Source organism: Prionailurus viverrinus, chromosome C2 (assembly GCF_022837055.1).
Source record: "Prionailurus viverrinus isolate Anna chromosome C2, UM_Priviv_1.0, whole genome shotgun sequence".
NCBI classification, from domain to species: domain Eukaryota; kingdom Metazoa; phylum Chordata; class Mammalia; order Carnivora; family Felidae; genus Prionailurus; species Prionailurus viverrinus.
In genome coordinates this window covers 74,999,138-75,484,456 of record NC_062569.1, presented here as the reverse complement: position 1 = coordinate 75,484,456, position 485,319 = coordinate 74,999,138, and the positions used below count along the sequence as shown (strand labels likewise).

Here is a 485,319-nt window from a genome sequence, read left to right as displayed (position 1 = left end):
CTCACTCTAGCCATACTATCACATCAAAGGGTAGGAGTTGTGGGTGGAGGGAAGAACTGAGAAACATATGTGAAGTTCACAGCTGAGGGACACAGTCTCACTAAAACACTAAGACCTATTCATAGGATTGTAGAACACTTAAAAAAAAATCTCACCACTTCTTTTCAAAATCATAATGAAATTCCTAGCTAATCCAATAAGAAAAGAAAAAATGAAATGTATACAGATTGGGAAGGAAGATATAAACCATTTTCTATTCACAAATGACTTAATCATATATGTAGAAAATCTGAAAGAATCAACAAAAAAGCCTTGAAACCAATAAGCAATTATAGCAGGGTTGCAGGAATGGAAGATTAATACACAAAAATCAATTTCTTTCATATATTCCAGTAGTGAATAAGTGGAATTTGAAATTGAAAACACACTACCATTTACATTAATACCACCAAAATGAAATACTTAGGTATAAATTTAAGAGACTATGTACAAGATCTATATGAGGAAAACTTCAGAACTTTGATCAAAGAAATCAAAGAAAAATATAAACAGAGAGATATTCCATGTTCATGGATAGGAAGACTCCATATTGTAAAAGATGTTAATTCTTCCCAACTTGACCTATAAATATAATGCAATCCCAATAAAAACCCCAGCATATTATTTTTGTGGATATTTAAAAAACTGTTTTGAAAGTTTATATAGAGAGGCAAAAGACCCAGAATGGCCAACACAATATTGAAGGAGGAGATGGAGTTGGAGGACTGATACCACCTGACTTTAATACATACAATACATCTACAGTAATCAAGATAGTGTTGTATTGGTAAAAGAATAGATGAATAGATCAATGGAACAGAATAGAGAGCTGTGATATTGTGATTTATAATAGGAAATATATATTTGTCTTCCACTGTTCCTGGCACATAGCTCCTAAAACCCTTGTAATTTCCTATATAATAACTATAGGAACATCTTTCATTACGATATTTAGTTTTATTCCCAGTACCCGAAATAACTCCAAAGGATAAAGGTGAAGAAAGTGTCTTTTGTTTTTCTTAATAAGTCCCTTTCAACCACACCAGCGTTTATATTAATGAGATGACTTTTAGAAAGCCCCTAAAGAGGGAGGCTGGTTGCCAGAGGAACCAACCCTGTGGTTACAGGGTTAGAACTTTAAGCCCCACCTTCTGACCAGAGGTTGAATGGGTCACCAATGACCACGGATTTAATCAATCATGCCAATATAACAAAGCCTCCATAAAAATCCCAAAGGACAGCATTCAAAGAGCTTCTGGGTTGGTGAACACGTGGATATGATAGGAGAATGTTCCTTCCCTCATACCTTGCTCTATGCATCTCTTCCATCTGGCTATTTCTGAGCTCTATCCTTTTTTTTTTTTTTTTTTAATTTTTTAAATGTTTATTTTTGAGAAAGAGACAGAAGACAGAGTATGAGTGGGGAGAGAGCAGAGAGAGAGGGAAACAATCTGAAGCAGGCTCCAGGCTCTGAGCTGTCAGCACAGAGCCCTATGTGGGGCTTGAATTCACGAACCATGAGATCATGACCTGAGCTGAAGTCAGATGCCTGAGCTACCCAGGCGCCCCTAGCTCTATCCTTTTAAATTGGTAAATTTTCTTGAGTTCTGTGAGCCACTCTAGTGTATTAATCAAACCCAAGAAGGGGGTCATGGGAACCTCCAGTTTATAGCCAGTTGGTCAGAAGCATAAATAACAAGGACTTATATTTGGCATCTGAAATGTTTGGTTAAGGGGTTATTCTCATGGCATCGAACACTTAACCTTTGGCATCTAAACTTATCTCTAGGTTAGATGGTGTCAGAATTGAGTTAAATTTTAGGACACCCAGTTGGTTTTGCAGAACTGTTTGTGTGGGAAAAGCCCCAACATTTGATGACCAGCAGTGTCAGAAGTGTTGTGAAGAGTAGAGTTTTGAGAGCAGAGGAGAAAAATAGAGTTTCTCTTACAAGAGCCTAGAAGTAGACCCACATAAGTATAGTCAACTGTACTGATCTGATCTTTAGCAAAGGAGCAAAGACAATACAATGGAGAAAAGATAGTGTCTTCAACAAATGTGCTGGAATAACCGGACATCACGTGGAAATAAATGAATCTACATACAGACCTTAAATCCTTCAGTAGAATGAACTCAAAATGAATCACAGTCCTAAATGTAAAATACAAAAGTATAAAACTCCTAGAAGATAACATAGAAGAAAATCTAGATGACCCTAGGTTTGGTGATGATGTTTTAGATGCAACACCAAAAGCAGGGAAGACTTGTACTTTAGACTTTATCCTGAGGAAAAGGAAATCCACTGAATAACTTACATGTTTTATGAGATCATCCTGGGGGTTGAGTGATAAGTGGATCGGATAAAGCAAGACCAAGGGCGGGGAAACAAGTTTGGCGACTGTTGCCAAAGTCTAGATAAGAGGAGGAAGTTCAAGGTAATGGGAAAAGTAGCCCTGGGGCAAAATGAAAAGTTGGGTTTTGAACATGTGGAAGTGCCAGCATCATCAGATTGAAAACATCAGGGAGCAGTTGGTCTGATGCTTGGAAGGATATATAGGAAGCCAAAAAGGGTGTGGAGAGGAAGCAGAGGGCCTTGTGCAGAGGAGGAAGAGTGGAAGTGAGGTCCTGGAATGGAAGAAATGTGGAAGAAGGGGCAGTGCCTTGTTCTAATGAGTTCAAGAAAGTAATCAAAGGTGTCCTTGGATGGAGGTAACAGACCAGCATGATCCTGAATACAATCCACATTAGACAGGGAAATGAAGGCCTTCTAGTAAGTTTGGTGGTTATACCTTTTCCAAATACAAGTTATGTTTGTTTTGATCTCACTTTATGCAGTTCTTTCCACCTGCCTTCTAGTCTTGGCAGGGAATGAACATCAGAGTAAATATCATCCCTTCCATCTCATTATTTAGGATTTCCTTTTGCACATTGACTTACTGAAGGCAGTGATGACTTTTAATTGCTCTGATAACTTCCAAGGATTTTAGCCTTTGCCTTATTTGCCACAGCAGCAGTTTTGTGAAAGCAGCAAACTTGCATCAATACTAGGACTGAGGAAGGATGGGGGCTGTTTCCATCTAGAAATTCACCACTGTATTCTTTTCTGTGTGATACCAGTCAAAACAACTGGTGGAATATTCACTGCCTGTCAGTGGTTCTTTTGATAAATTATGAGCTGTGTTCAACGTAAAGATTGCTCAAGAAGTAATTTGTAAGAAAAGACCAGGATCATACTCGGTTTCAATCCTTCCCTAATAGGGCCTGTGACTCCAATGTATCGTTATGGAAAAAGAGCTTTACTGATTAATTAGCTTATTAACATAGAAAGCGTTGCTGTTAAATAGCTACTTTGCATATACCAGGAAATTTTTGCCACATGAGAAGGAGAAACCTTGCATTCTAATACTTCTTTTTTGTCAAAGAGGCAGAGGGTGCTTAGCCGATGTTGCTGTTGAACATCTGCAGTTGACCAAGTGACTAGTCTTTGTGCTATGGCCAAACAGCAGCTAGCTTGGAACTATTAAAACTTTTAATGAAAAGCAAGGATACAGTGATTGTATCCTTTGTTTATAATTCTGTAACTAGAATAAAATATTTATTGTAGTGTGCTGTTTTATCTTATCTTGGAAAATAGGCAATTATGGCAAAAAGCATAATTCTTTAAGGAATAAGGACCAAACAACTTTAAAGAAAAAATATTTGTTATTATAATTTATTGAATATTCAATATACAATACGGCAAATTTTCTGGGATTTAACCCTAGGATATGATTGTTGCTGGTGCTTATTAGTAAAAGGCTCCAGTTCATGCTTATGACTAGTAAAATGTTTTACTGTTGGAGAAGTGGATAAAGTACACGAAAGATGGCTGATTGGACTAAAACAAACTCTGGTCTCTAGCTTAGAGACCCCTCCTCCGGGTTCTTCTTTGTTTGCTGAGCGCCCGAAAACCAACCCCTCCCCCCCCCCAAATATGGAGGCTGAAAACTATAAATTACCCTTCCCACTCACATTCAGGGCTCAGATCTTTGGAAAAACAGTCTCCTCTGAGCCCGTCAGTGTTAAATAAATCCCCAATCCACCAAGGTCTCCAAGTGCCGCTTGGTTTTCCCGCCAGCATTCCAGCCTGATGCCGTAACATTACAAAGTAAAAACACAATACCATACAAAATGAAATCAAATACTTTATTTAAAAAAAAACATTTTCGAGTTTGTTTTATTCAGTCTAATGACTAACGCAATAAAAGCAGATAAACTAGTTTAATATAATTGGATGCTTTTTTTAAAAAGAGATTTTATTTCTAAGTAGTCTCTACATCCAACCTGGGGCTTAAATTTACAATCTCAAGATCAAGAGTCACATGCTCCACTGACTGAGCCAGCCAGGCGCCCCATAATTGGCTGCTTTTTTTCTTTTCTTTTTTTAAAGTTTATTTATTTTTGAGAGAGAGACACAGTGTGAGCATGGGCAGGGGAGAGGCAGAGAAAGAGGGAGAGACACAGAACTCGAAGTGGGCTCCAGGCTCTGTGCTGATGGCACACGTAACTCGTAACACAAATGGCCATCAGCACAGAGCCCAATGTGGGGCCTGAACTCACAAACTGTGAGATCATGACCTGAGCCGAAGTTGGACGCCCAACCAAGTGGGCCACCTAGGCACCTCAATTGGCTGCTTTTATACAGCACATATTGTCCAGTCCACAATATAGTATTAAATGATGGAGCACACTCAATATAACCATTTTTACAGAACTAGGAAATACATTTCTAAGAATAATTGTTACAACCCCATCTGTCATATCCAACTCCAATATTCTAATTCTGAAGCAGATAAAACCAATGACCATCCTCATATGGGCTCACGAGTAAGAGTAGTGTTACCATCAAAATCTGTATTTTTGATCCGTTATGAGCATTGAGACGAGCTTCAAATATTCCCAAAGAAAGAAGCACAGTGGACGTTATCATCACCTATTCCACAACAGCGAGTGCTCCATTCAAAACTATCTCATCCCAGGAATTAAATAAGGTCAGTCACATTCATTGGCATTTCCTCCACTGTGCTATTGTAGAAAGTCTGAATGTCACAAAGAATCCACTTGTCTTCTTCAATGTTTATGGCCACAGCTTTCCTCCCAGATCAGCCTCCACTGCCAATTCTGAACAAACAAAAATTATTAATCAGAATATTGCTTATCAAGTACAATATGGACTACTAACAATATGAGCTACTTGTTAACCATCAGTGGCTGTTTATTTCCCAAGATTATATATAGAGTGATTCTAACTAGATGCCAATTACAATATCTAGAGAGAAAAAGGATTTCTTTTGTAGTTAGTGGAAAGGATTCCTTTGGCTGCAAAATCAGATTCTATCAGGCATCTTAAGCATTATTATTTATAAAGCAGATGACAGTATTGTGTTTGTGGTAGTGGAATTAAAGCCCATACCAAGAGGGCTAGCCAAGAGCAGTTGTTGGCCTGGGACAGATGTAAACACCACAGACTAAACAAAAAGAACAATTACGTAATTCGTCTTGACACACTTTTGGAACTATAAAGTGCAACTATAAACTCTGGAATGTTAGCTATTGTTTAGGACTAGGCAGTCTAATACAATAGCCAGTAAGCTACATGTGGATATTGGAATTAAAATTAAATAAAATAGAAAATATAGTTAACCGGTTGCATGAACCACACCTCAGTAGCTACATGGTGGCCTGTCACTTTTGTGTTGGGCAGCACAGATACAGAATATTTTCCTTGCTGCAAAAGTTCTATTGGACAGACTTGGTCTAGGACTTAAAAACTTTTTATAGTGTGTGTGTGGAAGGAACTTCCAAAGATCTGTCATGATAACCCATACTTATCACTGCTTTCTGCTCAGTTCACCTAAGACACCGTAACACAGATGGCTGAGATACCACCATGGCTCTATACCAAAACAGATAATATAGCCAATCAAAAATGCCGTGGCTGGAGCAATTTAAAATATCAAATAACCGGAACAAGAAAAAAACAAATATGGAAATACTGACTCGCTCTTTGTCCAAACTACATGTTGTTTCACTCGTGAAACCATGTCCTAAATTAGGCCAGTGCCATCTCTGAGCACCATCTCATCATCTATTCTTGTTGACTACTACATTTTGTCTTTCTTTTTTATTTTAATGATTGATTTTTTAAAACAAAAGTTTATTCTTAAATGTACAACAGGATCTAAGACACTCCATTCTAGCTATCGGTAGCAACAGGGTTACGACAAGGAATCCAGATGTTTAAACAGGAATGGAATTAAGGATTACCATTGCCTCAGGCACAAGGAACAGTTTACTTTTTGCCAGATTTCTTAATTCTGCCTGTGACCAGGGGGCCCTTCCCTGTGGCCTGGTCTTGGCCTTTTAGCTCCTGGAGTTTCTTCTGCTCCTCTTTTGGCTCCTGCTTGAACGCCTTCTGTTGACATCTCCTCGGCCTATTTCTTGGGCTGCTTCAGGGGCTTCTTCCTGCCCCCTTTGCGGCTGGACATGGTGCCTCTATATCTTTTTAAAGTTATTTTTACATTAGTAGCAAGACATAATTTATTTAGTAATAAAACCACTATACCTAAGCCAGTGTCAATGTAAATTGATACCAGAAAATGCTAACAAAATCCCAATTATAGAGGAATCCCCAAGAAAGCACAAGATGTGAATAACATGACTAAAAAAAAGGACTCACGTGTAAGCTAAGGCAGCTGGATCTAACAGCATTGTTGATTTTTCCTTTGAATATCAATTGTACAAAATCCAAAGTCTGGGCTACATTTCACATTTGTTTTTCTACTATGTTCTAATCAACCATGAATCTCTCCAAGTAGAATTTAAATACATCTTACCATGTTACTAGATGATAAGATTGTTGTCCTCATTCATATATCTGATTTTAAAGGTTGTCTGGCTAACAGAATCACACTTGAACAACAACACATAAATTTATTTCACCAGAATAAAGGCAAATACTCAATGAAGATGACAAATATTCAGTTGAGAATACAGTTTCCACAAGTGGTGGGCGGTACATAGTTTATAACCATAGATACCATTGTACATAAAAATCATGAGCCTGAGATCACGGTAGTATATGTTCAAGTTCTGATTCAAACAGCAGCTGCTGCACACTCTTCCAGGCCACAAAACGGTAATGAACCGCATAGAAATCATACAGCTCACTGTGGAGTGTGGGCTTTATTTCCCCACATAGCTTGAGCTGACAAAGACTGCTAAAAATCTTCCCCTCAAAACCAACTTTTGGCAGATGACTATAATTAAATGAGGAATTGAAATACCAGTAAGTTGGCAGTAATCAAAACGTGGTTTGTCCCATACCTGAATTCCTTCCTGATAATGCCTTTCTTTCTTTCTTTCTTTCTTTCTTTCTTTCTTTCTTTCTTTCTTTCACTGTCACCACCTGCAAAATATTAATAAGACTGAATTCTCAAGAGTCATTCCTCCAGTCAGTGTTTAACTTTGTAGACATGTCTGAGACCACGCATCCCTGGCTGCTAAGCACCAGGGCAGACAGGGCTAGAAAGGTAACAGTTTTATTTTGAGCAGGGGTAAAGACAAGGCAGCACTTTACAGCTACATTGTAACTACATCCTGCATCAGTTTATTAAGGAAGTAATTAGATATTAACTGTGTCTTAACTGGCAATACTAGGGAAGAACTACTCTTACCACATCAGAAACTGAACTTCCTGGCATGCATTTTCTCAGAAGCCAGTCTACCCTCTGCCTTGTGTTCTGAAAAAGTACAGCCTGTGTACTGGTTGGTCTCTTGTATGCCACAAGGAGCATGTAATTCCAGCCCCCACCCCCCACCCCGGTATTGCAGAGAGGAAAATGTTAATAGAGTCAGAAGGAAAAGCCATTTGATTTCTTACTCTCATCCCTGCCATTGCAAGGGGCAAGTTAGAAATTCATTCTATTAATTCCACTTAAATACAGATATTATTGTACCAAATTTTAGAACAAAGTATCCTGGACTTAAGAAAGAGGTTCAGCTCAGTTTTTCTATTATCTGGTATAATTGTTTCTCTTCTTGTGTTTACTCTGCTGCTTTACTTACAAATACTATGACACGGTTACTACTTTCTGTAATTTTAGTACAGAGCTTAAGTACGAAGGTAAAAAAAAAAAAATTCTGGCCATAATTTTTATGTATATCAACTAGAAAAACATTACCCTCTTTCAAAAATATTATAAAATACTGGTCCTTTCAAGGGTCAATTCTTCCTTCTTCATTAGAAGTTGAAATGGATTTCTCATGAACTTTTTGATAACTTCCAACATATCGATTGACATTAAGGCAGAAAACAACCCAACCTTAAAACAAAAGAGAGAGATAACTAATTATGTTGACACATCAATTAAGCAGATATAACAGTTTTCGTAATAATACATAGAGAAATGTTTGAGACCAAGCGTCCCTGTCTTACTATAGAATTGAGCTAGACAGAGATTGTAGGAAACAATTGCTTTCAGCAGGGGGAAAGGACAATATAGCACTTCACAGCTATACTGTAACAATTAACCCAACCTGCTAGCTATAGACAAATCACGTGCCCACCTTAATGCTTATATTTAATTTCTGGTAAATCTCATGGATTTGACCTTTAATCCCTTGACTCCACATTTTTATCTGCTTCATCCAAAACAAGCATCTTGACCCATTTTGGAAAGTTAAAAAAACAAATCTTACTTAAATGTGGGTTGTGCATGGGGACTTCCTTCCAAAGACTACATTACGGAAGGGGAGTGTAACTTTATTGGAGAAACCAATGAGGAGTAACTTTATTGGAGAAACCTAACAAACACCACCTCAGCCAGGGGACCAAGGTCAACTCAACAGTAATAATCCTTAATTTAATGAGATGAAAATGGCACTTTACTTCTGTGGTCTTCCTCCCCCAAAACCCATAACCCCAGTCTAATCTTGAGAAAGACATCAAATTCCAATATAAGGACATCCTACTACATAGCTGACTGATATCTGACTCCTAAAAACTATTAAGGTCATCAAAAACAGGGAAAATTTTAGAAACTGTCACAGCCAAGAGGAGCTTAAGGAGACATGACAATTAAATATAAATTAAATGGGTGGGATACTGGAACCAAAAAAAAAAAAAAAAGGACATTAGGTAAAAACTAAAGAAATCAGAGTAAATTCTGGACTTCAGTTCACAATAATGTATCAAGGTTGGTTCATTAATTTTAACAAATACCACACTAATGTAAGATATGGGAAACTCCTTACAAAGTATATAGGAACTTTCTGAACTATCTTCTCAATTTTTCTGTAAACCTAAAATGGATCTAAAATATAAAGTTTATCAAAGGAAAGTCCTAGTATCATGTCTAGGAATTCATGCATTTGGCTTAAACAATGAGGCGAATTATTTTCCCTCCTGTACCTCAATATCACCAGTTTAAACATGCCCTAAGTAAAATATGGTGATACTTACAAAGATAGCTTCTATTTAACATATCAGACGCTCTCCCTGAAACACCGGTATGTGCTGCTTCAACTGTATGCTGTGCCTTTCACTTGGAACACCATTTCCACAATGCAGGCATGACAAATTGTCTCCTTACAGTATTCAAATGCCAGAATTACCATTTGGATCTAAAAGTTAAAGCTTAAATTATTATGTTGTAGAAATACAGGCTCCACCAAACCATTTCTGAAGCACATGGCTAAATGCTGAACTGCTCATATTTGGAATCTTAAGATTCTGGTCTGCAAACAGCTTTTATGCAGCACAACACAGAATCACTTCTAAGCTTACAATGCAGAATAATCAAACTGCTTCATGATAAAATCCCTTTCAGCATCTCATTTTTATTTTTATTTTTTAAAAATGTTTTATTTATTTTTTGAGAGAGAGTGGAAGTGGGGAGGGGCAGAAAGAGAGGGGGGCAGAGGATCCAAAGTGGGCTCTGAGCTGTCAAGCTGACAGCAGCCAGCCCAATGTGGAGCTTGAACTCATGAACTGTGAGATCATGCCCTGAGCGGAAGTCTGATGCTCAACCGGCTGAGCCACCCAGGGGCCCCACAGCATCTCATTTTTGATTAGATTTCTGTGCCTTTACAAACTTGAGATCCTCAGCTTCCTAGAGATACCAGTTAGATAATTAAAGAATCCAAACAAACATTTCGTACATTATTCTTCTATGTGCAGGATATGTAAGTAGTGAAACAAGTTCTTTATTTATAGCTCCAAGACAAATTGTTCTGTTATGTAGTCACTGATTATCAGTTACTTTAAAAATAAACCTTTCCAATGGGAAGTTATGCCATATAGCCTTGATCTTAATAAAGCCTACAGCTTGGTTAAGAAAAGCTTTATTTCATAGCTAGTAACAGTGAATTTTTTTTTAAACGTGTATTTATTTTGAGAGAAAGTGGGGGCGAGGGACATAAAGAGAGAGAGAGAGAGAGAGAGAGAGAGAGAGAGAGAGAGAGAATCCCAAGCAGGCTCTATGCTGTCAGCTCACAGCTGGATGTGGGCTGGATCTCATGAACCATGAGATCAAGACCTGAGCCAGAATCAAGAGTCCAACACTTAACCAAATGAGCCACCCAGGTGCCTGCAGTGAGCTTTGAAAAACAGATAGCATGCAACAGATTTATCACAAACTACAAAGATTCCCAACTAATTACTGATCATTGCAGTTTTCATGTTGCAAAATTGCATTTAGACTTAACAACAATAACACAAAGGGCATGGAATCTGTCTACCCTGAAACAAAGACAGCTTTAGTTTCTCAGGCTGGGGAGATATAGCCCTGCAAACCATCTCTGCAAACCTAGTTCCTGTTTAATTTGAAACAAGAACTCAGGGATGCCTGGGTGGTGCAGTCAGTTGAGTGTCTGACTTTGGCTCAGGTCATGGTCTTGCAGTTTGTGAGTTCAAGCCCCACACCAGGCTCTGTGCTGACAGCTCAGAGCCTGGAGCCTGCTTCGGATTCTGCATTTCCCTCTCTCTGCCCCTTCCCAGCGCATGCTCTCTCTTTATCTCTCAAAGATAAATAAACTTTTAAAAAATTTTTGAGACAAAAACTATATGCTTGCATGTGGACAATAATAGAAAAAAAAAGGTTCTGAATAGACCACTTTACACCAAATCTTAAGCTATTCTTCACTTTTGTAAAACCTGAAGTATCTGAAAATTTATGTTCCCCTGGGGGACAGCCATTAACCAATGACTGGTGGTGCAGATGTAAATAAACTAGTGCTGGCCTCTTTGGTAAGGACACCCCTGAGGACTGACTACACTGATCTCACAGTTCTTCTGTGGGATGGAGCCACCTCCAGGGCAACACCTGCTTGAGAGTAAAGCTTGCCTGCTTCCGAATGCACTGAGATGAACACAACATCACTTCTGTGCTTTCTCTTCCCCAAATGGATAGCCTGAATCTATTTGGGGAGAAGTGTCAGAAAACAAACAAACAATGGGGGAATATTCTATTAAAAAACTGTCCTCCACTCTCAATGATTGACACCATCCTCTACTCACATATTTTTAGTACGCAGAGATCTCTATTAAGGATACGAATACCAAAATCACTTCATCATCTAACCTATTAAAATCACGAAAGACGAAGACTGAGGAACTGTTCCAGAATGAAGGAGACCAAAGAGACATAACTACTAAATCCAACATATGATCCTATATTATATTTTGGACCAGTAAACAAGCCATTTTTTTTTTTTTGTAAGATGTTCACTAGTTGGTCAACTGGTGAAATTTGAATTAGGTCTACAGATTAAATAATATTGAATCAATGTTATTTTTTTATTTTGATAATTGTGTTATGATGTAAGAGAATACCCTTATTTCTAGATAACACACACTGAAATATTAAGGGGTAAACAGGCATAATGTCAGTGACTTACTGCCAAATGCTTCAGAAATACATTATGTGAGTATATGTGCAATTTGCAATTGTGTATATATACAAAGAATAAAACAAATGTGTTATAAATAGTAACATTTGAGAAATACAGGTAAAGAATACTGGAATTCTTTGTCCACTTTTGTAACTTTTCTAGAAGTCTAAAATAATTTCAAATTAAAAGTGTAAAATTCAAAATAAGAGTATCAAGCCTATTAACATAATTTATAGAAGAGAAACCACAGAAGTCTTAAACTGGCAGCTCATTTGTTTTCTTTGTTCTGCATAGTGTTTTAAACCCGAATTAGATGCTTTCTGAGGAAATTTCATATGCAAATCCAAATTTCCACCTTTGCATGAAAAATTCGTAGATTGTAATCCTATTCCTTATCCTTTAGTGGCAACTAATGAGTAGCAACTAATAAGTCTGTAGGTAACAAACATTCAACCATAGGATGGTAAAGCCAAGATGAAATAACTCATCAATAAATCATGGGAACTCGAGGGCATCTGAATCTCCAGAGTGTGATTTAGAAGGAGAAACCACAAGCCAGCCAGCTAGGGTCCCCTATGGCACAGCTGTATCTCCAGTCCCAGTGTCCAAGGAAGTGGCTGCAGATATGGAGGGCACAGCCAAGAGGACCATGAGGAGGAGCGAGCAAAATAAATTGGAAGGGATCAGCATAGGATGCAGGAAGACCTAGTGTGTGGGTGAAAAGAGACCCATTTCTACAACGTTAGTGGAATAAATTTAGCCTTTATGAATGCAAAGCTCTACTTGGTAATAAAACATAACTGCAGAAAATGGTGTCAAAGAAAGAAAAGCAGGTTTAAGTGAGGCTTCAATAAAAATCCTTGACAATCAGAGGAAACAAGAAAAGCATTCTGCACCTTGTGTCATGTCTGAACTTTGAAAGCACTGATCCCAGCTTTCTCCTTGAGGATTAGACCCAGAGCTTCCTGCAGAAAGCTTCTCCAGCTGAAGCCCACAGATGGGAAACTGATCACTCGGTTGCTAAATGATGTGTGTGTGATTTCTGGCTTCAAACTCTGGATGGCCTCACAGGTGGAGTAAGAAGCCAGTGTGATGTACAGGCCACAATCTAGGAAGAAGCACATCACAGTCCCTAATGAACGGGAGAATATCATTTTCAGGAAAAACGATTTAGAGCCTGTGCTCTATTACATTACCATGGGACTACAGGACTCCAAAGTGAACTATGATATGACAAGGATGACACAGGCAGTGGGGCAGAAACATTAATGTTTGCTGGCAGGAAGCTCAGAACACAGGAATTCTATTTCCTCATTAACATTGACATCATTTGCTGAGAATGGCTTGTGAGGGATGTCAGAGGTTTAAAAAGAATGAAGAGAATCTGATACAGCAGTTGCAGAAAATGAAAGAATGAGGTGGCTAGAGAAACGCTATGGGCCTGCTGTGCAGTGCAAAACAACTAGGCAACGTTAACTCCCATGAATTTCTTTTACTATCAAGTCTTCTCAGTGCACAAGTTTCTCCAGCTCTTCTAGGAAGCTTGATGCAGGCACAAAGAAGACAAATAGTTGGATCCATCCACAATTGCAGTTTTCTCGGGTGAATAAATAGCTGGTAATAATTGACAGCATTTATAAACCTTGGGGTGGAGACTCAGGTGTTTGTTATGATTTTACAAATAATCAAGGATCAGATATGATAAGTGACTTGTTTACAATCACTTGGGTAATAAACAGTAGTTGCTAAGATTAGAACTTCAATCTTTGTTCTACATTTCTCTTTAGGTGGTGGAAAGGTTTTGTAGCTTTTTGAAGGAAAACCAGGAAAAATTCCCGAAGGAATATTAGAGAATAGTCTGCAATTAAACTATTTTAACACTGTAAACACTAAGGAAATAAAACAATATACAAAGAAATAAAAAACTCTTGTAAGGCTTGACCTTTGGCTTTTAAAACATACTAAGTCTACCTTACCATAAATAACCACTGAATGTAAACTCATTTTCTAGCTTTACCCATTACCCTGTAGTTATTTTCTCTCCCCTAGTGGTTGGTAATGTTTCTTCTGTTTAAAACACAATGAAAATAAAAATAATATAAAATTATGCATGGGGAACAATGAATGAAACTGATACATAAATATTTTTATTAGCCCAGCTTATAGATATTTGATTTGGTAAAATTGGTATATTATAATCTAAAATACTTGCTTTATCTATTATTGAACAGTACATTTCTTTTCACTGAAACTCAGATATCCATAACATTCTTAATTGTTTGGCTATTTAAAAATTGAAATAAAAATTTAAAAGTTAAAAATATAGAATGATTTGTTATGCCAAAGATTCACTCTAACGGTCAAATGTAATAGCTAATAGCTAAAATTACTTTTGATGTCCCAGGCACTTGACAATCCTATGAAGTGGGTACAATTATTATCATCTTTATTTTAAAGAAGAGGAAACTGAGGCCCAGAGAGATTATATAATTTGCCTACTGCCATCAAAGTGACAGAACTATGCTTTAAACCCAGGTGTGTTTCATTCCAGAATTCGAGCTCTTAGCCTCTACATGCCAAATGCACTTAATCCCTACTTTTATGGCGATGTATGGAATTTTTGCAATACATATGAGTATAACTTTGTCCACTGACATCAAAGCCAAATGATATGCCATTGTGTAGTCATTATAAAGTATACTTTAATCATCACAGAGCAAATCAATATTCCTTAACAGCTTAATACAGTTACTTCTTCCCTGAAATATAAATGCTGTAGAGGAGAACTTGAATATAAACTTATCCTCCAGCCCTCTGAAGGATAAGTTTGCTTTTGTTAACTGGATTAATTCCAACAGTAAGAATGAACTCCCCAGGAGTCTTCTTCTGATGAAGGGCAGCAGAACTAAAATGGGTTTTTAAGGTGTTCTGGCCTCATTACCCACTAGTTGCATAACCTTGGGCAAGTCTTCTTCAGAACTTGGATTACAACAACACTCCCCACACGGGGACTGCTGTGAGAGCACGCTGTAAATGGTTAGGAGGTGTACAAGTATTAGTCTAGTCTAGGTTTGCCAGATAAAAAAACAACATGCTCAGTTCAAAATTTCACGTTATATTGGGGATATATTTATAGGCAAAAATTATTTGTTGATTGAAATTTAAATTTACCCAGTGTCTCGTGTTTTTATTGCCAAATCTGGCAACTCCATGGCGAGGGGAGCATGGAGAACGGCAAGCCTAGCTCCACGGTCCTCCACCTCCCAAATGGAGAAACTGAGGCAGTCAGCGGGCTGAAGGGTGAACGCAGGGAGAGGGAGGAGAGGAAAGGGCTAGGTGTAAGAGGATGCCCTTTCGGGGGCGGGGGTTGGGGGGTGGGACTGAAAGCAGATTCCCGGGTCCCTCCAGTCCTCCTCCCCCTCCTCACCTCCCACTGCTCAGGCAGGCCAAAGATCCCCCGCCCCTGCGCGGGAAAGCAACCTTTACCTCGGCGGCAGCCGCGGGCTCGGGGGGCGCTCCCCTCCGGTTCCTCTCAGTCGCCATCAGCAGCACCAGCACCACAGAGGCCGTGGCCACGTCCCCGAAGCCCGGCTGCTTGTTGATGTGCGACTGCGTTTCATATGTCACGCAAATCATCCCTCCATTCTTTCTGGAAGTCTCTTGTCCTCCTCTGGCCACCGTCCAGGTCAGAGCCAAGAAATGGACCAATCCAAGCAAGCAATTCAGGAGGGGGCGTCACCGCTAAAGCCAATCACAGAACAGAGCTGCGCTCCGTGGTGGCGATTGGCCAATCGGTTTCTTTGCCCTGTAGGTGGTCTGCCTAGTGGGGAGGTGTCGGCCCTGTTGTCAGCCTTCGTAGGACCCTGGGTGTCGGCTAGGTGGGTCCTCCTGTGGTCCGGGGGGTTCTTTCTCTCTCGTAGGCTCTAGGACAAGGAACACCCCACGACCTTTAAGCTTTAGAGCCTCTGAGGGGAAGAAGGGAAGGGAGCTGGTTTAGAATATAAAGGGATATGGGCTAAGAATACACAATTTTATGTTTTCAAGAATGTGAAAAACATATGCTTACAAAAGCCCTCTTAATCGCCTCAAAACTGAAATCACAGACTTTTTAAATAGACTATTTTTTTCTATAATGGTATTTGAAAATATTGTGAAATAAGTGACACATCACATTGTGTAAGTTTAAGCTGTACAGTGTGTTGATTTGACACATCTATACATTGCAATATGATTACCACCACAGCATTAGCTAACACCTCTATCAAGTCACATAATTATTTTTTTGTGCATAGTGAGAACATTTGAGATCTAGTCTCTTAGCAACTTTGAAGTATAAAGCACAGTGTTGTTAACAATAGTTCACTATGCTGTGCATTAGATCTCCAGAACTTACTCATCTTCTGATTGCAAGTCTATAGAGTTTTTAACAGAAGTTATAGGTTCATAGCAAAATTGGCCAGAAGATACTGAGATTTCCTGTGTAACACATTGCCCCCCACATGCATAGCCCCCCCCCCTATTATCACCATCACCCACCAGAGTGGTACATTGTTACAACTGATGAATCTACACTGACATAATCACTGAAAGTCCATAGTTTACAATTTAGTTCATTTTTGGTGTTGTACTTTTACGAGTTCAGATGAATTTTTAACCATATATATCCAAGAGTAGTTTTACTGCCTTAAAAATCCTCTGTGCTCTGCATATTCATTCCTCTCTCTCCAATAACCCCTGGCAATCACTGATCTTTTAAATTGTCTTTATAGTTTTGCCTTTTCCAGAATGTCATATAGTTGGAAATGTACAGTAAGAAGTTTACAGCTTTCGCGAGGTAATCACTGCTTTCAGATTATGTCTTTCACTTAGCAATATGCATTTAAGTTTCCTCCATTTCTTTTCATGGCGTGGTAGCTCATGTCTTTCTAGTGCTGAATGATATTCCATCGTCTTGATGTGCCACAGTTTACTTATCCATTCACCTACTGAAGGGCATCTTGGTTGCTTCCAATTTGGCAATTGTGAATATAACTGCTATAAATACCCATGTGCAGGTTGTTGTGTGGAAGAGTTAAAGAAGCAATTCATAATTTAGAAAACAGAAATGGGAGTACTAATAAATATAAGATCTGAAAAAAAATAAGAATAGACACTTGGCTAGCCTGAGGAAGTACAATCAAAATAAAAACAAGGTGAAATAACTTACACAAAAAATTCATAGAATTGTATGGGATCATGTTACTCACCTCTGTGTAATAAATTTGAAAATCTGGGTAATACAGATGAAATTACAAGAAATATAATTTATCAAAATATCCCAGAAAAGATAGAAGCTAAGTGAACTGGTTACCATAGAATAAATAGATGTTGTCAGAGAACTGTATTTTCCCACACCTCCATCCACAAAAGCATCAGGACTACATTATTTCACAGGAGAATTCTACTGAGAAACTTTAAGGAACAGATAAGTTGGTTGCTATTGATTCTATCCTGAGCACAGAAATAGAGACAACTTCCAAATTCTATTTATGAAATGAGTATAACACTGATAACAAAATCTAATAAACCACACATATATCTGATGCATACACATACACAGCGACCATAGACATTCTTATCCAGTAATCAAGACAGCATGGTGTTGGTGAAATAATAGACTAATAAATCAATTGAACAGAATAAAGTGCCCTGTTATAGTCCCACCCAACTTTAGTCAACTGATCTTTGACAAAAGAGCAATGGAAATTCAATAGAAGAAAGACAGTCTTTTCAACAAGTGGTGATGGAAAAACTGGGCATCCATCTGCAAAATAATGAATCTAGACACTAACCTTACATTTTTAACAAAAATTATCTAAAAGTGGATATAGACCTAAATGTAAAACACAAAACTATGGAGCTTTTAGAAGAAAACATGAGAGAAAATCTAGGGGCACCTGAATGGCTCAGTCAATTAAGTGTCCAACTTTGGCTCAGGTCATGATCTCACAGTTTGTGAGTTTGAGCCCCTTGTGGGGCTCTGCGCTGACAGCTCAGAGCCTGGAGCCTGCTTTGGATTCTGTGTCTCCTCTCTCTTGCTGCCCCTCCCCTGCTTATGCTCTCTCTTTCTCAAAAATAAACTATCAAAGCAAAACTAAATAAATAAAACAAAAATTAAAAATTAAAAAAATAAAAAAGATTTTTTAAAAAAGAGAAAATCGAGGTGACCTTGGGTTTGGTAATGATATTTATTTATTTGTTTATTTATTATTTTTTACTTTAGAGAGAGAGAGAGAGAGAGAGAGAGAATGGGGGAGGACAGAGGGAGAGAGAGAGAGAGAGGGACAGAGAAAGAGACAGAGAGAGAATCCCAAGCAAGTTCTATGCTCAGCATAGAGCTTGATCCCACAACACGGGGCTCGATTCCACAACCCTGGGATCATGACTTAAGCCAAAATCAAGAGCTGGATGCCTAACTGACTGTGCCACTGAGGCACCCCTAGTAATGACTTTTAGATACAACAGCAAAGGCATGATCCATGAAAGAAAAAAATTGATAAATTGTTCTTCATTAAAATTAAAAACTTCGGCTCTGGAAAAGACATTGTCAAGAAAATGAAAAGACAAGCCACAGACTGGGAGAAAATGTCTGCAAAACACATATCTGATCAAGGACTTGTATTCAAAGTATACAAAGAATTTTTTTTTTTTTTAGTGTTTATTTATTTTTGAGACAGAGATATAGTGTGAGTGGGGGAGGGGTAGAGAGAGAGGGGGATACAGAATCTGAAGCAGGCTCCAGGCTCTGAGCTGTTAGCACAGAGCCCGACGTGGGGCTCAAACTCACAAACCGCGAGATCATGACCTGAGCTGAAGTCGAATGCGTAACCAACTGAGCCACTCAGGCTCCCCACAAAGAACTCTTAAAAACTTAACAATAAGAAAACAAACAACCTAGTTAAAAAGTGGGCAGACACCTCACCAAAGAAGATATACAGATAAGTGTACAAAAAATTGCTCACCATCATATGTCATTAGATAGTTGCAAATTTAAACTACTACGACGTATCACAAATACCTATTAGAATGGCCAAAATCCAAAACGCTGAAAATACCAAATTCTGGTTAGGATGTGGACCAACAAGGACTCTCATTCATTGTTGATGGGTATGTAAATGGTTTTACGAGACAGTTTGTAGTTTTGGGACACCTGAGTGGCTCAGTTGGTTTAACATCTGACTCTTGATCTTGGCTCAGGTCTTTTTTTTAATTTTTTTAAGATTATTTTTAATGTTTATTTATTTTTGATAGAGAGAGAGTTGGGGGTAGCAAGGAGAGAGGGAGACAGGAACCTACCGTACTGACAGCAGAGAGCCCTATGCAGGGCTCGAACTCATGAACCATGAGATCATGCATGACCTGAGCTGAAGTCAGATGCTTAACCGGCTGAGCCACCCCAGTGCCCCTAGCTCACGTCTTGATCTTGGGTCATGAGTTCAAGCCCTGTATTGGTTCCACGTTGGGCTCTGCATTGATTGGGCTCCACGTGAAGCTTCCTTAAAAAAAAACCACACACACACAGTTTTAGTTTCTTACGAAAGTAAACATAGTCTTACCACACAATCCAACAATTGCATTCATAGGTATTTATCCAAATGATTTAAGAATTTAAGCCCACATAAAAACCTGTGCTCACTGTTTACAGCAGCTTTATTTATAACTGTCTGCAACTGAATACAACCCAGATGTTCTTCAGTAGGTAAATGAATAAACAGATACCTCTATACAACAGAATATAAGAAATACTATTCAGTGTAAAAAAAAATGAGTTAACAAGCCATAGAAAGACATAGAGGAAACTTAAATGCGTATTGCTAAGTGAGGGTGGTCAGTCTGAGAAGGCTACATACTGTGTGATTCCAACTATATGATGGTCTGGAAGTGACAAAACTATGGTGACAGTAAAAATATTAGTGGTTGCCCCAAATCTGAAGGGAAGGGAGGATGAATCGGTGGAGCATAGAAGATTTTTAAGGCAATGAAACTATTCTGTATGATTATTGCAATGGTGAATACATACATGACATTATGCATTAGTCAAAACCCAAAGAACAGTACAACAGAAAGAGTGAACCATAATGTAAAATACAGGCTTTAGTTAATAATAATGTATCTATATTGCTTCATCAATTGTAACACATGTGCCAAACTAATAAAAGATGCTAATAATATGAGAAACTACTATGAGCAAGTGGGTTTATGGGAATTTTCAGTACTTTCTGTTCAGTTTTTCTGCAAGCCTAAAACTGCTCTAATAGTCTATTAATGAAAATAATGCATCAAATACACTTTGAAAATTCGAAGTGGTTGTGCCTATGGGTGGTGTAATTATGATCAATTCTCCATCTCTCCTTTTTCCTACCTCTTTTTTTCAGTTTTCTGTATTTTGCTAATATGTTCTGCAAAGAAAATACATTATTTTGACAATAGATTAAATTTGAGAAAGGACATATATGGGGGAGGAGAGTGGAAGTACAGAGATAGAGGCAGGGGTGCTGTTCCCCTCCCCCTATATGCTATTTTGACAATAGATTAAATTTGAGAAAGGACATATATGGGGGAGGAGAGTGGAAGTACAGAGATAGAGGCAGGGGTGCTGTTCCCCTCCCCCTATATGCACTTGCATACTCACATGCTCCCCTGTGCCAGGGGCACCTGGTTTCAGGAGACACAGATGACAGTGGAATGACTGTCAGGATGGTGTGAGCCCAGGTGACTTTTCACTTTTCTTGGGTTCACCTCTCCAGTCAGCTGTGCAGTAGATGGCACATGGTGTGACCCCTTAGGCAAGAATCCCAGTGTGGTCTTATGTATCAGAACAGCTGGGCTCCTAGCGCAGAGAGGTTTATCCTAGCAGGCAGCACTGGGGGAAAGAGGCAACACTGCAATGTTGAGGCAGGTGCAAGTCCTTTGTGAAATGAGAAGCTTTGACTGATGGATGTTCTCTAATTCTGGGCTTGCTCCAGGAACTGGGGTTTACGGAGATGAATAAGGTATTTTCCTTGCCAAGTAGCCCAGGGTCCAATGGGGAAAGTACACTGAAGATCAAGTGGGATGTGGAGGAAGAAGCCTTTAGAGGGGTATTACCTTGAGGCACTTGTGATAACTCCTATCACCTCCCACAGTGCACTTCTCTCTGTCATCCTCCATCTCCTGTCACCTCCCCACTCTCCTTCCTTCCGCTCTACCATCTCTCTTCCTCTTCTCCCTTTGTTTTCCTCGGCTCTGCCTTAGCACACAATTTTTCAAACAGCTGGCAGCAGTGGGTCATAACAGCAATTGAGTAGGTCCAAACAATCATTCTAAAAAACTTTTTATTATGAAAAATATTTAAACATGAATAAAAGTAAAAAGAATAAATAGTAGTAAAACAACCCATATGCCACCTCGATTTAACAATTATGAACATTTCCCAGTATTTATCTCATTTATTCTCTTTGCTAAGATAGTTAAAATTACAAACAGTGATGTTTCATCCCTAAAACTTTCTGTATACATCTCTAAAAGAACAAGGGGGTGCCCAGGTGCCTTAGTTGTTTAAGTGTCTGACTTTTGATTTCAGCTCAGGTCACGATCTCGGGGGCATGAGAGCAAGCCCAACATTGTGCTCCATGCCGAGCATGGAGCCTGCTTAAGATTCTCTCTTTTGGGGTGCCTGGGTGGCTTAGTCGGTTAGGCGTCTGACTTAGACGCCAGCTCATGATGTCACAGTTTGTGAGTGTGAGCCCAGGCTGTCTGCTGCCAGCACAGAGCCTGCTTCAGATCCTCTGTCTCCCTCTTTCTCTCTGCACCTCCCTGGCTCGTGCTCTCAATCTCTCTCAAAAATAAACATTAAAAAAAAATTCTCTCTTTCCCTCTCTCTCTGCCCCTCCCCCACTCATGCTCTCTCTCTCTTTCTCTCTAAAAAAAGATAATAAAGAAAAGGAAATAAAAGAATAGGGACATTTTCTTACATAACTATAATACCCTGCTTTCCAAATGCAACTTTCCCCAATTTGGGCCATTGTTTTTAAAAAATGAAGTTGAATAGAAAGTATTTCAGGGCTTCACATGTAGTAAGGGAAAATAAATTGTTCATACAACTTTTGTTTTAATTATGTGTATATATGTCTACTGTGACATGATGTAAAATTTATGTCACACTGTGGCTTGCAGTTTAAGAAGTTTGAAGAGCCCTGCTCTAGGCCAGGGTGCTCAAAGTCTAGTCCTAGGACCGGCAGCATCAGTTTTCCTGGGGACTTGTTAGAAATTTCTCAGGTTCCATTCCACACTACTGAGTCAGATCTCTGGACATGGGGACCAGGAATCTGTATTAAAAAAACAAAAAAACCAAAACCCAAACCTGTATTTTAGGTGATTCTGCTAGCTTGAAAACCACAAGTCTAGACCCAAATGGGTGACCCTGTGAGGCCCAGGCATCCCTCACCCTCATCTGCGTCACCCAAAGTGGGTCATTTTTCTTTCCTCTTCATTGTGAGGTGGTGCTGAGAGTTCACCAACAGAGGTGGAATCTACCTTGGCAGTGCGTGGAGGATGGTTTCTCTTTCCAGGCTTAGGCAAATCTTTACCTGAAGGTAGAGAATGGTCTAGGTTCATAAGATTAGTGACACAGTTTTGTCTCTGTACTAGCAACATCCGTAAAATGAGACTAAAGCCCTTAGAAGTTTGCTTTGAGGCTTGAATGATGTTTGTGAAATGCCTACCATTGCACCAGGCACAGAGTAGTCATTTAGTATATGATAGTGGCAGTTGCTGTACTGGGCACTACCTATCACAACCCTGGGCATATAATAGATGTTCAACAGATGTGACTGGTTGCTAATTCTTTCACTGGAGGAGGCAGGTTATCCTGGCTTGTTCCTTGATTTTGCCAGATATGGGAGCAATGCAATTTGTCAGAATCAGGAAACAGATCATAAATAGGAAGGAGAATAGGAAGCTCCGAAAGGAGGATGGTGGACAGGAAGAAGAGAACACAGCAAGAATGTCCATATTCACAAGAGCAATGGAGACAGTGACCGTTTGTTTTCTTGGGGGAAAGGGGAGGCATTGAACACTTATGTGGTCCTTTCAATGGTAACTTCTTAGTTACAATTACAGGATTTCAGAACTGGAAAAAGGAACTTGGAGTTCATAGACCCACCTCCTCATAGCCCACATGAAGCAGTTGAGGCCCTGGGAAAGCATGTGTTACACATGAGGGGCAAAATTGGTTTCTGAGGACAGGCACTACCTGCTACATCTTGCCATAAACTCAGACAACTCATCTCCATGGAAACCTTTGAAGACTGAAGGTACAGATGTGGGAAAGGACAGCAGCACTCTGAGTGTGATTTCTTTTGTATCCCTTTTGTTTTCTCCCTCATTCCTATTCATCAGCTTCTCCTGCCTCCTCTTCCTTAGCCCCTTCCCTATCTTCCTCCTTTCCATGATTCTCACACATAAGGACCAGGCCTAACCCAGGAAGCTGAGGTCATTGGATCTGCAAAGTCCGGAAAGCCGCACATCATCTGTCTCCTTAGCAATGTGCTTGTTTTTAGTGATCAAAGCTCAACAGCTGGCTCTGACCAGACACCAGGCTCCTGAACCACTATCAAGAAACGCTGCATTTTGGTTCCTCGAAAATACTTGTGACTCTTGAATAGGCAGAAACCACCATGGAAATGCAATCCAAAGCTGCCGTACTTCTTTGTGCCTTTAACCCTTTTCTGAATCTCTTGCAAGAAGTTGCTATGAAAATGGTTGCTCTACTTGTGCAGGCGGAGTGTAAAGAGACCACACCTCAAAGGAAAGAGTAACCTTTCACATGAATCGCAGGCCCTAGGTGGACTAACATCTCTTAGACACAGCCCACAGTTGTTACAGAAAGCATTTACAAATGTCCTCAAACCCCTGGGATGAGTGGCTACTACTAGAAATTGGATCCAGAGTGTTTGGGGTCTGACGTTTTACATGTCAAAGAGAAGAGCTGAGCTTCCTGACATCGGCTCAGAACCTGGGATGGTCCTGGCATTCTTTTGACCAGACAATCAGGCTCCCTCATTGCAGAATGGATTGAAGAACAACCTGACCAGATTCGCATTTGCTCAGGCTTTTGCCGTGGAGTTCTGCTGAGCTGGATTAGTCTTTTGCTACCTGTCTGGTAGTATCTGAGGCCACCTGAGGAAACTGCGTGACAGCGATTGCAGCGGGATAGCTGCTCGAAGACGCTCCGGGAGCTGACAGGGAGGAGGGCCCCGCGTGGGACTGGTGCCAGAGCCTCTTTAGGATGGAGCATTGGCGCGCCTCTCTGTGGCAGACGGAGCGGTGGCGCCCTGGAGTAGTTGCACAAAGGAAAAGGCCCACACGGTGGAGATGTGTGTCGCACATGCGTGCCCAGCCCTGTACGCGCACAGCCCGCGCTCCCGGCTCCAAGTGCGAGTGCGCCCAGTGCACGCTGATAACTGCGTGTGACAACCCCTGGGGCGGGGGCGCGAGCAGCAGCCCCTGGCGGGATGACTGCACCTCTCCCCGTCAGCCCTCTTCTCGCCTCGGCCGCTCCGCAGACACCTGGCGGGCAAGGAGAGGGGCCGAGGCCGGCGTTCAGAACCCCGGCACCGGCAGGAGCGCGGAAATTGCTGTCTCCTCTCCCCAACAGCGGCGAGGACAGACCCTGAGTCGCCCCCACTTCGGCGACCGCAGCGCGGGCTCCCGGCAGAGCAAGGGGCGCAGCTTCTCCACCTGGCAACAGATGGTGCTCGGGCGCGTGCGCGCTGCGGCGGGCGGGGAGAGGTGGGCGCGGAGACCCGAGCTCCGGGCGCGCAGCGGGGCGGGAGGCGGGCCGCGCACAGGAGCCGGGGCCTCAGGCAGCCTGTCGCCTACGCTCCTCCGCTGCTCCGCTCTTCCGTCCTCCGCGTGTGGCCGCCAAGCATCCTTCTTCCCGACCCTCCCGAAAGGCGGCGCCGAAGACCCGACCCATCCGGACCGCAAATCCCGAAACCTACGCGCTTCCTCGGCGGGGGAAGCCTGACGCGCGGTTACGGCGAGCTTTGGGGCGACTTGCTTTTCTCACCTCCAAAACTGCCATTTCCCTCTCTCTCAAAGCCAGACGTTACGTTTGCAAAGCTACTGGACTTTAATCTTTAAAACAATACCCCGCAGGGCGTGGCTAGCGGGGCTGGCCGAGCGGCCCAGGAAAGTTGGCCTGGGCTGGGAGTGACTCGTTTTGTGCCTGAAGAGAGAGAGAGGAAGAGTGTGAGGGCATCGCATCCTCGGGAGGAGATGCTTTTGAAACACCATCCGTTAGCAGCCATACAAACACTTTCCTGTTGCTTTGTTTTGTTTATACACTGAGTGGCTTTTCGGTGAAATGCTATTTTGGTTACAGGAAGAAATGGCCCCCCAGGAGCTCAGCCGGCGACTGGCCACAGTGATCACTCATGTCGGTAAATGGAGCTTTTTTTTTTTTTTACCCCCCCCCCCCCCCCCTTGCGTTTTATTAATGGAGGTGGGGGCGTAGTCTCGGGAGCCGGTGTCCTCCCCGCGCTAGCCCGCAGCCCCTGGGCAGCGCCCTCCGTGGGAAGGCCGTGGGGCGCGGGCCCGGCCTCTCGGCCTCGCTGCTGCTGCTGCGGCTGGCGGTGGTGGTTGTGGAGGCGGCTAGTGCGGGGGGCATCCCTGAGGTCCCCCACGCCCGGCGAGGCCGGGGCAGGCCGGTGGCAGGTGCCTTCACCAGGCAGGTGCCTAGTTCCCCTCGGGGGCTGCTGGGCTCTGAGGATCAGTTACCTGCGCAGACCCGGTCGGGGTGGGGAGTTGTGTAGAGGTTTTACGAGATGAAGAGAAAGGAGAGGGAACTTGAGGAACGAATGCCGGTGCTTTCCAGCAGAAAGTACTGCGAAGCGCCCGAGGCTCGTTCCCAAGCTCGCGTAGTGCAACGCAGGTTAAGGTAGAGGGTCGCTACACAGCCGGGCTCCCGGCCCGTTGGTAGTACCGCCTGGAGGTGTCAGCACACTCCTAGTGAACCCCAATGAGAAGCCTTGCAAGCTTCAAGGGACTGAGCAATGTTAACCCTCTTCTGTTGAGTTAAAAAAGGGCAGCTGAACATGAATGCCTTGCTCCTGAAATAAGGGTTGTGGTGGAAGGACAGGCCCTGTTTAGTAAAGAGGACACTGAGGCAGTTGGTGCGCTGATTCCATCTTAGCCTTTTCTTCCCCCACCCCTTCCCTGGGCCTCCCCAAATAAAAACACATTCAGGTAGAAATCCTTTGGATGTTGATGACTAGAATCAAGGGGGTCATTCGCAGTGTTGGTCACTAACTTTGAGATCCTTCGATAATGCAAATTAGGTTTTACTGATAAAGTGAGGAAGTTTTTACCTCAGTGTTCCACTCCTTTGCTAAAAAGCCTTCTTAGCATTTGTATGTTACATATTGCTTCAATTAATGAACTATCATTGCTCTTCGAGCACCCTAGTCCAGTGTATTTAGTGCAATAATGATATACGTCTTGAATGATACACATATAGGGATATACTTTGTGAAGATGATTTATCTGGAAAGACCCAGTTTTGATGATTCATTTTAAAATATGTTTCTGGTACCAAGGTGGCTGCTGCACTGGTTTTTCTTTAAGATGAAAGGTCAGTAGAATTCTACTGGGGAAGGTTGAATGTGAAATATTGCTGAAGGCAGGCTGAAACAAACAATTTGGAGGTTGAAATATATTGAATGCTGAAATGATTGTGCTTGAAATGGCACATGTGTGTGAAATTGTGCTGTAAGGAAAGAGCAGTGGACTGGGGGGCATGGCCATTTGGATTTGAATCCCTCCTGGACAAGTCTTTGAACCTCACACTAAAAAATGGGCATTTTAATAATCCTTTCCCACCCAGCTCAAAGGCTATTTGTAAACTGATGTGGGTAAAATCATCATCTAAACTGTGAATGTGTTATTGGCCATATCCCCATATGCCACTAAAGATCTTGGTCAGATCACTGGGCCTCTCTCAGGGTAAAACTTCCCATTTGTTAAACAAGGAGGTTGACCTGGATGATTATCAAGGTCCCTCCTGTTTCTCTGGATAATGGGATCTTCTCGAAGATCTGGTAGGCAATATTCCTTGGTTAACACAGGCCTCTGGGGTCCAGGCTATGGTATTTTCTTGCCCACCTTGCTCTCTCCCTTTTTCTATACTTAGCTCTGTGAAGGATACAGACATGACTTTTTTTTTTTTGTAGTTTCTGCTCAGAGAACTTCTAGCATTTGTGTGTCTTACAGCAGTCTGCATCTTCCTGTGTAACCTCACAAACCTGTGAAATAGATGGAGTATACATTATCATCCCCATGTTACAAATGAAGGAGACTTAGAAAGTTCACCTTTTAAGGTTTCAGAGGTAAAGAATGGCAGGACCAGAATGCAGCCGTTCAGATTGTCTATTTGGGGATCTCACTGAGGGGGCAACCAGCCCTTACTATCATGGAGACTTACACTGGGTAGCCAGTGAAGCATCTGCTAGGGAGGATTCTGTCCAGGACATCTGGCTCTGTGTTTGATTGTTCTTTTCAGGCATTTTCTTGTCAAGCAGCCTCTGAGCCCTATGGAATTGGGGGAAGGCTGAGAAATGCTTGGAGCAAGACTGTAGGTTAGAACATTCCCCCAGTTCTATCCTAACCACTCATCTGGGTAATAACACTGTACTTCCATATTCACTCTGCCACTCTCAGTACCCCCGCCAGCCAGTTCCTCCTCCAGCTGGGATTTCTGCTGTTTCCACGGTCCCTTAGATTTGCCAGTTCAGGTCTACGGTTTGTTGATTCAATTTCTGAAATATCTCATTGGTCTCTCTCCAAACGCCACTGTGACCTTCTTGAGACCTGCTTCGGGACTTCATTTCTCGTAACCATTGTGCAAGCCTCCTGCCTCTCCCATGTTTGCCTCTAACTTATACCAGGAATAAACACCCACACCTATACCCAGCATTTGTATCTTCTAAAACCTTTAACAGTACCTTTGCATAGTCATTCTCTGTAGTTTAGAATACAAGTTCTTTGTACTTTATTTGGCACCCTTCTAGTTTTATCCCCCAATAATTGATAGTTCTACCTGTATTGTTGGTCAGCTTGGGCTATTCATTTCTTCAGCTTTGTTCCACCATAATGTCTGACTCTGTTTCCACCTCTAAACTTTTGCTTCTGCTTTCCCTCCATCTGGAATGACCTCTTAATATATTTCTCCCCACAAAAATTAGTACACACCCTTCATGCTCAACTCAATGCTTCCTTTTTCCAGGTGCCTTTGTCCTGCCAGTGGGAAATAAAGACTCCTGCCTCTGAATTTCAAAGTAGGTTTTATTCTACTCACATGACACCTCTCATTTTCTCCCTTGTACTATGGTTAGTTTTTGTGAGCTTGTCTTATCTCTGCTCCTAGACTCTACATTATCAATCTATCTACCCTAGGCAGTTACCTAACACAGGGCCTCCTTCTAAGGAAATGCAGAATAAAGTTCATTGAATAAATGAATGATTTGTTGTGCCTTGGAGTGGACTTTGAGTATTGAGTAATACCAGTAAATTTATATATATATAAATATATATATAAAAATATATATAAATATATATAAATGTATATAAATATAAATATATATATATATTTTTAAGGCATTAAAAAAAAGTTTTTTTATTTGTTTTTGAGAGAGACAGAAACAGCATGAACAGGGTAGGGGCAGAGAGAGAGAGAGGGAGAATTCCAAGCAGTCTTTGCACTGTCAGCACAGAGCCTGATACAGGCCTGGAACCCATGAAACTGTGAGATTATGACCTGAGCTGAAAACAAGAGCCTTAATTGACTGAGCCACCCAGGCACTCTGGAAATTTTTATATTTTGAAGCACAATTCTGAAGTGTTTGTGGATAACTCTTTTGCCTCCTAAATCCCATTTTTCAGGTAAACATTTAGCTCTTCAAAAGCTCTTCATATGATGTCTTTCACTGTGGAGACTTCCTTCTTTGGATTTTGTTAGTTTGTCAGGTACCCTCAAAAATATGCAGTTCACATGTGAGAAGTGTCCAGGTGTGTTTTACCCATGCAGTACACAAGTAGAACTATCCTTTACCCTTTATTCTGGACTATAGAATCACATTGTTCCTTTATGGAATTTCAGAATCCAGAAAGAGTGAAACACCAGATCACTTCACTGGCAAATTCTATCAAACATTTAAAGAAGAATTATACCAATTACCCACAACTCTTCTAAAAAATAGAAGAGCAGGAACATTTCTTAACTCATTTTAAAGGCAAGTATTACCCAATGTCAAAACCAGACAAAGACATTACACGAAAAGAAAACTACAGGCTAATATCTCTTATGAATGCTGACACAAGAAGCCTCAACAAAATATGAGCACTAAATCCAGCAACATATAGAAAGGATTGCACACCATGATCAAATGGGATTTATCCCAGGAATGCAAGGGTGGTTTAGCCTCTGACAATCAATTGATGTAATACACTATATCAATAGAATAAAGAGAATAAAATCCACATAATCATCTCAGTAGAGGCAGAAAAGGTATTTGATGGAATTTCATACCTTTTTGTGATTAAAAAAATACCCAACAAACTAGGAATTGAGAGGAGTTTCCTCAACTTGATAAAGGGTATCTTAAAAATCCACAGCTAACATCAGGGTTAGCTGAATGCTTTCCCCTTAAGATCAGGAACAAGACATGGATGTCTACCCTCACTGTTTCTATTCAGCATTATGCTAGATTCAGCATTACGCTAGCCAGCATTAACTGACTGGCTCAGTTAAGTGCTTGATTCAACTCAGGTCAGGCTCACAGTTTGTGAGTTAGAGCCCTGTGTCAGACTCTGTGCTGACAGCTCAAAGCTTGGAGCCTGCTTTGGATTCTGTGTCTCCCTCTCTCTCTGCCCCTCCCCCACTTGTACTCTGTCTCTCTCTCAGAAATAAGTAAACATTAAAATTTATAAAACAAAACAAACAAAAAACATGCTGGAGAGTCTAGTCAGAACAGTTAGGCAAATGAAGTAAAAGGCATCCAGATAGGAAAGGAAGAAGTAAAACTATCTGTACTTGCAGATGACATTGTGTAAATAGAAAATCCTAAGGAATACATTAAAAAAGCTGTTAGAATTAATAAAGGAGTTGAAGGTTTCAGAATACAACATCAATATACAAAAACAAACTTTCTAGGGGCACTTGGGTGGCTCAGTTGGTTAAGCATCTGACTTCGGTTCAGGTCATGATCTTGCGGTTCGTGGGTTTGGGTTCCGTGTAGGGCTCTGTGCTGATGCTCGGAGCCTGCAGCCTGCTTCAGATTCTGTCTCCCTCTGTCTCTGCCCTTCCCCTGCTTGTGCGCTCTCTCTTCCTCTCTCTCAAAAATAAATAAACTTTAAAAAAAAATTTGAAAAAAATCCAAAATCAAACTTTCTAAACATCGGCAATGAATAATCTGGAAATGAAATTACGAAAACAATCCAATTTACAATACCATAAAAAAGTGCAAAATACTCAGGAATAAATTTAATAAGAGGTGAAAACATGTCATCTAAGAACTATAAATCATTGTTGAAAGAAATTAGAAGAGCCAAATAACTGTGAAGACATGCCATGTTCACAGATCAGACTTATTATTGTTAAGATGGCAAGATTCCCCGGGTTGTTCAACAAAGACTCCGGAGTGAAAAATTATATACTGATTTCTTCAGTGAAAATTACTTCTCCTTAGAAGGCCTATTTAAACTAGATTTATTCTTGTGATACAACATGTATAATAGGCCATGAACTTTTTTTTTTCAAATTTTTTTTTAACGTTTATTTATTTTTGAGACAGAGAGAGACAGAGCATGAATGGGGGAGGGTCAGAGAGAGGGAGACACAGAATCTGAAACAGTAGGCCATGAACTTTTGTTGTTGCTGTTGTGGGATAGTGTTTTGCTGTTTCATTTATCTGTTTTTTAGGTAATAAAGTACTCCAAAACTTAGTGCATTGAAACAGCAACCCTTTAATTATATCTCATAATTCTCTCAAGCTGTTGTAATCAGATGGCAACTGGGGCTGTGGGGATGGTTTAATGTTCCCTCATGTGGTCTCTCTCCATGGTGGCATCTTATCTTCCAGGTCCTCTCCATGTGGTCCTTTCTCCAGGTCTTACTTCAAAGCTCAGGTCTCTGATAGGGGTGAAGCAAGAAGCTGCCAGGACTTCTTGATGACTGGGCTTGATGTCCTGTTAAGTCATTTTTTCCAAGTTCTTTTGGTCAAAGCAGTCCCAGGCCCAGCCCAGATTCAAGGGGAGGGGGCACAACTCCTTCTCTCAATGGGAGGATTAGCATGCCCACCCATGAGGCATGGAAATATTGGTTTCTGTATCCATTTTCTACGTGGCTATAACAAATTACCACAAAATTACTGGCTTAAAATGCTACAGATTCATTTTGTTAACAGTTTTGTAGCTCAGACATTGCACATGAGTTCTAGTTTTAACTTTCTGAGGAACCTCCATAGTGTTTTCCAGAGTGGCTGCACCAGTTTACATTCCCAACAGCAGTGCAAAAGAGATCATCTTTCTCTGCACCCTGCTAACATCTGTCATTGCCTGAGTTGTTAATTTTAGCCATTCTGACTGGTGTGAGATGAGGTATCTCATTGTGGTTTTAGTTTGTATTTCCCTGATAATGAGTGATATTGAGCATTTTTTCACGTGTCTGTTAGCTATCTGGATGTCTTCTTTGGAAAAGTGTCTATGCAGGTCTTTTGCCCATTTCTTCACTGGATTATTTGTTTTTTGGGTAAGTTTGATAAGTTTTTTTTAGATTTTGGATGCTAACCCTTTATCTGATATGTCATTTGCAAATATCTTCTCCCATTCCTTTGGTTGCCTTTTAGTTTTGCTGATTGTTTCCTTCACTGTGCAGAAGCTTTTTATTTTGATGAGGTCCCAATAGTTCATGTTTGCTTTTGTTTCCCTTGCCTCTGGAGACGTGTTGAGTAAGAAGTTGCCATGGCTGAGGTCAAAGAGGTTTTTGTCTGTTTTCTCCTCTAGGATTTTGATGGCTTCCTGTCTTATGTTTAGGTCTTTCATCCATTTTGAGTTTATTTTTGTGTATGGTGTAAGAAAGTGGTCCAGGTTCATTTTTCTGCATGTTGCTCTCCAGTTTTCCCAGCATCATTTGCTGAAGAGACTGTCTTTATTCCATTGGATATTCTTTTCTGCTTTGTCAAAGACCCATATGTTTTTGGGTCATTTCTGGGTTCTCTGTTCAGTTCCATTGATCTAAGTGTTTTTGTGCCAGTACCATACTGTCTTGATGATTACAGCTTTGTAATACAGCTTGAAGTCCAGGATTGTGGTGCCTCCAGCTTTGGTTTTCTTTTTCAGGATTGCTTTTGGCTGGTCTTTCTTGTGTTGCCATCTCTATGGTTCTCTCTTTTGCTTCCCTCTTCTACTTTTAAGGACTCTTGTGGTTTCATTGGGCTCTCCTTATTTTAAGGTCAGTTGATTAGCAGCCTTAATCCCATCTGCAATCTGAATTTCCAGACCTACACAGTGTCTGGGCATTAGGATGCAGATATCTTGGGGTAGGGTTAGGGTTTAAGGAGTTTTTCTGCTGTCACAGTTGCCTCCTTGGAGACCAGCTACCTCACTACTTCACCGAGCATTGGTAATGTATGCTGTGACTTATGCCTTTGAGTTGTCCATTTGGGGATGGTGTAGGAGAAGGAGTAGAATTTCAGTTTAATGGTAATTGAATTTACTCAGATATAATGTGGTGCTCTAAAGAGACTGAATGGATATCATTGTCTTCATGGTGTGAAATGCCAGCTTTGGGTGAAGGGTACCAAGCAAGTATTAACCAAAATGTTGTCATGATGATAACAACTATCCATATTATAGAAAATAGTCATTTGTAGGGGCGCCTGGGTGGCTCAGTCGGTTAAGCGTCTGACTTTAGCTCAGGTCACGATCTCACGGTCCGTGAGTTCGAGCCCCGTGTCGGGCTCTGGGCTGATGGAGCATGCTTCCGATTCTGTGTCTCCCTCTTTCTCTGCCCCTCCCCCGTTCATGCTCTGTCTCTCTGTCTCAAAAATAAATAAACGTTAAAAAAAAATTAAAAAAAACCAAAATAGTCATTTGTTAATTTAGGATTTCTTAGTGTCTAAATAATATTGATTATGGAGGTGATCATCTTCTATAATGTGGGAAATATCAGTGACAAATCCTGCCTTTCCAGATGTGAACTAAGGCCATGCACAGGCTTTGCCAGAAAACAGCTGTGTAGCCTTTAGCACATCACTTTACCTCTGAGTCATGGCTCCCACATAGTAAAATGAAGATAATAATACTTCACAGGATTGGTAGAAGATGAATGTGTAAATGCTGCCTTGTGAGTCCCTAGTAACTGTTGGAGGGAGAAACTTGAGAAGCAGTGATAGTGAGAATGACTTAAAAAATTATTTTAAACATTTATTTATTTATGAGACAGAGAGAGATAGAGCATGAACAGGGGAGGGTCAGAGAGAGAAGGAGACACAGAATCTGAAACAGGCTTAAGGCTCTGAGCTGTCAGCACAGAGCCCGATGCGGGGCTCCAACTCACAGACCATGAGATCATGACCTGAGCTGAAGTTGGACGCTTAACCAACTGAGCCACCTAGGAGCCTCGAGAATGACTTTAGATAAAAGGAAAGCATCATCTCCTACTTTGTCCTTTGCCCTAGTACATCATAGACACCACCAATATTCTTCTCTTCCTCTTGCACCCCTCTGCTCCTTGTGGAAGTCTGTTCTAGTAGGGTTGAAGGCTAATCCTGAAATGCTGCTTTGGAGAACAGTTTATGTTCTCCCCACCTGGGGTCACACCTTTGCTTTCTCCTCTGCAGTGCCAAATGCAAAACTCAGAAACAGAGCCCAACTGCCTGAGTGTTGCTGTCTCTTGGCACATGGGACACCCTCAAGGTCTTTCCACTGGTGGTGGCAAGTTATAAAAACACAGGAGAGGGAAATATTGCTGCCAATGAGTGTTCTTCCTCCTGGTTTCAGAGAGGACCTCCCACCAATGGTTTCTATTTCCAGTGTGTCCGTAGGATGTGACTGAGCTTATTACCCCGGGGTCTCATTGACTTCCAACAGATGAATTACTAAAGCTTTAGTCCTCTAGTTCATTGCTGGCCTTCACACCAGGATTCTTCATTGTCTGCTTTTGAAAAAAACCGGTAGTTAACCTACCTGAAGATGCAAATTTCAAGCAAGAAACCAGAAAGACCAACATAGATCAGTGGAACAGAATAGAAAACCCAGAAATGTACCCACAGCTATATGGTCAACTAATTTTCGACAAAATAGGAAAGAATATCCAGTGGAAAAGAAGACAGTCTCTTCAACAAATGGAGTTGGAAAAACTGGATGGCAACATGCAGAAGAATGAATTGGACCACTTTCTTACACCATACACAAAAATAAACTCAAAATGGATGAAAGACCTAACTGTGAGACAAGAAACCATCAAAATCCTAGAGGAGAAAGCAGGCAGCAGCTGCTTTGACCTTGTCTGGAGCAACTTCTTACTAGACATGTTGCTGAAGGCAAGGGAAACAAAAGCAAACATGAACTGTTGGGACTTCATCATGATAAAAAGCTTCTGCACAGTGAAGGAAACAATCAGCAAAACTAAAAGGCAGCCTATGGAATGGGAGAAGATATTTGCAAATGACATATCAGGTAAAGGTTTAGTATCCAAAATCTATAAAGAATGTATCAAACTCAACGCCCAAAAAACAACCCAGTTAAGAAATGGGCAGAAGACATGAATAGACACTTTTCCAAAGAAGACATCCAGATGGCTAACAGGCACATGAAAAGATACTCACCATCACTCATCATCAGGGAAATACAAATCAAAACTATGATGAGATACCACCTCACACCTGTCAAAATGGCTAAAATTACAGTGCCTGGGTGACTCAGTTGGTTAAGTGTCCAATTTCAGCTCAGGTCATGATCTCATGGTTTGTGGGTTCAATCCCCACATCAAGCTCTGCACTGACAGTGTGGAGCTTGCTTGGGATTCTCTCTCTTTCCCTCTTTCTCTGCCCCTCCCCCACTCATGCTTTGTCTCTCAAAAATACATAAGTAAACTTAAAAAGAAAAAAGAAAGGCTAAAATTAACAGCACAAGAAACAACAGGTATTGGTGAGAATGCAGAGAGAGGGGAACCCTTTTGCACTGTTTGTGGGAATGCAAACTGGTACACCCAGTCTAGAGAACAGTATGGAGGTTCCTCAAAAAATTAAAAATAGAGCTACCCTACAATCTAGCAATTATACTACTAGGTATTTATCCAAAGGATACAAAAATACAGATTCAAAAGGGTACTGCACTCCAATGTTTATAGCAGCATTATAAACAGTAGCTAAACTATAGAGAGAGCTCAAATGTCTATCAACTGATGAATGGAAAAGAAGGTGTGGTGTATATATATATGTGTATATATGTATACACACACACACATATATACACATACACACATACATGTATATATGTATATATATAATGGAATTTTTTTAATGTTTATTTATTTTTGAGAGAGAGAGAGAGAGAGAGAGAGAGACAAAGCACAGTGGGGGGGGGGGGGAGGAGCAGAGAGAGAGACACACACAGAATCTGAGCTGTCAGCACAGAGCCTGACGTGGGGCTCAAACTCATGAACCATGAGATCATGACCTGAGCCAAAATCAAGAGTCAGACACTTACCCAACTGAGCAACCCAGGCACCCCTATGTACAATGGAATATTACTCAGCCATCAGAAAGAATGAAATCTTGCCACTTGCAATGATGTGGATAGAGCTAGAATGTATTATGCTAAGTGAAATAAGTTAATCAGAGAAAGGCAAATATCATGTTTTCACTCATGGAATTTAAGGAAAAAAAACAGATGAATGTATGGGAAGGTGGGGAAAAGACAAGAGAAGGCAACAAACCACAAGAGACTCTTAACAACAGAGAACAAACTGAGGGTTGATGGAGGGAGGTGGGTGGGAGATGGGCTAGATGGGTGATGGGTGTTAAGGAGGGCACTTGTTGTGATGCGCACTGGGTGTTGTGTGTAACTGAGGAATCACTGAATTCTACTCCTGAAACCAATACTGCGCTGTATGTTAATTAACTCAAAGTTAAAAAAAAAAAGAAAAGAAAAAAGAAACTAGAAAGTCTAAGAAGAAGCATAAGTGTTTAAACTTTTACCATTTAGGAATATTGGTGGGTAACATTTATTGAATGCGAGGCCTTTCCATATGCCTTTGTATCTTTACAACTCTGAAAAGTAGGTGTTATTACTCTCATTTTGAAAGATGACAAAACTAAGAATAAAAAAAAATCAAGTTCAGTAGCATGCTTAAAGCTATAGTGCTACCAAGTGGTAGATATCAGGATTTGAGCTGAGATCTGATTTCAAAGCCAATGTTCTATTATATCAAGGCAAAAATTTTTACTACTGCTTGAAAATAATTTTAAAAAGCCTGGATATTTATGTTAATTTGGTACTGGGGAAGGGTTTCTGCCTTACCACCCCATTGTCTGCTCTCTGAAGGCAGGGAGATGTGTGATTCATCTTTCTATCCTTAGGTTTAGCTCAGTACCCAGCACTGTTCATGAAAAAGCTCTTTCTTTTGTTTGCTCTATTTGAATGGGTTGGAAAGCACCCTGTTTTGCCCACGCGCCCTGCCAGCCTCCCTTGGTCCCACTTTCTTCTGTGTAGGACCCATTTGTAGTTCCTTTCACTAGCGACACTCTGCCTGCCTATCTTAATCTCTGGGGTTTAACCTGAAATCTGGCCTCCCCAGGAACGCTTTTAGAATGGCCAACCAGGCCCAGCCTCCCTCCCTTTTCTGAACACCTGTAATAGTTGGTGTTCATCTCATACACGTTTTTGAGCATTTGATTTCAGTCTAGCTTGATTTTTCTCTCTCTTTCCCAAATACTGATACATTGGTTGTTAGTTGAATATGTTCTAACGTCTTTTCTAATAACATGACTGTGTCTTACCTAAGGGTAGAAATCCCAACTAATATTGCTTTATGGCCTTGTAGGCTAAATTAAGCACATTATAGGAAATCAAGAATCACATGTTGAATTGAATGGAAAGACTTTCTTTATTCCCTGAATTTCCTCATCGCTAACATAGGGTGATAATTATGCCAGTCCCTCTGCTTATTTTACAAGTTGGAATGATACTATATAGTGGAAAGTGGTTAAAAAGAAATCCTTTGAGGACTATAGCAAAAGAGACTCTGTGAGTATAGAATAACTTCGATTGTTTGCCTTATGGACTAGCAAGAGAAGCATGAAAATGAGTATTTTATTGTCCCTCCAATCTAGTCAAGAGGAATATTCTACCAGTAGTCCTCTCATACTTAGTAGAGAATGCAGCATGAGCAGTGCATGCTTGCTCTGTAGGGCACAGGTTTGAAAAAAGGATGGCTTAAATGCCTGCAGGATGAAGCAGTGGGGCCAGCATGGCAGAGGAAGTGAGGCAGGGGTGGCAGAGGACATGAGAAGGCCTCTGGACTCTGGGCCTTTACTGGGGCAGCAGCGGGAATTGTGAAAGGCTGCCTTCAATGAGTGTGGAATAATCTATGTTCCTGCTGAGAATCAGCTACTGCCTTAATTCTTTCTTTGGAATTAGCCTGGGGTGTCCTGAGCATGCCTCTCACACAGTGCACTTTGGAGATGGTGAAACCATTTCGTGGTTGGGGGCCAGTGTTCAATATTTTATCATTACTGTAGAGATGGGATAAATTCACATGAAGCATCAGATCTGGGGTGTGTTTGCAAGTGCTTTAAAATAATTTGAACCAGATTTTTTGGCAGATCTTCTTTGAGAGAGTTTTCTATGCCTCCCCCAGGAGTAGGGGTTTTTATTTGTTTTCTTTTAATCTTATCCAAGCTGCAGTGTCCAAGCACAAGCTTCACTTGTGCCCAGGAGTTCAGTTAAAGGGTTAGCTGCTTTCCCTCAGCATCTGAAGGCTTTTGTCCATAGGGAGAAATGTGCTTTTCCTGGGCACCTCCCCTCCTCCTGGTCTGCCCCCTGGCTCTCTCCGGTCTCCTACCCTATACCCAGTCTAGGGAGAAGAGCCTCCAGGTAGTTGGGAGCTCCCCTTGCATTCTGGCTTATGGTGGCCATACTTAACCCTTTCACAATTTGTTTAAAACTTTAAGGTGATTTCTTTCTTTTTTTTAAATTTTCAATGTTTATTTTTGAGAGAGAGAGTGAGTGTGAGAGAGCGAGCGAGCAGGGGAGGGGCAGAGAGACAGGAAGACAAAATCCAAAGCAGGCTCTAGGCTCTGAGCTGTCAGTACAGAGCTCCACACAGGGCTGGAACCCACCAACCGTGAGATCATGACCTGAGCCGAAGTCAGGTGCTTAACTGACTGAGCCACCCAGGCACCCCTTAGGTGATTTCTTTTTATTTGTTTATATAGGTTCTGGACAGGTTATAGTTTTGTAGTTCATCTTTTTCTTGTTGTTAGGGTGAGAGTGAGCCTCTTTCCCATCATTGTGGGTTCCAGGGGAAAGCAGAATGTCTCCTTGTTTTTTTTTTTTTTTTTTTTTTTTTTTTTACCTTGTGTGTATTTCACAGGGAAAATATGCTTCATTTACACAGCCTCTTTCCATTACAGTGTTGTTATAGGCAAGGTACTAGGAACTTTGCAAGCCATATTAGTAAAATGGGTCTCAAAATGTTTTCTTTGTGTTTTGCCAGGTGTTGGGGATCTTGAATGTTAAAAAACTGTAGTTCATGTTTAAGAGTGCTCAACTAGATGAAAATGCTTCCTCCCACCTGTTATCCAGGAACCAGCTAAGCATAGGGATCTCTCATGTCAGAGAGTCATGGATGTTAGGCACAGTCATTGGATGCCTGCCCCCCTAACAGGGCCTCCCTTGGCCTACTATGGCCAAGGGCCTACCTTTGTGCTACAAGGCACGTCTGTGTTTCCTATTTTTAAAAAATGCTAAATAGTCTGAAATTTCTGCTGAATTATACTTAATTAATATAGCTAGTGGAAAAAAATCTCTGCCAGGATAGCTGAAATCATTGAGGATCAAAATGGAAATGGTCCTGCTTATCTTGGAACTTTTCCTGAAGGGTAAGGCTGTTGTCACATCTGCTTCCCTTTAGATGTTAGTGACTATGGCTCAACCAGGGAGGCTTTGAGCCTAGTCTGGCACCATGGAGTAGCTCTTCCCAAATGGATGTAGGTTCTTTTTCTGCTTGTTTCAAGAGGGAGGAATTGATTGATTTTAATGAGTCTAAAAAGGAAGGCTATCTCATTATCATAGACTTACTGAATTCAAGTACTTCTTACTAGCAGGCAATGATGATTATAATAAACTTTAGAGATTTTGGAATTTAACACACTGCTGTTAACAAATGACAAAATAGTTTGTTTTGTAGCACCCTGCTAGTAGTGGCAAGGTGAGGCTTTGAACCCAGGCAGATTTGGCTCCAGAATTTGAGTTCCTGACCACTAGTTCTCAAGTGCTCTACACTCTTTAGGCTGTGGAGTATGGGAACCTCAGAGCAGGAAGCTTCACTGGGCCTCCTCAGCAAGATGTACAGTCAAGAACTGAGGTGGCTGTTCTCTCCCAGATGTCCTCTAGTCTCTGGTCTCTGCTTCTCTCTGGTGTCTGCAATGTTCTTCTGCTCATCACTGCAGACTGGCCCCCTATTTTTTTATCAGTGAGTATGAACCCAACATGGCCACCCAAACCATATCCCTTTCCCGATCTAGGGACAATCACTAACTGACTCTCAGTCTCTGGGTCTCTCTGTACAAATTCTTTCTCTAGAGAGCCCGATTGGACCAGCTCAGAGGAAACTTAGGCATTTCTGATCATGTCCACTGTGGGTTTAGAATTTGGTTTGGTCTTGGGATGGGGAGGAAGTCCGCAGAGAAGAGGTCTTTAAACTGTGCAGTCACCTATCAGAACAAGTGTAGTAACTTGGAAGGTGCAGGCTTTATGCTTTCAACCTTTAGAATCAGTAAGAGTGTGAATTCTTTGGGCAGTTTTAAGAGCTAGCCCTGGGCAAAATAGAAACCATTCCCTGTGTGCAGTGTGCTGCTTCTTTCTTTGGGGTATACTCCAAGGCTCATTGACTATGTGGTCACTATGGTGCTTACACACCACAGCTATGTCAGGATACCAACTGGTCAATGAACAGATTTTTGGAGAGTGCCCACCATGAGCAAAGCTTTGTGCTAGATCTACAGACCATGAGCTGTTAGGGGGCTGAAGTTGTGAGCTTCAGCAATTCAAGAAAGCTGTATATTAGATGTATGATTTGAGCTGTGTTTGAGGAAAGGAGAGGATTTAGGTACGTGGAGAGGGGAAAGCTTTCTCATTGGGCAGAATAAGGGGAATGACCACTTTTGGCAACTGTGTTGGTCTTCCTGTGTTGGTTGTCCTGTTTATTCCATTCTCTGCTCAGACCTCCCTGGTTAGTGGACCTCTCCCAGACAACTAAGAAGCTTTAAGCATTACCTTGAAAGAAGGAATGACCTCAAGCTAGAAGGCAGATCTATGTCTGGTGTCTCACTTTTTTTCCTTCTTCATTTAGATACTTCTCTAGGGATTGTAGAGGCTAGAGGATATGGAAATAATATTAAGAGTGATGTTATCATAGCTACCATTTATTTTCTGTCTGTTCAATGTCACATATTGTGCTTTATACAGTGTTGATTTAATTAAATTTAGTTACAAGTACAGTCCTTTTTTATGGAGGAGAAATTTGAGGCTTAAATAGATTAGGAAACTTGCCCAAGGTCATACTGAGTGGAATTAAAAGTCAAGTTTGGCTGGCTTCAAGTCCTGTGAGTTCTCATACTCGATTTAATTTCTCATTACAGAAGGGAATATAAACAAGTAAATGATAAATGTGTTATTAGTTTTAAAAATCTTTTGAAAAACCTAATGGAAGCTTAAAGCATTAGTCACCTGAGTGTAAGTATTTTACCAGCCACTTGAAGTGTTCATTTATTAATAGTCACTTTCTTGCAAAGAAAAACTGTCATTTAAAATGTGAGGATTTAGGGACACCTGGTTGGCTCAGTCGGTTGAGCATCTGACTCTTGATCTCAGCTCAGGTCATGATCCCAGGGTTGTGGGATTGAGCCCCACATCCAGCTTTGTGCTGACTGTGGAGCCTGCATAAGATCTCTCTCTCTGTCTCTCTCTCTCTCTCTGCCCCTGTCCCCTGTTTGTGCACTCTCTCTTCCTTTAAAATTAAAATAATAATAATAATAATAATAATAATAATAAATATGAGGATTTATTTTACAGTCTTTAAGCAAGCAAAAGTAATAAGCAAAAATAAATAAAGCACTTAGACAGGAATAGGTCTTTGTAAAGAAAGACATTTTTAGGAGTGCTGCCTACTTGCTCTTCCTAAGCTAACCACCAGAGCTTTAGGAGAAAAAAAGCCTAATAAAGTTATAACCCTCAGTCACAATGGCATTTTTATTTAGTATAAAAAAGTCCCTGTGTTTAGAGGACTTTCCTATGAGGGAGATTCAAGCAGAAAGCAAACACAGGTACACAAACTACAGGTGTCCCAAATGCTTGAGCCATGTTGGTCTTACCCGGTCTAGAAGAGTTACTTCTGGATTTCTTTGTCCAGTTATCTAAGCCCAGATGATGGTCAGTCCAGGTTTTGGTTTGTGTGTCTTGTTTGTTTGTTTTTATCTGTTATCAGATCAATTTAAGTTCATTTTAGCCCCTTTCTCTTTCTCTACCCAAGGAGGCTAGAATTAATTCAGTCACTGAGGGGAAGTTTCTGCCAGTTTCTCTTTATTTAAGCCCAAGTTTGAGACTAACCACATTTACTGAGGCCTCCACTGCCGGGCAGTAGGCCAGGTGCTGGGGACGGTGTGTGAAGGAGCAGCCATGACCCCTGTGAGGGTCAGAAACCTGTCGCTTCCACTGCTGCAGCCCTGTTGCTGCTCCCCAGATGTACTGGGGTCTGGGAGGAATGAAAGATGTCCTCCTGGAGTTTACAGTTTAACAAGGGAGGCAGATATTCAGCTGTAAGCTCCAGTTTCTCTCTCTTCTCATTGGGCTTCTCTTGTGGCTTTCCAGCCTCTCTGCTTCTTTTTCTTCCACATTTGCTGCTTTGCTTTTGCATTTGGTTGATTTAGTTGTGGAACTCAATTCTCCCTCAATATTTCAAAAGTCATGTACACAGAAGATCAGAAGAATTTTCTGAAGATGGGAGAGGAGATGTTTATGGTCTAGACAAACAGACACTTTGACATGGAGCTGTAGGCATCACTGTTTTTAAAATGTCCTCTTGCCACCCCAGCTCCTAGAGGTTTCACAGGTCCTTTGAGTCACCATTTCACTGGCTCCTTCCCTCCTCCATAGCTTCCTTCTCTTCTCTCTTTTTTGCTTCCTCAGTGGTGCGAAAGCTCTGGTGCAGAGCTAGAAAGATGACTAGACTAACTAGACTAAACTAGACTAGAAAGATGGTCCTCCTGAGCTCCCTTACCCAAGCCCTCTACTTTTCATTCCATTTTGCTTCCACTGCAGTATCTATCCCTTCAGTAACCCAAAGAAGCTTTGCTTACAAAGGAAGAAAAACCCCTCAGGCCATAAAGTAGTGCAGAGAAGAGAAGGACAATTCCACTATTAAAATGTGATTTGCCCTTCAGGTGTGACATGAGCATTTTCTCCCTGAGCATCTGGGGAAAACCAAACCAGAATTTAAAGAGAAAGATAATGTTCATCATTTCCTATGGCTTTGTGGTATAGTCTAAAAAAGAAGCAGAATAAATGAGTGAAAATGAACATTATGTGGTTTTCAAAAGGGCTTTAAAAACTGTTTATAAAAATAATACATAGTCTGTGTTTAAGGTTTAGAAGAGTCAATATTAAGATGTCAGTCCTCTCCAAACTGATCTATAAATTAAACACAACTCCAGTCCTAAGTCTATCAAGTTTGTTTTTGTAGAAATCAATCACAGATTCTAAAATTTACAATCAGCAAAAGGTGCTGTAGTAGGCAACGAGAATTATAATAGTCAAAATCTTTTGAAAAAGAACAAAGAGGAGGACTCACACTACCTAATTTCAAGATTTACTATCAAGCAAAGTAAGCAAGATGATGTGGTGTTGGTAAAAGGATAGAAAAAAGAATCAATGGAACAGAATAAACAACCCAGAAATAGTTCCACACAAATATGGTCAATTGATTTTAGACAAAAGCATGAAGGCAATTCAGTGGAATAAAGTGTAAAGGCAATTTCAACAAAAGGTGCTGGAACAATTGCACATCCATGTACAAAAAAATGAACCTTGACCTATACCTCACCCCATATACACAAATTAACTCAAAGTGGACCATGTATCTAAATGTAAAACCTAATGAGAAATCTGTTAGAAAACATAGGAGAAAGTCTTTGTGTTCTTGGTTGGACAGAGAGTTCTTAGGTTGACATCAAAAGTACAACTCATAAAAGAAAAATTTGATGAATTGGACTTCATCAAAATTAAAAGTATTTGCTCTGAGAAAAACATTGTTAAGAGAATGAAAACAAAACATTCAGGGAAAAAATTCTGTGAATCATATATCTGACAAAAGACTTCTATCCAGAATACGTAAAGAACTCTCAAACTCAACATTAAATGAAAACCAAACACCCAACTGAAAAATGGATTAAAAAAAGTTGAATGGATACTTTCCCAAAGATGAAACACAGATGAAAATAAGCACATGAAAATATGCTCAACATCATGGAAGTTGCAAACTTATTACAGTAGTTAAAAAAATGGCAATACCAAGTCCCAGTGAGGATGAGAAGGGTCTGTATCTCCCACACAGTATGTTGGTGGGAATGGAAAATGGTAGGGCCACTTAGAAAACAGTTGGCAGTTTCTCATAAAATTAAACATATACTTACTGTACAGTCCAGTAGTCCTACCCCAAGAGAAATGAAAACACGGTCATACAAGAATCTGTGTGTAAATGCTTATAGCAGCCTAATTCTAATCACTAAAAACTGGAAAAAACCCAAATGTCTCTCCCCTGAGGAATGGATAAACAACTTGTGGCACATCTGTACAATGGAATCTTCAACAATGAAAAGAAATAAATTATTGATACACACAACAGCATGAATAAATCTGAAATACATATGCTAAAGAAAGACACCAGACTAAAAAGGTACATACTAAATTATTTCATTTATATGGCATTTGGAAAAGGTAAATTAGGATGGGGTGGTCGCCCGGGGTTAAGGGTGGGGAGGAGGTGCCATGACTACAGGGGATGATGCAACTATTCCCCATCCTGATTGTGGTGAAGGTTAAATGACTCCATGCATTTGTCAAAACTTAGAACTGTATGCTAACAAGAGTGGATTATACTGTATATCAGTTTAAGAATAAATTTTAAAAAGCATTACCAAACAGAAAAATACAGAAAACAAATACATGCTTGTTGCATAATATTTGGAAAAGACAGAAAAGTACAAAGAAGAAAGTCAACAATTCCATCTCCTAGTTACAGTCACAGTTACTCTTTGAGCATATGTTCTAGGTTTTTTCCTTTGGCATTTTCACATTCCTTTGGCAATTTGTATCATTTTACATGATATGATCTATCTCTCTTGATATATCTCATACATATTATTTATGTAATTATATAAATTCTATTCTGCTTTTTAAAGCTATACTACAAATTAAACTAAATTATATTACAAACAATTCCATATATTATAAAACATTTCCATAAATAACATTTTAATAATTTTATAATTTTTCACTACATGGTTATAATATAATTTATTTAAAAAAAATTTTTTTTCAACGTTTATTTATTTTTGGGACAGAGAGAGACAGAGCATGAACGGGGGAGGGGCAGAGAGAGAGGGAGACACAGAATCGGAAACAGGCTCCAGGCTCCGAGCCACCAGCCCAGAGCCTGACGCGGGGCTCGAACTCACAGACCGCGAGATCGCGACCTGGCCAAAGTCTGACGCCCAACCGACTGCGCCACCCAGGCGCCCCTATTTTTAAATACTGCCCTAGTGTTGGTCAGATAGGTTGTTTCCAGTTTGTCAGTGTTATTTTTTCAAAAATGCAAGAAGAATCTTTTTTTTTTTTTTAAGTTTATGTATTTATTTTGAGATAGTGTGTGCACTAGCAGGGGAGGAGCAGATAGAGAGGGAGAGAGAAAGAAACCCAAGCAGGCTCCACACTGTCAGCACGGGCCCACGTGGGTCTCCAACTCAGGAACTGGGAGATCATGACATGAGCCGAATTCAAGAGTCCAGTGCTTAACCGACTAAACCACCCAGGAGTCCCAAGGAGCATCTTTGTTCAGAAATCTTTGCACACATTTCACACATTCCAGATTTTTTTTAAAGCATAGAGTTCTAGCAAATGTTATTATTGGATCAATAATAGTATGAGTATGAGTATTGAGTTTTAAAATACATTTTGGTCAAATTACCTTCTGGGAAATTTATACTATTTTAGTGATGCATCAACAGAGTGTGGGGGTTCTTGATTTTACCAGATCTCTTTATCAGCATTTGGAATCATCTGCTTCCTCATATGTCAAATGGGGTAATGAGAGAACTTCTCGTATAGGATTTTGAAGTAATGCATGTTAAGTGCATGGGACAATAGCTGCAATGTAATTGTTAGCCCTTTTTGGTGATATTATTATTATTATTATTATTATTTTAAATATATTTTCAATGTTTATTTGGAGAGAGAGAGAGAGAGAGAGAGAGAGAGAGAGAGAGAGAGTGGGGGAGGGGATGAGACAGGGAGACAATCCAAAGCAGGCTCCAGGCTCTGAGCTGTCAGCACAGAGCCCAATGTGGGACTTGAACCCACAAACTGTGACATCATGACCTGAGCCAAAGTCAGATAGATACTTAACCGACTGAGTCACCCAGGCGCCTCTAGAAGAGCTAAAAAAGCAGTTTTTCCCCACCTACCTATAATAGTAGTTTCTTGCTGGGGGGTTGGGGGAGGAGATGGGGGAAAATATTCATCTCCCATTGCTATTACTATTGAAATAATCAGCTTTTTTCTAAGAGTTACCTAGTACCCAGTTATTTCAGAATCTGTTGTTCAAAATAAAGAAAATGTAGCCCTTTATTGGATATTTGATCTTGGTGAAATGATAAAGGTCAGTGCATGGAATATAGGATTTGTAAGATCTGTACAGCTTGTTCATATAAGAGATTCAAATGTAATAAAGAAAATTTCCAAGATTTTACAGTCTACCCTCTCCCTAGAGTTCTGTAAACTGCAAAAAATATAATTAAGGTCATTGCTGGGTGTGTGCAATTGCATTTACACTGCCATTGTGGATGTGGTTAACAAAGATAGCTCTTATGTTCGTAGGTGTTGTGATGCTAGCCAAGCATTCATGGCTATTCATAACTGAATGAATGGGTAAAAAAGTTAATGTAGTAGGAGAAAGAGCCTCCATATGGTGACTCAGGCACTTTCTATATTGTTGGTGGGAATATAAACTGGCACAACCATTTTGGAGGGAAATTTGGCTATATACAACAAACTGTTGCTTAAAAATTGCCTTGTTTGCTGCCCTGTAATTAGGACTTTCAGACTTGGTGTTTAATTGGAGTTAATATATTCACAATACCTAATGGTGGAGAAAAAAAAAAAGAGCTTTCATAAGTTTTAGCATCTCAAATTATATTACATTTCTTCCTCTTAATTTTTAGGTATTTTTCTTAAAGTACTTCACATGCAGTTAACACTAATAAAGAATTGGCACAGAGGATTACTAAACAGAGCAGCCTCTAATCTTAAGGGGCTTTCTGGTATAACCAATTCAGGAAAACGTTTGGCAGTTTCTTACAAATTAAATATACACCTCTCCTTTGATTGAGCAATACCACTTGTAGGTATTTAGCCAAGAGAAATGCAAATGTGTGTCTACACAAAGACCTTTACATGAGTGTTCAAAGCAGCCCAAATTGGGATAAAACCTGAATGTCTATAAGCAGGAAAATGGACAAACTGTGACCATCCATAAGACGGGACACAGCTCAGCAATAAAAATAAATGAATTTCTGATACACACAACATGGGTGAATCTGAAAAGCATTATCCTGAGAGAACCTAGACACAAGAGTACACACTATATGGTTACATTATATGAAGTTTTTAAAAAGGCAGGACTAGTCTCTATTGAAAAATCACTTTGATGGTTGCCTGGCAGTTAGGAACAAAGGTTGGCTGGGAAAGGACATGAAGGTACTTTCTATAGATGGAAATGTTCTATATCTTGAAAGGAGTGTGGGTTACATGGATGTATCCATTTGTCAAAACTCATTAAAATGTACACTTCAGATTTGAGTATTTCAATAATATTCAATTTTACCTTCTCCCTAAAAAATAAATATTTATTATTTACTTATTTAGTTTAAATTTTACTTTTTAAATGTTTATTTATTTTGAGAGAGAGAGAGCAAGAGAGAGAGAGAGAGAGAGAGAGAGAGAATATGAGTGGGGGAGGGGCAGAGAGAGAGAGGGAGAGAGAGAATCCCAAGCAGGCTCCATGCTCAGTATAGAGCCCTCCTCGGGGCCCGGTCCCACAATCGTGAGATCGTGACCTGAGTGAAAATCAAGAGTTGGATGCTCAAACTACTAAGCCACCGAGGTGCTCCTATTTATTTTTTATGAAAAGTGTTTCCAGTTTCTCCTTGGCTAGTTGCAAGTCTTAACTCAAATTTTATCTTGAAATATACAAATAAAAATTAGAAGTTTATATATAAATTTACTTATCACTTTTTGGATATTTCATATTGTGCCCTTTCCTTAAATCTTGGAGCATAACATTACTAAACAGAAACATTAAGCATGAAGAACCAAGATAAATACATTATGAAAAATCAGGCTCTTTCTGAGTGTACCACACTTGGCATAGCACAGTTCTGAAAGGTGAGCTTGCTTTTCTCCAAGTGGTAGTAAGGGTGGGAGGTCTTAGTCAGATCATGACAGACAAAAAACATCCTTCATTTTAGAATCATGGTATTGTACTTGCACCTGATCTTTAGAAGTGGTTCAGGACACAGTCTACATTCCTTCAGGACTTGAACACTGATCATTTCCTGTACCAACCCATGTTGCCTGTCTAGATAGTGACGTCTACTGGCTGTATTTTTAAGTCTCCGTATTTTATTCCTCTGCAGTTTAGAGAGGTTGGAAAAGAGGGAGGGGAGGATTGTGGCCTGGAATAATACACCAGTGGCCTGATGTATGTCTCATATTGTGATTCCTCTAAAAAATAAAAAAAAGATTCTGATTCTCATTGACTCTAGGATTTCCCTCTCTACCCCACCTCCTCATCCTCCAGTTTCCCTTTGTCTCCAAATGAGTGAATCCAGTAACTATTGGGCCTGTAATCCTGTGAGCACTCACCAATCCAAAGGATAAACTCTTAGCAATGAAATGACCTTGAATGAACTTCAGTGAGATTAGCTCAGAGAAGGGATTAAACACATTTATGTGAGTACAGTGCTGAGAGGAACCAAGAGAGAGCAAAGTGGCACGGTGTCCTGGGATCCAATGGCCTCCTGGTGCAGGAAGTGTGGGCAGCAAGACCCCAGATACTTGCCTTACACCTCTGTGCGGATCACAGAGGCAGAGATGAGGGCTTACCACCATTTCCTGGGAAGTTGCATCAGGCTAGAATATATGGCAAAACAAGGTACTGTGAGAGCAATGATGCCTTTCTTTTATTTTTGTTTTGTTATTCATCCTCATTCTCAGTGGAATAATGGTTTAACTAACAAATTTTACATTGAAAACATTTACTTGCAATACTATCTCAAGTTTGCTAAAAGGACTTTTTAAAATGCATTAATCAGCCATTAACAATATTGTAGATGGCTATTTATCAAAAAATTCATATTGAAGAGAGATGACCAAATAGTCTGAAAGAAAATCAGGTTGTAATATGCAATGTGTAAGTATGAATCTATTTTAAAAGCATATATGTCTAGGTATACATATATGAGATACTTATTTAATTTGGGGTGAAGGAGTGATAAGGAGTTTTATTTTTCTTGCTTTGGTTTAGTTGTATTTTTTATTTTATTTCAGATTATATTTATATTTATTTTATTTATTTTATATATTTATATATAAATATATAATATTTTATTTCAGATTATATATACATGTATATGTATGTGTGTGTGTGTGTGTGTGTATGTGTACATATATATATACATATGTATATATGCATATATATGAAGCAATGAAAACAATTACCGAGCTTCATCTTCTGGATAAGAATGCCAAGTTAGTTTCTCTTCATAAAAAGCAATTACAATTTGAGGACACTTCATATTTGCCTCTTTTGCCAGCACCGAGTGGACGTCATCTAAATCTTTCTGTTTCATGAGGAACATTAATTCTGCACTGCTGTCTGTGGCACCAATTATTCGTTCAGGATCAAGACCTCTGGTAAAGGCTCTGGGTTTCTCAGCACCATCTCTTTTCTTCTTTGACTTGCTATCATCAGATTCACTGTCAGATAAAGATTTTCTTTTTGTGCCATCTTTTTCTTTACCAGCTTTTCGGGAATTAAGAAATGCTTCAGGGGCGCCAGGGTGGCTCAGTCTGTTGAGTGTCAGACTTTGGCTCAGGTCATGATCTCTGGGTTCGTGGGTTTGAGCCCTGCATCAGGCTCTGTGCTGATAGCTGGGAGCCTGGAGCCTGCTTCGGATTCTGTGTGTGTCTCTCTCTGCCCCTCCCCCACTCATTCTCTGTCTCTCTCAAAAATAAACAACAACAAAAAAGAAATGCTTCAAGTAACTCTGGACAATCTAAATTTTCTTCAGGTTCCCAAGTATTGTCAGTATCTGTAAATCCCTTCCACTGCAGGAAATGCCCCGCCTTCCCATTCATTACAGGTCTGTCTAGTACTTTTTCCACCACAGATTCTTCAGGCTCTGCCTCTTCTACTTTTTTACTCTTTCCCTTCTGTTTCATTCCCTTTTTTTGCATTGTGGTTTTACTGGAGGCCTTTTTTTTTTTTTTTTTTTTTTTCAGACTTGAAGGGCTATTATTCACCGCCTCCGAGCTACTCCGGGTCCCGGGTCTGCGGCGTCCCCAGCCCTGACTCCTCAAGCCCCAGCCACATCCGAGGGGGAGGGCCGGGCAGTCGCTGGCGGGGGAGGGGGTGGCACCGCCCGCTCCGGGCGGCTGCGAGGAACCGTATTTTTTACTTTGAAAAATAACAAACATATGTTGCTTTTGTAAAATGAAAATATGAATCCAGGTAATGAAACTCATGGTACTGAAGAAAAGTGTCTGAAAAAAAATATTAAATCCGAAATGCTAAGATTTCACTGAAAACATATGAACTAATAACAGACTGGTGGTTTAAGAGTAGAAAAAAGAAAAAAACACTTCCTTTCAGTGGGCTGGGTGAGAAGGAACAGCATTTCTAAGTATAAGTATGCCTTACATGTATTTGGAAGCCAGTAAGACATTCTCTAAGAGCTGAAGCAACTACTTGTTTCTAAGACTGCTTCTTTTATGGATGGGCTTTTTTTTTTTTTTATAGTTACACCCCCCTTTTTTTTCTGGCCGTGAAAATGTTTATAATACATTCATTCCCCTTGGATCACAGGCTAGGAAAAGTGATTAAACAACTGTCTTTGTCTCCCTCATTACTCTTTACTTATATTTGGAACCTATTTCTTCAAGAGAGGGGAATTACTGAATAGAGATCATCATTGTTGCAGGATACTTTCTGAATTCATGCTTATACTATATACCATACACTTATATAGGATATAATACATATACTGTGTTATGAAAGGCAAGGGGTACTATGTATTTGCTACTTAAGAACGAACAACTTGTTAATCAGATTTTGCTTTCCATTCTTAAAACACATAGGTACTTGCCTGTGCATGCACACAAGTCCCACAGGGCTTGAATTCAAGTGTAAATTATTGCCCTGATTTTGTATTAAGGTTGAGTCATAAGGGCTTTACGGTTTTGTTAGCAGTGAGGAGAAGAAGTAACTTGAAAGAAGATTATGAAGAATTTCTGGATTCTAAACTCACAGCATTACATACACATTGTTGCTTTTCTTTTTGTATCCCCACTGTAAAAGGTTGTGAAATGCTTGCCTATATGCTTTAGCTGTCAATTATTTTATTCTGTCTGTGATTCAAGATAGCAATGAAAATTTGAGTATCTTAATGTAAGTTTTGGGAGTGTCTAACTGGCCTTTCTGACCATTACTGCAGTCTTACATCAATTCATTGGCTGTATTTATTCCATGAATTATCTGTTTTTAGTTTGTGCTTGTTTCATGTGGCTGCTATAACAAGTAAGCACAGATTTAATGCCTAAAACAGCAGAAATTTATTATCTCGTAGTTCTAGAGACCAGAAGTCCAAAATTAAGGTGTAGCTTTCTAGGGGCTATAGGGAAAATTTATTTTCTTGTCTCTTTCAGGCTCTGGTGGCTCCAGGCCTGTCTTGGCTTGTGACTGCTGGATTCCAGTCTCAGTTTCCATCTTTACCTGGTCTTCTCCTCTGTTTCCCTCTCTTATAAGAATGCATATGATTGCATTCTGGGCCCACCCGGATAATTCAAAATAGGCTCTTCCTCAAGAGCCTTAAGTTAATCATATCTGCAAAGACCCCTTTTCCACATAAGGTAACGTTCACAGGTACTGGGATTAGGACATGGCCATATCTCTTGGGAGGGGGGCACCAGCCAGCCCACTGTTGCTCTTTATGTTCTAGGAAGATAAGCCTTTTATTACCACATGTGCTGTGAATTTTCCAATTTGTTGCTATTTTTTTGAGTTTGTTCAAGGTGTGTTTGCCCTGCCAAAGTAGTTTTTAAATTAACTTTATCAGTCTTTTCTTATTGGTATTTCTGTCATACTTTGGTAAGCGGTTCTAATTCCATTATTGTAAAAATACCCTCCTATATTTTCTTCTAGTATTTTTATGGTTTAATTATTTAATTTGGGTGGGCTTCATATTGGAGTTTATAGTTTCATTATTTAATGTGACTGGAGTTTGTTCTTTTGGCAAGAAGTGAAATATTAAACATTTTGACAATAAGAAAATAACCTTACATAGCACTTACCATATACCAGGAATTTTTTAAAGCTCTCTAGCTATATTAACTACATTCTTACAACAGTTATATCAGGTGGATGTATTATAATTTTCCCCATTTTCAGACCAAGAAATTAAGGCACAGGGAAGTCCAGCAACTTGCTTAAGATTAATCGACTGTAGGGGCACCTGGGTGGCTCAGTCGGTTAAGCGGCCCACTTCGGCTCAGGTCATCATCTCGAGGTCTGTGAGTTTGAGCCCCGCGTCGGGCTCTGAGCTGACAGCTCAGAGCCTGGAGCCTGTTTCAGATTCTGTGTCTCCCTCTCTCTGACCCTCCCCCGTTCATGCTCTGTCTCTCTCTGTCTCAAAAATAAATAAACGTTAAAAAAAATTAAAAAAAGATTAATCGACTGTAAATGGCAGAGCCAAGATTTGAACTTAGGCATTGTGGTACCAGAGGTGATGCTCTTAGTCACTAAACTTGATGTCTTTTGGTGGCTAGTAGATTGACCTGACACTACATGTTCAATAATCTCTCCCTGTCCTCACGTGGAATGCCACTTCTATCATATTCTACATATTTATATTTTGACCTAATTCTAATCTCTGTTTTGCTCCTGAGTCCTTCTGAACTCAAAACAAATTCTGTCAGACTTATTTCATAGTGAAAGAGGAAGGTCAACAAGGGGAGTTCATGAGCAGAAATTCAAAGCAAACCACCAATGCATGGCAACAACATGGGTGTTTGTGAGAAACCTATTGTGGCATCCTTGGGATCATATAGCTCAGAGGACCGAATGATAAATTTAATTAGCATCTATTGAATCTCTTATACACAAACTGATTTCACATGTGATTTTAATTAATTAAGTTAGAAAATGTATGTAAAACATGTAGCAAAGTGCCCAGTAGTTAAGTGTTCAATAAATGGTAGTATTAATTCTCACAATAGCCCTCCAATTTTTGTTCATTCCCATTTTACAGAGGGAGACCCTGAAGATGGAGGGACTGGGTAGTGTCAGAGCTGGGATGCAAGTCCAGTTCTTTTAATTCTGCTTCCACACCTGAATGAATGAATGAATGAATGAATCGAGAGAGGAAGGAAGGAAATTTTGCCAGAGGTTCCAGGAGTTTTTCTTAAACAAAAATTAAATTGTTTATCCATCATATTGCTAAAATTTCTCAAATCCTACCATTTTTATTTCTTTGTATTAAGATTTTTTTTTTTTTTTTGTCTAGGAGCTTTAGAAGGAAAGTGGAGAAACGTTTGGAAGAATGCTATGTTAAATGATTATTACTCATATCACGTCTTCTCACTTCCTATTGTACCATATTGTATTGTTTTTCCCAAGACACTGCTTCCAGACAGTAAACTTGCCTGAATCCAGGGATAGGAGCGGGCCAAGAACGAGAGGGGATAGGCATGAAGGAGCCCATCCTGGGCAATGGGGCAGGGCTTGAGGTGTGCTGGAAGGAGAACTAAGCAGGTTCTCAAAGCAGGGTTGGCTTCTTTCCCAGGGTACAGACCTCACAGTCAGCACAGAAGGGAAAATTTACACCATCTGGGCCTCAGTTTCAAGAACACTTTCAACACATAGCGATGATTATTTTTATTGAATGATAAGAGAAGCAGACAGCGAACAACCCAAATAAATACTTTTTTTTTTTTCTCCTGACCTGCATTTTCAAAAGCATCAGGAAAGGACCAAGCATAGTCTAAGGCCTTGGAATCAGTGTTGTGCTTGCTTCTCTGTTGAATCAGCAGCATCAGGAGAGCTTGTTAGAAATGCTTGGCCCTAGGCCTACTAAATCAGAATCTGCGTTTTAAAGCCCATGTGATTTATATATTGATTATAATGTGAGAAGCACGGCTGGGGGTGGGGTATTGATTAAAATGCAGGTGGGGGTACTTGAAACCCAGTGGTGAAACAGGAGAGCCTTATGGGAAAAGGAGGGATTAAGTATTTTCACAGATTTTCTGAATTTCCTCCAGGGCCTTGATTGCTTTTTATTCAGAATACCCCAGGCAGCAGAGCCTGGTTCACCTCTCCTCTAGTTATGAAGGGCTACGGGGAAATGACATCTCCAGCTCTTGTTGCTAAGGAAACTCATCACATAGAAACTTCCACCTCTGCAGTGCTTGTCTCCTACAAGGGTACGATGTGAAATGTCAGCAGAAATTAAGGAGCTTTAAAAAAATGTATCAACTTTGTGAGGGAAAGAAAAAGGAGAAAAGGGATTTGGATAAATATTAAAAAACAGAAATGCTATGCTTAGTAATATCTTACCAGTTTTCAAAGTAGTTTTAAACAGGCATTGCCGACAGAGACTGGGACAAGAGTACAAAAGGAGGCCCACATGCCACAGTTAAATAAAACATGTTTTATTTTCCCACCTACCTTATAAACATACTCTCATAAGAACAAAATTAAAATGTGTAGAAAGCTGTGGTTTTTATATGAGTAAAATTCAGAAAATAGCAAAGATGAAGAAAATTGAATTATTGTGTTCCTGAGTGTTGTGTTGATGGCCCTATGAAATTTGGATGGGTAATGAAGATATCTGTAATCTGTAAATCACTAATCCATAAAATATATATTTTTTTCTTGCCTTTATGTTAGCAAAAGCACTGTTGTTATAATTGAGATTTTCACATAATTTGAGCTCTGTTGAGAGCAGTGATCTACAATGTGATCTAAGTAGGGGGCGCCTGGGTGGGTCAGTCAGCTGAACGTCTGACTTTGGCTCAGGTCATGATCTCACACTTGTGAGTTTGAGCCCCACTTTGGGCTCTGCGCTGGTAGCTCAGAGCCTGGAGCCTGCTTCAGATTCTGTGTCTCCCTCTCTTTCTGCCCCTCCCCCCCCCCCACTCTTTCTCTCTCTCAAAATAAGTTAAAAAATTAAAAAAAAAAAGTGATCTGGGGCGGCTTAGCCAGTTAAGCGTCTCACCTCAGCTCAGGTCATGATCTCACAGTTTGTAGGTTTGAGCCCCATGTAGGGCTCTGTGCGCTGACAGCTCAGAGCCTGGAGCCTGCTTCAGATTCTGTGTCTCCCTCTCTTTCTGCCCCTCCCCCCCCCCCACTCTTTCTCTCTCTCAAAATAAGTTAAAAAATTAAAAAAAAAAAGTGATCTGGGGCGGCTTAGCCAGTTAAGCGTCTCACCTCAGCTCAGGTCATGATCTCACAGTTTGTAGGTTTGAGCCCCATGTAGGGCTCTGTGCGCTGACAGCTCAGAGCCTGGAGCCTGCTTCAGATTCTGTGTATCCCTCTCTGTCTGCCCCTCCCCAACTAGCCCTCTGTCTCTGTCTCTCAAAAAATAAAATTAAAAAAAACAGTAAAAACAAATAATTAATTAATTAATTAATAAAAAAGAACTCTTTTAAAAAAAAAGTGATCTAAGTAAAATTTTGTAATTGGATTCAAGGAATTCACATTTTGAATATATGTATTTGCATCATGAAATAGAAAGAAGAAAGAGGGTTGGGGGCCCCTGGGTGGCTCAGTCAGTTAAGCACCCAACTTCGGCTCAGGTCATGATCTCACAGTTCATGAATTACAGCCCTGCGTGGGGACTCCGTGCTGACAGCTCAGAGCCTGGAGCCTGCTTCAGATTCTGTGTCTCCCTCTCTCTCTGCTCCTCCCCCACTCATGCTCTGTCTCTCAAAAATAAATAAAAACGTCAAAAAAAAAAATTAAAGAAGGGAGAAAGAAGGTTGATGATTGGTAGGACTGGGCAGATATTTCATTATATAAGAATCTACAACATTCACACCATGTGAGAGGGAGGATTTGACATGTTCATTAATTTGTCTTTTCTCTTACCTAAGCACTTCCGCTGCTCCAATCCTCCCAGCGCTCTGAAGCAGCGTCTGTCCCTGATACGAGCAGTGGCACAACCCACAAACCGCCATAGCATTGGATGCAGACGTCCTTTCTTTTGAGGATATAGATCAAGAGATGTGGAGAAGTGTTTCCCTGGGTCTCCAGTGGTGTTAAAAGAGTAGATGTGTGGGGCTGCCCTGCCAGCCCCGAGCACTGGATCACGAGTGACAGAGCCACCCATGTGGTCTTTAACACATGTATTTATGAGAGGGAGGGCTGTGGAATGTGGAGCTCCCAACAGTGTGGGGTCTGGGACAGGGGTCACAAGGAAGCTTTTGGGGTGATGGAAATGTTCCATATCTTGATCTGTTTGATGGTTATGTGAGTGTATGTATTTATCAGAATACATTAAACTGTACACTGAGGATCTGTGCGTTGTGCTGCATGTAAATTGTACTTCAATAAAGTCCTATTAGCATAAAAAATAAAGGCTACCAGAGCATATTTTTCTGTATGTAAGCTAAGTGGGTAAGAACAATATGATTCCGTTACTCTAACACAACTATTTCAAGTATTCTTTTCTCATATGCTCACACACATGTGCACAAATACACCACGTACTTTCTTCTTCTTTTTTTTAACTTGTATGCAGTCTCACGTCACATATAGTTTTTATGTCCTTGATATTATATTTTAAATCTTTTTCTGTGGAGATGGTTTTCATAATTATATAATGAATGCTTTCATCTCTTTACTCTTATAAATAGTATTTCCAGTCTACCTTTTTTATGTATAACATTTTCATTTTACTATTTTCTTGGCCTAAATTTCCAGATATTAGATGAACTGAATAAAAGATTATGAAGATTTTAATGACTGTGTATTGAAACTCTGTATTGCAATGGTTAAGATGTTGGGCTTTGGAGTTCAGAATGAGATGGGTTCAAATTCTGGCTCTGCTTGACCTTGGATGAGCTTGGATGATCTTGATTGACCTTGGATGAGCAAATCTAGTTCAATATCACCCTTAGCATTGTTTTGAGGATTAAATGAGATGCTGCATATAAAGGGTTTGGTATGTAACTACACAATAATCACTGGATAAAATATTGTGAAACCACTTTCTAAAAGGGATCTACCAGCTTCACACCCCAAGGTCATGTACATGTATTAGTTTTCCAACAAAACCCCAGGATTGGGTGTTAGAGTCTCAGTTATTTTATGGATGAATGAGGTATTCTATTATTGTTTTAATTGCATTATTTGACTAGTGGGAAATTGGACATTTTTCAGTGTTCTTGCTATTAAAATTCTAGATTTCTCCTTTAAAAAATCTTCCATCTGCTTTTCACATGCCTTTTATTCATTGCTAATTTATAGACAAGACTTCAATACTAAGTCTTATGGTTTGGGTTAACCATTGCTCTCATATAGGGCCCAGTAAAAGAAGGAAAATGCGTTTGTGTTATTTCTGACCTGGCCAATGAGAAAGAGAAGTGAAATGCGTGACCCCGTGGGATGGCCCTTCCTACCAGCCTGGCAACTGATTTCTCAGAGCTGTTGGTCTACAAGTGTTTTCCTGGCAGTCAAGTCTGGTCTAGTTGTGCGGGTGAGAGGGCGGGGTGGGTGGGAGGAGGTTCATTTTAGTGAAAAGGTGCATTCCTTTACTGTCATTATCCGACCGATTAAATGAGTTAATCTGTGAGGTGCATTGTCAGGGCCAGGTCACAGCTGGTGTTCATTAGTATTACTAGCAGAGAAGTGTGCTGCACAGAGACTGAGACTGGGGATCCTGGGCCCATTCCTAGTCCACCTAAGTGGCAGACTCTTCCATTTTTTTCTGTTCACCAGATTCTCTTGGCAAAGTAGAAATGTGGCAAGGTCCGTCAAAATTGGGGCTGCCTTCCCTCTTCGGTCCAGACCACACTTTGTTCCCCTAACTTAGTTATTTAGCAATTTGGTTCTTTTTCTCTTCAGACCATACTTTTAAATCCCAGTGTGACTGAACTTTCAGAACAGCCAGAGTGGGAGGCTGAGGGTTTTACTCCCTTTATTCCTGATCAGTTGCAAACTCAGACTGCATAAAGCCGTTATCAGCAGTTCCCTGCCCTCTGCCGTGAGGGTGGGTGCAATCAGTAGGAAAGTCCTGCCCCAGAGCCTGCATTGCTCTCTCAGACTTGGCAGTGTACGACACAGGGGTGTTGCTTACTGCCTTCCTAAGCTGAGTTTCCATGGGATGTACTAGGCTGTTATTCCACCACCTAGGAGGCTGTTTGTGAAACTTTGATGCCTTCTGCATCTCTGGAACTGTGGGTCCTGGGTAGCATACAATCTCACGCCTGTATACTTATCAGGGATAGAAGAGACAAGTTTTTCCCTGATCTATTTGTAACTTTGTGCAGGATAGAAATTGTGTTGATGTTGAATGATCACGTCCCCTTGCCTTATGAGGGTTGAAAGAGATAAGCTTCTGCCTAATCCATGTACATCAAAAATAGCAAGCAGCAAACAGGAAACCTCCACACAGGACCAAGGGGCCAGGCAAAGTGCATCAGGGACCATCACTTCGGTGGGTTATCACTGCTCAGGCTCAACTGTTTCTAGAGAAGGAAAAGCCATTTCACAACAGAGGACACTGAGACTCAGAGTGTTCTTGCTCTGGCAGCCTAGCTAGAAGTTGGCAGAAACAGCCCTTCCCATGTGGGGGGAGGGCTGTCTGGGTTCTTTCCCACTGCAGAGGAAGGTGTTCCTTTAGACTGAAGAGCTTCCCAACCCCATCTATGCAGCAGTGGAGAGCAAGGCCCTCCAGCAGCAGGCCTGGTTTTTTATGTCTCTTTTGGGGCTGAACCAACCTTGCCCCTATTCCAACAGGCCCATAGATGTCAGGCATCACTAAAAGCTGGGTGTGTCTGAGGTCATCTCCATGCTCTGGGTCAGCCCTGAGTCTGAGAAACTCACATGATCTGTTGCAGCCAGCCAGATGGGGTCATGAAGCTCCTTTGCTGGGAAATCTTCAAGGATAACCCTATCCCTCCCTGGCTGGGGGCCAAGCTCTTTCAGCAAAGGCAAACCAGCTCATTTCTACGCTTGAAAAACAAATTCTAAATTTTAGTCCTGTTCATTTGGTAACCTCAGGTGGGAAAGGTCTCTGTTGAAAGGCTACGCAGACCTCTACAGATTCCCACGATGAGAGACACTAGTTATCCTCTCAGCGGTGGTCAAAGACAGTGCTCTGGAAGACCAAGGGTCTGGAAATCCTATCACAGAAGGCTGAGATTTGCCCTCTTAGAGTCAGGTAATCCCAGGCTGACCCCACCTCCATGCTTAAATTAGATGACCACAGGCAGGGTCAGAATCTCTCTGGGTCTCCATTTCTTCACTTAAAAAATGAGATGGGTTGGGGGATGGTTGGCTTAACTCACTTCTGTTGTCCATTTTCAGCTCTTACCTCCTTAAAATGTCAAAAGCACACCTCAAATATTGAGGTACAATAACGATATATTTTATAATCTTGGTTTTTCTTTGGGGTCATTATCTCTTAAATATACTCCCTCAGGCATGAAAAAATAATAACCCAGCTCTATTTTTGAATATGCCACTTTCCCAGACCACTGGGAGATTATATTCTGAAATTATATTCTGATTATATTCTGAAAAACTCTTCCATTATGTAACTCCTATTTCTGCTTAAATTTTCTATGTTGGTGTCCATTTGTAACTTACATTTGTTATGAACAATTTGAAACATATGCACAAGAATTATACAAAGAACTTTCATGGACCCATCAACCAACTTCAACAATTATCCACATTTGTCAGTCTGGTTTCATCTCCCCCTCCCCTTGCCCCATACATTTTTGGTAGGGGGTAGTGCCTGAGCATTTTTAATCAGATCTTAGGCTTATGTTATTGTTAAATACTTTAGTTCATGTATAAAACAGAGAAGGCCCTCCCTTTTTGCCAAGTAGAACTACAGTGCCATTATTGCATCCACCAAAATTAACAGTGAAACAGGAAATTAGTGAATTTTTAGTGAAATCAGGGTGGAAAGACGAAGGAGGGATAAAGGAGCTCTGGCCTGGGTCTATCTGCTTTCCTCCAGAGAGAGTGGTAGAATTCATTGAGAAGGGTCTTGGCATTTAAGTTGGCACTTGCCCCCAGCCTAACAAGACTTTCAGAAAGCATATATGGGAAAGACCTTTCCAGATCAAGGGATATAACTAGCATTTACTGAGCATCTACTATGTACATCCCATAAGTGTCATCTCCTTGAACCTTCACACAAAAGCCGAGAAGTGGAAACCAAGGCTCTGGGAGGAGCTTCCCTAATATAACCTTCTGATTGGTCAACATTGTAATATCAAAACGTTACCCCAACTCCAGGCTGAATCAATGGGAGATTCCTATTTAGCATCAATGTACAAGACTGTTTGACTCATGCCTTAATCTAACTTGATGTTTAACTGCTGTAGAAACAATAACCAGTTCATTTTTTGAGATTCCCTGGGAAACAGTTAAATGAGGATAATAATATCTTAGGCAGTGAGAGTTGAAAATGCCTTTCTCTTTTCAGCCCAGGTGAAGGATTTCCATTCAGTCTTCTCCCTTCTCTAATCTCTTTTTCCCGAATGGATAGAATACAAATCATAGGGCCTATAGATCACTCTTAGGGTTAGAGGACATTTGTAGGTTTGTGCTTGAACGATTTGAATTTTTGCCTTGAAAATATGTACCTCTTTATTCAGTATGGAGCATCTTTAATTAGCAAAATGGGGAAGTGCTTCCTTAAACATGCTTGGCAGTGGGAAGAGTCCCCTTGAAGTATTCTGGAAGGGGAAAAAATAAAAAGGCATGGAGGTAACTAAGGAGGGAGGCAAAAAGGAAGGAATTAGGGAGGGAAGGAAACAAAAGCAAAGAACCTTCATAAATCTCAGATTGATTTTATGACCCAGCTTGAGATGAACTCTGATGATTTATGTTGTTTGTATTTAAAATGTCCTGCAGACCTAAAGGAGTAGGCAGATACCTCAGTACCTGCCTTGATAATGAGACCATCCTAGCAGGTATATTGTGAAGCTACCTAAGCTTAAACTTCAGGGCCCCTTCCTTGCACTGGTCCCTCCTAAAACCTTGGGAGAGGCTCTAGAAGTGTGCTTCTGTGCTCATGGGTATAAGCTTCAAACCACACAAAACCCAGATCCATTTCTGCATCTCAGGAATCAAGTGTGCAAGAGAATAGTGTGCGTATAACCATATTTTGATAAGTCCCAGATTTCCTGAGTAGTGAAGCTTCCATTTCTTCCTTTTAAAATTCTCTTTGTAATTTACAAGGATTTAACCTAATTTGTATTTCATTTGTGCAGATGAAATCATGCAACAGGAAATCAGGCCTTTGGTGGCAGTGGATATAATTGAACAACTTCACAGACAGTTTGCCATTCTCTCAGGTAAGGGGCAAATTAGTTTGTATTTTAGATTTTGATGTGGGGGCAGGGGTCTTGTCGGGAGGGCCCAGTACATGCAAATCTTAATGAACCCTAATGAACAGTACACCCAAGTCTTAATCTTAAGCCTCTCTCAGACCTAGAATGAACTGAGAAATGTCCATCTGGAGGAGGGTAGATCTCAGAGATATCATTCCTGTTGCTGTTGGGTGTCATTTAATCTTTCCTAAGGGAGTACATTTCTTTGAGGTTGTAAAGAACAGAGCCAAAAAGATTTTGAGGAAGGAAAAAGAAATGGCTATTGATATCAGCTGCCATCATGACATTTTCCCAACATTCTTCTTGGATATTTTTCCAAGATCCAACCTTTAGAGTTTGGTTTTGAGGGTTCATGAGCACTGGTGAGGTTATTTGTTCTTTGAGAGATTTGTCTTTTATTCTTAGCTCTTATGGACCTAATTTTAATGCATTGATTTCCATTGAACATTTGGGAATAAAGAGAGGCTAATGTTCAGAAGAGGCTAGAAATTTTCTGAGCCTAGGCACAACCCTGAGAAGCTGTCATTACCAGAACACTCTTCTTTCTTATTCACTTAGCTAATGGTGACATGACTTTCATTACTGAAACCGGAGGTACATACCAAACCCTGGATTATATTTAGACCTGTCTTATAGAGGCATGGCATGAAATTAGTTGTCCTTAGCACATGTCACAGAGGAATAGATGGCAAGTCACTTTCCTCATCTTTACATCTGTTCTGAAAAAAAGCAACAAAGCCACCTTAGTTCCATTTCGGAGAGTATGTAGTTGGTATGAATTTAACTCTACAACATGGGATGTAAAAAAAAAAAAGTCGCATTTCTTTCCTTTTGCAAAATCATATTTAATCTGCTCCAAAATCTTTATCCTACCGAGTTTGAGGGAAATGCAGTCTCCGTTATTGGGATACCTCTCCCATCCATGAGTCACATCCTGGGTGGGGACATCTTACACAATCCAGACATTCTGGGGAATTCTCTGGTCTTTCCTCCACATTGATCACTGCTCATATAGTTATTGAAAGCTCCATAAGCAGAGTCCTCATTTTTTTAAATTTCTTCCTGTATCACTTAGAACAGAGACTGTGATATAATAAGTGCTCAGTTCAGAATTATCCGAGTCCTCCTGGTGTGTCCTGTGAGTCCTGCTCCTCCATCGCTGCCGTAGGCAGGCCAGTGTTGGCCCTGGCGGGAGTGCCTAACCAGCCTCCTGAAGGTGCAGCCTCCTAGCTTCTCACAGTGAGCCTACGACTCTGAAAAACAAAAGGCAGGGTGGGGACTGCCCTCTGGGTTTTTGGCAACTGCTGCTGTGGTCTTATGGCACAGAAGGCTGCAACGCTAATGGGCATCCAGGTCTGGAATGGATGAAGGCGTGAGGTGAAGTGGATTTCTGTAGCCTTACGCCAAAACCCTAATGCCCCAGCACATGATTCTGGCGTAGATAATGGCTCATCTGGGGAAGAAGTCTAGTGACCAATTAATGTGTGCATTTAGTGCTCCAAAGTTACCTCCTTTGAGTGTTACTGAAGTGCTTCTCTCTATTCTTATTTCTTAGGACGACATAGGAAAACATAAATGGGTACCAGACAGCCCTAGATACGGATTTAGGTTCTGCTGTTGACCAGCTGCATCTCTTTGGCAACTTAATTCCTAAGCCTTACTTTCCTCACTTGTATAATGAATGGGTGGGATCATCATAACTTGGAGGATTAAAGATGCAGTGTATGAAAAATGCTTATTAGCATTGCAACTGGCAACTGTATGAGTATTTTTCCTGATATATTTTAATCCCATAAAAATGTTTATTTTAGGATTATATTACAAAGAATAGTTTTCAGTATGATATAGTTTGTATAAGGAACCAAAGCTATGCTCACAGTTGAAGTGGTGTATGATGTCACAACGAAGTCAGTAATAGAGATAATTGTCACTCTTTTAAGAAAAATTTTTTTTTAATGTTTATTTATTTTTGAAAAAGAGAGAGACAGAGCATGAGCGGAGAAGGGACAGAGAGAGGAGACACAGAATCTGAAGCAGGTTCCAGGCTCTAAGCTGCCAGCACAGAGCCCGACATGGGGCTCAAACTCATGAACCGCGAGATCATGACCTGAATCGAAGTCGGATGCTTAACCGACTGAGCCACCCAGGCACCCCTAATTGTCACTCTTTAATGTAGAACATTGAACTATAAACACGCACATTGGACCAAGAGGACACCTCTGCTTTAGGAAAGTCACTTTGACTGTGGCAAAGACAATCCTTTCATTTTCTAGCTTCTTTTGTCATGTTGTTGCCTCAAGTTTCCCCATCCTATGAGAGAGAAGCATGGATTAGCTGTGGTAGGATTTGCAGTATTGTAAGTCTGGAAGAGTATCAGTAGCCAAGAATATCAAGTTCTCTGAGTCAGCACTTTCTTGGAATTACTAGGCCTGCTTTTCATCGTTACCTGCCAGTGGCAGCCAATGTCAGCAATGAGGCCCTTGTGGGTACCTGTGTAGCTGTAAAACAGAAATCTCTGCACTCAGGTCTTTTCTCAGCCCTGTGGCCACCGAGCTGTGGCCTCTGTTCAGGGTCACAGCAGTTCTCCTGATTCAGGCAAGCAGGGTGAGGATGTCCCAGCTGCAGACTTTGTGCAGATTCCACTGAGCTCTGGAAAGAGCTGGGGCCCCATCAACCAGGAATGGGAAGGACAGGATGGAGCTTTTTCTTCAGTGAGGCCCCAGTTGCCTGGCCTGCCGTGCTCCCTGAGTGTGCTCCCATGGCTGGTGGGAGAGCAGGGACTCACTGCACCATGGATGACCCAGATTTGTGGCCACATGGTTTGAAGCCTTTGGACGGTGAGGTCTGTGAACAGGGGCCACCAGCAGGAATTGGATAGTGACCAGGGCTGGGCCTCTGCTGGCTCTTGACTTGAAAGACAACTGGCATGTTCCCAGTGAACTTGGGATATTTCTAAATTTAGGGCTTAGCTAGGAAACAAGAGAATATAAGCAGGTTAATGTGGTGGAAACACTGTAGGCTTTGGACTCAGATAATTCTGTGTTCACATTCCAACATGATTAGATTGTTGCTGTGAACCTCAGGCTTCTCATTGGTAAAGTGGGTTCTTTTAAGGAAAGTGGGTCATGTGGTATCTGGCTATAAGAGAACCTAGCCTATAGGACTTGTTTGTTTGTTTTCTAAGCCACATAACAGAGGTCCAAAAGTAGAAATTCCTGGTATTGGGCCAGTGGCTCAATGACATTAAGGGTGCATCTTTGTGGTTCTCTCGATGTTTCTCTTGTTTTTAGTCTTAATGTCAAAATGGCTGCTGTAGCTCCACACATCAAGTCTGTGTCCAAAGCAGGAAGAAGGAAAAGGAGCAATGCTGGCTTCTTCTGTCCCTTTTGCCAGGAGAACAAAAACTTTCCCAGAAGCTCTTGGTAGACTTCTGATTATGTCTCATCCTGGAATTGTGTCATGTAGCCATTTCTACCAGCAAGGAAGTCAGAAAAGGCAAACATTAGCTTTTAAATGGCTACAGTGGAAGGTGGTTGGGGAGAGGGGGTTGGTTATAAATTAGTCATTCATCAATCTCTACCGTAATACTTGGGATTAAAAGGAATCTAATTAAAAGAAATTACCGTTTTCTTTTTATTTTAATGGTTATGTCCCCCCTTGGAATCATTGTCTGAAGTTTCCTCTCTCACATACCATCTTTTAGAAATAATCAATAATGAAGGCATAAAATACTCTTAGGCTTATGGAGTCCACCAGTGGAGCCTAGGGTTGGTAGAGGTGGAGTTCCCAGGGGCAAGTGGGAAATTCTCACTGAAACAATGGAGAATGTCACATTAAGAAACTGATCAGAGTCAAACTTATATCTAAATCAGATATAGAGTTAGTAACTTGGCATCAAGGAAATGAGAACCAGTGCAAGAAGGTGTAGGGGGCAGTATTTTTTAATAGAAACATAATGTGACTCACATATGTGTTTTTAAAATTTCTAGTAGCCATATTAAAAAAGCAAAAAGGAAATTAATTCTAATAGTATTTTTATTTAACCCAATATATCTAAAATATTATTCCAACATGTCATCAATATTCGAAGTTATTGTTGAGATGCTTTACATTTTTTTGTACTACGTCTTGGAAATCTAGTTTGTATTTCAACGCTTACAGTTCATCTCAATTTGGGCTGGTCATATTTCAAGTGCTCAACGACCACATATGTCTAGTGGCTATTGTATTGAGCAGTGTAGACTACAGAAATGGTTCTCAATCATGTTGGTCCCAATCCTTCTTTTTATAACAAATGATTTGTATTGCCCCCACTATCCTGAGTTGAAATTTGTGGATACCATGACCTGTGTTAGTTAGGGTGGACTGAACAGCTATACTAAATAGACTCCAAGGTGCATAGTAGTTCAAACAAACACAATAGAAATTTAGTTATTTCTCTTGGAGCAGTTCAACATGTATGTTCATGGTCAGCAGATGATTTCTCTCCATCTTCATCATGAAGATTCCTTTCACTTTGTGGCTTATATTACTATTATCCATTTTATGGCTGTCTTATGATTTGTATCCAGAAAGCAGACAGGGAAAAGAGAGCATACTGCTTCTTAAAAGCCTCGGCTCAACAACAGCACGCACCATACGCCATTGACTTGAACCTGGATCGCTTACGTAGATACATTTAATAGCATGGGAAGCTAGCAGTGTAGTTTAGTTGTGTGCTCACAGAGGGTGAATAGCTACCCCCTGTTTATGTATATACAGAAAAAAAAAAAGAAAAAAAGAAAATGTAAAGGAGAGCAATAAAGGAGAAATAAAAGGAAAATAAACATAGTAAAATAATATGTATTTCAATATGTATTTCTAGCTATACTAGAAAAAAATAATAAAGTAGTCAGGTGCTTGGTTACCATGAATGTGATAGCTGTAAATGCTGGGGTGTGGTATAGGTGATCAGACACCCCGAGTAGCCTTACTGTAACGGTTTTCTGAAAGGGTAAATAATGGTTGATACAGTTCTGAACAAAGTTGATAAATTCTGAACAAAGTAAGTATTAACTTCCTTGAATGTGTAGGGTAGTTGCATTCTTGAAAAATTTAGTATATATTAAAACAATATAAAAATAACTTCTTATTTGTGACAACATGGGTGGACCTGAGGGCATTATGCTAAGTGAAATAAGTCAGATAAGGAAAGGCAAATACTTTATGATGTTACTTGTAGGTGGAATCTTAAAAAAATGAACTCACAGAAACAGAGAAAAAAATTGGTGGTTGCTAGAGGTGGGGTGGGGGTGAGGAAAATGGAGGAAAGTGGTCAAAAGTACACACTTTCAGTTATAAGATAACTAAGTTCTGGGGATGTAATGTACAGCATGGTGACTATAGTTAACAATACTGTATAGTGTATTTGAAAAATGCCAAGAGAATAGATCTGAAGAAAAAAAAATTGTAAGGTGATTTGTGAGGTGATGGGTATTAGCTAAACTTATTGTGGTCACCATTTTATAATGTATACATATGTCGAATCATTATATGCATACCTTAAACTAATACATTGTTAATTGTGTCAGTTATGTCTCAATAAAATGGAAAAATATTAAAAAACCCTCTATTATTATGTATAAAACTGGGTTTATAGGATCTGATCACTATAAATATCACTATAAATGGATTTTTCACTTACATAGAGTTTCTATTAAGATATTCAGAAATCACACAGGATGTAGGACAATATTATGTAGGACAGATGATTTGGTATCCCAGGCCCTGAGTTTTCTAAAGTGCCTCCCAGGAAGTGGTATTGCCATTTTCCCAGCTGAAATCTTTTTTTTTTTTTTTTTGGCAGGGAGAGAAAAGGAAAACGGATATTGGAAGGCAAATAGCATTAACTGCCTCACTCTCTCTTTCATTGTTGGTCTTCACCATCTTCTATAGGATTTGCTAGCATTCCAAATTCTCCTCTATAGTAGGACAGAAGTCTCCGTGCCAGCCAACACTCAGACCCTCATAGGAACAATTTTATGTCTCTCAAGTACTCACTACTGTTTTCTGCAGTAAACCTAGTCCTCTTCCATTTAGTGAACAGGTAAAAGTTATACCAGGAGTACTGAAATTTATTTTATTTAAGTCACCATTTTACTTCCAAGTAATTTGGTGTTCTTTATTTCCTTGAATAGGGCTTCTTTGGTATGCTTTCATCCTTTTGCATTTCCACATTTTCTCACAAGGTGGCACCAAATGCCTTGGTGCGGGTGGTCAATGGCTGTCTGGAGGCTTAGCTTTGTTTCCTTGGTGCTTCTGTCTGTCACGTTTAATGTTCAACCGCAGGTGGTGTCCCCAGTCAACCTTGGGCCTCTGTGGTGTTCAGTATTGGTATAAACCAAGATACAAGAACACTCCACCTATCTTTCTACATTTAGGTGTGAAGAGCTTTATTTTATAATCAACAGTAAAAGACAATCATTAAATAGTATAATCATGCCTTAATGAATATTTTTAGGGTGTTTTGATTCCTTGAAATGTTTTAGCCATTTTCTTGGCAAATATTGGCTATGCAATTAGTACAGTGTTATAATGCATTTAAATTTAGCCTTACTGGAGATGTAAATTCTCTTAATTTGCATTCATCTAAGACTTCCTATGGCTGTATGACTGCAAAGAGGAAAAATATGAGGTGAAAGCTGATAGTATCCTGATTTAAGTTGTTTTCAGTCAGCATAATGAGGCATCTTAATCTCCAAGTCAAAGTTTGACAAACATTTAATATGCAGTTAACTTTTTTTTTTAATTTAAAATAAACGCGTAGAATTATTAAGGAGCTACTTCCTGGAGAAGAGTGTCTAGTCATCAGACAAGTCTCACACAGTTTCATTCCATTGTGATTGGTCTCTTAGAGCCTAACCCTACGTGAACAATACCTAAAAGAGACTGGTATAGAAAACTACAAGACTGATTCAATCTTTTCATGATGAAAATTTTTTCATGATGTGCTTGACAGCACATTTTTTGCCTTGGAAGAAATTTACATGGATAGTCAGAGTATAATCAGAAGATACTTATCAGGTATGGACTCAGAGCAGCAGAGTGGATTGGATAACCTCAATGGTACTGTCATCTGGTAGACTGGCCTAGATTCTCATGATGGTAGGCCAGGTCCCTCCTTCCTTAGGATAGCATCATTGACAAGACATGACCTGCATTTGCTTCTCTGAGTTGCCCTTTTCTGTAATTTCTTCATTGATCCCACACCCTTCTTAATCACACAATTGTCATTAAGCCACACCCTGCCCTACCTCTTTCATTACATATGTGAAATACATGCAGTCATTTGTAGTTGGCTTCTCTTGGGAGCCATTATTTTTCTTAAAGTGGTTTCCCTCCATAGACATAACCTGGCAGTGCTCTCAGCAATTCAGCTCCTATCCTGTCAGGGAGGACATAGATTCCCCAATTTACTCAGTTCTTGGTGCTTAGTTTTTCAGTCTCAGATATATATCTCAGTCTATCTTAGTATTTTCACAGTCTTTCTTGGCCAAAAGCAATATCTAACAGTTAAAATCACTTAGTAAGTCTGTATGTCCTAACAGTTTGGTAGCTGTTTGAAAAAATAATACATGTAAATTGAAAGAAAAAGTAATGTTTACATTTCATTCTTAGGTAACTACAATAATCTTGAATCTCGGAATGAGACTGGACATCACCACCTTTGTTTCCTGTTCTATATTAATTTTCATACTGCGCTTGCTTTTTATCTCAGCAGTCACCAAAACCCCAACTTCACAAGGATGCAATGACTTTCAAAAGAATGTGGTGCAATTTAATGTTGAAACTTTGAACTACCTCAAGCTAGTAGCATGCATGTTGTCTGATACATGCCAACTATTGCTGTTTCCCTCAAACATTTAAAATATTAATGATGTTCTTGCGAGTTCACCGTGGTTCCCTGGGTACCTGGGACACAATTTGAGAACCACGGGGCTAGAACTCAGTCATGTAGCTGCATCTAGCTGCAAGGAGATGAGGAAATATAATCCATTTAATTTAATCTAGTGGCGTCTGCTCCAATGGATTAAATACATAAAAACTTTTTAAAAATGTTTATCCAGTTTTGAGAGAGAGGCAGAGCATGAGTGGGGGAGGGGCAGAGAGAGAGGGAGACACAGAATCCAAAGCAGGCTCCAGGCTCTGAGCTGTCAGCACAGAACCCAATGAGGGGCTTGAACTTACAAACAGTGAGATCATGACCTGAGCTGAAGTCGGAAGCTTAACCAACTAAACCACCCAGGTACCCCTGGATTAAATATTTAAATATTAATTTTACATTTTTATTCTTACAGTGATGTTTTATACCCCTGTTGGTAAGTTATTGAAGGGCAGGTGGTTATTGCCTCCTTGTAATAATAATAAATATAATATTGCCTCCTTGTAATAATAATAACCATATAATGGTCACTATTTATTAAGCACTTATATGTAATAAGCACTCTACTAATGTGTTTTTCATATATGTTCTCACTTAATCCTCACAATACCTTTAGAGGTAGGTAAAAATATTATTCCTATTATATATGTATATATATTTATGGAAAATCCTATTTAGATGAACTATCTTTGCATGAAGTCACATAGAAATTAAGTGGCAGAGCAGGATTTGAACCAGGCTGACTTCAGAACAAAACTCACTTGACCACCATGCTTTAACTTTGACATTTATTGACTACAAAAATTAAGAACAATATTATATATTTGTATTGACATTACTTACTGTTCCACTTGTGCTGAAGTAATTAAATTAGTACTATCTTTTATACACTAACTGTCTTCAGAGGATTTAAAAATTGAATTCTCACAATATCACTTGAGCAAGCCTGAAGAGGAGACTTGTTCAAAATAGTTCCATGTCAGTCTTCCCACTTTCTAGTCTGAAATAATACAGATGGAAAAGGGGAAGGCCAGTATGTATCTCCCCACTTGACATTAATCAAAGTCGCTTACCTGCAGAGATGTGACATGAAAACATTTTGTTAACATCTTGACCACCCATTTTTGTTGCAGGAGGCCGAGGGAAAGACGGTGCCCCCATCATCACTTTTCCAGAGTTTGTGGGGTTCAAACACATCCCAGAGGAAGACTTCCTGAATGTCATGACCTACCTGACTAGCATCCCCAGGTGAGTTGAACACAGCATTTTGCTGGCTTCCCAGTCACTTAGTTTATTCTGAATTTCCCATGTGACAGGGCTGGGTTGAGATGGAATTTTTGCTGAGTGCAGCCCATGCTGGTATGTAGCGTGGCCAGTTTCTCTGATGTATCCCTCACAGACAAGGGATAGGGGAAGAGGCTAGAAAACAATGTCAGTTTTGACTATGATTCACACATAGGAAGTACTTAGTAAACACTGTTGAGTGAATGAAACATTGGTTGAACATGCTAATGCTGCATCTGCCCCTTCAGGTTTATTGCAGTAGAATAAGGTGATTCTAGCTTCCTAGGGCCTGTCATCTGGGACACATGACCATTTCTCAAGGAAGTCAAGCCATATTAGGAGCTATTTAGTTTATTTTCCCTAAATAAGGAGGAATTCTCCATATTCAGATGGAGAATCTAAGGCACAGAGCAAGAAAACAAAGGCTGAGAATAAAAACTGTGCTTGTAGCTGAGAATATGACAGAGATGTTTTTGGGCATCTGCTGTTTCTCTAGCCTGAGCCTTACACCTTTATCGAGTTGAGTCAGTCAATACCCAGGCTTCCAAGGGGTGGAGTGTGGGACAGAGTTCATATTGATGAACCATTTTACAGACAAAGATAGAGCTGGGAATGAGGCCCAAACCCAACTCTTTGATAGTGCTGTGTCCAGTCTCCAGCCAGGAAAGGCCCTTCCCTCCATGGTTTATAGGGCTTATGATGTCATCTCTTACTTAAATTGCTGTGAGGTTAGGAATTTACACAACGGCCATGTGTGTGCTGTTTAGCTTGTCTTCCATCTGCCTCATGTGATTTCGGGGTCAACACCAGCTTTGTCATTGAAAGGCCACTTGCAATTTCATCCCGCCTGTGGAGATTAGGAAGTTGAGTTATTTGCTTTAACCAAAGCCACTCTAAAAGATTTATTTTTGTTTTTGTTTATTACTATTCATATTTCCTCAGAGAGAGCTATGGATTTTATTTTTTAATGCACTTCTTCAAAGTTTATTGCTTAAATTATATGTAACCAATTCCTTTCCTTTCTTCCTTTGATCCCTGAAAATGGTATGTGTTATGCAGATGCGTAAGGATTTGGGGTTTTGTTGCTTTGAAGGAAGGATGCTGTGTGTGTCTCTGGGCTGTGCTCATGTGGTTCTCTCTGTTGAGACCTTTCCCATCCTTCTTGGCCTATCTAACTTCTACACATTCATCAGCTTTCAGTCTGACCTCATTTCTTCAAGGAATCCTTCCCCAACTTCAGTTTCGCTCTCACAGACTCTTAATTTCCATAGACACCTGAGCTTAGCTCTTATATAACACTGTAGTATATGGAAATTGTTTCTGCCTTTCCCATTAGACTGTGAATGGCTCAAGAGTAGGGACCAAATGCTTTTGTTTTGTTTTCTTGTTTTTTTTTTCTTTTAGCCCTAGCTCTAGCACAGTGTGCCCTGCACATAGTAGGGTGTCAGAAGTATTGTTGGTAGAATTTCCAGTTCTGATAGAATTCATTTCAATAAAAAAAAAAGAGTATTTGCTATAGGGTGAGAAGGAGGCTGCTGACAGAGAGAGAGGAACTCAGTCCTCACTCCTGCCTTAACCTCCTTGGGTTGTAGGGAGTTGAACCTGGTCTCCCTCTTTGGCTCAATTGCATTCCAAAATAATGACACCCATCAGTTCAGCAACTTCTCCTTCCATGGGGAGCTGCAAAGGAAAGGGTTGAGCAGGGAGGTGGGCAACAGGTGGAAGTGCCTCCACCTATTCTCATTATATTTGGTTAAAACTCACTGTTGAATTTTACTGAATCCCCGATGCAGTCATATGCTAAACAAATGGGTTGTTTTTGTCTTGTACTTGTAGCCTTTTCTGAGTCACACTGAGAAGCATACGTTGAGTGCTATCTGGACCAGTGTAGAGAGAAGCATAGAGGGGTAGAACCCCTATCTCCTAGATGTAGAAATAAGACAAAACAAGGGGCTACTGTTTTTTTTTGGCTTGATGTCTTTTTTTCTGTTCTATATTCCCTATATAATTTCTGGCAAATAGGAAGTTTTTTAGTTTCCTAGAATGCTGTTTGTTTCTTGAGAAAGAATAGCTGTCTGACCAGTTATTCCCCTTTTCTCTTCTTGGCATTTGCTCATATCCACCCCTCTTTCTTTCAACATAAAGAGCCCCACCCCTCTTTCTTTCCACATAAAACAGAGACAATGGGTAAGAAGGCCCAAAAGGGGAATTTGACATGAACCTTGCTTTCCAGGTTCCATTTCAGGTTCCAGAGAATGAAACCAGCCTTGTTTTTTATAATTCCTATTTTCACAATATGCATCTTCCTAAGTCTTACAGTGGTAACCAGGCAACAGAGCCCTTCCCAGGTTGCAAAATGTTTTATAGGCAGTTGCTCATGACACAGAACAAGAATTGATGTACTAGAAGAGGAGGATGGCAGGAAAGGGGAAAGGATATCTCTGTTCCTGAAATTAATAAGGACCTCTCATTGTGGCTGGGTTGGGTGAGTGAAGAAAGCTTCTCACGGCAGCTCATTCTTCACTAGATCTTTGCTGAGTGCCAACAGTGTGGTGGTTGGTGTTATTAGGTGCTATAAAGGACCAACAAGGCCATAAGACAATGTCTTGAACCTCAGGAAGCTCATCACATGACTCTGTTGTCATGATAGCTTGTGAAATATGCAAACAAAGTATTATAGAAGATCAGAAGAGAGAAAAGTCACTTAAGACAGGAAAAACAAGGAAACCTTTAGGAATGAAGGTGAAAAGATAGGTAGGATTTCCACAGGTAGATATGCAAGGCAACATTCCAGAAAGAGAGAATAAGGTGGTGTTTAAGAGCTCTGGACACAGCCCAAATCTGGAACGCAATCCACATTCTACTGCTCACTAGCTGTGTGATCTGGGGCAAAATATTTGACTTCTATCCAACCCCCCCTGGTTTTTGAAGTCTTAAAAAGAGTGTGTTTGGGGAACTTTGGCCATCCAAGTTGATCAGAACAGAGTGAGGCTCCTTTTCAGTAGTGAGAAACGAGAGCTGGAAAGACATCTGGAAACAGACTAGGCAAGGCCTTTCCCACCAAGTTGAGTAGTTTAGAAATAATGGGCAGGAAGAGGTGGCTGGAGGTTTTGAGGTGGGGAATGACAACCAGATTAATCTGGTGGTGGTGTGCAGAGTGGATCAGATGGAGCCAAGAAAAGGAGGCAGGAGACTGATTAAGGGCTTCTAGACTCGGATGGGCGCAAAGTGAAAGGGTGTGAGCTAGCGTGTTGACAGGAGGACTGGGTAGAAAGGGATGGACAGAAAGGACAGGTGTTGGGGCCAATTGGGATGGGGGAGGGGGAGAGTGAGAAACTAACGGCTTTAGGAACTGTACTACCAGACAGATCTTACTGCTTGTCTGGGCATGTGGGATTGAGCCCCCATTTTGGTTTTCATTGTCTCGTCTTGTTTTATTTCATTACTTTGCCTGGTTCTTCCTTTCCAAAAGTATGCTAGGATGTGGTTCCCATCTTAGCTGCACATTAGCATCACTTGGGGAGTTTTCAAATATGCTGACGTCCAGACCAGACTAAAATCAGAATTTTTCAAGGTGTGACTTGAGCTCCAGTAGTGCTGGAAGCAACTCAGGTGACCCCAGTGTGCAGCCAAGGGTAAAACTCACTGTGCTAGGTGCTGATAGGGAGACACTGTGGTCAAAGGGAAGGAACACTTGAGGTGTGAGGAAGAAAATGCGGACTCAGTCTTAGCTTTTGGATAAGATGCAGTACTGGGGCATGTGGGGAAGTTAAAAGACAGAACGAGAGCAGCACCCAGTCTTCTACTTTTGCCTTCATAGTTCTGTATTTCTTCTCTCTAAATGCAATAAAAGCCAAAAATTCTATTTCCTGAGCTTCCCTGACTCTGGGGTATCTTTGTGAATTATATGTAATACATAACCATTGAATTATAAATCTTCCCACATGGATCTCATGGTATTAAAATATATATAAAATATAAAAAGTATCATTGCCACATCACCATTATGTTTCCAATAACAACTGAGGGCTCACTTTAGCCTATCAGGTACCATCTGCTATGTATTTATACTACTAAGGGTTTTCAGAATCTATCTTATAACAGTAACAGGATAAACCTAGGAGTCAGTTTCTCAGAGGTATTACTTATATAAGATATTGTCACTTAAAACATGTTTCCTGTGGCTACAGATTGTAGCCAAGCAGTTTGAAAAGGCGTTAGTAAAAACATTCTGAACAACTGAGGTCAGCTATTTTTAGATCACAGTTGTTTTTCTCAAAATCAATATTTGTATAACTCCCAGCATGGATTTTTATTACTGAATTACTCTATTTAGTTTCTTTGTTTTAGTCCAATTCTGAGTTCATTATTTGAAAGGGATTGGGGGGGGGGGGCGCCTGGGTGGTTCAGTCCATTAAGCCTCTGACTTTGGTTCAGGTCATGATCTCGCAGTTTGTGAGTTTAAGACCCGCGTCGGGCTCTGTGCTGACAGCTCCGAGCCTGGAGACTGCTTTGAATTCTTTGTCTCCCTCTCTCTCTACCCCTTGCCCACTCAGACTCTCTCTCAAAAATAAACATTAAAAAAAAAAGAATAAAAAAAAGAAAGGGATTGGAGAAAGTACTTTTATTAGATAGTACAACAGTCACGTTTCAGAACAGTGGTGAATTTTATGATTATTTACTATTTCTTAAATTTATTAAAAATGTTTATTTATTTTTGAGAAAGAGGAGACACAGAATCCAAAGTAGGCTCCAGGCTCCCAGCTGTCACCACAGAGCCCAAAGTGGGGCTCAAACTCATGAACTGTGAGATCATGACCTGAGCCAAAGTCGGATGCTTAACCAACCGAGCCACCCAGGCATCCCTGATTATTTACTATTTCTAAAGGACCTTTTCTATAAATGAATTTGTTGAGAGACCTGTTTAAGTTTGAAGAATTCTCCTATGTCCATTTTCCTCCCATAAAGTCTGATTAATAGTCTTTGAGATGAGTCAGATCCTCATTTATGATATGCTGTCTGATAGAATGCTGTCTGGCATTTCTACTTTAGGAAAGGAGGGGAGAAGGACATTGCAACTATTTGCCTTGTGAATTATAATGAGAGTTTCTCTTTTGTATTAAAAGACTGAATGGGGCGCCTGGATGGCTTAACCAGTTAAGCATCTGACTCTTGATTTCAGCTTGGGCCATGACTCCAGCATTGTGGGATTCAGCCCTGTGTGAGGCTCCACACTGAGCTGGGCATGGAGCCTGCTTGAGATTTGCTCTTTCTCCCTCTGCCCCTTTCCCCTCTAAACAAAGAAACAAACAAACAATAAATAAATAAATGAAAACACTGAATAAATATAACAATTTGTCAGCTTTAGAAACTAGCCCCACCAATGAAGTTAGTTCATTCTGGGCCTCTTACTTATGGAGGCAATAGAAAAGCACCTGTTTTTAAATGGCTTTGAATAGCATTAATTGGAAAAGATCTGCTTTGATTGAGTGGCAAGGGTGAGGTATGTTATTTCTTGGGCTGGCTGTGGCATTGCTCCTCAGAGTCAGGGAGATGGAATCATTTCTTTGACTTCTAAGGATAGAGGTCCAGGATGGGGAGTCTTGTTGGCCTGTTGCATTGCCCAGGGTGGGTGGATTTGCTTCAGAGCCCTCAGAAAGGATGCCTTGAGAGACCAGACCTTAGACAGCCAGCCAAGACTTGAAATTTGAGAGCACCCCATGGATTTGTTGTGAATAAATGGTAACACTGGCAAGTAAGTCTTATAGGCCAAGATAATTTGAATGAATTATTTTAGAGGGCAGAAAAACATTTAATATGTTAGATTCTTGTCCTTCTCTGTGTAAGACTAGGAGTCTGACAGTATTTCTCACCAGTAGGATGAGCTAGTGTGTGCATAATGGCTTTTCTTTGTTCATTTGCTTTGGAATATCTTAACTATCCTGCATTGTGTCACCTGTCCTTTTCAGATAGGAGCCTACTTTCCCTTTTCTGATATGTTCAATTTAGATTTCTTTAGACATTCAAAGCACAGCCTCTTGCTTGAATTTATGGGTGCTAATGGTTGTAAATATCTGGAATTTGGCCTTATTCAGTGGTATTATCAGTTATAAAGAAGATAATTGCCACAGTCTAACAAATAGGCTCATCTATTTATTATGTGATGTGGGTTGTTTTGGTGATGGGGTGGTCTGAAGAATTGAGATGAAATTGGGCAAGATGTTGGGTGTGGTATTAACTTTAAAATGTGAATGCTGCTTTTTTTTTAAGCTTATTTATTTATTTTGATAGAAAGAGATGGGGGGGGGGTGGAGAGAGAGAGAATTCCAAGCAAGTTCTACACTGTCAGCACAGAGCCCGACTTGGGGCTCAAACTCATGAACCGTGAGATCATGACCTAAGCTGAAACTAAGAGTTGGACACTTAACTGACTGAGCTACCCAGGCACCCCTGAATGTTGCTTTTTAAAAATCAAGCTTTTGATGGAGAGCAAGCAGCTCATCATGCCCTCTACAAGTCATTATGTTGTCAGTAATGTTTCCTAAAACTCTGTGAGCCACAGAGGGTGTTGACTTTTGCTGTTTATTTTATTCTTTATACTATTTATTGATTTACCAATTATTACATGGTTCTTTACTATTTATTACTTACTAGTTTAAGGGGTCCTGAGAATGATGGGGTAGGAGGATTCAGTTACTCCATAATACCTTATTAAAAATACCTTATTAAAATATTATTAAAAGACTCTAGACATTATTAGCACAAGTACCTTTCTGATTGAATAATCTATACAACTTCACTGGGATGGTAAACATTGAATTGCATTTAGTAATGATGTGCACTCAGTATTATCAGTCAGAATATTCTAGGTTGAAGGCCATCAAACTTTTTCTGTAAAGGATCAGAGAGTAAATATTGTAGGTTTTGCAGGCCATATGATCTCTGCCTCAATGACTGAGCTCAGCTGTTTTTGCGGAAAAGCAAATATAGATAATATATAAACCAATGAGTGTGGCTGTGTTGCAATAAAACTTTATTTACAAAATGGGTGTGGAGTGGATTTGACACATGGACTGCAGTTTGTTGGCTCCTGGTCTAGATTAGTTGTTCCCAGACATTAGCATACAGCAGAATTTGGGGGACTTGCTAAAACACAGATTGCTGGTCCCACTCCAAATTTCTGATTCAGTAGGTTTGGATGAGGCCACATAATTTGGATTTCTAACAAGTTTTCAGGAGATGCTACCACTGCTGGTCTGAGGATCACAGTTTGAGAACTATACATAGCTAGTGAAAAGTAAAGCTTAGGATTTAGATTTCTTGGCTGCTGGCTTGGTGCTATTTACACCAACCATAATGTGAAACTTTTAGATAATATTATGGTGGTGATGTCCATGGTGCTAATTTACATATTTGTTTTTATTTTTTGATTATCAACTTTAGACAATATCTTGTGGTTCTTTGCTATGAAAAGTGAATTTTGTATATTTATGATGCTTCTCTGTCCTTGCTCCCTTTCATCCCCCAATTTTTGTTAGTTACATTATTATTTTTAGATCATACAATGGTTACCATGATAAATTTAAATAACACAGTTAATTCTATCTGGTGATGCAGCAACCTTAGATAATATCTGTTGATTTTTTTACCATATATTTCCATCTTTTTTCTGTCTCTCATCTTTCAAGTTATTCTACCTATATACCACTTTCTTTCAGTTGGTAAGACTTATAATGTATTTTACATTTTTACTATATGTGGGTTTTTCTTTGACTCTAGTTGATTCTATACACAGAAATCAGTAAAATGCATTTATACATGTAATATGTTCATACCTCTAGAGTAAGAAATGTAATTCTATGTCATTAAACCTGTGTCACTCAAAGGAGTGCCTCACATATTAAGGTAGATAGGCTCTCTTTTCTAAAAATCCATGCCACAGTTTAATTCATTTCAGACTCAGGCAATGTCTTTTTTTTTTTTTTTTCACCTTTTCCCTTAGCATTTCTTTTGCTTTTTTTTTTAAGTTTATTTATTTATTTTGAGAGAGAGAGAGCATGTGCAAGTGCATGTGTGTGCGACGTACTTTGAGAGAGCGTGTGCACGTGCATGTGTGCACAGAGAGAGGGACAGAGAGAGGGGGAGGGACAGAGAGAGAGGGAGAGAGTATCCCAAGTAGACTCTGGATTGCTAGTGAAGAGCCTGACATGGGGCTTGAGCCCAGGAACCGAGATCATGACCTGAGTGGAAACCAAGAGTTGGAAGCTTAACCCACTGAGGCACTCAGACACCCCTCCCTTGGCATTTCTAATTGTCTTTTTTTCTTGTTTATACAGTAGCATATATCTATATTGCATTATTAATATCTTCCAGATTCTTTGTTATAGAATTTATGTAATACATATATTTTTTTCTTGAAGACTTTTTTTGAGGCCCGCTGGCCTACCCTTATAATTGCTGTTATCTGAACCTGTTGCCAGATGTCAACCTGGGATTGCTTTTTATCATATCTCTGGAAAGATTGTTCCTTCTTTTTTATTTAAAAAATTTTTTGGGGGGGGATTGTTTGGGTGGCTCAGTTGTTTAACTGTCTGACTTCGGCTCAGGTCATGATCTCAGCCCCTTCTTGGGCTCTGTGCAGACAGCTCAGAGCCTGGAACCTGCTTCAGATTTTGTCTCCCTCTCTCTCTGCTTCTCCCCCACTCACACTCTGTCTGTCTCTCTCTCTCAAAAATAAATAAACATTAAAAAAATTAAAAACAATTTTAATTGAAGTATATGTGACACACAATGTTATATTAGTTTCAGGTGTACAGCATAGTGATTTCATTTTCATTGGAAAACTTTCAAGTTGTTTCTTTTTCAGAAAGGGTGTATGGTAAGTGAAATGCACAAGATTTAATTTTTTTAATTTAATTTTTTAATTTTAATTTAATTTATTTTTTCAATTTACATCCAAGTTAGTTAGCATATAGTGCAACAATGATTTCAGGAGTAGATTCCTTAATGCCCCTTACCCATTTAGCCCATCCCCCCCTCCCACAACCCCTCCCGTAATCCTTTGTATGTTCTCCATATTTAAGAGTCTCTTATGTTTTTGTCCCCTTCCCTGGTTTTATATTATTTTTGCTTCCCTTCCCTTATGTTCATCTGTTTTGTCTCTTAAAGTCCTCATATGAGTGAAGTCATATGATATTTGTCTTTCTCTAATTTCCCTTAGCATAATACCCTCTAGTTCCATCCACATAGTTGCAAATGGCAAGATTTCATTCTTTTTGATTGCCGAGTAATACTCCATTGTGTATATATACCACATCTTTATCCATCCATCCACTGATGGACATTTGGGCTCTTTCCATACTTTGGCTATTGTTGATAGTGCTGCTATAAACATTGGGGGCATGTGCCCCTTCAAAACAGCATACCTGTATTCCTTGGATAAATACCTAGTAGTGTAATTTCTGGGTCATAGGGTATTTCTAGTTTTAATTTTTTGAGGAATCTCCATACTGTTTTCCAGAGTGGCTGCACCAGTTTGCATTCCCACCAGCAGTGCAAAAGAGATCCTCTTTCTCCACATCCTCGCCAACATCTGTTGTGGCCTGAGTTATTAATGTTAGCCATCTGACAGGTGTGAGGTAGTGTCTCATTGTGGTTTTGATTTGTATTTCCATGATGATGAGTGATGTTGAGAATTTTTCATGTGGCGGCCATCTGGACACTCCAAAGAAGTCAGAAACTTCTTTGGAGAAGTGTCTATTCATGTCTTTTGCCCAATTCTTTACTGGATTATTTGTTTTATGGGTATTGAGTTTGATAAGATATTTATAGATTTTGGATAATAACCCTTTATCTGATATGTTGTTTGCAAATATCTTCTCCCATTCCATTGGTTGCCTTTTAGTTTTGCTGATTGTTCCTTTCACTGTGCAGAAGCTTTTTACTTTGATGAGGTCCCAATAGTTCATGTTTGCTTTTGTTTCCCTTGCCTCTGGAGACATGTTGAATAAGAAGTTGCTGCCAAGGTCAAGGTCAAAGAGGTTTTTGTCTGCTTTCTCTTCCAGGATTTTGATGGCTTCCTGCCTTGCATTTAGGTCTTCATCCATTTTGAGTTTATTTTTGTGTATGGTGTAAGAAAGTGGTCCAGGTTTATTTTTCTGCATGTCACTGTCCAGTTTTCCTACCACCACTTGCTGAAGAGACTGTCTTTATTCCATTGGACATTCTTTCCTGCTTTGTCAAAGATTAGTTGGTCATCCGTTTGTGGGTCCATTTCTGGGTTCTCTATTCTGTTCCATTGATCTGAGTGTCTATTCTTGTGCCAGTAGAAATGTACAAGATTTTAAATGTCAAAAAAATGGCTGCACTTTGTCCTCACACTTGATTGGCAGTTTGTCTGAATATGGAATTTTTTTTATGTAAAATAGCATTGATGCATTGATTTCTAGCAGCCAGTGTTTAGTAATAAGAATGCTGTTCTGTCTCACATCTGAGTCTCATTCCTTCATAGGTAAGCTGTTTCTTTTGTAACGTAGGAAGCTTTTGGTTTTTTTTTTTTTCTTTAGGTTTTGCAGGTTTGAAATTTCATACTTTTTCTTTCATTCTAATGGACCTTAGAACTGGAGGTTCAAGTCTGTCTTAGGCTTAGAATTTTTTCTTTATTTTTCTGTTTTTTTTTTTAAATTATATTTTCCCTCCAAGTCTGTTTTCTAGCTTCTGGAACTCAAATTAGAGGGATATTGTATCTTCTGAATTTCTTTTCTGTGTCTTTAACTTTTCTTTCATATTCTTCATCTTTTATCACTTGACATTTTTTAAATATAATCTCTATGCCCAACATAGGGCTGGAACTCATAACCCCAATATCAAGAGTCACATGCTCCACTGACTGAGTCAGCCAAGGGCCCCACATTTTATATGTATACATAGTCTATTAATGTCTTTGCTCTTTTTTCCATTGAGGTGTTTTCTTTTTTCTTCTTCTTTTTTTTTTACCTTTATCTTCCTCTTCATTTTTAAGAATTCTTTATGGGTTAAGGATATTAGCCCTTTATCTGTGATGTATGCTGCATATATTTTCTCTCACTTTTTATTGTCCTTTCACTTTGCTTAGGATGTTTTTGGCCATGCAAAATTTTTATATCATAAGATGCATCAATGTTTCTTCTATTGCATCTGGATTTTGAATCATTGTCAGAAAACTTTCCTATACCTAGGTGATAGGGGAATTCACCCATGCTTTCTTGTAATAAATATTTCCTTTTTTACAGTCAGCTTTGATGCACTTGGTGTTTATTTTTGTGTGTGATATGAGATATAGATATAAGTTTATCTTTTTCCAAATGGATGTTCAGTTATTCCAGCACCAATAATTTTAAGAGTTCATCTTTGCCTCAGTGATTTGAGAGTTAATTGGTCTATTCATAAGTGAGTTACACACTATTTTAATTATAGAGAATTTAAGTATGGTTATCATCTGGTAGGATTAATTCCCTTTCCCCTCCAGGCCCCTTAAGCTTTACTTACTTTCTTCATTTTTTCCCAACTGTTCTTGTTTTCTTTGTATGCATCTTGCTCCATTGAAAAATTAAAAAAAAAAAAAAAAGCTTGCTGGTCTTTTCATTGGGACTTTGTTAAATTTATAAAGTAACTTAGGGAAAAGTGATATATTTATGGTGTTAAAATAATCTCATCAAGAACATGAAAAGTCTTTCCATTTGTTAGAATCTACTTTTGTGTCTTTAGGAGTGTTTAAAAACTTCCTGACATAGGTTTGTACATTTATTGTTAAGTTTACTCCTAAGTATTTCATCATTTGTTGCCATTATAAATGAGATCTCTCTACCATTATGTCTGTTAACTGGTGATTTTATTTTTGTACTGTTTTTATTAGGTGTAGGTATTAATGTCATTCTTGCTTCATAAGTAGTCTTTTGAAATTTTCTTTCAGTTTTTATGCTCTGAAACAATTTTTGTGGCATTGGGACTTTATGGCCAATGATGATTTGAATTCCCTTCTGAAATTCCTCTGTGGATTTGGGCCTTGATAACTTTCTCTATTTCCTCTATGGAAATTGGTCTGTTTAAACTTTGTATTTCTAATGAGATCAATTTTGGTAAATTATATTTTCCTAGGAAATTATTTATGCCTTGGTTTCTGAGTTTATTTGCATAGAGGTATATGCAAAGTTTCTTGAAGATTTTAAGTTTCCGGTGTTTCAGTGGTTATTTTTCTTTTGCTGTTTCTTAGTTTGTATAACTGTTCTTTGTCCTTTCCTTGCCCTTGATTAAGTTAGCTAATAACTTATTTATTTTGTTAATTAAAAAATGGGATTCTGATTTATTAGTTAGATCTATTGCTTTCTTTTTCTCTACCTTTTTCATTCTGTCTTTATCTTTAATACCTTCTTCCTTGTGCTTTTTTTTGGCTTTTCTTTATTTTTTCTCATTTTTGAGTTGAAAATTAAATTTATTTTCTTTCTTTCATTTTATTGATATAAATGTTTGAGGTTATGAATTTTCTCTTTAAATATATTCCATAGATTCTGATATGTAGTATTTTTATTATAACTATATTTTAGATATTCTGTAACTGTATTTTATATTCCCTCCTACTAAAGAGTTGTTTAATAGAAGGTTTTTAAATTTTTAGGGTTTTTTTTTTTCGTGGTCCATATCATGATCAATTTTTGTGATGTTTCATGTGTGCTTGCGAGGAAGACGAATCCTCTATTACCAGGATATTAAGTTCAACACATATCCCTTAGATCTTACTTATTGATTATATTTGTTAGGTCTTCTATAACCTTTTTGATATGGTGTCTATTCTGTCTTGTGTTCAAACTGGTATATTGAATCCTCCTGTGTAAAATGTATTTCTGTCTCCTTAGATCTCCTATAGTTTCTGCCTTTAAAAAGCTGGTTATTTTTGTGAATGGTGTAAGAAAGTGGTCTAGTTTCATTCTTCTGCATGTTGCTGTCCAGGTCTCCCAACACCATTCACAAAAATAAACTCAAAATGGATAAAGGACCTGAATGTGAGACAGGAAACCATCAAAACCCTAAAGGAAAAAGCAGGAGAAAAACCTCTCTGACCTCAGCCGCAGCAATTTCTTACTTGACACATCCCCAAAGGCAAGCAAAAGGCATTTGGCCCAAAGACATCCCCAATTAAAAGCAAAAATGAACTATTGGGACCTCATCAAGATAAAAAGCTTCTGCCCTGCAAAGGAAACAATCAACAAAACTAAAAGGCAACCAACGGAATGGGAAAAGATATTTGCAAATGACATACCAGACAAAGGGCTAGTATCCAAAATCTATAAAGAGCTCACCAAACTCCACACCTGAAAAACAAATAATCCAGTGAAGAAATTGGCAGAAAACATGAATGGACACTTCTCTAAAGAAGACATCCAGATGGCCACAGGCACATGAAAAGATGTTCAACATCGCTCCTCATCAGGGAAATACAAATCAAAACCACACTCAGATACCACCTCACACCAGTCAGAGTGGCTAAAATGAACAAATCAGGAGACTCTAGATGCTGGAGAGGATGTGGAGAAACGGGAACCCTCTTGCACTGTTGGTGGGAATGAAAACTGGTGCAGCCGCTCTGGAAAACAGTGTGGAGGTTCCTCAAAAAATTAAAAATAGACCTACCCTATGACCCAGCAATAGCACTGGTAGGAATTTACCCAAGGGATACAGGAGTGCTGATGCATAGGGGCACTTGTACCCCAATGTTTATAGCAGCACTTTCAACAATAGCCAAATTATGGAAAGAGCCTAAATGTCCATCAACTGATGAATGGATAAAGAAATTGTGGTTTATATACACAATGGAGTACTACATGGCAATGAGAAAGAATGAAATATGGCCTTTTGTAGCAATGTGGATGGAACTGGAGAGTGTTATGCTAAGTGAAATAAGTCAGGCAGAGAAAGACAGATACTATATGTTTTCACTCTTATATGGATCCTGAGAAACTTAACAGAAGACCATGGGGGAGGGGAAGGAAAAAAAAACGGTTAGAGAGGGAGGGAGCCAAAGCATAAGAGACTCTTAAAAACTGAGAACAAACTGAGGGTTGATGGGGGTTGGGGTGGGTGGGTGATGAGTATTGAGGAGGGCACCTGTTGGGATGAGCACTGGGTGTTGTATGGAAACCAATTTGACAATAAATTTCATATTAAAAAAAATAAATTGGATTATTTGGGGTTTTGGGTATTGAGTTGTATAAGTTCTTTATATATTTTGGATTCTAACTCTTTATTAGAAATGCCATTTACAAATATCTTGAGCCATTCATTTAGCTGTATTTTAGTTCCATTAATTGTTTCTTTCACTGTGCAGAAGCTTTTCATTTTGATGTGGCCTCCAATAGTTTAATATTGTTTTTTTTTCCCCTTGCCTCAGGAGACCTACCTAGAAAAATGTTGCTATATCTAATGTCAGAAAAGTTACTGCCTGGACTCTCTTCTAGGATTTTTATGGTTTCAGGTCTCCCATTTAGGTCCTTAATCCATTTTGAGTTTATTTTTGTGTATGGTGTAAGAAAATGGTCCAGTTTCTTTCTTTTGCATGATGCTGTCCAGTTTTCCCAGCACTATTTGTTGAAGAGACTGCCCTTTTCCCACTGGATATTCTTTCCTGCTTTGTCAAAGATTAATTGACCATATAGTTGTGGGTTTATGTCTGGGTTTTCTCTTCTGTTCCATTGATTTATGTGTCTATTTTTGTGCCAGTACCATACTTTTGATTATGATAGCTTTTTGGTATATCTTGAAATTGGGGATTGTGATACCACAAATTTTGTTCTTCTTTTTCAAGACTGCTTTGGCTGTCTAGGGTCTTTGGCGGTTCCATATGAATTTTAGTATTATTCTAGTTCTGTGAAAAATGCTGTTGGTATTTTGATAGGGATTGCATTAAATGTGTAGATTGCTTTGTGTAGTATAGACAATTTAAAAATATTCGTTCTTCCAATCCATGAGCATGGAATATCTTTCTATTTGTTCGTGTCACCTTTAGTTTCTTTCATCAGTGTTTTACAGTTTTCAGGGTATAGGTCTTTTACCTCCTTGGTTAAGTTTATTTCTAGTACTTTATTATTTTTGGTGTAATTATAAATGGGAATGTTTTCTTAATTTCTCTTTATGCTACTTCATTATTAGTATATAGAACTGCAATAGATTTTTTTATATTGATTTTGTAATCCTATGGCCATATTGAATTCATTTATCAGTTCTAGTGGTTTTTTGGTGGCGATTTTAGAGTTTTCTCTATATAGTATCATGTCATCTGCAAATAGCGGAAGTTTTACTTTTTCCTTACCAATTTGGATGCCTTTTATTTCATTTTCTTGTCTGATTGCTGTGGCTAGGACTTCTAGTACTATATTGAATAAAAGTGGTGAGAGTGGACATCTCTGTCTTGTTCCTGATGGAAGAGGAAAGGCTGCCAGTTTTTCCCCATTGAGTATGATGTTAACTGTGGGCTTTTCATATATGGCCTTTATTATGTTGAGATATGTTCCCTCTAAACCTACTTTGTTGAGAGTTTTTATCATGAATGTGTGTTGTACTTTGTCAAATGCTTTTTCTGCATCTATTGGAATGATCGTATGGTTCTAACATTTTCTCCTATTGATGTGATGTATTTGTTTCATTTATTTCTGTTCTAATCTTTATTATTTTCTTTCTTCTACTGGTTTTGGGATTTGTTTGTTCTTTTTCTAGCTTCTTTAGGTGAAAGGTTATGTTGTTTATCTGAGATTTTTCTCTTGTTTGAGGTAGGCCTGGATTGCTATAAACTTTCTTTTTAGAATCATTTTTGTTGTATCCCAAAGATTTTGGACCATTGTATTTTTATTTTCAATTGTCTTCATGTGTTTTTCAATTTTTTCTTTGATTTCTTGGTTGACACATTTATTTTTTAGTAGCATATTATTTGACCTCCCTGTATTTGAATTCTTTTCAGATCCTTTCTTGTGGTTGATTTTTACCTTCATAGCATATGGTCAGAAAACATGAATGGTATTGACTTCAATTTTTTTAATTTGTTGAAATTTATTTGTGGCCTAATATGTGATCTATTTTATTTTTTATTTTATTATTATTATTTTTTTAATATATGAAATTTATTGTCAAATTGGTTTCCATACAACACCCAGTGCTCATCCCAAAAGATGCCCTCCTCAACACCCACCCCTCCCTCTCACCCCCCATCAACCCTCAGTTTGTTCTCAGTTTTTAAGAGTCTCTTATGCTTTGTCTCTCTATGTGATCTATTTTAGAGAATGTTCCATGTGCAATTGACAAGAACGTGTATTCAGCTGTTTTAGTATGGAAGATCCTGAATTTATCTGTTAGGTTCATCTGGTCCAATGCATCATTCAAAGCCACTGTTCCCTTGTTGGTTTTTTGTATGGACGATATATCCATTGATGTAAGTGGGGTGATTAAACGACTCCTACTATTATTGTATTCATATTAATTACTTTCTTCATGTTTGTTATTAGCTGCTTTATGTATTTAGGTGTTCCCATGTGGAGTGTGTAAATTTACAATAGTTGTTTCTTCTTGTTGGATTGTTTACTTTATAATTATATAGTGTCCTTCTTTGTCTCTTGTGACAGTCTTTGTCTTAAAGTCTATTTTGTCTGGGGCGCTTGGGTGGCTCAGTTGGTTAAGCGTCCGACTTCGGCTCAGGTCACAATCTCACAGTTCGTGAGTTTGAGCCCCGTGTCGGGCTCTGGGCTGACAGCTCAGAGCCTGGAGCCTGCTTCACATTCTGTGTCTCCCTCTCTCTCTGCCCCTTCCCTGCTCATGCTGTGTCTCTGTCTCAAAAATAAATAAACATTAAAAAAAATTAAAAAAAAATAAAGTCTATTTTGTCTGATGTAAGTATTTGTACCCCAACTTTCCTTTCACTTCTATTTGCATGATAAATGCCTTTCCAATTCTTCACTTTTAATCTACATGTGTCTTTAGGTCTGAAATGTGTTTCTTGTAGGCAGCATATAGATGAGTCTTACTTTTTTATCCATTCAGTCACACTGTGGCTTTTGATTGGTGTATTTAGTCCATTTACATTCAAAATAATTATTGATAGGTATGTACTTATTGCCATTTTTTTTTACTTGTTTATGGTTGTTTTTGTAGTCCTTCTCTGTTCCTTTTTCTTCTCTTGCTGTTTTTCCTCACACTTTCCTGGTTTTCTTTAGTGATATACCTGGATTCCTTTCTTTTTATTTTTCACTTATCTATTGCTGGTTTTTGATTTGTGGTTACCATTAGGTTTGTTTATAACATCTTCTGCATTTAACAGTCTATATTAAGTTGATGGTCACTTAAATTTGAACCCAATCTTTACTCCTCCCCTTCCCTCCCCCATGTCTTAGGTAAAAGGTGTCATACTTTATATCCTTTTATTTTGTGAATCCTTTGACTGATTTATTTTATAAATTTTATAGATTTTATAGATATATTTAATTTTACTGCTTTTGTGCTTCCTACTTTTCTTACTCCTACATGTGATCTTCCCTTTCCATTCAAAGCATCCCCTTTAACCTTTTTTATAGGGCTTGCTTAGTGGTGATGAATTCCTTTAATTTTTGTTTGTCTGGGAAACTCTTTATCTTTCCTCCTATTTTGAATGATAACCTTGCCAGATAAAATATTTTTGGCTGCAGGTGTTTTTCTTTCAGCACTTTGAATACAGTCTGCTATTCCCTTCTGGCCTGCAAAGTTTCTGCTGAAAAATCAGCTGATAGCCTTGTTTTCTTTTCTTTCCTTGTTTTCTATTTCCTTTTCTCTTGCTACTCTTAAAATTCTCTCTTTATCACTATGTTTTTCCATTTTAATTACTGTGTGTCTTGGTATGGATCTCCTTGAATTGATTTTGTTGGGGGCTCTCTGTGCCTCTTAGATCTGGGTTTCTGTTTCCTTGTCCAGATTTGGGAAGGTTTCAGATATTATTTCTTCAAATACATTTTATGTCCCCTTTTCTCTCTCCTCTTCTCAGGTCCCTACAGTGTGAATGTTATTACAGTTGATAATGGCACTGAGTTCCTTAGGTCTGTTTTCATTTTTAATTTTTTTCTCTCTCCTGTCCAGCTTGATTGCTTTTCATTATTCTGTTCTCCAGGTGGCTGATCCATTCTTCTGCTTCCTCTACTCTACTATTTATTCCATCTAGTGTATTTTTAATTTCAATTATTGAGTTTTTCATCTCTGATTAGTTCTTTTTTATGTTTTCTGTCTCTTTGTTAAGGTCTCACTGAGATCTTCCACTCTTTTCTCAAGTCCAGTGAGTAGATTTATGGCCTCCATTTAAATTCTCTATCACACATATTATGTATCTCTGTTTCATTTAGCTCTCTTGCTGTGATTTTCTTCTATTCTTTCATTTAGGACATAGTCCTCTGTCTCCTCATTTTGTCAAACTCTGCTTCTATGTGTTAGGAAAGTCAGCTATGTCTCCTGCTCTTGAAAGTAGTGGCCTTATGAAGAAGAATTCCTGTAGTGCTCTGCAGTGTAATGTCCCCTATTCATCAGAACCTGGTGCTTCAAGGATATCTTCTATGTGTGTTGTGTGCACCCTACTGTTAAGAATGAGTCACTTTTACCTTTAGTCCAGTTGCCCACTAAGGCTGTCTTGGCCTGTTGTGGGCAGGGTTTGTTCCCTGTGTTGTTAGTGGGCCAGACTGGGACCATCTTGGGCTTGAGTTGAGTCAGACCAGGTGTTTGCACAGAGATGTGGTGGCATGGAACTGCAGGGTACTTTCCCTATGTTGTTTACTGAGAAGCTTTCATTAGTGGGCAGATCTTATAGTAAGATCAGATGTCTGCCCCCAGCCCACTGCTAAACCTGCAATCTGACTTGTGTGTATGCTTATCTTCCCCTCTCTTCAGGGCAGGAATCACTTTGGAGTAGTGCTGGTCTCTGTTGGGACTGCTTGCAAACTTCCAGGCTTGTGGCACCACTTTGGATGGGCTCTGGCCAAGGGTGTATTGGAGGGCACAGGTCCACAGGAGAACACCAAGTTGGAGTGTGTGATATTAGCAAGGTTTGCGTAGGTCTGCTGTGGGAGGGAACCTCGAGCGCTTTAGAAATCACCTGTCACATGAGTGGAGGGGGGTAGTCCTCTGGAGAGTGTGTGGGCATGGTGCCAGCAAAGTCCATAGGTCTGCTTTGGAGGCTGGGTTGGAGGGGGTGTGTCTACACAAGTGTGTGGAGGCAGGGGTGCATTGTTAGTGAGCTACGTAGACAGTGTTGATGCTGCACTCTTTATGGCAAACGTCTCTGTATCTAGGTTGGCAGGGAGGGAAAGGATGCCCACCAGCTCTTTTGTTCTTGAGAGAGGTCTCTCAATGACCCCTACTCCTCCAGCACATACTCTGAGATTAGTAAATAGATCTCCTTCCTGTATACTCCAGGCATTTTTCTATGCTGCATCTCAGTGGGGCTGTTTGTTGTGCTGTCTCTTTAAGAATGTGGACTCAGTTTCTTATTACTCTCTCTGTTCTCCCAGAGTTGAGCCTTCTGATTTTTAAAGTTCCAACTCTTAAGCCCCATTGATTATAAGAACTAGTGAAATTATGTCCCTCTGCTTTTCAAAGCCAAGTATTATGGGGATTTATCTTTTCTATGTGGGCTTCCCATGCCTTGGGTGCCTGGTGTGAGGGTCTGATCCTCTTCCCTCTCTGTACCCTAGGTGAACCTCCTTCCTGTGGACAGTCCTGAGGGGTCTGTTCAGCTCCCAACAGTGTCTCCACCTTTCTTACCCTCTTCAGTGTGGCTTCTTCTCTACATTTAGCTGTGGAGTTTGTTTTGCCAGACTTTGGGTTGTTTTCTGGGTTATTTACACTGATGTGGGTGTTGTTTGGTTGTATCTGTGGGACACAGTGAGCTTCGGGTCTTCCTACTCTACCATCTTTCCCAGAAGTCTCTAGTCCATTTTAATTATTTTTTAATTTTATTTTTTATATTTTTAAATAAATATTTATTCATTTTTCTTTGAGAGATTGTAAGCAGGGGAGGGGCAGAGAGAGAGGATGACAGAAGATCTGAAGTGGGCTCTATGCTGACAGGAGTCAGCCCAATGTGGGGTTTGAATTTATGAACAGTGAGGTCATGACCTGAGCCAAAGTCAGACACTTAACCAACTGAGCCACCCAGGCACCCCAATTTTAAATAAAGACCTTAGTTTTTTCCTACAGAGAAAATGGGAAGCCACTTTCTACTCTTGAGTAGACATCAAAGAATACATAAAAGATGACAAAAGTTGAGGTTCTAGGTTTGAGGAGTAGGGAAGATATAATGAAGAATTTGATATATTCAAAAGATCAAAATAAATTGTCCCCTATGTGTTCCATCCTTAATTTGAGATTACCTCATAATCTCTTCCAAACTCCAAAAATTATCCACTGAATTTGTACATCCATGGACCCAAGGACTTGAAGTTATTACAGTAAAACCTTGGTTTGCAAGCATAATTTGTTCCAGAAACATACTTGTAATCCAAAGCACTTGTATATCAAAGCAAATTTCCCCACAAGAAATAATGGAAACTCAGATGATTCATTCTACAACCCAAAAATATTCATATAAAAATGATTACAATCGTCTAACACAAAATAATAAAGAAAATACAAAATATAAAGAAAATAAACAAATTAACCTGCATTTACTTTTGAAAACCTTCATGGCTGGTGTGAGGGAGACAAGAGAGACGAGGGTTATTGTGTAGGATGACTTTCACTATCACTAATGGATGTTGACTATAGGACAGTATTAATAAACTCTTGTCATATATAGTATTCAATGTGACTGGCAATGAGGCAACAGAGGAAATGGTCTATATCTTCAGACAGCCTAACCTAGAATGAAGCAAAGCATTCCTAAGCTTATTCTTGTATGGGAAAGCAAAGGACTGTCCATTGGTGCTTTGAAATGACAAAAATACACTAGTGCCAGTTGTGGGCAGCTTTCAGTGTTCTGAAAAATCACTGATTTCTGCCAAACACCATGGCCTGAGACAGAGCATTCAAGCATGGAAGATGATCACCCACAATCCCACAGTGAGAAAGAGAGAGAGAGAGAGAGAGAGAGAGAGAGAGAGAGAGAGAAGAACCATTGGCTCAGTTGTGATCATGTGACATTTGGCATCACATACTACTTGAATTGCAAGACATCGCTCATTTATCAATTTAAAACTTATTAGAAATGTTTGTTCATCTTGCAGAACACTTGCACAACAAGTTACTTGCAATGCAAGGTTTTACTGTATACAGAATTAGAGTCATAGAATGTTAGAGTTGGAAGAAATACTTGAGATGAACTTGTGCCAGCCTGCCATTTTACAGATATAGATGCCAAGAGAATGTTGTAAGGCTGAATGCATTATGAATCCTTTACTTATGAATTAGAATAATACTTTTCAAAAAATAGGTTAATTATTCTAACTCCATTCAGGAACAACTTTGAGGGCTTCCATTCAAAAGAGAATTTCTAAAACTACTTAAAATCACAGGGTAACTGCCAACAAGCATACATGGTCCTAAAAAGAAGTTTGATTTTCTCCAGTAAGAAGTCCCATGGGCAGTATGCCAATGGGAAGTCATATGCTTGGAATTAGGCATTTGAGTTAGGGTTACCAAGTTATCTTGGTTTTTCTGAGACTGTCTGTGTTTTAGCACTGAAATCCTCGTTCCCAGGAAGCTATTCAGGACACTGGGATAGTTGGTTACCCTATATTTGACTCAGTTTTTATGGCAATGTGGTAAAATTTCAGTTAACCAAAAAATTTTTTATACCTAGCTTACTGAAAAAGGCAAATCATAGGAAAATATATTAACACCAGAGCTTAATTAGGGAAATAAATACCACATTCACCACAAAACTGCTTCAGTATTTTGGGATCAGACCACATTTATCCTAATCTCTTAAACTTATATATTTATATTTAGTCATGTTTAAAATGTCAGGTTTCACTCATTAAAAATTCAGTTCAGTTATATTTGTTACAGAGGAGTTACTAATATTGGAAAATGAAGAAATATAGTGTTAAAATATTTCCATACCAAGAGAGGATGAATTTTGTGGCATGAGCTTTGGTTTCAGAGTCTGAAGACTTTGAATCTTAACTGTGTACATGGTGTGTGACTTTGGGCAAGTAATTACTATTTTTTTAAATATCTCTGAGGATTAATTTCCTCGTCTTTAACATGGAGCTATCATTACCAACCTGGTTGTGAGGATTATATTGTAGCATTTATGCAGGTGTCTAGCACATCATAGGACCTTAGTGTTAAATAGAACAATGGGGATCAAAACAGCTAAGTGTTACTTAAAGAAATACACTGTCCAGAAACTCCATTTCCTGTGCATTTGGTTTAAGTTGAGGTTTTGGTGCTTTTGTTGAATCAGATAGGGTGGAAAAATAAAACCAAACAATCCCACAGTAGTTAATATAATTGAATGTTGTTTAGCATATTTATCATATGGGAGGACTGTACTCAAAATCATTGTCATGATTTATTATTTCTTCTTTCTGAACTGGGGTCTGTACACAGTTGTGTCTGGAGACACAGCCCATTATGTACACAGGTATTTTCCCAGGAGATCCCATCCTGTTTAATCAGATGCTCTGGCCCTGGCACTTGATCTGCATGGAGCTAAGAAGAACCTTGTTGTGGGGGCATTTGCTGTCAGTTTGGATGGGGAGGTCACACAGGTATCAGCTGCTTATTTCATAGATCAAAGGACAGTCTGTGTTTATGTGCTGTATGTATTTGCTGAGCCTTTCCCAACTCCACCTGGCTTATGAGCCCTAGATGTTCCCATAGAACATTATTACTCAATGACTATTTGGTTTAAAGAAAAGAAAAACACTAGCCACAGCAAAATACACAAAATAAAACTGCCATAAGAATGTAAGCAGATCATCTATGAGAAAAAATTGAAGGGGAGCAGTGGTATGGGTTTAAGAACATGAATATTGGTATCAGAGAGCTCTGAGTTTGAAATACAGTTTTGCTAGTGTGATATCAGGCAAGTTATTTTATTTCTATCAGCCTTTGTTTCATCTTCTGTAAAACGGAGATAGCAATATTTACTGCATAAGATTAAGTGAAATAAAAAATAAGTGTGCTTGACAAATAATAGGAGCTCAATATACAGTGGCTATCATTATCTAAATTATTATTTTTGTTTTTTTTAAGTTTATCTATTTTGAGAGAGAGAGAGAGAGAGAGAGCACTGAAGGGGCAGAGAGAGAGAGAGAGAGAGAGAGAGAGAGAGGGAGAGAGAGAGAATCCCAAGCAGGCTCCACGCCATCAATGCAGAGCCTGATGCAGGGCTCGAACTAACGAACTGTGAGATCATGACCTGAGCTGAAAACAAGTCAGATGCTTAACCGACTGAGCCACTCAGGCACCCCTATTTCTGTTATCAATCTCAGTTTTTTGTTTGTTTGTTTGTTTTGCTGTACTCTAGAACAGTTTTGGTCATTCTTGTGTCCCCTTTGATCAGTGCTGGACACATGTTGGGCACGTGATAAGTATGGATTTTGTTCTTAGATTTTATAATATTTTTCCTTTCTCAGAACTTGAATCCGTTTAATTCCTTGTTTCTTTTTTTTTAAACTAAGTTATAATTTACATGTAGTAAAATATATAATTCTCAACTGTATAGATGAATGAATATTCGCATGGTTACACACCATGTAACAACCACAAAAATCAGGGTTGTACACCATGTAACAACCAGCAAAAACCTTTAACCTGTCAATGTTCCTTTCTGCTTCTTTCCCATCAGTATCTGTAGCCTTACCTGCTCGCTTCCTTACCCCCCCCTCAAGAAAACCACTATTTTTGCTGGTCCATCTATTCAATTTTCTTTTGTCTTTTTTGTCTTTTACTTGAATACAGAAAGAGAAAAAAATTATTTTTATTTTCAATTTTTATTAAAAATATTTTTCTTGGGGCGCCTGGGTGGCTCAGTCAGTTGAGCATCTGACTTCGGCTCAGGTCACAATCTCGCGGTCCGTGAGTTCGAGCCCCACGTCGGGCTCTGGGCTGATGGCTCGGAGCCTGGAGCCTGTTTCAGATTCTGTGTTTCCCTCTCCCTCTGCCCCTCCCCCGCTCATGCTCTGTCTCAAAAATAAATAAACGTTAAAAAAATTTTAAAAAATAAATAAATAAAAATAAATAAAATAAAAATATTTTTCTTTATTTTTCTATTTTTTTTACTTTTTTGTAAATTTTTCAAATTCTATTTTACTTCAGTCATTTCAATTTATTCTATTTTATTGTATTCATTTTTTAAAATTTTCAAATGTTTTCCTTTTTTCTCCCTTTTCCCTCTGATCAATCAAGCTCCTTTCAAAAACTAGATCAAAACACACCTAGGATCTAGTATCATTTATTTGATTTTGTGTGTGTGTGTGTTGTTTTTAATATTTTAATTTTAGTTGTTTTTTACCTTATTAATTCCTTTTCTTCCTTCAAAATGATGAAATGAAGGAATTCACCTCAAAAGAAAGAGCAGGAAGAAACGATAGCCAGGGACTTAATCAACACAGATACAAGCAAGATGTCTGAACCAGAATTAGAGTCACAAGAATAATAATACTAGCTGGGGCCGAAAATAGATTAGAATCCCTCTCTCTGATGATAAAGGAAGTAAAAGTTAGTCAGGATGAAATAAAAAATGCTATAACTGAGCTGCAATCTTGAATGGTTGCCCTGGTGGCAGGATGGATGGGGCAGAGCAGCGAATCAGTGATATAGAGGACAAACTGATGGAGAATAATGAAGCAGAAAAAAAGAGGGAGACTAAAGCAAAAGAGTACGATTTAAGAATAAGAGAAATCAGTGACTCATTAAAAAGGAACAACATCAGAAACATAGGGGTCCCAGAAGATGAAGACAGAGAAAAAGGGGTAGAAGGGTTATGTGAGCAAATCATAGTGGAAAACTTTCCTAACCTGGGTAAAGACACAGACATCAAAATCCAGGAAGCACAAAGGACTCCCATAAGATTCAATAAAAATTGACCGTCAACAAGGCATATCACAGTCAAATTCACAAAATACTTAGGCAAGGAAGAGTCATGAAAGCAGCAAGGGAAAAAAGTCCTTAACCTACAAGGGAAGACAGATCAGGTTTGCAGCAGACCTATCCACAGAAACTTGGCAGGCCAGAAAGGAGTGGCAGGATATATTCAATGCGCTGAATCAGAAAAATATGCAACCAAGAATTCTTTATCCAGCAAGGCTGTCATTCAAAATAGAAGGAGAGATAAAAAAAAAAGTTAAAGAAAAACAAAAGTTAAAGGAGTTCATGACTACTAAACCAGCCCCGCAAGTAATTTTAAGGGGGACTCTCTGAGGGGAGAAAAGACAGAAAAAAGAGACCAAAGCAATAAAGACTAGAAAGGACCAGAGAACACCACCAGAAACTCCAACTCTACAAGAAACATAATGGCAATAAACTAATCTTTCAGTATTCACTCTAAACGTCAATGGACTAAATGCTTCAATCAAAAGACATAGGGTAACAGAATGGATAAGAAAACAAGATCCATCTATATGCTGTTTACAAGAGACCCACTTTACACCTAAAGACACATTCAGATTGAAAGTAAGGGAATGGAGGGGCGCCTGGGTGGCTCAGTCGGTTAAGTGTCCGACTTCGGCTCAGATCATGATCTCATGGTTCATGGGCTCGAGCCCCGCATTGGGATCTGTGCTGACAGCTCAGAGCCTAGAGCCTGTTTCAGATTCTGTGTCTCCCTCTCTTTGCCCCTCCCCCACTCAGGCTCTGTCTCCCTCTGTCTCAAAAATAAATAGACATTAAAAAAAATTGAAAGTAAGGGGATGGAGAACCATCTTTCAAGCTAATGGTGGACAAAAGAAAGCCAAGTAGCAATACTTATATCAGTCAATCTAGACTTTAAAATAAAGACTGTATCAAGAGATGAAGCAGGGTATTATATCATAATTAAGGGATCTATCCACCAAGAAGACCTAACGATTGTAAACATTTATGCACCAAATGTGGAAGCACCCAAATATATAAATCAATTAATCACAAACATAAAGAAACTCATTGATAATAATACCATAATAGTAGGGGACTTCAACACCCACTCACAACAATGGACAGATCATCTAATCAAAAAATCAACAAGGAAACAATGGCTTTGAATGACACACTGAACCAGATGGACTTAACAGATATACTCAGAACATTTCATCCTGAAGCAGTGGAATATAAAGAGCACACGGAACGCTCTCCAGAATAGACCACATACTGGGACACAAATCAGCCCTCAACAAGTACAAAAAGATCGAGATCATACTGTGCATATTTTCAGACCACAATGCTATGAAATTCAAAATCAACCACAAGAAAAAATTTGGAAAGATAACAAATACTTGGAGACTAAAGAACATCCTACTAAAGAATGAATGGGCTAAGCAAGAAGTTAAAGAGGAAATTAAAAAGTACATGGAAGCCAATGACAATGATAACACCACAACCCAAAACCTCTGGGATTCAGCAAAGGCGGTCATAAGAAGGAAGTATATAGGAATCCAGGCTTTCCTTTAGGAGGAAGAAAGGTCTCAGATATGCAACCTAAACTTAAACCTTAAATACCTGAAAAAGAACAGCAAATAAAACCCAAAACCAACAGAAGACAGGAAATAATAAAGATTAGAGCAGAAATCAATGCTATCTAAACCACACACACACACAAAAAGTAGAACAGATCAATGAAACCAGAAGCTGGTTCTTTGAAAGAATTAACAAAATTGATAAACCACTAGCCAGTTTGATCAAAAAGAAAAAAGACCCAAATAAATAAAATCAAGAATGAAAGAGGAGAGATCACAACCAACACAGCAGAAATGAAAACTATAAAAAGAGAATGTTATGAGAAATTATACACTAATAAAATGGGCAATCTGGAAGAAATGAACAAATTCCTAGAAACATATAAACTACCAAAACTGAAACAGAAAGAAATAGAAAAGTTGAACAGATCCATAACCAGTAAAGAAATCGAATTAGTAATCAAAAATCTCCCAAAAATCAAGGGTCCAGGGCCTGATGGCTTTCCAGGAGAATTCTACCAAACATTTAAGGAAGAGTTAACACCTATTCTCTTGAAGCTGTTCCAAAAAATAGAAATGGAAGGAAAACTTCCAAACTCATTCTATGAAGCCAGCATTACCTTTATCCCCAAACCAGACAAAGACCCCACTAAAAAGGAGAACTATAGACCAATTTCCCTGGTGAACATGGATGCAAAAATCCTCAACAAGATATTAGCCAACCAGATCCAACAATACATTAAAAAAATTATTCTCCACAACCAGGTGAGATTTATACCTGGGATGCAGGGCTGGTTCAATATCCACAAAACAATCGATGTGCTTCATCACATCAATAAAAGAAAGGGCAAGAACCACATGATCCTCTCAATAGATGCAGAGAAAGCATTTGACAAAATATGGCATCCTTTCTTGATAAAAAAAACCCTCAAGAAAGTAGGAATAGAAAGAGCATACCTCGAGATCATAAAAGCCATATATGAAAGACCCAACGCTAGTATTATCCTCAATGGGGAAAAACTGAGAGCTTTCCCCCTAACGTCAGGAACAAGACAGGAATGTCCACTCTTGCCACTGTTATTCAACATAGTATTGGAAGTCTTAGCCTAAGCCATCAGACAACACAAATATATGAAAGGCATCCAAATCAGCCAGGAGGAGGTCCAACTTTCACTCTTCTCAGATGACATAATACTATATATGGAAAACTCAAAAGATTCCACCAAAAAAAACTACTAGAACTTATCCATGAGTTCAGCGAAGTGGCAGGATATAAAATCAATGCACAGAAAACGGTTGCATTCCTATACACCAACAATGAAGCAACAGAAAGAGAAACCAAGGAATCGATGCCATTTACAATTGCACCCAAAACTATAAAGTACCTAGGAATAAATCTAACTAAAGAGGTGAAAAATCTATACACTGAGAACTATAGAAAGCTTATGAATGAAATTGAAGAAGGCACAAAAAAATGGGAAAAGATTCCATGTTCCTGGATAGGAAGAACAAAAATTGTTAAAATGTCAATACTACCCAAAGCAATCTATGTATTCAGTGCAATCCCTATCAAAATAACACCAGAATTCTTCACAGAGCTAGAACAAACAATCCTAAAATTTGTATGGAGCCAGAAAAGACTCTGAATAGCCAAAGTAATGTTGAAAAAGAAAACCAAAGCAGGAGGCATCACAATCCCGAACTTCAAGCTATATTACAAAGCTGTAATCATCAAGACAGTATGGTACTGGCACAAAAACAGACACCTGGATCAATGGAACAGAATAGAGAACCCAGAAATGGACCCATAAACGTATGGCCAACTAATCTTTGACAAAGCAGGAAAGCTATCCAATGGAATAAAGACAGTCTCTTTAGCAAGTGGTGCTGGGAAAACTGGACAGCGACATGTAGAAGAATGAACGTGGACCACTTTCTTACACCATACACAAAAATAAACTAAAAATGGATGAAGGACCTAAATGCAAGGCAAAAAGCCATCAAAATCCTCAAGGACAAAGCAGGCAAAAACCTCTTTGACCTTGGCTGCAGCAACTTCTTATTCAACACGTCTCCAGAGGCAACAGAAACAAAAGCAAAAATGAACTATTGGGACCTCATGAAGATAAAAACTTCTGCACAGCTAGGGAAACAATCAGCAAAATTAAAAGGCAACCAATGGAATGGGAGATGATATTTGCAAACGACAGATCAGATAAAGGGTTATTATCCAAAATCTATAAATACCTTATCAAACTCAGCACCCAAAAAACAAATAATCCAGTGAGGAAATGGGCTAAAGACATGAACAGACACTTCTCTGAAGAAGACATCCAGATGGCCAACAGACACATGAAATGATGCTCAAAGTCACTCATTATCAGGGAAATACAAATCAAAACCACAGTGAGATACCACATCACACCTGTCAGAACAGCTAACATTAATAACTCAGGCAACAACAATGTTGGCAAGGATGCAGGGAAAGAGGATCTCTTTTACACTGCTGGTGGGAATGTAAGCTGGTGCAGCCACTCTGGAAAACAGTATGGAGGTTCCTCAAAAAAATTAAAAACTAGAAGTACCCTACGACCCTAGTAGCAATTGCACTACTAGGTGTTTATCCAAGGGATACAGGTATGCTGTTTCAAAGGTACACATGCACCCCAATGTTTATAGCAGCACTATTGACAATAACCAAAGTATGGAAAGAGCCCAAATGTCCATCAATGGATGAAAGGATAAAGAAGATGTCGTATGTATATATAATGCAGTATTACTCAGCAATCAAAAAGAATGAAATCTTGCCATTTTCAACTACATGGATGGAACTAGAGGGTATTATGCTAAGGGAAATTAGTCAGAGAAAGACAAATATCATGACTTCACTCATATGAGGACTTTAAGACACAGAACAGATGAACATAAGGGAAGGGAAGCAAAAATAATATAAAAACAGGGAGGTGGACAAAACATAAGAGACTCTTAAACATGGAGAACAAACAGATGGTTACTGGAGGAGGTGTGAGAGGGGGGATGGGCTAAATGGGTAAGGAGCATTAAGGAATCGACTCCTGAAATCATTGTTGTTCTATATGCTAACTAACTTGGATGCAAATTAAAAAAATAAATTAAATATAAATTAAAAAAAAAAAGAAAACACCACAGAAATTGTCAGTCCTGTTGCTGGTCTCGTGAGGCATTTCTCCTTGTCTAGGTAACCACATGCTCCCAGGTTGAAACAATTACGACATAAATCTTCAGTGTTTATACTGTACATGGAGTCACATGTATAGGGAACAGCTTTTCCTTCTTATACTGCAGTACATTTTATACTATAATGAAAGAAGAACAAATGATTCTAAATCTAAAATTGTAGCTGAATAACAAATAATCCTAAAATATGTGAGGAACCACAAAAGACCCTGAATAGCCAAAATAATGTTGAAAAAGAAAGCCAGAGTGGGAGGCATCACAATCCTGGACTTTAGCCTCTACTACACAGCTGTAATCATCAAGACAGTATGGTGTTGGCACAAAAACAGACACACAGACCAATGGAATAGAATAGAGAACTGAGAATTGGACCCACAAATGTATGGCCAACTAACCTTTGACAAAGCAGGAAAGAGTATCCGATGGAAAAAGATAGTCTCTTTAGCAAATGGTACTGGGAGAACTGGACAGCAACATGCAGAAGAATGAAACTGGACCACTTTCTTACCCCATACACAAAAATAAACTAAAAATGGATTAAAGACCTCAATGTGAGACAGGAAACCATCAAAAACCTAAAGGAGAAAATAGACAGCAACCTCTTTGACCTCAGCTATAGCAACTTCTTACTCAACACGTCTCTGAAGGCAAGGGAAATAAAAGCAGAAATGAACTATTGAGACTTCATCAAGATAAAAAGCTTCTGAATTGCAAAAGAAACAATCAACAAGACTAAAAGGCAACCAACAGAATGGGAGAAGGTATTTGTGAATGACATATCAGATAAAGGGATAGTATTCAAAATCTATAGAGAACTTACAAAACTCAATACCCGAAAAACAAATAATCCAGTGAAAAAATGGGCAGAATATATGAATAGATACTTTTCCAAAGAAGACATCCAGATGGACAACAGACACATGAAAAGATGCTCAACATCACTCATCATCAGGGAAATACAAATCAAAACCACACTGAGATACCACCTCACATCTGTTCAGAGTGGCTAAAATTAACAACTCAGGAAACAACATGCTGGTGAGGGTGTGGAGAAACAGGAATCCTCTTGCAAAGTTGTGCAGCTGCTCTGGGAAACAGTGTGGAAGTTCCTCAAAAAATTAAAAATAGAACTACCCTATGACCCAGCAATAGCACTACTAGGAATTTATCCAAAGGATACAGGAGTGCTGATTCATAGGGGCATATGTACTCCAATGTTTATAGCAGTGCTTTCAACAATAGCCAAATTATGGAAAGAGCCCAAATGTTCATCAACAGATGAATGGATAAAGAAGATGTGGTTTATATACACAATGGAATATTACTTGGAAATGAAAAAGAATGAAATCTTGCCATATGCAACGACGTGGGTGGAAATGGAGGGTATTATGCTAAGTGAAATTGGTCAGTCAGAGAAAGACAGATATCATATGTTTTCAGTCATATGTGCAACTTGAGAAACTTATGGGGGAAGTTATGGGGGAAGGGAAGGGGAAAAATAGTTTCAGAGAGGGAGGCAAACCATAACAGACTCTTAAATACAGAGAACAAACTGAGGGTTGATGGGGAGGGGGGTGGGAGAGAGGGGAAAATGGGCGATGGCCATTGAGGAGGGCACTTGTTGGGATAAGCACTGGGTGTTGTATGTAAGTGATGAATCATGGGAATCTACGCCTGAAACCAAGAGCACACTGCATACAATGTATGTTAGCTAACTTGAAAATACATTATATTTTAAAAAATAAAATAATAAAAAAAGAAAACCACTATTTTCACTTTTATCACCACTGATTAGAAAAATTGCAAACTATTTGGAAGTTGAGCAACCCTCTCTAAAATATCTGTGGACCAAAGAATAAATCAGAAAGGAAATTAGAAAACATTATCACTAAATAATAACAAAACAGTATATCAAAATGTGAGTGATATAAAGCTTTAGTTATAAACATTTTTATTAGAAGAGAGGAAGGTTTTAAATCAATGGTCTGATCTTCCACCTTGAGAAATTAAAAAAAAATAATTACAATTAAACCCAAAGAAAAGAGAAGGAAGGATATTGTGAAAGAAACCCCTCCCCCACCAAAAAGCTAAATGAAATAGAAAGCAGAAAAATAACAGAGTTCCATTTTAATTCACAGTGATCAGAAATACACCCTGTACAATTGCAGTCATTTAAAGATTTGTTGAAATTTGCTTTATGGCCTAGGATAGTGAAGTATTTTGATAAATGTCCTGTGTGTATTGGAGAAGAATGAGTGTTCTGCAGTTGTTGAATGTTGAGCTCTTCAAGGTCAAGTCTGTGTCCTTGCTGGCTTTTAGTTACTAAGACAGAAGTCTCTAACTTTATGGAACTTATCTATTTTTCTTTTAGCTTTATTAATTTCAAATTAATGTGTTTTGAAGCAATGTTACTGTATATGTACACCTTTAGGATTATGTCTTCCTGATGAACTGACACATGTTCAGTGTGAATCACATGTCTCTGCCAATACTCCTTGTGTTGAACTGGCTTTCTTATAATTAGTAATTGCATGGTACATCTTTTATCATACTTTTTCTTTCTATGACTGTTCCCATGTTTAAAGCATAATCATTCTCTTCTAATCAAGTATTTTTATTCTAACACTCTATGCCTTTTTAGTGGAGTAATAGAGACCATTTCCACCTAATGTGATTATTGAGATTGGTTGGATTTAAATCCACCATCTTGCTATTTGTACCATTTGTGGCTTGTTCTTTATTTCTCCTTGACTGCTATGTTTGCCTGCTCTGGCTACCATAACAGTTTACCATAGACTGGATGACTGAAATAACAAAATTTGTTTTCTCACAACTCTGGAGGCTAGAAGTCCAAAATCAAGGTTCTTAGGAGGGCACTAACCCTATCAACCTTTATGACCTTATTTAACCTTTATTACCTTCTTGCAGGCCCCATCTCTAATTATAGTCATATTGTGAGTTACAACTTTGTAAGAATTTTGGAAGGACACATTTAGTCTACAGCACCTGCTCTCTTTTGAATTATTCAGATATTTTCAGTATTCCATTTAATCTCCAGTAGATTAAAATCCAATCCAATAGATTGAATTTTAAGCAATGGTTTCTCTAGTGTTACAGTATGTAACTTTTTACATATGTAATGTATTTAATAATACTTAAATATTGTTTTCACTTTTAATAGGCAATAGTCTTTTGGTGAAAATAAAAAACACAGTTGATAATATTTGTCCACATATGTAATGTTTAGAATGCTCTTCATTCCTTTTGCAGATTTAGGTTACTGTGTGGGATTATTTCCTTTCAGGGACGTTCATTTACCTATTATCAGAATAAGCAACCACCACTTCAAATGAAAGCCTCTTCTAGTATCTGCTCACTATGGAAGTTTTCTTTGTCTTCAGAGTTCTCTAACATCTTTAAGGACAAATAGAAGTTTTTAATTTAGCCAGTTTGTTGTTGTTGCATCAACTGCTTTATAGACACCTATTGTCACACTGCATCCCATTAAATGTCAGTAAACCTCAGTGTTACAATCAATGTTTTGGGCAATAAAGAAAAGTAACTAAACTGAAGAGGACTCAGCATTCATGGTATAGCTCCTAACCTCTGCCCAGCCAGCTTCCATGAAGGTTTTTTTTTTTAAGTTTTTATTCAAATTCCAGAAAAGGTCACATACAGTGTAATATTGGTTTCAGGTGTACAATAGAGTGATTCAACATTTCCATACATCACCCTGTGCTCATCACAACAAGTGCCCTTCTTAATCCCCATCACCTATTTCCTGTATCTCCGTCCCCTTCTGGTAACCATCAGTGTGTTCTCTACAGTTAAGAATCTGTTTCTTGGTTTGCCTCTCTCTTTTTTTCTCCCCCTTTGCTCATTTGTCTTGTTTCTTAAATTCCACATATGAGTGAAGTCATGGTATTTGTCTTTCTCTGACTGATTTATTTCACTTAGCATTATACTCTCTAGTAAATTTTTTAAATAAGAATACACGTCTTACTAATCAGAAGCTGAAACTCCTTTTTAGGCTGTTTATTTTTCTTCCACTTTCATGCTTCCAACTTTATTCAGCCTCGAGAACATCCTTTAATGTTTCTTTTTTTTTTTTTTTAACGGTTATTTATTTTTGAGACAGGAAGAGACAGAGCATGAATGGGGAAGGGTCAGAGAGAGGGAGACACAGAATCTGAAGCAGGCTCCAGGCTCTGAGCTGTCAGCACAGAGCCCAGCGGGGCTGGAACTCACGGACCGCGAGATCATGACCTGAGCGAAGTCGGCTGCTTAACTGACTGAGCCACCCAGGCGCCCCTCCTTTAACGTTTCTTGAAGTGAATGTCTACTGGCAATAAATTCTCTCAGCTTTGGTTATTTGGAAATGTCCTTATTCCACCTTCATTTTTAAAAATGGATTTACCTAGGAATAAATCTAACCAAAGATGTAAAAGATCTGTATGCTGAAAACTATAGAAAGCTTATGAAGGTAATTGAAGAAGATATAAAGAAATGGAAAGACATTCCCTGCTCATGGACTGGAAGAATAAATATTGTCAAAATTTCAATACTACCCAAAGCCATCTACAAATTCAATGCAATCCCAATCAAAATTGCACCAGCATTCTTCTAGAAACTAGAACAAGCAATCCTAAAATTCATATGGAACCACAAAAGGCCCCGAATAGCCAAAGTAATTTTGAAGAAGAAGACCAAAGCAGGAGGCATCACAATCCCAGACTTTAGCCTCTACTACAAAGCTGTCATCATCAAGACAGCATGGTATTGGCACAAAAACAGACACATAGACCAATGGAATAGAATTGAAACCCCAGAACTAGACCCACAAACGTATGGCCAGCTCATCTTTGACAAAGCAGGAAAGAACATCCAATGGAAAAAAGACAGTCTCTTTAACAAATGGTGCTGGGAGAACTGGACAGCAACATGCAGAAGATTGAAACTAGACCACTTTCTCACACCATTCACAAAAATAAACTCAAAATGGATAAAGGACCTGAATGTGAGACAGGAAACCATCAAAACCCTAGAGGAGAAAGCAGGAAAAGACCTCTCTGACCTCAGCCGTAGCAATCTCTTACTCGACACATCCCCAAAGGCAAGGGAATTAAAAGCAAAAATGAATTACTGGGACCTTATGAAGATAAAAAGCTTCTGCACAGCAAAGGAAACAACCAACAAAACTAAAAGGCAACCAACGGAATGGGAAAAGATATTTGCCAATGACATATCGGAAAAAGGGCTAGTATCCAAAATCTATAAAGAGCTCACCAAACTCCACACCCAAAAAACAAATAACCCAGTGAAGAAATGGGCAGAAAACATGAATAGACACTTCTCTAAAGAAGACATCCGGATGGCCAACAGGCACATGAAAAGATGCTCAATGTCGCTCCTTATCAGGGAAATACAAATCAAAACCACACTCAGATACCACTTCACGCCAGTGAGAGTGGCCAAAATGAACAAATCAGGAGACTCTAGATGCCGGAGAGGATGTGGAGAAATGGGAACCCTCTTGCACTGTTGGTGGGAAAGCAAATTGGTGCAGCCACTCTGGAAAACAGTGTGGAGGTTCCTCAGAAAATTAAAAATAGACCTACCCTATGACCCAGCAATAGCACTGCTAGGAATTTATCCAAGGGATACAGGAGTGCTGATGCATAGGGGCACTTGTACCCCAATGTTCATAGCAGCACTTTCAACAATAGCCAAATTATGGAAAGAGCCTAAATGTCCATCAACTGATGAATGGATAAAGAAATTGTGGTTTATATACACAATGGAGTACTACATGGCAATGGGAAAAAACGAAATATGGCCCTTTGTAGCAACGTGGATGGAACTGGAGAGTGTGATGCTAAGTGAAATAAGCCATACAGAGAAAGACAGATACCATATGTTTTCACTCTTATGTGGATCCTGAGAAACTTAACAGAAACCCATGGGGGAGGGGAAGGAAAAAAAAAGAGGTTAGAGTGGGAGAGAGCCAAAGCATAAGAGACTCTTAAAAACTGAGAACAAACTGAGGGTTGATGGGGGTGGGAGGGAGGGGAGGGTGGGTGATGGGTATTGAGGAGGGCACCTTTTGGGATGAGCACTGGGTGTTGTATGGAAACCAATTTGACAATAAACTTCATATATTGAAAAAAAATGGATAAAGAAGATGTGGTGTAATACACACACACACACACACACACACACACACACACACAATGGAATACTACTTGGCAATGAAAAAAATGAACTCTTGCCATTTGCAACAATGTGGATGGAACTGGAGGGTATTATGCTAAATGAAATAAGTCAGTCAGAGAAAGACAGGTATCATATGTTCTCATTCACATATGGAATTTGAAAAACTTAACAGAAGACCACGGGGAAAGCGAAGGAAAAAAATAGTTAGAAACAGAGGGAAACAAACCATAAGAGATTCTTAAATTCAGAGAACAAACTGAGGGGTGATGGGGAGGGAAGAGGGGGGAGAGGATAATGGGTGCTGGGCATTGAGGAGGGCACTTGTTGGGATGAGCATTGGGTATGGTATGTAAGTGATGAATCATGGGAATCTACTCCCAAAGCCAAGAGAACACTGTATACTCTGTTAGATAACTTGACAATAAATTATATATATGAAAAAAACCCCAAACAAATAAAAAACAAAAAAATAAGATGAATTTTCAGTTGGTGTAGGATGCTAAATGGGTCGTTTTTTTCAGGTTACTCCTCTAAAGATAACATTCCATTGGATTGTAGCTTCTGTAATTTTTGTTGAAAAGTCAGTGATAATTTTTAACATTAATCTTCTGGAGTTAATATTTTTTTTTCACCAAATGCTGGGTTTCTTCTTATCTTTAATTTTTTTTTTTTTTATGAAATTTATTGACAAATTGGTTTCCATACAACACCCAGTGCTCATCCCAAAAGGTGCCCTCCTCAATACCCATCACCCACCCTCTCCTCCCTCCCACCCCCCATCAACCCTCAGTTTGTTCTCAGTTTTTAAGTCTCTTATGCTTTGGCTCTCTCCCATTCTAACCTCTTTTTTTTTTTTTTCCTTCCCCTCCCCCATGGGTTCCTGTGAAGTTTCTCAGGATCCACATAAGAGTGAAACCATATGGTATCTGTCTTTCTCTGTATGGCTTATTTCACTTAGCATCACACTCTCCAGTTCCATCCACGTTGCTACGAAAGGCCATATTTCATTTTTTCTCATTGCCACGTAATATTCCATTGTGTATATAAACCACAATTTCTTTATCCATTCATCAGTTGATGGACATTCTTATCTTTAATTTTGAGCCACTTGGCTCTGATATGCCTGGTGAAGTTTTCTTTGTATTTATTTTGCTTGGTATTAGAAGAGCTGCTTGAATCTGTGAGTTGATGCCTTTGATCAGATATGGAAAACTCTTCATTGTTATTTTTTAAAAATATTGTTTCTGTTCATGTTCTACTTCTCTTTTACGTTCTATTACATTATATTCTTTCCTCTTTTCCCCCTCTCTGTGCTTCAGTTTGAGTATTTTCAGTGATGTTTTCAGTTTCACCTATCTGTGTTGTGTTCAAGCTGCTGTTAAACAAATCCAATGAGTTCTTAATTTCAAATATTGGTGTTTTGTAATTTTTTTAATGTTTATTTATTTTTGAGAGAGAGAAGGGGGGGAGGGGCAGAGAGAGAGGCGGAGACACAGAATCCGAAGCAGGCTCCAGGCTCTGAGCTGTCAGCACAGAGCCTGATGCTGGGCTTGAACCCATGATCCACAAGATCATGACCTGAGCTGAAGTCGGACTCTTAACTGACTGAGCCACCCAGGTGCCCCTCGTGTTTTGTAATTTTAGGAATTTCATTTGATTATTATAGTTTCTGATTCTCAACTGAAATAATGCATCTTTTAATCCATTTTGTCTGTGTGTATGGATCATAATTATTTTTCTTAACATATTGATCATAATTATTTTAAAGTTGTTGTCTGCTAAAACCAGGAATATCTTTGAGTCTATAGTTCTTGACCATTTTATCTCTCAATTATTGTTTTCTTCTTGTTTTTTTGGACTTCTATTAATTTTTTAATTTACCCTGGATATTGTAGATGATATGTTGTAGAGGTGTATCTATTTACAGAGAGCACTGAGTTTCAATCTGTCAGAAAGTTAAATTACTGGTAGATCACCTTGATCTTTTTGAGGCCTGGTTTTAGGTTTTTTTGGGGGCCAGTCCATTTCTGCTTTGTCCTTACTCCTAGAGTGTAGCCTTAATCACAATTCCTATGATGTTTCATAGAGTATGGCCTTTCTAGGGTTTCAACTGAAGGCCCAGAGTGCTCATCAAATTCTGTCTATTCTTGTTGGGCCCAATGCCAATTATCTTTCTCCAGAACTATTTAAACTTTATAACTTTTCATCGGTTCTCACATGTGTAGTTGTTGTTCTCTGTCAGCCTCCTGGAATCTTGCCTGAAACAGTGGGGCCTCGGAGTTGGCCAAGCATTAAAGGAGAGCTTCCATAAAGATTTCTGGGGTTCCCTCTCTGAGACTTTCCTTCTTTGCAGCCACCCTCCTCAAGTTCTGGCTACTTTTGCTTCCATAATCGCCAGTCTCTTCCTCTTTTACACAGTGAGAACACCCCTCCTCATACTGTGTCCTGGGAAATGTTCCCAGTGGGAGAACCTGGGTCATAGTGGAACTGTGATATAACACAAGAAAACTTGTGTTTTCTTACAGTATTTGCTTAGATCTTCTGCCTTATTCACATACAGGCACTTTTTTAGGGTAAAGCTCATTGTTTACCCAATATTAAGAAGTTATTAAAGGTTTACTAGAGACCACCTACTTTTCATGTACTTGATCTCTTTTCATCACCATGACAAACACATAAGAAATAATCATAATATTAGTATAAATACAATGTATATATGCTAAGTACCAGGCATTATTTTGAGCCTTTTATGTATTTTTGTTATATATACTCATTTAATCCTCACATTGGCCATACAAATAGGTACTATTTTTGTTCTTACTTTACAAATGGGACATTTTAGAAACTATAGAGGCTAAGTAACTCTTCTCTCCATCCCCATACACAATATATAAATGCTGGAATTCAAGCTTCAAACCTAGGCAGTGTGGCTTCAGAATTTATGCTTTTAATGACTTCATTATTTATGGTGTTATTTCCATTTTACAGAGAGGGAAACTGAGTTTTAGAGAGGTTAGAGGATTTCCCCAATGTCACAGTGCTGATAAGTGGCAGCACTAGGATTTGAGCTACTAGAATCCAATCCTTTGCTCTTTCCTGTATATCATAGTTCCTTCCAAAGGAGAAAGAAGAAACATGTTTTCATTTTTGGGACTTCAGCTTAAAAGAATTTTGTGGGGACTTAGGAGGGGCCAAACAACATCCTTTGGTTCTTAGTGAAGATATAATTTGTCAGTGGATATAATTTGCTGACTGTGTATAACCGGGCATTGGAAGGGGGTTGTTTTTCCCACAGACATGCATTATTTCTGAACACCTCTAGGACTGACTCCTATGGAAGCATACTGATAGCTCCATGAATGTCAGTTTTGGGAGTTGGAAAGACAGCAGAGCTCAACCTTGAAGTCCTCAGCATACACTGGGACGTGTGATGCCTAACTGACGTGCATGTTCCTTCTGGTATGAGCACATATGCTCCTTGGGTATTTCAGACACTTGCCAACCATAAACAGAGCCCTTGAGAGAGTCTGAGATGCTAAGTGTTTCTGTTTTGTTAAGGCTGCCAGACTGAGTTAAGGAGAGGAAGTCGGTTCCTTTGTTAGGGAAAGACAATGCGTATGTTTACACATGAGCCAGGAGTGCCAGAGGCTGTAGAATGTACTACTGAGGGAGCCACCCAGAACCCATGTGTCTCACCAGGTCTCTGATACTGATCACCCTTTTTTTTTGCAGTGTGGAGGCTGCCAGCATTGGATTCGTCATTGTTATTGACCGACGAAGGGACAAGTGGAGCTCCATAAAAGCATCGTTGACACGAATAGCTGTAAATATTCATTTTGTGATGTTATTATAAAAGTAATTTAAATTGTTCAAGTATTTCATGTCAAAGTCACAGGGAAAAGGCAATTATTTTATGCAAAATTTTGGGAAGGTCTCTGTAGCAGAGGCTGTGTGTCACATCCATGTCCCCTCTGCCACCTACCTGCAGGTCACTGCAGACAATTCCTGAGCATGTCCAAAGCTTCCTGAATCTACCTTATTGATCTCTCTGGTCACCTGGAGTGCTGGAAAGTTAATGCCCCAGGAGTGAGCAACTATTGAGTTATGGGAATTGATAGATAAATACCCCAGCTCCTGCACCCCCCTGAGTGGGGCAATTCTGAGATATGTACCACATAGTATCTCAGAGGACCCAGACCTTCTTGCTCACAGCAGTGCCGCCCTTGATACATTGGCTCTCTAGTTATCATGTACTCATCTTCCCCCACTCCTTCACTATGTTTTCTGGGATCACCTCCTCAATAAACTCTATGCCCAGATCCTTGTCTTGGGATTTGCTTTGTGGGGTGAGGGGTCACCCAGTGTAAGCCAGTCTTCATTTCAGTATTCAAATTAGTTTTTCACATATTGAAAGACATGGGAAAAACCAGACAAAATACGACATGTGCTTGCTTTTGGTATGAAATTGTACAACCTTGGATGAATTTCCTTTTCCATCTAATCAGTCTGATTTTGCTCTCTCTGTGTTGCCTTTCAGCAAGTAGATGTATCCTTTCTCTCCTTAGGGACCTGAGACCAGGGAATTCAACCACATGAGCAGGCAGACACCTCAGAGCAGCCATACCAGCATTTTCACGAAAGCACGGGGTGCTTAAGGCAGTTGGGACTGGATGAAGAGGATAAGATAATAGGGTGGTAATGTGTGTGTAGAGGCTGGGATGAGAGAGGGACATTTGTAACCTCACTTAAGCCTACTTACAAAGGCAGTCACACATGCAAACATGCACATATTACAGAGTCTCAGATCTAGAGCCTTAGCCAGAAACACAAATAGTGTCTCAGCCCATTTGTCTTATTATGACATAACAAAATAAAAGCTTCTTCTGTTTATGAGCTTGCATTTCTTTTTTTTTTAATTTTTTTTTAACATTTATTTATTTTTGAGACAGAGAGAGACAGAGCATGAACAGGGGAGGGTCAGAGAGAGGGAGACACAGAATCCGAAACAGGCTCCAGGCTCTGAGCTGTCAGCACAGAGCCCGACGCGGGGCTCAAACTCACGGGCTGTGAGATCATGACCTGAGCCGAAGTCGCCCGCTTAACCGACTGAGCCACCCAGGCGCCCCTATGAGCTTGCATTTCAAAGATGGGGGAAAGGAAGACTTCCTTCACTTTGTGCACGGATTGTTTTGTTCCTTTGGTTTAGTTTGGCTACAGGATTTATTTTGTGGTCCATACTCTGAGGACTTAGACACCTGACAGTGCCCATGACTATTTTAGAGGACTGACCTCAAGAGAATTCTAGTTTCCCAGGATCCATTGACAATCTTGAATAATCTAATATTTGAGCCTAATTTGTTCAAGAATTACATTATCACTTTATGCCTAAAAGACACTGTAGTTCAGGGATCCCCAAACCTGGCTTCTAATCAGAATTGTCAGGTGCTTGTTGAAAATAGATACGTGAACTTCATCCCAGTTCTAGTGAATCAGAATATTTCAGGGTAAAGACCAGATTATTATTTTTTTTTTTAATTTTTTTTTTCAACATTTATTTATTTTTGGGACAGAGAGAGACAGAGCATGAACGGGGGAGGGGCAGAGAGAGAGGGAGACACAGAATCAGAAACAGGCTCCAGGCTCTGAGCCATCAGCCCAGAGCCTGACGCGGGGCTCAAACTCACGGACCGCAAGATCGTGACCTGGCTGAAGTCGGACGCTTAACCGACTGCGCCACCCAGGCGCCCCCAGATTATTTTTTTAACAAACACCTTGGGAGGTTGCTTTGGGGAACCACTAGAAGAAAAGGAAGCCATGAGCAATTGGAGACTTGGAATCTCATTTGTGCCATTAAATCGTTATATGAATCTGAGTTATCTTATTTCTTAGGACCTTGCCTCAAGATGAAGGCAATGCTTCCTGAAAACAAGTTGGCAATAATATGCATCAGGAGCCATCTAAAATACTAAGTCTTTGAGTCAATAATTCTTTTGGGAAATTATCCTAAAGAAATGTTTCAAATGTGAATAAAGATGTTCATTTCAGTATTATTTATAATGATAAAAGTATGGAAAGGCCTAAATCATTAGCAATAAGGGATTGGTTAAATAAATTGCACACCCATGAAAAATAATGTTTCCAAAGAATTTTTAATAACAGAAATAAAAGCTCATGGTATAATATTAAGTAAAAAAGCAAGTTACAAAATATGTCTAGTATGAGTTCAACCATGAGAAAGATATTTCAGCAGAGAAAATAGCCTGTAAGTAATTAGATTGAAATATTAAAAATGGCTATGAGATCATGGGTGGTTTTGGTGGTTTTCTTTTCTTAATGTATACTTTCATCATTTTCTGAATTTTTTCTGTAAGGAGTGTGAAATACTTTTATAATCAGAAATTTTTTGGTTTTTTGATTTGATATGATTTTTAAGGAGGGGTTTGTATTACTCGAATATTATCTCTTTCAGCTCTGAAGTTCTATAATGTATGTTCTAATTCTTTGGCATCTCTGGTGTCTACTTCAACTTTCCTTTCTGTGATCTTGGGCAAAAGGAGACCAATGGATGTGACAGTTGCCCTGACACTTTCCATGATCCTTCCAGGTAGCATTTCCAGGAAATTTGCAGCTTATATTCATCCTTCGTCCATCTCGCTTTATCCAGAGGACATTCACTGACATTGGCATTAAGTATTATCGAGATGAATTTAAAATGAAAGTGCCGGTAAGCATTACTTTTCATCTTGTCTGCTTTTGGTCAGGGCCTGTGGAGAAGATGGCATTTGGGCTGAGTTTCTAAGGAAGGTAGGACTCCACAGGCAGAGAGAGGAGGGCATTCTGGGCAGAGGGAACAGCGTGTGTAAGGACATGGAGGCAGGAAGTACACACTTTATGTGAGGTCCCTGGGGAAGCCCCATTTTTGTTGGAATATATATAGGATAAGTGTTTGGAAGGAAAAAAATAGAAAACATGGAATAGGTTTTCAATGTAAGGATAAAAGGTCTGGATTTCATTCAGTAGGCAGTGGGGATCAGTGAAGGTTTTTCAGTTGGGGAGTGACTTGGGTAATGTGGTATTGGAGTTATATAATCTGAAGATGGTGCTCAAGACTGTAGAAAGTGGAAAGAGGAAGGGATATTGTAAGGGTATGGGTAAAAGAAAATAAGGGTCTAATACATGGAGTGACACAAATGTAGTTAACTATAGAATAAAAATAAAACCAACATGTGATACTCATCAAAGGAAAACAAATTAAAATGGCAAGGTTAAAAATTTTACCTGTAATTTTGGCTGAGATATGGGGGAAACAGCCACTTTCATACTTTGCTGATTGGAATAAAGTTGGTAATGATCGATATGAAGGACTAATTGGCTGCATTTATCAAAAATTAAAGTGTACACACTCTTTGACCTTCCTATGAAAGTTATTCTATAGATATTCTCACACATGTGCATAAATCTGCATATACAATGATATTCATTGCCAAATTGTTTGTAATGATAAATGCTTGGAAACACCATAATGACCAACAACAGGGGAGTGGTTAAATAAATAATGGTCTACACAATCAATTAAATACTTTGTAGCCATCAAAAGTGATAAGTCATGATATAACCCTAGTGAAAACAGGTGGCAACTAACATATACCTAACCTATGACCCAACCAAGAAAAGTGAAAACACATGTCCACAAAGAGACATGTACAAGAATGTCCATCAGCTGGTGAATGGATAAAGAAATTGTGGCATAGTCACATAACGGAATGACATTAAGCAATAAAAAGAATGAAGTATTGATATTTATAACAGCATGGCTACATCTCCAAAATATTCTCTTGAAAGAAAGAAATTAGACACTAAAGGGTGTATGTTCTGTGATTCTTTTTATACAAAGTTTAACAAGAGGCAAACCTAAGCTATAGTGTTAGAAAATCACAATGGTGGCTGCTGTTAGGGGTGAAGGGTAGTGAAAATTGATTGGAAGGAGACACAAGGGAACTTTCTAGGGAAATGTATATCTTGATTGGATGGTATTACATGTGTGTATACACTTGTCAGAGCTAATTGACTTATGCCCTTAAAAATCTGTGTATTTTATTGATGTAAATTATATCTCAATCAAAAAAGGAAAAACAAAAAAAGGGGAAAATAGGTAAGATGAATATACAGTGACAGAGAAGTTTCTAATACATAGTTTTGGTTTTATATTTTGTTTAGTTCGAATAATTTCAATCTCAGAAAAATTTCAAAAGTAAGATTGGGGTGTCTGGGTGTCTCAGTCAGTTAAGCATCCAGTCAGTTAAGCATCCAACTCTTGGTTGAGACTCAGGTTATGATCTCATGGTTCGTGGGTTCAAGCCCTGCCTTGAGCTCTGCACTGACAGCACGGAGCCTGCTTGGGATTCTCTCCCTCTCTCTCTGCCCCTCTCCTGCTTGTGTGCTCTCTCTCTCTCTCTCTCTCTCTCTCTCAATCTCTCTCTGGAAAATAAATAAAATAAACATTTGAAAAAAATAAGATTAGTACAAAGGACATATTATGCCCTTTACCCAGATTCATTCACATATTTCAACATTTAATCCCCATTTGCTTTATTATTTATTTACTACTTGCTTCTGTCTCTATATTATTATATATGTCTATAGATATATACATCTCTCTTTTTCTCTCTTTAATATAGAAATATGTATATTTATCTCTATTTGTAATATATAGAGATAAATTTACATATAAAGGTATATAAGTGTATGTATTATACATGTATGTGATATGTATATTTGAATTTTTATATACAGGATCTAGTTTAGAATCAGTGTATATAGTTGTCATGTCTCTTCAGTTTCCTTTTATCTGAAACATTTCCACAATCTTTCTTTGTCTTTTGTGACATTAGCATTCTTAGAGAATATAATCCCTTAAAAAATAAACCTCATTTGAGGCTCATGTGATGATCTCTCAGGATTTGATCCAGGTTATACATTCCTAGCTCAAATACTACTTAAGTGATGTTATGTCCTTCTCATGGCATCACATGTGGAGACACACAGTGTTCATCTACCCCCTCATCAGTAACATTATTTTGACCCCTTAGTCAAGGTGTTGTCCAATTTCTCAAATGTATTATGTTCCCATTGCAACTAATACAGATCTTTGGAGAAACACTCTAAGACCATACAAACATCCTGCTCCTCAAAAGATTCTTCTCCATATTTAATATCTAATATCTACTTAATATTTAATATCTATTGATAATCCTTGCCTAGAACAATATTTATTAAATTGATTGCAAAATAATCATTTCCCAGCTACACTCCCTGAACATGTACTAATCAGAAGTTGGTCTTCTACTATAAGCTAGAACTTTCCCTTCTCCCTTATTTATTGTCATTAGACATAACATGTATGTCTTTCTCCCTTATGTACATATATGAATATATGTATTTATTCAAGGAATTAGAGAGTTCACACTGATACCTTAAGTTTTAGGTCATCATCAGTGATCCCATGTGGGGGAAACTTCACATTATTTGCATGTAAAAAATAATTTAATGTTTAAAATGAAAATGTTTGCCAAAACTCAGAAAGCATCCATCATGAATGCAAGATACTTTCAGTAAAAAGTAAGTTACAATAGTAGGTGGCAAAATAAAGAAATAAATACATTTTAAGTCATCCAAGACATATTTTTTCAGTGGGGATAAGAGCAAGGAGAAAACAGTATGGATAGTATACTTTCATTTGAATAAAATAGGAGGGGCATGTATGTAATTGTATTTGCATAGGTCAGCTTGAGAAGGTTGTGTAAGATATCAAGAAACTGGTTGAAGTGGTTGCCTCCCAGATGTAGAACTGGAGGTCTGGAGGTAGGGGTGAGAGGAAGACTATTTTCTATCTAGGTAGATTCTTATTCTGTTTGAATTCATTATCTCATACATATATTATCAGTTCAAAACAAGTTAAAAAACCTCTTTAATTGAAATTGCTCTGAGAAAATATTTTATCCATCCCAGTGAAAACTGACCATCTCAGATAAGGGATTTTTCTATTTCTTTTTCTAACTCTCATTTTCCCTCTTTTGGTTTCATTTCGTATTACTAATCAAATTTCCTAAAATACTTTCTCCCTATACTTTGGGTGTTAACCAGACAGAAAATGTATTTCCTGTTCTATTTTAAATACTTATTTTGAAATATTTGAGTATCTAAGAGAACTGTGAGCCATGAGTTTCTTATTCTGTTTTCCTGAACCGAGTAACAATTAACATTGTGGAATAGGTGACTTACAAGAAATGAATGAACTTTTCATAATCCTCATAAGCTTCTTCCCCTTCAGAGATAAAGACTAGTCAATTGTTTCTTGTCACTCAAAAACGTTTGGAGTTAGGAGCATTTGATCAAATGCCATATGTGTTTCTCTGGTTGTACATAAAGTATACCTCTCAAAGAAATAATATGTAAACATATACATATGTGATTTATGCCCTCCTGTTCATTCGGTGCATCTATACTAAGGAGAGAAGGACCATCTACCTTATCTTGATACTATGTCTTAGCTACTTCTGTATGAGATAATGTATGTTGAGATTTCACCCATCATTCTTTCAATTTTAAACTTAAAATCAACTTTTATTATTTTATTTTATTTTTTAATTATTTATAATTTTATTTTTTTCAAGTTACACCCAAATTAGTTAGCATATAGTGCAACACTGATTTCAGGAGTAGATTCCTTAGTGCTCCTTACCCATTTAGCCCATCCCCCCTCCCATCCCCCCTCCAGTAACCCTCTGTTTGTTCTCCATGAGTCTCTTACCTTTTGTTCCACTTCCTGTTTTTATGTTATTTTTGTTTCCCTTCCCTTATGTTCATCTGCTTTGTCTCTTAAAGTCCTCATATGAGTGAAATCATATGATATTTGTCTTTCTCTGACTAACTAATTTCCCTTAGCATAATACCCTTTAGTTCCATCCATGTAGTTGCAAATGACAAAGATTTCATTCTTTTTGATTGTCGAGTAATACTTCATTGTGTATATATACCACATCTTCTTTATCCATTCATCCATTGATGGACATTTGGGCTCTTTCCATACTTTGGCTGTTGTTGATAGTGCTGCTATAAACATTGGGGTACATGTGTCCCTTCAGAACAACACACCTGTATCCCTTGGATAAATACCTAGTAGTGCAATTGCTGGGTTGTAGTTTTAAAGATCTCTCAGTCACTCAAACTATAGGCACATTTAGTAGGGCATTTAAAATTTTTTAAAATTTATTATTTTTAATATATATATTTTAACGTTTATTTATTTTTGAGACAGAGACAGCATGAACAGGGGAGGGTCAGAGAGAGAGGGAGACACAGAATCTGAAGCAAGCTCCAGGCTCTGAGCTCTCAGCACAGAGCCTGACGCAGGGCTGGAACTCACAGACTGCGAGATCATGACCTGAGCCGAAGTCGGCTGCTTATCCGACTGAACCACCCAGGCGCCCTAAAATTTTTTAAAATTTATTTTGAGAGAGAGAGAGAGAGAGAGAGAGAGAGAGAGAGAGAGATCGAACACACGCGAATGGGGGAGGGGCAGAGAGAAGGGGAAACACAGAATCTGAAGTAGGCTCCAGGCTCTGAGCTGTCAGCACAGAGCCCAACATGGGGCTCAAACTCAGGAACTGTGAGATCATGACCTGAGCTGAAGTCAGACGCTTAACTGACTGAGCCACCCAAGTGGGTAAAGTTGGTACACCCACAGGAGGAAATGAGAAGGAAATGAGATGGGGGTCACTGCATGCCATGGAGAGTCACAGGGGAAGCACCAGGTTTTGGTCAGGAGGCAGAAGCAGGAAGAAGCTAGGCCAGAGACTTTATTGGGGTTTCCACAGGAAAAACAAGGCAGGGTAGGGTAAATAACTTAGGATTGGCTAGTTTGAATGCTTCCAGTGAGTTTGGGGGCTAGGGGCAGTCTCTAGTCTTTTGATAGTTGGTTCTGGGATAATTTAGGACAGGTGAAATATTGGCTTGGTGTGTGAAGGTTAGATAAGGAAGTAGTTGGGGATATGGGCTTTGGATCAGTTGGTTTGCATACAAAACACTTCCTCCCTCTGAGTCCTTTTTTATTTCTAAGAATGGGCTAGCCCTGGGAGAGACTTTCTCTCTCCATTCCAAAAATGCCAGAGCATTGAGAATGCAGAAAATAAGAAAATATAGTTAATGTAATTGGCCCTGTGATGAAATGATGCCAAATAGACAAACACAGTAGCTAAGAGAACAGAGAAAAACTATTTTACATGCTCAGTGTTTTTAAAAATTTTTATTTTATTTTTAAAAATTCTAGTATAATTAACATACAGTACTGTATTAGTTTCAGGTGTGCAATATAATAACTGAGCAATTCTATACATTTCTTAGTGCTCATTATGATAAGTGTACTCTTAATTCTCCTTTTCTATTTTACCTACCCCTCTACCCACCTCCCCTCTGGAAATCGCCAGTTTGTTCTCTGTATTTAAGAGTCTGTTGTTTGTCTGTCTTTTTTTTCTTTGTTTTGTTTCTTAAATTCCACATACGAGTAAAATCATATGGTATTTTCTTTCTCTGACTGACTTATTTCACTTAGCATTACACCCTTTAAATCCATCCATGCTGTTGCAAATGGCAAGATTTCATTGTTTTTATGGCTGAGTACTATTCCATTGTGTGTGTGTGTATATATGTATATATATGCCACTTCTTATCCGTTTATTTATCATTGGACACTTGGGTGGCTTTCATAATTTGGCTATTATAAATAATGCTGCAATAAACATAGGGGTGTGTATATCTTTTCAAATTAGTGTTTTCGTATACTTTGGGTAAATACTCAGCAGTCGAATTACTAGGTCACATGATAACTATTTTTAATTTATTGAGGAACCTCCATACTGTTTTCCACAGTGGCTGCACCAGTTTGCATTCCCACCAACAGAGCACAAGGGTTCCTTTTTCTCCACATCCTCACTAATACTTGTTTCTTATGTTTTTGATTTTAGCCATTGTGACAGGTGTGAGGTGATATCTCATTGTGGTTTTGATTTACATTTCTCTGATTAGTGACATTGGGCATCTTTTCATGTGTCTGTTTGCCATCTGTATGTCTTCTTTGAAGGAATGTCTGTTCATGTCTTTTGAGTATTTTTTAATTGGATTATTTGGATTTTTTTGGTGTTACGTAAATTCTTTATATGTTTTGGGTATTAACTCCTTACTGGATATGTCATTTGCAAATATCTTCTCCCATTCAGTATTTTAATTTTGTTGATAGTTTCCTTTGTTGTGCAAAAGTTTTTTTGAGACAGTCCCAATAGTTTAATTTTGCTTTTGTTTCCCTTGCCTCAGGAGACATATCTAGAAAAACGTTTCTGTGGTTGATGTGAAAGAAATTATTGCCTATGTTTTCTGTTAGGAACTTTATGGGTTCAGGTCTCACATTTAGGTCTTTGATCCATTTTTGAGTTTATTTTTGTGTATCGTGTAAGACAGTGGACCAGTTTCATTTTTTTGCATGTAACTGTCCAGTTTTCCTGTACTATTTGTTGAAGAGCCTTTTTCTCCCATTCTTTATTCTTGCCTCCTTTGTGATAGATTAATTGACTATATAATTGTGGTTTTATTTTTGAACTCTACTTTGTTCTGTTGACCTATGCATCTGTTTTTGTGCCAATACCATAGTGTTTGATTACTACAGCTTTGTAGTAAATCTGTGATTGTGATACCTCTAGCTTTGTTCTTTATCAAGATTGCTTTGACTATCTGGGGTTGTTTGTGGTTCCATCCAAATTTTAGGATTATTTGTTATAGTTCTGTGAAAAATGTTACTGGTATTTTGATATGGACCTGTTAATAACATTGGTTCTTCCAATCCATGAACATGGAATATCTTTCCATTTGTGTCATCTTTAATTTCTTTCATCAGTGGTTTATAGTTTTCAGGGTACAGGTCTTTCACCTCCTTGGTTAAGTTTATTCCCAGGTATTTTATTATTTTTGGTACAATTATAAATGGGATTGTTTTACCAATTTTTCTTTCTGCTACTTCATTATTAGTGTGTAGAAATGCAACAGATTTTTGTATATTGATTTTGCATCCTGTGACCATATTGAATTCATTTATTATTTCTAGTGGTTTTTTGGTGGTAACTTCAGGGTTTTCTCTATATAGTATCATGTCATCTGTAAATAGTGAAAGTTTTACTTTTTCCTTACCAATTTGGATGCCATTTATTTCCTTTTCTTGTCTGATTGCTGTGGCTAGGACTTCTAGTACTATGCTGAATAAAAGTGGTGAGACTGGACATCTTTCTCTTGTTCCTGATGTTAGAGAAAAGCTGTCAGTTTTTCCCCACTAAGTATGATGTTAGCTATGGATGTTTCATAAATGACCTTTATTATGTTGAGGTATGTTCCCTCTACACCCACTTTGTTAAGAGTTTTTATCATGAATGTGTGTTGTATGTTGTCAAATGCTTTTTCTGCATCTATTGAAGTGATCATAGGGTTTTTATCTTTTCTCTTATTAATGTGATGTATCACGTTGCTTGATTTGGGAATATTGAACCACTCTTGCATCCCCAGAATAAATCCCACTTGATTGTAGGTGAATATCCTTTTAAAATGTAATGTTGGATTCAGTTTACTAATATTTTGTTGAGGATTTTTGAATCTATGTTCATCAGGAGTATTGGTTTGTAGTTCTCCTTTTTTTTTTTTTTTTTTTTTTTTTTTGGTAATGTCTTTATCTGGTTTTGGTATCAGGGTAATGGTGGTCTCATAGAATGAATTTGTAGGCTTTCTTTCTTCTTCTGTCTTTTGGAATAGTTTGAGAAGAATCAGTGTTACCTCTTCTTTACACGTTTGGTAGAATTCACCTGTGAAGCCATCTGGTCCTGGGCTTTTCTTTGTTGGTATTAAAAAAATTTTTTTTTAATGTTTATTTATTTTTGAGAGGGGAGAGGGGCAGAGAGAGAGACGAAGACACAGAATCAGAAGCAGGCTCTAGGCTCTGAGCCGTCAGCACAGAACCCGATGCAGGGCTTGAATTCATGAGCTGTGAGATCATGACCTGAGCTGAAGTTGGATGTTTAACCAACTGAGCCACCCAGGTGCCCTGGGACTTTTTTTTAAATTGCTATTCAATTCATTGTTAGTAATTGGTCTATTTGAAATTTCTATTTCTTCCTGATTCAATTTTGGAAGGTTATATGTTTCTAGGAATTTATCTGTTTTTTTTTCTAGGTTGTTCAATTTTTTGGCATATATTTTTTAAAATAAATTCTCTTATAATATTTTGTTATTTCTGTGGTGTTAGTTGCTATTTCTCCTCCTTCATTTCTTTTCTTTTAATGTTTATTTATTTATTTTGAGAGAGAGTGTGTGCATGAGCAGGGGAGGGGCAGAGAGAGAATCCCAAGCTGGCCCCATGCCATCAGTGCAGAGCCTGATGCAGAGCTTGAACACAGGAACTGCAAGATCATGAACTGAGCTGAAACCAGGAGTCAGACACTTAACCGACTGAGCCACCTAGGTGCCCCTCTCCTCCTTCATTTCTAATTTTATTTATTTATTTGAGTCTTCTCTATCTCTTTCTTTGACTAGCCTGGGTAAAAGGGTTTTTTTTTTTTTTAATGTTTATTTCTCTTCATGCAATATGGGACTTAAAGTCATGATCCCATTATCAAGAGTCACATGTTCTTCCAACTGAGCCAGCCAGGTGCCCCAAGTCTGGCTAAAAGTTTAACAATTTTGATTGTTTTTTTCAAAGAACCACTCCTCATTTCGTTTATTGTTCTGTTCTGTTGTTGTTGTTGTTGTTGTTTGTCTCCATTTCATTTATTTCTGCTCTCATCATTATTTCCTTTCTTCTACTGACTTTGTCCTTTTTCCAACTCCTTTAGTGTAAGGTTTATTTGAGACTTTTCTTGTTTCTTGAGGTATTACTATAATCTTCTCTCTTGGAACAGCTTTTCTGCATCCCAAAGATTTGGACTGTTATAGTTTCATTTCTGTTTGTCCCCATGTATTTTTTTATTTCTTCGTTGGCTCCTTGGTTGGCCTATCCATTGTTCAGTAGCAGTTTATTTAGCCTGCATGTATTTGTGTTCTTTCCAAATTTTTTCTTGTGATTGATTTCTAGTTTCATACCATTATGGTCAGAAAAGATACATGATGCGATTTCAGTCTTTTTGAATTTATTGAGATTTATTTTGTGGCTAACATGTGATCTATTCTGGAGAATGTTCCTTATGCATTTGAAAAGAATGTATTCTGCTGTTTTGGGATGGAATATTTTGAATGTATCTGGTCCAATGTGTCATTCGAAGCCACTGTTTCCTTGTTGCTTTTTGTCTGAATGATCTATCCACTGATCTAGGTGGGGTGTTGAAATCCCCTGTTATTATTGTATTACTATCGATTTCTTCCTTTATGTCTGTTAATAGTTGCTGTATGTACTTAGGTGCTTTCATGTTGGGTGCCTAAATATTTACAATGTTATATCATCTTATTGGATTGTACCCTTTATCATTATGTCCTTCTTTGTCTCTTGTTACAGTCTGTTTTAAAGTTTATTTTGCCTGATATAATTATTGGTACCCCAGCTTTCTTTTCACTTCCATTTGCATGGTAATTGTTTTTCCATCCCTTCATTTTCAATCTGCCTATGATTTTAGTTCTGAAATGAGTCTCCTATAGGCAGCATTTAGATAAGTTTTGCTTTTTTATCCATTCAGTCAACCTATGTCTTTTGATTGGAGCATTTAGTCCATTTATATTCAAAGTAATAGTTAATAGATACATACTTATTGCCATTTTGCTGTGTGGTTTACAGTTGTTTTTGTAGTTCTTCTCTATTCCTTTCTTCTTTAATTGCTCTCTTCCCTTGTGGTTTGATGGCTTTCTTTATTGATATGCTTGGATTCCTTCCTCTTTATTTTTTGTGTGTCTATTACAGGTGTGTGTGTGTGTGTGTGTGTGTGTGTGTGTGTGTGTGTGTGATTGTGGTAACCATTAGGTTCATAGATAACATCTTATGCATAGAGCAGTCTATATGAAGTTGTTGGTCACTTAAGTTTGAACCCATTCTAAAAGCACTACATTTTTACTCCCCCACCTTCCACATTTTATGTAAAAATTGTTATAATTTACATCCTTCTATTTTGTGAATGCCTTGACTGATTTCTGTAGATATTATTGATTTTACTGCTTTTTTGTTTTAACTTCCATACTGGTTTTATAAGTGATTCATCTACTACTTTTATTATGTTTGCATTTACTTGTGAAATATTTTCCCTTCATAATTTTCTTACTCCTAATTATGGCCTTTTCCTTCCACTCAAAGAATTTCCTTTAATGTTTCTTATAAGACTGGGTTAGTGGTGATGAATCCCTTTAACTTTTGTTTTTCTTGGAAACTCTTATCTTTCCTTATGTTCTGAATGGCACTCTTGCTGGATAGAGTATTCTTAGTTGTAGATTTTTTTCCTTCATTACTTTGAATATATCATGCCACTGCCTTCTGGCCTGCTTTTCTGCTGAAAAACAAGCTGATAGTCTTATGGAGTTTCCCCTTGTATATAAGTGTTTTCTTTACTCTTTCTGCCTTTAAAATTCTTTCTTTGTCACTACTTTTTGCCATTTTAATTAATATATGTCTTGGTGTAGACCTCTTTGGGTTGATTTTTGTTGGGGGCTCTCCGTGCCTCTTAGATCTGGGTTTTTGTTTCCTTCCTCAGATTTAGGGAGTTTTCAGCTATTATTTCTTCAAATAAATTTTCTGCCTCCTTCTCTCTCTTTTCTCCTTCTGGGATCCATATAATGCTAATATTATTATGCTTAATGATGTCACTAAGTTTCCTTAAGCTATTTTCAGCTTTTATTATTCTTTTTCCTTTTTGCTATTGAGCTTGGTTGCTTTCTATTACTCTGTGTTCCAGATCATTCATCTGTTCTTTTGCCTTCTCTGATTTGCTATTGATAACCTCTAGTATATTAAAAATTTTTTAATGTTTGTTTATTTATTTATTTATTTTTTCAACGTTTATTTATTTTTGGGACAGAGAGAGACAGAGCATGAACGGGGGAGGGGCAGAGAGAGAGGGAGACACAGAATCAGAAACAGGCTCCAGGCTCTGAGCCATCAGCCCAGAGCCCGATGCGGGGCTCGAATTCACGGACCGCGAGATCGTGACCTGGCTGAAGTCGGCCGCTTAACCGACTGCGCCACCCAGGCGCCCCTTTGTTTATTTATTTTTGAGAGAGAGAGAGAGAGAGAGAGAGAGAGAGAGAGAGAGAGAGAGAGAATGAGCAGGGTAAGGGCAGAGAGATGGAGACACAGAATCTGAAGCAGGCTCCAGACTCTGAGCTGTCAGCACAGAGCCCGATGCAGAGCTCAAATTCACGAGCTGTGAGATCATGACCTGAGCTGAAGTCAGATGCTTAACTGACTGAGCCACCCAGGCGCCCCTCCTCTAGTGTTTTTTTTTTTTTTTTTTAGTTGTGGAAACTTAGGTTTATTTTTTTTCATTTTTTTTTTAATATATGAAATTTATTGACAAATTGGTTTCCATACAACACCCAGTGCTCATCCCAAAAGGTGCCCTCCTCAATACCCATCACCCACCCTCTCCTCCCTCCCACCCCCCATCAGCCCTCAGTTTGTTCTCAGTTTTTAAGAGTCTCTTATGCTTTGGCTCTCTCCCACTCTAACCTCTTTTTTTTTCCCTTCCCCTCCGCCATGGGTTCCTGTTAAGTTTCTCAGGATCCACATAAGAGTGAAAACATATGGTATCTGTCTTTCTCTGTATGGCTTATTTCACTTAGCATCACACTCTCCAGTTCCATCCACGTTGCTACAAAAGGCCATATTTCATTTTTTCTCATTGCCACGTAGTACTCCATTGTGTATATAAACCACAATTTCTTTATCCATTCATCAGTTGATGGACATTTAGGCTCTTTCCATAATTTGGCTATTGTTGACAGTGCTGCTATAAACATTGGGGTACAAGTGGCCCTATGCATCAGTACTCCTGTATCCCTTGGATAAATTCCTAGCAGTGCTATTGCTGGGTCATAGGGTAGGTCTATTTTTAATTTTCTGAGGAACCTCCACACTGCTTTCCAGAGCAGCTGCACCACTTTGCATTCCCACCAACAGTGCAAGAGGGTTCCCGTTTCTCCACATCCTCTCCAGCATCTATAGTCTCCTGATTTGTTCATTTTGGCCACTCTGTCTGGTGTGAGGTGATACCTGAGTGTGGTTTTGATTTGTATTTCCCTGATGAGGAGCGACGCTGAACATCTTTTCATGTGCCTGTTGCCATCCGGATGTCTTCTTTAGAGAAGTGTCTATTCATGTTTTCTGCCCATTTCTTCACTGGGTTATTTGTTTTTCGGGTGTGGAGTTTGGTGAGCTCTTTATAGATTTTGGATACTAGCCCTTTGTCCGATATGTCATTTGCGAATATCTTTTCCCATTCCGTTGGTTGCCTTTTAGTTTTGTTGGTTGTTTCCTTTGCTGTGCAGAAGCTTTTTATCTTCATAAGGTCCCAGTAATTCACTTTTGCTTTTAATTCCCTTGCCTTTGGGGATGTGTCAAGTAAGAGATTGCTACGGCTGAGGTCAGAGAGGTCTTTTCCTGCTTTCTCCTCTAAGGTTTTGATGGTTTCCTGTCTCACATTTAGGTCCTTTATCCATTTTGAGTTTATTTTTGTGAATGGTGTGAGAAAGTGGTCTAGTTTCAACCTTCTGCATGTTGCTGTCCAGTTCTCCCAGCACCATTTGTTAAAGAGGCTGTCTTTTTTCCATTGAATGTTCTTTCTTGCTTTGTCAAAGATGAGTTGGCCATACGTTTGTGGGTCTAGTTCTGGGGTTTCTATTCTATTCCATTGGTCTATGTGTCTGTTTTTGTGCCACTCTAGTGTGTTTTTAATTTTAGTTATTTAGTTCTTCATCTCTGATTGGTTCTTTCTTTTTTTATTTTTATTTTTTAAGTTTATTTATTTATTTTGAGACAGAGACAGAGAGAGTGAGTGGGGAGGGGCAGAGAGAGAGGGAGAGAGAGACAATCTTGACATGGGGCTTGAACCCACAAACCTGAGATCATGACCTGAGCTGAAACCAAGAGTCGGACGCTTAACCGACTGAGCCACCCAGGATCTTCTCTGGTTGGTTCTTATTGATATTTTCTATCTCTTTGTTAAGTATATCAGTGAGATCCTCCACTCTTTTCTCAAGTACAGTTAGTATTTTTATGACCATTACTTTGAATTTCTTATTAGGCATATTATTTATCTCTGTTTCATTTAACTCTTTTGAGGTGGTTTTGTCCCGTTCTTTCATTTGGGACATAATCCTATCTCTTTATTTTATCTAACTCCCTGGGTGTGTTTCTATGTGTTAGGAAAGTCAGCTAAGTTTCTTGCTTTTGAAGTAGTAGCCTTATGAAGAGGTCCTGTGAGAGCCCCTGAGAGGGTGGTTGGTGGGTGGGGCTGTCAAACCAGATATCTGCCCCCAGTCCCATCTGCTGGGACTGTAGTCACACTAATATGTGTAGTTATCTTCCCCTCTCCCCAGGGCAGGAGTCACTTTGGTGTGGCACTGGTCCCTGCTAGGGGCTGCTTGCAGGATGTGTCATGGCAGGAGCCATTTTGGAGGGATGCCTGTGGAGTGAGGTAGGTTGGATTAGGTGGATCTGCAGGAGAATGCAAGAGTGGCATGTCTGGTATTAGCAAGCTATGGAGGAGTATTTGAGCTGGTTTCCATAGGTGTCTGGCTATCTTGGCTGAGGTAGGGGTTGGGGAGATGGCGCCCACCAGGTCTTTTGTTCTAGGAAAAGTCACCTATAGATCCTTCCCCCTCCAGTGCAGGGAAATTACTAAATAAATCTCCTTCCCATATACCCCAGTTGCTTTTCTGTACTGTATCTCAGCTGGGTTGTTGGTTTGATGGCTCTTTAAAGGGTTGGGACTCTGTTTCCTTTTGCCCTCTGTCTCTCCCGGAGCCAAGCCTGCTAATTTTTAAAGTACCTGGAATTAACCCTTATTGATTGTACAAAGTCACAAAGTTAAGCCCCATTGTTTTTCAAAGCCAAATATTATAGGACTTTTCTTCCCAGTTCAGGTCCCCTATGCTTGGGGTGCCTGGTATGGGGTCTGGTCCTCTCTCTTCTCCATGCTTATGGTGTTGCTGCTGATTGTGGTTGACTCCCCTGGGAAATTTGGTTCCCAGTTGCATCTCTGCCCCTCCTACCTCCTTCTATGTGGCCTCCTCTCTATTAACTGTGGAAAGTCCATTCTGACAGTCTTTGGGTTTTCTGTGCTAGGTACACTGATGTGGCTGTTATCTAGGTGTGTCTGTGGGACAAGGTGAGCTTAGAATCTTCCTACTCCACCATTTTTTCAGAAGTTCTCTTGCCCATTTTTTTAAAAAAAATTTCTTTCCAGGATTTTATTTAAATTCAAGTTAATTAACATATAGTGTAGTATTTGTTTCAAAAGTAGAATTTAGTGATTCATCACTTACATATAACACCGAGTGCTCATCACAAGTGCCCTCCTTACTGCCAATCACTCATTTAGTCCATTCTCTCAACCCACCTCCCCTCCAGCAACCATCAGTTTGTTCTCTATAGTTGGGAGTCTCTTATGGTTTTCCTCTTTCTCTGTTTTTTTATTTTTATTTTATTTTATTTTGTTTTTTTGTTTTGTTTTATTTTATTTTATTTACATCCAAGTTAGTTAACATGTAGTGCAATAATGATTTCAAGAGTAGAATCCAGGGGCGCCTGGGTGGTTCAGTTGGTTGAGGGCCGGACTTTAGTTCAGGTCATGGTCTCATGGTTCATGAATTTGAGCCCTGCGTTGGGCTCCTTGCTGACAGCTCAGAGCGTGGAGCCTGCTTTAGATTCTGCATCTCCCTCTCTCTCTGCCCTTCCCCAGCTCACACTCTGTCTCTCTCTCAAAAATAAAAAAAATTTTTAAAAAGAGTAGAATCTAGTGATTCATCCCCTATGTATAACACCCAGTGCTCATTCCATCAAGTGTCTTCCTTAATGCCCCTTACCCATTTAGCCCATCCCCCCACCCACAACCCCTCCAACAACTCTCAGTTTGTTCTCTACATTTAAGAGTCTCCTCTGTTTTGTCTCCCTTCCTGCTTTTATATTATTTTTGCTTTCCTCCCCTTATGTTCATCTGTTTTGTATCTTAAATTTCACATCTGAGTGAAGTGGTTAACTCCCCTGGGAAGTTTGGTTCCCAGTTGCCTCTCTGCCCCTCCTAGCTCCTTCTGTGTGGCCTCCTCTCTATTAACTGTGGAAAGTCTATTCTGACAGTCTTTGGGTTTTCTGTGTCAGGTACACTGATGTTATTACCTAGGTGTGTCTGTGGGATGAGGTGAGCTCAGAATCTTCTTACTCCACCATTTTTTCAGAAGTCCTCTTGCCCATTTTTTAAAAACTTTTCTTTCCAGGATTTGTGAAGTAATGTGATATTTGTCTTTCTCTGACTGACCAATTTTACTTAGCATAATACCCTCTAGTTCCACCCAAGTGTTTGCAAGTGGCAAGATTTCATTCTTTATTATTGCAAGTAATACTCCATTGTGTGTGGGTATATATATATATATATATATATATATATATATATACACACACATACATATAACACATCTTCCTTATCCATTAATCTGTTCATGGACATTAGGGCTCTTTCCATACTTTGGCTATTGTCAATAGCAGTGCTATAAACATTGGGGTGCATGTGTCCCTTCAAAATAACACACCTGTATCCCTTGGGTAAATACCTAGTAGTGCAATTGCTGGGTCGTAGGGTAGTACTAGTTTTAATTTTTTAAGGAACCTCCATACTGTTTTCCAAAGTGGCTGCACCAGTTTGCATTCCCACCAGCAGTGCAAGAGAGATCTTCTCTCTCTGCATCCTTGCTAACATCTGTTGTTGCCTGAGTTGTTAATGTTAGCCATTTTGACAAGTGTTAAGTGGCATCTCATCGGGGTTTTGATTTGTATTTCCCTGATAATGAGTGACGTTGAGCATCATTTCATGTGTCTGTTGGCCATCTGGATGTCTTCTTTGGAAAAGTGTCTGTTCATGTCTTTTGCCCAATTCTTCACTGGATTATTTGCTTTTTGGGTGTTGAGTTTGATAATATCTTCATAGATTTTGGATACTAACCCTTTATCTGATATGTCATCTGCAAATATCTTCTTCCATTCCGTTGGTTGCCTTTTAGTTTTGCTGATTGTTCCCTTCACTGTGCAGAAGCTTTTTATTTTGATGAGGTTCCAATAGTTCATGTTTGCTTTTGTTTCCCTTGCCTCTGGAGACGTGTTGAGTAAGAAGTTGCGATGGCTGAGGTCAAAGAGGTTTTTTGCCTGCTTTCTCCTCGAGGATTTTGATGGCTTCCTGTCTTACATTGAGGTCTTTCATCCATTTTGAGTTTATTTTTGTGTCTGGTGTAAGAAAGTGGTCCAGGTTCATTTTTCTGCATGTTGCTGTCCAGTTTTCCCAGCACCACTTGCTGAAGAGACTGTCTTTATTCCATTGGCTATTCTTTCCTGCTTTGTCAAAGACTAGTTGGCCATACGTTTGTGGGTCCATTTCTGGGTTCTCTATTCTGTTCCATTGATCCGAGTGTCTGTTTTTGTGCCAGTACCATACTGTCTTGATGATTACAGCTTTGTAATACATCTTGAAGTCCAGGATTGTGATACTTCCAGCTTTGTTTTTCTTTTTCAGGATTGCTTTGACTATTCAGGGTCTTTTGTGGTTCTGTACAAATTTCAGGACTGTTTGTTCTAGCTCGGTGAAGAATGCGGGTGTTATTTTGATAGGGATTGCATTGAATATGTAGATTGCTTTGGGTAGTATCGATTTTAAACAATTTTAACATTTTAACAATATTTGTTCTTCCAACCCATGAGCATGGAGTATTTTCCCATTTTTTTGTTTCTTCTTTGATTTCTTTCATAAGCTTTCTACAGTTTTCAGTGTATAGATTTTTCACCTCTTTGCTTAGGTTTATTCCTAGGTATTTTATGGTTTTTAGTACAATTGTAAATGGGATCAGTTTCTTGATTTCTCTTTCTATTGCTTCGTTATTGGTGTATAACTGATTTCTGTGCATTGATTTTATATCCTGCAACTTTGCTGCATTCATGGATCAGTTCTAGCAGTTTGTTGGTGGAATCTTTTGGGTTTTCCATATAGAGTATCATGTCATCTGCAGAGAGTGAAAGTTTGACCTCCTCCTTGTTGATTTGGATGCATTTTATTCCTTAGTGTTGTCTGACTGCTGAGGCTAGGACTTACAATAGTATGGTGAATAGTAATTCTCTTGCCCCTTTTTAATTGTATTTTTTTATTGTTGAGTTTCAAGAGTTCTTTATATTTTGTAGATATGAATGCATTGTCAGATACGTGATTGCAAATATTTTCTCCTAGTTTGTGGGTTGTCTTTTTCATTCTCCTGACAGTGTCTTTTGCAGAGCAAATGCTTTTAATTTGGACGAAGTCCAGTTTATCAATTTTTCTTTTATATGTTATGTTTTGGTGTTGTATCTCAGGACTCTTTACCTAACCCAAAAATTTTCTCCTGATTTTTCTCTTATGTTTTCTTCTCCAAGTTTTATGTTTTACATTTAGATCTCTGATGCTTTTTGAGTTAATTTTTTGTATGAGATGCGAACTAAGGTTCCTTTTTTTTTTTTTTTTTTTTTTTTGTATATGGACATCTAGTTGTCTTAGCACTATTTGTTGAAAATTGAATTATTTCTCCATGGAATTGACTTTGCACCTCTGTCAAAAGTCAGGTTAGTGTTTCCCAAAGTTCAGAGATGATTGGGGGTGGGGTGTGACTTTAAAGGATAGCACAAGGGAGACTTTTGTAATGATAAAATGGTTATGTATCTTGATTGTGCTGGTGGTTATGCAAATCTACAGATGTGAGACAATGATATAGAGCTAAACATACACATTACACCAATATCAATATGGTTTTGTACTATAATTATGTAAGATGCAGCCATAGAGGGGAGAGACTGAGTGAAAGGTACATGAGACCTCTCTGTACTGTCTTTGCAAATTCCTGTGAACCCATAATTATTTAATTATCTCATAATTACTATAACTACTATAATTACTTCAAAATAAAGAGTTAAAAAATCACTTGACCATATTTGTGTGAGTCTAGTTCAGAATTCTCTAGTGTATCCCACTGATCTATTTGGCTGCCCTTTGCCATTAACACATTCTTTATTACTGCAGTTTGTAAGTCTTGAAACTTTATTCATTTTCAAAATGGCTTTATCACTTATCAAAATGGTATTTTGCACTTCTGTATAGATTTTAGAATTAGCTTGTCAATTTCTACAGCAAGTCTGCTATAATTTTGATTGGGATTGCTTTCAATTTGCAGATCAATATTTAGCAGTACTGAATCCTCTAATATCTTTCTTTCATTTGTAATTTTCACTTTTAGCTGTCAGTTTAAAATTTCTCTTGGTCCTCTGTAGCTAAAGGTGACATGGCAGAGTCCTAGCAAGCATGGAACACATGCCTCCCTCTCCTGTTCAGTTATGTGGAACAGAAAATGTGCAGCCTAGCAGTATCTGTTAAAACTCCAGGCTATGTGGCAAAGTTATTTCTGCCTAATACAATGTTCCATATTGGTATTAAAAAAAAATCCAAGTATTACCATAGCAGTTGTCTCAAGAAGCAAAATATATTGGCAATTTCTTGTTTTGTGTCCTATAATTTCTAATTTTAGAAAGATATTTTTGCAACTCCTAAAAGTGGTTTACAAGTTTAGGAGGGAAAGGCATAGATGGATTTAGGTTCCCCCCCCCCAACTTTTTCTCATTTTATAAATGTAAATTTTAAAATTCCCAAGCTCCTGGGGTGCTTGGCTGGCTCTGTTGGTGGAGCATGCAACTCTTGATATTGGGGTTGTGGGTTTGGGCCACACATTGGGCGTAGAGCTTACTTTAAAAAAACATAAAAATAGGGGCGCCTGGGTGGCGCAGTCGGTTAAGCGTCCGACTTCAGCCAGGTCACGATCTCGTGGTCCGTGAGTTCGAGCCCCGCGTCGGGCTCTGGGCTGATGGCTCAGAGCCTGGAGCCTGTTTCCGATTCTGTGTCTCCCTCTCTCTCTGCCCCTCCCCTGTTCATGCTCTGTCTCTCCCTGTCCCAAAAATAAATAAACGTTGAAAAAAAAAATTAAAAAAAAAAAAATAAAATAAATAAATAGGTAAAATTCCCAAACTCATTTTCAGAAGAAAAGGAGAAAGGCAGGGTAACAGTGATATGTAGTAACCAAATCCTACTAAACATGAGTGCCTTGAGGCAGGGCCTGTTGTGCTGTGTTCTCCTTCAGAGCCTGGCAGTTATTAGAAGTTCAATACATATTTATTGAATGAGTAAATCATTTTTATTTTCACCTATAGGCTTTAGACCCTAACATATTTTTTTTTAGTTCTGAAGTGGATTTAGCATTTGACTAATACTATATAATAATAGAAGAAACACTATATTCTTTTTTAAAAGATTTTATTTTTAAGTAATCTCTACACCCAACATGGGGCTCAAACTCACAATCCATAGATCAAGAGTTACATGCTCCATCAACAGAGCCAGCCAGGTGCCCCTGGAAGCCTATATTCTTATGTCCTCTGACCAAGTTTTCAAAATATTAAACAAGGAGTGAAGAAATAGAAGGTCATTAAGTTAAAAGCTTAAAGGGGGACATATTTTAGAAATAGGAGTGAGGAGTCCTTGTTTCTCTTTAGGAGTGAGCAGGGGGTCCCTGAAACAGAGAGCCAGGATGATGTTCTGGTCAGAGCCACTGTAGTGAAGTAAAAAAGGACAACTTGGAATGAGTCAGCTTCCTCTAGGTGTGTGGGCATTTGTTCATCAGCATGGGTTTGTTCATCAGCCACATTGTTAATTTATAAAAACCCACTCCCTATTACATCCAAATCTCCACCATACTGGATACATTGAGGCACATTAACATTCTTCACGGGAGGCATCAGTGTAGTAAATCTTTTTAATGCATACTTCTCAATAGGTCCTGTATTTTAATTTTATTTTGATATTCACCAGCCTACCCCTTATTGGGCTTCTCATTGCAGAATTTTAGGTCTCAATACGGCACTTGATTTTGTGGCTGAAGAGTAGGCTTTAGCTTGGGAACTTTTGACAAAACTTCACCTAGAGTAAGACCCGACTTCTAAGTAGCTTAAAACTGAGTTCCCTGAGCCAAGTCACCATTTTGTCACAGGTTGTACAACCCTTTGGTATTCCTCACCTAAAGGGGATTAAATATAAAAGGGCTATAAAATGTTTCTTTGCTGCTACTAGGAATTTATACAAAGGATGCAGGAGTGCTAATTCATGGGGGCACATGTAACCCAATGTTTATAGCCCCCCTATCAACAATAGCCAAAGTATGGAAAAAGCCCAAATGTCCATCAACTGATGAATGGATAAAGAAGACATGGTTTATAAATACAATGGAGTATTACTCAGCAATCAAAAAGAATGAAATGTTGCCATTTGCAACAATGTGGATGGAACTGGAGAGTATTATGCTAAGTGAAATAAGGCAGTCAGAGAAAGACAGATACCATATGTTTTCACTCAAATGTAGAATTTGAGAAACCTAAAAGAAGACCATGAGGGAAGGGAATGGAAAAAAATAGTTACAGAGAGGAGGCAATTAATAAGAGACTCTTAACTATAGAGAACAAACTGAGGGTTGATGGGGGGAGGCGGTGGGGAGGGAAAATGGGTGATGGGCATTGAGAAGGGCACTCATTGGGATGAGCCCTGGGTGTTGTATGTAAGTGGTGAATCACGGGAATCTACTCCCAAAGCCAGGAGCACACTGTATATACTGTATGTTAGCTAACTTGAGAGTAAATTATATTTAAAAAAATGTTTCTCTGCTCTTTGTATTAACTCTTTGTGTGTTAAATTCCTGGTCAGGCAAAGTTCAAGTACTGTTTAAATAACAACAGAATCTAGATGAGCTACTGTTTAATTATCTGTGAGGAATATATTGATTTTTCCCCTATAGATCATTATGTTAAACTCTGTCTCTGACCTTCATGGCTACATTGACAAAAGCCAACTGACAGAAGACTTAGGGGGAACTTTGGAATATCGCCATAGTCAGTGGATAAATCATCGAACTGTAAGTACCAACTTATGTGCCCTTTTTATTGTTTTTTCTTATTTTCCAGTAGGCAGGGCAGTTAAAGTTGGGCAGTCATTGCCCATGACTATCTAAGATACAGAAGGTTGGTTTTTCTAAGCCACAGGTAGGGGAGAAAAGGGGGTGGAAGGGAAAAGGCTGGGCTTGTCCTGCTGACTACCTTCACCTCACTTCATCATCTGGCATGGGGGGTTGGGGGAACTTGATTTAGAATGCACCTGGGGAGAATGCAAAATACGAGCACCATGCTAAAGCGGAGAAGTTAATTTGCTTGGTCAGGGATGGGTCTCAGACATTAGTGTTCCACACAACTCCCCAGATGATTCTACTGTATATACAGATCAAAATCCACCAAGTCAGAAGGAGCTGTATTTGACTATTGTCACAATTATTTACTGTCTGACTTTGGGACAGTTATTAAACCTCTTTCAGCTTGTTTTCTCCCTGTTAAAATGGAACTAACAGTGGTTTTCAGCTGGGGGCGATCTGAGACTTTTTTTGTAGTCATAACTTGGGAGGAAGTGTATTACTGGCATCTAGTGGGTAGGAGCCAGGTATGCCGTGAAACCTCTTATAATGCATGAGACAGACTCCAACAAAGAATTGTCCAGCCCAAATGTCAATAGTGCCAGTGATGAGAAACCTCAGACTGCCTGAAAGTTTAACATGAGACCAGGTGATGTAATGTGTGTGAAAGCACGTGACATGTAGTATTTTACTTGTCACTCTACTCACTCATAGCAAGGGTTATCATGCTAAACTAGAAGGGTCAGTCATGTCAAGAACAAAGTGGGATTGAAACTCAAATAATAAGTGTTTCTGTATAAATTCCCCTTTCCCCACTCTTCTAGCCCCTAGCCCCTTGAAAAGACTGGGTTTTCTGAGCCAAGTCAGAAGCTTCCTTCACCACCCCAGTGACAACTGGCAGTGTCAGCCCACCTCTCTGTGTATCTGGTCACTTTAGAAGCATGTTGCCCAATATTTAACCAATGAACACCTGAACTACATTTAATTTGGAAGGAGAATTCACTCTCCTTTAGAGTGTAAAGCTTTGTGATTTTTTTAAAGGAAATTTTAAGAACTAAACAAAAATAGATTTCTAGCAACAAATTATACATGCAATATTTATTGCATTTCTAGCAACGCATTTATTTCAAAGCTACGGATTCTGATCCTTCCCTCACTTCTTTGTATGCCATGTAATTCTAAGGAAGACATGACCCTTCCCAAAACCTAAAGAACCTGGGCAAGAACCTTTTAAATTTCTCATGAGTTTTACCACAGTAACTGTGGCTCCTAGAGAATCTCAGGAATTAAAAAAAGGAATGGTGACATTCTTCACAAACATATTATTCTAAATAGGTCTAAATATAAAAGATACAGAGGGAAGCTTATGTAGAATATCACACACAAATAAGTGTGATCAGGGTCATCCTATGTTGCAATTTCATTAAACCATATGAAAAGTGGAACCGGAGTGCTTCTAGGCTTCGTTTCTTCACTTCCTAGGACTTTATTACATTACTTTAGTAATCAAAAGAAGTTAGTGTCCCACCCAGCCTTACTGCCTAGCTAGCTCTCCCTTTTCCTCTGATTTCTCTACCAATTCTTTGTTTTATTATGTTCTTCATGTTTTTTCCAAGTTGCCTCAGATCTTTTCTGATATAACAAAAGTTTGCAGCAAATAAAGAAAAAACACAAATGCCCCTTGATGTCAAAGACTAGAATACTTCTCTACGAACTTAGAGAGGTAAAGAAGACTGAACCATAAACATAGATTATTTAAAGACATAGCATGAGCAGACATGTGCACACACTTTCCCACCCCAAGCCCAGTTTGTATCCATGGTTAGTGTGTGTGCATGTGTTAAATATATTATGGTGAACTTTAAAAAATACAGATCTTTTTTGGGGGAACAGTGTACTTTCTGGTTGTCGGATCATTGAGACTCATTAGAACTGAAAAGAACCTTAAAGATCATTTATTTCAATTACCTTATTTTATAGGTAAGGAAACTGACCTTCAAAGTAAAGAAGTGACTTATCCAAGGTTATACAGTTGAGTAGTGGTAGAGCCAAGACGAAGGCTAAGCTCTTTTTCATCACCCCATCAGTGTCAGGTCTTTTGTACCACTTCCAAGGTGATTGTTTGCTAATCAGATACCTGGAATCAAGTTAATTTGTTAACAGACTCTCCATAGGAAACACCTGGATTTCCTCTAGTTCCTGTATTTTCCTCTATTTCATCTGCAGGCCTGGCACCTGACTCTCAGAGTTGTTACTGTTATTATTATTACATTTGCAAGGTACTGGGCTGTGCCCAAGTCCTTTCACATTTGCTATTCCTTTGATCCTCAAAAAACCCCTGCAAAAACAGAGCAACCATTATTCCCATTTTTCGGATGAGGACACTAGGACTCAGAGTAATACCTGGCTTACTTAAGATCACACAGTTAGAGATCAGAATCTGAACTCTAATTCAAGTCTGAAACTCCGAAAGCCAAGATTTTTTTGTTGGTTTAATTTTAAATCTAGTTTTGTGAAATCTAGTTTTTATTGCTAAGAGGTGGTGTAGCATATAGTGCTTAAGATGGCTGGCTCTGGGTTCAATTCCAGTTCTGCCACTAATTTTTTATATGACTTTGGGGAAGTTACTTAACCTGAATTCACCTTAGTTTCCTTGTCTATAGATTGTGGTGATAATAGTAACCTATTTGAGATGCATTACAAGAGGTAGTGCATATAAAGCAAAATATTTAATATATTTTCTTATAAGTCCTCTGATAAATTGGATTTTTATATGTTATTCATTATAGGCTATTGGTGAATGGCGTTGAGAGAGTATCTTACACAGATATTAGGTTATGTAAAAGTAATAATACTTTGATGTGCTTGAAAGATTTTCATAAAAGTTAGTGGTTGTCTGAATTTCCAGGCCAAAAGAACTGTGATGTTCAAGATTGCAACTGTATAAATACTTGTGCTAATAGGGGAGATTCCACCAACAACAATAGGGGAGACTTATTACAGATAAGGAAACTGACCTTCAAAGTAAAGAAGTGACTTATTCAAGGTTATACAGTTGATGGTGGGTGCCTGGTTGGCTCTGGTAGAACATGCGACTTTAGATCTCAGGGTCATGAGTTCGACCCCCACATTGGGTGTAGAGCTTACCTAAAAAAATGGTTAAAGGACAAAGACTTCAGTTTCAGACAGTAGGCGGGGGTGTGCTATGCTCCGGAAGCCTTATAGCTCCAGCCTCAGCTCTGGCCTCTGGTGCAGAAAAGGGCCACCTCATGTCTGGCACATTCTTTATGATGAGCATCTGGGTTTTCAGAAATGTTCTCTGATGATATAAGATCAGAGGTAATTTTTTCCCAAGTGAAAATTAGGTTAGACCTCTTTGCTACTATCAGTTATCCATCTAGCAGCTGTTTATGGGCCACCTATTATGTGACAGGCATAGTACCATTTGCTGGGGTAACAGAGATGAATTGCGCTTGCCCTTCAAGGGCAAAGTTGTCTCAGGAGCAGAGGGAAGTGGGCATAGTAGAACCCATCTGGCTGAGTAGAATGATTTGTGGGATTCTTAAAAGCCACTTACTTTCAACTAAATCTGCTGATGATCAGCATCACTTTTTCTAGGTTAGGCCACATGTTTACTGCTAAACTGTACTGAGTAAAATGCAGATATCTCACCTGGGATATGAGGTGTGAAGTTACTCATCAGTTAGTAGGTATTCATTTAATGGCAGAATAGTGTCCTTAGTGAAAGGTCAATTTTTATAAAGAAGTGACAGGCAGAGGTCCCCAACGCCTTATCACATGTGATAAAAGTAACTCTCTGAAAGGTCACTAGCGACTTACCTAATCACTACATCCATCTTCTTCCTTGGGGGTCAAACTTGCTTCCCAAACTTAGTGACCTTAGTTGAATCCTGCCTTCTTTCCTTCCTTACTGCCCAAGCAATACTACCTTGGGCAATTCACTTGACCTGTTGGAGCTTCAGTTCCCTCTTCTATAAAATGGAGATAAAATACCTTCCATTCTGGATTGTTGAGATGATAGACAAATGTATAGCACCAAGTACAATGCATGGCCCGTTGCAGGTACTCAGGAAATGGCAGCTAGTTGTACTGTCCTTCTATTCAGAGAGCATATTGATGAATGTTAAGCTGTCCTCATTGTTATGTCTGACCTTCCAGGCCATTGAAAACTTTGCCGTGACATTGAAGACCACTGCCCAGATGCTCCAGATGTTTGGGGCCTGCCTAGCCACAACAGAGCTGCCCAGGGGCGTGCTGTCCACTGAAGACCTCCTCATGTCCCACACAGGGCAGCGGGACAAGCTGCAGGTGAGTGGCCAGTGGCCTTGGAGAGAGCCAGGAGCAGAATTAAAAGTGAAGTCCTCTTCTTCCCCCTTTTCTGGTGACTTGGCAGCAGTTGATCATCTTAAATCTTCTAGATAGGCAGTATGTAAAGAGGAAAACTTCTTGAGACTGGTCCATGAATGTAAAAGGATTGTAATTAAGACCTGTGAGAAGCAGCCCTGTAAAGGGAAACTCATTCCACCATGTGAGACAGGTGTGTGAACCTCCTTTCAAGTGCAGCACCCCTATGATCTGTTTGGGACAGAGCACGATATGATGGATATGACTGCAGTGAATGAAAGAGGGGTGGCAATTGTCTTTTGAGGCATAAGCTTTCCTGAGCCTATTGTGAGGTTTTGGGGCAAACTAATAACTAATAACTTTGGGGCAAACTATTGCTTCACTTTCTCAGGGATGTATCTTTTTATTTGGGGAGTAATTTGAGAAAGAAGACATGGAAGGTGCTCTGAACTGGGTTTAAGGAGAAGCACCTATTAACTATTCATAAAGTCATGTCAGAGCCTGCTAAGAATGGAGGCTGGTAGATTCTTTCAGGTCATGCAGTAAAGGGAGGTGTCTTCCTGGGGCTTATAGGAAGGGTTTCAGCTCTTTTCTACTTCCAGAAGCATAAATGGACCAAACCCATCATTTCACCAGAAGACCAGAACACCATTGGGCAGCAAACTGGGGATTAGAAGGTCAATGCATCTTAGCATTACATGTATTCTTGCTGCATGGAGCTTGAGAAGAGCTGACCTCTTTTATTTGTGGCCCAAAATTTACAAAAACGCTTTGCTAGGTGGTTGATTTGCTCATTTAGCCAGCATTATTGACCACCTACCACTACATGTAGGCAAAACAAACCAAAAAAGTGCGAACTTAAGGAACACATAGTTGAGTTAGGGGAGTCTCAGGGTCTAGCGGTTAAGGCAAATTAATTCTTCCATGTGTCAGGGAGCACTATTAAATTCTCTTTGGAAGGAGCTGGATATCCAAAAAAGAGTTCAAAATATACTTTCCACATTACTCTGAATAATTAAAAGATCTGGTTTGAAACTGTGAAAACCTGAAAACATCCTAGAACTTTTCCCTGGAAATGTCTCTGATGACCTTGACAAGCACGCACAACCTAGCACACCCTTCCTGTTCCCGTGTGTGCTTTTTACACCTGGATGGAAACTTAGGGCACATCTTCAGAGCACGTGCAGGCAGGTGTCCCAGGATCTTTTGCATATTGGATCCTTCTCCGAGGAGAGCTTCTACTTCCTAAGTAAGGGTGACTTTGACAGGCTATGAGCTGTCTCTCAGTTTACAAACAGTATGCTGGCACTCACCCTGCTGTCACTAGGACCTTGTCTGTGCAAAGAGGAAATTCACTGAAACTCTATGGACTTCTATGGATGTTCCCAGAAGTGTGTCCCTGAACTCTTTCTATAGCCTGAGTGCTGACAGTAAAAAAAATTAAATACCCCAAATGATTAAGGAGGTTTTCTCTTCATGGGAATGAAAACTCCTTAAGCCCTTTGGACCATGTGACAACTGGATATCCATGTGAAAAAGAAGGAAATTGGATGCTTACCTCACCTTGTCCACAAAAATTAACTCAAAATTGGTCAGGGAACTAAATATAAGTTCCAAAATTATAAAACTCTTAGGAGAAAATATAGATGTAATTTTTTATGACCTTACATTAGGCTATGGTTTCTTAGATACCACACCAAAAGCACAAACACCTAAAGAAAAATAAAGTAGACATCACCAAAATTAAGAACTTTTGTGCTTCAAAGGACACTATCAAAAAGGTGAAAAGACAACCCGCAGAATGGGAAAAAATATCTACAAATCATGTATCTGATGAGAGTCTAATATCCAGAATATATAAACAACTCTTGGAGTACCTGGGTGGCTCAGTTGGTTGAGCACCTGACTGGCTCAGGTTGTGATCTCACAGTTCTTGAGTTCCAGCTCCGCATGGGGTTTGCTGCTGTCAGCAGGGAGCCTGCTTTGGATCCTCTGTCCTCTTCTTTCTCTGCCCCTCCCCCACATGCTCTTTCTCTCTCTCTCTCAAAAATATATAAAACATTTTTTAAAAAATTAAAAAAATAAACAACTCTTACAACTCAACCTTTATAAAAAGACAAATAACCCAATTAAAAAATGGGCAAAGTAGGGGTGCCTGGGTGACTCAGTTGGTTAAGGGTCCGACTTCAACTCAGGTGGCTCAGGTCATGATTTTATGGTTGGTGAGTTCGAGCCCTGTGTCAGGCTCTGTGCTGACAGCTCAGAACCTGGAGCCTGCTTTGGATTCTGTGTCTTCCTCTCTCTCTGCCCCTCCCCTGTGTGAGCTCTGTCTCTCTCTCTCAAAAATAAATAAGCTTTAAAAAAATGGGCAAAGGATTAGAACAGGCATTAAACAGATAAATGGTTATTAAGCACATGAAGACATGTGCAACGTCATATATTGTTAGGGAAATGCAAATCAAAACTGCAGTGATATACCCACTAGAGTGGCACTAATTAAAAAGGTGGGCCATAATAAGTGTTGATGAGGATGTGAGGGAATTGGAACCCTCATACATTGCTTGTGGGAATGGAAACTGTCTGGTAGGTCCTCAAAAAGTTAAACATAAAGTTACCATATGACCCAGAAATTCTACTTCTACATATGTACATAAGAGATTTGAAAACATGTTTTATATAAAAAGTTACACATAAATGTTCATAGCAGCATAACACCCCAAAAGTGGAAGCAACCCACGTGTCAATAAGCTGATGAGGGGATAAAAAAAATGTGGTATATCCATACAATGGAATGTTACTCAGCCATAGAAAGGAAGTACCGATACATGCTTTAATATGTATGAACTTTGAAATAATTATGCAGAGTGAAAGAAGCAGACACAAAAAGCAACATATTGTACAATTCTACCTATATGAAATGTCCAGAATAGGTAAATATGGAGAGAAAGGTAGATTAGTGGTTTCCAGGGTCTGGAAAGAGGGAGAAATGGAGAGTGATTGATAATAGGTATGGGGTTTCTTTTTGAGGGTGACAAAAGTGTTCTGGGGAGAAAACATGGACTTGTATGCATTGAAAGGGTGAGTTTTACGGGTGCCTGGATGGCTCAGTGGTTGGGCATCTGACTCTTGACTTTGGCTCGGGTCATGATCTCACAGTTCAGAAGATCAAGCCTGGCTTCAGGCTCTGAGCTGATGGTGCAGAGCCTGCTTGGGATTCTTTTTCTGCCCTTCCCCTGCTCGCGTGCACGCGCACGCTCTCTCTCTCAAAATAAATAAATAAAACTTAAAAGAAGGTGAGTTTTATGGTACTATACGAATAATATCTCGATTTTTTAAAAAAGAAAAAGATCTGGGGCGCCTGGCTGGCTCAGTTGATTAAGCGTCCAACTTCGGCTCAGGTCGTGATCTCACTGTTTGTGGGTTCAAGCCCTGTGTCGTGCTCTGTGCTGACAGCTTGGAGCCTGGAGCCTGCTTCGGATTCTGTGTTTCATTCTCTCTTTGCCGCTCCCCCACTTGTGCTCTGTCTCTCAAAAATAAATAAATGTAAAAAAGAAATTAAAAAAAAAAAAGAAACGAAGAAAGAAAAATATCTTTAGGCCTAAAATAATAATAAAATAACCATGAACCCTATACAGGTACGTGCTTTTCATACTGTTTATGATAGCCCTACAGACATTCTTTCTTAGCAAAACAGCTCTTCCTGTTGTCTAATTCCATGTTGGTTTTGGAAGCAGTTCACAGAGGCAGGCAGTCTTCCTTCTGAGTCCCAAAGGAGGTGATTCTCACCTCTTTGAAGGTCTTATTTTGGGGCAGAAACCCCAGGGCTTTGGCCTTATACTCTCAGATACTTAAGTCAACTGACACACTTTACCATGTGTCCAGGTAAATAGGGTAAGACTCTCATATTTTGTTGTTGTTGTTGTTAAAATAAGAAATCCAACAGGGCCATAGTCCTTTTTCTCATCATGCAGGAGGAAAGTGCCAGTGGTCCTTTGATTATGTGATAGAGCATTCTTCTACAAATATGAATACTGTTTAGCATTTAGTATTTTTTCCATTCAGAATTTATCCAATTGTGTATTCAGAGATGACAATTCTATCAGCATTTCCAGGGTTACAATAATCAAGAAGATAATCAGAGTAATAAGTGATTTTTTGTAGGCCCTAAAAATAATTTACAGTCTTAGGAGTTTTTAAAGACCCCTTTGTTCAAATTCTACTTGCAGAGAATATGTTAAAAATGCATAGGCACAGAGGTCTTGATTTTGCATAGGAAGATGAAATTGCTATTCTTATGAATGTTTTCAGTGTTAATGCCTTAACAAATCAGGGTTTTGAACTAGTTTTATACCACAAGAAGATATCTCTCAGTATCTGCTGAGGAAAGGGGATATATCATCTCTTTTACGGACTTCTTTTTTCTCAATTATGAGGACTTGCATTTTAAAGGCCACATTCTAGAATTCATTATTCAGCATTATAAAAAAAAACCCAGCATGGTAGAGCTAACGTGTAGTGGCAGAAATGGGGTAATAAAAGCTAAGTAAGGAGTCTAAAGTATTAGTCATTCATATAATCTCTGGGCTCTGATTCATCCTTTAACTTCCTCCCCCACCTCCACCCCCAGCCCATGACACAGCCAAACACAGCACCTGGCATGAATAGTAGTGCTTTTAAATGTATTTTGACAGACAGACTGACTGACTGACTGAATGAATGTCTACATTTAGGCTTACCCTTGTCATAGGAAAGAATTCTCCCCAGAAAATTTAAATTCCTTTGAGCCTGAAGCAATCTGCTTGCCCTATTAAGTGGGTCTTTTGAACCAACTGCTTGTTTCCATAATAGTGGGATTGTAATGATAAGTACACACTGGGACAGCCATACCAGTTGTTAAATATTTATGTTCCACAAGTGCCCAACTTTACCTCCCTGGCCCATTTCCTAGGACCCATGAGACCTCCTCATGTTTCTGGCATCAAAAGGGGTTAACACGTGGACAGCAGTTGGCCTCAGCAATGCTTCAGTATTATATCTTACATCTGTGCTGATTGGTCAATGACTGCTCTAAACAGTTATTAAATATTTTGAATTGTTACTATTATGGACAAGGGAAAACTCCATTTTTGTCCTGGGCAACTTACCTTTTCACTTTCCAAGTATCATAGTTCCTCAATCTTTCCCTGTGTATTTATGGCAGATTTTTGTAACCCTGCTAAAGCTAACCCTGCTAGGCCATATATGGCCTAGTCCCAAAGCAGTAACCAGTCATAATTTTTCCTTGTATATATATATATATATATATATATATATATATATATATATAGTTTTTGATACTGTGAAGGGGATACACAGTGAATGACATCGCTTGCTCAGACCCACATTCTCTCTCTCACACACTTCCTCATACTCTGCACTTCTTTGGGTATATCTGTGTCCCAAGTTTCCCCTTCCAAAAAGTCTCCTTCTGCCCCAGCAATATGCCTCTACTTCTCTGGCCCCTCCACCCTTCCTCCCAACTCTACACACACACACACACACACACACACACACACACACACACACACACACACACACACACAATTTAATGGTAATGCCAGAATCCTGCTGGAATTCTGGAATCTCAAGGACATTTAAGAAACTGAGAAAAGCCAAGACTCTTTTTAGAAGGTAGGAAGAGTGACAGGTAAGAGCACTTGCTAATGAGTGCTTCCCACCCCCCCTTCCCCTATCATATCCTATTTGTCCTTATTCATTTGCAACCTAATTTCTTTTAGACTATTATTAATTCATCCAACATACAAATATTTAATGAGCATTGGTGAAATAAGAAGAAATGAGGGCTGATACCTGAGAGTGGAAAAGAAGGGATGTGTCTAGTTCCCATGCAGGAGTACCAGCCGAGACAGTGACTTGGGGCATTACCTGGAGTGGACAGAGCCACAGGGGGTGTCCAAAGAACGTGGGCCAGATCAGAAAAGTCAAATGTATCATCAGCCAAATCCAGGGACAAGTTTGAGGCTTCGACAGCAGAAGCCTGCAAGGGGATGAATAATACAGTGATATTGGAGACCAGGAGCAAAGGCATGAGGGTGAGCAAGCCAGTACCTGTGTGTGAATAGGGTGGAGAAGTATAAAACTCCTCCCACAGGGAACGAGCTCCATACTATGTGAAGGCTGGAGGTGGCTAGGCCTGGAGGAGAGATTCAGGGTTCATGTGCATACAAGATGTGTTTTTGTAACTATGGGCCTATTTTATTGCTCAGGGCACAGTAACCAGCATCCTGTGTGAACCATGCACCAAGCACCCAACTCCTAGAAGCAAAGTTCTCTGCCCAGCTCTGTCCCTTTGACTTATTTTGTGGTTAGCACTCAGGACATTGACAGAAATGACTTGTGGTGTGTGATTAGAGGATTAGAGCTGTTGTATTTGGCAGGAGATAACCTGACATCTTCTCCAATTACAAAGCCCAAAGTCCCATGTAACAGGAGCAGAATAGAGTTGCCTTGGAAGTATGACTCTTTCCATATCAACCCGAAGTTGCTGCCTATCTACACCAAACTTCAGTAGTTGAGCAAGGCCACACTTTGGGGACAGGTAGAAGAAGAAGCAGGGGTCTATTGACAATACCAGATGAAGTTTTTTTCCTGCTTTTCTATCAATTATTACATTATTATTTTGTGGCAGTGTCTAGCTTATTCGGTATCTGTCATTTTCTTTTTTTCTTTTTTTTTTTTTTTTTGAAATTAGAGGTTTTTAATAACAGGTTTAGCATCTGATTTCTTTTTTTTTTTTTTTCCTGAAATTTATTGACAAATTGGTTTCCATACAACACCCAGTGCTCATCCCAAAAGGTGCCCTCCTCAATACCCATCACCCACCCTCTCCTCCCTCCCACCCCCCATCAACCCTCAGTTTGTTCTCAGTTTTTAACAGTCTCTTATGCTTTGGCTCCCTCCCATTCTAACCTCTTTTTTTTTTTTTTCCTTCCCCTCCCCCATGGGTTCCTGTTAAGTTTCTCAGGATCCACATAAGAGTGAAACCATATGGTATGTCTTTCTCTGTATGGCTTATTTCACTTAGCATCACACTCTCCAGTTCCATCCACGTTGTTACAAAAAGCCATATTTCATTTTTTCTCATTGCCACATAGTATTCCATTGTGTATATAAACCACAATTTCTTTATCCATTCATCAGTTGATGGACATTTAGGCTCTTTCCATAATTTGGCTACTGTTGAGAGTGCTGCTATGAACATTGGGGTACAAGTGGCCCTATGCATCAGTACTCCAGTATCCCTTGGATAAATTCCTAGCAGTGCTATTGCTGGGTCATAGGGTAGGTCTATTTTTAATTTTCTGAGGAACCTCCACACTGCTTTCCAGAGCGGCTGCACCACTTTGCATTCCCACCAACAGTGCAAGAGGGTTCCCGTTTCTCCACATCCTCTCCAGCATCTATAGTCTCCTGATTTATTCATTTTGGCCACTCTGACTGGCGTGAGGTGATACCTGAGTGTGGTTTTGATTTGTATTTGCCTGATAAGGAGCGACGCTGAACATCTTTTCATGTGCCTGTTGGCCATCCGGATGTCTTCTTTAGAGAAGTGTCTATTCATGTTTTCTGCCCATTTCTTCACTGGGTTATTTGTTTTTCGGGTGTGGAGTTTGGTGAGTTCTTTATAGATTTTGGATACTAGCCCTTTGTCCGATATGTCATTTGCGAATATCTTTTCCCATTCCGTTGGTTGCCTTTTAGTTTTGCTGGTTGTTTCCTTTGCTGTGCAGAAGCTTTTTATCTTCATAAGGTCCCAGTAATTCACTTTTGCTTTTAATTCCCTTGCCTTTGGGGATGTGTTGAGTAAGAGATTGCTATGGCTGAGGTCAGAGAGGTCTTTTCCTGCTTTCTCCTCTAAGGTTTTGATGGTTTCCTGTCTCACATTTAGGTCCTTTATCCATTTTGAGTTTATTTTTGTGAATGGTGTGAGAAAGTGGTCTAGTTTCAACCTTCTGCATGTTGCTGTCCAGTTCTCCCAGCACCATTTGTTAAAGAGGCTGTCTTTTTTCCATTGGATGTTCTTTCCTGCTTTGTCAAAGATGAGTTGGCCATATGTTTGTGGGTCTAGTTCTGGGGTTTCTATTCTATTCCATTGGTCTATGTGTCTGTTTTGGTGCCAATACCATGCTGTCTTGATGATGACAGCTTTGTAGTAGAGGCTAACGTCTGGGATTGTGATGCCTCCTGCTTTGGTCTTCTTCTTCAAAATTCCTTTGGCTATTCGGGGCCTTTTGTGGTTCCATATGAATTTTAGGATTGCTTGTTCTAGTTTCAAGAAGAATGCTGGTGCAATTTTGATTGGGATTGCATTGAATGTGTAGATAGCTTTGGGTAGTATTGACATTTTGACAATATTTATTTTTCCAATCCATGAGCAGGGAATGTCTTTCCATTTCTTTAAATCTTCTTCAATTTCCTTCATAAGCTTTCTATAGTTTTCAGCATACAGATCCTTTACATCTTTGGTTAGATTTATTCCTAGGTATTTTATGCTTCTTGGTGCAATTGTGAATGGGATCAGTTTCCTTATTTGTCTTTCTGTTGCTTCATTGTTAGTGTATAAGAATGCAACTGATTTCTGTACATTGATTTTGTATCCTGCAACTTTGCTGAATTCCTGTATCAGTTCTAGCAGACTTTTGCTGGAGTCTATCGGATTTTCCATGTATAATATCATGTCATCTGCAAAAAGCGAAAGCTTGACTTCATCTTTGCCAATTTTGATGCCTTTGATTTCCTTTTGTTGTCTGATTGCTGATGCTAGAACTTCCAGCACTATGTTAAACAGCAGCGGTGAGAGTGGGCATCCTTGTCGTGTTCCTGATCTCAGGGAAAAAGCTTTCAGTTTTTCCCCGTTGAGGATGATGTTAGCTGTGGGCTTTTCATAAATGGCTTTTATGATCTTTAAGTATGTTCCTTCTATCCCGACTTTCTCAAGGGTTTTTATTAAGAAAGGGTGCTGGATTTTGTCGAAGGCCTTTTCTGCATCGATTGACAGGATCATATGGTTCTTCTCTCTTTTTTTGTTAATGTGATGTATCACGTTGATTGATTTGCGAATGTTGAACCAGCCCTGCATCCCAGGAATGAATCCCACTTGATCATGGTGAATAATTCTTTTTATATGCCGTTGAATTCGATTTGCTAGTATCTTATTGAGAATTTTTGCATCCATATTCATCAGGGATATTGGCCTGTAGTTCTCTTTTTTTACTGGGTCTCTGTCTGGTTTAGGAATCAAAGTAATACTGGCTTCATAGAATGAGTCTGGAAGTTTTCCTTCCCTTTCTATTTCTTGGAATAGCTTGAGAAGGATAGGTATTATCTCTGCTTTAAACGTCTGGTAGAACTCCCCTGGGAAGCCATCTGGTCCTGGACTCTTATTTGTTGGGAGATTTTTGATAACCGATTCAATTTCTTCGCTGGTTATGGGTCTGTTCAAGCTTTCTATTTCCTCCTGATTGAGTTTTGGAAGCGTGTGGGTGTTCAGGAATTCGTCCATTTCTTCCAGGTTGTCCAATTTGTTGGCATATAATTTTTCATAGTATTCCCTGATAATTGTTTGTATCTCTGAGGGATTGGTTGTAATAGTTCCATTTTCATTCATGATTTTATCTATTTGGGTCATCTCCCTTTTCTTTTTGAGAAGCCTGGCTAGAGGTTTGTCAATTTTGTTTATTTTTTCAAAAAACCAACTCTTGGTTTCGTTGATCTGCTCTACAGTTTTTTTAGTTTCTATATTGTTTATTTCTGCTCTGATCTTTATTATTTCTCTTCTTCTGCTGGGCTTAGGCTGCCTTTGCTGTTCTGCTTCTAGTTCCTTTAGGTGTGCTGTTAGATTTTGTATTTGGGATTTTTCTTGTTTCTTGAGATAGGCCTGGATTGCAATGTATTTTCCTCTCAGGACTGCCTTTGCTGCGTCCCAAAGCGTTTGAATTGTTGTATTTTCATTTTCGTTTGTTTCCATATATTTTTTAATTTCTTCTCTAATTGCCTGGTTGACCCACTCATTCGTTAGTAGGGTGTTCTTTAACCTCCATGCTTTTGGAGGTTTTCCAGACTTTTTTCTGTGGTTGATTTCAAGCTTCATAGCATTGTGGTCTGAAAGTAAGCATGGTATAATTTCAATTCTTGTAAACTTATGAAGGGCTGTTTTGTGACCCAGTATATGATCTATCTTGGAGAATGTTCCATGTGCACTCGAGAAGAAAGTATATTCTGTTGCTTTGGGATGCAGAGTTCTAAATATATCTGTCAAGTCCATCTGATCCAATGTCTCATTCAGGGCCCTTGTTTCTTTATTGACCGTGTGTCTAGATGATCTATCCATTTCTGTAAGTGGGGTGTTAAAGTCCCCTGCAATTACCACATTCTTATCAATAAGGTTGCTTATGTTTATGAGTAATTGTTTTATATATTTGGGGGCTCCGGTATTCGGTGCATAGACATTTATAATTGTTAGCTCTTCCTGATGGATAGACCCTGTAACTATTATATAATGTCCTTCTTCATCTCTTGTTACAGCCTTTAATTGAAAGTCTAGTTTGTCTGATATAAGTATGGCTACTCCAGCTTTCTTTTGGCTTCCAGTCGCATGATAAATAGTTCTCCATCCCCTCACTCTCAATCTAAAGGTGTCCTCAGGTCTAAAATGAGTCTCTTGTAGACAGCAAATAGATGGGTCTTGTTTTTTTATCCATTCTGATACCCTATGTCTTTTGGTTGGCGCATTTAATCCATTTACATTCAGTGTTATAGAAAGATACGGGTTTAGAGTCATTGTGATGTCTGTATGTTTTATGCTTATAGTGATGTCTCTGGGACTTTGTCTCACAGGGTCCCCCTTAGGATCTCTTGTAGGGCTGGTTTAGTGGTGACAAATTCCTTCAGTTTTTGTTTGTTTGGGAAGACCTTTATCTCTCCTTCTATTCTAAATGACAGACTTGCTGGATAAAGGATTCTTGGCTGCATATTTTTTCTGTCTAGCACCCTGAAAATCTCGTGCCAATTCTTTCTGGCCTGCCAAGTTTCAAAAGAAAGATCAGTCACGAGTCTTATAGGTCTCCCTTTATATGTGAGGGCACGTTTACCCCTCGCTGCTTTCAGAATTTTCTCTTTATCCTTGTATTTTGCCAGTTTCACTATGATATGTCGTGCAGAAGATCGATTCAAGTTACGTCTGAAGGGAGTTCTCTGTGCCTCTTGGATTTCAATGCCTTTTTCCTTCCCCAGTTCAGGGAAGTTCTCAGCTATTATTTCTTCAAGTACCCCTTCAGCACCTTTCCCTCTCTCTTCCTCCTCTGGGATACCAATTATGCGTATATTATTTCTTTTTAGTGTATCACTTAGTTCTCTAATTTTCCCCTCATACTCCTGGATTTTTTTATCTCTCTTTTTCTCAGCTTCCTCTTTTTCCATAACTTTATCTTCTAGTTCACCTATTCTCTCCTCTGCCTCTTCAAGCCGAGCTGTGGTGGTTTCCATTTTGTTATGCATTTCATTTAAAGTGTTTTTCAGCTCCTCGTGACTGTTCCTTAGTCCCTTGATCTCTGTAGCGAGAGATTCTCTGCTGTCCTGTATACTGTTTTCAAGCCCAGCAATTAATTTTATGACTATTATTCTAAATTCACTTTCTGTTATATTATTTAAATCCTTTTTGATCAGCTCATTAGCTGTTGTTATTTCCTGGAGATTCTTCTGAGGGGAGTTCTTCCGCTTGGTCATTTTGGATAGTCCCTGGCGTGGTGAGGACCTGCAGGGCACTTCCCCTGTGCTGTGGTGTATAACTGGAGTTGGTGGGCGGGGCCGCAGTCAGACCTGATGTCTGCCCCCAGCCCACCGCTGGGGCCACAGTCAGACTGGTGTGTGCCTTCTCTTCCCCTCTCTTAGGGGCGGGATTCACTGTGGGGTGGTGTGGCTCGTCTGGGCTACTTGCACTCTGCCAGGCTTGTGATGCTGGGGACCTGGCGTATTAGCTGGGGTGGGTAGGCAAGGTGCTCGGGGGCAGGAGGGGCAGGCATAGATCGCTTCTCCTTAGGTGATCCACTTCAGGAGGGGCCCTGTGGCAGCGGGAGGGAGTCAGATCCGCTGCCGGAGGTTTGGCTCCGCCGAAGCGCAGAGTTGGGTGTTTGCGCGGAGCGAGCAAGTTCCCTGGCAGGAACCGGTTCCCTTTGGGATTTCGGCTGGGGGATGGGCGGGGGAGATGGCGCTGGCGAGCGCCTTTGTTCCCCACCAAACTGAGCTCTGTTGTCAGGGGGCTCAGCAGCTCTCCCTCCCTTTGTCCTCCAGCCTTCCCGCTTTCCAAGCAGAGCTGTTAATTTATGACCTCCCAGACGCTAAGTCGCGCTTGCTGTCGGAACACAGTCCGCCCGGCCCCTCCGCTTTTGCAAGCCAGACTCGGGGGCTCTGCTTGGCCGGCGAGCCGCCCCTCCGCCCCAGCTCCCTCCCGCCAGTCCGTGGAGCGCGCACCGCCTCGCCGCCCTTCCTACCCTCTTCCGTGGGCCTCTCGTCTGCGTTTGGCTCCGGCGACTCTGTTCTGCTAATCCTCTGGCGGTTTTCTGGGTTATTTAGGCAGGTGTAGATGGAATCTAAGTGATCAGCAGGACGTGCGGTGAGCCCAGCGTCCTCCTAAGCCGCCATCTTGCCGCAACTCTCAGTATCTGTCATTTTCTTATTTCTGGTCTCTGCCTTGGATTAGAACCAGATTTTGTTAATTTGTTAATAAATTTAAAATTATTAATTAATTAATATAAATAATTAAATATTAATTAAAATTATTGTTTTATTACTTTTACTTTAAACATACAACCTGAGATACCCACAAAATTTAAGTGTTGTTGCTTTGGAGAGGAAAAGTGGATGAGTAGAGGACAAAAGACTTATTTTTTCCAGTATATACCCTTTCGTATATTTTGGATTTTGTAACATGTATATGTATTACCTGTTAAAAATGAGTTAATAACCATATGATCCAATAATACCACTACTGTGTATTTACCCAAAGATAACAAAAATACTAATTCAAAAAGATACATGCACCCCTATGTTTATTCTAGCATAGTTTACAAAGTCAAATTAAGGAAACAGCCCCAGTGTCCATGGATAGATGAATGTATAAAGAAGATGTGATACACACACACACACACACACACACACACACACACACGAATACTACTCAGCCATAACAAGGAATGAAATCTTGCCATTTTGCAATAACATGGATAGATCTAGAGGGTATGATGCCAAGAGAAATAAATCAGTCAGAGAAAGACAAATGCCATATGCTTTCATTTATGTGTGGAATTTAAGAAACAAAACAAAAAAAAGAGACAAACCAAAAAGCTGTTTTTTTTTTTTAGTATATGAAATTTATTGTCAAATTGGTTTCCATACAACACCCAGTGCTCATCCCAAAAGGTGCCCTCCTCAGTACCCATCACCCACCCTCCCCTCTCTCCCACCCCCCCTCAACCCTCAGTTTGTTCTCAGTTTTTAAGAGTCTCTTATGCTTTGGCTCTCTCCCACTCTAACCTCTTTTTTTTTTTTTTTCCTTCCCCTCCCCCATGGGTTTCTGTTAAGTTTCTCAGGATCCACATAAGAGTGAACACATATGGTATCTGTCTTTCTCTGTATGGCTTATTTCACTTAGCATCACACTCTCCAGTTCCATCCATGTTGCTACAAAAGGCCATATTTCATTCTTTCTCATTGCCACGTAGTACTCCACTGTGTATATAAACCACAATTTCTTTATCCATTCATCAGTTGCTGGACATTTAGGCTCTTTCCATAATTTGGCTATTGTTGAGAGTGCTGCAAAAAGCTGACTCTTAACTGTAGAGAACAAACAGATGATTACCAGAGGGGAGGTAGGTAGGGGGATGGGAGAAATAGGTAAAGAGGATTAAGAGTGCCCTTACCATGATGAGCACTGAGTAATGTATAGAACTCTTGAATCACTATATTGTACACTTGAAACTAATATAATACTTTATGTTAACTATCCTGGAATTAAAATTGAAAAAACGAAAATAAATAAGTTAATTAATTTTTAAAAGCTGCAGCTCAACTTCTTTAGCATTTGATTTCCTAAGTGAAAGATATACCTGATCTGCCATTCTCTTCACCTCAAATCTACCAAGAATTTGCTTTTGTTAGTTTCTTCTAAGACAAACTATATTTTCCTTTCTCTAGGATGAGCTGAAATTACTTGGAAAGCAAGGGGCCACACTGCTGTCATGCATTCAAGAACCAGCAACCAAAAGTCCCACCAGAAAACTCAATCCCAATCAGCTAGAGAATGTAGCAACCATGGAAAGGTGAGTGAGAGAGGAGAGGATATGTAGAACTCAATGATCAGAAATAACCAAAAACAGATTGGTACGGTTACTACTGGATCTTGCTGGAGTCAGGAAAGAATAATATTTGAGACAACAAAGGCAAAAAGATGGTATCCATCTACAGAGATCTTTTTGTAAGAATGCTGTCCACCCCCCCTGCCCCCGCCGCACTTTGTGCTATAACTTTCATCCCAGGATTTCAAGGGAGATGGTAGTGTTTATTTATCTTTATTTCTAAATAACAGTTCGTTGGGTGCTGTACTTTACACACCTATCGTCTCACCAGTAGAAAACGAAAGGCACATAGGTAAGGTTACCTAGGGACATATTTGAAAGCACAGCAGCTGCATCTGAAGTGAAGTTTCTGCTCCGTTCTGAGGGTATCCCTGATTGAAAAATGGAAAATGTGGGAGCCAGATGAATCATGAAAAAGTCATAGGTGACAGACATATGTATAATAAGGAGATTCCCACAATTAATATCACTGACTGGAAACATAGGGGCTATCTACATAAGCCTAGATGGACTCATGTGGAAATGGACACTAACCACAATATCACTTTCTCATTCTTTCTTGACAGGTTATTACTTCAATTGGATGAGACAGAAAAAGCCTTTAATCAGTTTTGGTCCGAGCATCACTTGAAGCTTAGTCAATGCCTACAACTACAACACTTTGAGCACAATTTTCATGAGGTGTTATTTTCTTGTGTAATAGAACTTCCTTTCATGGTTCAGTGACTTTTGGTTCTCTCTTCCCCCTTGGACTATGGATATTGAGTGTCCTCACTAACCCAGCCCCCTCCTTATATTCTTGCTTCCTCATTGATCATTCTCTTCTTCCTTTTTCAGTGGGGTAGCAATGTTCTAGAATCCCATTTTCCTGTTGACATACATGACATTTTGTGTATGGTTTATCTTCCTTTTTAAAAATGTTTATTTGTTTATTTGTTTGTTTATTTATTTAGAGAACACAAGCAAGCAGGGGGAGGGGCTGAGAGAAGGGAGGAGGGGCAGAGAGAGGAAGAGAGAATCCCAAGAAAGCTCTGCACTGTCAGCATGGAGCCCAATGAGGAGCTCAAATCCACAAACCATGAGATTATGACTTGAGCCGAAACCAAGAGTCAGACATTTAACTAACTGAGTCACCCAGGCACCCCAAGGTTTATCTTTCTTTTTGATTGATAATCTGTAAAGGTGGTTTTACTATTTCATCTACATGTATCTCAACACCAAACTCCCCTTTCCATCCCTGCCCCAAGCTTAATCTAAAAGTTAATGAACTTAAAAAAAAATGTATATGTAGATACATAAAAGTCCTGAATCCTGTTTGGATTTTCAAGTTTTCTTCGGGTATACAAACCTATACCTCCAGAGAGGTGCTCATGGCTTATTTCTGGATGTTCTAATGTGTCTTATAGGTTAAGCGTGCCCTGGACAATTTGTTGGCAGAGCAAGCAGAGTTTACAGACATCGGAGACAGTGTGATACGTGTGGAGCAACTTCTTAAGGAACACAAAAAACTGGAAGGAAAAGGCCAGGTTTGTTTTTTTGCTGTTTTTATGGACTGGGAAGGAAATTGCTGGGGGCAGTGACAGATCATGTCCACTCATGATTGTTGGAAGGTCGCTGAAGGACACAGGAATGAATGCCCAAATCCTACCTTTCCAGTCACCACACTGCCAGGTAGGGGGAGGGTTCCAGTAGACTTGCCTGCTGGTACAGAAGCAACGGGAGGAAAGGTCATAGTGGGCACATTATCTACCGGCAGGATGTAGGGGTGGGAGTTGGTGGTAAGGAGGGGAAACTTGAAAAGGGGAAACCAGAAAAAAAAAACCAACTAGTTTTATAACAAGCAGAATGGTGAGAAGGAGGAAATTGCTCCGCATCAGTTCTGCTGCTACACAGAGCTGGCAAAGCTTTCTCCTTTCAAATGTCCCAAAAGTTGTCAATATCAAACTTGTAAAAGAATATGTGTTTCACAATTCTCATACCAGCATTAGACAGTTTCCCAGATCTGCACACAAGTCAGCAGGTAGGAATGATTCTATTTCAAGTCCTTACAAATTTGGGTTATTACAAATTAAGAAAGCCGAGTCCTCTCTTTCCAGAGAAGTTCTTTTCTGCTATTCTTAAATTAGATTCTCTATATTTTTGTCTCTTGGGGACTATGTCCTTGATGATTAGCACTTCCTTTCTGAGCTAATCTATATGCATGTTTTCCAGATGGTAATTTTGTAATATTAGAGATTTGCTTCAAAAAGTGTGGTCCTCTGGCCAGTGCATAGATGTCACCTGAGTGAGAACTTGTTAGAAATATGGAATATAAGGCACGCCCCCCCCCACCTCAGAATCAGAATCTGCATTTTAGTAAGATTCCTAGGTGACTGACATGCACATTATAGTTAGAGACATACCCCTCCTGCCAAAGGAGAAGTAACAAATACAAACCAGGTTCACTCTGACCCTAAGAGCTATCAGTTGTGGATTCTGAGCTGGGGGTGCTTCTGCACATATGTGAATACATGGACCCACCTGTATATCCAGACTCTCACTCAGGAATCTCATCCTTCCCTGTGAGTACCCCTTCTGTTATCAGTGATCATTTGAAGCTAAACATTTTAGTGCTGTAGGCATGAGTGATCAGAAACATTTGTCAAGCAGTGGAAACATTGAATTTTGTGTATGTAATGACTATCTCAGATTCCCCAAGACAGTCCCAATTTTATGTAATTTCAGTTCTTTTCAAGAGAACTCATTATTTTACTATGTATTTTCACTTATATACATTCATATATTAGGGGGAAAAAAGCCTCACCAAGCTCAGTCCTTATATTTTGGGTTTGAAAAATATGGTCATAGCATATATATGAATGAAAGTAGCTACTGACCTGAAGGAGTTCATTCATTACCAGGTATTCCTTATCCTAGGTTCCATGGATATGGTGGCAAACCAGGCAGTTAAGACCCTGCTCTCACTGAATTTACATTCTGCTGGGGAGAGAGAGAGAGAGAGAGAGAGAGAGAGAGAGAGAGAGAGAGAAACAAGTAAAAAGTAATCAAATACTAATGTCAGATAATGACAAATGGTATGAAGAAAATAACAGGATATAAGTGACTGGCGGTGCTACTTTAACCCAGGTAGTCAGGAAAGGTCTCTCTGAGAAAGTGTCCTTTGAACTGAGCTCTGGATAGCCTTGCAAAGATTTGGGGAATAGCATACAAGGCAGAGAAGTCTCAAGTATGAAGCTTTTGAGGCAAGAATTAGGCTGATGAGTTCAAGGAATGTGTCTGGAACTTAGTGAGCCATAAAGGAACAAGGTGAGAGTGATGATGATGAGGATTGGGTTTTATTTCAGTGGAATCCATTGGAGGATAGTCTGGGTTGGGCTTTAAATCACTGCTGGGTTGGCTGGATCTGCATGACTGCAACCACTTTCTCTCTTCTGCCTACCTCCTTGGACTTGCAATCTTTGGTACATACTTTAGAGGCCGCTGATTAGAGCTAGGGAAGCATGGTCATGGGACACAGGAATGCTCTGTGAACCCATGATTCATCTTTCATGGGCAAAGTATCTGAACCAGGTAGACTAACCCACTGCAGATGACCTGCAGAGCCCAGGCACATTCGTTTTACCCATCCTGTGCCTTACTTATCCAGATTTTAACTTATTTTCCAAGGGATACAGTAGACCTATTTCTCTGCCTTTAGATGAACCAAAAAAGCTATCCTATCATAACCAGGACCTTTTTAACTGTCTTCCCTCAGACTTCTAAGAGGCAGTGTTTCTTCAGATGATAAAGGCTTGGGTAGCCTTTCCATTTGTCCTGCAAAGTGTTAAAGGAACAAGGTGATGTCTGGCTAGTCTACCAAAACCTGCTTGGGTTTATCTTTCACTCAGTACTCAGGGGTCACCTTCCCTCCTGGCATAGCCACTCACTAATATCTGGGTTGTTGCCAACTTCCTTATTCTGTACAGTGATATCATCCTCATGGGTAACCTCTGAGCCAACTCACTGACCAGACTCCTGCCACGTGCTTACTGAACCGATTCTTTTACCTTTGTCTGGTATGACAGTTTGGTAATCTTTTGAGTGCTCATTTATAATTCTGAGAAACAGTGGTGGTTTCAGCCCCTACTCTTACTTCTTTAAAAGTAGAATTTACTCTAGGGTTTTGGCTGTAAGGCATGTCGGGGCACTTGGTGATGGGTCATCAAGGAGCAGACAAGGACAGGACAGGGAAACCAACCTGATTTCAGCCTTGACCTCTCCCCACACATCCAGGGGCCAGCAGTTACAGTACGTGTTCAAGAAGGCTTGGAACCCAGATCAGTAACCTTCTAGGGATATAAATCTAGCTGGAGGGGCATGGCTTTTTTTTTTAATGGAAATTTTCAAACACACACAAAAGTAGATCAACTAGTACAATGAACTCCCATGTGTACGCTCAGTTTGAACAGCCATTAACTTTCTGCCTTTCTTGTTTCATCTGGCCCACTTCTCCATATGTATATTCCATTCCTAGGCCATTATCTGTGGGTTCATTCTGGGTTCCTTGACACAGAGCATCACCCTTTCTCATCATTTTCTTTCACAGTAGACACTTTCATCTGTCATAGCAGTAGAATATGGGGAAAAATAAGCTGTTATTACAATAAGGGTTTCTGAATTATATGCTGCAACTTGACCATCTAGCATTCTGGAATTCTTGGCATCTCAAAGATGACAGGCTGGCTTGTGTTCAGAACACCAGATTTCAGCCATTTCTTTCTCATTATTTCTTTTACATTGGTGGGTTTTCACCGGATTTTCTTCAGCAGAAGGTGTATAGACTAAAAAGCTGCAATTTGTGTGTGGGGGGATGGGTTACAGCAAAGTTCTTTGAAGGCACCTGAAGGATTTAACAGTCATGGCTGTGCAGCCATCATTTATAGCACATGCAAGGAGGCCAAGAGGGCTAGGAGGCGACAAGACACAGGCGTTGGAGCCAGACAAGAGTGGATTAAAATCTTTGCTCTAACAACCACCAGTTGTGTGCCCTTAGTCAAGTTTCTTAGTCTTTCCGAACACATCCCCTCATCTTATAAACTGTTAATAATCATTCCTGTTCCCTCTGAAGATGAAATGAGGTAGAGATTTCATAAGGATTGAGTGCCTGGAGCATAGTAGATGATCAGAACCTGGAAGCTATTATTATTACCCATTCATTTCAGTACAGTGATCTTCTAGCCATCCAGTGTGGCTCCTGAGCTGTATGTATGGATCTTTTCCCAAGACCCATCTGGACCTCCTATTCACACCTCTCTTCCAACATCTCGGTGTTTTAAGAACAGTTCTGAAGGGTGAGATGCTGCATGCCAAGCAAAGGGCAGGCTGTGATCACTACAAAGCACTTGGGAAATTTCCTGTGGCGAAGTTTCCTAGGCCCAGAAAACTTGTGCTATTCTTTTTTTTTTTTTAAATTTTTAAACTGTTTATTTATTTTTGAGAGAGAGAGAGAGAGGGAGAGAGGCAGAGTGTGAGCAGGGAAGGGGCAGAGAGAGACAGACACAGAATCTGAAGCAGGCTCCAGGCCGTCAGCACAGAACCCAATGTGGGGCTGGAACTCACAAGTGAGGAGATCATGACCTGAGCCGAAGTCTGAGTCTTAACCGACTTAGCTACCCAGGCACCCCAAATTTGTGCTATTCATAATAAATTTGGCAGCTGGACTTTAAAAAAAAGGCAACAGACTTCCTTGCGAAGTTTTCACGTTTCTATATTTGACTAGAATCAGACAGGTTGATAAACCCAATGAAAATCAGAATTTGATCAGCCAAATGAGGTCTCTAAGCCTAGGCAGAACAAATGCAGCCATTTTTCTGTGTGTGTTGGTCAGAACTAGGTTCTGGAGCCAGACTGCTTGAGTTTGAAACCTGGCTCTTCTCTTTCCTACCTGGGTCACTTTGGACCATTTGTGCCTCTACTTCCCTTTTGTTAAACAGGGCCTATGTCAAAGGGTCTGTGGTAAGGAGTAAAAGAAACAGTCAACTTAAGCATTCAGAATAGTGCCTGGCCTATAGTAAGGTCTCCATGAATATTAGCTATTTTCGTTAACATCACAGAGGTAGTGGGGCAAACTGTGCTACGGAATGTTTCCTATGTTCAACCTGCAGTGGCTGAGCAGTTCTAGTAAGAGTGTCTCATTCATTCTTCATTCATTTTGCAAATATTTGTTGATCTTCTACTACTATATACCAAGTGCTCTTCTAAGTTATGAGGACACTACAGTGAGCAAAACAGTTAAAAATCACTGCCTGAGGAGTTAGCACTCTGACCTTTTCTATGCAGTGGTGACCATCTGGCCTTTGCTGGGCAGACCAAATGCACTGGGTATTTAAACCTGAGTTCTTTTAAATAGCTACTGCTTGATTTGTGTCACTTTATTCCCATATCATTACTCAGTTTTGTTTTGTACAACAATCATTTATTCCTAAGTACCTAATATGTTCCTCATGGCACGTTTTAGGCTAAATAAGAGCTGGTTCATGCTCACAAGGGTCTGCGGCATTAGCCCAGGCAATAGATCAGTGATCACAATATAGTGAAGTATGTGCTCTGATCAAGAAAGGCACAGAGTGTTATAGGAGCACAGAGGAGAGGCATCAAAATTAAATGGTGGAGTTAGAGAAAGCTTCATGGAGAAGGTGAACTCTGATGGGTGAGGTACAGTTAGCTCCAGAGGAGTGTAGGTGTATCAGGAGGTGAGTTGGGGGGGTGCGGGGTAGTGGTGAGGGAAGGATGGGGCTTTCTAGGCAGAGGGAGCAAGCAGAGAAGGCATGGAGGCCCAAAGCTGCCTGAATATTTGGAGAACTATGAACAGGTCATTAGTTGGGTTACAGTTGGGGGTGAGGAGATGGAGGAGGGAGAGGCACAGGCATGACCAGGTAATGAAAGGCCCTCTGCATTGCTTAGAAGTTTGAACTTTTCTCATGAAGACTGTGGGGATCCAGAGAAGGTTTTGAGGTGTTGCAGTGATGTAGACATGATGAGACGCTATAATAGAGTTGCTGTTTCATCAGAATTATGGAGCATGATTTGAAGGAGAGCCTGAAGGAAAGCAAAGAGACCAGCTGTCCTGGTCAGAAAGCAGGAAGGCAAGAACAGACAGTTCTTGCCCTGGAGAAGGGCTCAGAATTCGACGAAGTTGTTAAGAAGGATATGGGTTCTGCAGAGTTTGGTGAATGACTGGCCCAGGAAAGGGGCAGTGTTTTTGAGATTGTTGAAACCATAAACCACTGTAAGTTGAGAGAGGGGCAGGGTCATCACCTGGAGTCATCATAACTCCTTGTGTTACTATAAAAAGTTAAACTAGGGCAAATGCATCTTACTGGAATGCTTAACGTAGTCACGAGGGTGCACATGGCCTGTCAGCTCCTGGAGACCTTTGGAAGCATGGAAGTCATCTGTGTTGACTCACGGGTCAATGTTTTTTCACACAATTCCAGCCAAGTATATCACTATATCTTCTAGTTCACTGGCTAATAACATTGTATTGATCAAATATTTATGAGGTGCTTCTAAGTGTTTTCATGGAACTTACGTATTGGTAGTGGTGGGTGGAGTATGAGAGAATCATATGTTAAAGTAAACAAAGAAGATACTTTCAAGTAGAGGTCAAGTGCTGTTAAAAAAAAAAAGAAAACGAAGTGAGAGAGAGGGCCTGGGTGGATGTGTTGCCGGGAGTGACTTAGATTCAGTAATCAGGGAAGGTCCTGTGAGGAGGTGAGCCAACCTGGGAGAAGCATCCAAGGGAAGGACCCTGAGACAGGGGCTAGTTTGGTTGCCAGCCTTGTTTAAACCATCCCTCCTACCTGGATTACTACAGGAGACACCAGCTGGCCTTGCTGCTTTGCCTCTTCTCTGCTGTTCTCAACACTACAGCAGTAGCCATCCTTTTAAAAATATGAATGAGATCCTCTCTTCAGAACCCTCCAGTGCTTCCCACATCATAATGAGTAAAAGCTGAAGTGCTCACAGTGGCAGCAGGGCCCTCCCCAATCCAGTCTCCCTCTTTCTTCTGATTATGTCTCCTACTTCTTTCCTGTTTGCTTCCTCTGTTCCAGGTGGCCTCCTCCTGCTGCCTGAATATGTCAAGCATGTCCCTACCAAGTACAGCATGGGTTGTTCCTCACCTCAGGCCTTGACTTTTCTGTGTCAGGGGTTCCCAGGGCCACACTCAGACTTGAAGATTTGCTAGGAGGACTCATAGGACTCAGCACATAATTGTACTCGTGGTTATGATTTATTACGGTGAAAAGATACCAAGCAAAATCAACATGGGAAAAGTGCATGGGGCAAAGTCTGTTGGGAATCAGATACAAGCTTCCAAAATTCCTTTTCCAGTGGAGTCCCGTCAGATGATCCCCCCAGCAAAGGATTGTGACACTATTGTGAAATGTTGTCTATCAGGGAAGCTCATTCGGGGCTCAGTGCCCAGTTTTTATTGGGGGCTGGTCACATAGGTATCTTCTGCCTGGCATATACCAGAATTCTCTACTCCCAGAAAGAAAGCAGGGGTTTAGTGTAAAGCATATTGTTTGTACAAATGGCACAGTGAGCCATTCTTATCAGGGGATGGCAGGAACCCTCCTGACATTCCTAGATGGCACCCAAGGCCTAACCTTACAAACAGGCCTTGCAAGGACAGTGGTCTCTGTCTTGCTATGCTAACGCTTTGGCACCACTTGGATAGCACCTTCTCAGTGAGTCCTTCTCTCACCATCCTACTTAAAATAACTCCTTACCAGCACTCCCTGCCCTTCTCTCCCGATTTGATCTTTCTCTATAGCACTCATCACCAATTAAGATATTATATAATCTACATATCTAATTGTTTATTGCCTGTGTGTTCTATTAACATGTAAGCTTCATTAGGGCAGGGATTTTAGCTGCTTTACCACCAAACCCCTAACATGACAGTGTTTGGCATTTGGAAGGTCCTCAGTAATATGTGATGAATGAATTAAAAACAGAAAAACATGGCACATGTGGTTAGAACAAAGCAAGCCATGCAGGGAGAGGTAGGAGGCGTGGTTTCTGGTCAGATGAATTCAGAGCAGAGTGGGATCCTGTGAGTCACATGAAGGGGTTTAGATAAACATATTTCTTAAAGTTTCATGATCCCTCAGAGTTGTCCAAACCAGATCTTTACCAGTTTCCCAAATTCAGCTAACTCTACTCTCTCCTCATGTCACATGTCTGATCCTTTTACTTTTCCATTTAGTTTACAGGAGAATTCAGAGTCTCCAGTTCTGGTCAGTATAACACTTCATGCTCTTCTGCCAAGAACTTATCACAGTTGTAATAATTGAATTATGGGTATAATTTATTTAATAATCTGAGTTCTCCATTAGACTGAAAATCATGGCTTGTTACCACTAGAGTCTCAGTGCCTCACCCAGAACTCAACAAACATTTGAATGAATGGCTTGCTCTTCTTCAAGGTGCAGGTGACCCTGGACTAGGCTAGACTTCCTGGAGACTTCAAACTGCCACAGAGCTTTCCCAGGTTCCCCAGCTCCGACTCTCAGCTTAAGACCTGAATCAACATCTCCCTAAGTTGTTCCTGATTTGGAGCACACGGTTGGCAAATATCAGCCTCACCATGACCTGGCTTCTGATGCTTGGTTTGGACGTTCACTTCACAGGAGCCCTTGGAAAAGGCCCAGCTGCTTGCAGTAATTGGGGACCAGCTCATCCAAAGCCATCACTATGCGGCAGACTCCATCCGACCCAGGTGTGTAGAGCTCAGGCACCTCTGCGATGACTTCATCAATGAAAACAAGAAAAAATATGACATTTTAGAAAAGTCCTTGGAGTTGCATAGACAACTGGACAAGGTGAGCACAGCAAAGCCATGACCTGATGTTTGCTAAATTTTCTGCAAAACAGTCTTAATCATACTCATCCTCCCTGCCCCACAATATTGCTGAGAGGATAATGTACTTCTTATGAAATAGTGCTCAAGAGGCATTAAAAGCTGTGAAGATTCTAGGTCATAGAGGCATTGGAGGTAAAAGTGCCCCCACCATCCCACCATATCCCATTAGAATGAACTAACATTCATTTTCCTCTGTGTAGACCTGGACTTAGAGCGTGTTTTGGCCCATGGGACATTTCTTGATTCCCCTTCAGACAGAGAACCAAGCACTATATTTGCAAAGTGCTTCTCATATATAGGCATCAGATTATTAATCCTTTTGGAGAAACTGAAGTAATTAATAATGACCATTATACACTCCTACCTGCCATTTATTGAGTACCTACTATGTTCCTGCCAGAAGTATAATTATGTCATCTATTTAATCCTCAAGACAACCTGTGAGGAAAGTATTAATGGCATTATTTTATAGAGGCAGAAACTGATATCCATCATGGTGAAGTCAATGGTTCACAACATTTAATACATGAGAATCAGTTTGCTATAATTGCAGATTCTCTAATGTACCATTCTGAAGACTCAGATTCAGTGAGTCTAGGATGATGCCCAGGAATCAGTATTTCCGCCAAGTCCCCAGGTGATTCTGGTGCAGGTGGTACAGGGACAACACCGAGAAACTCTGGGATAAGTGACTGCTTACGACATACCTGGGGTAAAAATAGGGGATTGCAGATTTGAAGTCAGGACCGCCGAATTCCAAACCCGAGGCTCCCTAGATTAGACAGCAACACTGTGTGCAGAGGGCTCACAGGGAATGGGTGGAGCTCTGGTGCCCTTCAGTGGTGATCTCTGAGGCAGGTGCCCGGTCAGCAGGGGCAGTGACTTCTGGAGCCTTCCCTGTCAGCTGTTTGCAGGCAGCATGTGGCTCACGGCCATGAGTCAGCATGCTCCATTCCCATAACTGTTTCTCTCTGATGGCCAGGGCCACTCACCCAGGCTGTTTATATCATCCCAATGCCAAAGGGATTTTAGTATCAATGAAATACAGCTGTTCCAGAAGCAAGTGGCTCCTAAGGGCCTGGTGCATAGTCTGTCCTGTGTGCTAAACTCTGCAGGATCAGCTGCTGTTTTTCTTACTCCATATCTGCTCTAGAGATAATAACCTAATGCTGGTGTGTGTGTGTGTGTGTGTGTGTGTGTGTGTGTGTGTGTGTGTGTGTGTGTGTGTCTGGGAGAACAAGCATCTGCTGTGACTCTGCAGAAGACCCCAGCTTAATGTTTTCTGCAGATCTAGGTATGTTTTAAGAGAAAGTTTTCACATTATATACTAAAGCATGATTTATATTATTTTGAAAATCCAAAAATGTAGGAAGGAGAAGGAAAAAAGTTTCTTATGGGCATCTACACATGCCATCCCCCTCCTTATCCCTACACATTGGTAATCATTAATTTTTAAATATCTTTATTTTGTTTTGTTATTCTAAAAGTAGTACACATTCAGCATAAGGAATTTAGGGAAAAATATACAAACTTAAGTTGCCTATAATTTTCCCACTTAGAGATAACTACTCTGGAGTGCTCCCTTTTGTTCTTTTTCCCCCTGTTTAGTTATTTTACGTAGCTTTTCAGGTCACATGGTAAATGGAAATGCAGATGTGCTTGCACTGGCAGCCTCTTTATACATAAATATTCTGGCAGCACAAGGGTCCCTGTCTTTCTGTTTAAGTCTTTAAAAAATTAAATTGTTAGAATTCATCACCTATCTGACTTCATCCCAGCATTCTGGAAAAAGTTTGAGTATTGCTGTTGTGAGTTACAAAGCTTTGCATTCTCCGATGCTTCCCTAGGAAAGACAAATACCAGTAAATGCAAATGTGGACAGAGAAAAGTAGTGTTTTTGTTAAAAGGGATGTTCCCTTCCCTAGGAAGATGTGTAGAGTCCAGGTCTAATGTCTCATTTGTCACCCTATGGTCTCGTAACCAGTTAGGATGCACAATGAATGGCCTAGAATGTAAACCTGAAAAGTCATTGGTTATATTTCTCCACAGTTAAACCAAACTTAGGAATACCTGACTCTCTCCTTTTGGAGATGTAGCAATTACTGTCTGTGGAAGAGAGAAGAATGTTTATACGATTCTTTTTTACTGACTGGATGACTTTCCTGAAATGTGGACAGATGTAAAATTAGTTTGGGCTTGTCCACCTTGTAGTTGCATTGACAGTGGTTAGACCTCTGAAGTTTATGTTGTCCCATGACAATTTCCTGTTGTCTTAGGATCCTTCTAGACCACAGATGAGCCCAGACCTCCTGATGGTTGTGGTCAGGCTGACTGCATAGGGCACTGTGTTTCTTTTGAAAAGGTCAGCCAATGGTGTGAAGCAGGAATCTACCTTTTGGCTTCCCAAGCTGTAGACAAGTGCCAGTCACGAGAGGGAGTTGACATTGCCTTGAACGACATTGAGGCATTCCTGGGCACTGCGAAGGAGTACCACTTGCCCAGCCACATGGAGTTTTACAGCCAGTTCGAGTTGATACTCACCCTTGACCTAAAGGTAATGTTTCTGGGTTATTTTAATCTTGTGGTTGGAAAGAAGCACTGGGGGCCTTTTGACTATTGCTTAAGAAAGTCCGGGTAGGATGTACTGAGCAGGTTCACCAATTCCTGTGTTCTGAGGTGGCCTCTTAGACTCTTGGTCTGTGCTTCCTGGCAAATACCCTTCATGGTCTCACCCAAATATTACTCTCAGTCATTCATTTCTCTACAAATACTCATCAGCATCTCTGATATACACATACTGTGCTGAGGGCACGGCAATGATAGACATGGTTTCATCTCTGATGGAACCTAATAGGAGAGGCTGACATTAATAAATGTCAAACACAAAACATAAGAATGTGTTACAGGTTAAGATAAGTGTTCTGGAGGAGGGATTTGGGATCCTGCTGAGCATATGATAGAAAAACTTGACCTGGACTGAGAATACTTGAGCCAAGGCCTGGAGAATGTGTAGAAATGATGGGGGAGCCTTTCCAGATTAGAAGTAACAGCATGTGCAGAGGACACAGGCCTGAAGGGAGTCTGTTACAAGTGCAGAACCCAAAGGTCAGGGTGACTGGAGTACAGAGAGCAAAGGAAGGGTGTTTGGGGTGAGATAAGAGAGGGGCAGATGAGGTGGGCTTTGTGGGCCATCTTAAGGAGTTTGGTCTTTATTCTAAGAACAGTGGGAAGCCACTGAAGGATTTAAGCAGGGGAATAACTTGATTGGATTTGCATTTTGAGAGGAGCACTCCTCTGTGAAGTCAGCAGAATTCTGTATGGCATACCTTCCTCTGAGATTCCCACCACCTTGTATGTATCTCTTCAGTAACACCTTCTTTACTTCTTTGAGTCACGGGCCTCTTTTGAGTCATGGAATCTGATTCATATACTTTCAGGACCTGCATACTCAAAGTGATTAAAGAGAGTTTGATATAGGCACTTTTTACAAAGATATGGCAGGATTTAGGGAACCCAATAAGGATGGTGAAGGTCCCTGGGGCTAGCAAGAAAATGGAAGCAGTTACCCCATAAGCCTAAAGAGCAAAGGGCAACCCAAGAAGCACTGTAACTGTGACTGTGACAGGCACCTAGTAAGGGTTGTGGCCTTGGGCAGAGGAATGCAACTATTAATGGAGAAATATATATCCCTACTCTCCTCTCTCCCTCTCTTGGATGTCCAGGTAGTGCTTCCCTTTGGCCAAACCAACTAAAAGCCCATAGGCAAGTGAGCCTATCCAACAGAGTCCATACAGGTCAGCTTCCTGGGACACAAAGCAGGGAAAAGAAGACGTAGTAGAGTGACAAATAGGGAATATCCAGCATATGTAACTTTTATAATTAATTTTATGAGATGCCCTAAAGCCCATCCATGAATTCAGGCTAAGAGCCTTTGCTGTAACATGTTGTATACCACACTACATTCTACTTAATTATTTTAAAAATTAATTAATTTAATTTTAGAGGAAAATTAATTTTCCTCTAAATTTTAGTGGGAGGGAGAGAGACAGCCATCAGGGGAGAGGGGCAAAGGGAGAGAGACAATCTTAAACAGGCTCCATGCTCAGTGTGGAGCCCGATGCTGGGCTCAATCTCATGACACTCAGATCATGAGCTGAGCCAAAATCAAGAGTCAGATCCTCAACTGACTGAGCCACTCAGTCATCTCTATTTATTTATTTTATTTTTCTTTAAGTTTATTTATTTATTTTGAGAGAGAGAGAGAGAGAGAAAGAGAGAGAGAGAGAGAGAGAGAGAGAGAGAGAGAGGAGGGGCAGAGAGAGAGGGAGAGAGAGAATCCCAAGTAAGCTCCCCACTTTCAGTGCAGAGCTCCATGTAGGGCTTGAACTCATGAACTGTGAGATTATGACCTGAGCCAAAATCAAGTCGGACATTTAATGGACTGAGCCACTCAGGCTTCCCATCTACTTATTTATTTTAAATGTCTGTCTTGCTTATTACACTGGGAGCTCCTGAAGGGCAGGAGCCTCATCCACCCCTGCATTCTTGTGCCTAACCTTTGCCTGGTGTGCAATTTATATTTATTGAACAAGTGGGAAGGCAGGTGACAGAGTGGGCAGATTACAGTGGGGGTAGCTCAGTATGGAGTTGTATGTTAATGATGTTCTTTCCCTTAAACCTCTTGGTGGTAAGCTGTGATCTTGGTAAGGGGTGGGGGATGTGTAGGCAGATACCCTCCCCTAACACAAAGATCCTTCTACTTCCTTGCAGAAGGAACAATGACAAGGCCCATCTGGTGTAGGTTCTACATTGCAGACCCAGTATTGGTAGCTCCAGGTCAGATTCCTAAGGCAGATCTGTCTCACCCAGCTCCAACTCCATTAGTTGCTCAAATAGGTGTATCAGGTCCACCAGGGAGATTTGTAGCCACAGCTGCTGTGCTGCCCAACTTCAGTGAATTTTCTAACCATACCACCTACCAGGAAATGAATAAAACTTAATAAACCACCTCTGGGAAATATGCAGAAACATGAAGGAAGGAGAGGATTATAAGAGAAATATTTTTCGAAAAATCCTGTAGGTCAAATGGATTAAAACATCTCCGAAGTCCATCTTTATTTCTTTTGGTTTGGAATAAAATTTTAGGTTGTAAAATTTAAATATCCTGTTGTGTCAAAGAAAGTTTTGTCCACTGAGAAGTAATGACTTTGTTGTCAAAACTGGTACTCTATACATATAAAAATATTCCTAGATATATGTATATGTAGATGTAGATATATGTATATGTATACATATACATATATATGTATATATGCATATACATATACATATACAGTTGAGATAGCCTAGAAGCAATGAGACCCCCCAGCGCCAATAAGCACACCTAGCACCGAGATCTTGGTTTCTAATACCATTCTTCAGTAAAGGAGACCTAGGCTTCTTAGAGAAATGGCTGATTCTAGGGCTGGGGCAGGAAATACGTAAGGTGATCTTACAGCATCTTGTAGTGCCGGACTGAACTACTAAAAATAAAACAACAAACCATAGTGATAGGATATAGGCAACAACTGAAAAGAACTGATGACCAATGCTAGAACAGTTAGAACAACAAAATTAATTAAGTACTATTGGATTACAGCCCCAAAGAAATTATATATCCATGAATCCATTCTGATATGAATAAATGATGGAATAAATAAATAAATGGGGCAGATGAGACTAATCTCCTATGAAGAATTCCAAATTATTTATGTAGATACTTTGCTCTTGAGGAGGTAGAATATAGTTTTCCAACCCTTAAATGTGGGCTGTACATAGTGACTTCCTTTCAAAGAGTATAGAACAGAGAAGGAGAAACAAAAATGAAGTGACTTTACACACAGGACCTCAGCCAGGTGACCAAGGTCAATATCAACAGTGTTGTTAAATAGATATGATGTACCCTTGATATGATGGATGAACATGGTACTTTACTTCCGTGGTCTTACCCCCAAAGCCTGTAACTCCAGTCTAATCATGAGAAAAACATCAGATAAATCCCAGTTGAGAAACATGCTACAAAATATCTGACCAATACTCCTCAAAATAGTCAAAGTCATCAAAAATCAGGAAAAGGTGAGAAATTGACACAGCCAATAGGAGCCTAAAAAGTCATGACAACTACATGTAAGTTGGTATCCTGGATAGGACCCTGGACGGAAAAGTACATTAGGTAAAACTAAGGAAATCTAAGTATAAAGTATGGACTTTTATTTAATAATAATTATAGTAATTTTAATTATTATTATTTTAATTATAATAATTTTAATACTGAAAACATATCAATAATGTTTTATTAGTTGTAAGAAATGTACCATACTAATGCAAACTGTTAATAATAGGGGAAACTGGATGATCTATAGGGAATTCTCTGTACTATTTTGTAATTTTTTTGTAATTCTAAAACTATTAGAAAAAATAAAATTTATTTCTAAAACACTAGTACTCCATGTCTAAACAGTTGAATCTGTTACATTTAAGACATGGTAATCATCATGGTAAGTGATAAATCATGGTAAATCATGGTAAACTGCTGTTCTTGTAGCAGCCACCTTGTCTGTCTGAGGCTCTTCCAGTGCCTTTCTGCACTATCCTCTTGGTGCTGCTGTTTTGATTTTTCTCCCTCCTTTGCTTTCACTGCCCAGTTTAGGTAATTAAACAATCGCAGTAACAAGTAGTAAAATTCAATTCTTTAAATATTCACTGTGTGGGGCAGGGGGCACCTGGGTGGCTCAGTCATTTAAGCGTCAGACTCTTGATTTTGGCTCAGATCATGATCTCACAGTTCCTTGAAATGGAACCCAGAGTCAGGCTCTGCACTGACAGCTCTCTCTCTCTCTTTCTCTCTCTCTCTCTCTCTCTCTCTCTCTCTCTCTCTTTCTCTCTCTCTCTCTCTCTCTCTCTCACAAAATAAACAAATTAACATTTTTTAAAAAAAGAACAGAAATTAAAAAAAATAAATATTCACTGGGAATCCAGTTTGTGCTTTATTCTGGGAATACAATAATGAAATACAATAATGAAATAATGAGTTCATTATTGGCAGTTTAGTGGAAGACAAACGTGTTCCCGCTAAGTGTGTGTTGGTCCAAGAGCACGTGGAATGGAAGGGATAGTGGGGCACGTAGAGGAGGCAAAGGTCAGCTCAGCCTGAAGAAGAAGAAGACATCATAGGAGAAGATGCCTAAATTTGGACCACATAGGAGTTTTTAAGGGAGAAAAAGCAGAGGGAGGAAGAAGAGTTGCAAAGGCAGAGAGGCTGGAAACCAGCATTTGGTAACTGCCACCCCTGGAGGTGGGAGTGAGGGGTGGGAACTAGTGGAGGTTAGACTGGAGGGAAATCAGGGTCAATTAATGAAGGGCCCAGTGAGGAGTCATGGACTCCTCCATGAGGAGTCTGGACTTTGTCCTGAAGCAGTGGGACACCCCAGCAGGGCTTTTAAACAGGGAAGTTATATGGTCAGACTTACATCCTGGAAAGATAATTCTGATTGTGGTATGGAAAATGGATTTGCAAGTAAAAAGAGTTAAGAGGAATGGAGGAGATTCAGTTGTTAATCTTGCACCGGCTCCCCTTCACCTGAGTTTAGGAATTTAGGAATTCCTAGGAATTAGTTTAGGAATTTAGGGTCTCGTCTGACCACCTGACCATTTCCAGGGTTTACCCTGGGATCTTCAGGAAGAGATGCAAAAGGGCAAGGGTGATTCAGGTCGTGTCTAGTCCAAGTGGTGAGCCACTGGGCTCCAGCATGTGGCACTGACCTCACATCAGAGCTGTATACCATACATGAACAACTTGACATTCTTTCAGTCAGATTTCTTGATCTTTGTGCAGCAGTTAATGCCTATGTCTCAGTTTCCGTTTCCTCACCCTTATCATTGGGCTGTCTCATCACCATCCCTCCAAAATGCAAACTGACATTGCTATTACCCTGACATAAAGGGATTTGGTTTCTTTTGGGATCTGGACTCATAGCTGTGTTGTCAGAACCTCCAGTCCACTGTACAGCAAGCTTCCTGAGGCCAGTCACACGTTCTCTGAAGAGACCTTTTAAACACAAGCCCCACCTTAATTTAGATTGGGGGTCAGCAAACTACTGCCTGTGGGCCAAAGCTGCTTGCCACTTACTTTTAGAAATAAAGTTTCATCAGAGCACAGCCACACTCATTCATTTATGTAGTATATATTATCTATGACAGCTTTTATGGTACAATAGCAGAGGTCAGTAGTTGTAACAGAGACCAGTGTGCAAAGCCTGAAATATTTACTGTTTGGTCCTTTACAGAAAAATTTTGCTGATCCCTAGTCTAGACCAGCACTGTTGAATAGAAATATAACTCAAGCTCTCTACGTGACTTAAGATTTTCTAGTAGCCACATTTAAAAAAGCAAAAAGAAACTAGTGAAATCAACTTTAATAATGTCTTGTTTAACATATGTCCAAAATATTGTTTCAATATATAGTCAATATCAAAGTTAATAATGAGATATTTTACATTCTTTTTTTCATACTATGTCTTCAAAATCCAGTGTGTATTTTACACTGAGCACAGCTCAACTCAGACCAGCCACATTTTACACCCTACAAGGAGTAAGACCGGCACTAGACCTTGGAGTAGACATCAGCCTTGACAGGACTCTGAGGCCACAGTTGTTCCATAGCTGATGTGCCAGTCCTCCCTCAGGGCTCTTGGCTCTCTCCCTCAGAAGATGGCCCAGAATAAAAAAGACAAATGTAAGCGTGCCTGGATGGCTCAGTCGGTGAAGCGTCCGATTTTGGCTCTGACCTGAGCCATCAGATCATGAGTTCAAGACTTCGTAAGTTCAAGCCCTGCATCAAGCTCTGTGCTGACAGCTCAGAGCCTGGAGCCTGCTTCAGATTCTGTGTCTCCCTCTCTCTCTCTGAGCCTCTTCCTCTCACACCCTATCTCTCTCAAAAATAAATAAGCATTTAAAAAAACAAACAAACAAAAAAGACAAATGTACTATTCCAGTTGCAAAATGTGGCAACCTCCTCCCTGAGTGTGCTGAGTCTGTACTTTCAGAATTAGGCACTCTGGAAGGCTTGTGGTGGTGGAGTTCTTCTAATTCTGGGTCCTTTCTTTGGTGGTTTAAATCATACAGGAGACGGATGTCATGACAAAGACTACCCACTTCCCTTGACCCACCAGAGCTGGAGGGATGTCATACTGGAAGCAAGGCCAGAAGAAACGTATTTTGCAGAATTTAGGCCTTGATGAAACTCGGAGACCTCCAAGTCTTGTTTTTAGTTCTTTTGAACCTCTTAGAGCATATAGTCAGTTATGGGAATGTCTGTGAGTTTCATCTTTCCCCTAATTTTTTTTTCAGTTTATTTCTTTACTACTTATAGAGAAGGGGTCATACAGAATAAAATTTAAATGTTTATCCTTGGGTGGTTCCCTTGATCCTGCCTCAGGATGTAGCCAACTCTTTCCTCCAGAACACTTCAACTCTTTTCTCCATCAGGGCTTTTATTCAGGATACACCTCTTATTTTGAAATCCTCCTGTTTAGAAAAGTGGCCTGATGCCCTTCATTCATAGTCTATGGCATCCTCTTCCACTATTTTCATTCTTTTTTATTAAAATGTTTTATTTATTTTTGAGAAAGTGCAATTGGGGGAGGGGCAGAGAGAGAGAGGGGAACAGAGAATCCCAAGCAGGATCTGTGCGGACAGTAGTAAGCCTGATATAGGGCTCAAACTCAGGAATCATGAGATCATGACGGGAAGCAAAGTTGGAAGCTTAACAGACTAAGCCACCCAGGTGCCCCTATCCTCTTCTACTATTAATGGACATGGCTTAGTGAACATTTATCTACTCAATATATATTTACTGAGCACTACTCTGTGTTGGGCAGTGTTCTAGGCATGGAGATATGGTGGTGAAAAGGATATGATCATTGCCCATAAGGTGAGAGATTCAGACTCTTAGAAGCATAATTCTGGTGCAAGGCAAGTTGTGCAATGATTTGCATATGGATGGAAGGGTCACCTGAAGGAGGTGGGGTTGGAGGAGGAGGGGAAGACAAGAGAAAGGGAATGCTTCATGTCCTCAGACTCAGTGCAGAGTGACCTGGTCATGATTTGCTTTTGTTCCTGCAGGCCAAAGCCCAGGAAGTCCTACAGAAGCTGGGTGATGTGCAGGAAATATTTCACAAGAGGCAAATGAGTCTGATGAAACTGGCAGCCAGACAGACTCGCCCGGTGCAACCCGTGGCCCCTCATCCTGAGTCTTCCCCAAAATGGGTGTCATCGAAAACCAGCCAGCCCTCCACCTTGGGTAGGTTATTTGGAGAGGAAGCTTCGTGCCTTTATGTTTCATCAGTGCTCATGAGGGTTGAGATTGTGATTGCTTAAGATGCATAATGGTTGTTGTTTTGACAAATATTTTTTTTTTTAATTTTTTTTTCCCAACGTTTATTTATTTTTGGGACAGAGAGAGACAGAGCATGAATGGGGGAGGGGCAGAGAGAGAGGGAGACACAGAATCAGAAACAGGCTCCAGGCTCTGAGCCATCAGCCCAGAGCCCGACGCGGGGCTCGAACTTCCGGACCGCGAGATCGTGACCTGGCTGAAGTCGGACGCTTAACCGACTGCGCCACCCAGGCGCCCCGACAAATATTATTTAAAATAAACTACAGATGTGGAATAGTACAGGCATTGAAGACTTTATAGAGTTAGGTAAAAAAACTGAGTGCCTGGATACAAGGAGACCTCACAGTCTAGAAGAGGAATAATATACATGTGCAAACAACATCAGCATAAAATAGTCTTCATTAAGGACCTTTAAAATGCTTATAAGATTCTATTAGCAATGGAGTGGTAAAGTTTGGAAAGATTAAAACAATAGGTAAGTCCTTACACCCATCCTGCATGGTCTTCATTACTATAGCTTACTAGTAAGCCTTGGGATCAGGTAGGGTACATCTTCTAACTTTGTTCTTTTTCAAGACTATTTTGTCTGTTTTAGATTGTTTTTATTTCCACATAAATTTTATTTTATTTTTTAATGTTTATTTTATTTATTTTGAGAGAGAGAGAGAGAGAGAGCAAGCAGGTGGTGGGGGCAAAGAGAGAGGGAGAGAGAGGATCCCAAGCAGTCTCTGCACTGTCAGCACAGAGCCTGATGCAGGGCTCGAACTCACAAAACATGAGATCGTGACCTGAGCCAAAATCAAGAGCCTGCCCCTTAGGGGCACCTGGGTGGCTCAGTTGGTCAAGTGTCTGACTTTGGCTCAGGTCATGATCTCACCATTCATGGTTTTGAGCTCCGCATCAGGCTCTGTTCTGACAGCTCAGAGCCTGGAGCCTGCTTCAGATTCTGTGTCTCCCTCTCTCTGTGCCCCTCCCCTACTCATGCTCTGCCTCTCAAAAATAATGTTAAAAAAATTTTTTTTTAAAGTCTGCTACTTAACGGACTAAGCCACCCGGATGCCTCACATTTAAGTTTTAGAAGCACGTTTCAATTTCTGCTGAGATTATGCTTGAGGTTGCACTCATTTTAGAGATCAATTTGGAGAGAACTGTTGTCTTACCAATATTGAGTCTTCCAATTCATAAATGTTGTTAACTTTCCATTTATGTAGGTCTACTTTAATTTCTCTTGGCAGTATAGTATTTTTTTGTTTTTGTTTTTGGTGTGCTTTTTAAAAAGTTTTTATTTAAATTCCAATTAGTTAACATAAAGCATGATATTAGTTTCAGGTGTACAATATAGTGATTCAACACTTCCATGTAACACTTGGTGCTCATCACAAGTGCACACCTTAATCCCCGTCATGTATTTAACCCCCACGTCTCCACCTTCTCTCCTCTGATGACCATCAGTTTGTTCTCTATGGTTAACAGTCTGTTTCTTGGTTTGCCTCCCTCTCTCTCTTTTTCTTCTCCCTTTGCTCATTTATTTTGTTTCTTAAATTGCACATCTGAGTGAGATCATATAGTATTTGGCAGTATAGTAGTTTTGAGTATAGAGGTCTTAGCCATTTCATGGTTTTTTTTAAGTGTATAGTAAATGGAACTTACCATATATAACTATCAATAATAATATATTTCTGCATAAAATACAATCAGGTCGTCTGTGATTTGGGACATTCTGCCTCTTCTGTTTCAAACTTCATGCTTTTTTCCTTTGCCTTATTATAATGGCTAAGACCTCCAGTACAATGTTAAATAGAAGGGGTGAGAGCAGACAACCTTGTCTTTTCCCAGTATTAGGGGAAATAATTCATTTTTTACCTTAAAGTGTGATGTTAACAGTAAGTTTTTCACAGATGCCTTTTACCAAATAGAGGAAGTTCCCTTCTCTCCCTCATTTGATGAGAATTTTCATCATGAATGATTGTTGACTTTTTCAGATGCTCTTTTTGGTGCATATATTGAAGTAATCATATAGTTTTTCTCCTTTATTTGTTAATGTGGTGGATTGCAATGATTTGTTTTCAAATATTAAAACAATTGTACATTCCTAGGATAAACTGCTCTTGGATATGATATGTATATCATTCTTTACTTCATGTATTTTGAAACTGTTATTAAGCACTTACATGTTGATAATTGTTATGTCTTCCAGATATATTGGCCCTTTTATAATTAGGAAATATCTCTCCTTCCCTCCTTTAGTAATACTCCTTGTCCTGAAGTCTATTTTGTCTGATACTAATATAGCATTCCAGTTTTCTTGTGCTTAGTGTTTGCATGATATATTTTTTCCTTTCTTCTGTTTCCTTGTTTTTAAAGTATATCTCTTATAGGCAGCATATAATTGGGTCTTGGCTTAAAATTTTTTTTTCATTTATTTATTTTTGAGAGGGAGAGGGAGAGAGAGAGAGAGAGAGAGAGAGAGAGAGAGAGAGAGAGAGAGAATAAGCAGGAGAGGGGCAGAGAGAGAGGGAGATACAGAATCCGAAGCAGGCTCCAGGCTCTGAGCTGTCAGCACAGAGCCAGATGTAGGGCTGGACCTCCTGGACTGCAAGATCATGACCTGAGCCTAAGTCAGATGCTTAACTAACTGAGCCACCCAGACACCTGGGTCTTGACTTTTTAATACATTCTGTTAACCTCTGCCTTCTAATTGGAGTATTTAGTCCATTTTCATACAATATAATTATTGATATAGTTGGATTTAGAACTATAATTTTGTTATTTGTTGTTTATTGTCTCATTTTTTTTATTCCTTTGTTCCTCCTTTCCTACTTTCTTTTGCGTTAGCAAATATTTTTAGTGTTCTGTTTTAATTCCTTTATTGGCTTTTTAGCATACCTCTTTGCATTGTTTTTCCCAGATATTTTCCTTAGAGATTATTATGTTCATTTATCACAGTCTACTTAGAGCTAATATTATAGCATCTTATGTAAAATATAGGAAATTTGCAACATTATAGCTCCATATGCTTCCTTCCATGCTCTGTGGTATATTCTTCTGTATAGTCTGTTATATTTTATATATATAGTCTTTTACATCTACTCTCTTATTCAGGCATTTCCAGTGTTCTTTTTATTCCTTACTGTAGATCTGTTTCTTGAGATAGGCCTGGATTGCAATGTATTTTCCTCTCAGGACTGCCTTTGCTGCGTCCCAAAGCGTTTGGATTGTTGTATTTTCATTTTCATTTGTTTCCATATATTTTTTAATTTCTTCTCTAATTGCCTGGTTGACCCACTCATTCGTTAGTAGGGTGTTCTTTAACCTCCATGCTTTTGGAGGTTTTCCAGACTTTTTTCTGTGGTTGATTTCAAGCTTCATAGCATTGTGGTCTGAAAGTAAGCATGGTATAATTTCAATTCTTGTAAACTTATGAAGGGCTGTTTTGTGACCCAGTATATGATCTATCTTGGAGAATGTTCCATGTGCACTCGAGAAGAAAGTATATTCTGTTGCTTTGGGATGCAGAGTTCTAAATATATCTGTCAAGTCCATCTGATCCAATGTCTCATTCAGGGCCCTGGTTTCTTTATTGACCGTGTGTCTAGATGATCTATCCATTTCTGTAAGTGGTGTATTAAAGTCCCCTGCAATTACCACATTCTTATCAATAAGGTTGCTTATGTTTATGAGTAATTGTTTTATATATTTGGGGGCTCCGGTATTCGGTGCATAGACATTTATAATTGTTAGCTCTTCCTGATGGATAGACCCTGTAACTATTATATAATGTCCTTCTTCATCTCTTGTTACAGCCTTTAATTGAAAGTCTAGTTTGTCTGATATAAGTATGGCTACTCCAGCTTTCTTTTGGCTTCCAGTCGCATGATAAATAGTTCTCCATCCCCTCACTCTCAATCTAAAGGTGTCCTCAGGTCTAAAATGAGTCTCTTGTAGACAGCAAATAGATGGGTCTTGTTTTTTTATCCATTCTGATACCCTATGTCTTTTGGTTGGCGCATTTAATCCATTTACATTCAGTGTTATTATAGAAAGATACGGGTTTAGAGTCATTGTGATGTCTGTATGTTTTATGCTTGTAGTGATGTCTCTGGGACTTTGTCTCACAGGGTCCCCCTTAGGATCTCTTGTAGGGCTGGTTTAGTGGTGACAAATTCCTTCAGTTTTTGTTTGTTTGGGAAGACCTTTATCTCTCCTTCTATTCTAAATGACAGACTTGCTGGATAAAGGATTCTCGGCTGCATATTTTTTCTGTCTAGCACCCTGAAAATCTCGTGCCAATTCTTTCTGGCCTGCCAAGTTTCAAAAGAGAGATCAGTCACGAGTCTTATAGGTCTCCCTTTATATGTGAGGGCACGTTTACCCCTTGCTGCTTTCAGAATTTTCTCTTTATCCTTGTATTTTGCCAGTTTCACTATGATATGTCGTGCAGAAGATCGATTCAAGTTACGTCTGAAGGGAGTTCTCTGTGCCTCTTGGATTTCAATGCCTTTTTCCTTCCCCAGTTCAGGGAAGTTCTCAGCTATTATTTCTTCAAGTACCCCTTCAGCACCTTTCCCTCTCTCTTCCTCCTCTGGGATACCAATTATGCGTATATTATTTCTTTTTAGTGTATCACTTAATTCTCTAATTTTCCCCTCATACTCCTGGATTTTTTTATCTCTCTTTTTCTCAGCTTCCTCTTTTTCCATAACTTTATCTTCTAGTTCACCTATTCTCTCCTCTGCCTCTTCAAGCCGAGCTGTGGTGGTTTCCATTTTGTTATGCATTTCGTTTAAAGCGTTTTTCAGCTCCTCGTGACTGTTCCTTAGTCCCTTGATCTCTGTAGCGAGAGATTCTCTGCTGTCCTGTATACTGTTTTCAAGCCCAGCGATTAATTTTATGACTATTATTCTAAATTCACTTTCTGTTATATTATTTAAATCCTTTTTGATCAGCTCATTAGCTGTTGTTATTTCCTGGAGATTCTTCTGAGGGGAGTTCTTCCGCTTGGTCATTTTGGATAGTCCCTGGAGTGGTGCGGACCTGCAGGGCACTTCCCCTGTGCTGTAGTGTATAACTGGAGTTGGTGGGCGGGGCCGCAGTCAGACCTGATGTCTGCCCCCAGCCCACCGCTGGGGCCACGGTCAGACTGGTGTGTGCCTTCTCTTCCCCTCTCCTAGGGGCGGGATTCACTGTGGGGTGGTGTGGCTCGTCTGGGCTACTTGCACCGTGCCAGGCTTGTGATGCTGGGGATCTGGCGTATTAGCTGGGGTGGGTAGGCAAGGTGCTTGGGGGCAGGAGGGGCAGGCTTAGATCGCTTCTCCTTAGGTGATCCACTTCAGGAGGGGCCCTGTGGCAGCGGGAGGGAGTCAGATCCGCTGCCGGAGGTTTGGCTCCGCCGAAGCGCAGAGTTGGGTGTTTGCGTGGAGCGAGCAAGTTCCCCGGCAGGAACAGGTTCTCTTTGGGATTTTGTCTGGGGGATGGGCGGGGGAGATGGCGCTGGCGAGCGCCTTTGTTCCCCACCAAACTGAGCTCTGTTGTCAGGGGGCTCAGCAGCTCTCCCTCCCTTTGTCCTCCAGCCTTCCCGCTTTCCGAGCAGAGCTGTTAACTTATGACCTCCCAGACGCTAAGTCGCGCTTGTTGTGGGAACACAGTCCGTCAGGCCCCTCCACTTTTGCAAGCCAGACTCGGTGGCTGTGCTTGGCCGGCGAGCCGCCCCTCCGCCCCGGCTCCCTCCCGCCAGTCCGTGGAGCGCGCACCGCCTCGCCGCCCTTCCTACCCTCTTCCGTGGGCCTCTCGTCTGCGTTTGGCTCCGGCGACTCCGTTCTGCTAATCCTCTGGCGGTTTTCTGGGTTATTTAGGCAGATGTAGATGGAATCTAAGTGATCAGCAGGACGTGCGGTGAGCCCAGCGTCCTCCTAAGCCGCCATCTTGCCGCCGACCTCTCCTTACTGTAGATCTGAATCATCATTTTGTGTCATTTCTCTCCAGGCTGAAGAACCTATAGCATTTCTTGTTGTGCAGGTCTTCTGGCAACAAATCCTTTTTGTTTCTATTTATCTGAAAATTATGGGGTCTTCTGATAATTCTCCATTTAGTATGATTTACACTCCTCTGTCTCCTGTCACATATTCCACGTTTTAGAAGCAAGTCTTGACAACAGTTTGGTGCATTTATTTCTTGAATTTTCTGTGTGCACACACATACACACACACTCATAGACATAAATGCATATGCACACTCAACATACTTTTGCACACATCCTGCTGACACAAACAGACACTCACACACATGGAGTCATCTTTTGGGATAGCTAGAAACAGGACTTGGCTCTCCTTACTTCTCATCTAGGGCTTTTTCCCAAAACTAAATTATGCTCACTTCTATGATTTTTTTCCTCTGTCATTGTTTTAAAGGATATATGTTTGTTATAAGCAAATAAAGTGAGAATGACAGCTTGCTTCTCTTTCTTTTTCAAACATAAGATTTCATAAAAGACAGTGACCCTTCTAGGGTAAACAGACTTTGTCATGTCTGAATGGATATCACTGACCTGGCAACTTGCTCATTCTGCAGAACAATTCTGCACTTTTGTTTTGGATAGTAACCACTGAGTAGGGATTCAACCAAATCACTAATAGGATTTTCAGACACATTTGTCTGATTCCTTAGTAACTGTGTCTGTTCCAAGATAAATCATTACATTTCACAGTGTAAGGAATGCGAGGGAGCTGGAATCTTGACTGTGACTCTTGTTAGCCGGGTGCCTTGGTTACAATATTTAACTTCTCCGAAGTTTATAAGGAACGTGAAAAAATTCTTTTGTGGCTGTAATCATAGCTAAAATTTACTGTTTACCATGATCTAAACACTTGGCATATATTAACTCATTAAGCCTCATAACAACCCTATACTGTAGGCTTTCTCATTATTTCACATTTTATAGACGAAGGTGGTGAGGCACAGAGATTACTCTGATAATATGTGTCTTGGACAAGGAATAGCAAGACTCGAATGCCGGCAGTGTGGCTCCTTGCCCCTGCCTTTACCCTCAGCACTTTACTTACATTGTTAAGGGCAGGTACTCCTCAGCCGTGGGGGTTGCCGAATATAATGTATTATGCGCTTCTAGCATCCAGTTATTATGCCTGCAATCACTCAGCTTACAGGGATCCTGCAGAGAGTGAGGAGCCCAAAGGAGTGTTCATTGTTATGAATTTTCTTCAGTGGTTATAGAACCAGGAGCAGCAAACAGTGTACTTCACTACAGATTTCAATAATATCTGTGAAAAATCCATAGAAAGCCCAAGCGGATTCCAGTTGACTCACAGAACCTGGGGTTGGGAGGAACCTCTGAAGGCCACAGTTTACCACAGATAAGTTCACCACAGATAAGAATCAGGGCGATATATTGGGGGCATTAGATGGATGGTATTTTGGCCATAGGACCTAGAAGTGCTCAAATTCTGTCCTGGGTTAATCACATGTATCCTGTGAGTTTTCCAGGGGAACTCTACACACAAGGTTGTTGACAGTGACAAGAACTCGAAGTACCACTTATTTATTAGCCTTGTAGCCATCATCCCCAGTGCAGCCTTCTGGCAAAGCTGGGTGAGAAAGCCTCAAGGCCTAACCAGGGCTTCTCCTCCACAAGTCCCATTCTTACTGCCAAATGGCCTTGGAGCCTGAAGAAAGGATGTCTCCCAGGTGTCCAAGAGCTCTGTGGAAAGGAGGGGAGGGTGACGGAGTGACAGAGAGAAGAGAACAAGAGCAAGATAGCCCAGTTCTGTCCTGACTGAGCTAACCGATTTTTCCCATGGTTGTCTCATCCACTAACAAATGCAGTTCCATCAGTTCTGGAATCCAAATGGTAGATTAGCAACAATTTCTGGCTGGGCAGGCATAGACATCCACTTATATAATCATAGTATGATTATGTGAGTGTGGGTGTGGGGTGGGTGTGTGTGGGTATGTATGTGGAGAGAGAGAGAGAGGGAGAAAACATTTTAAAGAAGACTATAAGGAAATATACCAACTGGTTGTGTTTAAGTGGTAAGATTTCAGTATTTTTCAAAAATTGTCGATGATAAGCACAAATTAACTACCTCTATAATGAAAAAATATATATCCAATGAATGTGGTATTTGCAATTGAATCTGGTCTTTTAATCCAAAACAACATCAACTGCAATATTATACAGTACAAAGATAAATGCTAAAGAAAGAGAGAGAGAGTGAGCAAGCAGGGGAGGGACAGGGAGAGAGGGAGAGAGAGGATTTAAAGAGGGCTCTGTGCTGACAGCAGAGAGCCCAATGCAGGGCTTGAACTCACGAACTGTGAGATCATGACCGGAACTGAGTCAGATGCCTAGCCGAATGAGTCAAGAATCTATAAAGTTTTAATGTCCAGGAAGACTTCATGAAGAAAGTGACCTTTTTATGGAGACTTAAAAATGGGAATGATGGAAACTCTATCGTTTTCACCACATTGTATTTACTGATTTATTGTGGTTTGATGTTTCATGTGATGTTGTGTGTGACTTTTGTCTCTTTGAATCAAATGTTAAATGCCTGGGGTCAAGAACTATTTCTTTTCTGCTCTCTCCTTCACCTTCAATTTCATCTCCCACCTCACAAATCACCACAGCAGCTCAGTTAAGCTTTGTTAATCAGTTGGCCCCACACAGTCCAGGTGCTTGTCCAAGCCAGGCTATATACTGAGTTATTCATAAGCTGAGTTGACAAATTAATGGCAGGTTTTCTTTGTTTTTCTAGCTCCTCTTCAGAGAACATCTGAGGAACCTTGTACAGGGACAGTAGAAAAAGATGATAAAACTAAACTTGAAGTCAAGGTAAGATCATCTTTCTCTTTATGGATAAAAATTTCTGATATGAAAGAATATTGCTGCCATAATTACCAATAAATCAGATTCCCCTAACCCAACCCCAAAAGATGTGTCCATAAAGGCATGTAGCACAGATTAGTGCTCTCAAGAGCTGAGGTTTTGTGGGATTTCTTTCTTCTTAATTGTGAGTAGAAAAACTGTCTGGCCATGAATGGAATTCTTGGGAGATACTATGTTATTGAGGGAAAAGTCATTTTGGTCTTTCCTATATTCTGACTTAGTATTTAAAATTGGTAGAAGTGTGTGGTTTATGTACAAAAAAAGACAAAATTTCATAGAGCTACACATACACACGTGCATGTCTAACTGGCGAACTCTAAATAGGCTCTGTAGATTGTGCAAGCATCATGTTCTTGCTTTTAATACTATGCTCTAGTTATGGAAGATATCAATATTGGAGGAATTTGGGGGAAGGGTACACGAGACTTCCCTGTATTTCTTTGCAACCTTATGTGAATCCATAATTATTTCAAAGTAAAAGTTAAGGGGAAAAAAAAGCATGAGCTTTGCAATCAAGCAGACTTACATCTATGTAACATGACCTCTCTAAACCTTGGTTTCTCCTCTGTAAAAATGGGGATAACAACAGCTGTTGTCTGAAACTAATTTTTAGCAGCAAACAAATATTTGAAAATTGCCAAGCACTGTATAATTGTAAAGTAACATTATATTTAAATACCCAAATACAATGAATTGTGAATATATGTTGCTGCAAAAGCAGCCCTAGAAGGGGTCCCTTTTCTTCTGGCTCACTAAAAATGAGTATCTAGCTGATGGAATGGTTCTGAAAACAGAGGCCAGTAGACCATGGGCTCACACAGTTTGGGTCCATCATCTGTGCCTAATGTGTCTGAATATAGGACCCCACTGACCATTATGAAGTCAGGCAGAAAGCAGGTCTCAGACTTTTCTTCCTAGAAGCAAAAACAATGTAGGAAGTAGAGTTCCCAGCTGACTTTTCTTAGAAAGAGAAAGCTGCATTCTTCTGTTTAGTCATCTTTTGTATTTGGGGCAGATTAGGACATTGCTACAGCTGTTTCGGAATCCCGTGTGGTTGGAGGAATTGCATTACCATATCTTCCAGAGTTAGGAAACCGTTTGCAGTTTCACACAGTCATGATCAGCCATTTGAAAGAGTAAATAGCAAATTAAAAAAATTTTTTTTAACTTTTATTCAGTGTTGAAAGATAGAGCATGAGCAGGGGAGGGGCAGAAAGAGGGGGAGACACAGAATCTGAAGCAGGCACCAGGCTCTGAACTGTCAGCACAGAGCCCGACACGGGGCTCGAACCCATGAATGGTGAGATCATGACCTGAGTCAAAGTTGGCCACTACACCGATTAAGCCACCCAGGCACCCCAGCAATTTTTTTTTAAATGGGCAACTGTAATGAGACTTCGCCAGACTTGACATCCATGAAGTCTGTGGAATTACTTAGTGACGTAAAAAGGGTTTAACTGTGATCAACTTTAAAAGTGAGCATCATTCTACCCTTTTCTGTACCTGGGCTTCACAGACTTTTATCTCTGAAGGTGAGAGCTGTGGCAGGTGTACCAAAGCCCAGATCCAGCCCCTGAACTCATATGCTGTTGGCATTAACACACAATGTGATTTGAACTTACCTCATAACTCTGTGATTTTCTCTGCCCATATTGAGACAACATATTTATGGCCTACACACTTTATAAAGATGCCATAGGAGTTGTGTGTACATGGAGGTTCTCGTATAAAAGAATCCAAATTAGGGTGAATTATTTCAACAATTGTGAACAATAAAAATGAGTGCTATTGTTTAATTTGTTGGGGAAGAAAAGGAAATATAGTCAGTAAGCATAAAGCACCTTTTCTCAGGGAAGACCTGAAGATATTTAAGAAGAAACCATAAGCTACATTTATTATTTACTTCGATTTCATATGTTAGTAAAAATAGACAATGCAGGAACTATAGGGAAGGGGAAGAATCAGAAGCCTATAGGGTTGGGAAATGTTAAGTAGAATCCAAGAATCTCTGACCACCAGACTTTTCGTTTCTTCTTTTTTGGTTGTGCTATTTATTTAATCCAGACTCCAAGCACATCCTGCCAGGAGGCTGCCCCCCTTGTGTTTAGGCAGATCGCCAACAGCATAGGTACTAGGAAGCCAGCACAATTCCATTTTACAATTATCCTGGGATTTTGTTGTTGTTTTTCCTTACTGTTGCCTTGTTTGTGTATTTAATGAAGGGCTTTTCCTGCAACAATATGCATGTTAACAGTCAAGGCAGTGGAGGAAGCAGGGTAGAAACAGGCTGCCAGACTTCCTCAGTTTGGGCAAACAGAAGCTGGTCAGACTTCTGCTTCTAAACACCAAGAGTATGAGCAGAATCTATACAGTTGTGAACAACATGAGTAGGAAGGAAGAGGATTTATGAACTAAATCCCCAAATGCTAGACTTAAAATTCAATTCAAGACCAATAAATGCAATTGGCATTTGACAAGGTAGGTAATAAAACCAGGGAAATCATCATTTCAAAATATGTAAGAAAACTAGTAGGAAAAGAAGACAGGTTAGGGAAAAAAGTTTAGGGGCGCCTGGGTGGCTCAGTTGGTTAAGCGTCTGAATTTGGCTCAGGTCATGATCTTACAGTTTGTGAGTTTGAGCCCCGCATCAGGCTCTCTGCTCTCAGCACAGAGCCTGCTTCAGATCCTCTGCCCCCCTCTCTCTTTGCCCCTTCCATGCTGGTTCTCTTTCTCTCAAAATAAATAAATAAACTTAAAAAAAAAAAAGGTTTAGATTCATGTCTGTGTGATCCATGGTTTATTAGAAGGGGGACACAGAGGTTGACTTACGTCAAGAACAATCATTTCTTCATGTGTTTTGTGACCACTGTCTAGGAGAAATGACCAAGATGGATAGCATCTGACTCTAGTGACAATTCTGACATCCTTTTGACCTTAGGCCTAGACCTCAAAGATAAAATGAAACCACAGTGCAAATTGTAACATTGTGAAAAATGCCCTTCTTTGCCCTCAAGGGTAAATGCTCACAGGCAAAAAAAAAAAAAAAAAAAGCTATAAACCAAAACTGGTTATGATGCACTAGAGTCACTGATACTCACTACAACAAAATCATGCAACAAAATCATGATATGAATTTATCATCATCAGAAAACTCGTTTCCAAAAAAGGCATTTCATCTTCTCTGGTGGGGTGATCCTTACTTTACCTCTTACAAGGAACTAAGTTAAACTTGACAAGCTGGCTGAGGCTCTCAGGGCCATCTGGCAGCTGTGCGGCCATGTGCTAGACTTGTTAATGTGGTCTAGGAAAGCCTGTCAGTGGAGGAGATTCGCTGTGGTTGCTGGCAGTGGTGATGAGGCTAGTTCAGGTTTTTTACGTCACCAGCTGGAAGCTGAAAGCATGACTCACTGGAGCTGCTTTTATATCACAGCCTCTTTGGAGCTAGAAAGAAGCCAAAGGCTGATGAAAATTCCTTTTTCATGAATGTGAACGCTCAGGATAAAGGCAGAGAGCTACTGGCTGTGAGCACTAACAAACAATGCTCCTGGACACCTGTTAAAGGGGCTTAAAGTAGCAGAGGCCTTTTTTTTTTTTTAACTTTTAAAAACTTTATTTATATATTTTGAGGGAGAGAGAGCATGGGCAGGGGAGGGGCAGAGAGAACGGGAGAGAGTGAGAGAGAGAATCCCAAGCAGGCTCTGTACTATCCATCTCATGAGTTGTGAGATCATGACCTGGGCTGAAATCAAGAGTCAGGCACTTAACCAACTGAGCCACACAGGTGCCCCTAGTAGCAGAGATGCTTTTAGGCTTGCAAGCAAACAGCCTCCTTCATAAAAATTAAAGAAAAAAAAAAAGCCAAGGCTGTAAGTTACAGAATGGAGAGATGAGGGAAGGGTTGCTAACACATTGTACTGCGTGCTGTATGTACCTGGTTTCATTACAAATTCTCAGTATCTTGAGGAAGATGATGAGGAAGGTGATGTTTCCCTTGTTTTATCCATGATGCTGTGGAGACTCTGAGAGGTTGAGTTTCCATAACGGTCACACAACCAGTAAATGGTGGAACTGGGTTTTGAAGCATGCAGTTTATTTAATCTAACAGTCACTAACATCTAACTTCAGTCTATTTATTTATAATCTGTTAGCTACTTAGTTTACCTAACTACCAGTTTACTTAATCTCTCATATTCTAAATTTCCTCTTCTGCAAAATGGGGATAAAGTAATCTCACAGGTGGTTGATTAAAGGAGAAATATATAACTTCAATAATAATAATAACAATAATAACAGTAAGAATAAGAATAAGGGGTGCTTGGGTGGCTCAGTCGGTTGGGTGTCCACCTTTGGCTCAGGTCATCATCTCATGGTTCATGGGTTCGAGCTCTATGTTCGGGGTTCGTGGGTTAGGGCTGTTAGCTCAGCCTGGAGCCTGCTTCAGATTCTGTGTCTCCCTCTCTGTCTGTCCCTCCCCCACTTGTTCTCTCTCTCTCTTTCAAAAATAAATAAATAAACATTTTAAAAAATAATAGTGATAATAATGTCAACAAAATAAAAATAGAAAATTTTTAAAAATGAGAAATATATGGAAAGTATTGATTAGCATTATGCCTGACATATAGCAGGGTCTCGGTAATTTTAGTTTCCCACTTAATCCCATGTTTATAAATAGCATATTCTGTGTAAAAGTTGAAAAGAAGCTGAAGGAAGGTCAGATTCGGGTCTTAAATGGAATAGCTTCTCCTAATCTTGAATGTATACCGTTTTGCTCAATGATAGCAGATCAGGCCCCAATTCTGTTCCTTGCTTTCTCACACCCACAGTTATCATTTACCTTTCTGATTCTCAACAGGAGAACTGTATGAACTTATAAGCTCATTTCAGTATTCATCCTCTATGATGTTCAAAGTCTAGTCATTCAGAGAATCCACCAAATCCTTGAGGCAGCCCCCAACCAAGCTTTCTGAAGAATTTCTAGAACCAAGGTTGTCAAAGTTTCCTATATATTGCAGCCCTGAGAAGCTTATTAATAATGCAGATTCTCAAGCTCTACCCTCATAGATTCTGATTCAGTAGGGCTAGAAAGAAAACAAAATGAAAAGTTTATTTATTTGTTTTGAGAGAGAGAGTGAGAGAGAATATGAGTGGGGGAGGGGCAGAAGAGACGGAGAGAGAGAGTCCCAAGCAGGCTCTGTGCTGTCGGCACAAAGCCCGATGTGGGGCTCCATCCCACAAACCATGATATCATGATCTGAGATGAAATCAAGAGTTGGAAACTTAACCTACTGAGTGCCCCCAGGAATCTGAAGTTTTAACTTTTAAATTAAAAAAAAATTTTAATTTGGTAACTAGAATGCAGGTGGTATAAAGATTGCATTTTTGGGTCGCACTGGCTTAGAAGCTATATTTATAGGTCATGAAGACTTGGGTTAAAGGAGAACTCATTAAGGTGGATGTGGATCTCTTAGGCTAATATAGAGTCCAATACTTAGTGAAGTGAAGGCATGATTATATTAGTCTATGAGAATGTATTTTCACTGAGAGAGCTATATGACAAAGAAGATAATAACAGTGAAGGCCACTGTTGACTTTGCTCTTTGACAAATAAAAAACTGAGATGACTAAAATATTTGATTGGTCCAATCTGGGCATCCTATTCAACTTCATTTAATAGATCTCAAAGCAATTGCCATAGGTCGTACAGAAATAATTCTAACATTGGGGCCTAAACTTAAGGAACTTACAAGTTTCATGAAGGAAATAACGTATTTCCAGTAATTTATAATGTAGACTAAAATGGCATACCTCCAGGAAAAGGAATATAACATGTTAGATGGCAGAAGACACAACAGTTCATAATTAGGAGATTGGGGATATTTTTACAGAGGAGATGGCATTTGAATTTAACTTTGAAAAATAAATACAACTTTGAAAGGTAGATAAGATGGAGAAGGGAAGTAAAGATGGGGAAGGATATAAAGTGTCAGAAGTCTGAAGGGGCATAGGCTCTTCTGGGAGTGGTTTGAGAAAAATAGACAGGTAGACGAAAACAGGTTGCCGAAGGCTTTGGTTAGGAGTTGTTGCCAGGAAGGGCACCTATGTATTAGAAAGATGACTCTGGTATGACAATGAAGAGTACACTGGAAGGCAGGCAGGCAGACCAGCTGCCAGCAGCTGTTACAGTCTAGATGAGACTCTAATGTTGAGAGCCTACTAATGACAGAGAAAGGTAGATGGGCAGAGCTTATATCTGTCAATCTAGATATTCTTCCCAGTGCCTAGAATACACTAGACTGTCAGAGAAAGTGTGATGGATGAAGGAGTAGATCAAAGCAGAGAAGAAAGAGAAGAGATTATTTAATAGACAGGGAAAAGAAAGAAGATATTGAAAATACTTTGGGGTTTCCATCTTGGATTCCTCATTGGATGAATTTGTTGACTAATATAGAGCACACAGAAGGAACAGTAGGAAGTGAGGACTTATGAAGGCTGAGTCCAACATCTGTAGGGTTTTATAGATCTGCAACAGCAACCCATGCCTTTTCTTTCTATTAGCTGTAGCCCATCCCCCTTCCCACCAATAAGAGTCAACCAACTGGCCTTAAAGTTATGTGGAAATTATTTGTGAACTAGGTTAGGGACCAAAGATTGGTCTAATAAAGCACTTTACAAACTTTTGGTTTTATTCGTGAGTTAAGATTTACAGACATATACAAATTAAGTTACCCTGACATTTATGCATTGAGGTTAAAATCATATGAAATCAAACAGCTTGAGGGGTGCCTGGGTGGCTCAGTCAGTTAAGCGCCCCACTCTTGATTTTGCCCAACTCTTGATTTCCACTCAGTTCATGATCTCACAGCTCATAAGATCAAGTCCCACGCTGGGCTCTGTGCTAACAGTGAAGAGCCTGCTTGGGATTCTTTCTCTTCCTCTATGTCTGCCTCTCACCCATTCCCATGCACACGTATTCTCTCTCCCTCAAAATAAATAAACCTTAAAAAAAATTAAAAAGAAACAGCTTGAGAAAATTCAGGATATATGGGCAACTTCTTTTCAATGTCCTTGACACACTTATTTCCTTCACATTTTCTCGGTTTGGGAATGGAAGAAAGGTATCTTGCAACATGTTTCTCAATTTCTGGATATTTTAAACAGAACTACAGACTTGTAAATCATTGTTAAAACAATGTTACAGTTTTTTAAGAAGACACTCTTCCCATAAACAAAATATTATACACATTGTTTAGCTTTAGTCCATCCTTTAAAAACCAATTTAACTATTGAGAACATTGAACTAATTACTAACAAAACTAGCTGGGAAATTCAAGACCTTAGATAAAAGAGATCCTGGAAAATTTTTGAAATAGGAGAAGTTTGCTTTTGGGACCCATTCCCCTATCTTTCTCTAATCATTTCCCATTTCCACAAAGCCTCAGGACTACTCATGCATGTCTCCTCAAGCCTGCCCTTCTCCAAAGGGCATTAGTCTATAAAATGTGCTAAAACCTTCCTCTCCTCTCCTCTCCCTCTTGGAAGCCCCCTCCCAATGTAGCTGATCTGGACTAGAGGCAGGAGAATATCTGAATGAGGTAGTTCATAGCAATGCATGGATAATGAGTGACTGACAGTTCCTTGACTCTTCTGGAAATACTTGCCATTTAAAAAAAAAAAAAGACTGCCCTGACTGCCCTATTATCCAAAGGCAGTGAGTGGCTTCTTCAGGCAATGAAGAGTAGGAAGATGTGCTGGAAAAGGTCGGTGAGATAGAGCAAACAGGGCAGACAAGCCAGCTAGAAATCTGTTCCCAGGATAGATCTCTAAGGGGTTCCTGTTTTTCAAAAGTTCTTCCTATTCTCTATGTCAGAACCTACTGAATCTGGGGGGAAAAAAAAAGACGGGTTCACCTTTTCCCCAGCAGTTCCAGCAATGGAGAGGAAAAGGCATAGCTATCCCTTCTGAAGGCTAACGTTTTTCTCTCTGGGACTTTGTCTGTAAGACCACCCTGGACTGAGGCGGGAAGTTGAATGGCCTTTGGAGAGTTTTCCTTTTCCTTTTTCCCCACTGTCCTCCCCTACAGCCTACCATTGTATCATTTTTCAATAATTCTTTTTTTTTTTAATTTTTTTTAATGTTTATTTATTTTTGAGACAGAGAGAGACAGAGCATGAATGGGGGAGCATCAGAGAGAGAGGGAGACACAGAATCTGAAGCAGGCTCCAGGCTCTGAGCTGTCAGCACAGAGCCCGACGTGGGGCTCGAACTCATGGACCATGAGATCATGACCTGAGCCAAAATCGGACGCTTAACTGACTCAGCCACCCAGGCGCCCCCATTTTTCAATAATTCTTACTTGTCCTACCTCTTCATTGATTTTCTCTGGTTTTCATAATGAATTTGTAATGCTGTAAAATGTTTAAATACTTCTTGTAATGATCACTGTTTATGTTTAAACGAAGAGGGTGGTTCAGCCCCTTATCTGCCTTATTTTTTTCTCACACTGAAGTCAAGAAGCTTCTCTCTCTCTCTCTCTCTCTCTTTCATATTGGGAGCCCAAGCAGGTCCAAACTCTTGACCCTGAGATCAAGACCAGAGCTGAGATCAAGAGTCAGATGCTTAACTGACTGAGCCACCAGAGTAGCTTCTCTTTTTAAGAAATGTGATAATACAAAAAACAATACTTTCACCTTGAGTTACCAGATAGCACCACTTTTAAAAAGTTGGAACTGAAATTGCTTTCCAAAAATCTCTAAAATCATACAGTGAAATCATTTAACTTCAGGGAAAAACTAATCTGATTCAGTTCAGATTAGTTGCTATCTCTCCTTTGGGGAAGAAAAAATATATTTTAATAATCAATTGAAAATCAACTATTGATACTTTTTTAAAAATGTAGGGACTTTTATTTTTTTTTTTAATTTTTTTTTCAACATTTATTTATTTTTGGGACAGAGAGAGACAGAGCATGAACAGGGGAGGGGCAGAGAGAGATGGAGACACAGAATCAGAAACAGGCTCCAGGCTCTGAGCCACCAGCGCAGAGCCCGACGCGGGGCTCGAACTCACGGACCGCGAGATCGTGACCTGGCTGAAGTCGGACGCTTAACCGACTGCGCCACCCAGGCGCCTGTAGGGACTTTTAAAAAGTTGATTGATACTTTTAAAAAGATATATTCTCCAGAGAAATTTAAATAAAGTTTTTAAATAAAATTCTTTCAAGCTAGGCATTTAGCCTATTTTCCCAGTTTTGAAACACATCTTTTTTCAAAATATGGAGGAAACAAATCAATTAGATTACATGTTTGTTCAGAGGACACAGGAAGTCATCATTCAAGGTGCTCCTAAGAGAACCTGTATATGGGTTGGTGTCACTTTGAAAAGAGGAGAGACTGGAGTAGAAATGGGGGTACAGGGAGTGATGTTGTGTCCAGGGCAGTTGGCAACCTGCCTGCCTTCAGTGCCACCCTTTTTTTCAGAATAAAATGAACATAAATGGAGAGGGGCTTTTCCACCTGATTGGCTCTCTAATAGGGTCGCTAATGGGTCAATTCCCTTTTAAATCTCCAACTGGCTGAGAAAGTTACCCTCTTTGAGACACCCTAGGGGCAACTCCGAGTCAGGGTTGACTGAAGGGAAACAGGATAGGATTCCACAGGAGCTTGTTGCTCTGCTTTAAAAAAGCATTATTTTATAATCCAATGGGGTTCCTAAGGAATCTCTAACAAAAAATATAGCAGCAATGGGTGGGTTGGTCTGTGGTCAATTTTCTTGGTCCATTATTTAAGATAAAAGGAACAAAAGGACCAATATCTGGGGAAAAAAGCAAGCATTTATTTAAATATGTGGTCTTCCTTCTAGAGCTTTCAGGAAGCTTATGTTAATTTTTCTTCTCCAAAGTACTCTGGCTACAATTTAGCTTTCATCTCAAAATAGGAAGCAATAGCACCTATGTTGGTATTTGATATTATAAACAGAGGGATGTTTCATAGCCAATTTACACATCTCCCTCATTTTATACAGAAGAATATAGATGTCCAGGCAGCTTACGTGACTTGGCCAACACCTCCAACCTAGTGAGAAATATGGGGGTCTGTATTACACGTGAGCAGGTAGGAACTGCCCAGGAATTACTGCAGGCCAGGTGTGCCTGGTGGTTTACATACATTACTTACTTATTTTAATCCCCACAAAGTACATCTTAAAGAGCTAACCATAAATGCCATTTATCAAGTCTTCTTTGTGCTAAGTACTTTAATTCCTTATCTCAAATCACCACAACGACCCTCTGATATAGATACAGTGAGCCCTCTTTTACAGAGAGAGAATTAAGGTGCAGAGAAGTCTTGCCCAAGGCCACTTTTAAATAAAAAGTAAATCAGGGATTCCCACCCAGTCTACCTCTCACATGAAGAATTTGTGTTCTTTTCACTCTGTAAGAGGTTTTTGAATTACAGGTCACAGTGGTGATAGTTGAACTCAATTTGGTGGGCTAACAACATTTAAAAATAAATAAGAACAGAATACAGCAAGGATAGCCTAATATAAAAATAGAGTGTATCACATCGGTTATATGTATGTCTGGGGTGTGTGTGTGTGTGTGTGTGTGTGTGTGTGTGTGTGTGTTTCAACCATTACCAAGCAATTAACTAAATTCTGACACTATCTACCTAGACATAGCATCACATCCCACAAGTTAAGGGCTCAGTCCTATAACATTGCTCCCCCAGCCCCTTCAAAGGCCATTTCAAAAGTCCAGATTGCCATTGGTGCTTCTGACTGACCAGCTATAGATCAGTTTCCCATGACCCCCTCCTTGGGTTCAATTAATTTGCTAGAGTGACTCACAGAACTCAGAGAAACATTTTACTTAGTAGATTACCAGTTTATCTTAAAAGGATACAATTCAGGAATGGCCAGATGGAAGAGGTGCATAGGGCAAGGTATAAGGAAGGGACATAGAGCTCTTATGCTCTCTGAGCAAGCCACTACCCACCCCCTATCTCCAAATGTCCAGAGACCCAGAGGCTCTCTTTTTGGGCTTTTGTGGAGGCTTCATTACATAGGCATGATAGATTAAACCATTGGCCATCAGTAATTGAACTCAATCTCCAGCCCCCCTCCCCTTCCTGGAAGTGGTGGTGGTCAGGGGAACTGAAAGTTCCAACCCTCTGATTACGTAGTTGGTTCTCCTGGCAACCAGTCCCCATCCTTTGGTGCTTTCCAAAAGTCACCTTATTAACATAAACTCTAGTCTGGTTGAAAGGGGTTTGCTATACATAACAAAAGACACCTTCATGGCTCCTGTCACTTAGGAAATTACAAGTTTTAGATTTATACCCAAAACAGGACAAGATCAAATACATATTTCTTATTATAAATCACAATATATGTGATTTATGTATGTATATTTTGATGTTTTTCTTGAGGGGCATGGTCAGTCTTTGAAAGCTACTGCATCAGAACACAACTAATCTGTCTAAACCTTAGCAAAACTTTGGTATACAGTATAGTTAACTACCTCCCTGCAGGTTATTAAAGCAGTACCCAGATCTGCTGTGGATCCTTCCCGTCACATTCTCAATGGCAACAGTGTTATATTTCATCAAAGTTGATTGACAGAGGACTCTTTCTCTACCCTGACACCAGCTGTCTGAGTCTATAAATCAGTAGGACATCATCATTCATTGTAAAAGATGATAGTCCATACCTACACACCTTGGGTCATTGTTATTTTTTGTCGTTAGGTTGTCATGAAATAAAAGACCCTACAGTCTACCACACTTACAACAGACCGAAAGAGTTGGGTAGAGCACAGTTCATTTTATAAACAGTAGCAAATATACAGTAAGAGGAAGTTCTGTTAGTAATGGTGGTTACTCTTTATGCAGGTCCTATATTACATGTTGAGGATCCAAAGACAAATAAGGCTAGAGCTCAAAGTCCAGCAGGTGCTTCAGGCACAGTAACGTCACAGGGGAGGAACAAGAAACGGATGCAATGTAACATTAACCACCATAGTAATTAGTTCAACATTATATAGAAAATGTGAAGAAAGAGCTTTGGTAGTGTGGCAAAAATAACTAGATTGGTTTGAATCCAGGGACCGCTATTTACTTCTGTATATTGACTGAAATGAGAAATCTATACTAGTATCTGATCAAATATATGTAATAGAGGGAACTAAAAATTTAGATTCTTAGTGAAATGATATCTTACTTTAAAAGAAGATTCTATTATATATTTTTAATTGTTTAATGTTTATTTATTTTTGAGAGAGAAACACACAGAGTGTGAATGGGGGAAGGGACAGAGAGAGAGGGAAACACAGAATCCGAAGCAGGCTCCAGGCTCTAAGCTGTCAGCACAGATGTCAAAGTGGAGTCAGCTTGGGATTCTCTCTCTCTCTCTCTCTCTCTCTCTCTCTCTCTCTCCCTCTCCCTCTCCCTCTCTCCCTCTCTCTCGCTCTCTCTCTCTCTCTCTCTCTGCCCCTCCCCTGTTCTCTCTCTCTCTCTCTCTCAAATAAATTAACTTAAAAAAAAAAAACCAAAATATGAACTTGGAATTTAAGATTGCCCTTGTATTTTAGAGCTGAATGCAAAACTTGTATCCCAAATAGTCCATTATTTTTTAGCTTGCTTTCTGGAAAGATTTCTCCAAGATTTGGGAGGACATCTATGAAAAAGATCAAAGATCCATGCTTTTCTTTCATTCGTTCAGCATTTTTGAATTGCTGTTTCTGTGGATGGCATTGTGCATAATAATTAAAAAAAAAAAACAACCCACCTTGACTGCTTTCTGTTAATCCAGAGAGAGACCTCTCTTCTTGCACGGTGAACAACTAGCTGAGAGCCTATCACTCTCACCTGTTTATAAGACTTCTCATCTGTTCCTCAGTCTGGGGAAAACTGTTCATTTTCCAGCTCTAATTTACATAGAATCTTTATGTTTACTCATTAAATTTCCTTGAACAATACTTTTGCAAGAGGGCCCTTTCAAAATCTTTCCCTTTTATGACAGTGTAAAATAATTCATTTAAACAGAACTTGGCAAACAGGAAGAATTCAAATGCTGGCTAATTATCTGCTTGTTTGTTATTAGTCAATACCTTTACGCTACACTGGTTGCTATCAGTATTATACAGATTTGCTTCCTTGTTAAAATGGCATTTTCTTGAAAGCAAAATGAGCAGTTTTGCCTCTTTTTGACAACTAAAGGCCTAATATTATTCTGAAAAAGAGCCACAGCCCTCTGTGGTGGATAGTGCCATGGGGTCCATGTTGTAGAGGAGGAAATCAAGCCAGAGAGGTTCAGTGAGCTTGCCCAGGGTCTCAGAGCTGACAGGTAGTGGAACACAGTTTCTGATCAGCAGCTGGCTTGGAGCCAGGTGACCAGTCTGCACACCTGAGGAACCACCTGCTTTATGACGCAGTGTGATAGACTGGACCTGCGATTACCAGCCTGTGAAAAGTGGACTCTGGGCTTACCTCATCTCTGTCTTTAAGCTCACTTTCTGGTCTTGGGTAGGTTGCAACTTCTCCAGATCTTGACTTCTTACCCCGAAAGGAAAAAAAAATGGAGATATTGAGGCAAATGATCTCTTTACTCTTCCCTTTAGCTCAAACTCTGAATCTTTATTGCAAGTCAACTGGGGAGGGGAAGGAGTACAATATTAATGACCATACATTATTAAGGAAAAAGGATACTTGCTTTTGGGAAAGATATTTTTGGGGCACCTGGGTGGCTCAGCCAGTTAAGCATCTGACTTCAGCTCAGGTCATTATCTCACGGTCTGTGAGTTTGAGCCCCGCATCGGGCTCTGTGCCAACAGCTCAGAGCCTGGAGCCTACTTCAGATCCTGTGTCTCCCTCTCTCTCTCTGCCCCCCCCCCCCACTGGCACCTGTCTCTCTCTCAAAAATAAAATAAAAACATAAAAAAATTTAATATATATTAAAAAAAAGAAAGATATTTTTGATGTTTCTAAAGAAAGCCTGAAAGGCAAGCTGTAACAAATCCACAGAGGGGTTGAGAAAAACCCAAGAAAGAAAAAGATGAGAGACTGGACATGGTGCCCATCTAGAAAACTCAAAACAAAAACAAACATAACAAATAAATTGGGGGAGAGAAAAACATAGAGCTCCCAAATAAGACAGACTATTTTACCAACGTTTCTTTCACTTCAGGATGAAGAAATACTGGAAAGCAGTCACAATGGGGCAAACCCTGAGCCAGAGCAGCTTGACGGCCCTGCACATCTTTCCCCCTCCAGGTAAGATTCCAGATCCCTGGTAGGAGTCGTTTGAACCCCTAGAGGTGGTGGGGAAGGAGGGGAGGATATCCTCCGTTTTAAATCTTGTCACTCATTTTTCCCAGATAAAATCACATATAGTTTTCTGTAACCTTCACGTGTGTACTGAGAATAAACTCATGGATCTCATAAAAGCAACAAGCAAGAGCTGAAAATGATATAAACCAAGTTCCAAGGATATTCAGTATTTTAAAAGATGAATTATCAAGAAAATAGTAAATGTAAACTAATGTTGATATTGATTGACTTATTGGTTTCAAAGCATTTAAAGGCAATAGGTTCCCTAAACACACAATTTACACAAATTTAATGCTATGTTTGGACTACAGGAAAGTGTTCACATGTATGTGAATACTCAGCAGTTCAGAAAGCCTAAATTAGGGTGGTAAAGACCAAAAACATCATTTAAAAATATCTTTTTTTTATACTCAAAATCCCATCATTAGCTCTATTCTCACAATCATCACATTGTTTATCTCCGCACCATTTGACTTACTGACTTAGGAACCACTTTTATCTCTAGGGACTATCATAATGCTTTGCTCTTAGCATGCCTCCAAAATATGCCTGTAGAATAAATGAACCAATGTCTTTAGGAACTTGCTGCTTGATTAAAGCCCATATTAGTTTAATTAGACTACTTTATACTCTTTCACTTTAAGGTGTACTCAAGGAAACACGCGGGCTTGTACTAATTGAAATGTTATCTCTGAGTTATGGCAAATGGCCCATGTCAGCATATCTGAAAGTATCTTTAGTTGGGTGGTCTCTGAAAAGCGCCAAGTATTGTCAATGTGTTCTGTTGTCCTTAAGAGACAGTACCTCTCTTGGGACATTTCTATCACTACAACTCATGCCTACTTTTATGATTCTAATTTCCTTTTTCAAAAATTGTAATTTTACTCTTATAAGAATCTTACTTAAATGGGTCCTTTAAGTTAATTGATGAATTCTTGTATTAATTTACAGTAGACCATTAAATCATACTTCTAATGGGAAATATAAAGGAAAAAAGTTACAGCATTTAATGAAACAAAAATATCTTTATGATTCTTGCAAAAGAACTTTGAGAAAATGAAAAATTAGCTAGCGGGTTAAGCAGGGTGATAGGAGGGTCTAACATTACACTAATGGTTTTCCTCTACTACCAGCTTTTTATAAATCTTTAAGGTCACTACTCTTTGCTGCAACAACTTAATCTCTGCATATTTCCTTATTCATTTCTGTTTTGTAGATTTGAGTTTTTATGCATAACTCATACAGATTTGTTGGGGTTAGATGATAGGTACAATGTGCCTGACACAGTAAGCACCCAGATTTTGTTGAATGAATTATAAGCTTTTCCAGAGTATAGGTAAAATGTTATACCAGATAGTGTCTACCACTAAGGGCTCTGAATAATTAGTCTCTTTTCATATTTGGAATGACTTGCCAGAAAAATATTTCTTTATTATAGTTGAAAAATATATACGAATTTTAAGTACAATGTGATAGCACTACCTTCAGAACTTCTATTTTAGCCAGGAAAAAGCACATGAAACAATTAGTAGGTAGCACAATTATATATGTGATAAAGTACACATTTTGGGAGGAGGGCAGGGAGAGATGCCTAATTGAAGAGCATAGTTAGGGTTGGATTTTCAAGATTTCAACAGGAACAGGAGAAATGGTGTTCCTGGCAAGGGAAACCAACTTACACAACATATGGTCATGAGTGAGATGTATGATTGACGATAGTGGCAGTGGGGAAAATAAAGCTTCAGAGAATAAAGAAGGAAAGGAAAATTGCATAAGGCCTGGAAAACCAGGTAGAAGAGATTAGATTTGATGATTGAGACAGTAAGGAGCCTTTGAGGTCTGGAGCAAAAAATATCTACAACCAAAAAATTCAGATGCTTCCAAGTTTTAAAAACATATATAGATTGAATCACACCATATCTTAGGCTAAGAATTGAGCAGGACTCAGGTGAAAAGGAGATGAGAACACACTATGTACAAATACACTGAAGCAGCATTCAGACAGAAGCAGGCCTAAGAACATTCCTGGCATTAAAAGACTCGAGCTAAATTTGAGTCTACTTTCTGACACCTCATGATATCACATAAAAGGAAAATATGATGCTTTCAAATGACGTCTTACGGCATCATGGCTATAGTTTCTTATTTCATCCTTTCCTGAACAATCCATTAGAAGAGAAGAATTCCCCCAACTTAGACATTCCAGCATAATTCATTTAACAGACAAAAGAAGCATTTAGGTGTCCATAGCAGCGGACATGATAATCCTCTGTCCTGAGCACAGCAGCAGGTTTGAACAGCAACAGCATTAATATTGTGTACTACAGGCCTGTCTGACATTAAACAGAACAAGTTGATTATACAGACAAATGGTGTTCACACGGGAGTTTTAAAAGTTTGTGAAAATACACAAACTTTTGGAAAAAGTTTATTGGAAATCACAGATTTATGTTTAAAAACTCACTAATTATTTTTGCCATACAAGAGCAAAATTCAAATAATATAAATATTTAACATACTGGTATAAAATTAATAATATGGAAAAAAGATGCAAACCAACCAAGAGGTAAAAAGTTTTTAGCAATAACACTGTGTACAACCATCATCTACTCAAGTGACCATCCAGGCTGATAGTTTATTTTCCCTTTGTTGATGATTTTTGAGACAGCCTTGCATTAGAGCACCAGAAAGTTTTTTCCTTCTTTTTTAAAAGGCTGGAATCCTTTTATTTACAAATATTCTTTTCAGTACTTTAAGTCTAATGAAGGAAGCATCTAGCAATTTCCTTCTGATTAAAAAAGGAAGTGCCTTCATATTTCCTTTAAATTTAAATCTGTTCCATTCTATTCTAAGCAAAAGATGAACACAGTTGAGGAGAGCTCTTTTGCAAATAAATAATTGTTTCACAAAAGTATTCCTGTAAACAAGATCATTTCAATGGCCAGAGAGACACTTAGTTTTCAACCAATGGAAAATTTAAACGCTGACAAGTATAGATACACAGGGTAATGTATGGCCCAGAGTCAAATGGTTATTAAAGAATCAACTAATAAAAATTAATTATAAAACACCTTTGTCAAAATGTGCTTTTGTTATCTACAGGTTTTAAAATTGGTCAGAAAATTTAAACCGTAATGATCTAAAAACACTGACCCTGCTCTGAAAATTACCTACAAACCTAGAATGGTCAACACTGTAGTTTTGACAGGAGTAAAAATTTTAAATTATCTGAGCAATCAATGTAAACAAGCCTCAATTTTCAAAATAGGAAAAAAAATAACAAAAGGATTTCTGTAAACATTAAAAAGCTGTCTGCAAAACATTACAGTATATGTCATCATCCAGTTGTGTTTACCAAAAATTCTTTTAGCTTTGTCTTCTTTTGCACGTTTCAAACACCACCGAATGAAATGAGACATCTTAGTTTTCCTTAACAAGCACCTCTGCAGAGAGGGGTTTCATAATCAGTTCAACTGCTTTTGCTGGAGTCACCATTTGGGCCTTTGTATGATCCCTGTGACAATAGACACCATCTAGTTCTTTCTGTAGGGGGGGAGGCAGTCACATCCTGGCCACATTTTTATCCTGCTCTGTAAAATAAATGCAACTTACTCTTTTAGATCTCAGCCACCTGTCTTTGAATATGAAGACCTTGCAGCTTCCCAAATATCTTAAACCTCATTCTGGTGACCTCTCTATCACTTTCATTCTGCTTTCACATTTGAAAAATTTCCAAGTTGACGATACCTCTGCTAGTTATTTTGATGAAATAATTGATTTTTTTAAGATAGGATAGCTTTGATCTGATGTTGAATATTCTCAATTTTAAAATCTGAACTTGGAACAAAGTCCTGTGGTTCATGAGACCTTCTTGGGGAAGGTTAGGCTAATCTTAGTCATCCTTACAATAATTTCCACACTAAGAATTTTATTTTATAAATTATAGAAAAGGGGAAAACAGGCTTTTAATGTTCTTTCTTTTTGAAGTCTTCTCTGTTATTATATTCCTCTGTGCAAACTACTTTCAAATAACTACCTTAAAAACAGACTGATATTGAATACTTTAAAACCAGCTGAAAAATTCGTTAAATTAAAATTGGCTTATTTGAATTAGCAATGATTTCTCCCTAGAGAAGGACCCTGTGGGTAACAAGCTGCCCATGATTTGTGTCATTTCTAATAATCAAAAAATCCACATGAAGTACCAGTTAGGGCAGAGCAAATAACTTCTTAAATTTCACATTAAACTTTGAAAGAAAGATATAAATATGTTTTAAATGACTCTAGCACTATCTAGGTAAATTAGCTACACCGATGTGACAATAAGTGACTTGGCTGTTTTATAAAGAAATCGTGTACATTTTTCTAAATCTCCTGGAAGAACAGGAACTTTCTTTTACCAGGTTCAAGTACTTTCTCCTATGGCGATCTTCTCCTGCCTCTGTCTCCCCCTAGTCAAGTGCTCTGTAATAAAAACTAACTTGTAAACCTGGTCCAACAATATATTCATTTCTCTGAAATGTGCTATACATTCACTTGGTATTTTCCGAAAGCAGTTATTCTAAAACCAAGGCACCTTAATAACTTTTCTATACCTCAAATATACACGTGGCATTAAGTGAGAACTTGACTTTCCCTTTAGTTTTGTCTTCATAAACCTTTTCTATATATAAATTCCTTGAAATGAATTTAGGCAATGAAGTAGATAAGTTCTACTGAATAGCTTCTAGAATCAAAGAAACATTCTGATAGACTGTTTTCAAAATATTTCTTTGTTGTTTTTTTTTCATATTCATTTCACCTAAGGTATTGACAAATATCTAAAGGTTTTTCATCCAGGTTTGGCTCAGTGACAGTGAAAACACACAACATTCAAGTACTGTTAGACGAAGGCAGCCCTGCAAGGATACGTGTCCACATAGGTCAATTTGCAAAGGAGAACTATCTTAATTATCCTGCAGTATATTTGACCAAAAAAACCTTTTGAAATCATTTTTACTTTAGGATCTGTAGCATGCTTCCAAAGGTCCTGAAGGTCTTGTACGTGTCCATGAGATGTCATCATTTTATCGTAGATGCAGGGATGATAAGGAGTTTTACCTTCCCCAGAGAAAAACACATGGTGTTGTGGTACAATCCCCATTTTATTGGCACAGATGCCCATGAACACATCGTCTATGTAAAGACTGGACTTAAGTGTCTGTGATGCCTCATGGACTTTGGCGGCTACATCACTGGAGATCACATAGGCGGCTCCAGCAGTATAGTCAGGGTAAGCCGGCCACTGGTACATTTCATAGGGGACATAGTACTTGCTGCGTTTGTCTCTAATGGGAGGAGCACCGCGGTGAACCCGACCAATCCAAAAGTCCTGAACACCAATTTTTTCTAAACTTTGAAGGTATTCAATAAGATTTGGCATATGAATAAATATGTCATCATCAGCAGTCATAAGGAATTTGGCATGTGGACAGAAGCTATTTGCCCAACTGAACTGCAGAAGTAACTTAAGAGTAAGGTTATAGAAAGAATCAGCAAAGTCTTGCTGAATTATATCACTGTACATTTGATCTTCCCAAACCAGTTTTCTTTGCAGTTCTTCTCTTGTCAGTGGGTTAGAAGGTGTTCCTAAAGCAAACAAAGTTTTGATGTTGGCATTAAGTTGAGATTGAACATACTTCTCATTGCCCCATGTTTTTCTAATTGCAGAACGTCGATCATAGTTTTCAGGAGCAGTCTTTACAAACAGTAAAAGGAGGATGTCTTGTGCTCGACACTTCTCCTTGTGGTTAATCAAGTACTGGTAGTGAGCAGCCCCGTCTGTGCTGTGTTTAAGAGACAGGCTGTCATTCACAAAGTCATAGCTATTTATGAGGTATCTGTAAGAGTAGGACTTCATATGGCTCACAATGTGATTATCAATTGGTCCCCAAAAAAACATGAGGCTTAGTATAAAGCAAGTGGCAAATAACTGAACAAACTGCCATTTTTTTACTCTTCTGCCACTAACAAACATTCTGACGTCCACTCAGGTCTGTTTTTATTTAGGATTGGTTTTCAATGGGCGCTTGCTTCTTCGAAACCAGAGAACTTTGTATCTTGTAGAACAGATGTCCATCTTAATACATGTCAGTGATTAAAAAAGTAGGAGCTTCTTGTTTCACAAAATACTTTCTTTCAATGCCATTTTTTCTGAGATTGCGAAAGAATGGAACACACTGTAGAATGAGGACACTGGTGTGTCAACATTTTTCCACACTGACATCCTTCATTAAGTTAGGTGATTGGTCTCACACGGCCATTCCATATACTTCTTTTTGTGGAAGTGAAGCGGGACCTATCAGAGTCAGGAAGAGAAAAGATGACAAGTGAATGGGCTACAGCGTTACCAGAAAGAAAGAAACTACTTTTCATTCCTTAAAAACAAAATGTCACCTGCCTGATGTGGACAAAAGGTGAGGAGGCAGCTAGGCTTGAGCAGAGGCATACAGATATTTATTTTGGCTGGGGGGAGTACAAGGAAAGGGAAAGAACCACTCTCTCTACTGTCCTCCCATTCAGAATATGGAGACCCTCTTCTCGACCTTAAAAAATAAAAAGGCCTCCCAAATGGCTATCATCTTCCTATATACTTAAAGTTCAAAATCCCAAATGGGTGTGTCCATTGATTTGCATATTGATTTGCAGTACCGTCAGGAGGAAAGTAGCTGCAGGCACACCTTGTTTTATTGTGCTTCATTTTATTGCACTTTGCAAATACTGCATTTTTTACAAGTTGAAGTTTTGTAGCAACCCTGTGTCGAGCAAGCGTTGCCATTTTCCCAACAGCATTTGCTCCCGTCATGTCTCTGTGTCCTATTTTGGTCATTCTTGTAATATTTCAAACTTTTTCATTACCATATTTGTAATGGTGATCTGTGATCAGTTGATTGTGACTCAGTGAAAGCTGAGATGATGGGTAGCATTTTTTAGCAAAAAAGTATTTTTTTAATTAAGGTAGGTACATTTTTTAGACATAATGTTATTGCATACCTAATAAATTACAGTATAGTGTAAACATAATTTTTATATGCACTGGGAAACCAAAAAATTAATTTGACTTGCTTTATCATGGTATTTGTCTTATTGTGGTAGTCTAGAACCAAACCTGCAATCTCCAAGGCGTGCCTGTATATAGTTCAAGGCAAAATAGATGGATGATGAAAAGAAAGTTCATAATAGTTAAAATTCATTAAAGCCTGCCCCAGACAAGGCAGGACTAAGAGTAAGACTTTTTTTTATTTAATTATTATTTTATTTTTATTTTGAGAGAAAGAGAGAGCAGGGGGAGGGGCAAAAAGACAGAGAGAGAATCTCAAGCAGGCTTTGTGCTGTCAGCACACATCCCAACGTGGGGCTTGATCTCAAGATTGTGAGATCATGACCTGAGCTGAAATCAGGAGTTGGATGCTTAACTAGCTGAGCCACCCAGGTGCCCCAAGAGTAAGGTTTTTGTTTTTTTTTTAAATCAAGGTTCATAATCAACGAGTCGAGATATGTGTTCAAAAGCATAGTCCAAACTCTCACTAACCAAATGACATCGTGAGCCCCAAATCTATATCGTCATCTTTTTTCTGTTCTTTTTCATTTGGAAATGGCCTCAAAGTTAGCATGTTCAAACCAGGAATGCCCTGTCTTTGTAGTCAGGCAATTTGAACACCAAGTCTGGCTCTTTTATTTTCCTGTATCATGTATCTAACCCAGAAGTCTGAAAAACTGGAATAACACCATTTAGCTCAGAGTCTTTATGCAAGTTAAATGGGAATATCCATAGATGTATACATAGAGGGAGGTAGGCAGATAATTACCTGGCACACAGGGGTACTCACATGCCATTTCTAGCCCATTTTTCTGTCTTCTCCACTAAAATCTGCTGTTCCCATTTTCTCTTTCTCTGTCTGACTGCACTTCATGCATCTATGCCAGATATCTGAAAGTCGTCCTTTTCCTCCATTACATATCCAGTTCTTTAATCCTGTGAATTGCTTTTTCTGAATCTCTCTTCACCCCTTCATGTCATCATCATTTCTCACCCAGACTAGTGCAGCAGCCAAAATGATTCCTGACCCACGCAGCCTCTACCCTACAGAATGACCTTTCTAAAACTCACATCTAACTTAACTCTTTTCCACTCTACTCTAGAGCATCCGGGTCCACCATGACCAGCCAAACCAAAAGGTGACAGTACTGATACTGATATATCCTTTAGAGTAGTTAACCCCCTTCAGAAGCTCTCTACTAGTTGTCAGTACCAAAGTGCTGGCTGAAAGCTCAGCCATGCTTGCTATTTCATCCATGGCAGCCTTTTTGCCAGCAGTCCTGTGGCCCAGCAAGCCCTGCTCCCTTGCTAACAAGGTTCATAAGAAGTATACTAGTGCTCACTAATCTCTGCAGGCAACATTCTCTGGGAAGCCTGAATTGAGGCCACACCCTCCTCCCACCAAAGATTTTTCTTATCTGTATTACCACAGCAATTCTTGCACCCATCTTCCTAGACTGACTTTTTATTTAACTGCTTCCTTCATTTACACTGTGAATTCCAGGATGTAAGGCATGATTTCGTAGATACGCTAGCTTCAGGTCAGTGTCCGACACCTAGGAGGCATTCTCTGAAGGTCAGTGCTAAGAACTGTGGTGAGGTGGAGCCACTTTCACTCAAACAGCTGGTCACTTGGGAAGAACTAAGGTCAGGAGGCCCAGTCAGTCACATGTCCTCCCTTTTCTGACACAACTAGGAGATGGTACCGCCCTTCCTCAAGGACTCTATCCTCCATGCTTATCCAGAAGTAAGACATATCCTTTGCCTGAAGAAGTAGGCTCTCCCCTCAGGGGTGACATACCAGTCTCCTGAGCTTTCAACAGACTGACAGGGAAAAGACCACGCAAGCCCTGCTCAGTCCAGGCTGGCTGGGTAGCTGAGACCACATCACAAGCCCCAGGGAAAAGACCCTGCTGTTGTGCCCAAAGGTCTCAATCTCAAGTCCCCTGCCCTTTAGCCCTGAAATGAAACCAACTGCAGCACCGACAGCACCCTGCCCTGTTGGCCTAACCTTGCCAACTTTAGGCCTTTTGCATCCAGCTGTATTACCTATCTCCCAAGGTTACTTCATTGAGGGGTGATAACAGCAAAGGCCAGGCATGCAAAAGTCCAAGGAAATGGGAGACCAGAGCCAACCCTCCCTGAGACTTTGTCCAGGGATAATCGTCTTATTCCCTAGGGCACAGGTTTTAAAACTTGGGTGCCACTCAAGAAGTCACAACCGGGGTGCCTGGGTGGCTCAGTCTGTTAAGCCTCCAACTTCGGCTCAGGTCATGATCTCTCTGTTTGTGGGTTCGAGCCCCGTGTCAGGCTCTGTGCTGACAGCTCAGAGCCTGGAGCCTGCTTTGGATTCTGTGCTCCCTCTCTCTCTGCCCCTCCCCTATGTGTTCTCTCTCTCTCTCTCAAAAATAAATAAATGTTAAGAAGTCACAACCAAGGGGTGCCTGGGTGGCTCAGTTGGTGGAGTGTCTGACTTTGGCTCAGGTCATGATCTCACAGTCTATGAGTTCAAGCCTCGCATTGGGCTCTGTGCTGACAGCTCGGAGCTGGGAGCCTGCTTCAGATTCTGTGTCTCCATCTCTCTCTGTGCTCCTCCCCTACTCATGTTCTGTCTGTCTCTCTCTCTCTCTCTCTCAAAAATAAATAAACATTAAAAAAAAGAAAAAGAAGTCCAACCAATATTTAAGAAAGAAAAAGTAAAAGAAAGAACAAATTAGGAATGGCATAGTGTACTGAAAGTAGTGAGTATAAGTATCATTTTGTGAAACTTTTAAGTTTTATGTATATGTGCCTTCAGGTTGTAATATAAAATGCATTTTTTGGTGTGTGCTTTACCATCAAAAGAGCAAGAAATACTACTCTAAGGGATAGATCAATATCAATATCAATATCAATATCAGTAATTTCCCTTCTTTGTTTGGCTGGTCATGGTGGACCAAATGCTCTAGAGTAGAGTGGAAGAGACCGTGGAAAACATCAGTTTCTGAGGGTGGCATCTGCCTAAACTTTGCAAAATCACTTTCATTGGTGGGACAGGGTACTTCCTCTTGGTTTCAACAGTGCTCACTTAGATAAGGGACCATCTATAAAGGCAGATATCCCCTTCTGCCTCCTCCATGATACATATTAAAGGAACTGGAGGCTTAATGCAAAGCAACAGAGAAATCTTAAGGGCAGATTTTAAGACCACATACGTGTTTAAGAATTCTAAGTAAATTATCAATTGAAACTAATCTGCAGTTTCTATTCCAATAGACCCGGGAAAGGAAACAAAGAGGAGAGTAACCTTTGGAACCCCAGGCAAAACTAGCTTTCCATTTCTGAGCCCCTGTACTTGTAATATTTCAATGCCAGCTCGCTTTGTACCTATTCCCAGTTGTTTACAAGTCTGAGCTTCTTGCTAGACAATCAGCCCACAGGCCTAACTCCTCCAGCACCCACATGCACACTTGACTCACAGAGGCCCTAGTATCTCTCCAATGAATGGGGCCTATTACTCATCTGGCTAGTGTATTCTGTTGCTAACATGCATTTTAGCAGTCAGCCCATAGCATGCATTTTATCCCCCTGCTCCCCACCCCCGCCACATAGGTATTTGCTTTATTTTCCTATATTTCTTCAACTGTTCCCAATGGACCTCAAGGAGTCAAAACAGTTTGTAAAAAATGACAAAGAACCTGTCACAGAGCCAACAATCCACAGTACTTACTTAGGTTCAGAACAGCCTATGAAATGCTAAAACAAAATTTCTCCAACCTCAGCAGCTTGAATTGTTTAGCCATCATTTATATCAGTCAAAACCAAACTCCATGGTAGTACTGATCTGATGAGGGGAAGATTAGGAGAGGTGAACTACTCTTTTACGGTACCCACTTCTCTTTTATAACAAAAGAGCACTCAAACTCCTCCAAATTGAACACAGTTAGTAGGCAGTCTCGCCCAACCAAAAGCAAAATGCACCTCCATGGTCCAAATCCATTAATTACAACCAAAGAGTGTTGCCTCAGCTCTGGCTTTGCGGATGGATACCACACACATGCAATCGATGCTCACTCTTCTGGTTCACACGGTCTTTTTAAAGATTGTCTAAAGCACATCTTCTAGCTTCTGTATTCCAAGTGCAGGGGAGGAGACTGCAGAGAAACCCACAGGCCTGCCTGACCTGGAGAAAGAAAATGCTGGGCCTTACAGGAAACAAAAGATCCCGATAATGCATGTGAGCTCAGTAACCATCCACAGCAGAACGCTGTGCCTGCAGCTTCCTTTGTGTGCCCGTGTTCCAGCTCAGGCACCAGGCCACAGGCTGCAAACTCCAGGGCTACCCCCACGTGGGGCCAGGTTCATTGTGTAACCTCGGGCAACCCTCACTGCACTCTGATTTGGTGACTTCATCTGCAAACCGGGGGTGAATGTACATGTATTGTTACCGAGGGGATATAAAAATTACAGATGGCTTCAGAGTCTGCTGTAAATAGGAAACAAGAAAGACCATGAGAGAGAACGGGACAAAGAACTGCTTAGAGGGAAATATTGACAATCCCTGACTTACAATTTTTTTAATTTTATTATAGTGTGAAAGCCATATGCATTCAGTAGAAATTGTACTTCACATGTTGAATTCTGATCTTTTCCCAGGCTAGTGATATGCCATAGGATACTCTTTCATGATGTGGGCAGCAGCAGTAAGCTGCAGCTCCCAGTCAGCTAGGCAATCATGAGGGCCAATAACCAATACACTTAGACAACCATTCTGTTTCTCACTTTCAATGCAGTATTCGATTAAGTGAGCTCTTCAACATTTCAGCATATAATACACTTTGTGTTAGATGATTTTGCCCAACTGATATAAATGTTCTGAGCACATTTAAGGTAGGCTAGGCTAAGATATGATGTTTCCTAGTTAGGTGTATTAAATGCATTTTTGACTTCCAGTATTTTCAATGTACAGTAGGCTTATTGGGATGTAACTCTTTCCTAAGTTGAGTAAGATTTGTATGCAAATCTTTGGAATATAACTTGGGGTTGCTTCTATTTGGATTGAAAAGAAGGAACAGATACCCTTAGTATTCTCTTTCCTGATAGAAGTAGTCAGAAGAGTAAAGAATAGAAGTAGAATAGGAACATCAGAAAAGAAGGTTGGTGACCCTACCCCAAATGCTTTTCAGTCTGGGAGCTGTGCCCCACAGTTACTCAAGAATATTTCTTCACAAGACAGCTCTTTAAACTTTTCTAGAAAAAAAGCCACAGACTACAAATTACCCTAAATGACCCCTGATTTTTTTTTTTTTCTACTTTGGTCTTGCTGTTAACCCATTTCTTTGTTGAGTCTACTTTAGTGATCCTAAAATATTATGCAAAACCTGATATAAATTTTGAAGTTTTCATCAAGATGGCGGGGTCTGTACTTTAAGTTCGAGTCCAACAACCTCAGTGTTCAATGTTTCAAGAAATCCTACAAGTATGTGAGCATTTGCTATGGAATAGTTATGCCAAGCATGGTGGGAATCATGTATTAGTATTTTATGGCCTCCTATCAGAAAGCATCTACAATCTATTTGAGACAAGACTCAGTGCCCACATGAAAACCCAGTTCCCATGGACAACAATCAGCAGATCACAGCAAAGTGCAGACAGTGTGTCAGCGCTAATTTAGACAATACCGACTACAGGCAAAAGGTGTGTCCCTAATAGTAGAGATCAGTGACAGCTGGATAGGAGGGCCTGAAGATGAACAGGATTTAGGTGGTTACAGGAAGAGAAGCAATCTGTTTCAGGAAAGAAAGGAAAAAAAATAACAATATGGCAAATACTTGAGACATAGGCATGTGTTTGAAAGCAGAGAGATTGGGGCCAGCTTATGGAGAACCTTGAAAATGAGACAGAGGAGTCAGTGTGTGCCGGGGGCAGCAAGAAGTCACAGGAGTTTCTGTTTTTGTTGCTAATGGTAACTCCCTTGGCCGTATATATTGGGCTATATGTGAAAGAGTTAATGCAGCAGTGGTATGCAGGGCAGAAGCAGGGACAGTGGAGATTGGACCCTGGCTCCATCAGGGCCTCGTACTGAAGCAGGATAAGGTGAGGAGAGCCTAGTCTGGGGTGATGGAGGTGGGGAGGGAAGTCAGGGGTCAGGAGACCCTTTGGAGAAAAACACACCCAGCAGTACCTGAGGAGTGGCCTAGGATGGGAGGAGTGGGGGTGGGGTGAATTCTAGTTTCCAGCATTACTGACAACTGAGGGGAAACTGGCTTCCTGATTTAGGGGTGAGGAGGGAGCATATGTGGGCTTGGGCTGGTGTTGAGCATGAGGTGCTGGAGAGGCAGCAGGTATAGCAGTCCAATGGGGACCTGAGATAGCTGGGACTGCAGATCGGGGGAGCACTCTGAGTGCAAGGAAGATGGCTGTGGGAGAGCTGTGGGCCCCCAGAGTGAGAGAGGAGCAGAGAGGCCTGGGGGAGAGCAAACTCAGGGGAAGGAGAGAGGGAGGAGACACAGAGAAAGGAAGCATCTTGGGGCGCCTGGCTGGCTTGGTCAGTTAAGCGTCCGACTTCGGGACTTCGGCTCAGGTCATGATCTCACCGCCCGTGAGTTCGAGCCCCGCGTCGGGCTCTGTGCTGACCGCTCAGAGCCTGCAGCCTATTTCAGATTCTGTGTCTCCCTCTGTCTCTGCCCCTCCCCTGTTCATGCTCTGTCTCTCTCTGTCTCAAAAATAAATAAACGTTGAAAAAAAAAATTAAAAAAAAAAAAAAGAAAGGAAGCATCTTATTTTACTGGATGCATGCATGGATGTATGCATGCGTTTTAGTGGATGCATGTATGTATGCATGCATGAATGTATTTATGTGGCCTCTCAATTTATGTGCACAGGTTTGAATTCAAGGACTAGGTAATACCTTTTGATGAATGAAAGAGAATACTGTACAAATTCTGTAAAACTTCAGATAGTTATTTCTTCTAAAAAGGAACTATTTTAAAGGGCTGGTTCATTGCAAATTGAGATGGGGTAACAAATGAGTAGAGGGCGATCACCAGAAGGCAGGACAGACAAGGCCCGTGGTGGCGCTCTGAGCGGGAAGAGAGCCATGGGGCAAAGAGTGAGTGCCATGCTGGGAGCCAGGAGGGTAGAGATGGGGGTGGGTGGAACAGAGGAGTCATCTTCCAGGAGGAGCAACAGGGAATCCGAGACCCAAAGACTGAGGAATGTGAGCCAGAGAAAGCCAGGGGGTTCGAATTCAAAATGAATCCCTTTTTGCGTCTATCTGTATGTTTCTTGACCACTGTTTCTGGCCATTGTTGTAATATATTATCAACATCTAATTTTAGAGGAACTATATTTCTAAATCTTACCTAGTAGACACGCAATACTCAGAAGTCTCAGGAGCCCTTATGTCATCAAGTATATACCATTTTGTTCACGTGACCGCTCACACACTCAAGGCAACTTCTCAGCGGGAGAGTCGTTTAAGGGGCTTCACCTACAACTGCATTTCCTCTGAAATTTCGAATTCCAGTCCACTCACTCTGTAGTCCACTCATTCTTTGACCGCAGCCTCTTAATAGTCACCTGGAATCCTCTGCCCACCCCTTGCCTGCTCCCTAAGACTCTACCCCACCCAGCAATCCCCTGACCTTCCTTCTCACCCGCCTCCCTGTCTCAGATGCAGGATCACCTGGCACCTTTGCCCTCCTCTCTCTGTTCCTGTCCTTCCACCCCAACAACCCCAGACCTCGGGTCCCTCCTGTCTTCCCTACTTCCCCAACACCTGTGGCTGCCGGAGATGAGGACGGCGTTGCCACAATGGCAGTATCTAGCTGTGGGCAGAGGGCTTCATGCTGTGTGACCAGCCTCCACTTCTCCTGGACCTTCTCCCTCTCCTGTCCCCTCATCAGCCATGCTCAATCTTCCCCCTCTTCCAAGGCCTGTGAGCTTCACTTTTTGCTGATGGCTTCACCTCCTACCTCAAAAAAAGGAGAAGACATCACATGCATTGTCCCTTCTTATCCCCACGTGTGCCTCCTATTCACGGCTCCACAGGCTGGCCCACCTTCTCCAGTCCCTCCATAAAGCACACTGACTGCCAGGGAGACACAAGCAAGGCACTCATTTAGGGCACAAAACGTAAAAGTCATAAAAGTATAACTATAAACTAATGCTTCTTCAGTAAGTTCGTTTAAAAAAATGCCTCAATACTTTAAACCTTTTATCTTTAAAGTTGTATTACTTACAGTCCCATGTGAGACAGTTTTGGGGGCCTGTCCATGCATAACTCAAAGGAAAGACATATAACATTTTCTATCTGTCTTTATGTGGCATTTTGTTCTACATTCCAAGTGTTTCTTTCCTGGCTTGTTTTGATCATCTAGTCCCTATTAAACAGAGCTAGTACCAATCCTCAAGAGCCAAACTGCCATATAAAAAAAAAAAAAATCAGGCTTAACCCTGAATTTACTAGAAAGGCTATAATTTGATCTTCATACATTTTTCTTAGTGAAATTAGTTCTAGTCATTGGTGATATATATCACAACTGGGTACTGTTTAGTACTAATTGCCTATTCTATTTGTTCAAAAAAGAAGGAAACAACCCAAAATTTGAATTTATAACTCAGATTTTAAGTATGAAAAATTAAATATTCCCCCACTTGGTATTTTGTTCTTTGACTCATATTTGAATGTTGCCAATACAAAGCTGGTAAAAAAGGAAGAATTCCACCCAATAGCTGCCTTTAGGTGTTTTTGTGACTGTGACTTTAGCTCTATTAAGCTCAAACCATGGGCAAAGACTAGAAGTCATTTGGAATCATTATCCCTTCACAAACAATACATTTATAGAGTTAGTTCTTGATTCAGTGTTAGCCAAAGACTTTAAATTCCAACTTAGCAAGGATGGATGTGGGATAGAGGGAAAAAGTGAGCTATAAAACCTACAGTGTGAATCCAGTAAAAAGCTCCCCACCTATATAAACTAAATTATATGTTCCTTTATAAGTTAAACATGGGTGTAGGTTTCTGTTTCCTGATTATGGGAAAAATAAAGACAAGGAAATATCAAATGAACAAACAAGTAAAGACAGTCCCTAAATAAAAACAGGTCCTAAGGAAACTGGTGATGACGGGCTACAGAGTATTACTATATATTAGAGGAGTTATATGAAAAGTCAGTAAAAATTTCCAATAACAGAATTCGAAACAAACAAAAAAGCAGAAATACAAAGTAGGTCTCAGAGAGGTCAAACATTTTCTCTTCTAAGCTTGGCCTTCTGTATTCATTCCTGAGGCATAGTCATTTATATTGACAGGGCTGCTTGCTCTTTTAAATACAATTCTTGTCAGTTTTGGTTTTGGCTAGTTAAGAACAAACTTCTCCTTTTGCCCACTCTGCTAACTTGGGAGAGTTTACTGTGCTCCTGGCTTTGTTCTGACTGCTTTACATCTATAGAAATGCACAGCAGCCTATGAGGAATAAAGGATCTCCATGTGTTGCAGAAGCAACTAAGGCACCCAGACATAGGGTTAACCATGTAAACTCTGAAATTCCAGACCCTGTGGAAGCTCAGAAGCAGCTGATGGGTTCCAGGTCCCGTCCCTGAGCTCTGCACCTGCCTTCCTCCCTGGCCCTGGCCAGCTGCTTTTCTTGGAGCTCCTTCTGTATGGGAGGGCAGGGAAGCAAGTGGGGCAGGGCCAGGAGAATCTATCCAAGAAGGCAAAGAATCTGCTTCACTTAGGTTTGGAGTCATTCACATTTTACTACCACCTGCATTTTGTCAGAGCCTGTTCTCACTCTCTTTATAACCTACCCCTTACTTAACCTCCCATCTCAATTTTCCCTCCTTCCTTTTCTTGGTCCCAGTAGCAAGTAGAAAGTAGTAGTAGTAGTAGAAAGTAGATAAAAGTGACCTTGTGAGTTTGTGCCCTTTGGGTACCTAAAGTCATTCCTCCACAAAGAAGATTGGGGGATTTAAAGTGGAGATTCAAAGTGGCAGAAGGGGGTTAAAAATAGGTAAGAAGGACGGAAGGAGAGGAGAGTAAAAAGTCTAGGACTCAGAAAGGATGTTTCAAGCAAGTGTTTGATAAATAAGTATTGGATGAAATGAAAGGTACAGCTGAGGTAAAATTAGGATATGAAAAATAGTGATTTATAAATAGGGTGACAATATAACCCAGTATAAACCTGTTATGTAAGCTAGACATACAAGCTTCTTGTCCAATGGCAGCTCACATGTCTCACTCTAAACATTATATTTGGAAAGAGCATTTGATCAAGGGTTTACAGAGTACAAAAAATAACAGTGTAAAATGTAGGAGGTATATATAATATTTCTGTCTCAGTCTATCAACATTTTTTATAAGTTAACTATCATTTATTAAACACCTACCTATTCCAGCCATTATGCTGAGCAGCCCTGAAAGTAGGTAATGCCTACATTTAATTAACTCAGTGAATATTAGTTTACAACATACTGTGTAGTGTAGGCCACAGGCAGGATGCAGAGAAAGCTTCAGAGATATTTCCAGTGTAGACGGCCTAATGGAGTAAGCACATGTTCCGGTGCAGTCTGGAATCTGGACCTGCGCAAAGCACAAGGGGCGGGGGAGGGGGGACCAAGAGTTTTAGGACATGAACAAAAGTAGACTTATATTCTGTTGTTTCCATTTACTGGTCACATGAGCTTCACTTCTCTCTAAACCATGTACCACACAGTCTTTTCCAAGGATCATTTGAGACCATTTGTTTGACAAAGTAAGGTCCAAATCAGGTGTTCAGTATGCGCTGATTTCCCTTCTCTAGAAGTTGTGCATGCATCTGTACCATGATGGTTTAGTTAGTAGATGACTCGTATTCTTCAGGGATTATTTTCCTTTCAAAATCCGATAAAAGTTTTTAAAAATACTGACCTGGTTGCTAAGGGCCACTTAATACATCCCAAATACTATTGAGACTGAGAACAGAAGTATCATTACTAATTGGCTGAACATGCCTTTCCATTATCTTTGACAGGAAAGAACAATATAGTTCCCACAAGCACTTAAAACATTTCCACGAAGATGACACAGCCAAAAGATTATAAGACCCTGTAAATTATGGAGAAGGAAACCTGAGCTGAGTCAACTTTTTAACTTACTTTGCCTATAGCACTATCAAAAAGTTGTAGAAAAAGTTGTAGGAAAAGGAATAAAGAGATAAAATGTGAAATCTTACATGGATCTTAACTTGTGTAATAGTATTTTGAACTTGGACTTTTGGTAGCTTAGTGTCTGCAGACATAGTAAAACATTCCTTTGTGTAGAAAACTGGCTTCTAGGGTTAAAGCTGTCACTATAGAATATAAATCTTAAAAATAAGTTACAGATGAAAGCCAGCCTTTCAATTTCCAGCATTAAAATGTAAAAAAAAAAAAAAAAAAAAAAAAAAATCACTTTGGTTATTCAGAAGTTTACATTTCACCTGATCAAGTTTCTTATCTTTCAGTATGAAGATTTTATACTTCCTACCTATATGCATACTGTAAGGAAAATATTCTGGATTTGCACTGTTCTGGCTAAATCTTTGCTGGCAAGGATTCTATGTCAAATGGAAAAGCTCTTGTAATAATTTGCTGTGCCTAAATTTCTGGAACCTAGACACAATATATGCAGCTTTTCACAAGATTATTCTAACAATGGAATAAAATAATGGCTATGGAAATATTCCAAAAAAGGTATTTGCTACAAAATGCAAAGCTTAGATCAATTCAATTAAGTATAAACAAAATTCCAAAAAGATAGGATACATTTTGTTACTTTGAGAAGAGACCATTTCCTTCTGAATTTCTCCCAGTTTCTTCCTACCGCATCCTATGTTCTATTATGTAGATTATAGAGCAGTAGGTCCTCAGAAAGAACTCTACATTTACAATTTGAAAGTCACCAAGTGCAATGATTCTCGCCAAAGTGACCCATTTTAAAAGATGACCCATTTCAAAACCCAGGAGTTCGTATTCAAGCTGTTCTATATTTAAGAATTAGAAAGTTATTTCACTTTCCTACAATCTCCTTATTTGAATCAGTCTTTTATAAAAGGGGAATTTGATCTCCATTTGAATGAAATATGACACTTTTGCTTGCTACAGCCTGCACTTGGTTTTTGTTTTTTTTTTTAATTTTTTTTTCAACGTTTATTTATTTTTGGGACAGAGAGAGACAGAGCATGAACAGGGGAGGGGCAGAGAGAGAGGGAGACACAGAATCGGAAACAGGCTCCAGGCTCTGAGCCATCAGCCCAGAGCCCGACGCGGGGCTCGAACTCACAGACCGCGAGATCGTGACCTGGCTGAAGTCGGACGCTTAACCGACTGCGCCACCCAGGCGCCCCCCTGCACTTGGTTTTGAAAATTATTCCCTACCTTTTGAGGTTTTGGGGTTTTTTGTTTGTTTGTTTGTTTTGTTTGTGGGCAAGGTATTTATGTGTAATATCATTTATGCCTCCTAATCATCCATTTCTCATTCCTTAGAAACAGCTTCTCTGAGCGTTAGCTTGAACTTTCCCTGTCATAATACTAATTCCCATCAGAAGGTGAGGACGGATGTGAGTTAAAGGGAGTCAGCCTCAGCCTTAGCCTCCCAGTGCTCAATAAATACTCCTGGAGGGTGCCCGTGGGAGCTGGGGAAGGGAGAGAGAGAAGGGGCAAGAGAGAGAAGGGTCATTTTAAGTATATAATGTAAGTATTTCAGGTATTGAATTTATCTTGCTTTAAAATAATAAAGAGTTGACCAAATAAAGCAGTCCCCCTCCCCCATAACAGGATATAAAATCCACCATAAGTTTCTTTGGAGAAAGTTGAAACCTCAGCTGCCAATCACCGGTCTCCCTTTCGAAATTTCAGGAAGGGATCTGTTCAGTGCTACCCCTGCACACCTCTACCTTTGAGCATCCTTTTCTGGGTCAGTTTCAGTTTCTCACATCCCTCTCCCTTCCCCCATAGGGACCAGGCAAAGTTCCCAAAATAAAGGCACAGAGGAACAAATCCAATTCTAATAGATGTACTTTCATTAGAGAATTACCCCAGATATGAGCTACAAGCCACCACCAGCCACTGTGCGGTTACAACATCGGTGTCTCTTTAACGTGACCCATAACCTATGATAACCAACACTGGATAAGAAAAAATATGGGCTGTGTAGTTAGAATCGGATGAAAAGTTGCTACTTTGACCTTTATCGAATCTGAGTAAGCAACCGGCTGTCACTTCGGGTTACAAAATAAAATTCGGCAGTCAAATAACAGTGGCAAAGACCTACCGGTAGCAAGAGAGGTCTTCTTTCCCAGTTTCCCCTGCCTGCCCACTTCCTTGTCTTCCTCGTCTTCCTACCCAGTAACTCGCTGAAAGTTTCCCCACTCTGGCGGTTTCCTAATTCCCAATCAGATGCAGGCTTTCTACCCGAATTCACCCCTGCAGCCTAGGGGTGGTAGCACGGTTGGGGAACCCCAGCCGGAATCCGGGGACCGCAGGGCGCGGCGTTCGCCTGCCGGCTCCCGCGCCCCGACCCGCCTCGGTATTCCCGAGGCGCGGCGACCGTCTCGCCGGAGCTCCCTGGGGAGGAGGAACGCGCCGGGCCCCGGGAAACTTAACCCCAACTAGAGCTCCGGGGCCCCCAACCTACCTGCCGCACCCGGGCGGCCCTTGGCCGGGAGTGTCGGCTGCCGGGCGCCCGCGCCCACCAGCCAGAGCGAACAAAGGCGCTCCGGAGAGGGAACGCGCCCTCCCCTTCCCCACCGCGCTGGCGGGCGGCGGGCAACCCTGCCCCGTGGCGGTTAGGGCCTCCGGAGGCTGGGCCGCGCGCGGTCCCGGCCAGAGCAGCGGGCCGAGGCCCGGGTGTCTGCTCCAGCCGTGCGCCCCAGCCCCAGAGCGCATTCCAACCTGAAGTCCTGGGGCCACCCGTGCGAACCGGCGGTGCCTTCCCCTCCTCGCGGCTCTCTTCCCCTCTCAGCCCTTCAGAGACTTCTCGTGGTCCAGAGAGAGCAAAAGGAGAGTCCGGGTCTCCTTTCCCGTAGCCCGAGAGCTGCTCCGGTGAGGAGGCACGGCGCGGTGGGGCCGCAGTGCCGGGCAGGGGCGGGGCGGAGCGGAGGCTGGGCGGCCCGGAACCCTCTCTGCGGACCGCGGGAGTCCGTCTCCCGTCCCCGGCACAAAGAACCAACCATCCGGGGAGCTGAGATTTATCCCCGCCAAGCGTGCTAGAACTTCCCCCATTCAGTGATCCGGAAGGGAAGACAACATTTCCACCCACAAGGGCCCTCGGCCCCCGTTAGGATGCGGTGGGCTGCAGAGCTCTTTTTTAAATCGCACATATTAATTCCATATGAAACAACTGGTCTCAATACACTTTTCACTAGGAAGTAGAACTCGGTAAACTCATGATCCATTCGTGCAGCACACGCAACAGTTATACAACTACGGTGGGTAAGTTTTGACTGAGTTCTCTGTTCATCTTTTTTTCCTTGCTCGAACAAGAGTTCTAAGGGAGGCTAGTCTTTTAAAAGATCTCGTCATGCCACTTACGCCTTGAACTTCTGGGGCCTAAGTCACAAAGGAAGAAAACTCCAATTTACATCAAACTAAAGCTTCACTACGGCAGTTCACCCCGCCCCCCGTCTCCCCCACCTACCCCCCCCCCCCGTGATTTTACTTACCTTCAAGCCCAACTCAAATTCAAAGAGAGCTTAAAACAAAACTCACCAAGTCCAAGCACAGTTCCTTAAACCCCCAAATCAGAGATCGGCTCTCTTGCTGGCATCGGAGCCAAAGTCGGTGGTCTCAAGAACAAAACTTGCCCGCTTTAAACATCGGGCGAGGACTAGGCAGGCAGCGCGCTGGACTCCGCTACCTTCCCCGGAGGGCGCGGGCTGGAGCCGGCAGACCGGGGAGGACCCAATCAGGGGCTCCCGGCGGAGGGCGGGGGCGCGGCAGCCCGGAGCCTCCCCCGAGGCGCTGCCCGAGCGCGTCTCCAGCACCTTTTGGTGTCACTGCCAAAGCCGAGCCTGGCCTGCGCCTCTCCCACCAACACAGCATGTTGGTGAAGGTGATGGGTGCCGCCCAAATCTGTTCTTGTTGGTGCGCGACAACTCCAGGAAGTGCCCACCCCATTACCTCCTCAGTTAATCGAGATCACTTACTCGATGATGGACTGTGAATCACAATCCTCAGGAATGGCCCATTTGAGTAGTTTCCCTCTTTCAAAATACTCCATGCATGTAACTGGACAAAATCGGGAGAATACAAATTTCTAATAAGGAAAGAGATTATAAAGTATGGGTTTGGTTTCCTGCCCCCCAAATGATCTGGCCTTCTCTTAATAGAACACACATTATCATTTAACAGGTAATATTTTGAAGGATTTTGTGATTGTACATATTTCAGAACACGACAGAAGACAAAAGATTAACCCAAATACTTCTGTAAAATGAAACCTTTGGGTTTTTTATTGTAAAAGGAATAAGACAGGTAATGTGTTAAAAGTAAATTACTGAATCAGAGTTTGAAACTGTACACACAACATTGTATTTATTTATTTCAAACTAGATTTTTAGGAAGTTTTATAATTGCTTCTTTAAGCCCTCCACCATATTTTCAACCATGCACCTCTGTTCATATATTACCCATAGAGAACATGGCCCAGCATTGCTAAGAGATCACAGTGTCATATGCATGTCAGACCCCATACAGAAATATTAATATAGTGGATTTGTAAGGGAGTCACTGACAGTGATCCATATATAAGCTGATTTGCTGTTATTACAGTGCAGATCACCTCCCTTCTTTATCTATGGGAAATAAAACCCTGACTGTGTTCCACATACAATCTCTTGCCACCCCCAGCTGGCATATGTGTGTGTTCTATTTATGCACAAATATTCAATTACCGTTAAATACCTTTCAGGTCATTTGGAACCAGGCCGTTATACATATGTGTCAACACGTGTGCTCCATGTGTTGAAATACAAACTGACTCAAACATTGAAAAACACATATAAAAATCATATATATCATCCTATTTAGAGATGGACACCCCAGACAGATAAATGACTTCAAAACTGAGTAGAAGGTTGTTAAGAGGATGTGTGGCTTGAGGTGAGGGCAGGGGAGAGGATGTGGGCGAGAGATGGGGCCCAGCAGAGTGACACCTGCCCTGACCCCCTCCACCCCCCATACAGGGAAGAGGGCAGCAGCCTGGGAGGTTCCTTTGCCCATCTGGGAGGATTTCCTGCAGCAGGCTGGTTCCCTATCCCACCCCACAGGGAGAGGAAGAGGATGATGGACTTGATGATATAAAACAAAGTATTCATGCTTCTTTTATGAACGCATAAACGAAAATACTGTGTGAAAATTCTGAAATTAGTTGGAAATAAAATGAAAAGATAGTGGTGATGCTGATTTGACCAGCACGAAGAAGGACAGTGTCACCACCATGTCCTCAGTGTCCACAATAACTGTTTGTGAACAAAGGCCATTATGATTAGATTTATAAATGACTTCCAATCTTTCTCTCAGAAATGTGCTTTACAGAGCACTAGAGAACTATAGAAAATACTGGAAAAAGTACTGTAACATCAAGAAGGTAAACTTGGAAGAATTGCAATTTGCATGTTAGATTTTTTGTTTATTTATTTATTTTGAGAGAGAGAGAGAGAGAGAGAAAGAGAGAGAGAGAGAGAGAATGCACGGCAAAGAGGGAGAGAGAGAATCCCACGCAGGTTCCATGCTGTCAGCACAGACTCCAGACTTGATCTCACAGAACTGAGCTGAAATCAAGTGTCCAACGCTTAACTGCCTGAGCCACTCAGGCGCCCCTGCATGTTAGATTTAGAAGGGGCAAGATAGGGCAGAGATAGAACAGAGGAGAAGAAGATGTCAGAGAGAGGACCAGCAGATAGGGTGGCAGGGCATTATCATTGGTCACGTTTAGGGAAGACTGAGACCTGCATTCAAGAGAACCTGGGGCGTGGTACAAGCAAAAGAGACTGGAAGAAGAGATGAGTATCAACTGAAATCACAAAAGCAGAACCATATTTGATAACTGACTGGCTTAATGCCTAACACGGCTGAAGCATATGGACATATGCCAGGTTTGACTCATTCAGCTTAAATTTGTACCTTCTGGACTCCGTTAGACAGGAAATTTTCTCACAAACGCTATACAGATACTGTCCTGTGAATTCAGACACCCCACAGTCTGCGTGTTCAGAAACCAGCCAGGTTGTGCAAGGCCTGAGCTGCTAGAGAGATGGGGTGGTGTCCTGAATTCACTCCCTGCCCACCTCGGGATCTGGGCAAGTGACTCAACTTCTCAGCACCCCACAGTATTCTTGCTTGGATGGGTCCAGTGAGGACCTAATACAAAAGCAATCACATGTGAGTGCTGAGCATTGGTCCTACCACCAGTACAGGCTGCCTGGACAGCCATCATCCTCATACCCACCCCAGGCTGCAGAAAGCCCCTCTCCCACAAAGAACCAGCAGAGGCTCTTCATGCTGCATCCCATAATCGCTCTAAAAGGAAATGCTTGTTTCCTTGACGTCTTCAGAAACACATTTTCTGTTAATACAACATCACCCATTAAAATAATGCAGCATCTCTTTGCTGCCTTTCCCTCCCTTACTGCCTGCCAAACCCCTCCCACCCCACACATATCCTTCCGGGTTTCTTTTCTCTCAACACTTGCTCCTTGGTGATCCCATCCATTGCCTTTAATTCCTGATTTATATTTGTAGTCCAGATTCTGGGCTCTGAACTTGTATGTCTCCACTCAAATGTGTTACATAAGTCTTAATCTGAGCATGTGTGAAATGGAATATCCAAATACATACTAATGAACTGGTGAATGGATGGGACTTGAATGCCCCAAAGGCCAGAATCCTCTTCCCTCCCATCAGTGGACCCAGCCTAATGAGTGACATGTTAATAACAGTCCGAGTGACATGTTAATAACAGTCCATGGCATTTTGTCTCTGTAGAAATTGTGGATCTGTTTTCCCTACTCTTAGTCCTCAGACCTCTTGAGGACAGAAACCATGTCCTGCTCATCTCCAGTTCCCTTGCAGAACCTCCCACAATGCCTGGCACAGAGCGAATACATAGTAACTGCCAATCAAGTTGAGTTTTTGCTTAAAGCATCCCACACTCTTCAAGTGTTCAAACTTTCATTCCAAGAAGATGAAGCAACACAATGGCCCTGGTGTACTGCTCCCGAGATGCCTCGAGGCTCAACACAGACACTGGAGGCACTCTAGCGCCTTTCCTAAAGCTCTTGCCTCTGCCCCTGCGTTTGGCACCATTCAGCATTCTCCCTCAGTTCCAGGACCTCGGCAGGCGGATGAAACCATTGTAGGTACACCCAGAACTGGAAGATGAAAGGAACTGATGGCACACAGCAGTTCTCATCCGCAGGCCATTCTCAGAACCCATCTTGTTCCTTTCTCTCCTCCTCTGCACTGGGGAAGTCTCCCCCACCACCTGACCCTAGTGATCATCTCCTTCCACATCAATGCACAAGGGCATCTCTCATGTGCTCATCTACCTCTCATTAGGGGCCTCACAGGGATGGGGACAGTCTTGGAGGCAGGCCCTGCTCTCTGGGCCCTTCCTTGGCCCAGTAGAGCTGATAGGGTGAGCCTCACTGGGGGAAGGATTCGGGGAGAGGTTTGGGGGTGGGAGTGAGGTTGGCACAGGTTTTCCCTCCATGCTGCCAATGCTCAGACAGCCCCTGTGACAGTGACTCAGTACCACTCCCTGAGAGTGGATCGCTCAGCATTCCTTCTCCCCTCCCCACCTGCAGATCTGACACCTGCTCCACACTCCCAGGGCCCTATGGGGTTCTGTGCAAGTTCCAAGGGGCTGCCTCTCACTCCACCTCCTCCTCCTACTCAGGAGGGCATATCCAAATTGAGTGAATGAGTGACATTTGTGGAGGGACGATCTTGAATGCTGTCTGGTTATCACTTATATTTTAAAAGACAACTCACCAGCCTTGCCAGAGCTATCTAAGGTGAGCAAAATGACTTGGGTCCTGTGATGGGGTGGTACAGAGGAAAAGAGGAAAAATACAGAGCATGGGAAATGTTCAGAAAATAGTTATTGGCTACAATATGGGGGCTACATGCCTGGCCCAGATGCAGTCATTTGTGTTAGAAATTTTGTACTTAATTAAGTTTGGTTGTGCTGATATTTAAGGGACAATTAAAACATAATTCTCTATTTCTCTTTTCTTAATAGTTAATAATTACTAAGTGCTCATTACCTGCTTTATGGAACATATGGGGATCAAATCCCACTCAAACCAATTCTAAAAGACAGTAACAGGCCTTCCTGAGAATTTTATTGAGTATTACTTAAAATAAGTGGCCCATTAATTAAGAGTTAGAAATGGTTTTCTTATACTGAGATTTTTCTTATAACAGCACTTCCAAAAGGCCAGTTCTAAAGTCCTTGATAAATCATTAAAAACATAAAACATACATTTCATGAGTTAGTCTTGGTTAGTCTGATGGCATAAGGTCATAAAGCCCAATATCAACACATATTTGACCCTGCAGATATAAGGCTAAGGAATACTGGAAAGAGAGAGCAATATCTCTGAGAGATATGTTTCTATCATATCAAATAAATAAATACATATATACATACATACATAGGGGTGCCTGGGTGGCTCAGTCAGTTAAGCATCCAATTTCGGCTCAGGTCATGATCTCATGGTTTGTGGGTCAACACCTGCACTGGGCTCCACAATGCACCTGCTTGAGATTCTCTTTCTCTCTCTCTCTCTTTCTGCCCCTCTCCCACTCAGGTTTCTCTCTCTCTCTCTCTCTCTCTCTCTCTCTCTCTCTCTCTCTCTCTCAAAAATAAATAAATAAACTTTAAAAAATAAGCAAACAAACAAATAAACCCTCTTTAGAGGAAAGGGATTGAAAGAATAATGGGATATCTGCTAGGGAGAAACAGATAAGGATAGTTCTGCAAAAGAGGTACATAAGGCGGAGAAAGCAGTGTGTCTTTTCTCATTTTTTTTAACTTTTTGATTTATTTTATACACATGTATTTTACCTTTGGGAGTCTCTTTTTTGCAATAGACTTTGCATGAGGTGGAAGCTCATTAGCGGTCTCAGTTTTTGTCTTTACTGAAAATTATTGAGTTCCGTGGATATTCCTATTGAAATTAGTACCAGCACTACCCTTTCCCATGAAATAATCATGGTTTCCTACCAACAGCGTTCCAGGAATCTCCTTCGTGTACCAGAAATCTCCCACAAGATGTCTTGTTATGTTTGGAGAGCAGGTGTGCCTATGCACCATGGCTCTGAGATTTCTTGAATCTCACACATTAACAGATGATGGCCTGAGCCAACCCTTTTTCTCTAACCTGCTTACCTGTGTCCTCACTGTATGGGCCCTGTCATTTATGGAGCTATGCTGCAGAGTCAGAATATTGGGTACTATTTTAGTGGACTGACATTCACCCTTGGCATATCAGTTCCCCGTTACTGGTTTTAGAGCTAGAGGGCCTGAACTTGACCTCAGTGGCAGCACCTAGCCAGCAATTTGACCTCAATCAAGTCACTTAATGCTCTGAGTCTCAATTTCCTCTTCTGTGAAATGAAAATAACAATTAATACCTACTCTTGCTCACAGAATTGGTGTCTGTTCCTCAAATCTACCATTCATCCATTCAATAAACATTTATTGAGAATTTACCTACTTATAAGGCAAGGGGACAAAGATAAATAATACAGGACAAATACCCTGGAGGAGCTCTTTGTCAGGTGTTGAATGGATCAAGGAAGGTAAGGCACACATTAAGGAAAACAAGTCTACTTCACACCCATTAGGCCACTTAAAAAATAGAAAATAACAAGTGTTGACAAGGATATGGAGAAATTGGAGCTCTGGTGCATTGCTGGTGGGAATGTCAAATGGTATAGTCGCTATGGGAAACAGTGTGATGTTTCTTCAGAAAGTTAAAAATAGAATTGTCATATAGCCCAGCATTTTCACTTGTGGGTGTGTACCTAAAAGAACTGAAAGCGGAGACTCAAACAGAAAGTTGCACACCAATGTTCATAGCAGCATTATTCACAAGAGCCAAAGGTGAAAAACACCAAAGTATCCATCAACAGATGGAAGGATAAACAAAATGTAGTATATACAAACAAAGAAAGATATTCAGCCATAAACAGGAATTAAATTCTGACAAATGCTACAACATGGATGAACTTTAAAACACTATGCTAAATGAAATAAGCCAGGCATAGAAGGACAAACGTTGTATGTTGTATGATTCCATTTTTAAACAAGGTACCCAGGATAAGAAAACCCTTGGAGACAGAAAATGGAATAGAGGTTACTGTGGACTGGGGGAGGGAGGGAGAAATGGAGAGTTAGTGTTTAATAGATACGGGAATTTTGGGGTGCCTGTGTGGCTCAGTCTGTGGAGCGTCTGACTTCAGCTCAGGTCATGATCTCATGGTTCATGAGTTCAGGTCCCACGTCAGCCTCTGTGCTGATAGCTCAGAGCCTGGAGCCTGCTTGGGATTCTGTGTCTCCCTCTCTCTCTGCCCCTCCCCTGCTTGTGCTCTGTCTCTGTCTCTGTCTCTCTCAAAAATAAATAAGCATTAAAAAAAAAATAGATACACAGTTTCAGTTTGGGATGATTGAAACTGTTCTAGTGATGGCTGTGAATGTGATATACATTTTGAATGTACTTAATACTACTGAATTGTACACTTAAAACATGTTTAAATGGTAAATTTTAAACACAATTAGAAAAATTATAATCCCTAAAATACTATACAAATGCAGGATTGTTATCTTGAATTAGCATTAATGAGATTGTGTTTATAATCAGTCTCTCTTTTAAGAAGTGCAGTATGTGTGAAATTCCTTTGTCATTATTTATTATGTGATATCGAAGAACAAGCATCCACCCAGATGAACTTTAATAATAATTTATTTATGCCCCATCCTCTTCCAAAAAGAATTTGAGGTAGTATACTCTAAATGCATCAGAGTAATGAGGTCAACTCCAACGGACATAAGAAAAAATATACAAACAGATACAAAGAAGAGAGAACAAATGGCACTCAGCAGCAGAGCAAGAGTCTCTCAACTTTTAGCCTTCCAGAAGCCAGGGAAGTGTTTGCATTCATCAGACCTTTTTTTTAATGCTTAAAAATCATTGGTTTCAACATGGTCATTATATGGGTCTATAGCGTCCATGTTGCTACCATTTACAGTTCTGAGAATGTAGTGTATAATACGGAACACCTAATCAAAACAGAAGAAAGATGTCGAACTAAGAACATCCTCTCCTAAGTCAGAGCCCTCAGGGCCCATTCTGTGCTAATGAAAAGGGTTCCTGGAAAGTTGTCTGCCCTGCAGGCCAAATGAATCTCCTGCACCTTCCCCTGGGCTCCTGCATCAAGTCTACACTGTAGCCCAGCAGGACAACCATCTCCTCCATCTGGGCCCCCCCCCCCCCACCTCCCTTGCTCCCCACCCAGCCTCTGCCCCAGCAGCGTAGTTCACGCAAGGCCCACATGTGGCCAGAACTCCTAGACTCTGCTCATGTTTCCTTCTTCCTGGAACAGCCCTCTGTCTTCCTGGCCAAGCCCTCACCTCTTACAGAGGACAGTTCAGATTTCACCGTCTCCAGGACGTCTCCAGCCCATGTTGATTTGCCTTCCTCTTGCTGTCCTGGTGCACTTTCCATTTACACACTAGCTATTTAGCTCCTTGAGGATGTGAGTGAATGGAAAGTTTTACAAGTTTTGTTTCATTTCTTGCAGCAATGAAAAGTGAGGTGTGATTAGGCCAAAGACCACATCATACATTTTATTAGAAATGATAATATATTTAGAAAATGATCTTTGAGAGCCAGCAGGGATTCTCAAGATTATCTAATTCGGCCTTTTGGCACATAAAGAAATGGGCGATACCCTGGGAAAGAAAGTGACTTGCTCAAGGTCACCATTTATATTTGAGATCGAAATAGACTGAAAAATTTAACATCCTGAAACCCAGTATTTTTACAACAGTATGCTAGTTTCGTTTTAAATTTGTGTTTTATTTAGTATTTAGTAATCAAACAGGACTTTGGATATACCCCAAACAGGTGAAGAGAGGTAGCGAAACATCTTGTGAAGAACATTGGCTTCACCAAAGTGGTGGGTCTTCAGCAAGTCACTTTGTGGCTCTGGGCCTCTTGTTTTTTCATCTGCAAAATAAGGATGAATTGGATGGTCTTTAAGCTTATATTTGTTTCTGCATTTTATGAACCTAGTAGACTGTTGACCAGCCCCACCAGAGAATTTACAAGTACTGACTGAGCATACATCTCTCACCTCTGCTTTCTCCTCTATGCTGTTCCCCTCAGCCTGGGACACACTTCTTCCAAACGTTTTCCCTTGCTTGCTTTCTTTTTTTTTTTTTTCTTTTTTCTTTTTTAGTTTTTGCTTGCTTTCTTTTTTAAACTCAGCTTAAACATCACTCAACTCAAAATTGGTAGTAGTGTCTCCTGCTACCCTTGGCTTAATTTTGTCCTCTCCTCTGCACTTAACTCCTCTGACTATCCAATACCTTACCACACTGTATTGGAGTCATTGACTTTCTTGTCTCTGCCTCTACACTATGAACTAAGGCCTGGGACCATGGTACATTTCTTGAGCCCAAGTGCCTATAATGGTGCCTGGCTAATAGTAGGGAACTAATAAAGGATTGGTAAATGGATCTAACAGTTTTTGCTTGGGAAGCGAGGACAAGACTGTGGCACCAATTTTATATGAAGCTGTTAGAAAGCATTTTCATAGAAAAGGGAGGATTGGAACTGAGTTTTCAAGAATGATTAGAATTTGACATGGCGCCTGGGTGGCTCGGGCGGTTGAGTGTCTGACTCTTGATTTCAGCTCGGGTCATGATCCCAGGGTTGTGGGATCGAGCCCTGTGTTGGGCTCTCTGCTGAGCATGGAGCCTGCTTAAGATTCTCTCTCTCTCTCTCTCTCTGTCTCTTTCCCTCCCTCTCCCTCTCCCACCCACTTTGCATGTGTGCGCTGTTTCTAAAATAAAAAAAATAAATAAAAGACTTAAAAAAAAGAATGACTGGAATTTGAAAGGGAATGTAAAGTAATAACACTGGCCTAACTAATGGTGGGGGGAGGAGGTGGCTAAAAGGAGTGGGTCAGATCAGTGTTACTTATTTGAATAACAAAACATTTGCATTAGATTGTCTGGGATGTTTGTGCAAATTGCAGATTCCCCCTATAGCTCCCACCCATTACTCCCCATTCTGGATTTGTAGGTCTGGATTTACCTTAAAAAAAATTTTTTTTTCAACGTTTATTTATTTTTGGGACAGAGAGAGACAGAGCATGAACGGGGGAGGGGCAGAGAGAGAGGGAGACACAGAATCGGAAACAGGCTCCAGGCTCTGAGCCATCAGCCCAGAGCCCGAAGCGGGGCTCAAACTTCTGGACCGCGAGATCGTGACCTGGCTGAAGTCGGACGCTTAACCGACTGCGCCACCCAGGCGCCCCTGGATTTACCTTTAGAACAAGCTCCCTAAGTAGATTCTTATCACATGAATGGAGTCTTGAAATCCCGGAAGGAACACTGGCAATTGTGGGTGATTGGAAGGGATTTTAAGTTTTTGAAGAGGGGGAATGGTGGCATGAAGAAAATGGAGCTTTATGAAAGGCACAGACTAGTGGTCTGCAAAATAGACTGAAGAGGGGGAGACCTCAGAGGCAAGGGGAACTTCCAGAAGTGCACCAAAGTATTTGAAGTGAGAGGAAGGGAGAGCTTGCTTTCTACTGGCCACACCAGAAATGGAGAATAAGCAGTGACTCCAAGAAACATATTGAAAGATGAAATGATGAGGCTTGACAACAGATTGAGTATATAAGCAATAATGGTAGGGAGCAGTTTGAAATGACAACTGTGTTTCAGGGACCCTATGAAATCTCAGTTCCACTGATATACATGCTGCTTCTGTCTAATGAGTTCTGCTTCAGCTTGAGGTGATTGAGGTGTCTGGGAGACATCCAGGGGAGAAGTGTGTAAACTATTGGCAACATGGGCTTGAGCGTAACCACAGGTCTGGGAGGAAGATAATGACATGGGGTCAGTAGCATGAGAGAAGAGGAAGGAAGCCCTAGGAACCTGAGTTTAGACCTTTGGGAGCAGCAACATTAGACAGGAGGAGGAAGATGAAGCAAGCAGGGAATAGAGAAGAAACAGAGAGGTAGGTGGTGAATGAAGAGTAAATAAGAAAGAGAAACCAAAGGAAGAAAAAGGTTTAAGAAGGTGAGTATCCATTATGTCAGATGCTGTAGAGTTTGAGAAGGATAGGAACAGTCCTTTCAGAGTTGCCCAGGTGGCTCAGTCGGTTGAGTGTCTGACCCTTGATTTCAGCTCAGGTCGTGATCCCAAGGTCATGAGATCGAGCCTTGAATCAGGCTCCACACTGAGCATGGAGCTGCTTGGGATTCTCTCTCTCTCTCTCTCTCTCTCTCCTTTCTTCCTCTGTTCCTCCTCCCCAGCTCTCATGCTCTCTCTCTCTAAAATTAAAAAAATGAAGGAAAAAAAAGAACATTCCTTTCAACTTGGCAAAAAGGGTTTTAAATGAAAACTAACTTTTAAAATGTGAAAATGTATAACTCTTTCTGACATGTGCATTGTTAGCTATCATACCAGGAGTAAATAAAAACTCTTGATGGCGAATTGTGTTGACAATTAATGAGCAAAAATATATTTCTGACAGGTTGGTTTCCAAAAGGATGCTATTCTATTGGAGATATGGGAAATGGGGACGTGGGAAATGAAAGGCAATGGTTTAAAAAGGGAAACAGGGGCACCTGGGTGGCTCAGTCGGTTAAGCACCTGAGTTTGGCTCAGGTCATGATCTCATTGTTTGTGAGTTTGAGTCCTGTGTCAGGCTCTGTGCTATCAGTGCAGAGCCTGCTTGGGATTCTCTCTCCCTCTCTCTCTGCCCCTCCCTTGCATGTGTTCTCTATCTCAAAATAAATAAAAATAAAACTTAAAAAATAGTTTAAAAAAGGGGGGGAAACAAGATTAGGATGCATGGACAAAGAAGAAACTTATCAGGAAATCCTAATAACATTTATGTACTTTAATGATCTAGCTTACAAAATAGGGTTGCATTGAGCTTTAAAAAATTTTTTTAGTGTTTATTTATTTTTGAGAGAGAGAGAGAAGAGAGAGAGAGACTGAGTCGGGGAGGGGCAGAGAGAGAGGGAGACACAGAATCCAAAGAAGGCTCCAGGCTCTGAGCTGTTCAGCACAGAGCCTGATGTGGGGCTTGAACCCATGAACCATGAGATCATGACCTGAGCCAAAGTCAGATGCTTAACCAGCTGAGCCACCCAGATGCCCCCGCATTCAGTTTTTTAAAAAGGTTCCATTCTTAAGAGAATGGAACTGATGAATGGATAAAGAAATTGTGGTTTATATACACAATGGAATACTACGTGGCAATGAGAAAGAATGAAATATGGCCTTTTGTAGCAACGTGGATGGAACTGGAGAGTGTGATGCTAAGTGAAATAAGCCATACAGAGAAAGACAGATACCATATGGTTTCACTCTTATGTGGATCTTGAGAAACTTAACAGAAACCCTTGGGGGAGGGGAAGGAAAAAAAAAAGAGGTTAGAGTGGGAGAGAGCCAAAGCATAAGAGTCTGTTAAAAACTGAGAACAAACTGAGGGTTGATGGGGGGTGGGAGGGAGGGGAGGGTGGGTGATGGGTATTGAGGAGGGCACATTTTGGGATGAGCACTGGGTGTTGTATGGAAACCCATTTGACAATAAATTTCATATATTGAAAAAAAAATTTAAAAAAATAAAAATAAAAAGGTTCCATTCTTGCCCCTTGGTTACAGTGTCATCTGAAAAAAACATGAGGTGTCATACAGAATGGAAACAGATATCCAAAGCTCTGTTTTTATGCTAGCTTGAAATATGGCTTCAGAGGGGAAACAGTCCCTTAAAACACATTATCCCTCCTTTTCTTCCTTAAGGACATAGGGGTCAGGGATGGAGGGAGATCCACTTTTAAATGTGAAACAAAGTGCCAGAATATACACTAGTATAGATTACATTACTGCAAGCTGATCTGGCATGCTCAACTCCATTTGGTGCCCTAATTACAGTGCTCCATCCCTGGATAGATATCCATCAGGACATAAATTGCTCTAGGTGTTTGAAGGTTTTTTATTACTTGAGTACCTTCAATGTTTTCTGTTCTTCATCTACATTATATATACTTGATGACTTGAGATGTTAAATCCTTGAGAGTCTTTTCTACAAAGTTATGTGCTTTGGAATAATAAAGCAGGCAATCATCAACAAGAATCATAAATTTTCTCCCATTTTAGAAAGTTATTAAAAAAAAACAAAGGAGAGAAAAAAAGAATGGCTTAACAGTGATGTTGAAGGCTATTTAAAAAAAGATCTGAACTGAAATCTGGGCTTATGGTGTTCAGGGGACTCCCTATCACTCTGGTTTTATCCATTGCACTCCAACAAGTAAAATGAAGCTACTGGATGAGATCTCTAGACTATTTCCAAACTATAAACTGGGACATGACCTGATAAGCGATTTTTTTTCTTCTGAGTTGTGAATATTTTCTTGTGTCAGGTTCCCCAAAACTCCTAAGAGTCTCTGAGTTCTTACGGAACTGTTGGGTGATTAAAATTGATTTCTGCCCTCCACCTAGTGTTATCTGCCTTCTGACTTCATTTACTTGTCAATACGTCCTTAAACAGACCTGCCAAGTTGTTTAAGCACGGTGCTTCATAAGGGCTTAAGAGACTGGCTGTACTCTGGTTTCTGTGAACGGTTGCTGTGGTCCTACTTAATGCCATGGCTCATGGAATAGATTGGTATTGAGACCTGTATTTCCTTCTGACATAGCAACTGCTGTCATTTTAGGATGACTGTAAAAAGCAAAAGAACCTCTTAGTGACTTTGTTACCTAAGTGTGATCTTAAAGTCTGTATACTTCTTGAAATTGTGTCCTCTGTCAGTGACTATCCTTTTTCAGTCTTGTCTTATAATAAGCATTTATAAATAGATACAAAAATTGTCATTTTAAGAAGAGATCATTGTTGAGCTATAAAACATGTAAATTATAGGTTTTATTTATATCTCTCTACTGGAGTTTATATGTCATAACCTACAGTAACATTCATTTTAAAATGTCATGTAAACTATTTTTTAATTATAAAACTGGTAAAAAAAATTTTTTAATTAAAGTCTGTAGGGGGGTGTAGAGTAAAAGGTAAAAAAATTTCCTTCCCTGTTTTCTAGCCTTCAGTACAACTCTCCAAAGGCAATCACTATTAACAATGTCTTAAGTTTCTTTGCATGAATTTTCTTCTTTTTTAAAGTTTATTTATTTTGAGAGACAGAGAGAGCGGAGAAGAGGCAGAGAGAGAGAGGGAGAGAGAGAATCCCAGGCAGGCTCCGTGCTTTCAGCTTAAGATCATCACCTGAGCCAAAACCAAGACTCAGATGCTTAACTGACTGAGCTACCCAGGCGCCCCTCTTTGCATGAATTTCCTAAGCATGTACAATTATATATACATATATATATGTATGTATACGTACTCACTTTTACATAGTAATACCATGTATATTGTTCTTCATCTTATGTTTTTTTAAGTTCACTTAATATACCAGGACTGTGTCATACCAGCATGGCTCAGTCAGCCTCATTCTTTTTTTAAAAAATTTTTTTTTCAACGTTTATTTATTTTTGGGACAGAGAGAGACAGAGCATGAACAGGGGAGGGTCAGAGAGAGAGGGAGACACAGAATCGGAAACAGGCTCCAGGCTCTGAGCCATCAGCCCAGAGCCCGACGCGGGGCTCGAACTCATGGACCGCGAGATCGTGACCTGGCTGAAGTCGGACGCTTAACCGACTGCGCCACCCAGGCGCCCCTCATTCTTTTTTTAAAACTGCATGCCATTTCATTATATATCTGTACCATAATTTACTGCTGAACATATAAATAATTTCCAATTTATATCTGGTTGTTTGGAAGCGCAAATAATTACAAATAATGGACATTAGTAGGAATGAAATTACTGAATCAAGGAGCACGTGTTTTAAATTTTGATGAGATATTTCCAGGTCGTCTTGCACACAGTTGCACTTCTGTCAATATTCTCTGAGAGTGTTTCCACATTCTTATCTATCAGTCTCCCTTTGAGATTTGAAATTTCTACTGTTCTAGTAGTTGAAAATTGTTATTTCTTTTTACTATGCCTTTGTTGGATTAGTGTGCATTGAACATTTTTTTATAAGACTAATAGTCATTTTTATATTTGTGTAAATTGTGTGTCCTTTGATTATTTGTCCCTCACCACATCCATTATATGAGAGAAAAAGAAGCCCTTTATTAGGATAGACTACCATTTATTTATTTATTTTTCTAATTTATTGTGGGTTTTTTGGGTTCAGCTTTATTTGTTTATTTATTTGTTTGTTTGTTTATTTATTTATATTTTAATTTCAGAGTAGTTGACATACAGTGTTATAATAGTTTCATATGTATAATACAGTGATTTGACAATTCTATACATTACTCAGTGCTCATCATGATAAGTGTACTCTTCATCTAGTCCACCTATTTCCCCCAAGACCTCCCCTCTGGTAAGCATCAGTTTATTCTCTATAGTTAAGAGTCTGTTTTTTGGTTTGTCTTTTTTTTCTCTTTGTTCATTTGTTTTGTTTCTTAAATTCTACATATGAGTGAGATCATATGGTATTTGTCTTTCTCTGACTGACTTGTTTCACTTAGCATTATAACTCTAGATCCATCCACATTGTTGCAAATGGCAAGATCTCATTCTTTGTTATGGCTGAGTAATATTCCATTGTGTATATATCCATCTATCAATGGACGCTTGGGCTGCTTCCATAATTTGGTTATTGTAAATAATGCTGCTATAACATAGGGGTGCATATATTTTTGAATTAGTGTTTTCATATTCTTTAGGTAAATACCCAGTAGTGGAATTACTGGATCACATGGTAGTTCTATTTTTAATTTTTTGAGGAAACTCCACACTGGTTTTCACAGTGGCTGCACTAGTTTGCATTTCTATCAACAGTGCACAAGGGCTCCTTTTTCTTCACATCTTCACCAACACTTGTTTCTTGTCTTTTTTATTTTAGCCATTCTGGCAGGTGTGAGGTGATACCTTATTGTACTTTGGATTTGTATTTCCCTGATTATCGATGAGTGATGTTGAGCATCTTTCCATGTGTCTGTTTTCCATCTGTATGCCTTCTTTGGAGGAATGTTTGTTCATGTCTTCTGCCCATTTTTAATTGGATTATTTGTGTTTTTTGTGTTGAGTTGTATAAGTTCTTTATGTATTTTAGATACTAACCCTTTGTAGGATATGTCATTTGCAAATATCTTCTCCCATTCAGTAGGTTGCCTTTTAGTTCTGTTGATTGTTTTCTTTGCTATGCAGAAGGTTTTTATTTTGATATAGTCCCAGTGGTTTATTTTTGCTTTTATTTTCCTTGCCTCAGGAGACACATTTAGAAAAATGTTGTTATGGCTAATGTCAGAGATATTACTGGGATAGGCTACCTTTTATTTTTTTTTATTTTTTATTTTTTTTAACGTTTTTATTTTTGAGACAGAGAGAGACAGAGTATGAATGGGGGAGGGGCAGAGAGAGAGGGAGACACAGAATTGGAAGCAGGCTCCAGGCTCTGAGCCATCATCCCAGAGCCCGACGCGGGGCTCGAACTCACGGACTGTGAGATCGTGACCTGAGCTGAAGTCGGACGCTTAACCGACTGAGCCACCCAGGCGCCCCGATAGGCTACCTTTTAATAGATTAACCTACCAACAGTTCACAGGAAACCATAAATATATATATTGTACACATGATCACATGATCAAATGTATATATGGTACACATGATCACCTGTACAAACACTAACTCACTTGGAGGCCTGAAAGAAAGCCGAAAAAAGAAAGTGTCTGAGAAGAGAAAGAGAACAGTCTCTCTGGAGACTGATGTGGGGACTGGCCTCAGTCTTTCTATTAGTTTTCTATTGCTGCATAAAAAATGACCACAAACTTAGCAGCTCACAGTTTCCAGGGCCAAGAGGTCAGGCACAGCATGACTGGCTTTTTGCTCAGGTCCCACAGAGCTAAAACAGTTAGTCAGCTGTGCACAGTTTCCTCTTCTAAGTTGATGTGGTTGTCGCAGAATTCAGTTTCTTGTAACTGAGGGACCCAAGTCCCAGTTTCCTCACTGGTTATTAACTAGGGGCCACTCTTAGCTCCTAGAGGCAGCCTATGTTCCTTACCACATGGCCTCTTCCATCTCCAAAGCCAGCCAAGGACAGCCTCCCTTGTGTTATATCTTTCTCATTCTTCTAGTCTTTCTGACTTTCAGACCCAGATCTGATGAGTTCATGAGACTAGAAAAGCCCAGCCAGGTAATCTACCTATCTCAAAGTTAACTGATTTGGAACAAAACAGAATGGCAAAGTCCCTTGACAGCAGCACCTGAATTAGTGTTCAGTTAATTAACTGGGAGGAGGTGTGTGTACACACAGAGTCAGGAAACTGGGGTGAGCATTCTGCCCACCACAACCCCCACCTGCTTTCCTCAAGGGAAGCAGACAGAGGTCATGTCTGTTGGCTGAGGAAACCAATGCTACTGAAACATTAGATGCCAGAGAAAGAGAGCATAACTGGAATCCATCTAACCCCATGCACAACAAAGTCCACCCATGTGGGTCAAAGACCTTGATCTGAGCAATGAAACAGCAGAAAGCTACAGAGAAAATCTTGGAAATCACACATACAGTGTAGAGGTCAGGTAGGCTTTCCTGACCAAGGATCCAAACCTGGCATTTCTGACTCCACAATCTCTGCCTTCTTGACCCCCACATGATGGCTCACCAGAAGACAGGTCATTCATTGGCTATACAAGTGGATTTACAGTCCTCTAGCCTTGCTTTTTCTTCTTATGCCAGTGTGATTAGAGTGTGGTTTTGTGAGATGCTGTCCTTGGGTGTCCTTGGGTGTCCAATAGAATAGAATGAAGTACCGCAATCTGAATAGGTAAGTCACTAAAGGGAACTGTATTGTTGAGAATATTAAGAATTCTAAAAAAACCTCTCTCCCCTCCCTCTCTTTCTCTTTCATATTCCCACCTGCTGCTGTGATCCAGACGCATTATACGTGACTTGCTTGAGACCGAAGAGATTTATATAAAAGAGATTAAGAGCATAATTGATGTAAGTAGATTGGGGTAGTAGACATTAAGCATGTATTCAAACTAGAGAAGTTCTGTTGCACAAAGAGACTTAAGGTAGTTGCCACATGTCTCTAGAACCCCCACTGAGGGGACAGGTCTTACACTATCACAAGTATCTTTCCAATAGAAATAAGAACATTTGTTTGACTATTGATCCATTTAACCAAATAACTTACAAGGGACTGTGCCACTTCATATGATTCTAGCAGTGCCCAATAGGTTCACCCTATGGTTGTCAACAATGAGCATGATAATTTGAATGTTTTTGATAATTTAATAAAGGGGAAGTGTTTCAAGTAGCATTTTTTGCTTGAGAGTGAAAATTAGAATTTTCCTATTTTCCTAAGGAAATAATTTTGAGAAAAAGATAATTATGTGTACAAAATTACAATATAATTTTTTAATAATAAAATATCAGAAGAAAAAATCGCCAATAAAATAGGGGGTGGTTAATAAATTCTGATATTTATGCTAAATGAAATATTATTCAACAGTTACAAAGTAATTATTTTGGAGGATCAGGCCAATATGGCGGAGAAGTAGGGGGATCTGTACTTCCCGCATCTCTCAAACAAAGAAGGGCTGAAGCCAAAGGACTTTGAACCCTGAGAGACGGGGAGGAAAAGAGACTGAGTCTAACAGGGAGACACGGGAACAACCTGACAGGCTATAGGTGGGTGATTGCGAACTGGAGGAGATAAAATGGGGCCGCGTGGGGCCTTCTGCCAGAGCCAAAGGGAAGTGAAAGAGTGGCTGGGGAAGTGTAGGACTGCATCTGGACAAGAGAAAAACCTCAGACTCAGACGGAGAAGGATCCCATCTCTAACTGCGGGGCTTTCTTGGGACTGGGGCTGGCTGCCCTGTTTGTGCACCTGGGGAGGAGGGGAACTACCCCCGGGTTCAGTGGTAGGTCAGGGGCACAGTCACAGTAGGAGAAAGCGGTCACCTCCCCGAAGTGCTGCAGCACAAGACAAAGCCTGGCTGCGTCTGCCACCCCCATGCTCGGTGGCTAGGTCAGGGGCGCAGTCCACAGTAGGAGAAAGCGACCCCCTCCCTGGAGTGCTGCAACATGGAACAAAAACAGCCAGGACCACATATCGGATGGCATAGAGAGGCGCTTCCCGCATGGAGTGGGAGTTTAAATCCCAGCCAATCACTGGGGCACGGGAATTGGTGGAGCGAGAAAGACTGCCCCGTCTGTGCCCATGGCACAGTGAGGATGACTCCAACGGAGTCCACCGGGTCAGAGGAGAGGAGACTGGGGGGGAGGGGGGTGGGGGGCGTCGCCATTTTTCTCCCCACCACCAAGGCCGGGCCTCAGAGATGGGTCCGTGGGGCTCACCGTGGAGGCGGGACCTGCCTATACCAAACCACGCCCCTCCACGCGGGGTAAGTGCGTGTCTACTGGAAAAGCATAGACCCTGAGGAACCAGACAGACCGCTCTTCCAGACCAGTGCTTCTACATTACCTGGATTAATTCCAGGACAATTCTTATTATTTAGATACATTCTACCTTCCTTTTCTCCTTATCTCTTTCCTCCTCTAGGCCGGTTACTCTGGTTCTTGGTTTGTTTAAGCAGACATATTTAATCCATTCTCTTGATACATGTTCTACACCTCCTTCTTTACTTTCCTTTCTCTCTCTCTCTGGAATACTCAAGCTGTATAGTTTCTCTGTCTAGATAACTTTATCATCGTTTCTTCCCGCCCCCCCCCCCCCCTTTATTTTCCTTTCTCTCTCTCTGGGTTAAGCCATTTAGTCTCTCTGCCTGGTCAGTGTTTATTTTTTCTTTTTCCCCACCCCTGTCATTTCTCTCTTTGTATGTGCTCTTCCATCAGCACCGCCTCCACCCTATTCTTTACTTATAGTTGGTGTTTTTGGTTTTTTGCTTTTGGATTGTTTGTTTTGTTTGTGTGTTTGTGTGTTTTTGTTTGCTGTTTGTTTGTTTGTTTTCCTTTCCAGGGCTACTTCAAGGAACAAATCAAAGCACACCTGGTGGAGGGTCCAAAACATCACTACAAGTAGGGAAATAAAATAACCAAAGTCACAATAACGGAGAGCAAGTAACACCCTCCAAAAAACACCTCCTGAAGGGCCAGACCCTGTATGGGGTATGACCCCCCCTTTAATATAGCAGTGCTCACAGGTGCAGAGCACATAACAAGCTTTTAAAACTCATAAGGGACAGAAAATTAGCCAAACTGATGACATGGAAGAATTCTCCTTAAAAGAAATTCCAGGAAGAAGTGACAGCTAAAGAATTGATCAAATCAGATATAAGCAATATAACTGAACAAGAATTTAGGATAATAGTCATGAAATTAATTTCTGGGATTCAAAAAGGCATAGAAGACAGCAGAGAATCTATTGCTGCAGAGATCAAGGAACTAAAAAATAGTCATGATGAATTTAAAAATGCTATAAGTGAGATGCAAGATAAAATGGAGGTGGCCACAGCATAGATTGAAGAGGCAGAGGGGAGAATAGGTGAATTAGAAGATAAAATTATGGAAAAAGAGGAAACTGAGAAAAAGAGAGTTTAAAAAATCCAGGATCGTGAGGGGAGAATTAGGGAACTAAGTGATGCAATCAAATGGAACAATATCTGTATCATAGGAATTCCAGAAGAAGAAGAAGAGAGAGAGGAAGGGGCTGAAGGTGTACTTGAACAAATCATAGCTGACAACTTCCCCAATCTGGGGAAGGAAACAGACATTGAAATGCAAGAGGCACAGAGAACTCCCTTCAGACATAACTTGAATCAATCTTCTGCATGACATATCATAGTGAAACTGGCAAAATACAAGAATAAAGAGAGAATTCTCAAAGCAGCTAGAGATAAACAGGACTTAACATACAAAGGTAGACACGTAAGGGTAGTAGCAGACCTATCTACTGAAACTTAGCAGTCCAGAAAGGAATGGCAGGAAATCTTCAATGTGATGAACAGAAAAAATATGCAGCTGAGAATCCTTTATCCAGCAAGTCTGTCATTCAGAATAGAAGGAGGGATAAAGGTCTTCCCAAACAAACAAAAACTGAAGGAATTCATCACCACTAAACCACCCCTACAAGAGATCCTAGGGGGGATTCTGTGAGTGAAATGTTGCAAGGACCACAAAGTACCAGAGACATCACTACAAGCATGAAACCTACAGACATCACAATGACTCCAAACCCATATCTTTCGATAATAACACTGAATGTAAATGGACTAAACGTTCTAATCAAAAGACATAGGGTATCAGAATGGATAAAAAGACAAGATCCATCTATTTGCTGTCTAAAAGAAACCCATTTTAGACCTGAGAACACCTTCAGATTGAAAGTGAGGGGATGGAGAGCTATCTATCATGCTACTGGAAGTCAAAAGAAAGCTGGAGTAGCCATAATTATTTCAGACAAACTAGACTTTAAATTAAAGGTTGTAACAAGAGATGAAGAAGGGCATTATATAATAATTACAGAGTCTATCCATCAGGAAGAGCTAACAATTATGAATGTTTATGCACCGAATTCAGAAGCACCTAAATATATAAAACAATTAATCTCAAACATAAGCAGTCTTATTGGTAAGAATGTGGTAATTACAGGGGACTTTAATACTCCACTTACAACAATGGACAGATCATCTAGACACAAAGTCATTAAAGAAACTGTGGCCCTGAATGATACACTGGACCAGATGGACTTGACAGATACATTTAGAACTATGCTTCAGTAAATCCTGAAGCAGCAGAATTTACTTTCTTCTTGAGTGCACATGGAACGTTCTCCAAGATAGATCACATACTGAGTCACAAAACAGCCCTCAATAAATATAAAAGAATTGAGGCCATACCATACACATTTTCAGATCACACTGCTATGAAACTTGAAATCAACCACAGGAAAAAGTCTGGAAAACCTCCAGAAGCATGGAGGTTAAAGAAAAGCCTACTAAGAACAAATGGGTCAACCAGACAATTAGAGAAGATATTAAAAAATATATGGAAACAAAGGAAAATGAAAACACCACAATCCAAACCCGTTGGAATGCAGCAAAGTCAGTCCTAAGAGTAAAATTCATTGCAATCCAGGCCTATCTCAAGAAACAAGAAAAATCCCAAATACGAAATCTAACAGCACACATAAAGGAACTAGAAGCAGAACAGCAAAGACACCCCAAGCCCAGCAGAAGAAGAGAAATAATAAAGATCAGAGCAGAAATAAACAATATAGAATCCAAAAAAAAAAAAAAAGTAGAACAGATCAATGAAACTAAGAGTTGTTTTTTTGAAAAAATAAACAAAATTGATAAACTAGCCAGGCTTCTCAAAAAGAAAAGAGACAGGACCCAAATAGATACAATCACGAATGAAAATGGATTTATCACAACCAATCACTCAGAAATACAAGCAATTAGCAGGGAATACTATGAAAAATTATATGCCAGCAAATTGGGCAACCTAGAAGAAATGGACAAATTCCTAGACATCCACACACTACCAAAACTCAAATGGGAAGAGATAGGAAATTTGAACAGACCCATAACTAGTGTAGAAATTGAATCAGTTATCAAAAATCTCCCAACAAATGAGAGTCCTGGACCAGATGGCTTCCCTGGGGAATTCTACCAGACATTTAAAGCAGAGTTAATACCAATCCTTCTCAAGCTGTTCCAAAAAATAGAAATGGAAGGAAAACTTCCAGACTCATTCTATGAAGCCAGCATTACTTTGATTCCCAAACCAGACAGACACCCAGGCAAAAAATAGAACTACAGGCCAAATCCCTGATGACTATGAATGCAAAAATTCTCAACAAGATACTAGCAAATTGAAGTCAACAGCATAAAAAGAATTATTCACCACGATCAAGTGGGATTCATTCCTGGGCTGCAGGACTTGTTCAATATTCACAAATCAATCAGTGTGATACATCACATTAATAAAAGGAAGGCTAAGAACCAAATGATCTTGTCAATAGATGCAGAAAAAGCATTTGACCAAATACAGCATCCTTTCTTAATAAAAACCCTTAAGAAAGTCAGGCGAGAAGGAACATACTTAAACATCATAAAAGCCATTTATGAAAAGCCCACAGATAATATCATCCTCAATGGGGAAAAACTGAGAGCTTTCCCCCTGAGGTCAGGAACATGACAGGGATGTCCACTCTCACTGCTGTTGTTTAACATAGTGTTGGAAGTTCTAGCATCAGCAATCAGACAACAAAAGGAAATCAAAAACGTCAAAATTGGCAAAGATGAAGTCAAGCTTTCACTTTTTGCAGATGACATGATATTATATGGAAAATCCAATAGACTCCACCAAAAGTCTGCTAGAACTGATACATGAATTCAGCAAAGTCACAGGATACAAATTTAATGTACAGAAATCAGTTGCATTCTTATACACTAATAATGAAGCAACAGAAAGACAACTAAAGAAACTGATCCCATTCACAATTGCACCAAGAATCATAAAATACCTAGGAATAAACCTAACCAAAGATGTAAAAGATCTGTGTGCTGAAAACTATAGAACACTTATGAAATAAATTGAAGAAGATACAAAGAAATGGAAAAACATTCCATGCTCATGGATTGGAAGAATAAATATTGTTAAAATGTCAATACTACCCAAAACAATCTACACATTCAATGCAATCCCAATTAAAATTGCACTAGCATTCGTCTCAAAGCTAGAACAAACAATCCTAAAATTTGTATGGAACCACAAAAGACCCAGAATAACCAAAGTAATGTTGAAAAAGAAAACCAAAGTGGGAGGCATCACAATCCCACACTTTAGCCTCTACTACAAAGGTGTAATCATCAAGACAGTATGGTATTGGCCCCAAAACAGACACATAGACCAATGAAATAGAATAGACGACCCAGAATTGGACCCACAAATGTATGGCCAACTAATCTTTGACAAAGCTAGAAATAGTATCCAATGGAAAAAAGACAGTCTCTTTAGCAAATGGTGCTGGGAGAACGGGAAAGCAACGTGCAGAAGAATGAAACTAGATCCCTTTGCTACACCATACACAAAAATAAACCCAAAATGGATGAAAGACCTGAATGTGAGACAGGAAACCATCAAAGCTCTAGAGGAGAAAACAGGAAAAAGTTCCTGTTTGACCTACGACACAGCAATTTCTTGCTCAACACGTCACCAAAGGCAATGTAATTATCAACGTTTATTTATTTTTGGGACAGAGAGAGACAGAGCATGAACGGGGGAGGGGCAGAGACAGAGGGAGACACAGAATCGGAAACAGGCTCCAGGCTCTGAGCCATCAGCCCAGAGCCTGACGCGGGGATCGAACTCCCGGACCGCGAGATCATGACCTGGCTGAAATCGGACGCTTAACCGACTGCGCCACCCAGGCGCCCCATCTGTCCAAAGGCAATGTAATTAAAAGCAAAAGTGAACTATTGGGATCTCATCAAGATGAAAAGTTTCTGCACTGCAAACAACAAAACTAAAAGGCAACTGGTGGAATGGAAAAAGATATTTGTAAATGACATATCAGATAAAGGGTTAGTATCCAAAATCTATAAAGAACTTACCAAACAAAACACCCAGAAAAACAAATAATACAGTGAAGAAATGGGCAGAAGACATGAAGCGACAGTTTTCCAAAGAAGACATCCAGATGGCCAACAGACACATGAAAAGATGCTCAATGACACTCATCATCAGGGAAATACAAATCAAAACCACACTGAGATACCACCTCACACCAGTCAGAGTGGCTAAAATTAACAAATCACAAGACTATAGATGCTGGCGAGGATGTGGAGAAATGGGAACCCTCTTGCACTGTTGGTGGGAATGCAAACTAGTGCAGTCACTCTGGAAAACAGTGTGGAGCTTCCTCAAAAAATTAAAAATAGAACTACCCTATGACCCAGCAATAGCACTGGTAGGAATTTACCCAAGGGATACAGGAGTGCTGATGCATAGGGGCACTTGTACCCCAATGTTTATAGCAGCACTTTCAACAATAGCCAAATTGTGGAAAGAGCCTAAATGTCCATTAACTGATGAATGGATAAAGAAGATGTGATTTATATATACAATGGAATACTACTTGACAATGAGAAAGAATGTAATCTGGCCATTTGCAGCAACGTAGATGGAACTGGAGGGTATTATGCTAAGTGAAATAAGTCAGCCAGAGAAAGACAGGTACCATATGTTTTCACTCATGTGGATCTTGAGAAGCTTAACAGAAGACCTTGGGGAGCAGAAGGGAGGAAAAACTCACAGAGATAGAGGGAGGCAAACCATTAGAGACTCTTGAGTACAGAGAATAAACTGAGGGTTGATGGGGGGTGGGGGAAAGGGGAAAGTGGGCGATGGACATTGAAGAGGGCACTTGTTGGGATGAGCACTGGGTGTTGCATGGAAACTGATTTGACAATAAATTATATTTTAAAAAATAATTATTTTGAATAAATATAGCAACATTGAAAAATGCTTATAAAAGTAAAAACAATATATGTAGAATTTTACAAGCTTAGCCCAAAATGCATGTGGAAAAACAGAATATGAATTACATGTGATTACTGTGACTACAACCATATAAAATAAGCTTTTAAAAAGTTATGAAGGAAATATAATAAAACAACAGTAATTGTGTTTGGTTGTAAAATGATGGGTAAGTCTTTGGCTTTCACACTTGACTTGTATAACACAAACATTTTAAAAATACATTTTTTTCTTTCTATAAATTGCCGTTTTATTATCATTGCCATTTAACCATCTTCTGAAGATGGACACACGAAGGACATATCAAAAGAAAGCATTTGATGGAATGGGTTTCAGGAGATAACTGTCAGTCAAGATGAGTCAAGAGCAACAAAGCCTGGAAAACAGCATTTTTCTAAACACCATATTTCCTAATTATTAGGGTTTTGGTCCCTGGAGTAGCTAATTCAGATCATCTCTCATATGTTCCTACCTGTAAAACCTACCTTGTTTCCACCTCTGCAGGGATATATCACTCCAATGGATTTTATTTGGCTGAAGCATCTGATTCCAGATGTTCTTCAGAATAACAAGGAGCTTCTCTTTGGGAATATTAGAGAACTTTATGAATTTCACAACAGGTATATAATAATTTATATTATCAGGAAAAATGGAAAGTAGAAGAACAATGGAAATCAGACTGATGGAATCTGGAGATGAACATGCTTAGACATTGCTAGGCTTAAGCAAGTAGTTCAGAGTCCGTGGATTTGGTTGGGATGGGATGGGATGAGAGGGAGGGAAGAAGTGCCACAGATCTCTGAGGGAGAAGGGGAAAGGCACCAATGGAGCATGTACCAGGTGTCAGGCATTAAGGTAATATTTTTTGTATGTTCCTTTGCTTATTTATCTATTCATGCATCAGCATTTTATTGTGGACCTGTACTATGTCAGGCACTGTGTTCAGCATTGGGAATACAAAGATGAGCAAGACACACATCCACATACGTACTGTCATAGGGTAGTGCTGGGACCTAGGGTGTTGGAAAATGCTAACTGGTTAAACAAGTTGTCCTTGTAGCCCAGGGCTGGTTGGGTGTTGAGTTTTAGAGAATTAGAGGAGGAAGGGACTTTAGAAATCATCTTCCCAGCCTTTCATTTCACAGATGATACTGCAGCTCGTTTCCTCTCTTTACTCAATATAGTAACCCCAAATCACACATGTAATTGATGGAAAAGGAAAAGACTGCTCGGTGAATTGAACCACAGTTGCTTCTCAAACACGTCTCCTGTCCATTGGTCAGACACAAAAGTGAAATGGAAATCCCATTTCTGCTACCTTCTCTGGAAAAGTTATTCAACCTCTATGTAACTCAGGTTTCATATTTATGAAACCCTACTTTGCAAGATTTGGTGGATGATTAAATGAGATATTGTTTATGAAGTACTTAGCTTATGCCTGACTTACTTGAAGCTCTCAGTGATATTAACAGTAGCAGTGGCAACAGCAGAAGTTCTTATTAATGTTATTATCATATAGCAGGGAGCATCATTGCATCTTGTCTATCTATAGCTAGTGCTTAGAATGATCAGGACAGCTGTAGGTAGTTTCAAGGAATCCTAGTAATGTCACAGAATGGTTTTTCTCCCAAATCGGTGTGTTGAAAATGAGTCAAGAGCAACAAAGCCTGGAAAACAGCATTTTTCTAAAGACCTCTTAAAACCTTATATGATTTTACTTTTAAAAAGTTTTAACCTGATACATGTAAAAAAATTAAAACATTATTATACTTTTCTTTCCCTAGGACTTTTCTAAAAGAATTGGAAAAGTGCACCGAAAACCCTGCACTTCTGGCACGTTGCTTTCTCAAGAGAGTAAGTCTGTGCTCCCAGTAAGTCGAAACAACCATGTGATTAAAGTTAACCCTTAATTTTCTGTGTATGAGGCAAGGGCAAATGGAAATATCAATGGTCTAAAGAGTTACACATGCCTTTTGAGTGCAAAGCAGGAGTCGGATGAGTCCAGTTTGACTAAGCTCATATGACAGGTGGGAGCAACTTAACAAGCTTGGCCTCCTGTAAAGCCTGGTGACACGGAAGACTGCCCCCCCCCCCCCTGCAAAGCAGATGATCCTGCTCTGAATGACTGAGCTGTTTTCAAACAAGAATCACACAGCAGGTTTAAATTCCTCACTAAAGTTGTATTAACACTCTCAAGAGAAGTACTGATGCTAAACTAAAAGTCTCAAAAAATGTATTTTCTTCCATTTTATTTGTTTGTTTATTTATTTATTTATACAACATAGAGGATATACTTAGCACCCAGTTTATGATTTCCTGTCCTACAACACCATACTTCTGATTATTTCCCCTTCCCTGCTGCCACACCTCTTCCCTTTTGCCCTCTCTGCACCCTTCCTTTGGGCAGTGAATAGGCTGTTTGGTCCAGTGGTACTCTGTAAGCTGTCACAGAGAAATGTATTGCCCAGTACCACCCCCCACCTAGTGAGGACTATGCAGATGATCCTCACGCCCTGAACTCTCAAAGTCTCCCATTTCTTCTCTCTCTCTCAACCAGCCCTTCTTTTCATTCCCTTCCTTCTTTTTCTTTTTGTGAGCCTGACAGAACAGCTCAAACAGCTTAAAATTTTTTAAACGATCCAAATTATGGCTGATAAGTCTAAGAGCAGTACTTGTGATAAACTGACAGCAAGAAAATAAAAATCCCCAGGTTTCAAGGCCTTTGACATAATGGAGAGGCAGAGCCTTCAACCTTCAGCATTCCTAATGGCTTAGAAGGACCTTTCTTGGCCCGGTGTCAGCTTTCCACCACAGCCTCATCATAGGCTTTTCATCAAGTGCCAGAATTCAAGATACACTATGGGGCACCTGGGTGGCGCAGTCGGTTAAGCGTCCGACTTCAGCCAGGTCACGATCTCGTGGTCCGGGAGTTCGAGCCCCGCGTCAGGCTCTGGGCTGATGGCTCAGAGCCTGGAGCCTGTTTCCGATTCTGTGTCTCCCTCTCTCTCTGCCCCTCCCCCGTTCATGCTCTGTCTCTCTCTGTCCCAAAAATAAATAAATGTTGAAAAAAAAACTAAAAAAAAAAAAAGAATTCAAGATACACTAAAAATGATTTTGTATTCAATCTGATTAATTTCCTTTTTGAGTTACTTTTATAGCATTATTAGTGTTTTATACTGTTTTGCAATTTTTTATTCATCAAACCACCAATGTGAAATCTAGTTTCATAGTTTAGAAATATTTTATAATTGCTTATGTCATTATTGCAAAGACTTGTTTAAATTGTTGGATGAGAAGAGGCCAGGACCCTGTGGGGAGAAAGTGGATATTATTTTAAAAACTGTCCAAGTATAATGAAATGGTCAGGGAATTGCTGACAAAACATCTTTTCCTAGAAGAATTCCTCACCTAAAGTTTTGCAAAGCCTTCTGTAGTCCTCCATTTTGGGAGAAACCTCAGAAATTATTCCATCCAGACTTGCATTTAAATGCTGCATATAATCCTAATGATTTATGATGTTGGAGACAGAATATAGGTAATAAATTCTTCCCAAGCACAAAGTTATTAGTCTGGGACAAATGGAGTAATTAAAAACCATGACCACCTATTCTTTGAGGCTCCTTGAGGGAATTGGCTACTGCTATGTACTTGTTAGCTAATAAGATGGGCCCCTCAACCATTATGTACCACAACAGTTGACCTTTTCTTAGTAGCATTTGCAGAATTCTGTGGAGATGAGTTTTGAAATATTGCTCTGTCCAAGAGTTTTAATCAGACTCTATAGCTTGCAGAATCCAGGAAGATCCTGCCCCAGAGGCCAAGCTCTATGTAGAATAACATTTGTCAGTAGTTTACTTTGAGTTCCATTTGCTCTGAGATCTGACATGGCACAAAAGAGCGTGCTTTCAGACATGGCTGAAAGAGCACTGAGGTGGGAGTCAGGAATGTAACTTCTTGTCTAAGTTGAGCCACTTGCTATCTGCATGACCTCACATTAAATCACTTCAACCCTTGGAGTCTCACTTTCCTTCTCCATATAATAAGCTTAATCATACCAATATGTAAAGTTGTTGTGGAGATCTAATAAAATAGTGTATGCAGAAGGGTTCTACAAAGTACAAAGTGCTTTGTCAATAGCTACCATTTATTGGGTATTCTGTATGTTATATTGGGCATTTGCTGAGAAGTTTTAATACATCATCTCATTTAATCTCACAGCAATCATAGTTGACTATTGTCATAAACCCATTTAATACATGAGAAAACTGAAGTATAGGAAGGTTAAGTCACTGAACTTGGGCCATTTGGTTTGTAAGTGACAAAGCCAAGAACTTAATCTGGACACTCCACCACCAGAGGCTCTGTCCTAATGCATAAACAATCATGTGTGAATATGAATTTTTGGTAGCAATTTTTTTTAGCCTCCTGATTTATTCTATAAAAAGGTGAGGGTAATCAGGCACTTTCTTATGCTGCTGGTTAGTGTATATCCTTTCTTTAAGGAATTTTGGATTGAAAAGCAAATTTAGGTCAACAGTTGTGTTTTGGTGTTTGAAGGCTTATAATGTTCTGCATTGCTCAAAGTGCAGACATAGTACACAGACATAGGAACACAGGTTTCTGCTCAGCATCCATCAGGAGAACCATTTGCCTCTGTTACTGGGAAAGTTTGGGGAAAGGTGGCTGACTGTGGAGGTTGTTTTACTGAGTGGGGGCTGGACCTCCAAAATCTCCTCCAGCTTTTAAGAATCCTCTAGTAGTTGGGGCACCTGGGTGGCTCAGTCAGTTAAGCCTCCAACTTTGGCTCAGGTCATGATCTCTCAGTCTGTGGGTTCGAGCCCATCATTGGGCTCTGTGCTGACAGCTCAGAGCCTGGAGCTTACTTTGGATTCTGTGTCTCCCTCTCTTTCTGCCCCTTCTCTGCTCATTCTCTGTCTCTCTCTGTCTCTCTCTGTCTCTCTCTCTCAAAAATAAATAAACCTTAAAAAAATTTTAAAAAAAGAATCCTTTTGTGGTTAGTGTTGAAAGCAGTGAAACATTGAATTGTTTTAGGTGCTAAAGGCCAGTGTTTTGTGCTCTGACGGACCCAATGTGGGTGAGATGCCTGTATCAGTTTGTAATATTTTATAAGCCTGACTTTTGGTATGGCACGAATGTTCCCCATGTGTAGGTTGCTCTGCTCTGGAAGCCGTGCCTGGCTTATCAATGACACTCGGTAGATAGTTCTCAAGTGAATAAATAATGAACATATTGTTAAGCTCGGAGTTATTATTTTAGTTCCTTAACCTGTCTGAACAACATTTCCTCAAGGGTCATCTCCCTTCCATACACAGACGCATGTAGTTTTTCCTGGAGAGAGTAGCAAAGGACAGAGTTGCTGAAGTTCTTGGAGTGAAGTGAAATGACCACTTACAATCCATCAGGAGAGGAGGAGAACTACAGAAACAGAAAGCATTCACTACAGCAGTGTGTTTGGAAGTAGAATAGACCTTGGGGTGCCTGGGTGGCTCAGTCATTTGAACATCTGTCTGACTCTTGGTTTCAGTTCATTCAGGTCATGATCTCACAGTTGGTGAGCTCGAGCCCCACATCGAGCTCTGCACTGACAGTGCAGAGCCTGCTTGGGATTCTTTCTCTCTCTCCCTCTCTCTGTCTGCCCCTTCCCCACTCACTCTCTGTCTCTCTATCAAAATATATAAATAAACTTTAGAAGAAGAAGGAGACAGAGAAGGAGAAGGAGAAGGAGAAGAAGAATAGACCTAGCTAAAGCTGTGAGGGAAGAAATAACCTGTGTCCACATGAGGGACATCAAGAGTTGGCCTGAGAAGCATAAGGACACAGAAGTCCATGAGGATGCAGCCACATGGGCTTCTCCAACCAGAGTGGCACAGGCTTTATGACAAGTGCAGCTGCTCTGGGCCAGGTCCTACTGATGGAGTGGATGGAGCTGGCAAGCTGACTCCTTTCTATCTGGGCAACCTTTCTATCTGGGCTGTTGATAGGTATGTGCCCATCTCTCATGGCCTTTGAGGCAAAAAGAAATAGGCCACACAGCACTTGGAATCTTTCATCTCTAGCCTTAGGATAGTCGTGTAATTTTTCCCATCTTGGAGTCTGGTGCTACAGGTGGAAGGTGATGTCTGAGGCAGAGCCTGCTCCTCTGAGAATTGCCCAAAGGACTTAGATCTATGTTGCTGTGTCCAAACTGCCATGTTTTCCTCTTGGGGTGTTTGTGCCTTTGGCTGTCTCTTGGGGTTTTTTTTTTCCCTCCTAGGTTTGGCTCATGATGATCATAATAGGAAGACAGGGAGAGAGAAAGATGGGGCCATCAGCTACTGGCACCTTTTCTGTCAGTTTTGTCCCTCACTGCAGAGCTATTCTGGGGGAACAGTGATGTCCTGGGTAAAGAGCAGAGGAGGAAGGATGGAGATGAAAAACCTTCCCGGTTTATGAATTAACTGATTTACCAGAGTCCTGTAGTTGCTCCCACAGCACCCTGTTCATGTCCGTGCTTAGTACTTATGGCTGTTTAGAGCCCTCTGTTTGCCCTCCCATCACACAGTCACCCCAACATAAGGTTATCACACACCCCCAGTTCCTCACACCATGAAAATACTCAGGCTTGTTGAATATTCGAATGAATAAACAGTATCATTCTATTCTCTTCCTGAAAAATGCCGCCTGATTAATTTGTTCCAATGCTTTTCCTCTTCCAGAAAGAAGATCTTCAAATGTATTTTAAATACCATAAGAATCTGCCCCGAGCTAGGGCAATCTGGCAAGAATGTCAAGACTGCGCCTTCTTTGGGGTAATGTTGAGACCACAAAGTCTCCCACAAATTGCTTTCCCTGAGCAATGTTTGCATGCGCCAAGTCTTTAAAGAAATCAGAAGTATGAACAAGGCAGGGTAATTTGGCATTTGAATTTATATTTATTAAAAGTCTCTCCTGTTTTGAAATTCTGTGTTGGAAGTTTTGATGCTGCCTTGGGTCTCTATGGGACAGGCCTGTGAGGAGCAGCTGTAGCCTGATGAGCAAACCAGAGCCCTCTTGTAGGATGGGGAATTTATTTATTTATTTATTCATTCATTCATTCATTCATTCATTCATTCATAAATATCACTTACTGTCAGGTTAGCTAACATACAGTGTATATAGTGTGCTCTTGGTTTCAGAAGTAGATTCCCGTGATTCATCGCTTACATACAACACCCAGTGCTCATCCCAAGGGCCCTCCTCAATGCCCATCACCCGTTTCCCCTCTCCGCCGGCCCTCCCATCAACCCTCAGTTTGTTCTCTGTATTTAAGAGTCTCTTATGGTTTGCCTCCTCTCTGAAACTATTTTTTCCCCTTCCCTCCCCCCATGGTCTTCTGTCAGGTTTCTCAAATTAGGATGGGGAATTTTAAATGGGCTCCCTGGAATGATATTCATCAGTCATCACATAAGTCATCAAGTCTTCCAGACTCAAAATGAGCTGAATAGACAACATCACCCCCAACTGAAACACAGGCTGCATCTTTTTCAGGATTTGAAGTGCCCCACTGTGTTCTACCAGACTTGCTTTCTAAAAGAAATAAATGGTCCTGCTTCCCTAGTTGCATATACAATTACTAGCCAAGCCATCCTCTTTCCCCTTTCTCTCATTTTACATACTGTTCCTGAGGGATCCATCAACTCAATAGCTTTACAAAGCTGGTCAACACGGGTGCACCTCTTTTCCACAAGGAGCCCGCTTCATTTCTTGTTTTCAAATGCTGCCGCTTTGTTCTCTCTGTTTGTTTTGTTTCACATTGTTTCTGTTTGGCTTTTAAAGGTGTGCCAGCGCCAATTGGATCACAATATCCCTCTTTTTAAGTATCTTAGAGGACCAAGCCAGAGGCTTCTAAAATACCAGATGCTGTTAAAGGTAAAGTCAATGAGACAGTGCTTTCCTGTGCTGGGAAAACATGCACGTGCTGTGGTGCTCTTTTCCTTAGACATGTAAAGCTATGACTTTATCTTCCCAATGTGAAGATACGTCTATCCTCCAGGCTTTTTCTGTCCTCCAAGCCTAAAGCAGCACACCTCAGTGAGGAGTAAGACCAAAGAATCAGAGAGTTGAAAGGGACCTGGAAGCCTGGCTAATCCAACATGCAGCCCAAGGCATAATCTCTAAGGAGGCTGGTTTGGGGCTGGAGAGGTTCTTGGGAGCAAAGGGTGAAAGGAGTCCCTCCACACTGCTGGCAGCTGAGAGGGTAGGGAGGCAGCCAGAGCCTCTCTTCTCATGTAAGATATCGGCAGGTAAGATATCGTCGGCTCCATTTTACAGATAAGGCAAGGAGCTTCAGAGAAGAGTTGTGATTTTCCTCAAAGTCACAATTTTATGTACATTAAAGCAATGGAAGGGAGAAGGCAAAACCGGAGTCTTTTCTCCTTTTGCAACATCCACCTCCACCCCTAGATTAAGAGATCTTTCTCAAGAGCAACATAACAGAATGAATTTTGCTCTGCTGAACACCTAGGTGGTTCTTTCTCTGACATCAGCACACCTGCAGGAGAGCACTCCCAAACACCCAAACAGGACAGAAGGAGCTGTCAGGCTGCCTCCCCATGTGTGAGCTGAGGGAAAGGTTCAGCCACTTCTCCATGTTGTGTTTTGAGTTAACCTTTATGAGCAGCTCTTGCCCAGTGGTTACCATCTCTTAAAAAAATACAAGCACCTGCTATTTACTGGGTACCTTCCCATATAAATTTCTTATTTAATCTCCACAATCAGATGCACCAGAAAGTCTCTGGTGTATGAAGAAACTGAGGCTCAGGGAGGTTAAGCTCATTGCCTAACATTCTGCCCTCAGAAAAAGGTGCCCTTTTCGGTTTGCATCTGCAGCCCCAGCCGAGGCTGGACCAGCTATGCCGTCACCAGCTGTGGCATTACCGGACCTCTTCGGCCTTAGTTTTCTCCTGTGTGAGATACTGGAACCTCCTTCACAGGATTGGTGTGAGGGGCAAGTGGGTAATGCATGAAGAGAGCTCACTCAGTGCTGACCCCTGGGAAGCTTCCGGGAACACATAGCCATTGTTTTATACCCAGAGATGTCACACTGGTGTGGGAATGAGGGTGATGCCCACTGCCTCCCTCCACGAGTGGCATATATGAGTGTGTTTCAATAGTGTTCATTCAGGGCTTCACACTCCTGTAACCGTCCCATCTTTACTGTCATCTAAGCTGGGCAAGTCTTACCACTGAGCCCCGTGAGGAAGGAGCCAGACAAGTGGGGGTCCTCACCACCTCCGTCTGGGGGCATCGGGTACCAAGGTGCTCGAGTTTTCCCACAGAAGTGATGCTGAGACAATCATGAAGTTCTGTACCATAGCCGGAGGACCACAGGGCACAGTAATTAGAAACCCAGACTGAGGAGTTAGCCATCATGGGTGTGGATCCAGCTCTGACACTTCCAGACTGCTTGGACTCAGGCAAATTACTTAACCTCTCTCTGCCTCAGGTTCCTCAACTGTAACATGAAGGTAGTACTAGTACTTTCCTGGTATGTTTCTTGGGAGCATAAATGAGGTAGTCCAGGTGACAAGTAATTAGAGAATTTTGTTAGTTCATTTCACTGAGGAAACAAGAGACAGAATCACTGTAAAATATTCCTCGGGGGTCTGCGCGAAACCAATGGAGGTTACTCAAGGCAAACCAGTTTTTCCCATTCACTGCATGCTGGAAAAACAAGTTCAGACCACTGGCCCGCCTGTGAGGGAAGGAAGAACTTTCCAGTGTTCTCCACCCTGAGGGACAGAGCTCATTCTGAAAGGCCTACCATCAACTTCTTTAAGAACATGGATGTCTGACTGATTGTCTCATGGCTTAGAAAGGATCATGGGATCCTGGTCTGAGACAGCTTTTCCCTAGTACAAAAATAAGGGAAAGAAATGATAGATTATACCATTAAAAATAGACACCTGAAAAATTGGGTAAAATATCATATAAGCAAGATAGATACATGACAGATGGTCAGCATGTCTAGTAATGAGTGCATAGAAGTTAATAATTTAAAAAAAAAGAACCAAAAAGAAATGATACCTATGAAATAATATCTTTCCTGAGATATTATGAAAATTAACAGTCAGAACAGAGTTTTGAGTACATAATGTACATAATGTCTAATGAGTCATGGCAAACTGATTAAAAATATATTGTATATTAGCATATATTAAAAATAGATGCATTTAGGGACAACAGAAATTCACTTTTATTGAGCCCATGATTTATGTCAAATAGGCTATGTATGGAAACTATCAGATTTAATGTAGAGAATTTTTCTAGCCTAGATTTTAAGATATATATGATTCGGAAAATGGTACATTATTTATTTACAGTAAATTTTGCTTATTACAGGAAGAATGTTCTAGAATAGGTGGTTGTGCTGATTTCCTGTGTAATGCAAGTCATGCGATATTCATTTTTCTTCTTTTACAAAAATTAAATAGACTACTATTAGGAAAAAGAATTAATAGGGAGAGGTTGGTAAAAGGGTATAAACTTACAGCTTATGAGATGAATAAGGCTTGAGGATCTAATGTAAAACATTGTAACTGTAGTTGGTAACAGTGTATTTTATAATTGCAATTTGCTAAAAGTAGAACTTAAATGTTCTTGCCAAAAAAGAAAAAAAGAGATAAATATGTGAGGTAATGGATGCGTTAATTAACAAGATGGAGGCAATCCTTTTACAATATATATGTGTACCAAATATATATACCATATATACTTTAACTTTATACTTTAAATACCTAACAGTTTTATATGTCAATTATACTTCCAAGTTGAAATAAAAAAGAAAATAATAAAAAAATGAACAGAGGACATAGGCAGTTTACAAAAGAATAAATGCTAATGGCAAACATGTTTTTGAAAGTTCTAACTCACCTGCTCTTTGAGAAATTCACATTAAAACAATGAGGTAGGATTTCTCTGTCGATTGAATTGATTAAATCACTTTTCGATTAAATGTTAATACTCCATGTATGGTGGGGCTAATGAAGCAAGCTTTCATATATGACTGGTGGGAACATAGTCCTTCTGTAAAGAACTTGGAAATACGCATCAGAACTTTTAACATTGACGATTTCACTTCTAGGAATTTATCCTTAGGAAAAATGCACAAAGATTATTATTATAGTAAAAATTATCGAACCTAAATGTTTAATAGTAGGGAGATTAATTAATTATGGTTTATCTACAGAATGCAACAGTCTGCTACAATTAAAAAACATGTTTACAAAAACATAATGTCATGGAAAAATGTTTGTGATATGTTAAGTGGGAAAAAATAGGCTCCGGAATAATGTTTCCAGTATGATTCTGGTTGTGGAAAGAACTCTGTGCCATTCTTTCGCTCTTACATGTGACACACAAACTTACATACATCCTCTGTTGATTTGGCATTTGCTGGAGATTGTTGACATGGTAGATTTAGTTGGCATTTTGCTTTTTAATTTCCAATAAGGCTTTTGGGTTAATGCAGGGTCTGCTGGACTTTGAGACTCCTAAGGATTGGGAGATAGACCCAGGAGACCAGGAAGGAGGTTCGGCTAAGGTACTGTATATTAAATATTAGCTTACATAACTAACTGTCAATGGTATCTGTCTCTGGTTGGAAGGATTTATGGCAATTTTGTTTGTCTTGTTTATGATCTTTATTGTTTATATTTTCTAAAATAGCATATATCCTATAATTTATAGTCACAGAAAAAACAAAACAATTAAAGGCAATTTCAACCTGAGCTTTGTAACAGGACAAGTAGTAATACATTTTCTTCCCTTCACATAGAAATATTTTAACAAGAGGTGTGCCTGGGTGGCTCAGTTGGTCAAGCTTCAACTCTTGATTTCAGCTCGGATCATGATGTCAGGGTCGTGGGTTTGAGCCCCATTTTGGGCTCTGCATTACTGACAGTATGGAGCCGGCTTAGGATTCTGGCTCTCCCTCTCCCTGCCGCTCCCCCACTCACATTCCCTCTCTCTCTTAAAATAAATAAACTTAAAAAAATGTTTTAACAGGAACATGAAATTAAGTGAATGTGTAAAATGCATACATAAAAGACTGGAAATAAATATGATAAAATCTCAGCTGTGTTTTTCCTGCATGGTAGGATTATGAGGAGCGCCTGGGTGGCTCAGTCGGTTGGGCGTCCGACTTGGGCTCAGGTCATGATCTCGTGGTTCTCGGGTTCGAGCCCCGCATCGGGCTCCGTACGGACAGCTCAGGGCCTGGAGTCTGCTTTGTGGGTTCTGTCTCCCTCTCTCTCTGCCCCTGCCCAGCTCATACTCTCTCTCTCTCAAAAATAAATAAAACATTAAAAAAGAAGAAGAGATGGGAGCCATACCACATACCACATTTCACAGGAAATTTGTGACTTACCAGTGGGGTTTCTTTTAAATTTCCTATAAAATATTCTGGTTTTAACAAGAAAAACATGAGGAGCAGTCATTTGTATGCCCTCCCTGCTCAGAATATATGGTAGGGACCCCTTCAAATTAAGAGAAGCTCAAGATACAGATAATAATTTTATAGCCTGGAGCAAGGGGAGCTAGGCTGAGTTAGTTTAATAATATTTGTAAGGATATTTCTGAGCCCTACATTATGCAATGTAAAAGTAACTACCTGCTGTGTTTGTGGGAGGAGGGTTAGTGGGAAGGAGAGGGAATAGGAGCAGTTGAGTCACGAAAAGGAAGTTGAGGGCTTTTTTCCTGATGTTTATATATATATATTTTAAAGGTTTATTCATTTTCAGAGACAGAGAGACAGAGCATGGGGGGGTGGAGGGGCAGAGAGAGAGGGAAACACAGAATCTGAAGCAGGCTTCCAGGCTCTGAGCTGTCAGCACAGAGCTCGATGTGGGGCTGGAACCCACAAGCCATGGGGTCATGACCATATATATATATATATATATATATATATATATATTTTTTTTTTTTTTTTTTAAAGAGAAATCGCAGGGGAGGGGCAAATAGAGAGGGAGACAGAGAATTCAAAGCAGGCTCTGTGCTGACAGCAGAGAGCACAAGGTGGGGGGCTCCAACTCACGAACTGCTCAAATTCATACACAGCGAGATCATGACTTTGTCTCAAGTCATTGATTGGTCTTGTCACTCAAATCCCTGATCCAAAGAAACTGATCCCCAGTGCTTAGGCAGAGATTAGGAAAATACACAAAACTTTGCTTACATCTTGGTGTAGAGGACAAAAAGAGGTGGGGCTATATGGGGGAGGGGGGCAGCAAAGAGCTGTCTGTCCTTTGTTGTAGAAATTGATGTGTTAGGGGTGCCTGGATGGCTCCGTTGGTGAAGCGTCTGACTCTTGATTTGGGCCCAGGGCATGATCTCATGGTGGTGGGATTCAGCCTGCATGTCAGGTTCTGTGCAGAGCCTGCTTGGGATTCCCTCTCTCTCTCTCCCTCTGCCCTTCCCATGCTCACACTCTCTCTCTCAAAATAAATAAGTAAACTTTAAAAAAAAAAAAAGGAGAAATTGATGTTTTTAAAAAAATTTTTTTAATGTTTTTATTTATATTTGAGACAGAAAGAGACAGAGCATGAGCAGGGGAGGGGCTGAGAGAGAGGGAGACACAGAATCCGAAGCAGCTCCAGGCTCTGAGCTGTCAGCACAGAGCTGGGTGCGGGGCTTGAACTCATGGACTGTGAGATCATGACCTGAGCCGAAGTCGGACGCTTAACCTACTGAGCCACCCAGGCGCCCCAGAAATTGATGTGTTTAAAAACAAAAAGGAAGAAACCAAAATCTCTTTGTTGGTATTTACCAGATAACAGATAAATATGCTATGTAGGTAACAGGGGAATAAAATACTGAAACTGTAAGCAAAAGACTTTCACACAGAAACAGTCATCTCTATTGTGTCCTAAGTGTCACGGTTGTAATAATTGGAACATTGGTCTCTTGAATTAGCAGTTACAATGTTTCCACTTAATGCTGAGACTTTGTGTTTGGGAGGTGCAGACCATGTTGGCTTACCTCTTTCATGTCTTTCATGGTGATAGAATGTGGGAAAGACTGGGGAAGGAGAAGAGGGAGAAAGGGTAGAGCTGGAGGGGGGATTCAATGTGGCAAATCCAACAGTTAGGGCATTTACATGATACTTATTAGTAAGCCTCCACATGGCAGGCAGCTCATTCTCTGCCTCTATGAGAGTTTACAAATATCCTCCTCTGGGATGGTTTTAAGCATAAATTTACCCACAGGAATATGATACTGAGATTGTACTTTTCAATAGGCCCCTGGTGGGATATAAAACAGGGAGAGCAGCTTATATAAAGGGTCTGGGTTTTTCATGCTCTAAAAAAGTTCAGCATGGGGGTGCCTGGGTGGCTCTGTTTGTTCAGTGTCTGGCTCTTGATTTCGGTTCAGGTCATGATCTCGAGGTTCATGAGATTCTGCCCTGTTTCAGCACAGAGCCTGTGTGGGATTCTTTCTCCCTCTCTCTCTGCCTCTCTATTTCTCTCTCTTTCTCAAAATAAATAAATAAACTTTTTAAAATAAAAGGTCAGTATGTTTCTTATATAGCAGGAATATAATATCCATGATTTTGTGAACGTCATTCTTCATTAGTTCAATGTACAGAAGGTGCGGTTGGTTATTTTGCTTGTGTGTTTATCATGTGTATAAACCAACAAGTATCTTTAACCACCGTTCTTCGGGAGCAGGGAAAGAGATCCATGTATTTACCTTCTCAGTCTCTGTGCTGGCTGGATTGGTCTCTCCTTATCTCTGTCCTGTTTCCCTTGTTCACTTGGTAGATGGTTTACCTTTTGATTTCCAACAAGGCATTTGGTTTCCACAGAATGGGCCAAAGAGGACCAAGGATTCAGCATTCTTAGCTGAACTACAACAAGCTTTGGCCATGATGGAGGATTTGATCAAGTCCTGTGAGTTGGCCGTGGACCTGGCAGCAGTCACTGGATGTCCGGTATGTGCCATAGCAAGTGTTGGAACATCTCAGCAAAAGGCAGGCACAATATTACAAACATAGGAGATAGCTTATGGCAAAGCTAGAGAGATGACCTGTGGTAAAGGAATTGGACTCTGAGGAAAGTAGCCTAAATTGTTCTGCAAATCTGTGCTGTAGGAATCGAGGCAACAGCTTAGCATTTTCAGGAAACTTGTGTTGTATTTCCTGGGGTCTTGAATATTGAGACTGACCCACATTCTGGAAAAGCCAGGAACTCAAGGACCAGAACATATATGGGCGGGGCAAAGTGATGAAGGAGTAATTTATTCTGACTCATGGCACTATTAAAAGATTAAAATTTTTTCCTTCTTGACTCAGATTTTCTTGGTACAAAGTCCTTTGAAAATAGGTCCTAAGTGAAAGTCTAACTCCATTTTCACATCGCAGATCTCAGAAGAGGTCTGACAAGCATATATCGTACATCCCTTAATCTAAATGATTGAAGGAAAATACCAAAAGAAGCAATGCTAAGGAGTTGAACTCTCTCAACCCAGGCATTAGGGTAAACTCCTGAGTAGGTCAATTCCAGGAATTCCAGGCAAGCTATCTTCTGTAACTGTATGGGCTCCTTAGGACTGGCCCATCACTGGTTTTCCTGGAGGTGCTCTAGATCTTGACTTAGGTGGATTAGTTTTCCATCACTGCCATAAAAACTTACCACCACCTTGGTGGCTTAGAGCAGCACAAGTTTATTATATTATAGTTCCATGGGTCAGAAGTACAACACAGTCTCACCAGGCTAAAATCAAGGTGTCTACTTTCCTTTTGGGAGGCTGTGGGAGAGAATCTGTTTCCTTGCCTTGTCCAGCTCATTAAGGCCACACACATCCCCTGGCTCATGGTTTCTCTCTCCATTTCAAAGTTCTTCTCAAATCACTTCATTCTTGGACCTTCTCTTCGACTTTCAAGGACTCTTGTGATTACATTGGACCCACCCATTAATCCATGGTATCTCCCCATCTCGAAATCAGCTGATGAACGGCCCTAATTCCATTAGCAACCTTAATTCCCATTTGTCACGTAACTTGACATATTCTCAGATTCCAGGGATTAGGACGTGGCCCTCTTTGGGAGGCTGTTATTCTGTCTACCACACAAGGATCAAGCATTCTGAGAATTACATTTCAGACAGATACTTTTCCTTCTCATTTTTATCCCATTTTAACATACTGTTTATTGAAGTCTAGGCAAATGAAATGACCTTTCTTTTCTTTCCTGATCATAAGTCAAACCTTGCAAATTAATTAGGGGCCAATGTGGTCTTTTTATTTCCCTCCCTCCTGGTATTTCTCTGACCAGCATCTCAGAAGCAGCCCCACTGGGTCCACTGATCAGGCAGTGAATGCTGTTACTGTCCCCTGGGACTCAAGAGTGCTCTCTGCTTACTTCTGATGCATGATTCAGAAGGGTATTCATGAAGCACAGCGTATGTGAAGGAGGGGATGATTTTCTTGGTAAAATTTTTTTCCTTCTTCATTTAAGGAAACTCAAGGAAGCAATTTGTTTAATCATTTTGGAACATCCTCCTGTTCTTTTTATCTTTGAACACGTGTCAGCTAATCCTGTTAGTATCCATCTCCCTGAATCAAATGAATGTCTTGGAAATCATACACAGGGCAGGAAACTCCCAGTTTTATTCTAGGTGTGGGTAGCATAGAAGGAGGAAGTTATGAGAAAATAATTACCAAAATGTAAGTAAGTAGAATTCTAATTTCACTTAAAGGCAGCTTGCATGCAAATGAGATGAAGCAGCTTATAGAGTTTTAGACAGTTTTGCATCAAATGCAAAGAACTTCTTTATCCCATATGTCCTCGGAATTGTGCCTTTGACATAAACTCTTGGTTTTTTTCACTAAGATTTTAACTGGCTTTACGTCTAGTACATTAGCTACTTTACCCTGACAGTTTTATCTAATCCTATTGAATTATAGAAGAGCAGGCGGTGAAATTTTCAGTTTCTGATTCAGGAATAGATCCACGGAAAGAAGAGTTAGCTCACCCAAGATTACGTTGTGCATCAGCCTGGACTACTTCTTGGACATCTTCCTTCCCTGTCCAGGGTGCCATTCTCTCAACACTTTGTTCATCTGATTTTGTTTAGCGTTTACTAGCAACTCAGCTACTCCTAACTCAGATCTTAGGACTCTGACTCTGCTTTGTAGAACCGTAGCACAGGGTGTTTACAATCATGTGCTGAGTGTGTGGACAAACCCAGAACTTAACCTGTTAGTTTCACTACTTGGTATCCAATATTAACATGGTTCTGAAAAGGAAGGACACTGAACTTCGGTGGGTGAATGCATAATTAAAACAACTGAAAATATTCCCTCCTGATATTTACAATGTTATTCCTGTTGTACACTCAGTTAGTTCTTGGTTTAATTTAATCACAGAAACTAAAAAAAAAAAAAAATTGTTTTAAGAAAGTTTATTTTGTGGAACACCGAGATGTCATTTATTCCTTCCATTTGCAAAAAAAAAAAAAGTGTCCCCTCTATTCAATCCAACGCATAAAATAGAGATTTGTATAGAGTCCTTTTAAATCCTGACTTGCCAGGAACAAGTTCCAAAGTTGAGTAGTAAAGGTTATTTTCTGGAACAAATTATGCCATTCAATAAAGGATATATTTTTATTGCAAGTTTTGTGGGCTAAGGCCAGGTATTTTATTTAAGTTCCTACTTTATTTACCGTAGTGTTGGCTGCAGAGATAAGACTGAGTAAATAATCTTAACAACTCAGTGAAATTGCATTGTGCTTCTTCCCACGCTCAAGACACCTGTGTCAAAGGGTGGTTGGTTGTAAGGAGTTAATGAGGATTAAATCATAATAAAAGCAGCTAGCACTGTGCCTGGCAGCTGGTAGATGCTGAAGAAAGGGCCCTACAGCTGACTTCCTTGGGTACTTGATCAGACCGGAAAGGAAGGAACCCCTTTGCTTCTGGTGATTGTATTAAGGGGCTTTTCTGTCCTATGGCTTCTTCTTTTTGTTTCTGGACTGACTTTGTGCTGATGCATTTATCCAGATGTTTCCTATGTCTTTGTGCAAGAAGTATATATCCTTGTCACATTGCTGTCACTGCCAGGAATGGAAACCTGGGCATCCGAAAGTGGTCTCTTTCTTGAGGCCATGTTCAGTAGACACTCTCCCAGCCAGATTCTTCATTTCGCTGATATAGTCACATTTGAAATTCTTCTATCAGAGTTCTTACCTACAAAATTCCACACATGAAAAACGGTGATAGTTACTAGTTTATTTTGCCATCATTTCCCACATGGAGGAGGCCATCTGACTTTTCACGTCATTATTTGTTTTGGGATAGCCCCTGTGTTGTATCTCTGAGTTGATATCCATTAGATGCAACACACCAGGGTACCTGGGTGGCTCAGTTGGTTAAGCGTCCAACTTTGGCTCAGGTCATGATCTCACTGCTTGTGAGTTCGGGTCCTGCATCGGGCTCTGTGCTGACAGTGCAGAGCCTGGAGCCTGCTTCCGATTCTGTGTGTGTCTCTCTCTCTGCCCCGCCCCCACTCATGCTTTGTCTCTCTTTCTATCTCTCTCAAAAATAAACATTAAAAAAACTTAAAAAATTCAGCACACCAAAATGATGGCCACAATATTACATCATTACTAGAAAACCTGGTTTGCAGATATATTCATTTCCTAGAGCTGTAATAAAAAAGCTCCACAGTTCTGCAGGCTAAAAGTAAAAAATCAGTGTGATGTCAGGCCTTTGCTCCCTCTGAAGACTCTAGGAAAGAATCTTCCTTCCTTGCTTTCACCCCTGGCTTCTAGTAGTTGCCAGCAATTCTCAGCATTCCTTGGCTTATAGCTGCATCACTCCAGTTTCTGCCTGTCTTCATGGAGTCACCTCTATGTGTGTGCCTGTGTCTGCGTCTGTTTTCTCTTATCATGAGGACACTAGTCATTGCATTAGGGCCCACCCTATTCTAGGAGGATTTCCTTTTAGCTAAGTACAACTGCAAAGACCTTATTTCCAAATAATGTCACATTCTGAGGCCCCAGGTGGACATGAGTTTTTTTGGAGACATTGTTCAATCTAGTACTGGGGCATCACCAAATTAGTTTCCTCACAGTGTGGAGCATTTAGTTTTGTGTCCCCCCAGGTACTCGTGCCAGTAAACAAATAAATATTATATGTCAAGGGGACATATATCTGCAGGAGTTATGCATGTGGTCTCCGGCCCTGGAACCAACTTCAATCTAATTGGAAAGAAAGGATACATATAGTTGAAAAGATGACCAAGGGTCATCTTTGATCTTGCTCAGAGGGATCCCCCTGCCCTTGCCCTTGGGAGGTGGGGTTGCCTCCATGCCAGCATACATCCTCGCTGGTGGTAATACGTGTGCACCTGCTCTTCATCAGCTCTGCATAGGGCACACACCCTTGGCTGCTGCAAGATGGGCCTTGAGCATTGAGATGTCCAATCCCATCACAAGTGTGGTCCCTAGAAAGTGTATGCAAATACCTGGATGACATGCAGCCCTTCTGTTTCAGCTGGACTCAAAAGACCCAGCAGTTCCCTCCATTGACCTCCAGTGATGATGGGCTTACTGGAATAGGTGACCATAGAGCCTTGGGAAGAGTCAGAACAAAGAGCTGGGCTCACAGAGGTGGGAATGGGACAATTCCAGGACTCATAGCAGCTCTAGGGCCTTGGCTGGGGAGAAGTGGAGGTTTTCACCTGTGTGCCCTGCCTGTATGTGCCAGATACATCCACACACCTGATGTCTTCTCCTCTCACCACCCACTGACTGGTTCGTTCCCTCTGTCCATGTCTTGTCCTCTTCCTCATAGTTTCTGGTGACTCACTTTATTGCTCTGCTACCTAATTGTATTTTACACCTCTTGCTCTCTTACAACGCATCTCACAGCTACAATTCCTGTGGATTCCTGCCTTAGTTCAGACAGCAGTCAAGTTGGCTGGCCCCTCTCTGAATTTATATCTGTTGGTCAATTGCCTACTAAGGTGCAAACAGCTGTGGCTGCTGGAGGGATGAGGTGGAAAGAGCAGAGGTGATAAAGACAACATCGCCACCTAAAGTTGCCCCTTCAGCAAAGCTATAGACAAGGCAGTATCCTCATGGCCTTGGCAGTCACTTTAACTAACCTCACCCAGCTCTCCACAGGTCATTAGAGAGTACACACCTGGACTTGTTCCCCACTCCCCCATCATTCGGGTTTCTTTTAGAATTGCTTTTACCAGCTGTGCTTCGAAGTGATGCCTGCACGTTCACCAAATGTGTTGTCAGAAAACAGCTTTACCTAAAATCCACTTGTCTATTCTGGGGTGTGGTTGAGGACATGTTCAGTATTTGACTCAGTGATTCTTTATTGAGGACCAGGACCCATGGAAGAAATTTCTCTCATATCTCATTAATAGGAATTGCTGTGTGTTTCCTGAACAACTGGTTTGGGTATGTTTTGGGGCATAATGTATCATATAGTGTTTTCCTCTGTACTGCCCACTAGAAGGTCAGAATCTTGTCTGCAACAGGTTTACATGGCTTTATTTTATGGGTTTTATGTACAACTTCTTCATCTTTATTTTAATCTTTTTTTTCACCCTAATTTCCTTGGTTATTTTCTGTCTGCTTGTATTGTATATATTTTTATAAGATATATCATTTTTTTTTAATGAGGTGGAATATAAATACATTTTAAAATAGAAACTACCAGGGTGCCTGGACGGCTCAGTTGATTAAGCATCTGACTCTTGATTTCGGCTCAGGTCATGATCTCACAGTTCACGGATTAGAGCCCCGCATTGGGCTCTGTGCTAACAGCAGGGACTGACATGGGATTCTCTGTCTCCCTCTGTCTCTGCCCCTCCCCTGCTTATGCCCCCCACCAAAGTAAAATAAGTAAGCTTAAAAAAAATAAAATAGAAACTACTGATTATAGCTGTTCATGTGGCAAATATTAAGCACCTACTTTTGCCAATGGCCTTGATGAAAACGTATTTCCTGCATTATTTATGTGTATATAGTAGAAACTGAATGGGTTTAAAGGAGAATGCAATCACTGCGATTGCCACAGTGGCTCCTGGAAGGATGTGGAAAAAGTGAAGAATTTCTCAGGGGCTCTCATGAACCCATTATCCATCTCTTTTGGAGCCTGGTCAAGCTGAGCCTGTGCAAAGCTAGAGTGTCATGCTTTCAGGGGCGTCCTTATGGCTTGGGGCTCTTTATTCCTTCACTCACCACAGTTTACACGTGTAAACTGTACAAAGCAAAAAGAGAAAAATAGCACCGCAAGCACCATGGAAATGACTAGAGTCTATGTTCTTTTTTATTTACTTAAAAAAAATTTTTTTTAACATTTATTTATTTTTGAGACAGAGAGAGAGAGAGCATGAATAGGGGAGGGTCAGAGAAAGAGGGAGACACAGAATCCAAAACAGGCTCCAGGCTCCGAGCTGTCGGCCCAGAGCCCGACGCGGGGCTCGAACCCACGGACCGTGAGATCATGACCTGAACGAAGTCGGATGCTTAACCGACTGAGCCACCCAGGTGCCCCGAGTCTATGTTCTTGAAGTTTTTATTTTAGAATTTCAGAATTGCAGCAAATCATTTTAATATTCACAGTTTGCTCAATATAAACAATAAATTATAAAAATGCCCACTTATAAATAATGCACATATTTCTAGTATTAACTCTCAGGAATTGTAAGGATTTATGTCAGCTAGACATAACTCAGGGAAAATTCTCTTTCCTGGTCCTTTTCAAATAATTTTCTCCTTTTGGCGTTTTCCTTTAGGGAAATAAATTCTTTATTATCTACCTCAAGTGGTCTAGTTTTTTTAAAAATACAAGATAAAATACAATATTCTTAGCTCATCTCACTCCGCTACCCTTTGGAGACAGCTCAGAGATGGCAGAGTCACTAATTTGGACTTTTAACCAGACACAGGAGAAAGGTGGGTTTGCTAGTGGAGGGATAAGCATCATAAAATGGTCCCTGAAGCCAAATAGACTTTCTAAAACATTTTGTCATTTGGGGTTATCTTTGCCCCAGCCACTCACTCTGAAAAACACAAAGTTGAATGTAATTACTATTTCCATTACACTGTTATGAAGATGAGGGGATACTAAGCTTTTTTCCTTCAGAACAAATCTCACATTCCCAGCTTCTCATACCCGAGGCAGATGTTAGGATACAGATGAAATGCATGGATTATTATGGAATAGGTCCATAATGCAGCAAAAATTCTGTCACTCCTGAACATACCTAAATGTGAATCTCTTGCCCTTTTAAAGTAGACTGTCATGTATCAAAAACAAAGAAGAGGAAACAGAATTCTGCTAGCTGAAATTAACTCTAAAGACAAAAATATCAGAGTACCAGTATCTTTACTTCAAGTATTTCTAACATGCTTTATGTTTCTTACCTTGCACAGCTGAACTATTTCCCTACATAACTGAAAGGTGCCATGCTCAGTGAAGCTCACGAAATTGTAGTTTTGGTTTAGTGACAGATGAGCCTGATTGGCACTTTCAAAATTGTCAACTTCAAATAAGCACGCTTTATAATTTGGAAATAGACCCTTATGGGCTCTTTCCCTGTCAAGAAATGTAACAGCTTATTTTTATGTATGTCTGTGTTTCCCAAAGGATGACATCAGGAAACTGGGCAAGCTGTTGATGCATGGTTCTTTCAGTGTCTGGACAGTTCACAAGGATCGTTATAAAATGAAGGATTTTATTCGATTTAAGCCCAGCCAGAGGCAAATCTATCTTTTTGAAAGAGGAATCGTGTTCTGTAAGATACGAATGGAGCCCAGTGACCAGGGCCTATCTCCTCATTACAGCTTTAAGAAATCCATGAAGGTAAAGGGGTCCTGTTGCATTTGGGAATCAGCACGACCCAATGGAGAGAAATATCAATATCCTTGTTTTACAGATCAGGAAACTAAAGCCTAGAGAGGAGAGGTTAACTTGCCAAATGCCACACAACAGAACTAGACTCCACATCCAGACCTTTCTAACTCCAAAGTCAAGCTGGTAATCAGTCACTAAACAGGGTCAGGGCTGGCATTGAGAAAAGAGTGCTAGGTAGAGAAAAGGGACCATATGGCAGCCTGTCTGGACAAATTAATTGGGAAAGTACCTTCCAGGCAGAGGGGTGAAAGACTTGGTGATTAGAACATGGGCTGGATTTCATCTTTGACTTACCCTTCTCAACCACACATCTTTGCATACAAGCGTTGACAATATCCTGGCTCTGGAGGTGTAGGAACCCACGTCTACACCAAGCATCATCTCTCGCCTGTGTAGGAAATATTTCATAGCTGGTGAGGAGACCCCCCTCCCCCCCCCCACACACATGCATGTGTGCAACACACACACATGCATGTGTGCAACACACACACATTTGTGCTTTTGTGATTAAAGTTGCTAGTTGTTCATAGTAGCTTTTGTTATTTATGTTTCTTAGTGGAGACTAATTCAGTTACTATTATATACAGATTTGTGAAATAACTAGGTGTTAAAGGAGAGATGATCTCTTTGCTTAAAGGTTGAGGAGTCCATGAAAAGATACAGTCTGTGTTGTCCCCTGAAACAGAGAAGAGAGATGACACTGTGTGCTTTATGCTCCTTGGGGCCATTAACAGACAACAACAAAACATGTGAAAGGAAGATAGAAGAAGAGAACTACCAAGGGTAGAAAGAACTAGAGTGGCTGACGGGGACAGTTTAAAAATCAGACAACAGTGGTACAGCAGTTTTTCTTCTTTCTTTACAATAGCTGAAGACACTTTCGGTTCGCCAGCTTGGAAGGGGGAGCAACAGAAAGTTTGAAGTTGCCAACCGAAATGGACTTGAGAAATACATCCTGCAGGTAAAGCTCATGCCTTCCTCACAGGTGTCTGCTACTCTTTCCTTATTGTGTTCCCTGACTTGGCAAGTGTTTTCTATCTCATTATTCTAAAGGTCACCCAGAAAATAAAAACCCTGTCCAATTAATGTTCCATGTGATCTGATACTCAGAGTGTCTTCTTATCTGCAATTGCAGGCAACTTCAAAGGAAATCAGAGATTGTTGGTTTTCAGAAATAAGTAAATTACTGATGGAACAGCAAAACAATATTAAAGGTAAGGTTACCCCTGCTGACTTTAGTCTGCAGAGTTATACTGATTCTAATTTTGTGGTGGGTGTGCACACTGGGGATATTGTTAAAGAAAATGGTTTGCCAGGAAAATAACTGTGGCCACATTTTCATGGCACCTGGAAGCACCTATGCTTGCTTTAAGTTGTGTGGGGTTTGTATGTGTGTGTGTGTGTGTGGTTGTGTGTGGATGTGTCCCTTTCAACTGTGTTCCCCCTACATACCAAATTGTCGAGGTCAACTTTCTCAACCCCAAATCCCAAACCCACCCAAGATTATGTTATGGGGATTTAAATGGCCAGTACTACTTTCAGAAGCTGTACTGCTTTTTTTTTTTTTAAAGCTGAGATATAATTAGCATACCATAAAATGCACTCTTATTCAAGTGTATAGTTCAATGGGTTTTGATCTCTTCACAAGGTTATGCAACCGTCACCAGAACATTTTCATCACCCTCCCCGACAATAAAACCCTGTGCCCATTGGCATTCGTTCCCCATCTTCCTCCTCCCCTCTGACCCTGGCAACTGTGAATCTGCTTTCTATCTCTGTGGATTTTCTTCTTCTGGACATTTTACAGAAACAGAATCATATAACATGTGGCATGTTCTGTTTAGTTTCTTTCACCCAGCAAAATGTTTCCAGTGTTCATCCATATTGTAGCATGTCTCAGTACTTTATTCCTTTCCATAGCTGAGATATAGTACATTGTATGGATATAACATATCTGTTTATCCATTCATAAGCTGATGGATATTTTGGTTGTTTCCACTTTTTGGATAGTATGAATAATGCTGCTATGGAAACTTGTGTATAAGTTTTTGTGTGGACCTCTGGGAAAAAATACATATATATATTATACATGTATACATGTATACATGTATACATGTATAATATATATAAATAATTTCTGGGCCATATGGTAACACTAACTCTATGCTAACTTTCTGAGGAATTTCCAAATTGTTTTCCAAAGCACTACTACCATTTCTTGTTTGCACCAGCAATGTGTGAGGGTTCCATCTTCTCCCTTCCCTCACCAACACTTGTTATTGTCTTTTTATTATTACTATTATTATTATAGCCATCTCAATAAATATGGAATGGTAGCTCATTGTGGTTTTGATTTGCACTTCCCTAATGCTAGTAATATTGAGCATCTTTTCATGTGCCTATTGACTATTTTAAAAAAATTTTTTTAGGGGCACCTGGGTGGCTCAGTCGGTTAGGCGTCCGACTTCGGCTCAGGTCATGATCTCACGGTCTGTGAGTTCGAGCCCTGCGTTGGGCTCTGTGCTGATAGCCCCTTCCATGCTCATGCTCTGTCTCTCTCAAAAATAAATAAATGTTGGGGTGCCTGGGTGGCTCAGTCGGTTGAGCATCCGACTTCAGCTCAGGTCGTGATCTCATGGTCTGTGAGTTCGAGCCCCGCATCAGGCTCTGTGCTGACCGCTCAGAGCCTGGAGCCTGCTTCAGATTCTGTGTCCCTCTCTCGCTCTGCTCCTCCCCCGCTCATGCTCTGTCTCTCTCTCTCTCTCTCTCTCTCTCTCAAGAATAAATAAAACATTAAAAAAATTTAAAAAAAATAAATGTTAAATTTTTTTTTAATGTTTGTTTATTTTTGAGACAGAGAGAGACAGAGCATGAGCGGGGGAGGGGCAGAGAGAGAGACAGACACAGAATCCGAAGCAGGCTCCAGGCTCTGAGCTGTCAGCACAGAGCCCGATGCGGGGCTCAAACCCACAAACCGTGAGATCATGACCTGAGCCAACCAACTAAGCCACCCAGGCGCCCCAACTTATTGGCCATTTGTATATTTTCTGTGAAGAATGTCTATACAACGCCTATGCCCATTTTTAAATTAGATTATCTTTTTATGGTGGTTGTAAAACCTTATTTCTATATTCTGGGTACTAGACTTTTATCAGATATATGATTTACAAATATTTTTTCGCATTCTGTGGCTTGTCTTTTCGCTTTCTTGATGACTTCTTTGTTGAAGTCTAATTTATCTATTTTTTCTTTGGTTGTTTGTGTTTTGGCGTCATATCTAAAAAATCATTGCCTAATGGCACCTGAGTAGCTTAGTTGGTTAAGCATCCAACTCCTGATTTCAGCTCTGGTCATGATCTCATGGTTTGTGTGATCGAGCCCTGCATTGTCAGTGCAGAGCCTGCTTGGGATTCTGTCTCTCCCTCTCTCTCTATCCAGCCTTCTATCTCTCAAAATAAATAAATAAACATTAAAAGAAAAAAAGAAATCATTGCCTAATCCAAGATTTATACCTGTGCTTTCTTCTAAAAATTTGTTTTTAACTCCTTGATCCGTTTTGAGTTAATCTTTGAATTAGGGATCTAAGCTTATTCTTCCACATGTGTATATCCTATTGTCCCTGAACCATTTATTAAAAAGACTGTTCTGTTCTTCACTGAATGGTCTGGGCACTTTTTATGGATTCAAGTGCCTTAACAATGTTTGTATTCCCCCCAAATTCATATGTTGGAACTTTACCCAATGGTAACACCCAATGGTATTAGGAAGTGAAGACTTTGGGAGGTAATTAGGAGTAGGTGAGGTTATAAGAGTGGAGCTGACATGAATAGGATTAATGCCATCATAAATGCCATGAGAGAATTTTCTTCCTATCTCTGCTCTCTGCTATGTGAGGATATAATGAGAAGTCAGCAATCTGCAACCGAGAAGAGAACCCTCACCAGAACACAACCATGTGATCTAAGATTTCCAAACCTCTAGAACTGTAAGAAATAAATTTCTGTTGTTTATAAGCCACCCAGTCTATGGTACTTTGTTATAGCAGGTTAAACTAAGACAACACCCTTGTTGAAAATCAATTGACCATCGATGCAGAATTTTTGGTTGACAGTCTTTTTCTTTAAGCACTTTGAATATGTCATGCCATTGTTTTGTGGCCTCCATAGTTTCTGATAAGAAATCAACTATTAATCTTATTTGAAAATGTGTTGCATATGACAAGCTGCTTTTCTCTTACTACTTTCAGATTCTTTCTCTTTTGATAGTTTGATATATCTATGTGTATCTCTTTGAATTTGTATTTCTTGGAGTTTGTAGATAATTGGATGTGTAGATTCGTTTTTTCATCAAATTTGGGAAGTCTTCAGCCATTATTTCTTTAAGTATTCTTTCAGCCTCTTTGTTTTTGTCTTCTTCTGGGACTTCTATTCTGTCTATATTGGTGTGCTTGATGGTGTCCTACAGATTCTTAGTGGCTCTATAAATTCTTTTTCATTCTTGGAGTGCCTGGGTGGCTCAGATGGTTCAGTGTCAGATTTCAGCTCAGGTCATGATCTCGCGGTTCATGAGTTTGAGCCCCACCCTGGGCTCTGTGCTGACAGCTCAGAGCCTGAAGCCTACTTCAGATTCTGTTTCTCCCTCTCTCTGTGCCCCTCCCCCACTCATGCTCTGTCTCTCTCTCTCTCTCAAAAATAATAAACATTAAAATTTTTTAATTAAAAAAATAACTATTACAAAAATAAAATAAAATAATAAAATAAATAAATTCTTTTTCATTCTTTTTCTTTTTCTTCCTCAAACTGGATAGTTTCAATTGATCTATATCTAAGTTCTCTCACTCTTCTGTCTGCTCAAATTTGCTATTGAGCCACTCTACTGAATTTTTCTTTTTGATTATTATACTTTTCAACCCAGAATTTCTACTGGCCCCTTTTAAATATAATTTCTCTCTATTTATTTTCTCAATTTGATGAGTGTTTGTTCTCATACTTTCCTTTAGTTCTTTTTTTTGTTTGTTTGTTTCCTTTAATTCTTTGAACATTTTATAAATAGTTGATTTAAAGTCTTGGTCTAGGAAGTCTAATATCTTGGCTTCCTCAGGGACAGTTTCTCTTGATTGCTTTTTTTCTTTTTTCTACATATGGGCCATGATTTCTTGCTCCTTTACATGGCTTACAATTTTTCTGCTGAAAACTGGACGTTTAAAATAATATAATATGGCAATTTTAGAAACCAAAGTCATCTCTATCTCCAGGGTTTTTTGTTGGTATCATTTGTTGTTTTGTTATTGTTTGTTTAGTGATTTTTCCAGTCCTTGCCAGGAGCTCTGTGTGGATAATGGGGTACACCTTCAACACATAGACAAACAGGTGACAGTTCCACCTTAGCTTTCACTTCCTATTTGTACAGAGCCCCAAGATCAACCAGAGATGAGAGCATAAGACCTTCTCAGATTTTTCATGAACATACATACAGACTTGGGCATGTAACATGGTCTTCCAGATTCTAAGGAATATTGGGAGCTTTTGAAAGCCACTATGGACATCTCATTCCCAAGTTTTACCTTTTAAACTTTGGATTAGCCTATTTTTGTCCCAGCTGTTATCCAGTGCCTTGGGCAGCCAACAAGTTAAACAATTGCCTCTAGTAATTTTCTACAAATATCCCTGGGGAAAAGGTTTTTCACACTGTGCAAGCTCTGAATTGGTCTAAGGAAGACAGCCTTGTAAGTAGGGTGTTCCAAAGAACTCCCAAGCAAGTCGAATAATGACAGTTCTCTGGAAATGAAACTTTGATTGAACTCCAACCTTGTTCTGCCTCCTCCTATGGCTGCCAGGTTGTTAATTTTCACCATGACTGCAGGCTGTTGGTTTCCAAAGCTGCCATCAAGAAGGAGGGGTTGGTTGGGAATAGGGCAGCTAAAATACCACAAAGTTCACTGTTCATACATACTAAGATACTGCCATTTTTCTTGAATAAATATTCTCCTGATTGCTGTAAGCCTTTGCTTAATTTCTAGTGTTCTGAAAGTATCGTTTCTGTTTTTGCCAGTTTTTTCCATGTTTTCATGGAGGAGACCATTTTTTAGGGTTTTTTTTTTCTCCTGAACTATTTTCACAGGTATCACTTGCTGAATGCCTTTTAATAATTAAAACTCATCTTTGAGTAGGCTTTGCTCTTTCACATTTGTTTTTTCAATTGATCCTCATAACAGCAGGGATATTTGATAGGAAAAATTCACAATAGGTTTGATCAATTGAGTTCAGATATTTCCTTCAGGTAATGTGAAGGCTAAGAAATACTAGTCTCATGTGGAAAATCTCTCTCCTATCATTTATACTGACAACGGTTGTTGTGTTTGGTAAGGAAAGTTATGTGACTATGAAAAGATAAACTTTGTCCTTAGAGACTTAGCAGGAATGCGACCATTTCACATTCTTTCGTGTCTTCTCTAACCATTAGGTGGATAGGAAGATGCAAGGGTGAGTATGCATCACAAGATGTAGAAAAAGATAATCTAAGAAGGGTGATTGGAAAACCACCACATCAGTTTTCTGTCACAACAACCAAGTGATGTAAGTTTCTTATTTAAACTTCTGGCCTTTGCCAAGAAATAATACTACATTATGTAGTTTGTTTTAATTTATATAAAGTTAATATGGGGAAAAACTACTTTTGCTTTTGAACTATTAATACTATACTAAATATATGTTAAGGTAATTGAATATGAGAGCTCTGGAGACATAAAACAGGAAGATGTAATAACCCCAGTAGAACAAGTTACCTGTTTTCCCCAGAAGCAACATTCTAGTCACAAGATTGTACTAGAAATCCTTACCATAGTTTCACAAAGGATGGTTTAGGGATAGCCTGCCTTAGAATTACTTGAAGAGCTTGTTACAAATGCAGGTATCTGGGTCCTATCCTAGAACTGTGGAATTAGGATAGCTGTAGTTAATGACTTGGAATATGCATTTTAGCTTATTAAAGTTTCTGGACAAAGGCCTTAAACTATTATTTTTTAAATGCCTTTATTGAGGTATAATTAACAAAATAAACTGCACATATTTAAAATATACAATCTGATAAGTTTTGACACATGTACACACCTGTGAAAGCATCACCACAGTCAAGATAATGAATACATCTATCACCCCTACAAGATCATACCCCTTTTTATTACCTTTCTCCTGTTCTTTCCTCATCCCCCACTGCTTTCCAGGTGGTCACTGATCTTTTTATCACTAAAGATTGGTTTGAATTTTCTATCGTTTCAGAAAGAGAATCATACAGCATGTACTTTTTTTGGTCTGGTTTCTCTCACTCAGCATAATTTTTGTGTTTTTGTGTAACAGTAGTGTATTCCTTTAAGTGCTGTGTAGTATTCCATTGTTTGGATATACCCCAATTTCTTTATCCATTAACAGGTAAATGCATAACTATTTTTCTTTTTGATATGTCTGGCTAGAGGTTTATCAATTTTATTATTTTTTTCAAATAACCAGCTTCTGGTTTCATTGATCTGTTCCATTCTTTTATTTTTTTAGATTCTATATCATTTATTTCTGTTCTAATCTTTTTTATTTCCTTCTTTCTGCTGGCTTTAGGTTTCATTTGTATTTCCTTTTCTAGTTCCTTGAGGTATAAGGTTAGGTGTTTATCTGAGATTTTTCTTGCTTCTTGAGGTAGGCCTATATTGTTATATATTTCTCTCCTAGGACCACTTTTGCTGCATCCCAAAGGTTGTGTTTTCATTTTCCTTTGTCTCCATGTATTTTTTAATTTCTTCTTTGATTTCATGGTTTATCTATTCATTGTTTAGTAACAATGTTGTTTAACCTCCATGTATTATTTGTGGTCTTTCCAGACTTTTCCTTGTAGTTGACTTCTAGTTTCACAGTGTTGTGGTCAGAAAAGGTGCATGGTATGACTTCAGTCTTTCTGTTATTTGTTGAGTCCTGTTTGTGACCTCACATGTGATCTATTCTGGAGAATGTTCCATGTGCACTTGGAAAGAGTGTATATTCTGCTGTTTTAGGATGGAATGTGCTGAATATATTTGTTAAGTCCACCTAGTCCAGTGTGTCATTCAAAGGCATTGTTTCCTTATTGATTTTCTGTTTAGATGATCTGTCCATTGATGTAAGTGGAGTGTTAAAGTCCCCTACTATTATTGTATTATTATCAATTATTTCCTTTATGTTTGTTATTATTTTATATATTTGCATGCTTCCATGTTGGATGCGTAAACATTTACAATTGTTTTATCTTCTTGTTGGATTGTCCCCTTTATTATTATATAGTGCCCTTCTTTGTCTCTTGTTACAGTCTTTGTTTTAAAGTCTAGTTTGTCCACTGTAAGTGTTGCTATTCTGGCTTTCTTTTGACATCCATTTGCATTAAAAATATTTTTCCAAACACGCACTTTTTTTTTTTAACGTTTATTCACCTTTGAAAGAGAGAGAGCATGAGTAGGGGAGAGGCCAAAAGAGTGGGAGACACAGAATCCAAAGCAGGTTCCAGGCTCTGAGCTGTCAGCACAGAGCCCGATGCGGGGCTCGAACTCACAGACTGTGAGATCATGACCTGAGCCGAAGTATTTAACTGGTATTAAATACCCTTTTTAAAATTTTTTTTTAATGTTTATTATTTTTGAGAGAGAGACAGAGCATGAGTAGGGGAGGGGCAGAGAGAGAGAGGGAGACACAGAATCTGAAGCAGGCTCCAGGCTCCAAGCTGTCAGCACAAAGCCCGATGCAGGGCTTGAACCCACGAACTGTGAGATCATGACCTGAGGCAAAGTCGGATGCTTAACCGACTGAGCCACACAGGCTCCCCTCCAACCACTCAATTTTAACCTACAGGTGTCATTAGGTCTAAAGTGAGTCTCTTGGAGGCAACATTTAGATGGGTCTTGGTTTTTTTCTTTATCCATTCAGACACCTTATGTCTTTGATGAGGGCACTTATCCATTTACATTCATAGTAATTATTGATAGATATGTATTTATTGCCATTTTATTTCTTGTTTTGTGGTTGTTTCTGGAGATTTTCTCTGACCTTTCTCGTCTTTCTCTCTTTCATGTTTTGCTGATTTTCTTTAGTGATATATTGGGATTTATTTCTCTTTATGTTTTGCATGTTTCTTAGTGGTTTTTGATATATGGTTGCCATTAGGTTTATATAACCTCTTCTGCAAATAGCAGTCTACTTTAAGTTGATATTTTAAGTCTATATTAAATTGATAGTCTTTCAAATTTGAACCCATTCCCCTCCCCATGTTTTAGGTATATGTTATTATATTTTATATGCTTTTCTGTGTGTGAGTTCCTTGACTGATTTTTACAGAAATATTCATTTTTACTGCTTTTGTATTTCCTGCCTTTATATTGTCACTTTTAGTATCTCTTTTCCACTCACAGAGTCTCCTTTAATATTTCTTGCAGGGCTGGTTTAGTGGTCATGAGCTCCTTTAGTTTTTGTTTGTCTGGGAAACTCTTTATCTTTCCTTCTATTCTGAATGATAGCCTTGCTGGATAGAGTATTCTTGGCTTTTTATCTTGATGAGGTCCCAATAGTTCATTTTTGCTTTTGTTTCCTTTGCCTCCAGAGACATGTTGAGTAAGAAGTTGCTGCAGCCGAGGTCAAAGAGGTTTTTGCCTGCTTTCTCCTCGAGGATTTTGATGGCTTCTGTCTTATGTTTAGGTTTTTCATCCATTTTGAGTTTATTTTTGTGTATGGTGTCAGAAAGTAGTCCAGATTCATTCTTCTGCATGTTGCTGTCCAGTTTTCCCAACACCATTTGCTTAAGAGACTATCTTTATTTCATTGGATATTCTTTCCTGCTTTGTCAAAGATTAGTTGGCCATACATTTGTGGGTCCATTTCTGGGTTCTCTATTCTGTTCCATTGATCTGAGTGTCTGTTTTTATGCCAGTACCATAGTGTCTTTATGATTACAGCCTTGTAATACATCTTGAAGTCCGGAATTGTGATGCCTCCAGACTTGGGTTTCTTTTTCAGAATTGCTTTGGCTATTTTGGGTATTATCTGGTTCCATACAAATTTTAGGATTATTTGTTCTAGCTCGGTGAAGAATGCTGGTGTTATTTTGATAGGGATTGCATTGAATATGTAGATTGCTCTGGGTAGTATTAACATTTTAACAATATTTGTTCCTCCATTCCATGAGCATGGAGTATTTTTCCATTTTTATTTTTGTATGTCTTCTTCAATTTCTTTATAAGCTTTTTATAGTTTTCAATGTATAGAAATTTCAGGTCTTTGGTTAGATTTATTCCTAGGTATTTTATGGTTTTTGGTTGCTTTTGTTAATTTTAATGGGAGTTCTCTGTGCCTCCTGGATCTGGATGTCTGTTTCCTTCCTCAGATTAGGGAAGTTTTCAGCTATTATTTCTTCAAATGAATTTTCTGCCCTTCTTTCTCTTCTTCTGGGACTCCTGTAATACTAATGTTATTACATTTGATGGATACACTAAATTCCCTAAGTCTATTCTCATTTTGTATAATTCTCCTTTCTCTCTTTTGTTCAGCTTTATTGCCTTCCATTAGTTTGTCTTCTAGGTCTTTAATTCATTCCTCTTGATTCTTCCAGCCTACTATTCAAATTGCATCAACCATGTTTCTAATCTCATTTATTGCACTCTTCATCTCTGATTCTTTTTTAGCTCCTTTATCTCTGAGGTAAGGGTCTCACATGTCCTCTATTCTTTTCTCAAGCCCAATGAGTATCCTTATAATTGTCGCTTTAAATTCTCTATGAGGCATGTTACTTACATCTGTTTCACTTAGATCTCTGGCCGTGGCCTTATCTTGTTCTTTCATTTGTGATGAATTACTCCATCTTGGCATTTTGTCTAAGTTTCTGCCTTCTTCTGTATGCTAGAAAAGCCAGTTATGTCTCCTGCTGCTGGAAATAATGGCCTTATGAAGAAGAGGTCATGTAGTGCCCTGGGCCTGGTGCTTCAGGGAGTGCCTCCAGTGTGTGCTGCGTGCACTCTACTATGTTCTGGCTGCTGTATCCCTCAGGCCAGTCATCTGCAGAGGCTCTCCTTGCTTGCTGTGAGCAGTGTTTGATCCCTGGCCTGAATGTGGCAAGCTTTAAGAGAGGTGTGCTCTGGTCTGCTTGTGAAATGAGACCTGTCAGCTCCTCCACTGGAACTAGGGCCCTGCAAAACTTTCTGATTGGGCAACATGGTGTGGGAAGGGGTTTTTGCTGGTCTTCTGGGGGTGGGGCTTGCCACACTGGGACTGAGGCAGGAAGACTGAGAATGGTAGTGGAAGGATAGTAGAGCACAGGGGGGTGGGGCTTAGTGTAAGCAAGTTAGGCAGCTGTGTCAGCACTATACTGCTTCTCACAGGTGGCTCTGTTTATGCTGAGGGCCTGGAAAAGGAAATAGCCCTAACCCGCTCCTTTGTTCCCAAAGAGACATGTCTGAATGCTGCTTCTCAAGGACAAGCTCTCAGAAGAGCAAATAATCTCCCCCATTTGTGTGCCCCAGGCACTCTCCAGATGCTTTTTCCAAGCTATATCCCCCTGGGTTGTTTGCCTGCCTTTTCTTCAGGAATAGCTCAGTGTCCTCCAGCTCTGTCCCAGCCAAGCCTTTAAAACTGCAGGCTTTAAGCCCCATTGGTTGCAAGAACCCATGAAAATTCAGCCCCTCTCATTTTCTAAGTCAATGGCTATAGAAATGTTCTCCTTGTACATTCCCCTGTGTGCTCCTCTCTCTCTCTCTCTCTCTCTCTCTCTCATCCTTCTCTGTGACCATGACTGCCTCCCCTCTGCAGCAGCTACAATCTGTTTCTCCCCTAAACCATGTCTCTGCATTTGCTACCTTCTTCAGTGTGGCCTCTCAAGCCCTACTCAAGTCCTAACCCTGTGCTCCCTAGGTTGTGACAGGAATGTAAAATATAGATAAGAAGCAGAACCCCACAAACATTCTCTGGGACAGATCACATGAAAGGTCAAAAACCCAGTTTCAATTAATTTAAGAAGACTGAAATCATATCAGGCATCTTTTCCAACCACAACAGTATGAAAATCAGTTACAGGAAAATACTAGAAGAAACAAAAAAATGGAAGCTAAATAACATGTTACTAAACAACCAATGGGTCAATGAAGAAATCAAAGTAAAAATTAAAAAATACCTGCAGACAAATGAAAATGAAAACACTACAGTTCAAAATGTTTGCAACATAGCGAAAGCTTTTCTAAAAGGAAGTTTATAGTGGTACAGACCTACTTCAAGAAAGAAGAAAAATCTCAAATAAACAATTTAACCTCACACATAAAGGAACTAAAAAAGAAATAAAACAAAGGCTAAAGTTAGTAGAAGGAAGGAAGTAATAAAAATCAGAATGGAAATAAATGAAATAGAAACTTAAAAACATAGAAAAGATCAATGAAACTAAGAGCTGGCTCTTCATAAAGTTAAACAAAACTGATGAACCTTTAACTAGGCTCAGCAAGAGAATAAGAGAGGACTCCAATAAAATCAGAAAAGTTACAATTGACACCAGAGAAAAACAAAGGATTATAAGAGATTACTATGAAAATTTATATGCCGACAAATTGGACAACCTAGAAAAAAATGGATAGATTCCTAGAAATTGCAATCTTCCAAGACTGAATCAGGAAGAAAAAGAAAATCTGAACGGACCAATTACTAGTAATGAAATTGAATCAGTAATTAAGGAAACAACAACAACAACAACAACTCCCAACAAACAAAAGTCCAGGACAAGATGGCTTCACAAGTGAATTCTACCAAACATTTAAAAAAGATTTAGTATCTATTCTTTTCAAACCATTCCAAAAAATAGAAGAGGAAGTAATGCTTCTACATTCATGCTATGAGGCCATCATTACCCTAATAGCAAAACCAAAGATACTATAAAAAAAGAAAAGTATAGATGAACATCTCTGATGAACACAGATGCAAAAATCCTCAACAAAATATTAGCAAGCTTAATTCAAAAATACATTAAAAGGTTCATTCACCACAATCAAGTGGGATTTATTCCAGGGATACAAGGATAGTTTAATATATGTAAAGCAATCAATGTGATATACTATATTAATAAAATGAGGGATCAAAATCATACAGTCATTTCAATAGAGGCAGAAAAAGTATCTGACAACATTCAACATCCATTTATGATAAAATCTCTCAACAAGATAGGTTTAGAGGAAACATACCTCAACATAATAAAGGCCTATATGAAAAGCCCACAGTTAACATCATATTTATTGGTAAAAAACTGAGAGCTTTTCCTCTAACATTAGGAACAAGACAAGGATGTCCATTCTCACCATTTTTATTTAACATAATACTGGAGATCCTAGCTGTAGCAATCAGACAAGAAAAATAAATAAAAGGCATCCAAATTGATAAGCAAGAAGTAAAATTTTCACTATTTGCAAATGACATGATACTATACATAGAAAACCCTAAAGACTCCACCAAAGAACCTATTAGAAGTAATAAATGAATTCAGTAAAGTCATAGTATACAAAATCAATATACAGAAATCTGTTTTGTTTCTATACACTACTAATGATATAGCAGACAGGGAAATTAAAAATTAAAAGTCCCATTTATAATTGCATAAAATAAAATAATAAAATAAAAGTATTAAATACCTAGGAATAAATTTAACCAAAGATGAAAGACCTGTACTTCAAAAACTGTAAGACATTGATGAAAGACATAAGAGATAACACAAATAAATAGAACAATATGCTATGCTTGAAAGAACAAATATTGTTAAAATGTCCATACTATCCAAAGCAATCTACAGATTCAATGCAATCCCAATCAAAATACCAATAGTGTTTTTCACAAAACTAGAACAAAATATTTTTTTATAAAAAATTTTTAAAGTTTATTTATTTATTGAGAGAGAGAGGGAGGGAGGAGCAGATAGAGAGGAAAAGACAGAATCCCAAGCAGGCTCCATGCTGTCAGCACAGAGCCCAGCATGGGGCTTAAACCCACAAACTGTGAGATCACAACCTAAGCTGAAACCAAGAGTCAAAGGCTTAACCGACTGCGCCACCATGGTGCCTCTAGAACAAAAATCTTCTAATTTGAATGGAACCACAAAAGACCCCCGAATAGCCAGAACAATACTGAGAAAGAAGAACAAAGCTGGAGGTATCACAATCCCAGATTTCAATATATACTATAAATCTATAGTAACCAAAAGAGTATGGTACTTGCACAAAAATAGACATAGATCAGTGGACACAAATGATAGCCCAGAAATAAACCCATGTGGGTTTTTTTTTAATGTTTGTTTATTTTTTAGAGAGAGAGGGAGGAAAAGAGGATCTGGAGTGGCTCTGTACTGACAGCACAGAGCCCAATGTGGGGCTTGAACTCACAAACCGTGACATCATGACCTGAGCCGAAGTCAGACACTCAACTGACTGAGCCATCCAGGTGCCACAAACCCATGCTTATATGCTTAACTAATCTATAAGAAAGGAGGCAAGAACATATAATGGGAGAAAGACAGTTTCCCCCATAAATTGTGTTGGGAAAGCTGGACAGCTATATTCAATAGAATTAAACTGGGCCACTTTCTTATACCATACACAAAAATAAACTCAAAATGGATTAACGACCTAAGTGTAAGACCCTAAGCCACAAAACTCCTAAGACAGACAGTACCTCTTGGAAATCAACCTTAGCAATATTTTTCTGGGTAAATCTCCCAAGCAAAGGAAGCAAGAGCAAAAGTGTAAACTACTGGGACTACATCAAACTAAAAAGCTTTTACACTTTTTAGTGTAAAAGGAAAGGAAAAAAGGAAAAAAAGGAAACCAAAAAGGCAACCCGCTGAATGGGAGAAAACATTTGCAAATGATACATACAATAAGGCATAAATATCCAAAATAAATAAGGAACTCCTATAATCCAATGCCAAAAAACACAAATAGTCTGATTAAAAAATGAACAGAGGACCTGAATAGACATTTTTCCAAAGAAGACATACAGCTGGCCAACGGACACATGAAAAGATGCTCACCATCAGTCATCATCAGGGAAATACAAATCAAAACCACAAAGAGTATCACCTCACACCTGTCAGAATGGCTACTATCAAAAAAACAAGAAATAACAAATGTTGCTGAGGATGTGAAGCAAAGGGAACCCTCAAGCATTGTTGGTGGGGATGTTAATTGGTGCAGCCACTATGGAAAAGAGTATGAAGATTCATTTAAAAACTAAAAATAAAAGTGCCATACTATCTAGTGATTCCACTTCTGGGTATTTACCCAAAGAAAATGGAAACACCAAATCAAAAACATTTTCCAGGGTGCCTCTGGAGACAGCCAGGAGGAAGGGGCAGTACAGACTCAGAAGGGATTTCGGAAAGGTGCTCCTTATCCCCATCTATGCCTGTCCACTCAAAAACGTTCTCCATCTGTAACTCCTCACCCTGTGCAAGGCACTCAGGAAGTACCTAATAAGTGATTGTTGAATGAACTTGTAATCCAGTTCAGGTACAGTGCCTGCTTAGTTTTCCTAGGCTCCTTTGGCTTGATCCTAATGGAAGCACCCAGGCCCTCAGTCAAAAAGATGATAGAGGTGAGAGGGGGTGAGGACTGTGCTAGACAGAGCAAGTACTCTACTACAGCATCTAATAGGCTCTATTATAATTTTATGGTGTGTTTAACTTTTTCTTCCCATTAGACCACGAATTCCTCTAGAGAATGAAGGTTGTCTTATTAGTTTTAACTTCCCTTAGGCCTCATATTATATAAAGGCCTAGCACTCATAGGTGCTCAGTAAATGTTTAGCGAATAAACAAATAAAAGAACTCATTGAATAATCACATCAGGCTGGCAAACCACTCTGCAAGCAGAGTCAGGGGTGATGAGGTTTAGCTCAGGACACATCTCATTCATCTCAGACCTCCAGAGCCTAGCAAGTGTTGAGCTAATCTAACCCAAAAGAATTACTATAATAGTTGGCATTTCAGACAGGGAAGAGAGGAGGAGGGAGCTATAGCAAGCCCATGAAACAGCTTTTAAGAGGATGAAAGGGGATTCCTCCTCCTCACCTCTCCCACTTTAAGACTCGTAGCCAGGGGCACCTGGATGGCTCAGTTGATAGAGCATGCAACTCTTGACCTAGGGATCATAAGTTTGAGCCCCATGTTGGGTGTAGAGATTACTTAAAAATAAAATCTTAAAAAAAAAAAAAAAAGACTTGCAGCCAGTTCGAAGTTAACTGTATAATCCAGCAAATGGTGTCCACTGAACATTCCCTTGTTGACTGTCATGCCCAGAGCCAAGGCAGGTCCTAGACTATGGTGAAGGAGGATGAAGCAGGTCCTTGAAACTTTAGGAGAACCCGAGTGAGCCAGCACCACTCCAACAGGCATAGGGAGGAATGCATGTGCCATTCTTTCCAATGGCTCAACATTCGTGTATATTTCTCTAAAGAAAAGGCAATGGAATGGGATTTGTTCCCTGGATTGAAAATATGGAAAGAGCTACCAGCAGTTAGGAAGACCCAGTCCCCGGCACACATGGGATTAAAGGTAGGACCCAGTGGGAGAGTGGGGGAGTAATGGGGGATACCAGCTCTTTAGAAGCTGAGGAAGACATTGCCTGATTCTCAGTCCCTTCCTTAATTATGTGAGTGAGAAGAAAGATATAAAATCGGTTTTCTGCTATTCATTTGTGTGGCTCTAATTAGGCCAGAATTAACAAGAAGGGCAAATGTTTCACATCTAATGTGACTCCCTCTTTGGAAAAGCTGCCCTTTTAAGGAAATGATTGTAGGGATAAGAGATTGCCAGTATGTCTCTGCTTGGGAATAAAGACACTGGGTCATGGCAACTTTATTTCTTGCTGTGTCCAGGATTTATGGATTTCACCTCCTCTCAGAGCTTTTCCAGGGAAAGGTTAGGAACACTTGATCCAGGTGCTTCCCCACAAGGCTTCAGCCCTGATTTCTTTGTGTGTCGGTTTTCTGGTGGCTAAATTGGGTATGGGATCAAAAAGAACAAGTATGGAAGCATTTTATATTCTAATGACATAATAGATTATGGTTTACAGGGCTCTGAATGTGCTGTGTTTGTTGCCATCTTTTCTGTCCTTGCCTGTTTAAATTGAAGATAACCTTTTCCAAAAGACCTTCTACTTTATGCTGTTACCACTGCCCATAATCCAAGTCTTGATTTAGTATTTGAGACTTCAGTTTGGGACTATTATGTAATTAATTTCATGGGACATGCAGTATGTATTTAGGCCTACAGTTTATTTAGAAAAGGCATCTGGAAGGAATTTTAGCACAAAATACATTTACTGAGTACCTACAAAGTACAAAAGTCATTGAAGAAATATACACAGACCCCACACCCCAACTCAGGGGCAAAGCTAATTAATGTTATGCTTATTGGTCAGACTTCTAGACTCTTGGATGCTAATGAGCATGAAATGGCAAATTAACAGGAAGATGGTCACATAATAAGTAATTGGATGTGCAGTCTTGGTCAACAAATATTGGTGGCAGTGCCTTTAATAAAGCAGTGATTCTCAATTAGGGTATATATGTGAGTTATAATATTTTATATTTGGGGGGTGCCTGGGTGGCTCAGTCTTGATTTCGGCTCAAGTCATGATCTCACAGTTCTGTGAGTTTGAGCCCCACATTGGACTCTGTGCTGACAGTGCAGAGCCTGCTTGGGATTCTGTTTCCCTCTCTCTCTCTCTGCCCCTCCCCTACTCTCTCTCTCTCTCTCTCTCTCAAAAATTAAATAAACTTTTTTAAAAAAATCTTTAAAAAACAATATTTTATATTTGGAAAATACAAAATGACCTTGCTTTCTTCTTAGTACAGACCAGGAAAAGTTAGGCTTGAGAAAAATCTTGGCTGGTGAGAGTTTATAGAATATAGTGCCTAAATTTGCTTTTCACAATAAGACCTATCTCTCTATAGAATGTAGTAAAATCTCTGGGAGGTATGAAATTTTTATGTTTTGTTTTCCATGGAGATTTTATAATGGCTTGTGAAAAACTTTTTTAAAAAAGATAAAATCAGGGACGCCTGGGTGACTCAGTCGCTTAAGTGTCTGACTTCAGCTTAGGTCATGATCTCACAGTATGTGGATCTGAGCCCCACATTGGGCTCTGTGCTGATGGTGCAGAGCCTGCTTGGATCCTCTGTCTCCCTCTCTCTCTGCCCCTCCCCTGCTCGTGCATGTTCTCTCTCTCTGAAAAATAAACATTAAAAAAATTTTTTTAAGGATAAGATAAAATCAGATTTTCATCTAAATAATTAGCTTTATCCCCCAATACTGTCTCTGATCAAGTTACATCATGACTTTCTTTTCCATTTTGAAAAGCTAAAATGAAGGAAAACCCCTGGTAATGGACTGTCCTTTCAGCTGGGGCCCTACAGATGAGGAAAATGTGTGTTGAGAATTCCATTCTAGGTTATTTAACAGGTGACTCTTCAGATTATCAAGGACTATTAGAAAATTGACCTTATCCAGCCTTATCTAGTCCTGAAGTATGTTTTGTTTCTTGAAGCATTTAACTCCCTTTTTCATGTGCCAAGATTCTCTCTCTCTTTTTTTTTTAATGTTTATTTTTCAGAGAAATAGAGAGACAAAGCATGAGTGGGGGAGGGGCAGAGAGAGAGGGAGATACAGAATCTGAAGCAGGCTCCAGACTCTGAGATGTCAACACAGAGCCTGATGTGGTGCTTGAACTCATGGACCACGAGATCATGACCTGAGCCTGAGTCAGATGCCCAATGAACTGAGGCACCCAGGCACCCCATGTGCCAATATTCTCTTAAAGAGACTGTTAAAAGACTCTTTGCTTGAAGACATTGGTACACAATTGTCAACAGTGGCATAATCTATAAATTTATAGATATGACTACTTGATAAGTTATAACTCCCTCACCTAAAACATAAGGATGTGGATTGTCCCGGTGCCTTTCTGTTTTTTCTTCTGTCTATTCTGCTAATTCCAAGTGATCAGACTCAAAGGTATGAGATAAGCAGAAGAATGGATAACATTTAGTTAAGTGCGCCTTCGTCTAGACTTGGTTGTAGGCTGTTTGTGTGTGTGTGTGTGTGTGTGTGTGTGCGCGCGCGCGCGCGCGCGCGCGTGCTCACAGTTCAATGCTAGGAAAGCAGGCTGGCTTCAGGAGTCAGGGAGATAACAAGGGAATAACCATTATGTCCTGTGAACTTTGACAACTTTTTCACAAGTTAGTTTCACAAAAACCAGTCAGCTCTTCAGAAGACTGGCTGACACCTCAAAGCAAAACATAACAAAACAAACCCAGAAACCAAAAAGCAAAACTCAAGAGTTACAGTGTGAAAAGTAGTATATAGTACACTGAAAATACCAAATGCTGGTGATGGTACAAAGCACCAGGAACTCTCATTCTCTGCTGGTGACAATGCAAAATGGTAGTTTGAGAGTTTCTTACAAAAGCTAAAAATAGTTTTACCATACAGACCAACAATCATATTCTGTGGTATTTACCCAAATGAGTTGCAAACTGTGATTTATCCATACAATGGGAAATTATTCAGGAATAAAAAGAAATGAGCTGGGGCGCCTGGGTGGCTCAGTCAGTTAAGCGGCCGACTTCGGCTCAGGTCATGATCTCACGGTCCGTGAGTTCGAGCCCCGCGTCGGGCTCTGTGCTAACAGCTCAGAGCCTGGAGCCTGTTTCAGATTCTGTGTCTCCCTCTCTCTGCCCCTCCCCCGTTCATGTTCTGTCTCTCTCTGTCTCAAAAATAAATAAACGTTACAAAAATTAAAAAAAAAAGAGCTATCAAGCCACAAAAAGACATGAGGAAATTTAAGTGCATATTGCTAAGTGAAAGAATCCAGTTTGAAGATACATATTGTATGATTCCAACTATTTGACACTCTGGAGAAAACAAAACTATATAGAGACAGTAAAAAGATCAGTGGTTACCAGGGATTTGGGGAAGAGGGGATGAACAGGTTGAGCACAAAATTTTAGGGCCAGTGAAACTACTCTGTATATTATAAAGGCAGACACATGACATTGCGCTTTTGTCAAAACCCACAGAACTATCCAACACAAAGAGTAAACCCTGATATAACCTGTGGACTTTAGTTAATAATAATGTATCAGTATAGGTTCACTAATTGTAACAAATGTTCCACACTAATGTAACATGTTAATAATAGGAGATACTATGTAGGGAGTGAGTGTAGAGAGGTTATATGGGAACTCTATTTTCTGCTCAATTTTTCTGTAAACCTAAAACTGCTCTAAAGTCTATTCATTTTTTAATTTAAAAAAATCACACACAGTAATGTAATAGAGGCTGTTGACACCTTGCCCGCATCCTTTTTACCAGGTGTGTGTACCCACTGTCCAGCCCTCAGCTGACCAGAGCTGTCTAGCCAGGAAATGCCTGAGAGGTTATGGCCTCCCACAGGGGCAGTTTATAGCCAGCCAATGACTAACTGATTCAAGGTACAAAAACCAGCCCTTCTGCCTCAAAGGAGACACGTGTAGCACCATCCAAGCTCCAGGGTTTCCTAGGAGATCAGGCTGATGCTAGACTTGAGCTGAGCCACATCTGTGCCTGGCGTCTTCCCTGCCCTGGCTTCTGTCCTCAGTGCTCTTACAGGTTTCCTCTGGAAGCCCTTTCTCCACAACTCTCTTGTGCAATCCGCTTCTGAGAAACCTAAGACACTACCAGCAGAGGTCCTAGAAAGGAAGGATGGGATTCTGGCATTAACAGGTCACTTGCCGGCCTGATGGCAGAGGACTCCATCTCTGTTGGTGGGTGGACTGTTGAAAGCCCTGGTCCCTGGTTTGTGGTAGCAGTTCAGTGGCTAAGATCTTCACCTGCGGTGACACCTGGGGTCAGATATAGGTGGACAGGGATGTACCAGTTGGTGTGATGTCTCTAGTATTTGGGAAGTTTGGGGGAAATATTAAGTATCAGGAGCATAGAAGTGGGAGGCTATTGCTAAGCACCACTGATGCACTGAAGAGAGTGAAGAGAGTGACAGGATCAGATTAACCACCACTTTAAAGCCCAATATGAGAATGAACCTCCTTTAAAGCCCAATATGAGAATGAGGGCCAGCGTTCAGGCCCTCATCTTCTACAGCATGGCTGTGTGTGGGAGAAGGATGAATTCTCAGCCCAGGCAATCTGCTACCTAATCATTTTGGGCTCCTAGTGCTAGTAGATGAGCAAGCAAGTCAGGCCCTGGTAGGGAAAATGTGGGACTCTAAAACTTGTGATGAGGATATCTAGGTATATGCCCCTTGTCCCCCTGGGCTGGTGTAAGTGTCCCACCCACCCACCCCCCCCCCCCTTGTTGGGAATCAGACCCTTCTTACCCCCAAGATTATGCAGAAGTTGCAGATGGGACATACAAGGCAATGCTTACCCTTCCTTCTCAGGATGCGTCCCACCTTCCTTCCAGGATAATGATTAGCATCTAATTATAACATGATCTGACTGGGGAAGAGGCACAGGACCCATAGACTTAAGCTCAAAATGTGAGGATCTTTGTATCATTTTCATACCTACTAGAGAATATCAGTTGCAGAAAAGGTGCCAGACAACTACACCGCCTGGATGACTTGGCCAGCAGGTGTCAGCCGCTTTTTCCTCGGCACCCCAGCACCTGCACGGTGGGCTCATAAACAGAGAGAAGCCTTTGCAGCAGAGTCAGAAGCTATGCATGGGCCCAGCAGCATGGGCTCCTTGTCATCAAGACTGATGTAGCTCCTGCCACTGTCGACTGTCCAGCCGGCCAGCACAGATTGACGCTGAGCTCCCAGATGGATATTATCCAACTATATATACTATAAAATTATTCCATAACTTTGCTTAGAATGGAGAGACTCAGCTGTGGGCATATGATCACAGGACCGACCTACTGGTCCTACCCCATTTATTTTTTATTTTCTTTTTTAATTTTTTTTTCAACGTTTATTTATTTTTGGGACAGAGAGAGACAGAGCATGAACGGGGGAGGGGCAGAGACAGAGGGAGACACAGAATCGGAAACAGGCTCCAGGCTCTGAGCCATCAGCCCAGAGCCTGACGCGGGGCTCGAACTCACGGACCGCGAGGTCGTGACCTGGCTGAAGTCGGATGCTTAACCGACTGCGCCACCCAGGCACCCCGGTCCTACCCCATTTAGAAGCTGCCAGCCAGATAGAGCCATGGAATAGCCTCTTGAAGGCAAGGATGAGCAATGGTTTGTTTAAGCATGACACTGTGGGGTCGGGGTGCTAATCTTCAGGATGCAGTATGCACCTTAAACCAATGGCCATTTTATGGCACTGTGCCTCAATAGGCAGAATATATGAAATCTGGGAGCCAGGAGGTCAAATGAGTTGTGCCCTTATCATTATCATGCTCTAGTGACTTGCACAAGGTATTTGTCCTCATCTCTGCAACTTTAGTCTCAGTGAGTCTCAAGGCCTATTCCCAAGGCAGGGAATCTCCACCAGGGGACACAGTAAGAGTCCTACTTAACTTTAATGTGCGCCACCTACTGCTGCAATTGGTCCTTAGGTTGTACTTTTGTCATCCTCTCCCTTCCACTCATTCTACATACCCCTTCCTTCTCCTCTTCTGCTGGTTGCATGCACAGTGGGTGTCCCAGACTCTTGTCTGACTATTGTTCTTTTACTCACTCACGTAGAGTTACAGCTGGGTGTGGAAGTATTGGAGGATGTCCCAGTGGATCACCTAAGCACCAGACACATTCCTCTCTGCCTGTTAGGCAGCCTGATCTCCTAATGATGATTAGGGCCAATTGTTTCCTCCAGTGCAAGTCTGAGGGGTGGAATGCTAGGACTCCTCATGCTAGTAGTGTGGTAAGGCCTGGGCAGAGCAAGGCAGTGAGGTGGGAACCTAAGCAATTTCAAGGTGAGACAGTCACAAAATAGAGGAGTCTGCTTTTTCTGGTGCTATTGGCTAACATAAAGGAGCTAAGCTCCAACAGTATTTTACTAGCCAGAATCACACTGAAATTTTTGAATTCTGAATTCTATTTTATCCCTGATTTTCTGAGTCCTGGACATTGAAAGATATGTAAAATAAGAATAACCATTGTGCCACAAAGGTAACAGAGGTAGAGTCTGTCTGCTAGCCCTTAGCCATAGGCCCCTGTGCAGACATAACTGTGGGTCTGGTTCCCTCAGGGTCTTGGGGTGGAGGGGAGACTGCTTTAATACCTGTGAGCCATTTAGTGTAGTACATAAGGGTTGTTTGCTGATTTGGGGGAATTTCCTTTTAGGCCTAGATAATTGATTATATTATTATTTAAAATTTTTTCATGTACTCTTATGATAAAGAAAATAAGGTATAGCAAACCGTCTTCTCTGGTGAGATTGTGGGTTATTTCAGATAACTGACCAATCATTTTTTTAATTTTTTTTTCAACGTTTTTATTTATTTTTGGGACAGAGAGAGACAGAGCATGAACGGGGGAGGGGCAGAGAGAGAGGGAGACACAGAATCGGAAACAGGCTCCAGGCTCTGAGCCATCAGCCCAGAGCCTGACGCGGGGCTCAAACTCACGGACCGCGAGATCGTGACCTGGCTGAAGTCGGACGCTTAACCGACTGCGCCACCCAGGTGCCCCATCATTTTTTTAATTTTTAAAAAATACTTATTTTGAGAGAGAGAGAGAGAGAGAGAGAGAGAGAGAGTTGGTTGAGCATCTGACTTTGGCTCAGGTCATGATCTCACAGTTCACAAGTTTGAACCCAGCATCAGGCTCACTGCTGTCAGTGCAAAGCCTGCTTCAGATCCTCTGTCCCCCTCTCTTTGGCACCCACCCCCCACTCATGCTCACTCTCTCTCTCTCTCTCTCTCAAAAATAAACACTTCTTAAAGGTAAGTATTACAAGTTTCATTTTCTGATTATAAAAATAATACATATGTATATTAAACAAAATTTAGAATGTAATGCAGAAAAGTACAAAATGCAAATCACACATAACTGTAAATAACCACTGTAAATATTTTACTCTAAACTTTTTGTCTATAGAAATGCATATTTAAAAAAAAAATTGGAGCCATACTACACAGATTAGGGGTCTTTATATTTCAGTCTTCTTGAAAAATTCCTATTAAATTTTTGGTGTAATGGATAAGCCTTGACAAAACCCAACTAGACACATCAGCTCCTCCTACCACCCACCTGTGGGCCTGTTCCAACCCAGAACATCTGATGGCAGCTGATTGCTGAGCTGGGGGTGGTTTCCTTGTTCTGAAGTGTCTTTGACCCCAGCTCCTAGCAGCTCTGAAAGTCCCAAGACAACAAGCTCAGACTGCCCTAGAAGTTGGCAAGGATTCTGACAATAGAAAACACACTTTTAAAACAAAACGAAACAAAACAAAAAAAAGGTGCTTTGAGAATGTGTGCAGCCTGAAAGTAATTAATTGAATGCATAGCAGTGATTTCCTTCCTCTTGGCCAAAGGCAGATTTGCAAAGGAAATGGGGACTTCAGATACAGACCAACTTCAATGTTTACATAATTTACACTCTGGGCCACCAACCAGAAAGATCCTAATCCAGACTAGTACCTGTGGAAACAACCTGGAGATCTCTTCTGTTGTGAGCTGTGGAGAGCAACTGGGATGGTTTAGGCATAAAGTGACCCCATGGGTTAACTCCCAGAAGGCAGAGAAGGAGCTTAGCAGCACAGCACAATGGTTAAGGGCTCACAGCTCAAACCCAGCTCTGTGTCTTTGGATGAATTACTTTACTTCTTTGTGCCCCCAGGTAAAAATGATGTACTTTAGTTCACATGATAGAGGTGGCCCTTAAAAAGTTTTTGCATAATTGTAAGGGATAGGGAAAAATCTAGTTTGAAACAAAATAAAAATAGTTTGCCCATTTGAAATCAATGGGTAAGAGCTGCCTCTGGACTGGTGGGATCTACGATGGTCCCATTGTGCCATCCAGTGGACAGAAAGGGGAAAGGCGTGATTTTATCTTCCAAATTTGTAATTTACCAAAAACATGTATATTGAAGAGGATAATTTCAACTCACCAATAGATTCACTTGTTAATAAATTTCATTCAATTTTTAGGGTGTGCCTCGGTGGCTCAGTTGGTTAAGCATCCAGCTTGATTTCAGTTTGTACATCATCTCACATTGGTGGGTTTGAGCCCTGCGTTAGGCTTCATGCTGGGCTCCACGCTGCCCATGGAGCCTGCTTAGGATTGTCCCTCTCGCCTCTGCCTCTGCCCCTCCCCCCCAATACATACATACATAAATTTCATTCCATTTTTAAACCAAAATAAAAGATCAGAAGTCTAAACACTAAGTGCTAAAACTAAATTCCCAAAACCAGTTAGGATATGTGATGTATGCTAGAAAGATCATCCACTGAAGGAAAACAGAATACACACCAGTCCTTACTAGCATGAATTTTTACAGCCCACCTTCCCCATTCTTCGTATCTCTCTCTCTCTGCCAACACTCTTTTTTTTTAAATTTTTTTTTTCAACGTTTATTTATTTTTGGGACAGAGAGAGACAGAGCATGAACGGGGAAGGGGCAGAGAGAGAGGGAGACAACAGAATCAGAAACAGGCTCCAGGCTCTGAGCCATCAGCCCAGAGCCTGACGCGGGGCTCGAACTCACGGACCGCAAGATCGTGACCTGGCTGAAGTCGGACGCTTAACCGACTGCGCCACCCAGGCGCCCCTCTCTCTGCCAACACTCTTTATGCTTATTCTGGTTTGTGGACCAGGAGAACCACAGAGACTCAAAGTGTCTTCTCAACACATAACTAGAACTTGACTGGTACCAGAGCCATTCTGCTCATTTTTCAAGAATGCAACTGTCACTTAAAATTTTGCTGATATCAAATTGAGTATTTTTCAAGGGCCTGTGTGTTTGGTTTGGGTTTTCATGTGTGTGTGTGTGTGTGTGTGTGTGTGTACTCTGTGTTTCCTTTTAAAGCCATTTATTACCTCTATAATTTGTTTCTTCCCCCAGATATTTATGAGGGTGAAGACAATAGCAAACAAATCTCCCCCAAACATGAGTAGTAATAGCATACTTGGAGTACCAAGAGCTGTTCTGAGACCTTCTCTTTGGTATTATTGTAATCACTATTAACAGTAATCATAACAGGTGTTATTTATTAAATTCCTAAGAGGTACCAGACATTTTACTTTATAAACCTTTTTGCTAATCCTTATATCAAAGCTGTGATAGATATTATTATCCCCATTTTTACAGACAAGAAAAGATGCTCAGAGAGGTTAAGTGACTTACCCCAGATCACACAGCTAGTGAGTGAGTGGCAAAGTCAGAACTGCACTCGGTCTCACTGACTCCAAAGCCCCTGCTCCTACCACTGGGCAGAGGGGTCTTTCCTTTATTCACTCATGTGACCTGCCAGACCCTGAGCCCAAGATTCTGGGTTCTCCATAGTGCTGTCACCGCTATAGTACCTAAGACCCCTAGGAGCCCATGGCCAGTGGATCCAGGAGGAAGGGATTAAATATGCAAATGACAAAGATATAGCAAAACTCATCCTGTGAGCTGTACTTTCGGCCCCCCCCCCCATTTCCAGCTTTGACCGAAGGACGTTCTCCAAGGCTTGTGGGTCCTGAGAATTCTGAGCTCCTTCCAGGAGCCGCGGGGGATGCTGGGTGAATAGGGTATAGTCACTGCTGCCACGGGCCCCAGGGCCCAAGGGGGAGACGAGTGAGGGCTCACCCAGAGCAGCTGCAGGCTGTGTCAGAAGAAACTCTCCCTCGAAGGGTCTTGTGAGGGGATTGCGGGTGACCCTACCACCTCCACAGCCTCTGTGTCCCAGAATAGAATGGGATAGAATAGAACACAATAGAATAAAGTAGAATAGAATAATAGCATAGAATAGATCAGATGAGAACATCATACCTGTAAGGGTAATATTGTTCCACAAACAGTTTTCCTTTTAGAAAACTTGGCATCTCTAAGGAGTATGGAAAACTCTGGACTAAACTGACGGTGTCCTCCACCCTCACCTGGGGTACCCTGTGTGCTGACAGTCCCCAGCAGGGAGGGGGTATCTGGATATTGTCAGCGCTGGGAGGGTGGATTCTCTTTCCAGGCTCAGACAGATCCTTTCTGGAGGCAGGAAATGGCCCAGATGACCCTGAAATAATGCCAAGTGTGTGAGAGGTCCTCTGTGCCAGCCCTGCGCCAGGCCGAAGACCCCGTCCCCCTGCGGCAGGGCCCCCAGGAGGGAGAGGAAAGCAGCCACCAGTGCCTGGTCATCACTTTACCCCAGGTGCCACTTACCTGTGGAGTGGCTGGAACTGGCTGTCAGGTCTCCCAGTTCCCACATTGTCCCCCAGCCCTGCCAGCCCCAGGCCCTGAGTGTTCCATGGCTGCCAGAGGCCTCAGAGCCCGGCCTCACCCCTGGCCTCCCAGTGGGTGGCTCTGGGGTCCCTGGCCACTACCCTTCACCCCACCCCAGCCGTGTCGGCCTGGCTTTGTCTGGGACACTGAGGCCACAGCCCCTGGAGACTCAACCCTTCTGTTCCCATGGTAAGTGGTCAAGGGCAAGTCTTCTCCATTCCTCCCTTACAGCCTTTCAGCAAGACTGCCATTCCTTGTCCTCACTGCCTGCTCCAGGCATCAGGGGATCGTGTTGAATGACCACCCTAAAGAGGAGTCTCTGGGCGTTACTGCAGATGTCCCTGAGTCACATCTGGAGGAGAGCGGTGGGAGCCAGTTTCTCCTCTGCCCTCTACCCCTCACCCCACCACTTCTGGGGACTGGAAATTAAAGCAAGTTTGCTGCAATCTGAGAGCACTGTGTCCAGCTGCCTCAAAACCCTCCGGCACCAGGCAGGGTTCCCGGAGGCCTCCAGGAAAGGGCTGCCTGGCTGCTCCCAGTTTGGCTGGCACGGTCCCCCCACTTCTGCCCTGGGGAGAACCCTGGGCCCCAGAATGCGGCTTGGGGGTCCTCTGGGCAGCAGGTCAGGGAGCTCCCACTTGCACACTTCCTGCTTGTTGACAGAACTGTGCCACTAACTCCAACTGTAGACTCCTTCCACTCCCTCTTCTCATTTCCTGTGTCCAGAATGCCCTCACCCCCCATACCCTAACCCCTGCCCTTGAGTTGTCACCAGAGACTTGGTCCTGCACTCAGATTCCTGCAAGATTGATTATTCTGTTGAAGCTCATTGAGAGGTAAAGACAAGACTTGTAGAACCCAGCTGCAGTGCTTGCAGCCGAGGGAACATGGCCAAGTGATTATTCCTCTTTCATCCCAGTTTCTCATCTGTAAAATGGAGCTAAGGCCCTTAGAGGGCCATGTGAAGCTTAACTTTTGACAAACTGGCATCCCAGCAGGCACAGAGTAGGGTTCAGTGTTTGGTGGAGATTGCTGTTCCCCTCAGTGTCTTAACAGCCCCAGGCTCATGGCAGGTGCACAGTGGTGACTAATCGGTTTATCAGCTCATTGGAAGAGAGAGGCGGGATGTACTCACGCCTCTCTGATTTCCCATGGGGAGAGCAGTGACAGAGGCTACCAAAGAAATAGGAATCAGGGGCGAGAAAAGGGGGAAAAGAAGAGAGGGAAGAAGGGTGGAGGACAGGAAGGTTGTCAAGCACAAAAAGACTGACCATTTTCTTGGAGGACCAGGAGTAGGGCTATGAACACCACGTAGACAGATCTTCTCGGGGTCATGGTTACAAATTTGAGCTGGAAAAGAGAACCTTAAGAGAACAGACCTCCACCTCCCACCCAGGTGAAGCCATCCAGGTCCTGGGAGAGCAGGAGTTAGAGATGGGGAGAAGAGGTTCATGGGGACAGGCACTGCCTCCTAGGACATCTGGCCACTGGCAGCAGAACCAATCCTCCCACGCCCTCTCCTGCACAGCAGGTCAAATTCTTCCCTTTCTTTCACAAGGCTGCTCCAGCAAGGAGTTTACCTCCATGGAAACCTTTGACCATCCCGAAGGTGCAGAAGATATGGAAAAGGAGAACAGTGCTCTGAGTGTAATTTATTTCCTTCTTATCTCCTTCATTTTCTCCCTCAATTCGATTTCATCAGCTTCTCCTGCCTCCTCTTTCTCTCCCCCTTCCATGTCCCTCCCCTTTTCGTGATGCCTACCCATAAGGACCAGGCCTAACCCAGGAAGCTGAGGTCACTGGCTCTGCAAAGTGTCTCAGACCCTCCCGGCCTGGCATGTCCCTCATCCCCATCTCCTTCGCATTGCTCTGGCTTCTGATCATAAATGTGGGGCTCCTGCCGGGACCCCAGTGACCCCTTGGGAGAACTAGGGTGGGCCCCAACCCGCCGGCGCCGGCGGGAATCACAGGTCGCGCCTGGCTTGGGCTTGGGCACTCCTCGGCCCTGCTAACTCTGAGGGTTCACCACTGTCCCCTCCCTTCCAGCTGTCCGGACTCTTCCAGTTGGACGACAGTTATGAAACGTGTTCCTCCAAATCTGTCCTGGAAACGGGAGAAAGCGTCCAGGGGAAAAAGGAAAGCGGCGATGAACACGTTTGAGTGTGAAAGAGAAAGAACAAACAGTAAGCGAATCTGTTAGCCGTTGCTCCTCTGACTTTCTTCTTGGAATTTTAGGCCAACAAACACAACTAAGGAGAACGCAGCCGTGCCCGCTGCCTTGCTCGGCCCTGCGGGGGACGCGACTAGTTTCCGGGCGAAAGCAGAGCGGGCGAGGGAAGGATGCCTGCGCACCCCCTCCCCCGAGAACTGACACCGGTTCTAGAACACCGCGGCTCCCCCGCTCGGCCGGGCCGCCCCACGCCGCCTCCATTCCGGGCCCGGCCTGCTGCGGACGCCGAGGGCCTGGCCCACCCTTCAGCGGGAAAGCAGCCAAGGGGGCGCCTCGGACCCTGCGGATCTGCAGCTGGGGGTTGGGGGTGGGGTGAGATAGGACCGCCTTCCAGAAGCCTGAGGAAGGGCCCACGGCCTGCCCGCGGAGGCCACCCTCCCGGCGAGGGCCGCTGAGAACCTGGGAGCTGCTCCACACGCTTCAGCGTTAGCCCTGGGGACTCGGCTCAGAAGCCCGCGAACCTCGGGGCTGCTCCACACGCGCCTGCGCGAGCGCCCGGACTCGGTGCAGTAGCCTTCGGGCTCTTCAGGCGCCTGCGCGAGGTGCGGGGCTCCGTGCAGACACCCGCGAACCTCGGGGCTGCTCCCCACGCGCCTGCGCGAGCGCCGGGACTCGATGCAGACACCCGCGAACCTCGGGGCTGCTCCCCACGCGCCTGCGCGAAGGTCTGGACTCGGTGCAGACACCCGCGAACCTCAGGACTGCTCCCCAGGCGCCTGCGCGAGCGTCGGGACTCCGTGCAGACACCCGCGAACCTCGGGGCTGCTTCACACGCGCCTGCGCGGGTGCCGGGACTAGCTGAAGACGTCCGCGAACTTCGGGGCTGCTCCACACCGGCTTACTCGAGCGCCGGGATTTCGTGCAAACGCCCGCGACCCCCCGAGCTGCTCTGCCGCTCCTGCAGAGGTTAGCGGAGCCCAGTCCTGCGGGGTCCTGCCCAAGGTTTCTCAACGTTGGCATTTAGACTTTGGGGGCTGGATAGTTCTTTGGGCGGGGTGGGGGGGAGGGGGGACTGCCTTGTCAAGTGTTTGGCAGCATCCCTGGCCTCTACCCACAGATGCCAGTAAAACCGCTCTCCCATCCACTCACCCAAATTATGACAATCAAAAATGCCTGAAGACATTGTCAGATTTTTCCTGGGATGGGAGTGGGGAGATTCGTTGAGAATCTCCTTTGCGAACCTTGGAAGAGCAGAAACTACAGAGGCAGCCCGGTGTTCTTCTCCCTAAATCACCAAAAGAATGTTCCTGTGGTGTTTGTGTTACTTTGTAATGGGATTGTATCCTTTCAGAGAGGGTTGGTTACAAATGTTAACGTCTGAGGTAGTTCGTTTTTAGATTTATTAGTTTTTAAATTAGTTTCAGTTATTTTTATTTTTGTTTTATTATTTTTCGTCTAATTTTATTTTTATTTATAGTTTTCTAGTTATTTAATTTTATAGTTTTAAAGTTATCTGTTTATAATTTTGTTTTCAGGGTTATTTAGTTTTTGAGTTATTCATTTTCAGTTTCTTATATACAGTTATTTTAAGTTATACATTTCCAAATTAGCTCTAGAATTATTTTTAATTATCTTTACAATTATTAGTATTTGAGTTATTTACTTTTATAGTTATTCTTTTTTTTAGTTATTGGAATTTTCAAATTATTTTTAGTTTTTTGTTGACTGCTAATAATTCACTGAAAGTTTTAGAATTATTTAAAATTATTTATTTCCAGACAAAGTGTCTTTAGTTATTTTAGAGGTTTTTCCCTTGTTAGTTTTAGAGTTACTTATAGTCACACTTATTTTTTTCAGTTTAGATTTGGGGTTGTTTATTTTTACATCCATTTATTTATGTTAGTTATTTGGTTTTAAATTATTTTATTTTCAGCTGTTGCATTTTTGAGCATTATATTTCCTGAATTTTTTATTTTCAGAGATTTGGACATATTTAGTTTTGATTTATTTTCGGTAACTTATTCTCCATTTCTTTTTAGTTACATCTTTGCCATTTAAATTTTTTTTTCTATTTTGTATTTTTACTTATTTTATTTTCAGATTTATTTTCAGAATTATTTACTATTAGAATTAGTCTAGGGGATCCAAACAAGAGAAAGACACAACAGCAGTTATTTTAACAGAGAGAATTTAGTATAAGGAATTGTTACCCAGTTATTGGAGATTTTAACAGGAGAAAACGTGGTAATGTGAGATCATGGAGATGTTAGCCATAAGGAGCAGCTACCAGCCCACTGGCTGAAGGAGCAAAGGGAAGAGGTTGGATGGAGGTGGCCCACAGTCTGAGGGGGAGGTGCTGCCCCATGGGACAGGTGTCCCACGAGTCGGAATTTGGTCCAAGAGTTGGATGCAGAACTCTCCATAGAGGGTGCTGCCAGCTGGTGCTGGAGTCTCGGAAGGCGGGGTGATGAGGCTGCTTGTGGAAGTGTTGGGAAAATGGCAAAGGGCAGCTACTGGAATCAGCTGTTGCTCTCAGCGTGAAGAGCAGTTGCCAGGGGGAAGCTGGCAGGAAGTCAGCATGCGGGGTCGCTCTCCCCTCCTTGGTCCTCCCATCAGTCTGCCCTATTGGCCAAAGCTGACAGGGAGCAAGCTGGCAAAGGAGGTGAGTGGCCCTGGGGCCACAAAGCAGAGACTAGAAGGATGGCTGAAAGCTGAGAAATATGGCAAATAAGCAACCCACTGAGCTCTGGAGTTGTTTACTTTTAGAGTATTAGTTTTGAATTTAGTTAGTTTGGGAATTGTTGTGGTGATTTGATTTCAACTTTTCACTGGACATGGGATCTAGCTAAGTTTTTGGTCCCCTGATTTGTTTCCAAAATGGAGTGGGAACTTTTTTCTTAAACACCTGAGGACTGTCTCCCATGTGACTTAAGAAAACAGTTCTAGAATTCAAGAAAACAAAAATAAGTGTCTCACTGTGTTCATAAAGAAGCCCTTGGACTTTTATGGCCAAAAAAGGGCAGAGACTAAGGGACACACTATCAGGGAAAGGCTCTTCACAATTGTCCAGCAGAGTGTTCTTTGAAAGTTTTCAGAAAGTTATGTTGTGGAGCTACTCTCTTGTGCCCCTTTCCTAATGACAAAGTATCTTTCTTGATGGAATGTGTTTCAAATTTGTAGACTACAATATTCATTATTTGCACACTAAAATAAAGTTCTTCCCAAACCTATAGGAAATCTTATTTCCTTCTACTTGCATTATTTTCCAACCTACATTGTTCCATTTTGGCTATAAGAACATTTATTTATTTGTTTGCTTGTTCATTCTACTCAACACCTATTTCCTGAGCACCCCTGTCCTCAAGAAGGTGTTGGCATCAGAAGAGACCACGGAGGTGTGAAGGTGAGTGAGAAACTCTCAGTGCAGTTGAGGGAGACAGATGTGGAAACAGATCATCACAACACAGTGTGACAAATACTATGGGGCACGGAACCCTGCCACTGACTTCCTGATGTAGTCAGGGATGGGCTGACATCTGAGCTGGTCTCCTGGAGCAAGCGTTTTCTCCAAGTGGAGATGGAGAAGGATATCCTGGTCATGCATAGGCACAGAGGCACAGAGGAGGGATGCATGGCAGAGAGAATGCATTGACAGAGGCCACTGGGCCACAGGGTTCAGAAAGTCCCTGGTGCTTGACAGGTAGGACGTCATTTGGTCCTCACAGCCAGTCTGCAAGAGAGTAGGGAGCGACATCAGGAGTCAGTGCTCTTCCTGATCTTAGGGTTCCAACCACAGCTTACAAGATCCTCTGACTTGTCATTCCTGGAATTCTTCATCTCATTCCTGGCTTTATCCTTGGTCCATTCACTCCTTCCCACTTACTCTTGGAGGTGAGTGCCTCCTTCTTCTATCTTTTGATTCCTGCTTCTTAAACATCCGTGGGGAGGGAGGAGGGTTGAGACCAGCCAGCTGTGAAGTGCAGGTGACTCCAGCTGCAGAGGAGGCAGAGTAGAACAGAGCCCCCGCGGGGTCTCTTAGGGGAGTTCTGCAGACCAGCAGCGTGGGAACTGAGCTCTTGTCAAACCAATCATAGCCTGTAACTGCATTCAGCACCCCTTGAAAGTTTGTGGGGATGCCTTCCCAAAGTGGGGAACCCGCTTCAGATCCAGCCCAAGCTTGTGAATCAATAGAGAGCTTTTTTTTTTTTTAACTTTTTTTTTTTTTATATTTATTTTTGGGACAGAGAGAGACAGAGCACGAACGGGGGAGGGGCAGAGAGAGAGGGAGACACAGAATCGGAAACAGGCTCCAGGCTCCGAGCCATCAGCCCAGAGCCTGACGCGGGGCTCGAACTCACGGACCATGAGATCGTGACCTGGCTGAAGTCGGACGCTTAACCGACTGCGCCACCCAGGCGCCCCAATAGAGAGCTTTTAAAACACACAGAGCCCTTTGCTGCATTAACAGCGCTGGACATGTCTACCAGGTCAAAAGAAAGTATAGTCTTTCATGATCTATGATGGCATATTTTCACACTTTTTATAGAACACATTCAGTCAGTCTTTCTCAGCATACTTCTCTACTTTGCTCTCTCCGGTTGTCTTACCCATCACCATATCCGTTTCTCCGTGAGAACATGTAAGTACTGGGGCTGGACGGAAGAATCTTCTGGATTCTGACTATTAGAATAGTCAGAAAACGCATCACCTGGATCCTCTTAAACACGTTGACCATTGACGAGCCCACTGCAGAGACAGCCCAAAGCTCTCCCAATCCTTTGGGCCCCGATTGTTTTCTGTATCTACAAAATCAGCCACCCTCGCTGGTGCTGGCAGAGCTCAAAATGCCCAGACCTCCCAGGCCTCACGTGAGGAGCCTCTCCACAAATCCTGCATCACAGGTGGGCGACAGAGGAGCCATTTCAGTTCCGGACATCATTGCTGATACTGCCCCCAGGTGTTCCATGGTAGCCAGCCGTGACTTTCCACTCTGGCTTTGCCTAAGCCCCACACAGCTGCTCTGCTTATCAGTGTCCTCTGAGAGAAACAAGAAAAAAAGTGGCTCTTTTATGAGTGACACTTACGTCATCTTTCTATTTGAGTCAACGGAAAAGAATTCAAAACCATCAGATAAAATCTTGCAGCCATGTTCCACTAGTTATTCAATTCATTTATAGCTTTATAGTGTTGCCTGTTGCCCACGAGAGGGATGCATTTCAACTTGTTGCTGAGGGGTGGGAATGCTATAGCCCTGGAGGAAAGTGCCCTGGCTGAAACAGTTCACTAAAAGCAGTCTGAGTCTGTGAAACCTGGCTGGAGTCTGAGTCTGCACTAAATACCAGCTGTGCCTTATCAAATAATTAGACACGTTCGAGATCCTTTAAACCAGCATTTCCCAGAGCATATTTTGCAAAGTAGGCGGAAGAGTGTAAGGGTTCAATGAGTAAATCTCACAATCAAAAAAAAATTTTTTTTTATGTAGGTTTCATGTCCAGCACAGAGCCTAACGCAGGGCCTGAACTCATGATCCTGAGATCGAGACCTGAGCTGAGATCAAGAGTCGGCCACCCAACTGGCCAAGCCATTCAGGTGCCCTGAAAAAAAATTTCTCTAACCTATTTTTAGAATACTACATATTCGATTTCTCATTTGGTTGATACGAGTTAGTGAATTAAAGGAACTGAGAACTCTTTCATGAAGGAAATCTGTACGTTTCTGTTAAACTCATGACTTCTCAGGGTGCCTTGCTGGCTCATTTGGTAGAGCATGTGACTCTTGATCTCAGCTTCATGAGTTCAAGCCCTACGTTGGCCATGGAGCCTACTTAAAAGCAGAAAACAAAACACACTGCATGATTTCCCAAACTTAGCTGACCACGGAATCCTTCTCTTTGTGGAACATAACTTAAAGAATATTTATGTCTCACGAAACAGTATGGGTTATGTGTGCTCTGCTCTACACAGTCATTTGGTGTCCCAGGTTCCTCCCTTCTGATTTTTCCTTGGGAACCTAGCTGGGAAGCTGTTGCCCAACCACAGCTTTTTTTTTTTTTTTTAATGTTTATTTATTTATTTTGAGAGAAAGCATGAGCACAGGGGAGGGACAGAGAAAAAGAGAGAGAAAGCATCCCAAGCAGGCTCCACACTGACAATGCATAGCCTGGCATGGGGCTGGAATTCACAAACTATGAGACCATGACCTAAGCTGAGATCGAGTCAGACGCTGAACTGATTGAGCCACCCACGTGTCCCCCAACTACAGCTTTGACAACTTTGTGTCACTGTCACCTAGCCAGCCTGAAGTAAAGCAGGGACTAGAATCCATGTCCTCTAACCCCTAGGCTAGGATTCTATTACCACACTAGCTTTTGCTTACTCAGTCGACATGTTTCAAGTGTCTCTAGTGTTCCAGGCTTACTATCAGAGAAAACAGAAAACACAGCACCAATTCTCTGTAAAATATTTGTCAATTGCATCTTTAATCTGGTAGCATTCTTTATGTATGGGTAAACTTTCAAAAATGGCTATTAAAGTAGCAAAAATTATAGGTTTATATCATAGTATTTTAATTTACCAGAGAACACATACTATGGGAATAAACAAACATTAGAGGAACAGAGTAGAGAATCTTGAAATGGACCGAGATACATCTCAGAATTTAAAGCATGAAAAAAGGCATTTCAAATTAGTTCTGAACAAAGAAGATGAATTGTGTGTGAAAGTGGTGCTGGGACCACTGTATAGCAGTTTGGGGGCGGGGGGGGGGGGGGGGAGGGAGGATAAGCCCTTAAAACTATTCATATTGTTCAATTATGTGACTTAAAGAAATCATGCAAGTCAAAACGTTTAAAAATGATTTTGAATAGAGTAAAGCTTTTCTAGGCAAAAACAAAAACCAGAAGCTACAAAAGAAAATCTTGACAATTCAGACTACATAAGAGGCAAAAACAAATATAGAAAAAAAGAACAATTAAAGATTCAAAACAAATACATTTTCAAAACATGGGCATAAAACTAATTTTCCATGATATATAAAGAGCTTTTATAAATCAGCAACAATAATAGAAAAAATGAACAAAGGACACAAATATACACAGAAAAAGAAATTCAAGGGGCACCTGGGAGGCTCAATCGATTAAGCATCCTACTCTTTATTTGGACTCAGGTCATGATCTCCTAGATTGTTGGTTTGAGCCCCACATCTGTGCTGACAGCCAGAGCCTGCCTGGAATTCTCTGTCTCCCTCTCTGCTTCTCCCCCCGCCCCCACCAAAATAAATAAATAAACTTAAAAAAAAAAAGAAATTCAAAATCCAACAAATACATGAAAATAAGCAAAACAATGATATTCATTTCTTGTTACCAGACTGTCCAACATTTAAAACTCTGATAATACTCAGTATTGGAGAAGATACAAAAAAACGAGCACTCTCAGACTGTTGGTAAGAGTGTAAATTAGTACTAGCTTTTTAAAAGACAATTTTTAATAGCTTTCAACATTTTAAAATATGTATATGACTTGATCTAGCAATTCCACTTCTAGGAATTCATTTTAATGATATATTCATACAAATGAACAAGTGGTACAGGTGTTCATTTTAACACTACTTTTAACAGGAAAACAAGCAGTGAGAGGTAGGGAACACCCTAAGTGTCTGTGATAGTGTTAAAATTTATCCCCAAATTGATACTCCTGTCTTCAAAGAGCAGAATCCAATTACCCTCCCTTTGAGTGTGGGCTGTACTAATGACCCTGATAAATAGAATGTGGTGGAAGTGGTGGTAATTGATTTTTCACACTGGGTGATAAAAAGCATTTTGGCTTCTTCCTCATTCTCTCTCTTGGATTACTCACTGTGGAAGAAGCGAGCTACCACACTGAGAGGACAGTGAGGCAGCTGTATGGAGAGACCCACGTAGCAGGAACTGAAGCCTCCTGCCAACAGTCACGAGCCACCTTGGAATTAGATCCTCCAGCCCTAGTCGTGCCTTTAGATAACTGTAGCTCCATGTCCTAACTAAAACTTCATGAGAGACCCAGAGCCAGAAGAATTCAGCTAAGCTGCCCTTGAATTCATTACCAGAGGACCATGAGACAATAGATGTTGTTTTCAAGTGCTAAGTTTTGGAGGGTAGTTTGCAAAGCAAAAAGAGATAACAAATGTATTACATAATAAAAAGCTGGTTAATAAAGTATCATACTGGCATACAAGCAAACTCTATGCAGTTTTTAAAAATAATGTTTTCTGCTTGAGATGTAGGAAACTATAAAGAACACCATCCTCATACTTACAAGATCAAAAAATCTGGAAAATATGCAGATTCACTTTTGTTGGACCCATGAAAGAGCTCAGTTCATAGGGCAACCACATGACCTGGAATCTAAGAAAAGGCACCCACAAAGAGAGATGGGGCTCAAGCCCTTGCTTACCTGAAGCAGGCACTGCTATACACTAGCAGGGAGAATTTAGTTAATGGCCTAATATGGGCTTGCAAGAGAAAATGAAAACCCTGGGGGCCGCAGATATCATGGAAATTTGCATCCACTTGCAAACTTTTTCCAATAACCCCACTGGGCACTCACAAAAATGATTAGCAAAAGTCCTAAGAAAGCAGCCCTCCCGTCACAGACCAGGAGAGGGGAATATCAGTTGCTGTAGAAAAGGCATGCAACTATGCTCAGAACCTATTTCCTTATCTTTCCTACAGAACAAAAGCAGAACCAAGTGCTGAAGGAAGGGCAATAAACACAGCCTTAGAAGGCTGATAAATCCAACTGGAACTGAGGGAAGACAACAGAATAAAAACCAAATCTCTGATTCTGAGGGAGAGGCAGGAATATGTGCCAGGTCCAGAACTGCTCATAGGGGGAGGAGAGAAATTTGAAGATCACACACAGCCTCCCACTCCAAGACCTGGGGGCATAGTGCCCGCATGACTGAGAATCAGAACAGAGCACTCACTCTCCAGCCCTCACCACCAGGCCGACTGACAAACATTGGCTAACAAGCAACAGTGGGATACTGCAGGAAAAGCCCAAGGTGCATGCTGAGAGAGGCTTTCTGACATATACCAGGGAAGACCTAAACTGAGGGTGGAGTGGACACGTCCATACCCTAAACACAGGTAACACTTGAGGAATTGGAAGTAACTATAGCAACAGCAGACCAAGGATCTACACAGAGGAATGAAGACTACAAGAAATCATAATCACATGAGTAAGTACAAAAGCTTTTTCCCCCTATTATTTATTTCTCCTTAAATGATGATTGATGGTTTAAATAAAAAAGAACTATATGTTGTGGAGCTTATAATAAATGCAGAATTAAAATGTATGGCAACAATAGAACTGAGGCCAAGAGGGAAGAAGTTGAAGTATACTGTTGTAAGTTTTCTATATTATAGGTGAAGTGTTATAGAATCATTTGAAGATCCGTTGTGATACCTTAAAGATATATACTGTAAACTCTAAAGCAAACACTAAAATAAACATGCAGAGTTTTAAAAAATAATCCAACAAATGAAATAAAATGGAACTTAAAATATGCAACTAATGCAAGAGTTGGTAGAGAAAGAAGAGAAATGAAACCAAGAACAGACAGGAAAAATAGAAAACAATGGTCAAGATGGTAGATATAAACCTGACCATATCAATAATCATATGGTCTTAATACCTCAATTAAAGAGGAGTGATCATCAGGCATCTGGGTTGCTCAGTGGGTTGAGTGTCTAACTCTTGATTTCAGCCCAGGTTATTGACCCCAGGGTCTTGGGATCACACCCTACATCAGGCTCCATGCTAAGCATGGAGCCTGCTTGAGATTCGTTCCCTCTCTCTCTCTCTCTCTGTCTCTCTCTCTCTCTCCCTCTGCCCCTCTCCCTCACTCACTCTCTCTCTGTCTCTCAAATAAATAAGTACTTTTTTTTAAAAAAAAAAGAGTGATTGTCAAATGGATATTTAAAAAACAAACAAACAAAAACACCACCCTTGTGGCCTGCTTAAAAAAACACACTAAGTATTGTTAGATTAATTAAACAAGGAGTCCATTAGACTAAGGTGGCTTTAATGTCTTAGTAGCGTGGGCAAGCAAACCAAAACCTATGCCTATAATCCCTCAAGATTAGGAAATTGAAACCTAAGCACAACCAATCACAAACAGCCAATTCAATTTTCTCAAATAATGCAACCAATTAGGCTATAGCCAATCAAATAATTTCCTTGCTTTGCTTCCACCTCTTCTCTATAGACATCTTTCCACTAGTTCCTGACAGTGAGCACTCCTAATCACTTCTGGTTTGTCACTGCCCTATTTGAATTGATTTTTGCTCAAATAAATTTTTTTTTAAATTTTTAACATTTATTTATTTTTGAGAGACAGAGCATGAACAAAGGAGGAGCAGAGAGAGAGGGAGACACAGAATCTGAAGCAGGCTCCAGGTTCCGAGCTGTCAGCACAGAGCCCAACGAGGGGCTCAAACTCACAAACCATGAGATCATGACCGACCTGAAGTCAGATGCTTAACCAACTGAGCCACCAAGGTGACCCTCAAAGAAGCAAAAATTTTAATATGCCTCAGTTTTTCTGTTAGTGGTATAAAGACACAAATAGATTAAAAGTAAAACAATGGAAAAAGTTATGCTGTGTTAGCACTAATCCAAAAAACAAAAACAAAAACAAAGCTAGAATGACCGTGTTAATATAAAACAAAGTAAGTCTCAGAATAAAGAATATGGCAGACTTCAAGCTGTATTACAAAGCTGTAATCATCAAGACAGCACAAAAACAGACACTCAGATCAATGAAACAGAAGAGAGAACCCAGAAATGGACGCACAAATGTTTGGCCAACTAATCTTTGACAAAGCAGGAAAGAATATTCAATGGAATAAAGACAAGTCTCTTCAGCAAGTGGTGCTGGGAAAACTGGACAGCAACATGCAGAAAAATGAATCTGGACCACTTTCTTACACCACACACAAAAATAAACTCAAAATGGATGAAAGACCTAAATGTAACACAGGAAGCCATCAAAATCCTCAAGGAGAAAGCAGGCAAAAACCTCTTTGACTGCGGCCGCAGCAACCTCTTAGTCAACATGTCTCTGGAGGAAAGGGAAACAAAAGCAAAAATGAACTATTGGGACCTCATCAAAATAAAAAACTTCTGCACAGTGAAGGAAACAATCAGCAAAACTAAAAGGCAACCGACGGAATGGGAGAAGATATTTGCAAACGACATATCAGATAAAGGGTTAGTATCCAAAATCTATAAAGAACTTATCAAACTCAACACCCAAAAAAACATAATCCAGTGAAGAAATGCACAAAAGACATGAATAGACACTTCTCCAAAGAAGACATCCGGATGGCCAACCGACACATGAAAAAATGCTCCACATTAAGGGCACCTGGGTGGCTCAGTCGGTTGAGCGTCAGACTTCAGCTCAGGTCATGATCTCACAGCTTATGAGTTCAAGCCCCGTGTCGGGTTCTGTGCTGACAGCTCAGAACCTGGAGCCTGCTTTGGATTCTGTGTCTCCCTCGCTCTCTGCCCCTAACCCACTCACATTCTGTCTCTGTCTCTCTCAAAAATAAATAAACATTAAAAAAAATTTTTTTAATGCTCCACATCACTCATCATCAGGGAAATACAAGTCAAAACCATCATGAGATACCACCTCACACCTGTCAGAATGGATAACATTAACAAATCAGGCAACAACAGATTTTGGTGAGGATGAGGACAAAAAGGATCTCTTTTGCACTGCTGGTGGGAATGCAAACTGGTCCGTCCACAATGGAAAACAGTATGGAGATTCCTTAAAAAATTAAAAATAGAACTACACTACGATCCAGCAATTGCACTACTAGGTATTTATCCAAGGGATACAGGTATGCTGTTTTGAAGGGGCACATGCACCTGAATGTTTACAGCAGCACTATCAACAATAGCTGAAGTATGGAAAGAGCCCAAGTGGCCATCGATGGATGAATGGATAAAGAAGATGTGGTACATATATAATGGAGTATTACTCGGCAATCAAAAAGAATTAAATCTTGCCATTTGGAACTATGTGGATGGAACTGGAGCATATAATGCTAAGCGAAATTAGAGAAAGACAAATATCATATGACTTCACTCATAGGAGGACTTTAAGATGAAAAACAGATGTACATAAGGGAAGGGAAGCAAAAAAAAACAACAGGGATGGGGACAAAAACATAAGAGACTCTTAAATATGGAGAACAAACAGAGGGTTACTGGAGGGGTTGTGGGAGGGGGGGATGGGCTAAGGGGGTAAGGGACATTGAGGGATCTACCCCTGAAATCTTCGTTGCACTATATGCTAACTAATTTGGATGAAAATTAAAAAAAAAAATAAATAATTTTTAAAAAAGAATAAAGAATATAACCAAAATAAAGAAGATTATTAAAAAATGATAAGGTGGTTAATCCATCAAGAGGATATAGCAATCCTAAACATTTACCCATCAGTGACAGAGCTTCAGAATACACAAAACAAAAACAGAACTGCAAAGAGAAATAAACAAATCCATAATTACAGTCAGATATTTCAACTCCTCTCTTGCAAGAATTGATAAAGCAATAGAAAATCAGGAAGATTATAGAATATTTGAATAACATATATCAACCAATTTAACCTAATTAACATTTATAGAACATTGAATGCAACAACAGAAGAATACACATATTGTTCTTAAGTGTGCATGGAACATTTAACAAGACAGACCATTGTAATGAGCTGAATTGTGTTGTCCACCCCCGCCCCCCCCCCCATGTTGTGTTGGCCTTAGCCTAGAAATGCCTGAGGCACTCACCTGAACTGCATTACTCATAGAGAGCCCCCACAAACATTTCTTCCTACAGGGGCTAATATTGTGGTTGGACAAGCCCTTGTGGTTCTTACTATGACTCCAGGATGCACTTCAGCAAGAAACCATCAGGGAACTTTGCAGATTTATTACTCACAAATTCTGGAAGGTACATGGGATACCTGAGAGCCACATGGGATACCTGAGATCATGGGTAGAGAGAGGAAGAGAGCACAAACCTGGGTCTCTGCTTGGGTTAGGGTCCATGGCTGAAATGTCTAGATTCACTCTTTATTTGCTAATTTTAAGCATAAGAGAGAGAATTAGGGAATGGGAAGGGAGAAGCCAAAACAATGTTGAATAGAACAAAGTTGGAGGGCTAACAATACCTGAAATCAAGGCTTATAAAAAAGTTACAGCAATCAAGACAATTTGATCTTGACATAAAATGGTAACAGTGGAACAGATATATATGGACAACTGATATTCAACAAAAGTACAAAAGCAATAGTGTGAAGAAAGGATAATCATTTCAATAATTGGATCTGGAACAGCCAGTTTTCTCTATGCAAAGCAATGAATTTGCATCCACATCTCAAACCATATACAGCCCTCAGTAAGATTAATAGATTTCTCATGAGAAATCATTGAGGCCAAAATGATATCATTGAGGCCAAATGAGAAATCATTGAGGCCAAAAGCTGATATATTTAAAGAGCTAAAAGAAAAAGATTTTCAAGTAAAAATTCTATATCCACAAAATTATTCTTCAAAAACTGAAAGAGGAATTATGACATTCCAGATAAAAACTGAGCTAATTTATCACTTGGAAACCTACCCTACGAGAAATAGTAAAAGGAGTCCTTCAGGCAGAAATTCAAGGTTACTCGACAGTAACTCGAATCCATATGAAGGAATAAACCAGTAAATGTAACTACATGGGTAAATATAAAAGACCTAATAAATATATTTTTTGTTGGTTTGTCTTAGCTCTGGCTGCTATAACAATACCATAGACTGGATGCTTAAACAACAGATTTATTTCTCAGTTTTGGAGGCTGAGGAGTCTGAGATCAGGGAACTGGCATGGTTGGGTTCTGGTGAGGGCCTGCTTCCTGACCCATAGACAGCTAGCAACCTTCTTGCTGTTTCCTCCCTTGGTGAAGAACAGAGTGAGGGCTAGCTCTCTTCTTCTTCCTGCAAGGACTCTAATCTAGTCAATGGCTCCACCATTGTGACCTAATTACCTCTGAAAGTCCCCACCTCCAAATACCACCATATTGGGCCTTCAATATGTGAATTTGGGGGGAACAAAAACAAGATAGCAAGATAGTCTTTTATCTGGTGTAAAAGACAACTGCATAAAGTAGTCATTATAAACCCATGATGATGGATGTACGATGTATAAAGAAGTAATTTGTATGGCAATAGCAGCAAAAACTGTGGAGGGAAGGCAGTGGAGCTATATACAAGCAAAGGTTTTATGTGCTATTGAAATTAAGGTGGTATTAGTACTAGAGGGTGAGATGTTCAATATAATATTCAGGGAAGCTACTAAGAAAGTAACTTTTAATATATGGTAAATAGGACAAGGGAATTAAAACCGTATACCAGAAAAATCTTTTTAATCCATAAGAAGACAGTAATGAAGGAGTGGAAGAACAAAAAAGACATAGAAAACAAAAGCAAAATGACAGGCATAAATCTTACATTTAATGTAGTCACATGAAATGTAAATGAGTCAAACACATCAATTAAAGTGCAGGTACTGGCAGAATGAATTAAAAAAACATGACCTCATGATATGCTGTCTGCAAAGACACACTTTAGACTCAAGGACACAAATAGATTGAAAATAAAAAGGTGGAAAAAGATATACCATGTACAGAGTAACCAAATGAGAGCTGGAGTACCCGTAGTAATATTAGACAAAATAGATTTTAAAACAAAAATTGTTAATAGAGGCAAACAAGGACATTGTCTAATTATAAAAGGATCATTCTATCAAGAATATATAAAAATCATTAACACAGAGAAGCCTAACAACAGAGCCCCAAAATATGTTAAGGAAACACTGACAGAATGGAAGGGAGAAATAGACAATACAATAACAGTAATTGGAGTCTTCAGTACCATACTTTCAATAACAGGTAAAACAACTGGACAAAAGACCAAGCAGGAAATAGTCTTGAACACTACAGACAATGGGAATGCTCCAGCCCCAACAAAAGCAGAATACACATTTGTCTCAAATGCACATACAACATTCTTCAGGATTGGTCATATGGTAGGCCATAACATATTGACTTGTCTCAATAAATCTGAAGGTATTGAAGTCATAGATATGTTCTCTAATCCTATTGGAATGAAACTAGAAATCAATAACAGAAGGAAATTTGAGGAATTTACAAATCTGTGGAAATTAAACAACAAATTCCTAAATAACCCTAATAATGGGTCAAAGAAGAAATCACAATGGAAATTAGGAAGTAATTTGGGATGAATGAAAATGAAGTCACAACACGCCGAAATTTATGGGATGCATCTGACACAGTGCTTAAGAGTTTCCAATGGCTTCTGATACACCCAGATGTGGCATCTCTTCTCTAGTTAAAAGCAGGAATCCTGAAAAACAATTCCAAGATTCTGATCCTCTGATCTGCTCAGGAGATTGGTTCCAGACATCTTCCAGCAAATGATGATTGGATCAACTATTGAGCCTTCTCCCCCAAAAGCCACAGAACCTTTACCATGTGCCAAGCTAACCCCTGTTTCCATGTACAACTTCTTCCTTCAAAATGTTCAGTGGCGCCCATGACCTCTTGGGTTTAGGCGAACTCCTCAATCTGGTGTTTTGGCCTCTCCGAAATGACACTAACTTGACATTTCAACCATACTCCCAACTGCTCCCAGTACCCTCTAGTCAGGCTCATAACCACTCAAGAGATTTTGCTCCCTGTGTGCCAGGACACAGGGCACAGATTTCAGGGCTAGGCAGGCCATAATGCAAATCTTAGCCTATTGTATGATGCTGAGTGTTTCAGTTTCCACATCAGTAAAACTGAGATTTTAAAAACCTACCTTGAAGAGTGACATATGCCACACACACACACAGTGCCACACACACAGTAGAGGGTCCTTCTATAGAAATAAATAATAATTATAATAATATAATTAATAATTATTAACATTAATATTTATTAATGCTATTTATTGGTTGTTATATTAATAATAATAATATAATATATTATTGGTATTCTCCAACTATCCACATCCTATATGACTTTCAAGTCTCTCTAAGGTCTAACAACCACCAGGTCATCTCTGACTATTGCTTTCCTCATCTAGTGTAGCTCTAAGCAGCAAACAATTGGTCAGTCACTCTGGCTACTATTGTATATTAATAAATATTATTTCTCATCTAGGCAATAAGCAACTTGAAAATTAATATCATATTCTAGTCTAGAACACCTCTTCATCGGTAGCACAACATAGTGCTTAAAATCCTAGACTCTCAAGTCAAACTGGATTCACAACCCAACTTCTTCATTTATTACCTAAGTGACTTTGGTTAACCTCTCAGTGCTCAATTTCCCCATCTGTGAAATGGGCCAGCAATGATAATTGTTCCCAGATAGGGCGGCTGTAGGGCTTAAATGGAGTAAGAAGAGTGTCTGGCATATAGTATCTGCTTAATCATCGTCTGTTGAATAAATTGACTCAAAGTCCAGAATATTAGTCCAAAGTTGCTAAAATTAGATTTACTGATACATATTAATCTTCACCTTCCACCATAAAAATTTCAATTTGGAAACACACTATTCACTTTGGTAAACTTGCTTGATTAGAGTGTTTACAGCAACATAGTAAGATCAAATCATTGTAGCCAAAGTTGTTTTTCAGGAAATTATTTGAGACTAAGCTGAAAGCCCTAAACCTAGTATTCAGGAGGGTATCCTAATATACTTCCTAAATGTGTATTCCTCACTGGGACTTACAGCCCTAAGAGATAAATCATTGTTTTGTCTAATTAGAAGAGAAAGGAGATAGGACATGGGAAGGTTGCCTTTCCAAGATATTGAATATTTTTTGTGTCTGAGATAAAGCACCTAAGAGTAGGCAATATCATGCCTATTGTACAGCAGAAGAAACTGAGGCTCAGAGACATTACCCAAGGTCATACAACTGGTGGCCAGATTCAAACCCAGCTCTCCCTGACTCCTAAGCTTGTACTCCTAATATTCCCTACAAGGTGATGTGGCCATGGGCATAGAGCAGAGTTACCTCAGACTTTTTGTGAATACACACAGAGACAGTGCTCTAGACACGGAGTTTGAAGACTCTTGCTCACCTTCATGAATGAGGGGTTGGCTTTCCCCTGGCTGAGAAGAGTCTTTGGGTTTACAGAAATGTACTTAAGATCTTAGAGAAAAATGGAGGCCTAACTTATGAGAAAAAGAAGCTGGCACTGCCACAGGTCCTCCACGTCCTGTGGAGAAATGGTCTCAGATGCCCTTCACTTTGGCTGGAGTAGGGGGAAGGGTGTGATCCCCGCCCCTCACAAACACTAAAGGCAGAGATGAAAGTGGCTGCTTTCACACAAGGGCCACTTCTGGTTTCCTTCCCCACTCAGCGCACCACTTGGGAGGGAGTTTCAGCTACTTCTCATAATGAAAGTGACGTTGGTTTCTCTGCCACAAGTGAATGAGGGGCAAAGAGGGATATCTTCTTTGTTCCTGGAGCCTGCCCTGGAATTAACCTTGTACTATTCAGAAGATCAAGAAGTGCTGAGCCTGGCGGCAGTGCAGCAGCAGGGCCAGCCCTCTCTCTGGCTCCCCAGTCATGCCCTGGCAGCTCTCTGCAGCGGTAGTGTTCTTCGTGTCCCTGGCTGGTGAGTGACCCCCTTGGCTTTCTGTGCTGCCTCTGGTCCTATTAAACCCTAATGCATGCTAGTGCCACTGACCAAGGTAAGACAGGAGAGACTGGATATAGCTGCATGGCCTTAGCTACTGTGGTATTTGGTGTGGGAATATCTCCTCCTCAACACAGAGCACGCTTTCATTTTTTTCCTCAAAGGCTTTCACAGCTTGGGCTTGTTGTCCGTGAGTCTAGTAGAGTAGGTGTCAACTCGAGAAGACAGTGACACTATACCTGGGTCCCAAATGGGTTCTGGGCACCTTATCAGGGCAAGTTTGTAGAAATCACTTAGAGTTAAGAGATGGAGAATTGAGCAGGGGCTTAGAGATGGGGCTGTTGCTACACTGTCTGGGAAAAGCACATTATGCCTTGCTTTTCCTGTTTATCACGAATGGAAGTGCCGTGTTTATATTATATAAACAGCGAAGTGTGAAGGTGAATGAGATATGGTCTGACAAATTATGCCATTTCAGAGAGGTATAAACCAAGGAGTCAAGAAATTTTTTAAGTACTACTATAATTCAGATCAGAGAAACTATCTGGGAAACAGCTTTTTTTTTTTTAAGTTTATTTATTCTGAGAGAGACAGATCAAGTGGGGGAGGGACAGAGAGAGGAGAGGGAGAATCCCAAGCAGGCTCAGTGCTGTCAGCGCAGAACCCTACTCTGGGCTCCATCTCACAGAATTGTGAGATCATCACCTGAGCCGAAACCAAGAATTGGATGCTTAACTGGCTGAGCCACCCAGGCCCCCTGGGTAACTGAGCTCTTAATGATTATTTTATGTGCCCACCCTCTGCTTTTATGAAGAGCATTTTGTCCCTTGACATTGGGTCCTCTTGTGTGCTGTTATCTACTTGATGGCTAATCCACAATTTCTTCTAGAAGCACTGAGTTGAACACTTGAAGGAACCAATTCTGTCCATATGGCCCTGCTAATAACATGCTCACATGAGGGATGCAGAGGCACTTGACTACAACATGAACTGTCAGGAAAGTTGGGTGAAGAGTCAGGCCAGTGTCCTAATCCAGGCTGCTTTACTTCTGGCATGTTTTCAGAATTAAAGTGTCACATTCTTCTGGAGGCAAAAGGCAAACTCTAAGCTAATAAAAAAGCAAAAGATCTCAGTCTAGCGGTAACCCTCCATGACCCGTGTGTGAGCACCTGTTCAGAGAGTGTCAGATGACTGGCAGGGTCAGAAATACAATGAGGGCTCAATAAATTCACAGGCAGTTTCAGAGGAAGTGTTTACCCTGCCCTTTCCTCTCTGAGCTGCAAATACTCTAGGGTGAACCTAGTGAATGAAGTGTGTGAAGGGGCCCCATTTTCCAGATGAGGGTACTGAGGCAGGTTAGGGAATTATCCATAGTCACTCAGCTAACAAGTGGCAGCCTGAGATTTGTATCCAGGAAGCCTGGTGTCAGGGTCCATGCTCTGTACCAGTGCACCACGCAGCCCTGTATGCATAGGTTCAAGAGATACTTGTTGAACTGGAGATGAGCAAAAACCATTGGACATTTTGGTAGGAGAGACATAGCTTCCAGGTAAACTAGCTCTGTAATTTTTATTCAGTCACTTTGCTTCCCTGGTGTCAAATTCTTCCCCCATAAAATGGAGGGATTTAAGTTTGTATCAGTTGTGTTTAGATTCAGCTGCTCATAGGAGACAAAAGATAGCAAAATAAATGAGATAAATGCTTGTTTCTCCTTCAAGTGAAGACAAGTCCAGAAGAATTCACACCAGGTCTGGTGAGGGGCTCATTATTATAGGCCCACCCTCCTATGTGTGATGTTCACCTGCAAGGTCTTTTCATGGTTCTAAGTGTCTGCTGCAGCTCCAACCATCACATACAAGTTCCAGGCTGGTTTGAAAAGGAAAACACAAAGGCAGTAGAGAGGTCTTGAAGGTGACTAAGCAAGCAGCCCTACAAGCAGCCCTCCTGGAAGGCCCATATAACCCTACAACTTCTACTGCTGTGCCTCAAATCCAGTCACATATTCCCACCGAGCAGGAAAAGAGTCTTGGAGGCAGGGTTCTCTATTTCAGGGCATCAAATCCTCAGCTTGAATTTGCAGTTCTGTGACTAAGGAAAAAGGGGAGGCTGGATTTGGGAGTAATTAGCCAGCAGTCTATGCCACAGGACTGGAGCCCCTTCTTTACGAGGGTCCTTTTTGAATCTCAAGTCCCACAGGAAAGTAACAGAGATAAGATTTACATCTTTTTGCTAAAACTGAAGTTTAAATCATGCCAGAAACAGTCTTCCTGCAGCACCCAGCTGGGGCTACTTCTGCTGCCTGGGGAGGTGCCAGAGAAAGTATCTGGGGGCTAAATTCAATTCCCTGACCCTGGATATGGCCACAGGGCTCCATTTACTTGCCAACTGTGTTCCCAACTGCAGACAAAGTGTAGCCTCCAAGACCTGCCAGGCCTGTTCCCTCCTGGCCCCTTACCTCACTTTCCTCCTTCTTATGTCCCCACCATACTTACCCCCTTGCTGTTATCCAGACATACCAGGCTCTGAAGACCCTGTGTCTTTGCACATATTTTTCATCCTGCCTGGGATACCACTTACTTTCTTATCTGCCTAAAGAATTTCCCTTGTGTTGGATTCCCCACTGCATCCCATAGCACTCAATACCTCCTTCTATAATAACTCTGGTCACCTCGAGGAGTGTGGTCCAGTTATGTGTCTGCCTCACAAGGCTTTGGGCCCCTGAGAACAAAGACCCCATGCCTGGCATGGAGCTTGGCTCAGAAGAAGCCCCTCAGATCCGTTGAATTGGGTGTGGCAGGGAAACCAAACAAATGCTATCTGGGAAGGACCAGCCATCTGGAAAGTACCTAGAGAAAAAGCCCTTGCATGGTCACTGACTTCCCCAGGGCTGGGCTGAAAAGTCATCTCTCAGCTCCTTCTGTGGTTGTAGGGGGTCCCAGCCTTCTCACACCTCTTCTGGCAGGTCATCATCTAGAGGAGCCCAAGCAATGGGTCTCAGTACTGGGTACCTGTTGGCTGAGACTCCTGAATCCTGGAGAGAAGATGGTGGGGGTTGGGGGTATGGGCTTCACAAATTGGCATGTGAACTCCAGAGCTGTGTTCTTCTGAGTAGAGGAAGAGTTGACACAGATTCTGAGCTTTGCCTTGCCCTCACCTCTGCCCACTGCCCTCCTGATGGGTCTCAGACAGACTGGTGAAATAAACGAAACCTTTACAGGGTCAGAGGTCCTGTTTAAGAACTGTGACCCAGTTTTGACAAAGATTGGTCATATATGTGTGGTCATATGCATAGATTTTACAAAACAGTGTATTTTCCAGAATATTATTTCTATTTAGTACCTAATAAACATTTGAACTTTCTAGAATATTTTATAATGCACAGCATACCTACTCCTGCCAGTTATCCATCTAATTCCTGCCCATCTTTTATATCCCACAGTTCTATGGGGAAATGGGGAAGGGAGAAGCCACAGAGGGGAAGGAGAAGACTATTAGAACAATATTTCCCAGTTCTATCCGGGAACGCACTCTGGTTCAATCTGTAACACATTCTGACATTTTTGGTCCAGCCACCTGCCGGCCCAGCCTTCTGCCCACCACAAAGCCACACACCATATCAAGACACCATAGACTGCCATCATCTCCAGCCACCCCACAAATACTTCCTGCATACAAAGCACATCTTGATGGGTATCATGAGTTGTCTGGTCCTGTTTGGGATGCTGTGAATTCATGAATGACCAATGTGCTTTTCCCCCTTGTTTGAGTTCACTCATCACTACTGAGAGAGGACTTTTAATTACAGTATGAGAAAGGCTCCCCCTTTTATAGGGTGTGCTACTCAGTTGAGAAGATTTGCTTTAGCTCATAAGCATAAGCTGTGCACAGTGAGATTTTATCAAGGATCTAATATCTCCCCAAGAGAACAAAAAGAAATGGTTTCCAGTCTCTCAGAATTCTCTGAATCAGTCTTTGCTTATCACTACAAGATATTCCTGGAAAGTACACCTGGGAGTGAATTCTCTTTCTCCATAGTAATAGTATAAACTTAATGGGGTTTCTGTTGTGGTCATGACTGAGGAACCAGCAACTCAGGTTTGGCCCAGATGAATTGTGAAAGTAAATCTTCCACAATTGTCAACCTTCATAACAACCTTGAAATGGAAAGTTTTGCTCCAAATTCTACAACATAGGCATAAAAAATAAAGGCTTACAAAGTAAAGCTGCAGTGCATAAAATCCACAACTCTCACGTTATTATACATTTCAAATTATCTAAATGAGCATTTTAGATACCAAAAAAATACCTTTAATAATAGTCTCACATAATGTCATTAATAAGCCTTTCTAAAAGGTCATTTAAGACAATTTTAACTGATATTTTTGTCTTTCTCATTTTTCAAGCCAGCTGTGCAGAAATATTTCACAAGTGTTTCTAGTAGGCTTGAAGTTAGAATTTTTCTTCTGGAAAATAATCACTATTTTAGCATCTGAGCCTTTGAAAACCTCACCACCGACCGCCATTATGAGGGTTTGGTGAATTGGGGTCACTGGAGAAACACCCTGCTGTTCTTCTCTGTTTTTGTCTCTTCGCTCACTGTTCTTCCCAGTGACACACACACCATCTCCACTAATCCCAAATCCAAGGGCAGGCTTTGGTTCAGACAGGGACTCAAGTCTTGCTTCCAGAACTTACTAGGTGTCTCACCTCCACAATTTACTAGTTGTGGGATTATGGTCAAGTCGATGGGATTTTTCTAAACCTGAGTTTCCTCATCTGAAAGATGGATAAAGATAGAACCCATCAGAGGGTTTTTTGAGGAATTGGTGAAAGATGACCCTTGACCTGAGGCCTGCCATGTAGTTAGTGTCCAGTAACTTGGAGATTTTATTGTTATTATTATAGGAAAAGTAACCACTTAGAAATGTAGTGAATGAAAGAGCGAGAGAGTAAAGGAATTTATGGATAATTTTGATTAGATGTGAAACACCAGCATAGAGTGATCTTTTTCCTTTTCCCCATGTTTTCCCAAGTCACTGGCCAGCACGGGGGAGCTCCAGCTCCAGTGAGTGTAAATACAATGACCAAATACAATGAAACCACAGCATTGAAGAGACAAAGCCATCTCTCAGTGGACCTGATCATAAACTCACAAGGAACATCATCTGCATTGTTTTCAGTTTTCTGATTTGCTGTGTGTTTGAGAGGAGGCAAGGATAGAACTTGGGTTGAAAAAGAGCCAGAGGTCTTCTACCCTCAAGAGATGGCCCAGGAGACACTTGTGATAAGTACTGGGTGCTGTACATAAGTGATGAATCACTGAATTCTACTCCTGAAACCAATATTGCACTGTATGTTAACTAAAATTTAAATTTAAAAAATTATATATATAATAAAAAATAAATTGGGGCGCCTGGGTGGCGCAGTCGGTTAAGCGTCCGACTTCAGCCAGGTCACGATCTCGCAGTCCGGGAGTTCGAGCCCCGCGTCAGGCTCTGGGCTGATGGCTCAGAGCCTGGAGCCTGTTTCTGATTCTGTGTCTCCCTCTCTCTCTGCCCCTCCCCCGTTCATGCTCTGTCTCTCTCTGTCCCAAAAATAAATAAACGTTGAAAAAAAAAATTTTTTTTTAAATAAATTAAAAAAAGAGAGAGAGATGGCCCAGGAGAGAACCTGTGACAGTAACACACACTACAGGTATGCTTAATGGTCTAGGAAGACTTCACTTAAACCAACTAGTTTGAGCCTCACAATAATCCTAGAAGGTCTACAATGGTATTCAGTGCTGTTATCCTCATTTACTCATCCAGTCATCTGTTCATCCAATTCATATGAACACTTCTCATGCATAGGCACTGGTGGTAAAAAAAAAAAATGCACACAATTCCCACGTTGAAGTTACTTTTAATCTTGTGGGAGAGATTCACAGTCAATAAATAAACCAATAAATAAACATATAATCAGCGCTATCATTGTGCTGGTACACACTGTCTGGCCAGGCTTACTGTTAAATGTGTTAATACCATCCCCTTATCCCCTTATATAATTACACGTTGTGATTAGCCCAGTGCAGGCAATGAATATAACACTGTGATGTGGAATTGTGGGGTGGGGAGCTATTTTATGTAAGGATGACAGGGAAGACTCTGAAGAACTGGCATTTAAGCCAAACTATGAAGGATAGCCCACCAAATACGTCAGAGCGATTAGGGCTTAATTTTCTTTCCTGGTTGAGAAAGCCTGGGCCATTCAAAAGGTTAAGCAAACAATAGGAACCAGACAGAAACTGATCTATATTTACAAAAACTGGCAGCAAGGGGTGCTGGGGTTAAGCGCCCAACTCCTGATTTCAGCTCAGGTCATGATCTTACAGTTTGTGAGTTCGAACCCTGCATCGGGCTCCCCGTTGACAGTATAGAGCCTGCTGAGCCTGCTTGGGATTCTCTCCCCCCCACCCTTTCTCTCTGTCCTTCCATCCCCCAAAATAAATATACTTAAAAATTGGCAACAAAATCAAAAATGGAAGGGAAATGAATCTCCTATCATTGGAGGGAATCATGCTTACATTGGATGAACACATGGCAAATTTGTAGGTACAATTCACACATCAGATTAAGGTTTGGACTAGATGATTGTTAAAACTCCTTTCAAACCTGGGATTGTATGATTGTGTGTAAATGAGCATGTTTGGAAAAAATTTAAAAAATCATATTTATCTTTAAAAGATTTCAGGGACGCCTCTTGGTTTCAACTCAGGTCATGATCTCACAGTTCGTGAGTTCAAGCTCTTCATTGGGCTCTTCACTGACAGTGTGGAGTCTGCTTGGTATTCTCCCTCTCTGTTCCTCCCCTGCTCAATCTGTATCTCTCTCTCAAAAATTAAAAAATAGGGGCGCCTGGGTGGCTCAGTTGGTTAAGCGTCCGACTTCAACTCAGGTCATGATCTTACAGTTTGTGGGTTCAAGCCCTGCATCAGGCTCTGTGCTGACAGCTCAGAGCCTGGAGCTTGCTTCAGATTTTGTGTCTCTTTCTCTGCCTCTCCCCCTGCTCATGCTCTCTGTGTCTCTCTCTCTTTCTCTCAAAAAATAAACATTAAAATTAAAAAAAAAATTTTTTTTAATGATTTTATTTATTTTTGAGACAGAGACAGAGCATGAGCAGGGGAGGGGCAGAGAGAGAGGGAGACACAGAATCCGAGGCAGGCTCCAGGCTCTGAGCTGTCAGCACAGAGCCCGACACGGGGCTCCAACTCACACACCGCGAGATCATGACCTGAGCCGAAGTCAGACACTCAACCGACTGAGCCACCCAGGTGCCCCTAAATTTTTTTTAAAAAATAAATAAATAGTGGGTGATGGGCATTGAGGAGGGCATCTGTTGGGATGAGCACTGGGTGTTGTATGGAAACCAATTTGACAACAAATTCTATAAAGAAATAAAAATAAAAATAAAAAAGTAAATAATAAACTTAGAAAAGAATTCAAGGTAGAACTACCATGTGATCCAACAGTTACATTTCTGAGTATATGGATGTGAAGGCGACAGAGTCACTATCCCAAAGAGAAAAGTAAGTAAATAAATAAATAAAAGTGTTAATTTGTAGTGAAGAAACATTAAAATGCGGGTGGGGGAGGGACTCACTAATGTGAGCTATGAGTGTGGTAACACTTTTGTTTCCTAATTTGCAGTGATTTTGCATTATGGCAGTCAAATAAGAGCTAAAGTGTTCCCAGAAACTTCGGACTATCAGCCTACAACCGCAACAACAGTGCAGGCCATAGCAAAACCTTTCCTACAACCAACTAACCAAGTACCTCCCAAAACTTCAGCAGTAAGATCAACGGATGGTCATGTCACCTCTCAGAGAGCTGCCACAACCTCCAGCTCTGAACCCCCAATCACACACACAACAATAAGAACTCTAGTAACAACTTCCTTGGAAACTATAAACAGTACCCCATCTACCAGCACCACAGTCCACACCTTAGTCACAACCCCGGCCACACCCAATAACTCACACACAGCTGCTCCAGGCACTGAGGCTTCCATTGGCTCCAGGGCAGCCCCAGGTTCACTGCCAACCACCATCACCCCACCAGCCCATACAACAGGAAACAGCCCCACAACTAGGAAAACCACCCAACCCAGTAACCAGACCACCCTTCCAGCAATGTTGTCCACCTCACCACATAACAGCACAATCAGTCAGAAGTCTACTCAACCCATGCACACCTCAGGAGCCACCACAGCTGCACACAATACCACCCAAACAGCCTCACCTGCCACCATGGCTCCTGGGCCCACTCTGGCACCTCAGCCTTCATCAGCCAAGACCGGAATTTATCAAGTTCTGAATGGAAGCAGGCTCTGTATCAAAGCAGAGATGGGGATAGAGCTAACGGTTCAAGACACAGAGTCGGTAAGTTGGCGCCATAGGACTGTAACACTATGTTCAAAAAGTTTGAGTGCAGTGTGTCTTGGTAAGAATAAACATCCCCCTGCATCTTGTGTCATATTTTAATGAAACAAATAGCTGCAGACTCCTCTTTCTCCAAGGTGCTCCATTAAAAGGTGAATGGGTGCCTGGGTTTTTGGGGTGCCTGGGTGGCTCAGTCGGTTGAGCGACTGACTCTTGATTTCCTCCTGGGTCGTGATCCCACAGTTCATGAATTCAAGCCCCGCGCCGGGCTTTGGGCTGGCAATAGGGTGCCTGCTTGGGATTTTCTCTGCTCCCCCCCCCCTCTCTCTTTCTCTCTCTCTCTCAAAATAAATGAATAAACCTCATATATTAAAAAACAGTGAATCTGTTTTAGAGTACATATAAAAACAGAAACCAATAGTGACGGGATAAAAGAAGGCACACATCCAAATTGTAACCATGCAAACCTCTTAGTTTTAGCCAACATGGGCAGAGTGTTGGGGTAAGTTCAGTGTTGAGCCCAACCTGGCCTTACGCCTCCTGATGACCTCAAGCCTCGGCAACTTTCCTGTGAAGTGAGAGATTTGGATTAGTCTCCATGGTTCTAGCCAACTGTGACATTAGTATCAAAATTCCAGATAAAAAAGATTAGAAGGAGTGGGGATAGGGCTGAGATTATTTGCTTTACTGAAGGAATCACCATTAAAGCAATACTTTATTTTTTGCACAGGTTTTATAAAACTTCCACATTCAGGTTTTCGTTTGAAACTGAAGTACATTAGACAGCAAACGCTTTCTTGTAGTACCTTTTAACATGTTTAATTTAACAACAATCAAATTCCATGTGGTATATTGGGAATAGACTGGCTATAAATTATCTATCAAGGAACTCTTTCTGTAGGAGAACTCCTTTAAAAACTCTTTTGAACATAAAGCAGTTTGGAAATGATAGAGGAGTTTTCTGGGGACTTTGAAACTTTCAAGTGAACATAAACTAGACTTGAGTTTCAGATTCACTTATTAGCCTTTGTGCCTGGTTCCCTAGCTAGAATTTTCTTCTTCATCTCATTGATCTGATCTATTGTATTTGGTTTAGGTTTTTTCAGCTCAGAGATACTTCAACATCGACCCCAATGCAACGCAGTCCTCCGGGAACTGTGGCTCTCGAAAATCCAACCTTCTCTTGAATTTCCACGGTGGATTTGTGAATCTCACATTTACGAAGGTGAGGGCTGAGCTCCTTCATACCAAATGGCTCTAGCATTGCTTTCCCTTTCTTTCACCCTGGGGCCCAGTGGTGCAACCACACACTTCACTTTCAGCTCCAAAGGAAGTAGATCTCAGAGCCTTTTGAGATATTCCCTGATAAGAGTGAGGGGTATGGAGATGGAGAAGAGGGAAGTGTCAACATCTTATGTTTGCCTCCTTCCCCCTTCAGCCTCCTCTGTGCAGTCCAAGAAGGGCTTCAATGCCTCTTAGGGGAGGCTTGGCTTTGGGGAATCCAGCCACAGGTGCCCTTTACAAACTACCCAAAGGAGGAAGCTGTACAGATCAACAGACTCATAGAAATTCCCAGTGGGCACACAGAAACAGAATTATTCTAAAACCACAATCAAATGTCACAGTGGGTTCTTTCCAACTGCAGCAGGCAAGATTTAGGTACTAACCTGGCACTGGGTTTCCCAGACCATATTATGAAAAGGGTAGACAACACAGTGGAGTAGAAATACTATGGACGTGAGGTCAGAGAGTCTTGGGTACAAATTTGACTCTGTCACTCGCTCACCTTGTGACACTAAGCAGGCAACTTAACTTGTCTAAACTTTATTTTCATATTTGAAAAATGGGGGAAAGGAATTAAAGATCACCTCTGTAAAGAGCATTGTCTAATACTTGGAAAGCAGATGTTCACTAGCCAGTAGCTATGATTACAATGACTGAAGTAGACAAATGTCTTGGGGATACAATTATGGTCATCGCACTCTCAAAGGAGAGACTTGCCCCTGCTTCTCTCAAAGTGTCATTCAAACAGGCCAAGCAAGAGCCTGGGAGGAGGTGCTAAGAAAACCCTTGCTGCTGAGACTTGGTGTGGGCCTCCTTCTTATCTATCAAATGTGACCCTGAAATTAGAGGGGTATTGGATAGGAGATCTTGCGGAGGAATGAGTGTAGGCTTTGACCTGAAACAAGTCAAGATTGGCTCTTGGCCACATGATCTTGGACTAGTTGGGGCATGTTTTCTCATCTATAAAATGGAAATAATTACACCTCCTTAGTGGGACCCTTGGGAGAATCAGAAATGGTAATGTGTAAATTGTCTAGCACAGTGCTTGGTACATAACAAAGTTCAATAAAGGGCTGTTGTTGTTGATGATAAGTTGGTGTCAAAAGCTTTATCCTCCATTATCCTCCATGTACATACTTTTCTCCATAGGAAGAGATGCACTTGAGAAGCCAAGGGGTTCCTTTCAGTACCAAATGGTAAAAACATACTCTCTCACACCAGAAGAACATTCAGGGAAGAATCCGTGCTCTACTCTGGGACAACTGAGGTTAAACCTTCAGAGGGGTCAGGAATTCTTTTAAAGTCATTTCAGCAAAAGGGCAGAGGATACAAGCACAAGCACTTATGCTTTAGCTCAAGGCTTGATTCCGCCCAGACTACTGCATGTGTGACTGATTGTCTGAGGGAAAGCATTAGAAAACTCCAGTGTTTGTAGCACTCGGTGGCCACTGCCTTAGACAGGCCATCAAGCAGGGGTTTCTTTGGCACCTTGTAATGTCTCTTTTTGCTCCTTTTTTCTGTCTCCTGATGTCCTCTATGCCTGCCTTTCTAATGCTTTGGGACTGGACTCTGATCAAACTCCACCCGAGTGTTGAGCCTCTGCCTTTCTGGAAATCTCTATGCCTCCAGAGGTGTGGACAGGAAATGAATATAGAGATAGAGCTGGAAGGACCAGCAGTGCGTTTCTCCCTCCATCCATCTCTGGAAGGAGCAAGGAAAACCCCTATCCAAGGCCCCAAGTTGTCAATAGCTGCTTTGCCAGAGTCCCTCCAACCAAATTCACTTTATTCATTTCATTCCCCAGCACCAATTTCTTAAGCAGCTGACCTTAGCTCTACAATAAGAGGAGCAAAGAGGCTTATAGAAAGTAAAGTCCCACCAGCCTTAGTCCTTCAGGAGAATTTCTGCATTTTAGAAGAGAACTTGTTTAAGCCACTCGTAGCCACAAATTCAAGGATCACAGGTGCTAAACATAGAACTTAATGAGAGAATAGGCTAGGAAGAATTTTTTTCCGTGAAACAGGCAGTCTCTATTTTTTTATTTTCTCGCATTTGACAAAGACTTCACTTTCTTTTTTTTTTTTTTTTTCAACGTTTATTTATTTTTGGGACAGAGAGAGACAGAGCATGAACGGGGGAGGGGCAGAGAGAGAGGGAGACACAGAATCGGAAACAGGCTCCAGGCTCCGAGCCATCAGCCCAGAGCCCGACGCGGGGCTCGAACTCACAGACCGCGAGATCGTGACCTGGCTGAAGTCGGACGCTTAACCGACTGCGCCACCCAGGCGCCCCAAGACTTCACTTTCCCATGAAGTCTGCATAAGGAAAATGTCGGAGTAATGAGATGACAGAGGCAAGCCTCGGGAGTGAGGCGACAAAAGGGAGAGGTAGAGAGTGCCATCTTCCCCAGAGGGGCTGCCACTCCTCAGCTCTGCCTGGTGGTGCCAGTGGCTGGGCTGGCACCTCTCCCTGGGGACTGTCACTGTCTCTTATGGTGGACATTCATTCTGGATGGTCGGGTCTACATTCTAAGTGGCTTCTGCCTTGCTCTACCTGTTGTTCAATAGTTTACATACCATTTCCCTCAGGAGGTAATGAGAAACCAGTGTCATCAGATCTTCTGATTGTTCAAGACAAGGCAGAAATCCAGACTCTTTTATTTTTAAATGTTGGCAGCACACTTTTTGAAAACTTGAACAATGCTGGCCAAACGGAACACAGTTGTAAGCCAAATTTGGCCTGTGGATGCTCTGCCCTAACATGTGGACTGTGTGCAATGCATTTAGGCAGGAAGGCCATCTAGATTCTTCCACAAGAGAAATGGCCTCAACAATTCTGTTGGCCACTTTTCAAACATTGCTACCTTCTAGACCAGTGCTTCTCAACAGCGGCAGTATTAACATTTGGGGCCAGATAAGTCTGTGGTGGGGGCTGTCTTGTGCCTTGGTGGGATACTGAACAGTCTCCCTGGCCTCTACCTACTGAATGCCAGTAGCAACACCCAGCCCCATTTGTGACATCCCCAAATAACTCTAGACATTGCCAAATGTCCCCTGGAGGAAAAATCACCCCTGGTCAAGAACCACTGCTCTAGAGAAAAAGAGAGCCTTGGAAAATAGTTTATGTTCATTGTAACATAATAAATCTTATAAATGAGAACCAAGTTGTAGAATGGCAAATGGATGCTGGTGAGCAAGGCTGAATTAACAGCCTGAGTTTACTGAGCACCTACTTTGTCCTGAACACAGAACCAGACATTATAGGAGAAAATAAAAGAAATACAGGCTATAGTTGCAGGTTTCAAAACATGTAAGATAATTCATAAGTTTTTAAATTGAAATACTGCCAATGACAGAAATGTAAAGAAAATTCTGTATCCTGAACTGTCCCTTGATGTTGTTCAATTGGGACTTAAATTATCCATGTCATTTCTACATGACCATGAACAAGTCTCTACCTCTCTTTCTGAGCCTGTTTCCTCCTATGTAAGATGGGGCCAACCAGTCCCTATTTTTGGGGCTGCTGTGAAGTTGAACGAGGCTAATATATGTGACAGTGCTGAGGGTGACATCTGGCCCATAGTGGGGTAGGAGAGGTGGGTTTCCTTTCTCATTTCTCTCATTTCATTGTTTAAAGAACTGAAAACCTTTCCATGTCAGTGTCTCATTTGATTAAGGTGACAAAGCTGAAAGCTGTTCAGACCCTTCAGGTGCAAGGTAAATATACCTCCCTTCCCCCACTCCCCACAACTTCCTTCCTGTTAGGATAAGTTTGGCTTAGAACATCTTTCAGTAACTTTGTGTAGAGTTTATTTTTCCGTGCTCAACACTGTCCCCTTCTCATCCACCTGGTGGGCAGGGCAGCTCAAGGCTTCCAGCCCTGACTTGGAAGTGGGACATGGGAGAAATCAGTGGCCTGGGAGCAGGGGTACTGAGTCAGGGAGTGTTTTGCCAGCCAAGGTCTGGAAAGTGAATGCCGTCTGCCACCCTGGTGTATACCCAGAGCCTTGCAGGGGCATTTGGAGCCCTATTAACTTACAAACTCCTGAGAACTGTTATCAGGGTTCAAATGCTAACACCCTCAGAATGCACTATTTAGAACTTCCCAAGAATGCTGTACTATTTCATGCCCTATTTTCCCTTATGCTTTTCCCTCTGCCTGGAATGCCCCTACCATCCCTCAGGCCCTTTTGCATTCATGCTTTAAGATGGCTCTTGGGGCACCTGGGTGGCGCAGTCGGTTAAGCGTCCGACTTCAGCCAGGTCACGATCTCGCGGTCCGTCAGTTCGAGCCCCGCGTCAGGCTCTGGGCTGATGGTTCAGAGCCTGGAGCCTGTTTCCGATTCTGTGTCTCCCTCTCTCTCTGCCCCTCCCCCGTTCATGCTCTGTCTCTCTCTGTCCCAAAAATAAATAAACGTTGAAAAAAATTAAAAAAAAAAATAAGATGGCTCAGATATCTTCACCCTATGAAATCTCCTCACCCCCCAGCCCCCACCTCCATCCCAGACAAAACTGGGAGACTTTCTTCTTTTGGTTTCCTGACCCCTCATTGGTTGTTCCCTGACCTCCATTAATGCACTTGTTGCACATTTTACTGTCTTGAAGGTATATCTGTGATTATTCACAGTGCTCAGCCCTGACTTTGTATATAGTATATCTTTAGCAAATGTTTGATGAGGAAATAAATCAATAAAGGGGTGAATCTAAATTTCACAAAGACTCTGGGCCAAGCTGCCAAAAAGTAGATCAGCAGCTCCAAAGAAACAGCCTCTTTGGCTTCCTTTTGCTGTATACAGAGCAAAGGTTTCTTGATGTAGTCACAACAATGCTGAGCAAAAAAGGTCTGATTGATGTTGAAGACAAAATCCACATCCTGAATATCTGTGACTATGAAACTCCTACACTGCATTTTGCTGAAGTTAAGGAGAGGACCCAGGGCCTCAAGGTCATTGATATACTGCCTTCCTGAGCAAGTTGATTGGCTAGCTTGCTCTGGACCTGGTCCTTTGCTAAGGAGGATGTTTAGGTCCCTTGAGGAATCAGGACCTCTCTAATGAGATATTGCAGAGCTCTTAGATGCTGGCAATGAGGAGCCACTGTGTCAGCATCCCATTTGTTGAATGGTGAAATGGGACTTCTGTAAGTGATCCATTCAAATGGACACACTGTAAGTACTGAAGTACCACATTTAGCTGTTAAGAGTCCTTAGCCCCCTTTTGTCAATGCTGATGGATACACAAAAGATTTTCACTTTGTTTTCAAGAATCCAGGATGGTTGATATTTGTCACTCTCCAACCTGAACCCGAAATGCAAAAAAAAAAAAAAAACCCATCTGTCAGAGAATCACTTTGTGGCCATCAAAGGAGAAAGCAGATACTATGAAGTGCATGATGTATAACTTGTAATTCCCCCTGGACTTTGGGTTAAGTCTGCCATCTGCTTGAAGCTCCCAAGCCCTCCAGCCCTTCCTCTGTACCCACCTGACTCCCATTCCCCAGAGCTGAGGTTTCAGCTCTGTTTCTTTAATCAGTAGTACTGTCGAAGCTCGCCTCACTTGCTTGTTCTCTATCTGTGGTAGATCTGAGATCTAGGAAATAGACAAAAAATGCTCATTGGAGTGCTATGAAAGAGGTTTACAATTACTAAGGGGCAATTGAATTTATTATTACCATTGTGAATAACACTGGTTAAATTTTTTATTGTTTATTTGGGGGTGGGGGGTGGGGGAGGGACAGAGAGGGAGAGAGAGAATCCCAAAGCAGGCTCCGCACTGCCAATGCAGAGCCTGACATGGGGCTCGATCTCATGAATCATGAGATCATGACCTGAGCTGAAATCAGGAGTTAGACACTTAACCAACTGAGCCACCTAGGCGCTCCTACACTGGTTAAAATTCGAGTGAAGACTCTGTGGTACATTTTTTACATGGATTCTTTCATTTAATCTTCAAACTAAGAGGTAAATCTTGCTATAATTTTCCTCATCCTTCTGGATAAATAAAAAAAATTTTTTGGAATGTTCACAGAGATTTGACAATTCAAGTAGCTACATGGGAACAAAAAATATTTTTAAATTAGTATTTAAAAATTATTAGCAAAGCTTTGTTCTCCTAAATAGGAGGTTAACCACTCTCTTTATAACGTTTCATTACCAATTGATTTGTTCTACAACCTTGTGTTTCATTGATGGTGGGCACCAGGAGTTGACAAGCTGTGGCCCCCAGACCAAATTCAGGCTGCCGCCAAAAAAATTTATAGTCTCCAGCCTAAGAATGGCTGTTACATTTTTCAATGGCTTGGGCAGGGGGAGGAGAATATTGCATAGCACATGAAAATCATATGAAATTCAAATTTCAGTGTCTATAAATGAAGTTCATTTGAACGTGGCCACACTCGCTTGTTTATGTGTTATCTGTGGCTGCTTCTGGGCTACGGTAGTGGAATTGAGTGTCAGCTACACAGAACCGTGAAGTCTAAAATATTTACTGACTGGCTTTTTACATAAAAAAGAAAAAAAAAAAACAAAAAACTTGCCAACCCTTTATATAAAATAAACTTCAGGGGGACCTGCTGGCTCAGTTGGGTAAGCACCAGACTTCAGCTCAGGTCATAATCTCACGGTTCATGGATTTGAGCCCCACGTCAAGCTCTGTACTGACAGCTCAGAGCCTGGAGCCTGCTTCAGATTCTGTGTCTCCCTCTCTCTCTACCCCTCCCTCAATTACACTCTGTCTCTCTCTCACATGCGCGCAAAAATAAATAAACATTGAAAAATGTTTTCATAAAATAAAATAAAATAAAATAAAATAAAATAAAATAAAATAAACTTCAGGGGCACCTGGGTGGTTCAATAGGTTAAGCATCCAACTTTGGCTCAGGTCATGACCTCCCAGTCCATGGGTTCGAGTCCCATGTCAGGCTCTGTGCTGACAGCTCAGAGTCTGGAGCCTGCTTCAGATTCTGTGTCTCCCTCTCTCTTTGCCCCTCCCCAACTTGTGCTCTGTCTTCCTCTCAGAAGTAAATAAACATTAAAAAAAAATTTTAATAAACTTCAGCCCCACTACCATTCAAATTATGCTAAATTCTGAACTTCTGAATCTAAAAATAAGTGCTTTGCTCTAGTTTAAATAAAAGACAATTTGGGGGCACATGGCTGGCTCAGTTGGTGGAGTATATTAACTCTTGGTCTTGAGGTTGTGAGTTCGAGCCACGTATTGGATGTAGAGATTACTTTAAAAAAAAAGACAATTTTATTTTCTTTAAGAACATCCTGTGACACCACAACTGTACAGAAAAAGTGGGCACAATTGTCTAGATAAGACTCATTTGGTATCAGTAGGATAAATTTTATAAAACTAGGAATCTCAAGGATACTAAACATCCTTCTGCCCTTTTGTTTACATGAATTCACCTAACAAATGCTTTTCCTTTATCATAACAATAGACATCAGCTCAGGCCTAGGAAACATTTGGCTAATTTTGACTCAGTCAAAATGGAAGGAAACCTGGATACCAGCTCCAGACTGTCCTGTTACATCATTAAGGTGAACTTAACAGTGAATGTGAGCACTCTGCCATCTGCTCTGGAAGGCCTCACTTTTGGCATTAGCCCTATAGAGCTGGGGAGCAGGAATGGCTCTTCCTGTCAGGGCTGGCTTCATGAGCATGTGACCTGTGCAGTCAGCCAGGCCCCTGCTTGGCTTAAGATTTGCTGTCACCTCCTAAAATTCTTAAATGATTTTTGAACAAGAGATCCTACATTTCCATTTTGTCCTAGGCCCCACAAACTGTGTAGCTGGTCCTGCTTCCAATAGATGGCTAAATATGGACACCTGCATTTCAGGGAATGTGAAAGAAAATTCTTGCACAACGAATTTTTTTTTGTCTAAACCCACATACCCCACAGAGGAAAATGTAGGGCAGGATCCTGTAGACCAGATTTTGTTTTGTCGTGCCTACAAAGAATGTGAATTAGAGGTAGATGCTTAACTCCTCTGAGCCTCTTTGTTCTCAGCTGCCAAATGGGTTGATAATATTTATTCTCTCTCAGGGGGGTGTTGTGAGGCTCAAAGGAGGCAATGTAGGTGAAAGCATGCACTTAGTAAACTGTGAAGCTTTTATAGAAATACAGAGCTTTTCCTAATGTGAGAATAGATCAAGCAGATGCCACAGGAAGGGGAAGATTCCAGGAGGTCTCCTGTGGACCTCAGAGCTGGCCTCATCACTGTTCTCTTACTGTTCCTTAAAGCCATCTCACACTGCCACCTAAGCAATTTCAAAAAACAAAGTTATGCTCGTGTCAATGTTCTGCTTAAATCTCTTCAAAGGATCCTTTCTGCTCTTAGGATAGGGTAGGGATCTTGTAACAGTGACTTTGAGCCCTGAATTACAGGTCTTTTATATGCTAAAAAGGACCCCAAATAAAGAATAACCTGAGTAGTGGTTTGTGAAAGTGACCCAAGAAAGGCCTGGGTCACAGATGTTTCTCTCTAAAACAAATGGACGGTTCAAGCACATTGTTTACCTTGCCTTTGAGACCTAAGACTGAATATGTAGAAGGAAGGAACCAGGTCTTCTCCTCCTCCTCTTCCTCCTCTCCCTCCTCCTCCTCCTCCTCTTCCTTCTTTTTCTATGACCTAGAACAATTCCTGGTGTGGAGTGGATATAAGAGGAATTAAACACTAGACATGGAGACAAGAAGCTTGGGGTCATATCTTCCCCTGCTACCCATTAGGGCTGTGACCTTGAGCATGTCAGTGAACCTTTATTTCTTCTCATAGTTGTTGTGAGGATTAAATAAGGCATGGCATAGAAGTGTCTGCTCCAGTGCCTGGCATAAGGTAAGAAGTCAGTATGTGATAGGTGTTGTTCGATGAATTATAGGATCTAGAGTTGAATGTGTCAATAACAGCTAGCTTACCTTACTAAAACAGTTTGTATTTCTGGAAGCCTTATATTGTATAGGGAATCATCATTTCATCTACAAATAATACACAAATGGACTGTAATATAGTCAAGACTATTATTACTAATTTATTATACTATAATTTATATATACTATATATATAGTATAATTATAATACTATAATTACTAATTATTACTAATTATTATTACTAATTTCTAGTCATTAATTTCTTTAATGACTAGACTTGGAACTTCTAAAGGTAACTCCATTTTGGATTCTGATTTTGGTTTCTCACTCTTACTCATGGATAGTTTTCTAATGAATGTTTACAAATAATAACTGTAAATCACCTACTTTAAATTCCCCCCCAAAAAAATAAAAAAAATAAAAAATAAGAAAACTCAAAACCTCCTTTTTAAACTTACCCTTTCATATCTCAGTTCAATTCCCTTTAATGTCACACCTTTAGTCTCTCAGGAGATTATAGGGCTATTTTGTAATGGTTCATTTTGTTTTCAAACAATTCCTAAATAAATGTGGAACATTGCCTTATGTTTCTGAACGTGGTCACTTGGGGTCTTCTTCTAGAGAACACCCAGTGATCTCAGAGGAGATCATTTTTTTTCCAGAATCCCTCATGGTGGCCCTATCTAGCCATTTTGGAGACATGAACCCTTTAATCTATTTAAAGCAATTGATACTCTCCCCAGGAAAATGTACGTAAAATTTTGCACACCCAAAGAGTTTATGAGCCCCATGAAGTCTACCCATGGTAGTCTTTAAGATGAGTGGTCTCAGTCTGAATCTCTACCCTAAGATATTAATTACTAGTAAAAGCTTACTGCATACCCCTCCAACCTCTCCATCTTCCAGATGTGTATGTATTTTAACAAGAAGGAACTTGGTCCAACTGAAGGGACTCTGGGCTGGTGGAATTTGAATTTTAGGCTATAGCAACAAGTATGAAGTACAGACATTTGGGGGCAAGGGTAAGCCATTACTTATTATTTATTTTGAATAGTTTTTTTTGAAGTTTTTTTGAAGTTTTCAAACACAATTATGGCTCCATACCAACATACCCCCAAATCCCCATATCCAGGATTTAATAGTTAAACAAAGTTTGTAAACCAGGATCATAAACATAAAAACAGATTGCCCAAAGGTTAACACACTGCTGTTTTACAGGATGAAAACTCCTATTATATCAGTGAAGTGAGAGCCTATTTGACAGTCTCAAATCCAGGTAAGTAGTCAGAGAAGGCTATTCCACCAGCTCTGGTGCTGTGCTTCTGGTTCGCTCATTTTTCAGTCCATTGAGTTTACTAATCTTTGATGCTGCTTTGGAGAAATAAACTAAAGCAGTAACCAGGAGAACTTACTACATCTTTGTTTGCTTCAGTTTGCTCATCTGCTCACGAAGGAGGTTGGACTAAATTATGTCAGATATCATTAAAGCAGAGATCATTAAAGCAACAATAAAGAGTTTAGTGACTTTTGGACAGATTTGCTATTGATGGTGCAGTTTTTTCTATACTCTTGAAATTATGCATTTATTCTACAAAAATGTAGTTAGTGCCAGCTGGGTGCCAAGCCCTCTAATAGGCAGTAGAAATCCATTTATCCAAACATATAGTCCCTGCTGTCATGGAACTTACATTCTAGAAGTGAGGAAAGGAACATAAAAAGATCATTAAATTATAATAGTTAAGTAGTATTAAGTTCTATGAGCAAACATAAGCAGGTCCTTGTGGAGTGGACTGGAAAGATATTTTAAGTGAGACCTTTAGGAAGCCCTCTAAGAAGGAAGGCCTCTCTGAAGAGGTGAGGTTTGAACAGAGAGATACCCCATCTGGGGGCATCTGGGCCTGGGGAAGCTTTTTTCCAGTGGCAGGAACAACAGATACATAAGTCCTAAGGAATGAAGTTGCTCATGTGTTCAGGGGTCAGCAAGAGAGTGAGCAAAGCAGCAGAGAAGATGTGTGGGGCATCCAGGCCAGAGCATGTAGGTCTTGTGGGTAGGGCAAGGTAAGGACTTTGAATTTTAGTCTAAAGTGTGGAAGGATGTCATTGGAGGGTTTGGTATAGAAAAATGGAGGGTTTATATTTATAAAGATTCAGTCCAGTTGCTACATAGAGAATTGCCCTCAGTGGGGCCATTAGAGAGGACTCCTACAGTGTTCGTGTCTAGAAAGGTAATGCTCCCAGTCAAGTTGGGGGAATTGCTCAGAGGGATCAGATGTTTCTCTGGAAAGCCCAGACTTAGATAACAAACCACTGTTGAGCACCTCTTAGGTGCCAGGTACTGTACAAACAGTTTTCATGTCTGTTTTCTCCTTTTTAAACTTCTATCTTTTGACTGGCTTAAACTTATTAAGGAGCCTATACTAAAGAAACTTGCCAGGAAATGAAAATGTGGAGAAATGTCTATCTAGAATAGTAGATATATGATACTGGTATTGTTCAAGAGGATGTTGTCAATGATTATTGGTTAAAGGTAAGTAAGATGTCATAGTTGACAACTCACTTTCACATAGTAACTCACGTAGACAAGTAAACTCATATAGGCTGGGGAATAAATATTATGAATTCTAACATAAATTAGCTAATGTTATCACTAGGCATGGACCAAATTTTAGCCAGGAATAAGGTAGTGATGTCTCAAGAAGCAAGGGAAGGATAAGTCAGACCAGAAGCTAAGTTAGAAGCTGAGAAAGGGGATAAAAGAATTCTAGGTCCCAATAATCCAGGCTCAGCAGTAGTAGCAGGAGCTATAGTAGTCACAATAATGACAATTTGCACATCAGTGGTGATGGTGATGGTATTAGTAACAGTAGTCAGTTGTACTTACAGTGGTAGTGACTGTTGTAATGTTATTGGGAGTGATAGCAGCAGCAGTAGTAGTGGTCGTAGACAACTACCCTGGGGTATAACACATGGTATAGTAGTACACATGGATAATTCAGTACATCATGTAGGACATTTGCATGTGCCAATGAAGAGTCTACAGTAAATAGTACAGTAATGGCAGGAGATAGCAATCGGGTAGTGGTTAAGATAGCAAGCTCTAGAGGGGTACCCGGGTGGCTCAGTGGGTTGATCATCGGACTGTTGATTTGGGTTCAGATCATGGTCCCAGGTCGTGGGATCAAGCCCCACATCAGGCTCCACACTGGGCATGGAATCTGCTTAAGATTCTCTCTATCCCTGTGCCCCTCTCCCCTGTTCATGCTCTCTCTCCCTCTCTCTTAAAAAAAAAAAAAAGATAGCAAGCTCTACAGATTGCTTGAGTCCAAATTCCACTTACTAATTGTAGAATCTTAGGCAAATGTTTTCAATTCTCCAACTCTCCATTTCCTTGTCTGTAAAATGGAGAAAGTAGAACCAATCTCAAATGGTTGTTATGAGAATTAAACAGGAAAGTACACGTAGAGTACCTGCACAGCACCCGGCACATAGCAAGCAGACCCTTAATGTGGGATGTTACCTTAGGCACAGGCAACACATCCACAGAGACAGAAAAGGAGGGAGACTTTCAAGCTCCCTCATTAACAGCCCATGGGTATTCCTTGCAGGCACACTTTGGTGAATTCACTAAGGTCCATAGTCTGGTCCTCAATCATGAGAGCTGTCAGCACCCCCTTACGTATTGTCTGTTTCTTCAAGGAGGCTGATGTTAAACCAAGGTCATGAAATTGATGCATAAAATCAGAATGCAAATTTGTGCATTTTTCATGCAACTGTTTCTTACACCGTCATGCCAAGGGGACTAGATAGTTGGGTCCTCTGGCCAGTGAACTTTCTCCCATTCAAGAAGCCAAAGTATAATCAGAAGGGTGTTTGATGAATGTACAATTAGAGCAAATGGAGTTAATTATATGATTAAAATGTTTAGCCCCATCCACCTTGAAGCGGGCATACCTGTCAGGAAACAAACAGGGCCAGTCCTTAAGCAGAACATTCTCTCCCCAGCAGCACTTAAATGGGCAGAGATGGGCCTCTCCCTTCTCTGTTTCCATGTGGATGGATGTAACAACCCTTCCTAATGATGGGATTAGCCTGTCCTCTTGCTGTATTAATATAATCTAGTAATATGTAAACGCTCCACTTGGAGACTTTGGATGTCTATTCTGATTCATTAAGGGTTCATGTGATTGTCATAGAGAGCGATCTTGCTTCTCTTGTTTCTGAAGTTTTTCTGGGCACTTCTCTGTAGTCCCCAAACACTGACAATAGTCCCCACCACTGCCCCCAATGACTTAAAACAACTGAAGAAAAAGTCCTAAAAGTTCTCATTTCAATGTTATCACATCCTAATTCATGTGACTTTGCCCCCACATGCTACAGAATACAGGAAAAAGTCCCCAAAGTGCAGAAGAGTGGTTTTTCATGAGGACAGGGCAGAACCCCTGAAAGCCATATGTAAATGAAGGCCATTTAACTATACATGGGCCACCCACTAACCGCTGGAACTCATTGGATATATGCCAAGATTCTGATGTGTCTATAATTTATCTTTGTGTTTTCAGAGAAAATTTACCAAGGAATGAAAAGTGCTATGGTGATGTTTGAGACTGTGGTTGGGCATTCCTTCAAGTGTGTGAGTGAGCAGAGCATCCAGCTGTCAACCCAGCTTCAACTGAAAACAATGAATGTCCAATTTCAAGCCTTTGATTTTGAAGACGACCAATTTGGAAATGGTAAGTTAAATCTTCATCATGTCACAAACATAAGCTTCAGAGACCCAGGGATAGTATCAAGTTGTTTTTTGTGTGTGCAGTTGTCAAAGCGACAAGAATCACATGAGCTTCCTAGAACAGTATGATTCTATAAAGCTTTTAGGGCCAAGTTCCCCTCCTGCCATTCCTCTGAGTCAACCAACCTCAAAATCAGACACCTTAACCCACCCTTGTCCTCCCACAGCAGGATATGTTCTCTTTATATGACTAAAACATGTATTCTGACTCCTCCAACACACACACACACACACACACACACACACACTCACTGACTGAATCAAAAAGTCAGAAAATATCACCTACAACTTCCTCTTTACAAGCTATTGAGTACTAGTTAACTCAGGTATTTTGAGAGACTTTAAAGATCCTGAGTATTAGTAATATCTAAAATTCAAGATTTCAGAATAGATTCTTTCCCACTTCAAGAGGGAAAAGAGAAAGATGGAATATTTCCAGATAGAAACATACTCTGTTGGGCACCCTGTTTTCAATTATGAACTCAGTTCTCCTGACTAGAGCTTCCTTGTAGCTGGTCTTAGTTCCCATTCAACTTCTGCTTTGAGTTTTAACCACCACAGAGGGAAGCAGGTCCTAGGAAGAAGGCCAGGGACAGACCAGGCTGACTTTCTGAAAAAGTCCTTTTTTCCCCGCTGGGAAAATGGGTTACAAGGATTTCTACATATGTGCAGGAATTGAATTTCAGTTTCTAAAACATTCCTTTCATAATAACTAATGACGTTATGACTACCTCTCAATTTTCATAAACAGATTTAGCTGGAAGATTAGCTGTAACTTAAATTTCTGTAATGTGAATCCAACTTCTCTTTGAGTTCCATTATAAAATTGAAGATGTGCCTACAAAAAACTTCTGACATACTTGCTGGGAAGCATTGAGCAGAAGAAGGAATAAAGTGTGGCTTGCCTCAGATCCCCTAATTTCTGTAGGTTTTGTCTGAGTCTTAAAATCTCTGCCTCCATTTTGGATCTTTACCACAGCACCAAGATAAAAATAGTAATATTTCTTAGTAGGTTGGCCCCACTCTGTCATCTTATCTGAAAACTTCCAATCTGGGGAAACTTAAAAATTCATAATGAGGATTTGAAAAGCCTCTGTTATTAATCCTGTGACCTTAAATGAGGTACGCATTTGCTCTCCCTCCGGCTCAGAACCTCTGTGAAGCAGGAAGTGAGCAGGTGTATGAAACCTGGTAGTGGCAGAGATGAGAAATAACACCTTTCAGCAACATACACCTGACTTCTATTAGCAGTGCCCAAAGGGAGATGTAGAAAACTATCTTTTCATTTTTCCCCCTCCTTCCCTCACCCTCTCATCCAATTCTCAGCCTCCCACATTCTCAACCCATTTTAGGGAACTAAAATCCCAGAGCCTGAAAATGATTTCTCCAGCCCCAGACTGTCCGGCAGCCACTGTAAGAAGCAGCGTTTGAATAGAAAACTTTGGCCATGCAATTTGACACAGGTCTCTGTTTCCAGAGTTGGGAAACATGATCCCAGAACTTACTGTGGCTTCCAGTTCTGATCCTGACTCTCTAGACCAAACCAACATTTCCCAAAGTTGGATCTGCCTCCCGGCTGCATCGGAATCCCCTGGACCCCACCTCCAACCCATCAAAACTAATTTCCAGGATGTGGGGACTGGGTATCTGCAGTTTAATTTAGTCCTTAAGTGATCACAAACACTGCACATTTCAGATCTTTGTGCTGACCCTATCTTCCTCGTTTTCACCTGTGTGTCTGAGGCAGCAGGTGGGAAGCCCAGCAGCTCCGTCTCTCTCTGGGTTTCCTTCTCTGTCAGGCTGAGGCAGGCAGGGGCAGTATCACTTCCCAGCATTGTGGCCAGCCTGTAACACCTGTTACTCTGACTTCAATTGCAGCGGATGAATGCTTCAGTGACAGAAACAGGAGAGAAATCCCTGTGGCCGTGGGCCTGAGTATCGCAGGACTGCTTGTCGTTTTGCTAACAGCATGGCTGGTGGCCAGAAAGAGGCCCAGTAGAGGATATGAACGCGTGTAAAGCCCCACCTTCTTCAAAGTGTGCAAGGTTAAGGCCTTGGGAATTCTGGCTTCATATTCAGCCTGAAGTGAAGGAATCAGTTCTTCTAGTAGCCTATCCCACCCTCCCAATCTTTTTTTTTTTTTTTAATTTTTTTTTTCAACGTTTATTTATTTTTGGGACAGAGAGAGACAGAGCATGAACGGGGGAGGGGCAGAGAGAGAGGGAGACACAGAATCGGAAACAGGCTCCAGGCTCTGAGCCATCAGCCCAGAGCCTGACGCGGGGCTCGAACTCACGGACCGCGAGATCGTGACCTGGCTGAAGTCGGACGCTTAACCGACTGCGCCACCCAGGCGCCCCCACCCTCCCAATCTTATTAGGAAACCCAACTTTCCCCCAGGGGCCATCTGAAGGCTAATTAAAATGTAGCCACCACTTTCTCCTGTTGGCATAGGGAGGCTGTGCCATATGGGCTTGAATTCCATCTTCCACACCTGGTAATAGAGGGCTGGCTTTGAGAATTAGGGATAAGAAGCAGGGACATGCTTGGGAGAGGGAGAGAGCAAATACCCAAAGGGAGAATTGTAGAAGGACATTTTCAAACAGCACTGATTTTTCTTACACATTTTGAAGAGTCTCAATATCTAGTTAAAATGTATACATTACTTCTTTAAAAACCAATCCATTTCAAAATAGATTCTAAAGTCATTTAAAACTCCTGAATTGTGCCCAATTCCTGATTTACTTGAATTACAGAATGGTGTTAATAGACTATTATTTTTAAAAAGACATTCTATGCTATTATAATGTGTTATTAGTTAAAAAAAAAACCTAGATAGCTTCCCAACATTTCATTTTTTTTAAATGTTTATTTTTGATATAATTATTTTTTTTTAATTTTTTTTTCAACGTTTATTTATTTTTGGGACAGAGAGAGACAGAGCATGAACGGGGGAGGGGCAGAGAGAGAGGGAGACACAGAATCGGAAACAGGCTCCAGGCTCCGAGCCATCAGCCCAGAGCCTGACGCGGGGCTCGAACTCCCGGACCGCGAGATCGTGACCTGGCTGAAGTCGGACGCTTAACCGACTGCGCCACCCAGGCGCCCCTAAATGTTTATTTTTGAGAGAGAGCATGCGAAACACGGAAGGTGCAGGGGTGGGGGGCAGGTGGCAGAGGATCCAAAGTGGGCTCTGCACTGACAGCACAGAGCACAATGTGGGGCTCGAACTCATGAACCTTGAGATCATGACCTGAGGGGAAGTCGGATGCTCAACTGATGGAGACACTCAAGTGTCCTCCGACATTTCATTTTTTAAAAATAGAAAGCACATATCAAAGATCTTGCCAAACGAAAGAGGATCCAAATTCTTCACCTTCATTTGCTGTCTGCCTTCTTAACGCTTGTTTTCTCTGCTTTGTCTTTATTTTCTTTGATTCTAGTCTATACTTGTAAATTTGTTAATTTGGGCCACAGTAGGGAGGGGATGCAGGCTAAGCATCAAAAATGATCAGGAATGGCAAGCAGAACAGGTAGATCTACGCCAGATTATCACCCACTTTTCCTTTTAAGCAAAGCTTTACCAAGAAAATCATAAACCAGGAGGTTCCTGACTGGATGGGGAAGAAAAATTCTATCAAATATGGCTTGGAATGTTACTTGTGCTTTTCTATTACATTGTTTAAATGGGAGAATCGAGGTTTTCATTTCAGAGACAAGGGGGAGGAATGGGCTTCTGTATGTTTTCAACTGCTTTTCCTAACAGCAAGGTTTGTTTTTCTGTATTTGCCAGAGGTGCCATTCATTGTTTTGAACAGGAAGTGTATGAAGGTTGGCAACAGCTGTATAACCACTGCTTACCTAGGGCATGTACTGGCTTTCCCTGGAAGGATTTTAGCTGTCTCCACTTTCTCAGAAGTGAGGGTGGGGAGGGCAGAGGTTCAAGAGAGCTTCAAGAGCCCCTGACGACGTTTACAGTTTCAGGACATTCCTGTTTCCTTCTTATAACAGTTGATGTTGATGAAAATCTGGGATGGGAGGACCTGGTGTTTCCCAAAGTAACTGTTTTACCAGCGAGGGCTTGCCTTTGGAGAGATGCTCTCTCTCTCCATCTCCAGCAGGTCCTTCCAGCCGGTCCCTCCAGCCGGTCCCTCCAGAAGTATCCCGTTCCTGACTCCCGTACTTGAAAGGTTCTATACTGCAGAGCACAAGCTGCTTATTCACCATGCTCCTCACCGTCCTGTAGAATGACTAAAGGAATGTTCCTCTTCTAGTGTGTGGACATTTCTCCCACAGCACACGGGAAAGAAGCGGAATTAAAATCAAGGAGAGGGGGATAAGGCAGTTCACTTAAGTTCAATTTTCCTTTCTACCATCTTCGGTGAGTTCTTTAGAGTGGCTGCTGCTTAGAGTCCTGTTGTGTACCCCCTCACACACACCCGCCAATTATCTTTTAATTTACTGTGAATTAACATTCTAGTAAGCAAAAAGAGCAAAGCTGTCCTTTGAAAGACTGGTAAATAAAGCCCGGATGCGTTCCGGCCTCTCAGTTCTGCCCACTTTCTGCGTGAGTTCCGGGGAGGGTCTCGGATTGAGAATGCGGCCAGCTACCTGTTGGAAAGTGGCTCTGTCTCTGCCCCTGGATCCCTCTGGAGCTGCCTCCGAGTCTCCCTATTGCGGCTGCAGGTCCAGGGGCCCGAGACTCCCTGCAGAGCGCTGCTTGTCGCTTTCTGGCGTCTGGGCAGGAGGCTGCTACGCGCACCCCGGGAAGCCCTGCCCAGGAGGCTGGGGTGGGGGTGGGGCTGGGGTGGGGGTGGGGGGGTGCCGGGGCTGGCAGGCGCTTGACCCTTGCCTTTAGTGAATGTACCTGCTGCTTGCCTGTCCGGCGAGTTTCAACTCCATTTTCTCTTCTGCTGAGGATAGGGCATCGCATCCTGAATTCGCCCCTCCCTCTGCAACCCATCTAGAGATAATGCCCACCTGGAAATAACCATCCATTGTTCATATTGATGTATTTCCCTCTCATGAGTATTGTTTTGCTAACTGGAAGCATACAGAGTACACAATTTGAAATCCTTTGTTACCTGTGCATCATAAGCATTTCTCCATGCTATTAAACTTGCAAAGTGTCATTATTATGGCTGCTATCATGAATATGCTATCAACATTATATAATAATTTACTTAATTATTATGTTTAGAATTGTTATTGTTTTTAGGTTTTCCACAAATATGTGATTAAAGAATTACATACGAATTACAAAACAGACAAGACGTTGATTAACAAATGTGTAGAAATGTCTGCCCAATTTTGGTTTTGCCCCATACAGTAAATTGGTTAAAATGGTTATAATTTATTCTGCAGTACTGATTCTTAATTTTTAAGAAAAAAATGGAAGCAAAAGATATATGTAGGTGATTTAAAATTTGAATACTTAAACAAGTATTTAAATTAAATTCTGTTAAATTTTTAAATTTGTTTTAAGTATTACAGAAATACATAAAATGAAAAAGTAGAGTTAAAATAGTGACTAAATTTTCCCCACAGAATTTTCCTTCCTCATTATCTAGTAGATGGGTGGAAGGGAAAAGGGTGTTTAAAAATCACCAGTAGCAGTGGAAATATAAGCTGATGCAATACACTTTGAAAACTGGTGAACAAAAAAGAAACAAGATTCAGAGGAAGAGTTGAGAGCTCAGCAGGACACCTGCTTCCCTAGCACACACACCAAGAAGCCATATGAGAGAAAAAAAAAAAATCCTGTGGACACATACTACCATTCCTAAAACTGGAGAGAAAAAGCCTGGTCATTTTATCTCTTCTCATCTAGGAGTAGTGAAAATGGCTACTGGGAAAAGGAAGCAGGGTAAACACAGAGACTGATAGAGGTGAACTGAGGAACCAACCCCAAATCCCAGGGTACCCCCAGACTATAACTAATTCCCAAGGTACAGAAAAGAAGAAAGAATCCAAATAGGTAGTTCAATGGGAAACATTAACTGATCTCACAATGGGAAGAAATATCCTAATTTACCCAAATGATGTTAAAGGAAATTCAATGTCATGGATGAAATGCCCAAGCATAAGCAAGATGAAACAAGGTACATGACCACTATGCAAAATTATTGCAGCAAAAGAATGCAAGAATAAGACTAGATTAAAATATGGCTACAGAGTTTTAGTTTGGCAAGATGAAAAATGTTCTGGAAATGGATAGTGGTGATGGTTGCACAAACTGTGAATGTACTTAATGTCACTGAAGTGTACACTTGAAAACAGTTAAGGGACACCTGGGTGGCTCAGTCAGTTAAGCGTCCCACTTTGGCTCAGATCATGATCCCACGATTCATGGGTTCAAGCTCCTCGTTAGGCTCTGTGCTCACAATTCAGAGCCTGTAGTCTGCTTTGGATAATGCATCTCCCTCTCGCTCTGCCTTCCCCCCGCCCCCCAAAGTAAATAAAACATTAAAAAAACAGTTAATTTTATGTTATGTATATTTTACCACAATTAAAGGAGGGAGAGTTAGAAAGGAATATAGTTGATAAAATACAAAGAAAATGTAACTCAAGAAACAGAAATCCCTGACAATTGATTTTGCTGAGAATCACTTAATAAGAGTGTGAATTCCATATAACCAGAACTCAGGGGTGAAATGTTATAATGAAAGAGTGAGGTGAATGGGAGAGTTCATTCCTATGAGTGAACAAATTGAGTATCAAAGCAATACATAGTAACAAATAGTAAGAGGCAGAATAGAGCTGAAAAATGAGTTATCTTCAAGAGAAAAGAACTGAAATAAGCATTTAATGCAGATAAAAAATAAGATCATACCATGATAGGGCAGCTGCTAGGCATGGGAGATATTCAGATTGTCTAAAATAAGGATAATTGGTGCCTCTGAAGTAGAGAGTTCAAAAATAGGAAGAAGATAAATTTGATAGTTTTAGAGATTTTGCTTAAGATAAATGTTTGAAGTTGCAGATTGCAAGAGCACAGTGTAACCCAGGAAAAAATAGACACAGAAAGCTTAACATTGGGCACCTGGGTGGCTCAGTCGGTTGAGTGTCCAACTCTTGATGTCTGCTCAGGTTATGGTCTCACAGTTGGGATTGAGTCCTGCATAGGGCTCTGTGCTAACAGTGAGGAGCCTGCTTGGGATTCTCTCTCTCTCACTCTCTCAGCTCCTTCCCCACTTGTGTGTGCATGCATGTAGAACACACAAGCGCTGCGCTCTCTCTGTCTCTCAAAATAAATATTTTTTTAAAAGAAAGCTTAACATTAAGATACAGCCAAACTAAGCTATAGAACTTTAAAGATAAAGAATTCTTTAGACATACAAATTCGCCCTCTCCATTAAAAAACCAAATCACCTATAACATTTAAAGCCAGCAAACAACATCTACAAAATCCTAAGGGAAAGAAAGTGTGACTCCGAAATATCATTTACTAAGATAATAGGCAGGTATCCTCAAACATGAAATAATTCAAGAGATATAACACCAAGGAGCTTTTCTTAAAGATAGTGTTTGACAATGAAATTTGGTAAGATCAGAGAGAAGCCACATTATAAACAAGAACATAAGCAAATATCTCTCTGGAATAGAGAAGCCACAGTTTTTTTAAAAAAAAGCATTTTATCTATTTAAATAGATAAATGGAAAAAGCATTAAACAACTATGGGTCTGAAAATTTATCATACAGATACATCTTGTATATGAAAACCATGTACATGGTTTTTCATCACAACATTATTTGTAATAGTAAAAGTTTGAAACAAGAGAAGTGTCCATCAGTCTGGAACAGATACATCCCACAACAGAATATAGTTATAAGCAAGAATGAGAACATACATTTTTATGTATGTATAGGAAAGTTACCCAAAATATATTGTTAAATGAAAAAACATAATGCATAATAGTGAGAAAAGGAGGAAATGAAATATATTTTCATTTTTGCTTATACCTGAAACATTGGAAATGTATATGGAAAACCAGTGGTTAAGACAGGGGTGACAAAAAAGATGACAAAGGTGAAAGTGGAACTTCTCAACATACAGCATTTTGTATTATTTTGACTTTGAATCAGGAATGTGTGTTATATATTTGAAACATATTTTTTTTTAACTATTGGAATGATAGTTATCAAATAGAATTGAAATGTTATAAACCAGAACAATGATTTAAAAAATAATATATCTACTCAGGGGCACCTGGGTGGCTCAGTCAAGCATCTGACTTTGGCTCAGGTCATGATCTCATGGTTGGGGGGGGGTGGTGTGCAGGGTCGTGAGATGGAGCCCCTTGTTGGGCTCTGTGCTGACAGCTGGGAACCTGGAGCCTGCTTCCCTCGCTTTCTGCCCCTCCCCCACTTGTGCTCTGTCTTTCTCTCTCTCTCTCTCTCTCTCTCTCTCTCAAAAATAAACATTAAAATTTTTGTAAAAAATAATACATTTATTCAAAATTTGAGTTGGGAATAAAAGAGAGAGAAGGGAATCTGTTAGTGCTAATCTTTCAAAACATTATCAATAGATAATGTCTAAATTGGAAACACAGAGTTTAGAAAATGCATACTGTCTCTCACATATTTCATAACCTCTTAATGCACTTCATAATCCTTTAGTGTGTATTTATAGTCTCTTTTTTGAACCTTAAAGAGATCTTTTATGAAACAATACTTCCTGTGACAAAGTTACATTTATTTGAAGTTCGGTAGTTTTCCCAGTTTTGTTTTAGCTTTTTTCTTCTTTGAAATCAATTAAAATAAGCAATTTTGGTAAAATAGCATTTGTATGATCCTATTTTAATAAAAGTATGTGTATATATATATTTTTTTTTTCTACCCATGTCCTTATAGTTGTAAAGAAAGATGCCTGAAATTATATTTGTCCATGTTTTCGCAAGGATAATTTCTGGGTGGGTGGTTTTCAGGTGATTGGTTTTGTAAGGGTTCCGGGGGAGGCTGGCCCAAAATGTGCCACAATGGCATACTGATTATTTTGAGTCGAATCTACCTGGGAAACGGCCAGTGCAAGGACATTCAGACCCTCCTCGGTCACCCTGAAAGCAGGAAATCTCCCATATGAAAGGTACCCTGCCTGTAAAACACATAGTAAAAACACATCCTGTCACCAGAGAGAGGAACGTTAAAGCCAAGAAAGCTATAGAAACAAACCCTGTTACTTTTTATTAATCTGCTATCTCAGCCCAAATTCCGCTTAGAATTCCTTACTAATTGAAGCTCCCAAACATCTATTCTTTTTATCCTGTCAAATCCTCACAAATGCAGTATCTCTTTGTTTAAAACGTATAGAAACTGCCTGCATTGGTCATTTCTTTGGGTATCAATTTCATTACTGATGAATTACTGTGCACATATAATAAAACTTAGGGTTTTTTTCCTCCTTTTAATCTGTAATTCTTAAACCAGCTGGAAGAATCTTGGAGGAAAGAAGAAATTTCTTCCTCTCCTACAGTTTTTATTTTTTTATTTGTGCTTTTCTAAATCATCTTAATTATTTGTAAAGAGAAAAATATCATTTTTTGAAAATTGAATGATGTTTTGTCAGGCATACACATGAGCACACACACACACTCATCTATGTACAGAGGAAGCAATTGCCTTCCAAGGTTTGCAGTGATTCATTGAAATGGAAGAATTGTGGTGATCAGATCATTGTTTTCTTTGTGTACTTTTCGGCATTTTATTATTATTATTATTATTATTATTTTATTTTATTTTAGAGAGAGCATGTGCATGCACATGTGAACAGGGGAGGGGCAGAGGGCGAGGGAATCTCAAACAGGCTCCACACTCAGCACCGAGTCTGCTGGGGGGGCTCAAGGAGGCTCCACACTCAGCACGGAGTCTGATGGGGGGCTCAATCTCATGACTCTGGGATCATGACCTGAGCAGAAATCAAGAGTCAGTCGCTCAACCGACTGAGCCACCCAGGTGCCCCACTTTTCTGCATTTTAACAACATTTAAGCTATGTGATATTAAATACTGTTAAATTATATGGAAAGTGAAGGCTGCTGTCTACTCCCATCCCAGCCCTTCCCCAGCATCTTGTCTATCTTTTCACTTCCGGCATACCTGCAGTTTTCTGGGGGTTCATGCAATGCTCCATGATTTTAGGGAACTTCTCTGTCAGCACACTGAGATCCACCACATTCTTTTTAGTGGCCACAATATCTTCTATTGTATGGATATACCATTTAACTTTTTTTTTTTAATTTTTTTTTCAACGTTTATTTATTTTTGGGACAGAGAGAGACAGAGCATGAACAGGGGAGGGGCAGAGAGAGAGGGAGACACAGAATCGGAAACAGGCTCCAGGCTCTGAGCCATCAGCCCAGAGCCCGACGCGGGGCTCGAACTCACGGACCGCGAGATTGTGACCTGGCTGAAGTCGGACGCTTAACCAACTGCGCCACCCAGGCGCCCCCCATTTAACGTTTTTGATGGATATCTAGATTGCCCATTTTGCTCTCATAAAATGAGATTATTGTAACATATCTTTGTGTACTTACATGAATAGATCTTTATAATACCCTATGGTGGAATTATTTTAGCATATGTGTTTCACATTTTGGTCAATAGGTAGGTGCTTTGCATTTTAACATTTTTGTATCTTTTCCTAAATCATTCTAATCAAGTTAACTTCTTAATTTGTCAACGTTCTTTTTTATCTAAGAAATACATATTTACTAATATACTAAATAACAAAATTGTGTACTCCAAAAGGGCTTATCATGAAAAGTAACATTTCCCTGCCCTTTCTCTAAGAGACAAAGTACTTTTAACTAATTTTAATAATTTCTTATGGTAACTATCTCAATAATTCTTTTTTAAATTTTTTTAAAGTTTATGTATTATTGAGAAACAGAAAGAGACAGAGCATGAGCATGGGAGGGACAGAGAGAAGGAAGACACAGAATCTGAATCAGGCTCTAGGCTCTGAGCTGTCAGCACAGAGCGCGAAGCAGGGCTTGAACTCACAAATGGCGAGATTTTTGACCTGAGCCAAAATTGGACGCTTCATCGACTGAGCCACCCAGACACTCCTCAATAATTCTTTTAAAAAATGTTAAAAAGCTTTTCTATTTCTCAATTTATTAGCTTTAAACTTCTTATTATGGCAGATAAGGATTTCATACTCTTAACAACATCCTTTCTATTGTTATACCACTGTTTTTTGTTAAATCAATAAGGTATATATTATCATCATTATGTAAATATTGTCCACTGCCAAATGAAATAGTATAGGACAAGCACAGGGCGTGTCTTGTACAGATTTGTTGAGTCTCTATTGTTCTCTCTTCCTGGTCCCTCCTGATCCTTTTTTGTCTGACCTCAGGTGAGAATTGATCCTTGGTTTGTTTTGATATTGTTTAGATATTCTCATATCTATTCTTTTTATTTTTCATGATCTTATGAGATATTTATTCAAATATTTGAAATTTTCATTAAAATTTTTCTTTGCATTTGTCTTAAACTAAGATGATATGACGTTTTACCTTACAAACCCTTGCCCTCACCTTGTTCTTCTTCACCCCGTTCTCCCCTTAGCCATCTATAGGCCATTACTTTTTTTGGTTTATCATGCATTTATCCTTCCAGATCTTCTTTAAGTAAATGCAAGAACTATATCTTCATTTCCTCTTTACTTACATAAAATATTGTAGTACTATATGCATTTTTCTCTGCGTTACTTTTTTCCCCTTAACATGTGCTGGAGATTTTTCTTCTTTACTTTTTTTTTTATTTGAGTACAGCTGACACACGGTGTTACATTAGTTTCAGGTGGACAAAGTAGTGATTCAACTTCCCTACAGGTTATTATGTTCACCACAAGTGTAGCTACACCTGTCACCATGCACCGCTATTATAATATCATTGACTATATTCCCTATGCTGTACCTTTCATCCCTGTGACTTATTCGTTCCATAACTGGAAGCCTGTGTCTCCTACTCCTCTTCACTCATTTTACCCGTTCCCCTACTCCCCTTTCCTCCCCATCAGTTTTTTTTTTATGTATTTATAGACCTGATTCTGCTTTTTGTTTGTTTATTCTTGTGTTTTCGATTTTTAGATTCCACATATGTGTGGAAATGATATGGTATTTGTCTTCCTCAAATTTTAAACAAACAGAATAAATACCCTCTAATGAAATAAAGAAAAAAATTTTTATTTTCAAAGTTTATTCATTTATTTTGAGACAGAATGTGTGTGTGCGCACAAGCGGCGGGGGGGGGGGTGGGGGCGGGCGCAGAGAGAGAGAAAGGGAGAGAGAGAAACCTAAGCAGGCTCTGCGCTGACAGCTTGAACCCACGAACCATGAGATCATGACCCAAGGGCTTGAACCCATGAACCACGAGATCATGACCTGAGCTGAAACCAAGAGTCGGATGCCTAACCAACTGAGCCACCCAGATGCCTCTAAAGAAAAAAGTTTTGACAAATTTACAAATGTTCATTTTTAAGCTCTCATAAATAATTAGAACTTTAAGTGTAGCAAAAAAATATTTTACAAAGTAGATAAACATCACATGTTTTCAAGAGATCAGGTATAATCTAACAACAATCTCTTGTATGTAAGCACATTCTACTTTTCAGAGAACACACCTGGAAGAAAACATGTCTAACGATTATTAAGTATCTATTAATTGCTGGGGATGCCTAGGTGGCTCAGTCGGTTAGGAGTCAGACTCTTGATCTCAGCTCAATTCCTGATCTCAGGATCCTGAGTTCGAGCCCTGCATTAGACTCCATGTTGGGCATGGAGCCTTTAAAAAAAAAAAAACCTATTAATTGCTGCAAAGATAAGGGTATCTTGTTTAATCCCCCAAGAATCTTATACATTATTTGCTTATTTTATAAATGAGGAAATTGCAAGGTTCAATAACTCATCCAAGTTCACACAGTTAGTGGTGAAATTAAAAGTCAAGGTTGGTGGCATATCAACTATACTTCAATTTAAAAAAAAAAAAAGTCAAGCTTGGATTTGACTCAAAAGTTCATATTCTTCCCACTCTAGTCTGCTTTCTGGTCTGTCCTCACCAAACCTTACCTGCTATATTGTATTTTTTTCTTTCTCCCTCTCTTAGTTGACGAGTGTTCATCTGACTACACAATTGTGCTTCCTGTGATTGGGGCCATTGTGCTTGGTCTCTGCGCTGTGGGTTTGATTGTCTATGGAATCCGCCTAAGACGTGAATCATCTGGATACCAGAGAATCTAATTGGTTCCCAGAGGAAAAGAAAATAATGGAGTTTAGAGAATTCTTTCATCATTTCCAGAATGTTGGGGACTTCCCTTAGCGTGAGTCCTTCTGACAATATAAACCACTGTCTTTCACAAAAACTAAGTCATTTCTGATTTAAATTCAAGCAACAAATCAATTTCTACGTATTTTTTGTTTATTTTATGAAAGATATAGTGAGCTGCTTGAGTATTTTCCAGTTTCCTTCAAAATATTTTAACCATTCAAATCAACATTTGAGATATGTTAAATTAATATAATGCATGTGAAGTGGTATATGCTCCCAAATTATAAACTAAAATGTTAATTGTAACTAATGCTACCTGTGCACATTGGAATTTTATTTTATCCTTCATATTTCCCAATTAAAAAAAAGCCTCTTCTTTGTCTATAAAATGGACTTCCAGAACTTTTCTTATCCATGTTTTATACGATATACATGTCTGATGATCTGCTTGCCTCCTTTCCACTTTAATTTTTTTTAATCATCAAAAATCCCACTATATCACAGTTTGTCGAGGTTTGATGTGGCTCCAACAAGAGGAACAAATCAGCTTATACTTTTAATCTTGATGACTCCTCCTGCAGAATCACTAAAGGCTAAGAATTAGGTGGCTACAGACAACAGAATTAAATAATAATCAAGAAACATAATCCTTAATAGTTGAACACATATATGCCAGACACTTGGCTAAGTTTAGATACATTCCATTTAATCCTCCCAACTTATAGATGAGTAAACTCAGACTTGAGGAAATTGATCACCTCAATGTCACCCAGCTAACAAATGGCAGAGCCAAAATTTGACTGCCAGTTGGTCTGGTGCCAACATCTGCGGACTTCACTACATCAACTTGGCTACAAGAACAATGACACTGAATTCTGCCTGAAGCCTCACACCAGCAAGTGCTCCTTTTTTCACAGAGAAAAGGAATTTCTCCAGAATCATAAGAGATAAGAGGACATGAAAGGACTTGATAGATAATGAAATAGGATTTCTTTAATAAAGTTCTCTGCCTCCTTGAAGGAAACTAAGGGGCTCTGCAAAACATCAGTTTCTCATTTTTATGGGACTGTGCAGCTGTGGATCTAAAGATAAAGGAATGGAGTAAACATCTCAACTCATTTTTTATTTCTTTGAAAACAGAAATCTAACCTCCAGCCAACTTTTCTTTCTTGAAGGTAGATCCCCCCCTTGTGGTAACTTGCTTCTTCTGCTCTGTTAGAACCACATTTTCTATTCTAGTACACTTTATTCTGTAGAGCAGCCTGCCAAGAATTGTATTCACTGCTTGTTCTTACAACTAAACAAATGAACTAAGTATACTAACAGAAAAGACCACATACCCCTAGAATTCTTTAGGAAAGGAAAAATTTGGGTCACCCCAGAGTACATAATGACTTTCCTGATTTGTTCTCTTATGAGTCAGTAGGCTTGGCAAGGTCCTCAGTTTAGTCTTAATGGAATATGAGTTGAATTAGAAGTTTTTGTAATAAAAACTTATTTTGGAGGTTAATTTATGTCTTTCATTTCTGATAACTCAATTTTCATGCTATAAAAACTTTTTACTATGGTAGTGGAGAGTTTTGCTTGAATCAGTAAGTTAAATCATCTTTCTATAATTCGTTTTGTTTTATTCTCTACTACCACTTTATTACCAGGTATGAAGACCTATTTGAAAGAATCTGAATTTTTGAGAAGTGAACCATATTAAAGTTATAAGTTAAATCTCTCAACTCTTCGACCAGACTAACAGACTGGATTACTGGTTTACTTAAATGCTCCCACGAATTCATCCATCCATTTATTCACTCATTCAACCAACACTGAATAAGAACTTTCTAAATACCATATACTCTGTTGTGGATTGAGATAAATAAGAAGTCCTGTATTAGGTGTATTAGTCCTGTATATCTACTTAACAAGTTAACTCAAAACTTAGCAGCTTAAAACAACAAACATTTATTTTCTCACAGTTTCTGAGGGTCAGAAATCTGACAGCAGCTTACCTGGGTGGTTCTGGCTCAGGGTCTCTTACCAGGTGGCATTTAAACTGCTGACCAGAGTTACAGTCATCTGAAAGTTCAACTGGGGCTGAAGGATCTGCTTCCAAGTTCACACCATGTGGCATATCTATAGGAATGCTCACATCATGACAGCTGACTTTCCCCAGGTGAGTGACTCAAGAGAGAGACACTGACTACCTATTCCCAAAAGTTACATACCATCACCTGTGCTGTATTCTATTGGTCACACCAACCATCTCTGGTACAATGTGGGAGTAAAGACCAGGAGAGGTGGAAATCAACGGTGACCATCTTGGATGCTGGCTATTCCAGGTCCATTTTCAAGTTTCAATTACTGGTACTTTCTGGGGGGAATTCAGGTAAATAAATTCCAGTATTTACACTAATAATAATGGCTTAATAGGAAACTATACAAAGGGCAATGAGGGCATGGCCCTTTCCAGCCCGCTACCAACTCTATCCCAGGTGTAGCACCTCCCCAGGAGAGAAGACTCTCAGGCTCTGGTGCTAACAGTGTACGGACCAGCTGCTGCTCAGGCAGATTTGCCTTTTCACAAAGGCTGGTAGTTGGCCCATTGCTCTACAACATTAACTGATAGCTTTGCCTCAGGGATGTGTTAACTCTCCGTCATAATATAATCCAAAGAGATCTGGACCACACAGATATCCCACAGGACATCACACTGAACCATTATTTTGATGACATTATGCTAATTAGACAAGCGCAAAGCGATTATTATGTTGGAGGTCTTGGTAAGAAATATGTATTCCAGGAAGCAGGAGACAAGCCCTATGAAGATTCAGGGACTGACTAGTTCATTGAAATTTTTAGGGAGCCAGGGGGTCAGGGCCATGCCATATATCCACTTCAAAATAAAATGCAGATGTTTTGCATGTTGCATCCTTTCCACAAAGAAGAAACCATAGGTTCTTAGGTTCTGGAGGCAACATTCCACAGCTAGGAAAAGTCGTCTGCTCATTTACCAGGTGACATAGAAAGTTATCAGTTTTGAGTGGGGCCAGAACAGGAGAGGGCAGTACAGCAACTCCAGGCCATAATGCAATCAGCCCTACTGCTTGAGCTCTACAATCAGGTAGACCTCAGGGTGTTGGAGATATCAGTGGTGAAAAAGGGACAGTATGGAATTTTTGGCAACCTCCAGCGGGAGAATCATAACACAGGTCCTGGGTGTTCTGGAGTAAGGCTGAGGCCATGCCATTTGCTGCAGAGAAATAGATGCCCTTTAAGAGTCAGCTCTTGGCATGTTATTGGGTCCTGGAACACTTGACTCTGGGACACCAACTTACCCTATATCCAGAATAGCCCATTTTGAGCTGGATTCTGTCATATCCACTAAGCAATAAAGTCAGATGGGTCTAGCAGTAATCAGTTGTAAAATGGGTAATATGACAGGGTCAATAAACTATAGCTCATGGTTTGGACATCTGTTTTTGTAAATAAAGTTTTGTGGAGTATAGCTATCCGGGCCCTTTTGTTTACATGTTGTCTATGGCTGCTTTACAACAGCAGAGTTGAATAGTTGTGATAGAAACTGGTCCACAAAATCTACGTGGGGCTGGATCTCACAAACTGGGAGATCATAACCTGAGCCAAAACCAAAAGCTACAGGCTTAACTACTGAGCCACCCTGGTGCCCCTCATTGTGGTTTTGATTTGTATTTCCCTGATGATTAGAAATGTTGAGCACCTTTTGACATAGGTGTTGGCTATTTGTATGTCTTCTTTGTAAAAGTGGCTATTCCAATCCTTTTATCATTTTTAAGTTGGATTATTTGGGTTTTTTTGCTATTGAGTTGAATGAATTCTTTGTATGTTGTAGGTATTAACCTGTTGGCTTGTAACCCTCCTGGGAGCTTCCCAGGTGTAATCTAAATTTAGCCCCAATACAAGGAGGGCAAGGAGAGACCAAAGGAAGGGGCAGGTCACTCCAGGTTGGTAAGGTGGCAGTTTTAATAAGCAAGGAGAACTTACATATGAAGCTTGTCTTGGGCAGCAGCAAGACAATTGGATCCCCACACCTGCCTGCTAGATCTTAAAAGTTTATAAAGAGGTCCTAATTGGATTCAGTCACATATACCCTCCAGTCGTTTTCAACACCACATCACCATCTCAAGGCTGTGTCCTTGGAGCAGCCTCTGGGAGTGGGAAAGGCAAGCAGAACCCACATTCTAAGGATAGGGGAGGGGTGAGGAGCCTTTGAGCACCTGAGTCCAGCTCAAGGATTAATCGTCAGTCATATCTTTTTTGATGACGTTCCCCAACAAAACCTCTTATCAGATATAGGGTTTGCAATTATGTTTTCCCATTCTTAAGTTGCCTTTTCATTTGTTGACTGTCTCCTTTGCTGTGCTGAAGCTTTTTAGCTTGATGTAGTCCCAACTTGTTTACTTTTGTTTTTGTTGCCTTTGCTTTCGGTGTCATATCGAAAAAAATCATTGCCAAGACCAATGCCAAGGAGCTTTTTCCCTATGTTTTCCTCTAGTGGTATAAGAGAGAGGTCCAGTTTCATTCTTTTGCATGAGGGCATCCAGTTTTCCCAGCACCATTTACTAAGGAGACCATCCTCTCCCCATTACGTGTATCTGGCACTCTTGTCAACGACGAGTTGATCATATACATGCATGGGTTTATTTCTGGGCTTTCTACTTTGTTTCATTGGTCTGCTCATATTCTTTGACAGCTTTCTATTACATTATAGTTCTCTTTTCTTATTTATTTGTGGGAATTATTTATATATTAAGAAAAGTAGCCCTTCATCTGTGATAAGAGTTATAAAATTATTCCCAATTTACTGTTTTTTCCTAAGTGTGTTTTGCTCTGCATATCTTCAAAAAATTATATAGTTGAATTTATTAATTCTTTTTCTGTTATACTTTGAGTATTGTGTTACACTTAGAAAAAACCTTCCTCTTTTAAAGTCTCCCATGATGTCTTCTAGTTCTTTCATGCTTCCATCTTTTATACTTAATCTCTTATTCACTTGGAACTTATTTTGATTTTAGGTGTTAAGAAGTGATTAGGGGTTCAACTTTTTTTCTCAGAGAACTAGCCTCTTGTCCAAATATCACTTCTTTAATTATTAAGTCTTAAAATCTAACATGTATGTTCCACTTTATTTATTTATTTTTTATTTTTTAAAACCCCTATAAACCAGCTGTTGTTTTTTTTAACGTTTATTTATTTGTGAGACAGAGAGAGACAGAGCATGAACGGGGGAGGGTCAGAGAGAGGGAGACACAGAACCTGAAACAGGCTCCAGGCTCTGAGCTGTCAGCACACAGCCCGACGCGGGGCTCGAACTCACGGACCGCGAGATCATGACGTGAGCCGAAGTCAGCCGCTTAACCGACTGAGCCACCCAGGCGCCCCTGTATGTTCCATTTTAGCAAGGACCTGTTAAGCATCTATGAACACAGGTTTTTTTTTCTTTTAAACTATTAGTAAGATTAATTAATTATATTAATATTGAATCATTCTTAATATTTCTGGAATAAACCTAAGTCATGGTATATTATTATTTTCACATGCTACCAGATACTTTAATTAATAAAACATTTGGCAGTTTTTACATTGATGTTCATAAGTGAAATTGGACTATATTATGTGTGCATGCTATCTTTGGTAATTTGGGTACCAATGACATGTTCTCTTCATAGAAAGAATGAAAGACTTTCTTTGTGTGTGTGTGCTCTAAGACAGAATTAATAGCACTGGAGTCAACTACTATTTACCATTTTGGTGGAACTTCCTTGTGAGGGAAGGTGGGCCACGTGCTTTGGAGGTGAAGGTGAAGGTGGAACTGAAGGTAGTGGAAAGATAGTTCTTTGCCAACATTTTCTCGTTCTTCTATGGTAATCGTTTGATTAGATTTTCCATCTCAGGATCTATTTTGGTACATTGTATTTTCTTGTAACATCATCCATTTTATCCAAGTTTTCAAATTTATTTGCTTAAAGTTGAGCAAAACTAGTCAAATCTATAATTTGTTTTCTGTATGTGACTTTTTCCCACTTATTTTTTTTATCACAGCAAATGTGCATTGCCCCCCCTTCTGGTTAAACTATTTTGCTGTTGTTAATTTCTTTTCTAACCTCCGGATTTATTAGCCTTTATTACTAGTTTCTTAATTTATTAATTTCTTTTATCATTACCAATTTCTTTATTCTGCTTTCCTATGTTTATTTTCATATTTTAACCCTTAAATTGGATAATTAATTTACTTCCACTATAAATTTGCTTATGAGCCAGCTTTAACTATGTCCAAACAAGCATTTGTATGCAGTATTTTTATTTTCTAGATATTCTGCAATTTCGGTTTGACTTCCTCTTTTTCCCAAGCCAACTAAAACACTTTTTTAAAAGTTCAAGTAGTTATGACTTTTTTATTTTAGTTGTTTTTTATTTGTGTTTTTTTTTTTTTCCTCCCCTTTCTTGAGAACGCTAGAAAGTTATGTATCTTGCCCTTCACTGCATTTGAGTTTTCCCCCGGGACTCCTCTTCCCCCACTTTCTCGCACCGTTAATGATAAAGATCAAGAGGAAAGTTCTCCTTAAAGCCCGACGAGAACCAGGGAACCCTGCGGGCCAGTAGAAGAAACAGCAAGCCAGACCCGCAGGTCCTTTGGTGAATGAGGGCCAACCCCTGGTTCAGTAGGCGCTGCGCCAAGAAGTAGGGACCACACCTCCGCTGGCTTGTGGACGATTGGCCAATCGTCGCCTCCGAAGTCCTGCTCTGTTCTTTGATTGGTTTTGACGGAGAGGCCCCCCACCACGCTTTAGAGGCCTAGCGCCTGACTGGGACCTGGACGGTGGCCTGTGAAGGACAATAGGTTTGCGGAGCGGAGGAAAGGTTTTGCAGGGAGTGGGAAGCAGGTGGTGTAACCAGAAGTCGGAGAGCGACCGGGTTGTGGAGCCATGGCGGCAACCTCTGCGGTGTCGGTGCTGCTCTTGGCCGCAGAGAAGAACCGGTGGCTGCGAGTCCAGAGCCTGCTGCTGCCGCCGAGGTAACGTGAGGCGGAGGGGCGGTGGATCAGCGTCCGGGGTCGGAGGCAGGGGTGGTGTAAATGGACTCCTGCACGCCGAGAGAGGTGCGCGGGTTCCGAGGATCGAGCGGGAGGAGGGGAGAGCGTTAGGAAAACCCCAGCCCCTTTCACGGTGTTCTGCTCTGCTTGGCATCGGGAGAGAGACCTGTTCACACCCAGCCCTTCTTTTTCTTCCCCTTGCTCCCCGTATCCACTCTGCAGCCTCTATTTGCCTCTGTTTTTCCATTTTCGGGCAGTGGGGGAGGGGTGGAGCTGGGCCTGCCACATCCCTGCTTCCCTCGCTACAGGGGCAAGAGAGACGCTTGTACCGCTGCTAACCGTTAACATGGTGCTTTCACTGCATTCCCTGTGTGGAGAGTGTTGATGATCCCCGTTCTGGTGAAGCTCAGAGGGGTCAACGACTTGCTCAAGTTTACACAAGGAATAAGAAATGGAGCCAGGACGCCCCTCGAGCCCCTTTCGGTTCAGCTAGCCCCGGTCAAGTGTCCGGTTCAGAGGCTCTGTGGAGTTCTTTCTCATTGTTGGAATGGATCAAGCTAACAAAAGTAAATTTACCTTCCAGAGGGTGAGAGGTTGGTTTGTTAAAAGTTCTCAGAGGCAAGTTTGAACAAAGCTATGACTCTAACTAACCTGACTCCAGATCAGTTTCAAATTTTGAGCTGTAAGTTTCAATGACAATAAATTTGGTAGTGAAGACATCCTCAGGTCTCCTGGTAGCAGGCTTCTTTACCTTGCTTTGTTTCTTCCTCCTCTTCACCTCCTCCTCTGTTCTGGAAAGACAGGGTAGCTTAGTGCTGAAGGGCACAGACTGTGCTGTCCGAAGCCAGGGTTCTCAGCTTTGCTACTCACTAGCTGTGTGCCCAACCTTGGGCACATTACTTAATATCTCTGTGCTTCAGTTTCCTGACTTAGGAGGAGGTGATGATACTATTCCTAGAGGAGATAATATTAGTACCTAGCACTGTGTGAATTAAATGAATGAATACATGGAAAGAGGCTCAAACAATCTGGTGCATATGAATCAATCCATAAATACAGCCTTTGTTTCAAGGTTTTTGTTTGCTTTTATTTTCCACAAATTACTGGAGAGGTATTTAGATTTGAGTTACTTAATTGTAGAACTAGCCCCAGAGTAAAATAAGACAGTTGGTGAAAGTAATGTTAATGCTCTTTTCTTTCTCCTGGTTTTTCTTTTCTTAGGTTTCCAGGGCTCTTCAGGATATTACACAGACCATTTTCTCTCTCTTCCCTCTCCCTCTCAAATCTTCCCTACTGTGTGTAGAACTGTTCTCAGGTAGCTCTCATCCTGGAAAATGTTACAGTTGTTAATGGCATTAAGGAATTACAAATCTTATCATTATAGAGAGTATTTTCATGTCTTGTATGTCATGATCCTCCAGTAACTCAGAGAAATGAAGTCTAATGGTGGAATTTTAGAAATAAGAGTATACTGGTATAGAATTTATGTTGAATCAGGGTGGGATTATCTCATGGAAGCAACTTCTTAATTTTGTTTGTTTAAGCCATTGTTTTAAGCTATAGCTTGGATAATGGTGAAAAATAGAATAGACCTATCAAAACATCATTGAGATAGAGGATTATATTAAGTAGTGTGTCTGTATGTGATTGTCGGTCTGTTTTCACTACAAAATCACAGAGGAAAACTTTAGTTCAGCAATGGCCTTGAAACTTAATCAGGATCTTAAGCTGGATTTACCAAGAAACAGCCATTTTATAGATAAATCTGTCCAGGACAAGCCTTGAATCTTATAAAAAACTTATCTGAAGAATGTGATGGGAAGATGCCGTGAACCAGAAGATACCTTTTAAAGATAAGGAAAAACAGTCTTTCTCCTTGAAGATTAAGAGAATGAGGTCAGTCAAATTGGAAAGAAGTGGGAAAGCAATAGCCTCCTGAGAAAGCTGTCTTGTGGGACTCAAGTGCCAAAGCTGTGGGTCTTCCCACCAGCCCTTCACGGATGGCAGCATCTGATTGAGTTTGCATCAGAGGGCAATGACTGTCTGACCTACTGTTATAATCCCGCCCCCTGCACCCCTGCCCCAGTGAAATGCTAGTTCTGTTCAGTTACATAGCTATATGCATAGTGTATACATGCTACACATACATAGTTGCTTAGTATCTAATGTACATTGTGGTTTTTATCGCCCGCTGTGTACATGATCTAAAATGATTAGTTCTTTATGACCATAGTTTTACCAAATCTCCCATGTATGGGTGGAAAAGCCTATGGTGGAATTCCTTCTGTAATTTGGTTTTTTCCCAGTGTATTCTTTTTAGCTGACACCAGATAGGCATTATACTTACACTTTTTTGTTCCTAAAGTAAATCTGGCCTGCTTTCTGTTACCTCTGGGTTAAAGTTTTGTTACTTGCTGTATCAATATGTATCGTGGAACTTAAAAATTGTTTTAGACCTTAGTAAACTTCTACCTAGTTAAGACACCTCAGACAAGTCATTTAGCCTCCCTGATTCCCCATTTCTTATTAATACAAGGATTCAGCTTAAGTTGTCTACTTTGAAAACTGAGAAGTATCTCTTGGTGTCTCCCGTCCTGTGAGGACACTGAAGTCTGAGTTGTAAAGTGAAAACTGGGTCTTGAGAGCAAAAAAATCTTAGATGTTACCATAGTTACTATACCCTCCAAGGCTCGACCCCTCCTACAAAATCTTAGTATTTATGTTTTTGCATTAGAGGGGCATAATGAAAAAAGACTGGGGAAACACTGATGTAAAATGACTTGCCTGGTGTCACCAGCAGCTGGTCAGTGGGGGCTCTTCTGGCCCCACAGCCAGCAGTCTTTCTGCTGCCCTTGATCAGCTCCTTCTCTTTACTTCTCTGGGCTTAATTGTTCAAACCTTAATTATCAGGGGTTGAAGAAGATTGGTATTTTTCAAACTGTTGTTTGACCAGCATATTTTATTTGATGAAGTGAAATAGAACAGGAAGTATCAAAACACAGAGAAAATGTTCTGTCACGAAAATTCTGTTTTGTGTGTGTACCAACTTGTGAAGTCAGATACAATTTTACTTTGAGTTGAGTCGAAAGAGTTTGAAAAAGCTGAACTGTATGATCTTGAAGTACCTTGGCTTTCTAATTGTGCCTCTGTGGCCATTTGCCAGCCTCTGGAGCAAGCAGGTTAGGTGATCCATTCAAGGACACACAGTGCCAGAGAGAACAGCCAAAACTGTAACTTCCGGTTTCTAGAGTAATTTTCTTCCCTCAAAGAAAGTCTTATTAAGTCACTTTGTAGGCTTCAGGCTTAACTAAGGTCACATCTAGACTTGGTTTCAGGTTTTGAATTAATAAATCATATAATGACTGAGGGGCGCCTGAAGCCTCTGACTTCACCTCAGGCCATGATCTCACAGCTGGTGAGTTCAAGCCCTGTGTCAGGCTCTGTGCTGACAGCTCAGAGCCTGGAGCCTGGAGCCTGCTTCAGATTCCGTGTCTCCCTCTCTCACTGCCCTTCCCCCTGTGCACTCTGACACACACACACACACTCTCTCTCTCTCTCTAAAATAAGTAAACATTTAAAAATTTTTTGATTCTTTTGAAACAACAATGACTGATCTTGTATATCCTGTTTAATTATTATTCCATTTGGATTCATTTGCTAGGAGATGGACTTGGAGGCAGAGAACCATGAAGTATTCAACAACCACAGGTACAGTCTTGATTTGCTTTGGCTTTGCAGATTATGAACTAAGAGAGGGAAATGCTTAATTCCTTAATTTGTGTATATAGAATTAGTGCTCATATATTTTTGAAATTTGGGATTTTCATGATCATTTTCTTAGTAAGTATTGAGCCATGGTTTCCACCTCTTTTATGTCAAATCTCCCCTGTTGTTGAGTCTATAATATATACAGAAATAATTGGAAACATTTACATTTATGTCGTTACTTCCGTCTGTTTGATCCCGTTCAGTGCCATGAATTGGAAAGGCATAACCCTGATGGTCTAAAACAGTGCTTTAAAACCGTTCTGATAAGTGGCAGACATTTTTTCAAATAAAATTTTACGTGGAATTCCCAACGATAAAATGTATGAAAGTGTAGACACAGTTGATTGGGTGCAGCTTCCTCCCCACAACACACACATGCATACTTCATCCCAGCAGCTCCTGTGACCTGTGACAACTCAGACTCCATAGATGCCCATAGAAAAACATTGTTTTAAGTTATAGAAAACCTTATTTGTTTTAGAATAATAGCCATTATAAACTGCCCAGGAGCATTTATTTCATGTGTGATACGGAAGTGCATTTTACATATTAACACAGTAACACGTCCTGTGGCACGGATACCAGTGCCCTGGTGCGGCACTCAGTGTTCATACAAGAGAGCCATACGTCCATGTGTTTGTGTGCAGAGGGATTGAGGCGATGGAGTTGAGCAACTGCAAGTTCAGATTCTGAGGTGAACTTAACCTGGGTTCAAATCCTGGACCTGCTATTTCTTTTAGCCAGTATACTTTCAGGACAAAATGAGCATAATTTCAGTAAAGTAGTATCTCTTTTAATTGTAATTCCTTTATCTTTAAAATTTATGTAACAATAATAGTATCTACTCCATAGGATTATTGTGAGGATTTAAATCCAGATTGAGTCTTTAGCACAGGACCTGCGGCATAAAAAGTACTTACTAAAGACTAATTATTATTAACTATGAGGGGTTTTTTTAGAGCTATTGTAATTTGACCTTTGGCATATCAAAGCATCTTTTCATTTTAAAGTTGAAAAAGCTGAATAATATAAGAGTTTATGTTAATAAAGGTATCTTGGATTTCAGGGGCACTTGGGTGGCTTAGTCGGTTAAGCATCCGGCTCTTGAGTTTGGCTCAGGTCGTGATCTCACAGTTTGTGACTTTGAGCCCCGCATCAGACTGTGCGCTGACAGTGTGGAGCCTGCTTGGAATCCTTTCTCTCTCTCTCTCTCTCTCTCTCTCAAAGTAAATAGACATTTTTTTAGAAAAGGGTATCTTGGGGCGCCTGGGTGGCGCAGTCGGTTAAGCGTCCGACTTCAGCCAGGTCATGATCTCGCGGTCCGTGAGTTCGAGCCCCGCGTCGGGCTCTGGGCTGATGGCTCAGAGCCTGGAGCCTGTTTCCGATTCTGTGTCTCCCTGTCTCTCTGCCCCTCCCCCGTTCATGCTCTGTCTCTCTCTGTCCCAAAAATAAATAAATGTTGAAAAAAAAAAATTTAAAAAAAAAAAAAAAAAAGAAAAGGGTATCTTGAATTTCAGTGAAAGGAAATGCACTAATATTAGTTAAAATGACTATTTGAGACTCTGTTATGCTAATTTTACCAAAACAAATGTTTATCAGCTGATTAATATAATGGAATCTTTATTTTGCTTTCTCATTCTTTGTTCTCCAATAACATTTGTGTATGATTTTCGTGGTGTTTTAAGCAGGACGAAACATTGCCAAGGTCCTCATTGCAAACAGAGGAGAAATTGCCTGCAGGGTGATACGAACAGCCAAAAGAATGGGAATACAGTCCGTGGCTGTTTATAGTGAGGCCGACAAGAATTCCATGCATGTAGACATGGTATGTTGTTAAAAACCGAAAGTCAAATTTTGTGATTGTATTTGTTTATTATGTTGGTATTTTACTCCTTTATGTTGACATTTTATGTTTGCTAGTGTTAATAGGACATAAGTGGGTAGTTCAAACTGCTCACTAATTATCCCTGTTGGGATACATTTTCCAAACGTAACACCAGTTGAACTGAACAGTGTGTTTTGCTGTGTTTAGTTGACTTACCAGCAAGGTCCTGTCTTATCAAGGGTTGGTTAAAACAGTTCACAGAGTGTGGCCACAGATCATACTTTGAGTGGCACATATCCAGGTCCCTGATGTACAAGGATCCAGATCCCAGTCTTAGCAACTACCACATACTGGCCAGGGGATCTTTGACAAGTCATCTGATGTTTCTGAGCCTTGGCTTAACTATAAAATTATAACTGAAAGGATCCCATTTCCCTGAGGTCTGTAAGTGCTACCAGTTGTTACTAGCTATTATTCACCAGACAGAGCCAACCATGGGTGAATTCAACTACTGGTCTTCTTTACGCCCACAGCAAGATTGAGCAGCGACAAATTCATGGCAACCAGCCTCCGCTCTCTGGGCACTTTTCTCTCTCATTCTGTGTGTTGACCATCTCAAGCCTGCTTTGTGCCATTCTAGCTGCTGACTCTCCCTCCACCCACCTATTCTCAGCAGATGATCTTGATTCACAGGGAAAGCAGAACTGCGCTTCCTGCCGCAGAATCTCTTCACTGCATCTGTGTCTGTCCTTGTCCCGTTCAAGGCCACTTGTCTTCCTGTGCTCTGGAGTCTTCCTCTTACCTTTGCAAGGATCTTCCATCTTCTTTTCGCACTGTATTCTGTCACTCTACTTCGTCTGCTCCCATGGCTTTGCTAAACACTTCCAAATTTCTATTTCTAGCCCAGACTTCATTTTGAGTGTGATACAGGTATACCCAGCTGCCCACTTGATGTCTCCACGTGGATATGTGACAGGTACCAAACTAATATGCCTGACGTGGAACTCATGACTTTGATCTGTGGTGAAGCTGCTTTTCCTGCACACTTCCCTCACTCAGCAGATGACACCACCATTGCCCCTAAAAACCATAATGCCAGAGATCTGGGAGTATTTGAACATCCTCTGTCTTCCTGCCACTCTACATCCTTCCCCTTCCCCATCTAGACAGTCACCAAGTGCTGTTTATTCTGTTTCCCAAACACTTCTTTCCGCTTCTTTCTGCCCTCTGCCACCAGTACCTTAAGTTGTAGCTGGCATCACCCTCACCGGCCCGATGTGGTAGCCTCCTAAGTGGGCTCCCTACTTTCATCTTGACCTCTCCCACGGTATGTTCTATGTTTCATCCAGACTGATTGCCTAAAATCAGATTTTTGATGTTACTCCTCTGCTTTAAATAACTTAAGCCTTTTTATCATCTACCGGACTAGCAAGAATTTAAAAGACGGATAATATTCAGTGTTGGTTAACGTGGTTAGAAATTGGTACATTGATGGAGATGTGTGTTGGTGACACCAGTTCAAGGAACGATCAACCAGGAGCTATTAAAATGTTACATCCTTCACCCAGCCTTGCAAACATACCTCTAGATCTCTGTCCAGAGACATGTTCACATGCATGTGCAAGCAGAGGCATGTATAGGAATGCTGCTAGCATCCAGTTTTTTGCCATTATGACCTAAATGTCTGTTCAGATGTACGTGATTAAATGAACTTTGGTACCTCCATACTGTGGAACATTATGCCATTGTTATAAAAAATGAGGTAGACATGGGGCACCTGGGTGGCGCAGTCGGTTAAGCGTCCGACTTCAGCCAGGTCACGATCTCGGGGTCCGTGAGTTCGAGCCCCGCGTCAGGCTCTGGGCTGATGGCTCAGAGCCTGGAGCCTGTTTCCGATTCTGTGTCTCCCTGTCTCTCTGCCCCTCCCCCGTTCATGCTCTGTCTCTCTCTGTCCCAAAAATAAAATTAAAAAAAAAATAATAATAAATAAATAATAAAAAAAATAAAAAATGAGGTAGACATACGTGCACTAGCAAGGAAAGAGCTCCCAAGACCTACTGTTAATGAAAACAACAATTACAGGAGTTTGATCCTGTTTGTGTAAAAACTAAAAACAAAAGCTAAAACTGTATGTGTTTATGTAAATATATATAAATAAATAGGAATATGGATATGGAAAAAATATGTCCCAAAGATCATAGTGGTTTTATCTGGAGGAGGTTTGAAGTGAGGGAGAAGGTGGTGCCAAAAGACCCCTTTGCCTTTGTATTATTATTCACATTATTTTAATTTTTTTAATTTTTTTTTTTTTTAGAGATAGAGAGGGAGAGAAAGAGAGAAAGTAGGGGAGGGGCAGAGAGAGAGGGAGACACAGAATCCGAAGCAGGCTCCAGGCTCTGAGCTGTCAGCACAGAGCTCAATGTGGGGCTCGAACTCCTGGACCGTGACCTGAGCCAAAGTCTGATGCCCAACGGACTGAGCCACCCAGATGCCCCTATTCACGTTTTTTAGAAGGAGAATAGATTTGTGTTTTGTGGAATTAAAGTTTAGAAACAAAAAATGACAACCAAAAAAATGTGTTACCTTAGGAGAAAATCCAAAGCTTTAACCTCCCGTGAGGCCCTCTGAAATCTGTGCTCCCTGGTCTGTCCAGACACATCTCTGGTCCCTGACCCCTTGTGCACTGGGCTCCAACCACCCAAGCTTCTCTGTCAGTCCCTCAAATGGGCCAAGTTTCTTCCCACCCCAGGACCTTCATATATGTTGTTTGCTCTGTTTGGGAAGCTTGCCCCCGTCTCCATTCCTGTTCTCAACTCCACATCCTGCACCCATTTGCCTGGCCAAGCCCTGGTCATCCTGGAGGAGCCGCTGATCTTCCTTCCCAGTCTTTCCTTGAGCACCCTTAGGCCTGATCAGTCTTCCTCTTGGCCTGCATTGTGTCCTTTGTTTTTCCTTCATGACCTTTCTCACAGTTGTCATTAAATATATGAATGTGTGTTTGATGTCTGTCTCCCTCTAGACAGGGACATTGTTTACTCTTGTACAGGCAGCTCCCACCTCAAAGCATGGCACCTGGTTGACATTCAGTAAGTCTTTGAATAAATGAATGATGTTTTCTGTCTTATCTGCTTCAAGGGATGCTGTGATTATGTGAAAGTTTTAAAGGACGGTATAAAGTAGTTCACAAATGGATAGAAAGAGCATTATCATCCTGCCTAAATAATTATATAAACTTCAGTAAACTTCATAATTTCATTTCTTGCTGTATACAACTGTCCTATGTTTTGTGTCTTGGCAAATTGGCAAAGTTTTGGCATTAGATACATTTAAAGTTATTATTGTTACTAATGATGATACTATGGTTAATGCCTGTTGCTTTTTATCCTAAAGACATTTTATTTCACTCTATCTAGTGTTTAGTTTATACATAAAAATAAAGTTTGGGCATTCTCTTCTTGCAAAGATTCCAAACTGGCTTATTTTTATAACATAGACATGAGCTGGTCCTTCTGTTTCTTATTTCTTACACTGTTCTTGGGGAACCACCCTTTTTATTTATAATAATCAGATGACCCTGAAGCAGTTCTGTCGTGTACTAGTGTGTGCTAGCCGTGTAAGCATGTAATATTCCTCAACAGGCAGATGAAGCATATTCTATTGGCCCCGCTCCCTCCCAGCAGAGCTACCTTTCTATGGAGAAAATCATTCAAGTGGCCAAGATCTCTGCTGCTCAGGTAATAAGATCATGCCGGTCTGGCTTAGACTGGTGGGATGGATGGGGGCAAAGGTGGGGCTGATAACACTGCATCCGGTTCACTTTTTTTTTTTTTTTTCCCTGAAGTTTATTTATTTTATTTTAAGAGAGAGAGTGTGAGTGGGGGGGGGGGGGGGGGGGGGGGGCGGGGAGAGAGAATCCCAAGCAGGCTCCACAGCTGTCAGCACAAAGCCCCATGCAGGGCTCAAACTCATAAACAGTGAGATCATGACCTGAGCTGAAATCAAGAGTCGGACGCTTAACCAACTGCGCCACCCAGGCACCCCAGTGTTCTCTTCTTTAGAATCAGTTCCTAGACTGGGGCGCCTGGGTGGCGCAGTCGGTTAAGCGTCCGACTTCAGCCAGGTCACGATCTCGCGGTCCGTGAGTTCGAGCCCCGCGTCGGGCTCTGGGCTGATGGCTCAGAGCCTGGATCCTGTTTCCAGTTCTGTGTCTCCCTCTCTCTCTGCCCCTCCCCCGTTCATGCTCTGTCTCTCTCTGTCCCAAAAATAAATAAACGTTGAAAAAAAAAAAAATTATTTAGAATCAGTTCCTAGACTGAATAACTTAGGCATTAATTTATACACACAGGTATTTAAAATATATTTGTTTCTAAACTTTTTAGTTATCTCTTGGAGTAAAAAACTCCTAGGAATGTACAGAGATGATACTAATACATGGACTTTATATATTTCCTTAGGAATGCAAGCACTATAACAGAAATAGCACTTCATATGTTTATCACGTGTTTGAACATATATGACATAGTATTATTACCTCCACTTTACAAATGTAAAATCTAATGCACAGAAGGTTACATGATATCCAAAATCATCTAGTCTTGCTAATCAGAGCATGTTCCATGGCATTGTTTGGGAACACTGTAGAAATGCAGACTCTTAGGCCTCACCCCAAGCCACTGTAGTTTACATTTTTATGCATACTTTGCATTTTTATTAAGATCCCCAGGTGCTTTGAAAGCAAAATTTATCATTGAATGAGACAGGATTAAACAAGAGTCTCCCGACTTCTAGCCCTATATCAGACGAGGCTGAGCAGTAGAACTTCGTTGCCCTGCATTTTGAGAAAAGGGAAAATAGTATTTACTCAGAAATTTCAGGCTTCAGACACCTGGGTGGCTTACTTGGTTAAGCATCCAACTCTTAATCTCAGCTCAGGTCTTGATCTCGGGGTCGTGAGTTCAAGCCCCACATTGGGCACCACACTGGGTGTGGAACCTATTAAAAAATAATAAATGAGGGGTGCCTGGGTGACTCAGTTGGCTAGGCATCCAACTCTTCATTTTGGCTCAGGTCATTATCTCACGGTTTGTGAGTTCAAGCCCTACATTGGGCTCTGCACTGATGGTGTGGAGCCTGCTTGGGATTCTATGTCTCCCCCCCTCTCTCTCTCTCTGCCCCTCTCCCATTTGCTCTCTCTCTCAAAATAAATAAACGTTAAACAAAAGTAAGTGAAAAAAATAAAGAGTATGACTTGTTCTCTCCACCATGGGAAGAACATATCTCATTTCTGCTTGAAGATAGAGCCAACAGCAACAACTTTGGATCTGTACATACGTTTGAACAAGCGCAGCAGAAAGGTTACAAACTAAAAGCCTGGAATAAATTATTTTGGCAGAGATTTAAGGGTAGGAGACAACAGTTTGTATCTTTACTGGTAAAGGCATGTTAGTACTATGGAATGAACGACGTTAACAGGCTTACAATCCTGTGATCCACTAGAGTGAATTGGCGGCTAAATACATACATACCTGATGGCTAGAGAAATTAGCTCCCTGGTTACAGTAGTGTTGTTGAGTTTTCCTTTCCGATATATTCAAATGCTCAAGAATTCTGTGATCTGGATATATTAAATTGTTCTTAATATAAATCAGCTAAAACTTATTGAGGCCATTCCCATAATGTGTGGTTGGACTTTATTTTTGTAAGGAAACAGCTGCCTTTCTTTTTAGTTATAGAGAAAGAATATTGATCTAGTTCATCAGAGTTCTGTTGAATTAAGTATCTGTTCAAAAGAAAGGAGGCTAGCAACACCTCACCTTGAAAATGAAATTAAGGAAACAGTTATATTCACAATAACATTAGTAAAAATCAGTTAGCAAAATCAGTTGAAGACCTATGTATGAAAACTATAACATGTTGCTGCAAGAAAAGAAGTTCTAAATAAATGGATAGATATATCATTGGAAGAATCAATATGTTACGATGGCAGTTCTTTCCAGATTGGTCTGTAAATTTAAGGCAGCCTTTATCAAAATCCCAGTTGGCTTTTTTTTGGTCGATTTTGACAAGCTAGTCCTAAAATAGCCCAAAGGTCTAGTATATAGTTAAAAGAATCTTGAAAAGACAATAAATTTGTAGACTCTCAGATTTCAGAATGTATTATAAAGCTACAGTAACCAAGACAGTATGCTATCAGAAGAGTAAATATAGTCAGTGCAGCCAAATAGGAACTCCCCAAATAAACTCATACATATATGGTCAATTCATTTTTTAACAAAGGCGGTAAAGTAATTCAGTGGAAAATATAGTCTTTTCAACAGATTGTGCTGGAACAATTGGATATTTATATGCAAAAAGATAAACCTAAAATCACCAATGAAAAGGAGTGATGTGCTGATACATGCTAAAAAATGTATGAACCTTGAAAATGTTGTGTTCAGTGAAAGAAGCCAGTCACTGAAGACTGTATGTATTATGTGATTCCATTTATATGGAATGTCCAAAATAAGCAGATCTCTAGAAACAAAGTGGATTAGTGGCTCCATAGGCCTGGACATATGTAAGGAATGGAAGATAACTGCTAACAGGCATGGAGTTTCTTTTTAGGGTAATGAAAAGTTACATTATTAGATCTTAGTAACTTAGACTATGGTAATGATTGCACAATTCTGAATAATAAGAAAAATCATTGGATTGGCTAAGTTTATGGCATATTAATTACATGTCAATGAAGACGTTTTAAGAATGCAGTGTCACAAAAAAAAATAAAATAAAAAGAAGAATGCAGTATTACTGCATACACAATAGAAAGGCTAAAATCAAAAAGACTGATAATACTTCTTGATTTTGGCTTGGGTCATGATCTTGTGTTTCATGGGTTCAAGCCCCACGAACTGACAGTGCAGAGCCTGCTTGGGATTCTCTGTCTGCCCCTCCCCTGCTCGTGCTCACACTCTGTCTCAAAATAAACAAATTTTTAAAAGCATGTAAAAAGTAAAATACAGATTCTTCTATATGATCCAACAATTTCACTTATATACCTAAAAGAATTTAAAGCAGCGACTCAAACAGGTACTTGTACACCGATGTTCATAGCAGTGTTAGTCACAAAAGCAAAAGGTGGAAACAATCCACACGTCCATCAAAAGATGAATGTGTAAAAAAAACTGTGGAATATGCAGTAATATTATACAGCCATGAAAAGGAATGGAATTCTGACACATGCAACAATATGGAAGAACTTGAAAACATAATGCTAAATGAAATAAGCTGTACACAAAAAGACAAATATTGTACAATTCCATTTATATTAGGTACCTCGATTGGGTATTCACAGAGACAGAAAGTAAAATAGAGGTTATCAGGGACTGTGGAATTAATATTTAATGGGTACCGAGTCTCTGGGTGATGGCAACATTCTGGAAATGGATAGTGGTGACGGTTGCACAGCATTATGAATGTCCATTAATGCCAATGAACTGTACGCTTAAAAGTGGTTAAAATGGTAAATTTTATGTTGTGTATATATTACCACAGTAAAAAGAAGTATAGATTTTTCTGGTTCAGGTAAGTCTTCAGAACTTCAGTATGAACATTTCAGATATGTCTTTGGAAACAGATCCTGATAGTACCCATAGTGTACCTATCACCCGTGTAGGGAGAGGCTTCCTCAGAAATATGACGTCACCTGCATCACAGTGCTAAGTTTGTCCTTCCATTCTCACTTCTAGGCTATCCATCCAGGATATGGTTTTCTTTCAGAAAACATGGAATTGGCCGAACTCTGCAAACAAGAAGGAATTATTTTTATAGGTCCTCCTTCATCTGCAATTAGAGACATGGGTATAAAGAGGTATGAGTTTATATCTTTTAAATATAACCATAGAAAGGTCAATTGAAATGGTGTACCTGTAATAGATATGGTAATCCATGGTTGTTGTTATAGTCTTATGTGGTTTATCTGCCACTCCAGTGAGTTACGGAAATGTTCAATTCATTAGTGTTTCTAATCAATATCTGGATTAGTTTGGGGAATTTTTTTTTTTAAATATATTGTCAAATTGGTTTCCATACAACACCCAGTGCTCATCCTAACAAGTGCCCTCCTCCATGCCCATCACCCACTTTCCCCTCTCCCCCAAGTTTGGGGAATTAAAAACAAGGTGGGATGAACTATCACATGAAAAACTGGATTCCTAGTTATCACAAGAAAACTAATATTTTAATATTTGTGTTAATATTTGTTGTCTCAGACTGCAGTCTTTTTTTTTTTTTTTAACCTCTGGGATATTTTATTTAAAAAGTTCCCTTGTATTTTGTAGATTGGGCTGTTTTGTTCTTCTCTTGTATGAAATAATTCGCAGAATTGAGGCACCTCCTCTTTTTTATTCGAAAGCACATCCAAATCCATAATGGCTGCTGCGGGAGTGCCTGTTGTGGAGGGATATCATGGAGAGGACCAGTCGGATCGGTGTCTGAGGGAGCATGCGGGGAGAATAGGTTATCCTGTCATGATTAAAGCCGTCCGTGGTGGAGGAGGAAAAGTAAGATTGTGCGTGCTCATGTTTTTCATTTCAGGATAGTCTTCTCTGTTTTATTTAGTTTGCGGTCTTAACTATCTTGCCCTCTTAGGGAATGAGGATCGTTAGATCTGAAGAAGAATTTCAAGAGCAGTTAGAATCAGCACGGAGAGAAGCTAAGAAGTCTTTCAATGATGATGCTATGCTGATTGAGAAGTTTGTGGACACGCCAAGGTGGGTTTGGCTTTTTTTCTGAGTCAGATTTTTAAAATTAAACTTTAAAAGAAATGTAGGCAAACTATATGAAATGTAAAGTTCTAGTAGTACATAAGTACATTAAATTTCCCAATCCCACCCCCTGATGTAACCACTTAGTGTAGTATGGTATGCATCCCTCCAGGTATTTTCTAAGTGAATAGAAATACACATACGTATACTCACAGAGTACAAACTACATACAGAAGTGCAGTGAGTAGAACCTTACATAGTATTATATGCTAATATTACATCATAGCCATCTTTCTGTCAGTAAATATAGGTCTACCTTATTCTTTTTATTGGGCTTAACAGTTCCATGATATTGATGTACCATTAATTTATTCAGTCAATTTCTTATTGATGGAACTTAGGGTTTTTTTCAAAATAAAAAAAAGGGGGGGCACCTGGGTGACTCACTCGGTTAAGTGTCCAACTTCGGCTCAGGTCATGATCTCATGGTTTGTGAGTTCGAGTCCCGCGTAGGGTTCTGTGCTGACAGCTCAGAGCCTGGAGCCTGCTTTGGATTCTGTGTCTCCCTCTCTCTGCTTCTCTCTCTGTCTCTGTCTCTCAAAAATAAACATTAAATTTTTTTTTAAAAATTCTTATAAAAAATTAAGTTTTATCTTACAGAACTCTATAAGCATCCATTGAGATTTTCAGAAATAGATACCTAAATTGAATAGTAAGTGATATGTTAACAAGTAATAATACTAACACCTCACCCTTATATTTCACTTACCATAATCTTACCGTCCTAATTCTGATCTAATTCCTGCAACAATCCTGTGGGTAGGCCTATTCCTATTTTGCAGGTGAGGACACTGAGGAACAGAGTGGTCATATGACTTGCTTGAGGTCTCCCAGTTGGGAAGTGGTGAAGCTGGGATTTGAATTCAGAATTCACACTCTAAGACACTGCACTAAACTGCTTCTCTAGGTACTGCTATAACAAATGCCACGTGAATTTCTAGTTTTTTTTATTTTCTGGAATTTTACTTTGACATGTATTGCTTAAAATAAGATACTGACTATAAAAGCTTCTCGTTTCATAGATTTTGTGGTAATTATATATATGTATATAAAACCTGTTGGTTAAGTGACTCTATAAAGAATAATTCACTTGGGAACTATGTGAAAGGAGAGGGATTTATCTTGAAGGTAATATACCCTGAAGCTTCAGGCCCTTCCCTTGTCTGAGCCTCTTCTAAGATCTTCTACCTAACTTTGTATTCTTCTTAAAGATGGCCCCCAAATTGTTTTTGTTTCAAGTGCTACAAAACTTCCAATTGACCCTGATCATGGCATGCTAAGCTAAATTCATTTAGAGTTTGATAGTAAAAACAAAAGTGAATTTTAAAATAGGCCAATTGGGGTGCCTGGGTGGCGCAGTCGGTTAAGCGTCCGACTTCATCCAGGTCACGATCTCGCGGTCCGTGAGTTCGAGCCCCGCGTCAGGCTCTGGGCTGATGGCTCAGAGCCTGGAGCCTGTTTCCGATTCTGTGTCTCCCTCTCTCTCTGCCCCTCCCCTGTTCATGCTCTGCCTCTCTGTGTCCCAAAAATAAATAAACGTTGAAAAAAAAAATTTTTTTTTTAATAAAAAAATAAATAAATAAATAAAATAGGCCAATTGATTAGGAGAGTGTGTCATATGCCACCTGTTAGTGGAAAGTGAGGCAAAACTGGAGGAAATTCCAGGGTCAACTGAGGGCTCCCTTTCACAATACATTTCAAAGGAGAATAGGCTGACTATCCAAATTGACATGCTCTTGAGTTAGAATTGCCGTGGAGCCATCAGCTAGCTATTCCAGTGACCATAACTCAATAACATTTTTCCAAGATGTAAATTCTTTGCATGTGAAATGTTAGCTGTATATTACCTCACATTGTAATTTGTTTCCCCAATAGCTTGGAAGCTCTTGGGAATCAACGACGTGGTAGTATGTTCCTTTTTGTTTTCCCCTATATATCACCTGGCATGCTACTTTCTTCATGACAGGCATCAATAATAATATTTTTTTATAATATAGAAGTAATATAAATATTACTATATTTATACTTATTATATTATTATATATATTATTATAAACAAATATAAATTTTCACATTACAAACATGGAAAATACAGATGATAGAAAACAAAGTCACTCATAATCTCATTCTCCTAATATGAGTAATAGTATTTCTGTATATATTTATTCTGAATTTTCTAGTAATATTTTAATGTCATGGTAATTATACTATTTTACTATATAACAATTAATTATAGTAATTGATTAGTTAATTACTAAATAATTAGCTGTTGAGTTAATGGAGTGCCGGAAGATTGTCAAGGTGGTGCTTATAACTGAGGAAAGTAGATATCAAGATGTTTTATAAATCTGCTCAGAACTGTTGAGCTTATCTGAAAGGCTGGGATAGAAAACAATCTTCAAAGTGTACTATTTTGGAAGATAAAAAAGAAATCAGGTTCCTTTCTCATTTTATATTCAATATATATTCTAGATGGGTTAAAAATGTAGGTAGGAAAATAAAAACTATAGAACTCTTAGAAAATACCAAGGCGTTCTTGGTCGACTCCAGCTGTCTCTGTCTATGTAGCCAGATCCCAGCAGTGGCTGAATTGGAAGAGCTGAGATTTGGTGCGCCTCCTGGTTCTTACGCACTGTGCTGCAGGATCTCTACGTTAGATAAAGCAGCACAGCAAAGGATTAGTTAGAAAAAGGAAAATAACAAAAGCGATCCGAAGACTACAGAAATCATACCAGAACACAGATCCTCAATTAGTTTCTCTTATAAGCAGCGAAAGGAATAAGTATTTGCAACTTCTGAGAACTTGGAAAAAAGCTGCGTTGTGCTGCTGGTGTGTGTTCCTTTCAAAACCTGGAGTCCTTGCTACAGTGCCCCTTTCCCGGAAGCAGCTAAAAGAAAAGGGAGTGTCAATAGAAGTAAAATTTTACAGTTGGAATTTGAAAAGCAAACCATTCGATTCCAACACGTAAAGAGTTTGGAAGTTGTCACCCGCATCCGAAAAGCAAGTAAAAATCTGAACAAAATGAGAGTCAGTGAATTTTAGACGCATCAGAGAGCTGGGGCCGCAGGGCAGACCACCACCCTGAAATCTGGATGGCGCATGAATACAGCGAATCACAGCCAAGGTCCACTTGCCCAGAGCAGAAGCCACTGCACCCATAAACTGATAGGAACACTTCTGTGGGGATTTTGGTAAATTACTGGAGTCTGGGTGTTGACTAGCTTGATAGTAAGAAACTCCTCAAGGTCCAGTGTTAGGGGAACCCCGAATTTTCATGAGTTTTCCCTTCAAGAACACCACCAGGTTCTCACAGTGAGAATCCAGGAAAAATTCCCTCCTGCTTGGGGACAGAGAGAGGAGAATTGTAACCATTTGAAATAGGCCCAGAGTGATCTGTTCTCCCTAACAAAGGCCAGCTCTGCAGGGGAAATTTTACCAGCACCTTTTCTGTCCTGTGAGAAGGGCAGTTAGCCAACTCTCACCCCTTTCCAGCTTTCCTATTTTATGTAAAGAAAGAAAAAAATGCTAAGAAACACTTCTCGGGGGCTCCTGGCTGGCTCAGTAAGTGAAGCGTGGGACTCTTGATCTTGGGGTCGTGAGTTCAGGTTCCATGTTGGGTGTACAGCTTACTCTAAAGACAGATAGATAGATAGATACAAAGAAAAAGAAAGAAAGAAGGAAAGAAAGAAAGAAAAAAATAAAGAAAGAGAAAGAAAGAAAGAGGATGGTGTGTTCATGAGCATAGTCGCCTGTAGTATATAAGGATACAGGCCCAGTAAAAGACTGAGATTTAAGATAGATAGATAGATAGATAGATAGATAGATAGATAGATAGACAGATAGATAGATATAAAATAAAATCCTGGGGCGCCTGGGTGGCGCAGTCGGTTAAGCATCCGACTTCAGCCAGGTCACGATCTCGCGGTCCGGGAGTTCGAGCCCCGCGTCAGGCTCTGGGCTGATGGCTCAGAGCCTGGATCCTGTTTCCGATTCTGTGTCTCCCTCTCTCTCTGCCCCTCCCCCGTTCCTGCTCTGTCTCTCTCTGTCCCAAAAATAAATAAAAAACGTTGAAAAAAAAATTTTTTTTTAAAAAAAAATAAAATCCTGAGATTTAATCATTAGGTTACAGAATACTTTCTCTCCCCTGCACCCTTCTACCATGTCACCAGGGCCCCAGTATAATAATGGGGTTAGAACTGCAAGAACTCCAAGGCACAGGCTCTGTTTAAGAAGAGTTCATAGTCAAAGACAACAGGAGAAACAAAACAAAACAAGGACCCTAGAAGATACAAGCCTTTGGTACCTACAGCTACTGTAGACATTAAACCCAGTCTCCTAGCTAGGTTAACATTAAACCTTACATTAAAAGTCTGTTTGCCTTATTAATCATTATGTGATACCTCATGTATGTATTTTAACAAAAAAAAATTACAAGGCATGCTAAAAGGCAAGAAAAAGCACGGTGCGAGGAGACAAAGCAAACACCAGAACCACAAATTCTGGAATTATCAGATATAGAGGTTAAAGTAACTGATTAATATGTTGAGGGCTCTAATGGACTGAGCAGACCACATGCAAGAACATTTGGGAACTGTAAGCAGAGAGACAGACACTCTAAGAGAAAAGTCAAAAGAAAATACTAGGAATCAAAAACACTGGAACAGAAATAAGAATGCATTTGATGGACTCCTTAGTAGACCGGACACAGCTGAGGAAAGAATCAGCGACCTTGAACATATGTCAGTGGAAACTTCCCAAATAGAAATGCAAAGAGAAATAAGAATGAAAACAAACAGAACATAATGTCTAATGACTGTGTGGGACAATTTTAAAAGAAGTAACGTGTATTATTTGAACACTACAAGGGGAAGAAAGAAAGCAAGAGAAATATTTGCAGTGATAATGACCAGAAATGTTCCAAAATTACCAAATTTTCTAATGTCCCAAAAACCAAACCATAGCACCAGGAAGCTCAGAGGACACCAAGCAGGATAAATATCAAAACATTTTTGAATACTATTCAGACTGCAGGAAACCAAAGACAAATAGAAAATCTTGGAAAAAAACACAAGGGGTAAGAACCCCTTACCTATAGAGAAACAAGGATAAGTATACCAGGCTTAAGCAAGAATAAGGTGGAGTGAAATATTTATAAAGCGTTGAAAGAAAAAAAAAAAACCCTAATATAGAATTCTGTGTCCAGTGAAACTGTCCTTCAAACATGAGGGAAAGAAAGAGACTTCCTCAGACAAACAAAACTTGACTTGTAAGAAATGATAAGAGGAGTTCTTCAGAGAGAAGGAAAATGATACAGGTCAGAAATTTGGATCTCCATAAAGAAAGGAAGAGCATTAGAGAAGGAATGAGTGAAGGTCAAATAAAATCCTTATTTTTCTCTTCCTAATTGATCTCACAGACAACAGTTTGTCCAGAGCAGTAATAGCAAGAGATTGTTTGGTGATGATAACTTAAAGGTAAATAAAAGGGGGAGGAAAACTCAAGAAGGCAGATCCAAAAACAAGAAATCACCTCCTATTATTTTGTCAAGAGAATGTGTTGGACAATTTGGAAAATTTTAAATCGAACATTCGGTAAAAATGGTATATCAAGAAACTAAATTCTTCTAAGTGGTTTAATGAAGTGGCTTCATGTGGTGAACAAAAAGGAACAGAAATGAGCTATTGTGCTAAAACAGTACATTTACGAGAACTTTCCTGTTTTTTTTTTCTTTTTGACAATTTTTATTTATTTTTTTTCTTCTTTTTTTTTTTAATTTTTTTTTTCAACTTTTTTTTTTATGAAATTTATTGACAAATTGGTTTCCATACAACACCCAGTGCTCATCCCAAAAGGTGCCCTCCTCAATACCCATCACCCACCCTCTCCTCCCTCCCACCCCCCATCAACCCTCAGTTTGTTCTCAGTTTTTAACAGTCTCTTATGCTTTGGCTCTCTCCCACTCTAACCTCTCTCTTTTTTTTTCCTTCCCCTCCCCCATGGGTTTCTGTTAAGTTTCTCAGGATCCACATAAGAGTGAAACCATATGGTATCTGTCTTTCTCTGTATGGCTTATTTCACTTAGCATCACACTCTCCAGTTGACAATTTTTATTTTTAAAAACAGGAAAAGCACTTGCTGATCACTCATTTCTACATCATGGTGGTGAATATTTGAGGTGAACTACAGAGTGAACATATCAAAATAAAGCTACTGAGAAGAGTGCTTTCATGTTCACCAAATGGTCTGTTTATGCTTATTTTCCATAGTGTTATGTACATCTACTCTTTTTTTTTAAGTTTATTTATTTATTGAGAGAGAGAGAATGAGCAGGGGTTGGGGGCAGAGAGAGAGCAGGAGAGACAGAATCCTAAGCAGGCTCCGCACTGTCAGCGCGTGACATGGGGCTTGATCTCACAACCATGAGATCATGACCTGGGCCAAAATCAAAGTATGCTTAACTGACTGAGCCACCTAGGCACCCCTGCATTTACTCTTAATATGATTTCTCAAAATTTTACTATGTTAGACTCCACCTTAAAGTGCCTTTTTTGTTCTTATGATATAATAGTCTTATTTTTTTTTAATTAATCATCTATATTACTTTATTTCTTAACCTTTTTATGGATGAGCCATTGTAATTTTTAGTCTGCCTTAGTTTATAAAGTCGGACCATAAGAGTTGATTTTTAAAAATCCCCTGATTGGGGTGCCTGGGTGGCTCAGTCTGTTAAGCATCTGACTTCGGCTCATGTCATGATCTTGTGGTCCAAGAGTTTGAGCCCCGTGTCAGGCTCTGTGCTGACAGCTCAGAGCCTGGACTTGCTTCAGATTCTGTGTCTCCCTATCTCTCTGCGCCTCCCTTGCTTACACTCTCTGTCTCAAAAATAAATAAACATTTAAAAAAATTTTTTTAAAGAAACAAAAAATAAAAATTCCCTGATCATAAAAACGTTTTCATTGGCTTTTTGAAAGTGAGTATGAAATGTGTCTATAATTTGTAATTTTGAGGTAGGATTTATCAGTGTTTTCCTTGACAGTTTGTACTTGTGATTTGCCCCTACTCTGAGGTCATATAGTCTCCTATGTTTTCTGTCTCATTTCCTAATCACTTCATATACATAAATTTTTTTCTAGAATGTTTATTCTACAAATGGAAACTTTTTCATTGTGTTTTTAAATAGGCACATAGAAGTCCAGGTGTTTGGTGACTACCATGGCAATGCTGTATACTTGTTTGAAAGAGATTGTAGTATACAGAGGAGACATCAGAAGATCATTGAGGAAGCCCCAGGGGTAAGGACCTTGTAAAGACAGCTTCTCTGTAACATAAACCTCAATCGCTCTGATTTTCACATCAGAAATCTGTGAAGTTAGTGTCTGAATAACTGCTTCCCAGTGGTAATATAATGGTAAGGCCCCACTGCAGCATTGAGGGTGAGGAGGGAGTTGATATTCTTGGGCTACCATAGAGAGGGCGCACAACAGGGCCGTGATTCTTCTGGATGGTATCTATGAAAATCTACTCTGATCCAAGTACAGACTGTGCCTGACTTATGGTGATTCAACTTAGAATTTTTTTACTTTACACTGGTGCAAAAGTGATACATACTTAGTAGACATCATACTTCAAATTTTGAATTTTCATCTTTTCCTGGGCTAATGATACGTGGTGTGATGCTGTCTTGTGATGCTCGACAGTGGCTGCAAACCACAGCTCCCAGTTAGCCACACTGTCATGAGGGTAAAGGACTAATATACTTAAAATTATTCTTATCCGTGCTAGTTCTTACACTTAGTACTCAGTATTCAACAAATAACATGAGATACTCTACCCTTTATTATAGAGTAATTTTTACTTCAGATGATTCTGCCCAGCTGTAAGCTAATGTGAGCGTTCTGAGCATATTTAAGGTAGACTAGGTTAAGTTATGATGTTTGGTAGGTTACGTGTATTAAATGCATTTTCAACTTCTGATATTTTTACCTTATGATGGGTTTATCCAACATAACCGTACTATAAATTGAGGAAGATCTGTATCTGACTTACAGTGAGCAACTACATAATGTTTCCATGTAGATTTTAAATTATAGTTAATGGGAATGTTTGAGGAATGGATTGGCCTGGTTCATTGAATGTATTTTTTATGAAGAAGACTCTTTATCTTAACTACTATTTCAGATGTTCCTAAAATATATCAGTCCTCTAATATATGCCTTAGAGGTTTCTTGTAGAGGAGAGAGATTTGCTCCTATTTGGCAACTTTTGCCCCCTTGGAATTAATTGCTTACATTTCTTTGACCCTGCCTCTTGATTGATTTGTTACCTCTTCTTCGATTTGCATTTCTTTTGAGCCTGCTATTGTCCAGAGGCTTCTCTCTTGCCCAAGGTTTTATACATGTTTCCTTTTCAGTAGGTACTTCTAGAAGGTCAGGATCTGAGGTTTCTGTTTAATCAGTTTGTTATTCTCACACTGTTTTCAAATTTTAATTTTTGTTGTAGAGTACATTGTATGGTTTGAGGTAAATGTCAATAATAATTTCAGTAAAGCTTTTTTTTTTCAAACGATAATAGCTTAAATATATGTCTATTTTAAAATGTTGAAACCTTTGCCTGCTTTTTAACCTACAGTTCTTTTTGTGAACCTGTCTTATTAACTTGGAATATCAAGGTTTACCGTTATTCTAAGATAATTGTTGGGCACGTGGCCCAGATAGCTCTGTCATCTTTAAACAAAATAGAGATCACTCAGAGTTTTCATATTGGTGCATGTAATTTGAAGCAGGAATATAGTCCTGAAAGTAATGTAGATAAGGAGATAAGTAAGTCATTATGCTGAATAATATCTGCAGTTCATAGAAATTACTCACAGAACCATTAAAGTCTGGTATAGGGACAGTTGATTATGGTATGGGATGTATTTCTTGATGAAATGTGTAACATTAGCTATTTATCCTCATTATCGCTTCAATGTTTGATACCTAGAAACGCAATATTGGATCTTAATGGAAATTTCTAGTAGGGCAAAGTACTAATCAAAATTTATTTTATTTTTTCACAGCCTGGTATTAACTCTGATGTAAGAAAAAAGCTTGGAGAAGCTGCAGTCAGAGCTGCTAAAGCTGTAAATTATGTTGGAGCAGGTATGCTAAGATTTACTTTGAATAGAGGAGAAGCAACATTTATGTTCAAAAGAAACATATAACTTTAAATCATTGGCTTTCAAACTTTTACAAATTATATCCACATTAAGAAATACGTTTTGGGGCTCCTGGGTGGCTCAGTCGGTTAAGCGTCTGACTTCAGCTCAGGTCATGATATCACTGTTGGCGGGTTCAAGCCCCTCATCAGGCTCTGTGCTGACAGCTCAGAGCCTGGAGCCTGCTTCAGATTCTGTGTCCCCCTCTCTCACTGCCCCTCCCTCACTCTCACTCTGTCTCTCTCTGTCTCTTGAAAATAAATAAATGTTAAAAAAAGAAAAAGAAATACAGTTTACATTGAGACCCAGTATATACACATAAGTATTTATGTTTATATACATGTATATTTGAAAAAAAAATTCACTAAACAGTACTTAACCCTAATTATGTGTAATGCTATTTGATATTTTCTATCCTATTTTAAAATAAAATCACTAAAATGATTTCTTTTGCATTTTTTAAAATTAGTAAATAATTTTTTTAGAGCAGTTTTAGTTTCACGGGAAACTTGAGTGAAAAGTACAGAGAGTTCCCATACCCCCATGCCCACACTTGCACGGCCTCCCCAACTATCAACATCCCAGTGATTCATTTGTTACAATGAATAAACCTATAATGACATGTCATTATCATCTAGAATCCATAGTTTACATTAGGGTTCACTCTTGATGATGTACATTCTATGATATTGTTATACTTTATACATTTGGAAAAGTGTAGAATGACATGTATCCACCATCGTAGTATCATAGAGTACTTTCAATGCCTCTGGTATCCTCTGTGCTCTGCTTTTTATCCCTCCCTGTCTTTAACTCCTGACAACCTCTGATCTTTCTATTGCCTCCATAGTTCTGCCTTTTCCAGAATATCATATAGATGAAACCATACAGTTTATAGCCTTCTAAGATTGGCTTTTTTTCACTTAGTAATAGGCATTTAAGTTTCCTCCATATCTTTTCATGACTTGGTCATTTCTGTTTAGCGTTGAATCATATCCCATTGTCTGGATATACCACAATTTATCCTGTCACCTACTGAAGGACATCTTGGGTGCTTCTAAGTTTGGCAGTTATAAATAAAACAGTTATAGGGGCGCCTGGGTGGCTCAGTCTGTTGAGCGTCCGACTTCGGCTCAGGTCATGATCTTGCGGTTTGTGAGTTCGAGCCCCGCGTCGGGCTCTGTGCTGCCAGCTCAGAGCTTGGAGCCTCCTTTGGATTCTGTGTCTCCCTCTCTCTCTGCCCCTCCCATGCTCATGCTCTGTCTCTCCCTGTCTCTCAATAATAAATAAACGTTAAAAAAAATTTTTTTTAAAAAGTTATAAAAATCTGTGTGCAGAGTTTTGTGTGGACAGTTCCAATTTATTTAGGTAAATACCAAAAAGTTTGGTCAGTGGATCATATGGTAAGAGTATGTTTAGTTTTATAAGAAGCTGCCAGACTTTCTTCCAAAGTGGCTGTACCATTTTGCATTCCCACCAGCAATGTATGAGAGTTCCTGTTGCTCCACATCTTCACTAGCATTTGGTATTGTCAGTGTTCCATTTAATAGGTGTGTAGTCGCGTCTCATTTTAATTTGTATTTCCCTAATAACATATGATGTGGAGCATCTTTTCATATGCTTACTTGCCATCTGTGTTTCTTCTTCACTGAGGTCTGTTCAGGTGTTTTGCCCATTTTTGAAATTGGACTGTTTATTTTATTATTGAGCTTTAAGATTTCTTTGTATATTTTGGATACCAGTCCTTTATCAGAAGTATCTTTTGCAAGTATTTTCTCTCAGTTGGTGGCTTATCTTCTCATTCTTTTGACATTATCTTTTGCAGAGCGTAAGTTTTTAATTCAATGAAGCCTGCCTTATCAATTATTTCTTTAATGAATCATGCCTTTGCTGTTGTATCTAAAAAACATCACTATACTCAAGGTCATCTAGGTTTTTTCCTGCTGCCTTGTAAGAATTTTATGATTTTGTGTTCTAAATTTAGGTCTGTGATCCATTTGTATATAAGGTCTGTGTCTAGATTCATTTTTTTGCATGTAGCTGTACAGTTGTTCCAGCACCATTTTTGGAAAAGACTATCTTTGCTCCATTGCGTTGCCTTTGCTCTTTTGTCAAAGATCAATTGACTCTATTTATATAGGTTTATTTCTAGGCTATGTGTTCTGTTTCACTGATCTATTTATTTGTTCTTTCCCTAGTACTTCATTGTTTTGAATACTGTAGCTTTATAGTAAGTCTTGAACTCAGATAGTGTCAGTCCTCCAACTTTGTTATTCTCCCTCAATATCGAATTGGCTATTCTGGGTCTTTGGCCTCTCCATATAAAACACTGGAATCAATTTTTTGATACCCACAAAATAGCTTGCTGGGGTTTTGATTGAGACTGTGTTGTCTCTATAGAACAAGTTGGGGGAACTGACATCTTGATGATGTTGAGTCTTCTTATCAATGAACATGGAATATTTTTCCATTTTGTTCTTCTTTGACTTCTTTCATCAGAATTTTGTAGTTTCCTTATATAGATCTAGTACATATTTTGTTAGATTTATACCTTTTTCACTTTGGGAGTGCCTGTGTAAATGATATTGTGTTTTTAATTTCAAATTCTATTTGTTCTTCATATATAGGAAAACAATTGACTTTTATATATTAACCTTGTATCTTGTAACCTTGATATGATCACTTATTAGTTTGAGGCATTTTTTTGGTCAGTTCTTTTGGATTTTCTACATAGATAAGCCATCTGTAATCAGACAGTTTCATTTTTTCCTTCACAATCTGTATACCCTTTATTTCCTTTTCTTGTCTTGCATTAGCTAGGACTTACAGTATGATGTTCAAAAGGAATGGTGAGAGTGGCCTTATTTTTGATCTTAGTGGGAAAGCTGGTTTCTCACCATTGAATATAATGTTAGCTGTAAGTTTTTGTAAATCTTCTTTATCAAATTGAGGAAGTTCCTCTCTATTCCTAGTTTGTCAAGAGTTTTTATTATAATTAGGTATTGGATTTCATCAAATGCTTTTCTGCATCTATTGATATAATCTTATGGTTCTTCTTTAGCTTATTGATGTGATGGATTATCTTGATTGATTTTCAAATGTTGGACCAGCCTTGCATTCCTGGGATAAATCCCACTTGGTCATTGTACATACTTATTTTTACACATTGTTAGATTTTATTTGCTAATATTTTGTTAAGGATTACTGAATCCACATTTATAAGAGATTTGATTTGTAGTTTTTTTGTAATCTTTCTCTGGTTTTGGTATTAAGGTAATGCTGTCCTTATAAAATGAGTTTAGGAAGTATTCTGTCTTCTGTCTTTTGGAAGAGATTATAAAGAATTGGTATAAATTCTATCTTCAGTGCTTGGTAGAACTCATCAGTGAGCCAATCTGGGCCTATTTTGGAGGTTTTGGAGGTTATTGATGATTATTTCAACTTCCTTAGTAGATATAGGCCTATTCAGATTGTTTCAGAGTGATTTTTTTTCCTTGTGTGACTTTTGGCAGATTGTGTCTTTGAAGGAATTGGTCTGTTTCATCTAAGTTATCAAATTTATGGGCATAAAGTTGTTCATAATACACATTTAATATCCTATTAATTATTAATAGGATTATTAACTTATTATTATTAACAAGACCTATATTGATTTGCTTTCTTTCATTTCCAATATTAATAATTTGTCTCTTCTTTTTTTTCTTAAATAATTTGGCTAGAGACTTGTGTATTTTATTGATCTGGTTTTGTTGGTTTTCTCTATAGATTTTCTATTTTGAATTCCATGTATTTCTAGTCTATTATTTCTTTTCTTCTGCTTACTTTGGAATTAATTTGCTGATCGTTTTCTAGTTTTCTATAATGGAAGCTTAATTTTGATCTTTCTTCTCTTCAAATATATGGATTCAGTGCTATAAATTTCCCTCTAAGCACTGCTTTCAATGCAGCCCACAAATTTTGAAGTTATATTTCTATTTTTATGTAGTTTTAATATTTTTAAATTTCACTTGGGATTTCTTCTTGACCCATGTGGTACTTTGTAATGTGTTATTTAATCTGCAAGTATTTGGGAATTTTTTTTCCAGCTGTCTTTCTATTACTGATTTCTAGTTCAATTGATTTTTAGTTTAATTGTGGTCTTGACAGCAAACATTGTATGATACCTTTTCTTTTAAATTTGTTAAGGTCTTTTCTATGGCCCTGAATGTGGTCTGTCTTGGTGAATGTTCCATGTGAGTTTGAGAATGTGTAATCTGCTCTTGTTGGATAAAGTAGTTATAGACATCAATTGTATCCAGTTGATTGGTGGTACTATTAAGTTCAACTATGTCCTTACTTCTCTGCCTTCTAGATTGTCCATTTCTGATAGAGGACTGTTAAAATCTCCAACTGTATCAGTAGACTCATCTGTTTGCAGTTCTCAGTTTTTTTGACACTCTGTCCTTAGGAGCATACACGTTAAGACTGTTTCTTTTTGGAGTATTGACCCTGTGTCATTTTCCTTCTCTCTAAAGAACTTCTTTTAACATTTCTTGCAAGGTAGATCCACTGCCAATACATTCTCCCAATTTTTGTTTATTTGGAACAATCTTTATTTCTCCACAAGAAATAACTATAACTCCACAAGATACAGAATACTAGGTTGATGATTTTTTTCACTCAACACTTTGAATAACTCACTTCACTGTTCTTGCTTGCCTGGTTTCTGAAGTCATATGTAATTCTTACCTTTTCTTCTTTATAGGTAAGGTGTCCCCCCCCCCCCCCACTGCCCCCAGCTTCTTTCAGGATTCATTCATTCATTTGTACATTCATTCATTTTTATTTTCTGTACTTTGAAAATGATATGCCTAGGTGTAGGGGGTTTTTGACATTTATCCTGCTTGGTGTTCTCTGACCTTCCAGGCATGTGATTCGGTGTCTTGACATTAATGGGAAAATTATCAGTCATTATTGCTACAAATACTGTTTCTGGTCTTTTCTTTTTTGTTTTTCTGGTATTCCCGTTATGCATACGTTACACCTTTTCTAGTTGCCCACAGTTCTTGGATATTCTGTTTGGGTTTTCTTTCGTCTGTTTGTTTCTTTGTTTTTCAGTCTTTTTTGTCTTTGCTTTTAGTTTTGGAAGTTTCTGTTGCATATCCTCAAGCTCAGAAATTCTTTCCTTGGCTGTGTCCAGTCTACCGATGAGCCCATCAGAGGCATTCTTCATTTCTATTACAGTGTTTTGATTTCTAGCATTTCTTTTCAATTCTTTCTTTGAATTTCCGTGCTTCTGCTTATGTTATCCATGTGTTCTTGCATGTGTCCACTTTTTCCATTAAAGCTCTTAGTGTATTAATCAGCATGTTCTTAAGTTCTTGGTCTGATTATTCCAACATTTCTGTCATTTCTGAGTCTGGTTCTGATGCTTTTTCAATCTCTTTAAACTGTGTTTTTTTGCCTCTTAGTATGCCTTGTGATTTTTCTTGATAGCCAGACCTGATGTGTCAGGTAAAAAGAACTGCAGAAAAGAGGGCATTAGTGATATGGTGGTTAGGTGTGGGGAAGGGGAAGTGTTCTGTAGTCTTGTGATTAGGTCTGAGTGTTTTGGTGAACTTCATCAGTGCCTCTCAGTGTGTTTTTTGTGTACTTGTTTTGATTTATTCACTTCTGTGGGACAAGATGGCTGGAACTGTGTATTTCCCTTCCTCCAGTTACGTTAATTAGGCTCTGATGACACTGCCATAGTTTAGGGTCTAGTGACGTAATTTCTCTTACGGACGAATCTTGTCCAGGACAGAATTCCAGTGTACTTCAGATGGTTCCTTTTCCCCTTCCACTGCTAGAAGCTCAAGGGAGTTTTTCTCTAGTATTCACTGTGAGGACCTGGTAGAACTCCTGCAGGTAAAACTCACAGAAGTTTGGCGGGGCCAGGGGTCGGGGGGACTGTCCTTGGAGTTTGTAACCCTCAGAGTTGTCCACACTGAGTGTCCAGCAAATCGTCAATCACAGTCCAGTTATTCCTCCTCTGGTACTTGTTCCTGCAGAAGTTTTGTTTGTGGGTTTCTGCTTCAGTTAAGTTGAGAATCTCTGTATTTGCCTGTCTTTCTCTGTAGGTTGAGGGGCAGTGGTTTGCCCTGTGACCTCACGTCTCTGATGGATCTGAGACACATTGTTGATTTTTCAGTTTATTTGGCTTTTTACTTTTGTCAGGTTAGAATGGTGACTTCTCAGCTTCTTCTGGGCCAGAAACTGGAAGACTTCGCTAAGTCTTTGCAAGCCACTAATCAGTTATGACCCACAATTTGAAAAACAATCTTAAATTATATGGAACTAACTTTCAGCTAAGTGAAAAAAACTCAAACACAAAACACTACACACTATACGATTTCATTTATATGACATTCTAGAAAAGAACTATGATAGAAAACAGGCCAGTGATTGCTTGGAGCCAACATCCTGGGGAAGGGACTGACTGCAAAGGGGAACAAGGGAACGTTTTGGATGATGGAAATGTCTTGCATTTTCATGGTGGTGGTAGATGTATGACAGTATTCAAGTGCTGAAACCCAGCATACTGTGCTACACTTTAAAAAGTTAAATTTTACTATATGAAATTATGCCTTAATAAAGTTGGGGAAGATATAGCTTTAGTTGCTAAATAATCTTCCAGTGCATCACCAGCGAAAGGACTTTTTTTTTTTTTTTTTTTTTTAATGTTAATTTATTCTTGAGGGAGAGACAGAGTGTGCACGGGGCAGAGAGAGGGTGAGACACAGAGTTCAAAGCAGGCTCCAGGCTTCAGGCTCCAAGCTGTCAGCATAGAGCCCCATGTGGGGCTTGAACCCACCACCAGCTGTGAGATCATGACCTGAGCTAAAGTCAGACACTTAACTGACTGAGCCACCCAGGCGCCCCCCAGCAAAAGGAGTCTTTTTTTTTTTTTTTAATGTTTATTTATTTTTGAGAGAGAAAGACAGAGTACTAGCAGGGAAAGGGTAGAGAGAGAGACACACACAGAATCCAAAGCAGGCTCCGGGCTCTGAGCTGTCAGCACAGAGCCCGATGTGGGGCTTGAACTCATGGATGGCTGCTGGTGGGATCATGACCTGAGCCAAAGTTGGCCGCTTAACCAACTGAGCCACCCAGGCGCCCCAGCAAAAGGACTCTTAAAGGAAACCTCCAAAGCTTACAGTCTGGAGGAAACAATGTTGTATTTTTTCTACTGGGGGAGAGTGAGATGGGATGTTTCAGTGTGAAGTTCCAGGGGTCTTGGTGCACCGAAGCCATAACACATGGTCCAACCATGTTCTCATTACTGTGACAGTTGAGACTATTCATAGCTTGGGCTACCATTTGCTCAAAACCCCAGACATACTTTTCTATTGCTAGATTTCATGTGGTTCCCTATTTTTGATTAAGAATCATTTGCTGCTGCAAAAGGTAAGATGATTTTCTTCACGAAATGCAAAATTTTAACATTGAATAAAGGTAACAGTAAAAGTTGGTGTAATACATCACGGAAGGTTTTGATTTCTACTTATTATATGCTGTTGAAATGTGACTGTTGTGTTTTATCTTTTAGGAACTGTGGAGTTTATTATGGACTCCAAGCACAATTTCTACTTCATGGAGATGAATACAAGGCTGCAAGTGGAACACCCTGTTACTGAGATGATCACAGGAACTGACTTGGTGGAGTGGCAGCTTAGGGTGGGGACGTTTTTTCTGTTAAAGATCAATCTTGAGAATATGTTACCTGCTGGCCTTCTGAAAGAAGGTGTCCTTTTGGATAGGGGTTCAATTCTTGCAGTTGTCACGAGGACAGGAAAATGGGATATTACAGATGATACTTCATTTGTTGCTGTGACATTATTGTCACTTTATGGACTCATATTTCTAACCTGTCACTTACTATCATTTCTCCTTAGGCAAGGCGCAGGTGAGCTGTTGCCCCTGAGGCTTCCTTGTGACCGCAGTATCTCAATACCAAAGCCTTGTGCTCTGCTTGAGGCCACATTATTCAGGGCCAGACACTTGATTTTAGAGGCAGGACAGATGCTAGCCACTGTGAAATGAGCTAAGGAAGAGTTGGGAATGAAGAGCCAAAGTAACAGTCTAGACCAACACAGTGAGCCACATGCAATTGCTGACTTGTACACCGTTGTTGGCCTGTGGTGGGATAAATATATCCCATACAGAATAAGTGTTTAGAAATTTTCATAGTGTTTTTGACATTGCTATGTTATTTATGTCTACTGTATGTTACCAAAATATAAGTCTATAATTGTTCCTTTGTTATAGTTTGAGAAGCCCTGGCTTTAACTAGAGTTCCACAAAGCATATTCCTTCAAATGTGAATAACTTAGTCTGTTTTTCTCTTATTATTGAAAACAATTGATTTCACAGCTTTTTTAATACGACAAAAAGTTTAAGAAGTGTAAATATTTTTGATCTCTGTAGAATTCTTAGTTCTTTATATATTCTGAATCTAAATTTTTTTTTTGCATGTTGTGATGTTAATGTCTTGATTATTTTCATAATTTGGTCTTTTCAGAACTTCTGTGGGCAATAATATGATGTTATTTTTTTTGGTTCATTGGGGATGATTGGTGATTTTAATTGAACCATAAGATTCTTTTGGGCCTCTGTAGCCTCCAGGGCTAATGAAAACCAGGCACATCAGACTAGTAAGTGTTAGTAAGTAACAGGAAAATTGTTGTGGATTTAGAAAGTTTTGGAAAGAGTGCTTATGTTTCCAGAATTCAAGGAAAGGGGGAATTTTTTTTTTTTTTTTTTTTTTTTTTTTTTTTTTTTTTTTTATGAAGCAGTAACCAAGAGAGTCCAGAATTTTGAAATCATGATGGATAAAATGTTTCCAGGAAATAAGGGAAGAGAAAGCTTTTGGGTATAAGGAGAACTAGTGGACTTTTATTTCTGCATCTCAAGAAATTGTAAGAGGCTCTTCAAAGAGGCTCTTTAAAAAGGGAAGTAGGCTTTTCTTATCTGGGGAGGGATTCTAGAACTTAAGTATACCACTGGACCTCATTTATAATGCTCAAGGTACTTTGGAGTCTGGCTTCCAGGAAGAGGTAACACAAGGGGTCTCGCCACTTATTGAGTCAAGACTTCAAGCTCCAGGACCAGCCCCCTTGGACCAGGACCTCCCTAGAATGAGGCTACAGTGATGTGAGCGTCCAGGCTGCAGATGCAATTGGCTAGCCATGTTCAGGGGGAGCTGGAAAAGTATCCAAGGTCCAGGAGTTCCAAAGAGTCAAAGTCTAAGCCTGAGAGAACTCCCATGGCACAGATGTCCAAGTATGCAGAGGCATGGTTAGGGTCTATCTCTTCTGAGCTCAGACAGAAGCCAACTTGAGAGGAAAATAGATAGGCAAAGACAAGCCAGACTGAAATGGGGCTATATAGTCAGAAATAAGATCACATCTTGAAATATGGACACATGGTTATTCTTTTCTTTGTGTGTATGTGTATGTATGTGTGTATATACACACATACACACATATACACATACACACATACATACACATACACACACACACATATATATATACGTACACACATATATATGCATATACCTATATATACATTATATAATGTATATATAATATATATTGTGTGTATATATATGTATACACACACACACACACACACACATTATTTTAGAGAATGAGGGCATGCACACAAGCAGAGGAGAGGGGCAGAGGGAGAGAGAGAATCCCAAGAAGGCTCCATGCTCAGCACAGAGTCCAATGCAGGGCTTGATCCCACAACCCTGGGATCATGGCCTGAGCCAAAATCAAGAGTCTGATGCCCAACTGACTGAGCCACCCACTCGCCCTCCTTGTTTATATTAAGACAAATGGAATTCTTTATTAAAATATTAAAAAGTAATTCACTATAAAGGATATGAATGAAATGACAATAGCTAACACTTATGTAATGCTTACTATATGTACTTTTCTCTGAGGCATCAAGAGGTTAAGAAACTTGCCCAGAATATGAGTATGCCCAGAACAGAGTTAAGTATAGAGAAAGAATCTGAACCCAGGCAGTATGGCTGCAGAGTGTGGTTCAAAACACCATGCAGTAAAGACATTCAATTTAGTCCATTTTCCTTTCATTCTTAACTGCTGTGGTTCCTGATTTACCTTATCTACAGATTTAAAGAGATGAAACCTTTGCCTCTTTTTCAAGCTGACCTGTTTAGTTCCAAGTGGTGCTAAATTACTTAGTTTTTTTCCCCTATATCTTTTGCTTTCTTGGTTTGTCCTTTTCTCATCTTGGAGGAAAACTTAAGGAGGGAGTAAAGAGAGAGAGTGACAGCATGTCTTCCAATAGCCTTTCCAAATGATACTAGTTGAAGAGAGAAATTCATTGTACTGGTATGTAATAGTCAAAATAATACAATTGTAGTAGTGATGAACAATAATGATCATCCTGTTTATAATCTGGTATCATACAATAGTTAATATAACAAAATTGAAAAACCATTATGTTCCCCTTTCTGTCTTGCTTTATCACTCTCTTGGTGATGAAGAAGACAAAGATGGGGGTGCCTGGCTGGCTCAATTGGTAGAGCATGTGACTCTTAATCTTGGAGTTGTGAGTTTGAGCCCCACATTGGGTATACTTAAATAAATACACTTAAAAAAAAAAGATTCAAAGATGAAAAATGCCACACTTTAGCCATAACTGTGAGTGTAGTCCTAAACACCAACTAATAATTAACTATTAAAAAAAAAAAAAAAAAAAGATTGGTTTGGTAACTGAGCGCTAAAGTTTTAAATGGAAACTGAGACTATCTTGCCAGTAAGAAATTTTAGTTGTGATTACATTGAAGAAACACAGATTTTTATATTTATGATTTAGTTGTCAGTTCTCCTGCTTTCTCTATTTAAAAACTCTAGAAATCCATTGTAATTAATATATTATTTCCAAACTGCATCTGTTTTTAACCTCTTTTTGCTTTTGCCCGGAACTCGGGTAGGTGGATAAAATTAGTTTTTATTTGGCTTCATTATAAAGCCCAAATATACATTTTCCATAGAAAAAGGCAAGACCATCAACTTCCCCAGTCTCATAGGTGCCATAAGGTGGATTTTCACAGAAGCATATACTCTTCTTTTATCAGATTGCAGCAGGAGAGAAGATTCCTTTGAGCCAAGAAGAAATAACCCTGCAGGGCCATGCCTTTGAAGCTAGAATATATGCAGAAGATCCTGACAATAACTTCATGCCTGGAGCTGGGCCTTTAGTGCATCTCTCCACCCCTCAGGCAGACCTTTGCACCAGGATTGAAACTGGAGTGCGTCAAGGTAAAGTGAAATAAAACAAAAAGTCTCCGTCTTTTTTTAAGTGCATGATTATTTGTGGACAGCCTCTTTTCCCTGTGTCTTGTGGAAATGTTTTGTATGCTTTAGCATAAAGGATTTAATTTATTTCTCATTAATCTTTATTTATCTTTCTGGAATAGTTATTTTTAAAGAATAACTAGTGTTTTTAAACAATACACCCTTTTTTAAAATGTAGCAGTACTTGTTCATACCTAAATAACAAACATTCTGTGTGTACTGTTTTATATTTTTACTCTGCCTACTTCTAAAAGTGATTAAAGGTCACCGATACCTGCTATGCCCAACACCCTCCAACCTTCAACGGACTTGATATCAAGCTGAAGGATTAATATATCAACTTAGTGTAAGCTAAACAATAATAAGAGAAATAAAGAAAAGTGAAAAAAATAGTAACAGTGCAAGAGCTCTCACAGTTCAGCATATGATTAATAACAATGATCATAACAATTATTTAGCATTTACTATGTACTATGGACACTGTTCTAAGTGACTTTTTTATGCAGGCTCCTTTAACCATGAGAACTACCCTGTGAGTAGGTGTTCTTAGCACCCCCATCTTCCAGATGAGGAAACTAAGGCACAGAGAAGTTAAGTGACTTGCCCAAGGTCACTCTTGGAGCCAAGATTCAGACCCAGTCTTTCTGGCTCCAGAGTCCATGCTCTGAGTTACTACTACCTTGACTTTAGTTGCCAGAGAAGTTTTGCGGATGGTGAATGATGAAAAGCAATTCTCAAGATTAGATGTTATATTAGGCTAGTACAGCCAGGAGCCAGGACACATTCATAAGAGGAAGTCTGGAGTAGATTTTAGTCGGCAGATTAAAGAGCACACAGAAAAGTGAAGAAAGGAGAACTTAGCTAAAGATGTGTTTGAAGAATTGTAAGAAAATAATGTGGCTGGAGAAAAGTGTTCAGGATGGTGAATAGTTGGAGATGCAGGTAGAGATACAGGTTGAGAGCAAATCACACAGGGTCTTGAAAGCCAAAATGAGGAATTAGGACTTCTTGATGACAGATTGGCAGAATTTTGAGAGCTCTGGCTAAACCGCAGCAATATTTGATATTAAATTTTTTTTAACTTAACAGCAGAACATTTTAGAGAGGAAAAAGAACAGTTGCAATAGAAAAGAAAGAATCTGTGGGGCAAGCAAAACTTGCAGTGTAATGTAATAAAGGTATTCCAAGAATAACAGGTGTAATTCTGAGAAGGACTCCCAGATTTACATCTTAGCGTGGGGAGGATAATCTATTCCAAGAAATTTACCCAACCTTTCTCAACTGCGTTCCCCGAGCCCCTTGTGGATTCATTGGGCCCTTTTCTTATTATATCATTTTACAGTAACCTTTTACTCCTTGTCTAGTTTTCCCATTATATTGTAAGTTTCTTAAGGGAGAGACTGTGTCTTCCATGTTATCTTGCTCAAGCCTGGGCCTAGAAGGTGTTCAATATGTGTTGGTGAGTGCTGGGCTTGGGTAGGTGGGTGGATGATGGATAAGGGAGTGTAATCTAACCCCTTGATTTTATAGATGAAGCCTCTGGAGTTCAGAGGGGTCAAATGACCTACCCAAAATCACACAGTGGTCCTAGAACAGTATTGTTGATAACACACCACATCCTTTTGACCTGAACCATTTCTAACCAGTGAGATGTGCCTGGTTCGGATTTTTTTTTTTTTTTCTTTTTTTTTTTTTAAATTAACTGTTCCAACCAGCAGCTTGGTTGGCACAAGCTCGCTTACAACTGGGTCTTCGTGTGCATGGCCCTGAACTTACAGGGCTGCCTGGTTCAGATTCTTGTTCTCTAAGACTCTGTCATAGCAGTGATGGGTGCTATTTGTTTATCAGTTCTGCCAGGTATTGGCACTTGGCCTTTTTACTGTCAATCCTCCTAAGAACCCTACAGTATAGTTGGATTGTTATCTGTATTTTTCTCATGAGGAGACTGAGGGGTGGAGGGAGGGGGATGCTAAGGGCAGAAGGGATGGTGACAGGAGAAGGTAGAGGCAGTTTGCGCTGGCTTCCAAAATGAGAAGGGAAAACAAGGTTCAGAGGAAGAGAGGATGGGGACAGCCAGCCTGTGTGATATTGGATCACTATTTTAGGTGCTCTTGGATAGCCATAATCTCCTTAGACTTGTGGTGAGTTTTTAAAGCCCTGTGAGCCTCATTTCCTCGTGAATGAAACCGTGGTAACGACTACCATGCAAGAGCTCCTGAGGATTAGGTATGAAGTGAACGTTAAAGCCGCAGCAGAATGTCTTGCATGTCATATTTTATCATGTTAAGTTTGGACTTAGAGTGGCTACTGTGGTTTTTCAATTTCAGGAGATGAAGTTTCAGTGCATTATGACCCCATGATTGCGAAATTGGTTGTGTGGGCAGCAGATCGCCAGGCGGCCTTAACGAAACTGAGGTACAGCCTTCGTCAGTACAACGTGAGTGACCTGGGGCCATGTTAGGGACCTTATGATCTGTGTATCTCCACTGCCAAGTATGTCTGTCACGATTGGTCAGCCTTTGTCCCTGTCAGCTTCTTTCCACCAATGCGTCAGGAACAAAATGATTTCACATTCCCATGGGTCAAAATAGAGTTTAAGGACGTCTTGATTCAGCTAGAAAAGAAAAATTGCAGGACTAAAACTATTAATGTCAGTGTTATACTTCACTGAAATCTGATATGAAGTTCATATTCATCCTGTAGATAAGACTAAGTACACAAGTGTGGCCTACAGTCTGGTATTATTTTCTCCAAAGGAAAATAATTATGTTCAGTTTTACCCATTTGACAGAATTTGTTGCTTTTCTGTAGCACATGAATTTCCTTGGTGCAGTAAGCCCCAGACCACACTGATGTAGCTTCATAAAAGGATTTCATATTAACCTGTGATATCCAGATTGTTATATGTCATTAATTTGATCTAACTTCTGATCTCTGTGTCTCCAACCACACTGGTCTCCTTGCCATTCCCTAGACATACCCAGCATGGAGCCATGTGTTCCTGTTCTCTCTTCCAGAATGTTCTTTCCCTACATGATCACAAAACTCCCTTCTCAGCATCCTCAACTCCTGTTCACCTCAGAGGTCTTCCCAGGCTGCTCAATTTTTTTTTTTTAATTTTTTTTTTTTTTCAACGTTTATTTATTTTTGGGACAGAGAGAGACAGAGCATGAACGGGGGAGGGGCAGAGAGAGAGGGAGACACAGAATCGGAAACCGGCTCCAGGCTCCGAGCCATCAGCCCAGAGCCTGACGCGGGGCTCGAACTCACGGAGCACGAGATCGTGACCTGGCTGAAGTCGGACGCTTAACCGACTGCGCCACCCAGGCGCCCCCAATTTTTTTTTTAATTGAAGTATAGTTGATACACAATGTTATACTAGTTTTAAGTGTATAGCATAGTGATTCAGTTCTGTACCTTACACAGTGCTCACCACGTTAAGTGTAGTTACCATCTGTCCCCAAAGGTATTCCAATATTATTGACTGTATTGCTTATACTGTACTTTTCATCCCTGTGCCTTACTTATTTTATAGTGAGAAGTCTGTACCTCCTAATCCCATTCACCTATTTACCTTCTCCCTTCACAACCTTCCCCTCTGGCAACTACCAGGTCCCTGTTTATGAGTTCGTTTCTGTTGTTAGTTTGTTTTGTGGTTTAGATTCCACAATATAAGTGAAATCATATGGTATTTGTCTTTGTCTCACTTGTTTCACTTAGTATAATACCCTCTGAGTCCATCCATGTTGTTACAAATGGCAAGATTTCATTCTTTTTTTTTTTTTTTTTTAAGTTTATTTATTTTGAGTGAGACAGAGCACAGGCAGGGGAGGGGCAGAGAGAGAGGGAGAAAGAGAATCCCAAGCAGGCTCTGCACTGTTAGTGCAGATTCTGACTTGGGGCTTGAGCCCATGAGGCTGCAAGATCATGATCTGAGCCAAAACCAAGAGTCAATGCTTAACCAACTTAGCCACCCAGGTGCCCCAAAGATTTCATTCTTTATTTTGGCTGGGTAGTATTCCATCATGTGTATACACCACATCTTTATCCTTCATCTGTTGATGGACACTGAGGTTACTTCCATATCTTGACTATTGTAAATAATGCTGCAATAAACATAAGGTTGCATATATCTTTTCTAATTCATGTTTTCATTTTATATGGGCAAATACCCACTAGTGGAGTCACTGGATCATATATTTCTGTTTTTAATATGGGGGGAACTTCCATACTGTTTTGCAGTGGCTGTACCCAGCATGTCCTTCCTACCAACAGCACACAAGTGTTCCCTTTTCTCCACGTCCTCACCAACATTTGTTATTTACCGTCTTTTTGATATTAGCCTTTCTGACTTGTATAAAATGGTATCTCATTGTGGTTTTGATTTGCATTTCCCTGATGATGAATGATGTTGAGCATCTTTACATGTGTCAGCCATTTGTATGTCTTTGGAAAAAATAAATGTCTTTTCAGGTCCTCTGCCCACTTTTTAATTGGATTATTAGCTTTTTTGGTGTTGAGTTATAGGAGTTCTTTATATATTTTGGATACTAATCCCTTATCATGCATATCATTTGCAACTATCTTCTCCCATTCAGTAGGTTACCTTTTCATTGTGTTGATGGTTTCTTTCACTGTGCAAAGGCTTTTTAGTTTGGTATAGTCACAGTAGTTTAATTTTGCTTTTGCTTCCCTTGCCTCAGTAATCATATCCATAAATATGTTGCTAAGGCTGACATCCAAGAGATTACTGCCTATGTTTTCTTTTAGGAGTTTTGTTTTGGGTCTTACAGTTAGGTCTTTAATACATTTTGAGTTTATTTTTGTGTGTGGTGTGAGAAAGTGGTCTGGTTTCATTCTTTTACATGTAGCTATCCTGTTTTCCCAGTATCAATTATTGAAAAGATGGTTTTTTGCCTCCTTTGCCATAGATTAGTTAACCATATAAGTGTGGGTTTATTTCCACTTGTTCCACTGATCTTCATTTCTGTTTTTGTTTCAGTCTACCATACTGTTTTTATTACTACAGCTTTGTGGTGTAGCTTGAAACCAGGTGATCTTATTTAAAATAGGACCCTTTGCTGTTCTCGTTCCCCTTAACCAGCCTTATTTTTCTTCATATGACCTGATGTCATATTAGATATTTGTTTATAGATATTGTTATCTCTGTGAGGTTTTGTTCTTCATCATGACCCCAGTACCTGGAGCAAGGCCTGGCACCTAAAAGGTGCTCAGTAAATGGCTATTAAATGAATATATGAATGGACCCAAGGCTCAGATAGCTGGTTTTACCCTTGACCCCATTTATTGGATGGATCTGCTTCAGATGAGTCTGCTTCAGAATCCGTGTCTCCTTCTTTCTCTGCCCCTCTCCTTCTTTCTCTCTCTCAAAAATAAACATATATTAAAAAATTTTTTTTAAATGTATTGTAAAATGTAATTTTAAGTGTTAAGTCCAGATACATAGTGTTGGTGAAGTGAGTTTTTTGTTTTGTTTTGTTTTCCTTACGAGTTGTCCTATCGCCATGTGGTACCTTAGTAGGTTTTTCAATTTTCTTAAGAGTTGCCCCTGGTGAAATATCTTTAGTACAAAGAACAGATTTCTATGGCAAATTTCTATGGAAAATGTTTTTTTTCCCACTCAATGGGGATATGGGCTTTATTCTCTTCCTAGATTGTCGGACTGCACACCAACATTGACTTCCTTCTTAGCCTGTCTGGCCACCCAGAGTTTGAGACTGGGAACGTACACACCGATTTCATCCCTCAACACCGCAAAGAACTGTTGCCCAGTCGGAAGGCCACAGCCAAAGAGCTTTTATGCCAGGCAGCTCTGGGTCTCATCCTCAAGGAGAAAGCTATGTCTGATGTTTTCAAAATTCAGTCACAAGGTATGGAATGCTTTTCTCTTTCCTCTGCTTGTCAGGATTTTATAAATAATCATCGGAGGTGCTTTTCTTTCTTTATGACACTTTTGTGTCCCTTTTCTTCTCTCAGTGGTTGACACTGTCCTCTGCTAAGTGGTTTTTTAGTATGAAGTAGATTCACGTATCATGGATGCATCCATAAACACTTTTTTAATCCATTAAATGTAACTTAACTAATTGCCTAATAGTGTTGAGCTGGGGCTCTTTTTTCAACCAAACGCTGGTCCTTCCTGTACCCTGTGCTGACCCCTTCCAAAGCTTTTTTAATTCGCTGCTTCTCAAGGGCCTACTTATTGTATCGTTGTACCTACCGCAACTTCTTGGTCCTGGGGACTGAACACAGAGCACTGGGGACTCTCATAACCTGTTAATTTATTGTTGAGTTATTTCCTCCTCTCCTTTTCCATTCTGTGATCAAATTTCTGTCTAACTAGAGACCTAGGCACTTCCTCCAATCAGAGGATCTAAACATGGGAAGGAAAATGGCAGAGATTCATCCTGGTTGCCACGCGCACACATCTCTGCTTCAGCTTCCCCACTGAGTTGTTGCCCAACCTCTCCCTAACACCTCAGGAAGCTAGAAATTCATAATGAAAACTCATTAGCTTATTACAGTTTCAGTCAGTTCTCCATTAAAATGTTCTTCCGTCTAAATTGAGCAAAATCTGGGGACACAGGGTGGCTCAGTCAGTTAAGTGTCTGACTCTTGGTTTTGGCTCAGGTCATGATCTCACAGTTCATGGGTTCAAGCCCCGCACTGGGCCCTGCACTGACAGCGCGGAGCCTGCCTGGGATTCTCTCTCTCCCTCTCTCTCTGCCCTTCCTCTACTCTCTCTGTCTCTCAAAATAAATAAACTTAAAAAATGAAATAGATTGCTAATCTGAAAGAATGCAAAACATAAGATAAGATAAGCAAAATCTGAACTCTCCCAAACTTGCTCCAAAGTATATACTTTAGGCTAACTCTGAGCTTTGGAGCAAACAGGAAAAAAGAAAAATTGATCCATTTATCTCTTCATTATTTTTAGGATTATTATATTATTATAGGATTTTTTTATTAGGATCTTTAATTTCTAGATTCATTCAAGAAAGTTATATTGAGAGCTTAAAATATATAACTACATCTTTAGGAGATGTGTACTCTATTCTGATTTTGTCCTTTTACAATTCTAAATGAGATGCCTCCAAATATGCCCATACAGTGTTCCTAAGCCTGAATATAGCATTGTTACAATCAAGCATCCTCTTACTCTCTCCTTCCTTTTTATAATGTATACTGGCACAGACATGAACTTCAGAATAAATTGCTTCAGTTCAGCTATGCCGTAGCTCCTGGATATTGTCCGACAGACACGCCTGTGGGCAGGACGAGTGACGCACAAAGAGGCTAAGTGAAAAGAAGAGTGTGAGTGGTGGAGATTTTGGTGACCTGGAACGCATTTGCCCAAGAAGGGGAGACCACTGTGCGGCTTGTGCCCCCAGAGGAAGAGAGCTTGGGCTGCAAATACTCTGATTTTAGCCAAGCTGGAATTTTTCATATAACCTTTTCTGAGATGTAAATTAAAGTATCTAATTTAAATTTAGAGCAATGAGAAGAACAAAGAAGACACATTTGAGCTGCCAGTGTAGGACAGGTGTTTTATGTTTTCTTTTGAAAGGTATGAAGTCAGGCTTGGTGTTTGTAAATTTGTTGTTGAATTTTAATTTTTTTTCTAGATCGGTACTCCCCTTTTGCATCCAGCAGTGGAAGAAGACTGAATACCTGTTACACCAGAAACATAACTCTCAGGGATGGTGAAAAGAGTAAGTAATGTTTTATTAAAAGAGAAATGTGCTTTATAGAAATATATCACTTATCTGGAGAAAAAAGAATTCAGCCCAGACATGATCGGTCAATTACATTTTTTAAGCTCCCTAGCCTAACCATTGGAAGGAGTACTAGAATTGATTGGCTCAGGTGGTACATTAGTGCTATTTTTCTTCTTTATACTTTTTCTGTGTTTTGTAAATATTTGAAAAATATGCCATCAAATATACTTAGCAAAATGACTGAAATGAAATATGCCAAGATGTTAGTGAGGTTACCATTGGGTAGCAGGATTTAAGGGGATTTCCCTCCCTCCATCCCCACCCCCATCATCCTTCTTTGTTCTCTTTGCTTTGCAGTTTTTCTTCAGCAAGAATGTACTACTTTTAAATAAGAAAAACAATATCCAAAACTACTCCAGTAGGGAGGATTACCCACCACTCAGGCATTGTTTCAGGTGGAAGAGGGTTACTACGAAGCTATGATTTATTAAGTACCTGATCACATGTAAATTTTTATCTTCACTGTAATTTAATTAAGGGGGAATCCCTATCATACCCATGTATGGCTGATGAAACAGGCAGAGAAGGTGAAGGAACTTACTCAAGGCTAGTGAGATTGACATCCAGCCTTTCTGACCTTGACTCCTGTGCTATTTTTACTTTTCCAGTGGAAAATTGATTTTTGACTGCAAACTAATTTGAGTAGGCTGAGGGTGGGACTGATTTATTGTAATTGAAGCCAGGAGAGGCTAACATCTAAAATTTTAAATTTTTTATAAATTTGTGGCTGGAACAACATACCAGAGGGATCAGAATCCCATGATAGCAGCATCCCTTCTGCTGCTGGACAGTTTGCATAGGAAACAGGATGGGTGCAGAGTCAGAGCCGAGAGAGCTAGTTAACCTTGAATGTGAGGTGTCATTAAACTGTGAATGCTCCATTATAAAAATGTACCCAGCAGGTAAAACAGAATCTTCTTGCCGCTCATGGGAACCCCCTCCCCCCACCCCCAGACAAAGTAGAATCTTCTTTATCTCAACTCTGTGTAGATATGCACTCAGTTTTTAGCAAATCCCCTTTTCATCTAAGTTGGTTGGATTAAAGCTCGAGATATTTTTTCATCATGAACCTAGATGGGCATTACTTTCCATGCACTGAGTACATGGAAAGAAAGTTTGCAAACATCCACTAGTATCTACTAATACCCATTTTATACTAGTGTGTTTATTCATTTCATCCTAAAAACCAAACCCTACAAAATCTGGGATTATCTTACTCTAGACTCCTATATACTGAATGTAAGTATCAGCAGCAGTAAAGTTTCATTGACCTCTTCAACCTAAATTAAACAGAAAATCACACTGGTGATTAAAATTCAGATGAGCCGACTGTGTTATTTGGTATGGATCTTCACTGAAGCCCTTAGCAGTGTTTTGAACTATGCTGGATTTCTTGGAAATTTTTAAATTTTTTAATTAAAAAATAAATACATTATTGAAAACCAACATGATCGCTGTTCACTACATCCTTTTGGTAGTTATTTTTCAACGATAACCCAGGCCTGAATGTAATAATTTTCAGAAATGTTCTGGTGGGTCTCTAATAAATGCTAATTAACAGTAACCATGATTGAATAAGTGAGTACACCAAACAGGAAGTCTTAAGAAGCCAGAAGCATTTATGAATCTAAAGTAGAACTAATTCTTAATGATCTCAGTGAGAATTATCAAGTATTTTAAATATTTAAGGCTTGAAAAATATTCTTACTTGGTTGCTAGTGGCCATGCTTCACAGAATCCTGCCCTACCCTCAGTAGTAACAATAAGAGCTAAGATTTATTGAACTTTTGGTATATGCCAGCTATTAAGTTCTTTCCATGGATTATTTAATTTCCATTTTCAGAACGAGCCAATGAAATTGGTGTTGTTATTAGTGTCAACTTTATAAATGGGGAACCAAAGTTTAGAGAGATTAATAATTTTCTTAAAATCCTAACAAAAGTAATTGGTGGAACAGAATTCAAACCCATACTCCAGGGTGTATGCACTTATCTAACACTGCACCATGCTAAACTTCCATACCTTATTAAATACATTAAGAGGATGGGATACCTGATTGGTTCAGTGAGTAGAGCATGTGACTTGATCTTGGGGTCATGAGTTCAAGCCTCATGTTGGGCATAGAGCTGACTTGAAATTAATTAATTTAAAAAATAGGTAAGAGGATGTTTAAGGTTCTCTTGTGGAGGTCTAGAGATAACTGAGGGAGGAATAAGGTCAGTTGCCCTATAATATATGAAAGAATTTATTCTCTTTGATGTAATTGTAAATGGGATTGTTTTCTTTATTTACCTTTCTGCTATTTTATTATTAGTGAATAGAAATGCAGTAGGGGGTGCCTGGGTGGCTCAGTCGGTTAAGCCACCGACTGTTGATTTTGGCTCAAGTCATGATCTCACAGTTCATGAGTTTGAGCCCCTCATCGAGCTCCGTGCTGTCAGCAGGGAGCCTGATTGGGATTCTCTCTCTGCCCCTCCCCTGCTTATGTGCTCACTCTCTCTCTCATTCTCTCTCTCTCAAAATAAATAAATAAAACTTAAAAAAAATTCAGACTTGTGTGTGTTGATTTTGTATCTTGCAACTTCCTGAATTTACTTATTAGATCTAATAGTTTTTTGGGAGAGTTTTTAGGATTTTCAATATATAGTATCATATTATCTGCAAATAATGACAGTTTTACTTCTTCCTTATCAGTTGAATACCTTTTATTTATTTTTTTGTCTGATTGCTGTGGCTAGGACTTCCAGTACTGTATTGAATAAAAGTGGTGAGAGTGGACATCCTTGTCTTATTCCTGACCTTAGGGGGGAAACTTTCAGCTTTTTATCATTGAGTATGATATTAGCTGTAGGTTATCGATAGATGAATAGATAAAGAAGATGTATATATACACAATGAAATATTACTCAGCCATAAGAATGAAAATCTTGTCATTTGTGATAACATAGATGGACCTAAATGGTATTATACTAAGTGAAATAAGCCAGAGAAAGACGAATACCATGTGATTTCACTTATATGTGGAATCTAAAAAACAAAGCAAGTGAATAAACAAATAACAAAGAGAGAAACAGACTCATAAATATAGAGAACAAACTAGTGGTTGCCAAAAGAGGTGGGGGCGAATGAAATGGTGGGGGGGATTAAGAGGTACAAACTTCCAGTTATAAAACAAGTAAGTCATAGGAATGAAAAGTACATGATGGGGAATATAGTCAATAATACTGTGATACACTTATCATGGTAAGCATTTCATAATGGATATCATTGCTGAATCACTATGTTGTATATGCAAAACTAATTTAATATTATGTCAATTATAATTCAAATTTTTTAAAATGTTCTTAAAAAGACTTTTCCTGGCAATGTGTTTACTGTGATTCTATTGGCATTCATGTCAGCTAAATACTTTTCATTTTCATAAATCAAAAAAAAACCTAATCTGGTGTAAGTGGATGCATTTTCTCTTAAGAAGGATTGAAAGATATTGACAAGACATAGGGTGGAGAAGTTTCATTTACTTATATGTTCATTACAAAGTTTCTGAAAAAATAGATGTTCTGAGTAATGTGAAGAAGAGAAAAAAAAGATGTGTTTGTCCCTACTTTTCTTCCTTAAGGAATTTACCATCTGGCAAAGGAGAAGTGAGTATGTTGGGAAGATAGATGGTGCAGTGGTTCATAATGCAGACCCTTGAGTTAGACTGTTATGGGTTTGAATTCTGGCTCCTCTGTTGTCTGTGACCCTTGGGCAAGTGACACACTCTCTCTAAGCATCAAGTGTCCTCACCCATAAATGGGAATGGTAGTGGTAATTACTTCCTTGGGTTGTTGTGGATATTAAATGAGACAACACATCAAAAGCTCATTGTAGGTCACATAGCAAGTGGTCAATAAACGTTAGTTGCCGTTATTATCATCATCATCATTAAACTTGCTACTATTGAAAGACAAAGTGGATATGTATGTCACATGTTAATTAAAAAAAGGTTGGAAAAATAAATAAATTTTTAAAAGTTGGTTGCAGAACAGTATGTATAAGAATATGTTATTTTTAGGGGCACCTGGGTGGCTCAGTCGGTTAAGCGTCCGACTTCAGCTCAGGTCACGATCTCACGGTCCGTGAGTTCGAGCCCCGTGTCGGGCTCTGGGCTGATGGCTCAGAGCCTGGAGCCTACTTCCGATTCTGTGTCTTCCTCTCTCTCTGCCCCTCCCCCGTTCATGCTCTGTCTCTCTCTGTCTCAAAAATAAATAAACGTTAAAAAAAAAAAAAGAATGTTATTTTTATAAAAGAAAAATACTAGTTTGTGCATTTTAAAAAACTTGAAGGGGCTCACGTGTTAAAGAGTTCAATAGTAGTTATATCTGGGCAATAGAGAGGACTTTCACATTTTGCTTGATGTACTTCAGTATTTGACTTTTGTGAAGTTTTATTTTTGCAATTTTTAAAAAAACGGATAAAGAGAAAAATTATTCCATCATAAAACTGGATGAGGAAAGAATCATAATGGTGTTCTATATGCAGAAGTCTGTCTAAATGTTCAGAGAAGAGCAACTTCATTCCACATAGACTTTTCCCAAAGACCACGAATGAGCATGATGTCAACAAGTTGGGGTGGCTGGGACTGGTGACACAGTGAAGGGGGAGTGGAGCAAAGAGGCACAGTGGGGCGAAGGCTAGAGGCACATATGGAGAATATTAATTGGCCCATGTTCCCATTTCGTTGTAATATAGGGCTGTGTAGAAGAAGGGTGGGAAATACGACTGAGTTCAGGACCTTCAGTACCAGGCCAAGTATTTTGAATATAGAGGAGACATGCTAGGCAGCATCAGCTGGAAGGGCTGAGACAGGAAGCAAAAAGTTCCGAGAAGACCTCAGAGTCAGCCAGGCCTCTGGCCATCAGCCTGAATCAGGGTTGAGTGATGGGAACGAAAGGAAGAAATGAACAGTACAGGTAGGGAAGGATGTGGCAGCTTTGTAGTGGCTATTGCATGTGGAAAGCAAAGGAGAAGGTAAGGATGACAGGTTTTAAATCTGGATGACCAGGAGAATACTAGTGCCAGTCATGGAGCTCCCAGGGCAGGAGGGAATGCAGGCAGAGTGGGGACATGATTTGATTTATCGGACCTACCATGTTCACTTTAAGGTGCCGATAGAGCATCCAGCTGGGAATGACTAATCAGAGTTCTGGAGAAGGAAGGTCAGGGCTGGAAATAGATGTGAGCTGGCAGCATCAAAATGGTGGTTAAAGTATCAGGAGTCGATGAAGTGACTTTGGTCTGCATTCTCTGCACCACAGAGCTTTTGATTTCCATCTCCTAGGAAAGTCCGTAACCAATTCTGTGTCCACAAAATAATATGAGATGTATTGTATATTATATTTATATGGTCGGTTACAGTTTACAAAGCAGTTTCACATTTATTTAATCACTGTTACATTCTCATACCCATTTAACAGGTCAGAATGGGGCAGAATATCAGGACTCAGATTTTAAAGGACAGTCAAGATCACAGAGGTGATCACACCACAGATGGCAAATTTGGCTCTTAAATGAGAATTTCTCTCTCCCAATTCATTGCATTTCCTATTTTAACACTTTAACTTTCCTTGTTTAGAGAAAAATGTCTAAAATATCCTACAACATTAAAAGAGCTAAAACTCCCTCTTTAAAAAATTTTTAATCTAGTATAGTTAACGTACAGTGTTTTATTAGTTTCAGGTGTACGATATAGTGATCCAGCAATTCCATATATTACCCAGTGCTCATCAAGATAAGTACACTCTTAATCTCCTTCATCTGTTTCACCCATCCCCCCCATCCACCTCCCCTCTGGTAACCATGAGTTCTCTATAGTTAAGAGTCTGCTAAAAGTCCATTTTTTAAGAAACAAAAGTTTGAAATTCACTTTTATTAGAACTTACCTATAGATTTTTAAAAATCTTGTCAGGGAGTTAAAAGATGTTGGTATCCCTAAAAGCTGGTTATCTTTAGGTTGAAAGAGATTTTTAGAATCCTCGTCTATGATTGTCTTCTAATTTTTCTTCAATTTTCCCCCCTTTTTCATAAAGATGTAGCCATAGCTGTCACATATAACCTCGATGGGTCATATAGCATGCAGGTAAGCCTTACTGGTTTTCTTTGTACAGTTTAAAGCTAATTCTGATCTCTCTCATACAGAGGAGGGTCTTTTTTCACACTCTGGTTTCTCCCAAGCCATTGGACTATAGTTAGGAGAATGTCATGTGTTTTTATTTCAGACCAATTTGGGGAAATTACCTCCTCTACACTTTCTGATTGTTTCCTCAGTTTGGCTGTGGTTCCCCTAAGTATGAAAACCTGTTTTAAAAAAATAACATTGAATTAGACAGCTAACGAATTCCTGAAGTATGTGCATGTATTCACATCTAAAGCAGCCATTCACAAACTTTTTGGTCTCAAAATCCATGGATACCCTTACAAATTACTGAGACTCCTCAAAGAGCTTTTGTTTGTGTTAATTACATGTATTAATACTTACCATTTAGAAAATTTAACTGAGCATATTTTTCTTACTGTTATTTTTAATATATATTTTACAAAAGTATACATAACGTAAAATATACCATTTTAAACGTTTTTGAGTGTAAATACCATCACATTGTTGTACAACCACCACCACCTTCCATCTCTTTTTTCCTCTTGCAAAACTGCAACTCTGTACCCATGTAAACAGTAACACTCCATGTGCCCCCTTCCCCGCCCACTCCCCCCTCAGCCTCTGGCAAAAACCAGTGGGCTCTCTGTGTCTATGAATTCGACTACTTTAAGTACTTCATATAAATGAAATCACTCAACATTTGTCCTTTTGTGATTGGATATTTCACTTAGCATAATGTCTTTAAGGTTCTTCTATGCCATAGTTTATGTCCAAGTTTCCTTCCTTTTTAAAGTGGAATGATACTGCATTGCCTCTGTATATCGCACTTTGTTTAATCGTTCGTCTCTTGATGGAGACTTGGTTGCTTCCACCTTTTGCCTATTATGAATAATGCTTCTATGTACATGGGGACAAATATCTCTTTGAGACCCTGTTTTCAATCCTTTGGGACATACACCCACAAACAGAATTGCTGGTTTGTATGTTCATGTTCTATTTTTAATTATTTGAGGAACTACCGTACTGTTTTCTGTAGGGGCTGCACCATTTTACATTCCTACCAACAGTATTGGGGGGTTTCCTTTTCTCCACATCCTCATCAACATTTACTTTCTGGGTGTTTTTTTTTTTTTTTTCTTTTTTTTAACAGCCATCCTAATGGGTGTGAAATGTTATCTCACTGTGGTTTTGATTTGCATTTCCATAATGAATAATGTTGAGCATCTTTTCATATGCTAATTGTCCATATCATCTTTGGAGAAATGTCTATTCATGTCTTTTGCCTTTTTACAATCAGGTTGGTTTTTTGTTGTTGTTGAGTTGTAGGATAAACTGAGAAAATTTATAACCTAAGATTACACAAGCACACGTTCATTAGCTATCAGAGTAACATCACATGTCCTGCAGTCTCTAGAAAATCCCACTGTTTATTCATGAGAGAATGAGAATTTTCTAAAAAGGCAAATACCATTAGTATTATTATGAAGTAGTTTGATATTGTGGACCCCAAGAAGGGTCTTGGGGACCCCAAGAGATCCACAGGTCATAATTTGAGAATCTCTAGTCAAAATGTTTATGATAGCCCTCAATGAAAAGAATCCATTACACTGACAAAATGAAATGCTGAAAGGGTTAAAAAAACAATGTGAGAACTCAACCAAATTCCTATATATTAAAGTACAAAATCAGAGACTAGAATAAATCATTTGTAATATGAGCCAAGCGACGTTAAGTCCAACAAAATTGATTGATCGAGGATACTTTGGATCTGCCAATACTATGAGATACCATTTTCTTTTTCTTTCTTTTTAAAGCTTATTTATTTTTGAGAGAGAGAGAAACAGAGTGTGAGTGGGCAAGGGGTAGAGGGAGAAGGAGACACAGAATCCAAAGCAGGCTCCAGGCTCTGCACTGTCAACACAGAGCCCGATGCAGGGCTCAAACTCATGAACTGCGAGATCATGACCTGAGCTGAAGTCGGATGCTTAACCGACTGAGCCACCCAGGTGCCCCTGAGACACCAATTTCTTAAACTGAGATTCAGAAAAACTAGGGAGTCAACGTATTTTAGTATATGAGAGTTGTAACTGAGACTCGTACCTCTGGTTTGGGGAATGCTTCATATCCCTTGGTGAAGTTAACTCCAGATTGAACTACTACATTTCACAAATTTAGAATGTGCTTGTGTAAATCTTTAAACAAAACTGTTCCCCATCTAACCTTTATGTCCTGAGAATTTCACAAACATTCACATGGCTGTTTTAGTAGGTTACAGAGCACAGTAAAATGTCATATTTAACTTAGGATAGATGAGAAGCAGCATATAAATACTGCACTGTAACCTATTTCACCTTAGCCTATATCGTATATTTGAAAAGAATAGCCACAGGACTTTCACAGTAACCTCATGGGAATTGAAATGAAAAATAGAGAAGATTTAAATGGATTTCCTGTGTGTGAAGGAATTTTTTTTTCTTGGGTGTGTATGTGAGAAAACATTTTTTAAAACAGAAAGGTTTCATGTCCTTTTGTCAGCTTCCTTGAAAGATCAAGTGTGAAGTCTGTTTCTTGGCACTCTCTCCTCAAGGGCAAAAATTGTGGCTGTCTCCAGCTAGTTAATCTTCTTAACTCATAACTCAAACCCATAAATTTTATCTACATCTTGGGGAGATAAAAGATACACCATCTAATTAGGTGGTTCTGGCCTTTTTCTTTACTGACATTGGCATAGTAAAACCAAATTTGACCTCAGGTACTCAGAAATGAATACTTAACATGTAATATAGTCAACCGAATTTTGATAATTTTACTTAATTTGATTTGTATTTCTATTTCACATTTTTATTGTTATTCTTAAATGAACATTTATCTGTAGCATTATGGCACTATAGATATGTTCTCTGGGTTTTTTTTTTTTTCTTTTAATTACCTTAACTGCTATTTCTATGTAGAGTACTTTGTTTATGAGTCTTAGGGGCAAAGTTCCTACAGGGCTTTTTAAAAAAAAATATTTCACCTGTTACCTTTTGAAACTGTTAATAGTAAAGAATTGATTCTGATTTTATTAATTCTGTAGGGTTATTTATTTTTTAAGAATCTTATTTTTCTGTTTTTGTTGTTATTGTTTTTTCAGGTTCAAGATAAAACTTTCCAAGTCCTTGGTGATCTTTGTAATGAGGGAGACTGCACTTACCTGAAATGTTTTGTTAATGGAGTTGCTAGTAAAACTAAGCTAATTATCCTGGAAAACACTATTTACCTATTTTCCATGGTAATGTCCCTTTTTTATAATAACACTGTTGAGGTTTGGGAGAAAATTGCTTGACCGGAGGCATCTCACTAAAAGATTAGAAAGACCTTGCTTCCTTCCATGCCATGACCTTTTCTCTGTGTTTCCTTCTCCACTCTGTTTCTTTGCCACATTTCTGCCTTCCCTAGTTCTTTTGTCCACACATGTTCTCCCTGATAGACACATACCATTTTCTGCCTTTAATTCTGAAACATGCCCTTACATCCTTATTGTCAGAGAGTATCTCACTGCCCATTGGGCAATCTTCTCTCTGAGATTTGATGCCTGAATACTTTGCCCATCCTCCTGGCACTTGGAATTCTGGGGATTTGGGAGGAGGTGACCCCTGAGAGCGAGTCTATGAACTGGATGTTTCTTGTGGGGATGGGGGCAGTCAGAAGGGGTAGTGTCTTGGCAGTCAAAGGATGGTTGATGATCGAGACAGACTTGGCATATCTTTGGTCAGGAGCTTATTTCCTGACTCATGGCTCTCACGGGCCTGCTGCCTGATGAGCCCATAGTTTCTGCACGGGCAGAAAAGAAAATGCATTATCAAATACACTGTGTCCTCTTCAGAGTCTTCTCACATTTGAAAAACACCTTATAGATCATAGTCCTTTATATTCCAGTAATTAAACTACTGTATACAGAATCAAGGATGATTTCACTTTACTAGGCATTCCTTTCCATAGTTACTGCCGGAACAATATGGTGGTGGAGGCAGTTTGGTGGAGTGGTGATGAGCGGGAGTTCTGGAATGTGAAGCTGCTTTGGTTCAAATCTTGGCTCTACCTCTGAGCAGCTGTGTGACCTATGGCAAGTTAAACTCCCTGACTTCAGTTCCCCCATCTATAAACAGGAATAATAACAGTACCTCCCTACCTCATAAACTTGTTTTGATGACTACACACACACACACACACACACACACACACACACACACACACACACACGTATAAAACTGTTAAGAACAGTTTCTGGCTTAGTCTAAACACTTGATAGTGGAGATGCTACTCAAAATGGCTATCAGTGGCTATTTTTTAGCAACAGTTATGTACATTAATTCCTTTAATCCTGTTGTGAGGCAGGATGCCAATACTCCTTTATAATGGGAAACCAAGACTGAGAGGAGTTTAGTAATTGCTTAAGGTCACAAAGCTAGATTAGAACCCTGGTATTAAAGATTTAACAAATAGCTTGGAAACAGTCATTACCTCAGGGTACAGTGATTTGAAACAGTGATTCAAAACTACAGCGATTTGAACTTGATTTCAGTTCCAGTTTGTTTTCTGTTTACAGACGGGAAGTACTCAGATTGACATTCCAGTCCCCAAATACTTGTCTTCAATGAGCTCAGGTGGAACTCAGGAAGGTGCCATAGCTCCTATGACGGGTACCATTGAAAAGGTAATCATGTGAATGTATACAGAATGATGTTCAGTAAGGCCCAGTAAATATCTCCATTGAACTTAGTCATATATATTATTTTTCTCTCTCCAATCTCTCTCATTGGGAAGTATCCTCTTGAAGAAAACAAGAGACTGGGACACCCGGCTGGCTTAGTCGGTAGAGCATGTGACTCTTGATCTTGGGGTTGTAAGTTCAAGCCCTGTGTTGGGTATAGAGATTACTTAAAAATAAAATCTTTAGGGGCACCTGGGTGGCTCAGTCTCTTAAGCCTCTGACTCTTGATTTGGGCTCAGGTCATGATCTCATGGTTCATGGGATCAAGCCTGGCATCAGGGTCTGCACTGATAGCATTCAGCCTGCCCAGGATTCTCTCTCTCTCTCTCTCTCTCTCTCTCTCCCTCTCCCTCCCTCTTTCTCTCTCTTTATCTCTCTCTCTCTTCTCCCCCCCACCTCAAAATAAATAAATAAACATTTTTAAAAAATAAAATAAAATCTCAGGGCTCCTGGGTGGCTCAGTTGGTTAAGCATCTGACTCTTGATTTCACCTCAGGTCATGTCATGAGATCGAGCCCCCGCATCAGGCTCCATGCTGAGTGTGGCCCTCTTCCTCTGCACCTCTCCTGTTCGCTCACTCTATAAAAGCAGGCAGGCAGGCAGGCAGGCAGGCAGGCAGGAAGGAAAGTCTTAAAACAAGAGACTATGTGATAGATTGATTTTCTATGTTCAGTCTTCAATGAAAATACCCGTTTACCTAATTTATGATACTGTTATTTTTGAAAGTGGAAATTTCCATCAAAGTATAAATAATCTAAATTTGTCTTTTTATGATTAAAATGGAGCATTCACCAAGCATTACCCAAAAGGGCTATTTTTTAATGTCAAATTTAACACAAACAATTTATCATTAAATAACATTTTTTTTCCAATGTACATAACTACATGTGTGTTAAAATAAAATTTGAAAGGCTGGTACTGATGAAGAACAACGAGGTTTGGTGTTGAATGCTGTATATATTCAGAATTAAGATCCATGCTGAAGTAACTTCAAATGGTGGTAGATTAGTAGTGTCTTTTTTATATATACACTTGAATATAGTAGAGTTCCTTTAAATGCATCCAAGTCATAAAAATTCAACTCTATATTGTTGGTACCTAAAAAGAAGAAGGAGGAAATAACTATTTAAGTAGTGAAAGTGATTGCACCCCCTGTTCCCCTCTGCACATGTTTGTCCCAGAGGGAGTATGAGCTCAAAGACTTTGATCTGCCTTTAACTCACTCAATCTCACTTTCCATGTACATTCCAAAATGTAGGCATCTCTGAACATCTATAGGGGAAAAATGCACATTTTCCCTATAGCCGCCCCCTAGACCATTGATTTCATCAAACACTGTTACAGCATCACCCAGCATTGGGTGATTTGGGGGCTTTCAGAGGTGTTTCTCATTTTTCACAATTTTGGCTCTACACATTGACTGTGGAACCTAATTCCACTGTGTGATGTTTCTAAAAACTCCTTGATAACCATGTTAACTAAGAAGACAGTGAGACCATATGGGATATATGAGTTCACTTATACATGAAAAATGGAAAATAAAGGTTTGTTTTTTTCCCCCCCCCCAAGGTTGCCAATAATTTAATTCTTTCACATGAAGACCGTCTATACATTTACCACACAGGGCACTCAAAACTTGGAGCACTATCCTAGACTACCTATAAAATCTAGAAAACCAGGCATGCCCCACTACCCTGCCCATGACATTTAAGTGCATTGGTTCTTCCCCTGTTGGTGGTATGTCTTGTCTGTACATTTATGAAAACACAAAAGGACCTTGAAATATATAAAGCATATTCATCTGATTCAGGGAAAACTAGATGGTTTGGGGTTGGGGAGAAGGAGCTAAGCAGTGCTCCCCACTGACAAGAGGGCCAGCAGTGCAAGATTGATCTGTAGGTCTCTGATTTGCACCTGTACACCTGTCTTTGACAGATAAGACAACCAGACAGACCCATACTTCTGTGTACATTTATATACCACCTCTGTGGACCACGAGGGACCTCTGTGTTTAAAAAAATTTTTTTATTGTTTATTTATTTTTGAGAGACAGAGACAGAGCATGAGCGGGGGAGGGGCAGAGAGCGAGGGAGTCACAGAATCCGAAGCAGGCTCCAGACTCCGAGCTGTCAGCACAGAGCCCAATGTGGCACTCAAGCTCACGAACCGCGAGATCATGACCTGAGCCCAAGTCGGACGCTTAACTGACTGAGCCACCCAGGCACCCCGGAACCTCTGTGTTTTTAAATATTAACCTGTCACTCTTAATCTCTAGGTATTTGTGAAAGTCGGAGACAAAGTAAAAGCTGGAGATTCTCTAATGGTTATGATTGCCATGAAAATGGAGGTAATGAAACCATAAGTTCACTTTCCAATTAAACTTAGGGAACTATCAGATCTAATTGTTCTTTTGCCTTATTTTGTAAGCTAATACCCATTTTAAATATTAAGAGCCATGGATTGATGAAACATTAACTGCAGGAAACAAAACTAAAACCATCCTCCCCTTAAATATATTTTCATTTTAATTTGGTGAAACTGCACCTGTCAGTTCTGATGCTAAAATCAAAGAAATTGTTAATTCCTTAAATACGGGCAGTTAGCCAGTTGACTGTTAACCGTTGGTATTTTCTAAGGCCAAACTTAGGATGCCAAGCATCAGTATCAAAGTGAAAACCTCAATCAAACTAGATTAACTATTTTAGGTCTTTAGAAATTGTAGGCCAGTAGTTCTCAGCCGGACCACATGTTACCGTCATCTGAGGGGGAGAGCTTTGAAAAACTACTTCCCCAGACTGGTTGAATTGGGATCTCCTGGAGTGGGGCCCAAGGATCGTCAGTTTTTAACAGCTTCCCGGGTGAGACTCTACTGTGAAACTTGTTGAGAATTACCAGCTAGACTAGAGCTTCCTGATTAGCGACCTCGCAGGTGTTACAGGTACGTCAAAGTAGTGACTCCTCACAACTGCAAAGCACACCATAAAAATGTTATTTCCTTTGGGTGCCATGCTTGAGAAACCTCAAAACAATTGGCTTTATTTTTCACTTTCGTCTCTGTTGCCTTACTGTGTGCTCAGTCTTCATTAGTATTACAGCCACGGTCGTGTCTTGTGTCCCTGCAGCTTACCATAAAGGCCCCAAAGGACGGCACAATCAAGAAAGTGTTCTACAAAGAAGGTTCTCAGGCCAACAGACATGCTCCTTTAATCGAGTTTGAGGAAGAGGAATCGGACAAAAGAGAAGCAGAATAAATGCCATCAAAGAAAAGTCCAATTAAGCAGTATCTTAAATATAGTATCTGTACACCAAAAAGAGAAAGTGCCTTCCTGCTTTTCTCGGAGTCTAATAAATATCAGTTTTACTAAATGATTGTACAATTAGGCTAATATTTGAGAATCATGTACTTGGGTCACAAACACAATAAATTATCTATTTCATACTAATAAATTGAATTATATTTTTTTATTGGAAGCTAATATAGTTTGTTTCTGCCTCAAATTGTGTACACTGTAGTGTCTTTTAGGAAGGTGGGCAGCAACTTGATCAAAAGAGAATGATTGGAAGAGAAAAGGTTGTTTAATTATTTCCCATTTACAATCATGATGAAAATGGACGTGTTTCAGAGACGGATGCAAATCTGAAAATATGATTGAGTTGAAAGTAATTTTTCTGGGGCACCTGACTGGCTCGTTTGGAGGAGTGCGCAACTCTTGATCTCCTGGTTGTGAGTTCAAGCCCCATACTGGGCGTAGAGGTTGCTTACATAAATAAAACCTAAGGGGTGTCTGGGTGGTGCAGTTAAGCGTCTGACTCTTGATCTCAGCTCGGGTCATAATCTTGTGGTTTGTAGGTTCTGTGCTGATGGCATGGAGCCTGCTTAGGATTCTGTCTCTCCTCTCTACCCCTCCCCCATTAGTGCGTGCACTCTCCCCCTCTCTCTCTCAAAATAAATAAACTTTAAAAAAATTAAAAATAAATAAATAGGGGCGCCTGGGTGGCTCAGTCAGTTAAGTGTCCGACTTCAGCTCAGGTCACAATCTTACGGTCTGTGAGTTCGAGCCCTGCATTGGGCTCTGGGCTGATGGCTCAGAGCCTGGAGCCTGCTTCGGATTCTGTGTCTCCCTCTCTCTCTGCCCCTCCCCCATTCATGCTCTGTCTCTCTCTGTCTCAAAAATAAATAAACGTTAAAAAAAAAAAAGTTATAAATAAATAAAACCTAAAAAAAAGTTATGTGGGAAAACATCAAACCAAAAATTGATCTATCTCCTGGCTGCCAAGAAAGCAATTCCATTGTCAAGAGAGTGGTGAGGAAGTCCCAAATGCTAAAATTGGAAATGTGGAGTTCTCAAGTCTGATTACACATCCTAGTTAGAACGTCTATTTTTCCAACAAGGCAGGATGAAACTCAGTATCCTAAGATGTGGGTGGGGGTGAAGACCGATGTCAAGTGACTGGTGCAGAAAATAGGTATTTTAGGGGTTGGGGTGAGAGAGCTCTGTGGGCAGGTGTAATCAAGGCAGACCTCATAGAGGAAGGAGAACCCAGAGCAAGAGTGGGGAGGGGGAACTTGTAGACTAGAAATGAAGAACAAGGCTTCACTATTGAACATGAGTAAGGTGTGTTCTATATCCAAGAACAGATCTGCCCAACAGGAGTGGGAGGTCCTTGGGAGGCTATATGAGAAAACCTGTGACATTTAGGTTGGGGCCAGACTAACTGGCATGGAGGAGTAGGTTTGGATTTTATCTTGCAAGGGGCAGTTATATTGAATTATTTTTTAGCAAGGAAAATTTGGGAGAAAATTTGGCTAGTAGAGCCCCTTTGAGAAACTTCAACATTATTTCACAAGGTTGAACATCTGCATACCCTATGACCTGACTTCTAGAAATGCACAAATGCACTTGTGCACCAAGAATGTTCATGGCCACATTACCCATAACACTGGAAGCGATCCCAGTTGGTTGGCAGGAGAAGGGCTAAGTAACCCTGGTATGCCACACAGTGGAATACTATGTAACAACAAAATAAACAGGGTAAGAATATCCACAGGGATGAATCTTGGAATCATAAAGTTAAAGACAGGGTATTTAAAGTATTAGGTGTTGGGTCAGGGGTTGAGATGGGTGAGGCATATAGAGGTGGATGCCAGCGACCGCTAGTGTTCTCGTAGGGCTGATGGTTGGTTGGTTATATTTATCAAACAATTATGCTTCGTATCTAAAATGTTACATAGGAACTTTTTATAATTCAAATAGTATTTTTAAAAATTTCATCTGGCAGCAATATGCCAGTGGATGGAGGAAGAGAAGAATAGAGCCTGGAACACCCATTGGGAAGAAGTTCCTGCAGGTATTTTAGCATGGGGTAAAAAAGGAGAAGGCCATCTCAACCAGCGCTTTTTGAAAACGATATTTTTCGCAGCAGAGGCTACAAAACTAAAACAAAACTCTAAAAGTGGGAAAAGCAAAGGCGCGCTGGTAGAAATTTGGGGTTGCTATTTGCCCCCTTTTGTCTCTTCCAGTGGAATGAGATCAAGCTCTCGGTTTCCTTGTTACCTCGCAGTGTTGGTCAGAGGTAATAATGTTCATGGAAGGAATGTAAAGCCAGTTGTACCCACATACTGGTGGAATTCACCGCCTCCTGCGGTGCTGTGTGGACAGAGTTCCTTTGCACCTGACTGCCTCTGTTTCTCCTAAAGACAGCGTGTACCACCATACACACCAGAGCGTCTGGAAACCAAGATGGTAAGAAACGGTTTTTTTTGTTTTTTTTTTTTTTTTTTTTTTTTGGCCCTTGCCCTAATTAATGGGAAACAGGATCCAGCTGTGTAGAACGCACCATAATTCATAGCATGATACACCTGTGCACTAGGTGCCACGGGAGCCAGGTGAGCGGCGTCATAAATTCTACTTTGGGTTGGGAAGCTGAGGGAGAGGCAGTGACATTTGAACGGGGCTTTGGAGTGCAGCCATTTGCCAGCGGAGAAAGAAGGTAAGATAAGGCCATTGCAGGGAGAGGGACTAGCAAGGGCTAATAATAACAGTAAGGCATGGAATTGTGTTCAGCGTTCAGGGCACAGAGCGATCCGGCTTGGGCTGGAGCATCGGGGTGCGGCAGGCAGGGGCTGGGGAAGTGGCTGCCCAGCAGGGAAAGGACTTTATTCTGGAGGCAGCTGGAGCCCTGGAGATTTTCAAACAGGCATGTTTTTCAAAGCTGTTTCTGTCCACAGTCTGAAGTACAGATTGGTGAGAGGAGAGAGACTAGAGACAGGGAGTCCAAAACAGGCACCAGATACAGATGCCTGAGCTGGACGGGCCAGGTGGAGAAGACAGAGCTTGGTACACATCTCCAGGACTTAAGAGTAGCTTTTCTTTTGGATAACCTCCATTTGTAAGCATGGGTCAAAACCAGAGGTGTATGACTGGAAGACAGCAGTTGGCTACCTTATCTCCGACAGTAGCATTCTGGATGCGTTGTGTTCGGGTCTAGGACAAGGAAGAAAACAACAGAAGTTAAGAGCCCTGATGGCTGCTTTTTAATTGCTGGCGAGGCCACGTAGCATTGTAGTCTAGACAGCCTTGGAAGTTAAAATTCTTGCATTCAGACCCTCTCGCCGCCGCTCGCTGTAGTGTCTCTGGCAAAGTCATTTACACTCCCTGAGCTTCATCTGTCAAGGTGGGTGGCAGTGCTACCTCACCGGGTTGTTTTGGAGATTAAATGAGAAAATGTAGAGGTGGCCTTCAGCACTGTGCCTAGAACATCATTTACACGCAACTGATAGTTAGTATTAATTTTTAACTGCTGTTACTGCTCCAGAGCAATTAAGGAACTGCTCTAAATCCAGCTCAGCTGGTTATCCTTGTCAGCAAAATTCCTGGGTCCTGGGGTGGTGAAAACCTCTACCTGGACACGCATCACTCCGTCCCCTCTCTTCACTCCATCCCCCCCGGCTCTGGTCTGCTCCAGTGTCACCCAGGCACCTGTCAACCACAGGCAGACTATGGTGCCATCTGAGGAAGCCTCCATGGTCCCCTCCCTCTGCGACAGTGGGCTGCCAGGCTGGCATGTCCCAGAGCCCGCATGTTAATGGGACAGCAGCACGCCCAGAAGCAGCATGTTTCCTGCACAAAGGCCGGGCTGGACTAGCTCCATCTTTTACATACGTTGTGACACGTGTGTGTAGATGGTGCGGTGGTGGAGGGGGCGGGGGCCTACATTGTCTGGTTTCAGCCTCTGTGTGAGTGGGTGTCACCACTTCCGTAGGGCGGCCGAGTAGGGAGGTCTCTTCCTTGGCTGAACTCACTGTTTTTCCTCCACGACTGGCTTCTCTTCTCACCCTGGCACGCTTGCCGTTCTTAACCTTCAAATAGTCCTCTTAGGAATATTAGAAGTTGAAATGTACATCTATGTTCTGTGTACACGTGACACTTGTGGTTAAAATATTTACAGTGTTGATAGTAATACCTTGCACTTCTGTTGCACCTTTCATCAGGGGATCTCCAAAAGCACTCCTAGATATTCACACCAAGCTTCAAGACACCCAGAAAGAGGAAAATGTGATTTAAACTGTGTGGTGAGAGGGAAGGAGATGGATGTCCCCAAATGCTGTCCTCCAAGCCCAGAGCAGGGAGCCTTGGGTCATTAGTGCCTTCCTGCTGATGACACACTGCTCCCTGAGGGCTGGCTCCAGGGAGCTGCAGCCTTGGGGTAGCGGTTTTACTCCACCAAACTCTAAGTATAGGGCATCCCAGGAGGCTCGGCCACGCTCCACAGCTCTCAAAGTCGCAGGCTTTGCCTATCCGACTAGGAACAGTCTTGCCTATCCACCCCCACCCCCCGTGAAGAACCCTAGGTTCCTTCTGGACCAGGGAGTGCCTGGATCATTAGCAGATCCTAGCTGATACCAATGATTACCCTGTCGCCCTGACATTTGTCTCCCACGTGTTGGATGATGGGAATCAGAATGCCCTGTGCCTCTAACTGGCTCAGACTCCTACAGCGAGTTGCAAGTGCAGTGTGAACATTCTCCCCTTAAACCTCCCAAGTCACAGCCTTGGTGTAACTCCCTCCCTCCTCAGACGGCTAACATCATTCTTTGTACATACCACCCCTCATTAGCTTTGTGCTGAACCCTTCGTTTAGATTAGAAATAATTCTCCAAATCCACCACCTCCTCACCAAAAACAAAAACACTAACAACAGCAACAAAAGATAACTTGGGACTTCTCTCTCTTCTCGGTTATTGTTACTCCTTTATCATTACTACCTATGTCATCAGGCATGGTGGGTTTTCCCCCATTACTGAAAGCAGGTGTCATGCTAATCACAATTCAGACCGGCATCCCACCTAACTCTGTTCTCCTATTGACCATCTGGCCCCACTTAGAGCTTCCATTTTTGATGTGTCATTCTAAGTAGTCTACCCCATCCACAATGAGTAACACTTGCCCTCAACCTTCCTTTCTCCTCTGTAGCCAGACCCACCACATACTCTAACCCTGGAGTCATTCCACATTAATACAATACATCAAGCAATTATTGAAGATCTATATGCGAGATGGGTCATAGGTCTTTAGTTCCTTGGCCATGTAAGTGCCATTAGTCTCTTCTCAGATAAGTATTAATGTTTGAATAGGTAATACATGCCCATGGTTCAAAACCTAAAAATGTGTTTTAAAAGGTATACAGGGAAGATCTCCCTCCTATCCACAGCCCCCACACCCCTGGCAACCTTGAGCCGCTATTAATTGTTTGTTGTGTATCCTTCCAGTGTTTCTCCATGCACTCAAAACCAAATACAACTCTGTGGTCTAATTTCCTACTGTCTACAGTAAAGATCAAATTCTGCACTTTGCTTTTGTTATTTAACCATGTGTCTTAGAGATGCTTCCATAACAATATACAGGGAGTTTCCTTAGTCTGTTTCAGAGCTACACGGTTTTTCCATTTGTTCCATTTGTCCCACTAAATGGACATGACTTACTCAACCAGACATTTACTGGTGGACATCTAGGTTGTTTTCAAAGCCTTGCTATGACCAAAAAGTGCAGTGAATAACCAGACAATATTTCATTTTGCGCATACACAATTATATCTGTTAGGATAAATCCCTAGAAGTAAATTGCTTGGTCAGAGACTAATGAATTATTTAAAAATTAAGCTAAAAACACCTACATTTGAAGGTATTGTTACGGTGCCCACAATAACAACTCACATTTATAAGGCATTTTATGATGTGCTGATATTTTATCACCAAGGGAGGAATCACCTATATTATCCTCATAGCAATTTGAGGGAGCTGAGATTGTGAGAATAATTTGCACACAATCATACTTCCCACACCTGTTGGGACCAAAACTGAAACCAGGACTTTTCATTCCCAAATCCTCTGCTTTCTTGTATAATGCTATCTCCTGAAGTAGCAAGGCAGAGGGAAAGGCAACCTTACTCATCCAAACTTATATTCCCCTCTTCACATTTTCTGAGAATGTTCCCTCCTTGGCCAAATATCTCCTCGTTCTTTCAGATCTTCACCTGGAGAACTTAATGGTACCGTGGCCCCCATGTTTGACCAGAGAGTCACAGGTGTGCTACTTGCCAAGCCATCCTACTAGAAAACTCAGTGCAACTTAACGGTGGAGTTAGAACCTTGGAGATAAAAACCGTTCTTTCAGAATGGGGGTTAACATTCAAACACCCTCCAGACAAGCTGATCTTCTGGTGGTCTCATTTCCAGAACAAGATCATTCTCTTGAAACCTTAAGAGAAATACCATAGCTCAGCATCAGTGAGGAATTTGTTAATTTCCCGGATGAAACGGTGGGAGTGGGGTGTAGATGGACAGGGGGGCAGGCAATGTGGTCTAACTTTTAGAGATTTGTACTTCACAAAAAGACTTCGGTATTTGGGAAAACTTACTTAGGTAGATTCAGTGATCATTTATGTCTTTTAAGCAGAAGCGTAAAATTTTGCCTTTCTTGTGGACAATTGTGGAGACAGATTAAGAGAAAAGACATGACTCCTGAAGGCCCATATTTCATTACAAAAACTGAAAGAATTTGTTAATTTCAAACAATTTCCAGGGGCACCTGGGTGGCTCAGTCAGTTAAGCATCTGACTCTTGATTTCGGCTCAGGTCATGATCTAACAGTTTGTTTTTAAACCCTGCATTGGGCTCTGCACTGACAGCACAGAGCCTGCTTGGGATTTTCTCTCTCTCTCTCTCTCTCTCTCTCTCTCTCTCTCTCTCTCTCTCTCTCTCTCTCTCTCTGCCCCTCTTCTGCTTGTGTGTGCACACTCACTCTCTCTCTCTCTCTCAAAAGAAATAAATAAACTTTAAAAAATAAAGACAATTTCCACAGAGAACAAACTAGTGGCTGCAGGATTGAGTGGGGGATGGGCAAAATGGGGTGAAGGGAGTGGGAGATCCAAGTTTCCAGTTATAGGATAAGTGAGTCACAGCGATCAAAAACACAGCATAAGGAATACAGTCAATGATATTGTAACAGTATTGTATAATGACAGATGGTAGCTACACTTGTGAGCATAACATAACACCTGAAGTCATCCAGTCACTACGCCCTACACCTGAAACTAATGTGTGTCAACTATACTTAAATTTTTTGAAAAGCAATTTTCTCACCAACTCTGCTTTACAGATTTTATTATATTGTCTGCAGCCTTTTATTTGCTAATGTAATTCTTTCAAAAAATCTGACTTACTTGAATGTACAAAAAAGGTAAAAACTATACAGTAGAATCTACATAAGAAAACTTTATGGGCAAAAGAATTTTCCCCTTCTTCAATCAGAATAACATACACACATGCCCAGAAATTTGATTTTGTTTAAGTGGCTTGATTTCTCAGAGATCAAACAGCTCTAAGAAGAACACACAGAAAAATATATCAACACCTTAATGATGAGTTCTTGATTCACAGTGAAAGGTGTACCTGTGAGTCAAATCAGAATACTCAGATTGATTTGACTGCTGTGTTTCTCCTGGTGTGAAAAGCACAGGGAAGCCACATTATAATGACAAGTGTTCTTGATAGGGACCCAGATGAAAGGAATCTGGTGCATTTTATACGATCTAACAATTTGATGCATCTCTCCCCACAAAAGAAATGCATACCAGCAGCTAAAGAGCCTCAAACAGTTGAAATCATGCTACCAGTTTTCTCTTCTGGGATTTCCTACTTTTCTACGTTTCACTTGGTCACCCCCATTTTACTAACATGTTCTTTCTTTAGATTTATTCAGTCACCATTGACCTATTCATCCTAAGCTTTCCTAATGATAGGAATCACCTGGAGTACTTAACAAAAATAGATCTCTGAATAAGAATTTCTAAGAGAAAGGTCTGGTGTTCCGTATATTTAACAAACATCCAGGTGATTTTTCCCAGGAGTGTTTTTGAACAGTTAGCTCAGTGTATCTCAAAATGTAACCTTCTGGGGTGCCTGGGTGGCTCAGTGGGTTGAGCATCTGACCTTAGTTCAGGCTCAGGTCATGATCTCACACAGTCTGTGAGTTGGAGCTCTGCATCAGGCTTGCTGCTCTCAGAGCATAGCCCACTTGGGGTCTTGTGACCCCCTCTTTCTCTGTCCCTCACTCACTCACTCTCTCTCTCTCTCTCTCTCTCTCTCTCAAAAATAAATAAAACATTTTAAACAATGTAATGTTCCTACAAACCACCTGCTCCTGATTCCATTGGTCTGGAAAGGGTCTTAGATTCTCCATTCCTAACAAGCTCCCAGGCCTCTAGCCAGGGGACAGACAGCATTTTGACTAACAGGTGGCAATGGTGCTCAAAAAGTGTTCCTGCACCAGCAGCCTGGGCAAAACCTCAGAACTTCTTAGAAATGCAAATTCCCAGCCCCACTCCACCTACACCTAATGAATCAGAAACGCTGGGATGGGACCTAGAAATCTGTTTTAACAAGGTCTCCAGGTGAGATTTTGATGCATCCTCAAATTCAAGAACCACAGATCTATAGTTATGTTTAGCTGCTTCTCACTGCTTCTGATTGGGAAGTTATTTCATTTGAGATGAACCTTTGCACATTTCTGATTTTATTCATGTTGTATATCGTTAGATAGTTTAACTCCATTTGGGGGGATACCTTATTAGCACCTTTGTAAAGTGCTGAGGAAATATTGGTACCAGAAACTCATCTTGGAATATCTTGGGGGAACCTACTCTTTGTTACCTTTAAATTTAATTTGTATTAATGCAAGGTAATAGATCAGGGTTCACAAACGCCTCCAGGGACCAAGCACTCAGAATACTTTTTTTTTTAACGTTTATTTATTTTTGAGACAGAGAGAGACAGAGCATGAACAGGGGAAGGTCAGAGAGAGGGAGACACAGAATCTGAAACAAGCTCCAGGCTCTGAGCTGTCAGCACAGACCCCGACGCGGGGCTTGAATGCACGGACCGCGAGATCATGACCTGAACCGAAGTCGGAAGCTCAACCGACTGAGCCACCCAGGCGCCCCCAGAATATCTTTTAAGTGAAGCAGCAGGGTTTCAGGGAAGAGGTTGCCTTCAGAAAGAAGCTGTCCCTTGGCTCCACCCAGCCAGTGCCAAGGGGGAATGTGGGCTCAGAGGGGTCCTGTCTTCCAATTGCTTAAAAGAAGTCAGAAAGCCAACTTTTCACGTGAAATCTCTTGAGTTTTCAGTGTTGGCAAACTCTTCAGATTTGTTGTAAATATTCTGTGTGCCTAACAAGCTAGGCTTCTGTTCTCGACTCCACAGTGGAGGGACTAGTTAGGGAGGTGATTAATTCACCAGCCTTGCTCCCTCGACTTGTGTTACTGTCTCTCAAGAAGAGGAAGCCAGGTCTGGAGGTCCACTGCTGTGAAACCCAAACCCAAACCATTTACCATGTTCTCATGAAAGGCCAGTCAATTCTTCTAAGTGGCTCCCTCAGAAACATGTGGAACATTTCTAATTGGGAAATGGATGGTGTCACATTGTGTGATCCATCTGGAAGCAAAGAACGTCTAATAGGATTGCTCTGCCTAGGGGCAGATCCAGATTTTGTGAGTCCTGAGGCTTTTACAATTTGGAGGGACCCTATTTAAGAAAAATAGGTGAGGGGCGCCTGGGTGGCGCAGTGGGTTAAGCGTCCGACTTCATCCAGGTCACGATCTCGCGGTCCGTGAGTTCGAGCCCGGCGTCAGGCTCTGGGCTGATGGCTCAGAGCCTGGAGCCTGTTTCCGATTCTGTGTCTCCCTCTCTCTCTGCCCCTCGCCTGTTCATGCTCTGTCTCTCTCTGTCCCAAAAATAAATAAAAAAACGTTGGAAAAAAAAATTAAAAAAAAAAGAAAAATAGGTGAAGTTATAAATACAAGATGATTTATGAAAGTACAAAGAAATCTTAATCATATGTAGGAAATATTTACTTTTGCAAATTTTTGTTAAGTTTATGTATTTTGAAAGAGACAGTGCAAGTGGAAGAGGGGCAGAGAGAGAGGGAGAATCCCAAGCAGGCTCCACACTGTCAGCACACAGCCCGACACAGGCTTGAAGCACAGGGCTGGAACTCACATGACCTGAATTGAAACCAAGAGTCGAACGCTAACCAACTGAGCCACCCAGGTGCCCCTATTTTTGCAAATTTAAAAAGAGCAAATGCCCACTGCCTTGGAAGGGCCTATACATCAGGGGCCTTAGAGCATCCTGAGTGTCCCCACACATCTGCCTCTGTCCCAGTGACCACTGGGTTGCAGGCAGGGGTTAGGATGAGGCTGGCAGTGTTGGCATTCTGGGTGCTGATGTTCTGTTTCTTGACCTGAGTGGGAAGGTGGATACCTTTATTTTACAATTTGTTAGGCTGTTCACTTACATTTCTTATAGTCTTACATATATTTCATAACTTGAAAAATCATTTGGCCTTTCTAAGTCAGCAAAAATACTCATCGGGTAAAGTAGTTCTTCAATAAACATTTGTTGAATGAACAAAAAATTGAATGATTTCAAATCTATACAGCTAATATCTGACAAGGGCTTAAATGTGTAAGGATCCCTGCTAGGTGCTGTGTTATTAAATACATTATAGTATTTACTATTTAAGTAACAGGAGAGGTAAAATCTAATGAAATAAAATAGGGGTGCCTGGAAGGCTCAGGGTAGAGCATGTGGTTTTTGATCTCAGGGTGGTGAGTTCAAGCCCTACATTGGGTGTAGATCTTATTTTTTAAAAAAGGAAGAAAATGATTTTATTTTATCATATCTTTAAAAGTTTATTTAAGTAATCTTGACACCCAGTGTGGGACTCAGACTCATGACCCTGAGATCAAGTGTTGCACACTCTTTCAATGGAGCCAGCCAGGCACACCTATTTCATCATTTTTAAAAGTTAATCTTATTCCTTTACTATGTAAAAGTTTTGTGGGTTTTTTGTGTGTTTTTTTTAATTTTTTTTAACATTTATTTATTTTTGAGACAGAGAGAGACAGAGCATGAACGGGGGAGGGGCAGAGAGAGAGGGAGACACAGAATCAGAAGCAGGCTCCAGGCTCTTAGCCATCAGCCCAGAGCCTGATGCTGGGCTCGAACTCATGGACCCCGAGATCGTGACCTGAGCTGAAGTCGGACGCTCAACCGACTGAGCCACCCAGGCGCCCCTACTATGTAAAAGTTTTATATATAAAACTAAAAATATATTATTTTTTATATATAAGCTGAATGCAGACTTTGAAAAGAAAACATCTAAATTTAATGCCATTAACCAAAGTTTTATTATTTTCAGCTTTAAGAAGTTTTAATTTATAATTATACAATTTTTAAAGTGTATTTATTTTGAGAGAGGAGAGGGAGAGAGAGCACGCGCGCGTGCGCGCGAGCTTGAGTGGGGGAGGGGCAGAGATTGCCTCTACAATCATACAATTTTTTAAAGTGTTAGGTAGAGGGAGCAGAAAAACAACATAAATTGGTATTTATCCAACATATTCTAAAGGCCAGATGAATAATATTTTGAAAAACATGTATGGGGTGCCTGGTGGCTCAGTTGGTTAAGCATCTGATTCTCAATTTTAGCTCAGGTCACGATCTCCTGGTTGGTGAGATCCAGCCCTGTGTTAGGCTCCATGCTGCCAGGGCAGAGCCTGCTTGGGATTACCCGTGTGCTTCTCTCTTAAAAAAAAAATCATGTATAATTCAACCACATTAACATAAACACTCTTATTATTTTGTTTCCTTCGGTCTTATATTTATAGGTACACTTTTTACATAGTTAAAATCATAGTGTCCATAAAATTTCAACCCTGATTGTTTTTACCTAACATATCTTAAGCATTTTCTATGTAGCTACCTGGTCTTTATAATTCTAACTTTAAAAACTGCATAATTATTCCTTAGCTATTCCCAGTAAATGGTTGGAATATAATTTATATAACCATGCCTCTAGTCTTAGATATGCAGATTTTTAATTTTTGCTATTATAAAATAATGCTGCTCTTAACATTTTGATGTACATAGCTTTCTTTTTTCATATTAGGGTCATATGCCTATGGATACATATGCTTCCATTTTTTTCCCTATAAAGTCCTCTATCTCATTTGTGCACTTTAAAAAGAACCAGAGGAAAGTGAGAGAGGGAAACAGGTGGGGAGATGGTATGAGAGGGAACATCCTGTGCAGAGATATGCAACATTATTTACCTTGATTGAATATAAGACGGAACTTCAATTTTTTGCATTAAAATTCATAGAACACATTTTTCTCCTATCAGAGGTGTTCTATTTCTTTGGTCCCCATGGATATTGTGCCAAAACCAACAGAATGGGTCACTCTCTGAAAATCCATCTCTCAAGTTGTCAGAAATTATGACAGCTATCAAGAGAGAGTTTAAGTAGCCAATGTTACAGATTTGCAATTGCCTAATTATGCTACATATGACATTTCATTCGAACTTAATTGCAGAAATTGAGCATCTATATTGTTTCTGTTTTCTGTAGCAAAAATCTGGACAGGTAATGTGGTAATTTTTTTTCTGATTTGTGAATGTAATTACATGAAGAGTCATAAAAAGCTCTTTTATTATACATGTACTTAATTACCTTTTGTGTGAAATCTGGGCATAAGTCTGGGCAAAACACTCAAAGGCAAGCATAAACAAAGCACAGCCCCTCTGCTCAAACAGTTTATAATTTATTAGGAAATCAAGAACATAAACCTGAGTCAATTAACCTTCCAAGTAAAGCTTATGTTCTTAAAAATATGCATAAGACACCCCAGGGAAATATAAATACAAACTGGACACTTGAAGATATTAAGGAATATTGTTAGATTTTTAGTTGAGTTAATGGTATTGTATTTTGTTTTTTAGAGATATGGAAATACATACAAATAAAATGTTATAACATCAGAGATTTGCATCAAAATTATGCAGGCCATGGAAATGGATGGGGCATAAATGAGACAAGGCTGGCCTTGAATTGCTAATTGTAGAAGTTGGGTGATGGGTACGTCTGGATAATTTGGTCTACTTGTGTATATATTTGAAAACTTTTGTAATAAATTATTACACCTTACTTAGTTTTCCTTTGATTGTGAAATCAAAATACTAAGTATGACTGGAGCCTCCGTGACCCACCACACATAATAGTAATACTCTCTCCACCTTTCTATCTACCCAGCCAGCCTGACCTTTCATACCCAGGCTTCCATCTGACTAAAATGGCCAACTCTCAGTATCTGCCCTGCATTACTTTGAGGCCCCTACCTGGAAGGGAGATGTTGACAAAGAAGCTTGCTTCATGAGAAATCGTGCTTATTTGACCTCTGCTTGAACTTGAAAATCTATGTTTATTTGGGAATAAAACAGAAGTGATTCATCTTATGAATTTCCTCAGGGCCAGTGGAATCCTGAATTTCCTTGGATGAGTTTATTCATTCTAAGCTCTAATTGAAACCACAATATGGAAACTGGCTGGCTCTTCTCTTATGTATTCTATCTGCTAGAAGCAGCAACATCTGCCAGCATCTCAATTCCTACTTCCTTGGCATTGGGTTGAATTAATCAATAGACTACATAACTAACACAAAAAAAGCCAAATAAAAAATCTTCCAGTAAAGCAAATGGAAAATTACAAAATAAAAGCTTAATTTTCTGTAGTTTTTCAAGTAAGGTAAAAGTGATTCATTTTTCTTTTGATTTGAAATGTTTTGAAGGAAAATTGAAATTGATAGTATAAACCTGGGGTACTCTCAGGAGCCATTTCCTTTGTTTTATTCCCTCTTTGTTGAAACTGTTCTCCCTTAACTCATTGAATTCTATCACTGTAATTACCCAAGTCACTGTTATTAAGTAGAAAATCTGATGCCACCATTTTCATAGTCTACAGGATGATCCCATCAACAAGAAGGGAGTACTCCAAAAACCATGAAATACCTGGGAATACATCTAACCAAAGAGGTGAGAAATCTATACACTGAAAACTATAGAAAGCTTATGAAAGAAATTGAAGAAGACACACAAAAAAAATGGAAAAATATTCCATGCTCCTGGATAGGAAGAACAAATATTGTTAAAATGTCAATACTACCCAAAACAATCTACATATTTAATGCAATCCCTATCAAAATAACACCACCATTCCTCATAGAGTTAGAACAAACAATCCTAAAATTTGTATGGAACCAGAAAAGACCCTGAATAGCCAAAGCAATCTTGAAAAAGAAAACCAAAGCAGGAGGCATCACAATCCTGGACTTCAAGCTGTATTACAAAGCTGTAATCATCAAGACAGTATGGTACTGGCACAAAAACACTTAGATCAATAGAACCGAAAAGAGAACCCAGAAATGGACCCACAAACATATGGCCAACTAACCTGTGACAAAGCAGGAATGAATATCCAATGGAATAAACACAGTCTCTTCAGCAAGCGGTGCTGGGCAAACTGGACAGCGACATACAGAAGAATGAACCTGGACCACTTTCTTACACCAGACACAAAAATAAACTCAAAATGGATGAAAGACCTAAATGTAACACAGGAAGCCATCAAAATCCTCAAGGAGAAAGCAGGCAAAAACCTCTTTGATCTTGGCCACAGCAACTTCTTACTCAACACGTCTCCAGAGGCAAGGGAAACAAAAGCAAAAATGAACTACTGGGACCTCAACAAAATAAAAACTTCTGCACAGAGAAGGAAACAATCAGCAAAACTAAAAGGCAACCGACAGAATGGGAGAAGATATTTGCAAATGACATATCAGATAAAGGGTTAGTATCCAAAAATCTATAAAGAACTTATCAAACTCAACACTCAAAAAACAAATAATCCAGTGAAGAAATGGGCAAAAGACATGGACACTTCTCCAAAGAAGACATCCAGGTGGCCAGCTGACACATGAAAAAATGCTCCACATCACTCATCATCAGGGAAATACAAATCAAAACCACAATGAGCTACCACCTCACACCTGTCAGAATGGATAACATTAACAACTCAGGCAACAACAGACGTTGGCAAGGATGCGGGGAGAGAGGCTCTCTTTGCCCTGCTGGTGGGAAAGCAAACTGGTGCAGCCACTCTGGAAAACAGTATGGAGGTTCCTCAAAAAACTAAAAATAGGGGCGCCTAGGTGGCTCAGTCGGTTAAGCGGCCGACTTCGGCTCAGGTCATGATCTCGCAGTCCATGAGTTTGAGCCCCGTGTCGGGCTCTGTGCTGACAGCTCAGAGCCTGAAGCCTGTTTCAGATTCTGTGTCTCCCTCTCTCTGACCCTACCCCATTCATGCTCTGTCTCTCTCTGTCTCAAAAATAAATAAACGTTAAAAAAAATTAAAAAAAAAAACAACTAAAAATAGAACTACCCTACAACCCAGCAATTGCACTACTAGGTATTTATCCAAGGATTACAGGTATGCTGTTTTGAAGGGGCACATGCGCCCAAATGTTTATAGCAGCACTAACAACAATAGCCAAAGTATGGAAAGAGCCCAAATGTCCATCGAAGGATGAATGGATAAAGATGTGGTATATATATACAATGGAGTATTACTCGGCAATCAAAAAGAATGAAATCTTGCCATTTGCAGCTATGTGGATAGAACTAGAGGGTATTATGCTAAGCGAAATTAGAGAAAGACAAATATCATATGACTTCACTCATATGAGGACTTTAAGACACAGAACAGATGAACACACGAGAAGGGAAGCAAAAATAATATAAAAACAGGGAGGGGAACAAAACATAAGAGACTCTTAAATATGGCAAACAGGGTTACTGGAGGGGTTGGGGGAGGGGGGATGGGCTAAATGGGTAAGGGGCATTAATGAATCTACTTCTGAAATCATTGTTGCACTATTTGCTAATTTGGATGTAAATTTAAAAAAAGGGAATAAATGCTTAATATTTTGAAGGCTCAGTTTCTAATATCTATTCTAATATAAATATCCAGTTTTATGGTTCTCAACCTCTTTACCCTTTCAGATTCTTATTTTTATTAACAGGGATTTTTGTTTTAAAACATTTTTTCCCCTAACAAATGATGCGTATTTATTAACACATCATCAAGTAATTTCTTCAATTTTAAAGTAATCAAAGAACACATATAATTCATAATGAGCTTAGAATAATATATATTACCACCCTGAACTCAAATAGTTCCAGGTAAGATGGAAGAATTGCAACTTGTTAGCAGTAGAAAGCTTTTATTTTTTCTTTAGCCAAGCCATTTCTGTTAGACTTTTTTACATACTGAAAATGGTCTGTGATCTATATTACAACCTTTGCAAACTGTAGTTGGGATAATAGCTCTACTCATATTATTCGGAGCTCCTATAAAAGAGCCTTGGTAACAAAAAAAAAGGGTTTTTTTAAAGATGATTTTCCCCCTTCTCATTGATAGGCATTATTACACATAAAATTGCATGAACTAGTAAATAATCTCTTGGGTATACGCTTTCTTATATTCTTTCCTTTCTGTGTTTTCTTGCTGTAAAACCAACATCCCTGGCTCTTTGCTGGAGAGAAGAGGCGTCCTAAGGCTGCCATGTGGACATGAGCTCACCAGGCAGGCAGGTGGTAAAACAAGTGGTTTATTTTGAAGCTCTTCATCTCCCTACCAACCATCTCTTCTCCCCCTGGAGTTTTCAGTCCAGTTTCAGCTCATTGTTAGGCTAGTAGAAAATACTTTAGGAGACCTAAAAATGTATGACACGTGGTCTCTGCCTTTGAAGGATGCACAGTCTAGTCATTAGTAAAGGGAAAATGACGTGGGCAGAAATACCTAAGATGAAAGGCAAAATGAGCCAGGTGCTCTAGGGATTCCAAACAGCCTGCTTGGGCTGCACAGCTGTGTGTGTGTGTGTGTATAGGGAGGTGTCACTTCTAGCCATGGGGCTGGGGAATTGATAGAAGAACTGGGTATTGAAAGAAGAGGCCCGTGGAGGGTAAAGCTAGGGAGATGGGGACAAGGGTGTTCCTGACAGAGAAACAGAACCACTAGGAGATCTATCTTGTCTGTCTATGGTTACAGGTAATTAGTCTTACACAATCGTGTGAGATGGTTAAGCAGTCTCTATGAGCTGTTGTCTCCATGTCCAGTGTTGGAGCTTGAAGTCCATGGTGCATGCAGTCAGGAAGTGATAATGGATGTCAAGTAGGGAGATCGAGAGAAAGCTGGAAACCACAAGCGTGAGAGAATTCCACAAGGACAGACTGAAGTTTGTGTCTGTCCTTGTGACCTCTGACCTTGGTGTCAAGGCTACTCTGTAGAAGCTAGGACCCTGTGTCATAGAGCTGAATGCAAACACCTGGCTCCAGAGTTGGAGGAGCTGAAGGGAGGATCCAGGATCCAGCCTGTAGAAGAGAAGCTACAGGCTTAGTTGCTGCTTCGTGTTGATGAGGTGAATCGGCACACTGTGTGTGTGAGTCACAAAATGGCTGCTTCCCTTCTGCCCTCCAAATCTCTGAGAATCTTCCCTATGGCCCACCCTAATAGAAAACAGACAAGAAAGGGAATTCAGGGAAATATAGGTCAGATACACCACAGGCCATCCATCACAAGTTGTATCCAGAGTATGGAGCTTCTGAAAATTAAAGAATTTGGATAATATCGATAAGAAGTGGCTTTTGAGCCAGAGAAACAAGAGTAAAGCTTAAGGACAATAAAGTGGGGAGCAGGACAGGTTGGAGGGCCTAACTTTAGGAGCTCAGAATGCTGGTGAGTGGTAGCAAGGGGGTCCAGGAAGCTGGAGTAGAAAGGGAAGTGGCAGGGCCATGCCTAGAAATTTTGCTGCTCTGGCCAGTACACAAAGCTTGCTTTTGTGTGTTTGGGGGAGACAGCAGATCTACATACAAAGCATTGCCTGCTCTGGACATTGATGTATTTCTTTCTCCTATCCATTTCCTTGAGCCTTAAAAAATTTCAATGCCCTGGGTCAAAGTCCCAAGTTTGTGACCCCAGAAACTTGTGGTCCTGAAAAGAGAATATCAGTGGATATTTGTCATGTTTTATGACACCCAACAATAGCAATTGAAAATCCTTTCTGTGTTTGGGGAATTTTCCATATTAAGGATCCTCCTAGAAGCCAGTACATCACTTTCTTAGCTTGCTTTTAACTAAGGAGACTCCAGTTTATAAGAGAACAGGAAGAAGCAAGGGCCAAACAATCACTTTTTTATTACTGAGTAGTATTCTGTTATATGGATATACCACATTTTCTTTATCCATTCACCAACTGATAAACATTTGAATAGTTTCCAGTTTTTGTCTACTATGTACAATGCTGCTATAAACATTCTTGTACACGTCTTCTGGATAAACATCTAGTAGTACAGTTCCTGGGTTATATGGTAACTTTTAGTTTTAAGAAACTGCCAGACTATTTGCCAACAGTTTCTGTTCTATATTTCCATCAGCAATGCATGAGGGATCAGGTTTCTCTGTATATTCACCCAAACTTGGGAAGGTCCATCTTTTTAATTGCAGCCATTCTTGTGAATGTGTAGGATTATCCTGTGGTTTTAATTTATATTTCCCCAATGACCAATGATGTTGAATTTCCATATAAATTTTAGGATCAACTAATCAATTTCACAAAGCCTACTGGGATTTTGATGGGGATTGAACTGAATCTATACAACAATTTAGGGGAGATTTGCCATACTAAAAATATTGAGTCTTTCAATTGATGAACATGGGATAGTTTTCCACTTACTTAGATCTACTTTAATTTCTCTCAGCAATGTTTCATAATTTTCAGTGTACAAATCTTTCACTTCTTTTGTTAAACTTATTCCCAAGTATTTTATTATTTTTTGATCCTATTGTGTTTTAGATTGTTGCTAGTATATAGAAACACAACTGATTTTTAAAGTATTGATGTTGTATCTAGTGGCCTTGCTGAGCTCATTTTTTATTTCTAGCAGTTTTGGGCAGGGGGCAGGGGACTCCTTAGAGTTTTCTATGTATAGGACAATATCATCTGAGAATAAAGAGAGTTTTACTTCTTTTTTCTAATCTGGATACCTTAAAATTTTTTTCTTATCGAACTGGCTACAACCTCAGTTCAAGGTTAATTAGAGGTGGCAAGAGCAGCTATCTTTGCCTTGTTCCTGTCTTAGGGAGAAGCATCCAGTCTTTCACCATTAAGTATGATATTAGCACTAGTTTATTTTGTTTTGCTTTTTTTTTTTTTTTGTAGATGCACTTTATCAGGTAAGAAACTTCCCTTATATTCCTAGTTTGTTGAGAATTTTTACTGTGAGTGGATGTTAGGTTTTGTTAAATGCTTTTTTTACATTTACTGAGATGATTGTGTTCTGTCTTCATCCTATTAATATGGTGTGCTATATTAACTGAATTTCAACTATTAAACCAATGCTGCATTTCTGGGTAAATAATTTTTTCATACATTATTGAATTTGGTTTGCTAATATATTTTAAAAGGCTTTTGCTTTTATGTTTTTGCATTTATATATTAGTCTGTAGTTTTATTTTCTTTGATACCTGTTTTTAGTTTTGAATCAGGAAAATACGGGCCTCATGGAATTGATATATCTGCATTGCTTCTACAGACACATAAATAGAATTTATTGTAATTTTTGCATTTATTTGTTTCTTTTTCCTTCTGAGAAACAAGTTGTATAGGTTATTTTTAAAACAGAAACTAGATCTTACCTACTGGTAAGATTACTAAAACTTAATCAATGTTTCATCTGAGAACCTGTGCGGGGCCCTCTATTCAGACTGTTTATTGCAGACATGGACAGAGACAGATGGCATTCCAGGACCTAAGTACCTCAAAGTCAAATTTCCCAACTGATCACAGACAGAAGAGGAAGTTGCCACCTTATTTTTCTCCCCTGTAGTGTAGAGGGATAGAAAAATGTCTGCTGAATATCCATTGACCATTGTTGTAACTTCTTATCATAGCCCCTTGATATTTGGGGAAGAAATGTGATAATTTTGTATATATAACCAATCAAGCTGGCTCCACTGGTCAGTGTTTCTAGATGCCAGAGCCACAACAAGTGTCAGAAGAATCTGTGCGTTGATACAGTGATTGGAAGGAAATATCCAGCCAGTGTTTCCCTCATCATGTAACCTTAATATTTGTTACGATCATGGCTGATTTGGGTTATTTTTCAGTGTTTGAAACATAAAGAACAATCACAGTGCCCTCCTTGAGGGTGCCTTTTGATTAAAGAGGCATCCAAATGTCACAGGAAAGAACTGCTTTCTACCGAACATCACTTTAAATGACTCTCTCCTTAAAACAAACCAGGTCGCCTCAGCTTGAGACTCACTGCTATTCATTCTGTAGAAGTCCATTCATATGTTACCTCTTCTAGATTGAGCAAGTGCCTACCACAGCATTACATATGCTGTCTCATTTACTCTCTGCACAGTACTCTGAAGTAGGTATTTTATAGATGAAAATGCTAAGAAATATGCCAACACCACCTTTATAATAAATGGTAGAGTCTGGTTGCAGCACAGATCTAGGTAACATGAAGCCCATCCTCTCCTGCTACACACAGCCTCCCCTCTGCCCATAGTCCTGCTGGGCTTCTCAGATGCAGTACTTACACAACCATCTCAGAGACTCTTTTCCCACCTCCCATAGTTTCCATATCACCTGATTCTGATTTCCTAGGTAGGTGCGCAGGGATGCCGGGACCGTTTGGCTTGTTCTTTGTATTTCTAGTACCTCTTACTGTGGCTGATACGTAGGTGTTCAATGAATGTTGAAATACATGACTGAATGAGAACAATTATACTTCCTAGACTTTTGAAGGAAGCTCAGATTTGAAGCTGGAAGGAAATTAAGGATTTATCGAATCTAAACTCGCCAGTCAGAGGAGTTGAGGCTCCAAGAAGACAGGTGTGATTTGCCCAGTCATATGGAGATAGACAATTTAGAACACAGTTGTCTTAGGCCATGAGTCTCTCATATAACCCCTAGGCCTATTTCCAAAGTTTCAAAGCTGATGCCACTCCTCAGTTTGTAACTTATACAAAAGAAATACAAATGTAAGCAATAATAACAAGGGATCTGAATTTTAAATAATGTAAAGATAACATCGCCGGAAAAAAATTCTGACTGCCGTGACTTCATAAAGGACTTAACAATATTCATTACTTCTTTTGAGAAATCATCCAGCTGAAGGCATTAGAAACAAATCTTAGACTCTTCTCAGATAAAAAATCAAATGAAACACCTGGCTCTGGGCTGGTGGACTAAGACCTGGGCTCTGAGCCATACACTTCACCCGAGGTATGTCACATATGCCCAGCCTTGGGGAGGTATTCTCTTACACGTTTCACAGCTATGTTGTTACTCTGTAGGGCTGTATCCTATCGATCAGGAATGAAGATAATCCCTGCCTCTCTCCTAACCCCTCCCACTGGCTGTTCTTTCCAGCCAGACCTGATCTGCCGATTGTGCTGTCACCAGCGCTAGCCCACTAGGCCTGACCCTAAGCCCTCGTGCCCCCTGCCTCCCCACTCAACCCCCTCCCCCCCTTCCCCACACCCCTCTATCAGGTCAGGCTGTCGACAAAAATTGAGGGACCTCTTCAAATTCTCTAAAATTCATCATTTTGTTTCAAAGTGCTGATATGCCACCACAACGTTTTCCTTTCTGTCGGTTGAGAATGGCCACGTCGCATTTTCTCTATAAAGAATTTTGCCTAATCATCTCCTTTCCCAAATGTCCTGAAGGGGGTTCTCCCTGGTCTCTCACAGCACATTAACTCATTTGGGCTTCACTTGCAGACTCCTTCATTGACTTCCTCTTTCTGTATATTTATTTTCAAAATGATAATCTCACAACTTAGCTTTTTGTTATTTGTATGTTTTCTGTTTTGCAGCGCTTTAGGCTACTCTGACCCTGATACTAATATTTAAAAAATTTTACACTATTTGCACACAAATCTCCCCTTTCACCAACTCTTCTCTCTTCATCCATCCCAAATAATTTCTTTGAAAAGGGTGACCTATCTTAATGGAAATGGAGAAAATGGCATTAACTTACTAGATACTGTTTTGCTGGACAGCCCTGAAAAAAGCCCTGAAAACTCTAAAGTGGCTGTGATGTGTTTTAGTGTTTCATATGTCTTATTTTGACTGAAAAAACCTTGTACACAAATCACGTTTAACAGGATGACACGGTCAGAGTCAGGCAGATATGTGTGTATGGTAGACATTTACAAATTTGTACAGGTGACTTTCCTAGTTTGCTATATATACTGAAAATGTTACATATATATAATCGTGTATATTATTAATTCACTTATTCATATATTTATTATTTTGATATATTTACAGGCTTCATATTGTCCTCTTGCCAATTTTTTTTTCCCAGTTGAACTACGTTAGCTTCCCTAATACTAAATATTTTTGTACTACTATTGGATATATATAGATATTTCAGGTTTACTTTGGTTTTTATTTCCTGGAAGTAAGAGTGCTTATTTCTCCCACTTGTGAAGCATCTATTTCCAGTGGCCAGACACTGTGTGGGCCTGTGCTGGCCAATATAGTAGCCATATGTGGCAACTGACCACTTGAAATGTGACTAGTCCAAATTCAGATGCACTTTAAGTATAAAATACATATCAGATTTTAAAGACTTGCCATGAAAAAAAAGAATGTAAACTACCTCAATGTTTTATATTGAGTACATGTTAAAATGCTGATATTTTGGATATCTTAGGTTAGATGTTAAAAACAAAATAGGTGAAGCCTGTTTCAGGCTTTTAAATGTCACTACTAGAAAATTTTATTTTTTATTTTTTCTAATTAAAGTTTATTTATTTATTTTGAGAGAGACAGAAACAGCGTGAGCAGGGGAGGGGTAGAGAGGGGACAGAGGGGGAGAGAGAGAGAAGAGAGAGAGAGAGAGAGAGAGAGAGAGAGAGAATCCAAAGCAGTCTCCATATTGTCAGTGTGGAGCCCGATGTGGGGCTCGAACTAACAAACTGTGAGATCATGCCCTGAGCTGAAACCAAGAGTCAGATGCTTAACCAACTGAGCCACCCAGGTGCCCCACTACTAGAAAATTTTAAATTTCATATGTGCCTCATATTTGCAGCATGCATTATACCTGCCATACAGTGTTATTGTAGGTATTTCATACACTTAGAAATGAATGAATGAGTGAATGAATGAGACAGGCTTTGTGGACAGCTCATAATAGTGGACCAGGAAGGAATCAAACAAGCGTAGGGTTTGATTGAAACTTTTTACAATTCAACCCAATCTTTTTATTTTGTAATTGAGAATACCAAGTCCCAGGGAAACGTGTATGCCTTCCGTACTATCCACTGAAGAAAGACAGGAAAGCAAGGTGTTGGTTCCACACCAGCATTTCCACTAAGGCACACGCCTTTGTGAGGATACCAAAAGTATCAAGGGATAAACACTCTGGATTCTAGAGGACCATCTACTGTACTACCTGTAGAATTGTTTCAGTCTTTATGATTTTAACAAATTTACTCTCTGCAACTGACCAGAGCTGTCCAAGACAGACACCCAGGCTGAGCTGCGGTCTCATGTAGGAGGGACCAAGCGGGGCTGGGCAGGGAGGTGCAAGATGGACACCTCAGGACAGTGGGACATTGTGACATCATCAGTGATGGTCTCAGGTAGTTTCCCATCACTGGCCCTCCAGTCTCAGCTGTTACTGCAAGTCCATTCTTCTACCATGAGTGTGGAGCAGCTCAAATCAACAGATCCACATGTACCTTGAGGTGACAGACTGGCTCTGGTGAATACCCCCTTTTGTAAATTTAGAGGTGACCCTTTGTTGGCTCTTTTGTGTGAAGGGGTCAGTGGTGTTCATTTTTCTAGGGACAGTCCTTAAGTTTCCTCCTTTTGTTCTGATTAAGGATTCATTTTTAAATAGTTCAGAATGTGGGGGAAAAGTCCTAGGCAGTCGGTCATCTCTTTGGCTGCTCTGAAAATGCTTACCAGGGAGGGAGAGTCAAAAGGCTTCCATCTCTTCCCCCACTCTGATGAGTTAGGCGTTAATTTGCAACCATGGCTCTTACATTAGACTTTTTGCAACTACAACGAGGGCCCATCCCTGCCCCTGAGGCCTCATCTTGTCTCCTTCACCCTTTAAAATATTATAATTCTGGATCAATAAGACCTAAAGGCCACGTTTTACTCAAATAGGTTGTATTGGTCAGTCTCATTTACTCTTACATATTTATAAATAGGCGAGCTTGAATTCAATAGGCACATTTATGTAAATGTTGGGCAAAATTGAGTCCACCCAAGTTAAGTGTGGGAGGGTGGTGGCTGTGCGTCCCAGACTAGTGCCTTTGAACTGTAACTATGTATACATAGTTACCCTGCAGGCTTAATTTTAGCTGGATGAACTACCAGAAATGTTAGCAATCTGTCTTTTCAGATTACTTTTGCTCTTTCTCTTTGCTAAAAGACAGATTTTTAAAGTATGGAACCCTGGTTTCACATGTTTCTTTAAACAGAACTGTAACAATTTTTATCAGCGAATATATATATATCTTAACGTGAATTTTTAAACATCTGAGGCAATTCATTTTCAAATACTTGCATGTTTTACCTTGAAAAATTATACCATCTACAGATATTCTATATTAGTCTACGTAGCTATAGATGTACAGTGAATATATATTGTGCATGTACTTTCTCTGTGTGTATGTATGTATACATATATATACACATACACACCATACATGTGTGTTATATATATAGATGTGTATACACACACACACACACACACACACACACACAGGGAAGGAGGATAGTGGATTTCAGCTAGATGGTTCCATCTTATTTGTATTGAGATTGTCACTTTGAAAAAAATCTTTACAAATTCTGTTCTTAACAAAAACCCTCAAAATCTTAAAAATTTGAAAGCTCATGACAAAAAAGTAATACAAACATGTTAATGAATATGATCAAATATTGTAATTTATACTTTATCTTCAGGACATTTCCATTTTTAAAATAATCAGGAAAATTTTAACAAATATATTTTTCTCAGTAATGATGACTGAGTAATAATCCTCCATTTCACATTCAGTACTATAGCTTGTAAGTGCAGTAATGGGTACAGTTGCTACTACATTTACCATCTGACCGTATGCTATAACATACATCTGCCAAGGAGGACAGACATTCCATTACAATAATAAACAACATAGGCATAGTCTTAAGGCAAATCAACAGATATCAGATATCTTCTTTCTTTTAACTGTTATGTAGCACATACATCTGTCATATGTATCAGGCACTTGCTTTGACACTGAAAAAGATGTATGCAACTGGGTCTCTCACCTGGAGGAGTCAGGGGTGGTGGTCATGCAGATAAATGATTATCATATGATGTCAAGATGTCCTAAGTGTAAAAGAAGTGTATACAAGGTGTCATAGAAGTGCAGAATGAAAAAAACAATGCCTAACTGCTGGAATCCAGGAATGAGGTCAGGAGATAATCACAGAGAAGATGGTTTTTGAATTGAGTATGAGGTCTTGGTAGGAAATACAGAGTGGTAGTTAAGAGAATAGTCTGTGGCCAGACTATATGGGTTTAAACTCCAGCTTTACTACTTACCAGCCAAGGAAACTTAGGCATGTTATTTAACCTTTCTGTGCTTCAGTTTTCTCCTCTGTAGAATGGGCATAATCACTGAGCATAGCTCATAGGACAAAAGTGAGGATTATGTGAGTTAGTTATGTGCCATGGGCTTAGAACAGTGCAAGGCATGACTTGGAAAGTCAGAACATGGCAGAACATGGAAAGCCCTTAATCAGTGTTAGCCCCTATGCCAGGGATAGCAGAATAAGAGAAAGCAAGGAGACACAAAGTAGTATGGCAGGCTTGGCTTGTTAAAACTGAAATATGAGGTGTATTTGTGTGGAAGGAGGTGGGAAATGACAAGATAGGTGGACAGATTAAGGGGAGAGAGCCTCCTATGTCACACCAACGAGGCTCACGTTCATGGAGCCAGTAGAGAATTTTAAGGAACAAATTAGGTTTTGTATTATAAAGAGATAACTCTGGAGCATTGGGGAATGTATAGAGGTCAGATAAGCTAAGAGATTATTGATGAGAAAAGATACAATAACGGCTCTGCTGAGGGGTGGAGGATAGAGTGGAGATTCAAAGTTATATTTTTGAGGTAAAATTGATGAGAGTTGTTAACCGATTAGATTAAGGGAGATGAAGTAGAAGGAGTTGTGGATGACTCTTGGACTTCTAGTTTGGGTGATCTGGTAAAAAGACTGGAAGAAAAGCAGGCTTGGGGATAAGGTTTTGGATTTGTCAAGATGGATGGGCCTATGATGTGACCAAAATTTAGTGTTTAGGCCTGCCACTCAGGAGCTGGAAGTCAACATTCAGTACTCCTGAAGATCTAGGTAGCAGTTGACATGTGGGAATGTGAGTGAGTGCATGACACAGGTTATACACAGGAAGAGATTCAGGGACGGTTCTGGAACATTGTACAGCCAAAGAAAGCTGAGCCAGCAAAGAAGAGCGGTCACAGAAAGAGGAAACGTAGAAGAAAGTGGAAACATGGAAAATGATGGAGAAGGAATTCAAGGAAGAAATGTTCAATTGCATGGGAGGAGTCAGAATGAGAACTGAGAATTGTACTTCAGACTTGGCAAATAGGAAAAAAAGCTGAAGAAAACCTGTGAGCTATTATCATAGGAAAGAGATATAGTGACTCCTCTTCATTAAGACCCTAGATGTTAATATTCCCTCCAATCTAGGTGAATACCTGGAGAACATCCTTGGATGTGGTCCCACTTCAGGCTTGGTGCATGAGGCAGATCTGGCCTGTCTTCACCAAGCTGTTTACCCAAAACCTAGCAAGGAGCTGTGGTGGCCAAAGATCTGTTTTGGTAGAGTTCTGGGAGCTCCTGATACATGGCTGGCTCCAGGAAGTGTTAAGTGGCCCTGGGAAGTTGCCAAAGAAGTTCTGATGCTTTGATAAGAACTTCAAAACTGTGAAGTTGCAGGGTTGATCTGGTAGCTTATGCCTGTGTTGGGGGGACAGGGGTGTTGGTGAGGATAGTGATAACAGGTTGATTCGAGTTGGTTCTTTTCTGAAACACATCCAAACTCTTGGCTCAGTCTTAGATGTGATTTTCTGATTGTTTGTTTCATTACCTGTTTTCTTATTTCCTTCCTTCATGTGTGAAAGTGTCTCATCTCTCCAACTGGATAGTCAAATTCTTAAGGGCAGGGACCACACTCCAAAGAGTGTTTTGAACTCCCTTCAAGCACATTCCCGTATTTGACCCCCAACTCAGAACCCTGGTATTCTCAGCCTCACCTGACTTAGTGCCAAGAATAGGTCAAACCTGGACAGTCCACCTGGAGTGACGTCAATCCCCTCCCCGCCCCCCGTCAAAAAAGAAAAAAACAAAAAAACACGTTCCACAGTTACCTCCCAAAATTTATCCTAGTAAGGTTGAACTGAGGGAATATTTAGAGCAAGCAGTAGATGTTGATATTGCAACTTCTGCCACTAGTTGCATGCATGGGGCCTTCTCAGTCCTTCTGGCTGAGAGCTCCAAGGCCACTCCACTGGCTTCTCAGCGGACACTTAGGTCTGGGAAGAACCTGTGCCATAAAGGACATTACCGCTCCCATGAGGCTAGATAAGTTCTCCTCTCCTCTCGTATGTCCACATGGGGGACCTGATACAGTCCAGGGGCAACTGTGGGGCAAACAGGAAAATACGAGGTGGAGGTGTTTTCACTATTTTCTTCCCTTTTGAGGGGTGGTCTTGTTGGGAAGCGGTGGTTTGGGATGGATCTAGCCTAGCCCCTCAGTCCTATCCCTTCCAGTCTCCCCATCTGCTCAAGTTACTGAGCAGCGCTCATCCTCTCCTCGAGTTGGTGTACCGGCGCCGTCCGACGGCGGAAGGAGCGCGTAGGAAGCGGAGGTGGGTGTCCTGCGGCCCCCCACCCCGCCGGAGACCGCCAGGCGCGGCGGGAGGATGTCGGCGCGCGGAGGGCGTGCGTCGCCCCCCTGCCCCACCCGCGCCCCCCCGCCCCGGGGGACCCCGCGCCCCGGGGAAGCCCCGCGCGGGGTGCCGGACGCCCGCCCCAGTCCCTCCGCCTCCCCGAAGCCCGGGGCTGCCTCCTCGGGCCGCGCCGGGGCCGTCCCGCACTGCGCATGAGCGGGAGCCCGGCAAGCCCGTGAGAGGAGCCGCCGCTGCCGCCGCCGTCCATTCGCTGCGGAGCCGGAGGAGGAGGGGAGAGGCCTGGAGGACACCAACATGGTGAGGCACTGCGGCCGCCCGCCCGCCCGCCCCGCCGGCTGGGGGCCGGCGCAGCTGCGCACCCCCGCCCCGCCGCCCTCCGCCCCGTGGCGACCCCGCCGCCCCGAGCCTCCGGCCCGCGGCCTCCGTCCGCTCTCCGGCGGGGCTCTCCTCCCCTTCTCTCCCTTCCTCCTTCGCCCCTTCCCGCCCCGGCGCCGCCGCTACGCGAGAGCCGAGGAGGCGGAGCGGAGCTGGGCCTAGTCGGGAGCCCCGGGAGTTTGGGGCGCGGGGAGAGGCCCCCAGTGCCCCTCGCCGGCCCGGCGCGGGTGAGGGAGGCGTTGGGGCGGGGGGAGGGGATGGGGCAACGGCCCTGCCCTTGCCGGGCCCCCTCGCCGGCTCTATTGTGTCTGACCGGGGTCCGGGGTTCCGGGTGAGGAGCCTCCCCCCGCCCCGAAGCCGGGGCTTCCCCCTCCGCCCCGCCGGCGAGAAGGAAAGACTTTCCCGGCGCTCCTCTCCCTCCTCCGCTCCCAGCTCCAACACCCCTCAAGTCTCCAGGCAGTTTCGCTTGGGGCGGGGTATTAGCCCTTTTCCTTTCTGCATCACCTCTTGATGCGCCCCGTGCTTTTGGAAAAGGAGAGTTTAACTGGCCAGTTGGTGGAGGTTATAGGCGCCTCTCCGCTGAGAACAGGAGAAACCGCTGAGCTTAGGGGACGTGGGGGGGGGGGCGGGGAGTACGGAAGTGCAACCTGTTCTCGTTTCATGAAATTAGGAGAAACAGACTTGCTACCTTTTGAGCACATGTTTTATTTGCTTGGGGTGGGGGGAGTAATTGCTTTATTATGCCAGTTAAAGACATTTGTGATTTTTTAAAAAACAGTTTGTCAAGTTATTCCCCCTCTTATTTTTTTGTTTGGAGAAAAAATCGTCTTAGCTTGAAGAAGTGGTAGGTAGTCAAGTTATCTGTTTACATTTTGGTAATCATGTAAATAACTCTGTTTTCGTTCTCTGTTTTTTAGAAGTGAGGTTTGGTATTATAGTCTGAGCATGAGTTGAATTCCATGCAGGTTACTGTATGAATAGACAGTAAAAATGATATTGTTGTCCTTTTGCTCCTGGGGAACATAAAGGCCTCTTTGAGGAGGGCGTATGTGTGTGTCTGTGTTAAGGGAATGCCCCAGTATCTTTGCTTTTAGTTGGTCTTATTTCTTCTGAATGACACTTATCTAGCCCCAGCCTCCAACTTAGCAGAATTTTGGTATCATGTACGGATATGTGGTTATAGTTTGTCATATATTCAGAGGTAAGTTTCATGAAAATTTGCCATTTGTATTTGTAAGAAAACTTTGCCGTGAAGTCCAGGTTAACGTTTAGAGTGATACTGCAGTGTTGAAAGATCTGCTGGGGCATCTGAACAGTTTCTAAAATTTTTAAAGTATTTTGATGGTCACAGACGTTACTCCTGAAGTTTCGAGGCTCTTGGCATGTAGATGAGTAGTAAGTTTGAAGTAATGAAATGTAATTGCCCGGTAAACACTCTGAGAGAGCACTGACATGTGCTCTGTTCATAATACTCTGTAAATCATCAGCATCCTCTGGAAACAGCTCTTGATAATGCTCATCACCTGTTCAGGAATTCAGGATTCATGTGGTTCATGCAAGAGTTCAGCTTGGATTGGAGCTCTTAAGCTTCTCTCCTTTTGTTAATATTAAATTAGCTAGTTTTGGAACTTAGCCATAACTCATCTAATTATACCAGTAGTGGCAGCGTATCACTAATTTAAAACACTTTCTGTGGCTGAACTCCGATCATGTCACTAGAGTTGTCTTGGTATGCTCTTGTTAGTTAGAAACGAAATCACCATGTCCTCTAATAGAAGTTAGGCCATAAGAATTTTGTAGTTAAGTTTTCATCATAAATATATAATTGTTTCTTAATAGTTTTTGGGCTATTGTTTTTCTGTGTATTTAGCTAGGCTTATTTCTAGAAGGCATATCGTCAATTCTAGGGCAGGCTTAAATGATGGGATATCTGAAATATTTTGTATAAAAAAATTGTTCAGTTAACCTGACTACTTAGACCAAAAATAACCCCAAAACTAGACAATATTCTATTACTCCTGAAAATATTTTTAAAAGTATTCAAAACTTCTAGGTTGTTTTCTTATTTGTCAGATGACAGGATTGAATTTGATGATTTCTAAAGTTCTGTTCAGCTAAAAATTTTTATTCTAATTTCTGTTAGATGTGTTAAAAGTATGTACTTTGTAACCTACTAAATTTTTATAGATTCACGGCATCATAGTAGGAGTCAGAACTGGTTCCAGAGATCATCTGTTTTACTCCTTTTCCCTTCTACAGAAGAAGAAATTGAGAATCAAGGAGGTTTTGATTTGTTTGTTTGTTTGTTTGTTTGTTGCAGAACTGAAACTTTGCTCCTGGTTTACTGTTTCCCCCAGTATTTGTAGTATATGTAATCTTTTAACTCACATGAAATCTAGAGGAATTGTGAAAACTGGATTTGAAATTAAATTACATTATTCATTTAAGCAGAGGAAAATCCATGTATTATTAATGAATATGTTAAATAACAAAATTCAAATGGATGACTAATGGATGTTAATTACAGTGCTTTTAATGGCTTTCTAAAAAATGTGTGGACTTTGAAATTTAAGATTATATTTTCAATAAATACAGAGTTTATGAGTCCAAATGAATGTAGCCCTGTTTAAGGTGTCTGTTTAGAACTTGTTTCACATTGTTTTGCATAGGCACAAGTAAAGGAGGGTCTTAATTCATTTCAGTAATTATTTATTGAAACACTGTGTGCCAACCACTGTTCTGGGAACTGGGTGGGTGGGTGGGTGGGTGGGTGGGTGTGTGTGTGTGTGTGTGTGTGTGTGTCTTTCTTTCACTGAAAAGATGAAAATCCCACCTCTTGAGAGGGCTACATTTTAGTAGGAAGACACAAATAATAAACATAATATATCTTTTTCTTCTATGTTAGAGGGTGTTAAGTGCTATGGGAGAAAAGCAGTGTTAAGGAGGGGAATTGGGGGCACAGGGGTAGTGGTGTCTGCACCGGTGATGAGGTGAATTTTGAGCAGACTAGGGAGAGGAAGGATTAAGCCATGAAGAAATGTGGTAGAGAGAATTTGAGGAACAGTGAGACCAGTGACTGGAGCATTGTGTATGGAGGAAAAGGGCATATTGGGCATTGGAGCTGATGCGATCTGAGCAGGAAGGGGTGGAAATGGGCATGGTTGGGAATTGTAAGGATATTGGGTTTTTACTCCAAGAGAAATGGGAAGCCGCTGAGAGATTTTGAGTGGTATGATAGACTATTTCTGTTCTCCCATAGTGTCGTATTACAATATTGTAGATAATTATTTTTTAAAGCAACCCTTATTTTTTTAAAACAACCCTTTAAAAAATAACCCTTATTATAGTTTTCTTTACCATGTAGCTTCTGTGTAGAGGGTTTTGAATTCTGTTTAAGATGACTGTCTCATCTTTAATAAAAACTAGTTGACCATTGAGTTTACCTAACCATGCTAGTTAATAAAAACGAAACCTCTTCCGTAGATTGTTTTAGAATGTGTTCTAGTAGTTTGTACGAAGTTTAATAACTACATGCAGAAAATTGGACCTTTGGGGAGAAAGAAGGACATTAACATTTATTAAGAACATTGTGTCTGCTAATCAGACAATTTACAACTTATTAATCTCCAGTCTATGAGGTGGATACTCTTACCTCCTTTTAATATATCTGGAAATGGAGGTTTACTGGTTCTAAATTATTTGACCAAGGTAAAGAGCTAGTATGTGGCAGAGCATGGTTTAGAAGCCTGGTCTCTGATTAACATACTTTGTTTAACCCTCCTTTTTTTTTCTTTCTTTCTTTTCTTTTTTTAAACTTAGCAGGCACTCTTTCAGTATAGGTGTGAAATTTTTGATTAGTTTCATTCTTGTTTCTTCCCTATCATATTTTGTAGTGACCTAGTTTTTTTCTGTATCAAATGAAATGATCTGATGTAAACATCTAAGTAATTGAAAAATTAACACTCTTTTGGTACATACAGTAAAAAAGTTGAAAGTAAAATTAACTCTCGTGGTGGTGGTTTTTTGTTGTAAGTTTTAAAAAAGCTGAGCTTATTTCAGTCAAGTGGCTGTTTCCATTATTGCCTTATAGGTTGGGTCAGGCATAATGAAAATCTGTGAGAAAACTTCCTTTTAAATTTCAGTGTGTGGTGTTCAAGTTGTGATAGCATTAGCCATGACATTTGATGAAGAGACATAGTTCCAAATAGGATTCAGTTGCTTTGTGGACACAAATAAGCTCTTGAATAACCTGCTGACTGTCTAGTTTACCTACTCATTTTAGGTGTACACACCCCACCTAAGAAAAAGCAAAAACAGAAGAGAAAAGTGCCAGTAAAGCATTTTTCATCACTTTATTGAATCCATTTTTAAGTAGTTGATACCTAATCACTAACAGTGCTTAGACTGCTTGTTTGTATTGTAAAATTTTAAGAGAGATCTACTTTTAGAGTTCTTTAAAGAATTCTGTTGCATTACACTTTTGAATCCCTCAACACTGAACATGGCATTCAGCAGCAGATAAATTGCTGAAGTTCATGTCCCATATCTTTGTTATATTAGTGTATTTTCATTTCAGTAAACATTTAGAGTGCTCATTTATTATTCATAGGATTCTAATATTTTTGGATTTAGGATTTGAATAGATACCAGATCTTAGAATTAGGAGATTTCATTTTTCAAGGATCATTTATTCTCTTTATGAAACAAATATCACATGACTTTTTAATGCTAGTCATTATTATAAGTTATTTAACTATGGAACTTTAAAAATCTTATTTAATTCATTCTTTGTTCTTTTGTTTTGTTTTTGCCTGAGTAATCTTTTTGTTAATTCGAGATTTCTTTAGAGAAGATGTTTATGGAGAGGAGAAGTAAGTTTAAATTAGCTACCTTGGGGCGCCTGGGTGGCGCAGTCGGTTAAGCGTCCGACTTCAGCCAGGTCACGATCTCGCGGTCCGTGGGTTCGAGCCCCGCGTCGGGCTCTGGGCTGATGGCTCAGAGCCTGGAGCCTGTTTCCGATTCTGTGTCTCCCTCTCTCTCTGCCCCTCCCCCGTTCATGCTCTGTCTCCCTCTGTCCCAAAAATAAATAAACGTTGAAAAAAAAATTAAAAAAAAAATAAATTAGCTACCTTGACTGCTTGTTAGAAATTCCAGTAATAAGATTGGGAGAATCAATTGAAATATGATGGCTAACACAAGTATTTTAAGAGTGTTATTTCTATCCTGTTCTAGATAATCAGGATTTAACAAAAATAACTTTTTAATAGTCAAAACAGTTGCTAAAATCAAAACATTTATTCCATTTACAGTGGAAGTCATCTTTTGAATAATCTATTAATTCTTAGGTGAGGAGGAGAAAATCCTTTAAATTTATATATTAAAAAAAATTTTTTTTTTTTTTTTTTTTTTTAATTTTAAGTAGGCTCCACCCCCAGTGTGGGCCTTGAACTCACAATCCTGAGATCAGGGGTTGCATGCTTGACTGAATGAACTAACCAGGAGCCCCCAGAATACTTTTTTTTTTTTTTTTAATTTTTTTTAACTTTTTTTTTTTTTTTTTTTTTTTTAATTTTTGAGAGACAGAGACAGTGTGTGAGCAGGGGAGGGACAGAGAGAGAGGGAGACACAGAATCCAAAGCAGGCTCCAGGCTCCACGCTCCAACCTGTCTGCACAGAGCCTGATGCGGGGCTTGAACCCACTAACTGCGAGATCATGACCTGAGCTGAAGTTGGACACCCAACCAACTGAGCCACCCAGGCACCCCAGAATACTTTCTAAAAACCTATGAGGAAAATCATATAGAACCAAACAAAATTTAGCAACATACAAAACCAGTTTGAATCTTACAAATGTACTTTCTGAAATACTTTTTACAGTGACTTGATATTATTTGAAACATCATTGACTACAGTATTACATAGTATATTATTCCATGTTTGATTTAGCATTGGTATAAGCACCTCTTAGAGAAGAGTTTGTCGTTGAAAGTACAGGAAGGTTTTTGGATGAATGGTAAGAGGCATAGGCCTAACCATAAATAATTATTCTAAACTGCAGATTATAATTTAAAATAATACTGGTTTTTGTTTTGCTGAATATTTGAAATTGTACTCATTTGCTTATATTTTGGGGGCATAACCTATACATGTATTTGTATTTTCTCTGGGTTTCAAGCCTTGTCATTGGAAAAGGAAATCCTGAGTTTCAGTGCCCCCCCCCCCCGCCGTTTTCCATCTTTGTACATTTAAAACTGTAGATTGTGGTTATCTTTAAAAATAGACTATGACATGACAATAAACATTTTTCTTCCTGTTGAATTACTTTTTTAAAAAAATTAACTTTTCTTAAAAAATAACCCATCACCCTCTTCTCCTCTCCTTAAAAACTTCTAAAAGGGAAGTTTCATCCCTAAATTAGCCTTTTAGTTAGGTTGTGAGGGAATACTTAATGGACAGTTTTTTAGTCAGAATGCAAATTGTTTACATTAGAATGGGGAAAGGTCAATTGATTACTTATTTAACTTTTCCATAAAGATAGGTGAAAAAATCCAGCTCACAATTCCCTTCCTCCTTCCAGTTCACATATAATTAGTCAGTGGTTGCACTTTGGCACTTTTTGTTTTCTCTTTCACTTGATGATAATATAGAGTAAATGGAAAGACTGCAAGCCTTTGAAGCCAGGCAGCATGGTTTCATTCCTGGCTCCACTACTTTTTATAGAAGTCTGTCCTTAGATAAATTGAACTCTGAGGCTTAGTATTCTCATTGGTAAAATGGAATCAGTGATAACGACCTTGAAGGATTGTTAGTAATTTAAATGCCTAGCACAGTGTTGGCACCCACTAGGAACTCAAATGTTAGTTGCTAGTTTTCTGATTGATTGTTAATCATATTTTTCTATTTGCATACAATTATTATTTTTTCTCTGTAGTATTCTTCATGGACTTGAAAGGACTCCTTACCATATATGTGCCAGGTACAGTTCTAAGAGTTTAGCCTGAATTTACGTAACCTTCACACCCTGTTTACAGATGAGGAAATTGAAGCACACAGAGAGAGGTTAAGTAATTTTCCCAAAGTCACACAGCAATTAAGAGGCATAGGTGGGATTAAAATCCTGCCAGTCTGGTTTGAGAGTCTGCACTACTCTACGCTAATCATATATTGCCTCTCTGTGCAGGTAGAGGGGAAGAGGATTTCTAGCTTCTCCTACCTAGATTCTTAGTCTGGCTTTCCTGCAGAACTTTGCCCCTAGGTGAAAGTCTTCTCCAGGAGTGGGTAGTCTCATAAGTTGAATTGATTTTTTTCCTTGCACTTTTGACTTCAGACCTGTAATTTTATGGAAAAGTCTTTCATAGATGAATGGTTTGGGATATGGGTAACGTTTGGTTATATCTGCTGAATACTGTGTATCATACATGGAAGGTATGGTTTTTCTGGACTTAAACTAGGTCTTCTAAGTTTCAGGTGAAGTTAAATTGTTAATCAGATAGTAAACCCATGAGAAGCTATACACAGCTGTTAGAACTATGGGTGATCATTACAGTGTTTTGATTTTTTTTTTTTAATTTTTTTTTCAACGTTTATTTATTTTTGGGACAGAGAGAGACAGAGCATGAACGGGGGAGGGGCAGAGAGAGAGGGAGACACAGAATCGGAAACAGGCTCCAGGCTCTGAGCCATCAGTCCAGAGCCTGACTCGGGGCTCGAACTCACGGACCGCGAGATCGTGACCTGGCTGAAGTCGGACGCTTAACCGACTGCGCCACCCAGGCGCCCCAACAGTGTTTTGATTTTTTTAAAGCATGGTCTTTGGGAGCTAGGTTCATCAAATCCTGAGAGAACTAGAATTGAGTTAGAAAACTAATTCATTTAAAATATAAAGACCTTGGTATTTTTCTTTTTGGAGTTCAGACTGAATTTGAAACTTCAAGGGTGAGAAGTTGAAAATTCAGAATAATAGATATAAATGTGTTTTAATTTTTTGCTTAAAAAATATTGCTTAAAAGCATTTCCATTTTGGAATTGTTAGGACTTAGTTGACTAGGAAATACTTCTCCATGTTCATTATTTTTATTCGTGGAAATAATAATAAAAATTCGTGGAAATAAAAATTTTTATTCGTGGAAATTCGTGATCATTGTTATTTTTATTTGTGGAGCATTTCTGTCTCCATTCTTCTATCGCTATAGACTTTATAGGATCAGTGGTAAGATGTACTTGACTACATGATAACTTGGCTACGTCCAGAGTATTGTGTTTATTGTTTTCCAGATAAACTGTTATTTTAAATTTTTTTTTCAACGTTTTTTATTTTTGGGACAGAGAGAGACAGAGCATGAATGGGGGAGGGGCAGAGAGAGAGGGAGACACAGAATCGGAAACAGGCTCCAGGCTCCGAGCCATCCGCCCAGAGCCTGACGCGGGGCTCGAACTCGCGGACCGCGAGATCGTGACCTGGCTGAAGTCGGACGCTTAACCGACTGCGCCACCCAGGCGCCCCTAAACTGTTATTTTAAATGTGATTCATAAATTTCTTAAAAAAATTTTTTCATACATTGAGTGAAAAAAAATTGCAGACATGTGCTGGATTTAAGTATTAAACAATGTGTTGATTACCACATTTTTTATTTTGGAAAGATGAGCAAATAAGTGCTTTTTACTGTCCAGATTATAGTAATATTTCTAACATTGGTAACCACATACAATTGTAATTAACTTTCTGTTACAAAAGACAACACTTCTTTTTTTCTATTCCCCTCCCCTCTCTCCTCCCTGCCTCCATTCTCTCTCTTTTTTTGCTAGAATTAAAAATAATCAGAATATATCCTATATTTCATACATTTTACTTATTTCAATCTTGAATTTCCTTGAAAATTTGACAATATTTAGATAATTTTCATATTTGAGTACTGAAGATTGTATTGTCTCATCTTATTTAATGCTTTATCTAGTGTGTTCCTTTTAAATAAATCTTAAAGTGAATGACATATACTTATGAGTGCTGAATCATTGTAGTTGTCACATGTTTTTGCTCTTAGGAAGATCCCCACTGCATTTGTAGTAGAAATAGAGAAAATCCATCTGTTTTTTTCTTTTTCAGTTTTCTGTCCACCCTCTTATCCCCTATGAAATAATTTTCTTTTTGCTGGTTAAATACCCTTTTTCTCTTCCTTAAGTTGATAGAAATTTAAACCTTTGATGCCATACTCAAAATCAGAAAACTTTGCCTGGTACTCCCATGTAGCCTGGGGAAAAAAGTAGGAGTGTTAGAGGGCTCTAGAGATGTGGGAAGGGGCAGCTGTATGTAGTACACTTTAGCTTTGCTCTAGGACAGCCTTTGAGATTACGGAATTGAGTGGATCTTCCCTAGTAGAGGGGAAACACATGATTAAGATTGATTCTAGGCACAGAGAACTGAGAGAAAAATGGTAAGAGTACATTTTAAGTACAAAAAGGGAGGGTACTTACCAGACTTTGCAGGAATGGAATTGCTTATTGCTTCTTGGCCTATCAGGAACCCATCCAGTCAGTTCTACACCAGGTATCATTCATTAGCCTTTATGGTGTTGAAAGTGGATAGCTGCAGCCCTTTTTCTTAAAATGTATTGATATTGCCCCACATACTAGAAATTTAAACCAGTTAAAATAGTTTAATTTACATGTAGGCATAATTTATTACATATACTTTTTTTTCAAATAAGATATGGAGTTAAATGATTCATTTGTATAATTTTGTTACTAGTTTGTGTGGGTAAGATGATTTTTTATCTTTGTTCCCCCAATTTTCTAATACCTGGCACTATGGCAGGAAGTCATTATAAGCTGAACAGTTCTTTTTGGCTTGCAGAAGTGACTTAAGCTATAGTTCTCCTTGCTCTCTTCAACAAAAATGTTTCAAATTTCAGAGAGCAGAACACTGAATTTAATACTGTATGATGAAACTCCAAGTAATCCTGATTATTTTTCTGCCTCCAACTTTTAGGAGAATGGGAAAAAGTTAATACAGAGAGGTTAATTCAGGCTTAATTAAAAAGCAATTTCCTGGATGTGGCCTGTGTACTTCCAGGTTAATTTCCCAACACTTTGTACAACATTATACAGTGGTCACTGATGATCATAGTGACCGTCAGATACTTCTCTGTTCTTCAAAGAAGGATTAAAACATATGTCAGTATACTATATCTCTCAAGGGAAAAAAGCATACTCATTTTAAAAATAGTTTTTAATAACAAATCAACGTGGTTTCCTATAAGACTGGTATCTTCCTTGGCATTTGATTTCATTGTGGGTTTGTTGCAATTGAATAGTAAATCACGAGGAGACATTTTTCAAAAGCAAAGAATCCTAGACATCTGAGAGATGGGTTGTATAATGTGGTACAAATTAATCTGGTCTCCAGAGTTACTACTAAAGTTATACTAAAGTTATTACTAAAGTAACAGGAAGTTAGTGAATTTGTAGTTTCTTTAATGGAGAACAGAGGTTGAAACTTTAATCTGTAATCCTAAACAATAACATATTTACAGAGAGAGAAGAGTGTGGCTGACAAATCAGACTCCAGGGCATAAACAGTTTTAATACTGCAAGACATGGGGTTGGTTTTCATATTTGATTTTACATATTCTTATTTTTACTCTGTAATAGGTGGAAATATTTTGCAGGAATGGAATTGCTTATTACTTCTTGGCCTATCAGGAACCTATCCTGGGTTTAGACTTTGGTAGTCTTTTTCTTGAAAATCTCAAAAAGCTTATAAATATGTACAGCATGCAGTGTGGTTTATGGAAAGATTACCAAGACTCAGATTCATGACATCTTTCTGTTCATGTCCCATTTCTACTAATAATAACCTGGGTGATTTTTGAACAAATTCCTTAACTTTCTGGGTCTCTTTTCTCATCTGTACAATCAGGGGATTGAGGTTTGTGATCTATCAGTTTGGGCTAGATCAAAGATTCTGGGGTTCTCAGATGTGTTGCTTCATCTACAGAACAGTTGCTATCTATTAATGTGTGTCCTACTCATGTGCTTTTTTCCCCTTCCAGTAGTAGCTCGGCAGGAACCCAAGTATTTTGCTGAGAGATGGTGTTAAGGACTTGGTAGGGGGGAGAATAATAGTGAGGAGGCTAAAACTGCATAGGAGTAGACCAGATTGGGGTGGGAAGGGAGGGAGAACATAGTTCTTGATACTGGGAGAGTAGTGGGTCTAATTGCCCTGCTTTATTTTGCTTAGGGTTCAGGTCAGATGAGAAATGAATCTGTGTCAACATAAGGCAAGTGAGAAGAGGTTATTACAGTATACAGGCTATTTGGAGAGTGCCTCTGCTAGGCTCAGGCGGAAGGAAAGAGGTGATTCTTTCAGGGGCAAAAAGGAAGAATTCTATTAAAAATTACCTTCGTTGGAAGGATCCAGGGTACTTGTTCATATTTCACTGCTTTCTATTTGAATGCAAATATGAGGAAATTCTCTTGATAATTATCTTGGTTCCTGAACACCGCCAGGAGAAATGTAGGGTACTCATATTTCGTTGCTTTTTCACATTTGGTAAAATAGCAAGAAAACAAGGGGGCGGGGTTGGGAGAATTGTACCCTCCATCCTTTATAATGGGTTTTAGGACTGCAGCTAACACCTGTTAATCTCATTGTTCCCTGGGGTCAATGACTGTTCTGGCTGGCTAGATAATGTCACTTTCTTCCCCAATACTCCTTCTGTATCCCTTTAGAGCTTTGTGCTTGGTTAAGATTGTGAGAGTTAGCTATACTTCCCTTCTAGAGCCTTTATATATGTGATCAGGATCCACCTTTAGGAGAAATGTAGGTGGTTGAATTTCCTTTACTTTTTAATTTTTTTCTGTAAAATAATACCAAATTTTGCGTTTCACATTAAAAAATTTGTCTTTTTGATTGACAGATCAAAAATAAATCTCAAAATATTTTAATATTTTATGAGGAAAAGTATTACTAAGAATGGTCAGCCATATAGAAATATTTAGTCATCTGTGATGTTACGTAGAGTTTCAATTTATTTTCTGGTTTCAATAGAACAAGTTGAAATCATCGCAGAAGGATAAAGTTCGTCAGTTTATGATCTTCACACAATCTAGTGAAAAAACAGCAGTAAGTTGTCTGTCTCAAAATGACTGGAAGTTAGATGTTGCAACAGACAATTTTTTCCAAAATCCTGAACTTTATATACGAGAGAGTGTAAAAGGATCATTGGACAGGAAGAAGTTAGAACAACTATACAATAGATACAAAGGTGAGTGCTTATGACTAAATGTTTTGAACCAGGTTTTCCATAGTTGCATGCTTCTTGTGAGAAATCAGACAGACATAGAATATAAATTGGGTGGATGTGTTCTGCAGAGCTCTGTAGATCTCAGAATTACTTCAAGAGATCTGAGAGAAATTACTTTCTTCTTTTCACTAAAATTTCTTCTTAGCCTCTTTATTTCTTCTTCCCTTATCTTCCCTCTTTTTTTATCCCCCATGATCCAATTTGAAAATAGTGACTGGGGGCCTGGATTTTCCCCCTCATTTTTATAAAACTCAGCTGAACCAATTTTAAGAAAACCTGCATATTTTAACAACCTTTGAAGAATTACATTCACTTTTAAAAAGTTAAACAACATATAATGAATAAAGAAAAAGCTAATAGTTTCTCCTTCTTTATTTTCCTCAGGGAACCAATAATTTAATAGCCTGGTGTAGGTCCTTCCACGTCTTTTATGTTTATACAGAAATAGTGTACAGTTTCTTTCAAAAATTTTCCAAAAGTGGGATTATGTTTTATCCTTAACTCACCCCCCAGAGTCAAAAGATATGCGTGTTTTTTATTCCTAGAGATGTTATAAAATCACATACAACCACACACTATATGAGTGCCTCTTTCTCCTTTTATTACATTAAAAATTTTTGCTGTCTGATGAGTAAATATCGATAATTGAATTTTTTCTTTAATTTGGACAACAGATGCGTATATTGTTGAGATTGGGATTGAATTGCAGAGTTTACAGTTTTTCTGATTTTCTCTTAAGAAATGATTGTCATAGTAAAATGAACTTTGCTCTAAGAAAACAAATTCTGTACATAACAGTGTTAATTTATTGAAACAATTTTTGTTAATGTTTATTTTTGCAAATGAGCAAGCGAGCAGGGGAGGGGCAGAGAGAAAGGGAGACAAAATCCCAAGTAGGCTCCGTGCCGTCTGCACAGAGCTCTATGCAGGGCTCGAACCCACGAACTGTGAGATCATGATCTGAGCCGAGACCAAGGTCAGAGATGCTTAACCAACTGAGCCACCCAGGTGCCCCCATAAGTGTAAACTTAGAATGCCTACTTAAACAAAATATGGATATGTTCAGAAAAAAATCCTTTTTTCCTGTACAGGAACATCTGATTTTCTGAATGTGTGTGAGTATGGGACATTCTTTCACATGATTAAATGAATCAGTGAATAAGTGGAACTTTTAAATATCAAATGCCCGTGTGTGTGTGTGTGTGTGTGTGTGTGTGTGTGTGTGTATCTTCCTGTTCATCTTAAGATTGCTAATTAAGGGACAAACTGGCTTTAAATAATATAGGGGGAAAATATCTGTTAGAATATTATCATTTCATATCTCTGATCTATTGTGATTTTTTTTAATGGAATAAAAAGCATTACTTTTTCTGGTTATAGGCATAACACTAATTTACTATTGCACTGTTATTTTTAAAGATCCTCAAGATGAAAATAAAATTGGAATAGATGGTATACAGCAGTTCTGTGATGACCTGGCACTCGATCCAGCCAGTATTAGTGTGTTGATCATTGCGTGGAAGTTCAGAGCAGCAACACAGTGCGAGTTCTCCAAACAGGAGTTCATGGATGGCATGACAGAGTTAGGGTGAGTATATTATTACCACAGGAAATTAGGTATATTACTATGAGAATTACTATGTAGAATTGAATTGTGTTGTGAATTTTTAAATGTCAGTTTTAAAATTTACCAGCCTACAAACATTGGTATAAATATACTAGTTCCTTCCCATGTTACATAGTTTTCTGGGTTTGTCAAGTTATCTGTGTAGTTCACCCTATTCCACTTACATTATACTTTTATCGTTTGTTTGTAAGGGGGAGGTTCATTAGCATTAAAATAAATCACTATGCTTTAATATTTAACATTCATAAGTGAAATGAGCAAGCTATAATTCATTTCTCATTGTGAGGTTCTGTGAACTCTGAATTTATAAACAAACTCCTAGAATGTAAAATCTTGGAAGTTATAATCACTTTTTGTTCCACTTATACCTTGACAGCTGATTAGCTAAATGTCTTGGGACCAATACATTAAAAGGTCATGGGTAGAGATTTTACTTACGGTGTCTAGTTGTCTCTATTTAATGAGAATATGAAAAAGTATTCAGTCTATGGATGGGTAACAGGCTGCCCTTTCTGTTTTTAGTGGATGATGAGTGATAATGGCTAACATTTGTTGAACATTCATTTTATTTCAGGAACTAATGCTAAGTTTAGTATTTCACCTGCCTCCTCACAACAATTTTGTTAGAGAAGTTGTGTTTATAGACCCATTTTAGAGATGAGGAAAGTGAGGTACAGAGAAATTATAGAATTAGGTAAGGATCTAGTTAAAGATTAGAGTCAGGATTTGAACCCAGGCATTCTGATTCTTGAGCCTGAGGGACATTGTAATCAGTCAGGGGTCCAGACAACACAAAAACCATGGCAGTAATTTGAACAGAAAATTTTTTTTAAATCATTGTATTGTGTAAAAGGGGTAAAAAGAAAACTCAAAGTAATAACAGCGGTGGCAGTTGCAAGAAGCTGCTGCCATCCTTGTGGCTGAGGGAAGTGAACTAGGAAGGAACCTAGAAATCCCTGCAAGGCTGAGATTCAGACCTCCAGAGGAGAGGGTGTGGCTGCTGCAGGAATACGGTGCCTGTGATGCTTGCTTTGCCTGCCACTCTGGTAGAGAAGAAACTGGCTAGAGGCCACTTGCTGCGGAGCCCTGTGAGTTGCCACCATTGGTGAACACTGCTGGGAGCTCCGAGCACACTCAAACCCTTGCTCTCTGCAGAAAACAAACTGGGATAGGAAAAGGTCCTTCTTCTTCTTCCATCCATTCATCGCCCTCTATTGGTAGAACCTACCAGTGAGCCAGCTCTAAGAAAAACTGTCTTAACGATTAGTAGTCGACTGCAGATAGTCATGAAATAGGGCAAAGAAGGGTAGGTTTAAAGCTGAGGAGCAATAAATTAATAGCTGGCCTAGACACTGTGTTCTACCTCCCAAGCCAGTCCTATCCTGAACTTGTTGGAATTTTCTATGCTAGGACAGGTTTCATTAGAACTCCTTTTCCATTTGAAACTGAATTCACATAAAATGTAATGAACTTCCAAATCAGAATTGTCATCTACAAACTAATGAGCTGGAAGGTGTTCTAAAGAACATAGAAGGGAAATAAAAGCAGAAATGATTAGAAGGAAAATGGGATGATGGGTTGGTGGAATTCGTACAGAGTATTTTTGCCCTCAGGCTATTTTATGGAAAGTAAGATGGGTACAGAGAAGAGACCCTTTCAATTCCTTGGAAATTGAACGCAAGTGTAGAAAAAGCTTAATACCCATTTGAGATAACCAGTTGGAGATGGAAGGGGGCTCAGCTGATACTTACTATTAGGCTTTGTATAACAACGCATTTTCAAAGGAATGCTTCCTTCCTCACCTAAGCAAGTGGTGAGGACTTGGACTCGTGACCTGTTACCATGTAAAGAGTATCCGCTACAGTTTAATCTAATGATTGTTACTGTGATTACCGTACATTCTCATTTGTTCACTGCAGCTGACTCCTACAGTTTGGGTGTGTTGATAGTCCAGTGAATTACATAATTGGAAGTAATAGCTCATTTCTTTTAAAAATAGTAATTCTGATATTGAATCACTCCAGACCTTTTCTTCCTCTAGCTAACCCCATTCTTGTTTATGTAATGTAAAAGGATGAAACTTCTTTTTTTTTTTTTTTTTAATTTTTTTTTTTCAACGTTTATTTATTTTTGGGACAGAGAGAGACAGAGTACGAATGGGGGAGGGGCAGAGAGAGAGGGAGACACAGAATCGGAAACAGGCTCCAGGCTCTGAGCCATCAGCCCAGAGCCTGACGCGGGGCTCGAACTCCCAGACCGCGAGATCGTGACCTGGCTGAAGTCGGACGCTTAGCCGACTGCGCCACCCAGGCGCCCCTAAAAGGATGAAACTTCAACTAACTGATTTTTTAAAAAAGTTCTGTGAAACATAAGCTGTCATAGGAGTAAATTTAGTCCTTAATTTATAGTGAAAAAGCTTATCTTTTGTACTCTTAATTTTACAATGTAGATGTGACAGCATAGAAAAACTAAAGGCCCAGATACCCAAGATGGAACAAGAATTGAAAGAACCAGGACGATTTAAGGATTTTTACCAGTTTACCTTTAATTTTGCAAAGAATCCAGGACAAAAAGGATTAGGTAAGAATTTTTAAAAATTATATTGGTGTCTCAAATATATTCAAATACATTGATGGTGTCACTTTTGATTTGTAGTAGAAAGTTTTGTGTTTTGAGCATAAAGTCATTGTGAAAATACCAATTATTGGAAAACAGAAACAATGAACTTCTAGTTAATCAGAAAATACCATGGACATTCAATAATAAGTTACCCTGGATACCATATCTGAACTACTGATTTTTTTTCAAGAACTGCAATATAGAAAATAAATATTAAAATTCTGATATACATTTGTACATTTATCTACTTATATATATTTTATATAGTATCTAGAAGATCTTATAGGATCATAGGATCATAAGTTATTTCAGCGTGGATCTGTAGAAATGGCATTGTAAGATTTCTGAGTCATAGAGTGCCAGAGAAATCTATTCTTTTTGGTTAGGACTTATTTAGAAGCTATAAGAAAGAATAAAAGTGATGATTATCATTTATAATCTTATCCAGAAATCTTATCCATAATCTTCCACTGTTAACAGTTTAGGCCAATCAATTTATGCTGTATGTAATATCCATCCACTTGCTTTGGGGATGGCTAGGGGGTATGGAAGTAAAAGCTACAATGTAATTTACAGTTTACCTAGAAAGATTTAATGATAGGTAAGACACAATAATAAACGTGTGTGAGAGTGTGTTAGGTAAAAGAAGAAATGAGTAAAAGGAGGAATGGTTGGGAAGTGCTTCCTGGGCAAGATGGGATGTTAAACTAAAGGATATGGTATTTGGCTAGGCAAGGGAAGATAAAAGGTATTTGAGAGGATGGTTAAGAATGAATGTCTCAAACTTGAGAAATAAGCTTGGCCTCTTTGTAGAAGAGAGAAAACACTGATGTGATGTTAGTGGGAATGCTTATTTGGAGATTAAGTTGGTGAGATGTAAGGCTCGATAACCAGAGGCTTCTTTTACAAACAGGACAGAAATGTTTAAATTGGAATTTGTGGACAATGAGGATGCACTGAAGATTTTGACGATGGCAGTATCTTCCATTGAATGTGCACTTGCAGTGTGCCTGGCAGTGTGCTAAGTACACACGCTTCTTCATTTCATGTTTAGCGGTTTTAAGAGTTATTCTTTCATTCAGTAATTCATCACCTGGCATGTGCCTGCCAGATACATACTCATGGAGTGCAAGCCATTTTTTTATCCTTATTTTACAGATGAGGAAACACGCACAGGAAGGTTAAATTACTTACCCAGGGATGGAAGTGAGTTTCCTTTTGATTTTGAAGATACAGTAGTTGGAGAGGCTAATAGGGGCCTCTTGTACTAATCCTTCTTTATATTTTAAGTTAGAGGGAAAAAGCATTGAGAAAAGGACTATGTGAATTATCCTCGGATTATACCGAGGAAGTGGTTGAAAGCTAGCGAAGAAGGGATAAATGTGCAACATTAGTGTTGGAGAATTGGCCTGAAGAGTGACTGAACATGATTGAATTGATTGAAGATTTACAAAATATCTGTAAAGCAAAATGACAGATAATGAGCCTCATTTCCAACTGATTCTTCAGTTTAGGTTGAATTTTCTTCTTGCAGGAAACTACCTAATTTTGTAGGCAAAATAAGCTGGATGGTTAATATGTAGGGTTAGTTTCTTTATTATCTGTGACCATCAGTTAACTGGGCTGTTTTTTTCTAGTTTCCTCCTTCCTTCCTTCCCACAAATAAAAACTGATTACAGGTTTTGAATTTACATGTATACACTAAAATAATTATTTTTGTTGTGTTTAGAAAGGTAGCATAATATTTTGATAAGATTAAACAAAATGTTACAAATATAAAATGTTGACTTAAATGGGCTGAATCTATTTCGTTAGTTATGTCCCCAACCCTTATTGGAGCACGGAAATAATGATATTTTGGAGTGAATATATAGTTTTGATACTGAATCTTAGTTTTTATTGTATGTGGTAAAAATAAAGCAAAAAAATTTTTACTAGATATTGGATATATTAACATGATAGTAAATTGGAATTTTGGATTCTAGGGAAAATTGCAAAAAAGACTGTACAGAATTAGATTTAAAAATTTATTTTATTACCCAATAAGTATTGAGCTTAAGAAAATTGTATTAATTGTTTAATAGGTATGGAGTTTCATTCTGCAGAAAAAAGAGTTCCATTAATTGGTTGCACAACAATGTGAATGCACCCAACACTCCTGAACCATATGCTTAGAAATGGTTGAGATGGTAAATTTTGTTATGTGTGTTTAATCCCACATTTAGAATTTAAAGAAAAAATAGAATATATAACACAAAGTGAGTCCATGTAAAATATGGACTTTAGTTAATACTTGTATATCCACATTGGCTCATCAGTTGTAAGAAATATACCACACTAAAGCAAGATGTTAAAAATAGTGGAAAACGGGGGGTGTGGAGGTATACGGGAACTGTCTGTACTTTCTGCTCAATTTTTTCTGTAAGCCCATAACTAAAAAATTCTTAATGTAAAAGAGAAAAAAATGTAATAGACAAATCGTAATTTCTCCCTTTGTTTTGCATTGGTGTTGTGTGTCAGGAAATGTAATGACTTGCTTAGTTGAAGAACTTAATTAAAAAGAAAACAGTTTTCTTGACAGCCTTTCTAAGGGCTCACAGGACTCTTAAATTACAGTACTTGGCAGGGAAGAATTAGAAGATCATAGGAGAGGAGGTGAGGCCCAAAACAAATTGGCAGAGTGACAGTGACAGCACTGTGGTTTATTTATAAATAGCTGTGCTAGTTATAATGAGAGCTGGTGTTTTCCATATTTCCTCATTTTCCTTGACACCTGATTTCCTTTGACACCAGGATAGGGTGCTTCCTCTGTCACCGTCTGCTTCAGTCACCTGCCATTTCTGGTAGTCTTCTGAATCTTAAATTAGAAAATTTATGAAATACCTTTCAAACCTATCCAAAGTTGCATCCATAGCTGATGCTCATTTAGTTTCTACTTTGGACACACATTGTTTTAGGAAGTGGTCCATTCTTGTCACAGAATACTCCTACTTCTTACCACACAGTTCTTCCTTATGAAGTGAACATCTTTCTTCCACTGCGCTTATTTGTCCTCCCCTGCAGTACGAGGAAGTCTGACCATCGAAAGATTGCTGTCACTTGCCCCTTCTTTTTCTTCCGGGTCAACATTCCAATTACTTTAACTGTTCTTCATTTGAGAAGAGCTTTGTTATTCTTGTTACTATCCCCTCTCAGGCACATTTCCAATTTGTCAGTTTCTCTCAAAATAGACTCTTACTTAAAGCTGAACGTAATACTCTTGAAGGAGGTTGTTTGTAATAGAGAGCACCAGGACTCTGTTCTTTTTTGTGAGACTGTCCATTCTGTTTAGTCAGAAATTACATTTGTTCTTTAGCAACCATGTCATGTTTAGGACACTCCTGAACTTGTATTAGACTAAAGTTCATAGGTTATTTTCTTGTGAACTGTGGTTCAGCTAGAATCTTATACCTGTGCAGTTGATTTAAAACATTTTAAGATTATTTGCTAGACATTTACTTTATTATTTAGAAATACTTTTATAGAGTATTTTTAAAGCACATTTTCATCTATATAATCCCATTTAGTTCTTGTAAAAGCCGTTTGAGCTAACTGAAAACCTATTATCCTTTTCATTGTAAAGATGGAGAAATTCATGGTCGGAGAGGCTGACTTACTAAGTTAAGGTCACTTAACTTTAGAGTTGGTAGAACTGGGACTCAGTCTCTGATCTTCTGACTCCATATTCTATATTCTTTTATATTATGTTGTGCTACCTGAAGATATTTCTAAGTAAACAAAGACATTGTGAATAGGATTGTTAATCACCATTCCATCCTCTCATGAGTTGGCAACATTTTGTTTCCTTTACAGACAATGTTTGGATCCAGTCTCAGTTCATTTCCATGTTCATTCAGACTCAGTTCATCACCTTTTATGAAATTCCACGTTGCCCTTGTGGATTTTGCTTGACACTGGGATTACCTCTGTTTGCAATTTTAATTTTACTTTAAAGGGCTTAGGAATTCATTCTGCAATATCTCAGTTTTAGGCAATGCTGTTATTTGCTTCTCTTTTTCTCTGTCTTTTCCTTCTAACTATTGTTGTTGCTTATTACCTAATTGCTCACTTTGCTCTTTTCCTATACTGCTTCAGAATCTATAAGACTACTTTTAAAAATTATTAAAAATAAATAATAGTGATAGTAAGGACTCATATATTTATTTCCCAGGCACTGTTCTCGTTTAATTAACTCGTATTAACTCGTGTAATCCTTACAGCACCCCTGTGAGAGTAGGTACTATTACCTTTATTTAAAAACAATTTTTTTAATGTTTGTTTTCGAGAGAGTGAGAAAGTGAGAGAGCAGGGGAGGGGCAGAGAGACAGACAGAATCTGAAGCAGATTCCAGGCTCCAAGCTGTGAGCACAGAGCCTGACATGGGGCTCAAACTCACAAACTGTGAGATCATGATCTGAGCCGAAATCAAACGCTTAACCAACTGAGCCTCCCACGGGCCCCCTATTACCCTTTTTTTTAAAAGAAAAATTTCTTTTTTTGACGTTTATTTATTAATGAAAGAGTCAGAGTGTGAGCAGGGGCGGGCAGAGGGAGAGGGAGACACAGAATCCAAAGCAGGCTCCAGGCTCTGAGCTGTCAGCACAGAGCCCGACGTGGGGCTCGAACTCACAAACTGCGAGATCATGACTTGAGCTGAAGTCAGACACTTAACTGACTGAGCCACCCAGGCACCCGTACCCTTTATTTTAAACTGAATTGTAGAGAGGTGAACTCAGTTACTCAAGTTGCCTTAGCTAGTGGTAGAGTTGGGATTTAAGAGGCTCAACTGTAAACTCCTATTTTAAACCACTTCTCTTTAGCTAGGCTGTTCTCTTTGTCACTCAGGCAATTCTATCTAAAGGGCAGTTTTTCCTATACTTGTGGCAACTGACATTTTATCCCTGTACAATCTTTTTCTTTTTTTTCTTTTCTTTTTTTTGAGAGAGAGCAAGTGGGGGAGGGGCAGAGAGAGAATCCTAAACTGGCTCCGTACTGTCAGCTCAGAGCCTGATGTGGGACTTGAACTCACGAACTGTGAGATAACCACCTGAGCTGAAATTGAGAGTTGGATGCCTAACTGAGCCACCCAGGTGCCCCAAACTTACTAAATCTTTTCAGGTATTCCCTTTTCATTGGAAAATATTTTTATCGACTTGTTAGTCTGTGAGCATGAAGTCAGGAGCATTTTAAGTCTGTCTGGGTGAGTTTGTAAAAAGTCTTCACAAAAATGATTAATTTTTGAGTCTTGAAGAATGAGTGTATGTTTCCAAGGCCAAAAGAAAAAGAAGCCACGTCTGTTGTGGAGAGATGGGCAACTTCAGTTGTTCAGAGGTGAGCGACATAGCACCTTTGAGGAACTGCAAGTAAATTCATTTAACTGGAAGTTGTAGATTTTATCTAAAGGCAATAGAAAAATAATCGCAGAGTTAAAAAAAATTTTAATAGACTTTACTTTTTTAGCTGCTTTAGGTTTACAGCAAAATTCAGTAGAAGGTACAGAGATTTTTCTATATACCCTCTGCCCCCACACATTATATAGCTTCTCCCATTATCAACATCCCTCACCAAAGTGGTACATTTGTTACAGTGGTACCTATTTTGACACACCATTATCACCCAAAGTTCAAGTTTACATCAGGGTTCACCCTTGATGTTCTACATTCTGTGGGTTTGGACAAACATAGGATGACCTGTGTCCATGATTATAGCATCATGCAGAGAAGTTTCACTGCCCAAAAAGTCCTCTGCTTTGCCTGTTCATCCTTTCCTCCCTCTTAACCCCTGGCAACCACTGATCTTTTTAGTGTCTCCATAGTTTCCCTTTTCCGGTATGTCCTACGGTTGGAATCATGTATTGTATAGCCTTTTCAGACTAGCTTCTTTCACTTAGCGATATTAATATGCATTTGTTTTCCTCCATGTCTTTTCATGGCTTCATGGCTTATTTTGTTTTAGCATTGAATAATATTCCTTTGCCTGGGTGCACCAGAGTTTATATAATCTGTCTGTCTACTCAAGGACATCTTGATTGCTTCAAGTTTTGGCAATTACAAATAAAGCTGCTGTAAACTTCCATGTGCAGGTTTTTGTGTGGACATAAGTTTTGAGTTCATTTGGGTAAATACCAAGGAGTGGCTATTGCTGAGTCATATGGTAAGAGTATGTTTAGTTTTGTAAGAAACTGCCAAACTGTCTTCCAAAATAGCTGTGCTATTTTGCATTCCCACCAGCAATGAATGAGAGTTCCTGTTGCTTCACATCCTTGCGAGCACTTGGTGCTGTCAGTGTTTTGGATTTTGGCCATTTCAGAAGGTGTGTAGTGGTATCTCATTGTTTTAAACATTGAAGAATTTTAACATGGAAGTTACACCACAAATTTGTATGTCTAAAGGTCATATGAAAACACTGTGGTTCTTTAAAAGGAGTGGAGGCAGAACAAGAATGATTGGTTATGAAGCTGTGTGGTCATTTAGCTAGACACGAAGAGGACCCTCACGTTGGCCCTGCCAGTAGGGATGGGGAAGAGAGAGATTTAAAAGGTACTTAGAAGCCAAAATGAAAGAACTCTGACTGGAAGTGTGTGATGAGGAAGAAAGGAGTTTATCAGTTCCGAACACCTTTAGGGGACATTTGGAACTGTGTAGGGGTGTTTTTTGGTTGTCATAATGACTGAGGGTTTCTTCTGGCATTAGATGGGTGCTAAATGTTCTTCAGTGTATAGGGCAGTTCTTGACAATGCGAAATTGTGTTTCATTGAGAAACACTGTAGGGTGATGACATTGAGAGAAGAAATAAGCAGGTCTGTAGAGGAAGATAATGAGTTCAGTTTGAGCTTTGTTGAATTTGAGCTGTTTATGGATACCCAGTTGAAGTTGTCCATAGGCAATTAGATATATGGATCTAAAATATAGAGATACAAGTTTCAAGATTTAGGAGTTGTTAAAGACAATTAAGTGTCTAATGTGAAAAAAGGCAAGGGTTTGAAAAATCTACAGGGATTATAAGTGGTTCTTGCTAACACACGGTATCACAGAACACCAACATCAAGTGGATGAATGGAAGAAGGGGACCCAGTAAAAGAGAATGAGAAAGACAGGACAGAGGGAAATAATAGAGTGCTATCATTAAAGCTGAAAGAAGTGACCTTTCCATCTAGGAGGCATATTCAATTTTGTCTAATATGGCAGACAGCCAAATCAAGGAATAAAAGTGTTTATTTGGTAGAGATTACTTTCAATCTAGTTTATGGAATTAAAAAGTGTGTGGGAGGTTAGGAAATGGGCAATGAATGTAGATTACAAAAAGTTAACCTAAACCTTCATACATGATACACATACACTTCTACCCTTGTCAGATTCTTTCCTTAGTGTATCACCTGACAAATGGGCATTTATAGGGTGTCTCATGGTTTGTAGTTATTTGATTATGTCTGTTGTTTCTTATCCTTATTTTGTGAAAATTTGTTGAAAAGGAAAAAAATGCTAGTACTAGTAATAGGCTTAGTTCTCATAAATTTAGTGCATTTGAAGTGAAGAAGGAAAGCATTAAGCATGCTAATAGCCATTTTACTGCACCTGAAGCAGACAATTACATGTTTAGTTGGTAGAGAAAAGAACAAAATTAAAGACCCTGGAAAGAATATTGTCTATAGAGCTTTGAAGTCTGCAGAGATTAAAAAGGTATTATGGTTAGGAATTGGTGGCATGTTTCTAGTTTTCTTAAAACCTGGGGATCTGAATTTGACTTTTAGACATGCATTCAGAAGCACATTATGTATAAGAGTGGAAGACTCTATGTACTGTTTCAAGATTTTCTGTGAAGGGAGGGAGAAAGAGGGTAGCTAGTTAAGGGGATGAGAGACCCCAAGAAAGTTCTTTTTAAAGGGAGGAGCTACAACCTGAGCTGTTTCTTTGTGAAGCAGGAAAAGGCAGAAGACAAAGCAAAGTTGAAGATGTAGGGAGAGAGTAAAACTAATCAGTAGACAGGATTACTTGAAGAGGCAGGATGTATTGAGAACAGTGGTGTTAGGGGCTTATCCTTGGATAGGAGAAAAAAGTGCCACCTTTTCCACTGAGTTTGAAGGAAGACATAATGATGGATTCGAAGGTAAGTAGTACATTTGCACATGGAACTGTAGGAAGTTCATTCTTTCAGCGGTTTCTGAATGCCTACTGTGTGTTTCAGTCTACTAGTTTGGGGATATTTTGTCCCTATCCTTGAAGAAGTGAAGGTCCAGTGAAGAAGGGGAATTTTTTGCTTTATGGTTTTTATATTGTTTTTTGAGGTAAAATGTGAACCTCTTTGGAGTCTTTACTAGTCTCATGGTTCTTCCGATTATCAGGAGTGTTTTAAAGATCATTATCTAAAAGGACTTTTACTTGGGATATGATTTTTTCTGACCCAGAGATGTAAATTTACTCATAAAAAGCTTGATACTTTATCTTAATTGGTGTAATTCCTTGAAAGTGATCATAGGTCTTTCTGTCATGACAGGTATGGTACTTTCATGTGGCAGTATGGTTTCACTCTGTTCCACATGCAGTTAAATAGCCACTTATATCATCTTCATCAAACTTCTAAAAAAGCAAATCTTAGTTGATTAATTTTTAAATCAATATTCTTAATGGTGTCTGAAATCCACGATCAGTCATTGTAGATAGCAGTCCTTTGCATTACAGCCTGAAGATGTACATCAGTGGTTCTCAACTGGAAGCAGTTTTGCACCCCAGGGTAGCTTTGGCAATGTCTGGAGACGTTTTGGTTGTCACCACTGGGAGTAGGGTGGAGCTTTGGGTAGAGGCCAGGGATGCTGCTAATGTCATATAGGACAGTCCCCCACATCAAAAAATTATTTGGTCCCAAATGTCAAAAGTGCTGAGGTTGAGAAACATTGATGTACGTTAACATTTTAATACTTACAATCTAGTCAAGTATGCTTCTCTACATTATCTAATTTAAACTTCAGAAAACCCCCCCCCCCCACCCCCATGAGGTAAGTGGCATTCTTTTTGCCCTGAAGGGTTGTTCATTGGTGAGGGAGACAGGATACAAACCTTAATCTTATCTCTGTATGAAAATTTGAAAACCTAAGTATTTAGGAAAAAAGCTATTCATTCATTCATTCATTCATTTTATTTATTTATTTATTATTTATTTATTTGGCTATCTTTGGTCTTACCTGTTTTTTTTTTGCAGGGATAAATATTCATGGAATTTGAAATACATAATTTATTTTTAATATTACAGATCTAGAAATGGCCATTGCCTACTGGAATTTAGTGCTTAATGGAAGATTTAAATTCTTAGACTTATGGAATAAATTTTTGTTGGTAAGTTCATGTTTTCTGCAGCTCATCTTTTCTCTGCATTTTTACTTTGAAGATAATTAATATTATTTATTTGTTTTTAATATTTATTTATTTTTGAGAGAGAGAGACAGAGTATGAGCGGGGGTGGGGCAGAGAGAGGGAGACACAGAATCCAAAGTAGGTTCCAGGCTCTGAGCTGTCAACACAGAGCCTGACACGGGGCTCAAACTCACGACCGTGAGATCATGTCCTGAGCCGAAGTTGGATGCTTAACTGACTGAGCCACCTAGGCTCCCCTAAATTAAAATGTTTTTTAAAGCATGACTAACTCAGAGCATGTAGTAGACACAGAATGAGAAATTTGATTATCATAGCTTGATTACACAGGTGGTTCTGCATTCTTGAATTTAGCATTGTTTAGACTGATGTTTTGAAACTTTTTGGTGATTTAGATGTTATTTGCTTATTTTTTTAAAAAATAGGAACATCATAAACGATCAATACCAAAAGATACTTGGAATCTTCTTTTAGACTTCAGTACAATGATTGCAGATGACATGTCTAATTATGATGAAGAAGGTAATGAAAGTTTTTCCTTAATTTTTTTTTTTTTATTTCTTTTATCACACACTCTTGACCTTCTTGTCTACATCTGTTTTTCTTAGAGTTGGGATTTCTGTCTTTTGATTTTTTGTGCTCTTATGAACATATAAAATGCCTTTGTCCTCTTTACCAATCTCTATTCTATTTCTTTAAATACCAACTCAGTACTCCTGTCTTCCAGAAAGGCAGAGTAGTTTTCATGCATGTTTTAGATTTTCAGTTTACTCATTACTCTTCTTACTGTCCTTTCTATTTTTGTGTTTTTTATTATCTGTCTTGTCTTTGAATTTGATTGTAAACTCAAGTTTAGTGACTTTGTCTAATTTGCAATGCACTTCAGCTGTCTACCATAGTACTATTGACATTCAGTAAATGTGATATTTGAATCCTATCAATTGAATGCTTTGTTTTTTTTTTTTTTTTTAAATTTTTTTTAACGTTTATTCATTTTTGAGACAGAGAGAGACAGAGCATGAATGGGGGAGGGGCAGAGAGAGAGGGAGACACAGAATCTGAAACGGGCTCCAGGCTCTGAGCTGTCACCACAGGGCCCGACGCGGGGCTCGAACTCACGGACCGCGAGATCGTGACCTGAGCCGAAGTCGGATGCCCAACCGACTGAGCCACCCAGGCGCCCCAATTGAATGCTTTTCTGATATTTTGTCATGTGTATAAAAGATGGTGTTACCATCTACTACAAGTGATGTGCCTTTGTCTTTTGAGAGGTGGCAGTGATCTGATTTCTTCACATATACTTATGTAGCCTCCCTTGAGAATTAGCAGGATGTGTTTTTGAGACTGTTGAATAGAGGTAGTCTTTGAGAAATCTCCAGTGACCTTGGCCTCCTTAAAAGTGTCCTGGAACTATGTAATCTAACCAGAGATAATATTATTTTTTCTCTTTGTTTTCATTATGATGTCTAGTCTTTACTAATAAGTGAGAAATGTCTAATCTGGTGATAATTGTGCTTTCTGTTAGGCCTTACACAAAACTGGAGAACTTTCTGATTTGGAGGTTGGCATGTGGATGTGTAGAGGCATGCATATCTGCAATTTAAAATCTCTTAGCAATTTATTGTCCTGAAATAGGATAGAGTTTGAGACTTGCTGTTAATTTCCCTTGTAAGTTTGCCACAAAATGCCTGGAAACTTTTTTCTTCCTGCCTAACTGTGCTCTCAGTGCTGGCAGCATGCCATTATAGCATGGCCATTTCTTAGGCTGCCAGTTTGGGGGCCTTCAGAAAACCATATTATTCATTGATTACTAGGAGAGTTATCATTTATTATTCAGGGGCTGATCAAGCGTTGGAATAATAGAGCAGAGAGAATACAAGAAGTATGTTAGGTAGGAACTCTAAAAAGCTAGAATTTTGGGAGTCTTCTCAATGGGAATATTTGTAATGACATGCTTTAACTGTTATAGGGAAGGCATTTTAAAAGTAAAGGATTCTCTTAAAATGTTAGCCCTATTTCTGCTTTTCTTTCTTTCCCTTTCCCATACTTTTTTTTCTTTTTCCAGGAGCATGGCCTGTTCTTATTGATGACTTTGTGGAATTTGCACGCCCTCAAATTGCTGGGACAAAAAGTACAACAGTGTAGCACTAAAGGAACCTTCTAGAATGTACATAGTCTGTACAATAAATACAACGGAAAATTGCACAGTCAATTTCTGCTGGCTGGACTGAACTGAAGATCAATCCTCACAATTCAGACTGAGGGTTGTGTCAAAACTTTAAGGATACATCTTGGACCATATCGTATTTCATTCTTCTAATGGTGGTTTGGGCTTGTCTTCTAGTCTGGGCCGCTCTAAACATTTATAATTCCAACATTGTGGATTTCATCTTATATCTGTGGACCATCCTAGTTTATTCTCCCATAAGTCTTAGGAGCTTTATGGTGATTATTTTGAGGTTTCCATTCTTGCATAAAGCACAATGCTGTCTTCATCAGAAAACAGTTTGGCATAAGAATTAAACATATGAACATCACAAACAATTTATAAAAACTTCTTAAATATATGCTTTGGGCTAGTTGCAAAGACTATGCTGATAGCACTTCCAATGAGAGTGATATATTTAAGTGTACCGGATCTGGAATGGTGTTTTGGTTTGGGGGGATTTTTTTTTTCCCGGGCAAATCACATGTATTGTTGATGTGAGTAGAGTAACTGATGTCAAAATAACCAATGTGAAAAATTTTTAGGATAACTTGGTGTGCCTACCTGAAAAATTTATTGTGTTTCAGACCCTCGATTTCAAAAGGTTCCACAGAACTAGTCTGCACTTACCTTACCCATGTTTATATATAGTTGTCTTAACAGGGAGCTTTTATTTAGAAAATGTCTGCATAATGTTAGATTCTACTCCTGTCTACATTATGCACTACATAATTGGATTTCATTATGATTTTGAAATGCTTATATGCCTGTCGAATAAGTTAAACTATTTAATTTGTTTTGAATGTTTTAGAGTGCTACACAATACAATATTCTAAATTTAGGCATGAGGGTTTTATTTTTTGTTTTGGTTTTTGGTTTTTTTGTCAGCGCACTATGGAACACAAATGAAATTCTCTTAATTTATAAGAAGATAGTAGGAATTAAATTTTGAAAATGGTTGTGATGAGCCATGAAGTTCAATCCTTATAGGTACTGCTTTCAGACAAATAGTCCATTTTTGATGACTTCTTATTTTGTTGAAATTCCTTTAACTGCTGATCACTGTGGTTGCCAAATACTTCAGGAGCAAAAATTTTCAAGCAAGCATGTACTTGATGCAAAATACCAATCTGGCTTTTATTTTCATAAATTAGTTTCTTCACCTTTTTTTGTTTTATTCAAATAAGCTCAGTTTTCACGTCAAAACAGAATTCTCTCTTGTGTGTATTTTTTTCATTACAAGACCCATGAACTGCTTTCATGCTGAAGATGCTCATTTCTCTGTTCACTTCCTGACATGTGAAGGGTTTATTGCTTTCTTAAACATTTCTGTAAGGCAAGTAAAAAAATGGAAAACTTCATATGTTGGATGACTTTGGTCTCTAGCAGGAAAAGATTTTGCTTGGTATATCCAGGCAACTCTATAAGGTCCAGTGTTGAAATTATCAAAGGAATGTACTTCAGAACAGCAGTACATTTTTTATGTAGATGTGGAAATGATTTTAAGAAACAGTGACATCTTACTACTACTTTTTATTTACACAGTTCTGAAACTGACTAGAAAGCTTTCCCCATAGATATTATATTAATATTCCAATCATAACTTTAACTCAAGAATATAATTCTACCAAAAGAATATTTTGAAAATTTCTATTCAGTTTACTGGAATTGGTTATTAAAAAAAAAAAAAAAAAAGAAAAAAAGAAGAATCCTGCTGCTTTCAGTATTTCCTGACTTCATGTTTGTAAATATAAAGACGAACTTCAATTATGAAAAATTTAAAAAGATATATATATATGTACTATTTTGTTTTTGTCTGGAAGATTTTGAGTTATGGTATTGTTTTCAGATTGATTAATTTGAGTATGCTGTGTTTTAAAATGAGATCCCATTAGCTTTTTTTTTTCCAATAGAAAATTGTTTTCTTCAAAGTCTGATATTGGTTCATGGCTTAGTGCCTTGGGTTTACAGACTTTTCCTTTTAAATGCAAGACCTTTTTCAACAAAATAGTGTTTGTCATCATTTTGGTACTAAACATTTATAATTACTGTGTAATTATAAACAAAAAATACATAAAGCTTTGAATATAATTATGTAGCATAAAAGTTAAGGTTGTTCACTCTATGATGGCATCTTAGAATTAAACAATACTATTACTAGGGCTGAAAAGAGAAGACTGGTTTAATGTGGTGTGATTATTTTGAGGATAAATGCCTGGTTACAGGGAATATTTTATACTAAAACAATGCTTATGCATATGGCCATGTATGTGTGTGCGTTTGTGAGAGAGATTGACAAGAGTGAGAGATTGAAAGAGACCTGTTGAGACATACACACACACACACACACACACACACACACACACACACCTTGAAATGCTTTAATTCATTAGTGTTTCAGTCTTCATTTTGGTAAACTCCCCAGGCGGATTCTTTGTTTTAAATTGAACCATAGGTACAGTTTCCTTTTTGCCAAACAGGTACACATTTTAAAATGTACTGCTTTTTAAATAGTAAAGTGTATAAAATTAGAAGTGCCCACATCTAAAAAATACTTGAGATCAAGATTATCTTTAGTGACTATCATCTGCATATCTCTGTAAGTTCAAATGTGCTTCTTACAATCCCTGTCATATTACCAACAGAGGCAATAAAAGCTTCAGTGAAATTGCCATGACTAAATCTTTTCACATATTATTTCAGTGTAATATTTTTAAAGACTAAAATATACCTTAAGACTTTTCCAGGAAGAATAATTATTCATGGAAAGAGCATTGTAATGGCAAGTTTTGGGAAGAAAAGACATGCCAAGTCTTGTTTACTACATTTTTGCTACATTTTAAAAATGTTTACAACTATACTGGGCTGCTTTATTTAATTAACAGTACTGTAGTTGTGTAATATGGCATTATAAGTGTGTGTTCATTAGACTTTTAAAAAGTTTTAATGAGAGAAAGAACTTAATAAAATAACATGGGATATCTTTTATATAATATCCTACTGGGGAATTCTTATTTAAGCAAGGTTATACTATTTTTTTTTTCCTCAGAAAGATTTAAGTGATGAAGTGTTCATCTATTTTTTATTTGATGATAATCAAGAAATTGAGTAGTTGTAGCTAGTTTAATGTGCACTTTGCTTAGATTTTTTAAAACCTGTTACTATTAAGACTTCGTATTGTAAACCTTCTGTAACTTTTATCTATGAATGACAGAAGAAAGTTCAACCTAATGAAAGAATTTTGGAATGAAAAAGGAAAGTGGTGCTGGGGAAATTTATTATAGTTCCCAGAGTATGCCTTTGTAAATCTGAATCAACTTTTAGCAAGAATTAATTTATGTAGTTCTAAATGTTAAGTTGTATACTTAATAGAAAATAATCATTTGGCACCTCAGCAGTTTTCTTTAAATGTTACTTTATAAAACTTTTAACAATATGATTTATATTGAATACATAGATGTTTTGATAAAATTTTATCAAATTTGATTATGTAATGATAAAATGTTTTTAAAATGTGAACTATTTAACATATATCTTAATAACTGAGGACACAATACCTGAATTGTGATTTCTACTTAATGTGATAACTAGGGTTCAAATTATGGCTCATCATTTAATTGATTATAAACAAGTATATTTCTAAACTCTTTACTTGCCTCCATTTTTACAGTCATAATAGCAATAATTTCTATTTTTATTTTATAGAAATGTGATGAAGTTACGTATCATGATACCTTTACCTTTTATTTCTGAGGGGAAAGGGGTTTATATTTTGTAGTTAATACAATCTTGATAATTCTTAATAGTACTAATCCCCTTGTCCAGGTTTATCCTTAGTATTTGTCACCATTTTGGTTGAATATTTGCTTGATTTGTATCTGATTTCTGGAGGCAGATAGTGCTGGTTGATTTTTGTTTTGTTTTGTTTTTAACTTATAATACAGATACAGAAATGGTTTTACCAGAGCATTCTTGCCATCTTATTTTCTTTACTGCCTGTTGGGTAATTGGCATTTCCTGCTGACCAATTCATTTATTTAACAACTCAATGTATAGTGTTAAGTGGCTTTGGGCTTTTCTGCGGTTGATCTTTTTTAATTTGTCATAAATAAGGAAATTAAGATAAACAGTACACAACCTTTGTAGTAGGTAGAATTCCTAAAAAGTAATGTCTTTATTTGTGGAGTTTTAAAGACAAATTATTTGGGGAATCATTTTATGGTTATCCATTTAAAAAATTGAGATTCTAAAAAGTATTTTTTAATTTACTTCCAAGTTTTTCTTATATGTATTGTTTAGATATTTTCAGTTTAATTTTTTTGTATTCGTGCTATGCAGAAATGTGACTTGTAATGTAGAGCATTGGTTTTAAGCCATACCTCGAGGCTGCTGTGTTCCATGAGGTTGGGTCACAGCAGGCAGGGTGCCTCTTCCACTTTATCCACAACTTTCTACTTTGTGTCCTGTAGGTTAATGGCATTTCATAGGAAATTTGGTTTGGAGAAAAATGGTTAAGAGAAGTTTTTTTAAAAAAAATGTCTGGCTTATCAGAAACATTACCACTTTGGCAGATTTTTCAGTGGAATGGGAAGAGATGAGTCAGACCAAAGTTAAAGCAGGTCTGATCATAGAAGACAGCACTGCTTTGAAAGAAGAACCCATCAAATTAAGCTTAAAGCAAGGAAGGAGTTATTTTGAACCAAAATAGTGAAAGCAAAGCTTGATTTGTTTGAAAAACTTCATTGTTTGAAACAGTGAAGAGGCAGTATGTGTAAGTGGCTTAATGATGAAACAAAAGAAAACGATAATATATTTAGAATGTATACACGTAGAAAGCATGTTCAATATAAATATTAAAATTTTCCTTCAAATTATGAAATACTGTAAGAAAACTTTGTATTTAATAGAACACTGGGCAATAGCAAGATTTTTACAAAAGGGAATAGTGTAGGATGTAAGTTTAGGGGGAAAAATGGCTAAGAGAAAATGGTAATGTAGGCTGTAGACAACGATTTTATCTTATAGTTAACATGACACATAGCTACAAGAGAAATACGTGATCAGTAAGGTTTAGAGATGTATGTATGTACTTGGAATCCTTTAAAAATAGCATGTTGAGGCTTCAAGCAAATGCTAAAAGTGTTCTTAATCCTGGTAATAGATCAGAACTCATTGTATTGAAATTATATGAAATGAATTAGGCTGTCAGCCAGAGCTTTAAAATAGTCACTTCTAAGACTGGTGTAATGGTACTTAAAAAAATAGCTTTATTGAGCTATAATTTACACATGATAAAATTCACCCATTGTAAATACACAATTCCGTGGATTCAGTAAATTTATACAGTTGTGCAACCGTTATCACAGTACAGTTTTAGAACATTTCCATTAGCCCATAAAAGTTCCCCGCATTGTCCTTTGCAATTGATTCCCTCTCTGTCCCAGTCCTCGGTAGCCACTTAGCATCTGTTTCATAAATTTTCCTCATCTACAGATTACACATAAGTAGAATCCTACAACTTGGAAGTCTTGTATCCAGCCTGTTGGCATGTTTTTTTAGGTTCATTCATGTTGTAGACTGTGCCGTACTTAGTTCCTTTAATTGCTACATAATATTTCATTGTATGGCTGTACTAATTTTGTTTATTCACCGGTTGATGGACGTTTGGATTGTTCATATTTTTTGGTTATTATGAATAATGCCATGAACATCCATCTATATATCTTTGTGTGGACATATGTTTTCATTTCTCAGGTAGATTTCTAGGAGTGTAATTAATGGTTTGGTTGGAAAATTTTTGTTTACTTTTCTAAAAAATTGCCAAACTCTTTTCCAGAGTGGCTGTACTGTTTAAAAATGTTCCGACCACAATGCATAAGGGTTGCAATTTCTTCACATCCTTGTGAATACTTGTCTTTTTTTTTTTTTTTAATTATTATAGTCATTCTGGTGAGTATGTATTTTAACTGTGTAAATTATACCTAGCATCCTAACTCGTGTCCATTGATTGGGTATGCAATTTGGGTGAGTATAAGGTGGCCTAAGGGATCGCTGTAAAATTACTTACTATAGACATGTACTTAGCTGAAGATAGTATTTTCTGTAGCCACAGAGGAAAGTTATAAGCTTCCGGTGGGAGTTCTGGTCCCTCAGAACTCTGCTGAGGAGATGAAATGCATAGGTGAGTAGTGCTGATGGCTGGTGTTTGGTGCTGTTGTGCATATCATAGTTGATAAAGCTAGCTAGTTAGCCTGTGACTTGGTGGTAATTAAAACACTGTAGAAACATTCTGCACAGATGTGTTACAGTCCTTTTAAGTTTCCCAGAGCTCTTTCGCTTTCAGGTAACTGGGAATTTCTTAAATTTGTAACAATTTAGTCACCGCCAGCTACTTGTGCTCTTCTACATAATGGGCATTAGAGTAGTGTTTTTTCTTTTTTTTTAACAGAAAATTTCAGACCTACACAAAAGTAGAATAATTAACCTACTTCAGCATGATCAATTTATGGCCTATCTTGGTTTATCTGTATATCACCCATCCTTTGCAATGCTGACCTATTCTGAAGCAAGTCCCACTTAGCAAATAATCCTGTTTGTATCTCAGTATTTATGTGTAAAAGGTAAGGACACTTAAATATAACCACTATACCATTACCCCACTTAACAAGTTCTTAGTAATTATCCAGTCAGTAGTTTAAATTGTCTCAATTTTTTTTTCCAGTTCAAGTCAGAATTCAAATAAGGTCCATACATTGCATTTATCTCTGTAAATCTTTTCAGCTGTGTATCCCCGTATACATCCCCATATATAGTATCCCCCCTTGGCTTGGAAAACATTTATTTGAAAAAGCAGTGGTTGCTTTAAATTTGTAAATATTCATGCAATTTATATTTAAGGTGACATTTGGTGTGCTTAAAGAATGTATTTTACCTTGAAAATATTTTGGAAGTTAATGAAGTGTGGTATAAAAAGTATAATATGTTTCCTTAATTTTAAAAATATAATGGGACTTGTATTCAGAATATATAAAGAGCTCTTACAATTTAACAAAAGACAGCCCATCTTACAAATGAGTTAAGAATTTGAATAGACATTTCTCCTAAAAAGATATACAAATGGCCACTATGCACATGAAAAGATGTTCAACATCATTAGTCATTAGGGAAATGCAAATCAAAACCACAATGACCTATCACTTCATAGCCACTAGTATTGTTTTAATCAAAAAGACAATAGCAAGTGTTGATGAAGATGTGAACAAATTGGAACCTTGTACATTGGTGAGAATATAAAGCAGTGCAGCCAGTTTGGAACACAGTTTGGCTGTTACTCAATAAATGAAACCTAGGTTAGCATATGACCCAGCAGTTCCACTCCTAAGAAGGTAAGAGAATTGAAAATATGTATTCACTCTCCAGCCCCTGGAAAACACCCTTTTACTTTGTGAATTTGACTATTTTAGATTCTTCATATAACAATAACACAGTAATTATCTTTCTGTGATTGGCTTTTTTTCACTTAATGTCCTCAAGTGTCATCTGCGTTACAGCATGTGACAGAAATTCCTTCCTTTTTAAGACTGAACAATATTTCATTGTAGATATATACAACATTTTTGTCAGTGGACATTTGGCTATTGTGAATAGTGCTGCTCTGAACCTACGTGTGCACATATCTACTTTTAATTCTTTAGGATATATACACAGAAGTGGGATTGCTGGATCATATGGTAGTTTTATTTTTAAATTTTTGAGGACCCCCCCCATACTGTTTTCCATAGCAATTCTACCATTTTACATTCCTACCAACAATGCACAAGAGTTCCAATTTCTCCACATCCTCACCAACACGTTTTTTCTTATATGTTAGCTATTCTAATGGTGTGAGGTGATATCTGTGGTTGTGGTTTGCATTTCTCTGATTAGTGATGTGGAGCATCTTTTCATATATACTACTTGGCCATTTGTATATCTTTGGATAAATGTCTATTCAAGTTCTTTGCCCATTTTTGAACTGAGTTATTGGATTTTTTTGTTGTTGAGGGAGTTCTTTTGATATTCAAGGTATTAACCATCTGGTTTAACATGTTAAGTCCAATGTTCCCTTACTGATATCCTGTCTGAGTTATCTGCCCGTTGGTGAAAGTGGGGTATTAAAGTTCCCTACTATTGTTGTACTGCTGTCCATTTCTCCCTCTGTCTTTGCTTTTTTTTTTTTTTAAGTGGTTTTTTTTTTTTCCATGTGGAATCTTTGGATTTTCTACATAAAAGATTACTCTTTGCAAACCAATCATTTTACTTCTTCCTTTTCAATTTAGTTGCCTTTTTTTCTCATATTTTTGCCTACTTGCTCTGCTAGGACTTCCAATGGCATACCGAATAGAAGTGGCAAGAGTGGGCATCTTTGTTTTGTTCCTTTTCTTAGACGAAAAGTTTTACATCTCTCACCATTGGATATAATAGTAGTTGTGGGCTTTTCATGTATGGCCTGTATTATGTTGAGATAGTTTCCTTCTATTTTTAGTTTGTTTTAAGTCAGGAAAGGGTGTTGAGTCTTGTCAACTGCTTTTCTGCATCAATTAGCTAGATAATGTGGCTTGGTCCTTCAATTAATGTGGTTTATCAGAATGATTGAATTTCATATATTGAACCATCCTTGCATTGTGGGAATAACTCCCACTTTGGTGTGGTGTAGAATTCCTTAATGTGCTGTTGAATTTGGTTTGCTAGTATTTTGTTGAGAACTTTTGTATCAATATTCTTCAGGAATATTGGTCTGTAGTTTTCTTGTAGTGTTTCCTTGTCTGGCTAATTTAGTATCAGCATTGCTGGCCTCACAGAATAAGTGTAGAAGCATTCCCTTTTCTTCCATCTTTGGGAAGAGTTTGAGGAGGATTAGTATTTAAATGTTTGCTAGAATTCTCCAGTGAAGCCATCTGGTCTTGGACTTTTCCTTGTTAGGAAGTTTTGTTTTTTTTTTTTTATTACAGATTCAATTTTCTAACTAGTTATTGGTCTGCTCAGTTTTTCTATTTCTATAGTATTTAATTTGAGTAGGTTGTATGCCCATTTTTATATTGAGCTACTTTTTACATTAACCTGTGTTTTCTATATATTCTAAATACTAGATCTTTACCAGATATATGATCTACAAATATTTTCTATTCTGTGGATTGTCTTTTCACATTCTTGATAGTTCCTTGTGACACAAAAGTTTAATTTTAATAAAGTCCAATTTATTTTTTTTCTTTTGCTTATACTTGAGATATCAAATCTAAGAAACCATTGCCTAATCTGATGTCAGAAAATTTACACTTAATGTTTTCTTATAAGAGTTTCATGGTTTGAGCTCTTACCTTTATTCCTTTGACCTATTTTGAGTTAATTTTTAGATATTGCATGAAGTAGGGGGCAAATTAATTCTTTTGCCTGTGAATATCCAACTGTCCCCTTACCATTTGTTGAAAAGACTATTCCTTCCTCCATTGAATGGTCTTGGTACGCTTGTTGAAAACCAATTGCCCATAAATATATGGGTGTATTTCTGGATTCTTAATTCCCATCAGTCTATATGTCCTTCCTTATGCCAGAATCACATAGTCTTGATTGCTGTACCTTTGTTAGTTAAGTTTTAAAATCAGGAAATGTAACTCCTCTGACTTGTTTTTCAAAAAAATTTTGGCTATTTGGTGTCCCTCACATTTCCATACAAATATTAGCATCAGCTTGTCAATTTCTGCAAGAAAATGCCGCTGGGATTTTGACGGTTGTATAGAATTTGTAGATCAGTTTTGGAATATTTACAAGTTTTGCATCACTATTTTATGTGTCCATATGATATATTGACTGCCTTTAAGTTTTCATCATGGATTGCCTAAGTGCTTGCTGTGGCTTCCTATATACCTTTAGTCTACTTTTCTTCCAACCACTTTTTCTTGCTGTTACCTGGATGTCTTATCTAAAAGGCTTAATTAAGATCCTTTAGTGACTCCTCAGAGCTTTCAGAATTAATTCACTCATTCAAATGTCTCTAATCCCTTAATGTGTCAGATATTATCCCAGGAATATAGCAGTGAACAAAAAAATAAATGCTCTCATGGAGCTCAAGTGTGGGGAGATGTAATAAGTAAAATATATATTGTGATATATAATGAGAAGTGCCAGGGAGAGGGGAAAAGCAGGGAAGGGGACAGGAGAATGTGCAATTTTAAAAAGGGTAATCAAGGAGGGCTTCATTGAGATAGCTGAGTACCTAAAGAAATGAAGTAATAGGCTGTGCATACATCTGATGAAAGCTTGCAGGCATAGCAAATAGCAACCATAAAGGCTCTGAGTTGGCAGCATGTTTGAGGAACATCAAGGAGGCTAGCAGGCTGGAGATGAGGGAGTGAGGAGAGTAATAGGAAGTGAGATCAAGGGTAACAGGTAGTAGGGTGCCTGGCTGGCTCAGTCAGTATAGCATGCAACTCTTGATCTCAGGGTTGTAAGTTTGAGCCCCATGTTGGGTGTAGAGATTACTTAAAAAATAAAATCTTAACAGCAAATTGTGTGTGGCCTTATGGGCCATTGTTACTGCTCTGGCTTTTATAGTGAGGTGGGAAGTCATTGGAGAGTTTGAGCAGAGAAATATCAGTTCTGTACCTGAGATTTAACAAAAGTGCCTTACCTGATAGGTTGGGGAAAGACTGTGTATGTGTGTGTGGGAGGGATAAGGTGAAAGCAGGAGACGAGTTGTAGTAGCCAGCCTCTAAAACATCTCCAATGATCCCTGCCTCATGAGATTCACACCCATGTGTAATCCCTTCCACTTGACTGTGGGCTGGACCTAGTGACTTGCTTCTACTGAATAGAGTATGGCAAAGTGATGGGATATCATTTCTGAGATTGTTATAGTCTCCATTTTGCATGTTCTTTCTTGCTCTCTCACTTGCTCACTGTTGGAAGCTGGCTGCCATTTTGTGACGTGCCTTTAAAAGAGGCCCACGTGACAAGAAACTGAAGGTGACCTCAGGACAGTGAGGACCTGAGGCTCTTGGTCCAACAACCCATAGAGAGCTAAATATTGCCAACAACCACATCAATTAGCTTGGAAGCTGATCCTCTCTCAGATGAGCCTTCAGATGGGACTACAGTTCTGACTAACAGCTTGACTGTGGCCTTGTGAGGTACCCACACTGAATCTGCATTTAGATTCTGGATCCCCCAAAACTGTGGGGTAATGCTTGTTATTTTAAGATGCTGAAGTTTTGGGATAATTAGTTACAGCAATAGATCATTTATAAGAAGTCAACTAAGAAGTTAATGCAATTATCCTGATGAGAGACAATGGTAACTCAGGCCAGGGTGGAAACAGTGGAGCTGACAAAAAGATATATTTTAAAGGTGGATCTAACTGGATTTTCTGAGGAACTAGGTATAAATGAAGGGAGGAGTGATGTCATAGAGGAGGAGGGGTTGTCCTAGCGAAGCAAGAAAGAGCTCAAAGATTATTCCAAGGTTTTTGGCCTGAGAAATTGGATGGGTGGAATTGCTATTCATCAAGATTTAGAAGATATGGGAGCAACAGGTTTTGTAGAAAAAGATTAGGAGCTTAGTTCAGGGTACGTGTTTATGATGCCTATATGAGCCAATGAAATTCTGAGTAGGTAGATGAGATCACCAAAAATGAATGTGGACAGAAAAGAGAAGTTCAAAGACTGAGCCCTGAGACACTCTAATGTTAAGAGATCAGGTTAGTGGGGGAGGAAATAGCACAGAAAACAGATGAGCGACCAGTGAGGTAGGAGGAAAAACAGCTAAGTGTTGTAGGAGCCAAGTAGAGAGATTATTCTGAGGAGGAGGGAGTGATAAACTGTCAAAGGCTGCAGATAGCTCAAGAAAAACAGGAATTACAAATTGAATATTGGGTTTATCAATATGAAAGTCATTGTTGACCTTGATGAACAGCTTCGCTGGAGTAATGGAAAGAGAATGCTTGATTGAAGTGCATTCAAGAGAGAATTGGAGAAGAGGAGTTGGGATAGTGAGGACAGGCAACTCTCAAGTAGTTTTGCAACAAAGAGGAGCAAAGAAACAGTGTAGTAGCTGGAAGGGGAAGAGTAGATTTTGTAAAAATCGGAGAAATTACAAAATGGTTGTATGAGAAAGATGCAGTAGGCAGAAAGATGGATGCTATAGGAGAGGGATTTGCTGGTGAGTTGTCCCTGAATAAACAAAGTTCTTACCATTTAACTTAGTTAAACCAGCACCCTCTGCATACTACTCTCTGCCTGCATCCCAGTTCATGTGCACCCTTTATGTAGTTGGGTTTTTGCACCTTGAAGGCTTTTCATGTATTTTCCTTAGTGTGCATTTTCCACTTTCTGTACCCTTTACTTTAAATGATTCCTAGTAGTTTTAAAAATAACAACAGAACAGCTTGAGTGTCATCAGCCTGGAAGGCTTTCTCTGATGCCTCAATCTGATTTAGATGGTTTTCCTCTGTGCTCCTGTACCCTTTCCTTCTATTTATTCTTTTTATAGCACTTACTACAGTACATGGATACTACTTGTCTATCTCCAATTAGACCATAAGAACAATATTGATAACAAGGACTGTGGCTTATTTGACTCTGAATCCTTGGCACTTAAGTGTTTCACACATAGTGAATATACACTAAATCTTTGAAAGAAGAAATATAAGAATCCTCTAAGTTTCTTTAGTTCTTGTGGTAGACAAAAGCTCTAACATGCAAAATTGTTGACTTAGATTTGAAAATTATATTGATTAATCAATTAAGAAGAACATATATAGTTCTGATTGTTTGTGGATTCTGTATTTGTGAATTTGCCTACTCACTAAACTCTATTTGTAATCCCCACATCCATACTTGCAATACCTAGGCAGTCATTTTATGGCCATGTACAGAGTGGCAAAAATTTGAGTTGCCTGTCACGCACATTCCTACTTGAGGTCAAACAAGGCGATGCTCTGCTTTCATGTTTTAGCTCTCATACCTTATACAAATGTCCTTTTCTTGATATATATGGTGCCACGGTTTTCATATTTTATGCTTTTGGCGGGGGGTAGTGATTTTGCTGTTTAAAATGGCCACAAGTGTAGTGCTGAAGTGCTGTCTTGTATTCTAAGTGCAAGAGGCTGTGATGTGCCTTATGGAGACGATGCATGCATTAGCTAAGCTTCATTCAGTCATGAGTTATAAATTCTGTTGGTTGTGAGTTCAATGTTAATGAATCAATGATACATATTAAAAATAAAAATTGAGGCACTTGGCTGGCTCAGTTGGTAAAGCATGCAACTCTTGATCTCGGGATCATGAGTTCAAATGGGTGTAGAGCTTACATTAAACACACACACACTATATATAATATATATATATATATGGTATATATATATATACACTTTGTATATATACATACACTTTATATATATATAGTGAATAGATATAGATATAGATGTACATTATATATATGTTAAAGTGTCTTTAAAGAGAAACACACAAAAAGCAAGGTTATATATTGACTGGTTGATGAAAAT

At 40.0% G+C, this 485,319-nt stretch overlaps 7 protein-coding genes and 3 non-coding genes across 19 annotated transcripts; 4 read left to right on the top strand and 6 right to left on the bottom strand.

Annotated features, from left to right (window-relative positions):
- Nucleotides 1-4,168: 4,168 nt before the first annotated feature.
- LOC125175242 (translation machinery-associated protein 7-like) lies at nt 4,169-15,647 on the bottom strand. The gene is given in 7 exon segments (XM_047875628.1): nt 4,169-5,197; nt 6,344-6,498; nt 6,500-6,577; nt 7,403-7,484; nt 8,260-8,400; nt 9,540-9,700; nt 15,455-15,647. Coding segments are annotated over 2 exon segments (195 nt in total). The 5' UTR covers nt 6,565-6,577; nt 7,403-7,484; nt 8,260-8,400; nt 9,540-9,700; nt 15,455-15,647; the 3' UTR covers nt 4,169-5,197; nt 6,344-6,368.
- Nucleotides 7,197-7,331, bottom strand: LOC125175877 (small nucleolar RNA SNORA4). Its single transcript, XR_007156039.1, has one exon. It is a non-coding gene; the product is annotated as a small nucleolar RNA SNORA4 (small nucleolar RNA).
- Nucleotides 7,552-7,681, bottom strand: LOC125175869 (small nucleolar RNA SNORA63). Its single transcript, XR_007156032.1, has one exon. It is a non-coding gene; the product is annotated as a small nucleolar RNA SNORA63 (small nucleolar RNA).
- Nucleotides 8,024-8,203, bottom strand: LOC125175902 (small nucleolar RNA SNORA81). The gene has a single exon (XR_007156061.1). It is a non-coding gene; the product is annotated as a small nucleolar RNA SNORA81 (small nucleolar RNA).
- A 9,295-nt stretch (nt 15,648-24,942) lies between the features above and the next one.
- MCF2L2 (MCF.2 cell line derived transforming sequence-like 2) lies at nt 24,943-297,742 on the top strand. Its single transcript, XM_047875619.1, has 27 exons — nt 24,943-25,431; nt 61,328-61,411; nt 70,502-70,616; nt 110,444-110,534; nt 113,316-113,435; nt 134,834-134,950; nt 139,178-139,327; nt 153,617-153,741; nt 154,344-154,458; nt 155,184-155,303; nt 163,455-163,646; nt 166,050-166,241; nt 173,849-174,026; nt 182,888-182,964; nt 197,200-197,285; nt 236,672-236,738; nt 244,752-244,867; nt 246,032-246,101; nt 250,964-251,056; nt 252,063-252,155; nt 255,757-255,828; nt 259,090-259,215; nt 266,892-267,107; nt 268,027-268,119; nt 268,294-268,372; nt 296,106-296,194; nt 296,594-297,742. Exons 1-27 carry the CDS (start codon nt 25,356-25,358, stop codon nt 296,705-296,707), a joined length of 3,066 nt encoding a protein of 1,021 aa, XP_047731575.1. The 5' UTR covers nt 24,943-25,355; the 3' UTR covers nt 296,708-297,742.
- On the bottom strand, nt 49,318-56,053 carry LOC125175065 (chromobox protein homolog 3-like). The gene is made up of 3 exons (XM_047875341.1): nt 55,965-56,053; nt 49,846-50,279; nt 49,318-49,646 (listed from the first exon to the last, which is right to left on the bottom strand). The coding sequence occupies exons 1-3, from the start codon at nt 56,051-56,053 to the stop codon at nt 49,318-49,320; spliced, it is 852 nt and encodes a 283-aa protein (XP_047731297.1).
- Nucleotides 199,813-219,177, bottom strand: B3GNT5 (UDP-GlcNAc:betaGal beta-1,3-N-acetylglucosaminyltransferase 5). Of its 2 annotated transcripts, XM_047875626.1 has the most exons (3): nt 218,314-218,449; nt 214,877-214,984; nt 199,813-203,679 (listed from the first exon to the last, which is right to left on the bottom strand). In XM_047875626.1, exon 3 carries the CDS (start codon nt 203,356-203,358, stop codon nt 202,225-202,227), a length of 1,134 nt encoding a protein of 377 aa, XP_047731582.1. In that variant the 5' UTR covers nt 203,359-203,679; nt 214,877-214,984; nt 218,314-218,449; the 3' UTR covers nt 199,813-202,224. The 2 variants fall into 2 exon arrangements, with proteins under 2 accessions (XP_047731582.1, XP_047731583.1); XM_047875627.1 differs by lacking the exons at nt 214,877-214,984; nt 218,314-218,449 and adding an exon at nt 219,130-219,177.
- Nucleotides 297,743-300,093: 2,351 nt separating the features above from the next.
- LAMP3 (lysosomal associated membrane protein 3) lies at nt 300,094-351,456 on the top strand. 5 transcript variants are annotated; one of them, XM_047875624.1, is made up of 7 exons: nt 300,094-300,120; nt 305,425-305,933; nt 322,147-322,877; nt 323,974-324,102; nt 334,252-334,309; nt 337,593-337,763; nt 339,698-340,012. In XM_047875624.1, exons 2-7 carry the CDS (start codon nt 305,903-305,905, stop codon nt 339,835-339,837), a joined length of 1,260 nt encoding a protein of 419 aa, XP_047731580.1. In that variant the 5' UTR covers nt 300,094-300,120; nt 305,425-305,902; the 3' UTR covers nt 339,838-340,012. The 5 variants fall into 5 exon arrangements, with proteins under 5 accessions (XP_047731580.1, XP_047731579.1, XP_047731581.1 ...); XM_047875623.1 differs by lacking the exon at nt 300,094-300,120 and adding an exon at nt 302,290-302,306; XM_047875625.1 differs by lacking the exon at nt 300,094-300,120 and having other exon boundaries at nt 305,306-305,933.
- Nucleotides 351,457-357,913: 6,457 nt separating this feature from the next.
- On the top strand, nt 357,914-415,236 carry MCCC1 (methylcrotonyl-CoA carboxylase subunit 1). 2 transcript variants are annotated; one of them, XM_047875467.1, is made up of 19 exons: nt 357,914-358,135; nt 361,815-361,861; nt 363,610-363,746; nt 367,385-367,480; nt 371,474-371,595; nt 372,139-372,286; nt 372,375-372,496; nt 379,732-379,843; nt 381,610-381,691; nt 389,315-389,442; nt 392,882-393,065; nt 395,429-395,538; nt 398,776-398,992; nt 400,745-400,831; nt 406,969-407,018; nt 410,170-410,307; nt 411,625-411,732; nt 414,065-414,136; nt 414,912-415,236. In XM_047875467.1, the coding sequence occupies exons 1-19, from the start codon at nt 358,047-358,049 to the stop codon at nt 415,038-415,040; spliced, it is 2,178 nt and encodes a 725-aa protein (XP_047731423.1). In that variant the 5' UTR covers nt 357,914-358,046; the 3' UTR covers nt 415,041-415,236. The 2 variants fall into 2 exon arrangements, with proteins under 2 accessions (XP_047731423.1, XP_047731422.1); XM_047875466.1 differs by having other exon boundaries at nt 363,607-363,746.
- A 23,675-nt stretch (nt 415,237-438,911) lies between these two features.
- DCUN1D1 (defective in cullin neddylation 1 domain containing 1) lies at nt 438,912-473,957 on the top strand. 4 transcript variants are annotated; one of them, XM_047875502.1, is made up of 7 exons: nt 438,912-439,010; nt 455,671-455,887; nt 457,346-457,514; nt 460,003-460,133; nt 469,458-469,540; nt 470,002-470,098; nt 471,642-473,957. In XM_047875502.1, exons 1-7 carry the CDS (start codon nt 438,999-439,001, stop codon nt 471,719-471,721), a joined length of 789 nt encoding a protein of 262 aa, XP_047731458.1. In that variant the 5' UTR covers nt 438,912-438,998; the 3' UTR covers nt 471,722-473,957. The 4 variants fall into 4 exon arrangements, with proteins under 4 accessions (XP_047731458.1, XP_047731460.1, XP_047731461.1 ...); XM_047875504.1 differs by having other exon boundaries at nt 438,918-439,027; XM_047875505.1 differs by having other exon boundaries at nt 438,918-439,055.
- Nucleotides 473,958-485,319: the final 11,362 nt, after the last annotated feature.

What these genes read in the sequence shown, in the direction of transcription:
- MCF2L2 (XM_047875619.1), top strand. Translation starts at nt 25,356, where the DNA reads ATGCTATTTTGGTTACAGGAAGAAATGGCCCCCCAGGAGCTCAGCCGG. An exon ending in CACGTTGCTTTCTCAAGAGA is followed by an intron (nt 246,102 to 250,963) that starts GTAAGTCTGTGC and finishes TTCCTCTTCCAG; the next exon opens with AAAGAAGATCTTCAAATGTA. An exon ending in TTGAGAAATACATCCTGCAG is followed by an intron (nt 268,120 to 268,293) that starts GTAAAGCTCATG and finishes CTGCAATTGCAG; the next exon opens with GCAACTTCAAAGGAAATCAG.
- LOC125175065 (XM_047875341.1), bottom strand. Translation starts at nt 56,053, where the DNA reads ATGGCGGTTTGTGGGTTGTGCCACTGCTCGTATCAGGGACAGACGCTG. An exon ending in GGAGCAGCGGAAGTGCTTAG is followed by an intron (nt 50,280 to 55,964) that starts GTAAGAGAAAAG and finishes TATTTTTCAAAG; the next exon opens with TAAAAAATACGGTTCCTCGC. An exon ending in ACTTGAAGCATTTCTTTTTT is followed by an intron (nt 49,647 to 49,845) that starts GTTGTTGTTTAT and finishes GCGCCCCTGAAG; the next exon opens with CATTTCTTAATTCCCGAAAA.
- B3GNT5 (XM_047875627.1), bottom strand. Translation starts at nt 203,358, where the DNA reads ATGTTTGTTAGTGGCAGAAGAGTAAAAAAATGGCAGTTTGTTCAGTTA.
- LAMP3 (XM_047875621.1), top strand. Translation starts at nt 314,392, where the DNA reads ATGCCCTGGCAGCTCTCTGCAGCGGTAGTGTTCTTCGTGTCCCTGGCT. An exon ending in CGGTTCAAGACACAGAGTCG is followed by an intron (nt 322,878 to 323,973) that starts GTAAGTTGGCGC and finishes TATTTGGTTTAG; the next exon opens with GTTTTTTCAGCTCAGAGATA. An exon ending in TTTGACAGTCTCAAATCCAG is followed by an intron (nt 334,310 to 337,592) that starts GTAAGTAGTCAG and finishes TTGTGTTTTCAG; the next exon opens with AGAAAATTTACCAAGGAATG.
- MCCC1 (XM_047875466.1), top strand. Translation starts at nt 358,047, where the DNA reads ATGGCGGCAACCTCTGCGGTGTCGGTGCTGCTCTTGGCCGCAGAGAAG. An exon ending in ATGGGTCATATAGCATGCAG is followed by an intron (nt 407,019 to 410,169) that starts GTAAGCCTTACT and finishes TTGTTTTTTCAG; the next exon opens with GTTCAAGATAAAACTTTCCA. An exon ending in TGATTGCCATGAAAATGGAG is followed by an intron (nt 414,137 to 414,911) that starts GTAATGAAACCA and finishes GTGTCCCTGCAG; the next exon opens with CTTACCATAAAGGCCCCAAA.
- DCUN1D1 (XM_047875502.1), top strand. An exon ending in ACTATACAATAGATACAAAG is followed by an intron (nt 455,888 to 457,345) that starts GTGAGTGCTTAT and finishes TTATTTTTAAAG; the next exon opens with ATCCTCAAGATGAAAATAAA. An exon ending in TATGGAATAAATTTTTGTTG is followed by an intron (nt 469,541 to 470,001) that starts GTAAGTTCATGT and finishes TTTAAAAAATAG; the next exon opens with GAACATCATAAACGATCAAT.